The sequence below is a fragment of the Strigops habroptila genome, chromosome 5, assembly GCF_004027225.2.
Source record: "Strigops habroptila isolate Jane chromosome 5, bStrHab1.2.pri, whole genome shotgun sequence".
Classification (NCBI taxonomy): domain Eukaryota; kingdom Metazoa; phylum Chordata; class Aves; order Psittaciformes; family Psittacidae; genus Strigops; species Strigops habroptila.
Window position 1 is genome coordinate 5,779,183 of NC_044281.2, and position 527,983 is coordinate 6,307,165.

General features: G+C 44.6%; 5 protein-coding genes across 21 annotated transcripts; 1 reads left to right on the plus strand and 4 right to left on the minus strand.

The window, feature by feature from the left end:
• Positions 1 to 1,022: 1,022 nt before the first annotated feature.
• On the minus strand, positions 1,023 to 137,801 carry TRPM8 (transient receptor potential cation channel subfamily M member 8). Of its 8 annotated transcripts, none has more exons than XM_030487658.1 (26): positions 137,735 to 137,801; positions 42,506 to 42,610; positions 40,915 to 40,988; positions 37,906 to 38,062; positions 34,247 to 34,424; positions 33,723 to 33,895; positions 32,954 to 33,128; positions 31,876 to 31,943; positions 30,121 to 30,318; positions 27,137 to 27,239; positions 25,931 to 26,310; positions 25,560 to 25,850; positions 24,888 to 24,983; positions 23,858 to 23,987; positions 20,845 to 20,990; positions 20,257 to 20,369; positions 19,516 to 19,732; positions 16,590 to 16,681; positions 15,433 to 15,574; positions 14,132 to 14,303; positions 13,721 to 13,898; positions 10,832 to 11,022; positions 7,651 to 7,750; positions 6,095 to 6,128; positions 3,811 to 3,897; positions 1,023 to 1,857 (listed from the first exon to the last, which is right to left on the minus strand). In XM_030487658.1, the coding sequence occupies exons 2-25, from the start codon at positions 42,602 to 42,604 to the stop codon at positions 3,847 to 3,849; spliced, it is 3,558 nt and encodes a 1,185-aa protein (XP_030343518.1). In that variant the 5' UTR covers positions 42,605 to 42,610; positions 137,735 to 137,801; the 3' UTR covers positions 1,023 to 1,857; positions 3,811 to 3,846. The 8 variants fall into 8 exon arrangements, 6 of the variants coding, with proteins under 6 accessions (XP_030343518.1, XP_030343522.1, XP_030343521.1 ...); XM_030487662.1 differs by having other exon boundaries at positions 19,525 to 19,732; positions 26,192 to 26,310; positions 137,080 to 137,763; XM_030487661.1 differs by having other exon boundaries at positions 26,192 to 26,310; positions 137,080 to 137,763.
• On the minus strand, positions 137,747 to 138,642 carry LOC115608074 (basic proline-rich protein-like). Its single transcript, XM_030486242.1, has 2 exons — positions 138,104 to 138,642; positions 137,747 to 138,011 (listed from the first exon to the last, which is right to left on the minus strand). The coding sequence occupies exons 1-2, from the start codon at positions 138,640 to 138,642 to the stop codon at positions 137,747 to 137,749; spliced, it is 804 nt and encodes a 267-aa protein (XP_030342102.1).
• On the plus strand, positions 138,366 to 482,907 carry AGAP1 (ArfGAP with GTPase domain, ankyrin repeat and PH domain 1). Of its 10 annotated transcripts, none has more exons than XM_030486188.2 (20): positions 138,366 to 138,803; positions 236,652 to 236,710; positions 241,264 to 241,351; positions 242,046 to 242,057; positions 254,545 to 254,630; positions 258,581 to 258,722; positions 262,578 to 262,712; positions 289,295 to 289,422; positions 299,778 to 299,933; positions 304,731 to 304,823; positions 342,863 to 342,967; positions 354,834 to 355,002; positions 370,221 to 370,382; positions 389,424 to 389,585; positions 422,166 to 422,243; positions 430,944 to 431,098; positions 432,721 to 432,811; positions 439,341 to 439,563; positions 474,076 to 474,331; positions 474,719 to 482,907. In XM_030486188.2, exons 1-20 carry the CDS (start codon positions 138,641 to 138,643, stop codon positions 474,920 to 474,922), a joined length of 2,667 nt encoding a protein of 888 aa, XP_030342048.1. In that variant the 5' UTR covers positions 138,366 to 138,640; the 3' UTR covers positions 474,923 to 482,907. The 10 variants fall into 10 exon arrangements, with proteins under 10 accessions (XP_030342048.1, XP_030342049.1, XP_030342051.1 ...); XM_030486187.2 differs by lacking the exon at positions 138,366 to 138,803 and adding an exon at positions 203,617 to 205,344; XM_030486189.2 differs by lacking the exon at positions 242,046 to 242,057.
• Positions 482,908 to 494,370: 11,463 nt separating this feature from the next.
• Positions 494,371 to 496,503, minus strand: GBX2 (gastrulation brain homeobox 2). Its single transcript, XM_030487259.2, has 2 exons — positions 495,960 to 496,503; positions 494,371 to 495,570 (listed from the first exon to the last, which is right to left on the minus strand). The coding sequence occupies exons 1-2, from the start codon at positions 496,468 to 496,470 to the stop codon at positions 495,047 to 495,049; spliced, it is 1,035 nt and encodes a 344-aa protein (XP_030343119.1). The 5' UTR covers positions 496,471 to 496,503; the 3' UTR covers positions 494,371 to 495,046.
• An 8,192-nt stretch (positions 496,504 to 504,695) lies between these two features.
• Positions 504,696 to 516,744, minus strand: ASB18 (ankyrin repeat and SOCS box containing 18). The gene is made up of 5 exons (XM_030488411.1): positions 516,498 to 516,744; positions 515,232 to 515,499; positions 506,457 to 506,952; positions 505,701 to 505,814; positions 504,696 to 504,881 (listed from the first exon to the last, which is right to left on the minus strand). The coding sequence occupies exons 1-5, from the start codon at positions 516,736 to 516,738 to the stop codon at positions 504,696 to 504,698; spliced, it is 1,305 nt and encodes a 434-aa protein (XP_030344271.1). The 5' UTR covers positions 516,739 to 516,744.
• Between the last annotated feature and the right edge of the window lie 11,239 nt (positions 516,745 to 527,983).

The following is a 527,983-nucleotide window of genomic DNA, read 5'->3' on the forward strand; positions in this document are numbered from 1 at the left end:
GGATGCAGCAGCGGGCAGGGACAGACATCAGGGCTTTGAGCTTTCGGAACATGGTGCCAAGTTACATTCACCGTTTGACAGAAGAACAGATCACCAGTGCTACTGGCGAGTACACTGCAGGCTTTATATATGAAAGGCATGACCTTAAAAGCACACTTTTCACATTCAAGGCATACAAATGACACAGGAAAAGTAATTTCTAGAAAGGAAACTTGTCAGAATTTATGCTGCAAAGCTCCAGAAATAAATGAAAGCCTGAGCCCTTTATAAACTTGTTAACAGGAAAACACAAATATTTCCACATGTAAACAAGTAACACTGCTATTCGTAGTGCTAAATCCCCCAGGATCGTGTAATGCATGGCATACCAGAAAGTTAGGTCATGAGAAGCAGGAAGAAAAGAGCAGTAACCTTTCTGGTAACTCCTCCTCAGTAAAGCTGCACCCCAAAGCATTCCCCACGTACAAAAGTGCTTCATACACCAGCTCTGAAGCAGATACCAAACCACATAAACCAGTTTTGTCTTCACCATCTTGGACCAATATGTTGCCACAGGAGACCTAGACTGGAGCATGCTCTTGTGCACAGAGGCAGGCCTGCACACAGGCTTTGCTTTCCAGCCACTGATGGCTGGATCTGCACTGGTCAAGGTGACTCACCTGGGAGTGCTCTGCTTCAGCAGAAATGCCCTCTCCACCCAACTAACTACCCACCCAAAGCCCTCATATAAGCACCCAGATATTCTGCCTGGCAGCCCTCAGACTAGCTGCAAGTCATGGTCAAGTGTATGGACTATGATAGCCCTTGCCAGGCAAAAGGAAACTACCTAAACCTTCAAGAATCTAGCATTTTGGGAGGTGGTTCATTCATCGTTCATGGGGATGAAGACAGACACGATGCTTTGCAAGGTAAATAAGTGCTATTTGTAGCGGTTTCCCTTCAGTTAGTCATGCACCCAGCTCTAGCACACCAAATGCCAAACAATTCAGCTATTTCAGACAGAAAGCAGGAAGAGCCACCTCGCCATAGCAAGCATCGCTATATTTAAAGTCTTTCCTCCATTTCAAAATGCAAACATCTGCAACCACATGTTAAATGAATTGCAATGATCCCAGTGTACAAATCATCACTAAAGAAACAAGCCAGGATTGCACACGAGGCCTTTGGAAACACTCTGTAGATTAAGTCAGTCTCTCCCGTGCGGGGTTGTAATAGCTGAGCTTCTGCATTGCTGCACAGTTCCAGGAAGAGCAGGAAGAAGTCCCCACTGGTCATGTAGAGCCTGAGATGCGGGTGCAGGGTTGGACCAAAGGCTGCCTTTCCTCCAGGGGATGATGCTGAAATACATTGTATTCTGGCATGCCAGCGTTACAGAACTCAGCAGGTCTGACAGACAGGCCATGCAATGAACAAGCTCGATCTGGCTACTACACAAAGGAAAGAGAAAGGAGATTGATTCATTAAGACAAGTAATTAGTGGCTAAAGGAAACCCATGAACAGGCCCCTTTGAGTGAAATTGAAAAGCAAAGTGATTTTGGCAGCAGCAACAGAACTCTTGGAATAAGGAGTGCTTTTTAACAGCAGCTGACAAGGACTAATTGCTGCCATTGAACATCAGGGGAAAGGAGGAAAAAGGAGAGCTTGGGCAGAATGGGAGCCCTGCCAGGAGATAAACAGTCATCTTCATGTTTTATCATCATCTTGCAACAAGCGGAAAGGGCTGTTTGATCAAAAAAATGAAACCAAAGAAGAAATCCCAGTAACTCCTGCTGAGACATTGATGCTCTGGTGGGTCAGTTACCGTTGGCTTGGTGGCTACTGCCAGCCCAGAGGAATTGGTCTTGATGAAGCTGTACCTGTGTGAGCAAAAGAAAACAATACAGAGTTGAGCTCCTAACCCAGCTCAATGTTCTGCTTTCATCCTCATGTATCAGCTCAGAAAAGTGGATGTCTTGCGCCACGCTTGGGATCGAGGAGCTCTTTGCAGCATCCATCCGGAATAGGGTGTCTTAGCAGAGTAGCAGGGATACAAGCTGTCAGGAAGTGCAAGCAAAAGGAACACCTGCATGCAAAGGACCTGGCCAATCCAGCAGCTTATCCTGAAGATGGTCAGTGCAGATACAAGCACTCCCTTTCAGATGAGATAGCAGAATACACACATTTGCTTCCTGTGAGACACTAACCTCTTTGTTCACACAATGACTGTGTGGCTGCGGACTGGAGCTGTGCCAAGGCTCAGCTCCAGGGCCAGGGCAGCTCACGTGCAAACCAGTTCGATCACAACCAGGATGCCATCCAGACAGTTCACCAGGCATAAACTGGAAAGGTGCTCCATCTTTTCCAGGCCCTACTTAGCTATAATGAGAGGTTGTTTCCACAAGCTCCATCATAAACACGTATCTTCTTTCCCAGGCTATTTAACTGTAATTCATTCACTCCTTTCTATAGAGATATTGCTGAGACTTCCAGTTCCTCCTGTCATTGTTCTCAACACCCTGCAGCCACTCCATCATCTTCCTTAAAGTTTAGTGCTAACACTGGATGCTGTACCCAACAGAGGATTCATTGCACTATAAGCAGCAGGACTACTTCATACATCTCACAGACAGCAAAACACTGTTGTACTTATTCTATTCCACTTCACACCCTCCTCTGTGCAACTGCTGCCTCATCAGATTTTCCCCCATTCTGTGCCTGTGAAGCCAGGGATTCCCAGGGAACTCAAAAATGTGCATCTGTTCTTGCTGAATTACAACCTATTTTTCAGGCAAACTGCAGCTACCTTTGATCTGAGTTGGTGCTGTTTTGAGCAGGGTTGGAACAGATGACCTCCAGAGTTCCATTATTCTCCAGCCTATTCCCTAGGTGACTTGGAGTTTACTGCACCCAAGAAGCCCAGTAACTGGGGTTCCTTGTAGCCTTTATTACATGGTTGCAAGTCATTCATAAAGAATCTGAACTTCAGGCCAAGTGAATATAAAGTTATCCCTGAAAAATGGTGAGACAATGGATTCAGGAATATTTGGCACAGGTGTAAGTTGTTTTGCAGAAAAATCTCCTACAGGAGAAGGAGCCAGGCTCTGGTGTTCAGGCTGATCAAGTCACTCCAGATTATCCTTGTCAACAGCTACAGTTCTTAACCTGTTGTCTTTAAAGAAGACAGCATTCTCCACATTCATCAATATCCTGTCTGGCTTCCACATCACACTGGAACCTGTGGTTCCAACCCAATTCTTCCACAGAACTTGATGAAAAAGGACACAAGGCTCATGACTGGACACTGAACTGCAGCTCTGGAGACTTTGGGTCAACTCTTCACTCTGCAGTTTATTGTATAGGACACAGGCAGGCTCTAGTCATCCACCATAATGCCCCAAGGTGACAGTGGGAAAATAAACCTTATTCCTACCTACAATTCTGTCTTCTCTATTTGGCTTTTATGTTCTTCAGAGTCAAAATGAACCAACTGTAAAGGATTCAGCCCAGCAACTCCTGATTTTCTAGAGGGCCTCTAAAACAAAGACGACTAAAATAACCCTGGGTTATTCACACTTACTCAAAGGCAAGGGAGCAAAACAAGATATTTCAAACTGTGCCAAAACCTGCTAGAAACACCAGATGGAAAATGATGGTTTTCAGAAAAAACAAATGGGGAAGAGAATTTCACTCTTATTTCTTTTCCAATATTAGACAACATCAATACGAGCATCAATAATTAATACTAACTCTTCTTCCAGAGACATAGTGATTTAACATCACAGACGCTGATAACTTATTCGAGTCAGAAAATGGATTTAAAGAGGGCTTACCCTGCTCAGGTAGGTGCTCTTGGGTTTCAGCTGCCTTCATTTGATTTTGCTGGCAATCTCTTTCAGAAGGCCTTTCAAATCAGAGAGCTTAAAAAGGAAAAAGAAAGAAGCAGCCTGGTTTATGTAAAGTCCATCTTACTCATTCCAACAGATGACAACAGCTTGGGATGAAGGGAAAGGAGAAGAACAAAACAAATAAGCAATAGCAAGTTCCTTGAAATACCCTAGGAAATACCTTACAGCATCAGGAAGAATAGGCATTAAACCCCTTATGTGAACTCTTGCTTCTCTGGCTACCCTGTGTGGACACCAGCCACTACTTTGAGAGCACCAACTGTCTGCCTTTTGTATTCAGTAGTCCCAGCGTGGTGGCAAATGAAGCAGTGTCAATACTGTTCTCACAGGAAAGCAGTGCTAATAAATCATATGCCATGAGTAATTGCCTCTCCAAACATTACACCAAATGCACCAGTGCTTGCAAGGACACTCCCGATTGCCACTTTCATCACTGCACTTAATGCAGAAGCATTACTGCATGTGTCACCTCGTTAACAAGCAGGCATCAGGCTCCCAACTATACTCCAACTCCTTGTGCTCCTTTTTCAAGCAGAGACTGCAGACCAGGGGAATTCCATGGACTATTCACATGGAGCTGACTCAAACCCTTTCCCTTTGTCATAAATGAAGGCTGTTATTCCTGGGGTCATCAGTTTTAAAGAAAAGTTTACCTCACAACCAAGGCTCATGCCCAGGACTCAGCTGCATCCTCACAGTTGCTTTTAGGACATCATCTCAAGTGAGAGGCAGTGAGATATGCCTGGAGTGCCTGGCTCTCAAGGGCACTTGCTCCTAAGCACTGGCCTCGGTGCCTTTCTCTCCCTAAAGCTGAAGGCATGGATAGACAAAACAACCTGCTGCAAGGTATTCCCTCAGACAATAAACGGCACAGTTTGGGTGTTACTTTTCAGTAGAGAATTAAGGTTGCTGTATTTCCTTTCACTTTCAAGAGGAGCATCACCAGACACATACTTGGTGACTCACCATTTCCACTTCAGTCTTGAAAGCAAGCTATTATTTTGCAATCTAAATGATTTGACAGCAATCAAAAGCAGTATTCTGAAGTCTACAGGGGCCTTTTCACCCTTGGACTGCTAAAAAGTCTGTTCCTCACACCAAAGCAACTCCCCACTTCAGAAAAGAAATACATCTTTCAATCAAGTCTCAAAGAATACCTATTGTGAAGGTCTTTTCAGTATCAGCCATTAAAAGTATGCTTGTATGGCAATCCTGACAACGATGTGCTCTCTAACAGATGGGTAGCTTTATACTGCTTCAGCACAGGATAATTCTCTGAATCAGATGAGAAATGTTCGTTTTAATTGTAATTAAAGGTCTTCCTACCCTGCAATATGTATGGAGCATCCTTTGTTTACCTAGATGTTGCCTGTGCTATCTGAAGCACTACCAGGCTTGCCACAATATAACTGAACTGCCACTTCATTTTATAAGCAGATGTTAAACATCACCAACAAAGTCAGGTTAATCACCTCATGCTTTCAGCACTAGAAGCTGAACTTGACAGAACACATGTTTAAGAAGGGTATACTCTTAAGTGTGTAATGCCCCTTCTTCCATCAGTGTTTCATGGGCCTGTTACACAGCAGAATACTGAAGTTTTAACCGATAGAAGTTATTTTTAATTCTATTCTATTCAATAATGAATACCGAGAAACACTTCCGTGCTAAGCAACTATCTTTCCACTTCATATTCCAGCACAATATGAAGCCACATAGAATTATAGAATGGTCTGGGCTGGAAGGGGCCTTAAGATCATCCAGTTCCAACCCCCTGCCACAGGCAGGGACACCTTCCACTAGAGCAGGTTGCTCCAGGCCCCTGTGTCCAACCTGGCCTTGAACACTGCCAGGGATGGGGCAGCCACAGCTTCTCTGGGAAAAGTCTGTGCCAGCGCCTCAGCACCCTCACAGGGAACAGCTTCTGCCTAAGATCTAACCTGAGCTTCCCCTGTTTCAGTTTGAACCCATCAGCCCTTGTCCCGTCACTACAGTCCCTAATTATACTGGAAGGCTGCTATGAGGTCTCCACACAGCTTCTCTTCACATATGGGATCAAAGTGCAGAGGAGCATGTTAAAAAAAGCCCAGCCCAAATGGAGTCCTGGCAATAATAACAAAGACTGCACATGATTCAGTGCTTAGTTTCCTCATGGACTTGCTTTACTGGATAGAAGCGCATCCCCCAGAACAGTCTGAAACACAAGTACCTTTGCATCCAGTTGTCTAAATCGATGCACCATCCTGAAAACAAAGAGGAAAGAGAATAAAGGCTGAGTCCTGGTATTGGTGATGCCTTGGCTAACCCCCCTCCACCCTTTGCAAAGCTGTGCACAAGTCTGTCTGGAGCTAAGAAATCTAGACCTCATCTCCAGCCAAAGAGTGGAGCTAAAGCGATCAGAATCAGTTGTCAGAAGACTGTCCTCTTTGCATGTAGTCAGAGGTCAGTCACAAACCAGACTGCTTGGGAACACCAGCATTTCACCCTCCCAAGAAGGCAGGGCTGCAGGAGGTTTGGCATCAGTTTTATTACAAGTATATGAACTTACATATGAATTACCATTAGTGCTGTGCTGTTCCATTTTCCCTGTCAAGACACTTCTGCTTCCAGAATCGAAGCTATTTTCTTGTATTTCTTTGACTTGAGTGCCTCTGGGTAGTCTTAACCTAAACTCTTCCCTGTGGACAGCAATGTCCGCAGCAAGGCCAGAGGAGCATGAAAGAGTCTGGTCTTTCCTGCCTGTTCTTATTAGCTCTTCCCTTATACTTCATTTAGGGAAACAGTCAAGCTGCTATAAGCTAGCTACTAAATTAAGCCATCAGACACAGCACATTACTGTTCTGTTTTCTAGCTTTCTTTAGATTTCTTTTTCCTTATACTATTACTTTGAAAACACGAAGACAGATGCCAAAGATAAAGTGTCATGAGCTAGCAGTCAAAAATGAGTAGTCCAAGTCACCATCCCTCCAGATAGCATCTTCTCCTCCCCAGAGGCCTTTCCTACTCATACTATCAGGTAGAGACCCCTAATACAAAGACTGGTGATGTGAGAATGCTTGATATTCCACATCTAACACTAAATATTCTCTAACTGCATAATCCTAGAATCATTTAGGTTGGAAAATACCTTTAAGATCGAGTCCAACTGTAAACCTAACACTGCCAAGGCCACCACTAACACGTCCCCAAGTGCCACATGTACATGTCTTATAAATAGCTCCAGGGATGTGACCCAACCACTGCCCTGGGCAGCCTGTTCCAATGCCTGAGCATCCTTTTGGTGAAGGAATTTTTCCTAATATCCAATATAAACCTTTAATGTTACAAAATTAGTCGGTGAACAGCACTGCTTTCCACGCTGAGACCTCAAAACACTATAGGAACATTTTCTCTTTTGGTGGAAAACCAGGAAGATTCAAGTACAGAAAGGTGAAATCATTTGAGGACATTTGGAACACGTGTATTTAATACATGTATCCAGCTACTGGGTGCACAATATGCCATTGTTCATGGCATATTTCAAGATTGCCATTAGCATTTTACCAGCCCAACCATTTCTGAATACAGTCTGCATCATCTTACTTTTTCAAGTAAGATGATGGCAAAAAAAGCCATCATCTTCCTTGAAAAAATAAAAGGCACATTTATTCTGAGTTTATTATCTACTCATTACTTTGCAAACGTTTAGAGCTGCTGAAAACTTGCCTGCACTAGAAATATTCAACAGAAAGTTAAGAGAGTGAAGACAAAGAAGGGCAGACGTACTCTTCTGATGAATCATTTGCTTTGGTATTGATTTTGACAAGGTAATTTTCCTTCATGACAGCTTCCCATGCCAGAATTTCGTTGTCCTCGTTTTTTGAGCCTGGGAAATGGATGTGAAGAAAAACAACAACGCTGGATTCAGTTAATTTGACTTTCTAATGCCAAGATGCTAAAAGTTTGGGTTAGTGCTTGCATTCAGAGGCTAATGAGTCCCTTCTCTGCATTCAAAGCATTTGCAGCCCCACTTCCCACCTGTGACACAGCTCTGACAAACAGAACATTAACACATTTTACTGTATGCTCCTGGCAACACAAGTTGGTTAAAAGAAAAGAAAATATGAACAAAACCCCCTAAGAAGCTTTTTTTTGGCTCTTGGTTAACACCAGTGATACACCAGCCACTTCAATAGGTACAGGACATTCCAGAAAGTTCCCATCTAGGTTTGAGCTTTCCAGTTGTTTCTACGTTACCCCACACTGGATCACTAAGAGTAACTTGTGTTAAGAACTGTGTTGTATAACTTATCATTGCACTAAAACAATTCAAAATGATGAGGTGTTCTCTTCTCTACAAAGCAGCTCCTGTTGATGTAAACTAAGGAGTGACACAGAGCAAACCACTCCAAGGCATCAAAGTCCTTCAGGATAATACTTCTGTGTTTTATCCTGCTTTTGTGCCAACAGGGCAGCACAAACCACATGGGATTAACAACAAAAGATAGTTGAGACAAAAGAAGCCTACAGCTGGCAACTGACTGGAGTTCCATTTCCTTCATCCAGTGCTCCTCTGTCCTCACACAGCCTCAGTTGCCCTCCCAAGATACCAACAAACATTTAAGCACCCAAATCCCAACCATTTCCATAAAAGTGAAGTGGGAAGCCAGGATTTTGCAGTACTCAATGCATCAGTGTGCTTTCTCCATGCAGTTCTCAGTTCCTATCATCAGCTCAGCCACAAAGACATTCTGGCTCTAATTAATCATAGAATGATTTGGGTTGGAAAGCACCTTAAGATCATCCAGCTCTAACCTTGCTGTCATGGGCAGGGACACCTCACACTAAACCATGTCGCCTACGACTCCATCCAACCTGGCCTTGAACACTGCCAGGGATGGGGCAGCCACAGCTTCTCTGGGAAAAGTCTGTGCCAGCGCCTCAGCACCCTCACAGGGAAGAGCTTCTGCCTAACAGCTAACCTGAACTTCCCCTGTTTCAGTTTGAACCCATCACCCCTTGTGCTTTCGCTACAGTCACTGATGAAGGTCCCTCTCCAGCATCCTTGTAGCCCCCTTCAGACACTGGAAGCTGCTCTGAGGTCTCCACGCAGCTTCTCTTCTCCAGGCTCAACAGCCCCAATGTTCTCAGCCTGTCTCCATACGGGAGCTGCTCCAGCCCCTGCTTATCCTTGTGGCTTCCTCTGGACTTGCTCCAGCATCTCCATGTCCTTCTTATGTTGAGGACACCAGCACTGCACACAGTGCTGCAAGTGGGGTCTCATGAGAGCAGCAGGGCAGGATCACCTCCTTCGACCTGCTGCTCACATTTCTTTTGATGCAGCCCAGGACACATCTTCCATTTGCTTTTAGAACTGCAACATCAACTGTGCATCACTCAGGCAGAAATACCTGCTGTTAAACCTCCTCCTCAGCCAGGAAACCAAACAGTGATTTGTACATCCAACACAATTTAGTCAGTGTTAAGGAATTTATACCCCAAGGCAGGCATCTTTCTCCTAAACTAGTGACAAAACCAGCATGTGCTGCAGGGCAACAGTCAGGTTGCTGATGGATGGGAATAAGTCTGTCAATTAACTCAACCTATCCTCTCTTATCTGCTTCTAAATGGCACTTAAAAAAGGAAAAAAAGAAAAACACTCCACGTGTTGGGGGGAAAAGCTTGTTAAAACAATTCTTATCTTTGCTCTCTGACAGAATAATAAGGAGGAAATAGCTGGAGGACTGACGGAGCCACTCCTGCATTTTTGAAGCAGTTTGCCTATTTGGCCATGCCCAGAGGGTCAGAAGACTCTCTGTTCTCTTTCAGAGACTCACTAACCAACAGGCAGAGGAGCCTCTGAACATGATTGTCCTCCAGCAGGCTGCCCTAGCAGCTACTGTAATGGAAGGACAGAAAGAAATGCAACTCCAGAAGGCAGACTGGCAAACAGAGACTAAGAGCACCTATTGTACTGGTTACCTAAATATTCAGAGCATGCAAGATCAGGGATCTCTGCCACTGGGTACAGTGCAAGAGGGATACACTACCAGCTGTTAGTGACAAAAGGGATCATAGAATCCCAGACTGGTTTGGGTTGAAGGGAGCTTAAAGCTCATCCAGTTCCAACCCCCTGCCACGGGCAGGGACACCTTCCACTAGAGCAGGTTGCTCCAAGCCCCTGTGTCCAACCTGGCCTTGAACACTGCCAGGGATGGGGCAGCCACAGCTTCTCTGGGAAAAGTCTGTGCCAGCGCCCCAGCACCCTCACAGGGAAGAGCTTCTGCCTCAGAGCTCATCTCAATCTCCCCTCTGGTAGGTTCAAGCCATTCCCCTTGTCCTGTCCCTACAGGCCCTTGTCCAAAGCCCCTCTCCAGGTTTCCTGGAGCCCCTTTAAGCACTGGAGCTGCTCTAAGGTCTCCCCGGAGCCTTCTCCAGGCTAAACCAGCCCAGCTCTCTCAGCCTGTCTCAGGCGCTCCAGCCCCTGGAGCACCTACAAGGCCCTCCTCTGGCTGGTTTACATTTTCCATGCAGACCATGGACATGACTTTCACCTGCTGCTGGCTCTGGATGAACTTATTCAGCGCTCTAATCCAAAAAAACCCTCCCAAACTCTCTGCATAGGCAGCCCTAAACTGATAGGATTAATTTGATTTATATATGTGAGGTAATTCTACCTTGACACGGCTTGGGCATGAAAGCACTGGATAAGTCTGCACAGTACTCAAGTACGATTTGAATCTTACTGAAGAGATTTATAGCAACACAGTGGATTTGCATTTAATAAAGAACATATGAACTGCTTCTCATTTCCAGTACAACCAGCTCCTCCAAGGTCCACATTGCCCTTGGGTATTTCCCCACCAACACACTAATGGCCTGGTTTTAAGCACAGAATGCCAGGGAAGAGTTGCAATGCCCCTGCCACAGAGCTGACTTTTAGGCAGTAAGGAATAATCCAACTCACAGCAAATAAATGGCTCTTTACTTTCTTTCTTACAGCAGATTTTGAAACACGTCCTCATCACCATGTATATGTAGGCAAAGATGACGAAAGGGAAGGGGATAGTCAAGCGACTGCAGTATTCTTGGACCAAGAAGTAACGCTGGAACTTCCATACCTGGTCGTTGTTCTCTTGTACTGATCCAACAGTGTAACTAAGAAGTAAAGAAAGAGAAAACACATACAGCATTATGACCTCCATCAGAGCTAAGTAACATAGTGTTTCCATTGGTTATACCAGCACATGCTTTTCTAAAGTCATCCTGAGGCTGGAACAGGGAGAAAATACTCCGCATACTTTCAGTACCTTAGAGCTCTAGGCAATTTTCTTCCAGCCTAGACACATGAGAACAGGATGCTGCTTTTCAAGATACTGTGTCTCATTAACTCACCAGCTAACTTCTTCCTTAGCAAAAAGAAAAAGCCTTAAAAATAAAACATTTACAAGAAAATGAAAAGCTCCTGAGATTTTTAGTAGAGGCATTAAGAATGCTTGAGGCATGGAGCAAACCTGTATGAACCCAGCAAAGCAACAACCACAAGAGCAGCTCAGGCTGCCTGACCTTTCATCGCTGACGTTAAATGGCAGATGGATGCTTCCAAAACGTCTGTGCTGAGATCCTAATAGACCCTTACACAAGAGGAGCTAAAACCTTCACCTGGTGGAAGTTTTCTTTTGGTTTAGAAGACAAATATGATCCTGAATTGCAGAAGATTCTAAAAATGTCACATTCATTGTTATTGCAACAAAGAGGCACTGCTTGGACTGGTCTCTAATAGACATCAGTGGTATTAAAGATTGACAAATACTACATACACATTAGTCATAGGAGGAGCTGCCACAGATCTCACACGTTTCTAACTGCAGCAAGAGAAAGTGAGCTGGGATTGCTGTCTGCCCACTGGGCTTCCTGACCTCAGCACAATCCAGTGCTCCTGCTTGATTTAGTTGTTCAGTCTATCGTTAAAATGAACTATGGCAAGCTCCCAGAGTGCCATTAGTGAACTCATGCTGGGTCCTTCCACGAAACAGGTTGAACTGGCAAAACAAAGGGGTTTACTGGCATAAGTATCAACTAGAGCATTTACTGTGCTGTTAAAGTAAGTGTTCTAACAAATATCAAAGGCTTCTAGGGTAGAGCTGGCTTACTGCTTTACTTCGTTATTGTGAATTGCTTTCACCCTTCCTAGGGAGTATAAGCTTTGTCTTCTGCACCCAGGTCCTGTGCAGGTTAGGAAAACACATGTACAATAACCAGATATGCTGCACCAGTCCCAGCTGCCTTGCCAAAAATCACTTCTCTGACTGTCTCTGGAGTCCAACCCAGCACGGGAAGAAAGGTTCAGAGCAGAGGGGAGAGCAGACCCCAAAGCTGAGGCATTCTCAACTCACCACACTAACACATCTCATCTCAGGCCAGGAGAAACTGGCACAGCCATTCAGCAGGGAGAGCCTCTCGAGGTGGATCAAGAGTCCTCAGCAGTTCCTGTAAACACTCTTGTGGCCAAAGCAAACTCCTGCCAAGCCTGTCACTACCAAGGTCCCATCAAAACACAAAAGTAAACACAGTGGACCTCAGGAATGATGCCCAGGGGTTGTATTTGTGTAATGTGCACACCAGCCACCATCTTTGTTTGGCAAACCAGTGCTGAATACAACCAACAGTTTCCAGCACCACATTTCAGATGTCTGATCCATCTGCATGGTGTAACACCTCCCAAGATGCCAGAACAGGCCTCCTGACTGGTAAACCCACAAATTCCCATATCAAAATGAAGGTGATAGCATCTTTTCAAGACCAAGTCCTTTTACACTTCGCAAGGAGATGTGGCCCATTGCCTGTAGTATAAGTTAGGACAATAAAGAGCAGGTCCACCAGAGCCCTAACAGACCCACCATCACCACAGAGCAGCTCTGGTTAATAAACCCACAGTGTCATAAAAAGCCTATGATAATAGTTCACTTACTCAATCTAGCAAGGTCAGTTGTGCAGCAACTCATGCTTGGTAAAGCACTGTATCAGCTATCACCCCATGTGTGGTTCACACAGAAGGACAGGCAGCCATCCATCCCCAGGACATCATAACAGATTTGATCAGACTGCTGTGAGAAATGCTGCAATGCTTTGCCCTTGTTCACCTCCCCACACCGCACCCTTGACTTGAGAGGCCTGTGCCAAGCAGGGAACCCTGTCCAGATTAATCCCAGCAATTCCTCTGCAAAAGGCACAGGCACAGCCGCAGCGTTGGCTTCCTGGTGGTTTCCAGGACTTCATTGCCTTTCTCAGAGGGACAGTGATACAAAACCATAGGATCAGCCACGTTGGAAAAGACCTTTAGGATCATCAAGTCCAACCATTCCCAGCGCTGCCAAGGCCACCACTAACCCATGGCACTGAGGGCCTCAGCTACACGAGGTGTGAACACTTGCAGGGACGGTGACTCCAGCACTGCCCTGGGCAGCCTGTTCCAATGCCTGAGCACCCTCTGGGGAAGGAATTGTTCCTCAGCTCCATCTAAACCTGCCCTGGGGCAGCTTGAGGCTGTTTCCTCTTGTCCCATCCCTTGTTCCTTGGGAGCAGAGACCAGCCCCCTCCTGGCTCCATCCTCCTGTCAGGCAGTTGCAGAGAGCGATAAGGTCCCCCCTGAGCCTTCTCTTCTCCAGACTAAACCCACCCCCCCCAGGTCCCTCAGCCGTTCCTCATCACACTTGTGCTCCAGGCCCTGCACCAGCTCCATTGCCCTTCTCTGGCCCCGCTCCAGCACCTCAATGTCTCTCTTGTAGTGAGGGGCCCAGAACTGAGCACAGGATTCAAGAGAGCACAAGCAAGTGATAGCTCCTTTGTTACGTACCCAAACATGGCCACAAGCAGGTTCACAAGGAGGATGTTAGTTGAGAGCATGTAAATGCAGACCAGGGGAATGGTAATCCACTCCGGGAAGCGGGGTTGGTTGTTGGCATCCAGCTCCACGCACAAGGGCTTGGACTCATTCCCAGAAAACGTGCAGCGGTCAAAGTTGTAGGTGGTACCTCAGAGGGCAAGAGAAGAGTCGAGAGCAAAGAGTGAGCCCTCTCCTCCTTTTTCTGCTGGGTCTAGCCCCAAGTACTGCCACTGAGCACAGTACACGTGCCTCCTCCTACCCCGCCTCCCCATCAGACATAAAACCTTGCCTCAGTGCTTGGAGGAAAGGGGTCAACACAAGACTTGACAGCCAGGGAAGCCTTCCACCCACCCAGGAGAGATTCCCACCCAAGACAGCTACCGTCAACATCATCAGGGTACTGGCCAAACATAGCCAGGTACGGCTCATAGATGACAGATCGAAATATCCACTCCCAGCGGTGCTCGTTCTTTCTCAGGATCCCTTGTCTGGCCACCCCAAAGGCCACCATCCACACAGCAAAGAGGAAGAGGAAGAAGAAGACGTCTATCATCTGAAAAAGGACAACAAGCAGATGCATCAGTGCCCCGCTGCATGCCTGTTCCAAGCCAGGCATGGCTTGCTTTCTCTCCAGTTTGATATTAAGGTGGAAGAGAAACAAATATTAGAGACCCTACAGGAGGCAGCAGCACTTTCATGCAGATTTTCAGATCCCTGCTCCATAAATCTACAGTCTCCAACACACATATGCAAACAACTGACCATTCCCACTCAGAGAACTCCAAAACTTTTTATGCAACCATAAAGCCGAAGCACGTTTCAGAATATGTGATATACTGTGGATGGTTCAAACCAGCATTTACAATGCAGACACTCTGGCTAGCACTTCCCTCAATTTCTAGCTCTGAACAATACACAGATAACTAAAGAGTGGCAATATCCCAGCTGAGCTTCCCCATTTGTTGCAGACTCACCTCCACCACGAGCTGCCCTTCCATTAGCCACAAGCATCTTTATACACTAGAATCCCAGACTGGTTTGTGTTGGAAGGGACTTTAAAGCTCCTCCAGTTCCAACCCCTGCCATGGGCAGGGACACCTTCCACTAGAGCAGGTTGCTCCAAGCCCCTGTGTCCAACCTGGCCTTGAGCACTGCCAGGGATGTGTTCGATAGGAAGAGAGAAGCCCACTCTCTTCCCACTACCTTTCCAAGTCTGCTGGCAAACATCCCCTCCAGCTACAAGGACAGAATTAACCACTCCATTAGGCTCCTCACCACCCGCTTCTCCAGTTACTTGTGTGATGGATGCAGTGGAAGACAGAAATGCTCCTCCTATAGCATTTATCATCCATCATGTCTTGTTTGGGGAATGCTCATGTAAGCAACTGGAGTGATGGAACAGTGCTGAAACATTTGAGAAGTGGAAGACAAAAGTTATGAGGAAACAAATTTCCTCTTCTGTTCTTGAGCATGATCTTTACTCTCTCCCTGTGCAGAGGGATAGAAGAAAGCCCTGCATTTAATTAGGTCCATTTAAATCTTAATTCATCCTGTTTAGCAGATTTAAGAGGAGAGAACTTGCTGCTCTCATCAGAACAGTGGTGATTTTCACTTTTGAGGAGGAAGAAAAAAGGTGTCACATCATTTACTTAGACTCTCTTGAAGAGCTGCCAGAATCTTACCATCCTCTGCAGCATAATGATTTTGGGTCCTAGATTCCTGCTAACTGTGAAAATATGGACCAGCCTCAGAGTAAAAACTATGTAGTCCAAACAGAAAATGACTCTCCCAGAATACCAAGAGCTTTCATCGGATGAGTGCAGCCTGATGGAGACAGTAAAAGAGAATGGAGAGAAGCATTGTGTAAAGCATGCAGAAGTCAGACACAAATACACTGAAAGGAGGAGTGGAAAGTGAGCAACTGGAAAACACAGCACAGCTCCCCAGGGCCCCATGCTCTGGCACCCACTCCCACCCGAAGGCATGTGGTAGAACTGCTTAATGCACAACTTGTTTACACCCTTCTTATCAACTACATCGCTGCTGCGTCACCTCTACCCCTCTAAAACTAGGAACAGCAAAGAAATCTTGTACCTTTGCTGCCAGAGCCCTCCAAACCCAGCAGTGCAACGACCACTCTGCTGCACAGAGGCAACAAGAACTAAATTACAGCTGACTGCACAATTACAATGTAAAATGTGTTTCCACCGTTTCCTTGTCATGGTTGTTAACTCACCCATTCATGTAAAACAGCTTACATGAGCTATTGACATTCTGTTAGGCTGTTGTGGGTAACAATTAGAGTCTCCTTAAATACAACACACTAAAGCTCAAGGAGTCCGGATTATCACACTCAATAGTCAGTAAGAACAACCAGGGAAAATCCCAAAGAACTCCTGACTCTCTCAGATATTAAGCACCTTATTCTGCAACTCTGATACAGTCTATATAGCCAGGCTTGAAGGCGCTGTCATGAAACATAAGTTTATTTCAGTCATACTCTTTTAAACATGCTCATCCAAACCTAAGCATTAAGAAGGGCTTGTCCTGCTGGTCCAGAAAGATCTTGATTTAGAAAAGCCACCTGTGAGTCCAGGGATAGACTCAACTTCCATTAAACACAGAATAGAAAACAACACATGCAGATGCTCCCTAATAACTTTATTCTATCTCTATATTTGCTTTTCCAGATTTAGGGTCAAGACTTGGCAGTTGAGGCCTTCAAAAAGAAGGGCGAGCTTCATGCACACCTCATTTCCCAAAATCTCATTACAGGTTGTAATGAAAACCCAGAAAGGAAGCAAAGCACAACATGGCCACAAGAACAAACACTACCCACCTGAACACAATCCCTGCGATGAAGTAGAAGATTGCTAGTGTATCCATAACATTCCACAGATCTGAGAAATACTTACTGCCATTCATGTACCACTGCAAAGGAAAAAGAGCAGAAAGTAATGACCACAGAGCCCTGGCCAGAGGGGAGGGAGCTCATTCATCTTCCCCTATCTCTCCCCACTGGAGGTCCTCATGGGTAAATACTCCACCCACTGCAATAGGAAGGATTCTTTCCTTGCCCAGTTGATTTTCTGTCACACGTAACACGTATAGGACAGGTCAGATTGCTTTTAATTTCCCCTAAAAGGGATTTAATCTACCCAGCAATGCCAGAAATCACAGGCATTGAAAACATGAAAACATATTGTCACTGTTAACTTCTAATAAGTCTGTTGGTCAAGACTTTCTGTGCTTAGAGCTCCTTAACACATTTTCTCCTGCTGTCTGGATGTCCTAAGCTAATGCTCTTGCACTGGGAGCAGTTAAGCACATGGGAGATACATCACACCACATGTATGAGTTACTGTGCTCAAAGGCCATAACCCAACCACATGGGTGCTTCTGCATGGCAAGAGGAAGGACCAGTCCTGACAAGAGCTGAGATTGATGTACTTGGTGCTCACATGTGCACACCATGGGAGCTCACGGTGGATCACGTTGTGTTCCAGCAAACTGCTGCCAGGTATTACATTTATTCTTTTCATTACCTGACTTTCTAGTTCTGAATGGCAAGTCCAGTGGAAATCTCTTCCCATTCCCAGACCGAATGGTACTGCCCCCTGGACCCAAAACTTGGGCAACTTCTGGATTCAATTCAGAGGGACTCATTAAGACAAGTAGCTTAAGCAGGAGAAACCTCTGCCAGGCCTGAAGACATAGACTGAGTCCCTGACCATAATTCTTTTTAATTTCCATTGAAATAATCCAAGCTTAGTAGAGTACTGACTCTCTATAACCACTGAACCTCTGGAACTGTCACTCTGCTATTCCAGTTGCATTTTCTTCACACAATGGGATGCACTGCTGAAGATGGACAGTTGTGGAAGTTACTAGGGTGTCAAACTTGAGGTATTATTAAACACTATTTCAGCATCTTGAGACTCACGCACACCTTTATTACTACTGAAGTTACCAAAGGCTGAGCACTGAGTGAGGACAGCATTTCTGACACCCATGGCACAGGGTTGTCTCTGTTTAGTAACTCCCTAAATCAAACATTAGTTGTCTTGCTATTAATGGCAGTGAGCAGTTTTGTATGAACAGCTGGATGCATCTGGTCCAAATGTCTTATTACTGCACCACAGCTGTATTAAATGCAGCATGTTTAAGCCTGATCCCTCTTCTATTAAGGACACAATTGTGGGTAGGGGGGAGGAAACGGATTTTGGTCTAAAGCAGAAACAGAAAACCAAGGCAAGTGCATGTAAAGAGGTGAGAACAACCAGGGCTGCAGTGCTGTTCAGTCGTTCAAATATGAAGCACTTGGCCATTGCTAAAAGTTTAATGTGCATGGTAGTTCAGATTTCTTCTCCATTTGAGAAAATGGGGCTTTCCTGCACATCCCATAAGCCTTCCCACTCACCTGGCTGGAGGCTACATCCGTGTGGCTAAGAGGATAGCAGAAAAAGGCATCTCTGATTTCGCTATTGCCATAACAGCTCCAAACAGGACATGAGAAAGTAGCTCCAGCTAGTTAAAACTCCCCTGAGACCATCAGAAGTGAGCACAGGGCTGAGCCAGTGCCTTATGGTTCAGATAGAGCTCAGTCCCTCTGCACAGTGACACAACCTGCTTTACATTTGGAACCCTGTCTAGCTGTCACTCCCCCAGACACACCACTCCAATCAGAGGGCTGACTTCTCCCCACAACCAGGTACCTGACTGCAGAAGCTACAGCACGACCCCAGGCAACATCACTTTTCCTGGGACATTGCCCTGCATCCTGCTCCTTAGCAAGACAGGTCTGAAGCCAAAATAGGCTTAAGAGAACTTTAAATCCTCAATAAAAATCTCTGTTTCAGCTGTCTCCTCTCCCCCAGCCAAACTGGTACAGTTTGGCCACCAATTAATGGGATTCCTGGGATCTGAAGCTGTTCTACCTGCTCAGGGTAGTGAGAAATAGTGATGCCAGGAGGAATAAAAGGGTTCTATCCCTAAGGCTTTCCCCAGGACTTTTGCTGGGTGCACACAGGAAGTGCAAAGACAGGTCCAGAGGCAGAACCTAAACCATCAGAAACAAACACTCCATTAGTGTTTTCATTGCAACAGTCTGACTTTTCCGCCCCATTTTCCTTAGCCAGGGAAGTTGCCTGAACCAGGGTACCTAGCACCTTGCCTACTGCAAAGGAAAAAGACCACACAGCAAGTTAAGCACACTAACATCAACACTCAGCAATGTCATTTGATCTCAATGTAAGAAATGTTAGTGCAGGGTGGTCTCCTCCAGCAGATCACCCACAAACACTCATGTGGAGATTAATGCCTTACGGGACAATGGGAAAGCAGCTCTGCACTGAAACCACACATCCACTTCTCTTCTGAAGAGATCTAGAGGCATGCACCCGGGTAAGTGTGTTAAATCTAACTTTCTAGTCTCAACTGCTTTGGAAATACAAGCCAAGCATTCCTGAGAAGTATCTCCACCGGCATCAGTTTAATCCACACAGCTTCAAAGTCAATCCACATTCCTCTTGGTGCATGGACTCCGCAGCTATTGGGGCACAAATAGGAGGGTTAAAAAAGAAACTAACTGTGCCTTGAGTTGCCTGAACATATCTCCCAAGAAGTGGGTCCCTTTAAACTCAGAAGCAGCCTGCACTTCCTTACACTACTAGGAGGGGGGAAAACCACAAGGCACTAAACATTTTGGGGTTTACTTGAACATTATAATCTATACTGAACGTTTTTGGGTTGCAAGCACTGCCTACTTGTCTCACTTCATCACAAAGCAGAATGAAGACCAGGACATAAAGGATGATCTCCAGGACAGTAGGTTCCTTCTGGAAATCCATAAGCAACACGTAGGCAAAGAGTAACAGGAAGGCGATGTAGAAGATGACATTCCAGGAGAAGACCACAAAGGGGGAGGTGAAGAAAGACACGTAATACAGGAAGAGTTTCTTACTCTTCTCCACAGGCTTTTTCCTAAGGAATTGAAAGAGGGAAAAGGTCTCAAAGCAGAGCTTTTACGCCTGGAAACATTTGTGCTCTTCATCAGAGAAGGGGGGTTGGAACTAGATGATCTTAAGGTCCTTTCCGACCTTAACTATTCTATGATTCAAGTGAAAATGAGAAAGGTGCAAAGTCTAGCACAAGGCATTACTGTCAAGGTAATGCCATTCTGCACGGTCTGACTTCAGGCAAGCAAGGAAATTGGCACATCTTAACTCCAAATCAGAATGTGGATATGATCTGTCAAAAGCTCATTCAGCCATCAAATATCTTTGAGAGTGACTGAACACTGAAACAGGTTCTCCAGAGTGGGTTTGGAGTCTCCATCCTTGGAGATACTCAAACCCCAACTGGACATAATCCTGGGCAACCTGCTCCAGCTGATCCTGCTTTGAGCAGGGGCTTGGACTGGATCATCTCCAGAGGTCCCTTCTGGCCCGAATTGCCCTGTGTTTCTATGATTGGTTTGCTTCTCATTAAAGAAGCCAGCTGATTACCTGAATGAGATGAAGCCACAGCCTATTAAAGGGAAAAAGAACAGACACAGTATGATCTTCCAGTTATTAGTATCTCTTGAAATCTCTCCATACCACTGCTTGGAAAGGAAATTCTGTAGGGAAGAAGAAAATATCCTCATTTGTTGTAACAGCAACAAAATAACCTAGGAATACTATTAGATTTAGTAAAAAAAACCCCAAATCACTGAGATCTCAATCAAAATACCTGGGATTCCTGTTTCAACAATACAGAAAGCTTTCTGTGTCAGTAACAGTGTGCTGGTTCCCCAGTCCAGCCATGCTCCAGCCAACACAATGAGGAGTTAAAAACGAGGCTTGACCTGATGTATAAGGCACTTCACAGTGGGCACTACATCCACATCATGCATACACAAAGCTGTGCAAAGGAGAAGTCACTTCAGGTGGCCTTTATCATCTACCTCATTATGATTTACAGCTCTACATCAGCTCTTCCCCTCCTGACTTAGCATTTGTGGGCAAATCAGCCACCTCCTGTTTCCAAAGGAGGGGATTTTTAAGCTATCCAGAGTTACAGTAATCCATGCACCTTCCTTTCAGTGCCATTACCTGCACTCCTGGCTGTGCGATGAACTGCTGGTCTCTAGCTTCCACTGCTAGTTCCAGACAATTGCTCCCTCCCCAGGCTTCACAGGAGTAAGTCATCAGCTGCTCAGCTAGATCTTCATCATTGCTGTAGCACTCAGTGAACAACTCTAGAGGGAAGAGGCAGCCCCACGCTGAGCTCCAAGCTCAGATTCAATTTCCCACCAACTTGGGTGCAATCGTCTTCAGTGATTTCCAAAGTGCAGTATTTGTAATACTGAAGCATGCAGACACAAGAACTCTTGCCACATTTTCAGCATGGTAGAACAACTTGTGTGTTGCTTTACAACCCCACTTCCATGTATTTAAGAACTCGTGTGGATGGAACACTGTAATACTAAACCAGCTCCGTCGAGTCCTGCACTAAAAACTGAGTGAGAAACAGGAACTTCTCCTACTCAAATGACTCAGTTTATATGCTTTTTTCATCTTCTCATGCATTTAGCATTGATCTAAGGCCAGGCTGGATGTGGTTCTGAGCAACCTGATCTAATTGAAGATGTCCCTGCTCATCGCAGGGAGTTGGAATAGATGACCTTTGAAGGTCCCTTCCAACCCAAGCTATTCTATGATTTTAATGACTTACAGTCAGTCTCAGTAGTCCCATATTAAAGTAGGGTTGAACAACAAGGTCAGAACCTTAACCTTCTTCACTGGGAAATGCACTGCAAATAAAGCAAGGTTCAGAACAGCCACAATCATCTTATTCTGCCCACAGATTTTTGCCAATAACATGTATTTAGAGTAAAAATAGTTCTCTTTGCAGCTCTGGATGTTTCCCACTCAAAGGCAGTTCTGTTGGTGTATCTGTGACAGAGCACAACTGCCCTCAAGAGTGCTCCAGCCTCTCATAAAACACAGCAACCTTCACCAGAAGCACTTCTCTCCAACAGCCCATTTCCCCAGGCATTTCAAACAGCTGTGTCACCATAACTGCAAGGATGTACACACACAGCAATACTTTTGGCTGGTGTTACCATATACCCTACAATATGCAGACAGATCTTGATAGACAGACTTCAATGGGATGTGTTATTCACAGTGTCTTGCTAAATAAGCAGGCCTGAGGGATGTAGATAGCTTTAGGAAAGTCTAGTGAAGTAGTTTTTGCCTGGTGAAGGAGGAGATACTTTCTGGTAACAATCAAGATATTTTCAGTGTGGCCTTGGGCCACCCCTCAGTGAATGCTGAAATAGCTTTGCTGACATATACACACAAATCAAAACAAAGCTCAAGTTCAACAGGTCAATCTCGTCTCCATTAGCCCCAGAAAAGGAACAAACATGGTTTGCTTTTCGAGCAATAAACCAATATCCATCTGGGGAGACTTTATTGCAACCTTTCACTTCTGAAAAGGGGCCTATGAGAAAGATGGGGAGAGACTTTTTAGCAGGGCCTGTTGTGATAGGATGAGGGGTAAGGGTTTTATACCAAAAGAGGGGGGATTCAGGCTGATGTAAGGAAGAAGTTTTGTACAATGTGGGTGATAAAGCACTCAAGGCCAGGCTGGATGTGGTTCTGGGCAACCTGGTCTAGTGGAAGGAGTCCCTGCTCATTGCAGGGGGGTTGGAGTAGATAAGCTTTTAAGGTCCCTCCCAACCCAAACTATTCTGTGATTTTCAAGCTTTGCCTAAATGAAGCCATGACTGACCTGATCTAGTCCTGGTGGTAACACCACCTCAACAAGAAGATTGCACTTGAGGCCTCCAGGAGCCCTTTCCAGCAACATTTCTATGGTTTCCTACTGAACCTGCAGGACTACTACAGTTTACCTGTTACCTAATCTGCTATATAGTGGTGAGAGCAAATTGCTGGGCAGCAATGCAGTTACAGGGATCCACTGTTTTCTGCACCATGCAAGAGAACAAGGCCATAACCTGTAACACAGTCCCAGAGAAAACACCCTGTTGTATCTCCCTACAAGCTTAGGAACCAAGGTCCTGCACCACAGGGTTCACCACGGATAAGCTTGACTCTGTAAGCTGTGGGTGCTACAAATGAATCCCTGCTATGGTATCTGGTTTTCATTGGCATGGTTCTCTGAATAACCTGCAGAACAACTGGACTCTGAGGAAACGTCAGCATTATTGCTCCAGAGAATGGAAGTGCTAAAGCAAAAGAACATCCCCTTGCTCTCCTGTCACCCAGCATTCCCATTAAATAAGAACTACTGGTCACCCAAGGCCAGGAGATGCAGAGCTCCATTCTGAATCACCGACAGTCCTTGCAAATGGAGAAACTGAAGGTCATACAGAAGAAAACAAAACCTGAGCTAGATCTGCATTCTCAGTGACCAACAGTATCGCTTCTCAGAACAAGGAAGGTGTATGATGATTTTGCAGATCAGAATTGAGGAATTCAATACACTTTTCACTATAATTTCTTCTCACTCCCCCAAAATACTCCTGAAAGGTGGCTTTTCTCAACCTGGAATTACCAGCACTCACGCAGAAAGCTCCTCTTACTCTATATTCTCCTTCCTATTTCAGGCAACCCTGCCATTAAAGGTAGGTAGCTTTCCTTCCCAACCAAAGAAATTCTCTACCCAAACCTTCCCCCACAACACCCACGCTTAGAGACAAGCTGTTCAGACAGGACACACAGTTTCTGCTGGGAACAGATGGTGTGGAAGCGACTTCAAAGCAGTAAAAACACATTAAAAGGAAGCCTTTAACGTTGGATATCTAGTTTCCTAAATAAAGCTTTCTTTCGACTTCTTTTGGAGATGCCATTTCTCTTCTTTAACATCCAGCCTGGATTTCTGGACAGCACTTCAGACAAGTTTTGGCATTTTGCTGAACAAAACCAGCAGGGTTATCAGTTTTGCTCTGCACAAAATCAAACCAGCACTATGCAACCAGTGGTAAGCACCAGACCTGGAGAGCATTAAAACAAGTCATTTTCCAAGAGATGAAACAGGTTCCTGATCTCTGCCACCTCCTATTACATTTCTAAAGGACTTAAAGGCAGCACTTACCTACTGCTCTTGTCTCATACTCGTTAGCAAGTTCCTCAGACTCCCCAGCAGCATTTATATCATTCTTCACCTTTGCCATGCTTTTGAGGAGCTTACTGGCCCCGAGGGCTGCCAAAGTGCAGCCTCTGGTCTGTGGAGAGAGAGTTCAGTCATGCAAAGGCCTTTGCAAAGGGAATAGGATAGAACCTTTAATGCCACCCTCCTTTCTTTGCAGCTGCTCAGTTCCCAGTCAAGACTGGCAAAGAAAGATCATGTCCCACAAAACTAAGGACAGCTATCAGTGTACTGGCTTGATAACAACACTGTGAGCAACTGGAAAAGGTCTTGTGTTCGACAGTTAAGCATCAGCTTTGCTGGTATCAGTATCTCTGGCTGAAGAGTCACAAAACTGGGTCTACTCTGTCACAAGCTACACTACACCAATTTCACTGTCCACCAGTCTGGACCAGCTGGGTGTACCCAGAACTGCCCTAATGGACTACATTAGTCCATTCCATCTACATGTGCAGGGAAGCAGCACTTGGTTTTGGACACACAGACCAACATGCATTCTGTTGCTTCCCTGTTTCAGCCATGAAGATCAATGTGAGCAGGAGCATCCATTAGCTTTGCTTGCATTAGCCTCACATTTTCAGCCTGGAAGTTTGCATTTAATACAACCATCCCTAAATGTACTGTCTAGCCAAAATTAGAAATGGGTTTCAACCAAATACCTGGGATCAGAACACATCCATAGTGTGGAATGGGTGGGAGCTCTGCATCCAAGTTTGAGCACAGATAAGAACATAGAGCTATAGGTAAATGCTAGCTCAGACTGCTGATTCAAACACAGCATCAGGAAAGAAAAGTATGAAATCCACGCTCAAACACAAAACAGGAAATATTAAACCTACTTACAGAGTCAGCTAGAAATTACCTCCTGTAGTTTTGTGTTTGAAGATGGATCCAGAGCCTTCAAAGGCCTACAAACCAAAGACAAGGAACACCACTGTGCTGTTTGCAATGAGGAATAAAGGAGAACTTAACTTACTTGCTCCCAAATGACTTTAGACAACTCTTTCTTGTTCTGAAGAACTGACCAAATAAACAGAGCTTGCAATGGGTGCCTTGTGATAGGACACTCATCCTGAAAGAAAGAGCAACAACTCCTCAGACCCAGACTCACCAACCTGTTCTTAACTGGAACAAATCCTAGCCTACCACTCTCCTGCTCTCACAGCCAGCCCACTGAGCCTCTCTTGGTTATCTGGCACTTATCACACACTTAGGTTATATTTACATGAAGTCCAGAAGGTACTGGACACCAGCAAGGTTTAAGATATTAGTCTGTAGTAAAATATGAGCACAAACTCCTCCTGCTCAGCTGGCACCTCTGTACCAGCCTCTGGATTGACACTGGTATAAATGATAAGCATAACTAGAGCATTGACTGCTCCAATAGGAAATATGTTAACACCCAAACTCACCCATTTTCCTAGTGGTTAAATGACCCTTACATGCACTTGTAAAATGGGGCAGTGTATTAAATGTAAAACAAGGCTGAGACAAGGCCAGGTTGGACACAGGGGCTTGGAGCAACCTGCTCCAGTGGAAGGTGTCCCTGCCTGTGGCAGGGGGTTGGAACTGGGTGAGCTTTAAGCTCCCTTCCACCCAAACCAGTCTGGAGTTGTATGATAACTTTGAATCCCTGTTCATCACTTACTGAAAGCTGTATTTCCATCTCATCCTTGCTATTTTTGTCATCTCTTTTGAGACCTCTTCGGAAGTCTTCAACCATCTTCCACACAAACGTGAGGAGCGCATCGTTATAGGAGTTCTTTGCGATCTGCAGGTTCTTGAACACCAGGCTGCTGAAGTTGTTGGTGTACAGCTCTCGAAGGACCTCTGTGGTTAGGAACTTCCTCAGATCCAAGCCATTTTCCAGGAAGAGTCGGACAAATTTGGGCCTGTCTTTCACTAAGGCTGTGAACATGACATCCTGAAGGTCAGCAGACTAGGAAGAAATGGAAAAGCAAATATTAGGGGGCGTGAGAGACATGTAAAGCTTACTAAGGGCCTGACACATGTGCCTACCTGCCACGTTCTCCTTCTTGCTGCCACATTTTCATCAGTTTTTTCTGTATGAAATTGCCTTTGTTGGGTGGCCTCAAGTACTTCTGGCAATGGGCAGATAACTTTTGCAATCAGTGATGTCAGTGCAAGGAGGAATAGACACTTGTACTTATCAACCTCAGAGGGTGCTGCGATAGTGGCTGCTGTTACAATGTTCCTCTTCCCCCTGCTCCCCTGTCCCATGCCTCTGACATGACAGAGTGAGACAGAAGTGGCCCGTACCTCCCAGTTTCGGTCATTGGTGAAGATCTCATCACTGGCCAGGTCCAACTGGTTCCACTCCAGCAGCAGCTTCAGCTGCCCATTCCAGTTATCCCTGTCATGTTCATTGGTGCTGAAAGCTGCAGAGGAGAAACAGTCCTCTCAGTAAGAAGCCAGAGACAGAAGAGCTTTATGGCACACTTGTCTCTGCTTTTCACACTCTACCTGACAAGACCCATATCAAGTGTCTTTCCCCAGTTTGATGTGCATCTTCCCGAGTGGGTTTTGGAGGATGCTGGAGGCTTAGAGGCATATTTATGGTCCAACATAGACCACAGATGAAATCCTAGGAGCATCTCATCAACCACAACCAGCACAACATATCCTTCAGGCTCCTCATCCTGCATCCCCTAGACAAAAGAAATTCTGCAGGAATTCCTCCCAGTGGGCCCCTATGCAAGAAGCATCATGAGAAGCTCCAGGCTGGACAGAGCCTTGGGTGACATGGTCTAGTGTGAGGTGTCCCTGCTCATGGCAGAGGGTTGGAACTGGATGATCAACATATATACCAAAAGATACTTGATTTTACATTGGAGGATGCTGAGTAATCCATTTACAGGATAAACAGCATAACTAGAACAGATCCTTTGCTTCACTTCCTGACTCCCTGTTGTGTTGCATACTCGCGTGCTGCTCTCAGAGATGTTATACCAGCACTCCAAAAGCTCTGCTAAATGCCTTCCTAATTATCTGGACTGGGTCTCTGTCTCACCCACACTAACACATCCCATAATGCTGCTGTAGCCTGTCCACACCACTCCAGATGAAGACAAGCTCCACCCTCTGTCAGAAGCTTAAGAAAATCTGTTCTAGGAAATAGCGAGCCATCTTTGTTTCATTTATTTGAAAGAAGAAACTCCCCCCCGAAAACCAACCAACAACCAAACCAGAAACACAATCACTTGCCTTTGTAGAGAGCAAAAGAAATGGCATTGCTCACAATTTCATCTCCAGCCTCTTCTATTTTGATAACTGTCAATAAATGAGGGTTCTCAAGGACTTCTTTGATCTACAAAAAGCAACAGTTCCATTTCAAAGCAATCTCAGCTGTTTAGTAGTTGATCTCCTAGAGCATCATTAAAGGAAATTTCCCATCACATCACAGCAAAGCTGCTTCCCATCAGTCCTGTTTCCATGTACAGCTAAAATTTAATCAAGTCCAGATAGAAGTAGCTTATAAGATTTATTTTCAAGTCACTAAAGTACAAGATTAATTCTCCTCTGAACATACAGCAAAGAACTGTGATTCCCCCATGCAGAATGTTGGAATCAAAATGATATAATCTCAGTAATTATAAACTACTCATCAAGAAAAACCAGATTGTAACAGCCTAAGTTTCAACAAATGTCTTGCAGTTTATTAGAGAACAGTTTCTACCTCCTTGTGCTTTGTGAAAAACAGAGGTCACTTCTCACGTAACCAACCCTTCTAATGTTCCTCCCACTCTAGCATGTGGAAAACAATCTTAGACAAGATTATTTCAAGATTTACCAATCTTAGACAAGACTATTTCTCTTATTACAATCTTATTACAAGATTTGTTAGTCTTAGAGAAGATTATTAATCTTAAACAAGACTACAAGGGAGACATCGAGGTGCTGGAGTGGGGCCAGAGAAGGGCAATGGAGCTGGTGCAGGGCCTGGAGCACAAGTGTGATGAGGAACAGCTGAGGGACCTGGGGGGTTCAGTCTGGAGAAGAGAAGGCTCAGGGGGGACCTTCTTGCTCTCTGCAACTGCCTGACAGGAGGATGGAGCCAGGAGGGGGCTGGTCTCTGCTCCCAAGGAACAAGGGATGGGACAAGAGGAAATGGCCTCAAGCTGCACCAGGGCAGGTTTAGATGGAGCTGAGGAACAATTCCTTCCCCAGAGGGTGCTCAGGCATTGGAACAGGCTGCCCAGGGCAGTGCTGGAGTCACCGTCCCTGCAAGTGTTCACACAGCGTGTAGCCGAGGCCTCAGTGCCATGGGTTAGTGGTGGCCTTGGCAGTGCTGGGAATGGTTGGACTGGATGAGCTTAAAGGTCTTTTCCAGCCTGCTTGATTCCGTGATTCTATGAGTAGCCACTCGTGGGTGCAGGAAGAGGTATACTCCAAAGCAGCTCAGCAGAAGCTGAGGAGTGCGGCCAAGTGGCCTAACAGGGAAAACTGCCTTCAGCAGCTCCACACTCCCAGAGCTCCTTCTGGAAACCAGAGGCTCATGGTCTGCTCAGGGCGCTGTTCTTCCTCTTTGGGTTTGGATGCCACAGCCCCAGGGCTCAAAGTGCAAGTTCAGATGTGATTTCTGCAGGATGGTCTCTGCAAAAGGCCATTCCTACCCTTGTCCCTGTAAGCTTCTTATTAAAGCAGCAGCAAACTGGTGAGATTGGATGATAGCTCTGGAAATCTAGTCCAAGCCCGTGGCTCAGAAGAAGGGCAAATGGAGCAGGTTGCCCAGTGGAATTTGCAGGTTGTCCCTTGGACTCACTGTGCCAAGCTCTGACTAAGAGATTTCAGTCGGGCCTTGCCAGAAACAATAGCTGCTTGAACTTCAATAGTTGCTCAGCCTTCAATACCAGAAGCTTTGCTTGGTTTATAGCAAAGAAAATACATAAGTTTGAGTGTCTGAATCCCTCTCTGGGGCCTGCAAACAAGCCACAATGGTGCAGTCATGAAAAAAAAAAGGCTGGAGTGCAGAAAGCTGAGAGAAGGGGCCTTAAGTGCAATATTCCCTTTCCCACACCTCATTATGAGCTTCAACTGAGATTTGAATGTCCAATAACTCCCCACTGTGAGCATGGGTAGGAGAAAATTAACCAAGAGAAGAAAACCAAATCAGACCCCAGGATAAAGCACTGGGCAGTTAATGGAGAAAGTCAATTAGCTCAAGTTAATGGCTTGTTCACTGAGCTGAGAAGTTCTTGGAACTAAGACCTCAACACCAAGATTTGTGTGGAGCTCAAGTGTTTTAAAGAGAGCAGGAACATACCCAAAACCAGGTCCACCTGAAGGTCAGGTAGCCAGAGAGTTATGACAGGACTGGCACAAGCAACCCAAGCTAGCAGATGCTCTCCTTACTTCTCCAGTTTTCCCAGTCTCCAGAAAACACTCTCGTAATGAACAGTTCCATATGGGATTACAACAGCAACTACATCCTGAAAGCACTACCTCTGGTCAAAGAGGTAAAGAAGAGTAAAAGAAGCATCTGCTGAGGTATATGCAGTGTTGTATCTTCAACTGCATCACATGTACACAGTCTAATAAGTAAATGCTAACGAAGTCCTGATGGAGATGGTGTAGGGATGCTGCTGTGGTGAAATCCTGACCAAGTAAGCCCTCTTGTCCTAAATGTCCCACTCCTAGTCTGGAAAGGAAATCAGTATCCTAAGGGATGCAGGAAGACAAGAACTTTTGGGACTACTACAGTTTGACAGTCCATGGGGCAGCAGTGCTAACCCTTTGTCTCTGAGCAACTCAGCAGGATTCAGCAGCGTGGGGCCTGCTTCAGCAAATAGCCAATTTCTCCACCTTCACAAAGCACACAAAACAGCAACCCCAACCAGCACACCAGCCAAGAGACACCTCCAGCAGCCAGTGCTCCAGAGCAATGGCAAGCAGCCAGGGAGCAGACAGTTACAAAACATCTGGTCTTGGCTCTCCTGTGCCTAGACATGTGCTGCCTGTCCAGAAGATTGCAGTCTCCCACTCTTTTTGTTCCAATCCCTGTAAGTTATAAGAGTTTGGGATTTTTCATTTTGAAATCCCTACGGATACATCATGACAAGGAGCCCCACACACCCTATAGGTATCACCAGATGGCAACATCCCTGATTTGGAAGTCACTAGGTGCTCCTGACCTCCTGTTTCCTCTACTCTCCTCCCACTTTTGGCTCCCTGCAGTAGCACACACTTACCCATTTGATCCAGCTTTCAGTCTCCTCTTCTGAGAGCCTTGAAATGGTGCGAGGCAGATACCTGAGCAAGCTCTCCTTGACGCATGAAGAAGCAAGAGTGCCTTCTGCCTCCATCAGGCTAGCAATAACATCAGCAATCCGACCAGAGCCTTCCACCACGACACAGGGAATCTTACTCTTGATGGCCACATTGATAGACTAGGGAGCCAGAGAAGGGAGAGGTGATCACTTGAAGCATGACTGTGCTAGGAGCTTACTGTTCAGTAGAAAGACTAGAGATTGTAGGTTTGAATTAGGTGAGAAAAACAGAAATTCATGGTCCAAAGCAGGGCATATTTAACATATCATTTTCAGGTTTGCTCTAAAACCTGAATGGATGCTCCACTTCATCTTAGGACCTGTGATGAAGGTCCTAAGTGATGAAGATACTGAACTGTGCATCTCTAATCACCTACAACCTACCTGCAGGCAAAGCTGAAATTAATGATGTGAATGAAACCAAAAGACCCAGGAAGCATACAGGGAGCCCGGGATAATGGCCTGGCTCAGACTAATTGATTAATGTTCGCAATGAAGTGGTTACAAAGACTGTGCTTTGAATTCCCATTGTCACCTGACAAGCCGAATAGTTTGATTAGCCTCACTCTGAACGGCACAACTCAAGGCACAACAGGTAGTACCAAGATCACCCAAAAGAAAGGATTATAAATACCACCTCCTTCAGTTTTGCTGACTCAAACACTACGTACTCTCTTCACTGTATCCTACCTTCTTGCAATTCCAGCCCATTTCCCAGCTCTTTCTCAAGGTCCTGCAGCCCAGGCTACATCAGCTCCTCTCCTTGCTGTTCATCAGAGCCATCTCACACTCACAGTTACTGTGCCCTTCCCACACAGCCTCACTGCACATGCCCTCAGTTTGAATTCCCTGCTGCCAGCTCCCTTTGCTCTCTCAGCCATATCCTCTCTGTGCAGGCCACTCACCTTCACTCTTGCAAGGTGGAGGGGGAGGTAAATCCTGGGTTTTAACACTGAGACAGATCTAGAAGTTATCTTTTCCCCCCTGCCCTAAGCATCACTGAGACATCCTGTTTCAAGAAACTTCATTCTGCTTCTCCATGCTGCTCATCCTCTTCCTGTCACCTATGTGAAGGCGATGCCTGCTCCCTCCCCTTGGAAGGGTCAGAGTCAGCAGAGCCCTCCTGCCTTGCTCAGCTGCCTACATTTAAACTAGGCACAGACCACAGTTCCCAGGAGCAGCAACCACGAGGCAGTTCAAGCAAGCTCAGAGCCAGAGTGTCTCCAGTACAGCTCTTCCCTGGGTATCACAAGAAAGCACTAATCTGCACCGAGCATGAGCAAGCCGAGTCTTCCTAAAGCTAAGTTCAGGCAAAATGGTACTAAAAGGCTCAATACCTACATGGCTGACAAAGACATTTCTGATGCTGCCCAAATAGACACAAGAGAAGTATTTCCATGCTGGATTTGCTAGGGAAGAACCGAACTGTCCCAGGCAACAGTTTTCCAGGATGTCAGCCTGAGGCAGAACCTTTTCGCACAGAAAACCTTAAGTGAAACAAACTTCATCAGCTTCAATGCAATTGCAAGCAAGGTCTTTCCATAGCAAGTGCTGGGCAAGCTTCAGTAATAATAGGACTGTCTATTTTATCAAGTTGCTTGTGGCATAACCTGTCCTAACCCCTAAAGCAACGTCCCTGCTGTCGCTCCTGGAAATAAGTAAAAGAAATAAACTTACTTTCAAGGTCTCCTTCCCTCCACCTTGGGCAAAACACACGATTGGGATCTTCCCACCATAATTAGATTCTGTGAAAGATGCCAAAAGAGAAGAAAGAAAGGAAAAAGAGTCAACCCATGAATGCAGTTTGAACAATTCCTTTTTCGTGAGTACAGTGAAAGATTTGCAAGCAGTTCATGCAAACACTTTGCTACTGGATTACTGTTGATTTTGCCAAATCCATTAACAGCTCTTCCTGGTTTCAATGGAGAGTTAGTTTTGCCTGATGTTCCGCACAGCTCCCTTCAGACACCCTTCTCCAAGAGATGATTGTTTCCTCCTATCAATCATCATTTTTAGGAGCTCCAGAGTCCCCCAAATGTGGTTTTATTGTAGTTACCTACTGCTTTGACCACTGTGTGGTTCTTATCCCAAGTCCAAGATTCAGAACCTTTGACTCCACATTGCCAATTGCAAAGGAAAGCTAGAAATGCCCTAACTCCAGGAGCTAGTGTTTAAGAGACATCCCAAGTTCTGCCATGATTCTGGGCACTTCATCATGACTAACAGCAAGGATGTTTCAGCTGAGGTACACAGTAAAGCAAACCAACTCGAAAACCTCTTTAACTGAGAATTTCTGGTCAAGGTTTTGGGTATGTTTTCCCCATTTTGGCAAAGAAGGAGCTGAAATGGTTTAGGAGCAGGTTGCAGATGGATCAATCACCCTCACAAACCAATTTCTTCAGAAAAGCCTTATTTCAGCCCCTGGGTAGTTGTGCTTCAGCTACCTGGAATTCGGTGCCAGGTGGGAAGTCAGGGTCAGCTTCCAACAGATAGCAGGAAAGGAGGATAGCAGGGAAGGGCTAAACCAGACCATTTGCTGTGTCTCACAAAGGATTACGGTCACATAAAGAATGGAAGATGAAGGGAGGGGTGTTGGTCTGAAGAAGGCTGGGTGTGCAGTTACCACATCCCTTCCAGCTCAGCATCCAAAGGATGCCACCACTACTCTTTTGTCCCCAGAAAATCACTGTGCATCAGCCGCAAAGCACGCAAGGACTAAGGAGAAGGAAGTTTGCAGCATCCCATCCACACCTACCTGGGATAATCCGCTCCGAAATGTACTTCTCTAACTGAGTTCGTACTTTGGCCTCTATCGCTGGGTGTCCATGGGTGCCGTTATCAACCAGCAAGAGGTGGGTGTGATTATTATCCAGGCAATAGAGAGGGTCTCTCTTGAGATCATCCATTATGTAGTGCGCCAAGTAGTACTCCTGGAAGCACAAGCACAGCATTTAACAGACCCAAGGGCAGAGCATGCACAAGCCTTCAAGGACAAGCTGCTGAGAGCTGAACCTCCAGCCACCAACTATTCCTCACTAGTGTTCAAGGCCAGGTTGGACACAGGGGCTTGGAGCAACCTGCTCTAGTGGAAGGTGTCCCTGCCCGTGGCAGGAGGTTGGAACTGGGTGAGCTTTAAGGTCCCTTCCAAGCTAAACCAGTCTGGGATTCTATGAGAATTTAGTTTCCTCCTGTTCTGGGAAGAGCACCCAATGTTGTGTCTCACTGCTATGTACATTGAAGAAAAGCTGGGCCCAGGTTGAATTGCTGAGGACACAGTAGGCCAGGTCAAGTACACACAAATGTGCTTCTACCCCAGCATTCCACTGCAAAGCATTCTGCTGAGGTCTGCTTTGCCAGACACACAAGCAGAGCTTGACTGAGCACTCAGCTCAGACATCACATGGCTGATAGCACCAGCCTAGCAAAGATACTGTTATGCTGAGAGCAGTGGTCAGTCAGGGACATAACCTGTCTAACTGACAGCCAAGCCACCCCCTTCCCACCAACCCAGGCATGGTTCTTACATCAGTATCACCACTGCGGATCAGACTTTCCCGGTTGGAAATCATGCCCCAGGCTGCTATGCCAATAGCCACCACGTTCTCCTCTGAGCTCCGACTGATGGTGTTGTCTCTGACCACTTCCCCAATGTACCTCATCAGCCCGTAATGCGTGCCTCCTGTGAAAATCCAGGCCCCTGGGGAAAACGTCCAAAAACCTGGAGGGATGCAGTGGAACACCCACCCTCCTAACACAGTACCTTTACAATACCACATCCCATATCCCTCTTAAGACCTTACCTCACAAGAGTCACTTATTCTTCAGTTAAACACAAAAGATATGCTACACACCTTACTTGATCATAGGCATCTCATGACTAGTTCTCAACCCTGTTACTTCCAAACCATGAGGTCACATTTGCCCCAAGTGCACCAGCCAAGCAGAAACAAACTGAATGCTCTGCCTCCCTGCTGATCCTTTGAGCTGCTGCCTCTCCAACAGTATTATGCAGCAATAAAGCCACACAGGCACATCTGCAGGTCTTTACCTTTGGACTGGGCGATGTAGATGAGCCTGCTGAATATCTTGCGCATCCGGGGCTTGAGGGCAAAGTTCTTCGCGCCCCCAGTGACAGAGATGACAAGGTTTGGGGTCTTCAGGTGCCAGTGCTGGGTCATGAGATCATAGAGTGTTTCAGAGTCTGTGTCGCATGACAAGCGGATGTACTTGGGTGAGAGAAAAGAACAAACATAGCAAGAAGTAAATAGCGATAGCTGGGAACATGGTGCTTTCTTCTGTAATGAACAGTCTTACGCCAACAGCCAGCAGGCAAAAGGTGAAGTCTTTGTTTCTTCTTCTAAAGCCTCTTTATCCCTCCAGGCACCCAACCCACCTTCCTCTAGAGTAGAGGAAAGCAGAAGCACGGACCTCGGGGTTCAGAGGAACATTGGAAGGATGAACACAACACTGAGGAAGTTTATGGTATAACAATTTTAACTGTACCAATGCTAATTACAGCTTAGATCCTGGATTAGTGGTAGCATTGTTCTAAGTGATCTAATAATTACAGTTGTATTTTGATTACCCTACTAAGCCTTAATTGAATGAGCTATAAATTCCAGGCTCCACGTGCATGGTGTCTCTATTATAACATATACCCGTAACAGCATTTTAAGTATAATCCATAACTTGATTAAATATGTAGTAAAGCTTGAACACTGTATGTGAAGAAGAAATGCCCATATCTTGAGAGGCATTTAACTTCAGTGAAAGGACATAGTGATGTATTCCAGGACAGGTTCCCAGGAGTACTTACTGCATCTGTCTCAGAAAAACATTCCACAGAGGAAGTCTAATAGGCTCCAGCAGCTACACAGGAGAGCTAAGAGGCTCCCATAGCTTCTGCTCTGACAAGCATCAGCTTCTTGGTGTGTTTTGCAGGAGAGGGGGGCCTCTCCCCCCATAGAGCTTACCAGAAGAATTAACTGCTCCACAGGGCCATCTGCAAATTCTGTTAGCTCTGTAGTTAGAAGGCATTTCTCTAAACCTCACTGATACACAAAGTACCTTGAATCTGTATGACTACCTTTGCTGCACCAACAATGAAAGTTTCCAGTTGAATGACTTGTTTCCATCTATAGCTGTTGTTTTCACCCCTATAAAGCAAGTACCAAATAAAAGATGCTGCAGCCAAGTTGCTCATACGGCTTCTCTCATACATCATAATTGCAAACACACTTCAGTTACACTTAAGTTTCATACCAGGTACTAGCAACTACACATCTGACACTTGAGTCCTTGGCAAGGCTCTACTCAAGCAGCTGAACCCCCTCGGTGCAGGCGCTTGCTTTCTCCGAGGTACAACGGTGCCATCTCCTGGTGCACGCCAGCCATGACCGATCCAACCTTCCAACGCAGGCAATACGGGTGTTTCAGCCCCTGAACTCAGCAAGGTGTTCAGAGAAGCATTTTTCAGCTTGAGAGTACCAGACCATGAAAGCCAGCAACTGCAATGTTCGTGGATGTTACAGGATCTGAGCAACACCGCAGAAGTGAGCACTCAAGCAGGACTTCAGAAGTGGAGAGATTTTATTGGTCTGTTCATATCTAATAGTTCTGCTCAGAGCTTTTTAGGACTCATCTGTCCTAAAAAGCATGATACAGGGTATAAAACTTCCCATTCATTGCTGATAACAGTCGGTGATTGTTAGGTTACCTTGAGTTTGACGTCCTCCCCATCATGCACAGCAAGAGAAAATACTTTAAGACCAGCAGGTGCCTTGAGGTATAGGGAGTGAGAATGTAGAATAGAGATGGGACTCCATGATGGGATAGATTAGGAGACTTATATGCAGTATTTGAACAAAGTATGCTCTGAAGCACGCACAAGGACCTTGAGAGTCCTCCTGAAACAACTATGAGCAAACTGATTTGCAAGGTGGGAAGGGGAACACAGCCTAAGGAAAGAACATTTAAGCTTTGAGAACTCCGAAGTGTGGCAATGGAGCAAGCCATTTCTTCTTTCAGTAAAGGGACACAGCAGCTTACAGCACACTAGTATGAAGCTAAAAGATGCATATCAAGAAATAGGTGAAGTACTTGGATCTGGTTTAATCGTGATTCGAAACCTTCAGTCTTCTTTCCCACCAAAATGCCTCATTTCTGCTACTTTGCATAAACCAAACTCAATTAATTTACATAGCATGCTCTCATTTCCCTCACTTATTTTGGTTGTCTCAAGCAAGCTGCATTGCTGGTAAATACCACTCATTTAGAAGAGACAGATGAGCTCAGCCACATGTGACTCCTCACACAGTATCACTATAAATCATCACAAACAGCAACGCCTGCTCTTTTCTTCTTCCCACCCCTCCACTCCTGTCCCCACACCAAGGAAAAACACAGGAAAAGATTAAAACCCAGCAGAATAAAGCCTCTGAAGTTCCACTGCTCTCTTAGATCCCCACTGAATTTACTGTTATTGCAGGACCTCCACCCTGGGAAGCAGGCAGTATTCAATTGGTTCTAGGCCTGAGCAAAATGGTCTGTGTGGGTATCCTCTTAGCAAGAGATTTGGCTAGAAAACTTTGCAGAGCCCTTCCAAACAAAACTGCTCTAGGAGGGTGTGCAACACCTTTTCCAGCATTGCACAACATCCTTCAGAGTGGCCAGGCCAAGACCTAAGATACTACTGTATGGAAAAGAGCACTGTACGTCCACAGACTGCAATGATCTGCATGCAGAACAGCTAGGGAAGAAGGGAATATAGGTCAACAAGCTCTGTAGGCAGACACTGGATAACATGCTGCCCCATGTTAAAGCCATTACAAAGCATGAGTGATGATTTCATGGAGTAGCAAGCACGTAAGTGCAGCTTCTGCACTGAAGAGTACAGATCCTCCAAAGAGAGGTCTAAGATCCCATACAGATATGAAATCCCTATGATTATCATCTCCTGGATCCTGCTGCACCTTCAAAGGCAAAGCATGTCTCACACACTCCTGTCCCAACAGTTGCACTGGTGCTCACCCTCACACTGTTCTCTTTCTAAGGCATAAGTTCGGCCATGCTGGAAAGGTGCAGTGTTCCCCAAAAACCCAGCCTTGTGGTGGTGTTAAAGTCAAGCAGTCAGGAACAAAGCATCTTTATCAGGAGCCTGATCATTCAGGTACTTAAGCTTATCATGTTAGGTCCACCACTAAGGATGGGCAGAAGGGTACTAAGTTACTCCTCAACACCGTGACACTTCCATATAGACAGGGACCACACACTGGCCACTGTAACTACACACTGACATAATCAGGGTACAGAGTCCCAGTGAGAGACATCACAGATCTAGCTTTAAATGAGAAGGTCCTCCTAGCCCAAGGCCTTAACAATTGCAATAAAACTAGCTCCTAGAAAAAGTGACCAACCACCTCATCCACCCATTCTTCTGCTATGCCTGGAAACACAGAACCTCTTTTCCCTCCCACCACCAGCCTACAAAACAAATAACAGAAATTATTCTTTCTTACCTATAATTCAGGGCTTGAGAAACCAGCTTGTCTCCTTTGTAGCCTAACACGTTACATTCCCACTAGAATAAAATCAACTTTATCTTCCCCTTCCCTGCTTTTCAGGGGGTTCCACTGGCATAGGGTTTAGGACTCTGAATACAGTGCTCCCAAGAGGGGCCTGACATATGCCCTTGATACTATCACTTACCTTTCCTCTTTTTCCCATGTTTTCAAACTGAATGTCCCCAAAGGCATCGGTAGGAAGCTCCTTAGTGTGCTTCTTGTAGTTCCATTTTTCATTCGTATTAATCTGAGTGCCCTCTATGTGCTGATTTTCAGGGTAGCCACATTTACATAAGTTACCCCTGAAAGAAGAACGAACATACATGGAACCCCAGGTTATCATCCTGAGCACAGAAAAACAAGTTCTGGCATGTTTATTGACAAAAGACAGAACATTGTCACAGCTGACACCACCTTTAGAACTTCTGCTTCATCAGGACATTCCCAAGAAGTGTTATGTACCATCCCTGGCAGTGTTCAAGGCCAGGCTGAACACAGGTGCTTGGAGCAACCTGCTCTAGTGGAAGGTGTCCCTGCCCGTGGCAGGGGGTTGGAACTGGAGGAGCTTTGAGGTCCCTTCCAACACAAACCAGGCCGGGACTCTATGATCCTGCAGTAAACCTAGAGCCTGCAGAACAAATAATGCCCAAAGCAGCAGCCACATTAAGTGCGAAGTCCGGGAGCAGGCTTGTACCAACACAACTCAAGCCAAGCAGCAGGTGGAGCTGCAGAATCAGTTGTACCTGGGACTCCACTTGGATTTGCTACGTGACAAGTCAACAACTGAGAGACCAGAACCTAATCACGCCTCCTCCCCCTATAATCGGCTTCTGCCTAGCACTGAGCAACGGAGTGGAGTGTATCTCAGGAACCAGGCTGTGTTGAGAGATAAGCTGACACTCCTGGATTGCCTTGCATAAACGACCTTTTTTGTTAGCACAAATCAAGTTAGGTCACCAGCAACTTAATCGGAAAACTACAACTCTGCATAGAAATGAGGAACATGAACCAGAACTCTCCATCAGAAGTGACCTACTCTGCTGCTAACCTGATGTGGACAGATGGTTTCTTTCCCTTTTTGTGCTCTCATCCATATGAAGAGTTCACTAAGATGACTACCAAGTGTAATCATCTTCAATGAAAACTCAGGGCCTCACTGATGTATAAGCACGCCTAAGGCATATTCAAATCAAAAAACAACAGGAATCTGGTCTCTGAGCAGATTTTACAGGCAGTTTACTCTGTTCCTAGCACATTTCCACCACCACCACCTCTATCTGATGCACAGCATGATGTGCAGTCACTACCAACGCCCTCCTCACCAACACTGAAATTGCAGCAAGGGTAGGAAGAACTAGGGCTTGGGTTGTGCAGGACTAGGAAAAGCTAGAAAAACTCAGAGCTTAGGCAGAAGCTCTTCCCTGTGAGGGTGCTGAGGCGCTGGCACAGACTTTTCCCAGAGAAGCTGTGGCTGCCCCATCCCTGGCAGTGTTCAAGGCCAGGTTGGACACAGGGGCTTGGAGCAACCTGCTCTAGTGGAAGGTGTCCCTGCCCGTGGCAGGGGGTTGGAACTGGGTGAGCTTTAAGGTCCCTTCCAATGCAAATCATTCTATGAAATAGGGACTTTGATATTAAAGCCCTTGGACAGAGCTGCTGGAAGGCATGCTGACAAAGTTGCCATGAAGGTCAGGCCCCAATTTTGTCATGCAGGGTAAGAGGGTTCTGCAGAGGGATCTGGACAGGCTAGATCAATAGGCCAAGGCCAGCTGCATGAGGTTCAACAAGGCAAAGTGCCAGGTCCTGCATTTGGGCCACAACAGCCCCCTGCAACACTCCAGGCTTGGGGAAGAGCAGCTGGAAACTGCTCATGGAAAAGGACCTGGAGGTGCTGATTGACAGAGCTGAACATGAGCAGCTTGTGCCCAGGCAGCCAAGAAGCCACCAGCATCCTGGCCTGGATCAGCACCAGTGTGGCAGCAGGGCCAGGGCAGGGATTGTCCCCCTGTGCTGGGCACTGGTGAGGCTGCACCTCAAACCCTGTGTTCAGTTCTGGGCCCCTCACTACAAGAGAGACATCGAGGTGCTGGAGCAGGGCCAGAGAAGGGCAATGGAGCTGGTGCAGGGCCTGGAGCACAAGTGTGATGAGGAACGGCTGAGGGACCTGGGGGGGTTTAGTCTGGAGAAGAGAAGGCTCAGGGGGGACCTTATCGCTCTCTACAACTGCCTGACAGGAGGATGGAGCCAGGAGGGGGCTGGTCTCTGCTCCCAAGGAACAAGGGATGGGACAAGAGGAAACGGCCTCAAGCTGCCCCAGGGGAGGTTTAGATGGAGATGAGGAACAATTCCTTCCCCAAAGGGTGCTCAGGCATTGGAACAGGCTGCCCAGGGCAGTGCTGGAGTCACCGTCCCTGCAAGTGTTCACACCCCGTGTAGCCGAGGCCTCAGTGCCATGGGTTAGTGGTGGCCTTGGCAGTGCTGGGAATGGTTGGACTGGAGGAGCTTAATGGTCTCTTCCAACTTGGTTGATTCTATCAAGATACTTGTATATTAACCCAAACCCCTGCTATTTCCAGTTTTAACACAAACTCCAGAGCCTGGAGCAGTGAACTCCAAAGTGGAAAGTGCATTAAATAAACTTTAAAAAACAAAATTAAAAATATTATTTCATCTTTCATCCTTTTTTAATTGCTGTGTTTGTGCCTGTTTTATAATGTATTATTACAGTAGTAGATATAGATATAGATAGTTTAGATATAAACCTACATTGAGGGGTATACTCAGCAAGTTGTTATTGATGGGTTGCGCACTATAATCATGTGGAGAGCACTGGTCTAGAGCTGGCAGAAGCACCCTGGGGTGCCGGGCCAAGCATCAGCCTTCCAGCTTTTCTGAATGACTGCACAACACCCCAGGCACATGCAAGCGAGCCAAGCAAGGAAAGAAGTAGTCCTGAGGTCGGGTTGCACTGCTGCGTTCAGCCTCTTCACTAAGCCCCAAGAAGTTTGCTTCCCCTTGGCTTAGCAATAAGAATTATAATAAGCATTACACTATATAATGATACTATACAATTCTAATTAATCACTATAATAGTCCCAGAACTCTCCCCAGCTCCCAGCCCCCCCATGCCCAGTAAAACATAAGAATATCTGCTTACATCGACTTGGTGTCTTTTGTAAAAAAGACACATTCTCTCTTCTTGAAGTTCTCTTGGATGAAGCTGACCAAATCCTTGAAGAGAATTAAAGATAAAAGTTTACTTACAATAACTCCTAAACCAGAAGAAACCTCAGTAACAGCATCGTCAGCTTAAACACAAGGAAAACTGCAGATTCACAAGTCTCCTTTTCTCAGACTGATGAGTGGGCAGCTAGAAAGCACTGGTGGGAGTTGACAGGCCACAAAACACTACTAAAATCACAAAGAGGCATTCCAAACCCCATGTGATATCAGTATTTTTCTATCTATCAAGCATAATACATACTAAAGAGGAAAAGGTATGTTTTCCCTCTCCAAAAATTAAGAGTATTAAAGAAATCTTGAAGAGCAAAATAGATTTGATGCCTTAAGAGTTGCTGGAGAGCCTATTTCAATGTCAGCTTTTAACTCAAAAGACCCACAGAGAAAATATCTTACTTGATTTCAGTGGCACAATCCAGGGAGCTGTAGACTATGGAGCATTTCCATTTGCATGCATTGCCATGCTTGCAATAACTTACAGCACTGCTGACATCTTTGGGGTTAAGTGATCTAGATACTGCTTAAAGGCTGTGGCCAACACTGTTTCTTCCCAAGGAAAAAAAGTAGACGTTAACAGCCTCTAGGGTAGGAGCTATTTTAATTCAACACAAAAAGACCCCAGCAGGAGACCTGAACAACTTAAAAGTGGAGCTTTATGTGAGCTCAGTGGAATGCCAAGTCTCTCCAGCTTGTTTAACCATTAACCTGGAAACTCCACGGAGCACAGGGGAAGCTTTCACATTTGGGAAATGCAAATTCATTCCTAATGTGCCTCTGCAGGGTAGGAAAGCAAAAAAGATTTCTCACTCGATGATAAAGGTTTGGGAGTTTCGTATTGAAGCACAGATTTAGCTTGAGATGAAGATGGAAGACTTACAGCTATCGTTAGCTTCCCACTTGGACTAAACACTTGAAGTCAAACTGCAGTTAAATTCCAAGCATAAAAAGCATAAAATTCAAAAAGAAAATAGAAGAGAACATAAGCAGCCAGGAAAGCTACAATGATGCAAGACCAGAAAAGTAAAAGGGAGGGGGAACCACTTGCTAAAGACCTAAGAGCTTGTCATTAGGCCTTCAGAAGCAAGAAAACTGCCAGACAATCGCTGTGATCAGCAGAGCATTGAGGCTTGAAAGGGGTGTTTAACATAATGATATGTTGTCTGCCTTTGCCATCAAGTTGTGTGAATAGGTTGGGGGGGTCTTTATAGAGACTTTGGGATGAGAGGATTTGTCTCCGAAATAGGAAGAAGAAATGAAAAACAGAAGTGACTAAGGATGTACAATAAGAATTAGAGGGATCAAAAAGGAACGCAATGCATCCTTAGACTTTAACCATGTTAACAAAGCACCACGGCTACTGCTGAAGGGTCACTGGCTAGGAAGACTTCCACATAATGGGAAAACTGATAAATCAATCATCTTCCTTCTGACACAACCCAATTCACAAAGGACCGTGGCCCACTCCCAAGACAACAGGCACGCTTAGCAAGGATGGAGCAGATACTCACAGCGTCACTGCAGGACACATCGATGCTGCGGGACATACTGGAATAAAGGAGTCTGGAGCTCTCAAAGTTGCCATTTCTTCGGTGCCGCATGGTGCTCATCGAGCCCTGAAAGAGCGCGGTAGAGGGGGAGATGAAGGAGCAATCGTCATTCTTTCACTAGATAAAAACCCTCAAGGACACTTAGTACCCTAGGAAGGCAAGGGAGAGGTTATTTGAATCCAGCATAAAGAATCAGGAAGGGTAATGATCCCCAAAAGGTGAAACTAACATTCAGAGAAAATATTTCCTCTTCTTCCATACTACAAAGAGACTTTGGTCTTTCTTTCCCTGCATGAGAAAGTACTCCAAGTCAACATGCTTTGAGAAAGGAACATATCTTATATGCCATCCCATTCAATTCCTTGCCATATCTCAACTCCCCTTCCCTTCTGATGGGCATGCTCAGGACTTGTGCTGTTCAGTGTTCATACAAAATAAGCAGTCTCTAACCCAGTGTATTTACAAATTAAAGGAGATACTAAGGAGAAACATATCTATCACAGAGAAAGTGAACTCCAGGTCACTTGACCTGTCAATATACCAGAAGCTTAGAGTAGCTGCAGCACCTGAACACCGATCCCTCAGGACTACTCTAACAAGGATAATCAATGTGTGTGATCTGAAGAATAAGTGGATTTTAACTTTATTGGATCCACAAAGTTAAAAGTCACCTTTGGAAGTAACCACGCTCCAGCTGCCCTGGAGAGCCAACACCAGACTGACCTCACTGTCTTTGAAGGAGCATCCCCTTCATCCGCATAGAAACACAGAACAAAATCCTATTTATGCCAACAGCAAATACTTCAGTTCCCTTCATGTTCCTTAGTGAGCCCTGGAAAAGGTCTTGTTCCGAAGGGAAGGCTGGCAGCCAGCTAACATGGTGACCTCAAATCCTACTTCTCCTCCCAACACTGGTTTCTCTCCCTGGGCTTGCCTCTCAGGTGGTCTTGCCACTCTATGGACTCCTGTCCCTCTCAGACACAGGAATGCACATTACATTCTCCAGCTCTGATGAAGCATCCCTGGGTAAATATATAGTTTCTGAGATCCAAAAATTAGCAAATGTGAAACAATTTACTTGCAGCACTCGACAAAATAGGGATGGCTCAGGCAGTGGGAAGTTGTAGCCATAAATAGAATGATGGAGCGTTATATGAGCAAGCTCCAAAGCAAGAAAGAAAAGGCAGTTTTCCACACAAAAAAATATGTACATTTCTACTTCACAGCTATCTTAAAAACACTCCATTTTGAGGTGGAACACGACTGACTCAGTGTTGCTAACGGTGCATGGTAGAAGTCCACAGCTACTTCCCCCACATTCTTCAGCATGCTCGGGATCACAATCACTCTCCCACTGATAAGTGATGGAAGAGCATGCAGAAAGCCTTCTTCCTCCTTCCCACCTTCTGCACACAATAGGAATGACTTAAACCCAAGAAAAGGCAAAAGTCTGGAAAAAGTATTTCATCATGGCTGGATGGCCAGGCCCAAAGAGTGGTGTTAAGTGGAGTTAAACCCAGTTGGCAACTGGCCACAACTGGTGTTTCCCACAACTCAGTACTGGGGCCAGTTCCATTTCATGTCTTTATTAATGATCTGGACAATGGATAGGGAAGCTCTGCAGAGGGATGTGGACACACTGGATCCGTGGGCTATGGCCAATGGGATGAGGTTCAACAAGGCAAAGTGCCGGGTCCTGCACTTGGGCCATGGCAACCCCCTGCAACGCTCCAGGCTTGGGGAAGAGCAGCTGGAAACTGCTCATGGGAAAGGACCTGAGGGTGCTGACTGATGGAGCTGAACATGAGCAGCTTGTGCCCAGGCAGCCAAGAAGCCACCAGCATCCTGGCCTGGATCAGCACCAGTGTGGCAGCAGTTGCAAATCTCATCTCAGGCGTCCTCTCCTGCTTTGAAGTTTGTGATCTCCTTTGCATTACTAACCCCATCACAACCTATCTTCAGAGCAAGGCTAGAAGTCTGACAAGCTTTGCACCAGATTCAGGAAAAGGCTTCGTAGGAAGCTTACTAAAGCAGCTCATATCAACAGAGCACAAAACCAAAATGACCTCCAAAGAGGCCACAAGCCTGGTCATGCCCTGCTTCAAGATCTCCAGAAGAGAAGCATGTCTTGATTTGCTCAGGAATTGCAAGAGTCTGTGCAAGGAGAAAGCAAATGTTCCTTTATGGGCATCTGCTTAAGGGCCTTTTCAATACAAAAAGGGCTAAGAAAAGGGGGAAGCCATAAACAAGAACATGCAGAGAGGAAAACCTGACTGGCAGACAGTAAGGGAGGGAGTGAGCAGACTCTAACTTAAGTCAACCACATTAACTGGTAAGCACATGCGAAACGTGGGAATGTTTATTCCAGGGAGGTTATCTGATGGGGCAAGGCTTGTCAAATGGGACACACTAAGGGAAAGGGGGAAGCCATACACAAAATACACAGAGGCTTAAAACCGAGAAGCAAAGATCATGGAACTGCAGAGAAGCAGTTCCTCTTCTAGGAGGACTCGCTGGCAGATGAATTTAGATGGCTCCAGCCACAAAGAAATCACCCTGCCCTTGTGAAGTGCTAACTTCGGTGACAACTAAGGTGATGGTTGAGAGTATTGTCCCTAAACCCACCAGGTTCGTTAAAACAAAGCAAACCCACGCAGAAACCCCCTTCACATCACTTATTTAACTGAGTAAGACTGGCAGCTGCGCATTGAGAGACATATTTCTTAACCCAGAAAGCAATTCTTGTCATTTCATATGATTGATGTTTGGGGTAAAGAGGTTTTTAAAGCTGTAAGTCAAGATAAGGGTAATACATATTGGTCTAGATCTATGCAGCTTATTTATTGACAGGGTTTTACTTTAGTTGTTGATTTGTTTAATAAGTTAACACCAGAAAAGTGACTACGGACATAACTGCACAAAGAGAAGATTAAGAGGAAACAAGGAATTCTTCATTCCAGACACGAACAGATTTCAAGTTTGCCTCACTGTTTTTGTAAATACTTGATAACAATGAACATGCTATAAACAAACTGCAGCAAAGTTAGGAAGAGCGCAAAGGAACCCTGAAAACCCTGGCCTTAAACTTCAGTGTAAGTTCTCAAGAGCTGCATTGATACCAGAGTGTTCAGCTGATGCTTGTGAGCAAAGCTTATGAACCCCATAAGTGTTAGAAATAGCACAGCAGTCCCATACATTAAAAGATGGGACACAGCAGTAGTCTATGTAACAGGCAAACATCTATTGCATTTCCAACCTGTTAAATATATAGAAAGACAGTTATAAAGCACAGACTAGTGCATTAAAGCATGACTTTAAGCTAACACAATTTGAGAGTAATAACTATTAAATAAACACCAAAATAGTCCTCTAAGATATAAGACTAATACTATGACTTCCACGGCACTTGAAGGAGCATATCCCAAGGAAATCTTCAGCTTGGAGGTGACTAAAAGCAAAGAAGTGACAAAATAACTAGTTCTAAAGACACTTTAATAACTAGGCTTTTAACAGGTTGCCCACAACTGAAAAGCAAAAGCAGTTCCCATCCTCAGAAAGCTTTCAGATAAATCTACTATTTGCATTAACACAATTCTAGCAACTGGCCTTATGTGAAAGCTTCCAAAAACGACAAGGATGCTGCCCAAGTTCAGCTGCACAGCTACCTCAATTCCAGCATCTTTAAAGTATATACTCCTAAGTACAGAAATCAGCGCCTGGTAATGTAGCACTGTGGAGCACTTACCAAAGTCTCCAGAATATGCCCCTGCAGTCCTACTGAAATCATGACTCAAAGAGGAAGGGTTTGATATAGTTCAGCTTGCAAAGCCCCTCCTTTTTTATCTGTGTCATGCTTTCCTTTCAGGGGAGGGCAGGGAGGAAGAGACATCGCACCGGAGCAAGGATTATTCACCAGTTAAGGCAGGCGTAACTGCACCAGGGTGCAGGAAATAACAGTTGCAGGTGATGTTGCAGAGTACAGCAATGCTGCCAGCGTGCCACGGCAACTGATAACAATGCTGCAGCTACTTTAGGCAATCAACAACACTATTAAAAAGCCAGAAGTATAAGAAAATGCCTGTGGGAATAAACAATTAGGTTTTAATGTATCAGAAGATAATGAAACGGTTCTAAAATCAACACCTATTAATCTAATTTAATACGAGGTCGTTGAAACATTGGTGATTGCAAAAAAGGATTTTACAACCAATATTTTGACCCAAAAAAATAACCTCTCTGTTCTATAATTTTTTGTTTGACACTCATCAGTGCAAAGTAATCTGGTTTTCTTCTGCCTTTAAATTAAAGCTATTCGCTTTGATAAGAGTAATACCTGTTGTATTCACAGTCATTCACAGTGACTCCTTGGAGAGCCATATGGTTCCCGGTCCACTCTCCTTGCAGAAAGCAGAGCTCTTGCTGAAGAACCTTCTACATCTTTTCAATCTCCCTCTTCAGACATATATTATCATCTCACCAGCTCAAGCATCTCCCCCCCAATCCTACTTTAGTTTGCACTGCAGCGGATGAGCATGCAAGGAGAAAATACATCTGGCTCTTGAGGGCAGAAGTTCCTGATCTACAAGCAATCCCAGAGCAAGAGGGAAAGAATAATGCCCAAGCCAAAACAAGCACGTGTTGGAATTAAGGAAAACCCAACCATTAAAAACAAGCTGACATGGTTTGAGTTTCTGCTGATGGTCAAAAGCTCACAGTGCTATTCCTTGGTAATCAGGGGTGTCAGTGAACTGCACAAGTGCATTCTGAAGCATGATCCTAGAGCATCCAGACTAAGGCACCTGGTGTGATGCACTTGGCTCCCTCCACTCATCCAGCTCCAAGCTTTCCTCCTCTTGGAAACCAGATGGAGGGAATGATGCATGTAGGAATGTGTTCTAAGCATGCAGTCAGGAAGCCAGGACATATAAGTGGATAAACATCAAAAAACCCTCTCACAATACCTTGGCATATCCACATCTGTATTTGCATGAGTGTTCACTTTGGGGCTTAACTTCACCGCACAGCATGTAAGAGCGCTGTGTCTGCCCTATAATATATACTGCATGCTATCAAATTAAGGACAGGCAGCTACCATGCATTCCATTGCTCCATTTTCTTCTTGGCTTGGTTATCTAACTGGTTCAGCTACAGAAGAAGTAGTAAATGGTCTGAAAGAGCTTAGACATTAGGGGTTGTAACTAGATGAGCCTTAAGGTCCCTTCCAACCCAAACCAGTCTGTGATTTTATGATCCACTACACTCCTAAGAAACATACAGAAACATATCAAAGACTTGCAGCTAATCCTGAGAGGAAGCTAAATCACTTCTGTACACATTCTGTCATCCTATTTCACTAGAACGGAGTTTTCAGGGGCAGGCAGCAGCAATATGGTCATGCATTAACATCACCGAAGTACTGATCATCAATCTTTATCATGGTCTGTACCTGCAATAAGTCCCTCAGTGCCCTATGAAACCAGTCTGGCTGATAACTCTCAAGTAGTATATAAATCATAAAATCGTAGGATGGTTTGTGTTGGAAGGGACCTTAAAGCTCATCCAGTTCCAACCCCTGCCACGGGCAGGGCCACCTTCCACTAGAGCAGGTTGCTCCAAGCCCCTGTGTCCAACCTGGCCTTGAACACTGCCAGGGATGGGGCAGCCACAGCTTCTCTGGGAAAAGTCTGTGCCAGCGCCTCAGCACCCTCACAGGGAAGAGCTTCTGCCTCAGAGCTCATCTCAATCTCCCCTCTGGCAGGTTAAAGCCATTCCCCTTGTCCTGTCCCTACAGGCCCTTGTCCAAAGCCCCTCTCCAGGTTTCCTGGAGCCCCTTTAGGCACTGGAGCTGCTCTAAGGTCTCCCCTTCAGGAGCCTTCTCTTCTCCAGGCTGACCCAGCCCAGCTCTCTCAGCCTGGCTCCAGAGCAGAGCTGCTTCGAGCCACACATTATTAGCACACTGCTTAAAGACGGTGTGTTACTGGATGACCAATATGGATGATCATCTCAGCATAACCATCCTAGACTCCAATGTCTGAAAGCATTCCTGGGTCACCTGTTCCCTCCTGAAACTCAGAGAAGAGCCCAAGCCAAAGCAGCCATGGATTTTGCAGCATGATCAAAGCATGATGGATCAAATGGGCAGAAAGGTGAAATACTTGTTCTGCTGAGTGCTAACCACCATCCTTCCCTAGTCTAAATTCTCCCAGCAGATCACCAGGAAGAACAAACTGTCAGATCCTGTCACAGAACAGCCAGGGTACTTCCTAACTACAGAAGCTAAACCAAAGCCTTACATGGAGATTCACAAAGAACACTTCTATCACAGAAATCCCTCCGGATTTAGTTTGCTCTGGCTGCAAGCTGAGAAGACTGTTTCTGAGCCAGAAGCAGACTCTGATGCAGCTGCACATAGAACTTCATTTGCTGTGTGTGACTTGCCTTCTGTACCCTCTTTTATTGCTTGCTATAATGACCAGCTTTCCCCCTTTATATCCAAACTCCAGAAACTCACCTTGAGCAGAGGTAAGAGCTTGTGCAGCTCCTAACCCTTTTTATGTTGTGATTTTGGATTCCTAACCACTGGAGAGAACAAAGAAACACCATGTCTCCAGCTTAGACAGTGAATTTCTCAACAACATTAGAAGAGGAGGAGGAGAAAGCAATGAAAATAATTAAATGGGAACTGTGAGATACTACTTTAGCACTTCTTATCCTCAAAAGCACCTTGAACACAATTAGCATGAGCACAATAAACCTGGGGAGAAATAAAGATCATTATCTGCCATTTCAACTCCATGCCCTTTGGCTTTCTACCTCACCTGGCTCCTTACAAGCCCAACTGTTCTCAGCAAAGCTCAGCAGTTCCCTGTTTGTGGCTTTTACCATTTCCCAGCTTTGGCTAAGGAGAAGCAACCCACAAAAGCACCGAAATAAAGCAGAGGAGACTCTTCGAACCAAGCGAAAGGACAAGGATAGATGTTGTCTCCTCCTCTTCCCCCCTCTCCTGCCCTTCTATTTTTTAGCACAGACGGGGAGATCTGACTCCTATTTCTGTATGTGGGGACCACTGGGGTGCACCTATCAGCCACTACATGTTTCTTTCCTTTCAGATAGAGGCAATTTGTTGGCTTAACTTCTGGGTTATATTCAAGCCCAGTAAAATGAGGATCTGCAGAAGGTATTCTTCATTGCAAGAAAAGTCAACCAAACTATACCAGAGCCCTACCTGAAGCAAAGGTGTGGTAAGGCCCATTACAGTACAACTTTGGCAACAAAACCACAGACAGCAGAGCTGATCTGGGGCTTTAAGAGTGTTGGAAAAGCCTAAGGAGCACTTCTCTGTGGAGAGAGCTGCTCAAGAGACGCAGTTCTCTGAACAGACACCACTTTCTAGTTACTCATTTCTTCCTGTATTCAGGAGACAAGCAAGCTGCTGAAGATAAAATTTCATAAGAGATATCCAGCTCCAGAGATTCTTACTCATTTTGAATGACAAACCTCATAGAATGGCAGATTTCCAGCTGGCTGCTCAAGTCACTGGGATTTAACATGAATTACTGAAAGAAATGTGGTTATTTTTAGCCATCTGCCTTTCCAAGGTATATAACAGAATATTGCATCAAGTCTACAATGACAATCACAGCGCACCCTAAGGAGAACACGACCTAGAGCAGAATGGCAGTATTTTGGCAATTACAGATACTTGAACTGTTTCAAAAGGGATTACTGACAGAGTCCAAATCTATTAGAAACATGTCTATTATCCTGAGTGCCCAGCTAGTCTCACTTAGAGAGGACAATCTCCTAGACAAACCTGTGACCTTGCACGGATATAGAAACTAGAGTTAGAGAATCTTGAAAGCTGGGTTATGACAGAGCAGGAAGCTTGGTGTACCCTCCCTTCTTACCCGCTGTCTCACATGCATTTAAAAACCTTTTCAACAACTTCTATTCCTAAATGCAGACACTTGTACTTAAGTGTGAGAGCGCGTTGCATTTGGAGAACAAGGGGTGAAGTCATTCTGAGAAGCATGTTAGCCCAGAAAGCTTTAAAAGTGCATTTTGGCGTGAAATATTAATAGGTACGAACAGAACACTGTCACATTCTTTCTGTAAAAGCCTTAAAAAGAAACGAAAGCCACTAAAAATAATTATGCAATTTACAGCTTATGAATGCTCAGTGACTATAGCAATTGTGCACCTCGGGCTCTTATGCACTTCATTTGATGGAAGTGTTCTGAGAAAGTGTTCATGGATGGAAAAGTTCAAGCTTCAAAACTGAGGAGCAGTGAGGAGATTAAAGCTTAGGACACTTTAGATCAGCTCCCCCCCCAAAAGAGACAAGCACACTCTTAGCCTCAAACATACTAGCTCTATCCAGAACTGCAGCACGCAGGGAGAGGCGAGGAGGAAGAGAGACAGTCAATGGAAAACAATCCCCTGGAGGCTGAGGTCAGACTGATTAAGACACTGTTTCAGGCAATATCCGCTGAAAACCAGAGCTGAAAGCAAACAAACACTAAATATACTTTTCCCAGAGTCTTACAAGGAAAAGATTCTCATGGAAAAAGTATGAAGAAGCTTCCAAGTAATTATAGATTAGCAAAGGTATATTTCTTTCATTGGGCATTAGTTTAATTAATTATTAATCAGCTGCTGCTGTCAAGCCTATGTGCTTAAAACCCCCCCAGCAGTCTGTTCTTTATAGGGGTGGCTTCTAAATTTGATTTTATGTCCATCATGCAGCATTAAAGTGAAAGAGAAGCAATTTAGAGTAAACCATGAATTTGATCCACTCACTTATACATTTCATTGCCTTCCCAAGACCATAAGGAGCTTGGTGTCTGCGGAGGTGGGTGGCTTTAGTAGGCTTCAAGGGGAAGATGAGCATAAGCCCGAGGTCAGGCACAAAGATGAAGCGTAGTCTGTAGTTACACCTCTGAAGAGCTCCTGAGACATCCCCTAGACTTCCTGAGCAGGAGTGGATTAGAATACAAAGCATCTCTTTCACCAAAACCAGTCTCTAGCTGCAGTCACAACCAGCAGCAAAAAGGGGACCAAACTCACCCTTCTTACCCTCCCTCCTTCCCCAGTCTGAACATACATCATCAACTCTGGCAGTAAGTGTCTCTCTAGAATGCAGTAACATTGCACACAGTACACATTTCTGTCAGAGTTTGTAATTCTGGTCACACTTGCCTTTCTTCCTGCACATCCTCAGCAAGTTGGCAGTACAAAGCATTCACTGATGTTCTCCAAGACATTATTATTCACAAAGATAAAGATCACTCAAAGTCTGAGGACCAGAGATTTCCTCCTAAAGATAGCTAGTAAGTTTAAGTGTGCTATTTAGTCCATGCTATAGCTATCCTGGTCCATCAGCAACCTTCAGGGAAGCTAGACCATCTCTGGCTTCTGTGCTGCCACCAACCTTGCACCCAGCCAGAAGTGCACCATGAAGAAAGTAGTTTCACAACACAGCCATAACACTGAAAAAGCTATCCTGCTGACCAAGATGGGAGCTAAAAAAAGGCAAGTATTATCTTCACTTCATCCCCCGTGTTAAAAACCCAACATGGTCACTTTTGTCAACTCTATTCTTGAGGACAATGCAGTTTCTTTTGAGACTCTCCTAATGTTTCTTACAATTGTAGTTACTTCTACAACTAGACCAGGTTTTAACAGAAAAGGTTCACCACCCTCAAAAGTTGAAGAGGAGTCCAAAGTGCCTTCAAGCCAAAGATCTGAGCCACCTGACTATAGAGGTCTGGGGGAAGCTCAGGGGCATGGGGACCTGGGCCATGTTCTCTTCAGTCTTGCTGGTGAGGATAAACAGCATGAGGAAGAAGGCACTGATATGCAGATCTACAACTGGTTGTAAGGTTGGTGTTGGTTTTAGTTTCTATGACCACAGAACACTAGTTTGCCAGTAGCATAGGGGAATTGGTAAAGAGAGCTTTAAACCAGGAATGACCAGGGAGGGAGAGAATTACCAGCAGCACAGAGGGAGTAATGGACAAGGCAGGCGAGCAAAGGCAAAAGAACAATGAATTAAACCATGAGCAAACCTGGTCAGTTGCTCCAACTGATGAAGGCATGCAAGGCCTTTAGGCTTGGCCTTGGTCTGCCTGAGAGCAGACCTGGCCTATAAATAAAGAAGCCATTTTATTTCAAGTTAACTTCCACGCCATTAAACACTGCAGTAAGTCTGTGAACTCAAAAATACTTTAAATGTAAATAGGGCAAAGCTGAAGTTCTCTGAGCTCTTTAAACCAGAGTGAAGTTTTAAATGGGTGTTTACTCAATTCTGCAGAAAACACTGTGCTTCCTAATACACAGCGAATACCAAAAACAGAGATTGAAAAGCACCAGTTCTGGACCAGGTTGGACACAGGGGCTTGGAGCAACCTGCTCTAGTGGAAGGTGTCCCTCCCCCTGGCAGGGGTTGGAACTGGATGAGCTTTAAGGTCCCTTCCAACACAAACCATTCTAGGATTCTATGATCTTAAAGGTCTTTTCCAACCTTTTTGATTCTATGATTTACAATTCTTCAAGCTATTGGCACTGGTAATGTATTTTTGGTCTCAGACTCTCACCAGAACATACACACCCCAAAGGCCTGGCCCTGAATTTGATGAAAGCTGTGAGTACACTGACAGACAGGGACCATTGAGATAATTCTACACAGAGCTGTAAGAAATACTGTTAAAATATGAAAAGGGTATTAAAGACAACTACAAATACCTACATTATCAATGCATATCTGCTAGCAATTTTTTAGCATCTCAAAAAAAGCTTCAATCAAGTCAGCATAATTTAGCTTTTCACACTGTAAGTGGCAGTACTAGAAAGAGCCATCCTAAACTTTCACATCATCTTCAAGTCTCCAACTTCTCCAACCTCCCAGATGGGCTGAAACCACAAGAAATCAAGCGTGTGCTTAGAGCTGCCGCTCCCCAATTTGTGAGAGAACAAATTCTTGATCAATTGAAACAATAATGAACACATTTCTGATTCCCAGCTCCTCTGAAACTGCAGAGAGAGGTTTTCGCTCTGACAACTTGTATTAGCAAGCCTGGAATCTGCAAGCAGCAACATTTAGAAAGTAATCTGAAACTGGAAGAGTGCTTTTGGGGAAAGTGTCTCAAATGTCAGACAGATCTATTAAAACAGCTCTCTGACAGCCTCATCGAGAAGCCTTTCTTTTTTAGTGTGATATTTGTATCGATTTTTAAAATAGCAATCCCATTACTACACATTAACAGCATAGATAAGCATCTCTCAGAGAGTATTTAGCATTACAACAGGACAAAGAATATGAAGGCAGTAATTTTCCATCACATAGAAGGTGAGGTTAAACGGTGAAAGGACCAGCTTAACACTTGGTATCTGAAAATCAAGTCAATCTTTGAAGCAAGTTTTCAGCACAGCAGCACGTGTGCTGATGTTTTTCATCACCCAAATCCCCTCCATACACGCTATTCTGCTCCCTTTCCAGCAGTGAGCTCCAACATCCCTCTTACCTGCCATCCTGCTCTCTGTCATGGAAATTTCCTTTCTGATATGCCTAACTGTCACATTTTTAAGGAGTAATGAAGGAAAACCAAGAGCAAGCGTGCACAGACATGGGACTCAAGCAACACGAATACAGGAAAAGAAACACTCTGGCAGAAGAGGAATGGGACAGGCAGGCATTTCTCTTCATACCAGTTTGGATTTCCAGGGCCAGAAAGACCAGTTTCTCCCCTCACAGAGCCCATAAGCTGCTCTACAGACTTGCCAGTAATCAGAACCATAAGGCTGACCAGATTCCCAGCAGCACCATTGGTTCGGCCAAAAGAAACACGTTATAGCATTAAGCCCTGCCTTTCTCTAGCCCAGATCTTGCCTGATCTCAGCAGGCAACCTGCTCTAGTGGAAGATGTCCCTGCCCATGGCAGGGGGTTGAACTGGATGAGCTTTAACGTGTCTTCCAACCCTACCTATTCCATCTCAGTGCTGTCAGATGTCAAGGAGGAGATGCTGCTAGCAGAAATATACACGACTAGTATGGATAAACTACCGAAATTTCAAAGTTCCTCTCTCAAATACAGACCCTCTCCAATGCACACACATCTAGAGCTCATTTTCAAGCAAGTCTTCAGAACTATTGTTTGGATGATGTTGAAATACAACTTACAGATCTTCCTGGATATCAGCACATCAGACAACAAGCAGATGTTCAGACCGGCACAACACGCCAAAGTCAGTCACATCTTTGGTATTTCAACTACCAGAAATAAGCCATATCGGAATCACACGCGGGACCTGAACCTGCCATGCACTGCCTCCCTTTGCTGTGCACCATCTCCATGGCAAGGTGCAGTCGTGGGCTAATATCCGTTCACATTGATGAACTATTGGATGGAAGGGATTAGCTGAGCATTGAGAGAGCTAAAGACAGTTTCTGTATGGCATCTGTTTCCAAACTCAGTCACCCTGAATGGTCACGGTCTCACAAGCAAATGGCGGACGACATGGAAAGACCCGTGTGCTTAGGTGAGGGGAGATCGTGAGGGGAAAGTAGGGGCGGCCATGAGGGAAAATCATGACGGGAGAGGTGAGGCGGTCTTGAGGGGTGAGGGGTGGGCCGTGAGGGGCGGCAGCTCTACAGTGTGGGGCCGGCCGTGAGGGGGCAGATGAGGGGAGGCTGTGACTCGAGACCACAAGGGGCAGCCATGAGGGGAGATCAGTTTTCTCTCAGTGCCATGGGTTAGTGGTGGGCTCGGCAGTGCTGGGCAACAGTTGGACTGGATGAGCTTAAAGGTCTTTTCCAACCTGGCAGACCCTGATTCCAGACAACTCGAAGAAGGATCTGCAGAGAAGTCCATGGAGGGCTGTAGAGGAGGGATGCTGCTTTACTCAGGCAATTGTGTGACAGGATTGCCTCTGACACATGCAAACAGAAGACAATCCAAATGCTTCAGACAGGCATAAAGCTGTCTTTTCCCTAGTTTTGCTATGGATGACTGAGGCAACAGCCCACTACAGGCTTATAAAGGGAAGAAATATGTGCTTCAAAGGGATCTCCATGAAGAACATTCCCTCTTCTCATCAGAAGGTGCCACAGAATCATACGGTTCATACTCCTATGTGCACAGCCAGGTATAAGGAGGGTTATAAGGCAGAAGACATGGAGCAGCAGCTATACTGGCTATGGGGAAAACTACCCAGTATATCCAAAGCCAGGCATGCCTCTGAGCATGAAGTGATGAAATTAAAGACTAGAATGATGCCTGAAGCTAGTCTAGAGTAAGTTACTGCTCACACCAACAAATCTTGAGCTTCCTAGAGTGAGAAAGGACATCCATTCACAGTGCTAATGACAAGCCCTCATATTCTATGTGCCTCGAACTCCCTTGAGAGAGAAAGGTGCCTGTGACCATCGTGCTGGCAACAGCAGCACTGACATGAACCCTGTAAGACTGGAGAGTCATTTGAAGGTCCAAGAGTTTCTCCCATCTGCTTACTTTCCCTCTTCACTTGTAATGCAGAAGTAACCCTAAAGACTGAAGCCCAAGAAGCCTCAGCTGTGTAAAACCTGTGACAACATGGCTGAACCAGGTCAGGTTCAGGTGCCAGAACTTTGGCTGCAGAAGAATTGAGCTAGAGATCCATGGTGGGACTGGCTAGGTTATTCTTTGGTTTAAATATTAATTGAAACATCCAAGAAAAAAAATAGGTATTATCAAAGTATGATCTAGAATTGCTACATGATCAACTAGAGGAGACAGGATTAGTTGGAACAGAAATAAAAGGTTTGCAGAGAAGTCTCTCTCCTGACTCATGGGGGAGTTACCAGCTCTCCAACCCCAGCATTCTGATTAATAACAAATTCCATGGCCTTGAGTCTCCCCAAAAAGTCTTGTGATGCTGGGGCCCAGGTGGATGCCTTTGAAGCCCCTGGCCTTCCCTCCTGGCTCATGGGAAGGAAGCCCTTATGTCCATCTCCTCTGAGCTCCAGGAGCTCCTCTCCCACACATGCTCTGTGGCTCTATCCTGGAGAGCCACACCATGAGGCTGAGAAGGGCAGCCTTCCTCCCTGGAAAAAGTAAGGGATACAACCCAGAGCCTCAAAGCATGCAAACAAAATTGGTGTCTCCATCACATCGACTGAGAGGTGAGAATACACCTTGGGGGCCCACATAGGTGCAGCAGAGGATAGCTGGGAAGAGAAACACACAAAAGCTATGTGCATCAAGGAGAGAGTTACCTGGCTCTTCAGTGTGTACCACCTAAAGCCCGGGATACCATGAAAGCCCAGGATGAAAAGAGCTGCCATTCCCTGTGTACACTCCCAGCTCAGCACAGAGCATCACACCGTGCTAGCACCAGGAAGACACCTATGGAGGTAGTGCTGCCTCAGCCACTCATGGTCCTACAAGCCTGTGCTCTCCCAGGCACACATCTTTCCTATATGCAGTTCCCTCTTTTTCTCCTCTGAAAACCGCAGATGTCCTGCAAGTGCTTTTTCCAAATTCCCTCTTAAGAACTGGAAATAGAGTAACAGAAATGGACCTAATCACTGCTCCAGCTTCTCTTGGGTGGCAAATACCCTGGAACATCAAGCTGAAGACAACTTCCCACACAGACAAACTGCCTTGCATGGCTCCAGCACCTCCCACCTTGTTCCTGCACAGTTTAGAAGCCGGAATGGCTGAATCACCTCAGAGCCTGCACTGGGATGAAGGTAAGGTACCAGATTAACCAACTGAATTTGATACCTAATCTTCTTTGTGTTTCAAACCTGAGCCTGCAGTCATCAGGCCACCCACTTCACAGGCAGGGGAGTAGGACACATAGTGCTTATCTGAATAACATCAGCAGATAAGGAACCTTCTGAAAAAATAGAGTATGGAGGAAAGGTAGATTCACCCTGTTAATCATGTGAGGTGCTGCCATCGAGGCCAGGATGGACAGGGCTTGGAGCAACCTGCTCTAGTGGAAAGTGTCCTTGCCCATGGCAGGGGGTTGGAACTGGATGAGCTTTAAGGTCACTTCCAACACAAACCAGGCTGGGATTCTATGGTTCTATGTGATGCTGTGTTTTGAATTTGCGACTAGAAAAGCATTAACTACATCCCAGTGTTTTGGGTAAAGCTGAGCAGTGCTCCCACAGCACCAAGGCTTTCCCTTTTTCCAGCTCTGCCCCCCCACTGCAGTGAGTAGGTTGGACATGCATAAGGAACTGAGAGGAAATACACCCAGTACAACTGACCTGAAGCAACCAAAGGGATAGTCCATGCCATGCAGCATCATGCTTAGACAAGAAAAAGAAGAGCAATCTTTTGCTCTTCCTATTTTGTTCCCTGTTCTGCTGGGGGACAGAAAGAGAATGAATGTGCATCTTCATGGTGCTTAGATGCCTACTGGGGTGAAGCCACAAGAGTGTCACTGGGCTCCCACATCTTCCATCCTCTCTGAAGATGCCCCCTAACATCTAAATGCACATCAGCCCATGTTCACTGGTGTCATGTGGTATGTGCTGGTTCCAAGGGGAAGAGCCATGACCATTTGAAGTGCAGAGACCTACTGAGAGAACTCAGAATTGCTCAGATTTCCATTTCCATTAGGGCCCTGTTACATCAACCCCCAAAACTTAGGGTCAGAGGAGTATCAATTTACTTTCTAAATGGATTCTGTGCCCTTAAGGCTACAGAACATAATGGAAAAACAACCAAGAAGAAACCCTCAAACAGGTCATGTGCTAGGAAGGTGATAAAACCCACACCATTAAAGCAGATAGCAGTTACATTACTCTACAGATCTGATTCTGCTATGAAATATCTGAGGCTGTTATGGAAGTTCAGATTAGCCCTTCCTACTCCATCAAAGAAGATGGTTTGCATGGGTTTTGCCAAGAAGAGTGAAGAGTTATAAGAAAACCAAGAGGAAAAAAAAAGGAAGAACATTCCACTGTTTCCTCAGTTATTTTTACAGAGCCACAGGAAAGAAATGGAGCAGCTGAACGATGCCCAGGAAACTTCTTGCTGTGCAAGCTCAGTGCCATGCAGAACCCAGGGCTGCTGTCTTTTAGAAGACACCTTCTGTATCCATTATTTAGGACTGTGCTGTATCTCTCCTACGCTTGGAGAGAGGAAAACAGAATGGAAATAGGAGCTGCCCCATCCCATGTCATACCTGCTAAAAGCCTTCTTTCTGCAAAGTATTTCCAGCAGAGACTATCAAGCAATATGTTGGATATCCCACAGGTACAGCAAGGCTTGTGAACAAAACACCTTTTCCTGCCCCCTCACCTGTATTCCAACAAAACAGCTAGGCTGAAGTCTACTCAGGAGCCCCACATCTGCTCTTAGAACTTTATGGCCGTAAGATACAGCAGACAGAAAGCCCACCAATGTATAATAAAAGGCATAAACAGCTTCTGGATGGAGCAGTTGGGTGTCATGAGACAGAGGTTAGCTGGAACAAAGAGCAATCTTTCTCAGGTAGAACTGTTTCACAGCGAGTCTTGAAGCTATTTCTCAGTAGAGCAACATTAAGAAAACAACAAGCTGCAGTTTGTCCTTGCTGCTTCCACACAAACTGCTCTGGTGACTAAGAGCCAAGGGGGTTTTCAAATACCACTATTTAAAGCCCACAGAATTCTTATAAAGTAACATACAGAGGAAAAAAAAACCCCAAACCTCACGTTTCAGCATCCTTTTTTAAATAAGAATTGGTTTTCTAAATACCATTTTGACTTTCAAAACACAGTCTCCTTTCTACCACTAGATGTCCCACAAGTAAGAGGAGTACCCAGCTGGGGTCCGCTGCGAGCATGGATGCTCAGCAAGCCTTGTCTACAGCAGTAACCACCACGCAGGGAAACGAGCTGCTGTGTTCCCATCAGCTGAATAATTAGTGGGTCTGACACCGCACTAATGATGTGGAATCAGAATACGTGATGCAAAATTCATAGGATCATGGAATGGTTTGAGTTGTGAAGGGACCTTAAAGCTCCTCCAGTTCCAAACCCCTGCAAGGGGCAGGGACACCTCCCACTAGAGCAGGTTGCTCCAAGCCCCTGTGTCCAACCTGGCCTTGAACACTGCCAGGGATGGGGCAGCCACAGCTTCTCTGGGCACCCTGTGCCAGTGTCCCACCACATCTAAAGGGACATACAATTATCTATACTATTCTCTCCTTACAGTGTTAGCACTAATAAATAGCTTTTTAAACAATACCATAGAGTCCTAGGCCCTGACGATTTATTTTGATATTGGAGCAAGCATCAACCAAACACAGTGTTCCCATAGGGGAAGCACCTTCATTAAAATGCTTCCCTACTCAAATTGTATTATATTTAAAACTTATATAACCCAAGAGTAGAAACAATCTGAACATGGATTTGATATTTAATATTATACCACCAGAATGACTGTCAATGACTATAGCAATATGGGAAGAATCTTTATACATTTCTCCTTTTGGTCTATTTACCAAAATTTGAGGAAGCTTTTACAGAGCTAAATCATGACTCTGAGTACAAAACACTGCAACTAGGAAACCCAATTACAATTAGCTTACAGCTCAGCAATCCTGATGGTCCTGTACAATAGCTCCTTCAATGCATGTATGCTCCTTAAATAGCTCAGTGCAGATACAGGGCATTTTAAACAAAACCACCAAAACACAAAAAAATAAAAACAAAACCGAAAACCCCAAACAGACATAAAACCCCAAAACAAACAAACAACAAACCCAACCCCACTGCAGGCTACATTCTTATGCTGTTCATTAAGGCTGGCTGTGTTTGACAATCTCCAACAGTATGTTTGAGAATTTCAACAGCAGGTCAAGGCAGGGGATTCTGCCCCTCTGCCGCGCTCTGGGAGACCCCCCCTGCAGTCCTCATCCAGCTCTGGGGCAACAGCACAAGAGGGACATGGAGCTGCTGGAGCGAGGCCAGAGCAGGCCACAGGGAACTGGGTGACCTTTAAGGTCCCTTCAACCCAAACCATTCTATGGTTCTATGCTAGGAACTGCAGGTGGTGGAGCATCAAACAAACCTCCAAACTACATGTTGAAAGCTTAGCACACCCTGTCCATCAAAAAGATTCCTCCAGTTCAGTTATTCAAGATAATATAAGATATTCTCACAAGAAAACAACTTTATTCATTGCTTCTACAGTCAGACTGAAATGACAGGCACATGGCAATGTGCTGCACTGCAAGATAAAGGTAAGGCCAGGCAGATGGTAGAATCACTAGTAGTGGGTAGCAGCTTCCTACAGGCTCCTTTGGTATAAGAATTTAGCAATTACAACACGGCCAAGAGATCTGCAGGGCACAGCACAGGCTTGAAGGCCAGGCTGTACATGCAGCACAGGCCTGGGCAGGCACCCGTTAAATGTGACATGGATCACAAGCTTGTGATTAGGGTCCTTGGGTTAGGATTGCTGCAGAAAGGCTGTTCGAAACCCAAAATACCACTCTGAATTTAAGTGTTCTGCTGTCCACAAAGGCACAAAGTGAGCCAAGAGTGAAGATAATGACCCTTGTCTACTGTAACTGCAACTGCTCTAGCCTTCCTTAAAATACATTTTTAATGTATTATCTTTAAACATATTACCTCTGTCTGGGTTGCTTCTGGCCACAGCGGATATAGAGGAGATGGTTTTATGCCTAATTTCATCATCCCGGTTGGAACCTTCTCCTTCTTGATGTGATAGGCTTCAGAGGTCACATTAATGCAAGACCTGAAAGAGCTCTTTGCTCTGCAAGAGCAATGAGAACAAGAAAGCCCAGATCAGATGGCTGGGAATAAACCCTAGAGAAGTACTGAGCATTTCCTTGGGGACTTCAGTGGAGCTGCACCTCCTGGAACCGTGCAACAGCATTTACTTCTAGCACAGTGACCTTGCTCCACATTCAGTTCCTTCCACACACACTCCTGCTGCCCAGGGCCACAAGATTAACTCTACATTTAAAAGCAAATGCTTGCTCAAGGAGACTTCAGAAATTAGGAATTCCAAGATCAGTAGAAGGTTTGCAGAGACACACAAGTGGTTCATGCAGTCCTTCATATGCTTTTGTTGCCCCTCAGAGTCCCTGCTTGACCCATCAGCCTTAACCATAGTTCCCTTCTCACATGCCCCAGGTCCCTCCATGTGCCTCTTGAGGCCTGCACAGCAACCCTTTTGCCCCTAGGGTTCCTCAGTGCCCCTAGGTTCTGGAGTAAAGCACAGAGGTTTTGGGTTGCTCTGTGGCCTTTGCAGCAGGGGCTGAAGAGGGATCCCCAGTTCTGCCCCACTTGAGCCCCCTCCCTCTCTTTCAGTCTGGCAGCACCCTGCAGCTCCAACAGCAGCATCACATTCTTATGGGTCAGATCCTGCCTCCACTGCAGACCCCCAGAAGAGAAGGACCACCTTTAATCTGATAGCAACACTCCTCCTAGGGCAGTCTTGGAGCTCTGTTAGCTTTCTCCGCTGCAAGGGGACATTGCTGGCTCATTATCATGTTGTCCTGCAGGAGATATCCCAGATCCTTCTCTGCAGAGCTGCTTTCCAGCCAGTCAGGCCCACTGCATGGCATTATTCCTCCCCAGGGGCAGGACTTCACCCATCCTTCTGTTGAACTTCCCAAGATTCCTCTGCCCATTTCTCCACAGTCACCACGACCTTCCAAAGGCAACCAAGAGTGGCCTCACAACAACATCAACCAGCTCCCACAGCGCTCATGGGTACATCCCATCAAACCCCATGGATTGATGTATGTCCAGTTTAAGTGTTCCTGAACCTAAACCTCCAGAAAAGCCAGCCCACGTAACAGCACAAAACTCAAGCCCAACTCAATCCAGAACAGGCTGGAAATTGCTGAAGCTTGACTGGAACTGCTCAGCCTGTCATAAGGCAAGAGCATGACATCCCACAGGCATGCAGGCAGCAGGTATTTTCTGCTACAAGGGGTGCATAATTTCAACCCAGTGTGGACATCAAGTATTTGACAGTCATAGCAATCACACCTATTTTTATTCCACAGAACAGTCTCCTGATTTTGCTTCTGTCACCACTCGTGTCTCAGCACACAAAATGCACAACCAAAACAAGGAAGGCAATCTTTTATTCATGAGCACAAAGCCCAGCTGAGTTCTGAGAAAGCTTCCTGCTGCTTTTAAGGTATCTCATCTCAAGGCATCGAGCTGTGCTGTACATCACATGGGAAGTGTCAGAATGGCCAGCATAAACTTAGCACAAATACACAGCCAAGCAGCAGGGTTTGAGCAAAGGCTTCTGTGATCTATTAGCTCTATTTTGTATATTCTACTTGTTTGAGCCAATTAGAAGAGATGACCACGTAAGGATTAGATGAGAAGGTAGCCAAGGATGGAAGCTTTCAGCCAGGACTGAGCTGACAGATGCCAAATTCCACAGTACAATTCACTTGGTAAACCAGGATTTATTTCTGCAACAACTGCCTCCAGCTAAGAGTCCTAACCATAGTAAGCAACGCAACAGCATCTCTCCCCTCAAAAGACTATTTACTGTCAAAACACAGTTAAGCCCAGAGAAATCTCAGACTTCTTTAAATTGGGGTGCTGACCTCTGTAAGCAACAGAAGAGGCTGCCTGTTACAGTCTGCCCTTGCTTTTCTCAGTGACACTGAAAACATCACTTGAATGTGGAAAGTCTGAAACCAGGACTTGTCTAATCCATATTTATCCATCAAAGTACTTCCCACTCTTACAAGCTCAGGGAGCAGCAAGCTCTCCAAGGAGCATCAGCATACTGGGTGCCCAGCACTGAGCTGAAGGGGAGCCTCTGGGCAGGATTGTTTAGTGCTGTTAGTACCACCAGAGACCTGCTAGTGTGTAGTGTGCTGATTTCTGTGGTCCTGCACTCAGCACCCTCTTCCTTCCAGCAACCCTGATGGTACCAGTAGCCCTTAACTGCCCAGAGCAGCCTCACCAGAACCCCCTCCCTGCAGCCCTGCCCAGGGGCTCCCGTTCAGCTTAGGGCTGAGCACCCACTCTTGGCCTTGGCCTGAGCTGAACACCATTTCCACTTTGTTCACAGCCAGTGCTGGTTACAGTCATGGTGGCTTCCTAAGTATTTAGAGGTTGTCCCACAACAGTTATGGAGACAGCCTTGAAGTTAAGCTTCCACAGGAGAGGAAAGTGGTTTTACTTCCTAGCAGCGCTAACAGAAACCCCTCAAGCAATTGCCTGTATGTTCCCTCTAGCATCCTCCTGTCTCCTCTTCCTGATACTCTGTTCTTTGGTGAGCCACAGCAATTCTCCTACTGGGACTCAGCTGGACGTAGGATTTGGCCACACTTCACCCTCACAGCTCCTATAACCCTGGCCTTGCTGCAGGCAGCACCCAGCTAATGGCAGCAGCTTCCCACTGACAGGCCAGCCTGTTCCTTCACCCTGCTGACATGTTCCTCCTGAGGGTCTGCACAGGCATCACCAACCGCTGCCTTTAGAAGACCTTTGCTCATGGTTCAGAAAGAACTGTTTAGTTTTGCCAGGTACACACTTTTCCTCACCATTTACTACATCCAGGATCTATTGCATTCGCACAAGCCATGCCAGATGTGACTTCCAAGTGCACTTCTGTCACCTGTAATACTGAAGCCCTCCTCTCCTCCCCATCAGGGAACAGGTAGGGAAGAGAGCAGGTTGGTGTGGAGTGACTGCATGAGCAATACTGGGTCAGCAGGGTGTGGAAGCACAGACTGCCACAGCCCACTGGAGAAAGGCACAACAGGACAGGGAAGGTCACTGTTCCAAAGCCAATGCATCTGTGACAGCAGGATCAATCCAATCCCAGCAGCCAAATTCCCCCTGTGCCCACCTAAGTGACAAGGGACTGGCCAAGGGCTGGAGCTCCAGCACCATGCTGCAGCACCACAGCTCCTTACAGCTGTACAAAACCTGCCTGGGTTTGTTGGTACTGCATTTGTAAGTACCAGACCAATGCCTTCCAATAAAGCCACTGCATTTGGGTTTATGAGCAATAAACTCAAGGTTATTGGGAATAAGAGATCGAATACATATTTCAGTCTCTCACCTAGATATATGCCACCTCTATAAGCTGAATGGGGAAGCAGGCAATGAGTATTTTGATAAATATTCTAAAGGTTGTACCAACAGTCTGATGGAACACATTGAAGCAGGCAGAAATGTGTGCCTTGCATTATTGCTTCCTTATGAATAGTACAATGAAGGGAGCACAGATTTGCTAGTTGAACTCTCTTGAAGTGTGTTATTTAAATTAAATGCTTTAATTACAGTTCCAAAAGATTGATGGGTTTACACAAATTTAACTCCCCCACATGCACACACTTTGTATTTCAACAGCTAATTTCTTCAATGGATTCATTTCCCTTCCAAGCTGGCACTGTGTGTGTCAGAGAAGGTCACTGGTTTGGCACTCCTTAAGCTTAGTTCGATTTAACCCACCAGCTCCAAACCTTATTTTCCTGATGTGTTCAACATCCGATTTGGCTGCAGGTGGAGCTATTTGGGTATGCGCTAACTCGCCTGTGAAGCAGATGGGATTTTGCTTCCACAGCTGAGACAAAAGGTATTCCCCTTCCCAGAACAGTAAATGCAAACCCTTTCCTGCTGCCACCCTCTGGCAAAAAATGCATTTGCAATATTAATGAGTTATGTTTGTCCAGTGGCACATGCAGCCCTACAAAGTGTTGAGCTGCTTCTAGTTATTAAACACATCTTCTCAAAAACAAAGTGCTGTAAACTAAAGATCCAGTAAGTCTAACCAAAAGAGAAAGAGGGCTTCTCCCCTACGTAAGGTGCACATTTCTTGTATTACAAATACAGATCAACATATCACAGAGACTAATATACATTTATAACAGGATACATAAGGCCAATACTATTAGAACATATGTTTGCCCAACTCAGAAGTTACAAAAGATAATGGTCAAAGCATAATGTTATTACAGTAAGGAGTTTGCTTTGGGGATGTCTGACCCGAGCCAGACACAGCATGCACATATACCACAGAAACAGTGGTTTGTGTTGGAAGGGACCTTAAAGCTCCTCCAGTTCCAACCCCCCGCCACAGGCAGGGACACCTTCCCCTAGAGCAGGTTGCTCCAAGCCCCATGACTGATCCAGTCTCAGGGTCTCTGTCCTGCACAAGAATGAGCAGCAACTCAGGACCTGCTTGAATTCAATATAAACTTTGGCACTTGCATGGTTACCTAAACTAACTGGACTAAAACAGGATCATGTGGCCAGGTGACATTGCTGGCTGCAGGTACAGCTTTAACCCAGGTTACCAGCAGAAACCAGGTCTTACCTGTGGAAAATAAGGAAATCATTCCCTCAATCACAAACTAAAGCCAGCTACAGCAACCACACATTAAGCAATACCACACCATCACTCTCAGCTGATCCACTTCCTTTTAAGAAACCAGAACACTGGGAGTATTTAAAAACACATGTAGATGTGGCATTCAGGGACATGGTTTAGTGGCAGACTGGGCAGTGTTGGGTTAACAGTTGAACTTCATGATCTTAAAGGTCTCTCCCAACCTAAACAACTCTGTGTTTCAATGAGCTTATTTACCAGATGAGCCTTAAGGTCCCTTCCAACCCCAACCATTCCATGATTCTCTATGACCCAGCAGTGGAGCTAAGAGCCAATAAGCATGACACCACACAGACCTTACATCAGCAGAACAAGTCCTTTCCTCCCAGCTGAAAAGCCACTCAGGGAAAGTGAAAGCTCCAAATGCAACCAGTTGCAGTGAGCCCGTGTCCAGGCCCACGCAAGCACCAGCCCCACCATGCCACATCATGGCTAGCACAGTGACATCTGACAGGCTGAGAGGCTGGCCTGGTTCAGCCTGGAGAAGAGAAGGCTCCTGAAGGGGAGACCTTAGAGCAGCTCCCACTACCTAAAGAGGCTCCAGGAAACCTGGAGAGGGGCTTTGGACAAGGGCCTGGAGGGACAGGACAAGGGGAATGGCTTGAACCTGCCAGAGGGGAGATTGAGATGAGCTCTGAGGCAGAAGCTCTTCCCTGTGAGGGTGCTGAGGCACTGGCACAGACTTTTCCCAGAGAAGCTGTGGCTGCCCCATCCCTGGCAGTGTTCAAGGCCGGGTTGGACACAGGGGCTTGGAGCAACCTGCTCTAGTGGAAGGTGTCCCTGCCCATGGCAGAGGGTGGGAACTGGAGGAACTTTAAGGCCCCTTCAACCCAAACCATCCTGTGATACTAAGATTCCATTTACCCAGATGAGATCCACTGCATCCAAAGCTCACAGGGGTCTGTAATGGTACATGCACCCTGGCACCTATGGTTTTCTATGCCCAGAAAAGCAATCTGGGCATTCAGGATTATCAGAGATCATGTCTTCAAATGAGTACTTGGTTCATGTTTTCAATTCCAAGTCTTGCTGCCTGTGCTCAGCAGCATGCTAGAGACACACACCCCTCAGTTCTAAGCCATGTTCTCCCATTAGCTTGCTGTGAGACATTTTTGCAATTAAAGTCCTATTTCATTCATGCTTTAAACCTCATTAGTGTCTAACGTAGAAAATACATTCAACTCATTCAAGAATTAAAAGCTCCAGCACCTGGTAGGCTTTAAGTAACATGTAAGTACTAACTCAGGCAGAACAACATGAACAAATCAGGGATGAACAGTCCAAAAGGCTTGTGCAGAGCTATTGTACAGCAATGCTTTCTCATTAACTCTTGGCTCTCACTCTGCCAGGATTCAGGAGCAGTTTGTTGCCACTCCCTGTCTGACATCTCAGGGCTGTGACCCTTGGCAAGCTGCATGAACAGGCTGACAAAGAGCAACTCCAGGAGCCTAGACCAGTTTAAAGCCACAAGACATGACCCACAAAGCCAGAGCTACCCTGTGTCAGCAATGTGGGCATCCACTTCTGCACAGGTCTGGTGCAACAGAAGCAATTCCTATTCTCCTTGGGGGAGAACAGAAACCCAGAAGTGTACCACCAAATCCCTATGCAGAATCCAATTATTCCCCTGGCTTCCAGCTCATGGATGAACCCGCTTGCAAATGCAGTTCTCATCCTAGGATTGCATGCACTAGATAAAGGGGACTGTGCAGGGAAGCACAGACCCCCACGCTTAGAGTGGGTAATATAAACTTGAAAATGTTGTCACAGTCAAGAGCTGAGACCTTAATTTGGCATTTAAGTCTGCTGCACTTGCTTTGGTAGCTTGTCTGTTACTGTTGTGAATGATGCCTGTGCTCCTCCATAATCCAGAGCAGCAGGATGCTACTGAGTGTTTCTGATTTACCAGGCTGCTTTTCATACACGTGGAAAATGAAAATGGAACCATTAAGTAGCAGGCAAGAGGCAGAACCCACACACTGCTGGTGCAGGCAGGCAGTCATAGAATAAATAGGATGGAAAAGACCTTTAAGATCAAGTCCAACTGTAAACCTAATACTGCCAAGGCCACCACTAACCTGTGTCTTCAAGTGTCACATCTACAAATCTTGTAAATACCTCCAGGGACGGTGACTCCAGCACAGCCCTGGGCAGCCTGTTCCAATGCCTGAGCACCCTCTGGGGAAGGAATTGTTCCTCAGCTCCATCTAAACCTCCCCTGGTGCAGCTTGAGGCCGTTTCCTCTTGTCCCATCCCTTGTTCCTTGGGAGCAGAGACCAGCCCCCTCCTGGCTCCATCCTCCTGTCAGGCAGTTGCAGAGAGCGATAAGGTCCTCCCTGAGCCTTCTCTTCTCCAGACTAAAGCCCCCCAGGTCCCTCAGCCGTTCCTCATCACACTTGTGCTCCAGGCCCTGCACCAATCTTCAGTTTCTGCTTTGAGCAAAAACCTGGAATTAGCAGTGAACTGAGACATACCTTCAGTAATCTCCACTCAAACCACAGCCTCTCTCACACATCTCCAATGCAGCATCAAGAAAGCACCAACAAGCTGGTTCAATGTATAAAGTTTCAGTACCATCACACCACCAGCACCACCAGAACAGTCTATGAAGCAAAGACCAACTGCTAACAAGCTCAGAAGAACATGTACATGAAAGTACGTATTTCCTCCCTGTGTTTTTGATGACAGTTGCTTAAATCAAGATATTTATTTGCACTGAAAGGCAAGTGCATCCTCCTATGGTAAGAGACCATGAGTGTGATCTCACCTTCTGTTTTGAGACTGAGACACAGAGAGGTACCATTTAGAGAGCTACAGAGAGATGTCCCATAGAAGTCAGATGTCCCATCTGCCTCCTTCTGCCCCACAAAGGTCTCCCCAGCACTGCCCAGTGCCTAATGCTGCTCCAGCCACTCTGGCAATTCCTGCTTCCCCAAATGAAAGAAAATGAACAGATTCAACCTTGCAGTCCTGGGGCTGCTCTTCCACCTCAGAACCATGTGCAGAGACCCTATATATGAGCTGCCTCAAATAATTCCCATGTACCAGCTTACCTAGCTGATGTTATGATGCAGCAGTGAGATTTCCTTAGCCCAGGAATGGAAAGCAGTTCCTGCTGTGTTTATCTTCTGGCAGATATTCATCCCCCACAGTATAAAACACGCTTCCTTTTAACTTCTGATAACAAGCACATTGGTTACAGCAAACATTTGCACAGAAGAATTTAGCTTGCATCCGAGGTCAGACCCTGGCAGATGTTTATTAGCACAACTACAACCAGCCAAAGGGATGTACAGCAGGTAGTTTTGCCTCTGTTTTTCTCTGGTACCAAGCCATCAATGCAGAACTAAATAGATACTGAAATATGAGGTTTCAAGGTATTCCCTAGGAAAGCGAGTTTTATCTGACAAATAAATAAGCAAGATGACTGCTCAAATGCTTCCAGCTCCATTTGTTTTACCAAGGAAACAGATCTTTTAGGAAATGAAAGATAACTGGCACCAGCTGTACAAGTCACACAGCTCTTGCAGGAAAACCCAGCTCTCGTGGCCTGCACAGCTCCTGTCCTAGAGACTTTGGACAAGGGCCTGTAGGAACAGGACAAGGGGAATGGCTCGAACCTGCCAGAGGGGAGATTGAGATGAGCTCTTGGGCAGAAGCTCTTCCCTGTGAGGGTGCTGAGGCACTGGCAGAGGTTTAGGTACAGGTAACCCCCTTGTCTTGAACACATATATCGGTGTGCACATGTGCTGTGCAGTGGCCTTGCTTCACTCCCCACTGGGAAGAGGCTGAAAGCACAAACAGCATGTGATAGATGTAATACTCAGTCCCCTGACACAGTGCTGGGCTGGGATACTGCAGCAGCAAGCACATCCCAGGAATGCTGCAGCACAGCTTGGGAAACAAGCAGGCTTGGTGTTTTGCTTTTCAGTTCCTTCCCACACTGCAGAAAAGATACCGTGATCTCCAGGACTTGCATGTCTCCCTGCCTCAAAACGGGATGAGATCAGGTATGTTGGAGTACACTGCTGGCCAGGCAATTACAATTGATCCCCGAAAGTGAAACTGTATCTTCAGGCACTGCACCCAGTCACTCAGCAAGAGTGACACCAGATCTTCAGCTAGGTAATTAGGACTCCATCTTTCACATTACAAGAAAACTGTCCCCTCTCCAGCCAAGCCAACAAGCTTCCTCAGCCAAATATGCCTGAACTCTTAATTACAGTTTGGAAGTGCTGAGGGCACAGGTTTAGATACTCATCTGCAGGCTCTAAAGTGATGGAATACCCTTTTTCACCATTAAGTGTCTACATTTACAAACAAATCCAGCACAGAGCTTTGGAGCCTGCTGGTTTAAGCCTTTCCATGTAGTCAGATGACTCAAAAGGGTATTAGCACCTTGGTTTAACAAAGACCAACTACAAACCAGCTGACAATGCTGCTGTCAGCAGACTCATCATGCTTCAGAGTGGAGGAAACAAGTCTATTTTTGTAGACTACAGCAACACACTACAGACAGGCTCAAGTGAGGACTGAAGAAAGCTAAAAAGAGATTTAGAGCAGCTCTGCTCTGGAGCCAGGCTGAGAGAGCTGGGCTGGGGCAGCCTGGAGAAGAGAAGGCTCCTGAAGGGGAGACCTTAGAGCAGCTCCAGTGCCTAAAGGGGCTCCAGGAAACCTGGAGAAGGGCTTTGGACAAGGGGAATGGCTTGAACCTGCCAGAGGGGAGATTGAGATGAGCTCTTAGGCAGACTGATTGCAATGACACCTCAGAAACCTAGGCCCCTCCCGACACATCAGATCTGCTCTTTGATTTCTACCTTCATTTTCTACTATCTGGCAAACCAGTGGTGTCCTCCTCAACTCGCTCAGTAGCTTAGACTCAACCTAGAAGCACCTACATCTATAGAGTACCTGCACTTCCCTGGGATCATGAAGCTTCCTCTGTCATTTACCCCATCAACGTTAAGAGGCAGAGGACATTCTCAGTAGAAGATGGTGTCTCAGTCTCTAAAGAAGGGCTTTTAGGCTCGGAGCTATTCAACAGTGCCATCTCTGTCAGGGGTCAAGCCTTCAGAGTCTCCGAGGCAGTAATGAAGCCCAAAGCATGCTTGCTCACATATCATCACACCCCAGTGCCAGGCCTGAATTCCTCATGTGGATCAGTCTGTGCTTGTTCTTACCTTGTTTGCTTCAAATAGTTGCCATGATCTTTGTTTTCCTTCACTGAGTGCCTGCTATTTTAGCCAGTCTTTTCAATGCTTTTGGTAAGACTGTGCCACATTTGTCTTGTGGAGAAGCAAGTCAACATTTTAGACTCATAGAATGGTTTGTGTTGGAAGGGACATTAAAGCTCCTCCACCTCCAACCCCCTGCCACAGGCAGGGACACCTTCCACTAGAGCAGGTTGCTCCAAGCCCCTGTGTCCAACCTGGCCTTGAACACTGCCAGGGATGGGGCAGCCACAGCTTCTCTGGGAAAAGTCTGTGCCAGCCCCTCAGCACCCTCACTATCATCACCTACACCAACATGCCTACTTCTTGAATTAAGAACCTACCAATGAAGCATTGTCAGGAGCCACTTCAGAAAGCCCTGAAGATGTTTTCTTTTCCTCTGACATCAGTCTAAGCTTTCTGGTCCGGAAGAGTAATTCCCACCTAGAAAAAACACTTACCTTCTAGGTCCCAAATCCCATGTCAAGGCTGTTTAACTAGTCCTGAAAGAGAACTAACCCCCTTTGTGCCTTCACGTGGACTGCCTCCAGTACCCCTGTGGAACATAACACCAGAGCAGATTCCCTCAGATAGCCTTCCTTTGCTTCCCCCTTATCCTCTACCTTCATTAGAAATCCAATTACGTTTTCCTTTATGAATCCCAGGAACACCAAATTAAAGTCACAACAGATCTGTATGACAAACCACTTGGATTTCTTTCTACTCCTCTACTTCATTCTTAGCCTGTTGGAGGACATGTTCAACAGGTAGCTAGATGTTTCTACCAGATGCACACCACTCCAGCCCAGCAGCTCAGCTTCTCTAGCTGGCAACAGGGTCTCCCTTCTTATGGTTCCACAAGACTGAAATATCCATACTTCCTTACTGCACAATTCCCTGTTGGTGCAGCCTTCCAGCTGCTTAGGATGTGCACACCAGGAAAAGCACTCAGAGGCACTGAGAGGAGTTCCCTTATAGACAGTCCAGAGTTTCTTTGGGCAGAGTAAGCCACCAGAGTCTTACTCCTCACAGCTCCAGATGTACAGCTGTTAGTGAAGCACAACTCTAGATCCTGGTCCTACTGAAACTGCCTCTGTAGACAAAAGTAGAAACATTTCAAATCCCTTCCACTTCAGCAGCACTTTCTCACTACTAAACATTTACACTCATTAAGAGTGTAAATTGCTTTGCCTGTGAGAAAAATCAAACCTACCAACTGCAAGTCCTGCTTCCACAGTGATTAGTCAGAGTTATTACATCGAGGCAGTTAATTGTGCTTAGCCACACTCAGGCACACTACTGGACTGTACCAAAGCAGGCTAAGTTTGGTATAGGTGTCATCCATGTGCTCTGGCTGAAGCAAGGACTTCAGCTCAGTCTCTCCTGCAACGGAAAAATACATTAAAAGTGACAGTTCGTTCACATTTCCAGAAAAAAGATCCATCTTAAGCCCTAGGACCTGAGCTAATTGACAGAGGCTAAACAGATCCAGCTAAGCTATTGCCTGTGCTCAATACAGCCAACTCCATTGGGTGTGACCAGTGCTGAGCACAGCATAGCAAGCCCATGCTAAATGGAGCTTCCCCACCTTTTTCCTTCCCCCTCTCCCCATGTTCTTCTCCCCCCTCCCCTTGTATGTGTGTCCTCCCCCTTTTTTTCCCAGCCACATACCATAACACTGAATACTCTACTCCCTATCTGCAGGCTAAAGGGTTGTGTCCAGGGAAACACTTTCACATCCAAAAGCAGATTAAAAGTCTCTTCTTCCCTCTGGCTTGGGCACAGCACTACTCAGAGCTCACTCCTCCTGCCTCCTTTGTTACCCATTAGTGCATGTAAAAGAAAAACTGCTCAGCTTGGCCACTATTATTTGTAACAATTCAGGCCCATAAGAGATAAAGCAGAGGATTTATGCTAGCCTGGGTACAGAGGTTAAGTGATACACTACTGAGCACTACTCAAAGCACTCCTGACACAGGGCTTAAAATATTTTTTAGCACTGGAACTCCAAATCTGAGCTGTGCCAGTGCTGCCTAAATCCCCCGAAGCCAGTCCCTAGGTTCAGCACAGGGTCAAAGAGGTGACCCAGTAAGGAACCGCAGACTGACAAAGGTACTCCTGTGGCTCAGTGTAACTAGGCCCAGACATCATTAAACCAAGATCTGGTCAGATCATCAGATGCATGTTTAAATCCACTGTGCTGGGAGAGGAGAGGTAGGCAGGTAGGGTTGGTCAGTGCCCTTACCTCTGCGGCCTGGGGCTGAGCTCCCCTGCCCACCTTCCTTCACTTTACTATAAGCATTCTGACCCCAAACTCTGCATGTACACATTGAAGTGAAAGCGTTCAGGCTTCATCATAGCCAGCTTCCTCCTCCACCATGCAGCACTCCCACTGCATCTGCTCATTTAAGCTCTTCACCAAGCTGGGTTTTCTGTTAGGAGAAAACATTGGAGATGTCCCCAAAGACCAGGCACTCACCATGAACCCTAAGTGTTCCTGAACTTGTGGCCACAGTTTTTAACCCATAAGGCACAAAGCAATCAAATCATTACATGCCAGCAGGGAAAGCTGAAATAGTTTAACACTGTTCAAGCTGTTGAACAATGAAACCTCAGCCTTTCCTGTTGATTTCATGATTCTGATTTAAAATCCACTTGAATACTGTTCTAATAAGACTGAGTACACCCTATGAGGTTTGGTCTTGCAATTCGTATTTAACTGAGGTGCTCATGTCTAGTCACACAAACTGCTTGTTTGACCCAATTCAGACTGTCAGCTAAGTTATGTTGGTATTAAGAAACAAATCTAATTGAGAGTCATTTGGGGTGTAGGACAATGAAGCAGCTTCTTCTGTTGGGTTTATACTGCTCATTGCAGAGTTATGGGCATGAAGGCCTGCCCAGAGTCTACTGAACCATACCTGTAACATGGTCCTGCTTCAGAAGGTCTTGCTTCAAATCCCTGGTCCAGTACCTGGTCCAACCCAGAAGCACAAAAACTTTAACTGTGCAATGGATTAAAGTGCAGGTACTTTTGCTGTCAAATCCTATACATCAGCTTATAAATTCTATGATTTTAATTTTTATATGTAACATATCTAGTTATGTAGCTTTAGGATAATGCTTCTTATTAAAGCATCTACTCTGAGCTCATCTTCCTCATCCTCAGGGAAAGGAAAAACATTCCCAGAAGCCTATTGAGCTGACTTGGGCTGAGAGAGTTCATTTTTCCATAGTAGCTGGTATGGGGCTACATTCTGGATTTGTGCTGGAAATCGTGTTGGTAACACAGGGATGGTTTTGTTACAGCGGAGCAGAGCTTACACAGAGCCAAGGTCTTCTCTGCTCCTCACACCACCCCACCACATGGGGGGGTTCTGGGCTCAAGAACACACTGAAACCAGCTCATGGGGAGCTTCTCACCCAACACCCCCAAGTCGTTCTTCTCCCTGATTATTTCATTATGAAGCAGCCACATTCAATTTTAAAGGGTTAGATATTTAAGTCATGCCAATATAGGTTATAGTGGACCACCAGCATATTCCTGAAACAATACTGCAGGGACTTGTAGATACTAATCAAACCAGAGAGGCAACCTTGCAACTGTGGTGGTGCAACTGCATCACTTAGCAGATGGAAGACATCTAAGAATAAATGTCACAAAGTCAGAAAGTGCAATCCTGCAGTGGCATTCTACTACCCTGATGACTACAGCAATCAAACTGCAACATGCAATTAAGGGGAGGAGAGGTAAAAAACGCTCTAGCTTAATAGATTCACACCAACATGAACAAATGTTTGCAAACCATGTACAAAGTTTGCACTAACATGTGAAAGTGAAATTGAGAAAGCTTGATCCAGGATGCAAGGATCCAAATGAGCACAAATATAAAGCCAAGAGCTGTTCCTTTCTTGCTCCTCTCCTCTGTATTTCTATTTCCATGACAGAAGATTAAGATCATACTGTAAAGAGAAGATGAAGGCTGCTAGCAAGGAGCACAACAGGCTGGAGTCTTGTTTAAGGACAAGAACAGTCAAGTCTCTGCAATCACATCTCCTCTAAAGGCATTACTTTCACAGCATAGTATTTACTACAGCAAGTATGTTGTGGGAGGGATGCTATTTAAATGAAGTCTTCAGTTTCTAGAGGGAACAGACAAATGATTATTTGCAAAGTGCTCTCCCCCCAGTGCCAGCCCTGTGTGAAAACCCCCTTTTTCATCAACTCGAGCCCACCACTAAGACTTCTTGACACTGCAGCTGAATGGATTGGCTCATGTTAAATAGCTGCTGTTTTCTGCCACTCCTACACAAACTGACATCATCACAGCCCAGAAAACAGCCATCAGAGGGTCTACAACTGTCCCACCCCTGCCTCAACATCCAGTCCACTAAGAGATGAGTACAGAAGAGAATCACTTGGCAGATACAAGTACATAGAACTACAGATGCAAAGTACTTGTGCAAGGTCAAAGTGCTTTTTACCTTAAAGATGCTGTTTTAAAGTCACTTTTGGTAACCAGCCATAATTAATTGTTGCCAATCCAGACTCCAGTGAGTGTAAACGAGCCTTCTCAGGAGCAGTTTGCATTCTTCACACTACTTGTTTAGCATCAATAGAAGATGAAATACACCCATAAGCATTTTAATCTTGTTTTCTCCCCTGTCCTGCCTAAGAGGGGGAGTGAGAGAGTGGCTTGGTTGTCACTGGTGGCCAACCAAGGTTAATCCACTCAGGTGACAGTTCTGTTCTAGCCAGAAATGGAGAAAGCAGGTATTTTACTTGCTAAGCAGCTTGAAAGAAAGTAGTTTTATTCTGGACTTTGCCCAGGATAGGAGCAGTGACACTGCATACATGTAACTGGACACAAACAGTAGCTGGTACATGGGCTTATCAGTGAAATGAGCATTACTCCTGCATCTATAAAGGGATTAACTGCTCTCATCCTCAAAGAGGAGCACATTGCCCAAGGAAAGAGTTTGACTGAACAAAGCAGCTATCTCCCCAGACTAGGGGGAAGTACTTGGCTATGCTGTCAGCTCAGCATCCTGCATAGACTGGTTTGTGTTGGAAGAGACCCCAAAGCTCCTCCAGTTCCAACCCCTGCCACAGGCAGGGACACCTTCCACTAGAGCAGGTTGCTCCAAGCCCCTGTGTCCAACCTGGCCTTGAACACTGCCAGGGATGGGGCAGCCACAGCTTCTCTGGGAAAAGTCTGTGCCAGCGCCTCAGCACCCTCACAGGGAAGAGCTTCTGCCTCAGAGCTCATCTCAATCTCCCCTCTGGCAGGTTCAAGCCATTCCCCTTGTCCTGTCCCTACAGGCCCTTGTCCAAAGCCCCTCTCCAGGTTTCCTGGAGCCTCTTTAGGCACTGGAGCTGCTCTAAAGGTCTCCCCTTAAGGAGCCTTCTCTTCTCCGAACAGCAGGATGCAAGGCTCAGTTCATCTCTTCCATAGAGCTCGTACAAGAGATGTGGGCTAGAGAACTCCAGAGGCTGCTCTGTGCCAAGGACAGATGAGCTGTGCATGTGTACCTGGGACAGAATCCCAGAGAGTGGGAAGCAAGTCTCAAGGAAAATGGATTTAAACAAAGTGTAAAATTACTTAATCAAGCCTTGCTTTCTCCTTCCCGACAGGAGACAAAAAAAATCAGGGAACAGGGAAGATGCAAAACAGTGAGTAGCTGCCCTGACAAGGGTAAGAGGCAGGAAAACAGTGACCATATGGGCAAGGATCCCTTTCTAGAGTCTACCTTGCTCCAAACACAGATGTGTGCAGCCACCAGGACACCGAGCATGAGACTTGCATGCCATTATCTGCTTGGTGCCCATCTTGTGAATAAAACCACCCCATCAGTACAGCATTGCAGCTACATGAAGGCTTATAAAGCATTTTAGCAGTTGCATGTTTGCAGAAAAGCAAGTGATGCTGCTGTCTGGCCAAGTTCTAGCAAAGCCATTGCCTCACTGTGCAGCATGTGAAAGCAGTCAGATGTGTTTGTGATGAGCTCTTTGTCCTCTTCACAGCCAGCCTCTCTCTGTGCATAGCACTGAAGCAAAGCCCACATACAGATTTAATTCAGGATAGAACAGTGTGTTTGCCTGCATGGTTTAGTCATGCTTCATTTCATCATGTTTGGTTCTGCTGGAAGCAGACAGATGGAGTTGAGTTCTGTCCAGTCACTTCAGTTTTGCTAAATTTGGGAATATATGGCAAGAGTAGCATTTGTGCTTTAGCACAAGCTGGACATTTATAGTACTTGCTCTCCTCTTTGCAACTTATTTCATCAGCCATGGATCCCTGGGACTCATTTCTCCTGCCATCCCCAGGGCACAAGGGCAAACACTGCTGTTCCCATGGCTAGCATTTAGACATGGTCTATAGTTTTTACTTGTCCATAAAACACAGTGGCTCAACACTTCTGAAAGCACCTTAAAAGGGAATGAAAATGCTGCCATGAACTAGATAGAGAGTCTGTCTTCCCTGTTTTCTGTAATACTTCTCCTCTTGTATTGCACTGAACAGAATTGATACCTTGTCCTCTGAAGAACCTTGCTGATCTTACCGCTACTGCTCAACTGCTCATGTTGAGCAGGTACAAGGAGGCTCAGGACTGCAGCATGGGACCGTATTAATGTATATGCAAAGAGGAGATGACAGTATATAAGTGCAGAAGCTGAAATAACGATCACACCTGGTTCCACATCTGCCCCAAGTGATATCCTGCCAAAGATGCTGAAAAGTACACAGGAAAATAGGTGATCCTGTCACCAGAACCACAGTCAAACAGAGCACATGTGCAAAGCATGTTAACAGCAGGGGACTCGCATGATAAGTTATGAGTAAACAACGTGGAGCAAAACACACCCCACTGCAAACACCTTCTTTAGATCTTCAGTCAAGGCTGAAGTTAGCAATGCACAAATTAGGCTTCCAAATTCCCATATGGAAGCAACTGGATGCTACATTGCTCAGCATGCTCAAACATTACTAACTCCAAATCTCCATCATCTCTGTATATAAGAGTCTCCAGTACTACAAAGCCATTTCTATGTTTTACAGTTAAGGACTCAAGCCCCTTTCTGTTGCTCCTTTGGGCTCATGGCCTATTTATGAAAGTAACCCAGACAAAGGTAATCTCCAGAGGTACTCTGTCATTTCAGGGCAAATCTCATTTTCCCAAGTGCCCTGGCAAAGCTGTCACGTGAGCTAACAAAGAAGGGATTACATAGAGCCACTACTCCTGGGTGCACAGTGAGGTGCTAACACTTAATTGAACCTATAGCCTTTCAGCAATTGGATTACTAAACAGGCTTTTTTTTAACCAACATATACTAAGCACCTTGAGGAAGACATTGGTACCAAAGTACCCCTACTAGAAGTCCTTCCTTCTGTTTATTAGTATGCCTGATTGATTTCTGCACTAGCAATTGTGCTTCTCAAGCATGCTGAGGATCATTAGATCCCTCACCACAACCAGGCAGTGCCATTTCCACCCTGCATGATGAAGTACCATTACTGCAGGTGCCCTTAAACACAGGACAATTAAAACACTAGACAGCTGTGAAAGACCACTGCCACTAAAAGGCTTTGCAATCCGGTGTGAAGATCATCTGTAACACCTCAAATACACTTACATGCCATAAATCACTGCCCTACTGTAACACATGCACATTTTATTCATAACTAATTACACGGCTATTATCATGCACCAGTAATTAAGGGGAAACCCAGTGTGCCATCCAACACGGCTTCTTCAGAATGGACTACATAGACATGGAAAGCAATTAAGCAACAGAAGGTGAGTTGTTTCCTGATAATTGCATTACTGGCTGCATTTTCAAGTAGGTCACTGCTAAAGCATCAGACTAGTTCAGGGGAAGCTGAACTCAGTCAGGATTTTGATGTCCATATGAATCCTGTTGCAGTGTTTATAGCAGCAGGGGCACAAGGGGCCATGGACTTACCAACCAATCTCATTTGTTCAAAGCTTTAATGGCAAGGAGGTTTTGCCCCTTGGCAGACTTTTGGGCAGCTGCCTAATTTCTATAATACACTAACACAGACTTAGGCCAAAAGTAGGATTTGTTCCACATTTCTGCAGAAAACACTCAGATCCCAGGAGCTGACCACTAACTGCAGTTTTTCAACTGAGGCAAAAGGCTTGCAGAGGTGAGCTGTAGCTGGCTACAGCTCTGTACAACGTGGTGGAGCTTCACCAAATCAAACGGCCTGAAAAGCAAACCCCAGGCAAAGCGAAGAGCTCTCAACGGATCTATAACCCAGCAGCAGTTAGATGAGAGAGGAAGGCACAGGAAAAGGTGCACAGAGTCCACTGCCACCCAGTATCCCCTGGAGCTTATGATGAGTAGTGGAAGGTGCCCCTGCCCGTGGCAGGGGGTTGGAACTGGATGAGCTTTCAAGGTCCCTTCAACCCAAACCATTCTATGAGGCTCACACACAGAGCACAAGCTGCAAGGATGCATCAGCTGTGGACACCAAGCCAGCCTGGGTGCTGAGCTCTTCCACACTGGCATCAGAGGCACTGGGAATTTAAGGACTCCAGTTAAGACAACTCATTTAAATGCCTCAGACTCCAAGCAGCAGCCTGGAGGTGGGGGGATAATGAACCAGATTTCTCAGGTCATTTCTATTACAGAAGCATTCAACCTGTTTGGAGTAGCTGCATCAAGTGATGAACTTCCAAGCCGAGCTTACAGCCGTATGCTGTTATGGCTAGAAAGAGCTGGCTTCTATTTTTGTGTGTTCTTGGAACAAGTCATGTTTTCATAGACAAGTTCAGCTGGAGGAATCACTGTATATCCATTCTTTGCTCCCTCAAAGGATACAGCTTCTAGGATCCTCCCCAAGAAAAGCTACAGCAAAGCACAGATAGATGAATCTTGATTTACCCTTCCCCAGGCTAAAGCAATAAGCTCTCCAATGCTAGCTGTTCTCATCACTGTTATCACCTAATAGGTCACAGATAGCACAAAACATTTCTGTAACCTAGATTTTATGCCTATTCACACTGGGGTTTTTGTTTTAAACTAATCTCAAACCCTTCTTTTCCCAGTCACCTTTTCACCTTCTCACCATCTGCTTTTTGATACCTCATGGGCAAGTAAATGCAAGCCCCAGTCTCAGCTGCAACTCACTGGACTGCATAAAGTCGCAAATCCTCCAACATGAAACATACCTCTCTCTGTAACTGGTACCTCTCAAAGACAGCACTTCTCTGTCCTATCCAGCCTTATCAGGACCGCTGCAAGGAGAACATGTTTTTTAGGTCCATCCTTGGCTTCAGTCCACTTACCGTAAAGCCTCATCCATCACAGTTTTTACCCACTGTTATTAAATGAGCCAAGCCTGCTCACATGCGTTATCACACGCATGTTCCACCCAGCCTACTCATGTTTGCTTTCTATGGCATCACAGAAATACAAAGCCACACGAGACATCACAGACATCTGGACTCATCTGTACCACTGGGTCCCGAAACCCCATCAGACATGCTCATTTATTCCCCGTGTCTCATTTAGTACATCTTTGCTAGAAAGGATACTCTATCAGCCTAAAAAAACCCACATCCCTCTTATTTCAGGCCTTTGCAGCTTGAAGAGTCACTTGGAATTCTCATCTGTCCTCCAAAAGCTTGACATGACAGGCCAAAAAGAGATATTTGCTGCATGCTAAACAGAAAGAGGGCTGAAAGAGGTGGTCAGAGTCCAGGTTTCAGCACAGAACATGTCAGACAGCCTGTTGTGTACAGAAAGCCCAGACAAACCCCAAAATCTGATTATGTAGATTATTCTCTCACACCACACTTTGATAGTCTGATGCATTTTAAGGCTTCTAAGTGCTTTTCAGAGAGCAGGGCTTTCATGAGCCCCTCAAGGGAGAGCTAGGAAGGGAAAAGAGTGGATTTACTCTGTCATTTGGAAAGCCACCCCAACCGCAGCAGGAAGCTGGGGGAGCCTGGCATCCTGCAGGAGACAAAGCAGAGAGCAAGGTGTTCTGCTCTTAAGACAGGCACATTGAAATTAAGTCTACAGTTTCACTAGGTTGAAAGCTGATCTCATAGCTGAGTTGCTATACTCCAACACTTACTATACACAGGTCCAAGAGGCAGGAAGAGAGAGAGTAGTACATGTGGGGTCATGGTATCCACTGCTTTCCCAGAGAAATCAGGCTAAACACCAAGTTCTGCTGAAAATAGAGCTGATCAGAAAGGGAAAAATCTAAGCCTGCAGCTAGACTATAGAACTGCATCATCTCATTTTGATCATGCCAAGCCCCATATATGTGCTCCTCACTATACTCCAGCTTTGCAGGTCCAGAGTCAAGCTCCCAGGTCCAGCTTCTGACACCCTTGTCAAGACTTACCAGTGGTCATGAGTAGACTGGGGGACAGCTGAGAAGCCAGAACCCTTCTTCCAAAATGATGGGGTGCTCAGCAGTTTCACCAACACAGAATCACAGCATCAACCAGGTTGGAAAAGACCTTTAAGCTCATCAAGTCCAACCATTCCCAGCACTGCCAAGGCCACCACTAACCCATGGCACTGAGGCCTCGGCTACACGGGGTGTGAACACTTGCAGGGACGGTGACTCCAGCACTGCCCTGGGCAGCCTGTTCCAATGCCTGAGCACCCTCTGGGGAAGGAATTGTTCCTCATCTCCATCTAAACCTGCACTGGGGCAGCTTGAGGCTGTTTCCTCTTGTCCCATCCCTTGTTCCTTGGGAGCAGAGACCAGCCCCCTCCTGGCTCCATCCTCCTGTCAGGCAGTTCTAGAGAGCAATAAGGTCCCCCCTGAGTCTCTTCTTCAGACTAAACCCCCCCCCCCCACGGTCCCTCAGCCCTTCCTCATCACACTTGTACTCCAGGCCCTGCACCAGCTCCATTGGCAAAGTTGAAGAGCCCAGTACCCTTGAGTTCTAAACACCAGCCTTATCTTTCTCCAGCCCTCAGTAAAAATGAGCAAAACAGGAGCAGCCAGCAAGGTTTAGCCCTTTCGTATTGACAGTATTTGGCTGTCAGAAGACAATTCAGAGGCACACCAAATTCTGAAAATCCTTAGAGGAAAGTTCAGTGGTTTGTTTCTTGTGGGTCACTGCTCTGATACCATTGCCAAAGGAAAGAAAGGGTGAGCAAAGCACTGCAGAAGCCCAGGAGTACCAAACAGTTGTGGATTCAGTACATTTGGCTGGGCTGGAGGAGCTGCACTCACAGAGGCCCTGTCCCACTGACCACCCTCTTGGAACAGCCGCTCGACCCCAACCCTATCACCAGCCTCACAGATCTCAGATAAGGGCAATGTCTTTGTGGCCAGGGCTTGGCTGGGGCACAGGACCCCACATTAAGAACCTACTTCAAGCACTGTGAAAAGCTGAGCAAGCCACTTCTGTGCTCCACCTTCTCCTAGTTCAAAGCAAGGAATGCTCCCTTACTGAAAGGCAAGGGCCATTAGCAATTAACTGCAGGGGACTGATTGCACATATAGCAGCAGCCCTGCTGACAAAACAGGCTGCAGACCAGCTCCTGCATTACCCTAGAAGGTATAAACAAGGTCCCCCCCTGATTTTGTTTACTTTTGTACATACTTTCAACTCCCTCCAAGCCTTCAAAGCTGCAGGCAACTCACTTGCAGCAGTTCAAAGTGACCTTCTGAGACTGACTACATTTAAGATTCTCATTTATCTCAAGCTGCCTAAAATATGTGGAGTTCAACTTGAATGTGTTAGACTTGGCAAAAAGCCACACTGCTCTCTGTTGAAGCCAGAAGTGCTATAGAAAGCAAATGCCATCCTATTGTCTCCAGGTTTCTGCTAATCTCTTCTTACAAAAAGAAGTTAGCAAAGTAAGAAGAAATTGTATTTGCCAGTTACTTTCATGTTCCGAAATACCAGAACACTTGGGCTGCACTAAGGACTAAAGCAAGTATTGTCAGTGACAGCTTAGAGCACAGTTACCCAACTGAAATAAGGAGGTAGTGAAACAGGAGTATCATGCCTGCAATATTCTCACGTGCCCATTTATTGTTCTTTGCTTCTGGCATTACACCAATAAAGACTTCAGGATGTGCTCCCATTTCACAGTCCCTTGTTTCTTAAAGGCTCATATTTTAAGTGGCATTTGACACTTGTTTCACTCACATCCTCCTTGTCCCCCTTACCTTTTTCCTTTGATTGTTATTCCAGAAAGAAAAAGGATTTGTAATCCCTGCCTTTTCCACTGAGTGTGTTCAGTCTTTAAACTCCTTGGTCCTCCCCTCTATTCAGACCTTGCTCCACAGAGCTCACCCACACAGAGATTCAAGCATCAGTCTCTTTGCTTCTGCTTTCTCATCTTCCCACGCTGCGGGCTGCTATTGCATTTAGCCGGCTAACTCCACCTCTCCTCTTCTCACTCTCTTTCCTCTTTAGATTCACTTCAAGGCCAACTTCCCTTCCTTGCTGCTGGGCTGACACAGCTGGGAGTGTAGAAAAGCAGGGGGAGGGTAGCAGAGCAGGGAGCTTTTATTCAGCAATGCTTCCTTAACCAAGCAGCTGCTTTGAAGCCCCAAGGTCCCATTTCAACTGCTGAAGTTGCTAGTAATAAAAAACAGCTAAATATAACACTGCTTTCAAATGGCAGGTTTGTGATAGGGACTCTGCCATTAAAGCTCCTCATCTGAAACACGATCAGGATCTGAATACACAAACCCTGCCACTCTCCGCGTAATAGCTACTAAGCACTTGCTAGGATGCATTAGCAAGAGGAATTCAAGCTACAGCCCTCAGCCCACAAGGGCTCACACCACCTCTCCCTGTTGTATGTACTCCAAGGCATGTGCACAGTGCTCCTGCTCAGACCTGCCACCCCACACACAGCTACTCACTCATGGGTGGCACGCAGGTCTGCAGCAGTGAGAGGTTATGTCTCAATGCTCTGCCTCCTGAAGGCTAACATGGGACTGCAGCTCCAATCTCCCAAGTGGCTTGCATTGCCTTCATGGGAACTTGCGTCGATATTCTTGGATTAAGAGTTCATAATCTCAACCACAAATGCTGTGGCCATGGAGGCAGTGCTGCAGTAACATCATGCTCTGGTATTCTTTCAGTAAGACTGCAGATCGTGCAATGTTTTAGCAATGCTTTTCCTCCACTGAAAATCTAATGGCACTGGGACACAAAGGGAAATAAAACCCAAACCCACTTGTCAATGCACAGCTGAAGACTGCATAAGAAGCCACTTATTTACAGGGAAGTGCAACACTTGGCACTGGATGGTCATGCCACATCATACTAGCTAAAGAGAAATTAAGGCCTTGAGGAATGCCAAGTTACATCAACGCTCCAGAGACCACAGGTTAAACTGATGGGAGAAAGGAGGAGGAATGAAGAGCCTTGGCAGGCAGTTTCCATTCTGTGCATAAAAAAAAAATCATACTCATCATCACCTATTGATTTCGATACTTGGCTTGGGTATGTAACCCTTTCCTGATGGAAACTCAAGAGGCACTGCTAAGAAAGCTGTTGACAAGAAATAAATTGAGTGGCTCCAGCAGAAACCCAGACCAGAGCTGCTGCCATCGCAATGACCAGACTAACAGGTTACGTTGGAGTCATCTGGCTTTGCTTCACACAATCAGCATAACCATGAGGGTGCTTCCCTGTGAGGGTGCTGAGGCGCTGGCACAAGGTGCCCAGAGAAGCTGTGGCTGCCCCATCCCTGGCAGTGTTCAAGGCCAGATTTGGGTGCTTGTCTCATGAACTGCACCTCTGCACTACAAAGAAAGGTTGGTGCCAGGTCTGGGGCATCTACACCAGCTCACATCTCCAGATCAGAGCAGTCAGAATAACCTGCTGAGAGAACACACACAGGAACAGCATGTCTGAAAACGGCAATCCGCGTTCATTGTTTGGAACAAATAGTATTTTCCACCCTTTTATTTAGCCAGGTCAAGTTCTCATCCATTCCAGTATCTGAATTCACAATTCCTTGGGCCATTTATCCATCCAGCACTCATGTTCCCTACTGCCTTTACCCAGCTATTACTTTGTAAGATAAATGGATTTTGCCCCTCTCCAGCCCATCAGCGGAACACACAGCACTGAAAACCTACATTCAGCAGTTCCCTCTCTCTCCCTCCCAATGCACGCACTTCTCTGATACAAGAAATCCATCTTCTTAGACGCAACAGATTATTCTTAAACCCATACCCAAGCTGCAGCAGAAATAATGCTTCACACACAACTGGGTTATAAGGCTTCTGTGTGTGGGTCCCACTAACTTCTCATAGCTACCTCCCATAACTCACTGCAGCTTCTCTCAAGATGATTTCCTGCTAGTCTAACACACTACTTTTTTGCCATCACACGTTTACAGGCATTGCTCACTTGAGAATACACATTCCTTCACCCATCAGGCTTTTAATATAGTCTCAGACTCTGTTTCTAAACAAGCTCTGCTTCCTGGCTGTCTATCCCTCATGAAGATAACTTGGGGAATGTAATGGTCTCACATCCCTTTAACATCCTGTTAAGCCGGGATCCAGGCATTTCCCTTCCATCTACTCAGCCCTGGTGAGACTACACCTCAAGTACCAGCCCTGGGCTCCCCTCTACAAGTAAGATATGGTTTACTCGAGCAAGTCCAGCACAAAGCCACAAAGGTGATTAAAGGACTGGAGCATCTTGTGTATGAGGAGAAGCCAAGAGAGCTGGGACTGCTCAGCCTCGAGAGGAAAAAGCTTGGGAATGATCATATCAATGTGCCAGGTACCTGATAGGAGGGAATGAAGGAGGAGACAGACTCAGCAGTGCACACTGATGGGACAAGAGGCAATGGGCACAGACTGCACTATGTGAAATTCCATCTGAACACAAGAAAATGCTCTTTGACCTTGAGACTGGTCAAATAGTGGAACAGGCTGCCAGAGAGGCTGTGGAGTCTCCATCCATGGGGGTATCCAGCCTCAGCAGGACCCAGTCCTGGACAGCCTGTTCCCAGTGACCCTGCCCCAGCAGGAGGCTTGGGCTGGATTATCCCTTTCAACCTAAACACTGTAATTCAGAGTGAGGATGCCTGTGGCTCCTCTTTGTTTCCAAATGCTGCCTATGGCTGGCTCACAGTTCTCCAGTTGAGCACTAACTGATATATGCCAGCAAGCGGCACAGCACCTGACTTAACTGCAACCTCACTGCCTAATGCAGGGGGCACCATCCAAAACTTCCCGCAGTTCTGGTGTTATTTCATGAGTCTTAGCCTGCAAATCCTGACCAGTGGCCTTACCCATAGCCAGGCAAGTGAAGTGCTGCATTCTCACACAAGTCACTGCATAACTGAGTCACTAGAGCTCACTAAGCTCCCTTTTTTTTTTATGGCTGAACAGACACAGCACAAAAATACATTGAAATTAAAGGCATTTATCATGTAGTCAAAAAAAAAAAAATAAAATACAGTCAACTGACTGACAGGCAAGTGGAAAATTATAAAACCAAGTTTCAATTAAAGCCACATTCAAAGTTCTCCAGGAGAAGTTTAAGAACACAAAAATTGAACTAATGTCACATCAGAAAACTCCAAGCTAAACGCAAGTTTAAATATAAAGCAATACTTATAATACACAGAAAATTGATCTTCTTCCCTACCGTCAGATGCCTCCAATCCCAGTATGTGACCAAGCCAAAGGTCTGACAACACCAACCTGCCATCACAGATGACTCCTTTTCACAATGCTTACATGAGCATCATAAATCCAAGTTATTAATTGCATCCATAAGCCAACACTGATGTAACCAGGGTCATCACAGAGAGCAGCAGAACAGAGGAACCTGCAGGGAAGCACTCATGCTATCTGACAAACACAGAGCAGGCAAAAAGCAGTGTCTAAGTACCCAAAACAGCTTACTCACCTCTTCCTGAGCCCAAGCATCCTCCATCCCATTGCACTGAGCACAACTGCTCGTGTCTTGGGGGCAAGGCTGGGCAGGGGCTGCCCATGTTGCCCCTGCCAAGGGGCAGCTCTTCCCCCACTGAACTCAAGTGCTTGCACCCAAGATCACTCCCAGGCTCTCCCATGGCACTTCCCAAGGCTGCTCGAACCAGAGCAAGCAGAGGTTACAGCTGCACAGAGCCACGCACCCCTTCACAGCCCATGGTCTGGGAAACAGCCACACAGCTCTGCAGCCCATGGGGGCTCAACTCCCCATCTGCTCTGCAGCAGCCTTTTCTGCCAGAGTTCTGGGGCCAGCTCTCCTCCACCTCCTCCTTCACTCTAGGCAAGTCCTTTCACACCATTGCCCATGCCTGGAGCAGGGATTTACCTTTCCTGAGCTACCATTCTGCACAGCACAAACACTTCCACTGCGATAAGGCGCCTGGATAAGCAAGCCACGTGAAAGGGATAAATGCCAGCAGCCACCATCTCAAGCAACTACAAGCATGGACATTTTCAGGCTCAAGGCTCTTGATGTCACAGCATGAAACACATCCCTGTTCAGGTAGGGAGTGATGGGCAGTCTCAGAGCAACACCAGCCAGAGGCTTACCTGTACTTGAAGCCTCTGCCACTGCCCTGGCAAGAGAGAGAATGAGGGCAATTCTATCACAGCAAAGAGGTAAAGTGTCAAATGAACAACCCCAACAAGGGTGTATTATTCAGCAAGGACCAAGTTAAGCCTCTATCCACAGATTCTCACCCAAATTCATACTAGTTGAGCCCAAATACGCTAGAGCTAAAACTGCCCCTGGAGGAACATGACAATGTTATTTTGCTGGGAAAGAAGGGATGGAAGGACCACCTTTTCTCCCACTGCATGCAGCAGCCAGTCTTAACACAACAACATGTTGTTGAGCCTAGAAATAAGAAAGTCAGCTTGCTTTCAGTTCTGCCCCTGTTCCAGCATGGAGCTTGAAAGAGTTATTCTATTCAATAATGAACACAACTACAGACCTTACTTCTTTCTTGGCAGCTTTATTAAGACATTGCATTGCTTGGTTAGGTTGAAGTATTTCATTGCAAGATGTACACCAACCTTAAAACAATTTTGCTACATATGATGTTTTCCTATTAAGCTTGGGAGAAATATCCAGTCTCTAAACATAGCTGCAGTTAAGACCTCACTGCTTATAGCCTCTGAACAGCAAAGGTTTGGCACCCCCAAGAGATGGCTGTATTTAGGAGTCTGGAAAAGCCATGTCATAACAGATTTAGTTCTGTCAGGATTAGCTGACAAATGCAGTGACAGCTTCCCAATTTGGCTGTCTTCAGCTGAGCCCTGCTCCCTTCTCATTCCCACCTAGCCCTCCTACAGGCAGCAGTAATAGAGTAACAATACCACAGCCCCTAGACAGACACTCCAAAGTGTCTCAGTGCCCAGTTCAGAGAAATCAAACAATTGCCAGTGCCTAAGGCCCTACCCCTCCTACTGGTATTTGAAGCCAGTGCAAGCAGAAGACGACATGAAACCACTGTGGATTTACCCATCTTATGCACCACCCCACGTTTCACACCAGCTGAGGCGCTGGCACAGGGTGCCCAGAGAAGCTGTGGCTGCCCCATCCCTGGCAGTGTTCAAGGCCAGGTTGGACACAGGGGCTTGGAGCAACCTGCTCTAGTGGAAAGTGTCCCTGCCCATGGCAGGGGCTTGGGACTGGATAATCTTAAGGTCCTTTCCAAGCCCAACCTGCGAGTCCAACTCTTGGCTTTCCTCTTGCTTCACCTCATCTGAAGCTCAGCATTTCACTGCTAATCCAGCCTTTGAGCAGACAAAGCACTTCCCACCTAGGTCAATCTCAGCATTTGTTTACCAGAGACATGATCCATTACCCACTACACACATTACTGCTTTCAAGACATCTATTCCTATTACAGCAATCCAAATCCAGCCAAGGGTCTGGCCTTAGGAAGATCCTGGAATTCTCTGTTAGAAGAACTTAGACTTATTTCCTAAGGAAAGAAAAAGGAAAGCTCTAAGGGGACATTTCAGGTACCCAAAAGCCAAGCATTGCCAGCTGGCACTCTGCTCTTCTCTGCATCAAAGGAAGCAGTAAAGTAAGAAACCAATGGCCAACTCAAAGACAACAGACAACATGTTATTAGGTCTTGTTAGATCTTGCCAATCTCTGCAGTTGCTACATGATTATTTTACAAGCTGAAATACACAGAGGTAGTGACAGACAGCAACATTCCTCAGAAGACAAACAGAGGGGCCCAGACACAGCACAAGGAAATGACTTGTTTTCTTAAGTAGTTTTAAAGGTACATTTCACCTCTTGCAAGAATCTTTCCCTCACTGTGTCAAACTCCCTGCACATCTGAAGCTGAAGTTGCACTTGCAGAGCTTACGTACACCTCTGCTCCAGACCTCTCAGGATACTTTTACACACGGCAAGATTTGACTCCTTCCATAAACCAAGGGAACAAAGCTTTGAAAACAGAGGTGAAAAACACAGGCTAAAAACACCTGAAATTTTACTGAGCAAAGAGGCCTACAATAAGGAAGGCAATAACCACAAAATTAGTCAGTGATTAACTTACTCAAAGCACAAAGGAACTTGATTTGCCTGTGGAGTATCTTCCAGAGCAAAAACCACAAGGAGCTCATGTTGATCCATTCCCACTGCACAATTCCAGCAGAATCAACAACATGAGGCTGAAGCCTCTCCCACCTGCATTTCCATATGCAAAGCTACAAGCCCTGGGTAGCTATTCAACTTACTTTCAGAGATGCAATGTCCATTATGGTATCTACATGCAACTCTCTCCCTTAATGCACCACTTAAATAGCTGAGATTTACTTGCCACAGGTGTTTTATCATTTCAGCAATGCCACACTCACAGTGTGCAATCAAAGAAGTGGAAAATAAGACTCACAGGAGAAGGAAATCACAGCTCCTGGTGCTGGGGCCTGTGTCTTCAGGTTCCAATGCTGCCAGAGGTGTAGTGCCTCTCCAGGAGCGCATTCCCAACCGAAGCGGGCAAAACCAACTCACAGACTTCAACAAAACAGACTAAGCCCCTAAAAGCCCCTTAGCAGCACTCAGGCTTGCAGTGGGATGCGTACGTGCCTTCCCCTCTTCACATTCAATTCTAAATCAGGAATATTAAAGCCAGGTCACTGGATCATCACAAAACCCTGGAGCCCTTGAGTGCTCTCAACAGCACAGAGCCCCAGAGAGTCAGCATGTGGCCAAGGGAACCCTCCAGGAGCATTCTAAGGACAGCAGGCACATGAAACTCACCCTCAGGCTCCTGCACAACACAAGAGCCAAGCAGGACACCAAAAAGCCAGGTCTAGACTTCAGAACTAAAAGCTTATGCATCCTCCCTTCTGACCCCCATCACTGCTACATGCCCCCTTTCAGCCCCATGACAGAAGACTAGTCTTGACAGAAACAAGACACAGCTGGGGCAGAGCCTGTGTCTTCACAGCTGTGTTATCCCAAATTGCTGCACCTGAAGGACCTTTCCAATCACACAATGAGCCATCGTGTTCACTATGGCTCCAACAGGGAAGCAGCAAGGGACAATGAGAGCTTCATGAGCACAGCACCCACCACAACCACTGCAAGGAGACCTAGGCTAACCGTGGGCCTCGAGTCCCCAGCTGTACAATAGCCTAGCAGCATCGATGGATGAGCTTTGTGAGGACAAAACAGATCAGTGCTCAGCACCCAAATTCCATCATAAAAAGTGGTAAATCTGCCTTTGAGATCTAACCTGCTCTAAATACAGCACCTTCCCAGCTGAATTTTTTGATAGCCTGGGTTCCAAGAAGAGGGGGTGAAGAGATATCCTTAGGATTAGACTGAGCTATTGTAATAACTTATTTATTAAACTCCCAATGAGCAGCCCTACTGAGACTGCCTTTTTATAGCTGTTCAAACTGAACATGTATGACCTATCGCTTCTGTAGTGTTATCTCTCTGCAGAGGAGCAGAATGGAGAACAACAACATTCTCTCTTCCACAGCCAAATCATTTTTAATCACATTAGCCGCAGGACCCCTATGGGTAACCTTTCCTCTGGGCCCTCCCAGTTCTTAAAGCAGAGTCTGACAGAGAATTCAATTACTGTGCCCCCTAAGGATAACACATTCAATCACAGTAAGTAAGGAAAAGCACGCTCAGAGGAAAAAGAAACTGCAGCTCCAAACTTCCAGTAGGAAGCCTTTGTCCTGGTAGGCAGAATACCAGCAGTCTAAAGAAGTAAGGAAAGGCTTTGGGTCTTTGCCTTGTCAAAAAAAAGCTGGTTTTGCTTTGTTGCTGCTGAGCTTTCCCCTCTTAGGATGACCTGCCATCCTAATCCAGGGAAGCCCAAAGCAGTTCTCAGGGTCAAACCTTCAGAAGATGAGTGTTGGGTCCCTTGCACTGATTCGGTTTTCACCATCTGTACAGCTAACGGTTGAAGAACATGTATGCCACCACTTCCACTGCTCAGCTTGCCAGAGCATTATGTAGTTACTACATTAACCAGTTAGCAGAAAAGAAGCATGGATTAAATTCCAACCCTTTTTGAAGGGCACATAAATATATTTTTAAAGGAAAACTGTATTCAGACGAAGGCTTTTCCTAGTTGGAGTTTTCTACCGTGGTAAGACATTTAGCTCAGCTTCACCACACCATCTTCAAACAGACAATTGCATCCAAGTTTACAAGCACTGTTAGAACTGGCATCCACCAGGAGCAGATAATGAGACCTAGTCATGTAAATGTTGACCAGTAACAACCATTAGCTCACTCATGAAAGGCAGAGTGCCCAAGTCGAGCAGAAGAGCATTCATGGAGATAGACGCCACAGAGAAAGGGAAGAAATTAAACTGGCCTCAACTAAGCATTCAGATCGCACAGGCACAACAGCAGAGAAGTACTCATGCTCTAGAGGTGAAGCTGGTGGCTTGTTTGCATTCCCATTTGAAGGAAAACACTGGCAAGTTATGTCCACCTGGAGGAACACAAGGGCAGAATGCTGTGGAGGGGAAACATCCTGATCCACACATGGGGAGCTGTGCTCTAAGGTCGTCATGGCCTCCTGAACACCAGCAGTACTTGGCTGACCCCACACTGACATGGCATATCTTGCAAGGACTGTTGGAGCGAGTCCAGAGGAGGCCACGGAGCTGCTGCGAGGGCTGGAGCAGCTCTGCTCTGAGCCAGGCTGAGAGAGCTGGGCTGGGTCAGCCTGGAGAAGAGAAGGCTCCTGAAGGGGAGACCTTAGAGCAGCTCCAGTGCCTAAAGGGGCTCCAGGAAACCTGGAGAGGGGCTTTGGGCAAGGGCCTGTAGGGACAGGACAAGGGGAATTGCTTTAACCTGCCAGAGGGGAGATTGAGATGAGCTCTGAGGCAGAAGCTCTTCCCTGTGAGGGTGCTGAGGCGCTGGCACAGACTTTTCCCAGAGAAGCTGTGGCTGCCCCATCCCTGGCAGTGTTCAAGGCCAGGTTGGACACAGGGGCTTGGAGCAACCTGCTCTGGTGGAAGGTGTCCCTGCCCGTGGCAGGGGTTGGAACTGGATGAGCTTTAAGGTCCCTTCCAACCCAAACCAGGTTGGGATTCTGTGATCACTTTTCGGAGCCGACCTTTACTGAAGAATTTGCAAGTACCTTCATCTCTCACTCCCAACACATCTTCAAAACCAACTCAAACAGAGAACAAATCTACAGCTCTTAAAAGATTTGCTCTCCGTATCACACACTTTATCTTATTGTTTCCATTTAAGCGAACGCATTCTGAAACTCAAGAGGGGAAGGCTTTAATAACACACATGAACAATACATTTTCCACATATCCTGTCACACCAAACGAAAATATTCAGGTGCTGGGTAGAAACACAGCTCCCAAAGCATCCTGCCGCCAGGAGCTTGAATGCTGCATAAACATAGGCAGGGACAACTGCTGAGTCACAGCAGCAGCTACTCCCAGGCACTCAACATCATCCAGGGTTGGAGAACCCTGGATTTCAGGACAGAAGCCGCTGTCAGTGAGCAGTGACACAAACCACAGCACTGAGGGGAGGGGAATGAAAACAAAGCTAAACTGTTGGCTCTGTTGGGTAACCTTCCCAGTCTTCCCAGCTTGTGATAGTGGCAGATGGCCCAGTCTGTAAATTAGCAGCTACCAGATGGGCCCCCTAAGTAGCTTACTGAAGTAAATTGATTTGTTCATGGATTTGCTATTAAAATGTCCTTCGCTGTCTGGGTAGTGTTTGGCCACAGAGCTGCAAATTCCAGTCGACTGCAGTGAAGGCCAAAACCCCCAAGCATTTGCATTGGGTAGCTGCTTCTGCAACATGTGGTGTCTGTGGAGGCCCATCCCCATTCACCAGTCAGGTAAGCATAGAGCAGATATTTGGCTCTGCCAGCAAGAGCCAGCAATAGGGAAGCAGTGAGAACTGATGAGAAACTTAATTCTGGCCATGGATGACAAATACAGGAAGCTTTCCTCCAGTAAGTAGCTGGGGAAGGACACCCCAACCTAAGGAAATACCTGTTTGGTTGACACACTCTTTGAGGGCAAAGTACTCATCATTGTGGCTGCAAATGATGAAGCCTGGAAGTGTTTAAGGTCAGGCTTTGAGCATCCTGCTCTAGTGGAAGGTGTCCCGGCCCGTGGCAGGGGGTTGGAGCTGAATGAGCTTTAAGGTCCCTTCCAACACAAACCGGGCTGGGATTCTGTAAATATCACTGGTGAAGCAGTTCAGCTTATCTGATACTTCAGTGCCATGCCTCTGCCTCAATCCTTCGTCCCTCTATACCCTTCCCCTCTTCTCCAACCACTTTGGCCCCAGCTCTTCTGCTGAAGCTGCTTGTGAACTGCATTTGCAGAGTTCCAGCCCTTTCCTGCACATCTTGCCATTGAGCTGCTGTGCAGTCAGCACCCTGTGCCAGTACATGCCACCTTGTGATCCAGGTGGCCTCTGAAAGGCTACAGCACCTTTATTTTCTACTACTAACCAGCATTTCTACTCTTGTGTGAGTACCTCAAAGATGATGATGGAATTACTGGAAAGAAAAAGACACTGGTATGTTCTTTTTCTCCATTTCATGCTAAAGGCTGATAGCCAACATTCTCTATCTTGGTTGTTATCCTTCCAGACTTCTGCTCAAGCAAGAGGAAATTGTCTCAGCAGTAGTGAGCTGGTAGCTAGAGATTGACATTTATTGAAGTGAAATACTCCACATTCCTTACATTTCTTAATAAACCCACAAGCGTTTCCATCTTCCTAGAGCTTCTTTGGCATGTCCTGGCATGATATCCTGTAAGACTCAGACTCAAAAGCCTTCGCATTCATTTTAGCTTGTGTCAAAGACTGGCAAATCATGACTTCATCCTCCCAATGGCGCTCTGCAACTGCAAAGGCTATAAAGTCACCAAAGACTGGCATGCAAAAAGAAATCACTCAAATTTATGTCAAAGTACTGTCACATGATGGTTTCTATTTGTAATATATAGATAGCTGGCAAAACAAACCTTCTAAAGCCTAGATAGTTGAATAATTTGTCAGCCTAAGAGCTCACATATTGCCTCATGTTATGTTGCTGACAACAACCACATGGGTAATGGAGGCTTGTTCCATCTCCTCCTCTCCTCCAAATAATCTTTTTGAGCCAAAAGATCATCACCTACAGGAAGCACAATGTCCTTCAGCCAAAGCACAATGTCCTTCTCAAGCCAAAGCTGGCTGCCAGAACCTTTAACTCTTGGCCAGGGTTTGAAAAAGAGAACATTTTCCCCTATTCTTTCGGAAGAACTGCAAGTTAGCCTCTTGCCATAGGTGTAAGTATGTATTATTGTTCCTAATTAGCATTAAATTCACCCAAACATCTTCACATGCTGACCTTGGTCCTTCATCCAACACTGGATGGTGACCAAAACCTGGTCCTGAAAACACATGGAAAGAGTATCAATGCCTGTGATAAGATACTTTTTGTCTCAGTATCTTCAAATACATTTAGTACTGAGCCAGGCACATCCCGACCACTGCTGTGCTATAAACCATTGCAGCTGAAGCTTGAGCTTTTCTGCTGTAAGGGAGGCAACAAGGTCACTTCTGAACAAAGTTTTTACAAAGGCAATGCGCAGTTCAACAGGCTTTGTGCTCCAGCTGATGAGACCGGTAGAATCCAGTGAGCCAGAACTGTTACACACAAGCTAAGACATAACTATTATTCTCCAAACCCCATATGTTGCAACAACAGCAGCCCAAGGAAACCACAGGCTGCAAGGCCTGCTACATCAAGAGATGAAGCAAGGAAGGAAGCTCCTTGGCCTCAAGGGAGCATTGGGAATGACAAGCAGTTCTCTCCCTCTTCCGTTCCATGACTCCTTTTCTCTAGCAAGTATTTTCTTTCTCAGCGCAGTGCTGGATAGATCCCAGCTGGTGCAGGATTCACCTCTGAGTGAAGCAGACTCTGCTCTCCCCATCACACCTCTCATTCAGTGGAGAAAGACGCAGAAACCGGACCACAGCGAACAAGACACGTGTAACCAAGCCAAGGGAGCTGCAAAGTCTTGGTGCAGCAGGGACTGGGCTCCAGCCCCAGCTGAATTCGTGGGCACAAGACACTGCACATGTTTTTCTCTGCTCCGTGGGAGTCATCACTCCATATCATTAGTCCAATAAATCTAAATTCCATGTATTTCAAATCTGACTTGAGCAGGAAGCGCACAGCGCTTCACCCAGCGCCTGGACATCTGGCACAGCACATTTTCCCCAGAGAACAAGTTGTTTTCTTTATTATCCCACCAAATGGAGTCCTACCCTGAGAACCAAGGCAGATACTCCTACTGGAATGAAAAACAATCTGGCATTTTTCAGGATAAGGTTTATTGTTGTAGCTTCATTTCCTGTTGGTCGTTCTTCCTTCTCTAACTCTCCTCTGCTGAATCTCAGTTTGCCTTTGCATTTTACCCATGACCTGGCCTGACCTGCCTTCTAAACTCTGTCTCTTAAACTCAGCCCTCTTGGCAGTGAAGCTACAAACCTGCCTTTAACAAATTAAATAGCAGGAACAGAAATCCATGTTACAGGAAATCTCTGTGCTTCTCGGGGCCCTGTCCTCATCCAGAGGAGTTTCTGCCTACACTTCCCCTCCAGCTACATCTCATCTTTCTGCTGCCTTCCATACCATCAATGTCTTCTCCATGGAGGCTTAAAAAGTGACTTTCCTAGATACTTCTGCCAGTCAAGTGGCTTATTAATGTGCTTTTACGAGCCAGTTCACCTGCCCTGGAGCAATGTAGAGCAAGCAGAAAGGGGACATGTTCCAGTCCCTCCTCATTGAAACCAAATTCCGTTCTTTCAGTGATTGATAGGCAGTGAAAATAATCAATTATTGATCAAAAAGGAAAGCCCACCCTTTAAACCTGCTCTGCTCACTGCAGTGCTGGTTATCCTACCTCTCTACTACCTATTCTTTCCTTCCCCTTCCCAGACACCAAAATCACAGTATGGCCTTTCTAGCCGGTTTTGGAGTCACCCCTATCTCCTGAGCCCTGCCCTTCCTGAAAAGACAGAAGCAAGAGCTTGCTGATAAGATTGCAGTCCAACCTGAGCACTCAGTTTAGTCTCATTTTTGGATCTTGTCTCCATCTACCATCCATTCCACATTGTCAGTGGGATGGTAGCTTCACTTTCGCACCTCCTGTTCCTGGTTCATGTTTGAGATCCTGGCTAGCCTGTCGTGAGAGCAAGAACAACACTTTGATTCTTCTGTTCCGTTTTATTCTTGGCAAAACCCTTTCTCTCTGCACGCTGCAGAGTACTATGCTTAAAGTCTCCATACAGTACTATGGTACTTTAGCCCCTCAGCTGACTTGAAAGATTTGCTTGGATGGTTCAAATCCCTACAAGTATTTCCACTGGAAATCCACGCAGGCAATTCCTTATGCATGTTCCCAGGATGCACAGATTTGCACCGGGAAGTTGTAATTCTCCATTTCTTGCACTTGCAAGTGCTGAATTGTAAAAGCAAAAGTTCTAAAGGGCTTTCACCATCCCCAACCACACTCCTCTTGCCCTGTCTCACATAGTTCCCTTTTTAAAGGGTAATACCCACATAGAATCATAGAATGGTTTGGGTTGGAAAGGACCTTAAGATCATCTATTTCCAACCCCCTGCCATGGGCAGGGACACCTCACACTAGACCATGTCACCCAAGGCTCTGTCCAACCTGGCCTTGAACACTGCAGGGATGGAGCATTTACCATCAACCTGGAAAAGTCCAAGCTGGGGACACTGCAAGCAGATAAGTTCAGGTAACAGCAAGCAGCATCTCCTCTCGCACCATGCATGCAGAGATCTTCCCAGCAAACATTTCTGCCTTAGTTTTGCCCTGAGGTGAACAGTACCAAGGGATTCTCAAACTGTACCAAGAAGGTACACGTGGAAGTGCTGTCTTCTTTACACTTCATCCTCCTGTGGCAGGTACTAAGCACTGGAAAGTAGGCTTCAGCTTTTGCTAGCTTTTGTGCATGTTCCAAGTAAAAGCTACATTTTTGTTCCACACAAATATGGAAATACTTATTTAACAGGTTTTTAAATCATAGAATCATAGAGTAGTTAGGGTTGGAAAGGACCTCACCAACTTCAAACTAGCAAGCTATCAACAGTTACAATAAACCTAAGTTTATTGTAAGAATCTATATATATATTCTACTCAAGAATCTATATATTTGCACCGGTTTATGAAGGGATCCAGTTATTCACCAGCCCACAGGTCCCCAAAGCCTCCACCTGCCTCGTGGCCAGTCAGGTCAAACACACAAACAGCTTCTGCACTGTTATTTGTGTCAGTCAGTGCTGGCTGTACAGACTCATGCAGTTCATGTGCTTGCCTGACAAACTGCATTGCCAGAGCAGGTTACACAAGCACACCTCGAAAGCCACATTCTTTGCACAGATGGGGAACAAGATAAACACATCCTGAACATCGGGACTATGAACAGTAGCACTAGAGTCACCTGAATCTGAATTGTTGATGGCTCGGCAGGTTCTTTGAACACCATCCAGAGAGCCAGGGCTATAACAGAGCATACAGTGGCAGTTACAGTACTGCGTGTTCAGCAAGCGCCTTCCTGCAGTGCAGATCAGGACAGTTTGACACGTTACTGAAGCTCCTGCCAGTTTTTATAGGTTCCCTTACGCAATCTGAACTGACAATAAAAGCGTTCTTCCTCTTCCCAGGCCACAGGCTCAAACCACTTCAAACTTAGGGCAAACATTTCTGTTTGGTTATACTTACGATCACCCGACCGAAGGCACCAATGCCTGCAAGTCTGGAATCTCACCAGCTGCAGGCAGCCAACTGTCACACCTTGTCCTAACCCTTGGCACAGCATTAGAGGCACTTGCACTAGTGCGAGTGCTGGAGCTTATGCAGAATTATGCATAAACTAACGCAGAATTGATCACATTTACATAGTGAGTATTCATCAATTCATAGTATCTAGGAGTGCTTTACTATCAGAGTATTTGAATATAAAGCACAATAACCCAGTTAGAATGATGGAATGATGAATGATGGAATGGTTTGTGTTGCTTAAGCTGCTGTAGCAATTGCAGAACCAATGAAGATTGCAGTATCAGGTTCCCCTCAAACCCAGCTCCTAGCAGCTTCGGTCTACTGTGGTTAAAGCCATTAGTTGAGCTCCTTTACCAAAACCTCTATAATACCACTCATTTACTGTCACCGGATGTTATTAACTGTTGCTCAGGACCCCTGAGGATGCATTTTTCCTTTGTTAAATACACTAAATAGCATTCTAGACACCCCTTCTGGAAGCTGAGGTTGACCTGAGTTCCTGCTTGGTGAGGCAACGCTGTGATTCACAAACCCGCAGCAGCTCAGCTAAAGCCTACCCTGCAGGGCCAGAGCCTTATGCCATCAAATCTCTCCAAACGTGGTTGATGAACCTGGGAACCTCCAATGCTACATCTCCATTTGCAATGGGTTTCACTGAAATAGTCACACAAGTTTGCTGGGCTGTAAAGCATCAGGTTTTGACATAGACCGAAGGCGAAGTGCTACCTGAAGTGTTTGTGAGAACGAACTGAGGATCAGTCTTACTTTACCAAGAGAGGGAACTGGAGCTGCAGGTGTCTGTGCAGCTGAAAGGTCAGCTGGAAGCACAGACTGCCACTAACTAATGAGCCTTGTCACATGCAGACCTTTTATGTGATGCCTGTAATGGATGGGTCCTTGACTCCAGACAAAACATGATCTGCTAAGCCAGTGCTCTGCTGCTCAGCCTGAGAAACCAGACTCCTGACCTTCATTTATCTACTTGATGTTACTCCTGATGATGCTTCTTTCTTTCGAGACCAGAAGAAACTTGCTACCATGCAAATGTGTGTTCCCAAACATCTCCATCCCTGTATCCTGAATGCGGGGATCCTGTCAATCCACAACAAGCATGTTGTGGCAACCCTGATAATGAAGAGCTCCAAACCAACCAAAGCAGTAACAAATTTTTAATGCTGCTATGAATCACTTTCAAATGAAGCATGTCAGTGCCTTATGTGGAAAACTAAAATGATGCAAAGAGGACTCGGGAGCTGGCAATATTTCATAGGGTATTTTTACACTCATCCCACACGGAACTGGCTTTATTTCTTAGCTGCACATGCAGGGTTTTACCCCTCAGTCTTGCTGGTGTCTCATGTTGGCATCAGCAGGAGCCTTCATCAAACATATTTGTCTTTATACTGATACTTTTACAGAACTGGGCTGCTACCACTCAAGGAAATAGCTGTTTCAGGGGACTTCAAGTGGTTCCTCACTGTAAGTCATTCCCCGAGAAGATTAAGAAAAGCTTAAATCTGGCAGCATGACTGCTTTGCCTGTGAGAAGAAAGGAGTATTTCCTACCCAATGTGACAGAAGAAAACTAACACACATTTGGGTTTTAATCAGAAACAGAAAGTCATTAAATATAAATCCAAACTTTGGCTGTCTTCTGCAGGGAAGAGACAGCTCAGGGTAACCTCTGAAGAACTACTGTTGCTGACAGAGCGGGACTGTAAAGCATGCAGAAGAACAGCAGCAATGTCTATTTCCTCTGACAAGGAAGCTATGAAATGTTCCCTTGCGGAAGCACGGGTATGATGTGTGTGGAAGATCCTGGGGCAGGGAACATCGGAGAATTCCTACTTTTGTTTTCCAAGAGAAGTTAAAGCTTGAAGGGAAAGCAGATCTAGAGCAGCTTCCAAGTTCTGTCGGGTCAAAGCTTCCAGAGGCTGCTGACCCTTTCATTTGAGCAATGCTCAACTTGTGCAAAGCTGTTCGTGCCAAGCAGGGGGAGTTGTGCAAAGCAGGAGGAGTCAGGGCGCAGATGCCGAGTGCTCCTCTCTTGCGTGCTGTTACTTGTCAACAGAGGAGTATCTATATGGCTAAAGGGCAACAGCTTGGTTATTAGTCAATCTAAAGGAGCAGGCTTGTAGTAACAGCCGATGTTTTGTAACTATTACCAAGTAGGAATTAAAAATGTGGTTATAAATGCCTGACAGCTGAAGTGACTTGTTGGCTTTACGATATTGACTGCTTGATATTACGCACAATCCGATGCCTCCAGAAACAGATAGCGGCATTGAGCTTTTACTTGTCCAAGTCTTATCAGATGCATTGATTCTTCCATCCTATCCCACCTTTATGTGCTTCTGCTCCTGTTTCAGCTGGAACTGGAAATTTAACCAGAGGTTTGTCCCCTTTTTTCCTGCAGAAGCTGTTCAGCTTTTAAGTGCCATGGGAGAAAATAGCGTAAGCTACAACAGAGCATTGCCTGAAGCTTTCCCTCGTATTTTGAGGAAGCAAGGTGTTTGCTTAGCTGACAATGAAGCTGGGCTCTCCAAAAGCCAAAGTAGCACTTCAGGTGGTAATGGCAACCTCATAAAAACTGGCTCTTAACTATTTCTAGGCTGGAAAAAAAAAACCAGAATGGAAAGAACATCTTCTACTAGAAAGGGACTGAGTTGGTGTTTCAATCTGAGCTTTTGTCTAAGCATGCACAGAAGTTAAACTGGACAAAGAATATGAATAAAACCTAAAACTGGACTTGAGGGGGTGCCAATAAAACTAGTCACTAACTAAAGACTACTTGCCTGCTTCCATCAAACAGAGCCAGATCCATGCTGTGCCTCTGTGGCAGAGGTTGCTGGTTGCAGTCAGTGTGTGTTTTACCCCAGTGGCAGCAGTATTCCTGGAACACATGAGCTGGTGTAACAAGTTTACCCTACTTGGACTCAGCAGCATAAACCTTTAGAACCCTTTTGTAATCCTGGCCGTGCAGCCATACCCTTTATGGCTGACCTGGCCAGGTTCCTTGCCAAAATGGGTGTGAGTGCAGCTCCTCAAGGGTTAACCTGCGAGTTCCTTGCAGTACTTTGAATAGTTTCCTTGGCAGAAGTGACTATCAGTACACCCGGCTTGGAAGTGTTGATTTAACCACAGGACTGCTATCCTGAAGTTTCTAAAGGCCTAGCCTCCCGTCTCACACTCTCTGATCCTCACATAAAGGTACGCTTCCCTGTGAGCCAGCTGAGAACTAAGCCCCAGCACTGCTTTGTAGAGGCACTGTGTGTTCATGGCTAAGGATCAGCACTCACTCCGCTCTCAGTCTCCAAGGATCTCAACTCAACTTTTCAGCTCTTAGCTGCAGATCTGCAGTCGGAGGGAAGGTCAGTGTGGGAAACTGGATTCTCACAAGGGAAAGCCAACATGAACATCTCACTCTAATGAATAGAATAACAGCTTTAAGTAAGTGTTTCTCAATTATCAGTACTAATCTTTGAAGCAAAGCTGAGTAACTGAGGCTTCTTTACTCCATAGTCTCGAAATGACCTGCAGCTGGGGAAATGCATTGGGCCATCATCATTCTCATGCTCACAGTTTATGGACAGCAAGACAGAGCCATACTCTGTTCTGCTTACATGATGAGCCATTACCACCACCTCTTTGTGTGGGCTTGTACTTGCCAGTACTCTTCCACAGCAGCTTCCTTTTCTTTTGCCTGCAAAGAGCTCTTTCTGCACTGGTGTCAATATACCACTTGTGGATAGGCTGAGGCACAGCTCCAAGTGCCATAACACAGAACAGAGCCAAATTCACGCCAAATTCCTGTTCTGCTCTGGGAATCAGTTCAGCATGGGACCAGGCTTTATTCAAGTCTTGATTGCTTGCACTAAACTGGTCTGAAGTGTAACTGTGAACAGTTGAGCTGTTTAGCTGGAGTGCTTAGTACAGAGCACTACAAACTTTATAGCAACTCTCACACTTCATGTTTTGTTCTTTCCCTCCACAGAGGGAAAATGTACAGATGTATGTTTTCTCTCTTTTTTTGGCATTAAGATAACAGAATCAAGCAGTCTGTAGACTGTGCAGGAAAAGAATAAGTAACAAGGGTCTGTAGGGACAGGCCAAGGGGAATGGCTTTAACCTGCCAGAGGGGAGATTGAGATGAGCTCGAAGGCAGAAGCTCTTCCCTGTGAGGGTGCTGAGGCACTGGCACAGACTTTTCCCAGAGAAGCTGTGGCTGCCCCATCCCTGGCAGTGTTCAAGGCCAGGTTGGACACAGGGGCTTGGAGCAACCTGCTCTAGTGGAAGGTGTCCCTGCCCATGGCAGGGGTTGGAACTGGGTGAGCTTCAAGGTCCCTTCAACCCAAACCAGGCTGGGATTCTGTGATTCTACAATATGCTGGTACTGAAAGCTGCTCTAGAAAGGCACCATGACACTCAGGCAATGCTTGATCTCAAGGCCTTCCTCTAAGTCAAACCGCACTGAAAATCCTAAAAAACCCCAAAGCCTGCACAAGGCACATACAAGTAGGGGCTAAAACCAGAATTAAGATGGAAGAATCAAGTTTTGCTTATTCACAAATACAACCCAGGCCAAATCCTCCATTTTCCTCATTTCTCACTTGCTCTCCTCCCTCCCCACTTGCCCCATCCCTGAAGTGCATTATCAGACTCCAAATAGCTCTGAATAACATAACCCATCATATCAAGTGAGCTGCAGCTGCCACTTGCAGGCTGGTGTGGTGCATTCCAGCAGCAGCAACGCAGCCAGATCCACAGCAAGAACCCCAACCAACTGCAGGGAAGGATTACAGCTTCTCCAGGCACAACTTCCTGCAGAAGGATGCTTGCAAATCCAAAGGAAAGGTTCCTGTCCCAGCACCGTGGCAGAGGCAACAAACAGGGAGGCTCTGCATGGCCGGAAACCCCAGAGAATCCATCTGGGCGTAAGCTCATCTTTATTCCCATCCCCAGCCAGCAATGGGATTTTCATTCCCCGATGGCCAGCAGGCTGCTGCACCTCACCGGTGCACAGGCAGGCTTTCTGCTGCTATTATAAACCAAATTACCTCATGCATGAATGGCCTTAATATCACTTCCCACTCCAAGCTGTTCTGCTGGGCTGACATATGTACCCTTGTTCACCCTGCACTGCAAAAGACATATTTGCTTCAGAAAGCTCTGATCAGATAAAGCTGGAAATGGATGAAAAAATAACACACACGACATTAGCATTGATATATTCCCCATTATTCCATGCCATGGAAACCCCTGGTTTGATGCTCAGTGTAAATAGAGGGTTACTGGGCAAGGAATAGGGCTTTAACATCTCTCTTTTCCTTGTCCATCCCACCCTCACATAGCATGTGTTCCTCTACCTGTTAGGGTTGTATAGCTCTTTCTCATGAAGACAGTTATATCTAAAGGAACACATTTTAAGCTGAGCAGGACTGGATGCCTCAACTAGTAAATAACCATGTCAAAAAAGCACCAGCTACTGAAATGAGAATATTATAAATAGAAATATCCCCTATAAGCGGCTTGTGACTAAGCTCACTTTTGAGCTAATAACTTCCCATGGAGATGAACTCTGCAGGAAAGCTCACAGAGCTATAAATACTCAGAATTCATTAACAGATCTTTTTGTTGCAGGAATTCTTTTCCGGCTGTGCATCATGACACTGGTGCTCCCAACCCATTCTCCTTTCAAAAGCTGCAATTGTTTAACCTCCAGATCCGGCTGCTCCCAGCAATCCACTGGAAGAAAACATTGGGGCAGTTTGGAATATTAAAACCTTACTCTAGTGCCCAAATAGAAATGGAAGAAAGTACCACAAGGAACATATGCTACTGGTGAGCATGGCTGAAGTTCCACACTCTTCCTAAGTTTTAACATTTTGCTGATTTACCACTGAAGAAGAAAGAACAGAATTTAAGGACCTGTGATTTTGCTCTATGGGTACAGAGGTAATGAGAATCATGGGTTTACACTGAATTTCTGCATCTACTGCCCGCCCAGATCCATTTCCCAGCACTGTTCTGCTGGAGTCTGAATGCTGACCAATGGGGCTCACTGGAGTGGCAGATCCTACACTGAGATGGTTTTGCTTCCCTGTGGATACCCAGCACCAGAGCTGCACATCAACATCGTCCTTTTTAAAAGGCACTTGGGAATCACCACAGTATTTGCATCAAAAGACTCTCTTCCTGGATGGTGTTCCCTTGCATGCACACAGTGATGATGCTCCCTTGAGCAAGAGTTTAGTTTATGCGATGCCAGCTTAAATCCTTTCATTTTTACATAGGCACAACCCAAAAGAGCCTGAGATTTATTTTCTTACATTGCAAGCTAAAAGCAGAGCAGGCCACTATCTTTTCCCTGTCTAACCACTATTCAAAGTCCCACCTCCAACTGGACAGCTACACCTAGCAGTATTTTGTGTTCATGCTTATCCCTTTAATTCACTTCCTGAGGGTTGGCACTGAGACCCAGTCCTGTTGCTCCTGTTGCCACACAGGTATTAGTCAAGAGCCTCTGCACAGGGATTGTGGTGTAATATTAATGAGCACTTCAGCATTCAAGTATAAAATCGGGAGCTTCACGGTCACTTGCCAGCAGGGCAAATTCTGCTCTTGCTTCACCCCGAAGAACAATGCTGGTCCAGGGGGAGGGCCAGAGCTGAACCCAGTGCTCAGCTATGCAAGCCAAACTCCAAGTGAGTCTTCTGGCATCCTAATATTTGCCCTTTTGCTGCACAGCAAAATGTTTTCTACAGCTGTCTGCTCCAGACAAGCCTAGCAGCTGGGGCTTGGTCATTTTCTTAGCTCAAGGAAACAACCTCGACTCTGTCTTGTCCCGGACTCTGCTTCTGGTCAGTTGGACTTTTTCCAGCCAGCTCCATCTGTGACTTCTAAATTCTAGTTCAGAAATGCCTGTGCCCTGGAATGTGAATTTGATCGCTTTATAGTTTGAGTAGGCAGCACCTCAGTACAGTCTACTAGCACCTAACCAGAAGGACAAACTTCCAGGTAGCAGGCTAATTTTCAGGCATCTTCAATCCTATTAAACAGGGCACATGCTGTAAGATGAGCTTGAATACAGGAATACCCAGAGCGTCAATGCATTAGCCAGTCCCAAGGCTGACAACCAGGAGCATACTGCAGTGCTGCAGAACAGTAAATCACAGCTGGGAGAGTCAGCACACGCCGTAAGCTACTGCTTTGTTCAGCTATTACCCACCAAGGAAAGAGCATAATTATTTCTCCATGCTTCCATGAAGAGGAGGCCAGATTCTTCAACCTTATCTAATGTCTCATGCCTCTAATGTAACATACAGACTACCAGGCCTTTAAGGCCTTTACCTTTCATATATGTAAGTTATTTCAGGATTGTAAGTGGTGAGTACTGCCCATGTTTGCATATCATTGTGTATGTGAGCACAACAGAGAACTCACGAGGTACGGTTTACCCTGTACTCTCACTTTGCTCTGCAGAGGACCATCTACTCATCTAATTGCAAAGTGCCTTCCTCCTGCTGTCACAGTTCTCCTCGCTGCCCCAGAGGGGTTACACATGGCACGTTGCTCTGCTCCAGTAGCTGTTACGGCCCCATGGATGTTTCCCTGTTGGCTGGGGCTCCTGTGCGACAGCTCCTTCACCCCGCACATCCCGCCGTGGTTTGTAGTCTCCTGCCATTAGCCAGGCTTGTAGCGGTTGTGCACAGGACAGGTACCTTGGTGGCTGCATTGGCTACAGCTTGTCCTCCAGCCTCTAACCTGCCCTGTCACCTTTGAATACAACCAGCTTTTCCTCCTCCTCCAGGAGCAATAAAGGTCTGTGCATACAGTGTGCTATTGGAAGTGCTGATTTTCAACGCTACTCTGGATCTTCTCTACCAAATTACCTCTGGTTCATCTGCCTCTTCATGGCACCTACAATTATATTTATATTCGTTTTATAGCCTCTCCTCATCAGCATCCTATTGGTGGTGTAACACACACGATTATCCTGATGTCTTGTGGTGATTCTTCCAGCAAATGGAACTTCAGTAAACCACGGCGAGTTTGGAGGTGCTACAGGTTAATGTGGACCACACAATCCCTCCTCACATGATGTACCGTGTTGTTTGCGTCATTCTACCTGCCTAGCACACAAACTGCAGTTCAAAACATAGTGGGGGACAGCAGAGAGTTGATTGTCTCTGCTTCTAAAGACTTTGTTTTGCCCCTAACATCTCAAGTGCAGTTCTGGGCACTTGCAAGACCAGCTGCAGCATCAGGTCATCTTTAGGAGCAATGCAAAGTATTCATCAAACTAACCTCCTGCCACTGGCTCTGGGTAAAGCCCGTGGTGCAATTCCTGCTCGCTGGTTCAGAAGGAGGAGGGTGTGCGTTAGCCCAGCTCACTCGTATTTCCCTTCCACCATTCCCCTCTGTTCTCTATTCTTTTTGGCCTTCGGCTGAAGTGATTAAGGTGTCATTACTTGAATACTGGTTTTAATAACCATTTCTACCACTTCCAATAGCTCTTCAGCTCAGAGCCAGCGCCTAAACCAGCTATTGGCAACCTTGCTGTGTTGAATTCAATTTGTCTGTGCCTTTCAGAGGCTCACGATTTCACTTCTCAAATCATGCTTGGCACCGCGGATAAGACGATGTTACAGACATTTCTCCTGGAAGGTTTCAGCTCAACAAAAGCCGCAGTTCTATCCATCACTAATCATGTTTTTTGAAAGCTATCTTTCAGGAGCTGGAAGCTGCTCTTTGAATTATCTTTTTTACAGCATGAAGTTAATGAAAGTCCAAAATGTTCCCACTCATTTCATTATAGGAGATTGGATTTACATTCCATTTAGCTGAATCATAACTAAGCCTTACACCCACACTGGGCACGCAGCCCGCAAAATTTACATGTGTGGTGGTAAAAGGGGAAAAAAGCTTTGCCAGACAAGTTTCCCAATACATTTATCATAATCTCTTCCCCACGCGTCCAGTTTTGACTATGGCATGCTAAAGGTAAAGGCTAGTTTAGAATTACATCTCACAAAGCCACAGATTAATCCAGTCAAACTCAGCTTTTCCATCATGATTGCTATGCGTTTCCAGGAAAACAGGCATCTTTCAACCAAGTATGGAAACACTTTGCGAAAATCACAGAATCCCAGCCTGGTTTGTGTTGGAAGGGACCTTAAAGCTCATCCAGCTCCAACCCCCTGCCACGGGCAGGGACACCTTCCACTAGAGCAGGTTGCTCCAAGCCCCTGTGTCCAACCTGGCCTTGAACACTGCCAGGGATGGGGCAGCCACAGCTTCTCTGGGAAAAGTCTGTGCCAGCGCCTCAGCACCCTCACAGGGAAGAGCTTCTGCCTCAGAGCTCATCTCAATCTCCCCTCTGGCAGGTTCAAGCCATTCCCCTTGTCCTGTCCCTACAGGCCCTTGTCCAAAGCCCCTCTCCAGGTTTCCTGGAGCCCCTTTAGGCACTGGAGCTGCTCTAAGGTCTCCCCTTCAGGAGCCTTCTCTTCTCCAGGCTGCCCCAGCCCAGCTCTCTCAGCCTGGCTCCAGAGCAGAGCTGCTCCAGCCCTCTGAAAAAATGGTCATCTAACTCTGCATGCATTTATACATTTAATTCTCCTCCAGTGACAATCATTCCAATAGGGCAGTGATTACTTAGCTGTAGTTTTCCTACCCAGCTGGAGTAGCTGTGATTCACAGCTCTGCACACAGCATCTCAGGTCCAGTATTAAAGAGGCAATAGTTTTCTCCAAATCCCGTGCAGCAAAGGCCCTCAAACATCCTACAAAAACAGTTGTTTGATAGCACGGCTTATGTTATTTATCTCTGGCCTCTGACTAAAATCCATATATGCCTAACGTGCAAGAGTTAGGAGACGAAAGTGTCAGGAAGATGCTAAGAATGAATTTTATCTGCACTGTTTGCTGTACAGGTAATCAGAACTGCTGGCTTAAACAACTGCAACGTAATCAAGACAAAAGTGAACTCATTGGGAAGTCTGAAACAATGCCCTTTTCCAGCTAGGAATCTGAGGATACCAAAATCATTAGTGTATGGAGAGCCCACCCAAAGCAGACATTTGGGCAAGTTACCTGCTTTGTATTTGGACCTGCTGCTGGCTGAGGAAGCATTTCCAGAGCTCCTTCCATACTAATTCAATGCTATAGTCTTCTCCTTAACCAAAACCCTCCTCTCTGTATTATCTATCCCCTCTACCTGCAGGCTCCTCACAGCTTAGAAAAAGTCTTTCTGTATGCTCTGTACAAATATAGATAGATCACAGCCACCTGGTAAAACAGGCATATCTGAGTGAGCCAGTTTTGAGATGTACCAGCTCCAGTACAGCCTAAGAGAAATCTTTCACAATATCTCTGGATGTTTTATTCATCCTGTTGCATCACAGAAATATTGATGCCAATTTGTGGAGCTTGAGAATCCCTTAACTTAGTTTGGAAAATTACAATTCTTGAAAATATGTATCAGGGAAGGATTTCAATCTGTCAGTCTCTGAGCTCAGTCATGCGAAGGCTAAAGCAGATAGATGGGAAAACTTGTCAGGAAAATAGGCTGGATTTGTAGGGACTCTCAAGGAAGAAGCTCTTCCCTGTGAGGGTGCTGAGGCGCTGGCACAGGGTGCCCAGAGCAGCTGTGGCTGCCCCATCCCTGGCAGTGTTCAAGGCCAGGTTGGACACAGGGGCTTGGAGCAACCTGCTCTAGTGGAAGGTGTCCCTGCCCGTGGCAGGGGTTGGAACTGGAGGAGCTTTAAGGTCCTTTCCAACACAAACCATTCTATGATGCTATGATTTACAGGTCTGGATTAGAAACAGGTGCTTGTCACACATTACGTTGCACCCGATACTTAAACCACAACAGGTCAAACTTTCCTATTTCCTTGCTAGTTTAGCAACACCCCCAAGGAAACAGAAGAATGACCTACACCAAGGGCAGGATCAAACGAGAGCATGAAGCCATCCGCAGTTCATGGCTCCTAAAAGTATCCTCTATCTTCCCAAGTTAACAACGAGCGCATTAAATAGCTGCAAGAGTCAGCTGTCAACCACGGTTAGAACTGGGCATGAATGTTATCTTCTCCAGTGGCTTTCAGTCCTTACTGATAATTACCTCCACCTCCCCCATTAGCATTGTATTTTGGAATAGCATCTTCCCCTTCTGCTGTGCAACAAGGCTTTCCACACCCAGCTCTGCTAACCCCCTGCAGTCCGGGCTTGCTCTCTGGACCACTTCTTATTTACAAGCTGCTGATGCCTCGTGGAGAGGTTACTAAAGGCCATCTGCCTACAGAATTCTTGTTTATATTCCTCTCGTTTTATCCTTAGGAAAAACAGTTGCATAAAGGCAGAGGTATTTAAAGCCTGACCCATCCTCCCTCATCCTGCTGGAAGCTCTAATCTGTCTGTGCTATCTCAACTGATATTTGTGTAAGTGATTATGTCGGCCAAACAAGGGATTATGAGTCTGGTTTGGGGAGAGAGCAGCATGAACAGAGGACGTCTGAAGGAACAAGCTTTGTTTTGTTCCAAGTAAGATTCCTTCAACTAAAGGGAGAGAGAAGAAATGCATCCTGCATAAAGGGCAATTGTTTCCCAATGGAACATTTTGTGTTTTTCCATTAAGCATGAGCTGCTCTGGCTGTTATGGAATATTTTATTAACAGGTCTGTTAATGCAACTCCAGCTCCAGCACTGCCTGCATGAGGAAAACAAAGCCAGCACAAGCCATCCTTTTGTCTTTTGATTTTCTCCTTTCTCACACGGAGGATGAATCAGAACATTATCTTTCCCTTTTTCTGGATATTGGATGAATATTCCTGTGTCTCTTGCATAAAAGACAATTCCTCATATGAACTTCTCTGTTTCTTCATGCAAATAAAGGGTGGGATGTGCCAGACTTGGCTTCCTGGGCATTGACCCAAGGAATACATATTGGTCCATGCCACAACCTTTGCTCACACAGCTTTAAAGTCTTCAGAAGACCAGACGGAATCAGGGAAACAACTACCCGAGATGTCTCACAGGATATTTAAGATGCAAGATAAACAAGCTCTGCACTTTTTACCTGAGGGGCTGGCCAACTGAAGAGAGCTATCGTCACCCATGGCATGTTTGAAACCATTCAGTACGAGCGAGGACAAGCCATGTTCTTCAGATAGCCAAGAACACCGAGTTACTTTTGGGCTGCACAACCCCAGCATGTTGTCTGCATCCACAACTATTCACAGTGTGCCAGGCCTCTGAAGACAGTAAATAGGATCATACATCTCTGCCCAAGGACCAGCGTTCTCTTCCTATGAAGTGGGAAGGATAAGGAACATCCTAGTCATCTATAACATCCCATGGAGCATTTATGGTATTTTCCAACACAGGAGGTTGAAGGCATCACAAGGAAACAGCTTTGCATCTAAATGTTGTGAGTAACAGAAGTTTAGAGGTCTTCAAGAAAGACGAGGGACAAATTGATAGAAGAGAATTAAAACATGAAGGGTTACTAAATACAGCCCCATATGTACGGTTCAGGAAGCCCCAGCTGCCACAGGCAACTGCAGGTGAGGAATATGACAACCACAGCTTATTCCAGGGCAGAAGGGACCTTCGGATGCCACCTGGACCAAGGACCCTCCAGCCTTGCCCAAGACCAGGCTAATCTCACGTTTGGATCAGACTGCCCAGGACTTTATCTAGTTTCAATTCTGAATATCTCCAGGGATGGAAATTTCACAGCCTCTCTCAGAAACCCATTTGAGGCTTTGACTGCTCTCTTTATGAAGAACTTGCTTCTTTTTCTTATCCTTACATTCTGCTTGAAAATCTCCAGCTGGCCAATGTCTCATGGAGATGTACAACTCTTGATTTAACCAGTGGGTCACCCTTATGTTCCTCTCTGGGAATTGCTAAGATACCACACCATTTTAGTGAGGCACCTCTGTTTCCTCCCAGGAAAGAGATAATAGGGGCTGTGGTCAATTCAGATTTGACTTACGTAGTAATGCCAGAAGATTTCATCTGGAGTCTTTTAATGCACCGTGTATACTGGCACAGTGTTCTGGATACTTGCTGCACCAACCAGTGAAACGAGAGACTTTGGAGTCTAAATTTGTTAATAAGTGAGGTGCTGCAAGTTATTCTGACAAGCCAAGGTGGAATTCCTACTTAGAAAAGCACTTCACTCGAGGTTCACATTACATGATAGCTGGTACCATAAGTATTGGAGAATTAAAGCTATGTTTTAGAAGTAATGATTTTTTACCTTGAATGTTAATTACTCCAATTACAGACATTGGAGCTCCAAGCTAACAGCAGAGTCTGTCTCTACCAGAAGTTCATTGCAAACTCGTATTTTCTATCTAGAGTTACCTGCTGGCATTGCAACCCCATTGCTTGGGGCACTATCACAGCCTCCAAAGTATCAGCTATGGCTACAAAACCTATTTTTCACGTACAACAACAGGCTGGGCAGAGACTGGATGGAGCAGCCCTGAGGAGAAGGGACTTGGGGTGTTGGGTGAGGAGAAGCTCCCCAGGACCCGGCTTCAGTGTGTGCTTGAGCCCAGAACCCCCCCGTGTGCTGGGCTGCACCCCCAGAGCGTGAGCAGCAGGTCAGGGAGGGGATCCTGCCCCTCTGCTGTGCTCTGGGGAGACCTTAGGGCAGCTCCAGTGCCTAAAGGGGCTCCAGGAAACCTGGAGAGGGGCTTTGGACAAGGGCCTGTAGGGACAGGACAAGGGGAATGGCTTGAACCTGCCAGAGGGGAGATTGAGATGAGCTCTGAGGCAGAAGCTCTTCCCTGTGAGGGTGCTGAGGCGCTGGCACAGACTTTTCCCAGAGAAGCTGTGGCTGCCCCATCCCTGGCAGTGTTCAAGGCCAGGTTGGACACAGGGGCTTGGAGCAACCTGCTCTAGTGGAAGGTGTCCCTGCCTGTGGCAGGGGTTGGGACTGGATGAGCTTTAAGGTCCCTTCAACCCAAACCAGGCTGGGATTCAGTGATTCTATATTTCATAGTTTTCAATCTACAGCTCTGGGTCAGAGGGGAGAGTACCCAAGAGTCCATTTCTCAGCTCTGCAAATGGACTGATTTAGGTCTATTTAAAGACCTGCCCTGATTCTAAGAGGGATCAAACCCATTTCAGGTTTAACATTGCTGGAACTAAAGTACTACTGGTACACAGTATAGCTACTAAAAGGGGCTATGCCTTGTTTTTGTTGATAACTTAGACTGGTACGTTACATGTGACATTGTGCTAGTGACTGGGTCTGTCCCATGCACAACCTGATGGATTCACAGACGGGCACATTCCGCAGAACAGAAGCATAGAACCATGGTTTGTGTTGGAAGGACCTTAAAGCTCACTCAGTTCCAAGCCCTGCCATGGGCAGGGACACCTTCCACTAGAGCAGGTTGCTCCAAGCCCCTGTGTCCAACCTGGCCTTGAACACTGCCAGGGATGGGGCATTTAAGTGCCCATGAGAACTTCCCATTTAGCTCATCCCATGTGAGAGGGAAGGAAACTTTGCAATGTGTTATATTTTTAAGCGTGAAAGAAGCATAACCACTGCAGAGAACTAATCAGACCATCCTATCGAAACAGATAAGAAGGAAAATTATTGATACTGTTTGGTGAGATACACTTTTAAGTTCCTTCTGAGTCCAAAATTTCACAGCTGGAATGCAAGAAAATTGCTTGAGAGTAGTTGATCTCACTTTTAGATGGCAATGGCATGCTGAGGGAGGTCAGATTCCTCACCATTTTTATAGCACCAGGGTCCCATAATCTTTTGCTGAGGTTGGAGGTGTTATTTAACAGGGCTGTGCCTTGCTGTTGATATCAAGGACAAAAGCAGAATGCCACAGCACAGTGCAAGGCAAGTGAGGCTTTATTTCTGCAGCAATATTTTATACAATCTGCAGGTATTAAAAAATCTAGTGTCAACCAAGGAATTATAAAGGTTGTCTTTTACAGTGCTGGGCTGCCAAAAAAATAAGGCTCACCCTTAACAAGCCTGAATAATTAATTTCTTCTCTGTATTTCTAATAGGATGTTGCTAGCCTCAGATACACAGTGCTCTGTATTTCAGTTAGAAGGATGAAACATGAAAGTCATGGCAAGCTATTGCCCAAATCCATTGTATCAGTCACAACTGATACCTAACTGTAAGTAAAATCAGGCTAATGGGAGTGGAACCAGTGGTGCTATTACTGTCATGTTCAGTATGTGCTGTCCCCCTCTGGCTTGATCCGCTCTGGGTTTCTTCTGGTTTTTAATCTATCAGCAGCACACTGATCTCCAGGAAGCTGCACAGTTGTTGCCTTCAGCTAGATACACACTTCAGGAGCTGTGTCACCTCAGAGCTGACAGTGTCTCTGCTTCCGAGAAGCCACCTGGAATATCGAGCTTCCCGTGCTCATGCAACAGGCATCCAGCTCAACTCTAGAGAGCTGCTTCTTATTTGCAGCGAATGCAGCACTGAGCATGGAGCACAGACCTTGATTCTTTCCCCACAAGCAAGTATTCAGATTCATTTTTCAGAGTGACAAATAGTTTGTCTCCCAGAGCATCCATGGCACTGCAATTAAAAGGACAAGGGCAGTAGCCATGCTGTCCCCAAACCAAATTACAAGTGTCTGAGCTGCACTATTAGAAAACTGAGCAAGCCATTAGCACCAGAGATGAAACACACTGCAGCTGTGGAGAAAAGCATCCAAAAGTGCATATTTGCCCAGAGATTTGAGATTTTGCCTTGTGCAAAGCACCCGGTGTCAGCATAATCCACCTAAACCCAGTTACGTGATTGAGCTCTCCACTGGAAATATCAACCTTCCACCACAAAGTACTAACTCAGTGCCTGAGGATCTGATCTAATGAATTCCCAGGCACTGCTACACCACTGCATTTCCTCTCTTTTAGACTTTCCCATGTTCTTGATTCCATAGGATTTCTCTAAGAAGCTTGTGTCACACTTCAGTCTCACAGAATTGCAACAGAATAACTCATTATCGGCCAGATCCAACCTTCCAGATAAGGTTAATGCCAAGGCAATATAAAGGCTTCTTTAGCAGACAGTTGCTGTTGAAGGGTCTTGGCTCTAATCAAGGCTCAAATCAGTTCTTGCTTTTAAGAGCCAATTAGTTTTATTGCAGAACAAATGCTTTCTTCATCTTTGAGCTCAACCAACCATATGACAGGGAGGAGACAGTGGAGCAGAGGCCAGTGAAGATAATTTGGACACCACAGTTGATCATATTGTGGAAAAATACAGAAATAGGTTTGACCAAGTACAGTGCAAGGAGTGGAATGTAAGGTATCCACCCAGTTGTAAGACAAGCATTACGTTGCCACATGGCTACTGGGCTGTGACTTCCTAGCATGTCTGATGAAGCCGGTTCATAGGGAAAGGCAATATCTTAACACCATATTTAATTAGTTGGAAAAGAGGGATGCAAAACTTTTGCCTGCCAAGGCGGGAGAGAAGCCTGCAGGGAACACTAAGAGACAGGCTGGCAAAGCACAGGGAGGAACTTGTTTGGCCTTGTGCTGCACCATATGCTCAGCCTCCCAGAATAACCCAAAATCAGCTGCTCCTTTTTAGCCAGTCGTGTTCCCTCAAGCCACATTTCAAATGTCACTCCCACCAGCTTTCCAAGAGGAACAGAGACACTCTCATGTAATTGCAGATCCCAGGCTTTGTACAGCAACCTAGCATTATGCAACTTTATATCTCACAGGCTGGATGCAATAAATCAAGCGCTTCAGTTATCACAAGATTCAATTTGGTAATTACACTAGATGCAGTTGGAAAGATTTGAGCCGATAGGATTGTGGTTTTCCACTCCACATATCACAGTCAGGAATGCAGAGGAAGCCTTTAGTGAATGCTCAGGACTGACAAATATTAGCATTTAGTTTGTGTTAAAAACTAAAACTAAACAAATAAATAAACAACTTCTATCTAAAAGATGCTCTTTTATATTCCTGAAATAACCTGATGCCCAAAAGTACGTTCAAGGTTCTCATGGTCCAAGACAGAACTGTACAAAATGCTCCCAATGCAAACCTGCTTCAGCTCCATGAACCTGCAATTGCTATACAAAGTAAACAGTTTACCTCGTCCCTGTTTGCTAATAGCACTTGATATGCAGCAGGGAAAACTGTGGCAGAGACAGTGTATAGACAGTGTACATGCTTTTAAAGAATTCCTTAGACAAAGGGAGAGCAGCAGATTGGAAGATGTACACGTTATCTGGCTGCAACCCTCTCCTGGAGCGCAGAGACGAGGAGGTAATCCCCTATAGCAGTTACCAAGCTATGAGGATGTGCCTCTCTTATTCCCAAGACATTCTGCATCTTGTTTACCACCACGACAAAAAACCCCCTCATCTGTCCTAACTGCCAGTCATGTATAGCAAATGTTGGCCACGACCTAGGGATTACTATGGGAAATACTCTTCCATTACTTGGTTAGAGGCCATTAAGTTCTATTTCCTGTAACATCAGCCAAAAAAGACTTCTGTTATTAGAGGTGATTGAAGCTGTTTCCTGGGAGAGGACATGAAAAGTCTGGTTTTGAAGTGGTTACAACATAAGGTATAAAAATAAATGTATTTTGCACAACTGCCAGGAATTCATAGTTAATGATCTATGGTTTAGCTGTGTTTTTCTGCAGATACACCTACAAGGGTACTTAGTAGATATTTTTATAGGACTAACAGGTACTAACAGAACTGAAATGGCAGTTTCTTACAGCTTTTGTCTAGAGAATATAGCTAGTTGAAGACTTCCTGATATGGCCAATTCAAAGCACGAACATCTGATGGACCAAGTCTTTCCTGCTCTTACCTGATATTTATTCCAGACAAACATACATCCATTCCAGAAACTGCTACGTAGTTAAGACTAAAATATCAGAAGCAGAATCATCCCAATTGGCAGAAAAGTAGAAAATCATAGAATCCCAGCCTGGTTTGTGTTGGAAGGGACCTTAAAGCTCCTCCAGTTCCAACCCCTGCCACGGGCAGGGACACCTTCCACCAGAGCAGGTTGCTCCAAGCCCCTGTGTCCAACCTGGCCTTGAACACTGCCAGGGATGGGGTAATTACACTGGATGATCTTTAAGCTCCCTTCCAACCCAAACCATTCTATGACTCTGTGAAACTAATCTGTAAATAACTTGTCCTACAAATACTTTTCAATCAAAGTTAAAAGTTAAAGCCTCCTTTTTGGGGGTTTGTGGGTTTTTTTCCATTGCAATTCCATCATATCTATCCTTAGCTTTACCCGCTAACTTACCTTAATTACTCTAAGGCCAAACAGGGTTTAAACTCCTAGAGTATGCGAAAGTAGTAGAACAGACTTGTCAGATACTGCCATAACATTCTGCATTCTGCACAGACACAGCAGGACAGCAGAAAAGAGACAAGTATCCTCCCAGCATCGCAGCCAGGACCGAGGCTCAGCCCGATGCCGGTGAGCTCACCCTCTGCCAAGGCAGCATACCTGCAGAGGCACTCCTCATCCAGCACATGGACACACCAGGTTACGTGCTGGCTTCCACAATCCTCATGTGTTCTGCTCTGCCTGCTTCATCCTACATGAAATGATATTTTCTCCAAGTCCATAAACTGAGTCTGCACCTCCTGCAGCTCCCCTGGGCTGTGATGCTGAGATTCATGAGTCGTAAGAAAGTAGCAGCATCTCTGATAATCAATCCTATTAAATAGAAGTATGACACCTGAATACATCTGCTTTTTAAGCTGTAATCAGTAACATCAAAGCCAACCAATGTTTCTAGTACGCCACTATTTCCATATGAAGATGGGCAGTATATGGTTTTTAACGAAGCCTCAAGAGAAAAGCTAAGCAACTCTGAGCACAAGCGAAGAGCAGCACTGCTATTTCACTGCTGCAACTCCTCATCCGTCACGCTGCTCCGCCACCTAAGAGCATTATGCTAGGCCATATCTAAAGTCATAAAATCCTTAATGGAATCATCCCAAAACACATTGTGCCTTCGGAGAGAAAGCCTTTTTCAGCCTAATCAGTTTGGTTTGCTTATTCTTAAATTTAAGTTTCCATAACCCATTTATATTATTTTTCCTTATATATTTGAATCGAGGTGCAAAATACCATGCCCGGAAGTTTGTAAAGCTCGTTGACTTCAAACATTAAGGAAACCTTATTATATAGGAACTAGATGAGCCTTGCTTTCCCCTAACCAATACTAGCATGAGGGGGAGTAGCTGTCTGTTATAGTTCAGTGCACTATTTACAGAGCTCGGAGAAGACATGAACAGTACAATATGCCTACTATGTAATATATTCTTAGACACCTTCTACTACCACTATGAGAATATTCCTGTCATGTATGTGCAGCATTTAATACTGACAGTTTCTCTTAGCCTGACCTAAAAACCAGCATATGAAGCTGAATATTAAGGGGAGTGGGTGTGAAATAGTAACATAAAATATAGGCTGAGATAACTCACAGAATTCATTGTGCTTTGGCATAATGGCGTTTCCCTTTCCCCACATCAGCTCTACACTCATCAGTCAGGGTGGGAGACCGCAAATTTGGAAGAAAGGCTCTTCCAGTGTGAGGGTCACATATGCCTGATGAGATAAAGATACTAAGTGACTTATCTCTGCCTCAAGCCTCTGATATGATGGCTAAAGCTTAGTGATTGCCACAGTGCTCGGAGCAGTATGGGGATACTGCCTTTTAAAAATGGAATGCACCCGGAAGAAACCAGACAGCAACAGACCCAGAGAACTGTGATGCATTTGACTTCCTACATTTGAACTATCATTACCAAAACTATGTAGTAGTTTCAATTATTTATCAGTTTCTATCATTTATCAGAGACAAGAATCTGGCCGGTTGTGCCAAAGCTCATTTCAGACTTCTTCTGAAGCATTTTTTGCTTTTATTTTCCACATTTTCTGGCCTTTTAGTCATTTAATTTCTCAGAAAGCAGCCTGCATCTTTACTGATGATGTAAAAAGTCAGTGGTTGTATTTGCTGGGATAGCATAGGTCAAGCTTCTCATGTGCCTATGGAAATGAAAGCCCCACTGAGAATAGAGGTTAAATCCTCATGACAGCCATATGTTTGTGGGAAATGAATTAGAAGCATTTGAAGAGTGGTGAAAGGGGTTTCACAGGCAGGGTTGTCGACTGTGATGGTCCCATTCAGAGAGGAGTCACTCTCAGACAATTAAAAGGACAATACATGGATTTCAGGGGAAACAGCTGGAAAAGACAGAATTTTGTGCCTCGATTCCCAACTCTACCAAAACTCATTCCAAAAAGAGTCTTTTTACTGCAGGCAAAAAGCAATGGGTATTGCCAGAATCCAGCAGAAAGAGGCAATGCAGTTGGCCCGACTGGCGCATCCATGTGGCTAACAGATGTGCTCTTGAAACACAGTCATTTCTCTGAAGGTTTCAAGTGCTTGAATGCACCCTCAGTAGTTTTACTTGCTAATCCATCTTAAGAAGGGAAGGAAACTATGTGGTTACGAGGCAGGCCCGCCAGCCACATTTAAGCTACACTGACTACCACCATAGCATTCCACACAGTAGATTAAACCCCCCGCTCACATCTCTCAAGTCTTTATGAAGATAAAGCTGTTTCCTGACTCCCAAGAGTAAACATTCCTTCACTTAATATGAGTAAATTCCTGGCTCCCATTGAAACCAGGGCAGACTTACTTGGGATGTTCTCTATCCATCGATTATTTAGAAATGAACTTCTGGGGTTCCCCCAGCCAAGAAGGTCTCTCCTGCCAAAGAGGCACAGCTCCCATACAAGTCAGCTCTTCCAGCTGGTATTAACAGTTCAGGGAACACAACAGCAGTCAAAGCTCAAGATAAAACGCAAACTAGGCACCCTAAAGAGAATGGAAGCGAACAACAGGGTCAGAAGCTGAAGGAATGTATGGCATCTCACATAAAAGATACTTAGTGTTGGGCTTATGTAAGGAAATGGGTAGAAAATGTAAATGGAAACATATACAGACTACACTGGAGCACTAGAGAGTGTTGGCTGCAGAAAGGACTACATGACAAGCTTTTCAGCTCACCATGTCACCCCATTCAGGTCACACTGCCATGTTCCTACACTTGTATTGCACTATCCTAACATGTAAAGTTAAACTCAGGGTACTAAAGTACGAGTTTTCTTTTTCTGTAAGGATAGCAGAGTGGGTTTGCTTGAACAGTGAAACCAGATTTCGAGTATAGCATAAAAGCTGATCAGCAAATTGTTTCCAGCACACAGTACCCAGTTCTGTCTTCCAATTTGATGCTTCAATAAGCCATAACTGGTGCTCCCTCCGTACCAAACCTGGGTGCTGTCATTATTTATGCTACGAAATATGTAGAAGTTTGTGCTTTACTGTTTCCCTACATAGATGATCTACCCAAGGTGGAAATCATCCAGTGCCAATCAGCTCTCTAATGTTTAAGATGCAATAATGCAGCACATCTAAGTTCTCCTCAGGGCACACGCACAGAATAGCCTGGGGCTTGTGGGAGCATCTTTGGTGTACCTGCATTAGGCCATGGACCAGTTTCAGCTGGTACACCCCAAGGCTGGGTAACAAACCACTACCAGAGCACACTGAGATTTTGTTTATGAACTCTGTGGGGGGAACAATCCCAGCTACATCAAAGGAATGTCATACCCAGGTTTCTATCTGCCACACTGCAGGTCATGCCCCACATTAGGAATTACGCTGCGGTTCCATTGTGCACTCGGTGGCAGAAGGCTTCTTAGGAAGTGCTGGATGGCAAGTCCTCTGTAAGAGCTATCATTAGGAACCATTATCAGCTTTCCTTCCCTCTTTGTGAACAGCTTTTTAAGATTCTGCTTGATAGAAGCAGTTAATCATACACTGTATGAATTTCCATAGGCCTGATGTGAGCAACTGCTCTGGGCCACAGCCCAGATATCCATCATATGTCTAGAGCGCCATTGCCTCCTGCTCCATCATATCGTGTCAAATGCCACTGTCGAGCCCAAACACAACCCTGTCACGCAAAGCAGCATGGACTACCCTGGGGTTTTGTCCTGGGAAGGCTTTCCTGGCAATCACCTTTTGAATTTCACATACTCCAGTCATGGCTTGGTGCAGTCTGTCAGAGGCAGAAAGTGAGACTTGACTAGGATTGCTGCCTTCACTAGCTGCAGCAGGGCATCAAAGCAACAGACACAAGGAGCAGAGAAACATATTGGTGGAGTCTGGTGTTTGCTCTCACACCTAAAAAACACTTCTTCATGCACCAGATTGGAGAAGATTGACATCAACAGCAGAGCTGGGAGGGAGAAGGGTGAGCCAGTAAGTTGCACAGCTAGGAGAATATACCCACGTTTCTCTATGCTCTCATTTCAAATGTCGTATGTGTATACCTTCATCTTGAGAAGCACAATTTTTCTCAACTGTCCTTCTGTTTTGCTTCTCAGTTTCAAGTCCAAGAACACTTACGTTACTACAGGGAGATCTGGACCTACAGCTGTCATTCAGACCAAGCTGCTCAAGCATTTCACTGCTGTTATACAATTTGCACAACCTCAGCCACCTCTACATTTTGTTCATCAGCTTTGAAACATAATCTTTTTACTTTTTCAAGTGATACAACCTCGAAAAACCTTCAGGTCTGTTGGCTATAGGATCAGTAACTCCCAGACCATCGGGGCAGACTGCACCCATGATAAAGGATGAAGTGTTAAAACATCTTGCAATCGGTGTCTTGAAAAACTAACCTGGCATTTGCCTAGCTGTCTAGACAGTAATCCTCCATCTCCCTTTTGCATTTAGCCTTCCTATGCAAGCTAATAATGGCCAAGGTGCTGGATAAATTCTATTACTGTGCTACTTTCTCACTTTGTGGGTTCAACTTTCAGAACTGTGAGCATAATGAGCCCTCTAATATCACTAGAGTACAGTTAAAGCTACTTAGAAGGTGCACGAAGGGCTCGGTGGCTCAATCTGCTCTGTCTATCAGAGACAGTGTGGTGACAGGGACATGCAACTAGATCTATCAATTACTGATTAGGTTTCTGCTCACTGAATATATTGCTCATCTAGAAATCACTTCAAGCTTCAGCTGGAGCATGGAGGAGTTCCAGCACCTTACAAGCAAAGCTAACTTGATTAATTCCTAGGCAAACTTCAGCACACATTCTGCAGCATTCTCACATTCATGCTGATCTCCTGCAAGGCTCTGTTACTACATTAGCATACTTTCTGTCAGAGCGAGGGGTGGCTGATCGCATTTAAGAACATCACTTTGCTGCATTCATTTACCCAGCTCAGTCATAATTATTCAGCTGTCCCAGGCAAGAAGAACAAGGTGATTAGGAACCACAGGCCCAGTTCTTAAAGAGATTTGAGAAAAAGCAATTATGTTTCTTGAAGGACATCACCTAATCAGAAGGACACCACCTAAACAGGGGTTTGGAGCAGCTCTGCTCTGAAGACAGGCTGAGAGAGCTGGGCTGGTTCAGAAGGCTCCAGAGAGACCTCGTAACAGTCTTCCAATACCTAAAGGGAGCCTACAAGAAAGCTGGAGAGGGATTTTTTTAGTGGCAGGACAAGGGGAATGGCTTTAAGCTGAAAAAGAGGAGATTTAGATGAGATCTGAGGCAGAAGTTCTTCCCTGTGGATGGGGCTTGGAGCAACCTGCTCTAGTGGAAGGTGTCCCTGCCCGTGGCAGGGGTTGGAACTGGAGGAGCTTTAAGGACCCTTCCAACCCAAACCAGTCTGGGATTCTATGAACTTTCTATGATTCTAATTCAACTCCTTTAGAGATCTTCATGCACAGCACACTGTTTCCTCAGGGGCCTTTTTTTTAGAAGCAGGTTATTCAGCTGAGGCATGCTCTTAGGGAGGCAGTAAGAGCTGATTACTGCTTCTCATCAGAGTTTGCTGTGGATAGCGTTAGACCTGTACTGAGCCTGCTGCCTTCTTCTTGGTATCAGGCAGTCTCATTAAAAGAGATGCACTGTTTGGTTAAGCACAGAAGCCACCCATCACTTTCCACATTCAGAGCAGTGCTGCTTAGATAAGGAGCAAGTTTGGGTATCTTCTAGGAGCAACTCCATAATCTAAACAGTGGGATCCAGGCAGGTGCTCCCTGAAGCTGCAGTGGCCCATGGCATGGTAAAGAATGCAGTCAGCTACTGGCCTTGTGGTACAGGGGAATCCTTGGGGTTTAGGACCAAACGAAAAGGATCACATTAAACCACATTTAGAGAGACATGATAAGGTGTGGCAGCTTTACACAAACTGGCTATCCGTTTGGAAAGGCACCTGTAATAGATTAAAGCAGCAAGAAGCATCACATCTCTGGAAGCATTCACCAGAGGACAGATTTTTCACTACAAATACTAGGCCACCCAGCAAATGGGAAGGATGAATCACACTGACCTCCTGCCCAGCACATGAAACATGTTCAGTCAGAGACTGAAAGCTCATTTCTTTCATCCATTCACTCCTCCAGCTGACAGAGTCAGTCAAATGTCACTGTCTGCTTCATCAGACAGCATGAGTTTATCAGAGACCAAGTGCGGGTGGTTTAGATGGTGGTTACTTTTCTCTTGGGATGTGGTTAAAAGTTCTGCTTTCAGAAAATCAATACATGCTCCTAACTAGCGACAGCAAGCTGCATGTTGCCAAGTTTTAAACAGGCATGGCTCTCCATTTCCTTGACCGACCCAACTTAATCAGCATCCAGCCTAAGACTGAGAAACAAGCTTTGTCTTATCACCCCTTGGAAATGCTCAGCAGTATCTCACTGCAACACTCAGCACCTTGCCAGGTCACAGGCAAGGTTAGTTCAGTCTCACAGTCTAACAAGCTACTTTGGTGCATCCAACAGGAGCTGCCTAGCTAAGAACACAGAGAGAATCCCATCAGGAGTCCCCTAGCCATGGCCAGCTCCAGCTCAGATGATACAGTTTTCTGCAGTTAGTAACTTACTTCAAAAGTCCCAACTTAAAAAAACAGAATCAGATCTATAACTTGTAAGCTCTTTCCATTCCTGCCATTAGATACCACATGCAGTATTCAAATGCTCCATGTCCTATGAATTTATGCAAAGCAACACAATGTTCTATCCAATTCCCGTTTTGTGCTTGGTTGCCACAGAGCTCGTGTTTCCATAGAACTAACCAAAAGCTCGTTTCAAAATGCCAAATCATCTGAAGACAGCTCATTAAGAGCAGGTAAACACAGGAGGTGACCACACTGAATTGCTTCTGCTGGTTTCCTGCCCAGGCAGCTCGGCTGCAGCCTTAGTGGTTCAACTGTTCAACCTCAGTCCTCACTTCCCTGGCCTCAAACAAGTGATTTTGAGCAAGCTCAAAAAAATGAGCTGAGGGAATTGGGGCTGTTGAGCCTGGAGAAGAGAAGCTGCTGGAGACCTCAGAGCAGCTTCCAGTGTCTGAAGGGGGCTACAAGGATGCTGGAGAGGGACCTTCATCCTGGACTGGAGTGATAGGACAAGGGGTGATGGGTTCAGACTGAAACAGGGAAAGTTCAGGTTAGATCTAAGGCAGAAGTTCTTCCCTGTGAGGGTGCTGAGGCGCTGGCACAGGGTGCCCAGAGAAGCTGTGGCTGCCCCATCCCTGGCAGTGTTCAAGGCCAGGTTGGACACAGGGGCTTGGAGCAACCTGCTCTAGTGGAAGGTGTCCCTGCCCATGGCAGGGGTTGGAACTGGATGAGCTTAAGGTCCTTTCCAAACCAAACTATTCCATGATTCTATGAAATAATATGGTGACAAACTTCACTGATATCAGTAAGCACTTTGCTGAAAACTGAAAATTAACCATGCGAGCTTCTTGGTTTACATGTGCCATAAAGCTTCCACAGGGAAGAGCATCAAGCCAGATGTGAAAAACAGGCTAATCTTTGCCATGGAATGGGGTTTTGCCAGTGCTGTCCTGCCAGGCTCTTACCAGGGGACATCAAGTAGTCCAAAAGGCCAGACACGTTTGTCGCAATGAGGCCCAGTGAAAGTCACCAGCATCAAACACAGCCCTGTGGTCACCGGGAAGGTCCGTAGTGATAAGACAGGTCCAAGGTCAAGCAAGAAAGTCGATAAATACATTGGGGTCAAGATCACCAGGGCCAGGCTTGGGTTTTGGCACAGGTATGGCTGAGCTGGACACCAGCACTCTACCAGTGGAGCTCAGGATGCGAATGAAGGTCCTGGACTGAGCTTGAATGGACTCCTGGGTCCATTGCCAGGCATGTGGGGGAGAAGGCCCTAGATTAGGCTGCTCAAAACCACTGAGGATGATCAGTATCCTCTGGGCCTTGACAGCTCTACCACAAGGCATTACTAAGATTAAAAGGATACTGATTATGAATAGCCTAAGTTCATATCTCATCAGCCAGTTCACTAGTGCCAACACGAACCAACTGCACCTCGTCATTTCTGCCCCCAAAATGTGCTTTCTCCAGTGGCTTTGCAGGAAATACACAACTGCATTTCCTGCAGTAGAGCTGCCAGTGCTAAGCAGATGGGTTAAACCAACAAGAACCTTCACTAAGTTTAGGCTGTGTTTAGAGAAAGCTTGCTCAGGCAAAGTTTCAGTAGTCTCCAAATCCATTGTTTTCAGGCTTAAATTTGTGTTCTCATAACAGACCTTCTTGCAAGAAGATCTACCTATAAGGAAGCACCTAAGGACTTGGAACTCTTAAATAGCTTCTCCAGTTATTTTGTTTCCTTTTTTATCTTCGCAAGGATATTGCACACTAGATACCTGCAAGCAGTTTCCATGAGACAAGAGAAACTGTTTGTCCCAGAGCAAGGGCTCATGTCAAGTACGGGGATGTTTTCTTTCTTTCAGTTCAGAGCGTTGAAGTCTAAAGTCTAACTCACAGAGATAAGGATTTGCTTGCCAGAGTTCATCATTAGCTTGTCTAGAGCTGAGCCAGGCAGCTTTTAACACATGTTCATGGTTTATTCCAATCAGACAAATGCTGAAGTGAGTATCACCAGCAGGACCCTTCAGAAGGCAGCCTGCTGCCTAGACATTAGTATGCTGGGACTGATCATATCAACTGACATATCAACTCCAGTGTCTTCTTACTTCAAAAAGCAGATTGAAGGGGTGGAAAGAGGCTGGCAAGACACAAAACCTGCTCATCCATCATATGCATTATGCCAAATCATTATGAATTTTCAGATAAATAATGAAGTCTGAGATTTATGAGAAACTCATAATTCTCTTTCATCTTATTGCATCATGGATAAAAGCAGAACTAAAAGATGACCATGACTTCAACAATAGCATTAGTCACAAAACCCCTACAATATCTCTGTTAACCTCAGCTGCCAGATGACCAGTAACCTCTTCTTGAAGAATTAACCTTTTGAGGCTAAAAAGTCCTGCTCAACCATGTGCATAATGATTTATTCCCCACCTTGCACTTCTCTGGCACCTTCTTTTATATTATACACATTATGAAACCCAATTTGGCCATTGCTGTGATGATTTTCTTTGCAACAATGCCCTGTTTCTATTGCTGTTACACAGCTACTTCAAAGCAGCTGAGAGAAGCTTAGAGCACTTTCAGCATCTTTACAGTTCAGCTTCTTTTTCAGGTGATGCTGATTTATAACACCCATGTGCCATACAAATTGAATACTGAGCCCATTGTACATACCCAAGCAAGCATTTGATTAACTGCTTCCAGATAACCTGTCCCAGAAGACTGAGGTGAGAGGATGCAAGTCTGTCGGTAGCCCCCACTTGGAAAAGACCCCAAGTTTGTTTCATTCCTCACATTGCCCACCCCCTTGCTACATGTTTCAATATAGATGGGGTATGACTAATGACATTTAACCTGACTATCCCTGCAACCTCTACAATTCAGCAACAAGACAGATGCACTTCTATCCAACACCTTGAATTTGTCTCTTTATTATATTTTGAAACACTTCATAAGTAGTTTTGGATTGCTTTTTTTACACAGAAAAAAACCTGCTGTCAGCCAACAGTCTAACACAAGAAGACAACTCACCTTCCAAAGGCAAATGCAAGCCCAGTGCCACCGGCCACAACAAGCCAAACTCCTTTCCTGGTGCCGTCGTGCGCCAGGTGATCCATCAGGTGTGTGATGCACTAGAAGATTGATAACCACGGGAATGCTGGAAGTTCATGTATGCCACGTTTTGTCCTTACCGGCCCCAAACTGACCCATCTATTACATAGCTTTCATGTCTGTTTTGCTCTGAACGCTTCCCAAAAACATCTAAACACTGAACCATTTCAAATGTATCTCCAGAGCAGGAACAGGGTTTCAACCAGAAGGTGGTCATTACACAGCCCCTGGAGTCTCCTGCAGGAACAGAGTGTTACTGAGCGCCTCTTACTGGTCCTGTTACAAAGAAAGCTATTAGACAAATGGGATCAATTCTTGTATTCCACTGCCTCATGTCCCACTAAATACTACACTTGAAGTTGATTCTGGTTTTGCTTCTAACATCAGAGGCAGCGGTGATTGTCCCTACCACTATGCAATAAAAAATCCCTTTGGAAGGTTTCTGTGCAGGCTGTTCAGAGCACCCAGCAACTCTATGACACTTTGTTTTGGTTACTGGGACAGGGGAAGCTCCAAGTCACCCTCAGATGCTCACTCTTGCCACAGTAAATGAATTGACTGTTACAGAGGGAGATTTTTCTGGGAAGTGACTCTTCACTTCCTTGTATTTCTTTGCATGCTGTAATGCTGGTTTGGTTATGAAGTTGCTTCACTTTACTCTGTCCTTCCCAGTTGTTTCCCCACTTAGAGGCACACTTCCTCTTAGTATTATTTTCACAAGATTTAAGATGCAGAGTTACCACATGGTGCTTTCTGCTTGAGATTAGGCCCTCAAGAAAGAACAGGCTCCTGTGAGCACTGTAACATTCAATGGATCCCAGCCACAACCCTAGAGAAAAGACTTAGGTCCTTCACTCTAACAGCCGATTTACTCCAAGAATGCAGAACTGGCGTGCAGTTGTAATCACTACTGAAGCTGTGATCTTCAGTTTTCCTATCCACTAGCAGACCTTGATACCTCAGAGTGACCCTTGGTGACTAACCCAGCGCCTAGAGCAGTAACCCAAACCCAGTGTCAGTATTTGCAGAACAGTGTCAGGCACCCACTCCAGCTAGAACTCTGACCCCTGCCCCCAAAGGTGGGGTCTCAGTCCACCAAATCAACTCTTTCCATCTACAGATGTTATTCAGATTGGCATCAGACAACCAAATCTGCAGGCAGGACTGGTACATCCTTGGAGTGCAGTCTTAACTGAACCTGCAAGTTGATTTATTTATTACCTGGAGAAGAGAAGGCTCCTTAAGGGGAGACCTTAGGGCAGCTCCAGTGCCTAAAGGGGCTCCAGGAAACCTGGAGAGGGGCTTTGGACAGGGGCCTGTAGGGACAGGACAAGGGGAATGGCTTGAACCTGCCAGAGGGGAGATTGAGATTAGACATTAAGAAGAAGCTCTTCCCTGTGAGGGTGCTGAGGCGCTGGCACAGGGTGCCCAGAGAAGCTGTGGCTGCCCCATCCCTGGCAGTGTTCGAGGCCAGGTTGGACACAGGGGCTTGGAGCAACCTGCTCTAGTGGAAGGTGTCCCTGCCCGTGGCAGGGGGTTGGAACTGGATGAGCTTTAAGCTCCCTTCCAACCCAAACCATTCTATGATTTAGACATGAGAGCCATGAAGCAAAGTTCTTGATATATGCAGTTTAGCTTGGCATTGCTAACGAGCATCCTGAAGCCCTTGCTTGAGATTTTACCTCTGTTAATTCCAACAGACCTTGACTTACACCTACAGGATTTAGACTATTCCTAAGAAAGAGTAGCATATCTGTCCTTTTGAGCACGATACTTCTAACAAAAGCATTAGCTTCCAATTAAACCTATTTCCCTTAAAGAACAAGGTATAGAGCTGAAATTAGCTTTTGAGACTTCAGCCAAGCATTTCATGGTAGATAATGTTCACCATCCACATTTCATGTTCTGCAAGGCAACAGCAATTTCAGGTCTACATAGCATGCATAGCTCCAGCAGATGTGCACGTGTTTGTCAGCTGTATGAGGAATGAGTTTTCTACCCCATTTATTCCATCCCCGGGCTAAGAAACAGAACCACTGCTGCAACAGTTTATCTCAGCTTTGAGAGTACTCTATCCCAGCTTACATAGAGCTTAACACTACAGGTCTATGTGCCCCCCCTAAATTGCTCAGGGAATATTTAAAGGTCCACTACACCTTTTTCAAATCAAGTAGTGAATAGATCAAAGCACAAATTGTGTTACAGTTCTCAAAGCACATAAAGTGCTGCTATTGGAGACCACTGCAGAAGTTCTTCTCTTGCTTTATTAGATTCTATGATGACTGATTTGACTTTAAGCCTTTCTGATGCAACCAAGACTTTGCAGCCTTGTCTGGAGCACTGAGGATTCTGTAGTCATCAAGATTCAGCTTAGGGCCCAAGGATAATGAGGCAGTCACACTTGTGACAGCCGACATGACTGCAAAGGAGCAAGTGAGAATCCATTACGTACTTGCATCTTACTTCATCTCCCCTGCTATTCAGAAACCTAGTGCCAAAACTCCCTGGTTTTTGACCCTTGAGATCTGGGTCAATAGCAGTCCGGTGCATTCTGTACTGAGCTAAGGACAAAGGGCAGAGCTGTGCCTGCATCCTGCCCCCCTGCCTGCAAAATGCAGGTCCATCATGCCTCTAGTTTCCTCAAACCACGTGAGTTCAAGGAGACCTAAGTCCATATTTTATCTTGCATTTCAAAGTAGTGACACAAGTTGAAACTGTAGGCAAAGATGAGGCTAAGCTTTGAGGTGTTCCAGCTTTGTATGCTGCTTTGAAAGCAAAGCATTCCACACTGCAGATACGTGGTAGCTGTGCTGCCTTAGGAACATCTTCAGGGACGTGATAGTGCCCCAGGAGCCATCCTAAAAGTAGCAACCTCACTTTCTTTGAAGGGTGTCACAATTCAGTCTTCTGACTTAAATGAAGTGTTGTGCTTAAAATACCCAAGACCTCTTTTGAAAGCTACTGAACCACACTTGACCTCTCTTTTTAACACACTGTCCACCTTCAGGTGTTGGCAAAGGAGATGAACCCTTCCCTCTCCAGGCGTCAAACTTTGCAAATAACTCAAGGGCAGCAGAAGGGATCTAAGCAGCCTCTGCAAAGTAGAGGAAATGTTTTCATTCCACAGACAAAATACATCTGAGCCCATACATCTGAGTCCTGACATCAGTCTTCGGCTGATCACTGTGCAAGTTGCTGGAACAGTGGCTATGAGCAATGTCCAGCTTTTGGAAGCTTCCCTTTTCAGTGTAGAGCTGGTGGCAGTATTTTCAATTGCTAACAGCTCCTTAAGGCCCCGATCCCATTGATTTTTTAACTCTTCCATTCCTCTTCATTTCCAGTGAGTTTCTCTCACTTTAACATGCAATACAACCCAAGCACAATATATTCTTTCCCCTCCTAAGCATAGAAACAAGATCATTGTTTCAAGATCACTGTATTATTTGCCTTTCTACTAGCAGACAGTAAGACAACTCCCTTTTACGCAGGGCTTCTCTGCTGAAGGATCCACCTCTGGTGCTTCTGAGCACTCCACAATGGAAGGCTGTGGGGCCAGGGCTCAGACCTCAGCAAAAAGCTATATCACTTCTTGGTAACATTTGGCCTTAAAATCTTATCCTCCAGCTTGCTTCAGTGGTTGCACACGACCTAGTGAGCAACAAATAATGCTGCTAGAGGCTAGAATTGGACATAAATCAGCAATTAGCTTTGAAGAAGGGATATAAATTATCCAGAGGAGTATACATGGATGGAAGGTAGTCGCTTCCATCCATGGGAAGAAGCACTCTTTACACAGGATTTCTGGCCTTTGCTGGAGTTGGTCTTCAGTGACATCAAATCTATGCCTCAGGTTACGTACCCTGACTGGGAGCAACCTGCCCTCCCTGAACTGCAATAGTTCAGAAACCCCTTCCCCACCAGGGCAGGTCCCAGCAGCTCCCAGTCCCAAGTCTGCATGAGCTCGTGGCACTAGCTCCACACTTCTCAGGAAGCTGGAAGCAAGTGTAGCTGACACAGGTCAGCTCCAGGAAGTCTCAAAGGAGTCATCACAGGAACTGCAATGCCAGAAGGAAGCTCCTTTATAATTCACAGTCAGTAGCTGATTTAAGCACGTTTTGTTCCAGGGGAATTCAAACCTCTTGCTTTTTATAAAGCAGTAGAATTAATAGGTTTTACAGTAGTCTCCTGCTCTCCCTGTTAAAGATGTGAGTACTAAATGGCATATTGAGACAAGAGTTCAATTCTTAAGGAGGATTAGACACAACATCTTGAGTGGCAGACTGCACATTCCTAATAGCAAACACAACAAGGAAACCTGCATTTTAAACTGCAGGAGCGGGGGAAACTTTGGAAGTCTTGGACATAAGGTCCCTTGTGTAATTTTAACTCACTGATGGAGTAAATCCATGTACACAGAAGGTAACATGAGATTTGGGCAAGTCCAAAGCATTTCTGGAAGCTAACCCTACATAGAAAACAGGACGCTTCTTTACTCTGTCCTTTACATGATTTAGAACTAATGTTTATGAACTGAGGTACCCTCAGTTCAACCAAAAGTTGCCTCTTTGCTAGATGGTCAGTGCTAACAGTTCTCCCTGTCTGTAATAGCTGCTGAACACTCTTCAGGAGCCTCACAGTATTCCATTTATTATTAAGTTTCAACTAACTATACTTGTTCCCAAATTCTCTTTTGAAACTCATGGAAAGTTACACTGGAATGAAAAATCACAGCCAGCTTCGTAAAAACAACCCAAAGCTTCATTTATTCGGTGATAACAGTTGTGTAATGGGTACACAGGAAAGAGATTTTCCAGTTCAATGTGTACTTAGCAGCAAGCAACTGATGAGCAGGGTCCCACGGTGCCCTTGTGATATTGAATATGAGTCCTGCCACCGTAAGAAGCTTGTTCAAAGCTTGGAATCCCAGAGAACATGGGGGGTTTTATGTTAATGTTATGATACATAGCTGGTGAAGGGCTTTTGAACTGCAATTAACTACTGCAGAGGGAATAGCCTGGCTTTTGCAGCTGGGAACATTTCCAGGACTCTACCATTAAGCCCAGTTTACGAACAGAACTAGATCAGACAAACCTGGTCAAATCACAAGCAAAATGTGATGGTGGAGATTTGCCAGAAGCTCTTCCTTGTCTCTACACAACTAGCCCACGGGATTTTATTACATCTTTATGAGAAAGCTACAGCTACAGAAAGGGGGCATGCAAGGTGATGCACACAGGCAGCGAGCACCAGACCCTTTCCAGGGAATTCTTCCTGGGATCTTTCCACAGCCTGCACTGCAGTGCAAGCAGGCTCCGGGAGCCCTATCTCTGCCATGACAAACCTGGGAGTTGTTACTCAGTGAGCTGTTAAGCAGCTCAAAGAACTAACACAGGCACAGGGTAAATCCCACCATGGGCGAATTTCTCCCATGGGAAAGCTGAAGGGCTGGAGTTACTATGCCAGGTAAGTATCACTGATTTTGAAGGACAAGTTCCAAAGAAAGGCAATTTCAAGTTACACTGACATCAAATACCCACACAAATAAAGACCATCAGTAGAACTAGTGTCTTTGGTACTTGGCCAGACCTGTTTGTAACAAGCAGCAGGGCTGTACTCCAGATGTTGCTGCTGGGAGTTCTGCCTTGCCTTCAGACCAAAGGGAACATTTATGGCAGCACAAAGTCTGTGAAGTCTCCCATGAAGACTTCCTTTTCTGGAGGGGGACAGGGAAGAACAAGGGCAGATCACTCCCTCTTTCACAACAGGAAGATCCATACTGTTCTTTAGACCTTCAGGAATGGAGCATGCTTAGTATTTCAGCAACAGCCTCACACAATGGTTGAGGCTGGAAGGGACCATTGGGGGTCATCTAGTCCAACCTCCCTGCTCCAGCATGGTCACCCAGAGCACATTGCTCAGATTGTGTCCAGATGGCCCTTGTGTATGTCCAGGGAAGAAGATTCCACAAGCTCTCTGGGCAACCTATTCCAATGCTCAGTGACCCTCACAGGAAAGAAGTTCTTCCCTATGTTCAGGTGGAACTTCCTGTGTTTTAGCTTATGCCTGTTGCCTCTTGTCCTATCATCTGGCACCACCAAGAAGAGTCTGGCCCCATCTTCTTGACACCCTCCCTTCAGGTACTTATACAAATTGGTCAGATCCATCCTGAGTCTTCTCTAGGCTGAACAGGCCCAGCTCCCTCAGCCTTTCCTCATGAGAGATGCTCCAGTCAGTCATTCTAGTAGCCCTTCTTATCCCGTTTCTTCATTCCTTATCACTGAATGTTAGAGCATTATACATATACCATGTTATTAAAAATTAAGATAATTGTTCTAAAAGATCAGTTTCAACTACAGTGACCTCTCCTGTGGTGTTTCTGCATTAAATCAACAGCATGTGTCTGAAAGTTCAAAGGTAACAACTGAGCCTACAATTTTCCATAACCCTTAAAGCCCTGGCAGCATAGCACAGCTGAAGTGACATCCAGGCTCACCACGGAATTATGTGGTGAATCAAATATTGATTCTCCGTCAGTAAAGTGGCAACAGCAACAAGCTTAGAGACGCTTTCATGTAATCATATTTAGCCATGATAAGAGCTCAATAAAGCACTGAGTATCTTGGAACTGGCATATGAAGCTGTCACTGGATTCACCATGGTATAAAATTCAGGATATCAGCTGAGCCCTGACCCAGGGGTACCCATATCACATCATCTGCAATTGAACAGGGGTTTTTACTGCATATGATTCAAGCCTTAGAATCATAGAATCCTAGAAGGGTTTGGGTTGGAAGAGACCTTAAAGCTCACCCCCTTGTCCTGTCCCTACAGGCCCTTGTCCAAAGCTCCTCTCCAGGCTTTTGTAGGCCCCTTTTAGGTATCAGAAGACTGTTACGACGTCTGCTCTGAGCCTTCTCTTCTCCAGGCTGAAAAGGCACAACTGTCTCAGCCCGTCTTTGCTGAAACGAAACTAAGCTTTGGATAGCACAGGTAAAACTTAGGACTTAAAACCATCTTTCTTCACCTGAAGAAGCCATTTATTTTCACTGTAAACATTTTAAGTCCCTGCTTTAAAACTAGAACAGAAACCGTTATCAGTGTAAGCAAAGCTACAGCACAACCTCCAGATCTGAGCAATGTCTTTGGTTTAATGAAGATAATAGTTCTGCAAACCTGTCGATACTGTAAATGGTGTTACAGTGAAACTGAGATTAATAAGGAGCCGAAACTTGAGCAGTTGAAGTGCTGGTTCATTTTAACATTTCAGAAAACATCAGCTTAGCGAAAAACTAGAATCGAGAGGTGACTCCAGGACACCTTTCCCCATGGGGTGAACACGTGCTAGCTCATGGCTCTGCAGCAGAATGCTAGCATGCTGTTCATTTCAGAGCAGAAGACAGTAGGATAATTTGACCTTACAAGGGATTTGATCTGTGCTCCCATGTTCAGAAATGCAGGTTGCTTTTGCCAGCCCACCTTTCTTTTCCAAGCAGATTTGGTACAGAACAGCATTTTCCCAGTTAGGACAAGAACACTGAGGAGTGAGCTACAGCTCTGACAAAAGCTTGTTGTTGCTACTCCATAATTAGTATTGTTTGAGCTAGTTGGCAGCTCTCCTAGAACAGATTTCACACTCTGTGAATGAGGTTAATTCATTAGTTACATTTGTTTCAAAGTCTCTTGAGCAATCTGATCACTCTGTAATAGTAACTGACTGACCCAAATCTTTACCCAGTAAAATAACAGAATTTCATCCCAATTTGCTACCAGAGGAAGCTTAACCTATTTAGCTTTTTATACCGACATTTCACTGCAGAGTACGACAAGGATAACTCAGGAAAAGTTGATGTTTCCATATCTGTTTTCCACATGGGTTTGATTTCAGTCTTCATGGCAATGGCAGTATTAGTAGGCACAAAGACGCATCTCTAACACTCTATCATCTCTCATATTTTCCCAGACACACCCTGCACATTAAACAAAACACTGCTCATACCAACAATAATCACATGAACAACCAGGGTTTAAGATCGTGAACAGACGCTGAAACAGTACAAGTTAAGTGAAACGTTGCTCACAACTACCAGCTACTCTTATAACTTCCCTTGGATGGTCCAGGAGTCCTTATGCTCTCAGTTCTCTCAGTTAATCCCCTTTGTGCTAGGCCTACAAACGAGCCCCTGTGTCTAGCTGGCTGTGACAGCTGAGTGTATTTATATTAAATCCTGGCACACATCAGGATAGGAAGCTTCAACTCTTTTTCCCAATCACCATTTCAGCTACTGCTTTAGGAACTAAAAGCTAGTCCTGCCTAATTCCCCTTTCAACAGTCAGAAAACCTGCTCCACCATGTCAGAAAAAAGCATTAAGATGAAGGTAACAGTAAGTGTTTAAATGAAATTCCACGAGAGTTCTCCATTTCCAAGATCTGTTCTTAAATGTCAGCTTAATGGATTGTGAACTCTGCCTGTAACTTCTCTGTGGAACTTTTCTACAATCATACTTCCATTAAGGTCAAACCCTGTTGCTTGTTTTTACTGACATGGTTCCAAAAGCAAAAATCAATTGTCCATATGCCTTAAATCCAAGTTCATCAATTGCATATCCTCAAAATTCTTTCCTGTACCTTCTGTAGAGTTAGGCCATGGTGGACAGACTGGGAATAGCATGAAGTGGATTAGGGTTAGTCATCCATTAGGAGCTAGAACTGTTTGACATGCTGATTCAATGCTGCTTTCCAGTTACTGAACACCTTCAAGGAATAAGGTACTGAAATCAGAATGACACCGTCCAATTTACTTTTCGGAATCATGGAAATGAGTGGATTTGCCAGATGGGGAGGAGGAGTAGGAGCTGCCACAGATGCAACTTTGTCATAGACCTAAGCACAGGACCAAATGCAGGGAGCACAGTGCAGTGGGAAGCGTCACTCCTGGGAAGCTTTCATCCTCAGAAAGGAAAATCAGTGCCAGAAGGCTGACCCACCTGAGGCCAGGACCAGCCTGCGTGCTTTACTTAAAGCCCATCAGCCATTGCATGCTTGTAAAAATTGTCTGAGCTTCATGACTTCCCCAGCCTCAGAGACAAGCACCAGTTCCAGTGGTCAGCTCACCTTCATCAAAAGCAGACCCAGAAAAGCTGTAAAGTGCCCAAGGTAGCCATGTCCCACACCAAAGAAACCCCAATCTGAATTTGTTGATGCGCACAGCACTAGTGCCAAGGTCATCCTCTTTACCAATTCACATTAAATGTTGATGGAGCACTTCAGATTCCAGACTCTAGAACAGAGTTTAACAGAGATGTATCCAGCATCACTCTGTGCATCACCAGCAGCATTTCAGGCTAATCTCAGCTACAAGCACTTGAAAATACTACTTAGTGTTACCAGCCTTCTTACATGGGAAATCTGTGTAAGCTGCAACAACAGATTACATTTTGCTCTAATTTTACAAAGCTTACATGAAAGCTGTTATGTAGTAGAAAATCAGGGTAGCAAAAGCTTCACAGAAGGTCTGTGGATCAGAGTACTACAAAAAGGCTTTATATTAACACAGTGTTTTAATGCTTCAATTATTTGTGTGCAGTAGTTGCATTCATTTACAGTTCAGACTACTCTGGGAGTTGTTTTCCACATCTTGGCCTGCCACAGATTGTAAAGCTGGAAGAATACAAACTGTACAGCAGCAGTGGAAACAATCAGCCCCACATATAACAGAGGCTATTGCCTAATTGTTTGCTCTGCTGCTCACTTTGGCATTTTCTGGAAGGAAAGGCTTCTGCTCCAGACCAGGATAGAGGGAGGAAAAGGGGAGAATTACAGCTTTCATCTAGGAGCTTCCTTCATACCATTAGTTTATTCAAGCAGCTTAAGGTAAATGAAAGTAAAAATCCTCTTAAGGTTCACAGGTTTTTATCGGCACTAATACCTGAGTGGCATTCCCTACTGGAAGCAGGGACTATATTCTCCCCACTTGCTTACACACATATCTGTGACCATATCTGCCCACTCGCCCTCAACTGTTAAATGAGCAGAAGACAACTCTCACAGTAGGACAGCAAGCAGCACTGAGAAAGCTTTAGTCCCTCAGCTTGAATGAAAGACTTCCCGAACTGATAATTGGAATGGGGAAATCTGCAGTAAGTGATTATCTAGGGAAAAATAAGCTCCCTTGGTAACTGAAAACTGTGATTCTATGAATTCAGAGGCACTGACCCAGACAGAGAAGGCAGGCTCCAGTGATCCCTCAGCCTCATCCTTGTCCCCAGTACTCATTGCTGACACACACAGTTCATTTCTTATTCATGTGAGGGTGAAAGCCATTTGCTGTTAATAGGTACATCTATTCTTCCAGTAACACATTCAGTAGTATCCAGAACCTCAATCTCGTACCACAGCTTCCTCTGTCACCGCTATAAGTTTGTTTTCTGGTGTGAGCCATGGCTTCAAGAAGCTTAATGCCCAAGTGTTACTGGGACTATCTAAATATCAGATACTAGTTACCGTGTGTATGGCATAAATTGGCCCCAACTGCTTACCTCAGGAATAATGCTAATGTATTAAGTGGCAGTGTCGAATGCTTTGCACAAGTCCAGGTAGACGACATCGACTGCTTTGCCCCTTACGCTGAACTGTTTTCTGCATTGAAGTTTGCTCCACATTATAGCTTTGGAGTTTAAATCCATCAAATATTGACGCTAAAAATGGATCCACCGAGGTGAATGCCCAACTCTGCACATAGCTGGCTTGCAAATGATACTCTTAATAAAACTTGTTGATGTTAATGACAGCGATGCTTCATTAGACCACAATTTGTCTGGAGTAAATGAGATATTTCTGCCCATTCCAGGCTTTTTGACTGCCGTTTTCAATGCTGCTGTGTCTTTGGCTGGAGCCATGCCAAAGCTTGCACTTGTAACGCTCGGTGATGCATCACAGCTACTTGCACAGGTGAGTGCCCTGTGAGCACCGCCACAGCGACTGCAACCACTGCAGCTGTGAGCAATCCGGATGGAGCCCTTTCACAGCATCACAGCCACTAGGGCTGGAAGGGCCCTCTGGAGATGATCCAGCCCAACCCCTGCCAAGGCAGGGCCACCAAGGGCAGGTCACACAGGAACGTGTCCGGGCGGGTCTGGCTGTGCCCAGAGAGGGAAACTCCACAGCCCGTTCCAGGGGGCTTTACGCACAAACCTCGTAGCCGGATCACCTCCAGGACTCCAGCGCCCGCGGTGCCCACCGAGCCATGCCCGGCTCCTCGGCGACGGCCTTTCCCGCCGGGCCCCGAGGGCGCGGGCCGCCCCGCACCACGGCCTCCTCCGCCCGCACCGGGGGTCTTCTCTCTCCCGGGGCCACCCGCGGGACAGGCGCTGCGCCCTCGCCCTGCCGCGGCTGAGGGGAGCCGGGAGAGCGCCCGGGCCCGCCGCCGCCGCCGCCATCGCGCCGCGGAGGAGCGCGCCCCACGCGGTACCTCGGTGCACGCCCCCCCCCTTACCCCAGGACTACACTTCCCAGAGTGCCGCGCGGCGGACACCGCGCGGGCGAGCGGGGCTGCGCGATGACGTAACCCGTGGGGGCGTGGTCTGCGTAAGAGCGTGAAGCGGGGAGAGGAGGAGGACGCCGGCGGGGGGCGCGGGTTGTCCCGCGGGGAGCGGGGTCGCGTGCGGCGCGCCGGGCGCGAGAGCGACGCTGGGCCCCGCTGGGGCGGGGGGGGGGGTGCGCGCGAGGCTGAGGCGGGGCCGCCCATTGGCTGCTGGTGCCGGGGGGGGCGGGGGGTGCGGTGCGGTGAGGAGCGGGCGCTGTGGAGTTGAGGCGGCGGGGGCCGGCCGGGAGCGCAGCGGCTCCATGGGGCCAGGGCCGGCCGCTTTGCGCTGCCCCGCCGCCGTGAAGTGACAGCGGGCCGGCAACGGCGGCGGCGCCCCTTGCGGGCGGCGAGGCGAACGGCTGCTGCCGGCTCGGGGCGGGCGGCGGGGGGTCCGGTGAGGGAGGCGGCCGGGGCGCTGCTCACTCCCCCCCTCACCACCCCGGCGCCCCGCCTTCTCCCCCCCGCCGCCGGTCTCGGTGCGCGGAGGGAAGGCGACGGAGGGTAGCGGCCGCGCCATGAACTACCAGCAGCAGCTGGCTAACTCGGCAGCCATCCGGGCCGAGATCCAGCGCTTCGAGTCGGTGCACCCCAACATCTACTCCATCTACGAGCTGCTGGAGCGGGTGGAGGAGCCGGTGCTGCAGAACCAGATCCGCGAGCATGTCATCGCCATCGAAGGTGAGACGGCGGCTCCGGCGCTGCGGGGAGCGGGGCAGAGGCGGTGGGGGAAGCCCCCATGCCACGGCCCCGCACGCAGGGCGCTGCTGGGTCGCTGGGAGCAGCCGCCTCCCCGCTCCGGGCTGTTTCGGGGGGCGGAGGGGTCTCTGGGCCTGGTCCCCGTCGGTCCCCCTGCTCAGCGCGGCCCCTCGGTGCGGGTTGTCCTCCGCAGCCAAGCGAGAGGTGAATGCGTTGAGAGCACGGCGCTGCGGGGAGAAGTTGTTTTGCTACTTGCCTGCGGTCCTGCTGGGGCTGAGCTACGGTAGGGGAAGGACGATGCTCGCTTTACCTGCAGAAGGGTGGGGGGAAATGAGGTTTTCTTCGGCGCGGTGTCTGGTTTAAAGGCGTGCAAAGTGCGGGTTGCGGTTTAGCGGCGTTCAGTGAGTACACAGGGTGTGCAGCTGGATTACAGAGCGGTGCTCTGCCTGCGCAGCAGTGTGAGAGCGGGTTTGGAGGCAAGATGGAGATAACAGTCTTCCAAGCTTGGATTTATGTGCGTCTGTCCCCCAAGGAGCACTACGGAGACTCGTGAACTGCTTAGGATGTGCAAAATAAGAGAAAAATAGTCAGGATTGGGAAGTCTGCAGGTATTGTTCTTAACTCTCACTGGTCTTAAAGAGAATGAGCAGCACTGGCCGAGAACATGTGTTTTAAGAAGAAATGTTTGAGTTATTTTGCACGAGAACTTCATGAGCTTTGCATTGTGTGCTTCAGCTACTGAAATAGCCTGCCACTATTTTGGACAGGGTTCAGGCTAATGGAGTGTGATGTACAGCAGCTGAAACACAGAGCTGCTTGAAAACATCTTGTGGTGTTGGCCTGTCTCGTCCTTAAATTCTATGCAATAAGAAAGTCCTGATGGAAAAACTGCTATTGAGATTGTTGCTTGAAAGGCTGTTATTGGTCTGACTCTGGAGCAGTGCAGCTTGAATAGACAGACATAATGTTTGATAGACACAGACATAATAATAGACATAATGTTAACATTTTAAGGGGGAGGAGGCAAACACCCCTCTTTAGTGTCTTGTGTAGTGAGTCACCGAGGCTGGCAGTGCCTGTCACTTACTAGAGAACGTAGTCCCCAGCTAAGTCTCTGCACCCAGCTAAGTATGTGGTAGAGTTTTGTGCATATTCTCTGTTGTGTTACTCACTGTTGAAATTATGGTGTGTGGTTTTAGCTTCTTGGAGTCTGGGTTGTTCCCTCCTGAAAGTCATGTGTGCTCTCCTCTTCCACCAAAGAGACAGAAACTTACTCCTTTGTATTGTTTGAAGGACGTGGCACAGGTACCACAGTAACATTCTCACCTCATGTTTGGGTTTCTGTGGGATAGATGATGCCTTCAGGGGAACTTCTTTTTTTGGGGTGGTAAATAATACATATTTATGTGGTATAAATGTGTTTCTTGAATCAGATGCTTGGGATATAGCGATGCAGCCAAGCTGAAGTGGGAGGAGGATGTGAAGCACTGTATGTTGTTATCTTCACAGCATGTGACTTGCGTTACTCTTTTCATGTATTAATGATTTGTGTTACCGAAGTGTAGCTCGGTTCATTTGTCAATCACAAACATTTGAAAACCAAAATAGCAGCCTGCAAATGTGTTTGCAAAGCAGAGCCGATGAGTAAAATTTGTGCAGGCAATTCGCTTAGATTGGACACTGAGTCATGAAACCAGTAGATGTGATTCATGGGAAAGATGTATCTAGAAAACATGTGTATTTGAAGTCTTTTCTGTTCTGAGTGCTCTTACTAACTCTTAACTATTAAACACTGCATGTAGTTAAAATAACCCCAACAACTCCTTTAGGTTACATCCCCACCAGGTTGTGTTTTGGGAAAACTTCCTCTATCTATTTCTCAGTGATTCCAGCCTGTAACCCTGCGTGGTGATGCCGTGTTGCGTGTAGGAAGAACTTAGAAATCAGTTATCTGTTTTGCGGCTGTTTCACTCCAGTTTTGCTGCCAAGAGTTTAGTGTTGTAATGATGCTTCCCAAAACACAGAACCTTTTGAGTTCAAGGTGCTCAGCTTTTTCACTGACAGCGAGGAGTTGTGGTGTGGTTGGCATGGGGCTGGCATGAGAAAATGTTAAGTAACTTTGCTGAAGTAGCTCCTTCAAGCAGAAGGAGAACTGTACCCATTGAAGAGAAGAAGTCTCGTTAGTTGATGCTGCTTTAAACTGTAACTCTAATCAACATGTGCTCCTTGAACAGCTCAAATAATACCTTTCCGCTCCAGAGAGGCTTGACAGCTCTGGAGGAGATCATAGCTGGAATCTAAAGCAATTTGAAACTTATTTCAGTGGAGATGCTGTTGCTTAGTCTCAGAATTTTCTTTGCAATATGGAACGGCACTGTCAATTTCCCAAATTCCCTGGCAGTGTTCAAGGCCAGGTTGGACACAGGGGCTTGGAGCAACCTGCTCTAGTGGAAGGTGTCCCTGCCCGTGGCAGGGGGTTGGAACTGGATGAGCTTTAAGGAACCTTCCAACACAAACCATTCTGTAATGATTCCCAACACTTTGGATTTTATTGGCAATGTAAACTCTTTAGGTTTTGAGTTCTATTATAGGAATGTTTGGACACACTTGCTGGACCAAGGACTGCTGAAATAATGTGAAATTAAAACTGGCCTTTCAGTAGCAGCAGTTTTTGATGTTCAAGTACATGAGTTGCATCTAAACCAAAGAGAGCAAGTGCTAAACACTCCTGAATTGGGTCCTGAGTTGACATGTCAATGTTTTTTGCTCAGAGATTTTTTTCCCTTATATTATTCTAAGTTAGGTGTGATACTGGGTAAAACATCTCTGTGTGGGGTTAGTTCATCAGTTTTAACTCGCTGGAGAACTGGTTACTTTGAGGTTTTCCTGTTTCACAGACTTTACAGTTTAAAAGCATTTTAAACTGTAAAGTTTCTATTCTATTTGTTTTGGTATGAAATTCATACTAAGTAGCTAAGGAGTTTTAGATACTGTTATTTAGACTGTTAACTGTAGTAAAACTTGTCTTCACATGTTCTGTAGTTCATGAACTCAGTTTGATGGGGAGATGCATCAGAACTTGATCAGTATTAAGCAGTTCTTATATCAAGAATGTTGCATGACTAGGAATGGGATGAAGAAAATGTGATTTCAGTCTTTGAAATGCTGGAAACGTGGAGGTTTCAAGGTATGATGGTCTTAGGGTGTGCATTTAGATACATAAGGGTAGGTAGTACTGAATGTGTCAGCTCCAGTTCCTGTCATCCAGACTGAGATTGATATTATATTGTTATAAAATGTTAAGAATGATGCAAACCCAAGGAAAGAGAGTGAAAAACTTAATTTCTAATCCTGCATGAAAGGATTTTAACACAATTCAATGTTGTCTTGGCTAATATTATATAAAGACACTTTTGCCAATGTACTTAGTCCTAACAGATGCTAATGCAGCAAGTGTGGAGCATCTGAAATAGTTTGCTATCATTTTACACTGTGGCAAGCTCATCAAAACACATTCTGCTTCACTACGGGGTTCGAGCACATTTTCCTAACTGGGAGATAACTTGAATCCTCCACTGGTAAAACAGAGATACTAAAGATACTGGCTTCAGTGTGTCTTCCCACCCCAAGTAGGAAATCTGATTTTATTTATGAATTGAAAGAAAATTAGTTGCTTTAATTCTTACAGACGCCATACCAGCCATTGTTCAGTTATGAATTGCTGTCCTCCAGCTCATTTTGTGATTCCTAGTCTATTTTTTCTGTTCAATTGAAAAGTATATTGTGAATGCTGGTTTGAGTTTTGAAATTATGGCTCCAGGAATAATCGAAGTCTTAGAGAAAATATGAGACCTGTACACTTGGAGATTACATGTTCTGGGCAGTGCAAAGATGCTGCTGCACCAGGCAGGGGTGCCTGGGAGAGAATGGTAGGAGGTATAAATCTTGCTTTGTTTTCTTCTGCAGTCACTTTTAAAAGTACTGTTTCTTGCAAAGAAAGTAATTTAGGGTGGAGCAAAAGCATCTGATGCATTAGAGACATCTATGTTACCTGATGCGGGACTCCACTTTGGTGTTATTACCTCTTGTGGCCATTATTTTCTTGGAGCCCTTTATCTTTGCAGCTCCTTAAATGCTGGTGTTGAGTATGTTGGGAGTGCAATGCTATCATGGGACTGTCTTACAGGAGAAGTTATGCTTGATTTTGGAGCTGAGGTAACAATAATATTTTAACACTATTGTTGCTACTGCAGTGTATGAGACAATTGAGTTGAAAAATGAATATCCTCCAAGAGCATTGTTCTCTGTTGTGAAATATAAGACCACAGTTGTTTTTCCTGCTTAATGTACGTGTTCTACTTGACGATAGAAAAGTGACAGGCACATCAATGAGCAACCTTCTTTGGCTTCCTAATGTGGAAAGAATATCATTATTAGTTGAAAACATGGGACTTTGCTTTAACTTGCCAGCTTAGTGATAAAGTGAGGGTGAATCACCGCTGCATAGTAGCTGCCTCTTAATAACGTGAGCCTTCCTGCAGATGTACACATAGTGCTCATGACAAGGAGCAGAAGCTGATTGGAGTACAAAAGTTGGCAAAAAGTTCTATCAGAGCCACAACTTGGAAATCATAGGATGGTTTGGGTTGGAAGGGATCACTCTGAAAACTGTTTGAATACCAGTCACTCCCTTTCCTTAGCTATTCTGTTGAAGCAGACTAGGAGATCCGGCAGCTGGGGGCCTCCATGCAAGTAAATAATTAAGCCAAGCTCTTGGGGAGGGGACTTCTTTAGGTATTTGTTATATAATTTCCATACATCAAAGAAATAATGGTATAGTTCAGATATTTAGGCATAAATGACTGAAGCTGGAAAACCCCCACGTATTGCATAAGACAGTTTCATTGTGAAACCTTAATAGCAATCACCTTGTTGAAGCTATTGTTATCGTTGGGCTATCGCCTGTGTAATTTGGATCAAGCTATGAAATTTGAAAGGCTAAAACTGATTCTCCAGAGAGCCATCTTGTTTCAGGTTCCTGGGAGAGAAGGCAACAGCAGAGCATGCCGGGAATGTGCTTTTGTGTTTGTTTGCTGGGGGATTCAGTCCGGGTGATTCAGAGGTAGGGAATCTGAACCCATTATCTCTATCCAGTGCATAAGTGCATCTGGGTAAGTTCTGAGCTTGCATGTACATGGAAAGCATTGACTTGGGCAGAGCCAGTTCAGTATGTTTGGAACAAGTCTCTTAATGCCTTTTCCTGCTGGTTGTGATACCTGACTTTGTGGACCAAGTTGTGTGTTCACCTAGCTAAAAGGCAGCATTCTGTCTTGTTGTTTGTAAACTTTCAGTGTGGACAGATTGATGTAATGCGGTATCTACCTTGTAGTTTTGGCGGCTCGTATCAAAATTGAAAGACATTTCTTTTTAACGAGGAAGGTAAAAAACTTATTATATGAGTGAAAATTCAAATGCTTGTCCCTAACTTTAGCTGCATTGTAAACTAAAAGTTAGGTTTGCTAGTTGCGACTTAAGTTACTGGCGTGTCTTATTCCACATTGAAGTGACCGTGCTTTCTGGCTGTAAGTTACGTGCTTCGTTACTATACTCACTCAGCAAAAGCTACATGATTAAATATGAGATGCTTTGAGCGAGTGGCATACAAGTTACAAATCGAGAGGAAAGCCTTCAACCATTAATTTCTGAGGATAACTTTTCCTTCCTTGTGCAAAGAAGGAGACATGCTGCGGTTTGACTAATGGTGGAACAAATGTGTTGTGAGGCTTGGGGTTTTTCAGGGAGTGTGCCAGGCTTCTCCCACCGTTTGCTTTGGGGGATTAAAGCAGCATGCAGTAATGCTGAACCAAGAGTTCATGCTGCTGTGTCTACAGATCACTGCTTTTATTTCTATTTAAACTGGCAAATGAGTTTTACTCCCTAAGAAGAGGGGGCACTCAGCAAGGCAGCAGGTTGGACATGTGCTTTGCTTTGGCTGATCTCAAGCACTTTGGGAGAGGCAGCATACCTTGTAACATGGATTGCTGTGTTTATGTTCTGTATTGTGCTTAGCAAAGTACAGAATGGCACTTGCATGTTTTAAAGGTGATGTAGGTGCTCAAGTTAAGTGTGTTTACACCTTATGAGAAAATACTGTGTTACCCAGCAATTGAGGTACCCATAGCTTAACTTAAAGTGGTTTGAATCTTGGATCATGTAGTGAAAACTGATGTGGGAATATGATGTATTTTCTTAATTCTCAATATTTAAGAGATGCACTTATAAGTGTTAGACTATGGTATGTTTGTAAGTGAAATAAAAAACCCCAACCTAATCCACACTATTTTTGGCAAATGATGGAGGTTGGGAATCACAGAATGAATCCCAGACTGGTTTACGTCGGAAGGGAGCTTAAAGCTCATCCAGTTCCAAGCCCCTGTGTCCAACCTGGCCTTGAACACTGCCAGGGATGGGGCAGCCACAGCTTCTCTGGGCACCCTGTGCCAGCGCCTCAGCACCCTCACAGGGAAGAGCTTCTGCCCAAGAGCTCATCTCAGCCTCCACTCTGGCAGGTTCAAGCCATTCCCCTTGTCCTGTCCCTACATCCCTTGTCCAAAGCCCCTCTCCAGGTTTCCTGGAGCCCCTTTAGGCACTGGAGCTGCTCTAAGGTCTCCCCTTCAGGAGCCTTCTCTTCTCCAGGCTGCCCCAGCCCAACTCTCCATCATTCTTTCTTAAAGACAAAATCCTCAAAAAGTTCAAGCACAAAAAGCAAGGTGGTGTCTCTTTTATTTATTTTTCTTTTTTAATTCACTCCAGCTCCCCAAACAAAGGCTCTTTTTGTCAGTCACTGCCCTCACAGTGAAGATTGTTTTTCCCTAATCTAAATCCCCCCTCTTTAAGATTAAGGCCATTAATAGTGCCAAGCAGTTGAAAAACTTCAACCCAAACTGAGGAATACCTTGCTCTCTACTGCATCATAATCAGGAATTGGTTTTGTCCTTACCAATAAGCAAGGTAAATGACAGTGCTGATATTTTTGGCACATCTTTGAAGAAGAGGTAACGTAAGCTCCAAAAATCGTAGTAGCTGGGATGGAGAAGTCGGTTGCATCTCAACTGTGTGACTTTTTGCTGACAGTGCATTTCAGACATCCGCTTCTGCTGTGGTTAGTTTTTCAGGGTATTCTTTGACTCACACACACAGAGCTTTACGTGATTTGTGGGAAAAAGTCTAAAATGATTCCTTAGTAATCACAGTGGATAAAGTTCCCTATTCTGGGAAGGTATTGAATTAAACAGCCTCAATAATCCGAACATCTGTGAGAATAAGAGATTTGTCTTCTGTAATACTAGGTTTTGTCCTTGACTGCCTTTCAGCACTGCTTGTACTTCATGTCACCTATACTGAGGGAAAACTGTGGCTATTCTTCTCTTTTATGTTCTCACTTGTTCTTGTATTATGAAATAATTGAGCAAAGACAGTGCCAGACATGGACCAGTTGTGAGATGCTGCTGTTACTTGATTACAGTCTTCTGGAATTCTCTACTCCTAGAACATAAATATAGTTTCATGGAAGTCATCTCTATATGGAGAGATGCACACATGGAGTCCCACGGTGAAGTAAGTGGTGGTTATGTTTTGGGGTTGTAAGTCATTGGTATCAAACCTCATTGCTGAACCCGTTTTAGTGTTCAAATGCAGTGAGAAGATATAGTTCAACTGCAGTAATAAACTGTCCAGTCTGTGGGTACAGGGCACTGAAATGCTTTTTGAGGGATGTGGTTAAGCTTTAAAAAGGATTTTAAAAAATCAGGAATGCTTCAATTCTCTTCGGTCTATATGGAAGAACTTCCTAGTCTTCTGGACAGAGCTTTTGGTCCCAAGTTGTTTGCAATTAATTTGTACTTCAGCAGTTGTGATAAGGTTGTAAATGCTGCATGGATCTTGTGGCTGATGCTGGAAACAAGGTCCCAGCGCTGTCTGGCTCAGGTGGATTTGGGCTACCAGGGATCTATGACTATTTAGAAAGCTTGGTTTAGATTTCGAGTTCCGAGGTGGGAAGAGAGAGGTGGTCAGGTTCCCTGGTTGGTAGTGAATCCTTTGTGGGCAGCTGGCAATTCCAAAGCCCTCTGGAAGTATTTGATGTCTCTTTTTTTTTTAAGTGGATGGAAGCAGATGTGTTACTTAAGCAGGATGTGCACATTCAACCTCATTAATGCCAGGCTTCTGGCTAATACTCTGTGTGGGGCCTGTATCAGTGTGCAAATAAAAGTGTGTTAAGATAGCAGTGTGTGTCTAACCCAGTGAGTGACTTGGGTTTTCATTGAGGTGTGTGAAATGGGTAATTTCATTGTCTTGTTTCATAGCCTTATTTGTTTGCATAGTTGGATAGTGAATGTCAACCTAATGATTAGGCAGCTATTGTGGTAATTTTGCCTTCTGTACGTCTGTACAGGCAAGCAAAGGGCCTCTTAAGCTTACTGGAATGGAATCCACAGCAATTTGGAAGGGATTGAAGGAGTGTTTATAGCCTCAATCAAGTCAATGCTCACACAAGTTAACTTAAAACCTGTAGGAAATCCACTTTGACTTGATCTTGGTAGTGCTTATGTTTTCTCTTGAACTAAAGCTGCAGATGAAATTCTTCCTGACAGTAAATTTTCTGTTCATTTACACCACTCTATGTATACTTTACAACTGTATTTTCCAGTAACATAAGACAAAGCAGGATAGTCGCTGCTGCAGGATTTTGTAGTGATGCTTTAACTTACTCTCACTACTCTGTTAAATGTATGGTAGTGTACAAATGTGTGATTGCCATATCTTATTGGTGCCACTTCCCCTGCTCAGCAGAGCAGCCAGGAGCCTGTCTTTTAGGTATCACAGCAACCGTGTTCTCTAGAGGAAATATGCTAAAAGCATGGCACTCTGAGTGCCCAGACAGCAGGCATTTAAATGTATACCACTTCACTTGGCAAATGCCTGTATATCCCAGTTAACTGGTTGTGAACCACAGCAGGGCTTTGTGCATCGCTTGGTCACTAACGCAAGACAAGTGTCTCAGGATGCTTAAATAAGGAGGTGGCTGATGTATGAATTTATACCAACATGGAAGGTGAGTGTAGCAGGGAGACAGCAGTGAATTTCCTCAGAGATACCAAGCAATAAGAAATAGGCAAAAGTCAGAGATAGGAGCTGTGCATGGTCGCTAAATTGCCATACATCTTCATGCCTGCTGTTCTAGATAGTGTTGGAGGCATATAAGGAAATGGGTTTCAAGTTCTTGAGAGAAAGATGGGCTGTATAGCTCTGATTCAGGTAACTCCACTGTTTAGCACTAAACCTAGAATGATAGCTTGGAAAATCTTCATAGGTATGGTATTTGATAGTGAGAATGCTGATAAAGCAGTTACAAATCATTGTGTTATGAATTGCTCCATCTCTGCTCCTGGCTAGAATGTATTCCTGCTTGTGTCCCTCAGGTGCAAGTGTCAACCATCAAAACTAAGAAATAATGACAGTGAAGGAGAATAATGTTCCTTTGCTTTCCTGAGCATAAAATCAATCAATGATGTGGCAGAGTTTAAAAATGCTTTTCTAGTGAAGATTATTAGTGTTTTCAATACACGCTAAAGTCCTAATAGGATTACTTTCTGTTTTGATGCTGTGATTATAGGCTCAGTAGTAGTTTGCCTTCAAAATGCATTGCTGCTAGAACACTTGGGTTAGATTGCTCTTTGAATTTGGGATTGAAAAATTTCTGTGGATCTCGGGGCAAGCTTCTGTACAGGATGGTGTCCGTGACATGGAGCTGCTTTGCATGAAACTGTAAAACTTGCCAATGCTACTGGTATGCTCTATGGGAAGAAAATCTATAGCTGCAGCCTTAGTGCATCGGGGCTTTCCTAGAGTCATTTATCACTTTTCTATGGCAGTTCTGTTACTTGAACATGAAGCTATTGGTTCACTCTCGGAGTTGAGTAAATGAAAGCAGGAAGGAATAGAAACAAGCCTTGGAAAACTATTCCTTTACCCTGTGGCAACTCATCTATTCTGTCTCGTTTCATTACTTTTCTCATGCAAAATAAGACTCTAATTTCAACCTGTGTTAATTAAGCTTCACAAACACTGCTATGAGATTGCAGCATGTAATAGCATCTAGATGGATAACAATGTGTTAGCTGATGGGTGGAAGGATCTTGCTGTTGCCTTCTCTTGAAAAATTAAATGCGAGTCGGGTGGAGCTGGCCAAAAGGGCGCAACTTGCTTGAGGCAGAGATGCTGTGAATACATCGGTGTGTAACCCCGAGCGGGAGGCAGTGATGGTGTTAATCAGCTGGTAACACTGCTAGCCAGGCAAGACACAAATATTTACAGTGAGCATCTGCCTTGGTAACTGCTTCATGCATTTTAAAGCTAGGATTTTAGCTGAAGTCAGGAGACCTACATGGCTTATAGAAAGACACTGTTTCTCTGGGAATGTTTTGCTTACTGGAACATCTTGCTTCCCGCCTCATAGAGTTAATGCAGTTAGAGCATTGCTGGTTTGATTTATGCTGCTAATTGCTGTGGTGGTTGATGTGAACTGCATGTACTAATTGCTCGCTTGCTAATCCTCTCCAATTTGTCTGACAAAAGCTTTTAAAATAGAACATTACATGTTTTTTAACACTGGCCAGCAACAAACAGAAACAATTGGGGGCCCCTGTTTTCTTCTGGGTGCCTAATCTTATGTACTTCTCCATCCAATACTTAAAGGGGCCTACAGGAAATCTGGAGAGGGGCTTTGTCCTGTAGGGACAGGACAAGGGGAATGGCTTGAACCTGCCAGAGGGGAGATTGAGATGAGCTCTTAGGCAGAAGCTCTTCCCTGTGAGGGTGCTGAGGCGCTGGCACAGACTTTTCCCAGAGAAGCTGTGGCTGCCCCATCCCTGGCAGTGTTCAAGGCCAGGTTGGACACAGGGGCTTGGAGCAACCTGCTCTAGTGGAAGGTGTCCCTGCCCATGGCAGGGGGTTGGGACTGGAAGAGCTTTAAGCTCCCTTCCAACTGAAACCATTCCATGATCCTATGTTTAGTCACTGTAATGTGGCTTTAATGTAGTCTTGTTGTTGTTCTTCATGGTGTTTAAATAACCTCTGGAAGAATATTTTTCCAAAGCATGCTGGGGGTATTTTTTTCCATCCTTAGACTGGAACATTACCATTATCTGTATGGTAAAGGTAGAATATGTATGATACCTGACTTTGCAGTTTTAGATAGTGAAAGACATTATGTGCCATTTGAATTTGCATTGATGCGTATGTGCCACCAGAGCAGCAGAAACTGCAGTGAGCAAAGCAGATGGGTTTTGTTTTAAATTAGTGTGTCAATAGGGTGGTTTATTCAGGCTGAGCAGCTACCTGCTAGAAACTTGAGTACACCTATCATCATCTTGGAAGAAAGCAACACTAAAGCGAGGCACTTGAGAAGGTCTCTGGTATTCCTTGATTTCAGCGAAAGGTACTATCAGAGGAACCTCTGTTACTGTGCAGTGTTAGTCCATTTCATAGCATCACAGGCTGGTTTGGGTTGGAAGGGACCTTAAAGCTCATGCAGCATATTGGAGCTGGCACACAACTATTGAGGTGGGATGCAAATGTTAATGGTGATGCAGAGGTCTTGTGCAGGTTTTGGGACTCATTAATGGGCTGTCTACAGGATGTTTAGGCCGTGTTGATGTGTGCTATCAGTGTTGCTAACACCTGAACTAGACTGAAGCTGGCTCGAGTATGCAGAGAAAGTCTTGTAGCTTTAAACGGGGTGAGTTTTGAGATGTGCTCTCCTGCAAATTCTGGACCAGTTGTGTTTTGAAAAACAGTTAAACAGCCTGAATATCAAGTGTGTCTATTCCCTCAGTGTTAGTCTCTTGCCTGCCTCTGCTAACCTGTTAAATCAATGAAAAGTAATGTCAGCAGAGGGAGGACCTCAGGGGAACATGTTCCCTGGACAGTGATTAACATACAGGTTTCACTGGGGAAGTGTGTGGAGAAAACTACAGGATGCCAGAAACCGCCTTTACTATTTTGTGACTTTTGGGTTGGTTGGGATGATTTCTGTTGGCTTCACTTGTGTTCTTAGGGTGTGTGTTTGGTGGCTGCTTGTTGAAACATTAGAAGTGTAAAAAGCTAAAATTGAGAATGAGTGCAGTGGGCTTAAACTTAGAGACGTGGTTTAAATGTCCATGAAGCTCTGAAAACCAGCAGGGTTGGTAACATAACACTGATTATGTCCTTCACATTTTGTATTGCCAAATTATTGGAGTACCACCATCTCGTACAGATTCAAATCAAAACCAGTGACAGTTCAGTGATGGCTGGATAATAGTCCAGCCTTTTAAAGCAGAACATAAAAATCTGAGTCTTAGAAGATAGTTCACTAAAGGTCTTGAAAATGTTGGCTCTTTGTAAGAGTCATTTGTTGGCATCCAAAGTGAGGTTTGTGTGTTGAATGCTGTGGCCAAGCTATTGCATAAGCACTTCTATGTGGCACAAGAGTGATCTGAAAGCCCATTTGGTGGGTGCTACTGGTCCTGGAGCTAGAATCATTTTGGACTTGATGTTCTTAAAGGTCTTTTCCAACCTAGTTGATTCTATGATTCTATCAGTTGCTCAAACTGTTTCTGTACAGACATGGTGGTTGTCTTGAGCACAACAAAAAGGAAGAGAAAACAAACGGAATTTGAGCACATGGGAGTTGTGGATGGGAAAACTGTATTAGGTTTAATGTCCTCCTTGGAAAGGCGGACAGATAGAAACTTCTACGCTGATGAGAAATGTGAGATGCAAAGTCATCACTTGGGGAGACAGCGCGGGGTTTAGTTTTTAACCATGCAGCTTGTACGTAAGTAATGCCTCTGAAGCTGTAAAGATTGAGTTTAGTGGTCAGGATGGCTATATACACTTGAGGCATGGGATAGGCAGTGGCCTTCGAACTTGAAAGAATCTTTTTTCCTTAGTGTTTGCTTCAAAGCAGGACAAACATGCCATTGAAAAGGACGTGATGGCTGGAATATAGAGGCCTCTGTATGTTGGTTTAGCAAACTTTATGGATGGTTACAGGCTGTTACCTTCTGGAAATAAGCAGCAGGAAATTCTCATAATGCTTCAAGAGCATCAGCTGTTCCTGGGAGACTCTGAGATATAAACCAAAGTAACAGAACTTGAGGGAATACTGAAAGCTTCTGGAATACCATTTTCATCTGTTTGAGTGTCGTGAAGGGCTTTGACATTGGACTTGGTTCTGCTTCTGGTCCCTCTGACTGCCAACTTTAAGACTGACTTCTGTATTTAGACATCCTATATACTGTATCATAATGAGCATCTAATTTAAAAGCAAAGATTTTTAGCTACAAGTAGGCTATGGCACTTGTTTAATTTGCATCTTCTATCTACTTGTCAGGAAATGTATAAATTTGCAGTTAACTTTAAAGTGTTTAAAATGAAACAGTCCTGCAGTCATTTCCTGAAGAGAGCGGTGACAATAAATCAAGTTGCTTTTATTTATGTTGCATTCAAGTGAAATGTGACAGGGGAGTATTTGTACGAAAGAATATGTAGAGCACCTTGCTAATGACAGATTGTGATCTAAGATCGAAATAACTGAGATAAAAAATCAAATCTAATTCTGATCCTATTTAATGGCACACTGTGATTCTGTGATTTTTCATGTCTACACATGAGATTTACTGCAACACGGTGGTTTTCATCCAGTGGCCAAACTGACTTGGATAAAAAGAAACAAACATTCTAACTTAGGCTTTGTGTCTGCTCTCTAGGAGGTGAAAGCTTTATGTTGAGAAAGGATGGAGTGTTTGCTGACACGTTGGAACATGTGGCCGATTGCTAATCTTATGGAAATGATGTACTGAGCAGATGAGGCCTGATTAATAATGAATAGAGTTGCTGCAGTACTATGGCAGTCTTTGGGGAAAAAATACGGTAACCAGGCTTTGTAAAACTCTCTTCAAAAGGCTTGCAGGGTAAGTTACGTTAGTCAGGTAAGTTTGTAACCTGAGGCTTATATTTCTGTGCTCCTTTGGGCCTTAGAATTATTACAGCTTCCATTCAACTTGAATTCAGACTGAGGGGATGTGCTCCTTGATTCCCAGTTCAGATTTAGCTGAAAATAATGCTAGGAATGTGGAAGGTTTTTGGTAAAGTGGAGCAAAAAAGTATGAACTTGCTGAAAACGGATGTGGATCTTCACTGTCTTCTGAGAGTATAGCTTAGGAGTGGGTGAGCCTGTAACGAGTAATTTGCTGTTGCTAGAAGAGGAGGGTCCTTCCACCCCACCACCTCCCTTGGCAGGTTCTGGCCTTTCAGAAACCAGCTCAGTGTAAAAAATAAGTAACTAGTTATTTATTTTGATGAAGAGCAGCTATTCATCAGGGACTGTGTGATAGGGCCAGGGGTAATGGTTTCAAACTGAAACAGGGGAAGTTCAGGTTAGATATAAGGAAGAAGTTCTTCCCTGTGAGGGTGGTGACTGGAGATGAGGAACAATTCCTTCCTCAGAGGGTGTTCATTGGAACAGGCTGCCCAGGGCAGGGCTGGAGTCACTGTCCCTGTAAGTGTTCACACCCCGTGTAGCCAAGGCCTCAGTGCCATGGGTTAGTGGTGGCCTTGGCAGTGTTGGGAACGGTTGGACTGGATGAGCTTAAAGGTCTTTTCCAGCCTGGTTGAGTCTGTGATTCTGTGTACTGTGTCCTGGGCTTGAATGAAATGAGCAGCACATTCCTGAAGTCATATTGTTGTTTTATGCTAATGCTGGTCTGTGTTGACAATCTTGTAATTAATGAGTGACTCTGGTAATTTGTTAATGTTGAGATAATTGCAGCACTTACAGGAACAACTGTTGGCCACAACAGTCAGTGACGTTTTGCATTGGACAGTTGGCATTTTCTGGAAAATGCTGAGTTATCCCAAAGCGGATGTGTGAGCGCATGAGTACCAAGTAGGTTTGACTGGGTGTCCTTGCGCTCAATGTTTCCAGTCTGTACTACAAGATTGCTCTGCTCTGTATTTGCTGCCTTCCGTCAGTGAGTGTGGAGGACCATGCCGTGCTGTGGAGATGAGAATTCTGCCAACACATGCTATTCCGTGGATACGTTTGGCAGGAAATTTCCCTGAATGAAAAATAAGCCAAGGGGCCAGCACAGATCCGCCTTTTCAGGTTGTCATTATACTTACTTTTTCCCAGCTAACCCGATATTGAAGTGTTTTGGTAGTCTGATAATTGCTGACCATAGATTATATCTGTGTATAGATACAATCTGATTAGAACTGTAACCTGCCTGGTCAAAACATCTTGAGCTTTTAAGAAATGATTCCCAACACTGCTGAATAATCACTCCTATAGTTAAACCTTTATTTTTAAGGTAGTAGGAACCTTTTCTTAGTAATTAAGCTGTCTGTGTATCTTGGATTTGTTGCAAATATAAACTCCTGAAAGGAAGGAAAATAGATGGAATGATATTGCCTGTGAAATAAATGTCCAGTTATCAAAGCAGTAGCCCTGCAGAGGACTGGCTGAATCACTCTGTGCTGGGAGGAGTGTTGGAGGGAAACAAGTCCACTGGGTATGAATTTCCTTAAGTGGCTGTTTCGGTTCAGTGGACATCTCTTAAAGGTACCTGTAGCTGCAGGCAGTAAGTAAAGGAGAATCATCGCTAGAACATGGAACTGGCTGGGTTTGTGCTGGCTTCTCAAACGTGTGGGGCTTAGCAAGTTGAGGTGTTAAGTGCTTGCGAGCAGAATGCACAGTCCATAGGACTGTAGGGTGGATCAGTGAGTGTTCTTTGCTGTTCTCCTTGCAATAAGGGTAAGCCTGCTTAGAAGTTTGATGTACCCTATTTTTCAAATACTCAGGTTTCAGATCATGTATTGAGATGTGTTTTAGTTTATTGAGAAAGTGCTCAGTGGAGAGAAATGACAGAGCAATCCGTGATGTGTCTGCTACAAACTCTGTGTTCTTGTGCTGCATTTCTGGCAAGTGTTTTTCCATCTCGTCGTTCTGGCTATGGCCTTCCTAAAACTTGCGGTGATCATGTTGATATTCTAAATCTCCAAGTGAACTCTAAACACATCATAGCACAGAAATGTTGTGATGGTAGAAGAGTTGTAAAGTTTGAACAAAGTTCTCTGTTGCCAAATACAAGGTAATCTGATTTCTAACTCGTGTTACAGTTGGATATTCAGAATACACAAACAGGAGGAAGTTTCCTCTTTGTTTCTGTGTGGTTTGGAATGTGATGGACACCTGAGACAGATCTGTTGCTAGGACATCATTCCAGGTAGCTATTAGTTAAGGTGTATAACTTTTTGTTTGTTTTTGAGAGCCTGTGTGGTTTTAAAAACAGGTTTGAAGGCAGGCCCAGGATCTGCCCAAGTTGTTAGTTCAGATTTTCTAGCTCTTATTTGTGGTTTTTGCTTTGTACCTTCTGGAAATGGGAAACCAGCTTGGAGGTGTGAGTAGAACACCAGGTCTGCTGCTTTGACAAACAGTTACGGAAGTCTCGGTGAAGAACTTGCTGCTGCTCGGTTTGTGAGCATCTTCACTGAGCAGTCAGTGACTCCTATTACCCCTGATCAGTTCTGTAAAGAATGCTCTTCTCTATTAAATTAAAGCATCTTCCACATGACTTGGGTTTGAAGTTCTAGGCAATGCTTAATGAAAACACATTCTGTCTTATTGCTAGGCAGTGTTGGCCTTTTAAAAATGCACGCTATTAACTGCTGCTGCTAATCTTGGAGCATGTGTTCTTGAAATGCCAGTGCTAGCTCATATTTACTAAAATTGAAAATAAAGGGACTTTTCACTCCCTGGAAGATGTGTAAAAATTACTGTATTATGTGGAAGTTCTGTGTTTAATTCCGTCATGGTTGAGGCTCAGGAGTTCTTGACTGATGTTCACTCAGGTTTCTGTTCAGTGTCAAGTAACTGTACAGGTTGTGCAAACTTCGAGCAATGTAGTTATGCCTGAGTGTATATTAAATATAAATACTAATCCTGTGGAGCAAGGATTCAGCATGTCAAAAGTGATCTCTTGTGCTGGCATCCAGATGGAAAGGTAGGAATTAGCGTAAGTGCTAACTTACAGTTTACTGGGGCTGTCACCGGTGAACCTGTATCTGCCATCCCACAGTGGATGGGCTGCTGTTCATTCATGGTTTGATCTGCTGGCAAAGGCTAAGAACAGCTCGGTGACATAAAAAGGGGTGACCAGCTCCTCTGGCATGAGCACTTAGGGACATGGGTTAGTGGTGGACTTGGCAGTGCTGGGTTAACAGTTGGACTTGATGACCTTAAAGGCCTTTTCCAACCCAAACAAATCTGTGACTCTGTGTGTCTGTGTCGTGTTGATAAGGGGAAGCACTGTCAATCTGACACATAAAGTGCTCACCCCTGGTGCGCTCAGCCCATCTAAAACCTTTGCTTGAAGGGCTCTGGTGATTGAGGTCTCTGATAGCCACTGATACTACAGTTAGTTTCTAATATAAAGCTTATTGATCTTGATATTAAAAGCAATAAAGAGTTTGCTTCCACTGCTCCTTGGTGAGTGGTTTCTAAGTTTTGCTCATCCTGATAATGGTGCTGTCTTCTGTTTGCAGCAGCCTTAACCAGGCTCTGTGCTGTGCTTTTATTATACCTCTGCTGTTTGCTGTGGGGGTGATGACTGGACGGCCTCACCTATCTCAGTAGGTAAAGTCTTTAGTAAAACAGAACTGAAACCAAACCACAAACTTTCATCTGGTTTTCAAAGGTTTTCCTCGATGTAGGGGAAAACACGCACAATCCTATGTGACAGAAGTACCTGCTTGAAAGAGGAGCTTGCTGCCTGTGTGAGGGCTAGGAACGAGGTAGTTGGAGGACTAGGAACGAGCTTCCAGGAAGCCTCAGAAATCAGCTTGTTTTCCCAATGGCATGAGCTGAAGCATGAATGTTTCTCCTGGTGTAAATGTGGTCTGAGTGGCAACTGATGCTGTGTGAGGAGAGGGCAGGGATGGCAGAGTGCTGCTCCTCTGAGCCAGGTCTGCAGCCATGGGCGACTGCCTCTGATAATATCATTCTTTGTCAAATAATTTAAGGTAACCTTTTTCTCAAGGTACCTAGAAAGAAACACTGGCTCTTCAGAACCGCTTTTTATTCCTCTCCTTTCTTGTTCCTCTCTGCCTAGAACAGGCGATTACTACCAGGTGTTTGTAAATAGACACACAGTGTGTATTGAATGCTTAAGTGTGATTGAATGCTTGATCCTGTAATTGCTTGCAGGGATTATCTTTCCAAACAAATCTGCCAAATCCTACATTATTTCTTGGAAATATTTAGCCAGCTGGTAGGTCTGATGCTTGTTTGTCAACAGAAGAAGTGGGTTTTGGTGGAAGTATTTTGTTCAGAACTGGAACTTTGCCTCAGCTTGTTTGTGGGCTTAGCAGGACAAATAGGACATAGTACTGAACAGTAAGAGTCACTTGTCAGCTGAACTACAGAAATAACACTATACTCTGAACTAAACACTCCAGAACATGGAAAAGATGAGGGATGATGGGCACAAGTTACCCCTGGGGAGATTCCCATTGGACACTAGAGGAAATATTTTCCCAGTAAGAACAATCAGCCATTGGAATAATCTCCCCAGGAGTGGTGGATTCCCCAACACTGGGCAATGTTAAGATTTGGCTGGTCAGGGTGCTGGGACATCTAGCCTAGGTCATGCTTTACCAAGAAATGTTGGATTTTTGAGGACCCTTCCAACCTGGTGTTCTATAAGAAGGTCACCAGGCTTTATCATTCAAAGCTATAACAAAGTTGGACACCTTCAGAGCCTTGTTTAGCAAACGTAGCTGCCAATGAGCTGTGATCTCTATGCAGATCAGAGGCTGACTTTGCTGCTGGCTGCTGCTTGGAGCTTGATTTTACTTCATCAGGTTTTGTGGATCTGCAGGATTCCTTCACTGTTGGGTCATGTCTAAAATCAGTTGGGGCTGAGGAGCTTGGAGAAGGTTTTAAACAAAGGAGTGATACTTTTCAGGACTTTGTCAAATGCTATAACTGTTACAGGATAATAACTGCAGTAATAAAATGTAGCAAAGAAACTGGATCTTCTTGCATTCTCTGAGCAATTGTTATGAGAATGATTTAATTGGATTTCTGAGAGAGGATGGAGAGCAAGCTGTTGTGGCTGAGCAGGAAGAGAAGCATTTTGACTTGGGCCTACTAACTGTGCAGTGGGAAGAGCTTAGATTTACTTGGAGCAACTGAAATGCAATGTAAAAAGTCAAGATATGAGGAGAGTCCTGTCCTGCTGTAACTAATAGGGACTTGACTGGGGTTTTTGTTTGTTTTTTAAGGGGAGTACACTAATATATGAAAAGGTTGACCATAAAAATTTGATGTCTTTGCTTATTCAAAGACTTAGCTATAAGAGCTCGTTACCTTTTGCTTTGTTACAAATAAGAAGTTGGTGATGTTGAAGATGGTTAATTGGAAATGAGTTGGTTTAGTCGTTTTATGGATCAGTTGCATCTGATTTTTGATCTGAAACTCAGGCAGGAGCCTGAATTAAAAAGCCTGAAGGGACTCTGGCTTGCTGTCCATATGATAGACTCTTCCTCTCCTGCTCGTGATTGTCCCTGTTGTAAGTGTTGAAGTAACTGATTGCCACTACCTTATTGATTACTCTCGTCATCGTAGAAGAACCTTCTGATGAGTTTCCTTGTAACATTCTTCCTCTACACTAATAGCTAATGATGGAGATGGACAGAGCTTCTCCAGAAAGATCTTTAGGATGTTTCAGGCTTTTATTAGTGCTTACACATTGCATGGAAGAGCTGACGATAAGCAGGAAACTGAAACAGTAGATGGGTGGATGCCCAAGGTAATAAACACATTCAGAAAAGTACCTTGGGTTTGTATAGAAGGAGAAGAATGAGGTGCATCTGCAGCCACCCTTCTCAGCTCAGGGGTTTAGGGTGAGAGATGAATTGTTGAGGGCAAATGTTAGTGCATTCTCTAGCTCTGTGCAAGCGGAAAAGATGATCAGTGTGAGTTGGTTGATGGGTAGGGAGGAAATGTAGAAAAAACACCTTAAACTACAGGAAATTCTTGCTGTTAAGAATAGCTTCCAGTGAGGGGAGGGCTTGATTCAACAGTTTCACTTAGCTTAGATTGAACAATCCGGTTGAATTCAGGCTTTGCTTGTCTTCTCATGCTTTTGTTGTCTCTTGCTCTTATTGATGAACTTTTTGTTCCATACTAAAGACACCAGGAAATTAGTCCAGTTTCTTCTCTGTAAATGAACCTTGTAACAAGGGAATTCCCATGTTAGAATAGGGCATAAGCATTGTGAGGCATGGGCTGTGGCAGCTGTGGTGGCTGTGCCAAACATAATACAGGCTCATTAATCAAATACAAGAATTTCATCAGTTTCAAACCCCTTTCTCTGGCAACTTCCTGAATTGTGGATTTCTGTGGGCTTTGGAAATAGTTTCTAATAATCCAGGTCTGTCTTGCTGGGCTTATTCTCATATTGAAAAAAAAGACATCAGCTACTTCAATATCCCTTTATTAGTGTTGGGGTGAATCTCTTTGCCAGGCTGCTTTGGGTGAGGCGTGCTCTGGCAGGCAGCTGGAAAAGCAGAGCTTTGCTAGCACCTCAGGTCTACCAGAACAACTGCTGATAGAGGAACACTCTGAATGCTGACTTGAAGCATGAGCCAGGATGGAGAGGGAAAGGGCCTATAGAAAATGCTGCTGTGGACCTTCCCTGGTAAGGACTGTACTGAGAGTGCTTCTAAAGGCTCGCTTGCAAGCACTAGCATAACTGCTAACAGTGAGAGCTGACCCTACATCAGTAAGAGGCCTTAATTTTGGAAAGAAATGTGACACAAGAGCATACAATTTTGGAATAAACCACGAGGAGATATCTCTCTATCTGCTGCTGCTTTTAAGCAAGTATCAGAAGCGTTGGCAAGGTCAGATTGCAGCTCTGGTAGTAGAAAGATAAATGTACAGAAAGCATGGTACTAACGATTTGCCTCAAACATGCTGTTGATGGGGGTGGCAGTTCTGAAGTTTGCTCTTTGCCAGTATAGTTATTTTAGGTCGCTCTTAAAACCTGAAATATTTGGAGGATCAGCTGTTCAGTTCATGACTGTGCATTTTGTGGTTTACCTCACGGTGAAGGCATCTGTGGGAAGTGAGGATTGGAGATGGAGCCTGCAAATGCACTCATAAAGCAGATCTCCAGACAAGCCTGTGGTTTAATTCAGACTCAGCTCTGGGCCTAAACCAGCCCAATGCAGCTGCCTGTTTGTTGAACGATGAGCTATGTGCCATTGGAGTAGCAGGAACCCAGTTGATGTGTGGAAGTAAGATAATTTAAGACTTGAAATAGTTGGTCCAAACTGGTTTGTTGTGTCTTGTGTATGAAAAACTGCAAAGAAAGCTTTGCTGTAAGGATGGGGATATGTAGAAGAATGGAAGCCGTTGCTAAAGGATTAGCCCTGCAGGTATTTTCCTGTAGCTTAAAGAAACAACCCCCTTGCTGTGTCAACAAAACCAGAGCAGTTAGTATACAACGGTGAGTGATAGCTGAATTACATTGATCAGATTATAATAACAGAAGAGCTTTTGAAGCCATGATGAGGACTTAATTCCATTGAGTTGTCTAATAATGTAATGCTCTACCAGGCAGCTATAAAACAATTCCGGCAAGTAGGAATTAACTTCTTTAAGTGGTAAGTAATGATAAGAAGTCACTATCTCATACTTGTAAAGGCACAAGTGGTGTACTTAAGCATCATATGGAACTGGAAAATGTGTAGTCTGTTTAGTCCCAGGTAGACTTAGACTTCAGATAATGACAAACCTGGATAAAATCTTAGGTGGCTGGTCGTGACTGCTTGAAATACATTAAGCAATACACTCATTATGCGATACTTGCTGAAGGGTCAAAAATTAACTGAATGGTTGTAATTTAGCAGTAAACTGGAAGTTCTCAAATGGAACTAGCGTTTTGAACACTTTCTCAGCTGGAAATAAAGAGTAGCTCTGAGTTAATAAACCTCCTGGCGTGACTCTCATACTACAGAAACTAAAAAGCCAAACCTGAACCAGTTAACACCTGGATAAGTAGAAACTGACTGAGGGGAAAAAGACTGAAGAACCGTATTGAGCTTATTTTCTTGTATAAATTGGCTCATTCAGTTTCATCCAATTCATCTAATGAATGTGAAACTATCATAGTTGATTTGTCCTTAAAGCTTCAGAGTGCACTATTGAATAATGTTGGTTCTGTTGGAACAGAATCACTGGGGCATTTGTAATCTGAGGAGTGAATAAACAGAACTTCTGTGGGATCTTTGTATTCAGTTTTCTGAATTAAACAGGTAGATGGCTGCTTATTTGTAATAGCAAGTAGACTATGACAGATCAAATGTTACTTGGTGTACTATAGAAGTACTTTAAATATGTTGTCCTAAAATATGCTTGAAAGTCATGGTAAGAATTAGAGAAAGGAGTAAAAGGAGGGACCTAGATAAGGGATTTTCTGTAAGAAATACTCAGAATATGGCTTCTGCTTTCTGCTTTATATTGTGCTTCTCTAACGCTTTCCAGTTAGTGCTCTGTTTCTGCTCCTCTCTGCTCCACTTAAAATCATCTGAGGTGTCTATAGCAGTCAGGACTAAAGCTAGAAAAATGGAAGTAGGGATCAAGTTCTCTCCATCTTGGAAAGACAAAGTACAGGTGGTAGAAGGGGAAAAACTTCCAATCATAAACCAAGTTAAGTGGCTTGGCCACGGAACACGGATCAAGTTAGTGGGGAATGTTAAGGAGACATCCCTATTGCAGTTAGTACAGGCTGCTAATCCATAGCAGGCCTCGCTGCTGCTGACTGTATGTACCTGCTTGGATGTGCCCTTCCTGAAATGGGAAGTGCAAGGCTGGGCTTGCCTGGGAGGGCTTCAGCAACTTGAGACTGTGCAAATACCAGTCGCTATTCCAGGGAGAAAGAGGCTGCGGTGACTTGAATGAAACTTGACCGACACATGAACAAAAAGGTATCTGTGGAGGGCTCGTTGCCAAGTGTGGGTGTACTTAAGCAGATATAATTACATGGACTTTGTACTGGATTGTTTGGCAGATAGAATTTCTCTGACAGTTCAAGATAGCAGTAGGTCACAGTGCAAGAGGAGGGCTCCTAAGAATACATGTTTTCAGCTGTGGTGGTAATCTGATGAATTGACAACTGACTCTGATCCCTAACAAGTCTGTGGTGTTAGTTGCAAAAGCGTCAATGCCAATTTTCAGTGACAACAGTGTGTTCAGTCAGTGTGAGGGCTGTGCTTTGGTAACAGGCTTCTGCAGTAGGGCTGGTAAAATTGAGTGGGGTCTGCACTTCCTCACATGCTTGGGGGCTTCTTGAAGCCTGAAGCAGCCCCCATCTAATGTCTGAAGTGGTGATCACTGACATGCAGTGTTATGCTAAGAAAAGGGGTCTTCTACCCTGATTATCAGACTAAGAACTAAATTGCTATCAGGCAGCCTTTCCCCAGCAGATATGGAGTGCAGCATAAACCTGGGTGTTGCGGTAAGGAAATAGGAGGTCTTATACAAGGGACTTGGTCAGCAGTGCTGGGTATTGGCACATGGACTCCAGCAGCAGCTGCTGTTGTATTTGCAGAAGCCTCTGAGGAGCTGTGCTCTGTGTGTTTGATCTGGCAGCCTCTCCTGTCAGCTCATGGGATAGCTGAGCGTGGGCACGCAGGAGGCTGCTCCTCACGGTCAGGGCTGTGGGTGGAAGTGCTGGTAACTGGCAACCCTTCCTGTTATGCAAGAGAGAAACAGCTCTTGCCTGGTACGATGCAAAAGCAGCGGCATACCTTTGGATGGCTGAAGCTGCGACCTTGAAGAGCTCCGTACTTCTCTGACAAGTTGATTTAAAGTCTTGGCGATGTGTTTGAACCAGCATCTGTGCATCTAGGTAGTGCACAAGCTGATTTCTGCACCTTGCTGTTCTTGGGAAGGATGTTATTCATTGCAAAGGAACGGAAAGAAGATGGCATTTCAAATATAGGTATGATGCTTTCTAGCTTCCAGTACAGTTTCTGTTAGGAAAATAATGTCCTTGACACATTTCCTACTTAGAAACAGGCACCTTACAACTGATTCTTAACGAAGGCACTAATAAGGGGTTGCTTGGAATACCAGAAGCTCATCCCATCAGAATTATGCAGACGAGTACCTTGCAGCTGGATCTGGAAAAAGAATCAGACCTCTCTGTTGGTATTCAGCTAATGCCACTGTGAAATGGAGATGTGTTTGGCAGAAAGAAATCTCCTTTAAGAGAACTCACTAGGTGTATGACTAAGTGTACTGTGGGTAGATAGAGTAATTTAATAAGTGGAAGTGATTCATAGACATTCCTGATAATTTTTATGAGGGTCTTCATGCAGTGCCTGTAATTCTACGTTTGTATTTCAGTTTTTGCTTGTGGAAGTGATAAGCTGGTGATGTGGCTGATGTGCAGCCTGGAGTTAGAGGCATTCAGAAAAGCTTCAGTGGGACATAACTACTGCTTAAGGTTGTGCAGAAAGCAGTAGGTTTCTGTGCAGTCTTTGGAAAGCCTGGATAAGCAAACACACTGCTAATAATTACAAAGGACCTCTGGACTGAAAACCCTGGAGGAACAGACTCATTTTCAGTTAAAAACATCTGAAGGAAGGTGATGGTTTATAGAAGTGGGATGTTTGGAAACAATTAATTAATTTGTATGTCCTCTTTGCTGCTCTGAAAAAAGCTTTCAGGAAGGACTGCAGACATCTGCAGTGCTTCTGAATATTTGATAGGCTGGTACAATTCTTACAGAAAATTCATGACCTGCTTTATTTCTGTGAGTTGGATTTGGAGAGGGCATGAGTAAAAGAGGTGAGATGGATTCCATACCTTCCTATTACAGTATAGCTATAGAAAGACTCAATCTGCTGTTACAGATTTAATTCAAGTGTTTTCTTCTCATGTCTATTAGCTCTGTATCAGTAGATAATTCTTAGGGATTGAAACTGAATTTCATTTTCCCAGGATGCTTGTTTTGCTTATGCTTGGAACAAATGCAGTGGTAAGGTCAAGAAATTCACTGCCTGATGCTGTTGGATTCTTATTGCCCAAGAAGTGATTTTTAAAGCTTTAGCAAAAATCACTTGAGTACCACGTCAGCACGACTTGTGTATGCAAAAAGACCTTCAGTGCCGATGACAGGGTGCCCAGAGAAGCTGTGGCTGCCCCATCCCTGGCAGTGTTCAAGGCCAGGTTGGACACAGGGGCTCGGAGCAACCTGCTCTAGTGGAAGGTGTCCCTGCCCATGGCAGGGGTTGGAACTGGATGAGCTTTAAGCTCCCTTCAACCCAAACCAGGCTGGGATTCGATGAAAGTTCACCAGCACTGATAACCGGTGTCCATAGTAATGGAGACAAGTTGTTTCTGATGAGGCCATGCTTTGGTAGTGTCAGCTGAGCGTTGTGAGAGTGGTTCTGGTACAGGTATTCTGTAAGAAATCCTTGTAAGCCAAGTGTACTGATTCATGGCATAGTTGTAATGGAATCAGCCTCTTCCCCTGGCACAGCTAAAGTGAACATGTGGTGTGTATCACAGTCTGGGAAAGATCCTTTTCGTGTGGGACTAGATGGAGAAGAATTTGAAACTCTTGGTCTGTACCAGAAGTACCTAGAATGATTTAACTTTGAATGCTAAAAATCGGATGCTTTAGGAGTAGTGTCCTGGAGAAGTACACTAATATACAGATAAAAATATTTTTCTGATGTCCTTGAGGAAAAAAGTGAAATAATAATTTTGGTAATTCCTCCCAGTTCAATTCTGCATATTCCAGTGATTCTGTCACAAAGGAATACTTGTAAACACGCGGTTTAGCATGTTAAATAACTCTCAGTGGCAGAGTCTTAATCTTTGCAGTGAAGAGTTATTTAAGACCCTGATATTACTTGTGTGGTCTGAGCAACTCCGAGTTAGTTTAATATCGCTATACTTTGTCATTAGCTAGTTAGACAACAACAAAACCAAGCACTGGGCTGGCAGGACTGCTCTGCTTACATGCTTTGATGTCACTATTCCTTATGCAGCAGAGGCAATCCTGCAGTGATGTTAAACTTCGAACTTCTATTTAGAAATCTTTTATATGGAAAATATCTGCAGTTCTAAATACAGTGGCAATAGTTAAGGCTCAGTAATGCCAGAAGCCTTTTCTGAATGTTGGTCTGAATGGCTGCTTAAATAAGTGATACTAATATGATGTGATGGGAGGTTTGTCATCAGTGATGACTAAACTCCATCTGTGTGTCTAACAAGAAAATGAGCTCTCTGCTTTTGAGGACCTTAACTTTAATTGAGGGGTTTTTTTGCCTATAAGGAGTATCCATGTTAATTCCAGTTTCTGGGAGCTAAGTGAGTTGTAAGCCTCATGCATATTGTTAGCCCAGCAGCAACTAGTGGAAGTAAATGCTAGTGTAGTGATCATTAACAGTGCTTGCTGTCTGCTGAGGCATCTCAGAATACCCCAAACTTCATGCTTTTGCTTCAAGTTGTTTTTGCGTGAAGACAGAAAACTGGAAACTTCCTTTAAATCCAGCAGCAGCAACAACAAACCCCTAAATAAATCCAGAGTGCTTCATTTTTCTGCTGTTGGCAGCGAGCGCTAATTAGATTCTGCACAATATAAACTCAGCTGTGCTTGGTATCAGTCAAAACAACATGGTAGTTGTGTGTGATTAGTAACACACTCACAGAATAAGTAGAACTAAACCCATTGACACTCTAATGCTGTTAGCAGTTCTTTGAGCTCTTGGTAAATATATATACATGCTGATACTATTTACGGTGTTTGCTAGTGCAGCTGGATAATGGGATCCTATATCGGCTTTTATAAAACCCTGGAGATAGGGGGCTATGAGATTTTCTTGCTGTTTGTCAGCTTCTTGTCAGTATGGCTCTAAGCAGCGTTGGGCTCTTTCAGCCTGGAGAATCCTGATGGTGAATCACAGAATCAACCAGGTTGGAAAAGACCATCATCAAGTCCAACCATTCCCAGCGCTGCCAAGGCCACCACTAACCCATGGCACTGAGGCCTCGGCTACACGTTATGTGAACACTTGCAGGGACGGTGACTCCAGCACTGCCCTGGGCAGCCTGTTCCAATGCCTGAGCACCCTCTGGGGAAGGAATTGTTCCTCAGCTCCATCTAAACCTCCCCTGGTGCAGCTTGAGGCCGTTTCCTCTTGTCCCATCCCTTGTTCCTTGGGAGCAGAGACCAGCCCCCTCCTGACTCCATCCTCCTGTCAGGCAGTTGGAGAGAGTGATAAGGTCCCCCCTGAGCCTTCTCTTCTCCAGACTAAACCCCCCCAGGTCCCTCAGCCCTTCCTCATCACACTTGTGCTCCAGGCCCTGCACCAGCTCCAGTGCCCTTCTCTGGCCCCGCTCCAGCACCTCAATGTCTCTCTTGTAGTGAGGGCCCAGAACTGAACACAGGATTTGGGGTGCGGCCTCACCAGTGCTGAGTGAGTGAAACCTCCAGAAGTTCAACAACATGGTTTAGGAGATGGACAGCAACTTCTGAAGGATTTGTTTGTTTGGTTTTTTTTTAACTTTCAGATATTTTGGTGCTAGTAATTGAAATAGCTCTTTCACAGGGTGGGCTTTTTGTTTTCTCCTGTGTAGGTAATGGATGCTTGCTAGAAAAGGATTTAACAGGCAGCCCTAACATTTAGACTGAGACATAAGTAGTAGAGTTACAGATGAACTGAGGGTTTTATGAACTCTTCTGTGTCTAAGTAATATTCTCAACCTGCTAAAAGCATCCTGGCTCTGGAAAGAGAAATGTTGATAAACTTCTGAGTGTTCAGGCTATTTGGAACAATTGGAGCATTTCATTTTCACAGGGACTTGGGTGATTAATTGAAAGTCCTTGTGTGCTGGGAACTGTGCAGTAAAGAAAGAGAAGGAGCTCTTTAATGAAAGAACATTCCAGTTTGTCAGTGTTTTTAATAGGCATGCTTAATGCTTAAATAAATCCTCATTGCTTCTGTGAATATAGATGAAGCTTTACACTTAGAGAGGGAGCAGGAGTGTTTCTGCTATGATTAGCAATATTCATAATACTCTTGTTCTAAGGAGGTTGGCAAGTGAATGGTCATGCTGGATTTTTGTCTTTAGCTGGACTGTATTTATTGAGTAGTGTCTAATGCTAGAATAGAGTAGGAAGATAAATACTGTGCTGCTGGCAGCTCGTGCTTGATTTAGTAGGTTGTACCTCTGCAGAACAGAAGATAAAGATGTTCTTCTTAATCTCTGAGGGTGAAATACTGATTCCTGTTGTGAATAGTCTCTTCTATGGGGAAGAATTATATTGGTTTGAGAATCTTTGCCACTGCTACTCTAAGGACCTGTGCTAATCATGTGGTTAAAGTGAACACGAGGGCCTATGCATCTGTTTTCAGTTGAATTTTGTGGAGTCTTATCATTCTGGTATCTTCAAGTATGACTTTTGATAAATAGGGATGTTTCAGGTTAATGAGCATGAATCGTTGGTGTGCTGGTGAGTGCAGAACTGGTTTTGTACACAAGGGACTATAATACCAGTAATTCTGGTGACATTGAAAGCAGAAGAAGGTTCAGATGAGTTGCCTGTGGTATCAGTGTGGTGAAACTCCAAAGATACTGGGCAAGCAAGGTTAAAATCTTCTTCCAGGAACATGGGGTTGAAGAATGTAATTTGCCAATGGGTATCCGGGGGTAGGAATCCCATCACCTTTTATGTTGGCTCTAGGCCTTGAAGGGCTTATTTTTTGGGCGTGTGATCTGAGAACACTGCTTGATGGAAAGTCCAATACTCTTTTAAATGTAATTAGCTTTCTCTAGTCAGAAGAGTGGGGTATACTCTAGAGCAGGCAAAGCAAGCCAGAAATAAGGTATGTGCTGTGAATAACAGAAGAACAATCCAAGTTCTGATTGTGAACTCACAACATGTTAAGAGTGTGCTTTTGGGTGGGGGGAAATAAGTATGTGCTATAGGGACCATCTGTATTAAATAACCTGTAAGTAAGTCCATGCTTAAAATACTATAAAACAGCGCTTTAAGTTACCCCCAAGAACTTGTACAAGTGAAGTCAGGATTTAGTTAGGAACATAAAGGGATAGTGCTTGAACAGACGACAGTTCCTGTTGACCTTTTGAAGCTCTAGTCTATAATGTGTAATGTCTTAGTAGTTGTTGTATACTTTGTAGTGATAATGAAAACAACTGCTAACTTTTAGCAGACTTTCATTTTAGATGAATGACTGCTTCTTTGTCCAGAGTCCCAGAAGATGACAGCAAGGTCACTGCTTCAGTTTAGTACACAATCCTGGTAGAGGAGTGAAGAATCCCAAATTATTTTCAAATCAGTAAAAGCCTCTCTCTATCAAAATGGAGATGTGACACAGTATTTATTTATAGAACCGCTTCTTTGGTTGTTGGAAGAGCAGTGGTTTCATGAGAAGTCCAAAGGAGGAAGTAAATAAAGATGGTATATTCTCTGTTTTCATTCGTGTGCTGGGGACTGAGGTGTCTCAATAGGATAGCTGTTGAGTAGTGTTTGAAGTGAGGCAGATGCTCTTTGTACCGATGTCTGAGATGCTATTTATGCTAAAACTAAATACAGTTCATCAACCAACATATGATTGTAGAAATAATTACATATTTACTTTTTTTAAAAGAAGATAAATTAAAAGTTTTCTTATTACTAAGCACTTGTCCTGCCTTCTATACTGTAAGTCTCTGTGAATGTTTTGCTTAGAGCAGCTTCTGCACAGGAAGTGCAGTTCTGGCAACACATCTGAGGGGGATCATATGAATACAGAACTGAGCTGTTTGATCTTGGTTCATGATCTTTCTGGTTCATGATCTTTCATTCCCTAAAAGAGCTGCCTAATTACCCAGATAAACTGGAAAAAATGTAAAACTTCATGTTCTCAACTCTTGATAAGTTGGCATAATGCCAAGCTATAAAAGAACAGTTTCCTACTAGATCAGTGGGGGTGGGTGAGGCTGGGTCTAAGCATCTAAACCAGCGTTAGGAAATCAGTGCTGCCTCTCCGCTTCATCTTCTGAGGCTTAATGTTTTACACCATTTTTTGGCCTACTTTTCTGTTCTAAAATGTTGATGTATTTATTTATTTATTTATTTGGAGGTTTTAAAACTCAATGCATCTGTAAAGTGTGGAGAATTGAAAGAAATAAACCTGACTTACATAGCAAGTACTTAGTTCTCATGGAAACTGGGCTAAAATCGTTCAAGATTCTGATAGCGTATCAGAATGCCAAAGCATCACATCCTCACACCCAGATAACGCGAGTTCAAAACATCTCTTATGCTGTTATCAGGTAGGCATCAGTTGTACTGAATGATTTCAGATACTTGGTTAGAAAAGGTGCCAGTTGCACACGATGAAACAGTTTTCTCTTGGCCTGCAGGTTTCCCATGAGCCTTGAGCACTGTGTGTTCTGCTTCAGCAGACTGCTTGCTTACATGCTTGGTCAAACCTGGAGAGAGGCTTTGGACAAGGGCCTGTAGGGACAGGCCAAGGGGAATGGCTTGAACCTGCCAGAGGGGAGACTGAGATGAGCTCTGAGGCAGAAGCTCTTCCCTGTGAGGGTGCTGAGGCGCTGGCACAGACTTTTCCCAGAGAAGCTGTGGCTGCCCCATCCCTGGCAGTGTTCAAGGCCAGGTTGGACACAGGGGCTTGGAGCAACCTGCTCTAGTGGAAGGTGTCCCTGCCCATGGCAGGGGGTTGGGACTGGATGAGCTTTATTTTTTGGAATTCAAGTGAAATAGTGAGTGAATCCCACTGATGGGTTTGCATTATAAAGGCAAAAATCTTCAGAAAGAAGTGCAAGTAGTGCAGCCTGTTAGCATCCATGTCAGGAAAAGTACAGCTCTCGGGTGAATCTCAAGTTAAACTTCGATAGCATTCAAATTTTCTCTTGTGTAGGTTTTGAAACTATTCTTCTGTTATGGGAACATTTCTCTCCTACACTCCAAATAGACTATTTAACAGCCAGAGGAGCTCTTTGCTGTGGTTCTCTCAAGGTTTTTTTGGACCTTGATCGCACTTGAAGAGGCATCACCATAGCAGCAGTCTCTTAGAGAACTGTGTGGCTCTGCCTGTGGATCAGTGAACAGTGCTGTTTTGAAACGAACGGATCCGAGCATGTTTTGCTTGCTGAATTTCAAAGAACAACTAATTCAGTTTTATTTATCATGAGATTAAAAGGTTTTGCATTTCCCTTGTCTTAAATGGATTGTCATTTGACTTTAGTGTTGAATTTAAGCATATTACTTGAACAAATAAACTCATTCTGGGGCAGCTGTACTGAGTCCAATTTAGTAACTCTATGGTAAATAAAGAATCTGAAATGCTTCAGAAAAGGTCTTATTTTTGAACTTAAATTCAGTGCATGAAATAACTAATGCAGTCATTTCCTCCTAGTTGATAGTAGTGTTTCTGCAGAACAGTTGTGCTTGGCCTGAAGCATCATAGTGAAATACTTCATTCACTGCTTACAAGAAATTTTCTGATCAAGTCACTCATTGAAATTCTTGGATCTGTAAGTAGAGGAAGTGGAAATTTCCCTTGCAATAGTACAAATGAGGAGCTTTGAGACAACGTGGTCATTTTTACTTGGTAACAATAAGCAAGTCAAACGGCTTGACAATGGGTAACATTGGTATTGTCTTGACATAGTGTTTAAAATGTTGCCCCCTTCTGGTTATTGCCAACTATGAGAGTTGGGTATGGGGAGGATACGATAAATGACATATGAAAGTAGCAGGGAAAAATGAAAGCATCCATTTTTTTTTTTGCATTAGAACAAATAGTTTTCATGTCTTAAAATATAAGCTAATACTTGAAAAAGAACAGCTGAATGTAAGGAAAGTTTCCAGGCATGTATGAAGGTCACATCTAATAAGAATTAACATAGGGGAATCAAGATTTTGGAGGCTACCAGTCTTATTTACTATTCAAACTACTTTTAATGTGGCTTACTTCTAGTGGGTTGTTTACTTTCTTCTTAGCTTCTTCTAACTCTTCAGAGAACTGGTTTGCAGGAGGAGTGTGGCCGAGTGCCTTGTAGCTGTGCGAAGGAGTAAAGGCTGTGTGCTGAAGTACTAATGCTCTGGAGAGCTTGTATGTTTGTGCTAGTCCAGGAAAGATGGTAGGAATCTTTTGAAATAGAACCTATTATTGTTTCTTAGAGGTAGCAATTGGTAGTAAGCATCTTCATGGCCAGTGCTGCTTGTGGATGAAAATGTAAGCCTTGGCTTAGCTGTCTGTCCTAACACACATGTTTAGGAGTGAGTGGAAGCATTCAGTATAATAAAGAAGGCACTGTGAACAGCAGTTTACCACCTACCCTGGGTTTGGAATTAAGTAGGATGAATAAATATGATATTTGCTTGCACATAATTAAAACCCAAACCAAAACAGTGGCTTATTCTTTTGTCACAGATGTGAAATTGTCTGTTCAAAGCTCAGCTACAACTACAAAGGTAACCAGCAGTGCTGATAATAGCTACAGTGACTAGTTATTTCCAGTATGTTACTACTGAAGTAATAGCAGGTTAGCATGCTTTGTTTCCTTTAATGTGCGTTTTGTTTATCGGTTTAGGAAATGTAGCATCTGGAATTAGAAAGAATTAAGTTCTGGGTAATTTCAGTAACAACAACCATATGTGGGTTACCATGGAAAAGCAAGTTGGAACAACTTTGAAGGCTAATCGTGCTTTCCGCTTTAAAAAGGAACTGAGACATAAGTGATACTACATGGGGAGAGAAGCTTGTGTGATGTGTCTCTCAGGGAAGACCTTATAACAGTCTTCCACTACCTACGGGACTGACAAGAAGCCTGGAGAGGGGCTTTGGACAAGGGCCTATAGGGACAGGACAAGGGGAATGGCTTTAACCTGCCAGAGGAGAGATTGAGATGAGCTCTTGGGCAGAAGCTCTTCCCTGTGAGGGTGCTGAGGCGCTGGCACAGACTTTTCCCAGAGAAGCTGTGGCTGCCCCATCCCTGGCAGTGTTCAAGGCCAGGTTGGACACAGGGGCTTGGAGCAACCTGCTCTAGTGGAAGGTGTCCCTGCCCATGGCAGGGGGTTGGAACTGGAGGAGCTTTAAGGTCCCTTCAACCCAAACCAGTATGTGGTTGTCATGTGTTACCAGTAAAGGCTGTGAAGCTTAATGTGAAATCACATTGATCTCTCAATTTGACTCTTATACTGGAAACAAATAAACCAAGTATCTCTGGCTGACTCCTGCTGTTAAGTTTCAATCCAATGACAAATTTCTTAGATTGGTAGGGGTGAATAAGTTGTAGACATCAACAAATGGTGTGAGGTGCTTCAGCTAGGCTGGACTTCCAGCTTTTTTGAGTTGAAATGCTTGCATTCTCCCCTCTCACTTCTTTCATTATCAGTAGTTCTGAAATTATGATTTTTAATGGTGCAGTATGTGAAAGCAGTTCTGACGTAGGTTTGGGTTTTTATAGCTTTACAAACAGCAACTCCTACCAGTAGATGGAGGTAATGAGATACGTTAGTTAAGCCAGATTCTCTAGTCCTTTAAAGATGGAATTAAAGCTAGGTGGGTGATACATAGCGAAATGAGAACTGGTAGCTTGGTTTTGCCTTTCATGGGACTTTGAGAAGAAATTAAGGAGGCCTGTTTTTAATAGGACTCGAACTCAAAAGGGTACTGCACAAGTATTCCTGCAGCATGGGGCTTTTCCCAGGTTTTCTCCTTTCCCTTCATGATTTATGTAAGGAATTAGTATTCTGTTAAAGCATTTTGGGGCTCTTCTAACAGTGTGACTCATGATGAGAATTGATTCTCGTACAGCAAAGTTTTCTAGTTTGCCTTTTGGTTTATAATACCATCCTGTTGTTTAAAATGAGATAAAAGAAGGAAGCTGGTTTAGCTGAATGCAGGTGTGTGTCTCAGAGCTGTGTGATGGTCCAGCTTGTGGGACAAGACTATCAGACGTGTGAACAGTATAAAATCCTCTTAACTCCAGAACCTACAAATGGTAACTCCTTTCTCTGATAGACATTATTAATCTCACAGATGTAGCAATTGTGGCAGTAGGTGCTGCCATTTCGAAGGAGCATTAGTCTGTTTGTAGATCCGTAGTGATGCAGTGGAAGTGTGAGCTGTGGTGGCCATTCCTCTGAGGCCGACTGAGCTTGGGAAGGAGCAGTATTTCTCATTGCTGCTAAAGAATGCTGAGAAGCCCACTGAAATGGTCACTTGAATTTTAAAACCATACTCTTTGATTCAAACAAGGCTCGTAGTTAACTGTAACGATACAGCCATGTACAGATGCAAGAGCTGAGCTCAATAGTTCCCTTCTTTTGCTTGCATAGCCGGGAGAGTGACAGGCAGTGCATTGCATGAGAACAGTTGTGGCAATGTACCTTTCAAATCCTCACATTTTAGAACCTAGTCTATGGGAGGATTGTTAACCCAGTGTGCAGGGTCCCTTTCTCCTTTGTTTTAGGGGAGAAAGCTTGTAGCAGGTCACTGGTGACTGCTGCGAGAGAGTATGTAAGATAAAAATCCGATGGGAAGGATCTTTGGCATGGTGCTTTTAGAGGAAAGCTGGGGTTTGGAGAGGGGCTTGAGGATGTAAATGGTGGGAATTAGAAGAGTTGGAGAAAAGGCAAGAACAGACAAGAGTTGCCAGCGTTTGTCTGAAGTGCACAACTAATTTAGATGTATTTGGTAGCAGAGCAGGGACCTGGAGTGTTTTGTGTTTGCACCAACCGTGTTATTTTGCTATTAGTTTACATACTAATGTTCTGTGTATCTGTTTGACATCTGAGTGTAGGTTTGTGTAATTCAAGGGAAAACAAAAACACCATAAACCTGGAAAGTGAGATACCAGAGGTCAGTACTGAATTGTTTTCAGGTGCTAACTTTGTTCTCCTGTGCTCACTGCACACAGGATGTAACCTGAGGTGTTACTCTGTGGGTTTATCCTATTGCTCATTGTCTGGTATGTTCTGCCTGTAGTTAGCTTTTCCAGAAGCGCTTGTGGACATGAAATCCCATTGCTTTTAAAAGATCCCCTGTGAGAGGTCTAGTTGGGTGGTTAAAATTAACAGCATAGGCTGTTCACAGATCCCTAGAGGACATGTTTCTATTCCTTGTTGGCTTGATAATTGTTCCATGCTGTGTTATGGTTGTAAATATCTCCAAGTTGGTAAGGAGTTCGGAAGAGGTGTTGGAAACAGATGTTCCTTCTGGTCCACCTGATGAAACCGCAGCATGACTAACATAGATTCCTAGAATGGTTTGGGTTGGAAGGGATTTTCAAGTTCATCCGTACATACTTGGATTGTTTTTCAGACTCATGTTACAAATGTTCTGAACTGTTACATTAAATTAATGGTTCTACATAAGCTTAAAACCTGATTTAGTACTGAAATAGAAGTTGCCATGTTCCCGTTTGGCAGTCACCTTGATGGCTGCTATAGGCATAGAAACGTTCTATGAAGACATCTGTTGACTTTAGTGATGTTAGCAAAATGGAAGTGGTAAATGAACCTGAGTGTATGGTATGGTCCTAGAGAAACAGCTGAGCTCTCACTTTGTTTTGGTGAAGCTGTGGTCAGGTAGCCCGCTTACAGCTGCCTTCTTATGAGGGGAGAAGGAGAGAAGATCCCACTGTTGGAGTTTCCATCCTGCAGTCCATAAGGTGTTAGTGTGTGTCTCAGGTGTCTTCTGAAATCATACTGTAGAGGGTAGAAAGAGGCCTAAACCAGATGAGCTTAATGAGAACGAGTGTTATTTTGATGTATCTGTGTCTCCCTGTGTACTGTCACTCAGATAAATGAAATAGATTACCTTGTGCTTTGGGTACACGTGACCAAGAATTTTGTTTTCTGTCAGTGTGTCAAGAGGAAAGAAGAAAAATGCTTGTATTTTCCAGCCTATTATCATTTACCTTCAGGTTGTAGTGGAAACATCTGTGCGCTATCACATGGGAAAGGTGAACCTCAGCTTATCAGCCAAGAGCATCATCTTGTTTTATGGAGTGAATACTATATTTGAGCACACTTTTTGGCTTTGTTTCCACATGGTTGTTTTAAAACTGGGGCACAGATGCACCTTCAGCATTTAATGCATGTGCATAATCAAAAGCACTGGTTTGCAGTAAATAATTCATGTCAGCTGGGACACTTGGTTCTGATAATGAGATCTCAGGGGCTTGGCTCTTTCCAGATGATATATGAAATATTCTTTGCTGTTAGTCATTCACACTGACAAGTACTTAGTTAGCAACTAATAGGATTTGCGTGGGGAGGGGAAGAAAATCTCTTAACTTTTCTAGTTGCTTCTATTCTTCCTTGATGTCTCTTTTCTCATCTGCCCCTGCTTTGAGCAGCTCTGATAAGACTTGGAAGGGCAAGTAACTACCACCCCTGGGTTAAAATTGCTAGGAATTGGTGTAGGTAGGGATATAAATCTCAATTATGCTTTTACTGCTCCTCACAAAATCCATATGGACATTCTCTTTGAAGGGGAGGAAGCTGGTAGATATGTGGAGAGGTGCTGGCCTTTCCATACTTTGAGAGGGTCATGAGAATGTTGATGGAAAAAGCCTTGCATCTATTTACATACCTATTAAACTTTTTAGGAATATGGTGATTTGGTTCCTCCCTTGGGGCATCCTTTGGCAGGACAAATGAAGTAATTAATGTTATGTTCCACAAATATGAGGATGTTGAGGTAAGAAGCTGTGAAGTGCACTTTTGTTTTCACCCATGGGCATGTTTTTCTCAGCAAATTGTGTGCAAGAGAAGCAATGAGTAACAACACTTGGCCAAATCTGGTGATGCTCTGGAGCTTTCAAGTCTAAAAACTTTCATAAAGGAGGATTATCTGGGAGCAGGTTGTGGTACATGTTCTACCCTAAACCAGCAAGGACTGGGTTTAGCACTGATGCTGATGCCTTGCATGTCTTTCTCCAATTATGAATGTCAGATTTCGTGTGTCTAACAGCAAGCAGAATCCCTGTAGGATCCCTCCCCTTATTGTTTCGGTCACTAAAAATGATATATTTTTATCAGAAGCTGTTATTAGTAGAACGTGTCCCTTACTGAAGGTGTTTAACTGGTCCCTTCCTTAGAGCCCAGTGCTGCAGGGTCCTGACAGCTTCTGTAATTAATAGCACAGTAGCATGAGTGTGGGGTTTGCTGAACCTTACCCCATCTGCTGCTCGTGCTGTGTGGCTCGTCAGTCCCATCTTCATGGCTCTGTGGAGGGCGGTAAAGATGAGTTCCATGTTTTACCTTTCCTTAATGTTTAAAACATACACCACCGAAGTGGCCTTAAATTCAGAGCTGCTTTGTGCACTTCAGTGTCCTTCCTTGATAACAGAACGGTCACGTTCTCTCCTGTCCTTTCCCTTGCTCTAGGCTAAGTCTTAACCTCTGGCAATGCACTTGCAGGGCAGTGGTGTTTGTAAGTACATGGTGAAATATATGCAACAGGCACAGAGAAAAGGAGGTGGACCCAGGGAAGGTGGTTTGCTCATTGTTTTAGATGAAGGTGTGGAGGTTTTGATCAGTTGTCTGTAAGTGCTGATGTGTCAGGTGAGGTGAAACCGGCTGGTGGTTGACCTCGAAATCAAGGGTGAGGCTCTTAAGTCTTCTAAGATGGAGAGAAGAAGAATGGGCTTGTTATGAATTGAATGTATTTAGGGGGGACGACTTTTAGCATCTGCAATGTGAAAGGAAAACATCGAATATATAATATATCAGATTCACCTGGCCTGTGAAAAGACCTAATGTTTTTACTTGAATGTGGAAATACCCCATGAGCTCATATGTTGCTTGGGTGAAGGTAGCTTTTTGGGTTTGCTATTGGAATAGAAAAAATACATGCTGGAGAATGGGCTGCTTTAAGAATAAAGAGAAAGCTGGATGTGAAGGGATAGCTCAATATATGTAAATAACTTGCCTTTCTTGTCATAATTCTGTTATCCTGGTGAGCTTCCATATTCTCTAACGCATTTATCATTATTCCATATGGATGCTGATGATTATTCACTGCAAGTGTTGCTTCTGCAGCAAAGTAACCCTGGTGGGAATGATAGAGGCACTGCTGTTACAGTGAAGGTTTTATCTGTGATTCTTGCTTGAAAGAGATTTCTGATTGTGTTTATTTCTTTTTCCAAGCTCTGCCAGCAAGACTTGTGCTATGGTACGTTTTATCTGAAGGTAATATTTATTGTAAAATAGCTTTTTTTTCCCAGAGATCACTTGCCGTAAACACTCAAAAAAGTGAAGAGAATTACAAATCCCTTGGGGTCAGCTGTTCTCTGCAGAGAATGCATGAACGGAATAGGAACACATTCTGTTTTCATGTTAGCTTAATGTGGAGTGGTCATATGGGTTTCTGCAGAAGTGGGTCAAAGCTATTTTTCCTCTTTGCCTCCAGCCATTAAGAGAAAAATTGGACACCCAGCTTTCTAATACGCTGGGTGCTTTATCTCTATTTTAACATGCCTTTACCACACAGCCCTTTCAGCACATGTTCTCACACTTAGAATCACTGAATCCCAGCCTGGTTTGTGTTGAAGGGGCCTTAAAGCTCATCCAGTCCCAATGATGCCACGGGCAGGGACACCTTCCACTAGAGCAGGTTGCTCCAAGCCCCTGTGTCCAACCTGGCCTTGAACACTGCCAGGGATGGGGCAGCCACAGCTTCTCTGGGAAAAGTCTGTGCCAGCGCCTCACCATGGTGCTTATTTTATTCCGTTTCCCTTGGCTTTTGGAGTGATCTCAAAGCCTTGTGATTACATAGTGGCTACATAGTTCATGTGCTGCAGCAATGTAGAATCATAGAGTCCTTTGGGTTCGAAAAGACCTTTAAGCTCATCAAGTCCAAGCATTCCCCAGCACTCCCAAGGCCACCACTAACCCATGGCACTGAGGCCTCGGCTACACGGTGTGTGAACACTTGCAGGGACGGTGACTCCAGCACTGCCCTGGGCAGCCTGTTCCAATGCCTGAGCACCCTCTGGGGAAGGAATTGTTCCTCATCTCCATCTAAACCTGCCCTGGTGCAGCTTGAGGCCGTTTCCTCTTGTCCCATCCCTTGTTCCTTGGGAGCAGAGACCAGCCCCCTCCTGACTCCATCCTCCTGTCAGGCAGTTGGAGAGAGCGATAAGGTCTCCCTTTGGACTTCTTGTGAGTTAAAGGTGAAATGGTACTTCTAAGGTGTTGGTTTTGAGTAAATACCACTGCTCATTTGGTGTTTGCTCGCACATGTTGGGTAGCGGAAGGTGCTTGACCGACCCTTATAATTATTTTCAGTACTAACTTGAGTGCCCTGCACTCCTTAACTCTTCTTCCCCTACTTCCTTGTTCTTTGCATCAAATGACTAGTATGCATGAGAAGAGACTTAAAATGTTAACAAAACAGAAGAATCCTCCTCAGTTGCTGTCATTTGGGGCAAGAAAAAGGAAGACCCTCCCTTTCTGCTACCTACTTGCTCTTGTGAGTAAGGCTGAAGATGTGTGAACTGAGAATCAGAACGGTTCCTGGCCATCCTGTGTGGATCAATAGACAGAAGTGCCTTAAATTTGTTACTTCCTTATCCAGAACTCCAGCATGGATTTCCTATTACGAAAGCACTTGGGGCCAAGTCACAGTGAAATGCGTGGAATATAAACTCTGAGTATGTTCTTTTGGATTGAATGCTCCTTTTCCAGTGTGATGGGCTGTTTGTTTTCAGAAACCATCTAAATACATGTAGAGTGAAAGCAATGTGGGAGGCATGTATAAACAGGACTGGTAAGTTGCATGATTCCCAACTTGTAAAATTATTGTTGAATACTTGTGTGCTTTTCAGAGCGCTTTGCACTCCTTTTGCTAGGAAAGAAACAGATATAATTGCCATAAAATCATTTATATTATCTTTAAAAGCTGTCCACTTCAGGAGCTCGTCTGCTAATAGCAATAATATTGGGCTGAAATAACTCCTTTAAAATCCAAGCTATGCTGTGTTGCTTGTTGTCACAAATACATGTTCTCGAAGATACTGTGGATATGTTTTATTTTGCGTATTGTTTCTATTTTAATTTTTCAATAAGAACTTTGCTTTTCTCTGCAGAAGACAACCTACCTCTGATATCGGTGTCAGAACACGGCTTTTCTGATATGGTGCATCCAGTCAATGAATCTTCCACCTCTATAGTAAAAGGGCCAGGATTTTACAGATCTGTGGGTTTTTTCAGTTGATCTTTGTCCCTTGCAAGTTTATTTCCTTTTGCTAAGGTCATCCACAATGGTAACTAAAAAAGAAAAAAACACAAATTCATCCTGTGGCGATTTGAGTCTTAAGTTTTGATTTGAGGTACCTGTAGTTTTCCTTTGCTGACCTTCCAAACCACAAGGTAGCTTTTCCCTTCTTTTCTGTGACAAGCAGCAAGAGCTGTAGCCAACAAATTTGGAATTCTTGGCACTGAGAGTGGGCTTTTGGCCTTTGCAGGTCTGTGGTGATTTCTATTCAACTGAACCACAGAGGGCTGGAATTCTGTCGGGACCCTGAAGTCTGCCTGGTTTGCAGTTGCCAACTAGTTGGACCAAGCCACGCGAAGTTACTCGTTATTCAGATGCTTTGGCATGCCTGTAGGAAGAAATACATGCAAAATAAACCCCATGTTGGTACTAGTTATACAGTTTTAATGCTACATTTTATATCCCCATTTGAAGTAATAAGGGATTTTGGGTTCATGTGGTTTTTATGGAGTGACTCTATTATGTTGTTTTCTGCACGACTGTAGGTGGTTGGGAGGTTTTTTTTACTCTTAAAATCATTTCAGGAAGGAATTGCCCTGAACCACATTTCCTTTGTTCTGTAGCAGGTACTAATTCATCCATTATATCACAGCGGGAAATGCTTAAGTAGTAGTAGGATGGGGGGAATGACATATTTCTGTCCCATCTGGTGCCTAGCTGAGTGTGGTAAGGAAGGTCATTCCAGGTGAACTAACGTACACATCCGATGTGTACTGATAAATGGCACTGGTGACATGTTTTTTCCTTATTAATGGTACTGTATCCTGGAAAGATGAGACTAGATTTAGCCTGGAGGTGAAAGCATATATATGACTGAGGTCTGAAGATGACTACAGCCGAGAAAGCCTTTTAGTTTGCCAGCTGAATTACATACTCGGAAGTCACGTTTCTTTTGTGGCTTGCCCACCGTTTGTTGGTTTAGAGAGTCAACCTGCTCAAAGTGTGCTCTGATGTGAAAACTATGGAGGGAGGAGTTGGACTCCCAAGCAAAGCTGAACGTTGCACTGCAGCATGGACAGCTTTGTGAAGGACTGGCTTTTATAGTTGTGGGGTTTTTAGCTCTTCGGTGTATGATGGCTGTCTGTAAAGAGTGATTTGCCAAAGCGTTGTGAGAAAATAGAGAGCATTGTGTTGCAGTGAAGGCTTGGTCTTCCAAATGCTGTTGTCGATGTGCCAGAAGAGCTATTGCAAATCAGCTACAGCTAACATGGAGCTGGCAAAATGTCTGGGCTCCTATGAATTAGAAGTTTGGAAGTAATTGGGGTTTTTTTTTTTTGTCTACAAAACAGGGAAAAGTAGTCAAATACAAGCTTTCGATGAGACTGAATCTGTGCTTTCTGAAGCGTTCTGAGTATCTGAAGGGCCTACAAGGGTGCTGGAGAGGGACTCTTCATCAGGGACTGTAGCGATAGGACAAGGGATGATGGGTTCAAACTTACAGAGGGGAAGTTCAGGTTAGATCTAAGGCAGAAGCTCTTCCCTGTGAGGGTGCTGAGGCGCTGGCACAGACTTTTCCCAGAGAAGCTGTGGCTGCCCCATCCCTGGCAGTGTTCAAGGCCAGGTTGGACACAGGGGCTTGGAGCAACCTGCTCTAGTGGAAGGTGTCCCTGCCTGTGGCAGGGGTTGGAACTGGATGAGCTTTAAGCTCCCTTCCAACACAAACAGGCTGGGATTCTGTGATTCCTTCCAAAGCCCATGAGTACAAATTCCATGGAGCACACCTGGATGTTTTGTATACCACACTTTGGACAGTTTTACCTCATTTAACTACGGTTTTGCCTAAATGTAACATTAAGTGCTGTTATATTAGTGCTTTTAAGAAAGGGGCTGTTTGAAGTCAATCTGTATTATTTGAGTGGCTTCTGAAATGCAACATTTTGCTCCTATCTTTAAGTGTATATGCTCAGTTTGATCATAATACCTGTAACATTAGTGCTGTGTCCATAACATGTTGTTTGGGGATTGTAAATAATTTTGAAGCAGCAGGAGTGACCTACTTCTTAGAAGCATTTGCCTTCTGGCTGTTCCCTGGGTCCTATGCAATCCTAGATACAGGTAAAGGCAATCTCATTGCAGTTTTAATACCATTACAATACCATTACAAAGTAAAAAGAAGTATAATTTAAAATATTATGCAATTAAAATGCTTCTTATTTGTAGAGTTATTATTGTACTTCCTAAAACGTGTTCGGCACAGGAGCAGGTGACATGAATCACTGTGTAAACATTGCGAATTACTTGGAGCAGAGGGAATAATTAAAAGCAAAATCTTTGTATATTAAGATTCTCTTCACTGCTGTTTTAGGTCACTAAATAGAGAGTTGATTTCCTGCTTATTTGGTGATAACTTCACCAACACTCGATTTCATGATACAGACTTAGGACATGCCTAGGCTGGGTTATTGTGAAGTACAGAGTTGTGGCTGGAGGTGACATGTGATTCCCAGCTCTGCTCCTCTCCCACCATTACTTCTTCCCTGCTTAGTGGCACTTCTTCCTGAATCTGTGCCATCATTTCTGGGGAAATCTTGCTATTCATGGGTTTATTTGAGTTTAAATGTGCTGTTCCTGGTGGATTTCAAGGCATAACAACTGCCTGGAGGAGCCACCCTTCCCTTCCACAGCATTTGTCTGACATTTTGTGGACGTTCATTGCTTTTGAGATGTTTGTATTTTAAGCAAGGACAAGGTTTAGTGCAAAGAATGTTATTTACCAGGTTAAACTAGTGTAAGGTATGGAATGAGGATACAATGTAAGGTATGGAATGAGCATAAAATACAAGGTATGGAATGAGGATAAAATGAAGTGTATCGTCTAACATAAAGCAATGGGGATGAGATAAAAATTCATAGCATACTAGAGGTCTAATTATATAGTAAGGAAGTGGTAAATGTTCAGAAACAAGAAACTTAAAGCAGAAAACAAGGTAGAGACCTGGCTTTGTTACCAAAACTGCTAACACTGGCAGCAAATCTCTTTACTTGTTTCTGGTCAGAGTGAACTTGTGAATTGATGGGCAGCAGAAAAACTTCACTACGAAAAGGTAATGGGACTTGATCCCTTGTTCGCATCTCTCCAAAGAGCTGCTGATGTGTTTAGGAAGGTGAAGGCATTGATTTTTTTTGTATTTACTTCCACTACTGCTGCCATGTCCTTGGTTTTCAGGCCCATTGGTATTGGTGCTTTGCACAGAGCTTGTGATGCTGCTGTTCCGGGAGCCTGCACGCTGGTGAGAGACGGCTGATGGCTCTTTTCCAAGGTGGTTAGAGAAGCAATAGCAGGTCTTTTCATTGAAGAGTCATATCCCTCTTACTGGGTCCTCTAGAAAGATGAAATCCTTGGAGACTGGGAAGCTCACTGCATTATGATGATATTTTTGAGATCGTAGAACCATAGAGTGGTTTGTGTTGAAGGGACCTTAAAGCTCCTCCAGTTCCAACCCCTGCCACGGGCAGGGACACCTTCCACTAGAGCAGGTTGCTCCAAGCCCCTGTGTCCAACCTGGCCTTGAACACTGCCAGGGATGGGGCAGCCACAGCTTCTCTGGGAAAAGTCTGTGCCAGCGCCTCACAGGGAAGAGCTTCTGCCTCAGAGCTCATCTCAATCTCCCCTCTGGCAGGTTAAAGCCATTCCCCTTGTCCTGTAACTACATGACTTTATAAAAAGTCATATATTCCTGTACTTTTGATATCTTAAATAGGTTTCAGCAGATGAAGTGAGTCTATGTGCTGCTCACTGGGATTGCTTCCCAAAACTGAATCCTGACTGTACCTTGCCACACGGCCAGTGAAGCCTTGGAGGGCACCTTCCGTCTTTGCAGTAGGTAGAACATGAATTTCCATTCCTTTCAGGAGCAGAGTTGAAGGCCAGTTTGTGGCGTGACCTCGGCGCTGAACCTCCACGCCTGCGCTCTCTCCATGGCTGTTCAGTATCGCTTTTCAAGATGTTCTTTATTAGGCTGGAAGCTGGAGTCATGTCAGATTCTCGGGCGCAGGCGCCTGATCTTATCAGTGGCTTGTTGTGCTTCCTTCCCTTCCTGGCCCTCCCTCCCACCCAGGCTCCTCTGCAGTGCTGCTGACCCCAGGTCTCCCAACAGGCAGGTCTCCTGCTTGTTTTTCCAGATTGGCGCTTCTGTAATCAAAAGTCTGAAGCAGAACTGTGTGTTGCTCTGGTTTGTGCTTGCTGCTGATATGCTCCTCCTCTTTCTCCTCACTGGGGTAGTATTTTTCTACAGTAAATAGAAAATCCCCTTTTCAGGTTTTTGGTTTAACAATGCTACCTGAAAATGAAATGAATCTTCTTGTATGTCAAAGTGATGTAAAGGATTGGTTTCTGTTTGAATGCTGGACAAGGAACTGAGGAAGTAATTTTATGTAGCTGATACATTCATATGAACCTTGTAGCTGTGGATACTCAGGTGTGGAATACCATTACAAAGCACACATACAAAATATCATCAGATGGGAAGGTCATAATCCACTGGCATGCCTGCTAGAATACCAAAGAGCATCTTCCCAGTCCCTTGTGCTTGCTGTAGCAATGTTGGAACTGAAGGAGAATCTCAATTACCTGCAGGGATCTGGTGTTGCAGAAACTGCCTTCAAAGGCTCATCATACAAAATGAAACACAAATCACTTTTCCTGCTTTGTCTGAGGAAAAAAATATCACCTAAGTGATATGTACAACAGAGTATTTCTAGGCTAAGTGTATGTAATTGAAAGAGTTGTGAGGATGCTAGGTAAAATGTAGTGTTGCAAAAGAAATGTAGGTCAGATGGTAGACAGTATGTGGCTGTAACCAGCTTAGGAAAGATGGCTTAATGTAATGAGTATTACCACGATGAACACAAATATCTATGTATGGGTTTTGCCATGATGAGGTAGTGCACGTCTATTGGGAGATGGAGTTTTCCAGCTTGAACTGCATAGACACATCTGTCTTAGAGTTTGGCTGGGGAAGCAAACAAGCAGTAGTTATATCAATGATAGCAATTGGTGTCAGTGATAGCAATCTTCTTGCTGGAGAGTTTGACATGTCAATTGATGAAGATCAAAATGAGGATGTTTTTGTCTGGGCAGGGGGCTGCCAGTTGGAAGAAGATGGGTGCTTTGGTTGAAGCAGAGGCTGTCTAAGAGGCGTTTCTGTGTGTACCCAGTACTGGAAACAAGTATTTCCCACAATGAGTTGGGTGGTGGATGAGCACAGTTTGATGTTGCTCTGATTGCAGTTGGATGTGTTCTTGACAGTTTGTTTGGAAAGAGCAGAAACTGGCAATAACTGTACTATTTGTAGATAGGCAAGTATGTCCTTGTGTAAAGCTCTGCTGCTTTTTGTGTTACAGCGTAGAAGTTAAATGCAAAAGACCTTTCAAGAATATCTGATCCTACTTCTTTTTAAATTACTCTGCAAATAATTTTCCTTTTTAGGGAACTTTGTGCAATGGGACACCGAGTAGCTGGAGGTCAGGAGTTGACCACATATTGTGTAATTAGCCACAAACTTTCTATTTGTCCTGCTTCTGTATTGTCCTCTTCAGCTCCTGTTCTTGTGCTTAGTGGCTTGGTGCGGAGCTCTTGTGTTTTGCTGGGTTGCCAAATATCTTAGAGAGAGGATGTGGTAGAGCCTCAAGGGATTTCAAACTGTTCTAGAGGATGTCCCATCATTAGTAGGTTTCTGGCTTTAATGTGAGAAACACTAAATGAATATCTAATCCCCTATTTTTTGGGGGTAGATATTTTATCTTCATTCTGAAGCACAGCCTTCTACTATGGCAAGTAACTAGCACATAGTGGCAACTGCAGCTGGATGTTTGCCAAGCAGGGTACATTGATATGTATTTCATTTTGGCATTTGGAAAAGGCTAAATTTGAGCCAGAGGTAACTGTGGTGTTTGCATCCTAACTGTGTGCTATGATAAAGGTATGTTGTTGTGGGTTTACCTCAGTGTTTTTGTATTTCTCATGCTGAATGAAGCAAGAGTTGGCAAGTACAAGAGGTTAAATTTAGCATGAACAAAAGTTCTCCTCGATGTAAGAAACATGCATAGTAGATCATGAAAAAGCAGTCCTTAGCCTAGCCTCAGCCTTAGCTTGCTTATTCCTAATGATTGCCGTGGTTGTAAGAAGTGAAAGGCACAATTGAATTCCTTTTCTGAAGAACTGTTGAAGGAGGCAGAGGGAGGAGATCCTTCCTCTATCCAGTGCCAGTGAGGCTGCATCTGGAGTACTTCTAGTAGTTGTGAGCTCCCCTCTACAAGCAAGATACAGATTTACTCGAGCAAGTCCAGCACAAGGCCACAAAGGTGACTAAAGGACTGGAGCATCTTTTGTATGAGGAGAAGCTAAAAGAGCTGGGACTGCTCAGCCTAGAGAGGAGGCGGCTTGGGAATGATCATATCAATGTGCCAGGTACCTGATGGGAGGGAATGAAGGAGACAGACTCAGCAGTGCACACTGATGGGACAAGAGGCAATGGGCACAGACTGCACTATGTGAAATCCCATCTGAACACAAGAAAATGCTCTTTGACCTTGAGGCTGGTCAAATAGCAGAACAGGCTGCCAGAGAGGCTGTGGAGTCTCCATCCATGGGGGTATCCAGACTCCAGTGGGACCCAGTCCTGGACAGCCTGTTCCCAGTGACCCTGCCCCAGCAGGAGGCTTGGGCTGGATTATCAGGAGAGGTTCCTCCTAACCTCAGCCATTCCGTGAGTGGTGTAAAGAGGATTCCTATGAACTGTAAACATCTTTGGGGCTGTTGGCTGATTCTCTTTGCCCAGGTACTCTAGTTACAAACAGGAGCTAGGTCAGAAGGAGAATACCACCTCTTCCTTTCTGAAGGCCTTCTTCCCCACTTAGCAAGCTTATCCAAGGGTGTTTAACTTACCTGTGCAATGTTACACAGTTTAGAAGCTGGACTGAGTGCTCTGCTTATCATCTAAGCTTAAACAACTTAATGGCTTTAATTTTAAACTAATGAAAGCTATTTTGAATCTTGTAACAAGAATTATGTTATTAATAGAAAGCATGTTTGCTTAATATATATATAGTATAACGTTATGAATGCTTTTTAATAACGTTTGAAGTGCTTTATAATATTACATGCTTAAGTCCTCAAAGTTGGTATTTCTGCTAAATACACAGTTAAATTGGAGGCTGATTCCTAATTTTTCCCAGTTGGATAAGTGTGGTGGGAAATTCTGTGGGCTGGAGCACATTGGAAAGACAAACTTCCTGGGTATCTCCTCTTGAGAAAAATTTCCTCTTGACTGAACATCTGTTTCCCTGTCTCAAGATTAACCTTTAGCATTATATTTGTTGCACAGTTAAATCAGGAATACATGTGAAACTGCTGGAGTTCTTTTCATTGTGAATATAAATACTTAAAGCAATAGATGAGCAAGATTGTAATTTGCTGTAAAGTAGGAATATAGAGATTCGAGAATACTTTAAGCCAGGAATATATGTGTTGGAAAAGGCTTGAGTTCTTGAAAAGAGCAATAAATATTTCATTAGGTGTCTTTAAGCACCTGCATAAAACCCTTTATGAATTAAAGCTTTCATCTACATGAATATTTCATATACACACACATGGGTGTGAGCATCAGCTTTTACTTGTATAGGTGGGTCATTCTGAGGCCTGTGCGAAGAACAAACTCCTTGTATGTGTTAAACAACTGAAAGGATGTGAATATTTAGATCAGTCACTTCTTATTTTGCCCTTAGTTCTGGCTTTAAAGCTCTTTTAATGAACCCTGTTAACAATTTTTCCCCTTTGAGACCAGTGTACCCAATCTGTCACCAGCAGGCCTGGTGGTGTGTAGACTGACCCATTATCAAAACCCCCCAAATTGTGCTAGTGACACCAGGCTTGGAGCCAGGTATTGATGTGCTGGCTCTTCCTGCTTCATTCCTCATCATTCCTTGGAACTGGAAGGACACAGGAGAGTGCTACGTGTGCTCCTGATCCCTTAACCAGTAGTTCCAAGGCCCTGAAGTCTCTCTTGATTGCCCTTGGACTCGTCGTTGCACCTTCATTGCTACTTACCAGAAAAGTCAGTAATGGGTCATAAGGAGGGCCATGCCAGAGATGTGTCTGAGGATGCTGGGAACTGGCTCATGTAATTGTAAAGCCACTTGCTGTCACCTTGGAATGATCATGGCAATTGGGGAAGCTCCAGGTGACAGGAAAGAGGCAATTGCTGCATTTGTCTTAAAAATGTGAAAGGGGAATCCAGGGAATGACAGACCAGTAAGCCCAGCTTCCATTGTGGGGAAGCTCATGGAGCAAAGTATCCTGGAAGCCATTTCTAAGCAGATGAAGGTCAAGAAGGTAGGTTTTGTGCCTCACCCTGTTGCCTTCTCTGATCATATGGTTGGCTCTGTGGACAACAGCACAGCGGTGTATGTTGTATACCTGCGTTTTAGGAAGGCCTTTGACGTGATCTCCTACCATATGCTTAAAGCTAGGTTGGTGAGATGTGGGGTGGGAGTCAGCAGTGTGCCCTTGTAGAGAAGGCCGAGTGTACTTGGGGCTTATTAGCAAGAGTGTAGCCAGAAGGCCAAGGAAAGTCATCCTTGGTCCCTCTATTTAGTATTCCTGAGATGACAGCTGGGTAGCTGTGTCCTGTTTTGGGTTTCTGAGCAAGAAGTACATTGTCATATTGGAGTTAGCAGAGAGCTGCCAAGACAGAGCTGATGCCCATAACCTGTGGTGAGATGTGGAGTGGACTGTGTTCAGCCTGGCAAAGGGAAGTGTGATACATCTAAGAGTAAGAAGCGTAATCTTACTGCTTGTCTGCAACTTTTTGGGAGCATATGGAGAAGGAGCCATACTCTTCTTGGAGGTGCACAGCAATAGGACAAGAGGCAACAGACAAGTTGGGAAATGACAGATTCTGATTAGATACAAGGAGGAATTTTGTGACCATGAGGATGGTCAAATGTTGGAATGAGTTGCCGAGAGAAGTTGTGGAATCTCCATTCTTTGAGAAATTTAAAACTTGAGGAAACGTGGCCTTGAGCAACCTGCTATAACTGGACCTGCTTTGAGGAGTGGATTAGAGTAGTTGATCTTGAGAGGTCCCATCCAAGTGCAGGTTTTCTGTGACTGTATGACTGGGGAGAGCAGTGGAGACAACATGTACACAGCTTGTTCTTAAGCTGCTTGGCCCATGCTGTATTCTGCTGGGTGTCTTTAATATTTTGGGTAGCATGACTGTATGCTCAACTTTTCTTTAAGACGAAGAAGAGAAACATCTTGCACACAGCAGAAAACAAGCAAGAAATCTAGATGTATTTCTGCTTTTAGAGCCTGTTTAATCAGTGTCCATGTGTCTGTAGGAGTTGAAGTTGCATGTTACTTGGTCTCAGTAGGAAATTCCAGTTGCATTAAACTTTCAACCTCACCTCCCAACTAAAAAGCATATTTGGCTGCTGTGTTAGATCCAACAGCTGATGTTCAGTGTTGAGTGGTTGGGTTATTTGGAAGAGCACAAAACTCAAGCATGACTTTGAACTCTTGGCTATCTTGTTTTTAACTTCAGAATAATCTGAAATTACCTTCAAGTTAATTGTTAGCTCCAGCTTTAAGAAAGAAAAATAATCTGAAGTTACCTGTCTAAATACCTACTTGGTATATTTTAAGTGTCCATCACTCTTCTACAGCTATTATTCATTAGTTTTTAGCTGACATGGTGCATGAGCACCCTGCCCTGGATAATACAAGAATGTGTACAAAAGCTTACTTGGAATTAGGAAGCAGACCTTTTGCCAACATTGCTGTGTAAAAACCTGAGCGATAGGGATTTGATGGTAATATAAGATCAACAGTCTTGGGTCTGATTAGTTAAATTTGTAGGAATAACTGAATTTCTTTCAGAACTTGGATCTTGCTATGATTAGAGGGAGCGTTAGGAAATCCTAGCTCCATCTACATCTGGTTTTTAACACGTGAAGGTCTTGTGGCATTAGTACAAACTAATGTTGTACAAGCGGAAGGACTCGAAAGTGCTAGTAGGTGTATGAAAGGCTACCCAAGTGCAAGGGGTACTCTGTTACTGAATCACTAAGGCTAAACCAGTGTGTAGCCTTCTGCACCCTCACTGCTGCTTTTGGGACAGAATCATAGAATCCCAGCCCGGTTTGGGTTGGAAGGGACCTTAAAGCTCATCCAGTTCCAGCCCCCACATTGTCACTTGTACAAAATCCCAAGAACAGTTCTCCTCAATGTGCTGGTTTAGTGGGACAGCAGTTGCAATGCTTCCCTCTTAAGTAAATTCTTCATGCGATTTCCTTCCCAATTTCAGTGAACAATGACAAGGGACAGGTTGGGAGGTCAGGAACGTGCTCTTTCATTGCTGTCAGGTAGTCTGGAATTGAATTAATTTCCTGTGTAACCTACTCTGGGTGGCCCTGCCTTGGCAGGGAGTTGGGCTGGATGATCTCCAGAAGTCCTTTCCAGCTCTAATGATTCTGTGATGCTGTGATACATTCCTACCCACAGATTTAAAACTAACAAAACCCTAAAAGACACAAAAATCCCAACCAAACAAGATACTCAACCAACCCCCAAGCCCACCAAAAAGCCGCAAACCCCAGAGTTTGTTCAGTGCTTAAAGTCATCGTGCCCATCAGCATGATGGGCTCTTTGTTGCCATAAAGCCATAGTCCAAACTAGGGGTATGTGATTGATTTGCAGTGAATGTTTCGGACATTCAATGTATTGTATTACCTAGATAAAAGAATGCAAGTAAGGCAATAAGCACCTTTGTTTTTAGCTTTTTTTTTGACATCTTTGTCATCCTTTTCCAGCTTTCAACTTCAAGTGTACACATCTTGGATAAACAGCCAATGTCAACCTAGTGATTCTTTATGCAGGAACTAGCAGACAAAATGGACTAAGCTCACTCTGATTGGGATGTATTTGCTGTGCTTTGGCTGTTGTGAAAATTACTTGCATAGGTAATAAATGACTAAAGATTTATGAGGGCTTTTATTTTTATACTGGTGAGGTCAGAATTATATCTACTAATGGTTCAGGCCAGGTTGGACACAGGGGCTTGGAGCAACCTGCTCTAGTGGAAGGTGTCCCTGCCCGTGGTAGGGGCTTGGAGCTGGATGAGCTTTAAGGTCCCTTCTAACCAAAACCAGTCTGATTCAGTAAACCATGCATGTTCTGGAAGTCAGGATTTCTTCAGAAGATCTGTATCTTCTGCTGCTTTATTAAATAATTTCCCAAATTCACTGAATTTCAGATCACTTCATAGTTTGAATAAAGGTTTTTCACAGCTAAAATGTACTTAGAAATATATTTCTGATAACCTTTGTTATGGCATTTGGGTCTTAATTAAACATTATTCAAGAGTGTTCTGATTATACAATTTGTAACTTTAAAAGTTAATTTAAACCCTAAATATCTTGAAAGTGCCCAAATATAAAAAACCTGGCAAACCTTCAAACGAGCTTAGTCAATTCATCTGTGTTTCGATGAGCTACTGAAGAGCAGTGATGTGGTTTGGGGGTTTTTTCCTTCCTTTTTTCCCCTCCACAGAAATCCTTTTATTCTCTTTCTCAGATGCTTGAAGTTAGGGGGAGAAATGGGGAAGTTTTCTGAGTATCTGCCCATTCTGGCTGTGCGTACAACCCAAAATCTGGGACCTAATAATATTTGTCCCAATTCTCATACTGTTCCCGGTGACAAGATGATCATAAAGTATTGAATAATCATTAGAAGAACTTGGTGCTCATAACTCAGTGACATGAAGTGACTGTTTGCATGCACTGCAAAGCAGTGCCAGTTTGCTTTATTCACCTCCCGTGGTGTTTATGTGACTCTTGGTTACATGCACGGGATAAGAAGTGCACAGGCAGCCTTGGCTGAGTCCTATCTCAAGTTGTTATAAATGGAATTACTTCTAACACATTTTACAGTATCTACTATTCAAATTGCTTGCTATAGTAAGCATATTAATAAACCAGCATAATCTATAAAGTATTAATGGAGATGGCCTGTGCAGTTTGAGATTAGCATGTGAGTGATTGTATAAGCCATGAAGAGCAGCATACTACATATTTGGTTTAGAAATAGATACCAAATGTTTACTGGGGCTTTGTCCTGTGGCATTCCCTGCTGAAATAACATCTAATGTGTATATGCTAAACTTTGGACTATCTAGTTATATTGTTATAAAGTATAACTCTGGGGACTTTTGCTGTGTAATAAGAAATGGGAATCACAGTGCAGGCAAGTGTGTGTGATGTAACATGGCTACAAACTGTTGTTAGAATCAAGAGGGTGTAAATAATCTGAGTAAGAATTTCCTTGTGGTCATTATCTGTTGGTATTTGGTTTCACAAATGCCAAGAGCAAACTATTCAACTTGGACATAAAAGCCATAGTGGAAGCTTAAGGAGCATACTTGAAAATCCTTTCCCGATAAGAAGGGAAGGGAAAATAGAGCCATTCATTGTTTTTCAAGGTGGACAAGACTCAAATTTTTGAATGAGCTCTTGACACATGGCGTTCTCTGTGTGCAGGAAGGCAAATACATCACCTTTTCAGCTTTCATCTGTTAGGACTAATCTTCATTTAAGAGCAGCCTTTTAATCTTTAGCTTCAAGATGTGGGTTCACTTTATTTTCTCTTACTTGCCTGGCCCTTCAGGACTCTGGCTCACAAAGCTTGTTCCATGTCCTAACTTGAGAGGCTGTAAGACAAAAGTTAACTTCTGCAAAGTAATCTGGACCATTAACAAATGCTGCTACTTCAGGTTAATAGAATAGCTCAGAATAGGAGCAGCAGAGTACTTAAGTTTTGCAGAATGCTTTTACAAGAAATTTACTCAAACCCCTGTCTGGGGTATAAAGGCAAGTTGATGGGAAGATGCAACATCATCCTCATGCAACGATTTGGGTGACCCAGTCTTCAAATGCACATTGGGGGCAGTGTTTTGAGGTGCTACTGAATAACAGTTGGCTAGAGGGGTACCTTTTACCAGAGGTCAGAATGCTTGCTAGCATCACTAGTGTAACTGTTGGCTTAGGTCAATGTGGGATGAAACTTCTGTTTTGGAATCAGAGAAAACTGAGGGATGTTTGGCTAGTGCATATGCAGTAAACTTCAGTGGTTTAATGCTAGTGGTATTTGAAGGGTTCTCCTTGGACTGGCTGTCCAGCAGGCTGGTTCTTATGATACTTCCTTCTTTCAGTGGCATGTGAACCTTTATTCATTTAAGGAGCCTTGCTTTTGAATCCTGGGATGTCTTTTCAGTTAAGCTGTCTGTTAACAGCTCTGAATATGAGGTATTAAGAATGGGCCCTATTAGATTCCTCTGTGTGTAGATGCTGTAGTACCCAGCATGGTTTCTGTGCATTGTTTGCAGGACAGAGTGTGGGTATTTGTGTTGTCAGCTTTAGTTTTCTCTGGTCTGTGCCAAGAGTTAGAGGCAGCAGTGTGAGAACCATTCCAGGTACATTTCAGTTTATGTGGCAGAATTGAGGAATTGTAGAAATCAAGTTGACTTTTCAGAGCAATAGTGATGAGTTAAGTATTTATAACTCGAAAAGTGCTGTTCAAAGTAATTCTTCTACAGAGAAGTCAGTTTAGAATAGCCAAAGTTAGCAGTTTGATAACCAATACTTAGTGCAACCCTGGAGTAAGCTGGCATGCCTGGTGTGGGTTTGGAGGTGTAACTCAAGGTGAGCAACTGACTTTCAAGCCTGTGTTTGTGCAGAAATGGAAAGCCAGGAGCTGGGGTGTGTTCTCCCTGACCTGGTGAGGAATGCGCTGCACAACTTGAACTCTTCTGAATGCTTGACCCTGCTAGATGAGTTTGACAACTCCTCTTTGCATCCAGAGAATTATGTGATGGAATGATGTGCGTATTGTAGCAAAACTGATGTAGAGCAGAATGGAGCAAAAGTATAGCCTGAGCTCTTCTCGATGTAGTCAAGTGTATTACATTTATTAGTTGGCACCAAAAAAACCCTGGGATGTGTTGTTCCGAATAAAAGTCTGAAAAGCGTAGTTCAAGTTAGTGCTGGAATAGCCAAGGGTGATAACTCAGAGCTGTTTGTGCATCTCTTTAGGCTTTCCTTGCGGTACCTCCGATGAAACAAGCACTTGAGTGAAGATGAAGATGCTCTGCATCGCACTGTGTTAGACAGTCTCTGAGAGAAAGCTGAGAAGAGAATTTCTCTAACTAATGCTTCTGTGATGAGGAATTGAAGACCTTTAAGTGAAATAGCTTCTGAGCTGTCATCCCTACCTGGTCCTAACGACAGTTAGGATTCTTTTGCTTAATAGGCATTTGTCATCTCTTCCTGGCACATGTGCATGTAGTAGCCCAGGATGGCTTTCTGACATGACAGCAATTCGGTATGTAAGATTTTTCTATAGATTGTGTTTGCCAATAGTGTTTCTCCCACTATTGTAGTGTTCTGTATCTCTTAAAATTCCCCTTTGGTTCCTAAGCATAAAAGCTTCAGTAATAACAGGAAAAACAATGTTTTCTTGACTTCTCAAGCTGTGGAACAGTTAAGCAATGCCTGCGTTGACAGGGTTATTGGACTTCCTTATCCAGGTGTGCTGAATCCTCTGCTTCTCCTGAGGGTTTTCAATGGCCCATGTAGAGACTTTGCTTTTATTGTGTTTTAAGGGATTCAGAAATCTTGGGATGCATATATAAGTCATCCTTTTATGAGCTGTTCTTAAAGTACTTTAGATGTTTACTTCTGCTCTGGAGCCAGGCTGAGAGAGCTGGGCTGGGTCAGCCTGGAGAAGAGAAAGCTCCTTCAGGGGGAGATCTTAGAGCAGCTCCAGTGCCTAAAGGGGCTCCAGGAAACCTGGAGAGGGGCTAGATAGCTCTAGATGGTCTATCTACCCTTAGTTTTCTCTTGTGAAGACTGATGACAGTATTTGTCACATGGAATTACATGATTTTGAGATAAATAGCATAGGTGTTGTGGGAAATGTCTTCATCATAGCTGCTGCGGAGAGCCTCTAGCATCTCTAGGAACTTTGGCCTCATGAAAGTGTCCATCACAATCAGCTGAGTAGGAGAACCTCAGTAGCATTATGGTATTTATGACAAAATAGGCTAAAGTTGCCCTTTAATGTGTTTTCTGTGTTGTCAACACAGAATCCAAGCAGCAGCCAGTCACAAACTGAGAAGGTTTTGCTGTTTGAGAGGTACTCATGTTCAGCTAAAACTTGTTTTCCTCACTTGGTCTGGAGTAAATGCAATGTGTAGTGAACAGCAGTGTTAGGTTGGGCGCTAGTAGTGAAGAGCAGCTCCCGCTTCCCATTGGAATGACTCAAATTCACTTCTTCTATGTGTGATTTTATTTCTTCTTAAGGAATTTTGATCACGTGCCTGGATTTTGAAGGATGAAGTTGCTAAACATGGCTGAGAAGTGTTTCGTAAGAGCTGGATCATTGCTGGCCTGTCAGCAGCATGGGAAACTTCTGACAGGGATCTCCATTGATTCTTCTATGTTCAATAATGTGTTCATGACAATGGTATTTCCTGAGCAGCTGGGCTTGCTTAGCTTTGGAGCTACACCAGCAAAAGCAAGGAAGGGAATTTTCCATCCCCCATCCCCCTTTTTTGTGTGTGAGTTAGAAAATGATGTTAATTTTCTTATCCTGTTAATGAAAGGGCATGGAAACCATTTGAAGAATGGGAGAGGGCGAGAGCAGAAGTGGAGGACAGGGAGGAAACATGATTTATAGTCTCATGTGGTAGAAGGGCTGGCTTCAGGAGTTGGTTTTTCCTTTCAGAACTAGGCTAATCAAAATTCATAGATAACAGTGCATTTCCTCATGGTCTCTGAGTTAATAAGTGCTTCTGTTTCAGGCAGAGCTTCTGAAGCGGTGAAAGATGAGTCTTCTACATTAAAACTGCTTGGTAGGACTTCAGATAATAGCCAGATTGTCCATCATAATGCTTCTTGCCAGCAACATGATGTAAAAAATAGGGTGTGAAACGGTGTATCTGTAAGGGGGGATTTGCGAACTGTCTTACTGCATTAATATAAATACATGTATCTTAGAAGTGCCTGTAAGAAATCTCATCAATGGAAAATACTGGTGTTCAGGTTATGATCTTGTGTTCAAGCACTATCTGTGTCTATTACTTAGAGTGAGACTGAACATAGAAAAAAGTGTTGGAAGTACTGGAGTGCTGGTATTTAATAGCATTTTCCAGCTGATGTAAACCTGTGTTTCAGATCTCTGCCTCCTGCCACCATCCCCTGCTTGACACTCCTGCAAATCTGGAAGGAAACACTCGAGCCCCTTCAGCTCCGTGGCTGCTGTCTCATGTTATTGCACTTTCTGTGTAATAAGGACCTCAAGCTTTTCCGCTGTATTGTGATATTTAAACGCCTAAAAGGTGTGCAGGATCCATCCCATGGCCTCTTAAAAGAGTTACAGAAGCAAATCTCTGTCTCGGTGCTGTGTGAGACGTGGTCTGTTGTGTCAGAGGAGATCAGAGCAGCACATGCAGGTGCTTGTAACTTGTTTCTCAACTCAAACCTTGCTGCACTGGGGAGAAGACTGATACAGGAAAGCACTTGGCTGTGTTCTCACATGAGATGCGCACCGAGGTAGAGTGCTGTCTATGCTGAGGAGGTGGCAAAAAGCTTGCTGTTACCAGCTGGTGCTGTCTGTATGGTAGTAAGCACTGTCAGCATCCTGGTAGAGTAGGGCCTGCAAGAGCGTGGTCCTGATGGGCCTGTGCTCTCCCAGGATGTCTGGTGCATGGCCCTGGCCAAGCCTAATCCAGCCAGAGGGGTTTCTGTGGTGTTTTGGGGGTTTTAGTTCTGTTTTTTTATTCCCCAGCTTCCAACTTCCTGTGTCCTGTGTTATTTTTGACAAGTCAACTCCTGACAGACTCCCAGGCCTGTTATTACTGGCTTGTACATACAAGCAGCTATTATCTGTCACGGGGTGCATTTCTCAAGACTGATTTTTCTGGTCTAATTCTAGCCTTCCCTTCTCTTCCCTTCCTTCTTCCAAATGTACGGGAGTAGTTCCATTCTCTTTGGTGGCTGTGCGTGGAGCTCACAGAGATCCACGTGCTACAGGCAGAAATGTAAGTAAACTTGACACACACATTCATCCTGCATTGTGTAACTTCCTGAAGCCAAAGAAAAGGGTCTGTGGTGGATAAGAGAAATAGAATAGAATAGAATGTTCAATAGAATTTATGAAGGGTGGAACCAGGCTGGAGCTGCAGAAGTGGCAGAGCTGTAAAGCTGAAGGTAGGTGTGCAGGTGTAGCTGCTGGATAAATCAAGACTTGAGCAAGCTGCATATGAATTGAACCTGGTTAGGTCTGCTGGCTGGCGCAGTGTGTTTTACCATCTTATTTTATGTATTTCAGTGCCCCTTGCATCAGTGTGTAGTTTTCAGAAAAGCCCCTGCCCAAACTCATGATCTTTGTATTTGCTAAACCTTTGTGGCTGCTTAGCTCCAGGATGGCTTGAAAACACCACTACTCACGTTGATTTCACATTATCACAGAATCCCGGACTGGTTTGGGCTGGAAGGGACCTTAAAGCTCATCCAGTTACAACCCCCTGCCACGGGCAGGGACACCTTCCACTAGAGCAGGTTGCTCCAAGCCCCTGTGTCCAACCTGGCCTTGAGCTTTAAGGTCCCTTTTAACCCAAACCAGTCTGGGATTTTATGTTAGCAGCTTGGATTAAAGTGGGAGCTGAGTTTTGGGATCATCTGGGAAGTTGATTGCAGGGCTGCAAAGAGTGGAAACTCTTGTCTTTTCCCCAGAGGAGCAGGTAAAACTGCAAGATAACTCAGTATTAACATTGCAGGAGCAGGGAGGACTTGTAGCAGCTCTGCTGAGTTTCTTAGGGTGATGGTCTACTGCTTTAGCGCCTGCTGCGTCAGTTTTGACAGCTCATGTTTGCCTATGATGTGATGTGGTCTGGTTTTATACTGTGGTCTGCTTCACCTGCAGCCTTTGACTGGAGTTTGATGAGTCTGTGTGAGCTTTTAGTCGCCAAAATGCTGGGAGACAGCAGAGCACCAAATGGGGGTGGCCATTCCATACCAAAGCCTTTGGGGGAATGAGAGAATTATAGACCTTGTTAATCATGCCACTTTCATTGGGCAGATTGAGCACTGTGAAGGTGCACACTATAGTTCCCAGGGCAGGGTAGTGCATGCTTCAGTGTCCTAAAGGATGAATGAAGGGAAAACATGTGGTTTCTGTGGTTTGTTTTTGCCTGCTGTGCTGCTTCAGTTAAGTTCTGGAGCAGCAGAAGGCTGCAATTCCTGTGTCAGATGATGTGACCTACAAAGATCTGTACTTAAAATGGGAAGATGCATCTTGTGGACTTAATTCTCTGGATGACTGTTTGTTTACTGAGTTGGTAACTTAGGACTACCCTATTTTACTCAATAGAAATCCAGTTGCAATCAGGTGTTTTGCTTTTAAGCCGAAGAGAAGCAGATGGATAAGCAAAATATATTAATTGTAATGGCTCCAGCAGCTCCAGGCAGAAATGGGAAGGATAATCTTAGTCATGCAGAAAAAAATGAAGACTTTTCATGCTTTTCCCCTTTAAAAAATGAGATTTGTTCTGTTCTTTTAAGTAAATTGCACTGATTAAAATCTGCACACTTGAACATCAGAAATCATGTGCAATTTGGGATTTGCTTGAAGCTGTCCAATAAGAGAATTCCTTCAAAACAGTATCTTCAGCATGGATCATGGTAGAAAACCATAAAGATAATTGATTTAACTCTTTATTTTTTCCCATTTCCTCTTTACTTATCTTTACTGAATGGCCATGAGTCAAAGTTGTTTCCTTATTGTATTTCTAGTATAAAAGAATATATTCTCATGAAGCATGAGTCTTTTAGGCTATGAGGTAGATAATAGGTATAATCCATTTGAAAGGAAGTAGTAAAATCCACACTTAGGAATTAAAAGGGAAAGTACTGTACACAGTGTTATCCCATATGGCAGAACAGCCCTGGCAATAAGGCACATCACCTTCCTGGAGCAGCGACGCTGACCTCTTGAAGTTTGAAAGCACATGGAGTGTTTGTGAGGAATCGCTGTTGCAGTTGGTTGGATTTCTGTTCCTAGGACACGTGCTGCTTCCATGGATGTGAGAGCTGCTCTAACGAGACTGGTTTGGGTTGAAGGGACCTTAAAGCTCATCCAGTTCCAACCCCCTGCCACAGGCAGGGACACCTTCCACTAGAGCAGGTTGCTCCAAGCCCCTGTGTCCAACCTGGCCTTGAACACTGCCAGGGATGGGGCAGCCACAGCTTCTCTGGGAAAAGTCTGTGCCAGCGCCTCAGCACCCTCACAGGGAAGAGCTTCTGCCTCAGAGCTCATCTCAACCTCACCCCTGGCAGGTTCAAGCCATTCCCCTTGTCCTGTCCCTACAGGCCCTTGTCCAAAGCCCCTCTCCAGGTTTCTTGGAGCCCCTTTAGGCACTAGAAGAATATGATGCTCTGTGTTTGATCTGTATTGGCTTTTCTCAAAGTGGGTTAACAGGGTGAAGCTGATGCCTGGTATCCTGTGACCCCCTTGTGATATCTCTGCAAGGGATGGGAGGCACGTGTAAGTGTTATGTGCTTTGAATGGGCTTGCTGCAACCTCATTTCCCCTCAAATAGAGACATGCAAACATTTTCTTTCTGTGCTGGTGACAGAAAGACAAATTACTGAGTTGCATTTTTACTACACATCCCATCACCCTTATTCCCTTCCCTGCTCAGCATCCTGTGTTTTTAGGGCAGGAATGTGATTTCATTGTGCTGACAGTAAGATCATTATTGATAGCAAATGCTGACTTCTTGCTGGTAGCTTCTATTCTCTGTATTGTTGTGAGATGTCTCTGTTCGTCATCTTAGTGAAGAATTGCCTACAGTGAATTCAGGCTTGTTTTAATGGACAAGTGCATAGTGACAGAAGAACACACATCACTGGCTTAATGCAAACCCTGTGGCTCGAGAGAGACCTTGAGTTTGGTCTCTGTTTTGCTGGTACCCTCCAGCACAATGTTGTTTTGGTCCAGATGCCTCCTCTTGTTTCCTCATTGAACTGATCTGTACTGACAAACAGCGGATGGAGCACAGTATCTTGACAACAGAAAAGTGAAATCACATCTGAATTACTGTAAGAATTGTTCAGGTGACCTAATTTAGTCTTCCATAATAGTGGTTTATCCAAGAACAACTAGTTGGAATGATAGTGTCTGCCTAGAGTGATGGAGTGTGCAGGAATGTGAAATTCAGGAGTCTTTTTGCAAGCAGTTCTTGGGAAAAGAGGAAATGCAAAGCAATGCTGTGTGAAACTGCAGAACATAGTTTGGGATGGGAATCACTGAATGCTGCATTCACAAGTGCTGTGCTCCCTCTGCACTTCTGATCTTACTTTTCATCCTATTTTTTTGTTTTTATCTGGTATATTTTAACTTGTGGCTTCCTTTTAGCAATGCACAGTGTCTCGCTACTGATGCAGCTGGTACCACAGCACTGGGGTTGTAAAGCAAAGCAGGCTGTGCACGGCACAGTCCATGCGAAGGTTGTCAAAGCATTTTTAAGATGTATCCGAGACACCCACGGTACCTGTTTCACTGCAGTGATTAAAACAAAGGACTGGGCTTTGTTGCTGAAAATGGTGATATTAAGTTGCAGTAGAGTGCTCCTCTAGTGTGGAACGTGTTTAGCATCAGGCTGGGTTTTGCTGCTTGGATGCAGTGTTGTGGATGAGCCAGCTTCCCATGTGAAAAAATCAGAGTCAAACAGGCTGGAAAAGACCTTTAAGCTCACCCAGTCCAACCATTCCCAGCACTGCCAAGGCCACCACTAACCCATGGCACTGAGGCCTCGGCTACATGGTGTGTGAACACTTGCAGGGACGGTGACTCCAGCACTGCCCTGGGCAGCCTGTTCCAATGCCTGAGCACCCTCTGGGGAAGGAATTGTTCCTCAGCTCCATCTAAACCTGCCCTGGGGCAGCTTGAGGCTGTTTCCTCTTGTCCCATCCCTTGTTCCTTGGGAGCAGAGACCAGCCCCCTCCTGGCTCCATCCTCCTGTCAGGCACTTGTAGAGAGCGATAAGTCAAACTATTACATTTCACATAGTCAAAAGGCTTTACGTTGCCTGTAGAAACACACTGGGGGTCGGTTTTGTTGCTGATGAAGGTCTGCAAAGCAGCGTAGATAGGCTTGACCTCAGCAGTAGAATGAAAAGTGGCAATTCTGACCCTTTAATGGCTACACTGAATGGAGGATTTCCATGACACTGCTTTTTAATGTGAATATCTTTGAGGGTCAGTAAGACTTTGCCAAGCAAAATCCTTTGGAGGTATTCCATGTCCTTGGCAGAAGGTGGCATATGATTTGCAGGTGTTTGGTTAGGTGGGATAAATGAGGGGTGCGTAACCCCGTGTCATCAGAGCAGGGGAGCTGGCACCTTTCACAAGCCCCATCCTTGTTGTGCGTCTGTGTTATGCTCTGTGCTTCCAGCCGCCTGCAGAAGGAAAGGTAACCGGGAGCTGCTGTCGAGGGCCCTTCAGGACACACAGCGTAGGCTTTGAGCCAAATGACTTGTTTGGGTTGGCTGCTGTGGCCTCTGGCTGCGCTTGTCCCAGGGCCTGAGGGACTTCTCCTGTTCTGGGACCGGATCTGTGCTAATTGCACAACGGGAAGAGTAGTCGGGCAGGGGGAATGTGCTGTTGCTGCTCAAACTGCTCAGGTCTCAGCCAGGCTGGTGTGGGCACAGTTAAATGATGCTGTGCATGGACTCCAGGCAGAACCCCTTGAGTGAAGGTACCGCATAGGTCTCCATGGTAGTTTTGGACTGAATATTAAACATGAAGTCCCTGGGCTTGTTCAGCCTGGAGAAGAGAAGGCTCCTTAAGGGGAGACCGTAGAGCAGCTCCAGTGCCTAAAGGGGCTGCAGGAAACCTGGAGAACCACAAACCTGTCTGTGGTTCTATTCTGTGAATTATGCCTTTGCTGTGAGGCCAACTCATGACGGATTCCTTAAAGCTGCTGTACTTTCTCTCTGCGGTGGTGAAGCAAGACTAAAGGACCTGCACATGATGGGGTTTGGGCTGCCAGCAAAGGCACTTGCGTTACAAGAAGCCTTAGAAGAAGTCGCAGGGTAGCAAGTTGTGATGAGTAGCCAGCTCAACAGAGCAACCTCTGAGTATGATCTACTACTCCCTACGGAGGAGCTGTTGCAACACCTCGGGCTGACGATGGATGGAGTATTCCCAGCCTGCAGCGCCGGGACCGGGGCACAGGCCGGGGGATGCTCCGGAGAGGCTGGCAGGAATGTGCGGGCTGTTTGCCTGCCGCTGGAAGCGGTTCCTGGGGAAGGCTCCGTCATCCCGGAGGATGAGAAATGGTCCATTCCACTCGTGAAAGCAGCTCGCTCTGCTGGAGCGGCGCGATGGAAACTGCGGCCCGGATCCCGCTGGAGCCGCAATGTCGGCGCCCTGTGCGGTGGTTCTCGGGATTTGCATTCAGTCAAATGTGTAGTTTGTGACGATTACTCCTGGATTTCTCATTAGACCTATTTTCGTTACCAAGTACTGGCACCGACCTTAGAAATGTCGATGGGAAATGGCCTTTTGGGTGGCTGAGAAATGGGGAAATCTGTTGTCATAGGGTAGTGAACCAGCATTTAGAAGGAGCTGCGAATTGTGTTCAGGCTGGTCAAGTGTGAGCTTATGTTGGGTTGTTCTTAAGGTTTTTTTTCTAAGGGGAGTTTCTTTCAGGTGTCTGCTGAAGATACCTAGAATCCCGGACCGGTTTGGGTTGAAGGGACCTTAAAGCTCATCCAGTTCCAACCCCCTGCCACGGGCAGGGACACCTTCCACTAGAGCAGGTTGCTCCAAGCCCCTGTGTCCAACCTGGCCTTGAACACTGCCAGGGATGGGGCAGCCACAGCTTCTCTGGGAAAAGTCTGTGCCAGCGCCTCAGCACCCTCACAGGGAAGAGCTTCTGCCTCAGAGCTCATCTCAATCTCCCCTCTGGCAGGTTAAAGCCATTCCCCTTGTCCTGTCCCTACAGGCCCTTGTCCAAAGCCCCTCTCCAGGTTTCCTGGAGCCCGTTTAGGCACTGGAGCTGCTCTAAGGTCTCCCCTGTATTTTCACTTCATTTTTACATACTTACTGCTTTTGAACCTTACTGGCATTGGTAAAAGACATTTGATTGTAGGCTTAGAAGGGCTGTACAGGGCGGTTGAGGGTAGTTTTTGAAGCTTTATTTTTGTTCTTCATGGAACCCACAAACCTTATTCCTAATATTTATTAGCTTCTAATGTCTGCCATCATGGCTTTCTTATGACTTCTTTTTAGTGTTGGCATCTATTGGTTGTTAATTACTTCAGCATCCCTGATGTGGACTGCTGGAGCATTGGCAGGATGGGTGTGAAAGGAGTGCATTCACACTGTCTTCCAGCTTTCTTGAAGAGGCAGGTTCTGTGCAAATCAGTGTTTGTGCTGGACAAGGAAGGTAATTTTTTTTATTTGCATGACTAACTGTATAATAGTGTGGCTTTTTAACTGTGCAAAGTGTTGTGCTTAACAAGCATTTATTAAGGGCAATCACAGACAAAAGAAAATCAATTAATTCTAGGTAATTGTGACTTGTCATTGTTAAGAGATTCTTCACCTGGAGAGGGGCTTTGGACAAGGGCCTGTAGGGACAGGACAAGGGGAATGGCTTTAACCTGCCAGAGGGGAGATTGAGATGAGCTCTTAGGCAGAAGCTCTTCCCTGTGAGGGTGCTGAGGTGCTGGCACAGACCTTTCCCAGAGAAGCTGTGGCTGCCTCATCCCTGGCAGTGTTCAAGGCCAGGTTGGACACAGGGGCTTGGAGCAACCTGCTCTAGTGGAAGGTGTCCCTGCCCGTGGCAGGGGGTTGGAGCTGGATGAGCTTTAAGGTCCCTTCAACCCAAACCAGGCTGGGATTCTGTGAAGAAGGCTGTGTTGCTCTCCAGTCAGCCTGCATCCACGATCTTGGGATGTACAGCAGGGTTGCCTCAGATGCTGTTTAAGGCCTGCCTTGCCCTCACATGGGCCTGCATAACTCCTGGTGCTGTTGGCCGGGCAGTGAGAGTGTAGCTTCATCGCTCCCCTTCAGACGGTGGTGGATTTGGAAGAGGGAAAACAAGCGCTTCCTTAGCGCTGCCCTTCCTCCCCGTGCCTCCTGTGCTCTGCAACCCCGTTCCCCTGCCCGCCTTGTGTCTCGCCGCTTCCCTCCTGCTCCTGTGCGGGCGGGACTCCAGTCCGGGGCTTGGGCGAGCCGCGGCTGCCGCTGCCCGCCCGCCCTGCGCTCGCCGCCGCCGCCTGCCCGCCCAGGGGCGTGCGCTTGGGCCGGGCGCTCCGGCACCCGCGGCGGGCGAACGGCGGCGTTTGCGTTCCCAAACGGGCCCCCGTGCAGCCCCGCCGGGGCAGCGGGGCTGGCGCTGCCCGCTCCCCGCAGCCTGCGGACAGAACTAATCGGATTTACCCGGCGGAGGAGGGGGGAAAGGAGGCAAGATCCGCAAACGTGCGGTAAACAATGAAATCGAGGGTTGCTGCTGCTGCTCTAATCCCTTGAACACCGGACCGTGCTGCTCCCCGGCAGTGCATTTCGGGATCCGCAGGAGGATGCATGCGGCCGCGGCACGGACGTAGCTGGTTTCTGGATGTGTCTCGGAAGGGGCTGGATGACGGCGGCCGCCGGCGGGGAGCGGGAGCGGGGCTGACCCCGCCGCCGGCTCCGACACCGCAGCGTGGTTTTAAACCCTATTTTTATTATTAGTAGTATTCTAATCGGGTTGCGGTGTATTGCGGTTCTGCGCTTCCCTTCGCGCTTCCAGCAAACCTACGTCTCTCCGGCACCTCCATCTCGTTGCGATGCCCGCGCTGGATGCTGCTGCCTGAAGGGAGGAGGGCAGCGGGGACAGACATGTATCTTCTGGACAGCAGCAGCGAGCCGCCGGCCGCCGCCTCCTCCTCCCCGGAGAGGATGCAGCGGGGCACCCCGCAGCGGAAAACCGTGTACCGCATCTCCGTGACCATGGTGAAGAAGGAGCTGCTGGCGCCCGAGAGCGGCCATCCCAGCCCGGAGCTGCCCCGCCGCGGGCGGCGCGGGGGGAGCCGTGCGCCGGGCTCCTCCAGCCTCACCAGGGCCGGGCTGCTGCTGGTGGAGGAGGAGGAGGGCGAGGAGGAAGGCGAGGAGCGGGACCGCGTCCCCAGCCCCTGCGGCTTCCGCACCTTCAGGACCCTCAGCACGGGGCAGCTGGAGCTGGGCCGCCTCAAGGTGCCGCGGCGAGCGGGGCCGCCCTTCCCCGCCGAGCTGGCCCTCGGCGGGCCGCGGGGCAGCCCTGCCCCGGAGCGCATCGGCGGCGGAGGAGAGCCGGCGGACACCTGTGGCGGCGGGGCCGGGCCCGCGGCCTCCCCGGCGGACGAGGATGCGGGACCGGCGGCCCGCGGCCCGCCGTCAGGCCGCTCGGGCGAGGCCCCGGCGGCGGCGGAGCGGGGGCAGAGCCCCTGGCGGCAGCCGGGCCTGCTGCGGCGGAGCTTCAGCTTCAGGCACTGGAGCGGCGGCGGGGAGCTGCCGCGGGCACCCGCCCGGGTGCGGCGGCACAGTAGCTCCGGCTGCCTCCCCGGGCCGCCGCCGCCGGGCCAGGGGGGAGCCGCGGCTCGGGGCTCGCCGCCCGCCGCCGGGCCCCCCGAGAAGCGCAACACGCTGGATGTAGGCGAGGTGCTGAGCCAGGCCGACCCGCTCTCCCAGCTGGAGCGCTGGGAGCGGAGCAAGAGCAAGAACCGGACCCTGGATAACAGCGACCTGCAGCGGCTCTCCGAGCGGCTGGGCCGGGAGGGCTCCGCCGCCGCCCACGAACACCGGCTGCTGCGCTTCTTCAGCGGCATCTTCGCCCGCAAGGACGGCACCTCCGCCCTCTTCGGCGGCCCCCACGGGCGCTCCCCCCGCAGCAGCTTCTCCAGATCCAGGGCTTATTTCAGCAGCCTCCGGAGAGCCACGGTGGACATGCAGTCTAGCTCCGAGAGCATCAATGGGTCCCCGCACAAAGGTGCCCTTCCTTGTCTCGTTCGAGGGGCTGGGCAGCGGTGGGGGGTGATGGTGGGTTTGCTGCAGAGCTCTGCATCGGTGGTAAGGGATGGCAGGGTAAAAGGACCTTTTTGTCTGAGGAGAGGGAGATGCGGCGCTGGGTACGTGATGGTTGTACACAGTAGTGGGTACGGCATGTGTAGTAGTGCATCGCCTGGCAGCTCTGGTGGGTGCAGGTTGGGCTGTGTGCCTCCTGAACCAGAAAGCACGCTCTGGGTTGATTGATTGTGCGTTCTAGCACAGCTGAGTGAGACAAGTGTAGCTCGTTTAATTACAGAGTGGAAGCTGAACTCCAGCACTGGTGTATGTAGGTCACTGGGTGGCCCAGTGCTCTGCACCACTGGGACTTTCCCCTTTGAGAAAGATTTTTGTCATCCTAAAGGTGGATTATGGTGGTCAGAAATATGTCTGCTCCCTTTAAAGGAGTAGGTGAATACTGATGTAAATGTGTGGTAAATCTTACCCCACTTCTGTCACAGAAGAACTTAAACCCAGTGTGCTATTTGAATTATTTTATAAAGCTGTATACAAATCTTTAGTGAGAGTCTTGTTAATGCTAGAGGGAGATGGGATTGGTAATCCCGGCATTTGCCAATCCCTAGGATACAGGAAAATCTTGAAAGCGAACCCTACTGTGGGGTGGAAGTGAAGAGCTGCCTAGCTGCTTGCTGTAAGGATCTGAAAGGATCATGGTATCATTGCCTGGGACGTGTTAAACCAGAAATGCTGGTTGCGGAGCTTCGCTGTAAGACTTGCTTGCTTCCGAGCTGTGCTTTTCAAACCTTTAATAGGTATCTGTGATGAAACATTTAACTAGTTAGAGTAGCCTTTGAGCACTGAGTGCTTATCGAAGTGGCAAATGATGTGTAAGTTGGTGCCTTCCTGAAAACACAGAGCTTTCTGCAAGGCACAGGTACAGCAGAGGATGCTGCTGAATTGGGCTGGGGTGATTTATTGTAGGGAAGCAATAGCTGGAGATGCTTCATGGTGCTACCAGCCCGTTATGGATCCAAAAGTCCTGCTGTGAGTGGAGTGTGCCTGGAGTTTGAGGCACAAGGAGCAAAGCCAAATATTTAGACCTAGTAACTGAAGATTGTAATATTTTATTGATGTAGAGGCATTCATGTGGGCTTATAATAATCTTGACGGAAATTGTGGTCTGACCTTGGTTAAAGTTCGAGGTAACCACAACAGAGAGTTACTTCATGCAACTATTTATGCCTGTTCTGTGCCAGTATGCTTCCACTGTTCCTGTGCAGCACAGTCATATATAGACACGGAGCACAGTCCTTTCGGCCTCAGATAAGCTGAAGACTTCAGTTAATCAGTAACTGTTGATACGCAGCATTAAGATGTTCCAGAGAGTTTTTTCCTGTATGTGCTACTATCAAATTTAGCTGATGAAGGTAACTTTGAGGCTTGTTTTCCACGAAATGCGTCCTGGATCTGGAGATGGGGCTTCAGGTTGGTGGATGGTGGCTCCAGGCTGGTGGGATGGTGGCTCCAGGTTGGTAGATGGCAGCTCCAGAAAGCCAAGTTTAAACTAATTCATCTTTAATTTCTCCTATTATTTCTCAGGAAGAACAGTTTACTGAGATATTATGATTAGTATGCCTAATATGTTTTAGTATTTTAAGATTGGAACGAGCTTGTATTCAGCCTTCTGCTTCTTTGAGTGTACATGAAATGGGTGTGCTCTTGACACATTCCTAGGCAATCCATTGCCTAGATTTTGGAGTAATCATGGAGACACAGGTGGAATCTTTATTTTCGTGCGGGGTTTCTTCCCTGTGTTGCCAGGAGCAGAAAGGTTTGTTACCTGAAGCGTGTTTCCCTTGCACTGTTGGTGTGCTGCGTGTTTGCTGCTATGCACAAGTTCCTTGACTTTGTACTTTCTATACAAGGTCTGCTTGAGGTCTATAGAGAAAGCAGGAGTTCTAAACAGCGTGCCTTGTTGGCGTTTTCAACTTGAAGTGGTCGCCCAGGTATTGCAATATGTGCTTTTATGATATTGCTTGTTCCTAACTGCCTTTGCACTGGGGAAGCAGAGGATTCAGACGCTGTATTCCCAGCTAAGGTGAACTACGGTTCCCATGTTGATCCAATTTCTTCGGAAGTACAAGTTAACAGAAGAAAAGCTGAATGTACAGTTGGGGAAGATGCAGTGGTCAATATGCTGCCTGGAATGCTGTGGATATGGTGCATGGTCTCCACTTCTGTGAGGTTTGCAACATGTTAATGCCTTCTGGACTATGGAGCAAGGTACCTTCTTCATGGCTAGCTTTGTGTTAAGAATATGAAAATGCTTTAGCCTTGTTTTAAATAGCTGCAACACAGCAGGCTAATCTTGTACCAGTGCTCCTGGTCTCGTAGTGGAGTATTTTTCCATCTAAATATCAAAAGATAAGTTTTGAAGTTCCCTTCTCCCTGATTCCAGTAGGTTTCTGTCATGGTATTCAACCTGTACATTCATTTATTTGAAGCTAGAAAAGTTCTTGTGTATCCACCACTACTAATGCAAAGAAAAAAAAATGGGAGAAATTCTCATAAACTTCAAGGGAAGCAAGGGAAACTGTTACTGCCTTAAAACTATTTAGGAGAACTAAAGGGAAATGTTGTTCTTCATGTCAGCTTTGTTGCCCTTGAAGTCTTCATGATTTTCTTCGTGAGAGGAGCTCTTGCTGCTCTGTTGGAGGAGGAGGATGGCTCTGGGACAGCGGGGTTTTAAACCAGCAGCTTCTTTTTCAGTGGTTCTCACTTGTTGCTTTTGTTTTGAGATAAGTTGTTTGAATAACCCCTCTTTAGGATATATTAAGCAGATTTGTGACTCAGAATTGTAGACTATCAAAAGGAGTATCATTATAATATGATAAACTGCTCTTTTGAGGTTTTTCTCCCCGAGGAGCTAGTTTGAAGCTCTTATCTCAAATTCTCTGTTTATAGTCATGGGAAGTAGAGGGAAGCTGATGAGTGATCTCTGCTGGAGGCCTCCAGTCTTTTCTCTCAGAGCTTCACTTGGGATAATTCGTGTTTAGTTCTGTGTCATCTCTTGCTTGCTACTGTGGTATGGTCCCTACTCTTCTATGCTGCTGGCATTTCCAGCAGCAGCCCAGCAAACTACCTGTGCACTCATGTGGATGAGCAGGCAGAGCTCTGGAGCACATAGAATTTGGGTGCTATGATGCAAATGTGTTGGAACTGATCCCACATAGTTCCCCATTTCATAGCTTCAGTTTTTGGTGCCGTGCTGGTATGAACATGTTCTTTTTTCAACTCTGGAGAGTCCCTTTCTTTAATGGATTAAAAGTCTTCTTCTAGGACTCTTCGAGGTGTTTTGGCTATTGCGGGTGAGTGTCATCTAGACGTTGTTATGAAAACAAAATCCAGCAGGTAAATAGATTGCCATTGGGCAAGAAGAGAGAAGCATTGTCACAAAGGGTTTGTTATTTATTGGGTAGGTCTTGTGTCAAGCAAAATGAATGCCAGCTGCACTGGCACAGCCAGATGATTAAGAACTGGACTGGTATTAAGGTCATGGCCTGAATTAGAGAATGAGATGGATTAATGTTTGCACAATATTGAAGCCTATGCCAGATGCTACAGTCATAGTCTTTGTTTTTCCTCTTAAAATTGAAGAGAAATGTAGAATTTCAATGTTGCTCTGTATTAACTCAGTAGTTGAATGCCTGGTGGCAGGAATGGGAAACTTCCTTGGGACAGATCGCGGAATACTTCTATAGAAGTGTGGTTTGGGCATTCATCTCCATTGCCTCACCAACCAAGCTCTGTAAATTCAATTAGCATCCTTCTTGTTTTGCCAGAGACCTGCCTGTTGCTTGGTTGTACCACTGCAGGTACAGGGTACCACTGGTTGTGGTTGTACCACTGCAGGTAATGATGTTGTGAGGATCGAGTGAAGCTCATGTAGGTGACCAAAACACAGTCTGCACAGTGAAAAGAACCACCTAAACATTATATTCTTCTTCCTTTTATCCTAACTACTTGTCTTGCATTTGGGAGTGCTTAGTGTGACAGGAAGGACCAGGTTACTCTAGAACTGTTTCCTAATCCTAGTAAGTCTAGAGTTAACAACAGAGAGTTTGTTTTTCCCTCTGAGACCAAAGGAAGGGTTGCTCAGAGTTGCTGCTTCAGTCATTAGCAGTTCTTTACTGGAGGCAATGGTCAGTTTGCTCTAGAAAATGGAATTGCTATTCCCAGATGCTGAACCCTTTTTCTCTTTAGCAGTTAAGCAGCCAGAACTTAAAATTGCTCTATTTGACAAAATATCATTTCAAAGCAGTATGTCACATGCTGTGCAGCATTAGGAGTGCTGCGTTCAGATCTTGGCCTCTTGGATCACCACTGAAGAATCACTCGGGTGTATTTGGAATGAACAGTTTGGCCCTTCCCTGCCGAGCTCATTTTGAGACTGCTGTGCTGATGACCACTGGTAGTTTAATACTGATTGCCCAAGTACAACTATGCCGTTACCCAATGATTTGTGTAAGGTGATAGCTGAAATAACATGTCACTACAGTTTTCTTTGGCATGGTTATAACCTTAGAAATAGATACTTGGGAAGCGGGGAGTGAGCAAAAATGTCTTTCAAATGCCTTTCAAATGCCTGCATGTTAATTTTCACTTTGAGCTGCATAGGATTAAAAAAGAGGTCATTAATGCAGACTATTAATGTAGTAGTGTTGCTTTTGATAATCAGTGTTAGGATTTCCCCTAGGCAACTGTGGTAAACACACAGGGAAAGGCAGTTTCTGCCAAAAAACACAGAATGGGTTTTTTCATGTATGAGGAAAAAGAAATGTCAGTATATTGAACTTGAGAAACTACCATCAATTTTGTTCATGAAAAGCATCCAACATAAAGCTATTATCTTGATGGAAGCTTAAAATAGGCTGTTAGATGATTCTGATGTTTCAGACTGGTATATAATGACAGTGTTTGACAAATACTTCTGCTTTATTGACAAAATAGTACCAAATGTTTTCTCCTTGCTATAAAACAGGCGACAAATCCCATCAAGATAATAAGCATACAGCGCAATGTAGCTTCCTACAGGTTTTTCTACGAAGCACAGAAGACAGTAATAAAACTTAAATGGTGGGGCTCGGGATTCCTTGAGTTTTCCTTTGGGGAGAAAGCAGTGGAGGGACCTGGCCTTTGGTCCTCAGTAACAGCTGTGATCCCGTTGGAATGGGCAGGGACTCAGGGCAACATCTTTGTCGTAAGGGTTAGTTTCTGCATGGGTTGATAGTCTTAAGCCTTGGTTAGTCTAATTTGAAGGAATACTTGTGGAGTGGGTTCAGTTAAGTTAACATTTAACTTTGTGGTTAGTACTTGTTGTCATATGTTTTGGGTTACTTTGAGGTTGCACAGATGAAGATGTAAAGGTCACTTGTCTGAAGTTATAACACAGAGTAAATCTCTAAGTGTATTAAGACATTCCAGAAAGGTCTTTATGGGGAACCCCCAGAGGATCTGGCCGTAATGTCAGATCTGGTAAGTGTGATTTATGAGGCAGGCACATCTGTATATCCTGGTTGTAAATACTCCTCTTGGGTGGTGCACACAAAGTCAGGTCTAACTGATACGGGAGGTGTTAGTTATAAATTACCTGAGACCTATTATTTGTACCTTTATTTTCACTAGCTTATAGACAGAAAGAAGTATTAAAGGAAATAGAAAAATTCAGCTATGTCAGTTCTAGTCACATCAAACAGCTTTTATTTTTAGCTGCATTGATGATGACTCTCAATTCCCGAGCTTGGTGAAGTTAATTTCAGCCTTGGAGGTACTTATTAAGAAATAATGTGGAAGTTTCTTAGACAGATCCCATTGTTACCAAAGGGTTCTGGTTCTTCGCAGTGCAGTTTGAATGCCTGTGAGCTACACTTCCATTTTGTGAATGAAGCCCCAGCGCAGATCTTTCCTCTTGGAAGTGTTAGATGCTGATGTTTTGCAACTTAGATACGAAGGGGAACTCAAATACTGTGCTGAGAGCTGCCAACTCCTGGCACTTCCCAGTTATTTATAATACCTCTTTATTCATTTGCATTTATTTGTCAGTCAGCTTGTCTGGCTGGTTTGGTAGAGAGTCTGCATTCCTAAAAATACTCTTGTACTTGCGTTGGACTCAGTATGTATGTACATATATATGTATGGATTTTGAGAAGAGGGTTCTCCAATGCTGGTGCAATTTCTTATGTGTTACTGCCATGCAAACAGTTGCCTAATGGCAGTGCTTGTGTATTGAATGTAAGCAAAAACTTCCTTCTAAAAGTGAGTGCTAAGCCACTTAGTGCAGTTGTATTTGTGATTGTATTTGTAAGGATATGTAATGCATCTATCAAGATGCACTCACTCCTTAGTTTTCCTGCTGGTTTCAGTGGATGCTGATGTTATTTGGGTCTTAGGAGAATAACGTTGCGTCTTTTTCTTGATGTGAAATTAAACATAGAATCCCAGCCTGGTTTGAGTTGAAGGGACCTTAAAGGTCATCCAGTTCCAGCTCCCTGCCACGGGCAGGGACACCTTCCACTAGAGCAGGTTGCTCCGAGCCCCTGTGTCCAACCTGGCCTTGAACACTGCCAGGGATGGGGCAGCCACAGCTTCTCTGGGTGCCTTGTGCCAGCGCCTCAGCACCCTCACAGGGAAGAGCTTCTGCCTCAGAGCTCATCTCAGTCTCCCCTCTGGCAGGTTCAAGCCATTCTCCCTTGTCCTGTCCCTACATCCCGTGTCCAAAGCTGTTTCCTGTAGCCCCTTTAGGCACTGGAGCTGCTCTAAGGTCTCCCCTTCAGGAGCCTTCTCTTCTCCAGGCTGCCCCAGCCCAGCTCTCTCAGCCTGGCTCCAGAGCAGAGCTGCTCCAGCCCTCGCAGCAGCTCCGTGGCCTCCTCTGGCCTCGCTCCAGCAGCTCCACGTCCCTCCTGTGCTGTTGCCCCATACTAATGAGTTACTGCTTATTCTCACAATTAAGTGGCACTTCTTTATTTAGACTGAACCCCCAAAAATCGGTGGCCCTTAGCACCACTGGTGCTGCTGTTACAGAGCATTCTGGCAGGGCTGATGGTCACGCGTAGCTCCTGAAAACCAAAGCCTTCTTTGGGATGAGCGTCAGAATGACATACTGCCTGAAGCATCTCCTGCTCTTCCAGGGCTGTTAACTGCGTTTGGATCAGAGTAGACTGCCTGGGAAACTGGGATGTTGACCTAACTGTTCCTTATGCAACATCCTAATTCAGAAGCTCTTGTGTTCAGCAATACAGAAATATTTATGTTGGCAAGGCAACAGCTCTTCTGTCTTGATCTCTGTGTCCTGCAGGGAAAAATCTTACTTTGTGCTCCTGGACGATAGAAGGTTTAACTCTTGTGTAGTTCTAATTGTTGAAGCTGTTACAATGGAATGCCATGGCTTTCAGGGGACCGTGCTCAGGGCTTGGAGAGAAATTTAGGGTTTTTTTCTAACCTGACTTCACTTGAAAATCACCTGTTTTGCCCCATTTTCAGCTGCAGATAGTTGTGTCCTTGCTCAGGCTGCTCTTCCTCACAATCCAGTGTGGCAGATCATTACTGGCTGTCACTGGTATCCCTTTCAGTGTTGTGTATATCCTCTCGTCCCCTCCACTTTGGCTGTCCTGTATCTCCATTAAAGTATTTTGTTATAATTCCTGTCTTAAAGTTTCTTAGTTTACTTCTTGTTCCCTTTCTAATCCTTTATAGAGAACCTTGTTGTCCCAGGTATGGTATAAAATACATCCATACAAGTAACTTCTTCTAAGCAATCCATGCTTTTGCACGCTGTCTCCCATGTTCATTCCTTGAAGATGAAAGTGGTGTTTTTCACTACAGAGCTAGAAGAACCAAAGTTGTCTTATCTAGTGACAGTGCTCAGGTGGGAGACAAATCCATTTTCCTGTTCAGACACAGCAGGTTATCTTGCCTGTTTCTGGAGTTGGCTTCAGACTTTTGTGTCTCCAGATGCTGGACAGTGTAAATCTCAATATGACATATAATATGAAAATAACATTTCTTTTTGAACGGGTATGATTTTGTGGATTGTGAGGGAACCCACTAGTAATAACACGTGTGGTGAGCAGGTATTGGTGCTGCCGTGTAGAGTGAGTTGAAGTATGAGCATGTCTTCTTCCATAGGTAAACCTTCCTTGAGCTATGCGTCTGGCTTTACTAGTCCATCATCTATATCCCACCTTTAAGAAGTCAGGCAAATGGGCTGCTTGTTTCATAATCCCAAGTGACTACTGAACAGAACCTCAAGCTGTTGAATATCTTCTGCTGCTTTGTAAATGGGGATTGTTCTTTGCTCTGGAAAGCTTTTGCTGAAGACCAAGGTGTCCTGTATCGCCATTAAAGTACTTTGTTATAATTCCTGGTTCTGAGTTACTGGCTGGGTCTAAACCACCACGGAAGGCACGCCTTATTTTATGTAGGAGGAGTTCAGGAGGTATTTGAAATACTGGGTCAGAAGCACTTGAAAGCTTCTGCCTGCCTACGTTTGATCTCCAAGTCACAGTGTAGCTAGAGATGTGTTCAGGTTGCCTAGCTCCACTGCAGTTGTTTGGAGAAATGCAGCTGCTCTGCTATTGGGGTTGGGGTTTGGGGTTCGGGTTGGTTTCGTCATCTTCTTTTTCTCTCTCCTGTATGATAGCTAGCCACGCTAATGCCTCCGTACCTTCTGGTGGCAGCTTTGTGCTGGAGGCAAAGTGCTGCTGGTTTCTTGTCATTTCCTCAAGTGAGAAGTGAGCCTGCACTATGGTGTTGTGTACTCACACCGGTGCTTTAACAAACCATGAATTTCATTCCTAGTTTGACACCCACTAGTCCTGTTTTTCTGCTGAGGTAACTGTCAGGTGTGTTTTCAAGTGAAATGTTTTCTCCAAGCTACTCTATTACTTCATGTGGTCAGTTCACAGCAGTGACATCCATAACTATTTTTTTCACTGTTATGAAGGATGCTTGGTTCAGTGTCCTCAACACATGTTGTGTGTTGGCTGCCAGCTTCCTAGTACAAAATTTAGCAATGAAAAGTTGGTTTTCATAAGAGGAGTCTTAATTTCTATCCTCAGAACGTGTTCTTTTTGACTTTGTCCTGTTGGTGATGAAGTCGTGATATTCAGGTGTGTGTGGCTATTCACACCCACCTTTCAGAAACCAAATCAATAACCCATCTTGTCATTTTGGGTACATTGCTGGTGAGAAAGCACGAACTTGGAAACGTGAGAAGTGATTCATTTTGACCCCTTGGGCTTTCTTGTTAATGGCAGGCATGGCCTGTAGTTCTCCAGGGCACAGGGTAACCTGGACTTTATTAGCTAAATGGCACTGAATGTGAGCAAATACAACCAGCACACATTGGGGCTGACCTACCTACCAGAGAGCAGTTCAGCTGAGAAGGACCTGGGGGTATTGGTGGATGACAAGTGACCATGAACTGGCAGTGTGCCCTTGGGCCAGGGGGGCAAGAGAGATGCTCAGGGGGTCTAGAGCATCTCTCCTATGAGGAGAGATTGCAGGAGCTGGGCCTGGTTAGTCCCTTCCAACTCTGATGATGCTGGGATTCTATGACTTGTATTCAATGGTATTATCTTAAAAATCTCTGAGCATGTCTTGCATCTAAGGAATTCTTAGATATTTTGAAGTTAGCTGAAAAGTCAGTGCTTAGTGCAGATGCTGGTATTTGAGATGGTAACGTTGTTGTGAATGAAGAAATGAACTTGAGATTCTGGGTTAGGTGGGGACGGGGCCCTCTGGGAGAGGACCTGCAGTTCTCTGATGAAATTCTTGATTTTCAGTTCAGATAGCTGCAGAGCTTCCTGGGTGACTCAAGGCGAAGTTGTTCTCAAGGTGTTTGGGAATGATAGGCTATGGGAAGAGTAGGTGGCGATCAGATAAGAGATCTATGTTTGGCACCATGACTGTGTAGTAAAATGTGTAAGCAGGCTTGATGATTATGTATGTACTGTAGGCATGGAAATACTGTATGTTTAGCTGTGTTGAAAACATGGTTGTGGGAATCCTTCCCTCTTCTTGCCCTTTCTTATCTCTTGGTCTTGTGAGCATAATGGGTGGGGAGTGAAAAGCAAAACCGTGTGGTTGGTTTGCTTTAAGTTGAGAGCAAAGTGTTCCTGAGGTTATTACCACCTTTCAGTATCACCCCTGCTTTTCATCTTAAGCCAGGCACCTTGGGGCTGTGGAAGCTCTGAGAGCCTCCTGGTTTCTGTGTGTGAGTGAATTACCTGCTAATGCAGTTGACCTCCAGCCCTTTGAACTGACTATTTTTAACCTGAAGTGGGGAGGAGAGTTCAAGATAAGTCGAGGCCGATTCGCAGGGCACTGCAGTCATCTTAAGACTTGTTGTTATTCTAACTGCCATCTTCAGTAAGCAGAACTGATACAATGAAGAACTTCTGAAAAGCATTTTGAGAGATTCCCAATTTAAGGAAGAAAAGATAATGTGCTGCCATGGAATGTAAATGTTCTTCAGTTCAGCTGTGCCTGTAAGATAAAAGCACAATGGCTGCTGGTTTATAATGATGCTCTAAAACTGTAGTTTCTAGTTTGACAAGCGGTGTCACCCAGTTTAACTCCAGTTCAGACAGCAGAGGTCCTGGACACCGTGCTGGTTTCTCTTGTAAGGTGGCTGTGCTGCGTTGCCTTGTCTTCAGTTCTGTGTATTTCTGCTGTGATTGCCAACTTACACTGTATTGGTTAAGCTAAAATAAAGAGGAGATCTTTTTGGTAGTTCCCTCAGTCTGTGTAAGAACAGTTTATAACTCAAAATGCCCTTCCCAATCTTGGAGCTTCCTAGCAGAAACAAATAATCTTACCTTCAAGGACAGCAGGATTAAAGTACAGGTTTGGTTTTGTCCTTCAGCTGTAGGTACCTCTTTCAGAAGTGGTCATCTTTCAGATAGATGCTCCTTGATCTGCATAGATGCTTCAATAGATGCTTCTTGCACTTGAAGCATTCCCAATCCGGGGCCTCCTGGGTAGATGAGCAGGATGCCAGTACCACTAATGTTTTTTGGTCCAGAATCTTCCACCCAAGTCTCAGCCAGAGTAGTACCAATGTTCTTATTATCTGCACTAGACGCCTTGTTCAAGGAACAACTTCCTGTTGGATGGATTTTGCCAGGGCTGTCTATAGCCAGTTTTCATCCCTGTGCTCATTTGGGTGCAGTGAAATACCAGTGGTTGATTTGGAGGGACCTTTTTGTCCCTCCTGAGTGAAGTCTGAAGGTCTGCAAGAAATGAGGAGCTGCTGCTGATGTTCCCCTGGAGGCTGGAAAGTCTGTTAGTTCTGTTCATTAGCCCTTCTCTTCCGCTTGTGTGCTGCAGGAATTCATTCCTAGCCCGATTCCTTCACTTGGCTGTTCATCCCTGTTAGTGGCAGGAAGTGATACTGCTGATGAGTAAGGTGATGTGACCATCTTGTGTTCCAACATCTGTCTCTGCTTCACACAACCACTGGAACATCTGCACAACAAATACGGTTCTCGCTCACTGTCGGGGGCTGCAGGTGGTGCACAGGAGCATCTGGAAAGTAGGACTTGCCTGGAATTAGTTTGGATAGGGAGATGGAAATCTACATTTAAAGAATGAAGTGGGTTTTACTTGCTGTGTTAATTACAGTTTTGCTCTTGGTAACTATAAAGTGGTACTGTGTTACCCCCTCCTATGATTATATGCCTTTCTCCCATCAAAATGGAGGTTCTGTGTGCTTGTGGATTATGGAGTTCCAGTCTTACGTGTTAGTATTTAATGTAAGTACACTATATCAGTCAAACTCCACTATGAAATCCCTGCAGGTCCTTAATGTGCATGGTGGGTACTTCGTGGGCTTTCCCCTAGGAATCCTCTTATCCAGGGGACTTGGAAAAGGAATAAGCATGCTGAAGGAAGTTGTTCTTGAGAGTCACTCCTGGAAGTTGCTTGGGCAGAAGCACAGGCGATGTGCATCAAGGTTTTTTTGCAGTAACCCCCCATCCCTTCTTTAAGAAGAGGTGTTGGGATAAAGCTCCTTTTCTTTATACTTACAGAGTATGTTCATGTCACAGCTTGCCTTAACCTCTACCCTTGCAAAGTATGTAAGGAATTGACTGATAACAAATCCCTTTCCATCCCCAAATAAAGAAGAAATCGAGTGTGATCCAAGTATGCATGCTAGTTTGTATTTTTAGGGCCCCCAGGTGGAGACATCAACTGTAGTCCATGTAATCGTGCCCATATAAAGCGTGGATAAAGAGTGAGGGAGGCACAATAGCTATTTTGTGTGCAAGTACTGCTGATGAAACCAGTTTGATAGTGGGGGTTTGACAGTGTTCGATAGTGAGTGATGGAGCTGGTTACTACATATTACTGACTTAAAAAATGAGTGTAATCCTGTTTCCACAAGCACGATGTTTTGATACAGTCTTCCTTGAGTTCTAGTCAGCTTCAGAGTCAGTATCCTGTCCCAAAATACTCTGCTGCTTGTGTGGTTGAGCTGCAAGTGTTTTGCTGGTGGCTTCTGAAGCGTGTGTAGGACTGCCTGTCACTCCGCATTGGCTTTTCCAGCCCTGTCTGCATACAGTCTGCTTGCCAGCCCACTCACTGGTGCAGTGGGGGGAATAAAAGAGGAATTTAACTGTTCTCTGTCTGCAGGAGGGAGTTGTGTTACCCCTGTGCAAACACAATGTTTGCACAGTCATCCATTGCATAAAATTCCCAGTACCACTGGTTCTGCATCATGCACACGCTCTGTTACAGCAGGATTGCATGCTTCAACCTCAAACTCAAAAGTTTGTTTCTTTTTGGACCCAATCCGAGTTCTTTTCTTGCAGAATAATCCTAGGAATGTGTCACTGCAGTCATCACAAACACTGCTGGCCTTTTCTGTTTACATGTGCTGTCCCTTGTCCTCCGCGGGCTTGCCAGCATGACAAACAGCTCTGGGAATGCTGTCAGGCTTTGGGGGAGGATGCTGGAAGGGTTTCTTGTAGAAATAGGCAGTAAAAACTGAACAGAAATCAGAGCAAACCTGTAAAATCAGTATTTTTTTCCTGGTAAGATTAAGAAAAATGGATTTCTGCATATATGTTATCAGATATATAGAATCATAGAATAGTTATGGTTGGAAAGGACCTTAAGATCTACTATACCTGTGATATAGCGTGTAGATATATAGTGAAGAGTGTATATATATAGAGTCTACATATTCTTCCCTGTGAGGGTGCTGAGGTGCTGGCACAGGGTGCCCAGAGAAGCTGTGGCTGCTCCATCCCTGGCAGTGTTCAAGGCCAGGTTGGACACAGGGGCTTGGAGCAACCTGCTCTAGTGGAAGGTGTCCCTGCCCGTGGCAGGGGGTTGGAACTGGGTGAGCTTTAAGGTCCCTTCCAACACAAACCAGTCTGTAATTCTACAATACGAGTTTGGAGTCAGGCTGTGCACTCTCTTCCTGGGTTTGGAAGGGATGGAAGTGTTGAATTATAAAAGCACTTGTGTTAAACTACACATTATGAAATCCCTTTAAGTCAGTTTTACCAACATCATTTCTTCTTCATGTTTGCTTAGTAGCTTGTGCACCCAACAGCCCAAACCTAGGAAAAGATGATTGTGGAACCAGTAAAATCAGTGAAAACTCATGACTGTTGAAATAAGCAGTCTGCTGGCACGCTCTTGGTTTTGGTTTTCCTTTTCATTTTGATGTTTGTTTTTTATCCAGCAGATGACTTGAGCTTAAAACCTTGAGCCTCAAAGTGGTTTTGAGGCTTTTTTGCTTTTTTGGGGGGGGGTTTAGTTTTAATTTTCAGTGCTTCTGACAGAGATGTTGGCAGCACTTTTGACGAATCTCTCTGGGACACTCTAAGTAGTACCTGGAGACAATTTGTTTCAATGCAGTTTGAATTACAGCATTGCTTTTGAAGTCTTTTGTGTTTCTGGGCACCTGAATGTTCAGCAATGAGTATGTCATTTCATTGCCATAGCAGATTTTTGAGCAGTTTAATTTCATAGAATGAGGAAATATTTAAGTCTGGGATATCCTTTGAGAATTGCAGCGGTTGCCTTGTAGTTCTGCTGAACTGTGGTTTCTGAACCTACAGGAGATGATCTTACTGACGCTCAGGCACTGGAGTTGCACAGACGTGTTCAGCATGTTCTAGTCCTCTTAGGCCAGCATACATGGAAAAATGAAACACAACGTTCAAGTTTTCCACAGACTCTTGTGCTGCTTGTAGCTTTTGTCCCTCATGTTATAAATCACTTCTGGAAATGATTTGGAAATTACTGAAAAGAACTTCAACGGCCTGGGAATTGCTGCAAGGAGAAAACATGGTGTGCTGAAGGAGCCCTGAAAGAATGGCGTCACATTTCTCCTTTAGTGTTGATTTAGTGTGCAGGGGGAGGTAGGGGATTTCTGTGGTTTGGAGCACCTCGGCTCAGGTCTAGGCATTGCCCTTTTGATAAACAATCTGCTTTAACATAGCTTGAGAGGCTCGGGCTCCCTGCTACTTTTGGCATGGGTATTCAGACGTTTTGCTGTGGTGCTATGGCATGTTTAATGTCAATGTTTGTCCATAATGCCAGTAGTTGTCTTGTTCATGTTTTAGAATAGATGACTGACTTATGGAGGGTCCAGTTGGTAAATGCTTTCATGGTAGCTTCAAAATCCTTAATGCTTACTGTGGGTTTGTATTGTGTGACAGGCTAAAATACTGAGGTAGCTTTCAAATGCAGTGTCTGCATCAAAGTACTGGAAACTTGCATTGCTTCTCCGGATGATCGTGTCATTCCTAATCTGATTGATTTCTCAAATTTGAATTGGGTGATGTCAGCTTTCCAGTTTTTCAGTTGTGATTTCCAACAGTTCCTTTGGAAATTCATCATCATTACTATTTTGTGTATGTGTGTGCGTGCGTGCAAAAATGATCAATAGGGACTGATAAGCAATCAGAATCCACCTTCCAACTTCGATAAACTTGCTTTTGCTCCATATTAAAATGCCTCCTCCTCTAGTTGTATTAACTGCTCATGAACTCCAGCCGCCCAGGTTTCCTGTCATTCTGGAGGGAAGTAGCATCCTTTGGGATGCATGGGAAGGTAGTTGGCCGGTTGAATAAGCGACAGAACTAGCATTTTTATGTTCTTTTGTGTTTTCTTGTTGTATTTTGTGATAACTCCTCCCATATTTCTCTTAACTCCATGAATAATCAGGCTTCTACAGTGCTTTAGACTTTGAGGAGATAGCTAAATGACTTGAAGGCATTGTCTGTTTGATGTGACAAGTGCACTAGGAGTGGTGGTACTTTGCCTTCTCCCCTTGGCAGTGGCTTTTAGGTCAAATGCAAGGTGGTGGTGGGGTGTGTGTGTGTGTGCTTGTGTCTCTTTTAACTAGAAAACAATAATCACCACTTGAGCTTGCCTTCCTCAGTGTAGTGGGTTTGGGCTGCTGGGCAGCAGGGGATGCTGAAGTCTGAAATAGCATAGGAAAAAATAGCATAGGAAAGCCTAATGATTTTATATTTACAAATCTATTGATTGCTTATACGCTCAGATAAGTCTTCTAGTGACGTGTTGTTGCAGAGAAGGCAGCTTTGTTGCCAGTGTGAATTAACACATCCCTGGCAGTGTTCAAGGCCAGGTTGGACACAGGGGCTTGGAGCAACCTGCTCTAGTGGAAGGTGTCCCTGCCTGTGCCAGGGGTTGGAACTGGATGAGCTTTGAGGTCCCTTCCAACACAAACCAGTCGGGGATTCAGGGATTCTACGACTCTGTGATGAGTAGTTGGGAAGGATGGAGGCACAGGCTTTGTGGAACAGGTTATCTACATAGGTAAAGCTTGGGATTACTTGAATAGTAGATCAAAACCTTCTGAACAGTCAAGTAATAGATAGTTTAGGCTGCAATGGTACAGTACGTATAGAGTGATCGGAGATTTTCAGTTGGATGTGATCTTGAGTAGGTGTTTAATTCAGAGGCACAATTTTCAGCCAAAAATCTATGATGAGTTTCTTCTTCACTGCATTTATCACAGAAACATAGAACACTTCATTCAGTAATTCCTTGAGAGGCCTCTGTGGCTGCCTGCTGGTTGTTTGGGGTGGTTTTGTGTTTGTTTGGGGTTTTGTTTTCAATAGGGAAAAAGTTATTTAAAAGCGGATTGGGCAAACCCTTGAAGTAGTCAGAGATGCTAATGATTGCTGTGAATACGCGTATGCTGGGATGGTTATAAAGTCATGTTGAGAGACATGCCCCCAAGACCGTTCTCCAGCTTGTCAGCTGGGCAGGGGTGAGTTTACTGGTTTTTTTTCTGGGGGCAGTGCAAGAGCCTCCATAAAACCTCTCCTGTAAAAGGCAACCTCTGCGGTGTGGGTTCTTCAGATCATGTTTTGGGGTTTTTCCCCACACACAATGTAGCCTCAGGACAATTCTCAATGATGATAATCACTTCGGACTGTTGTAGACAGTCTGAAGATGTATATAATCATATATATAATAATGTATATAATGTATACATTATGTATGTATATAATGTATAATATGTATATAATCAGATAAACATGTCTGATTATATACATCTTGCTTAGCTCTTAGAAACTGTGATGCCAACAATTTCTGCTATGTATACATCACGTATGGGGTAGAACACGGCATGCTGAACATGTAACTCAGCTGTAATGATGTAAAATTACCTCACAAGAGGCATCTGGCCAGCTTGGAGGCAACATTTATGGGGCCTGGAGGCATCTGTGGCAGGCTGAGGCAGCAGTCATGTGAGGGCTTGATCCATCTTTGACCCAAGTAATGTTTTGACCCCAGTTAAGTAAACACAGCTTAATGAAACTGGACCCAAGTTGTCCAGTTCTTATATAAAATCAGTAGGCTTGTGTTCAGCATTTAATTCTGAAGTGATGATCCTGCCTAAAATTGCTGTGTGCCTTTTCACTCTTTTTCTTAGCCATATATAGCTTCTACAGCTGGTACCAGGGGAAAGGGCAGCATGAGTTGATATTCTTACTCCAGTAGGTCTCCTGATAACCTGCAGCCCCAGTGAACTGGCCAGTCCCAAAGGATAGGTAAATATTATGCACTTGCGCTGGAGGCTGGCACTGAGGCAGATAAGGGGAGCAAATTGCCACGAGATATTCATCTTATTGTCTGAATAAGCAGAAAATGAGTTGGACAGTTTGGATTATCTGAAACCCGTATTCTTCTGCTGTGTGTTTTACTGGAGGAACTGTGTTTTATCATCAATAAGTATGAGCTCCTGGAACTGTTGATTCTGATTTTGTTTCATAGCGGGTATTGTGTTACATACCCAGATACATCTTGTCAAATGGTTCATGTTAACCGAGGCCTCTCTTTCGCCATGAGTTGGCAGGAATTTGCGTGATGTGGTGGAACACCACCTTATAAAGGCTGATTAGTATTTCTGTGAGTCAGCAGAGGCATGAGTAATGGGTGGTTCTCAGCCCATAAGGAACTACTTTTGCAAGTGATAAAGGTGAAATGTTAATTTGAGCCAGCTGATACATGCTCTGTTACTCTGCCTTATATTAAATGGTCTGCAGACGTGTATTACAGCTGTTATAGATCACCCAAACCACCTATTATAAAATGAGTTGGGTTTTCTTGGCTGTTTTTCTCGATAGTATTTAGGACATAAAATATTTATCCATGAATGCAAGAACATCACAATTGTGTGGAATGGATGGATTTCACTGCTGGGAAGGTCTCATTTTTAGAGTTACAACCAGACACAAAGGTCTGTCCCCTTATTCTCCTGCATGTATGGATAACAAGCACATCTGCTTAATCTGAAGACTTCTTTACTAATCTTGGAGTTAGGTGACTTGAGCTCTTGAGGAGAACGAAATCTGGAATGTGGTTCATAGAATCATAGGATGCTTTGGGTTGGAAGGGGCCTTAAAGACCTCTAGTTCCAACCCCTCCAATGTTATAAGCATCATTTGGGACCAGATTTCAAGCAGAAACTTGTTGCTTCTTAGAAGAGCTGATCTCTAAGGCAGCAGTGGTAGTACCTGACCCTATTTGCTGTTTAAGTGCACTGGCAAAGGTAGTTGTTAGACGCATGCTCAAGTGTGATGTCAAATTTGGTTGTTTTTTCCCCCTTGGTTATTGAAATATTGGAAGCTTTGAAAGAACACTGAATGCAGACTGAATAAAACCCCTGTGTCACATCAGTTTGGAGTTGTGTATTTAGCCCTGGAGCAGAAAAGTGCTTTATAAAAGTGGCCTGGCTTCCTTGAAGTCCAGTTGCTTGTTGGTGGCAATGCCATTGAGTAGTGCTTTGGGTCACAGTTAATACTGCAGCACTTGACTCTCACTGGGGAGGTGGAATGCCTTTGAGAACACAGTTTCTTAGAGCAAAGTGAAGACAGTTAAGTTGGAAATACTTGGTTTTTAATTTGGTTTCAAAACCTTTCAAGCCCAGGTTGAACACAGGGGCTTGGAGCAACCTGCTCTAGTGGAAGGTGTCCCTGCCCGTGGCAGGGGTTTGGAACTGGATGAGCTTTAAGCTCCCTTCCAACACAAACCAGTCTGTGACTCTATGACTCTACATGTCCTGTGACATTTCAAATCAAGTTATGTGAAAAACCCACTTCCTAGATAGAGCTTTTAATGATGCTTCATGGGTAGTCGGGCTCTGGCCTGCTCGCGCAGGCTCAGTCACAGTGTTGGAAGGACCGAGTGCTAAAAATAGGTTCTTAACCCCAGAGCAGTGGTTTATGTCGCTTTCCTGAAGGAATGAATCTCTTTAATTAGGAAGACAGTGAAGTTTATTTTGGGGTTTGCTTTGTTTCCAATCTGGGATGTGAACTCTGGTGCACTGTAGCTTAAAACAACCCCTGGTTCCAAAATCCCGTAGCTGTGACGGTTCCTGCTCCAGCTGTTGGCAGCATCTTCAGCGTCCTCGTGCCTGCCTTTGCCTGGGAAAAAGCAATCCATTTAAACAGGGAGGAGGAGCCAGGAATTGTTTTGATCTGCACCAGTAGCTGACTTGATGTGCTAACCACATGTTGTCTGTGTATGTGCTATCTTAAAGGCAGTTTAAGTTCCACTTAATTCATGCAAGTGCAGCTTTTGGTAGCACCGGTGGAAGGTTTGAACAGAAGTTGTCAATCCTGTTTTAACCGCAGAAAATCAGCACACATCACTCAGGTGAATGTGCCTAACCCAGTCTCGTCACTGCTGTTTCTCAGAACAGGGTGCCAAAACATTTGAGATCTGGCTGGCCAGGTCCACGTTGTCCTTTGGTTTGCCCTCTCCTGGTACCACGCTCCGTTTGGCCTAACAGAGTAGGGTGGTGTGGAGAAGCCAGAGGATTTTCATTTCCATTTTCGATTGGGATTTGCAGAATTAGAGGGCAAGTCCCCAAATGGAATAAAAAAAGGAGAAATGGCCATTTTTGCACCCTGGAAATGAAGTTGCACAGTGCCTGGCTGGAGCTGCAGCCATCACAGGGCTCCAACAGAGCACCTTCACACGAGGGGTAGAGTTGGTCCCTCTGATGCTTCCCAAGATGCTGGAAGCGTGCATTTAGTATAACGTGTTCTGCTGCTGCTTTTTGGGTGGCTTTGTTGAGATAGGTTGACTTAGCTGTTTGCTTGCTGGTTTTCCATTGTACTGCTTCCAAATGGCTGTGTGTTATCACAGTTTGAAGGCTGCACTTGATTGTGTTAATCATTTGCTTTAGTGTGTGTGCTAGTGGTGTTGCTGGAGTAGAGGCTGACATCCTCCTTGCTAGCTTTGAAGTATGTTTTAGATCTTTATGTGTTTTTCACTTTCAGGTTTTTTCCAAACATGCAAACAAATTCCTCATAGTGAATTTCAGTGGCTAAAACAGTGGAGTTTGCCTTAGGAAGTGGTACAGAGGTGAAAAAGAATAAAAGCCTTTATGAAATGACTGGCCTCCAGCTTGCTTTTCTCAGCTCGGGAAAAGGCAATAGGAGGTTATGGCATTAATAGGGAACAGAATATGAAGAGGGAGTAGGTTTTTAAGTGTTTGGAAGCTGGGATTTAGTAAGGAGTCAGTTTACAGCGTGACTTACTAGAGTATGTCATGGGTCAAGCCAGAACACTGTGAAGATTGGAACACAGCAAGATTGGTTTCTTTTCCCAAATTCTCCTTAGAAGAGGGCTCATTCGTGTGCTGTGAAATAGTGGGTATGGAAAGCATCGGAGTGGGTTTGTAAGGAAGGAGGTGCCAGGTCTCTTGGGTGTAGCTAAATTGTTTTCCAATTCCTGAGCTCTGCATGGACTTCTTTAAATATATCGTGTCTAGTACAGTCATTTGTGTTTCAAGTACGTGCCTGAGGTGATGGCAACCTGATGGAGCTCTGAAAACATACTGTGGAGTTTCTTGGCTTCACCCGGGAAACGCACATGAGAATATAGCCAGAGGGCAAGGTTTCTGCAAAGACTCAGAACAGCTTATTCCTGAGTGAGTGTTTTTAAAAAATGCAATATTACCAGTTTTAGCAAAGCTAAAAATGCACTTTTCTGAATCTCAAATGGAGAAGTATGAGGAGATTGATATCTGCCTATAGCCTGGATTCTTTTGCTTCCAAAAGAATGTCATGGTAGCTTCAGAGGCATGTCTGGTTCTACCTTGGTTTAGGTCCCAGTGATTTGAGGTGTTGCACTAATCCTTCACATGGTGCGGGGAGATGGGTTGTGAGCATGGCTTGTGTAATAGTGATAATCAGTGTAGTAATGATGATCGTTGAACCCCTTGCAGACTTGAGGTTTCATGTCAGACCTTTCAAACTTGCAGTTACTGTTAACTTGGGAAAAAGATGATTTAATGTGAGCATGCCTGTGGTTTGCAGCATCTTTTTGGTCAGACTCTCTTGCTGCTGCTCCGGTGTGCTGAATGAGTCCAGGGTGAGGTGGGACAGGCTGCCTGGGAGGAGAAGGTGAAGGAATGAGAGTGAACAGTTGCACACCTTGGGATGGCAGTAATGGATTTGCTTGCTTTCAGCTCCCTGCAGACTTGCAGTTTATCTGCAAATGGCAGCTGAAGAAAGAGGCTTTGTGTTATAGTTACTCACCGAGTCTAAAGTTCATCTGACAAATGAGTTTCCAAAATAAATATTTTCTTCTTGTGCAGGTCTGCTGCTTTATGAAATGCCTTCTTATAGCAGGTGCTTTTTCAGTAGGAAGCTGGGGAAGGAAACTGCTTTTCTCACAGCATTTAGTCACACATTTATTTTTTTAACTGTTGTTTTGGAGGCAGTTTTAAGGTAATGGCAGCCCTGAGTCCTTCCTTCTTTGCTTTGCTTTCTTTTTGCTTCTGCCCCATCCGTGTCCCATCCCTGGCAGTGTTCAAGGCCAGGTTGGACACAGGGGCTTGGAGCAACCTGCTCTAGTGGAAAGTGTCCCTGCCTGTGGCAGGGGTTGGAACTGGGTGAGCTTTAAGGTCCCTTCCAACCCAAACCAGTCCATGGTTCTATTCAGGACTGTCTCTTGCTGAGCTGTGCAGTGTGTTAAGACATGGGTTTTTAGTGATGCTCTGGTGGATTTGTGATGGTTTAATGACTTGGTGGTTCAACAGTCTCTTTGGCAGAATGGTAATTAAATTGAGTAAGTGGGCATTGTCCTTATTATAGGCAAATAAAAACTAACTGTGCAGGTTGGATGGGGCTTGGAGCAACCTGGTCCAGTGGAAGGTGTCCCTGCCTGTGGCAGGGGGTTGGAACTAGACACTTGCCCCATGAGGGTAGGGAGAGAAGCTTTCACACAGACCCAAACTGGGTGTTGGCAATACCTGCTGCCACCCCAATATCCTGCTCTAGATTCTCCATCTCAGCTATTAGGAAATAAACCTCTCTATCTCAGCAGATCTATTTGCAATTGAAATATAAAGGGGCCCCTTTTCACTGTTTCCTTGTTGCTGTAACTAAGGCTCTCACATTGGTTCCAGCTCAGCATTAATTCCCTTTGAGACCATGCCTTGGATTGCATGAACATTTTTTTGACGTTTGACAAAAGCCTCGTTTAAACAAGTTAGATGTGCATCAGGCTAATAAATATAAACCACATCAGATTATTCCTGCTGTGCCGTTCTCTGGAGAACACTGTCTCATTTGTGTATTTTCCACTAATCATCTCCAAATCTTGCATGGGTGATATCAAGTTAGGGAAAGTGGCCTTAGTATTACATATGGTATAGTCAGGGAAAAGAAGGCTCTGTTTTGACAACCAGCATAGCAATCCCAGAGACATGACTCGAGTTCTAAAAAATGTTTTTAGTAATGTGTTGCATAAACAAGTCATAATTTCCCTTGTAGAGAGGGGAAATGTTTTTCTAGATGTGCTTCTCTCCAAACATGCTGGACCCATTTTCCATACCTACAATTTAAAGAACAGAAGAAGTAAAGCTCAATGATCGTCTGGTGGCAGAGCACCAGACGATCGGGTTGTGGGTGACAAGCAAGGAAGCTGGGCCAGAAGTCAGTCTGTAAGTAATTGAACTTTGATGCTGCCCAGGTATTTTTGTATCTGGGTGCTATGGCTGCACCAGATGGTTCAGGGCAGCAGAAGAATGAAGCATCCTCGACCGCACTGTTGCTCACTTTACAGTCTCATCCAGCACCATTTGCTTGCGGGTGACTTGAGAGGGAAGAGTAGGTGCATAGAAGAGCGTTGGCCAGGTTGGACACAGGGGCTTGGAGCAACCTGCTCTAGTGGAAGGTGTCCCTGCCCGTGGCAGGGGGTTGGAACTGGAGGAGCTTTAAGCTCCCTTCCAAGACAAACCATTCCATGATTTGCAAGCTGAGTTAGTGGATCACACCCATTTAACCATATTGACTTCATCGTGGCTGCATGGGTGTGACGGGGGGTAGAGTTTGCCTCTGTCTACATTAATCACGCTTACAGCATGGAACTGCCAAGCTGAGAAATTGAGAATAAACTCCATAGACGGATGGATAAATGATGTATTGGAGAAGGGCGGACTTGGCTTCACTGGGGGAAGTCTTGTCTCACATTTACTGGAGTTCTTTAGCAGGGGACAAGGGAAATGGATTTCTTTTGATGAATGAAAGAATTGCTTTTGCTTAGAGACTCGAGCTGAGCTGCCACCAGATAAGAGGGAGGGTCCTCTTGTGTCTGTAGCTTCTTCAAAAGTAGGAAATCGTGTATAAATACGTATCATGTATAAACAGTTGATTCTTCCCCTTTGAAAAAAAGCAGCAGCAGATCTTGGAGGGATTTGTGCCACACCAAGTTGTCCTGCCTCCGTTATACCTCTATAATAATTGTAGTAACCAACAACTACCTGTGCAGGTTGGACACAGGGGCTTGGAGCAACCTGCTCTAGTGGAAGGTGTCCCTGCCCATGGCAGGGGTTGGAACTGGGTGAGCTTTGAGGTCCCTTCCAACACAAACCAGTCTGGGATTCTGTGATTTTTGAAGTGTCTCATTTTGGGTGCTCTGGATAGCTTTGCTCAGGTATAGGTTTAATCCTGTATTTTCACCTCTGGAATTCAGCAGTTTTAAGAAGCACATCGCTCCCTTCATGTCTTGAGCATGGCTTGTTACAGCGCAAAATCTTATCACCAGGTTTTTGTTTAGTTACATCTGGGATCATCTCTCCTCTGCTGGCACTACCTTTCCCTTGAGATAGGAGATGGTATAAACCAGACCTCACCTTTGGCACTGACCTGCTGTCTAGTGAGACCCAGCAAAGTAATGCATTTACCAAACACTTCTCCAGGGTCTTCTTTTTCTTACAGAGACCAAGACTGCTCTGGTTGCTTGTTGAGCTGCCTTCTCTGAGGCTTTGGTGCTTACAGAAATACTGTGTATTGCCTGACCAAAAAAAAAGTTGATGTTATAGAAACTGCTTAAGCCAAGGATATGTTTTATTTCCTTCCTCTGTGAATGTGAGAGCAGTTCTCCAGTGCACATGCTTGGAGAAGGAAGAGGCTGTCTTCAGCATGCCTGGGAGAGGCCAGAGGGCAGTGGGATGAGGTGGCATAGCCAGCTTGGTAGAGGTTGCCTGCTTTGTCCCAGTCTGCTTTAGCAGGGGTGGTTTTTCTGCTGTGCTTAGGTCGTAGCATGGTCAGGATTGGAGGGGACCTTAAAGCACTTATATTGCTTTCAACTTGCTGTTGTGGTCATCATCACCCTGTTGTAAAAGGGCCCAGCCAGGACCAGCATTTGTCAGTGCCCGTATTCCCGGGGGTTGCTGCTTGAGTATTAAGGAACACATATTTTATTGGTATCAAGTTGTAATCCTGAGTGTCCTCACTCAGAACATCCCTATTTGATGGCTGCTGCGCTTCTCTGATGGCAGAGCTGTCTCAAGAGAAAACAGTGGGTTTGGCTGTGGGGTTTTAATTTTCCCTGAACTAACACAGTGTCAGGTCTGGAACCCGCTATGAAAACACAGGGAATGGGAAGAGTTCCTTGTTAAGTATGGAATTTTTCCTCACAAGCAGCTTACGGCCAAAATATCTCCTCTGGTTGGTTTGGGAATTTTTGGGGTAGTTTGTTTTGGGGGGTGGCGGGGGTTAAGATGGCTGGTTTTGGTTGGAGCTGCATTGTACTTGAGGACAAAGTAAATATTTTGGTGGTGATAGATGTGAAACTTCAAGCATGAGGCTGGTTTTGGGAATATACTTGGAAACATTATACATCATTCCGTGCTGTTGTAGGAAGCAACTGTTCAATTTCAACCATTTAAATATTCAGGATAAACCCAGTGTGCCCTGGTGACAGAGAAGTGCTCTGAAATTGGTTATAGTGATGGGTTCAAACTTAAGCAGCGGAAGTTCAGGTTAGATATAAGAAAGCTCTTCCCTGTGAGGGTGCTGAGGCGCTGGCACAGACTTTTCCCAGAGAAGCTGTGGCTGCCCCATCCCTGGCAGTGTTCAAGGCCAGGTTGGACACAGGGGCTTGGAGCAACCTGCTCTAGTGGAAGGTGTCCCTGCCTGTGGCAGGGGGTTGGAACTGGATGAGCTTTAAGGTCCCTTCCAACACAAACCATTCCATGATTCTGTGAAATTCCCAAGCCTCACAGTGTGTTTTGGGGAAGGCTCACTCATGGACTGGTCAGGTCATGTACCTCTTCCTATCATGATCCTCCTTTTGTTTCCATGGCAGCACAAAGGATAATGCTGTTGCAGCAGCCAGTTGCTGCTGGAAGATAGATTAATGGGTTTGACCTAAATATTTATTTAATATGGTTCTCTGTTACAGGGCATGGGGTTTCAGACATCAAATATATGTGAGGCTCTAATGAGTTTCGGCTGAGGTGCCTGATGCCTTTAAAAAGATGAGCTCAGAGCAGTTTTCCACCCTTAGAAATAGCAAGTAGGTATTGCCAGGGATAAATCTGACCAATATCAAACATTTAAGTTGGAACTGTAACAGCTCTTGGGATTTTATCCTTTCTGACAACACAGGGGTGGATGGGGGAGGCTTTTAAACTGGCAGCTGACAAAAATGTCTCTTGTTTTCAGATGGTAAATGAATTGCTCTGTGGCAGTTTTCATTGCTTCTTCTGCAATGTGTGTATTAATCCTGTTGAGGAAGTGTAAATACGGTGATGTGCGTGATGGGACATCACTTCCCAGCACTCACCAGAGCCTGGCTGGAGTTCCCAGCTGAAGCTGTGCAGAGGAGGGCTGGGAGGGGACAGGACCAGACTGCAATTCTGCTTTTTGGTTAGGCTGCATAAGGAGAACAACTGACACTCTTGAAACTCAGGAAGGAAAAAGGGAGATGTTTGGAGCTGTGTAGTTGCAGCAGTGACTTCTAATTGGTGTATAGGGGAGAGCTCTATCATCTGTAATGCACCTGGGTCAGGGCAATCCCGAGTACAAACACAGGCTGGGGGAGAATGGATGGAGCAGCCTGAGGAGAAGGACTTGGGGTGTTGGGTGAGGAGAAGCTTCCCATGACCCGGCTTCAGTGTGTGCTTGAGCCCAGAACCCCCCGTGCGCTGGGCTGCACCCCCAGAGCGTGAGCAGCAGGTCAGGGAGGGGATCCTGCCCCTCTGCTGCGCTCTGGGGAGATCTTAGAGCAGCTCCAGTGCCTAAAGGGGCTCCAGGAAACCTGGAGAGGGGCTTTGGACAAGGGCCTGTAGGGACAGGACAAGGGGAATGGCTTGAACCTGCCAGAGGGGAGATTGAGATGAGCTTTCAGGCAGATGCTCTTCCCTGTGAGGGTGCTGAGGCGCTGGCACAGACTTTTCCCAGAGAAGCTGTGGCTGCCCCATCCCTGGCAGTGTTCAAGGCCAGGTTGGACACAGGGGCTTGGAGCAACCTGCTCTAGTGGAAGGTGTCCCTGCCCGTGGCAGGGGTTGGAACTGGATGAGCTTTAAGCTCCCTTCAACCCAAACCAGTCTGGGATTCCATAATATGATGAGAACAGTTAAAAGCGGAACATGTCATGAAACAGCTGCTGGTCTCTTTAGCAAAACGAGGTTCATGCACCATCATTTGTGTGGACACTGAAGTACCCAGCTAACCAACTTTGTTCTAGTACAAGTGACTCTGAAAGTAGTAATGTATTCTGAGTTAATCCAAGACCCATAGAAGTTAAGGTGAAAAAGTCAAATACTTGCAGCTAGAACATGACAAACAAGCTTTGGGATTTGACTTTTGGGGTTTTTTTTCTACTTTAAATGAAGAGAACTAACTTAGAGTGACAGCATGACTATAAAGCATTGGATGTATCCAACTGCAGCATGCAAAGCACAAACTGTATAGTCCCCAAACACATTCTGTTGCAGAAGGAAAAGCCCCACTACTGCATGTTGATTTAAACATATTGGAAGAGATTTGCATAATAAATAGAACCACATGTATGAAGCTGATCAACTGGGGTCTTGTTTGCATTACTTACCGACTTTGGAATTCAAGTGAACTCAACCTTCACAGCTAAGTACAGACTATACATATGAAAGGAATGACTTTTGTCAATAATTAATCACAGTTGTATGTCCTGTTCATTTAACTTCTGCAGCAATGATCAAAAGCTTCAAATACGCATGGTGTCATTTATTTCTTTTTAGAACGTGCACCAAAAGACAGTTGAAGTTGCATTTTCTTCATCAAGTTTTACTTTTCTGTGTAATAGCATCTATTTTTTCCATATTTCTTTTTTTCCTTAACATTTCCACTACTACATTTAGCGTTTCTCAATGCCACTTACACATCACTATGCCAAAGCACAAACTACAGGATGATCCTCCAGTTTAGTAACTCAGCTGCAACCGGAGGAACCTTCTGGATTAGTTGCAATAGAAAGAACCAGGTGTACGTGCTATTTTTGTTCCCCATGAGCACAATGTTGTGGTAAAATCCTGGGATTTGATGGCCATTCTTGGCAAGAGGTGTGTTCTCCATGGCATAGCACAGCAGCAGACTTCCAGGAAGGTCTGACTGCTTCAACACTGTATATAAAAACCTGCTTAGAATAACTTCCCAAATCAAAACCCAAATTTCCTTCTTCAAACCCAGGAACAGTTACTAAAAACTAAATAAATATTAGCAAACCAATGTTACTGCAGGGACAACAGCATCAGTTCAACCATCCATGGCTCAAGAAGAGGGGAGGCAAGTCCCATATGAAAACTGGAGAAGTTTCATAGCAGTTAGAGAAACAACAACAGCAAAAGCCTGTCTCCTCCCATATTTGATTTTTAATGCTGGAGGCCCTCTAATAACCTAAATGAGCTCCATTTACTGCCATAGGCAACAGCTGTAAAGCAGCTCATCAGACCACAGTAAATACTTTCAGCTGGGGCTGATTACATTCACACCACCTTTGCCATCCATTGGGTCCCTCCTGCGCCGAAACTGCCCACAAGCCAATCGAGTCTGTTGGTTAATTAAACAATAAGAACCTCAGCTGCCTCAGCACCATCGCAGCAGTCCTCAGCCCCACCAGCAGTGCCAGCATAGGAGCCTCTGCTTCCCTCTTTGCTCTGCACTTGCTTTTGCTCCACTCAACTTGTTATGTCCTTTATTGTCATGGATGTATCTCACCCTTGACTGGCAATTCAGTCCAAAGCCCAAGCAGCTCACGGGTTGCTTTCTTATTGAGATGAAAATGTAATGGCAAACCTGTTCAAAAGGAGGGACAAGCAAAGAGCAGGCACATGTCTTTGCAGTATGAGATGAAAAGACTTAAATCTTCCATGATTCTTGGAAAGCTTCTTAGTAAGAGCTTCCCTCAGGCTATCCTGAAGTCCCTTTGCTGCCCTTTTAAATGGGGAAAAGCTATAAAAAAAAAAAAGAAAAGGAAAAAGCCAAGGGATTTCTTTGGAAAGCCTCAGCAAAAGATCCTTTTCTTTTTTATAAGAACAGGAGCCCTCAGAAACATGTGAATGAAGTTAAAGTACCAACAAATGCATCACACCCTGATCCCCCATCAATCACTTCTGCATTATGAGCTATATTCAGTTCCTTCCTGCTTTGAGATAAAAACCTGAGAGTGAACAGGTACAGAAAATATTCTACAAGTTCCCACTTGCCCACAGAGATGCAGATAAAGCCGCACATCTTTCTTTTGGAACCGTATCAAAGGAGCCCTTTCAGACTGTATTTCCCAAAGCTTGTGTGCTAATTTTCTCGGCGAAGAGGGAAACAGGCAGCTTTTGGGTTGAGGCTTGTGATACTACTAAAACATGCATTTTCAGAGGGGGGGTAATCTCTCAGCAGCTCAGTCCCCAGCAGTCCAAGTCAAAGCAGTAACTCGGTTACAGTACAGTAGGAAAATACTCTGTCATGCTTATTTTTAAGCTTTGCATAAAATAGTTGGAAGAGTATATCACGTTCCAAAAGGCCCTTTTTATATATTAATTGTCTTGTTCATCATATATCTGTTTAAAAACTAGAATTAAAATCAGTCAGCTTTTGATATGGATCCTCTCTGCTCATACATCCTATTCCATGGGTTGGAAGGCACATTAAAGCTCATCCAGTTCTGACCTCCAGCCATGGGCAGGGACACCTTCCACTAGAACAGGGTGCTCCAAGCCCTGGAGCTGGGAGCTGCCCTAAGGTCTCCCCCTTGGCTTAAATGGTTTTTTGCAGTTCTCTAAGGTGGCAGTGATCTGCTCACTTGGCTTTTAATCTTCCCTGTTTATTGAAACTTGTCAGCATTGATAGAGTGTTCTCACACGCACCCCCCTGCCAGTGGGGTGTAATACTTGCCTGAGCCTGATGGTTTTCCTTGACTCCTGAGAATGTGGAGATCAGCCGAAACCTCCTTGTGTTGTACATCCTTGGCTTGTTGTGCTGCTGCTGAGTCTTGCAGGTAAAAGGGCCAGTTTAACTTTTATCCCTGTATTCGTCTTTCGCACATGTTAATGAAGAAGGGAATAATGCATGCACAAGTATGGGGGAAAGAGAAATAGGCATGTTCAAATCATGCTGTACAAATGTTATAGCAAATCATACAAATGTATAGTTTTGGAATTAATTGTCAGGGAAAAGTGTTTTGGAGCAGAACTACGGAATATGAATGGTATACTTTGGGTTACGAAGAGGAACACAGGGTAGCTTTGGTCTGTTATGCATTTGCATGTAATTAATACCTAGTAAAAACTGTTCAGTGGAATGCTATTGGAGTAGTATTTCTTGATCCAGTATCCAACATTCTGCATTGTAAAATGTGCATTTTACCAGTTAGCTCTGATGTGATGTTGCTGCGAGATGGAGGCTGTCAGTGAAATTATGGGCTGACTAATGAGGTCTGTTTAGAGAAGAAAAAACATGAATTCATCAGATGTGTAAAGATCTGAAAGCATCAGATGTGTAAGTACACGTTAGTTGATATCTTTCCTGGGATTAAACATGCAGTGATTAAGTCAGCACTTTATAATTGTGAACCTTTATTAGTGTTTCACAAGCGATGAACAAGATCAGCATGTCGAGTTACAGAAACATCTCTTAGGACACCCGTACTTCATACCATGAAGAAACAGGTTTGTGCGAAGGGAACTCTTTGGTTTCTTGGCTTCTCATTATGGCCAGTTCTTTCCTGTTGTGGTTGTCTTTAGTTAGGCACTGGGAAAGCTTGCTTACAGCTGATGGTTGAAGTTAGTGAGGATACCACGTGGGGTAGGAAATTGCTTCCAACTTCTTTATTTTCTGGATCAAAAGATATAATGAAATACCCTTTTCCTGACTGGTGTATCGGAGGGGAAGCAATGGCTTGCAAAACCTTTGCTTGCTTTTGGACAGCATGGTCAGGAATACTTTCCACCTCTTATTTCTTATTTCCGGTATCATTAGGAATTGATTGTGACACCGGGACTCCTTCAGTGCTGTTTAGTTACTGTGGAGTTGCATCTGACCTGCTTGGGAGGAGCATTCTGTGCATGCAAGACACAGTCTTTCACCTAGTTTGCATGGATTTGGAGAGGGTTGAATCAGGATTCAGAGCAATGTTGCTTGGAGTTGTATTGGAAGTATCATTATGTGATTTTTTTTCAGTTGACTAGTCCTTTACAGGGGGAAAAAAAATGATAAATGTTTTTGGAGGTAGAAAATTGGAGCTTTATTTCTCTTTGTTTGGCATGGAATTGTTGATGAGGTTGGACCTGGGTGCAGTCCTGAGGACTTCATTTCTATTGGGAGCAATGATGAACTGAACTTGCCAGTTTTCCAGAAATCAGCCCTCTCCAACCCCCAGTAGTTTTAGTTCCATTTTATAGTGAATGGCTTTGTGGTTTATTCCTGTCTAGATGGTACTACTAAAAAATAGCATGTTTCCAGAAGAAGCAGGTATTGTCCCTTAGCTGGGCAGAGGTGTTACCATTGGTGCTGGTAGTTGCAGTTGTTGACACTAAGTAAAAATCATTGTGGTTTTGGAATAGGCAAATATTCTCCTTTACCTGGGTGGAGGAACTACTGCTGATGGTGGCAACCATAGCTGTTGGTTGGCATGTAGCGTCATGAGCAATCCAAGGCTGCTCTTGTAGAGAAGAAATGTGTTGCGGTGAATGGGAAGCAGTTTCACATGTACAGATTGAAAGAGTCTTTTCACACCCCTGAAGAACTGGAGTTAGTTTGAGCTTGCTAATGCCAGTGGAAGTGATACAGCGTCACTTGCTAACAGAGAGCAGAATGGGTATAATCTATCCAGACCCATAGTGTTTTTTGTGTTAGACTGAGGGTGAGTTTGGTTTCGTGTACCCAAAGTCTTAGCATGATACTCTGTGCAGCAGAGCAGGAAATATCATTGTACTGATTTTGTGCCTGTTGTCCACTTTTACAGATGCCTTTGTAAATAGCCAAGAATGGACACTAAGCCGATCTGTACCAGAGCTCAAAGTGGTGAGTTTCTATTTACTTCCATCTCTGATAATGCTACACACAAGTGAAAATCTGCTAAGCTACATTAATAATATATAGAAAAACATTTTAAGAAGTCTTTTTCTGCACCAGATATACCTGTATGAAGTTTGTGTTGTCTTGTAATTATGCTTCAGATATTTGTTTATATTTTTTATGTCTCTATTTTATTGCTGTTTTGACTTGTTTGGCTACACCAACCAGGTGGTCTTCTCAGTAGGGAAGTCTTCCACTGCTGTAAGAGGGGGAAGTGGAAGTTAGCAGGTGATATGTAAAGCTCCTTTTATCTCACCTTAATAATTTTTTGCATTTTTTTGAAGGATCAAATATCTTTTTTTCCTCTCTTAAAAGAATTTAACTGAATTTATACTGAATACCAAAAAATCACAATATTCTGGAGGTTCATATGTATCAAAGCCTACATTTTACTGTAAGAGCGAACAGTGAATTAATAGCTGCTCACAGTAACTTTGCACTTGGCCGAGCCGTTTTCCATATAGGTAGAAGGAAAGGCAAAAGTAATACAGAGACAGATTGGGGGAGTTTCGCAGATTTGCCCATTCTAAGTGCTGTGAACACGAAGGCTGGGAGTGAGGGCTGAAACCTCCTCAGAGTGGCTATCAGTCCAGCAGCACAGAGTTGTTGAGGCCAGATCGCTGTGATATTTACCACATGTAAGTCCAGATCTCAACACAATCAATTTCTCAGATCCTACAAAATGACTGTGGTACCCAAGATACAGAATTTGGTCGTGTCTTTGGCTCAGCTCCTGTTGTCCAGCTGTCACTGGAGGAGCTGCTCCAATATTTGGGCAAGGGCCTGTAGGAGCAGGACAAGGGGAATGGCTTGAACCTGCCAGAGGGGAGATTGAGATGAGCTCTGAGGCAGAAGCTCTTCCCTGTGAGGGTGCTGAGGCGCTGGCACAGACTTTTCCCAGAGAAGCTGTGGCTGCCCCATCCCTGGCAGTGTTCAAGGCCAGGTTGGACACAGGGGCTTGGAGCAACCTGCTCTAGTGGAAGGTGTCCCTGCCCGTGGCAGGGGTTGCAACTGGATGAGTTTAAGATTGGACATCCGGGGCCATGCTTTAACAGCCCATTTCTCATGTGGTAAATGTCTTTTTCACAATCTAAGTTGATAGTAGTGGTTATGGAGGTGAAATTTATGTTAACGTGATAAACGTTCTTACACAGAATGGCATATTAATTGAAGCAGCTTCCTCACGACTACAGTTACGTTTCAGTATTGATTTCAGCAGTGCACATGCTAAGTAAGAAAAATATGGTAGTCAATGGATGTAACTATGTAAGACAGGAAAGGCCTACAGAGGGTCAGCAGATTCAGTTTAACTGATGGAGTAATTTGGAAAACAAGTATCTCCTCAAATATCTTGCACAATAAAAATAAGACTTTAGGCCTGGAAGGTGTTCTTGGATATGAGTCCAGTCCACTGTGGTATTAGCGAGCTTATGCTGGGGAGGATCTACAGAGGGTTTCCTTGTCCATACCTTCCCCTTCTCTTACCTCTAATAATTCACAGCATCCACCAATGAACTTGGTTCTTGCAGGTGAGACCAAAGCTGTGATTATTATGTGCTGTAGTACAGAACACAAACAATTGCTGAGCATTATGAACTGTGTACAGTTGTTTCTTGGGCTACCACGGCTGCGCTGTGTGAATACCTGTCTTGGGTATCTTGCTCCCATGTTGTCTGAACCACTGGTAGGAAAATAAACTTTGGCCGTGTGGCTGCTGCTGTAGAGAATTGATTTTAAGTGGTCAGCATGCGTAAGTTGTAAGATTACGATCCAAGGCTTCAGTTTGTGAAATCCTGGATAAAAACAGAACTCTTACCATGACAAAAATGATAATTTAATTATCCCACTGCAAATGATTAAAGCTGGCAGCACCAGCCATGGCTGAAAACTGGTGCTGCAGCAGGAAGGGCAAATGAGGGACTCCATGCACAATCCGCTCTGCCTTTCCTACACCACTGCCCTTGGGAAGGGGTTGGTGCAGTGAGTCAGCCCTGTGTCATTCCCCTGCTTCCAGCCTCATCATTCATGCTCGCAGGGTTGCAGTAAAGAAAAGCCAATGCATGTGTTTCTCAAAGAATGCCAGTCTGTCCCTCTGCCTCCCTTGTTACCAATACCTATTGGGCTTGATTTCTTGTGTTGCTGCTGATCGGATGATACCACTGAGTTATGGATGATGAGGCTTCTATTATGGTCAAGAGCATGCTAGGCCAACTGGGTGAGAGCAGGACCTTTCCTGAGTGGTGCTGGTGGCATTCCTGGATCCCATTTATCCAAATGTACAATAAGGATGTGTTAGGCTGAAGAAATATAAGAGCATTTTGGACAAAATCATTTGATTTGTTACCAAGGAGTATGCCAAGCGCAGCCAGGCTTCTGTGCTGGATAGCTTCCGAATGCCAAGTTCCAGCAATGCATTCCTGCATTTTTCCAAACAGGCTTTTGTAGGATGTGGGCAGAGGGGGTTTGGGTTTGTTTTTACAGCATGTCTAGCACATGCAAATAAATGATTCAGTGTTGCACAAGCCAGACCTGACAGAGCATCGTGCTGTAGCCTTGTTAGCTGAATTTTCTCATTTCTGAACTGGGTTAGAGTGGCATTTTTCTTCCATAACATAGAATCATAGAATGGTTACGAGTTGGAAAAGACCTTAAGCTCATCTCATTGTGCATTTCATATGTATCCATAAATAAACAGAAATTGCTCAGATTGTTTGTATATAAAATCTGGGAGACAGGAATATGACTGCTGTAAAAACATGCTGGCGTATTTGTCATGCTGTGGGGGATCATCCTTAGAACTAGTCCCTGATTAAGAGAGAAATTGTGTTAGAAGTCAGACCAATCCAGTGTAAAGTTTATTGCTCCTTGTTTCCAGAGGTTAATAGTGTGCAGAGACCCCGAGCAGTAATGCCAAGCACTGCATGAAACAGCAGAAGGCTGATTGTGTTAGATGTGAATTTCATGTATACTGGCTTTGTATCTGTAGAAAAGAGGTGGCTGCCTCGGCTCTTCCAGTGCAGACACCAGGGTGAGATCTTAAGCAGTTGTCTCTTACAGCAGAGGAGAAGGAGGTAGATGCCTCCTGAATGCTTTCTGTAGTAGTTCTCTAGGGAAAACAAAGCTGTGCTGCAAATGTAGATTTTTATAGTCAGGTTTGAGGAGAATTGCTTTAGGTTTGTGTGATTTTTTTCCTTTGTATTTTACTCCTCGATAGCAGTTGTGCTGCAGTGGGTTTCTTGGGTTATATTTCTTTTTGCTTCTCTTTCTTACGCCGTCATAGGAGCTGAAGGGTGATGCAAGACTGCCTTCCGTTTACTTTCTGCTAAAGTTGCTTCTTCATCTGAGCTGTTCTTGCACCTCAGCTGTAGAGATGCAGTGGGCATCCTTTGCAGAACTGTTACCCTTGTTTTAACTGAGAGTTGTTCTGGGTTGTGAAGAAGAGATAATTATTCCTCTCCCCAACTCCAAAACTGTTTAAGGTGGCACTACTCTGTTGGTTTAAGCAATTTTTCACAAGGAGGTTAGTTTCTTCTAATAGTTACCAATTAGGATAAAGAAAATGGAGTAGAGAATGCCCATTAATGTGTAACTTGTTTATGCTGCCCCTGTCAATTTTGGCAAACTGACGCCAAAGGCTCAGCAGAGTTCATGCTGTCTCCAGGGATCTTCTGTTCTGAACCTTTTGGTTACGGTCAAGATAAACATTTAGGAACAGAGTAGGCTGGGGTTTGTTTTAAAGGATGAAATAAGTTCCCGTCTCCTCCCCCAAAACTAAGCACAGTGTCCTCGGGGTTGTGTTCAACAGGGACAGCTGAATTGAGCAAGAGAAATAAAAACAAGACATTTATTTAAGACTGAGTACTTCTGTTTGGTTGTTGATGTTCCTGGTGCAGATGTTTGAGCATGGGCGGTTTGAGCTGTAAACTTCTTGGTAAAGTAAGAGACTTCAACAAGTCATAGTGATCATGCCAAGATCTCTCTGTCTCTAGCCACATATGTCATGTGTGTGCTTCAGTAGACAGGCAATGTGGATCACACAGTGGAAAGCCTACAGAGATATCCTCCAGTGTAAGAGGTTAGTGATGTGTTTAACATTTCAGTCCGGGTTGGACACAGGGGCTTGGAGCAACCTGCTCTAGTGGAAGGTGTCCCTGCCCGTGGCAGGGGGTTGGAATCAGATGGTCTGTAAGGTCTCTTTCAGCCCAAACCAATCTGTGATGCTGTGATTCAGTAAAGAGGTGACAACTTTGCTCTGAGCTTCAGGCTTCTTCCCTGAAGTCTGTTTGATGTTCCCACTTAGCATTGGTGGCGAGCTGAATAAAGGAGTGCTACTAACCCAGCCTCATTTTGGTTTATACATTTATACATTAGCTTTCGGTAGTTACTATATCTGTCATCATGTTTGGAGTGTTTCTGTTGTTCTGTATGTTGAACATGCTGTTTTTTGCAGGGATTAATTGCAGTTGAACTTTATTCCCTCTTTGTTTTTCCAATCCCAGGGGATTGTGGGCAACCTTGCGAGTGGCAAGTCTGCGCTTGTACACCGGTATCTGACTGGCACCTATGTCCAAGAGGAATCACCTGAAGGTATGTGGATATGCACATTTCTCTCCCCTCACCTCTACATCTTTATTCATTTTCAATCATGCAGAAATTAATCAGTAAAGAGCCTGATTTGCTATTTCAATGTTCATGGAGGTTTTGCCTATAACGTTTTCCAGACTGAGATAAGTATATCCAATGAGTATAATTGTAGCTTGTTCATAACTACTTAGGATCGTTAAATACTTTGGCATCCATGATGTGTCCATATGGGAAGCCTCTAGGCCTGTATGGAGAAGAGTTGACTGCTCTCAGTTGTTGCTGCTTTCAGTGGGGCTGTTGGAAGCCACCATTACTGTATCTAGTAGCTGATTTGTGCAGAACTGGGCCCTTTGGTTTGTGATGTTGGAGAATAAAACAACTTCACAAACCTCAATAAAGATATAACTCATTCTTAATTTAATATATTAAATCTTTGGCCATGCAGTTTGTTTTGGTTGTTTTAAGTTCTTATGCCATAGAAGATGAATTTATACATGAAAACGTGGTGTTAAACATGAATCCAGGTTTATAGCCTGAAATCAAAACCTTTGTAGTACCTTATAGAGGTGTATCTCACACTAAATACCTTTTTGATTTTATTTTTTTATCTATTCTCCTTATGAACTTTTAAATCCAACTCTGAGACACTGAATTTCTGGTTCCTTCTTTTCCTTACTGGCTGTTCCATTCTTTGCAGATATGGATGCAGGTAACTATACATTGTCTTCATGGCAGCTCTTGTTTCGAAGAGACAGCCGACAGTTTCTGTACTAGAGTGTTTTCCCCTTGTTTTGTGTATCATTTTGATTTGTTTCCTTTTGATTTCGAGTCTTTAGTACATCTCACTGTTTTTGTCTCTTGCTGTAGTTGTCTTTTCAGCAATAGTTTGTAGCTTCATGCATCTATGATAACATTCGTTTTGAATTAACTCTTACCAAAAGGAAGCTATTAAGCATAGTGCTTGGCATTTTAACAGGCTTGAATTGCAGTTAAAATGGGAGGAGAGGGGAAGGGAGGGATGGACAAGGCTTTTCCTTGTGTAATTGCAGTAACAGTTTATAAGCTTGCCTTAAATGTTTTCGCTGCTTTGTAGCCAGGACTGATGGGGTGATAATTGAGCCTTGCAACAGAACTGTGTGTAGATCACATTTATGCCTGCTGCTTCTGGATGCTGACCCTGAGGAATGGTTATGTAGCATGAAGATCCACTGAATAGAGGTCTTGAGCAAAAAAAAAAATGAGTATCTCTACAGATCTCTTCCCCCATTTCATGAGCAGAAAATGATGGGGCTTTTTTTCCTGCAGGATTGAAATGTATTGGTTGTTCACAGGGTTAACAGCCCTCTTGTCGTAAACGATGAATATTTTAGATGGTGTTCCTTGAGAGCGTTGCCATCTGTCCTCTTTGTCTTCAAGGAGCTGTATTTACAGTACTTGAGTGACTTTCCGACTGTTTTTCCTGAAAGGATTAGATTACAAAAGCAGTGTCAAATCATTGCTTTGCACATAAGTGTAGCTGACAAGCCTCACTAATGACACCAGCCCATTTCATTAGCAGTAGGAAAACTGGAGTAATTAAGAGCTCTAATTCACCTTGTAAGGGGTAGGGTCAAGATTTCTGATCAAAGTCAGTATTAAAGGAAACTCAACTCATATAAACTATCCTTAGTAAACATCTATAGTGATTTGTTAATGGTTTCTTTCTTCCTCATCCAAGGCTGCTGTTCTATAGGAAAACCAGCAGCAATGCAGATGGTTCTGTTGCATTTGTGGTGGGGACTTTTGGGCTTTCCATTCTACACAGGAACAAAGCTGTTGATAAATGGAGCTAAGTGGAATCCTCTACCTTAGAATCCAACGTGGATCTTCCTCTTTTCCTTTTCTGAGATGGTAGAAATGTGCCAGGTTGTTAAATTGGATAAAGAAGACTTACATATATGGGACATTAAAGTGTCGGGTGCTTGAGTATCTAAGAAACCCCAAGTTCACTGACTGCAAACGGCTTCTTAACAGCAAAGTTTCTCAGACATCATGTAACTGGTATCCAGTTGGTAAAAAGATGGATGCATGCTTCATGTGAAAATGCTGATTATGACCAGGGTTCACTATTTCTGCTATCCATTGCCTTCTAAATTGCTACAATTACTATGAAACCTGCCCTGAATTAGACAAGCACCAGATATATCCCCCAGGCCTTTAAGGTAGCTTCAGCATTCCAGTAAATCCATCTGAAGTGTACAAGATGGTTTCATTTTTCCTTCAGCTCTCTTTAAGACGAGGTATTTCCCTTGCTGCCCGACCACCTCTCCACCGAGAGGCAGAAACAGATCACACTAAAGCATAAAGCAGTTTTCTCTCGTTGTCTGGCCCAACATTTATTTCTGTTCAGAATTAATTTGAGCCTCTAGTGTGATTGTAACATGAAAACCTTTGTTTTCTCAAAGAATAAGTTTGCCTTGGGAAGAAAATTGACTTTTAGACTCTGCATATGTAATATGCACAAAACTATACTGTGTGGCACATGTTTAAATCGGATGTATTTTGATGTAAGAAAAGAAATTATTTATTACCTCATCACAGGTGGGAATTTCAGTAGGGTAGGACTTGGGATTTTGTTTCGGTAATGATACAAAAAGGAAGCGATGGGATATTTTAGTGATCTATGATCTTCTAAGAACCTTCCAAGTTATCAGAAGAAAATCTACTACTGAACAGTGTGCTGGGATTTTTACGTAGCTGAAACAACAAGTCAGATACGTGCAACCTGTTCTCTTGTTTCACCTGTCTAAAGTGGGATAGTGCCTGTAGGAACAAAATGAAACGTGGTGTGCATGGTATGTGACACCAAGTACTTTGCAGACCAAGGTGAATTGAAGATTACAGGAATAGTGAGTGTCAGGAGTATTCTGTTACTCTTTTGGGGTTTTGTTTCTGAAATGGAGATGAAATGTGACTGAAAGGCTTTTGCACGTCTTTGTGAATGCCCTAATTCATGTCATGATTATTTCAGGTTTTTTTTTTCCCAGTGAGTCTAATTCATAAAAGGGGGGAAACAGATAAGTTGCAGTCTGAGGTGTCTCAGCTGGGATGGGGAAAAAGGAGGGTTTTTTCTCTCCCATCCCACTGCCACAGTAAAGTGAGATGCTAGAACAGACAACCAAGTGTTGACATGAACTGCCGAATCTGTCCAGGATGATCTTTTGTTTAAAACAGCCAAGAAGGGGGGAGCTGAGCTCATGTTTCCCCTTAAATTCAAAGATGCAGAAGAGCTGAAATGAGGGTTGGGAAGAAAGCAGGTTCCCCGCTGAGGAAACAGAGTCACAGTGCTGGCACTTGAGGGTATTCAGCCCACCCCAGAGAGCTGCTTTAGCCACTAATAGGCATCTCTTTCTATCTGTTTGTAGAATAGACTCAGCAGAGTACCGCTGCACTGGTACCCTCAGTGTGTCCCTGAAGGATAAGATGCATCACATTTCGAGTACCACATAATTTCAGTTAGAGGTCTCTTACGTGTTAAGGGCTACAACAAATATGTATTCCCCCAGTAACAGGTATAGAATAAGGCCTGTATGTGTTTTCCAGAAAGCTGTGATCATTTCCTTGCTTTCCAAACTTTACCTAAAAATCATTTTATACTACAGCTGCCTTCACCAAGTACGTTTGTTCAGAACCTACAATGAGCAGTGCCTCAGTGAAGAATTTCTCTTCTGCATCATAGAATGGTCTGGATTTAACCTGCCAGAGGGGAGATTGAGATAAGCTCTTAGGCAGAAGCTCTTCCCTGTGAGGGTGCTGAGGCGCTGGCACAGACTTTTCCCAGAGAAGCTGTGGCTGCCCCATCCCTGGCAGTGTTCAAGGCCAGGTTGGACACAGGGGCTTGGAGCAACCTGCTCTAGTGGAAGGTGTCCCTGCCCGTGGCAGGGGTTGGATGAGCTTTAAGGCACCTCCAGTCCAAACCAGTCTAAGAAATACATGGGTCAAATCATGGGCTAGAGGGATAAGAGTTCTCCTTGAAGTGTTAAGCCATACCCAGTTAAAGCAAGGTGCAAACACCATGTATGGGGTAATATTATCACATCATTCAGATATTCTTATTGTTACATAAAAAATGGCAAGGAAGCACTAATATATTATCTTTTAATTCCATGATAACAACCTGAGTGCCATGGGTTAGTGGTGGCCTTGGCAGTCCTTGGGAACGGTTGGACTTGATGATCATAAAGGTCTTTTCCAACCTGGTTGATTCTGTGCTTCTATAACAATGTTTATTCCAGAATTTTAGTAGTAGCTGCAATGACATTTAACAACTTCATTTTGAGATACATTCGCTGACATATTTGCAGTGCTTCTATAAAAGGCCAGATCTCCTGGGTCCACAAAACCTGGTGGTGAGTTGAATGGAGATCAACTGAATCTGAAGTTTTTAAGCATTAAGGAAAACATGCCATCAAAAGATGATTAGCTATTAAAATGGCACAGAATCAGAGGCTGTAATTAATGCCAGTTAATATGGTTAGATAGAAAATGGTGAGGCAGGGGCTTCATCTTGAGGACGAATAGAGGCAATTATGCTGAATTACATGTTTGCAAAGGTCTGTGATCTCATTTCCAACTGGTAGAACATGTAACAGAGCAGTGCAGTCCTGAACTGCCTGACTGAGGCTGCAGGTTAAGCTAATGAGGAACAGGGTGACATCCTGCTGCAGCCCACTCCTGGCTGAACACAAGCCAGCTAGAATGAAATCCTTCATTAACTTCAAATAGTCACCAGCAGCATCTGAAGAAAACGGGAAAGTTGTGGTGCTTCACAGACCAGACTGGAAAGAGCATTCATTTGAGCCGACCACACATTACACACAAATGACACAAAAATGGAGTGACTAGACTTGTGGGTGCAGGGAGGGGGAACACTTCCATAGCAGATTCTCTCTGTTAGAAGACTTGGTGAAAGGAAAAGGAGAAGCCAGAAGTACAGTAACCAGGCTGAGATTCCAGTCCAGTGTTGTATTTCAGACAGGAGAAGAAAGTGATCAATTAACCTCCAAGATAAGTGAGTAAAAGAAGAGCCAGCCTCTAAGCAAGGTTAAAAAGTTACCTAAATTAAATATAGCTAATAGGGGCCTACAAGAAACCTGGAGAGGGGCTTTGGACAAGGGATGTAGGGACAGGCCAAGGGGAATGGCTTGAACCTGCCAGAGGGGAGATTGAGATGAGCTCTGAGGCAGAAGCTCTTCCCTGTGAGGGTGCTGAGGCGCCGGCACAGACTTTTCCCAGAGAAGCTGTGGCTGCCCCATCCCTGGCAGTGTTCAAGGCCAGGTTGGACACAGGGCCTTGGAGCAACCTGCTCTAGTGGAAGGTGTCCCTGCCCGTGGCAGGGGTTGGAACTTGATGAGCCCAGACCAGTCTGGGATTCTATGAAGTTTCATTCGCTACATTAAGATGGGAAGACTAGTGCATGCTGTGTTTTATATATAAAGCTTCTGACAGTCACTGGCATACTGCTTGTAAGCCAATTAGAGCAGCCCAGGCTTAATAAAACTACTGTCGTGGGAGTGGAGATGTAGAGGTAAAGCCACACTTGGTACTCATCAAATGACTCATCTTAAAGAAAGTATGATACCAATGCAAGTTTCTGCTGGAGTTTCAAGTCTCGCACACATACTTTATTAATAACGTCAAAGATGGAAGTTACAGGCTATTTAATTCCTAGATAATGAAGCAGGAAGGACTGCAATTATATTTGAAAATTGGATGGTACTTCAGCATGACCAGGGCAAGTTAGAAAAATAGAGTGGGAAAAGCAAAAGCAGCATTTTAGGGACAAAAGGAGAGTCCTCTACTGAAGGAGGACCAACCAGCTGCAGACAGATGTGGTAGGGTGGCAAACCGCTGGCGCTGCAGATGAGCAACTGTGAATCCCTGTGGGGGGCAGACAGCAGATAGCTCGTCCTAGTCCTCGCCTAACCAGCAGCTTACAATTGGGAATGATTTGAAGTTTCCTGCACTGCTGCTTTGTCCTTATATTTAGTGTTCTCAGCAGGATCATCCGCACTCAGCACAGCTTTAGTTCAATTCCACTGGGGCACACTAGCAATGTCAGATGTTCGAGCTTATTCCGACAGTAAAACTCCTCAGATGAAGATGCTCAAGTATTTTTAAAGCTATATCTTGCTAAGTGTTAAAATGGAAGAAGAAGAAAAAGGTATCTGTACATTTACAGGGGTGTACCCCGGTCCTCTGCTAATACAGTCAGCACAACTAACACCATTTGGTAAGGCAAACTAGCACATACGGTGTCAGCATCCTGCCAAGGATCCCTGAAAGAATCTGTCCCCCATAGTGTCAGGTGACAAGGACCTACAATTAAATTAATGGGTCACTTTATGTCAGTAAGATAGGAAATCAGGCATATCCAACAGCTTTTTGGTTTTACTTGTTATTTTATGGACAGCAGGGGTAGACAGTTGCTTACATGGCACACCCACTGACTGGATATACACTACAAGTCTAATTTTAAAAGGTTATTTTTGTCGAGCCAGCTGCAGACCAACAAAAACCAAACAGCAGCAGTCAATTTCTTTGGGCAGGATGTGATACTACTTTAGTACACTCCTACCTGTTGCCATCACCAGTCTTTTCAAGTTTAAGACACTTAGGTCCCCAAAACACCACTTTCCAAAGAAAGTTCAAAGAGAAGGCTCTGGGGAAACCTTATTGTGGCCTTTCAATACCTAAAGGGGGCCTTCAGGAAACCTGGAGAGGGGCTTTGGACAAGGGCCTGTAGGGACAGGGCAAGGGCAAGGGGAATGGCTTGAACCTGCCAGAGGGGAGATTGAGATGAGCTCTGAGGCAGAAGCTCTTCCCTGTGAGGGTGCTGAGGCGCTGGCACAGACTTTTCCCAGAGAAGCTGTGGCTGCCCCATCCCTGGCAGTGTTCAAGGCCAGGTTGGACACAGGGGCTTGGAGCAACCTGCTCTAGTGGAAGGTGTCCCTGCCTGTGGCAGGGGTTGGAACTGGAGGAGCTTTAAGGTCCCTTCCGACATAAACTAGTCTGGGATTCTATGAGATTTCCTTACAAAGTTAGCCTCATGACTTCAAATACCAGAGCTCTTTTTCACTTCAGTTCCTTAAAAGTTGGCTTCTCACACACAAAATCTTCCAAACACCAACCCATTCTGCCTTTCAGTCTAACAAATCAATCATCTTCTGCCAACATTGCTCAAAAGTTTCATATATAACTTCAACGTTACAGCTTCCAACGTAATTTCCAAGATCTCAACATACCTACTGACAGACCCTGAATGGCATAATCCAGATAAACCCAAGACCTGACTCCTGTAAGCACTAAAGCAGAGATTTCAGGTGCCTTTTTTTTCCTTTCCCTCTCATTTTTTAAATATCCCTCCAGTTTTTATACTCAGTTTATAGTTGGCTTCTATAATATCTGTCCTTTCATTATGGTGTTACATTCCAAATAGTAACCTTGAAGTTAAAATCGGACTTAGCTAGCTGTGATTACACTATGTCTGAGCACACAAAAAGAAATAACACTGAGATGTGCTAAGGAGATGCAGACAAAGAAACTATCATCATCTCAGTTTGTGGTTTGGGTTTCTTTTGTGTTTTAATTACCTCCCAAAATATTCCCATTAAAATAGGAGAACAGAAGGGTCAGTATGTAGTAGCATGTTAGATCTTAGAGGTACAAACCTCTATTTTCCATCTGTATTTTACTGAAGACTTTTCATATCAGTATCACTTGGAATCCCCTCCCTGACCTGCTGCTCACGCTCTGGGGGTGCAGCCCAGGGCACGGGGGGGTTCTGGGCTCAAGCACACACTGAAGCCGGGTCATGGGAAGCTTCTCCTCACCCAACACCCCCAAGTCCTTCTCTGCAGGTATGTCATAAACCTGTTGAGAGATGCAGATGGTGGCTTTTGAAAGGCTCAGTTTGGGTTGGCTTTTTTTACCTGCCTACTTTGTTGGGAAGCTGGTGCAGTTCTGTGCCTATGGCTGTGGTCTCGTGCACAAGCAGAGGTTCCCCAGTCTTACACACTCAACCCAGCTCAGCCACATACGGTTTCTCAAGTGTTGTCTAGCACAATATTTGCATAAAGGAGTTGCCCAAAGGCCAACTTTACATGTATCATAGTTTGTGTTAGCTGTTCTGCTGCCATTACCCGTATGAATTGCTGTGAAGCCCTGAGCACAACTGGATTTGGTGAAAATTGAGTTTAAATGCTTCTTGTGTAATAATGGGCTTCTTGGGAAATGCTGGGAAAAGCGTTTTTCAAGTCCTTTATTTAAATACAAATTTAGGGTAGCAATGTACTGCACCACGTGCCTTGGTTGCAGTTGTCAATTCTGTAGTGCTTCTGCTTAGTTGCAGAAGATCTTGTGAGCATATTTGTTTTCTGATCTTTTCAACCATTTTCTTATATTTGGTCCTGAAATGAGGTATGTGTGAACAGAGGGAATAAATGATTTTTTTCACGTGTTTCCCAGAATAGGAGCCAGATTCTTGGCACTGTCTTTTCTATCTTACAGGGGAAAAAAGGAGAGAATCTGTGAGCGTAAGACAAGTGACCGCTGTTGTCAAATTTCATCTCTCATTGGGAATAGAAAATAAAGGCTTTTATGGCTGCTTCAGTCTTATCTCCTGCCTCTCCTCTCCTGTCTGCCCTGCCCCCTGGTTATGGGAGACATTCAGCTGCTGCATGGCTTTGTCATGTGGCCAGCCCCCCAAATTTATCTTTCTCATATGGCCAACTAACTTCATCCCCGTGGCAATTTGCTTGAATAAAGAGCCTGGTGAATGCAGTTGAGCCTGGGGATACAGCATGAAAATCAGCCGTTGCTTCAGTGAGCAATTACGCAGGGGAACAGCTCTCAGCCAGGGGAAGAGCGGCTGGGCTTTCAGAGCTGGATGAAAACCTTCCTTCATGGAATTCCCGATGTAACAGAAAGCTCGCGCAATATAGAGCACCTTTGATTACAAAGGTGTGTGGTCTTTAAAATTAGTATCTGTTTCCCCTGAAGGACAGCTTCGTGCTGCTGCCAATTCACAGCGCTGCCCTCTGTAGAATGACGTGCATAGAAATGAGATTAGGGAGCTTTTGTTGATTCCCTCAGCCTGGTATTCTGACGTGTGCTGGGTCTTTAGCTCTGGTGGTAAATCGCTGATGCATGGGGTTTATTTAGTTTTATATTGATCAAAGCTGTATTTTTCTGGGGAGCATTTTATAGTTGGAATCTGGCCGAATGCACATGCAGTGGGTTTAGGGGTTGCATCGGAAGCAGCTCTCTGTATCTTCTGGTGGGTATTGAGTGTGGTTCATATGCAGGAGTAATATTTGCCTTCCTTTTGTGCATGTCTGTAAACAAGCCTGTGTGAATTAGTAATGATCTTGGCCTGGAAAACCGGGAATAATGCAGAGTTTTAGAGAAATAAACCACCTCCTGAAATCCTCCCAAATGAAAGCTTCCCCGCACATTCAGTGATTTGTTTTTACAGAATTGCTGTGATACGTCATGAAAACCATTTCCAGCTCCATCTGGCTGGCTGTGGAATTATTTAGGTATTCACTGGCATGTCTTTTTAGGTAGCTTTAGAGGTGGGGTTGGAGCTGTGAGTAAATGTAGCTCCAATGCTGACTTGCACGCCTTCCACTCCAGCATCCTTGTGCTCCAATGTGTCTTTTAGGTCATAGCAGGAGCAAAATCGCTCTATCCTTCAGAGCTGTGGTCCAGGCTGCCAATCTTCCTCTTATCAGTGACCTCCTTTGGCAGGTACATATGGGAGTTGAGAAATTCCCTCATTAAAAAGCTGCATGTGTCATAATACTGATGGGACTAGAACAAAGCTGCCTCCCCCGGGACTAGTGCTGTGGGGGTTTTGAGCTCACTCTTTCAATTAAGAAGGTCATTTCTTTGTTTCAGTGTTGTCAGTTTAGACAGTATTTTTTGGTTCCAACATATATACAGCTATTTAGAAAAACAGAGTGGTATTTGGTAGCCAGGGGAGGCTTCTTGACTTCTTTGACGGGTTGTGGTAGTTCAGTATTTGAACTGGCTGATCTCTCTAATTCCTCTTTCCCTGTGATGCTTTACAAACTCCAAACATGGATTTTTAAGAAAACAACTAAGTGCAGTGCTGTCCAAGCCAAACCATCCCAAAATCACTGGCCTTGCACTGCTTTTCCTTGCCCAACCTGGATGGGTCACGTCAGGGCTCATCAAATCTGAGGCAGGATCAGTCTATTGTTTGCCTTAATCTTATGACCACAGACATCTGCAGGGCAAACACATAGCCTTGGTTTTGTATGCTGGCAGAAATCTGTATATTCTTCACTAATTATACTTTTGTTTGTGTAAATGCTTGATATTAAGATAGGTTTTCTCAATCTCTGTCCTGCGTAGTACCTAATGTTACGATGTGCTCACGATAAGGGCTATTTAACGGTGTAGAAACATTAGTAGGGGTGCATCCTGCTTTGATCTCAGATTTGCATAAAATCTTATTTGGGGAAGAGTGAGAGTCTGCTGTTACATTTCTGGATCTTCAGATGGGATTTGAAATGCTTAGCACAGATGGGAAATGCAGGGTAGTCTTTTAAACACTTTGGTTGGAGGGGTTATTAGATCGAAATGATTTATCCTGAAATATCTAAACCCAAACAAAAATCAATGAATAGATTCATGAGGACGGGTAAGGAACTAGTGCATATTCTAGATAAGAAGCACACTCAGCTTTTAAGGGTGGAGAAGCCACTGGAATAGATTCGAATTGACTGTATGGTCATTGAGTGCAGCACTGCTCTTCCAGCGTGGCAGACTGCGGTGAAGTGGTGCAGCGTGTCAGGATTTGAATTTAATACTAGGAGTAAAAACACATTATCATTGTACTGAGCTCCACATAGTGTTTTGGGGAAAGCAAGGTGTACAAGCAGGTCACTCAGTGTGGATTCCGATGGGAAGAGTGCTGTTGGATAACTATCTTTGTTAAATAGGGAACATTTCTCAAAGCTGCTCCCACAAACAAAATTGTTGGTGACCATGAAGTGGCTCTCAAGAATAAATCTCTCAGTGCTCACATTTGTGATCTGTGGATGTAGAGTTTAATACGACATCCATGGGGTTTTTCAGGTTTGATTTTTTTTCAGTTCTCTGCTTAAGCTTTTCATTTCACCTCGCCTGTACCTCCTTTATGTGTCGGAGGACTGTTTGAACATCCAGGGAGACTTGAAAGGCATCCCATTGACGAGAGGGAATAATGAGTTGGCTCTCAACTGTATGCACTTGGTGGTGTTTTATAATTAGCTGTGTGAGCTTTCAGTGCTGGAAAAAAAAGGAAATAGGAAATGGCAATTACCCAGAACTTTCACTCTTCCATCGCATACATGTACCGCGTTCCCATTGTTACTTACAGCTTTAAAGAGCCTCTCTGGAGGGCTGTATATTAAGTAATTCTTCATCTTTACCACTTCGTTATGAAGCGTATACAATTAATTGATAATGTATAGAAATAATGATCTGGTTAATAGAAATTCAGTTTCTGAGAGCTGAGACTAGTTCCCTTTGAAAGTTTGATGCTTGGTTTTAATGATTCTTTTCAAGTTCCCTGATGATAAATGTATATTTATCTGCCACTTGATCTTCAGAGGCAAAATTTGAAATCCAACTTGGGAGCAAGAGAATGAAAATATATACATAGCTGCTCTGCTCCTTCTGTGCAATTAAACAGCCAGCAATGTGCCAGTCTTAATTGCTGCATGTTTGGTGCTGCTAAGCTTTTATAATAGGGTAGGTTTATAAAGAAAACAGTAAACAAACAAAAAAACCAACAGCAAGGAAACCACAGCCACCCACCCCTGTTCTTTAGTCTTTTATTAAACCATGCTTAAATCCTACATATTGCTGAAGTGTTGAGTGATCTTGATTTAAAAGCTGTTGTAATGATTGGGTTGGGGGAACGGTGGGTCTCAGCCAGTTTGTGGTTTCCCCCAAGGCTAGCAGGTTTTGTGCAAATGCTTTGAGGATCGGTGTATGTGCTGACTGACTTGCTTAGAGAGCTTGTTGGGAGAACAGGTCGGAGTTGTTTCCTCACCTATCGCATGTTACATGCATCAGTTTTGGTAGTATGACGAGTTGTGATGCAAGTGTAGTTGGGAAATAGGGTTCAAATTGGAAATGATTCCAGTAAAAAAAAACAGGGATGAAGAAAGAAGCTTAGGGTGTGTTAATAGATATGTTTTATCTTAGTCTGGTGACTTCAGATGTGAGGTCGTTAGATGATGCTAAGCATGGAGGCCTCGGGGCCTTTGTGCCTTAGGTGGGCAGATATGAGTGGGTTTGCTTCCAACTACTTAGGAAGGCCAAGTTTGCTAATCCTGTCTTAGGCTCGGTCACACCAGAAACCCTAAATGTGATTTGTCGTTATCTGAAGTCCGGCATGAGACACAGCAGGATGCCCAAAACATGCTTAACCCCAAAGGAAAGCAATCCCCATTCTGCTCTTGGGTCACGCGTGAAGTCCCCTTGAGGCCAGTGGAGAGAGGAGGTAATGGCGCAGCTGCTTCATCTAGATCTCCAGAGTAGGTCTTTAATTCCTCCTGCTAGTAAGTGGCACAACATTCTCTGTTAGTTTCGTACATCTCTACAGAGGGACCACCATTGTAGTTTTGTTGTCTAACATGTGTCTAGTATTTTCCCCTAACTGTGGTTTGTGAATATAGAAGTGTCATTTTCATAACATTACGTGTGTGCTGCAAGAACTGGGCTTCTCTTGAGGAAATGCCAAGTCCCACAAGAAATTTATTGTAGTTATAATACACAATATCGTTTGTATGCAACTGTCCCATGTTTGCCTTTCTTGGAGATACATTTCTCACCATTGTATAAAACAAAGGCGACTCTCTTGTAACTGTATGTATTAAAACCAAGTACACCTAACGTGAGAGTTTGTATTTGCAATGCAAGCTTTTGCCTTTTTCTACATTAGCCTTATTTCTTAGAGTATGTGATTTAAATTCCCCGAGTAATTTCTATGTGTATGCATGTGAGCCTGACGGACATTCACAGTAGTTAATTCATTTGCAAAAGACCTGAAGGAAACGCCTTTTTCCACAAGTGAAGCCTTTTTCTATTTTGTATTTTTTTCCCTTTTCTGTGCTGTAACGAGTTACTTTGTGTGACAGGTGGGAGATTCAAGAAGGAGATAGTAGTTGATGGACAAAGCTATCTGCTGCTGATTAGAGATGAAGGTGGCCCTCCAGAGGCACAGGTGAGCATTGCATATAGAGCTTTATCACAGCACGGTTTCCTTCCTTTCAGAGAACTGCCTTTGGGTTATTCTTTCCTGTCTCCTCCTCATCTTTCTGCTGTGGAATCTATCTATTGCTCTCAGGTGAAAAATATTCTGTTTAGAAACTATTTGGAATTTCAGTTACCATGTGAAACTGTAGTAAAGATGCACAGTTAACTTACACTGACTGCCTAACCCCTATGCTTCCACTAGTGACAAAATTGTATGTTTCAGATGCCAGTTTTCTTCTGAGTTAGAATCTCTAAATTATTAATACGGATTTAAGGTGAATAGCCAATTGTTTAATGGTTTTAACCTGCCAGAGGGGAGATTGAGATGAGCTCTGAGGCAGAAGCTCTTCCCTGTGAGGGTGCTGAGGCGCTGGCACAGACTTTTCCCAGAGAAGCTGTGGCTGCCCCATCCCTGGCAGTGTTCAAGGCCAGGTTGGACACAGGGGCTTGGAGCAACCTGCTCTAGTGGAAGGTGTCCCTGCCTGTGACAGGGGCTTGGAACTGCATGATCATAAAGTCCCTTCCAACACAAACCAGTCTGTGATTCATGATATGAAAATGGAAAATAGGTGCATGCACAATGACACACATACTTGTGTATGGATTGTTGCATGCCCTGTTGCTTCCACATTTTTCTCCCTGTGCTATAGAAGACTGAACTATGTGACTTCCAGTCCAGCACCATTGAGTTACCAGATTTATAACTTGGTTTCTCTATAGACGTGTTATCTCCTTGTCTTGTAGAAGGTGACTCATTGGGATTTGGCTTGGGAAGAGCTTGTGATTTTGTGTGCTTAACTCTGTTACTTTATTTGGAGTGATGGGAAGTGTTTGCTTTTGTGATGCTTAAATCACTGCAGACTCTGCTAGCCTTCCTGCAGGCAGCATCCTTGCCTTCAGGCATCCTCCCTTCCACCTCTTCTTACCTGGGCACTAGCAGGTTCCTCAAGTGCACTGGCTGGCCTTGGCCTTGCTTTGCTCGGCTGCTCAGTAGCGGATGAGCTTCCAAAAGAAATAAATAAATGAATAAATAAAATGTAGCAGCAGGAACTGTGCTGTCGCCAAACAGCTGAATGGGAGCAGTGCCAGCAGCAGCAGCTTGTGTTTCAAAGCTCCACTATTGCTCATTAGCAACAGGAGGATTAGAGCATGGGGAAGGTGCCTGGACAAAGCAGAAGAGAAAGGAGGTGGAGGAAGTGGAGACCAAGAGAGACATCCTGGAAGGAAGTTAAAAGAAAAACAAAAAATCAGTGTCGCTGACACATCTGCAGCTGTGTGAGGCAGGAGCCTAAAAGAAGTGCTCTGTTGGAGGCAGTGAATAATTTGGCTCAAGTGCACGACAGTTTCTAGGCCCTGATGCTTAGAGAACGTTCACTCATCTGAAAACATAAATAGTGGAGCTGTAAAGGTACATGCAGTGATCTCAGTATTCTTCTACCTGAAGACAGGGTTTTGCAGAGTTCATTTGGGCTGACTGCGCACTAATAACAGACAGGGCGTTTGGCTTTCGATCTAGGCTAGGTAAATGTGGGGGTTTGAATTCCCATTGTGACTGAGATTTGTTCTTCAGCAGATCATGAGGACAGGAAGGTTGGGGTCACCTTTCAGAAGCTGTTTCACGTGTAAATGATGTTTGGATTTTTTAGGTGTTATTTTGAGTCGTATGTCTGTTAAAGATCTTTAAAATGTTTATTCATTTCTGGGATAAAAAGTTTACTTTCGGGTTCATGAATATGCATAACTGAATAATGAAAAAGGAATACCAGAATCACAGACTGGTTTGGGTTAGAAGGGACCTTAAAGGTCATCCAGTTCCAACCCCCTACCACGGGCAGGGACACATTGTAAAATCTTCATTAAGAGGCTGCTGCTACACACTGATGAAGCATTAAGAAAACCTAGAGGGACTGTTAGCTTCCAAGCTGATGGCGGGATGTTGTAGCTGTAAGGAAGAGTTCTTGGCATGATGCTGCTGAGTCCAGTCAGTGAGAACCCTTCTATAATAAGACCCAAACCCAAGTCCCAATGATGCCATCTCCGGTGCCTTTGGATAGACCTTCTGGTTTGAATAGTTCAAATTTAACAGTGTGGTGATTGACCACATTCTGGCAGTGATTAGGCTGTGTGTAAGCAGTCCTGTTGTTACCACCTAGAAGATTGTCCTCCTGACTGTCTTGGAAACTTCAAACCATTTTTGCTTGTTTTTAAAGTCCAGCTGTAAGAGATGCACTGGTGATATTTGGTTTCAAGTACAATATAGTCATGAATATACACATTAACTTAAATTATCAGCTAATTTGCTGTATGAAAAATAGGCAAGAAATACTACTAGCTCCGGACTATGAAAAAGGAAAATGTAATGAGCTCAGCAGCTTGAGTACGGAAAGAGCTTTCCAGCTTCCTACTGTTGGCTCTTCTTTAGCTTCCCTTTGCATATGCCAGCTTGGGATGCCTTATGAAAACTGAGAATGTGTGAATCTACAAACTAGTGAGGGAAGCAGTTTAAATACTGCAACAGCAGAGAGAAACCTGCAAGAGTTTGTAGGGCTGAAGGAAGTGCTTACAAAGGTAAGGTAGTGCTGTAAAACTTAGCAAATTATTTCCCAGTGGAACCTCCTTGCAGCTCTCTCTGTGTTCAGTGTGTCCCCAAGCTACCTGATGTATTATAGTAGTAATATAATGAAGAGCATGAATACACATGGCCAAAGGTTGTTTCCATTGGTCTAAATGTGGGTAGGAATGGAGTCACTTAGGGAAAAACAAAGGCAGTGAGGTAAGCTTGACTTCAGTCCTTTTTTGATGTCTTATATACATTTCCTGCTATGGTAAGTGTGTTTAAACAGTCTTGTTTGTTGGGCTTCTTCAGCCTGGAGAAGAGAAGGCTCCTTAAGGGGAGACCTTAGAGCAGCTCCAGTGCCTAAAGGGGCTCCAGGAAACCTGGAGAGGGGCTTTGGACAAGGGCCTGTAGGGACAGGACAAGGGGAATGGCTTGAACCTGCCAGAGGGGAGACTGAGATGAGCTCTGAGGCAGAAGCTCTTCCCTGTGAGGGTGCTGAGGTGCTGGCACAGACTTTTCCCAGAGAAGCTGTGGCTGCCCCATCCCTGGCAGTGTTCAAGGCCAGGTTGGACACAGGGGCTTGGAGCAACCTGCTCTAGTGGAAGGTGTCCCTGCCCGTGGCAGGGGTTGGAACTGGATGAGCTTTAAGGTCCCTTCCAGCACAAACCAGTCTGGGATTCTGTGATTCCACTTGTGAGCTAAAACTTTTACACTTGTGTGGTCACTTAAGGAGCACCTTGCCTTAGCCTGTATATATTCCTGTCTTTTAGATTATTGATGCCACGAGGCAATAGTTTAACTCTGAAAGCTGATCAAGACGCTCAGTACTGTTTGCTGAATTGGAAATCTGAAATTAATGTTTTTTGGTCATTGATCAAGATGTGAGAATTACTAACAATGCTGCAAGACCACAACTGTTATACTTGTCCTGGCATTAACTGAAACATCATCATGTATGCATGTAAATGACAGGGTGGGGAAATAACACGCTGAATGAGTGCCCAGAGATAAGTGCTACTCATTCAAAAGTCACAAATTCAGAAATATGTGGCTGCAATGTTTTCTTTTTCAGGGAATCAAACCCAATATGCACTGATAGTAATTGGGCTTGTAATATCATATACCCATGAAGGAGAGATGAATTGCAAGTGTGGGAAAAAACCTTTGCGTATCCCAGATGCCCATCACTTGCAGAGTGAGGAGACTGATCCTTTTGGAACTGTTTGCCACTTTTAAGGCCTTGCTTATTGTCACTAGGTTTCTCTGATGTGTATTTCCCTCCGAGTAAGGTAAGAATGTTTCTCTCTGTTTTCCTCTTCACTGCTTTCTCACAGTATGCCTTTTCCATTTGTATTCTGCAGTTTGCCATGTGGGTGGATGCTGTTATATTTGTCTTCAGCTTGGAAGATGAAATTAGCTTCCAGACTGTTTACCACTACTACAGCCGTATGGCTAACTATCGGAACACTAGTGAAATCCCAATGGTACTAGTGGGAACCCAGGGTAAGTGCAGCCTTGATTTATGAGTGTATTTCTATTCCAAGCTGGCAAAGCCATGTCCCATCCTTTCCCCTTTCTTGCTGCCACTCATCTGATGATGACAGCATGGGGGTAAACTGGCTGCTCATCAGCAGGGGGTTGTTCTGCCCTTGGGCTTCCTCAGCTGCCTTGCTGCAGGGCTGTGGCATTGTGAGGACTGATTTGAGGTGGGAGACACATATCCCCGCAGCACCTTTGGGAGAGGGATTATTTCAAAGAGTATTCCAAAGAAATCTTTTCAGTGCTTGCTGTAGTCCCAGTGGGTTCCTGGATCCACAGGGAGGTGCTAATGTTGTATTTGGGCAGGTGAATCAGCAGTGTAACAAAGTTCTGTAAGTCAAACCGGTTCAGCTTCGTAGGCCAGAAGTGATCAATATCCTGGCATTCCTAAGAGCAGATGGATCAGAGACGAGAAAACTTCAACAGTGTGTTAAGAAGCAGATGTGAACCGTGTCCCTGATCAGTATCTCTGACAACCCTTTAGATCCACTAGGAATACAGTGACAGTGTTTTGTCACCTGAAACAAACACACGCACACCCCATCCTGTTTTCCCAAACTCCCTTCTGGAGCAGCAGCACGTCACAGCTATCCTATGGGGAAATGTGGTAAGGGAAAAGTACCAGTAAGATTTCAGTTTCGTTGGTATCTGGGCTGTCTGTTGGATATTCCCTGCCTTGTTTTGCCAGTGCATCACATTAATGTCATGAGTTGCTCTTGTAGGTTTGCTTTTGGGCATCTTCCTTTTTTAGTGTATACCACTGGTTTTGGGGACGTTGAGGCTTTTCAATGCTCTCTCAGCTTATTCTTTTGTCAGTCTTGTGGTCAGAGAGCAGTTTGCTTTGCCCTGCCTGCCTGCCAAGCTGCCACATGAAGGCAGGGGAAGTGTGGGGAGCACAGAAGGAGGAATCACAACCAGGCTGTAGGGCGGAAACAGATGATAAAGAAATGAAAAGGGAAGCAGGGACACAGAAAGTCCTAGGATAGCAGAAACTACAGCCAGAAAGCAGAAATTAGCTGCTTTGAAGGGCCACACTGTCAGCTCAAAACTGGAGTTAAAAAAAGAGAGGGGGAAATGTTTCCCTTTTATTTCTGCACTTCCGACACTGGGGTTTGCAGTCTTAGTCCCATTATTCTGAGAAAGGAATTTGGTTTTTAAAGCTACTTTTCTCTTGCAGCACTGATGCAAGAGGGATTTTTTCCAAATCTCAGAATCCCGAACTGGTTTGTGTTGAAGGGAGCTTAAAGCTCACCCAGTTCCAACCCCCTGCCACAGGCAGGGACACCTTCCACTAGAGCAGGTTGCCCCAAGCCCCTGTGTCCAACCTGGCCTTGAACACTGCCAGGGATGGGGCAGCCACAGCTTCTCTGGGAAAAGTCTGTGCCAGCGCCTCAGCACCCTCACAGGGAAGAGCTTCTGCCTCAGAGCTCATCTCAGTCTCTCCTCTGGCAGGTTAAAGCCATTCCCCTTGTCCTGTCCCTACAGGCCCTTGTCCAAAGCCCCTCTCCAGGTTTCCTGGAGCCCCTTTAGGCACTGGAGCTGCTCTAAGGTGTCCCCTTCAGGAGCCTTCTCTTCTCCAGGCTGCCCCAGCCCAGCTCTCTCAGCCTGGCTCCAGAGCAGAGCTGCTCCAGCCCTCGCAGCAGCTCCAAGGCCTCCTCTGGAGTCTCTTGAACTGAAGATGGAAATACTTCTGATTCTGGGAGTAAGCATCAAGAAAAATACAGGGTTTTGGCTTCATGAACTGTCAAACAGTGCAGTGAAATGAAATATAAAATCTGCTTGTGAAAAATATGTTCGAAATGTACCTGTTTGACATCCAGGTTGTTGGTTTTGACTGGAAATGAGCTGTGAAATGGAATCTCTCCCAAAATGTTAGCGCTTGCCTGGTGCTAGGTTGGACACAGGGGCTTGGAGCAACCTGCTCTAGTGGAAAGTGTCCCTGCTCTGGCAGGGGATTGGAACTGGATGAGCGTTAAGATCGTTTCCAACCCAAACCAGTCTGGGATTCCGGACATTCTCCTCTGTCTGTTTGTTCTATGGTGGGCCAGGCTGTAGCACTGAATGTGCTCCAGGAATCTAGTGTTATTCCTCAGTTCCATCCTGGTTAAATGTTCTCAGCGCCCTCTGCTGATTAACAAAATAAATCAATCTGTCGTCAGCTTTCCAAGGAACTGCTCTGGTTTCATTCATTAGATCTCATGAGAAGGTGGTGAGAACATCACTTGAGCTATGGTCGTGTCATGCCGCAGCGGAGCCTGCGATGCAGCATTGCATTACTCACTGACTTCATGCTCACATGAGGCTTTATTTTCCCCAAATAACAAATGTAGTTTTGCTGCCTTGGACAATAGCAGATATTTGGGCAAATTCCCTGAGCAGCTCTAAATGCTGAAGCCAGTGCTTGTTGTGGTGGGGAGCTGGGAGCTACACAGTGTTGTAGAAGGGGTTTCACTGCTGTCTCACCTTAAGATCTATTGTTCCCAGAGCTAAGAATTAACCATAACACCACCAGAACAGAAAATGTTGCTGCTTCAGATGTGTTCATAACATTGTCACAATGAACACTGAATGAAGCACAGTATACGTGAAGCAGTATAAGCTCTGGAGAGTTCTTTGCTGTGGTGGAGTAGCAATGAAGCAACTTGTTCATCTGTTAGCAGGGTTGTTACTTTCTTCTCGTGGAAGGTGTGTTTTTCAGCTTCTATGGATAAGCTCTAAACTTGAGTTGAAAAGAATACATGCTCTTGAAGCAAGGCATGAGGGGTTATTATTTGTTGAGATAAATACCATTTTTACTGGCTTTGCAGTGTGTTCACACAATGTCTCATGGGCGCCTTTACAGCAAGGTTTGAGACTCAGTCATTTACAGTAAGTGCAAAATGCTGAGTCCTAGTGTTGGCTAGGGTTTTATCAAGAAAAGCATCTCGTGTGTGCAAATCTTAGCACTCCCCAGGTGCTGCAGTAGTACTTGGTGCTGTTTCTCCCCCCATCCCGTTGTTTCTCTACTGAAAATGTTCTTGTCCTTAGAGACATGTCATATTTTGTGCTTCACATTCTGCAGGTGAGGGTTACTGGTAAGCCAATGCTGATATTTGTAGGAGACCTAAAAGTGGTTTGACATGATCATGCTGCGAGGGCTGGAGCAGCTCTGCTCTGGAGCCAGGCTGAGAGAGCTGGGCTGGGGCAGCCTGGAGAAGAGAAGGCTCCTGAAGGGGAGACCTTAGAGCAGCTCCAGTGCCTAAAGGGGCTACAAGAAAGCTGGAGAGGGGCTTTGGACAAGGGCCTGGAGGGACAGGCCAAGGGGAATGGCTTTAACCTGCCAGAGGAGAGATTGAGATCAGACATAGGTAAAATGGTTGGATGGGTTTGGAGCAACCTGCTCTAGTGGAAGGTGTCCCTGCCCGTGGCAGGGTGTTGGAACTGGATGAGCTTTAAGGTACCTTCCAACACTAAACCAGTCCAGGATTCTATGAGTCAATGTTCATAATAATCACTCGCTTCTTTCTTTAAGTATGTTTTACATACTGAAGAGCTCATGTTCTTTGATGTGATTGTGTATTTTTTGCAACTACTGAACTAAATACCTGCTTGAAGTAACCAAAAAGCATTTTAGGTTTTTCTTGGTTTTTAGAGTCAGTCAATGTGCTGTTGAATTTAGTAACAAAGTGTAAAATGAGTGATGTGCACCCCTGTTGTTTCCTAGAACGTTGTAAAAGTCTTACTGTTTGTACTTGCATTCACTGCTTGGGTTTTGGTAATCATAAGATAATGCTTTCAAATGATATTGAAAGATGTATTTTTCTCCTGTTGTTGCTGTAGATGCCATCAGTTCCAGTAATCCACGTGTCATAGATGATGCCAGAGCAAGGAAGTTATCGAACGATCTGAAGAGATGCACTTACTATGAAACCTGTGCTACATACGGGCTCAATGTGGAGAGAGTCTTCCAGGATGGTAAAGAGATCTTTTTTCATTTATCACACAATACTGTAGCTGGCTTCTGAAATCACCACTGATGTCTCAGAGCTCAGGTACTTGCCTCTCTTGCAAGTATTTGTTATTATTTAATTACAGAGAGTTCTTGGTTTTAGGGATGTGTTTTGTTATATTAACATCTGTAGCGACAGGACAGAGGGTGATGGGTTTAAACTGAAACAGGGGAGGTTCAGGTTGGATACAAGGCAGAAGCTCTTCCCTGTGAGGGTGCTGAGGCGCTGGCACAGACTTTTCCCAGAGAAGCTGTGGCTGCCCCATCCCTGGCAGTGTTCAAGGCCAGGTTGGACACAGGGGCTTGGAGCAACCTGCTCTAGTGGAAGGTGTCCCTGCCCGTGGCAGGGGGTTGGAACTGGAGGAGCTTTAAGGTCCCTTCCAACCCAAACAACTCTGTGATTCTATGGTATTACCTTAAGGAAAGTAGAGATCTCCTTATGCTGAACACAGCACATTTTCAATGATGTGTTCTCTACCAGCACCTTTAGCCTTAAACTCTTTTTAGTCTTTCTTTATTTTTCAGTTTTCTTTGTTGCTTGAGTTACTTTAGCAAGGATTTTCTTATTTACAGTGCTTGTGGAGACGTTGGGAGGCTGTTTGTGCAAAGTAGTTGAAAATTGTCTTGCGCATTTGAGACAGGAAAAATAAATGGAGAAAATTGATAGTAATACAGTAATCATGAGAAGTAAGGCATGACATTCATGGGGTGTTTGGTGTTGGCAGCTTAACGGTGATTTAAAACATGATTAGCAGCAGTGGTTTAGTTCGCCTTGTAGGAGGTACTTAAGGTTATAATTTACCATCTCAAAATAGAACAAAACACAAACCAAACAAGGCAAAAACAACTAACCCAAAGTTCTTTCTGACCATCTGTACCTCTTTTGGAAGAGTCAGCCTTCGGAGGTGCTTCTGTGGCTGGAGAAGCGATGCTGACCTTGGTCGTTGCTGTATGAGATGGGCTTTGTGCACCCTCTAGTGGAAATTCATCCAGGAGTCTTGGGGCTTTGCTGTCTTCTCTACGGTGGTTTAGTGACTGAACATGTCATCTCTTCGTCACAGCGGTTCTTCATTACGTTGAAGTACTTCTCAGAGTTCCTCAGTTCTGCAGGGGTTTTGTTACTGGCTTTTCATTGTGCTGTCTGTGGTTATGTGAGACAGGGTCACATCAGTACCTGTGGGAGATGCGTAGGAAGACAGGTAACATTTAAAAGAAACCCCAAAACATTCACATTTTCAAATGGAAAATACTAACATGTACTGGGATTAGTTCCGAATAAGGGTGTTTTTACCTATCCTGGTGGTAGGATTTCAGAGGGCAGCATTTGAAACTCTCTCTTTGTGCTTTGCTCCCTGTTTTCTCTCAAACTAGTTGCAGAAATTACTGTTTTCACTGCCTAGATTTTCTATATTGAATATAGGTTTCAAAGCAGCAGTAGGGGCTTTTGTTGGTACATTTAATTTGGAGTGCTAGCTAAAGTTAGATTTTTAATGCTATATTCCAAGTCATGGCGTTTGTGTATCATTGTACAGGCAATGTTTTGAATTCTAGTTTATTTTCCTTCCTTCTCATGGACCTTTTGAGAGACAAGTCTCTTGGCACACAGCTGCTGTGACAAACTTGGAAGCTTCCAGGAAGCTTCTTTGTGCCTCTGCTTGGTTTCAGTAGTAAGTAGAAAGAATTGACAAAGATCATGTGTTTAAGAAATATCAAGGTTTTGTTGAACCTACATGGAAGCCTACCAACAATTTCATGTTTGCCAGCTATTAGGATTAGGAATACTGCTGTATAAATGTGTTACAGTTGCCAGACATGTCTGGGACAGAATCCAATTCCTGATAATTTTTGCTATTTCTTTCAGCAGGAAACAAAGCAACTTCTTAACTGCATAAAGTGAGGTGTGTGAATGACCAGAGCAAGTTGTTAATAAGGAGCACTTGATTCCTGCTCCTCTACTCTGCTCTGGTGAGACCCCACTTGCAGCACTGTGTGCAATGCTGGTGTCCTCAGCATAAGAAGGACATGGAGCTGTTGGAGCAAGTCCAGAGGAGGCCACGAGGATGATCAGGGGCTGGAGCAGCTCCCGTATGGAGACAGGCTGAGAACACTGGGGCTGTTGAGCCTGGAGAAGAGAAGCTGCTGGAGACCTCAGAGCAGCTTCCAGTGTCTGAAGGGGGCTACAAGGATGCTGGAGAGGGACCTTCATCAGTGACTGTAGCGATAGGACTCGCAGCATCTCCGTGGTTTCCTCTGGCCTCGCTCCAGCAGCTCCACGTCCCTCTTGTGCTGTTGCCCCAGAGCTGGATCAGGGCTGCAGCGGGGGTCTCCTCAGAGCACAGCAGAGGGGGAGAATCCCCTCCTTGGCCTGCTGCTCACGCTCTGGGGGTGCAGCGCAGCACATGGGTTGTATTCTGCAATACATGTATTATGTGAAATTGTATTCAATAGGCAGTTAAAGATAGCATCATAAAATGCACACTGGTTTTACACACATACTCCAATTTTTAACTTCTTTGTATGTTGATAGGGATGAAATGTAAATGTATGCAGTCATACCTGATGTAGTTCAGTGAAACTTTCCACAATGGCTCGTGACTTGGCATTGCTGGCACATCAACTGTAGAACATCTTAGTGCTTTGTGAGTCTTGACTGTGTGCAGCCAGTCTGTTACCTTACTGGCTTCTGCTTAGGGTCACGTTCTCTGAACGTGCTGTTGAACTGGAGTGGCTTTTCTTCATCTTAGAGTAAAGGAATCAGGACCCCTCTTCACCAAGGCAGCCAAACATCTGCCCAGTTGCATGACTTGGACCCCATACCCATGGTTTAAACATTTGGTGGGGTGCTGGTTGTTTGGGAAGTTTGGCGTTTGTTAGCTGGGGAGTCGTGTTTGGTTGTGTTTGGATTTGTTTGCTTTAAATTCATGTGAATTCTGCAGTACAACCTCTGGAGGCACTGACTCTACAGTCCCCCTCAAGGGACTTGTGAGGCTTGTTTGCTCAAAAGCAGGCAGCACACAGCTTCAGTTAATAACTTCTCTTTGTGTTCAGATCCTCTGCAGAATAAATGGAGCCAATTAGCCAACATCAGAAAGCCTAGTCTGACTCAAGAAAACCACTTCTTGATGTAAATATTGTCACTGAACAAAGGAAAGGGATGAGGCGAGGAGGGACAGGCTATGAAGAGGTCTTCTAAATGCTCTTAAGCATTTCTTATGATTTTGAGCAAACCCTGAGTCAGTGCCAGCAGCCTTCTTAAATTAACTGTGATATTCAGCAAACTTGAAAGGGGTTCAGACCAATTATTGCATTTCATTAGTATATTAATGGATAACACAGGGGGGTTTATTGTGTGTCGCTAAGGAAAAATAGTTGTTGACGAGTTAGTAGCTGTATGTAAAACATGAAGCTACTAGACCCATTAAGACTGTTTTTCTCTATATTGAGATTGGTTTTAGACCTTGCTTCCAGCTAGATGGGTATCTCTATTTAGGTATAGGATTTAATGACTGTTGATTATATTCCAGGGTAGGTAATGCTTGGTGTTTCTAAGCTCCAAGTGTTTGCTTTTCTAGGTCTGTGAGGGTATTTCAGTATGTTAACCAAGGTCCCAGAGCTTTTGCTGGCTTGTCACTTTGATAAACACTTCAGTCTTCAGCATGATGTTAGTTGGTGTACGTAGGGTTTTCTTGTGAGGTGTTTGGGGGTTTTTGGTTGTTTTCTTAATGTGGCTATTGCAGCAGATTCAGTGGGTGAGATTGGCTTTGCTTTAGTCGCATTAGCATCAGTGCTCTCGTTTTGGACGCAGCAACTCCTGTTGGATGTTTTCTAACCAAGTCCAACACTCTGCTGTGGTTTGCATCAGCTGAAATTCACATACATAATTTAGAGTCCAACTGCACTCTGTTCTTCCGCTCTCCCTTCTGATTTTCAGGAACTTTGACTTGCCAGTGAGTTGGTAAATCTGAAACTAACTGTAAACTTCCATTGTCCAATCCCCTGTTACCAGTCCAAGTTACAGGAGGCTTTTCTTTAACGTACTAAGTACTAGTTTTCATAGAATCATAGAATCCCAGACTGGTTTGTGTTATAAAGGACCTTAGATCTCATCTGCCTAAGATCTCATCTCAGCCTCCCCTCTGGCAGGTTAAAGCCATTCCCAATGTCCTGTCCCTACAGGCCTTTGTCCAAAGCGCCTCTCCAGCTTTCTTGTAAGTCCCCTTAAGGTATTGAAAAGCCACAATAAGGTCTCCTGGAGCTTTTTTGTTACAGAAGGTGCTGTTTTACAAGCTTTTTTCCTAAAATCTAGATTCCCGTTTCTGTTTTCTGCCTTGGTGTGATGCAGACTTACCTTTTGGCGGAAGAAATGGAAATGGCATTAAGGGGTCTTTTACTTCTTCATTGCACACACATTAGAAATCAGATTTCTGATCTTTCCCCTCCAAGCGTCCACTGTTAGTGGTCATCTATTATGGCTTTTGTTTATTATAACTCATTTCATATTTTCCCCACGGTTGAGTGGTAGAAGAATTTAATTTGAATGATTATTAAATCCAAACACACTGTTTACAATGCTTCAGTGGAGTTGATAAATTCACTGTTGATGGTAACAGAATATAGAATCATTTAGGTTGGGAAGACCTCTAAGATCATCAAGTCCATAGGTTCCTGTTTTGTTACACAAATGCTGCTTTACAATAATATTTCCCTTTTGTCAGTAGCAACTTTTTATGAAGGCTGCTGTGTAGTGAATGCACATCTGTGTATTCTTAGATAACTGTTAATGCTTTAAGAAGCTGAAGACTGTAATTTGTGGCCAGAAGTTGTCAGGGTGCTTATTCTTAGTCCTTTGGAGCATGCGTCTGATGAATCTCTCATTTTCCAATACCCCAATAATAGTTTGCAAATAAAACTGTTCCAGTAGTGTGATGGAGCTTGTAAATTCCTACGTGCAGTCAGTGTTCAGGCTTCCTGTGATGTGACAATCAGTTTGGAAGAGCTTGTACGCTAACATGGAGCAGGAGTTTGGATATCGTAGAGGGTTGTTGTTAACCTTCAGCCTTGTCCCACTTGGGTCTGATCTTCGATGCAGTTTGAAGGTGGAACTGCACCGAGCCGGCCCTGAATTTCAGCTTGAAATAAAAAAGACAAATTCCAGGTTCCAGGGGATTAGCTTAATAATGTTCCCAATGAAGGAGGGTAATAAATTCCTGATATTTGGAATACAGAATTGTCAAACAGGGGAATTATCTTGTAAAAATCAGATCAAATGCTAATAAGATCCATTTTACTTCAGATTTCCCAATTAAGAATTAGGGTTGGGTTGGGATTTTTTTTGCCCTGCTTATCAGAATGCATTTTATCAATGACACTGGAAATGATTATTTTAACATTTCTTGTCAGCACAGGATTGTAATGACTGTGTACTGCCCTAGGATGCCTTTTTAATGATTTTAGCCTTCTTGAATTAGCTTGATGTACCATTAATGCATAAGAATTGCTTTTATTTTTGTTCATGATGTATTCATAATTGCACGTCTTTCCCTGCTTTATGTTCAGATTGTCTTTGACCCATTTAACTGTGGGCTGTGCAATTCTCTGACGTGGCAAGGAGAAGCAAATGTTCAAATACTGAGAGGATAAAATTTTACCATCAATGGAATTGAAACAAAATGGTTTGAACCTAATTTTGGTGCAGAGTTGAGTCTGTTCTTGTAGCTCAGCAGTTCACTTGGGTTATATGCCTGCTAGTGATCAAAGTAAAAGGTGTTTACATCTTTAAGCGTGGAGATCCTTTATATTGCTGTGGTTACCTCTGTAACTGTACAGGTATGGCAAAATGCTGGAAACCTGGTTGTTCATGTTGGATTTATAACTTTGAAATTTCTTAATTCTGGGGTGATGAAACCCATCTTAAGGGCACCCACTTGTGTAGTTAGGATTACATAGAAATGTATTTCTTGTGTGTGTATATGTATGTATATATATGTTAATCCTGAACCTTGCTGTGAAGGCATGTGGATCTGCTGGAGCGAGGCCAGAGGAGGCCATGGAGCTGCTGCGAGGGCTGGAGCAGCTCTGCTCTGGAGCCAGGCTGAGAGAGCTGGGCTGGGGCAGCCTGGAGAAGAGAAGGCTCCTGAAGGGGACACCTTAGAGCAGCTCCAGTGCCTAAAGGGGCTCCAGGAAACCTGGAGAGGGGCTTTGGACAGGGGCCTGTAGGGACAGGCCAAGGGGAATGGCTTGAACCTGCCAGAGGGGAGACTGAGATGAGCTCTGAGGCAGAAGCTCTTCCCTGTGAGGGTGCTGAGGCGCTGGCACAGACTTTTCCCAGAGAAGCTGTGGCTGCCCCATCCCTGGCAGTGTTCAAGGCCAGGTTGGACACAGGGGCTTGGAGCAACCTGCTCTAGTGGAAGGTGTCCCTGCCTGTGGCAGGGGGTTGGAACTGGATGAGCTTTAAGGTCCCTTCCAACACAAACCAGGCTGGGATTCGATGATTTCTGCAGTGTCAAAGTTCAGAGCCTCACTCTTAAGGCGTTGCTGGGCACGTCGCATTCTGTGAAGATGCATTTAGTGGAAGATTTTTGATGCAACTTAGTTGTGTTACATACAATGGATGGCATTGCTGCTGCCATTCTCTCTTAGGAAAAAAATGCATTCTTCAGGGTTGGCTCTGCTTTAGGTTTGGGGTTTGGTTTATAGTAATATGGCATGTGTCCTGAACAAGGGAGACAGTGAAAACTCAATCCATTCTGTTGTGCTTGTGGTAGGTTATATGTATCTGTTACATGAATCATCCAACTCAGACTTGGGAAGTTTTATGTTGTGTGGATGGCTGTAACACACAAATTTAGAAATGAAAGTAGTGCTAAAAGTGTGACTATTGAGGCAGGAGTTACAACTATTAAATGGCAGAAGCCATCGCTGCCTTCCACTTTGGACTGTTAGCTCTGGTGCTGTGCTTTTGCTGTTGGTTTTGGATGCTTTATTTGCAAATCAAGCTAATCTTTCATTATGGAGCGTGTCTGTGTGTAAACATTTACCAGAAATGCTTTCTTCCAAATCCAAATAATATTTGTAATGTCATGTTGAAGGACTATGTCTAAAGGGGGTACCTTGAATTGCAAATTCTCCACTAAGGGATGGAAGATGACAAATTAATCCTTGTACAGCCGGCTTGCAGGGAAAGGCTGTCACTTGCTATCAGTATTATCAAGTCAGCTTTTATAGATGTGTTTTCATTAGGAAATGTTAATCAGTCTAATGGGAAGTAAATAAAGTCTCAGTCCTGTTCTGCTGACAGCTGTTTGAGGAAGAGGCAATATTCACTCTTGCACTAGATACAGCCTCAAGGCTTCTTCCATTTGGGATGGGAGGTTCTGGCAGCGGGGAACCCAGTGCAGGGCAGAGCTGGGGAGCAGCTCCCCTGGCTCCTGGGATTCCCTGGAGTTGAGCAAGGCACAGCTCAGAGCTTTCAGGAAAGCGCCCGTGGATGCAGTGCGGCATCCGAAGGGATGTGCTGCTCTAATTACTCCTTAGTCAGGCTGGTGGGTGATGGCCTGGGTCAGCCTAGAGAGACTTTGCCACGCTCCTCTGTGCTGCCACAACACCCGGAAACACCTTTTTGGTTGCCAGCTCCAGGTATTTGTATTCTTTTATATATTTTATGAAGGACAAATAAAAGGGATGTCATTAGCATGGCTTAGCCTGAAGCAGCAAACCCTCAGGCCCCTTCCAAGAACCTATTGGGGTATGAATGGACATAAAATGAATGCTTTAATGTTGTGTTCCAGTGTCAACGGAGCATGGCATGAAGGGGGGGTCTCCAGGCACTGCTCCAGGCCGCCAGCCCCTTCCCTCCTGCCAATGGGCCTGGTGGCAGCTGGGGACAGAGCGGGGCAATTGGCTTCGTAGTCTCTTGTGAGGGAGCCAAGGACTTGGGGTTCACTTCCCTGCCTGGAGAGTGTGGCAGGCATCAGGAATCCCAGCCCTGCCACCATGTTCCTTCCTGACGGTCCTGGGCAGCATTTCTAGACTCGGTTACTGCTCTTCAATCTGAACATTGGTGATATTTAAGCTGTTCTTGTTCATAAGGTCCAAATCTCAATTTCTCATCATTCCATATGGGAGAGAAAAAATTATATTAGGTGCCTTCTGTGCTTCCTGATTTATAGAAACTCAAATGAAATTCAACAGAACAACCCGTACCCTTCCATGTGAGTAGGACTTTAGGTCCAAAAGCAGTAACAGCCTTTTTGAGAAGCTTTTGCTATCAGGTGAAGGTGCCTCAGGTTTGTGGTCTGTCTGCCCAGGAACATGCCAGAGCACAGCACAGCAGTGATAATTCTCGACTGGAGTAAGTTTTTACTTGAATGCCATCATGTGCTGTTCTCTCTTTTCCTATTTACATTTCTTGGGGAAGATAAAGAATCCCCTCCCTGACCTGCTGCTCACGCTCTGGGGGTGCAGCCCAGCACATGGGGGGGTTCTGGGCTCAAGCGCACACTGAAGCCGGGTCATGGGGAGCTTCTCCTCACCCAGCACCTCCAAGTCCTTCTCTTCAGGGCTGCTCCATCCAGTCTCCCCCAGCCTTTGTTCGTGCTGGGGATTGCCCTGGTCCATGGGCAGGAACTTGCACTGGGCCTTGCTGAACTCCATGAGATTCACACAATCCCACCTCTCCAGCCTGTCCAGGTCCCTCTGGATCCCATCCCTTCCCTCCAGTGTGTTGACTGCACCACATAGCTTGGTGTCACTGGAAAATTTCTTCACCTCTGCACGCAGACTCAAAAGTGAGTGGAGGAAAGAAGAGAAAGAAATCTTCCCATGACACATCTGCATCCGTTTTCTCATTCTTGGTATTAAATGATGGGATGAGGAGGTGGAGTCCAGGGTATGGTGTGCTGTGATTTGTACAGAGGAGTTGGATGATGTGGTGCTAATAAAAGCTCCAGGAAGGTTTAGCTTCTAGCTCTGGTAAGTGTGTCATTCACTGTAGAAAGCGGTTATCTCTGCAGAACTTTTCAGGTGAAACTTAGATTTTAAAGGGTCGGTTTCATGGCAATTTCTTTAAGTCCTGATTTGAAGTGTGTGCAGTTAAGGCACATTACTTGAAACCTGGAAGGTGCTGGTGGTGCAGAGCTACTGATGTTATGGGCCAGGTGACTGCTGTTACATCTTCTGAAGAGTACAATAAATGAAAGACCATGTTCATCATGTGCAAATCCTTTACTTGGTGGAAACAAGAACGTTCGTGCATTTCATCAGAATGTGAAAGAATTCAGGTTTCCGGTACTGAAGGTTCAGAATTGGTTCAGTAGGTTCATAGCTCTTGATACAGACTTGAAGAGAAAGCCTGGGCAGGAAGTGTGGTAGTTGTTTGGTGGTCAGTTGGTTTTTATTTGGCAATAGGCTCAAGGGTGAGAGGCACAAGCCATGATTTTATAGGATCGTGGAAGTTGTGTGAGAGATAAAATGTTATGAGCATATTCATAGTGTGGCTTGCAAGCAAGTAGGAATTGTTTTCCATTGGCACCACAAACTGAAGTGAAAACCAATTCTGGAACGGAGAGAAAGTCTGAAAATTCCTTATTTTTTAAACCCTCTGCTGCTTCTACAGCTGGTGGTGTAAACTTGGAGATTGTGTTGCTGGATGTGTTCCACCTCAGTCAGGATCATGAATAAAATAAGGTTTTTATCATTGTCCCACCGTATTAATAAATCGTCCCTCAAATATTAAAAGTTACTATTGAACATGTGTATGTCAGCAATGTCTGTATTGCATCCGTAGGTTAAATCCTAGTTCTGTGTGCCGATGTGACACAGGCCCTCATCTGAAGGACTGTGCTGCTTCTCTCCTCAGAGGTGGAGGTTGTGTTCAGTTTAGTAAGCATATGTGAAAGTGATAGTATCTACCCTCATTTTGATGTTAAGTATAGAGTATCATTTCCAATCTATAGCAATCCACTACTGCTTTTTGAGAACACAAGGTGTTTTACATACCAGCTTCCCTGAATATATGGTATTTTTTAATATGCTAAAGCATGCCTTTAATTTTGTGCTTAGATTTTCATTTTCTGATCTATTCCTCCTTTGTCACTTTACAGTCTGTGTTAGGCGTTTGTGTTGCTATTATGTTTAGTACGTTGGGAAAATATCACTGCTGCTCAATTGTCCTGCTTCTTGCAGAGCCTTGTTCTCAGTAGAGGAATAGAAATAAGTCAGATGTCCTGTCAGCTTGACAGAGGTTGAATCATGGAAAACCATCCCTAAATTTTGTCATGCTGCAGTTCTGGTGGAGCTGTAACTGAAGCTGTGAAAAGAGCAGTGATAATATCTGCAGTTCTTTTTGAGCCAAGTGACCTGAACAGCAAACTGATGGCACAGCGAATAATGGGGTAACAGCGTGGCATTGATGGGGCTCAGTTGCAGGGGATGTATCCAAATGTGAGGATTTAAGGTGAGGGAATAATACTGCTTGGTGATACCCATTAACTAGATGAGTCTTCAGCCCTGCTTTTGCAGTTGCTGATTGTGCTGTAGTGCAGGGTGCTGAATCAGAGAATCAAACAGGCTGGAAAAGACCTTTAAGCTCATCAAGTCCGGCCATTCCCCAGCACTGCCAAGGCCACCACTAACCCATGGCACTGAGGGCCTCGGCTACACGGGGTGTGAACACTTGCAGGGATGGTGACTCCAGCACTGCCCTGGGCAGCCTGTTCCAATGCCTGAGCACCCTCTGGGGAAGGAATTGTTCCTCATCTCCATCTAAACCTGCCCTGGTGCAGCTTGAGGCCGTTTCCTCTGGTCCCATCCCTTGTTCCTTGGGAGCAGAGACCAGCCCCCTCCTGGCTCCATCCTCCTGTCAGGCAGTTGGAGAGAGTGATAAGGTCCCCCCTGAGCCTTCTCTTCTCCACGCTAAACCCCCCAGGTCCCTCGACCGTTCCTCATCACACTTGTGCTCCAGGCCCTGCACCAGCTCCGGTGCCCTTCTCTGGCCCCGCTCCAGCACCTCAATGTCTCTCTTGCAGTGAGGGGCCCAGAACTGAACACGGGGTTTGAGGTGCAGCCTCACCAGTGCCCAGCACAGGGGGACAATCCCTGCCCTGGCCCTGCTGCCACACTGGTGCTGATCCAGGCCAGGATGCTGGTGGCTGCTTGGCTGCCTGGACACAAGCTGCTCATGTTCAGCTCCATCAATCAGCACCTCCAGGTCCTTTTCCATTAGCAGTTTCCAGCCAGTCTTCCCAAGCCTGGAGCATTGCAGGGGGTTGTTGTGGCCCAAGCGGGGGACCCGGCACTTTGCGTTGTTGAACCTCATCCCATTGGCCACAGCCCATGGGTCCAGCCTGTCCAGATCCCCCTGCAGAGCTTCCCACCCTCCAGCAGAACAACACTCCCACCCAACTTGGTGTTCTGTGCAGACTTACTGAGGGTGCACTCGATCCCCTTGTCCAGATCATTGATTAATTAAATAACATTAAACAACACTGGCCCCAGTACTGAGCACTCGGGAACACTGGTTGTGACCAGTTGCCAACTAGATGTGACACCAAATGATCCTCAATATGTTGTCCCTTGGTCATTAATTTTAAGTGTCCTTTGTGGATTTCACTTTTAATCTGTTAGCAGGTAATGGCTTTGCTGGCTTAGTGTTGCTGAATGAAAGAATAAGAGCTAACATGGAAGGGGGCTTGTCTCAAGAGCAGACTCAAGGGAAGATGCCCCCTGCTATAAAACTGTGAGAAAAACAGTTGCTTGGAGCATCACCAGAGGGGTTTTGGAGCACCTGGAAACAAAACCTGTGCTCAGAGCAGAAAGTAGAATCTATTAAAACAAAGGCAGGAGGCAATAGGAAGCCTGGGGGTTGTTGGTGCATTGTGCTGTGGTATTTGTAGCAATCCCTTGAGATTCCAAAGAGTAATTGTTGTATTTGTTATTGCTGGCATACAGCACCCTGAAGCTCTTTCATCTGAGTTGGCAAACAAAAAGCTTTTGCCAAGATGCTGATAGTACATTTATATCTCTTAGTTTCTGTAACTTTTTTCTGTTCCTGGGTGTGTTTGCAGTGTATTTAGTAACATTTATTACAGAGAATAGCTTGCTTTTTCCTGTTATAATAAAGAGGTGCTTTTTGTCTGAGCTATCAAACATCTAAAACTGGTGTAATAAACATAATCCTTTTGTAACATTCTCTGTTGTGTAACAAACACGTTTTAAATATCAAAGTTTATTATTAGCATAGATTGTTCTTCAAAAGGGATTTCTGAAATGCATTGCAAATCATTCCCTTTCAACTAATCCGTACGCATATGCAAATCCTGTTGAACCTGTTTACTTCTCTGGGATTAGCACTTGTGTATTCAGAGGTTAAAAGGCTGCATGAATGTATGGGGGGTGGTGTGTGCAGTAAGCCAGAATAAGTGATGGCATTAGTCTCCTGAATTCCTATGCCAGAAAACATCCAGCACTGCTGCTGAGTTTAATATATATGGGTTTTCCCCTTTCTCTATGGAGAACCCTTAATCTGGATTCAGTTCTGAAACTGAAGTTTGATCTGATTGCTTGCAGTGGTAAGTCATCGGTCTTGCAGAAGGAAACTTGAGCCCGTTAAAGGTGGAACTTCTGTCTCTTCCCACTTAGTAAAAAGCATTTATGCCAATCTTGTAATGTGCTTTTCATCACCAGTAAATGCACAGTGAGTTTTTCTGTGAGCTGCTCATTTTATTTCAGTTTTTAGAGATATGAGTTGCTTAACAAGGAACTTCACTTATTACCAATCATTAAGACCACTGGTGGATGGTCAGGCCCATCAGTCGGGATATTTTGAGCTGCTTGTTGGGGGATACAAATCTTATCTGGATGCAGTGTTGGGCTAGGTACTGCAAATGTCATCTCAATAAGCTGATTCCCACCAGTATGATATTTAAACCTGTGGAGACTATGTAAGGAAGGGAAGAGTTTTCCCTTGCACATTTGAACTGCCTAGCATGTGAGATGTGTGAAAGGTGGTTTCTCGATGGGTGCCCTGACAATCAGTGTGATTTAAGCCTTAACATCCAGTAGAGCTTCTTCCGAGGAAGAATCTTTGTCCTTATGATGATGGGGTGAGATCCAGTGATGCCTGGAGAAGGGAGGGTGCTGATGTGTGTCGCCGTGGCCACAGGCACTGGACAGAGCTGGCAGTACCCACTGTGTTCCTACATGGGCAGAAGTCATCCCACCCTCTGGGGAAACCAGTGTGGTCCCTTGGCAGTGGATTTAAAATCAGCAATCAGTGTTACTAGGTGCGAAGCGGATGTGGTAGAGAAATAGAAATGTGTGTTCATGTGGTTTTGTGAATTGTTTGTGAAACATCATTTATCTTGGATCTTAAAAGGAGTATCTAGGACTTGTCCTCAGCCCTTGGATGAAAATAAAGCAGCATGCTGCTGTCAGCCAGGCTTTGCAGGGTTGGTAACAACAACAGAGAAAGTAATACTGTGCTCAGAGTATGGGTGCTGGTTCATCATCTGGGGGAGCTTTAATGCAGAAGAGTAATTATTAGAAAGCTGGTATAAGACTAAAAAGCAAATAGTTTTGTTAATAAATGTATGAATGCATATTCCTTTTGGGTTCATACGGTAAACCCCAAGATTTCTCAGCACACAAGATATTGCCGTGTTAGGTACCTTCTGGAGTGTCTTTCAAAGTGCCCTTTGAAAAGCCTGAAGATGATTTTCAGAGTCACCAAAATGATTTTAAATGAAGAGCTTGAAGAAAAACAAACCTTTCCCTATGTGCACTTAATGAAGGAATATTATTGGCAGATGCTGAAGAAAGACTTTTTTCCATAGAAAATTGGATTTTATGCATAAAACTTGTTAATGTTAGTAAAGACAGGCCATTACTGGCTTCAAGTCATGTATGCAAACTCCAAGAGATGTAGTGTGCTAGTGGCACTTCTGTTGGAGATACTGTTGTGTAAAAAAATGGTGAGGAGTAAATCAGCTTCAGTTTAGCATAGATACAATTGACTTGCTCTCATCATTTATGCCTCTTCTGATGGCTGATACAGTTGCTTGTGTCTTAGGCATCGTAATTTACAGTCTTGAGGAAAGGTAGGTTTAGATTTAAGCTGTGCAATAGTGTAACTAATGAGAAATGTAGGAAATTTATAGCATTTGATGATGGATTGGATAAGTATCTCAACATTAATTGAGACCTGAGGACTCCCTCCTGTCTTTCAGTTTTAAAAAATAAAGTCTTTTGGACAAGCAAAACTATTTGTATTTTGGAAGCACTTTGCATGTTTATGGAAGACATGGTTGGAATGGAAAGGCAGGGAGCTGGTAGGTTTATTTATAATTTGTCAGTGCTTTTGTAACTAACCAGTGTGTATCCCCTGATCACCTGCAGGAACTGATTCATTTAAGCTTGAGCAGCATCACTTAGCGCCTTATTTTACAATGTATGTGACTTCAGTTGTCTTCATAGAATCCCAGACTGGTTTGGGTTGGAAAGGACCTTAAAGCTCATCCAGTTCCAACCCTTGCCATGGGCAGGGACACCTTCCACTAGAGCAGGTTGCTGTTCCATTAGAGCAGGTTGCTGCTCTTCCCCTAGGATTATGCACTTTGGTCCCAGTTCAGTGCAGAAACTTGGCTGCAGCCAGCAGTTTCTGCTTGTCTTCCAGTTCTCTTCCCTATCCCTGTTCAGCAGAAAGGCACTCAGGCCTAACTGTTTTGTGACACATTATCTGGATAAATACTTTACATTCATCTCTCCATTAATAACGCCATTGAACTGGTCGTCTCTAAAGCGATGGCACAGCTTTCTTCTGCGCTGTCATTCTGTAAATGTTCCATTCTGGCTGAGGCTTAGTCTTGTGAAAATGTCTAAATTTTCCCATTAAGTGCTTAAAAAGTAATAAAACTCAAGCCATTAGCCTTCACTCCTCAGATCTGTATCAAGAGAAATATTCCTCGGTGCAATAAATCTGATCAAGTGTTCGACATTTATATCATTCGAATTCATTCTCTGGAAATGGACCTTTGAAGGTAAATTGCATTAAGTAGGGCAGTTTAAATATTTAATACAATCTTATTGTAACTGTTAGCAAATGATTAAAGTGCAAAGGGGGGCTTATATGTTTTGTGAGATTGATGTTAAATGCTGTATGATGCTTCTGCTCTGGTGGGAAACTGCTTTTATGACGGCTGAATGTGCAGAAAAGCCACAAAACCCAAAACAAATACAGAATTTAGCCTTTAGTGATAGAGTAGATGACTTTATATCTGCTATAGGATTTGTGGAGAGTGTTTTTGGAGCAGGATTTTTTCCACCTGTGAGTGGAGCAGCAGTCTTGGTTATAATAAACTTTTTCTCATGGAAATGAGTGTGTCTGAGAGGTGGATTTTGATGGCTTGGTGGACAGCAAACTCCTCAGCTGAGGTGGCTTATTTAATCTTATTTAGATCCCTGGTGGTTTGTTCTGAGGAAGGTTTTAAAGTACAAGAACATGGCTGTATTTCTTGATGTTGGTGGTGAACGTCTAGAACTTCTGCTTTCTTGGAAGCAATGATGTATGTATGCATCTTTTGGATGTTGCTGTAGTATTACTGTTGGGTTTGCTTTGCAAAATGTTCATGTTCTTCCATATATTTCACGCAAGGTCCCTTCCAACTCTATCCATTCTATGATTTATTGATACACTTGCTTACCTAATCTTGGGAGACAGTGATTTGCATCCGAGTTGGGAGTGAGTGATACCCAGTGTTAATCATAGTTACCTGTGGCATTGATTAGAGATATTTAATGCTGATTCTTATCTCTAACTGGTTTTGTGTCTGGTAAGACAGGAACAGTTGCTATTTCTGAAGAGCCAGAGCTGAAATACGTTTTTCAGTGAAAACATCACAAAAACCCAAAGGTACCAGGAAGGTGTGGTTTTAAATTGATTTTAAGGAGAATTGTATTAAAATCTTTTAGACACACCAAGACTGAACTAGCCCGTTGTAGCTGAACTTGGTTATTAACTGTGGTGGGCATAAAAAGGTTTTTTTCAGTATAAAATGTGTGTGTTCATACATGCATTTCCTAATTACTTGTATTATGAAATAGCTGGATAGTTCTTGGAAACTATCTGTATCTGAGGAGTTGTAAAATTGTTTTAGTAGGGTGAAAGAATTGTGTGTTTTAGCAATAAGATGCAACTTTAAGACTTTTGAGAAGCCTGTGTAATAATATAATAAAACTACTGACTTCTTTGTAATGTGGGTTATGTTCTGGCAATTATTTTCATTCCATTAATGAGTACTACGTGAGTAGCCTTGACTTTGTTCCACCCTGAAGGTAACTGTTTATTATAGTCAGAATTTAAATCCCTCAAATAATAGGAGCAATCACACAATAGCTTCATATCCAGCAAATTAACAGCCCTACAAGGTAATGGAGACATAAATGAAGACAAATTTGTTTTAATATAATGAGATCAAGGGAATTCAGGTTAAGAATTGGATCCTGTATCAAAATTTGTCTTCCTGGTTTTGGAGCAACTTTGAAGCTCTCACTGGATTAATCTTACATAAGCTTTTGTCTACATTACAGCTTTATATTAAAATAGATACCACAAGGAGGACAACGTGTTAATCAGAAAAGGCAGGCTTTTCTATCATTGTATAGTAGTCATTCACAGCTAGTGAAGGATTTTGCTTCTTAAACACTTGCTTGGTACAACAGACATCACTATCAATACTTCTAAAAGATCAATTTAGTTGCATGATTTTACCTACATTGTGTAGGAAGCTGAGTGGGTTTATTCAGCATTACCAGATTAACACAGCTTTTTAAAGGCTTTGGAAAGCAGTATCCGGTGTTCCTGTGATTTCAAAGGCGATTCAGAAATTCAGTATTTAACAATGAGGGAAGTGAGGGAAACCCAGAGTTACTGAGTCTCCAGAAATAAAACTCAGGAAGCTCAGAGCTTTTGACATTTCTCCCATGTCCTCAGAATATAAGTACAGGCTGCAAGACAAACGATGCTGTCTTTGGCAGCAGGACATGTTTGGGAAGGAAGGGCAGGAATATTTGCTGCTTGTCTTTCCATGGTGTGAAATTGTGGTGGAGATGCCTTTGTTCTCAGCCAACTCTTTTACTAGCATGTTGCCTTTTGACTTGCCTGCTGAATCATAGAATCTCAGCCTGGTTTGTGTTGGAAGGGACCTTAAAGCTCATCCAGTTCCAACCCCCTGCCACGGGTGGGGGCATCTTCCACTAGACCAGGTTTGCTTGGCACTGGTGTTGTTTAACACCGTGTCTCCTGTAGTTTATCTTTCTTGAAGTACCTGTTTTCATTTGTTGACTCTTTTGGACCTGCAAAAGCAAGTAGTTTCACATAGCAGAAATAGAGCAATAGCACTTAAAATGTATACAGTGGTTTAAACATCTGTGTGCTTGCCATGTTCTCACTGGGGCAGAAGCATGTCCCATGTGAAACACCTTGCTTCACCAGAAGGCTATGTTGAGGTGCTTTCTTTTCTAGATCATTCATAGATGCTTGGGAACTATGAGGAAGTAATAGGAGAGTGAAAGCTCTCTGGTTTATATGACTACCCAGCACTTCAAAGTCAAATGTGTTCTAGTCAAGTAGTAAAATCACAGGTATGATGTGTATATGTAATCAGACTGTTTTAAGAAGCAGAGATTTGTTAACCAAGCACTTTGTACTGTAAAACTTCCTAATGCTTTGGGTGCTTTGTACTATAGATACTATTATTGTTTTGGTCAGATGGTTTGACTCTTGCTGTGTGGGATCAGAGGTAAACTCTTGCCCACTTCATTTTCCTATCCTTGTTTGTCATGCTATAAAGTGAAATTGAAGTTATCTAATAACAGTGTTAAGTGTTTGTGTTTGGTGCAGAATAACGACTCATCTCTACAAGTATGGCTTTACAGCACACTGTTTCTATAGTGAAGAATAGCTCGAGAAGGTTCTGGCTGAATGTTGTGCTCATATTAGCTGATTGTTGGGCCACAAAATAAACCAGATAAGAAACTTTTTAACCCAGAAAGACCTGGGTTAAAAAGTTCTTCACCTGATTTTCCTGCTAGAAGTGATATCTGATGTAACTACAGCCTCCATTGTGTGCTGGTTTCGTGCATCTGCTTGCCTCAGTTTTGTATAAGAGGTGCTTGCGTGTAAGAACACTGTGTTAAATTGGCTACTAATAATGTTACATGGAACGGATTCATTATTGTTGGAAAGAACTAAAACAGAAAAGAGTTCTGAGGATGAGACTTAGGGGTTTTTTGACATATAATGGGGATGTCCCTTGGAAGAAATGTCCCCCTTCAGCAGGACAGGGAAATCTATTGGCAAGACATGAAACACATACTGGCTTTCCCCCAGCCAGAAAGGATTCAAGAAATTCCTTCATCCAAGCCCAGATAGTACAGGTGTTCAGCACTCGTTTCTGTGTTATAGCACAGGCTTCCCTTGGAACAGAGAAGTATAAAAGTTGCTTTGCCTAAAAAATGGATTGAATTTAAAATAACAGACGCAATGGCCTTGATAATGGATGCTTACGTTAATGTTTGCCATTCAAAAGCAGTTGTGATTAGTGCTTGCTCTTGTAGTTATTACTGCTTTGCTTCTAATATGTAATTGTGGAATAAATTTATTTTTATTGAACACTTATTGTAACATGGAATCTGAAGCATAAACCTGCAAGCTGCTATCTATCTTACCTTCCCACAATGTTTTCCTTAAGCAAGACTTTTCCCATGAAACAAGTGAATGGTCATCAGCAGGGCTTATGGGCAGAAGCAAATGATTTTTTGCACCATGCTTTTGTTAATATATCAGTTATACCAGTTGTGCTTCTTCTACTTTCCTTTTCCTTCTCCCTGCCTGTTGAGGTGAGTGGGATTTTTTAGGAACCAGGAATTAGGAAGAAATCGGTTATGGTATACATACTGGTATTTGTGCCCTCGTGTTCGTGTTGTTGGCTAGAGATGCTAGCTCTGAGTTCTGTAGGAATTACAGCAATAGAGTATGGTGACCACTACTGGTACTGTAAAATACTTCTTAAAAGCAAGGAGATTAGTCCATGGAAGTGTTAATTTATCGACGAGAATGAGGCAGCAACAAGAAAAGTTTGAAGTCTTGAACATGGCAAGAGTGTGTTCCCTCCTGCGCATTGTTCAGACCAGCTTGCAGAGGCCCTTCAGCCCGCTCTGTGTGCAGACACTGAGTGCTGGGATGTGCCTGGATAATGGCAGGGGATTGGAACTGGATGAGCTTTAAGGTCCCTTCCAACCCAAACCAGGCTGGGATTCCAACAAAGATGGGGAGGAAGCAAGAGATGAGCAGTCAGCTCCAGATGGGACACAAGCAGTGCAGGGTCAAGCTGGATGATGGAGTCCTCATGCTTGGTGTCTGAAAATAGAAGGTGACAAATGTTGTGGTGTTTCTGAAGCTATTTCCCTTCCTTGCAACTTGAAACACTAAACCAATTGTTTTTACCTTGTCCTTGTGTAAAACTCCCTTTTCACAATTGTTATTTAAGCAGAAAATCAGATTTCTTAATGATGAAATGTAAATGTTCTCACACTTAGAAATACCACTGTGGCCTTTGACTTTACAGTGAGAGCATGCCCTTCTCAAAGATGCAGTACAGTGCATATATTACTGAGCCTTCCTTATAAATCTTCATCTTACCAAGCATCTGGTTTAGCACCAGTTGCCGTAAGGTTAATATTTTGTGCATTTTGTAGGCAGAGATCTCTTGAAGGCCTCTAAGAGCGTCAGATCAGTAACTGTCATGAATGTAACTCCAACCCCCAAGTTTGCAAGAAGAATTCAAGTTTGTCATAGGATTTCAAAAAGCCGGTATTCCTTTTCAGAAATCTGGCTCTTCAGCTTAGTGATTTCATTCAAAGTGGTTTCTGAGGATGGGGGAGCGTTGCTTTAAGATAAAAGTTAATCTTTGTGTAAACTTCCAGTTGTTTTGGTGGGTTTTGTGGTTTTTTTCCTTTCCCCCAGCAGTTATAATAGGTATTCAGGAGTTGTTGTTTTTCTTCCTTCTGTTCCCTTCTGTTGTTTTTCAGTCAGCCATGAGCATTCTGACTTCAGTTGAAAGCTATTTTCTGCCTGTCAATAAGTGGAAGAAAACATACTGCATGATTCTTGCCTTCCCGTCTTTTGCACAGCAGAGTGGCAGGTTTTCACTGAGGCCAGTGTTTACTCACTGTGTTGGACACACAGTGGAGATGAATAGTCCTTATACATGTTTTCATGAGAAACTAGTTTTGATTTAAATTGGTAGTAATTCAAGACAACTGTTTGCATCTCCTAAATACTCAATACTCTTGTACCAGTGATAACTGAGAAGAGAAATATTGCCAGATGTTACAGGTCTTATATGCCTGGAGTCTTCCCTTTTATTATTTCAAGTGTTCCTTGGTTAAAAAAACAACAACATAAAGGGCACAGTGGTAACTCTATTCACTGCCTTTTGGGAAAGAGAGCAGTGATCAGACTGTTGATACCTCTGGACGTTTTCCAGGACCCATGTTAAAACCAAAGAGAAATCAGGTCTGGGCTAGACTAGGTTTCCCTAAATGCATCTATTGTGTGATGCAGAGATACCTTTGTGCTTTCAGTTTCAAGAGGTGTGTTGCTAGATGAGACAGCCTTACCTTGTGTCTTGAACTTCTTGTAAGGAGTATTTTCCCCTCAGTTCTCTGCCGTTCTTGTCCTTATACTTGAATGAAGCTGTGCTAATGAGATTTGAGAGACCTGGCTGCCCCCGCCAAAGCAGCCTCACACGGCACAAGAAGTTGACATGTGAACAGCCCTTTGAACCAAGGAAAGACAACTCTGTCAGAGCAGTTACTCTGGCAACAGGATTTCTAATGGTGATTAGCTCCGAAACGGAGCACAAAGAGAAGTCGGTTCATTATGGAGGCGCAGCTCTGGGTTTCGGGGAGAGGAGGTGACCCGCTGTTCCTCCCACGAGTGAATTCAGGCTTCTCCTTGTCAGCCCCACGCGGCTGAGTGCAGAACACGAGCTGCGTTAGGCAAAACTTAGCATCCAGGTATTTTTTCCCCACGTACCAATGGGAATAGTGGTGGTTTGCAGGCAGATGTGCTGAGCCAGGGTGTGGGAACGTGACTTTACAGCTCAGAGACTGGGAGCCCGGGGTAGGTCCTTCCAATAAACAATCCAGGGAGAAGTTAGCAGGAGCTGCTTAGGAATGAGTGGTTTGACTAACAAAAAGTAGCATTGGAGATGAAAGTGGCAGGGGGTGGGAAGGTTAATTCTGTTTTGGTGAGTTAGGTCAGGCATGGAAGAAGAGGCATTCAAGTCAAGAGCTTTCTCTCCAAACTTGGACCTTTTATTCATCCTGCACACCAAGAATTTCACATGGGATTAAACAAGACCTTAAAGCAAAATGTAACTTGTAGTCATCCTGACTTGTGAAATCAAGTTGAAATGGATAAGAAATAAGCATCAGTCTTTGCCCAAGACCAAATATTTGCTAAATATCGGCTCTAAATATCCTTGGCATATCCCTGTTTATTTGCAGAAGAGTTCTTGACTTTGCAAATAAACTTTGATTAGCTTTTTGTACCACAGATAGATGGCTTAATATAAAAATCTCTGTATTTGGTAGCTTAATTGAGTATATTAAAGTAGAGAGAATGCAATTGATTTTGAAAAACAGTTGAAATGCTTGTCACTATCTTGATTGTTTTTGCTCTCTGCCACTGATTAAGTCAGTATTCATCTGTTTTAGAAACCTATCTTAGCAAGTATGTTTACATTAAATTCAGAAGCACGGAATCATCTTAGGGATGAGATGGAACCTGAAAGCTCTGGGTAGAAATATTTCTGCTTTCCTGCATTCTCTGCTCACTTCATAGAGTAACGTTTGTTTTAATTGTGGAGCTTCCTCTGGCCTGACATTTCAATTACAGGCACTTCAATATTAATCTGACAATTTTGACTCTTGAGTAGCCCTTAGTTGGTTAATGAAGTACAATAGTTGGCTTTCATTAACAGCAGAAAGATGTTTAGGTACGGCCACAGCTTGCGTCAGGCGCTCCTGAAGAGCAATATTTATTGCTGTATGTTTTTCAGCAGTGGTGGTACTGGAAACAATCCATGCTTTCGAATATATTTGTATATACACAACAAAGCTGCTCATAAATCCAGCGTGAACTTGGAGAGAATTGTAGCCGTGGAAACAAAATGTGTTGGTTTAAGGGTTTTTCCTACCGCTGCTAAGCAGCTAATGAGTGATCACTTCGAGTCTTAACAAAGACGTAGTAACAGAGATGGGTTTGGGCTGAACAAGGAATGCAGCATGTCTGTTCTCTGGATCTGGTGTTAATTCTTTTAATGATGGTGTGTTTCTCTCCTGCTATACAACCATTTAACTGTGGGTTTTTTCCTCCCAAACTCCTGCGTCTGAAGGTGCCAGCAGCAGGACTTTGCAGGTCTTTGGGGTTTTCAGTGCCAGACATTTGGAGTTTGGGGTCTTTCAAGATAATCTTTTCTGAAACAGAAGATGTAGAAATGGATTGTGGTTGCTCCATCCCTGGCAGTGTTCAAGGCCAGGTTGGACACAGGGGCTTGGAGCAACCTGCTCTAGTGGAAGATGTCCCTGCCCGTGGCAGGGGGTTGGAACTGGATGGATGAGCTTTAAGGTCCCTCCAACGCAAACCAGTTTGAGATTCTATGAAATCAGCTGAGCAGATACATGTTTATGCTGCTTTTGGCTGAGGTAGAGTTATGTATGTATGTGTGGGGTAGGTAGAATGGGGCTACGTTTAGGATTTGTGCTGGAAAGAATGTTGGTAATTCAGGGTTGTTCTCATTCTTGCTGAGCAGAGCTTACACAGAGCCAAGGTCTTTTCTGCTCCTCACACCACCCCACCAGTGATGAGGCTGGGGGTGCACAAAGAGTTGGGAAGGGGGGGACAGCTGACCCAGGGGATACCCCAGACCACAGGGCATCATGTTCAGCATGTAAAGCTGTGGGAAGGAGAAAAGGGGGACGTGTGGAGTGATGGTGTTTGTTTTCCCAAGTCTCCGTTATGTATGATGGAGCCCCGCTGTCCTGGAGATGGCTGAACACCTTCCTGGCCGTGGGAAGTGGTGAAGGAGTACCTTGTTTGCTCTGCTTGTGTCTTCAGCTTTTGCTTTACCCATTAAACTCTCTCCATCTCAACCAGGAATTCTCTCACTTTTACTCTTCTGATTCTCTCCTCATCCCACCAGGGGGGAGGACGCGAGTGGTTGGGTGGTGCTTAGTTGCTGGCAGGGGTTAAACCACGACAGTGCTGAACCCCCTTTTACTGACTTCTGATGGGCAAGACGTAGGTTTCATCTCCTCTCGAGGTAGCTTCAGAAAGAGCGCAGTAGGTCTTTCGACAGGCCAGCGATTGCCCCACAGATGATCAGTCACGTCTTTCATATGTCGCAAACTTTGAAGGGTCAGGTTCTTCCTTTAGATGCTTCTGAAGCTTGTACCACCATTATATCCAAGGGCGAGTAGCCCTGAGCACTTGAATATTGAATGCAGTCTAATTATGGAGTGACAGCTACAGGACTGCAGTGAAAGAAGCAAAAAGTGTTTGGTGTCTCAAAGGAGAGCAGGTTCCCTGATGAAGAGAGGGGAGACATAGGAGGACCCGTGCTCAGGGGGGATGTTAGACTTGTTGCTGAAATGGAGGGGGAATTGGGAAGGTTTGGCAGCTCAGAAGGGGATTCCCATTAAGAGGGGACATGTCATTTTTTCTAATAGAGGGAATGGGCTGTTCTAGAATTAGTAGCATAACTTTAAGTAGGTAACATTAGATCTTGGGCTACAATTTGGCCTGTTTTACAGTGCGCAGGATAAATTACCCTTTGTGCCACTCTGTGTAAGGTTTTGTTCCCAGCTGCTTTGTGAATAAGAGTAATCCACACATTAGTAATTGCTATTTCTAGAGTAACAATTTGTACTTTTGAGTTTTTTTGCCTTTGAAAATGTGTTTATTCTCTTAGTGTCTACTTTTGTAGTACTCGACCAGCGTTCCCCTTGTGTGTTTGAGTAGGTGAGCTCAGCCTCTCTTAGTTTTATTTACCTTGTGCCTTCCTAAAGCGATAATTTGGCAAGACTGCATTATATATGTTAGTGTGATGCTCCAAACACACCTATATTCAGATGTGTGGAAAGAGGTAAATACTTCCCTTGACTAATTACCTCTCCCATGAGAGAGTGGACGCTTTTGCTGAGAAGGTAGTTTTCATTCACGTGTGGGTTTTAATTCAGTTTTGGTCTTAATTTAGGTCTTTACCATGTATGATGAAGACAAATCCATGTGCATATGTTAAAATCTGACCTTCGGTTTGCTCTCTGCATTCACTAATGTGTTTTAAAATATTTGAATATATGGCTTTCCAGGCTCCAGATCAATAAACCAATGGGTCTGAAATGACAGAGTGCTACGATATTCCTCTGTAATTTAAACATGATTAGCTGATGAAGGTTATGATCAATATGCCAGGGGAAGATAAATTAATTGATATCATCCTTTCAGGATGATAAGAGGCCTATTGGAGGTGGGATGCAACTAATGAAGCTGCTTCTTCATATATATGAGCCATTTTTTATACAATGTATTCTCACTAAATCATAGTTGTACCATCATTCATTTACATGAAAAACATAACCCACAGACCAGTTTATTATTAGAATTGCATTCATTTGAGAAGAAATTGTATGCTTCTGCTGCTACCCCAGATCTCTGCCTGTGTTACAGTGTATTGGGGAAAACAATCTTGGAATTTACATAAATATCTTTCTGTATTTTCTGAACCAGACAGATTGAATGCTGTTAGTTTCATTACAAGCAGCTTCTGTGTGGCTTTTTAAGTAGGTGCCAATAATTGTTGCTGTTCTGCCTCCCTGGCTGGCTTTGGCGAAGGCGGTGCAAGTGACTACAGACTCCTTTGCACCAGTTTCAGAAAGTGCTTCACTTCGTGGAGATGACTGCATGCAGTGAAGCTAAATTTAGTTAGGTTTTGATGAGCCACTCCACCAGTCTCTGTTTCTGAAGACTGAAGTTTTTGGTGGCTTTTTTAATTTGTGAGCCAAAAGGTAGGCAACAAATGTAAAGGATTTTATTTTTTGGGATTTATCACCTAAAAAGAGCTCTTTCCAAAGGCCTTCAGTGAATAGCAGAATGCAGTGACATTCCAGTATATCAAACAATGAATCTCTGAAATTGCTTGACTTCTTTTAATGGAAACATTATAGGAAAGGTGGGGAAGTTGCTGCATTTCACATCAGCTCTGGTTCCGTTCTTTATTACAAGTCTGCAAAGCTGTATATAGAGATGTTAATGACTCTGATCCCTGTGTCCATTTGACAAATGCTGCTTTGGGACGGGATGGATGGGATGTGTGGCACCACTAAGCAAGATATTCTGTGCCAGGGAGCCTTCATCAGTTTTACTATTCCAGTTAGTGTTTGTTTCCTAGAATCATAGTATCCTAGAATGGTTTGGGTTGGAAGGGACCTTAAATGCTTTAAACTTGTGGTTTCCAAAACTGATTGTCCTGGTGCAGTATCCAGTAATGAAGGAAAGTTCACCTTATTCCTCAGCAGCAGCAGCAGAGAGTACACTCCTCCTTGTAAACTAAACCTGTTTGGACCAGGAGTGAAGCTTTCCTAATGAACCTTCCTCCTGTGATGCAGGACACCTTCCAGGATTGTACTAGTAAACAGCAGTGAGACACACTTGAGCTAGGTTGTTATTCATCTTTATGCTCTATTTGCAAGGAGAACATCCCAAAGAAGACCGAAAAATACATACTACCGTAAGCTTTGTTAGTGTGGTGTTAAAGCATGTAGTGGACTTTTATAGCATTCCTGGTATTGCTTTTTGTTACTCCTGCCTCTTCCCATTCTGCTGGTTCTGTTGTGCTCACCCGGAGGAGTGAGAGTTCTGGGGCAATTTTGTCCATGTGGAGAACAGAGCTGGAGTCTCACATGGAGCATATTGTGGAAAATCAGCATCTGTCATCTTAATTGGATGTATCATAGAATCCCAGAGTTGTTTGGGTTGGAAGGGACCTTAAAGCTCCTCCAGTTCCAACCCCCTGCCACGGGCAGGGACACCTTCCACTGGAGCAGGTTGCTCCAAGCCCCTGTGTCCAACCTGGCCTTGAACACTGCCAGGGATGGGGCAGCCACAGCTTCTCTGGGAAAAGTCTGTGCCAGCGCCTCAGCACCCTCACAGGGAAGAGCTTCTGCCTCAGAGCTCATCTCAATCTCCCCTCTGGCAGGTTAAAGCCATTCCCCTTGTCCTGTCCCTCCAGGCCCTTGTCCAAAGCCCTTCTCCAGGTTTCCTGTAGCCCCTTTAGGCACTGGAGCTGCTCTACGGTCTCCCAAGAGCCTTAGAGCAGGCTTTGGCAATGGAAAACCTTATTTCATGTATTGTGTTATGTGCTCTTATGACACACCATATTTTCCAGTGTGTACTGTAGCTTACCTGCTTGTATGCTTTGTTTTTCTTTAGTTGCTCAGAAGATCGTTGCAACAAGGAAGAAACAGCAACTTTCAATTGGACCTTGCAAATCTCTACCAAACTCTCCAAGCCACTCGTCTGTGTGTTCTGCCCAGGTTTCTGCTGTACATATCAGCCAGGTACAGACTATAATGAATGCTTGCTTGACAAAATAACTGAGAGATTGCTTTTTATCTCATGTATTTAATGCCAGGGCACTTTTTTCCTACTGGATAAGTAGCTGGCAGTTTTTGGGAAGGGTATCAGTGATCTGTAGTCTGAAGCAATATTAGGTTTTGTTTAATTGGCTTAACTTTGTTTCAGGAAACTGCTGCAGTAAAATAGTTTGGCTTTAAAGCCTTCTTTGATCATACACACTGATTTATGCCCAGCAGCCTGCTGCTCTGAGTAGACCAATTGTTACTATAGTAGGATTTGCTGTGCTGGGTTTTAAAATTACCTCGCTATGGTTTTGGTTCTTTTTCTCATTCAGTTGTGTGCTGAGTGCTAATAGCTGATGTATCTCAGTGGTTAGCATGCTAGAACTGCACATTTGTGAGCACTGTGCGCAGTTGTAATTGCCTGTCTCTGTCATGCTCAATTGAAATGATTCCCCTTTGATGACATAGCAGTATATATCTTGTAGATATTGTGTGTGAAAACAAACTGCTACCTCAATGTATGGCAGGCAAGTGTGGTGGCCTTGATGGTATTTTTGGAGACACAGGGTTAATATGGCAGTTTGCTAACTTGCAGAGTTTTTACCCACATACATTAATACACCTTCCTGTATTTCCCTCGTGATACCCTTCCTCACTGTCTTTATTTCCCAGTGTCAAGTGCTAATCTCTGTGTGCACTCACAGTCAGGATGTGTATAAGCTTTGTCATTTAGCTCCAGGACCTTTGCAGCCAGGCAGATTGTGTTCCCGCTGTGCTCTCATTCAGCAGATGGTTGTGTAGGGCCATCCCTGTGAGCCTTACAGCCTGTGGCCAGAGCTGTGGCCTGGATTCCTGATTGCCACTAGAGCAGTCTAAAATGTCTGATACCCACCAGCTCTGCTGGCATGTTTGTCAGTCTAAACCCAAAAATACGCCAGTAATGTCTTCTAAGGTTACGTTGCAGTCTTGAGCCACCCTTGTGACGTTTTATCTGTGGACCTTTCTCCCACACTGAGAATGTATAATGAACAAGTGTTCTACCTTGGGGAAAAGGTTTTCTTGTCTCTCACCCTGCCCCCCCCCCCCCCCCCCCCCCCAATTTGACATGTTACTCTCTTCTGAAAGCACTCTGTTCAGATTTATACCACCAGATGAAGGCTCTGGTTTTTCTTGTGGTCGTAGTGACTGGTGTCCTTCTGTGCCCTAGTGGAAACTTCCACCACTGGATTAACTCTAAAGATGCAGACACCAGTTTGGTCTTAGTTCTTTGCTGTGAGATGTTCTGCCTTGAGCCAAGTCCGGATGCCAACCTCAGACTGTGACTCTCACTTCTGCTGATCACACCAAAAGGAGATGCTGGAGTTCAGCCCCCCTGTTTCTGAGGTGCATGACTCTTCTGAAGAACCCTGTCACCTTCTGGTGACGTACAACTTCCTCACATGGAAGATGTTCTCCCCTTTCTTGCCATATGTGACATTGAGCAAGTTTCCTCAGCCACTATATCTGACCAGCTCATTGCCACAAGCACTTGGAACTAACCGTCTGTGTGAAATGTTTTTCTTCCAAACAACTTCCTCTGGGCAGTTGTGTGTGTTCACACTTTCGGACTGAGAGGGATTACGCTGCCTGTAGGGGCTATCTGAGACCCAAGCTCTTCAGTGGTGAAAGAGGAAACATGCTGTCACAGAAATGTGGAGAACAAATGGCACCATTTCCAGTGCGGACCTTACTCTTGGATCCAAGAATGACCTGGCTTACTCAGCCAGCAGGCTGAGACCACAGATAAAACAAACAGGATGATTATAGTTTTTCAAGACTTTCTAAGGAGGACAGATGATGCTTTGTACAATCCAAGCTTAGCCGGCTGCATCTCTATGTTCTGCCTTGTCTCCAAGCAGTTGTGGTCACCCTTCTTGTTAATGAAGCTTGTTTGCTGCAGAACATCAAATATCTAGGTTCTTACCAGTCTCCTACCCAAGTTTAGTTTGGAAGCCAAATTCTAGACAAGCAGTTTACCTACAAAGCAAACTTCTTGCTAGTGATAAGGACTGTTTGGGAGAATCAAGACAAGGTAGTTTTTGTGATAAGGATCCTTACAATCTGTTTCAATAAAAATGAAATAATGTTCTTTACTGCCTTTACCAGTTGGCATAATTATCTAAGGAGGCAATTGCAAACCCAGTCAGAGATGTCTGTCTTCTGAGACTGATGTCATGCCTAAAAGTACAGGCCATAAATCTTTTTCATGTCTTACCGCCTTTGTGCTGCACTTAAAGGCAGTATGACCTTATTTAAGGAAAGGAAGCTGAATCCTTATGCTAGACTTAAAAGAACTTTGCAACTGCAATTCCAAGTTTCAGGTGATCTGGGGGAATATTTGCCATCTCTGATCTTGGCTGGAAGACTGGCTGGTGCCTTGCCCTTTAGAGCATCTCTTTTGACGTAATGATGTTTCACTGAAGATTTCCTTCATGAATCAAAAATGTTATCATTCCTGTGCCCTGCCACTTCTGTTCTCCACAGGAGCGAAGGCCTTCGGAAGTAGTGGTTACTTGACAGATTGCTTCAGATAAAGTGACATATTGTTCCTTCTCTGGTTGGATCATCCTGGTGATCTAACTCCTGCAAACTCTTCAGACGGACTCTATAGTCAAGAGTTTAGGTTTTAGAGACAAAAAAAGAGGAACAGAAAAGAAGTGTCACCTTCCCCAGACTACCCTTAGCATACCTTGGGGGACATTCTAAGGCTTAACACCAAGAAGGACTTCTCCACCCAATAGTTTACAGTTTTCAACCAGTGAAAGACTTGTTTATGTGTTTGGATACGTATCCATGCTCATGTCCAATAGTCCAAGGTGGTGAATACCCAGATACCATCCACTTCCAGAAAATGCTCTCAGACTCATGTACTTCTGTTTCCAGAGACCTGTTTCACAGAATGAGATGCTTCCTATTCCAGTGACAAAATCCACTTGTGTTTGCAGTAGGTGCTGCTTCTGTTTTCCTTCTCTTGACTTTCTGTTTATAACACATGTATTTCAGTCAGGGTGAGGGTTTTACTTAGAAACCTTTCATAGCCAGAGCCAATAGCCCTTGGTGCAAGTATATCATATACATATGTTGGCTTTTAGGGCAGCACAGAATGCATGCAAAGAGTTTTGCTCTCAAATCCAAGGATATCATTCATGATTCATGGTGGACAGAACTATTGTATACTGTGCCAACAAGAAGGATGGTGCAATATTGCTTATATTCTGCTAGGAAACAATTCATCTGTCTGATGCATTGAAAAGTACTTGAGTTAACGGCTCACGTTCTGGTTTTAATGTACCCTTCAAGAGATAGACTGAGCTGTTTTGAGAGGGAGCAGTGTTGTTTAGTCTATTGAAGACCTCTTACTAGGTACAGGTGTTTTGGGATAGGTCTTTTTACTTCGACCATCCACAAGAAATGCACACCAGGAGAGTACAGACCAGCCCCTTCTGTATCTAGTGTCCTCCCCATCTCTGTCCCACCTTTGGTTGCCCCTACCCTCAGCCCTTTGGTGATCCTTCTAGGCATGATACGCTTGTAGACCATGCAAAAATCCTTATTTCAAAATAGCACGAGTTGTCCTTACATCACACAACCACACAGGAATTCCTTTTCCCTAAACTCATTCCTGTAATGAAGGAGTTGCTTGTCTTTTCTACCTGACGTAGCAGGAAGGCATTAAGTTATTGATTTCTAAGAGTAGTGCCAATATCCAGCAGTTCCAAAATTATCTTTTCTCTGCCCAGACCCTGCAAGTGGAGATTGCGTTGTTCCAAAACCATAAGGCTGCTCAGGTGGGCGCTATTGTTGGTCCTCAGTACATTCCACCTGAGCTCAAGATGCATCAGAAGTCTGTGTGAAGTAACCCTGTGCCGCGTAACCTGTTGAGTAGTTACCTGGAGCTGTGCCTGTTTACACTGCAGTAAAAACATCTGCAAATCCCATGGCACGACACCTATAGTTGATGTTTGTGTGAAGGGCTTTGGGCCCCTCCTCAGACAAATTGATGATAGAGCACCTCCCATATGAAGACAGGCTGAGAACATTGGGGCTGTTCAGCCTGGAGAAGAGAAGCTGCGTGGAGACCTCAGAGCAGCTTCCAGTGTCTGAAGGGGGTTGCAAGGATGCTGGAGAGGGACTCTTCATCAGGGACTGGAGTGATAGGACAAGGGGTGATGGGTTCAAACTGAAACAGAGGAGGTTCAGGTTAGATCTAAGGCAGAAGCTCTTCCCTGTGAGGGTGCTGAGGCGCTGGCACAGACTTTTCCCAGAGAAGCTGTGGCTGCCCCATCCCTGGCAGTGTTCAAGGCCAGGTTGGACACAGGGGCTTGGAGCAACCTGCTCTAGTGGAAGGGGGCTGGAACTGGGCAAGCTTTTAAGGTCCCTTCCAACCCAAACCAGTCTGTGATTCTGTTCTATGATGTGGAGATTCCAGGTGGGAGTCCCCAGCAGAATTAGCTTACTGGTGGGCTATGGCTTTGAAGGTAAAAATGAAATGATTGTTTACCACTGACTATAATTCCTTGAAAGCTGTCGTCCGTGTCTATTTTCACACTTTGTGTCTTCCCTGGAACTCAGCTCTTTGTTCTGCTGTGAGAAGGGATTAAAATAGCACCATATTTCCATGTCTGCCTGTACCATATGTATTCCACCATGACAGAGAGGGATCTTAGACACCACACTGATACTACCTGAGTAGTGAGTGCTGCTGTGTAAAGTCACCTGCAAAGTCATCATACATGTGGACTGCAAAGAAATACATTTGCTGGTCAGCAGTGTCACTCTCTTGGGACATCTGCATTATACCTGAGAAAGGTATAGAGCTTAACGTGCAATTTACTAACCTGTGCTAGCACACCAGCTTGCTCACTCCTACCTGCTGCAGATATGTGAAGATGCATTATTTATGCTAGCACCATGCCTCCATAAAGTTTTTACTACAACATGATTGTCTAAATACGTAAATTAAACTATTAAAAGCAGAGTGCAGACAGCTTAATGATCCATTATTTTACTATGTATGAGACCTGATTATGGATAAGCACTAAATAGTAGGGTACAATTATTTATACTGGGGGTCATTTGGGATGTAATATTCTGTTGTGCTGTTTTGGGCGCTTGAATAAAGAAGAGACTATATTGCTTAAGCAGCTTTTCCTCCTTTTTCATGTAATTGCAAAATACAAACTAAAGGAGAAGTGAAAACAATATTTGCATTATTGTTTAATAATGCAAACAATTATAACATTGCAACATACACCACAAACCTCTTGTATTCATAGGTTTATTTTTAATAAATCTCTATCATTTATTTAAAATAAGCATATATATATATGTATATATTCCCCTTCATTCGTGTGCAGTACACAAGTACATCTGGAAGTGCATTCTCCAGGACTCCAATGGTAACACCCAGTGCATCTGTTGGTGTACTTTTTCCTCCCTTCTTCATCTTCACAGGACCGCAGTAAGGTGCCTGTGTTAGTTTTTGTTAAGCCCATTGATTCTTTGTTCTTTCTAAGGTCTCTCAAACTTCAAAATCAGACTTTATCTTCTCTTAGATTTTCTGGTTTATAACTCAGTTGTGCCACTGTGTTATTGCAGCCTATTGTCACATCTTTGGCTAATTATATGTTCTTATTGATTTCATTGAGAAGACTTTTCTGAATGCACCAGTTTGTCGTCAGAAGTTTTCTTCGCATTCTCTTGGTGCTTTTTGGTTTGTCTGCTTTCCTCTACCCTGCTGTTACAATCACAGAATCCCAGACTGGTTTGGGTTGGAAGGGACCTTAAATCTCATCCAGTTCCAACCCCTGCCATGGGCAGGGACACCTTCCGCTAGAGCAGGTTGCTCCAAGCCCCTGTGTCCAACCTGGCCTTGAACACTGCCAGGGATGGGGCAGCCACAGCTTCTCTGGGCAACATCCTTACAGGCTTTAATACTTTCATTGGCAGTGACTGCCTTTGAGGTAGCTGCATTCAATGGACCTACTTGGTCCAGGTTGATAGCTTCATCTGAGTTGTTCTTGTCTGGTAACAGCTTAGTATGTTAAATCTGTGTTTGCTGCCATGACCTTGAGGTTTTTTACAGCATCAATCTGTGTGGCAACAAAGCTAGAAGCCTGTATAGATACCCAAGTTATATACATTTCTGTAACTAGTGTATTCGCCATTCACACAAGGTGTGTTTTAGAAATAACATCTCCCTGAAATGAAAGACCTTCAGGGGTTTTGCTATGGGTGCACTGAAGTTCACTGACCATCATCAGGCTCGGTATCTTCCTAGCAGGAAGGAAAAACAAGTTGTACTGTGTATGTCCAGAAGCCAAAGTTCGAGAATGGGCATGCTGCCTTAATGAGGATGGGACAATCTGTCACCCCAGAAAACCAAATGAGGATGTATCTGTGTGAATGGTTGTACTGAGGCTAATAGTTTCCTTCCTTAGAGTCATTAGAGTGACCTCTGTCTTTATTGCCGTGGCTCTGGTTAGAGCAGTGGCTCAAAAATGGCCCTTTCTGCTGACATCTCAGGCATGTCCAAAACTTGAGAGCAGCTCCATGGAAAGACTTGTTTGAGAAGGTAACTTTAAGCTGCGTAATGTCCCAGTGGGTATTCAAGTGCTTATTTCGTTGCTTTTGTCTGCCACAAATTTGACCAGTTTGTCTACAGTCAGGGTTTATATTAGATTCATGTTGGATTACATGTGCTCTAAGGAAGATTGTTCTTCAGATGCACTGCCTTGATACTTATGAACTGAGACAAACATTAATTTCTGTGAATTATAGTTATTGCCACGTGTCCTAAATCCTGTACTTCACTCCAGTGGACTTCTCATTAAGCGCTTGCATACCAATGGCAGGAACCTGATCTCTACAGTCTTAACATGGCAAGGTCCTGAGACTTGGTGCAAGCAACCAACCCGACACAGACCACTTGCCACCTTTTGTTTCCTTCAGCAGTGCATTAAGCTCAGGTGTTACCAAGAATATCTTGTCTGGTTGCATTTGATATTGCTCCTGTCTGTGCAGGCTGTATCTTGGAAGTCATGTCTGAGCTCTTGACAAACCCATTCTCTCTATGGAGGTGTTTCAGAGCAGCCAGATGGTTTTATACCTTTGCTAATTTTTGGCACCCTCAATACGAGTTGGAGCTTGTTGGGTATTGGTAGCCGTGCTTTTCTTCTGTGGAAACCTTGAAGTTTTCCACTTGTAAATCTTTTCTTGAAATAGATGATATTTTTTTTCCAGCCAGTGATTCGATACGGCCTATTTTGAAACCAAAAAAGTTGAAAATCCAGTGGAGTTAGTATGTCTGAAAAGAAATAACTGCCCACAGGACTTCTTTTGGTGTGTCTGTACAAACATTTGGCTTTGGGGACTAGAATATCCGACATGTATGTGGTTTCCTTTAAGAGTTACTCATTCCTGGAGAATAAATCACTTAAAAATCCAGAAGGTGTCTCACGTCAAAAAGTCTAAAATGGTGCTCTAAGATGATGAAAGATGAAAAAGGTAAAATTTTAGGGAATCCTTTATGTGCTCTATGTGGGCGGTAGGCACTTAGGCTAGAAATGTGTTTATTTTAGTTAAAAAAGCTTTTGGTGCATAGTTATCGACTGGATCAGTATTATGGAACAGAACAGAGCACAGAGCTACACCGTTTTATTTTTCAACAGCTTGCGGTTCAAATCCTGCCATCAGCGTCCATCTGAATCTTCTTGCCTTGTTCCTCTCCTTTCTGTAGAGCAGGCTGCTTCTAAGTGTTTTGAGGCATACCCCTGTTGCGATCTTTCATTTCTCCACCACCTTCATCACTTAGTGTCACCTCCTTGGGCGAACCTTGCAGCTGCGTAGTTTAATCCTAAATGTGCTCCGCGCCTTTTCCCATTAATGGTTGCTTCCTTAGATTTCCTTCTCCCTCATTTTCCCCACCCCAGTTTGGTTCAGTCATGGCAGAGAACACCAAGTTCTCACTATTCTAGTCTGAAAGCTGTTCTTTAACACCAGCATCTCTGGTTCCTAATGCTGTTTTACAGTAGTAAAACATGAGTTTCCAGATGTTCTCCTCCTATCCCTTCTTTTGTGAGCCAACTTTTTAAGGCTTCCACATCACCCTCCTCATCTCTGACATGGCCAGTGGGTCAAGTACTCATTTTCAAAGTGTTTGGCTGTTTGAACTTCAGCAAACATCTGGCAGTCACTTTGAGGCTCCCAGGTATGTGTTTTGGCATGACTTTTTCATGCAAGAGTCTTTCCTGTGTTGGTTTGGAGAGGGAGTCTCTGACTTCCACATGCTCAGTGTGTCTTTCTGCAGGCCGTTCTCTGTTAGGCCACAAGAAAGGAACTTTCTCCATCAAAAAGGTCATTTGTTGTATTGTCACTCCTATTTTGTCACACGGAAATGGGCTGAGGAACACGTGGTTGTTTACAGAGAAACATTGCTTTCAGATATGGTGTTCTCTTATTTCCATCAGTATTGGTTGGCCCTTTTCTCATACCTCTTCCTTTTACCCTTTTCTTCTTGAATTTAGAAGTAAAAAAAAAAAGGCAATTTGGCAAAGCTGGAAGATCAGAAGAGGACTTGAAATCATTGAAAAGAGACTTCAACTGGACAAAGGGTTGTTTCTTACTTAGTTCTCCTTTAGAGGTTTCATCTTGGCTGCTTGCAACTTGAGATTCTGGTCCGTACACTGACTTCCAAGGTGTGTGTGAGAAGTCCTGTCATACAGCTGGTGCCTCCCCTGTATGGCAGCTTTGTGCACATGCAGGACCAGTCAGTGGTGTAGGAGCGGTGATGAAGAGTAGGCATTGGAGTGCTTTTCCTTTTGATCAACTTTACCCACAGAATTCCTACCTACAGCAATTAAGATGAGACCAAGTAACAGGTTAAGTGTCACGGGAGAATCCTCCTCAGGCATCCTGGAAATACCCTCTTACCTTCTTTCCTCACTTCTTTTAGGAAAGTGGCTACTCTAAAGCTGTTCTTTCACCCTTTTGTGTGCATTACAGACCTTTATTCTGCCCCCTCCCTAAGTTATGTGGGGGTTGTTGTCCAGATCCTTTACCCACTGCTGCTCTTCTGGTGAGCTTTTCACCAACAGCATGAAGAATTTTCCTCCTTTGCCCAGCACCAGTCGCCCATCAGCATGTACATTATATCATAGAATCATAGAATCCCAGCCTGGTTTGTGTTGGAAGGGACCTTAAAGCTCCTCCAGTTCCAACCGCTGCCATGGGCAGGGACACCTTCCACTAGAGCAGGTTGCTCCAAGCCTGTGTCCAACCTGGCCTTGAACACTGCCAGGGATGGGGCAGCCACAGCTTCTCTGGGCACCCTGTGCCAGCGCCTCAGCACCCTCACAGGGAACAACTTCTGCCTTAGATCTAGCCTGAACTTTCCCTGTTTGAACCCATCACCCCTTGTGCTTTCACTACCCCTGTATCCTCAAAGGGTATACTTGTATCCATAGGGAAAAAAACCCAAACCTCTAGTTTTGTCCTTCCAGACACTTCCACATTCTTTTTAGTGATGTTTTTAGTACTTATATATGTTATGTGTAGTAATAATTAAATACAACAAAAAAGTGTCTTTGTTCTTCATCACCTTTTGGTTCTTTCCATTCTGTCCAGTCTCCCCTCACCTTCCACCTATTAGTGACTTGCTACTTCAGTTCATTAATTGTTTTATGGGCTAAGTGTTTTATTTCTTTCAGACTATGATGTAACTTTACAGTTTTGGCTACTTGGAATAAATTGGAATGCCTTCCTTTAAAGCTTTGGATCTCTGTACCAATGGCTTCAGCAAATGTGTTGGGAGCCATCTTTCCCTGTAGTCGCCATTTTACAACATTGAATTAACTTCAGTGAATGGGTGTCTCCAGACTAGGATCAAGTCCAGCTGTGCAGTTCTATAGCACTAAATACTTTTTTCTTAGGTTTGAGGCAGAATTTGGGATTTGAAAGTAGAAAAGCAGCATTTACAGACTTTCCCCAGTGTTTTGCTTACTCATACACTAATAAACCAAATGAAAGGGTTTCTATCCAGCTAGGTTATATTGTGTAGAACGAAAGTGTACATTCCATAGCAACAGAACTAGCTGTGTTTTCAAAAAGTAATGGCAAGGAAAATATTGAAAGGGCTTAAAATAGGAATGTGTGGAAAAGTGGTGATAGGGCAGTCCCACTGCGCTCCTGAGCCTAGGCTGCTGTTCTGTGCATCAGGACTAAGTAAGGTACATCTGGGGATTGTAATTTCTTGAAAGCAGTGTATCACTGTTTAAAACTAACTTTAATCCTTGCAGACCAGTAATGGAGGAGGGAGTTTAAGTGATTATTCCTCCTCTGTCCCATCAACTCCAAGCACCAGCCAGAAGGAGCTACGGATTGATGTTCCTCCCACTGCCAACACACCAACTCCTGTCCGTAAACAGTCCAAGCGCCGGTCCAACCTCTTCACGGTGAGTGAGCCAAGGAAGAGACTGTTGCTGTATTATACATAGTGCTCTGTGGTGGTGGCCTGAACTTCAACCCTGTGGAGTTGAGGTGGTCTAATCCAGAGAGGAGTGTTGGGATGGATCTGTAGGCTCAAAAGCATCTCAGAATTACCATGGGGTGGTTCTGTTTGAGAACTTGAACAGGAACAAACTAAAATGAAGTTATCCTATTGGGAATTGCAGTAAAACAAGCAAATCAACAGTTGAGTTCTGAAGCCTTTGTCTGGCTTTAATTCTCAGACCTGTCTAGATTTCCTGGTTTGGCAGTAATCAAAGACCTCTGCTCCCCAGTCCTGCCCTTAGACTGCATAATGCTGCAGACTCAGAGCTCCCTTGTGAGGTCTCCTGTGTTTGTAGAGAAGTCTCCAGGTTTACCATGGGAATACCATGCTGTCCCACAAAATAAATACCCCGTGCTATTTTTATTACTCTACGGTGTCAACTCACTTTTATTTTCCAGGGGTAAGAGAAATGATGGAGATTTTTTCTTCCCAAACCATCTGTTTTGTTTCATTCAGAGGCAGAAAAAATGTACAAAATAGGAAGCTTGACTGGCCCAATACAATAAGCCTTTGTTATGCATAAGTAGTTTGGGAGATGATAATGAAGCCTTGAGTGATGATTTCCTCAGTTTAGCAGTCTTGCTGAAAGCCTTGGGATTGTATCACGTGTGTAACTGGGGTTTTGTAAGCAGGTTTTTGACACTTCACATGTTTTATAGCAAACACAGAATCCCTGTGGGCTCACGTGAAGTCCTATGGTGATTGTAGCTACGTGTTGGTTGCGTTCAGAAAGCCACAGCCTCCTTGTCATCATAAAGAGTTTATGGGTTTTTATTCCAAAGGTGATGTCACGTTTGCTTCCCAGAGCTAGCTTGCTCGTTGGTTGTATCCAGGGAACCACAGACAAAACCAGGAAAACCATTTCCTTGTACTCTAAACAAAATCTGACCTCTCAGCCTTCAGCAGGGAGAAAGTTTTGTCCTCATTTTGGAGTGCTCAGTGACACAGCACGGAGTCCCAATGATCCCATTTCATGTGTCCGTCCCCACAGTGATATTTTGATTTCAAATGAGATCTTTTAAACTCCTACAGAGGAATGCAAACCACACGTTTGTCTCTAGGTGCGAATGTCTAGATGCAAACCAATAAAAGAGGCAAAAATGAGCAGCGTGTGGGAAAGTATCCCATTTTGACACTACTATTTTATAGCTATCACGTGGATTTCCTGCTGTTGGTGAGAATACTTGCTGCTGATGGGGCATACTCAGGAGTTAACAACCCCACTAGATGTCAGTGTCAGCCCAGAAACTGCCAGCAGAGTCCTACCTCTGGAAATCCAGCCGAGATGCTTCAGCATCCGGCAAAAGCATTCGCCGACCGAGCCTGGTCTGAAGGATGTGTATAATGCTCCAAGGGCTGTATGGATGTTGTTGACCTTTGGGAAACAGGGGATGTTTTACATTGGAGTAAGTGTAAATTTGAGAAAGTGAACGGAGAAAAAAATGCACCCATCTACAGCAAAGGTTTGAGAAGATGATGAACTCGGCTGCATTTGCTATAAACAAATAGACTAAAGCTGTGGTTTCTGATAATTAACAGCACAGTGAGAAACAAATTTACTGCAATGGGAGCGTGTTGATCGTTGTCCTAATGTCTCATAACCAGGGGGAAATTGGGGGGAAATAAGTCCTATGGAAAAAGATACGGTAATTGGACTTTTCAAAATTAGTTCTGTCTTTTAAGACCTGGGCATATTGAATGCTGTGTAATGACTTGCCCTGTAATCCACGTCCTGACGTAGTTGGCACTTTCCCTGCTGTACCCCAGGTTTCATGCCGTATCAGCCAAGTTATAACCTGGAATCCTTTAACTGAATAAAGAGAGGACCAGCATTTTCTGTCTAGCTATGAACAGAGTGTGTCATCAAAATATTTTAGTGTTTAGCTCTGGGTTTCTTGCTGTGCTTCTTTCCTAGCCTGTTACTTACGCCTTTATCGCTTCCAGAAGCAAATTTATTTCTGCTTAATTGCAAATTACACCTTGTGATCTAGCATAGGTAATAGCTTTAGTTTCCTACATGAAGATCTTTCAGTGTTGGAAGAAAATTGGCTTAAGTAGAAAACAGATCCAATTTTTTTTTAAATCGATTACAGCTTTAGAGTGGGAATAGGCTTGAGAATTTGCAGCATGTTCATGTTTAAGTGTGTTAAATGCAGTATCTGATCCTTCTGACTTTGAATATCAATATTTGCTGTAGAGCTATTGATGCAATAGCTGACTTTGTAGTTAGGTGATAAAATAGATCAAATGTTAGCAGAAGGGTCAATGTCTTCTGTTTTGTGCAGTGTAGTAACAGGGACAACTAAATAATGGTGTATAGCACAGGGGAGATGTCCACTTCAGCAACGAACTGATTGTAACTCTGTGAGCAGTCCAGTGTGGGGTGAATGAACTTGTGGTAGAGTTAAGCGCATCTCCTTTCCCATATTCAATATTACCTGTCTTACATCAGTGTGCAATGTAAGCATGACTTATAAAGAAGTTTAAATGAACTCTCTATCTCAGTTTCCACTAGTGGAGATTGGTTTCCTCACCTCTGGGGCTCTCAGGACTGGATTCTGTATCCCTCTGGGACTAAATCTTATTTCCCAGACCTAACTTGGGTAAGGTTTTATATTTTCAGTCTGTGTATGACTTCTAGTGCAAAGGGGAAAGGAGTCAAATTATATTCATGCAGTTGTTTGGATTTTTTTGGACTTGCTTGCTTGAATGAAGTTTTAAATAAAACTACTTAATGTATGGACATGACATCAGAAAAAGTCCTAGCAAATGTTGGTCCTGTATGGTTTAGAGTCTATTTTATTACGTGCTATAAGATGTAAGATGCATGTGTGTGTCATAGGTACAGAAGCATAAAAGATCAGAATGTATCTCTATTTAAGTGCACAATTTATCTTTGTAAATAGTGGAACCAGCTAAGAGTCTCCCCTTGGAAATGTTATGTGTTCTGTGATTGCAAGCAGCTAGAACAGAACTTGCCTAACAGAAATTCCTACACTTCTCTACTTTTGGCATTTGACAATGGTTTGCATATAGGTATTTCCCTTCGAGATGCAGTGGCTTATTTCCAGATGCTGTTACTTGTATGGAATGGAAGACGTGATGATTTAAAACTAAACATGAAGAAGAGTGCGTACATCTCAAGCTTGTTTTTCAGAGGCAGGATCCTTTCTGGTAAAAAGCCAAATAGAAAAAAAGAAACATTCAGGTTGACAACTTCCCTCCCAAGGATTTGGTACCTTCAGTGAGTTTCTTTAAGATGTCACTGACGGGCACTTTGCGCCATTGAAGCATTGTTTTACCTCTTATTATTGGGAAGTGGCACTTTCAGATTCAGAAATCTGGCTTGAAGGACGAGGAACAATAGTTATCCTGAACATTGGATTTCACCCCTCCCACTTGTTTTGCTTTCTTTCATTTATTCTTTGTTTAATTCCCTGGCACGTCATTCCATAGCCCCGAACCATAGTAACTAGTGATAGGAGCCTGTTCCCGGCGGAGCGGGGAAAGCAGCACGGGATCCCTGCTGGGTAAATGTGTTGCTTAGAATGGTGCTTCTTAAAGTCCTCCTTCATGGGTTTTCTCCCTCCCCTTCCCTCCTCTCATGCCCAAAGGCAACTGCTTTGGGGATTTTTTTTTCTTCCTTCCACCCCTTCGTATAATATGGCAAATGGGTATTAGTTATCCCCAGTCCTCACTGTTCTCCTGATTTCAGTCTTTCAAACCTCTCTTTCTGCTGAATATGAAAAGCAGGGTCTTGTATCTCCCTGGTTTTCATTAACTTCCCATTGTGGTACTGGACATCACAAATGTATTCCTTTCATATATCATCTCTGATTTGAAAAGCACATGAAAATGTTTTCCCATTTTCAATATTGTGTGAGTAATGTTCCTATTGAAAAGTAATGGAGTGAAGTTGTCACTTGTCAGTTCAGTTATTAAGGAGGATGACTCTCGGGTCTTCTTTTTGTAATAAAATAAATCTGTCAAAATCATTATGCTCGTGCGTTCTTTCACAATATCAGACCGGAATCTGAATCGCACCTAACATTCCCGTCTAACTTTATAGATGAAGTAAGCACCGTGACCTTATTCCTAGGGCAATTCTAGCGTTATAGATAGCCAAGATCAGGCAATTCAAGTTTTAAACATTGGTTACATTTTCCTCATGCTGATTTTTCTTCATTGTGTTCAGATAACTTTTTGTCAGCATCAGTCACTCCCTTTTCTTGCAATTCCAACTTTCTAACCATCCAAAAGTAGACAAAAATAACAAAGTTTGTATGATCAAAAACAGCATCATAAAATCGCATTTCTAAAACCCACACAGATGCAAGTTAAATGTATGCGCTTATGTATCTCACCTTTTTTAATGAGAAGCTGGAACCTTCGTTCCTCTTTGAAGCTATGATTGGGAACTTCAGAAACATGTCCTCTGATCTGCTGGATCTTCAGGCAGCGAGAACTGTTTAAACCCAGACGCCATTTCAAACTAGCGCATGGTTGAACATGACAGGCAGATTTCAGCATTCACTTGTGTACTTCTGTAGGTTCTAACTCGTGGCCTTTGGGACTGTATTTATGTGTCAAAATACTTCTTTTTTTTTTTTTTTAATTGCTTTAAAAAAAAGGGGGGGGGGAAGTGTCCTCTATGAATTGCTACATTTAATGGAGCATAAACTTTCTTTTTGCTCTGCAGTCTCGGAAAGGGAGTGACCCAGACAAAGAGAAGAAGGTCCTGGAGAGCAGAACAGATAGCATTGGAAGCGGTCGCGCAATCCCAATTAAACAGGTAATGCCGAAATACTTCTTTTTTATTTCCTCTTTATTTTTTTTCCCCCTGCTTTCCATAGTTGGAGACACACCTCGGGTCTTAAACACTCTGATGGCGGCCCGTGCGCCAAGACGTGTTTGATGTGCTCCGGTGATGAATGTGGAAGTCACTCACTTGACATCAATTAGGAGAGGTTCCTATGTGTATTAAAATAGGATCATTAGAATAAGAAGAGGGAAAATGTGACAACAGGCCTAATGAAGTGCAGTCTGCCGGCCTGCATATGGAGCGGGTTTCTAGGCTGTGCTGGCTTCAAAGCGGCCTTTGTAGAGGGGGCTTTGATTGGGCCGTGTGCTGCCAGTCGGCAGGGTAAATCAGATCGCTCTACAAGAGCCCCTTGTGATCGCAGAAATAGCCTGATGTGGCCCTAATTTGCTACTGCAGACGGACATCTGAACACAGTTTCAGGCTGGTTTGTAACAACGAGGCAATTAGTTGTGATAATCAGAGCCGGTGTGTCAGCTGTGCGCTCTTGTTTGTAATTTGCTAATGAAGGAATTGTAACTTTGATTAGGTTCAGTTTCATTTAGACCTTATTATATAAGAGAACGTTTACAGCTGTAATGTGTGGCCTTAATTAAACTTCCTCATTACACAACAGGACTTGAATTCAAGGATTTGTTTTGGTCTGCTTTACTAGCCTGGATGCACTTTCATTAGCCCAGAAACTCAATGCTAAATTGGAGTTGCGAACACTCCTTTGAAAGGCAAAAGCAATGCTGGCATCTGACGTGAAGGATTGGGGTGAATGAGATCATTTTCTTTCTCAAATCAGATTACACTGAAATCACACGGTTTAGAACAGCACACTAAGCGTTTGTGTAGGATGCTTCACAAATAGCTTCTGTGACAGTGTTTGCAAGTATTTACTTTCATGTGAGTTACTTTGCTGGAGACAGCAAAAGTGCTGAGGGACAGGAGCTTATTTTCTTCTCATGTGATTGTTTCCCATTTCTTTTGGTGGCTTTCTTACTCTTCAGAGGGTCATTTGCCTCTTCTTCGGTCCATGCTTCATCTCTCCAGGTAGCCCTCGGCCTCCTATTCAGGGGTGGATTTGTGTGTTTTGGGGTTTTATTTCTTTTGGGGGGTGCAGGCCCTAAGTGCAGGAGAGACCTGTTTGCAGTGATTTCCTTATTAAAGGCAGTTAAAAAGACCTTTAGGGACCATCAGGCAGCAAAAGTGCTGTCATGCCTCTGAATCTCTAGTAGGCAAATTTTAATCAAACACACAGCAATTGAGCAGAGCAGTTTGAAAGCAGAACAGCTCAGTATTTGGCTCTGCATTCAGAGGAGGAGATTCCAGGCATTTAAAACAGGCTACAGTTTTTTTTCCACAGCTTTTGTATGGTATGAGATGGGTTAGACCGGCTGGAACTCTTTTGGGTAATGGTAATTAAACAAAAGTGTCTGTGAATGCAGCTGAGAATGAAAAACTGAGGATTACACTTGTCAATATTTATTCAAGGCATCCATGCTGTTCTTTTCTGAAATGCTGTTGTATGAAATTAATCTGATTAAATATGCACTTGGTGGAAGAGTATTGTAAGAGAAGCATTTTAAGTGTGATTGCACTATACCACGTTGTAATGAAATACTCTTTCCAATCTCTTGAATGTCTGTATTGAAAAATTCCCCCTGCAGCCCCTACTTGCTGGAGTTCTTGTTTTTATTCCCAATTATGGTGATTGCATTTTGTCACATACAAGGAATTAGCAGCAAATATTTGAGCAGGTCTGAGGTCAGCAGATACATCCTATTCGTCAAGACTTTGAAAGGTGCTAGGAGAGGGGAGGGTGAATGGTGTGCAGTGCCGTAGCACGGCTGCTCTCAGTGGTGTTTCACATCGTACTTATACGTCAAGAGAAAGGATTTTGGAGTTCACAGGTTTTCTACCTTGTAGACACTCTTCAGGGAGACCTTAGAGCAGCTCCAGTACATAAAGGGACTGCAAGAAACCCGGAGAGGGGCTTTGGATGAGGGCCTGCAGGCACAGGCCAAGGGGGAATGGCTTTAACCTGCCAGAGGGGAGATTGAGATGAGATCTTTTATGTGTTAACTGTGAAAAGGAACTTTTTGACCTAAAAAATGTAGGATGTTACTGTGCTTCTTACAGTGAGAAGCCCCTTCCATCATGAGATGTTTCTGTGACAGATGGCCAGGGAATCACAGAATTGGTCAGGTTGGAAAAAACCTTTAAGATCATCAAGTCCCGTTGTAAACCTACACTTGCCCAGTCCACCACTAAACTGTGTCCCTAAGTGCACATCTACATGTCTTTAAAATACTTCCAGGGATGGTGACTCCACCACTGCCCTGGGCAGCCTGTTCCAATGCCTGAGCACCCTTTCAGTGAATAAATATTTCCTAATATCCAGTCTAAACCTCCCCTGGTGTAGACTGAAGCCATTCTCCCTTGTCCTATCACGTTTTACTTGGGGCGCTTGGGAATGAAAAGAGAAACCTGGTTTCAGGAAGTTGGATGCAGGCTGTAGAATCATAGAATCATAGAATAGTTAGGGTTGGAAAGGACCTTAAGATCATGTAGTTCCAACCCCCTGCCATGGGCAGGGACACCTCGTGCTAAACCATGTCACCTAAGACTCCATCCAGCCTGGCCTTGAACGCTGCCAGGGATGGAGCATTCAGAACTTCCTTGGGCAACCCATTCCAGCGCCTCACCACCCTCACAGGGAAAAACTTCTTCCTTTTATCTAACCTGAACTTCCCCTGTTTCGGTTTGAACCCATCACCCCTTGTCCTATCGCTATAGTCCCTCTCTGGCATCACGATACCATTAAAAGATTCTTCCTTTTTGTCTTCCTGTCACCACATTTTCCAGTGCTTGTCCTCCTATTAGCCTGGAAGTCACTTCACTGCCCTACCCCATGCTACTGGAGTAACCTCCAGTTGTGCTAAACGTCCTCTGACTTTTTCAAGCTGCTGTTGAGCAAAATGCATTTGCCAGCTTCCTGCACACACTCTTGTGTTATGTCTTTGGCACATTTTCATAAGCATGGAGTGACGAGGCCTATTTACTATCTGTTATGTCAGTACATTGTTTTATTCTCTGTGGGTTCTTACTCCATGTGCCTGCAGCAATACTTTATAAGGGCTGCTGGCAAGTGTGTGCTGCTGGTGCAAGACAGAAGTCCAGGCTCATACTTGTAGATAAGTGCTTCAGTTGTGTTGGTTGAGCTTATGAGCAGATTTACACTACCCACTCCCCTGAAAAAACCCCAAACAAACCATAAGTTATGGTTGAAGCTCAAATACAGTGGATTTTGTGTTCTCAGTTGAAAACCATGTCATTGCAAAATAGCAACCCAAACCACTCTGTGATTGTGTGAAATAGGTAAAACTGTGAAATGGCGTATTTCCTTCCAAGGACGCACCTTGCTCCTTCAGAGGTATATCCATAACACAAAGCAATCTGGTCAAAAAGAGTTAATGTTCTTATTCTTTCTGTCCTTTCGAAATGTTAAAAATCACTTTTCACTGCAGTGCTAAATACAGTTTTATTGGGCTAGGCCGTATAAAACAGTTCTGACAAACCTTCGTGCTCCCAGCAGAAACCCAAAATGTAGGCAGGGAAAATCAGGCATGTTTTAAAAATCTGACTGCTAACTTCTGCCAAAATACTGTTCAGGTGAGTGGAATTTTGGGAAGGGCAGTTTTCCAGGGAGGTACAAACACCTTATGCATGCACAGTGGTATCAGCACACCTGAAATCACAGAATCCCAGACTGGTTTGTGTTGGAAGGGACCTTAAAGCTCCTCCAGTTCCAACCCCTGCCACGGGCAGGGACACCTTCCACTAGAGCAGGTTGCTCCAAGCCCCTGTGTCCAACCTGGCCTTGAACACTGCCAGGGATGGGGCAGCCACAGCTTCTCTGGGAAAAGTCTGTGCCAGCGCCTCAGCACCCTCACAGGGAAGAGCTTCTGCCTCAGAGCTCATCTCAATTTCCCCTCTGGCAGGTTAAAGCCATTCCCCTTGTCCTGTCCCTACAGGCCCTTGTCCAAAGCTCTTCTCCAGGTTCCTTGTAGGCCCACGGCACTTTTAGCATCCTCTTTAGGTCTGCAAATGCAATAATTAAAAAAAAAAAAAAAGAAAAAAAGCCTCACTTGCTATTTAAATACCTTCTCCTGATCAAATAAAGACAGAAAATGTCTGGGACAGTGTTAGCCCAAAGTTAAAATTAATAGAAAGTTTTGTACTTCTGAGAAAGAGGCACTTAAACTAAAAATATTGAAGCTGTCTCCTTTAGCATTGCTAATACTATCCTTAAAGCCATCTTAGAAGGAATGGCTTAGTCTGGAGTATCCTCTGTTCAAAACCACTTCCTCTGAACATGAAGACTTGCTCCTGATAGCCTCAGTATTTTGCAGCATGCATTAGGCTGTACAGTTTAGGGTGATGTGGTTTCATGGAGGGGTTAGGGGTTGTAGCGGTTGGGGAAGATGACTTTGTTTGCTGCACTCTTGCCAAAGCTTTATCAGTAGGGCATATTCAAATTAAGAAAAGCACAACAAGAAAAATAAAAGCAAGAAGCTCGGCTCAGCGGTGAGGGGGCTTGTCATGTATTAATTTTTCATTGCTGTGGAGAATTGTACATACATAATCACTTGATTGCAGTGGGAGTTAGTGAGCTCCTATGGTGTCATTTGCATAAATCTTGTTAAGTCAATGGCAGTTAATGAAGTACAAATGAGCCTGGAGAAGGTGACATGCAAATCATGGGTGGCAGATGGGAGGTCTGGGGTTGGGGTGGCAGCTGTGTGCTCGCTCTTTTATTATTTATTTTCTTCTACTCTTCTCTCCCCATCCTCCCCCTGTTAGAGTGTAAATAAATACGTAAGAGCTGGCCTTGACTTTCAGCTTTCAGACCACCTTCTATTTGCCATTTGCACTCCATCACAGATGCTCGTGTGATGATATAGCCCAACTCTATAACCTTGACTCTTCCTTTACCAACAACTGGTCAAAATAGATTGTGCCAGGTTGCCTCAGCCCCCTTGGCTTACTCCAGGAGATGCCGCACCTCTTGCGGCCCCAAATTCCTGCATCCTTTAGGAATAGCAAACTGGATTGAAAAGAAATGTTCTCCTGGTTAATGTTGCACGGATGACTTAGTGAAAAACTTGCCATCCATGACTTGTAAAGGTGAACTTCAGAATCCTTTCGCCTTTCTCCAATTGCAGAGGGCTGTATTAATGAAGAAAGTCAAATGTCTTACTTGGGCTTTACTTTGAGGTGGCATTTCAGATGGCTTTCTTTGCCTACCAGCTTGGCGTATTTAAGTACATTCAAGTAATCTTAATGAAATTAGGTATTTTTATATTTGTTTTTTCTACTCAGAACTAAAAATGGCAAATGTTTTAGGTCAAGGCTAAGTTTGAGGCTTGTCAGCAAAGGGTTTTGTGCATCCCTGAGACTTCCTTGTTAACTTCTTATGTTTCTAGCCTAGCTACTGCACTGTCAGTTTTCCATCCTTTCCTAAGTGCTCCAGCCTTAGAATAACTGAAGCAATTTGTCCAAAATGATCCTATTCAGGGAAAAATCTTTTTTAGGCTGTTTTGAAGATGTACTTCAGAAAGCCAAAATCCAAACTTTTTATTTCATTCAGGTTTTTGCTAGTGAACTCTTCATACGTTGACTGAGCTCTGCTCTGTGGCAAGAGCCTCTGGGAAACTGGGAATTGCTTTATTTCTCAATGATTTTTTTTTTCCATCCTGTTCTCACCTGCATGCTCTGAGATTGCCCATAGCTGCATGGCAGCCCCTGGCCTGAAACCGGAAAGAATTTCAATGTAGTTTATGTCAAACTTTGGTTTTATTAGACTTAGTCTTAGCAGTCACTCGTGATATACGTGTCTGGGGAGAGACTTTGCTAGAAAACTCGAGCAGCATCCCCCTTGCAGCCTGCCAAACAAATGCTTTGCAATGGCAGTCTGTGCTGTGAAGGGCGAGAAGAGCTGAGAGGTAAGGCAGGATCTTCTGGTACCAACCATTTTCCTTCCTTCCTTCTGCACATACAATCTTAGACTATCCATTTGCATTTCTTCCCTTAGTTCTGATCACTACATTTCCAGAGTTCGTCGAATCATAGGATCCTAGAACGGTCTGAGTTGGAAGGGACCTTAAAGATCATCTACCACAGGCAGGGACACCTTCCACTAGAGCAGGTTGCTCCAAGCCCCTGTGTCCAACCTGGCCTTGAACACTGCCAGGGATGGGGCAGCCACAGCTTCTCTGGGCACCCTGTGCCAGCACCTCACCACCCTCATACTGACGAATTTATTCCTAATTTCTAATCTAAGTCTTCCCTTTACTAGTTTAAATCCATTCCCGCTTGTCCTGTCACTATATGCCCTTGTAAAAAGTCCCTCTCCAAGTTGTCTTCTTGCAGCCTTTTAGCCCACATAGTTGGGACTGTAATTATCAATCTTCACTGCTTGATTTCCAAAAGAGGGGGTTTGTAGCTTAATTTGGATTTTAATGGACTTTGCTCCATTATCTTTCTGACATTCTGTGTGCCTACTGCTCTGTGCCACTTGGCTGCCGCCTTCTCTTCAGTTCCCTACTGGTGCAGGTCAGACCTGTCTCTCCTTGACTAGTGCTTTTTTTCTTCCTAACCTCCTTGTCTTTTGTTAATCCTTAGCTCTGATTAGTTTATGTGTGCAGGATTGGTTACACATTTCTTGTGTGGAATGACACACAAACATTAGGTTATCTTGGTCCTTCCCATTGAACCAGAAGGAACATTGTACCTGAAATGTATTTTCCCCTAACATACCCAGGGCTGTCTGTACAGCTGTTAGAGCATTGCAGCAAGTATGGCACTGTCTTGGAAATGGGTTTTGAGAAGTGATTGTCTGCCACGTCTAGTCAGTCAAAGTGATGTCCTTAGTCATCCTTGGTGGCAGAAGAGCACTGGAATGCTTCAGGCAAGTGTCAGAGCTGAGACCCGCCATAGTCATAAACAATAAATGCTTTTTGCAGCAGGCTTCCTGAATGTAAATGTTTACTTTGAGTCTACTAAAAGAGAAAACAAATAGGCAACCATCCTACCATCTATTCTTGCTTGATTCATCTGACTTGACAGGGTGAAAACAAATGATAGAGGAAGAGCAGGATGGATACATGATGCTACAACTAGTGCATTAGTAGGCTCTGTGACCCATTGCTGAGTGCTAGGACTTATCCTATGGCTTCTGGGCACAGGTTGCCCAGAGGAGCTGTGGCTGCCCCATCCCTGGCAGTGTTCAAGGCCAGGTTGGACAGGACTTGGAACAACCTGCTCTAGTAGAAGGTGCCTGGGGAAGGTTTACTGACAAAGAGACCCAGAGCACTGTGCTGCTGCTTCTGCTCTATCTTCTATACCAAAGCATTCACCAAAATGCTACTACTTTGATTTTTATTTATTGATGCTCATGTGGCCACCTAGATAGCTGTTTGCAAGCCAGTATTGGTGTCTCCAGAGAGTGGCTTTCCAAAACTCAGGAATGATGTGATTTATAGGAACTGGCAGATGACATAGTTTTTATTTATCTCTATTTAGCGTGAGGTGTAATTTCCTCTGTCACACTTCTGCCTAATCACAGTAATCAGTATCCAGATCTGCTTGTACAAACACGAGGGTAGGGTTTTTAGCCAAATACTCTTAGTGCTGAAATCTTCTGTGTAATTCCTCTGCAATTGTTTATAATCAGAACATACATATTTTGCTGTGGCTTTAATTAGCTGATTACTAGTTATAAAATGTTTTGTGCTCGCTGTGGTTCTGTAAATTGTTAACTGGTAGCTACCAGTATAATTAAATATTCCAGAGCACTTCACTGTGGTTGCATTGAACTGTGAAGAAATAATGTTATATAGCCAATCAAAAAGAGATACTTGTAAACTCATTTGAAGCGTCAGAGTGTGTTAGGACTATCATGGTGATGCTTATTGCAGGAGAAATTAAAGATACAGTTTTGTGCTAAGAGGCAATACAGAAATTAGTTCCTGAATTAGTTGTTAATTGATTTGGTAATTCCCTGGGGTCTGCATGCTCTTTTTTTCCTTTTTCGTTGTTGCATTCAGTTAACAGTGACTATTCCCAGTGCACTTGAAATATTTTTTCCAATTAGATCAAATGTGCCCTTACATCAGAGGAATGGCAATAGCTCTATGTGCCTGCTTGGAATAATGTTTAATTTGACTGTGGAAGTTGGTTTTGTGTGTTTTGTCTGTGATTATATTCAGATGCTGTCCCAAGAAAAGCACTAGTCTTAAGTATTCGGAATAAAATGGCGTTAAAAAGTTCCTGGATTTAATTGACTTTTTGCAGTTTCAGGAAGCTTACTTGATTTTATACTTCTCTGAGCAGTGCCTAAAGGGGCTACAAGAAAGCTGGAGAGAGGGGCTTTGGACAAGGGCCAGTAGGGACAGGACAAGGGGGGAATGGCTTTAACCTGCAAGAGGGGAGATTGAGATGAGCTCTGAGGCAGAAGCTCTTCCCTGTGAGGGTGCTGAGGCGCTGGCACAGGGTGCCCAGAGAAGCTGGAGGACTGAAGCCTTCAGGAAGCAAACTGATCAGCCTCTCCTGTGAAGCTTTGGAGAATTTAATACACTTGGGGTGTTCTCATCCTGTTCTATGTGCTGGAGTATTGCAAATCCTGGAGTGCACGTTGAAATCAAGAACAGAACATGTTGAAGAAGTGTCAGAACACTTTGGGGTGGAGGAGGAGGGAATGATCGAGAGCAATGTAGATATAAAAGAGAACATCAATAAAGAAAGCCATAATATGATTTTAAAAACTTTATTAGAATTTTCCAGTGCTGAAATGGTGTAATATATCAAGGTGGCATCTCAATGTGACGTGCAGAGATTGACAGCGATGAGGTCACTAAGGTATCTGCACTGTTACCTTTAGGCCCTGGGCCAAAAGCCTTTAACTCAAGGTGGTTGTGTCTAGATAGGTCTTTAGTAGTTGCATCTAGCAAATGCCTTCAAGAGGTGTTATTTTTATTTGAGCCATCTACAACTGCCCAGATAATAAAAAAAGAAAACCTCTACAGCATCACTCAGTGTCTTATTGAGGGCATGATTTTATAACTGAGAGTGGAAATCGTAGGATTGCAGAATGGTTTGGGTTGAAAAGGACCTTAAAGCTCATCTAGTTCGGGCAGGGACACCTTCCACTAGAGCAGGTTGCTCCAAGCCCCTGTGTCCAACCTGGCCTTGAACACTGCCAGGGATGGGGCAGCCACAGCTTCTCTGGGAAAAGTCTGTGCCAGCGCCTCAGCACCCTCACAGGGAAGAGCTTCTGCCTCAGAGCTCATCTCAGTCTCCCCTCTGGCAGGTTAAAGCCATTCCCCCTTGTTCTGTCTATCTACCTACCTACCTATATCTCAATATCAATATATCAAAATAATTGACCTTTAGTTATCTTTAATGGATGAGATCTGCAGATGCCTTCATAGCCATGATGTAATGGTTATATCAACAGTCGAGCGATAATGGTTATAAAGAAGATAACTGCAAACCCCTTGGGACCAAGATGTGCTTTCCAAGCTGTTTGTAGTCTTTCTTGGGTTTCAGTTCATGGGCATTGGTGCAAGACAAACATTCCTCTTAGAAAGATTCCCTTATTTTGAGGGGCTGCTCTGGATTGGATGGGAGTCCTTGTGCATCTGGGCTAACTTTGGAGACTGGAGCTCTTCCTCTGAGGGCATGGGAAATGAGGCTGGAGAAGTGACATAAGAAGATTAAGTAGAAAGCTTATGACAGTTAGCAAGTGAGACTGCCTGCTAGACTTGGGTTGACACGATGATTATTAATATGTAGTAAAGATGTTTTGGGGATTCCACCATATTTGTATGGTTGCCAGCAAAACGGTGACAGTTGCATTGCAGTTAATAAATTCATTTAGATTTATAAGCATTGTTTACAGAACCTGTTCGCCTGCTGAAACTCTAACAGCATCTGTTCCTTCTTACTAATTAACTGCTAATTACGAATGAGCTTTGTGTGTTTGTCAGTATAACTGGCTCATGCATTTTGTAAGGAACATTAACAAATTGATTTACATAGTGGTAAAGCAATCAAAAGAGTAAACTGAACAGCACGCACTGAAAGCCCTTTAGCTGATCTTTTTGAATGAGGCAAACTTGGGGCATTTGAAATATTTTCATCAGTCTTTTGCTACCTTTTAATTGTGTAGAAATTGCATGTGAATCTGAATCAGGATTTGATTGGTATTTGATTTGATACTGTTGGTCCAATTTCATAGAGTCATAGAACCATAGAATGGTTTGGGTGGGAGGCAGCCTTAAAGTTCATCCAGCTCCAACCCCCTGCCACGGGCAGGGACACCTTCCACTAGAGCAGGTTGCTCCAAGCCCCTGTGTCCAACCTGGCCTTGAACACTGCCAGGGATGGGGCAGCCACAGCTTCTCTGGGAAAAGTCTGTGCCAGCGCCTCAGCACCCTCACAGGGAAGAGCTTCTGCCTAAGATCTAACCTGAATTCCCCTGTTTTAAGTTTAAACCCTTCACCCCTTGTCCTATCGTTACAGTCCCTGATGAAGAGTCCCTCTCTGGCATCCTTGTAGGCCCTTGGGTTTTGTGGGTTGGTTGTTTGGTTTGTTTGTATTTAAAAGAAGCGTTGGCACTCTTAGGATTTAACACATGAGCAAGCATTTATCCAGTGCATAAGTAGCAATGGCATATTAAAGAGAATAAAAGGGATGAAGAAGGAATATTGCTTGGAGGGGGGAGCAGGAGGTACTGTGCCTATAAACTGCTTTGTTACCGGTCATTGGAAGACCTCCTGTGGCAGTCCTTGCACCTTTGTTCAAGTAGTGTTTTCTCTCATCCTACTTCAGTTCTCTAAAACCCTTCTGTCTGCGGTAATTATCAACACATCTTTAGACCAGTCTCAGCAGACAGGCCAGATGTTGGCACTGAAGTATTTTGAATTTAAAGGGAATAATTCAGTAGTGCCATTCTTAAAACAAAAATCAAATCAACTCTTGGGGGTTTTTTTGCATGAGTCACAAGAAAGTGAAAAATGACATAACTGGATGCTGTGTTTATTCCAAAGGATCCTTCACATTACAGTCAATTGGAGATGAGTGATATGATCAGATGACATGGATATATTTCACTTACAGCTGTCCTAGAGCTGTAAAGCTTGAACTAGTATTAGGGAGAAGACAAAAGTAATACCAACACACAGCTGCAGCGGCTTAATGTAACAGCGAGGGGATACAGAGTGGTTTATATAGGCTAAAAGTTGCCAGAAAAATTCAGTTGTTTTTTTGTAGAATTTCAAAATATGTGTATTAGCAAACACAACAGATGTAAAATACTTGGATTTTAGTACAGCATTTTGACACTGCCTCGCTGCATCTTAATTGAGAGTTTATCCAAATGCGTTTTGGCTAAAACTGTGATGTGGATTGAAAACACTTTGTAAGATTGGAAACAAAAGCTAAAGCCAGACCATGGTCTGAGCTAGTTGGAAGGAGGACCCAGCTTTGTTCAGCTCCAGGGCTGGTGCCATTCACCAAGGCCATTAACAATAGCATTGGAAGCGCAAGCAAACACGTAGCAATCCCATTAGTCATCTCTAGGCTAAAGCTGAAATGCCAGCAGAGAGAGGCACATCAGAAAAGGGACAAGGACTGGAGCTCGTGACTAAACAAAATGAGATTTGACTTGTAAAGATGCAGGTCACTTAACAGAAGCCAAAACATCCTGGTCTGTCCTAACTACTTGCACGTGCCAGACTTCGCTTGTTCCTTTGTGTTTGCTGATGATAGCAAATTCCTTATGGAGCACTGGGTGCTGTCTCTTACCAGTGCTGTGTGTCTGCTTTAAAAGTGTATTTTCATCCTTGTTTAAAATAAGCATGAGAGCAAGGGCAATCATAGAATAGTTTGGGCTGGAAGGGACCTTAAAGCTCATCCAGTTCCAACCCCTGCCACGGGCAGGGACACCTTCCACTAGAGCAGGTTGCTCCAAGCCCCATCCAACCCAGATAAGGTAATGTGGTAGAATAACCTAAAATGGGAGCTGAACTCAGGCTAACCTGAGTTAAAACCTAGCTGCCCAAAGTTTTGCTGGTTTAACCCAAGTTTGGAAGGTATTCTGCCTTGATGTGCTTATATCTCACCAAGATACTTCTTCAGTGACCCCCAGTGACAAGTAGCTGTGCATGTGTTTAGAACAGGCAGTTGCCATTGCAGCCTTGTTTGCAGTAGGCTGCTGAGTGGGGAGATCGGGCAGCTTTCCTTCCAAAACCCACATCTGGTTTATCTCATGTGTTCTTGCTGAGCTGGACCTGGAGGTGACGAGTGCCCACGAGTTCGACTTGGGTTTCTATGCAAGAAGTGAATGCAGATGGTGAGTATGTTTCGAGCATAAAAAGCCATTGCACCACAGTGTAAAGGAGAACCAGCTTGAGCATTGGGAATGACATGTGAGCCATTTGAAAGTCATATCCAATAGCTAAAGGGGCCTACAAGAAAGCTGGAGAGGGACTTTTGACAAGGGCCTTGTAGGGACAGGACAAGAGGGAATGGCTTTAACCGAACAGAGGGGAAAGTTAAGATTAGGAGAAAATTCTTCGCTTTGACAAGTGAAGGCAAGGGGATTGGAACTAGATAACCTTTAAGATCTCTTCCAACCCAAACCATTCTAGGGTTCTACAGGCATTGGAACAGGCTGCCCAGGGCAGCGGTGGAGTCACTGTCCCTGGAAGTGTTCACACCATGTAGACGAGGTGTAGACGAGGCCCTCAGTGCCATGGGTTAGTGGTGGCCTTGGCAGTGCTGGGGAGCAGTTGGACTTGATGAGCTTAAAGGTCTTTTCCATCCTGGTTGAGTCTGTGATTCTGTGATACACTGCAAGATGCACACAAGCACATCGAAGACACACACTGATTAGGCAAAGGGTTCAAGGCAGAAAATCCCATCTCTGGGGCTCTAAAGCCAGATCAGTCTCCGGCTAAAGGTGTTTTTCTCTGGCCAGCACAGTAATCAGGACATGTTGGCAATAGCGATGTAAGCTCCTTTATCAGATCACTGCTTATGGGATTAGGAGGCTAATTACAGAGGGTTTAGCTAGGACAGAGCAGTTGTAATTATACACTGGAATCTACATTGTGTTTGCCAGGAAAAAGAAGTGTTGTTGCTATGCTGCAAGATGCGTGTACATGGGTGTCAGGTGATAAGGAGGGGATGATTTCAGGCTTGATACTAAGAGAAAGCTGCTGGATTTAGGGGTTATCCGGCTGTACAATGTCCTCTGTATGGAAACAATATAAGCTTAGTGACTTGGTTTTTCTTTTTAAAAGGGGGGGAAACTGAAGCAGTGAGATTCTGTAGGCAAATCTGAGCACTGAGTACATTTCTTTCCCCTTTATAACTAATATGATTCTTTGTCACAAGAAAAATACTAAGACGTACCATTTACCAAAGGGTTTATAGTACAGTATATCACCCTATTATGAATGACAGTATTTAAATGGTTGGGTAGAGAACTGGAGAACTGCTACAAATCAAGTAGCTAGATTAACATCTAATGTTCTCATGTGAATATTGGGGGGGGGGCATTAAGACATATTCACGTGCAGGAGGTATTGGAAAGAAAAATCAATTAAAATAGCAAAGAAAGTGCTTGAATTATTTAGAAATTCTACTGTCTGAAAGTGAGCAATCCATTGGAACGGAAGAGAGTGGGGCTGTTTAAGAGGTGGGTATCATCACTTTCGGAATCAGAATTTTGAGATGTTTCATGGCCCAATTCAAAACAAAAAGGCTTTGTGTGGGCTAAGACTAAAAGCAAAGTAGTGAGCTTTGAGGAATTTGGGTGAAAACAAATTGTTTTCAGGATGTAAACTGAGGAAGTATAGAAATGTGTATAGTTGGTGTACTTCATGTAAAATACTCATGTCTGATTACTTCTTCGCTGTGAGGGTCTGATGCGCTGGCACAGGGTGCCCAGAGAAGCTGTTGCTGTCCCATCCCTGGCAGTGTTCAAGGCCAGGTTGGACACAGGGGCTTGGAGCAACCTGCTCTAGTGGAAGGTGTCCCTGCCTGTGGCAGGGGTTGGAACTGGGTGAGCTTTAAGGTCCCTTCAACCCAAATCATTTTATGATCATGATTCTATGATTCTTCAAATCCATGTGTATATTTGGGGGTTTGTGTGATCTATGTCACCTGAAGTCCATACATCTCAGATCTCCAGCACTGTGTCTGGTGCATGAGCTGCACAAACCCCTTCTGCATCCATCCATTGCTGAAGTGTACTCAACGTTTTGCAAATTGACGTGTCAGTTTTGTTTAAGCTAATGGCAAGGCAAAGAACTTCTTCGGAGTACTTCCTGAATCAGTGCTTCGTACAGCAAATGTTGCTGTCAGTTTGTAATTCATTGCAATACTGTATTTGTCACTGAGAGATAATACATGCATGGTCACTGCTAGTGCTTTAATCTTGCAGCACGGTGATATCTTTAATCCTGATACAGATTAAGTCACGCTTAATTCAAATTAAATGACACTTACTGAGGTTGTTGTGATGTAGGGAAGAAAGAGGTTTTTTCAGCTGCATATGGAGCATGAAGATAGCAAGCTCCCTGCTTCTTGAGGGAGAAGCTCCCCTTCTGTGAGGGGGCAGACAAAAGCAAGGGGCTTTAAGGGTAAGAGAAGGGGGGAAGAGTGCCAATGTGATGTGTAACAGAATTGGAGGGAGAGAACCCAAATGGAAAATAGTGCAGCTGTGAGAAGCCAAATCTGTATTAAACAGGTAAAAGGAAGGAGGGCGAAGATGAACCAAGAAGGAGATGGGAAGCGAGAATAAAAAACCAGGTGACATCTCCAATAACACTAAAAACCTTGAGCATCTTTCAGAAGGTGCCACACCAGTCCCTAGAGGTGTTTCCTTCTTAAGGTGCTGATATCTTTAAGCATGAAGCACGGTGATCGATTGGTAGCTTGAAGCAATGCATCAGTGCCTCTGGTTCTCTGCTGCTTCGGCACCTTGTCAATGCCTCCGAGCTGTTTCCAATTGAACAATCTGAAGAGCTTTCAGTCTATAGATTTCAGTAGTATGCACTGCAGTTGATGCATGCATGCTGTCAGAGTGCTGATTTTTCCACTGATGAAATCTGAAAGCAAGATACCAATGTTAGTCCAGAATAGTTCTGCTGATGTTAAAATAATCACCTAAAATACATATGATGGGAGTTTGAAACTGTGGAAAGTAAACCAAGAGGCACTTAAGTGACTCCACATCTCTCTGCTTAGAGTATGGAACACCTGCAGTGGGCTAGGGCTGATTTCTAGAGCAAGATCAGTTCACTCAATCCGATATGTTAGTATTTCATGAAGGGCTTCGGTGAGCTCGGTTGCGCTTCAGAGAGCAGCAGGTTTTTCCTTTGTCAGACGTATATGTGCTTGGAGATTCTGTCTGCAAGAGAAATCTCATTTCTGAATTCATGGGTGATTCAGGGATTCCAATTTCTAAAATCAGATTTGATTTCAGTTTTATTCTGTTGCAGAAATGCTTTATGCGTAGGTCATTTCTTCTCTGGACTTTCTGAATGGTGCTGGTGTCCTGGTGCCAAAGAGCATACAAGAGTATGGTGTTGGCAGTGAAGGCATAGAAGTTTTACTCTTCTGTATCACTACAGCTTTTGGATGCTTGGTATGCTTTCCTTGGTTGTTGCTGTCATAGAATCACAGAATGGGTTGGGTTGGGAGGAACCTTCAAAGCTCATCTACTCCAATCCCCTGCAGTGAGCACTAGAGCGGGTTGCCCAGAACCACATCCAGCCTGGCCGTGAATGTCTCCAGGGATGACACATCCACCACCTATCGGGGCAGCCTCTGCCAGTTTTTTACTGCCCTCACTGTAAAGAACTTTTTCCTCACATCCAGCCTGAATCCCCCCTCTTTAGTTTAAAACCATCACCCGTCATCCTGTCACAACAGGCCCTGCTAAAAAGTCTCTCTCCATCTTTCTTTCAGGCTCCTTTTAAGTACTTAAAGGCCACAATAAGATCTCACTGTAGTCTTCTCCAGGCTGAATACCCCTAACTCTCTCAGCCATTCTTCACAGGAGAGGTGCTCCATCCCACTGGTCATTTTTGTGGCCCTTCTCTGGACCCTCTCCAACAGGTCCATGCCTTTTCTGTGCTGCGGATTCCAGAGCTGGATCAGGACTGCAGGGGGGTTCTCCCCAGAGCAGAGTAAAGGGGGAGAATCGCCTCCCTTGGCCTGCTGTTCACACTGCTGGGGTTGCAGCCCAAGACACGATTGGTCTCTAGGGCTGCAAGTGCACATTGCTGGCTCTCACCTTTTCCCACTCTAACACCGAGACATGCTGACTCTAAAATCTTGACATCCCAAAGACTATAATGCTGACCTAGGGAGAGGAAAATTCTTACAGAAAAGCTGTACTTATTTACTCATTTTAAACCCAAATTTCAGTAAACACTTCATGAAGCAAAGTACCTGCTCTCCTTAGCGAAGCTATTCTGTAAGGTCCTGCAGTTACTTTCACTGTTTTGAATGATTTAGTGCCATAGGTATTTGTATGCTTCCTATTACAGGAGTAGTAGCAGTGATTGTATCATTTTGTTAGAAAAAGAAAGATCTATTTTAACTAGAAATTCTTGGGGTTTCTGAGAATGCATCATCAATGGGTAATATCCTCTTTAACATGTTGATCTCAGCTCCCATGAGTTCAACCCTCTATTCCCTAAACCTGCTGTCACCCTGGTCTGAAACTGTTCAAAAAAGAAAGAAAAAGGCACAAATTACATCTTTTTTTCACCTTCTCTTGTTTGAGGGGTAGGAAAGGACGTGTGCTATGGCTGGTGAAGTGACACATGCTATGGCTGTGTCAGCAGACAGGCTCATGGTCCTCTTAGCAGAATAGACCAACCTCTAACTGCAGCCTATTTTCTGAGTTAGGGACTTGGGGTCTTAGAGGCAAGCACAAAATGTCACAGAAATTTGTCAGAACATCCATTTGGTATCTTTTTTTATTAAGGAAGTTCTTCCCTGTGAGGGTCGTGGGAGACTGGCACAGGGTGCCCAGAGAAGCTGTGGCTGCCCCATCCCTGGCAGTGTTCAAGGCCAGGTTGGACACAGGGGCTTGGAGCGACCTGCTCTAGTGGAAGGTGTCCCTGCCTGTGGCAGGGGTTGGAGCTGGATGAGCTTTAAGGTCCCTTCCAACCCAAACTTTTCTATGCTCTATCCATAGAGTATCTATCTGTCATTAATGGGCGTTGTGTCTAGTTCTGCCTGTGAGGAGACGTCACCATTAAATGAGTTATAATAGTGACAAACAAATGTGCATCTGCCCTTTGTCTTGGGCTGTAAAAAGAGTAATACACAAACTGCTTGGAGAGACCTCGACTTAAATAATTTAGCAATGAGATATCTACTACTTATCTGACTTATTCCTAGTAACTTATGCCAATGTTGGCTTTCTACCACTGCTGCGCAATAAATTTGGCTCCTTGAATTGGTTCCCTTTCAGCTGAAAGGTATCCCGGTGGTGGTGGTGTTCGCCAGAGCTCTGAGTAAAAATGACTTTGTTCTCTGCTATGTTAAATTGGCTGGTTAATTCTGGTGTTATTTACCCTGTAATTCATTAGTTTTACTCTACCATTGGCAGCTGACAGGCTGTAATTTCATGCCTTGCAATAAAAGATGTCTCATAATCTGCTTCATTTAGCAGCAAGAGAATTTAATGAAATTAACTGCAGTCCTAATTATGCCAGTGAATACTAAAGACTGCTATCAAGTTTCCTCAGAAAAGGACAAGGTCCACCTCATGAAGGATTTAGAATGTAATTTCCTGGGAAAAGTTGCAAATGCCTCCTTCTATTGGCCAACAAGGGCCAATTACAAGTGCTGATAGGACTTTAATGAACTAGTTTGTTCTGAGGACATCGCACAAGGAATAATAATTTTGTATTTTTGAGCAAGTTTTTGGAGGTTCCTCTCCTTAAAATAGCTGATGGATGAGAATTTAGTCTTTTGCTTCTGTTTCAAAGGATTTTACCAATTCTTTTGTGGTGCCTTACGCTGGATATTAGCAACTGAGGAGGCAGCTCGGATGCTACACGCTTCAGATACGGAGTGAGGATGGTGGGTTTGGAGATCTCCATCCCAGAGGCCATGAGACAGTTTGTTCTCCTGGGCTGTAATTCACTGGAGGTTCATAGCTCAACTACACAAACACCACAATTGCAAAGAAATAGGAAAACTTGCAAAGAAACATGATGAAAGAGTGCTGACATGGCACAAAGGGAAAAGCGGGATTGATACTGAGGAGCATTCCTAGGGCTGTGGAAACTCTGAGGCTGTCCTTTGCAATGTTCTGCTGCTGCATGCTTTTTTTTGGTGCATATTCATGACTTTGTATTGAAAAGATCTTTCTCTATTTGCTGGCAGGGCTTTCTTGATTTCCACTTGAAAGTATTGGGTGATGTGTTTGCCAAATGTGTGCTAACTGCTTTCTAAGCGCTGCCACACTTCGACAACATGATGTGAAATGTAACCGCCATTTTATGACTTAAATGATGTTAAATGTAGTTAATTGGAAAAACTTTTAACTGCAGAGAATTTCCCTATGAATTGCCTTCATAATAACCATCTCACTATAAAACGCAAAATGCTTTGCTCACAAGGACAACTGTACTATAAAGGTGAAGTGTATTGATCAAATTACCTGAGATAATAAACTTCGGATGAATAACTCCTCTATTGATGAATGGCAGAAGTCTTCCTTTTTACCTCATACTGTTAGTGTGATGGGAAGGCAATTGAGAGAACAGTATTACAGAGTGTGGGGTTGTTTCAGGCATAGTTTGTATTTTTAAGTGAAGTATCTCTGTGAAATTGTGGATTGAAAGTGGCATTAGGGTTTTTTACTGTTTCTGTTTTGTTGTTTAGGGGTTTTTTTAAGCTGTAATTTGTTCAAAGTATAATCATCTTCAGATAAAACGTTATAGGACTGTATAAAAGTGAATATGTAGAATCATAGAATCACAGAATGGTTTGAGTTGGAAAGGACCTTACAGCTTATCTAGTTACATTTCCCCTGCTACAGGCAGGGACACCTTCCACTGGAGCAGGTTGATCCAAGTCCCGTCCAGCCTGGCCTTAAACACTTGCAGGGATGGGGAAACACTTCCAGAGATGGGAAGAGACTTAGAATGGTCAGTACTTGCAACAACTTGCAAAACTGAATAAAGAGTGAGCCATGAGCTTTATACACATTAGTGAAAAGTGAGGTCAGAGCATAACTGGATTCTGGTAATGGAGATGCTCCTATCAAAAAGGGGAAGAGTTTAGGGGACCACGAAAGGGGAAGAAATGTGGTGGAAGGGAGCTTAGAAGCAAATGAGATATTCTGGGTTTTGTTGCTTAGTGTACGGTCATTCCTTCGCTTTCTGCTGAGTAGGGGTTTCATGGGTTTATTACAATTATAGGAGAGAAAAGCAAGATGATGGGTCTATTTCCCTTTCGTAACAGCTTTGAATTTTGGGTTTGATCACAGATGACAGCTACCTAGGCAACTTCAGATACATAACTTGGAGTAAACCTAATGCAGACCTTTTTGTATCTTTCAGAATACAAGCAGAAAACTCTGTATTTTTATTCAATATATAGTAATCATCTGTAGGTGCATTTATGGGTGAAGAATAGAATCATAGAATGGTTTGGGTTGGAAGGGACCTTAAAGATCACCTAGTTCCAATCCCCTTGCTGAAGAGAATGGGATGGCTTTAAAAAACTCATTGATGGAACAGTTTGGAATATCCTCAGAATTGTTGGTCAAAGAGACAATTGAGTATTCAGACATGCTTATTCTTGAAATGTGGTATATGCCATCAAGTAAAAAAGACTGGAAGTTGAAAAGAACCACGAGAAGCTGATCAACGGTAGTATTCATGTGACACTTTAAAACTCTTGCCCAAAAGGAAAGGTGTACATAAAAACATGGCATAAGCTTTCCAACTGAATGCGGAAGGGGAGCAAGGAAGTAATATGAAATACTAAAATAATAATTGAATTCAAAATCTGGTATGGTGAGGGAAAGTATGGAATTGATATTCCTGATAGACATAGACACTCAGGATGGAAAGAAGGCGGTATTATTGTTTCACACTTCATCTAGAAGGTTGCCAAAGTTGACTTAGCTACTAAATGGGGATTACAGTGTTTTCTTCTCAAATGTTTCAAGTCTTTAGCAAAGGAGCCTTTAGCTATAGTTGACTTTCTCCATGGGATAGGCTTTAAAATCATTAGACACACAATTCAAATTGAAGTTTTTACATTATGAGCAGACATGTCTTACGTTTGAGAGGTTTTATCTTCTTAAGAAAGTCTCCGAAGATTGAACTAAGCAAGCCAGTACATGCTGTCTCAGTCAGGTATCTGACTGAGACAAGCAAGGAAGGGAACCAGATGCAGGACCAAGTTTCAGAAGCAAACATTGCCACACGTAAGCATCATAGGAGAGAAATGAACCATTGGACTTTATCATTCAAATCCAAAAACATACGTATTAGTAAAATCCTTTTTATGTAAGGTAATAACCAAGACCAAAATAAGTGTTCAAAAAATGTGTAGACAAGGACCTTAGTGACATGGGTTAGTGGTGGCCTTGGCAGTGCTGGGGAATGGTTGGACTTGATGATCCTAAAAGTTTTTTCCAACTGAGTTGATTCTATGATTTTATGATTAGTTTTAAATACTATCATATAATCATGTCTTCATAGTGAAGAACTTGCATAATGTCTATCAGCTGGTCTGATTGTTTTACTGTGTTGTTCTTATGTCATTTGGTGTATACAGAGTATGAACAAATGACCTAAAAGTCCATATGTCTTGAATGACCCAAAATATCATGTCCTATGAATATTCTTTACAGTAATTTGAAACAGGACTTAGTGTAAGGCACAAAGCTGGGTTCTTTCATTCTACACATATTGGCAGAAATTATTCTTTGAAACCATTCTGAGACAATGTGGAATACCATGTGAGTGTGGTCACCTTTTTCATATATATAGAAATAGATGCAGATACATAGATACACATATATGTGTGGAAACTTCGTAGCAGCCTTCCATTATCTGCCTGCAAGGGTGCTGGAGAGGGACTCTTCATCAGGGACTGTAGCGATAGGACAAGGGGTGATGGGTTCAAACTGAAACAGGGGAAGTTCAGGCTGAATCTAAGGAAGAAGTTCTTCCCTGTGAGGGTGCTGAGGCGCTGGCACAGGGTGCCCAGAGAAGTGGTAAATGCTCCATCCCTGGCAGTGTTCAAAGCCAGGCTGGACAGAGCCTTGGGTGGCATGGTCTAGTGTGAGGTGTCCCTGCCTATTGCAGGGAGGTGGAACTAGATGGTCCTTTCCAATCCAAACCAGTCTATGGTTTTATAATACATATATATGAAACCTCGATATAAGAAAAATGTGTAAAAAACCATAATCCTGTAGAAATGGAAAAGCAAGAGCAGAGGGCAAGCAGAGTGAACCAGGGATTTGAGAACATCCATGGATTCAAAAGGTGAGAGCAAGACAGGTCTGCAGTTTTTGGAAAGAGATTAAGAGGAGGCGGCTTTTAATGGCCAGGATTGATTCTGCAAGGTTGTTTGAGCTCTTGTCAAGCACGACGCAAGGGGGCAAGAACTTCAGCTGGAGGAGAGGCCAGGCACCACAGGAATGCAGGTGGAATCCGAATAGCCACACAACAGGCATTTTTAATATGTTACATGCCAAATTCAGTTTGCCTTATTAGCAAGTGTTAGCTTGGCTAAGGGCTTTTAGAGTTCATTCCTTAATGCAATTCAGTTTTGCTGGTTACCCTCAAACTTTGGGAGAATAATATTTGGTTGATGCCAGCAAGCTACACTGTTAGCACCCAAAATTAAAAGCTCCATTGAAAATGTGAACTAGATCAGAAGCCCATGGAGGCAGAAACTTGGCTGTGAAAAAGAGGCTTTGATGTCGTAATGCCTATTGTTTAATGCCTTTTAAATGCCAACGCACAGCATGGAGGCTTGGCCCTCCCATTGTGCAACAGAGGGTGCATTGGGTGGTAAGGCGGGGGGGGAAAGGAGAACTCTTCCATCCTGTGAGCACAGAGTTGACAGGTACGGAGGCTTTTGGAGATCTTTTTTAAGGAATAGTGCAGTAAAGGGTGCAAATCCAGAGTGAGCGTGTTGTGCGTGCATGTGTGCAAGAGAAAGTTAGCAGTCAGTCAGGTTTTATCTCTTAATGAATAGAGACTGCTGAAGTAAGGGTTAGGTAATTGAGTTTATAATTAATTAGCCATAACCCTCATCAGATAAAGCAGTCGTCGAGATTTTTTTTTATCTCCTTTCTCTCCCCAGGGCCTGCCCTTCTTTGTCCTTGCACTGACAGCCAGCACTTATCTTAGGCCTTCTCCAGGTCCGTGCCCGTCAACCCCTCCTCCCTTGGGCTGATTTTTGGTGGTCAGCCGAGACCCTTATTGTCCTGCAAGGCTCACAATCAGCCTGGCTGTCGGGTGCTCGGATGATGAATTAGCAGTAGGAGTTAACATGGAGGTGAACTCCAGATTGGGCTCGCGATAGCTCGCAGAGCGGCTTCTGTGTGTTAGTCACTCTCCCCGATGCTGATACGCTGCTGACACTTTGCAACAAAGAGGTTAAAAAGGGAGATTTAGTCAAAGAAATGTCCTCAGGAAGTTCGGATGCTTACAAAGAACCCTTAATTTCTTCTGCTGTGCAATTCACCTCAACAATACTGAGAAAATAAATGAGATTTTTACACTGTTTCTTTTGGTGACCTTATCTCCCTTAGATTGTGGGTTGAACTAGTTTGCTTGCAGTAGGGGTAGAAATTTTAGACACTTATCTTAAAAGCATCAAGATTGTAAAAGGTGTCTAGTTCTCTCTGCCCGTTGAGCTAGATTAAGGGGATTCAACATCGAATTTATCCTCTTTCAAAGCACCATCCTTTTACAGATTCATTGGAGAAAAGGAGCTTTCTTGCTGTGTTTACAGTAAGCATGTGGCACCGAGCTGTTTTTATAGACAGGTTTACCTGCTGAAGAAGAAAACTGTTCAGGAACAAGTTGGTTTTCTTTTCACCTAGAGTTTTTTGAATTAGGGGTGAAGTCTTCCGTGTCTTAGAATATTGAAGATGAGGCTTCACCTGCTCATCTTCAGCATCAGGCTTCAGACGAGCATCATTTCACAGAATGGTTAGCATGGGAAGGGACCTTAAAGCTCATCCAGTTCCAACTACTGATGGCAGAACAAACCTGTTCCATTTGGGGATAATAGCTCAGCAATTGTCTTAGTGGGTCTTCAAACCCTGCAGCTGCTGTGGTGCGATGCTTGTGGTTTGTGAAGCTCTCCAGTTCAGCCTTCCAGTGCCTAAAGGGGCCGTGTTCAAGGCCAGGTTGGACACAGGGGCTTGGAGCAACCTGCTCTAGTGGAAGGTGTCCCTGCCCGTGGCAGGGGGTTGGAGCTGGATGAGCTTTAAGGTCCCTTCCAACCCAAACCATTCTGTGATTGTAAGCCAGCACCGATACTGACAGCAGCTAATCCCATAGTATTACAAGTAGTTCAGCATGTGAGCAGTCCTGTTGTGGTAGAAGTTTATGATATATTGCCTGTAATCATCAGATTTCTGCTCTTTCAGGGTGTTAATTGCTTTTAAATCTCTAGGATTCACAGTGAGGTCCATACCATTTTGTTTTGCCGTTTAAACACTTGAATTACAATACCATTTTACAGGGTGTTCTCCTGAGAGATGCCAGGGACAGTGATGTAATCTTCCAAATGGTAAAAGCTTTTTTCATAGAATCAGAAAATCATAGAATGGTTTGGATTGGAAAGGACCTTAGAGCTCATCCAGTTCCAACCCCTGCCACGGGCAGGGACATCTCACACTAGACCATGTCACCCAAGGCTCCGTCCAGCCTGGCCTTGAACACTGCCAGGGATGGGGCAGCCACAGCTTCTCTGGGAAAAGTCTGTGCCAGCGCCTCAGCACCCTCACAGGGAAGAGCTTCTTCCTTATCTAACCTGAAATAACAAACTTGATGTGGTAAGGGGAGAGTTGGAATGACTGGACTTAAGACTTGCCGCTTTGCGGTCAGTGATAAGCCAGCAAAACCTTGTGCTTCAGGCAGCCTGGATAAAGTGGCAGGGATAATTCAGATGATGACATATCTGCAAATCTGTTCTGTTTGTAGGAAAGTGGCCTTTTTTTCCTGGAAGATCTCATTGAGAGAAAGCTGTGATTTCCTGGGCAACAGAGGTGCCTTTTCCCTCACTCTGGTGATTTCAGAGCAGGGATTGACTTTTCTCAATTCATTTGATCGTTGCTTTTTGTCACTTTTGTAGAACTAACATGGAAATGACAGAGAAAAGGAGTCCGACTGACACACCCGAGCACGGGGTATTAAAGTTGGTAGTACCAAGTATCATTATCAACCATAATTGACAAATAATACCCCTCATAAATACTGCCAGTCTTTTCAATTAGTTTTCATCTCAAATCCGGGATGCAAAATGATGGCCTGTCAACTGACAATGGATGACAAAAATTAATAAATTGTCTTCTAAATAGTATGGACACTTAAGAAAAATTGGGCAGCCAATTTAGCACAGCATGAACCGGGGGGAACCTTTTGTACTGTTGCTGTGCCACTAATGTTGTCTGGGTCTTTATTAATGGTGCTTGGCTGCTGCTGACAGTTTTGTTGCTACTGGCAACTTTCTTCATTAAAATTAAAGCCAGCGTCAAATCCCATTAGCTGCACTCTGGGTACCTTGCATTTTTATTTATATATTTTTGTATTTCTCTTTACAAACACGTGGGGTTTTTTATCTATAGAAAGTTGGAAAATGTGGTTAAAAATTAATCTTTCGTCTTGTCTCTGGCTGATTACTTAACTAAATAATGGATTCTGGTTTTTTGCGGGAGATTGTCTACAATGTGTTAGAACATGCCTAGTCTACAGCCAAGGAACTGCACAGAGAAATCCATAAATGATCTTTATAAATTACCTTTTCTGAACACCGTGTTCCTCTGTATCGCCTGCAAGCTAACTGCTTCTCACATACTCTCTCATAAAACAGTAATAGCCTCTGGAGGGGAGCAGCTCACTTGCGTGATGTTCTTCTGTTGCCAGTTCAACTAGCATATTGATGATGTTACATACATGCTTAAAATTGAGTGATCAACATGTGTGAAAGACTGCTCTTAGAGGGAAATGGGTGGTGTGTCTCTTTACTTTGGGAGGAGCAAGTATCTTTGTTTCTGGAAACATCTTTTAGTTTTCTGCTTTAAGAAGTCCTGGATTGACTCCTTCGGATGTGTCTTCATTCATAGAAATACATATGGAGTCATAGAATCATAGAATTGTAGAATGGTTTGTGTTGGAAGAGACCTTAAAGCTCCTCCAGTTCCCACCCCCTGCCACGGGCAGGGACACCTTCCACTAGAGCAGGTTGCTCCAAGCCCCTGTGTCCAACCTGGCCTTGAACACTGCCAGGGATGGGGCAGCCACAGCTTCTCTGGGAAAAGTCTGTGCCAGCGCCTCAGCACCCTCACAGGGAAGAGCTTCTGCCTAAGAGCTCATCTCAATCTCCCCTCTGGCAGGTTCAAGCCATTCCCCTTGTCCTGTCCCTACAGGCCCTTGTCCAAAGCCCCTCTCCAGGTTTCTTGCAGCCCCTTTAGGCACTGGGAGCTGCTGTAAGGCTTCTCCTGAGCCTTGAGTGCTGGATAACAGCCTTTGCTATACTGCTGTCACTACTGACTATTCTAAAACATTAAAATCCTGAGAGACCAGTGCATCAAATTACCTGAGGTACATCAAAACAATCCATATTCTGTATTACGGATCACACATAAAGAGTTCACCCTAAATTTAAGGCTTCAGGTGGAAAAATCTGATGCTACAGAAATGCCCAAGCAGAGCGTTGCCTGGCCGTGTGCTTTTACTAATGGGATACAGTTTGTGGAGCATCACACTTTTCTGCCAACTTAGATAACAGCCATTCCTAGGGGAAGATACTTCCAAGAGAATTTAGGCACTGTCACCTTTGTTACAACATCTTGTATTAATTATATTCCTCTGGCTTGCAGGCCAGACCAGCCTAGCCCTCTTCTGATATCATTTGGGTATGAGCCAGCGATCCAAATATGTATCATCTGACTCTTAAGGCTTCTGATAGATGAAAATGCCTTGTGAAATGCAAAATATGGCTTGGGATTACATCGCTGTGATGGGTTGGCTTTCCATCCCAAGTATGCTGTAATGTGCTTCTGAGTGTGCAGGGAGGTAGGTCAGAGTCTTCTATCAATACCTTGGTTTTACTCCTGTGGCAATAAAAATGTATCAATAAAAATGTCCCTTGATTCAGGAAGTAGGAAGTGAGATGGTTTGTCTCGTGTCCAGGCTTTGAAGCAGTAGCGCCAGGAAAGGGTAAGAGAGCACCAATGGTTTGGTGCAGAAAACCAGCAAATGGCTCCAGAGGCTAATATTTTCTGATGCACTGTTTTCCTATCAGTATAGAGCACGTGCTGCATACAAAACCCCATTTAAATGTTCACTTAAATAGTTGTATTTGGAAATAATCTTATATGGTAAGTGAAAAACAATTAACAGTTTAAATGGTCTTTTAAACAGATGCACTTAGAGCAAATCTTAGACTAAAATATGTGCTGTGTGGCTCAAATCTGAATTTCAATTCAGCTGCAATGTAGATTAAGTGACCCTATTGTTCTCAAGAATGGATTCTTGATAGAAAGAAAATAAACTGGTGACACTGAATTAGCATCCATTCAATAAATCCAAGTTGTGCCTTCGCTTTTCTGATAAATCTTCTTGGTTTAAAAGAACACAAAAAAAGGTGTCAGTAGTTAATTGTTGACTGAAGCTTAATATCTGTTGAAGCAAATGAGCCATGAAATATACTACATAGGAAGTATTGTATCTGGAGTGATTTTAACATTAATACAATATTACCATTTTTAACTTGCTGACACAGTATGCAGAACCCTTTATTTGGGAATTGCACTGATTAATGCTAGGCTTGGTAAGTAGGGGAGAGAAGGAGTGTGTGCTGTATATAAGGCAGAGCATGCTTACACAAAACTATCTTCTTTTTTTCCTCAGAAGTACTTGTTTGAGCCATGTTAAATAAATTTGGGGTTGTCTCAAGTTATTACTTCAAGATTCCTGATAACAACCACCTTGCCAAAAGCAGTGATTTATAATCCCTCAGCAAAGTTTTTTCAGGTGACTGACACTGGCAATGTCTCCTATTTTGCTAACTGTAATTTCTGTAATACCTATCAGAGTAAAACCTTGATTACTTTGTTAATGACAACAGTAGCTCTGCCTTTTTTGCAGTAACAACCTAAGTACGCAGTGTAATAAACCTGTATTTGAAAGTTGTCTTTGGATTGTACCCTTAAATCCTTGGAAATGGCCTTGGATAGGTTTTCACTGAGGTTCAGGGAGGCATGGCAGATGAGGAGGTACCTCGGTACAGAGGAGTCTTCAATTATATAGTATAGATTAAGCAAATGAAGAGGCTACAGAAAGGTTGATGACAAGTTTGTACTGAGGAGAGGTGTCGTCGTCCTTTGCTGACCCTGCTGGTGCTATGAGTTGCTTCTGGGGACTGGGTAGGTTGCTTTCTTCTCCACTAGATATTGAGTCGGTCTTTGACAAAAAGCCAAAACCCACAGTCCCTTGTTTTCTGTCTTGTGTCATCTTGTGAAGCTGTGGCAGCCCCAACTGGATGAGCTTTAAGGTCCTTTCCAACACAAACCAGTCTGTGGTTCTGTGTAAGTAACAATCCTTCAGGGATGCAGTTAATGTATGTTAGGCAACTAGTACCCTCTCATCATTATAGCCGAAAAAAAAGAATAAGGAACCTAATGAGAAAACATTTCTTCACCCTCTTTAACTGACTCACCTTACCTGCTAGGGGAAATTGTACATATTAAATTCACACCTTCCACTAGAGCAGGTTGCTCCAAGCCCCTGTGTCCAACCTGCCCTTGGACACTGCCAGGGATGGGGCAGCCACAGCTTCTCTGGGAAAAGTCTGTGCCAGCGCCTCAGCACCCTCACAGGGAAGAGCTTCTGCCTAAGGGCTCATCTCAATCTCCCCTGTGGCAGGTTCAAGCCATTCCCCTTGTCCTGTCCCTATAGGCCCTTGTCCAAAGCCCCTCTCCAAGTTTCTTGTAGGCCCCCTTGCTTATTCCTCCAAGTGAATCGGACAACTCAGGTACATAAACAGTAGGACAAGTCAGGGCTTGCAGTTAGTGTTTCTGTATGTGTGTGTGTATTCACACACACTTCGTGTGTTTTTTCCTTGGTCTTAGGAGAGATAGGAGGAAGGAGAATGGGGTGGATGCATGGAAGATTGGTGGAGCATCTTTACAGTGTTGAACCAGTTCAGTGTGTCCTGGGAGGCTGGTCACATCGTGAAGCAGTCCAGGCAGTGTCACTACCTATCCAGTAGGTGTATGCAGTGGGGTCATGGGTGCTGACAATCCTGTGACCAGAGGACAAAGGTGTAAAAGTAAAATGAAGCAATGAGGAAATACTGTTCACTGGAGTAACGGGAAGGTAGCCTTCTACTATAGAGGAAAAAACGGTATTTCTTATCTTACCCTTACCAAAGTTGAAGGACTCAGAGGTCCAACCATTCAGCAAAATGCAGGACAGTCGTTTTGATTAAAAACAAATAAAATTATAATATTTAAATTCCATTTATAATGCAGAGTTTCTGAGGGTTGTTCACGAAGCCCTTTTTGGGCCCCAAATTTCCCACCATGATGTGTGGATCCGTTCTGCACAATAACATGGAACACAGTTTAACAAAAAAACACATAGAAGACACACTTTTTTTTCCCCCTGCCAGTGTTCCTGGGTTTGTTATTCAGGAGATGCTGTATTAAATTGGATTTTGTGTCCATCATTATTAAAATGTGAAGTGTGTCGGTCACAAAGCATACATTTCAGGGCAGTTAGCTGAATAATTCTTTTCTTTATTATCCCAAATTACTGCTGAGCTCTGGAGAGGTGAGCAGTTTAGCCAATTATTGCCATTTGAGCTGGATTTGTGGGTGATTAGCTCCTGGTCGAATTCAGTCCTGGCAAGGGCTTTGAAGCCTTCGCTTGTGTGATTTTCACAGCAGTGAGGTAGGAATAGACGCGGCTAATGACAGGAAGGTCGTGTGGGTGATGTGACCTGTGAGGGGGGGGCTCGGGTTTAGCAAATAGGGCATCCACAATAACAAGTGTGTCACTAACCCCGCCGTGCATAATCGGAGTTTTATAGGATTGTTGGAGATGCTGACAGCTCAATTAAAGTGTAACCCTTTGTACCATATACCCTGGCAGAATGACAGAAATATTACCAACAAAAAAGGGAGGGGGCCACAAGGGAACTGGTTAAAGATCCAGTAGCCTTTTTCTTTTCCCCCCTTCATCGGAGCCTGCACAGAACAAGCTGCAAAAAGCATCCATTTGTGAAATAATAGGTTGTCCAGGGGAGGGGTATGGTGCCAAACATGGCTACAAAAAAAAGCTGCTCTTAAGTGGTCTGCCTGATGTTTCTATGGAAACACTATAGTATCAGGATAGAAAGTTAAAATTGGGTTTTAAGCTTTTCATGGCTTTTCTCCCATGAACCCCCCTCCCCCTCCAAATCCCGACTTTATATAAAATATGATAAAGAGAATTTCAGGGTTCGGGGAATGGAGTGCTACTATAACGAGAGCTGTATCGTCTACCTAGCAGTAGTGATGTCTACATGATGATTCCTTTCTTTATCTTTATATCATACACACACCCCCCACAAATGTTCTGTTTGTTTCTGAAGGGAAATAAATGTTTTGTTGCTTCTTTTTCATCCCTGACCCTTCAGCCATCTCCGCCACCATGAATGTTTCTCCTTTTAGAGCCTTTTCCAAATGACCCGTTCCACGCAGCTGGGTTTGCTCGCAATGAATCAGTTTCCCAATGTTGTTTTTCCTTTTCATTTCGGTCTAAGCAGCAGCGTTTCAGCGAGGCGGTTGGCGTGGATGCTGACTTCAGTTGTGGGCAGTGTAGTTAGAGCTCGGTGCGTGGTGCTGGAGCAAGAGGTAAGAGTTCAAACGGAGCTGATCGCTGCCGGCTCCTCTGCTGCTGACTTAGACCACTTGGCATCAGCCGCCTGGTTTCTCCCACGCTAAGATAATGATTTGCATCACGGTGCATTTCACATCAGTGCTGACGATGGTGTCAGGAAACCACAACTGCCAATGCCAAGGGGTTAATAAACCGACTACTTGAGATTATTAAGGGCTGTGATTATTATTTTTTCACCAGGCCAGAGTAAGTGGAACAAACCTCGTAAGGCAACAGAGGTAAAAACTAGTGTAAGGCAGGAAAATATTGTGACTTATTAGGTGCTGTGCCTCGTGCAGAGTGGTCAGCTGGGTTTAGAGCGAGACATGTGCCATGCCTTTAAATATGTAATTACATTTTGTAACACATTTGAATTTAAATTCTGTAGAAAGGACGTAGAGATAACTGCAGAGTATGCAATGTGCTCTTGGTTTTATAAAGTCTAATTTTAGAAATAATCATAAACTGGGGCTAACAAAAGACTGCCCCTTTCACAAAGCTGTCAAATTGAAGGAAAACTCAGGAACTACCTTGCTAAGCATCTGTGTCCTTCAACTGCATGTCCTGCATTGTCTTCTGATGTCCTGTTTGGGTGTCTGGAGTATTATGGTGGCAAACAAGAGCAGCTTTGGACTTGCAGTGCTTTGCCAGGGCAGTGTGTTTATTGCTCCATCTGGATCCTGCAGCACAGCTGGATCTTCAGCTTTCCACTCCAATTCTTCTTTAGACACCAGGGTGACTGTTCTTGCGTGAGCATCTTTTTGCCTCTTCATAAAGTTGCTCGTTAGGTGGCTGAATGTGTCATACCAGATAATGGTTTCCTATCCTTTGGTCCCCACATTGCAGCGCAGTTGTCTCTTCTCAACCACATCGTGCTTAAACTATAGTGAGTAGGTTCCTGTGCTCAGCAACATCCTTGAGGGATCCTTGTCTGTGCCATGTTGGAAGTACATACCCTACCTTTTAAAAGCCCTGCAGCTGCAAGCCAGGGAATTGTGAACACTTCCCTTAAAGTTATTTGCTGCATATGAGAGGAACTTGTGCATTACCTGCTCTTGGTGGGTAAGGTCAGAATCTGGAGGTTGGGTTGTTGGAGCAATCATTAAAAATAAAACCACAATAACAGAAAGTACTAAGTTTCTTCTTCCCATTTACCATGTCTTTAGTGTGCCTGGCTGCAGTAAGAATACATGGAGTCTTTTAGGGGTTTGGGGGGGGTTTGCAATGTTGTTAGATACTGAAGCAGAAGAACCTTCAAGGTCTCCAGTTTTCAGATCTCTTTAGAGACATTCCATTTTCTGTAGCCTTTGCTTTGTGGTTCAGTTGGTCCCCAATTGCATCCTGTTACTGTAAGAGATGTTTACTACAGGTTTCCAACTGTAAAACTTAAAAAGCTTCATAGCTAATTGACCAAAAAACCCAAGCAGCATTCCCTTCTATTTGTGGGATATAAATACTAAAGTTTTGGAAATCAAGAAAACAAGTTAAATTTGTATGGAAGGATTCACAGAATCCCAACCTGGTTTGGGTTGGAAGGGACCTTAAAGCTCACACAGTTCCATCCCCCTGCCAGGGGCAGGGACACCTTCCACTAGAGCAGGTTGCTCCAAGCCCCTGTGTCCAACCTGGCCTTGAACACTGCCAGGGATGGGGCAGCCACAGCTGCAACCTGTTACAGTTAAATTCTGGAAGCAAAGAAGATCAACTAAGATCTAATCTCTCATTTGCTATTAGGACAAGCAAGACTAGACCCAGTGCTGCTGGCCAGGCTACCTAGAGCTGACTGGTCATGCAATCCTGGAGGATTTACCAGCATTTGTTCATCATGTTGATAGATACAAAGGAAGCAAATGTTTTATTGTCCACAATTCATGTGTAACAGTTTGTGAACCTGGCTATGAATGGTTGCCCTTGCAGCTCTGTGAGGGAGGACGTTCCTGATAAACATGAGGCTTTTCTGTTGTGAACAGGGTGCAAATGGTAGAGCTGTAGAAAATTCATAGCACTGCTAGCTACTAATCATAGTTGTGAGAGCTGAAAACTTGTGTGAAAATTTAACAATTTATATTTTAATGATTAACTGCAAGATTACATATTTCATTTTGTCAAAATATCAGGGTAACAGAATGGGGTTGGCTAAAAATTAGGGGAAGAAGAAGAAAGCTTGCATGATCGCGGTACCTTACCCATGGCAGTGGTGTACACTTCTGAAAAGAAAGAGCAAACAAAGTACCATATTACCTTTTCCAGAAGATCCGTTTGTACTTGGCATTGCCAAGAAAAGCCAAATATACCAGATCCTATGAAAACAAGCAAACCAAAACCAACCAAACAAAAATCCCTCACAAACAACAACAAGAAAAACCCAACCTCAAGTCAAGTGCTACAGCAAATGCAAAAAACATGCGCTCAGTTAAGCTTATTAATTATGGTATTAATTATGCTGTTTGTTAAACCTTTTGTATCTTGTGGCACTTGGAAAATCCAGAATACATGGGAAAGTAGGAAGATTAAAATGGAGCATAACAGGGCAGGCAAAGTATGTTGCTCCACACATGGTATTAATTCTGCAGGCTAGGCAGTGGCTGTAGGCATCTCTTGATGATCATCTTGGATCTTGATGATCCAGGTCAAGGGAGGGGATTCTCCCACTCTGCTGCGCTCTGGGGAGACCCCCCCCGCAGTCCTGATCCAGCTCTGGGGCAACAGCACAAGAGGGATGTGGAGCTGTTGGAGCGAGGCCAGAGGAGGCCCCGGAGCTGCTGCGAGGGCTGGAGCAGCTCTGCTCTGGAGCCAGGCTGAGAGAGCTGGGCTGGGGCAGCCTGGAGAAGAGAAGGCTCCTGAAGGGGACACCTTAGAGCAGCTCCAGTGCCTAAAGGGGCTCCAGGAAACCTGGAGAGGGGCTTTGGACAAGGGCCTGTAGGGACAGGACAAGGGGGAATGGCTTTAACCTGCCAGAGGGGAGACTGAGATGAGCTCTGAGGCAGAAGCTCTTCCCTGTGAGGGTGCTGAGGTGCTGGCACAGACTTTTCCCAGAGAAGCTGTGGCTGCCCCATCCCTGGCAGTGTTCAAGGCCAGGTTGGACACAGGGGCTTGGAGCAACCTGCTCTAGTGGAAGGTGTCCCTGCCCGTGGCAGGGGGTTGGAACTGGATGAGCTTTAAGGTCCCTTCAACCCAAACCAGGCTGGAATTCTGTGATCAGCATGTGCATTTTGATGACCTGTATTTGAAGGAAGTATGTAAGTCTCTTCTGCTACCATCTGTCTGAAAAACTAAGGCAGCTCACCTGCAGCATCTTTGATGTAGTGTTAAGCAACTTCATGAGATCACTTTTTTAAACACTGATAATTTGCTGCTTAAAACCTAAATACTTCCCAAAACCAATTTCATTATTGTTTCACCATTTGTCTTCATCTGTTGTTTAAGCAGGCAAGGTTTGTAGCTCATGGGAAGGCATCTCGAGGGGTGAGATTTAGCCAGTTACTATGTATTCACATGAACTGTGTATATTATGTGTAGTGGTCCCTTAACCCATGTTGGGTGTGTTTTTCTTACCTCAAGTCCAATCAATCCTACACTGGTGGCTTTTCATTAGCTGCTCTTGCTCGCACAGTAATGATTGGGATGCAGAGCCTGATGGCAGTCTGTAACTTCTCCTGGTGCCCTGAAGCTCAACAATGTAAGCCGATTGACTCAGTTAGAGCCCCAGTCTCTAACAGCAAATGCAATCAATAAATCTTTGTTGGTAAATAATTGCTATTGAACAGAGTTTTAATATAAATTTATGAGTGGTGTTTTATCACAGCTTGAGGCTACAGCAAGCCACTGGGTGATGGATTTCAGATAACACTTACATTCATTACATTAACTTTGTAAGTTATTTAAAGCTTGTACACTTAACATTGCTTTTGGCTTGCAATGACCTCCTGGGACTAGACGTAACATACACATTACTAATAAAGAGCTCGCAGTACATACAGACAGTTCCTCCATTGCTTTGTACGGTGACGCAGTTCCTCGAGCAAAAACCCAACAAGTGAAGTTCGTGGACTCCGGTTGACGTCTTTTTCCTGTGGCTCATTAAAAGTACAAGCTGGTGCAGGCTGGTAGGAGAAATGTTTCTGTGTCAGAGACAGGATTGGCAATTTTGGAGAGGAGGTGGTAAAAAAGTTGAATTTAAAGTGTGAAATTCTCCGCAGTTTGCGAGGAAATCGGAGGTGTTAAATTCCTAGTGTTGAGTCTGGAGGCTTTGGGTTAGCCAGACCAAACTGCAGAGGGAAGACTGTAACAAGTGAAAGATTTCATATGCATTAGGAGAAGTAATGTTATCCAATTAATAATAATTCGAGGCAGAGATTATTGGGGGGGAATAAATCTGTATTTGGAAGTGGAAGTTGATTTACTTCGTCCCTTACTGCATCGCTTGGCGACTAAATGTGATTTCTCTGATGTGCTGTGCGTATGTGGGGGCTGCTTGGCTGTGACTGGAGATGTGCCCAAGCTACCTCTAAATTGCCTTAAAGGTACCAAAGGTCAGTGGGAACCATGTATCTTGTTTCCTAGGTAAGAGTATCTGATGCGACTTAAATGTAGACATAATGTGACTGAAGTGAAGGGCTTTTTCTATTTTATTTTTTTTTAATAACATTTCTTGTCATATGTGGGCCATCTATGGGGGGGGTGTTGTTTTGTTTGGTTTTTTTAAGTTTAGTTACTGTTAAAGTGCATTTATAACTGATCTAAACTCCCATACTTAAAGCATTTCTCTGGACCATTCTATCTAATTACCCCAAACAAAGTGGTAGTGTCTGGCCTTGGGGGAAAGAAAAGTGTGCTTTATGGTATATGGACTTCTGCTGCCTAACACTTTAAGTTGGCTCCTTGTATTGGGGGTTGGAACTAGATGATCTTAAGGTCCTTTCCAACCCTAACTAGTCTATGATTCAGAGCAGTTTCCTCTGGCAGATAGTTTTCATTCTCACCTAATACAAAAATCTATTCTTTTTGCCAAGGTAGAGCCTAAAGGAAATGGATTGGGAAATCTGGTTTGTTAGTAAGGCACAAATAGGTACATCATCCATATTTAATGCTGAGGTGGTGGCTTTTTTACATGAAAGCACAGAATTCTGCTTGAAAAGCAAGGTATGAAGCCTCATTTTGAATAATTTTCTTCATTTCGGTCCAAAAACCGGATTTCATAGTTCACACCTTGAGAGCAGCAAAACTTCAGTGTAGTAAAAATCATTAAAGTGGTAGGTTTTTACTATTTATTGGCGTTATAATTGGCATGAACTGAAAACTACCTAAATCACGACATGTTTTCTAGATAGCAAAGGGCCAGTTAAAAAGGTGTGAAATACATATTTTTTGCCTTCTTCAAAACTGTAGAAAAAGGCCGGGGGGGGGAATCACTGTTGTGGTTTTTTGATCTTTGCAGCTTTTTCCCCATTAAAAGGTCTGAAGAACAAACCCTTGCAGGGAAACAGTAATTTTTGATCGCCGCAGCACAGCCATAACTAGAATTGGGTCCCCTAAATGCGAGCAAATGTGCTGCAGGTGAGGTATGAAAGATGGGAAAGGTGAAGCGACAGATCACCTACTATAGACAAACACACACGTCAAAGGCAGGAATAAGCTTTCATTTTTTAATAGAAGAAAACAACGTCTAAGCACTGGAAGACAGTAATTGGGATGTGCGAGTCGCGCTCGCAGAAGCTTTTGTAAGACACTGTTACAGAAACCCCATTCTCTCTTGGAAAAGTTTGAGTTGTAGCAAAGAACAGCACAAAAACCCCAGAAATATGACCCCCAGGAAGTTTGGAGTTTGTACCACTGTGTTTGTCAGTCATCCAACACCAGCTTTTCTTTATGGTCCCATCCACAGGTTGATGTGACTTGGAAAGGGTTGTTCTCTCAAGCTCTATTAAGAGTGCGTGGCCAGCACCAGGCAGTTGTGAACTTGGTTTTTCCAACTGGGATCATCTCTCTGGTTGCAAAAGGGGAGTTGTTAATTCATATGGATTGTGACAAGGGACTTACAACATCTGGAATTTGTCTATCTCTGCTTAAAGACTTCTTGCGCAGAACTGCCCCATGTCCTCTCAGATAGCACACCTTGCTTTCAAGGTTTTAACCCACCTCAACCAAAACAACTCCATGCACCATGCTTGAAAGTGCAACCGTCTGTGTCCTGTTTACTCATTTTGTTTTAAGTTCTCTGGAAAATGAGAATGGAAAAACTACTTTTCTGGGGATTAGAGAACCAAAGTTTGTATTGGTTTTAGATTCATGGTGTAGGTTTATGATTTATTGAAATTAATCTAAGTGTCTTCCTTTTTTGGAACCTGATCTGTGGGACTAGTGAGGTAGGTGCTGTACATGGTGTCTCCACAGGGACATTTCAGTAAGACTTTCAGTAACCCAAGTACTGTACGAATTCATTAGGAACTGCCTTCTAGCTTGGTTTTTTCCTAGGGAAGTGCATTGCTAAAGCATGGTTTGATTTACCACCAACACTGTGCTACAGCATGTTATGTTTTGCTTTTCTAAGTGACTTTCTATATTTAAGCTGAGGATGGGTTAATATGCAGTAGTAGTCCTTGTCCATTTGAGCACAATGATGACTTTATCTCAACTGTGGATTGTTGGCATTCGTCAGTGATGTTTAGGTTGAATACAGTGTGTGGGAAGGTGAGTCACCTTTCTGGTCACACCTCTTTCATTAAATTATCCAGAATTTATTGGGAAAACTTCATATTTGACCAGTTTCCATGTTGTTGCTCCTGCCTGGAATTGTCCTCTCCTGCTGGAATGAATAGCTTGGAGGATTCCCATTGCGGTGTCACCTTACTGCAGGAGGGAATGAGAACATACAAATGTATGCTCTTTCCTGCTTGTGGAGAGGCTGAGCCTGGGCAAAAAGGAATCCTTGGGAACATCCTGAAGGAAGTACAAGCCTCACAGTAGGATCCTCACTCAGCCTGGGGTGCATTATTTATTTTAGAGGGCCAGGAAATGCACTGAGCATGGTGTCCTTATCAGCTTGGTGTCACATGAAAATGTGCTTTCCTGAGGCTTGGAATTTGGTGCAAAAGGGTTTTTACCTCTCTGATGAAGACAGGCTGAGAGAGCTGGGCTGGTTCAGCCTGGAGAAGAGAAGGCTCCTGAAGGGGAGACCTTAGAGCAGCTCCAGTGCCTAAAGGGGCTACAGGAAACCCAGAGAGGGGCTTTGGACAAGGGCCTGTAGGGACAGGCCAAGGGGAATGGCTTGAACCTGCCAGACGGGAGATGGAGATGAGCTCTGAGGCAGAAGCTCTTCCCTGTGAGGGTGCTGAGGCGCTGGCACAGACTTTTCCCAGAGAAGCTGTGGCTGCCCCATCCCTGGCAGTGTTCAAGGCCAGGTTGGACACAGGGGCTTGGAGCAACCTGCTCTAGTGGAAGGTGTCCCTGCCTGTGGCAGGGGGTTGGAACTGGAGGAGCTTTTAAGGCCCCTTCGAACACAGACCAGTCCAGGATTCTGTGATTCTCTACCTGTTGAATAAAGCCAGAGCTGTTACAGCCTTTTCTGTTTCCTTTAATTGCTTTATGAAAGCCTCATTTAGAGCTTTTTCTCGTAAATTGCAAACACTGAAGCTGCTGAGGAGCAAACATGCACCCTGGGAGAAGCAGGGGAAAATGAGTAACTTGCAGAAGAAAGTTACTAGAATTGCTGACAATGATATTTATCTCTTTCTGTGTCTTCAATAGTTGTGTGTTGGCAAAAGAGTGTTAATGTTCTTTGTTTCTTTTCTACTCCAATAGGGTATGCTGCTAAAGCGAAGTGGCAAGTCACTGAATAAAGAGTGGAAGAAGAAATACGTGACGTTATGCGACAACGGTGTGCTGACCTACCATCCTAGTTTACATGTGAGTACACCACGCTCTCTGAACATTCAGCAGCATCAGACCCTTATAAAGCAGTGGTAGCAAGTGTGTCTCGTGGTTTTGTTGAGCCCTCTTTGGTGGAGCAACTTCTTCCTCTCTCTTAATTCCTCTCCCTCTGAAAAAGGCATATCTGAAATAAAACTCACTGGTGCAAGGCTGAGTAGAGTCGAGTTCCTTTGATGCCCCTGGATGTGGGGTTCCCTTGCATCTTAAGAGATGGTTTAAACCTTTATTTTGTGCTGATACTTTTACAGGCTTAATTAAAAACCAGAAGCATTTTCTAAGAAAAAGTGTCCTAGATGTAGTAAAGAGTGAGGAAAGTTTGGATATTTGTTGGTGTGCAGTGGTTATGGTTTGTTTTGAAAATGGCTTAGCTATTGAAATATGTGCCATAAAACTTCATACTAAGGCATCTGTCATTGTCTCTGCCCAAAGATCTTGCGTGTCCCTCATCAATGAGTGTATAACACAGTCCCTAGGTCTGGTTTTGGGGGTGGAAGGAGCACGGTGATCTCGCTCAGAAGTAACCCACCCCTTCTGCCCCAGCCATGCCAGCAGGAGGAAAAGTGACATTTGTCAGAGCTCGTTCCATGCCAGAGCACATCAAAAAACAGAGACAATATGGGGACTCCAGATCTTGAAACTCCCAGGGGATTCCAGCTCCCTCTGTAGTACAGGCTTGCTCTGTAGTACAGGCAATGGTAAAATAGGACAAAAAACACAGTGTGACCCTCACCAAGATCTTTAGAATCTTACCTGGGTTTATATTTTATCATCATAACACATAGGAAAACCTGAGGGTGGCCAATTGTAATGTTTTTAGGAATAGTTTGTAAACCTATTGGTCATTTTGAGCTCCTGGGCAATTTTTCATTAAGGAGTGAAAAATCAAGGTTTTGATCAGATGCATTTCTGGGGCTTAGAGATGATCTGGGGCTTATTGACCTGCATGTGGAACTGGCACGGAGTTTCTGCTTTAGGTGGGTGATGTCTGAGGATGCTGTGCTTGCACCAACTTGCTGTTCTGTGTCTGCTGAATATTAGCACTTTCTCTGGCTTGACGCAAGATTTCATAGTCTCAGACCCTGACTTATAATGCTTTGCTATAGTTCTTGATGTTACATCCATGTCTCTTAAAAATTATTTAATGTTAGATGACAGCTAACATTAAGGCATTGCTGCTTTCTATCAGAAATCTTGTCCCTCAGCCACTGGGTTCTGGAGCAAGGTTTCACTCTTCTGTGAAACTAGACAAGTCTGTCCTCTTTGGCCACTCTTAGTGCCTTTAAATTTGGGGAATTCTGCCATCAAGTAGTCCCAAAATACCTGAATTGTGTATTGGTGTTGCTCACAGAAGGGAAGCACGGATACCGCATGCTCCCCATGGAGCTCCTTCCCTTAGGTTGTGTTGGCCAACTCTGGGTCATCAAGGAGGAGGCAAGATGCCATTGTTGGTTCCCAGATCCCTTCCTTGCTTTGTGGAAGTGCTCTATTGTTCCTGGCAGTGGCTGTGCACGTGTTAGTTTTTCCTTGCCTCTTGCAGACAATAGAATGCTGCTTCTCTGAAGGCTTCCCTGGAGCTGCTTAATGTCCCCCAGAGTGAGAATCCATTGAGATTAGAGGTAATTACTTTGAGATTAGAGGTAAATCCATTGGAGATTAGAGAGAATCCATTTAAAGAAGAAGTAATTACTAGCCTGTAATTGTTTCCCTCTATCCCCCACCATGTCCCCCCACCTCAATAAAAAGGTACATGGCTCCATACTTCCATTTGCTCAGCCCTCCTTGCATAGATTGGAGAGGTTTTAACATGCTACTTTTCCTTGGCTGTACATGGGTAGGTAGTAGAGCCTTCTGTTGTCTTTAGCCTTCAAAGAGTCACTGTGCTACATACTGTCAGTGGACTATTTATTGACATTTAACTATTGTTCATATACCCTGCTGAGCATTCCTCATCCATCAGGCAGTAGTAGTATGTGAGCAGCATCTTCTCTGCTCTATGCAAACCCCGGTGGGAGGAGGAGGCAGAACTAGATACTTGAAGTCAGTTGCACTCCTGGTATAGTTTGTACACAACTTTATAGGCAGGAAAGTCAGAATTTCCTCTTGGTATTGCTGAGTGAATGGGTTTTCCCCCAAACAGAACTCTGACAAAAGTCAGATCCTAACACCTGCATTGGAAGAACCTATTATAATATTTAATGGCTGATAGGGAGCCCTGTATTCAATACTGCTAGAGATTTGGCCAGAAGTGGCTCAGTTGTCTCTGATAGATGTGTTCAGTGGCAGCTCGGGCATGAAGGCGGTGTTTTAATACAGAGAATGTGTCCGTGTTGCAGAAATCAGTCCTGTCATCCTCCTTGAAAGGATTGGTTACAAAATGAAAGGTTTTGGGGTGGGGAGTGAAAAATCAAATGAGTACTTTCTTACAGAGGAGGTGTCCCTGGAAGGGTAGGCCTGTTTGGCAGGGCAGCATGTTGAAATGACTGCTGTATTGTGCCAGCTAAATGAGTAACTACTAATGCCACCGGGTTGACGTTTGACACAATAGCTAAATTCATATTCTTTCTTTTCAAGAAAGTGGGGGGAGAGAAAAATGGGGAAAGAAAAATACATGTACATAAGCACCCTACTGTTTTCTGACTTGGTCATGTCAGGTTTTTTCAAGAGCCTCAAACCTTCCCGTCCCTTGGGATGCTGAGGAGCTGTGCCGATAGAAAATGGTGGGGATAATGAGAGAGAACTTTGACCTGCAGGCTTCAAAGTTCACCATAGCTACCTATTCATCTTACGCTTCTGGAGTATAGCTGTTGAGTAGATGACTAAAATTCTGGCTGGCAAATTCAGTGTCAGCCTCCCCAAAGGGACCCCTGGGAATTTGTCTGGGCATCTCTTGGCTTTTAATGGCAGAGTGCCATGTGCAAGGGCTCCCAAAATGCATTCACCAGGGTACCTGCTGGGCAGCATTACATCCTGCTGCTTTAGCTAAGCCTTATCCTGATAAATAGCTGATGATGTTTCACCACTGTCTGTCTGCCAGAGGGTTGCCATCATACCACAGGTCAGTAGATGGCAAAGCTTTAGCTGTGGATGTCCATTTTCTGCTCTTGAATCCCCATCACCACACTGCCCCTCGTTCATGAAAAGAAGAAAAGAAAGAAGAAAAAGGCGCTTTCTTCCCCTTTTACATTTAATCTGTTCTAGATTTGATTTCAAATAAAAGCACACCGCTGTGGCACCTTATGGGGGAAGAACAGCTTCTTTAATACATGAGAGGTAGGTCTGATGTCCATCTAGAACACCTCTGGTGTGTAAAACCATAGCGACATTGATTTTTGCTTGCTGAGGTCTGTATTGCAGTAATGCCACTCTTGTTCCTTGTTCCCACCCTCACTGATCTGGTTTGATAACCTGTATTGAGCTGTGTAGGACTGTAGCAGTGATGGGGGGGACGACCTGTCTTTGTCTCCTTGAGAAGTGTGTGGTCTGCTGTCTGCTCAATTCATCTGACATAGCCACAGTTTCAAAACTCTTCCTTGAAAATAGGTTAGATATTTAGGATATTTAAATTAGATATAAGGCAGAAGTTCTTCCCTGTGAGGGTGGTGAGGCCCTGGGACCTTAAAGCTCTTCCAGTTGCAACCCCCTGCTATGGGCAGGGACACTTTCCACTAGAGCAGGTTGCTCCAAGCCCCTGTGTCCAACCTGGCCTTGAACACTGCCAGGGATGGGGCAGCCACAGCTTCTCTGGGAAAAGTCTGTGCCAGTGCCAACGAAGTATTCCGTCTCTCCTCATTTTTAAGAGACCATCATGCTAGGTGGGCTGTGTGCATGTCTGTGCATGGCTGGGGTGGTCTGGCAATGGGGCTGGGGGTTGCTCTACCAAGGAGGAGCAGTCACCTTCATGGTTATGGATAACCACTTTCAGCCATTGCTTCGGTTCACTCTTATTTTCAGGGTTGTCTTACCTCAGGCTGTTTAGTAGCTCCAAAGCGTGTTGTTTGTGTTGCTTTAATAGAAATATTCATGCTCTTACATATTTCTCAAATACCATCGTGTATGCCCTTTTTTTCCCCCTCTCTCTGTTTTTCCTTCAAAGGAATGTAAAGCTGAATATTGGCTGACTCTGAAAGCCCTTCTTGCTGGCCTTTCCATGAACAACTAATACTGAAATCAGGCTTTGGTCAATACATATTTGAACTGACAAAAGGATATGCATATGTTGCTTTTCACACAAGATGTAGCTCTACTTCCTGAAAGAGTAGTGATGAAAGCAAATCCCACAGAGCAAAAATGAGGATACAGTTCGAGCGGTGATGAAGATAAATCTGTCTGAAGCGTGTGTAAAGTTATTGCATCCATTAATACACCTAAAACATTGGTTGAGATAGAAAAAATGAATTATAGGGACAGTTACAAAATATGTGTATAGTAATTGCTTATTACAGTTGATGAGTTGATGCCCTATTTCTTTTCCACTCATCATGACTGGCCTTTTTATCAAAGCTGTGTTTAGAGCAGCATTCTCCTTTCTCACATTTCATGTAACATCTTAAGGATGTAATGGAGGGAAAACCAGTTTGGGAGGAAAACCTAAGAACAGATGGGGAAAACAGGAGCTAAAATGCGTTTGCTGTCCGTAAGTGAGACCTGTCATTTGGGATAGGTGCCAAGGCCAATTATTTTCCACCCCCCTGGTTTCGTGGCTTTTCAAACTAGAAAGAGTCTTGCTTGAAAGTGCCGTTGCACCTGCCCTGCTCAGTGAAAAATTAGGTTGTAGTTACTGATGGTCAGCAAACTACCCTGGGAAATACTCCAAATACGTAATGCCAGGCACTGGGGAAGGAAAAGGAGACTGATTACTCACAGTAACTTCTTACAGTCACTTCCATGACTTCTTACAGATGCTCACAGGTCACAAACAAGGCGAACAGGAAGCATTTTTTGTTTCCAAGTCCATTCATTTCAGAGGGCATGACAAGATGTATCATGTCATTAGCGTAGGATATTGTGCCAAACGCAGTACTGCTATTGCAGAGCAAACTTGCAGCATGTAGTAGGGAGCAGCAACCATACATTTCCGTGTCATATCTACTCTCTCTTCAAAAAGGCAGGGAAAATTTTTGGCTTCAGAATGAGTTGCAATTTAAATGGCAAAAGCCAAGCTATTAATTAATCACAGGGTTTTATAAAAGTAGAGCTTCCTGTCCAGCAGAGCTAACTGCTGGGGATATAAATGCTTCATAAATTACTCAGGATGGTAAAACTCTGATTTGTCTTTTACAGCAGTTCTTATTACAAAGGCTGAATGAGAAGTGAAGTGCAGACAGAAGAATTTCCTTCAAATGTTATGAAAATGAGTGATCCATTTAACACAAACACAAACAACTGCTGTCGTGTTGAAAGTGTTGCCCTGACTTCCCCCCCCACAACACCACTCACACTGATTCACACCACAGATATAATCAATGTTTTTTGTTATGGAAATTTAATGTTCTTGATTCCCAATGTGAATAAAAGAGATTTGAGATGACCTCCTTTTCGTCAGGACGGAACGCTTTAGGGTGATCAGCGTTTTCCAAAACGCATTTTCATTCCTCTGTTCTCCCCAGAAGCATTTCATTGCTTTTCTTAAGATTAACTATATATGATGAAGCTGAATGATATTATGCCCATATTTATATGCGGAGGATGGCTAATTTAACAGGACCATTTGATGAATACATTCCACTGTGGCTCATAACCAGATGGTAGGTTTGTTGCTGAGGTCCTTCCTGGGAAGGTGGCGGTGGGCAGGGGGGAAGAGAAGAGTTCAGATTTGAGTTTCTTCTTAGGTGTGCCTGTGGCCCCAACTGGAAACCAGTCAAGGAGCGATTTATGTTCATTAAGTGCTTGTCAAAACTGAAAAATTTTCTAATCAACAGCAATCTAGCTGAGGCCCCTCAATGGCTGGGAGTGTCGCCTCCGCAGCATCGGCTATTTGCCTGTTACAACTCTAGGCTAGAAATCCACTGATGATTACATTAGGCTAAGCTGCGAAGTAAATGAACCATGTCTTATTTAGGTGCAACTAGCTTCAGTGTAGTCCTGCCCCGCAGGGCACTTTATAGCGTTTTATGGCTTTAAAATTAGTGTAGCTTCCCATTTGCTGCAGGGTGCTGCATGTTATGCCTTTGAACTCAATAAGCAAAGGGAAGGGGGCCTTTTGTTTTTTTTCCCCACACATACACGCCCCCTTTTCTTCTTTCTGCACTTTAGCAATTTCGTTTTGCATCTTTTCCAGACGGCATTTTGCAATAAAAATGTCTGACTGCCACAAAAGTCAAGGCTCCATCCATCCATTTCCTGGAGGTTTGGGGCTTTTGGTCCTTTGGTCTTTGGTTTAGGGGGAAGGGGATTGGGTTTTGTTGTTGCTGAAGGTGAACAATAGGTTTTGTGGGTCCGATAGGTCAGCTCAGGAAATGAGAATTGTGTTTCAAAAACTAGGCCACCCACAGTTCTAAAATGTCATCCAGAGGTGCAGCCATAAACTTCCTTTTCCATAATAATTTCTATTTCGCCTCCGATCGGGAAACACTATCTCAACCTCAGGAAGCTGAGCCTTGGGAGCGTTTTGTCTGGTTGAACGGCGGGGAAAAACTGCTGTGGAATGAAGGTGTTTTTCTCAGAAGCTCCATGTAAACCAGGGACACATCTGAGAAGGATCCTGGGCCTGGACCTCTTCCTAATGTTGGGAAAATCAGGCTGCTGAGAGATTTTAGTAGCTCAAGATGAGAAAAAGTGTGATGTTCTTACTTGTCTACCATCCAGCCTGGCCTTGAACACTGCCAGGGATGGAGCAGCCACCTCAGTGAAGAGTTTTTCCTTTATCCAACTGAGCCCAGCCACAGGAGGCCCTAATTCTTTGTCTTCTGCAGCTTGATCCTTCTATATCTCCCTCTTCATGGGCTTGTTTTCTGTTACCTTGAAAGTATTTTGCAGTTGTGCAAATCGAGAGGAGAACCTCTGCCTTAAGGACACGGGGATTTGTACTCCCACTTTGCATGCAGGCAGCAGTACAAAAAAGCCATGGGGATTTAGTTCTCAAGGTACTAACTGATAAGTTCTATGTTCAGTAACATTCATACACATTTTCTTGCTTAATACACAGATAATGAAATACTATGTTTTTGAAATACAACCTAGGTATTAGGCATTTTGTGTGTGTGTGATGAAAATGACCATCATCATTGTGTTAGAGGCATTCGAAAATCCTCAGACTCCATGTTTTTGATATGCACAGTGTTACATAGAATCCCAGCCTGGTTTGGGTTGGAAGGGACCTTAAAGCTCATCTTTAACTCAAGGATCGTGCTAGGGAGGAAACATGCTGCTACATGCTCGGTGGTCCTTTAGTGAAGTCTTTGTTGAGATAACTGGGGTAGACTTAGATGATGTGAGTTTGAATCCCAGTTTCGTGGAAGCAGCAGCCAGCACTTTCTTCTGCCTTTCTCTCCATCTGATCCGTATGTCCTTCCACCTTGAATAAGGGGCTAAGCAGGCAGCAGCAGCACTAAGCGTGGCTGTGCAAGAAGAGATGTTTGCCTGTTGTCTTCAGTCTTCTTGTCCAGGAGGAAGTAGGCAGTGAGCTGGCAGCATCATGTAGCCTAGTTTCAGCTTGTAGCCCTTGGTGGAGTGTCTTCTCTGGCTTTGAGGGCTGTCAATTGTGATGGCAATCAAACATCACAATGTATTGCAGCAAGTTTAATGACTGCTGGCGTTTGAAATCAAAAAGGGCCCCCAAAATAGAATCACAGAATCATTGTAGTTGGAAAAGACCATTAAGATCATCGAGTCCAACCATTAATTAAATCACTGCCAAGTCCACGACTAAACCATGTCTCTACGTGCCATGTCCACAGTAGCAGTGCTCGTGCCAAGTCAGTCCCTTTCCTTGGATTTTTATAGCATTGTTTCTTTTTGGTAGGTCTGTTTAGAAAACATCGTCATACCCGTTTGCTCAATTTGCATGTCTGAAAAGCTTCTCTTCATTTAATTGATTAAATGAATTTTGGCCGTTGCAAACGGAGAGCCGTATTACGAGCAGAACCAAAGTCATTTTACTCTACATTATTCTGTGTCATGGCACATCGTGTCTTTCTTACACAATTCATTTTGTGGTGCTGTCAAATACTATTTTGTGTCACCTTCAGTCAATGCAGCTTTTCTGATTTTCGCTGATATTTTATTCACAGTTTATTTAGTCTTCTAGGTAATGGTCAATGGCCTTGAGTAGTCAAATTAACGCCTCGGCGGCACTATATTTGAGCAAACCTCTAATGGTAACCTCAGGATGAAAAGCGATGAGAATCAACATCGCGAGTGTATCTGTAGGGATTATTGATTGATTGATGCGTTCTGGCCTTAACTGGAAGAGGCAGCATCGCCCCACAGCTGACTAAGATTAAGTTGCCAGTTACTGATAACTGCGGGCCATTACCTGTGTAGTATTTCACAAGCTGGGAGATGAGATGAAGACCTTTTATCGTCCTTAAGTGAAGAAGCCACAGCGTTCACAGGGTCTGCCATGCTCACCCTGCTGCAGGAAAACGCTACGCTCTGCTCCGGCTCATACCAGCCGTTGTTGTGAGAATCAGAGGCGATGTTGATTTGATTCAAGCACTGCCCATTATTCCTGTAGGGATCTCTTTGGGACAACTGAGGCACTAATGGCTTGTCTCCCCCCCGCGGAAGGTGGGAGCCGTGTTAAGCTGTGCTGCTGTCAGCAAGCTGGGAGCTGGGGGTCTCCCCACCACAACTCTCAATTGCTAGCAGGTTTCTCTCACTGCACCTCATTTGCATCTGGGACATCAATTAGCATGTTTGTTGAGGCTAATTGAATGAAACTCAATCATAGCTCTTAATTGCTTGACTATGTGAAAAGAAATCACATTAATGCAGCTAATTAAGTGTATGGCAATAGATGCAACATAATTAGGAGCGAAATGTAGAAAACAAGCGCTGGTGAAGGCGCTGGCGCAGGGGTGCGGGGGACCGGGGCGCTGGCTTCTCCTGTTATCCACATGTTTGGGGAGGGTTTCTTTGCCTTTGCTGCTTGCTTTTCTCCTTTTTTGTTTGGATTTTTTTTCCCCCCCTGCATTGTTGAATGATGAACATGGACAAGTTGAGAAGAAAAATGCAAATGGATTTGCAATTACTACTTTTTCAAGCTGTTGAGGGGCAGAAGATGGCACTTCTGGGGTGGCCCACTGTTGAGTGGGCTCTAGGGACTTGTTAAGTGCTGTTTAAAAGTACTTGGCTTTGAATTACCCTCATGCCTTGTTAAAGGGTTTTTTTCCCCTTTTTTCTCGGATCAGCATTTTCTACAGCTAACATCTAGGGGAGTTATATCTGTAACATTTGCATATCAAAATCAGGCTTGCTGTCTTCTCTTTAACACAGCATATTCCAGATGACAGCAAGACCCTCATCTGTTCTAATCTGATCAAACCCTCCATTGCGCTTCTGAAGCGGCGACATTATTTTGTAGTCCCAACTTTTATTCCCCAAGTGCAGATCTGAGGGAGCGTGCGTGGGGACGGATGCTCCGGTGGCTGGGAACTCAAGGCTTGCCTCTCCTCCTTGGGGAACTGCAGAGATTATCGCTATGCATCTTGCACACAATGAAAGAGGCTTTATTATTTACATTTGATATATCCCTATAAATATTTAAGCTGACATTAATACCTATGCGGCATCTGTTGTGTTGGGGCACTTTTCGTATAAGAACGGTATGGCTCCAGCGCATTTATTTCTTGCTTGCCAACATTCACTTACTCTCTCAAATGGTTTATAGCTCACCGAAGCCTGGTTTACTCTCAATTAAAAGGGCTTTAATAATGCCCTGTCACATCTCACAAGTTGGCAGGGAAGCAGGGAAGTCATATGTGCTATTCAGCTGAAGAATTTGGAATAAACACCTCCTCAAACTGAAACGCTGGTGGTTGTACATTAAACAAAATGTGTCTATTAAAAAGAGTACACGCTGAGGTTTAGTCACTATCTGATTAAGGCTCATTTTAAAGCCCATAAGCAATAAATGCTTAATTATGTTCTGCTTATTGTATTTTAATTTGTGAAGAACTGACACTGAACAAGAAAGTTAACGCCAACTCGGTAATTTGTGGATGAAGCAGTTTTGTTCAGTTCCAACACCTAGTGAATGAATTTGTATTAATGGATTGCCTTTGTTGGCAGCAGAGCTCTGTGTTGTCATCCCACAAAGTTTTCAGCCTCCCCCCCCCCTTTTTACTGTTAATAATTCTCAAAGAAAGATGGTGTATTGGCTTAGTTTGGGAGGTTTGTCCCAGAGTAATACTAGCCATGAAGAAATAAATGCTGGTCTAGTCGTAGATTGTTGATGGGGTTTTGGGTGGAATATACAATTTGTATTGTAAAAACTGACAAAAGGTGGAAGGATTTTTGTGAGGGAGCTGATTGCTCCCTGTTGTGGCAGCGCTGAGTTAGACTTTGGGTGTGCTTTTAGTCCGTCTGGGTATTTACTTGTAGAATTGATGCTCTGGTGCTGTTCAGGCCTGTGTATGGAACCAACCTAGTTAAGACTGGTAGTCTTTCATACAACACCTATCATCTGGCTAAATCTTGCCCTGGCCATGTGGGCAACTGGGAGTTACGTCCGTGCTGGTGAGTCTTTGCTCAGCATCACCCAGGCCTCTGCAAGCTGAGATGAAGTTCCGTCTGAGAAAGAATTAGGCTTAAGCCCAGATCTTTTCCCAATCTATAGTTCAAATTGCTGTTTTCATCTGGGAGTACATAGACCCAGTTGTATTTTTGTGCAGTGCTCTTACCCCTTTCCACCTTGATTTTCCTGTCCTGTGCTATCTGTCGTCTCATATGGCGTGTCTTCTCATAAAGTACAGTCTCCTTTGCTTCTTTTAGTGTTCTCATAGTTGCTCCAGTTTCAGTTATGTTTTCTGGAACATGAGTAACAACCACCACGTGTACCAGGAGATGAAAACTTTGTCGTCTGTGTATGGGCTTTAACATTCACCATCTGTACTGGAAATCTCTCTTCTGATGAATTGTCATTTTCCCTCTGATAAAGACATCCATGTCCATTTGCTTTTCTGTTTTCATCTGAAGCAGCTCATGAATAATTTAGGGAATGCCTTTGGAGCTGGAAAGCACAATCTCAAGGGCCTGTTTTTCCAGAAGCTTTTTGCAGAACTTTGTTATGGATTTCTTCAGTCAGTTGACTGCTGTTTTTCCACAGCTTTGTCTGCTTATTTCCTCTTTGGGGGCTTTCCAAAAAAGAATTGGGAAAAGCCTTTTCCACTTCTAGCTTCCAGCTTTTAGTGTGTTTATTCTAATTAGGTACAATTTGCATAAGTTTTTCCCTTCTATGATTTTGTGTGTGTGTGGAGGATAACTTTTGTGCCTGCTGAGCAACTTCAGCCAAATTTGAGGAAGAGAGAGATAAGTGCCTTAAATGCTGGCAGAGAGGAGACACAAGTGAGCATGCTTCTGAGGGACAGTCAACCTTGTTGGCTTCTCTTTGGGACCTTAGCTGGTGAACTCTGACATGTAGCTCAGAACCAGCCATGTTCTGAATTGCCTCTTATCCAACTGGTAGTTGGAGGATGGATTAGAAAGCTTCAGGCTTCTTTAGGCGTATCTGTAGTGAGAAGCATGGAAGGGATTATCAAGAAAATGGAAGGAAGGGGAAAAACATGGTGGGTGCTGGCTGATGATGTAGGGGAAATGTCTTATGAAACCAAAACAGTTAGTTCTGTTGCTTCCAGAACAACCTGTTTGATATTGTTTGGGGTTTTCTTTTTTCTTGTACCAGGACTATATGCAGAATGTTCACGGGAAGGAGATCGACTTGCTGAGAACCACTGTGAAAGTCCCCGGGAAGAGGCCACCCCGAGCCACATCAGCTTGTGCCCCCATTTCCAGTCCCAAAACAAACGGCCTCTCCAAGGACATGAGCAGTTTACACATCTCGCCCAATTCAGGTAAGAGAATACCATGCTAGGGAAGAGAAAGGCTGCATTTCCAGAGCCTGGAGGCAGTTGTCACGTACCACCACGATGGGGACCCTATCTGTTGTTAATTTACAACTCCAAATAACCACCATTGTGCAACTTTTAAAGCCCTGACTGCTGATCTGTCCTCCACAAGAGATTCTAAGTAACATTCAGCGTCTGTCTTCTTCTATTTGTTACCTTATCCTTGCCAAAACCCTACATAACTTCACAGGAATTAACATATGTGAAGAATTTATGTTACCTCACAACTGATCTAGTCAGGTCTAATACTTTGGAAGAATGGGAGATGTATCATTTAAAAGGGCTTTTTGCTGTTGGATCCACAAAGATTCTTTGCACCTTGAGGAGGATGCCTAATTCGGGACTTTGCAACAGCAAGTCTCTTCTGCAGAAAGCTATTTTAATTCATTTATGGAAGTAGTTTATGACTCTTTGTGAGCTCTAAACAACACAGTTTATTGTTTGCTGAAGTACTTGTCCATACAGCTAAGTGGATTTAAAAAATTGCATTAAGAGAAAGCATTTGAGACTGTTTCTCTTGTAAAATGCACAGTTTCTATAAAACTCATAACAGTGTAATGTTGGTATGGAGATTTTGTCAGCACGTTTGGGATGAAGTCCATAAAGTGCTGAGTGCCTTTTGCATTTATGATGAACGTAGGCACGTCCAGCATGTGCTGACAAAACCATCCGAACACACTTCTGTCCCTGTGCAGTACACACTGCACAGGTAGGATGAGCAACCACAGGAAGGATCACCCTGCTATTAAAGAGTCTTCTCTTGTACAGTCATAGTTATCTTATGCTTTAAGACAAGATGTAATTCCCTGCATTTTTGCGAAGCCCATTTCCCTGTATTAGGGGAAGAGGAGAAGGATTTTCCTTCCAGCTGCAGATGCTGCTCATGGAGATGAATGGTTAGAAAAGGAAACAAAGGCTTGTGGCTTTGCAGTGGTGCCACTGAGCAGACATCCCTGGAGATATTTGTGGCATGTTATACTAGTTTGGCCTGGGACCTGAAATGTCTGAAGCCACAATTTCATCAAAGACTTTCTCAAGTTGTAACCAACCTCTCCAGAGGCACAGAGCTGGCATTGTCACTGGAGGAGGTCGTAGCAGAGAATTCTTCATGGTTGGTTTGGATTTTTCCATTTTGCTATTCAGTTTCCATGACCGCGTGATGAGAATGTTTCTGGGTTTCAGCATACTTAGGTTTTATAATTTAGGAAAGAAAAATGCTGGACTGAGTCAGTAAACCAGCGGTAAGATGTTTCAATAAGAGATTTTTCTGCTTTTAAGACCTTTGAACAGAGGCAAAAGTTACTTGATTGCTCCAGAGAAGTACGTTTCTGAAAACATATTTTAGAGATACGTACTAATATAAAGTTCGTAGCATGGAATTTACATGTTTTGGCATGTGCTTAGATTGTCAGGTTGGATGGAAACAACTTCTCCATGACCTTGAATTGAATATTGCACATATCATAGAATCAGAGAATGGTCTGTGTTGGAAGGGAGCTTAAAGATCATCCAGTTCCAACCCCTGCCACAGGCAGGGACACCTTCCACTAGAGCAGGTTGCTCCAAGCCCCTGTATCCAACCTGGCCTTGAACACTGCCAGGGATGGGGCAGCCACGGCTTAGCTCTGCATCAGTCTGTATGTCACTTTCAATACTCTTGCGTTCAGGTAAGACTGAAGAGTTGCATTGCAGAGAGTGATTTTAAAATATCAGGAAAGCATTAGTATGGTAAAAAAGACACTAAGACACTGTCACTAGCTGTGCCCGGCTTGTTAGTCTCAGCTTTCATGTGGTCAGGTATACTGACAGTGGATTTTATGCAGAGGGTCACAGCTTCTGTTGGGTAGGAGACCAGTAGGTACTCTGCAATGCCAGGAGGACTTGTGGGTTCTCTGCAGTTATCTGTCACGCAACTAAAAACATTTGCAAGTTATCCCTTGCACTCTGTGCTGCTGTCACAGCTTTTTCTCAGTTGTTCTTCTGGAAAATGTTGTCTTCATCTTGTGTGATGCATTAAAATTGATTGCAGAGGTGAAATTAGTGCTGATTTTATTTTGGGAGGTTTCTGTACATGGACTGGCTGTACGGAGGAAGTTTGGACCAAACACAGAAAGAAGCAGCACTTACTATTTTTATTTCTAGGCCTGCAGATACACTGTGTTCTCTCAGCTTCACGTGTTACCTCTTCCCCAAAACAGTGATGTTTTCTGTTCTGTGCTTCAGCCAATGCAGACCTGGTACCTGAAGTAGAGTCTTATTTGCCATGCTTATAAGTGAGAACAATATTTCATGTAATTTTTTGATGTGATCAGGAACAGACTCATTTTCCTTCTGCTGTTACAGAACTGTGTACAGGTTACTGAAAAGCAGCTAAGATATTAAAAGAATGCCATTAAAATGTCATGTTTCAGATTTCCTCTTGAAATACAGTTCGTCTTTGCTTACACCTGGTGATAGCCCAGGCCCACTGGAAGCATTCCTCAGCTGAGGTTTTCCACTAACTTGTGTACCTAGAAATAGCTGAACTTACTTTCATTCAAACATCAAAAACAAAAAGGCAATTTTTATTGTTGAAACAGTCAAATAGTGCTTATCTTACATGATGTCTTCATTTGAAGACATCAGTGGTCTGTTAGTAAACACTGTTGCTGCCCCTTAAGTATGGATTTCAGTGCCAACTTTGCCAATAAATATATACATGTATTAGATGTCTTTGATGGCCTGTAACTGACAAGTTTTAAATTCATTCTTTCACGAATCTCTGTGTCTTAGTGGAATTTCTTGCTTTTTGGGAAGATGCTGGCACATCAGGTGGTCTGATAGGGAGGCAAAGCCAAAGCCTCTTGCCTATCAACTGGTGGGTTGTAAAAACACAAGGGGAAATGGCTTTAAACTGACAGAGGGGAGACTGAGATGAGCTCTTAGGCAGAAGTTCTTCCCTGTGAGGGTGCTGAGGTGCTGGCACAGGGTGCCCAGAGAAGCTGTGACTGCCCCATCCCTGGCAGTGTTCAAGGCCAGGTTGGACACAGGGGCTTGGAGCATCCTGCTCTAGTAGAAGGTGTCCCTGCCTGTGGCAGGGGGTTGGGGCTGGATGAGCTTTAAGGTCCCTTCCAACACAAACCATTCTGTGGTTCCATGAAAATACGTGCTATGGCGATGCTTTCTGAGGCTGGTACCCTTATGCATAAGGGGTAGCACATGGGATAGCTTGGGTCATGTTACTTTTGTGATGTCTTAAAGTTGTTGAATGATGAATTGTTGAATGAATGAAGAAACTTCAATTTCAGTTAAATTTGCATGGCAGTGAATGTTGATGCTTCTCAGTTGGAAGTACTTCAGAACAGGGTAACCTGGGGGCTTGCTCAGTTCCAACTAACAGTTGGTAGCAGATTGCAGCAGTGTCCAACAGCTAGCAGTCCTGGAAGTCAGGCACTGGCCAAGTCTCTGTGCCTTTTAGAAGCTGACTCAGTTCTTGCTGACTTTGGAGCAGGAGAGGAGCTAGGTCTCAATTACTCCCAAGTTGGGCTGGATTTGAGTTGGTTGACCTGAAGGTGAACTTATTGCTGAAATCTCTCCCAGGAGTCATTTATTTCTTCTCCTCTACAAACAACCCAAAGCCTGAGCTGCAGCAAGAGCCACTGATGTAGAAAGTTCACATCTAAAAATAGCTTATGGTGTAGAGATAAATTGTTTCCTGATTAACACTTCATTTAAATAATTTGGTGCTATTAAATTTACTTATAATAGTGACTGTACAGTATGTGAATTATCCTCAAATGTGTTAGCTACATAGCCATCGTTAAGTATGCTAAAGGTTGTTATCTGCTAAGTGTATCTGACATTTCAGACATGTTAGAAGTACAGCGTCTTCACATGTTTATAAATGTGAGTTTTCTATCTGTTATTAATTGTGATCATCTATCAAATCAGAGCAGTGATCATTAGGAATTTTACTTTACCCTGAAGTACTGGGAAGCAGCCGAGTTGGAATTGACTGCCTTCCAGAGTTTTCTACTAAAAACATAGCGAATTGGTGTTTCCGTTAGTGTATCTTCAGAGGTTCTGACATGGTGTCTTTAGATTCTAGTACCCGTCTAGTAATTCTGTTCTTGAACCAGTGCATTACTCTTTTTTTCCTTTTAAGCCTGACTTAGAGGCTACAGCCCTTCATGTCAGTTGGGTAGCTGTTTCCCACATCTGAATTAATAGCTGCTGAGTTCATTACTGAGAGCTAGTACCCTCTGAAGTGTGACATGCCATGTGCAGGAGGAGAAGCATGATGAGAAACCATGGGTAGGATCACTTCTCTGTTGTGACGCGTTGTGAATTAAAGTCTTGATGCAAAATATACCGAATTAGGATCATGGAATCACAGACTGGTTTGGGTTGGAAAGGGCCTTGAGATCACCCAGTTCCAAGCCCCTGTGTCCAACCTGGCCTTGAACACTGCCAGGGATGGGGCAGCCACAGCTTCTCTGGGAAAAGTCTGTGCCAGCGCCTCAGCACCCTCACAGGGAAGAACTTCTGCCTAAGATCCAACCTAAATCTCCCTGTTTCGGTTTGAACCCATCACCCCTTGTCCTGTCACTACAGTCCCTGATGAAGAGTCCCTCTCCAGCATCCTTGTAGGCCTCCTTCAAATATTGGAAGGCTGCTATTACTGAATTCATCAGTATTTTCATAATAATCTTTTAATTGGAGGTTACTATAACGATTCAGATCCATTTTGGGCTGTTGATGAGTAAAAACGTGTATCAAGCCAGGAGCTTGCTAGCATAGGCAATTGCTCCAGAGCCTGTAGATATCGGGTTCCTTTGCAAATAAGTGCAGAACTGAGTCCTAAATTCTGGAATCTGCTCTGAACTCCTTACTTGGAGGTGACTGAGGTTGTTTTCCTGGAGCAGCGTGTGGCTTGACAGTGCCAGATTTTATCTGGTAGAGTTCCCACGAGGCCAGAGGTTGGTAGTTGTTAGTTATTTGCTACTGATGTTGTATCTGTGTGGTACGTTAGTTGACTTGTCTTAACATGAAGCATTTTCTGTGCTTTAACTTTAGCATGAGTTTTATGATGTTGCCACAGAGCACAAATGCAAGTTTGTGACTTACTTTTGCCATTAATCACCCAAGTCAATTTTCCATGTGGTTGGGTTTGCTGTTAGTTCAGTGATATACGGCTGTAGCGAATGAAAGGAGAAGTTGTCAGTTTGCTCATTTCAGAGGGAAAAAAGCCCAATTTTAAGTGCAGCAGAGATTTCCCTTTTATCCCACTAGAAGGGGATCCCTCAAGGTCATCTTCTCCAGTTCCTTTGGACTAGGATTTGCTCTTTCCAGAACTAGAGAGAAATATTTTGCTCTTAATAGCCTGTATTCCTTAATATTGGGGAAAAGGGAGCAGGGCAAATATTAGTGTTGATGAAATGCATATTTGATAAAATAACTGCATTTGTTAAATGTTGAGGGGGGGGAGAGTTTGCTTAGATATTCTCTTTAGGGAAAGAAGGAAACAACGATCTGCCCTGGGATTCTTTCTTGAGGAGAGCAAATGGTGCCCATCTCTAGTGGTGATGATGTAGATAAAGGGTAGAAATGCCTCGTGATGACTGTAGATGCTGGACAAGATGCAGCCGGTGCTGCTCAGCCCCTGCCTGTTCCGCTCAGGTTCATTTTCATGCCTCCGTTGCGCTGTATCCTGAATAAAATCCCACATCTGTCTTGTCTACCCAGTGCAATCTCACCGGTTTTCTTTAGTTCCACCTTGTAACACTGCCTAGTTGGATGTTCAGACCTTTGCAGAATTGCTCGCTCTTTCTCCCCCCAGTGATTTTAAAATATTAAAGCCATCAGGAGGCTCGAAGCTGATTTACCAAAAGGGAAAAAAAATTCACAAATGTGTTTTGAGTATTGAACTGCCGTTGACATCTAAAGTCCCAACCATGCTGTTTTCCTCCACACTCCAGCAATCAGGACATCCAGCAAACCCATAAAAAGCCAAACTAATAGCATGAATATTCAGTGACCTAGAATACTAATTATTGTCATGAATATTAATGCGATCGGACTTGCTTTTTCCTCTTCTCTTTCTCTCTGGCTCTTGCTTTTTTTTTTCCCCACTCAGCCAGCTCTAAAGATGGACCATAATGAGAGCATTTAAGAGAGAGAGCGCTCTCCGGCGTGACAGGGACCGGGGTAATAAGGAGAGCTTGATTAACGTGGTGCACTTGGGGGAGAGATGAGAAGATTCACGTGGGCCTGTTGTGGGGGAGGCAATGAGGCACCGGCGGCTGTGTTGCTGCTCCCTCAGATTAATGAGGCCTAAGAGTGCATTAGGAACAGTGACAAAGGTTTGATCTAATGGGCTCAGTCATTTTTCCTTTGAGTGACAGACGCACAGAAGTAATTGGCTGTGCAGAATGGCAGCTCATTGGCAGTACTTAAGGATACATTATCCCCGTTGTGTGGCCCGCAGAGGCTGTTTATCAAAACTGCTCACACTGCAGACATGCATTCACTTAGCTGCTGTTACAGTGGCAATAGCTATAGGAGAAAAAAAAAAGTCATCTCCCATTCGTATCTATTGTCTCTTGTTCGAAAATAAAGTTTCTTTGTTCCATTTCCTGAAGGGTCTGGGGGATGTTTGAATACCAGCAGCCGTCCTTCCCCATCCTGAAGAGGCTCTGGATGCAGCTCGCAGAGGTTGGGCATGTTTGTAGTGGAAAGCTCCTAAAGTTCGTTTGGTTCATCTTAACCAGCTTAGATCCAGCATGCAAGTAAGACCCTTCCCTCCCAGCCCCTCTCCAATTGCATTATTAATAACTTCCACAGACAAGTCAAAGGGATTAGGAAGCATTTTACATCTTTTGCCTCAGGCCCCTACACATGCTTTGCTTTACAAGCGAGCAGCATAATACCTCGGGATGATTTGATTTTGCACTGTTGTTGTTTGCAAAGTTGGAGTCACAGTCAGGAACAGGATTCACAAGAAAATAACAGCAATCCAAAGTAGAGCATTTGCCAGTGTAAAATGGTTACCTCCATAGATGCAGTCCCTTAACAAGCAGGTAGCAATGAGTTCTTGCCCAGAAAGCAAAGCATACCGTATTTATTACTATTATTTGTTAAAACTACTGAAAAATAATAGTAATATGCCTGCTGGGAAGGGAAAACACACTTTGATCCCAGTAGAATAAATAGTCTGGGATCTTGAGCGTAAGCCTGTGGTGAAGATCTTGGGTTTAACTTTCCTTTAGAAGAGATGTCTCCTCTGATGACTTAATTTTCCTCCACACTTGCTGTGTTGGTTTGGCATGCTCTGAGAATAATAGCTTTTCTCGTTATACTCCCAGCACCATGTCCTTCACTGCCAGGATATTTCTTGGCATTGCCTTGTTTGTTCATTAGTATTGACCCTTCTCAGTTTGTACACTACTAATCAAGCCTTGTTCGCAGAGGCTGCCCTGCCAGGCTGTGAGATGGAACGTCTTCCTCTATTAATAGCTGCTTATCCTCAGGAAATTGGTTCAGCAAATAAATGCTTCTAGAAAAAATAAAATCATCTTAAAAATCAGTAAAACCCACAAGGAAGTCGCCTGCTACAGCATTGAAAAAGCTTCTCGGTGTATTGAAGGAGAGTTTCAATACTGGAACCAGTGTGTTTTGGAAACACTGGTTCCAGAAACTGTTTTCTTACTCTTTTCTTGTTCTATGTACAAGTAAGCTCAAGGTATTTTAGGTCCCTGATAAATCCAAGGCACAAACAACGTGCTGTTCGCGCACTGCCGTAAGATCGAACCGGCAAACAGAATCCATAGCAATACTCTGGGGCAGGGGTTCCCCCACTAATAACCCGACTCAAGAACCTGATTATGGAAGTTGGAGCTCTCTGGTCCTGGCCCCACAGCTGGTCTTATTGAGAACATGGCCAGACAGAGCTCTGATGCTTGATTAATACCTTCCTTTCCAGCGTGGACTTACCCTACTCAACTGGAGAGGCAAGCTGCTGTAAGTAGCACTTTTCCCAGATTTCAGTGCAAAGCATGATCTCCAGAGCTGGCAAGGGAAGGAAAGGAGGATGCATCTGTAAAAGATGGATTCTGGGATCTGAGGCAGCAAGCTGATGGAACCCAGAAGAGCTATTCCCCGATTTTCCTCAGCTAGAGCAGGAGTTGTCCCAACATGCATGTTTATAGGCAAAGCAGAAGGCAGGAAGTGGTACAGCTTGGATGGTCACCCACTTCTTAGGAAAGATTTGTCCAATGGAAAGATAGCTGCACGACTCTGGGAACTGGTTCATCAGGGAAGATTTGTCCATTGGAAAGATATCTGCACAACTCTGGGAACTGGTTCATCAGGGCAATGCAGAATTGGGGAATGGGGAAGGGAATGCTTTTCATCTTTCTGCAGCTGGCAGAGTGGCCTCTTTTCTTTTGCACCCTAATGCCTGAAGAAACTTCAGGGAGCAGTGTTGGGAGCGGGTTTTGAACAGGCACCCAACAGCCAATCTAATCTACTTGACAGTGCCTTTTACTGAATTAGAGGGCATTTCAAGAATAGGCAGTATTCCTGCAACATAAATTGACCCAACATGATTTGAAACAATTAACCCTCTGATATCAAGAGTCAGGATTTCCTGACCCACAACTCTAATGTATTTTTCATTAGTTCTAACAGCTGGTGAGCGCAGCCCTCTGGCCTTAAGAGGTTAATTTCTTTTTTGGGGAGGGGGAAGAGAAACTTATTGTGAACATGAAGAGGGTAACACAAATAAACCACAGCCATGGTGAAAGCATCGGCTGTAGTTCATCTTATGCAGTCTTTCCGTGCTTCTGTGCAGCCGCTCTCTGCAGGTCTCACATGCTGCTGCTACATGGAAAAATACAGTTCTGCTTCATGACTCCTACAATGTCTGCTCGTCTCATAAATTCAAGAGTATATTAGTTGCACTCATGAATACAACTTCTTGTAACTAAGTGATTTGTTTGGGAGAAGTCATGAATGTGTGACCACCTCCATGTATTGAAGTCATTTGTATCTGGCCTCTTAGGGTATAGTTGTGAATTATATGCATTGTGCATTTGTAATTAGTGGGTGGTGTAGTTGGGGAAGGCTTAGTTTAAAGTGGTGGGTGTGTTAAAATAACCTGTGCTGCCCAGTGAGGATTCACTGTGCTGTTTTTGTTAAGTTAAAAGACGGCAAAAGAGGAATTGCTAAGATGCTGTCCATCATACTGTTCTAAGAGCAACGAGACAAAAACCCTGAATGGTTTCTTTTATAGTTGGGCAGGTTATTGCATATATAGAATCACAGAACGGTTTAGGTTGGAAGGGACCTTAAAGCTCATCCAGTTCCAAGCCTTGCCATGAGCAGGGACACCTTCCACTAGAGCAGGTTGCTCCAAGCCCCTGTGTCCAACCTGGCCTTGAACACTGCCAGGGATGGGGCAGCCACAGCTTCTCTGGGCACCCTGTGCCAGCACCTCAGCACCCTCACAGGGAACAGCTTCTGCCTTAGATCTAACCTGAGCTTCCCCTGTTTCAGTTGGAACCCATCACCCCTTGTCCTATCACTACAGTCCCTGATGAAGAGCCCCTCTCCAGCATCCTTGTAGCCCCCTTCAGATAATGGAAGGCTGCTCTGAGGTCTCTACACAGATGTAAGATAACATTTATGTAAGATAACATTACGTTAAACTTTATTGTATATTTTACTCATATTTTTATAATACACTGAGTCTTTATCTTTTGGGTTTTACTGACTAGATGTGCACTTTGCATCCTGTATGGTCCTGTGCTTGTATAAATCTTATTTTCATCATATTTCTAAGTGTTGTAATCTGATGCTGTCAGGAAGTCCCTATGTGCTTAGGAAACGGAGACGTGTTCTACCCCCAGTGTGTGTTTTTCTATCAGCTTCTTTATATGTACACACAGGAATGCACTCCTCTGCAGATTTCTTCTTCTGCTGAGCCTCTTGTCTTTGTTTGCTCTTTGCTGTTCGTGGCTATTTACTCTGAATAGATGGACATATACTTTGGATTTTGTGCGAGTGCTCTCACTTTTCGTAGAGGCTCTTCTGCTGAGCTTTAACCCAAGCTGGAAATTGCCTTGAATCTTAATTTGGATGGGTTTTGTAGAGCTTAATTGTTTGAACATTTTGTAAGCGCGATCGTAACGGGGTATTTTATAATATCAGAAAAGATAGTTTTAATAAAGCTGTCTAGAGCTAGAAAGAGGAACTCTTCCTTTGATGCTCCTTTGGTAGATGAAAACATTTTTGTTCAATAGGAGACCAGCATCTTTTTTTTGCTCATTTGAGACAAGTTCTGGCAACATACTGATATTCATTCAAATATAAATGCCATATTCACTTTGAAATGCAAATTGTTTAAAGAAAAATAGCATATGGTAGAGGTAAGTACCTTTTCAAATCAGCTCCCACACTTTAGGGATGTGAGTACAGCTAAAATTATTCTTTGGAAAGAATCTGGAGCCTTTGACACATTGAAGCTTGAACTAATCAAGGCTTCCCAGTAAGCATATACACATATCCATATCAAGGAAACAGTGCTGAGAATACATGGATTAGCATAGTAATTTAACTGCCCCCTGCTAATCAACTTAAACAACCAGCTGATGCATATATGATGTATTTGAAGAGGCACTCTTTCACAGCTCCAGAATAGGCCAGGTAGCTGACCATGGATTTCATGTTAATGTCGATATATGTATCTTCTCTGTCTATGTATAGATAGATGTAAAGGGGGCTGACAGGAAACCTGGAGAGGGAATTTGGGCAAGGGTCTGTAGGGACAGGCCAAGGGGAATGGCTTTAACCTGCCAGAGGGGAGATTGAGATGAGCTCTGAGGCAGAAGCTCTTCCCTGTGAGGGTGCTGAGGCGCTGGCACAGACTTTTCCCAGAGAAGCTGTGGCTGCCCCATCCCTGTCAGTGTTCAAGGCCAGGTTGGACACAGGGGCTTGGAGCAACCTGCTCTAGTGGAAGGTGTCCCTGCCCATGGCAGGGGGTTGGAACTGGATGAGCTGTAAGCTCCCTTCCTACCCAAAACAGTCTGGGATTCTATGATATACGTATGTGTGTGTGTATACATGTACAAACGGGGGAGACAGCAGAGTCAGAATACATCAAGGCTATTGCTTCTAAAGCTTGATGTGAAGGCTTCATGTGCCTAACCCAGTATACTGGGTTTACTTCTCAATGAGTATTGCTGGCCTTCTCTTTTTAACTGTCTCTTGCTTCTCTGCTGAAAGACTGAGACGGTTTCTGTTGAGGTTTTATCTTGAGCAAAAATGCTTTGTTAAGGTCTGGATTGGGGTTTGCCTGTTACAGATAGGAAAATCATAGGACTGTTTTGTAGAAGCTTTGTGCAGCATACAAAGTGTGTAAGAACAGTAGTCGACTTCCAGTAGTCCTTGTTTTGGTGTGATACCATTAGTGCCCATTGGGTTGGTGGAATCCATGTCCTGGGCATGCTGTGATTAAACTGAGAAGTGGAAAAATGAGCTATGGATTGGGAAATAATGATTTTGAAATAAGGTTGTAAATAACAACTTCGTGCTAGAGCTGAACACATTCAGGAGGGGGAGAGAAAAGGGCACACTTTGTTTCTATAGTCCAGTCCTCCTGATATCTGCCCATGGATTCTGGCTTGCATGGTCTGATATATTGTGAAAACCTTACAGCATGTGAAGAAAGTGGAATTTAACCTTGACTAAGTGTTATTGCAAGGGGTGCAGGTAGCAGGTCTATCAGACTATGGCAATACCTTTTAGAAACATTAAGTGAAAGAAGAATTCTTATTTGGTTTGCAGAATAAGTCACTTAACAGTTTGATGTCTTAACATGGGGGGTGGAGTTTCATAAGATGGCATTAATGTGAAAATTGGTGCTGATATGATGGTGTGGAAGTCTTGATACTCTCTTTTTTAAGGTTTTGCTTTTGCATTGTGGTTAGAAAGTGACTGAACACTTCTATTCAAGTGTGAACTGGTCAGAAGATGTCAACATACAAATACTGTTGCTCTCTGCAACTTGGCCACCCAGCACAGGCTAATATAGATGTGTCATCCAGGAAAACATGTCCAATAATTGTTTCCTTTTTCCCATGATACCTGGGAAACACTCCATCTCAGCTGTCACATACCAGTTTTCTCCTGCTTTTGCAGGAGTTCATCACATGTGGCTTCCCATTTTTCTAGGTGCAGTGTGAATATGGCTACAGGCTAAAAGTGCACTTTTGTGGCATTGTTCTTGAGTTTGGCAAGGTGGGTGCTTGTGAAAAAACCAAGTTGTTCCCAAAGCTATTTTCTCGTAATAATCAAAGATGTCTAAAAAGCTCCTACAGCTAAAACAAAGACATTTGACTGTCCTGGTGGTTCTTTGCTGGCTCTTTTCTAATTTCCCAACCACCTTTTTAAAGTGGGAGATACTGTGTACAGTGGTTCAGATGCCCATCATGGTGTCCCCAGTTTGTGGTTTGTGTCAAGTACAGTGTTAACACACATCTGGCATCCACTGTTGACTCTTAGTCCTTCACAGCAGTGCCGCTACTCAGCCAATTGGTCCCCATCCTCTACTGCTACACCGGGTTGTCATGCCCCAGGAGCAGAGCTTAGGGCTTCTCTTTATTGATCCACATGGTGTTCATGTTGGCCGAAATCTCAAGTTTCTAGAGTCCACTTGGTCTGAAGCTCAGTCATTCACCCTTTAATTTGGTGTATCATCAAAATCATTTATTAATGGATTGTGAAAACTAGAGGATAAGGTTATTCCAGAGCGAGCATCAGCAGCATTACACAAGTTCATTTGGAAGGAGCTATTTCTTCTAAGAAACCTCAAAATCTCTGTACTGGCAGCTAGTATTTCCATTTTCTGTTGTGACTTTAGGACACTGAGCTAGAACTTGATTCTCTGCTTTGTACCTTCATTTCTTTAGGCCTGATTTCTTTGTTGAACATTTCTTTGGAAGGTGCTAAAATACCAGCATTAGCAACTTGCTCTCAGTTGATGGGGTCAAGCACATAATATCTTGAAGAGGATTAGTTGTTGGAGGCATATGTTTTTTCAACACTTTGGCAGATGATGCTCTAATTATGGAATTCTTTGGACAAAAGGGTTGCCCAGGGAAGGTGATTAGAGAGGAGTTATGCACCAGTACCTAAAGCATTGCATTGGGAGGTCCCAACATCGTTCCAAAATCCTGTATGTATTTCATGTCTCCAAAGTAGAGATTGCCGTGCAGAAGTTCTTGAGACTGTGTAAGTGCATTCAAGACTTAGGTGGACAGATACTGTAGTGCTGGATCTGTGCTAAGGACTAAAGATGAGATTTAGTCTTGGGAAAGGGGAAGAGAGAAAGGGACAATTATGCCAACTCTAATAACACAAAGTAGTTCACTAAGCTGTGCTGTCTTCCCAAAGGCTGTTCTGGGAAAAGACATAATGATAGAACTGGGAGTCGGGAGATCTGGGTTTTATTTTCAAGTCTGCCACAATCTTCCTTTGTGGCCCTGGGTCATTTAACCTCTGAAAAATGGGGGAAATGATAGCAGATAATTAACAACCTCACAGGAGCATTGAAAATTAATTCATTAATTTTTCTGAACTCATCAGTAGAAGGTGCAATGGAAATGCGAAGTGTTAGGGTGTTCTCTAAAATTGCATCTGTTTCTTTCCCTTTATATGTGTTCTTAAAGAGTATTCTTAAATCCATAGAAGACCTGTGGGGTAATTTGTGAGAGCCTGCTATGAGGAATAAAGCTAGCATTGTAAAATCTCTGTAACATGCAAGTCCTGTGATAGGAATGAAGTCAAATACGCTCAGAAACCAAAAATGTAGAGCAGACTTGGGCCCGTATCAAGTTGTAACTAAGACCATCAGAAACCTGGGTTTCTGCAAAGGTTTTAATTGTTTTGACTCTGAAAATTTATTCAACCAGATCATAGAACCATAGAACAGTTTGTGTTGGAAGGGTTCCAACCCCTGCCACGAGCAGGGACACCTTCCACTAGAGCAGGTTGCTCCAAGCCCCTGTGTCCAACCTGGCCTTGAACACTGCCAGGGATGGGGCAGCCACAGCTTCTCTGGGAAAAGTCTGTGCCAGCGCCTCAGCACCCTCACAGGGAAGAGCTTCTGCCTCAGAGCTCATCTCAATCTCCCCTCTGGCAGGTTAAAGCCATTCCCCTTGTCCTGTCCCTACAGGCCCTTGTCCAAAGCCCCTCTCCAGGTTTCTTGTAGTCCCCCTTTAGGTACTGGAAGGCTGCTCTAACATCTCCCCAGAGCCTCCTGTTCTCCAGATCACACTTCTCCTGTTCTATGGCAAGAAACCTGTTCCTGTTGCTCCCCCTCACACAGACTTCCCAGCATTTTATTGTCCTAGACCTCAGTGATCATGAAAATACATGTTTCTTGTGTTTGCTGGGTAAAGGCTGTTGTTTGTATCTCACCTGTAGTGTCATAGACCTTCAGAGAGAGTTGTGATGGGGGTGTTGCTGTGAGACGAGACATAAGAATGATATTTTCAGTCAGTGGAGCAAACCTCTAGTGTGTGCTTTGTGTCATGATCTTGTTTTAAGATCAAAAGTCTGAGTAAGTTTTTAGCTTGGTCTCGCAGTGCTACTAGTTACTTGCTCCCCGTGGCTGTGTTCTTGGCTTTACTTGGGCTACATACTTAGGTGAAGTAGTATTTTGAGGTAGATTGGTTTTAAAGTCTTGGAGTTGAGGTAGATTGTTTTTAAGTCTTAGTTGTCCCATCTTGGTTGCTTGTGTGAACAGTGGTTTTCAGGAATACATTCTTTTTGTCTGCAGTCTGTCTTGTGTGCTCCGTGCTTGCCTATATCAAGCAGAGAACCTATGCAGAATGTGATTGGTAGCAGGGTTGTGGAGGATTGTGCTTTCTAGAAGAGGAATGAACAGGATGAGGTGAAATCTTGACAATTCAGTCTCTGTTGCCAGAAGTTCCTAGCTGGATTGGAGTGGGCTGCCGAAATCTGCGGTGCCCCAAGCTGGTCACCCTTCAGAGTTGCAAGGAGGGCTGCTTGGTTTTGGTGTTAAGTGACCTCTTTCGCTGCTCTGTTAAGATGCACCCATCCATCTTCATGCGAATCGATTTTGTCTTCTCTATTGACCCAATTTGTTTTCCATTTATGTCTAGGGAACGTGACTACTAGCACATCTGTGTCTCAGATGGCAAGTGGGATCAGTCTAGTCTCCTTCAACAGCCGTCCGGATGGTATGCATCAGCGCTCTTACTCGGTCTCCAGTGCAGATCAGTGGAGTGAGGCAACAGTCATTGCAAACTCTGGCATTAGCAGTGGTAAGAAACGTGGAGCTGGGGAGGGTTATCTGCTTTGGGGTGAAGGGGGAGTCTGGTGGTTTGCTTTTTTAAAAGGAAGAATAAAAACCCAACAATCTGATGTTCACACAGATGCTTTGTTGGAAGCCAAACTTGTAGCATTTGAGAGAAACAGAGAAATCAGATCAGAGAACAGATCAGTACAATACTTTTTCAGCAAGAAGAGCTGATATAATTACAAAACAGCTTAATTTTCATTTCAAGTACATAATATAGGTTACTCACTTGATATTCTTATTTCCTTACTCCCTGTGGTAGGTGTTCAGCAGTAATTTATCCTCCGCATCTTTTCATCGGGATGTCCTTTCTCTGCTGTGCTCTTGCTTTAATGTATGCACACTACTGGCATAGTCATAGTGTTTTCTCTGTGGAGCATTTAACAATATTAAAAGGAGCAAACACTATTCCAGATGGTGTTTTGCAATGATTAGATTGTAACAGGGAGACAGGGGTTATGGTTTTTAAAGGGTAGGCATGATATGTGGTAACAAAATGGTGCATTTGGCCTCGATGGAGTGCCTGGGAAAGACAGGGGTATAGTGCTTTTCAGCTATAGCTGACCTGCTACCAAGCAAATCAGAGCATCCTTGAAGCAGCTGTGGTGGGTGTGCTGGGACACGGGTGTTTCTAATGTGTTGTGGTGCAGAGATGGTTCATAGCGTTGGAGTCAATGTATCCCAGAGCATAGGATTTAATAGGCAGCTGGAGAAACCATGGAAAGTTCATGAAACAGGGAAAAGGAGAAGAGTGTGTGAGAGTGAACTGAGAAGAAACTGAGAATACGGATAATGGGGAGAAATGTGAATAGGACCGGAGAAGGGGGGAGGAAAGTTGTTTCTGATGGCTTATCCCTAAAATAGTGAGAATTATAGGAATATGGAGAAGTATTTCACATGTGCCATATATATATACACATATATACATGCATGTGTATATATGTATGTATCTGTATAAGGTTTGAATCTGAATATAGCCCTGATACTGTCTCTGGGTTTTTAAGCAGCTTTGGACAGCTTGTCAGTGCCACCTTATGAGAATGGGGGGTTTGAAATCACGGTCACCTTGGCTCTGAGTGGCATTAGCTTTCAAGTCCATAATAAAAGGCCAGATTAGATGGGGCTTGTGGAAGGTGCAGGGGGTTGGAACTAGAGGAGCTTTAAGGTCCCTTCCAACACAAACTATTCTGTGATTCTGTGATAACTGAGGCACATACATTTCTGGAGCTCTAAACCTCTGGGCAACATCTTCAGGAGCTTGGTGTTTGCATCAGGATGATACCGATTTTGACCAACTGTTTTCTACAGCAAGCACATTTTATTTCAGCCTCGGTGACAGCCATAGATCCTGCTCAGCAGCAAGATAAAATGCTTCAGCACTGTTCCCTTCCGTGTTCACTCAACTCACCCACTCCTTTGGAAACTGGTTAGTCTTTAGGGCAGTCAGCATTGCCCTACGTGGATTCCTTTAGACTGAACTGATTTCACAGTTAAGGATATATATGTGTCTCTCTTTTTCTTGAGCTGCTTTATCATTTTAATCCATCCCAATTCTACTTTCCTTTTAAAAGGTTATATCACAGTTTTGGCTTTTTGCGCCCTTCTTTTATACTATAGCTTTTCAAAGAAAAGTTGGAGAATATTGTATGTTTGCACTAGAAGGAAGGCAAGTGAAAGACAAGATACAGTCTCCAGTCCTTTATAGCTTAACATACCTAAAGACAGGTGAGCATGTACCATCCCTGTGCTCCTTAAAGCCAGTTGAGGCTGCAGGAGAGGAAAGTCTTCAAAATGCAGAATTCAGAAAGTTCCTGAAAGTGGGATGTAATGAAGATGTTGAAAAGCAGAAATACAACCCAAGTTCCTACTTTTCCGTTTCCCCTTTATGTTGTAATGCTGTTTCTGGTTTTGAGATCCATGCTGGACTTGTGTTTTGCTCCTGATGCAGAGCTTCAGCTGGTTTTCAATTCCTAGTGAAGGGAACCTTTTCTTCTCCATGAGCTCTGTACTCTCAAATATGTGCAGTACCCTTTTCTGACTTGACATTCATCTGTGATTACTTCTGGATCAAAAGAGATGACAGCTAGAATTACCTATGAAATACTTATTCCAGAAACGCAGGTGACTGGTGGGTACCTCTGAATAAGCTGAGCTCGAATAATTTCCTGCAGGGGTTCTGCAAGTTGTATTTTTAACTTTATAAATATGTGGGGAAAATTGGCCTAATGGTGAGGTGAATTTTACGCAACTTAAAGCTTAGCAGAAAACAGTATTGTGCTAAAACTGCTCCAAAACCTCCAGCATAATTCACTGCTGTAAGTGTATCATCCTTCGGTAAGCTCAGAGATGTGTCCTTTATGTTGGCAAGTTGACGCATGAAAAACCCTTTTTAATTTCAGGGGGGTTTTTTTCATCCATTAAAAGAGTTTTGAATTTTACTCATAAAAAGGTAACACTGTGAAAGCAGCAGGTACGGCGAGAAGCTAAGCATCTTTTGGAATTCAAATGCCAGTGTATTGGAGAATATGCTGCTTATTGTCACATGGTTTTATTGTAGACAAAATAACATATTGGGATTCAATTTTTCTCTGCACCTTCTTTTTTTTTCCCCCACATTAAATTAATACTTTGTGTGGCTCCGGAGAACTTTTCAAAGTCTTCCAAACCAGACCTTTGGTTTCCTGGGGCTTCTGTCTTTCAAGCAGCTGTGAACATCTCCTAATTAGATAAATTACTTTGTAGTGGGCAGAGCCACAAAACAGGAGGTGCTGGTTAAATTAAAGGGGAAAAATAGAAAAATCCATTCTCTGAAATGGAATGCCCCACTGCTTTATGACTATTACTGTTGTAAGGTTTTACATTTAAGTACCTGAAGTTTAAAATTAAATGTCTAATATCATTTGGTGCTGGTAACGTGAAGCCTGTGACTGCCCTCGGAGAAAATCTAGACAGCTTAGTTCAGTGTTTCAAATTGCTGTCTGCTTGATAGTGAGCGGACTGTGCGAGCGGCTCACTGTTTAGCTAAATACCACCTACTGTTCAGCATGATTTTAAAAGCAGTAACATATTTGCCTTAAAAACTCTGGAATTTAAAAAGGCCGTTCCAGGAGCACATGAAAAATTAATTCTTTTTACTTTTTATTTTTTTTCCTGACTCTTTTAAGTACTTGACAGAAGTAATTTTAGCAGCAAGAGAGAATAAAAACTGGGGGCAGTAAATCCCTGTCCGGGAAGCTCTTGTGTAGATTCTTTATGGACCCAGAATTGATCTACATGTCAGATCCTGATGTAGTTTAAACTGTTTATCACCCTAATGGCAGTAGAGAGACCATGAGCATCAACTTATAATCCTCCATGAAAGAAATTGGTGTTTGCAGTCAATGAAGGAGCAGCTTAGCTTTATTGATAGATTTAGAACAATTACTGCTGCTGCAACTATTGGCCAAGAGGTTTTCCTGGATCGCATTGGAAGCCTGCAATTTTTTTGCTTTGATAAATCTTTTCCTTGATGGCTCTTTTTCTTGTTTCACCCAGAATTATCTGTAGCTGCTCAGTGCTGGGGAATAAGAAGGTTGTCTGATCTCAGGGGAGCCATTTGTAACCTGTTCAGGTGTTGAAGTTTTTGGTTCAGGAATGTGCATCTGCATGATTCCGGTGGAAAACAGATAAATATTAACCAGTGGTGTTGCTGCCACTAATAAGATACGGTGCTGTCTGTTCCTCCAGTCTTCACAATTGTACATCCCTAAAGAACTTGAGAGACAGATCCTTAAACTTAGTATCAGAGGCGTTGATGGAAGAAACCACAGGCAGCTGTATTGCACAAATCAGCTTCATCAGACTTAACTCACAGAAGACTGAGGATGTTATTTCCGAAGTAGCTTGTTCATTCTCTTTGTAAATGTCAGGGTTTGTAGTTTGGCTTCTAAGATTGTGTCCTGAGAATTATCAGAGGGGAGATTTTCGTCCTTAAGGTTACAATATTAAGCTCTTCTGAAACAGCGCTGCAAACAGTAGTTTGCATGGGACAGGCATTTCTTTCCTCTGGACTTGTAAATTGACATTTGAATTCTAGTATGATATAAAATTCTGCAGTAAATCATATATCTGTTTAAATATCATCCACTTAGGCTTTATCACTGTACAATTGCTTGTACGGGCCATTTGATCTCAGCTGTAATTTATGTAAGTTGTAATACCTGGTGTCTTTGGAGTTTCTAACAGTTTGCTGTTAGGGTTTATTGATGTAAAATTGAGTTCTCACTGTGCCATAGGGTATGAGAGGTCATTGGAGTGTTTATATTAATGCAGACCTTACAACTTGCCTTACTTCTCTGGTCATAAGCACTTGGAATGATTAAATGATGGAGTCTTCTGCTATACATAGAAAAAGAAAATGGTTCAACTTGCTTCTAACAGTCATAACACTTTCATTTCAAAAGGGAGCTAGAAAGCATCATTTAAAGTTGTTGGAATTCAATAGGCAAGTTCTTGACTGGGATAAATTATACTCTTCCCTGTGAGGGTGCTGAGGCGCTGGCACAGGTGCCCAGAGAAGCTGTGGCTGCCCCATCCCTGGCAGTGTTCAAGGCCAGGTTGGACACAGGGGCTTGGAGCAACCTGCTCTAGTGGAAGGTGTCCCTGCCCGTGGCAGGGGGTTGGAACTGGGTGAGCTTTGAGATCCCTTCCAACACAAACCATTCTATGATATCATTTCAAATAGATTTGTAGAATTTCAAAACTATTTGTGTTAAAGTACGTCGATGGTTTCAGTTGGAAGAGCTTTTTTCTTCTTTTTAAAGAAGGAAATCGTTACTGAAAAGCAAATCTAAAGGGTGGGGCGGCTGGGTTCTAGTTTCTCTAGAGCTACTCTGGGTTTTCCTGCAGTTCCTAATATTTACTGTTGTAAAATTTGCCATATAGAAGACAGAATATGTGCAAGTAGTTTATGTTGTCGTTAAAAATAAGAAAGAAAAGGAAACATTCATGTACTTTACATACCCTCCTGTGAGCAACAGACAAATGCTTCTGGCACATATTTCCAGAGGGGAACTTTGTCAATTCAGCAGGGTAAACTCTGATAACAGTGACTTCTTATTGCCTTCTGCTTTCTAGACAGCCTAATGTACCTCAAGGAAACTTGGGTTATCAAGTACAACTTTTTAGCCATTTCTGGAAAATTATCCCCTTACAACATGAGGTTGCAGACTCAAAACTTCCAGTATTAAAATCTAGCTCACATGCTTGACAAGCTCTTCCCTGAAGCATCCCAGTCAACCAGAAATGCTCAAAACTTACATACAACAATGTCTTAGGTAGCTGGACTTCCACCAGCATACATCTGCCTTTAGTCAGTCAAGAAATGGAATAGGAAACTGGTATTTTCTCATCATCAGAATCACTGTAGCACCTTCCTTGTGGCAAATAATGCATAGCAAGAATTATCCTGCAGGACTTCAAATTTCAGATTGATGTTATTTTATACAGGGGGAGATGCAGTTTTGCAGCCTGTGGTTCCCAAAAGTAATGTCAGGCATGCAGGGCAGAGCTCCTGCTGTGCGGGAGGTGACAAATAAGTTCCTTATAATAATAAATCGGGCTCGAACTTCATCCTTGGTTTCAAAGCATATTATTTGCTCTTGAGAAAGAGGACAGGAACATCCTTATCATAGTTGCCCAATTAATTGCCCAAGCAATCTGCCAGCACCACCTCATTTAGACTGTAATTTCAGCAGTTTTCACTTGTGCAGCTTTCATTGTCTCTGAGAATTCCGAATCTCCTTCTAGATCCTCGCCATAAGGTAGAGATCTTGACACTCTCCAGAAAGAAGACATTTGCAACTACATGTTCTGCTGTTTTATTCTCACAGTTGTGTTATTCATCATTTTTCCATTGCAGCGTGATGACGAGGAGGATACCAAAGGCTGTCTTATATTTAATAAGACCTTAGAAGTGGTGGTGTTTTCATACTGGCTTCTAGAACGTTGTAAAGCCAGGAGGAAGCCGTATCGTTTCAGTGCTCAGCTAGAAAGAGGAGATCAGCAAGGAAATCTGATGATTCTGATTGCTTCTGAGACATGGGTGTATGTCCCATTTGTCTTTTCACTGAGCTTTCTTCTCCAAAATGGTGTCGGCATAAGGATAAGTTCTCTGAAGAGGTTTTCAGAGTGTTAAATGGTGCTCTCTGCCTGTGGTGTTTTAGGAATGTGTTAGCATCCAGGAGCAGTAGGACCCAGTGCTTACCCCTTCTGTTTGTAGACCGTGAGAATCTCAATTGAATGGAAAACTTTAAGATTGCTTTAAGATTGTGGAGGTTCCTACCCAAGTTCACAAAATACTATGTTGTGTTCTCTGGGTATGTGTTTTTGGCCAAAATGATGGATGAATAGCATCCATGTCATATGGATGAAGAGCACTGGGGGGTGTTCCTGAAACTCTGCCCAATGTGCCACGCTGAAAACAAAACTGGTCAAGGAGCAAAACCAGTGCACTGTGCTGCCTCACTGCAGTATGGGTTCAAAGTGTACAAGGCCAGGTTGGATGGAGCTTGGAGCAACTTGCTCTAGTGGAAGGTGTCCCTGCCTGTGGCAGGGTGTTGGAACTGGAGGATCTTAAGGTCCTTTCCAACCCAAACCATTCTATGATGAGTTAAAAGAATGAAAGATATGAAAGCAGTTCTTCAGTTTCTGTGTCCATGCTGGAGGGGTGAGATGGCACCAATAAACCTTTGAGCTGTGTTGTGATGTTAGTTTAAGGAGGACATTGGGCATGCGGGTATTTCCACACAACTTTGCTGCATTTCAACTAAGTACTTCTGTATTTACCTGGTGCTGCTGTTTAAATCGTGAGCTATCTTATATGGATTTTTACAGTTCTGCACTTTTCCAGAAACCCGTGTGCTTTTCTTGTTTAAGATCCTCTTCTTTCTGCACTTTCCTGTAATTAAAATATAAAGAATTGTTGCATTCAGGAATTAAAACCTGTGCTTGGTTCCAAAATGGCAAGAAATGTGAAGTTTCATCTTCAGATAATTTGACATTGGCAACCTCATGCTCATCTTAATCTTGTTCACAGCCTGAAGTACCAAATGTCTGTCAGTAATTTGTTTATGTGACTAAATTAACTTTTTAGGTGGAACTATAAAGCTTTGTTTTTCCTCAGCGTTTACTTATGGATGCTTAGATGTGTAATTTGCATTCAGTTTCTCTTAGGTTTCAAACTGTAATCAGGATGCGTCTGGAGTGTTTCTTACAATAGGGGAGAAAAAGATGGTGTGGGGGTTTCTGGTTACTGATGTCGATTAGACATCATGTTGATGAAGGACATGGAGCTGTTGGAGCAAGTCCAGAGGAGGCCACGAGGATGAGCAGGGGCTGGAGCACCTTCTGTATGGAGACAGGCTGAGAACATTGGGGCTGAGAACATTGGGGCTGTTCAGCCTGGAGAAGAGAAGCTGCGTAGAGACCTCAGAGCAGCTTCCAGTGTCTGAAGGGGGCTACAAGGATGTTGGAGAGGGACTCTTAATCAGGGACTGTAGTGATAGGACAAGGGGTGGTGGGTTCAAATTAAAACAGGAGAGATAGATTGAGATGAGCTCTTAGGCAGAAGCTCTTCCCTGTGAGGGTGCTGAGGCGCTGGCCCAGACTTTTCCCAGAGAAGCTGTGGCTGCCCCATCCGTGGCAGTGTTCAAGGACAGGTTGGACACAGGGGCTTGGAGCAACCTGCTCTAGTGGAAGGTGTCCCTGCCCATGGCAGGGGATTGGGACTGGATGAGCTTTAAGGTCCCTTCCAACACAAACAGGTCTGGGATTCTATAATTCTAGAATTAATCTAACTTGATTGCCTAGCAGCATTCAACAAATCAGTGCTTTTTCTGCCTGTAGCTGGGTTTGGTTTTCACACCTTCTCTGTTTGGCCCCGCTGAGGAGAAAAGGGAAAAAAATAAAACAAAGCACTGTATTTTTATTATTGAAGCATAAACTTTAACCTGGCTAAAGAATAGTGAGAATAGTGAATGTTCTCTGTATCAGGTCTTCAAGCTTGTCTCTTGCTCCTCATTTCTGACCGTCCAGGCACTGGGTTAGTATGTTGCAGTGTCCCGCTCATGGTATTTAAATGTCCAAAAATCACAACTTCCTAAGGAAGGAAAGTGAATACCCCAAGCACTGACAGATGCCTCCCAGCCAGCTCCCCCCAGTTTCTATCCCGAGTATGACGTTCTGTGGTATGGAATATCCCTTTCGCTAGTTTGGGTCAGCTGTCCTGGCTGTGCTTCCTCTCAGCTTCTTGTGCCCCTCCTCACTGGCAGAGCATGGGAGACTGAGAAGTCCTTGATTTAGAGCAGCAACTAAAACATTGGTGTGTTATCGGGATTCTTCTCACACCACACCCAAAACACAGCACTGTACGAGCTACTAAGGAAAAATCAACTCTATCCCAGCCCAAACCAGGACAAATACATATATATATATATCTCCACAACTGTGTCCTTCTCAAACTTCAACAGCAAGCTGGTTCTCTGTACCTCAGATGTTTGACATTGGACAGATACCATGCCTAGAAGTCTGTACAACATATTCTGTTCTCTGTTTCTATATTAGCATCTGTCAGAGTGGAAGGATTAATATTGCAGATGATTGCACCCCTGTACAAAGTGAATTCTTCATCAGGGAGGCTGTTCTCTAATCTCATCTGTATAAAAAGATAGTTTAATCTTTCAAAAGTGTTGTTCATATGTTTGTATTTTAAGATTGCTTTAATCTTAAATGTTTGCAGCCTGGGATGAGTTTTGCTCTGATGTTTCTTGGCAGCTCACTCACCAGATAGTTTGAGATAGAGGATCAGCTGGTTTTCCCCAGTATCTCAGAAATAAATAAGACCTGTGGTCTTAGACTTTAGACTGTTTAAAGAGTGGCCGAAACATCAACACATTGACCACGTTCAGCAGCAGCAGCAGAAGGGCAGGTCTTTTGGCACTAGCCAAGCTGAAGAGTTGCATTTGATGTGAGGATGCCTGTGCGCATTCAGAAGTGATGTAGCTTGATAAATTATAACTGCAAGGAATTAAGTACAGAAGCCAAATTCACCCAATATGAACTTTGAAAAGTAAATTATGTTTGCAGAGAAGAATAGAAGTTGAGAGACACATTCTCAAGGAAAGACATAATACTGTAGGAGCAAAGTGTGACACCTGATAAACTGTTCTGATTCAAATAATGTGGCTTAAAAATGTCGTGAGCCCAATGCATTGCATATTTAAACACCTTATAACTAAGACTTAAAGAGGAAAAAGAGTAAACTTCCGAGATTGACACACTTTTAGATTACTTAATCATTTTATATAAATCTTAATAATCTAAATTTATATAATAATAATACTACAAATTCTAAATGTGATAAAGTTTAGGTATGTTTTAAGCACAAAGTTGAGAATGTAAGAAGTTAATGTATAGCTGCTATTGGAGTAATCCAGGATTTCAGAATTCCTCTTTTTACATCCATACTTTGGAAGTTCAAATATATGCTTGTAATAATTAGATTTCTTGTTTGTTGCATGTCCAGAAGCACACTGCTTTGTTTTGGCCAGGATCTGGACAAAGTGTGTGCAAGAAACACACACAATGCTTTTATTTCTTCTCCAGCTTAATGAAGTTTCTGTTCCAATCAACATGAGAGCAGTTGTCTCATGAAGCATGTCTGTTTGCAGGCTTGGTTTCTTTCCAGTCCAGATCACAGAGCTGGGGGTACAGAGATGTTGTGTATATGTTACCTATGGAATCCAACACTTCAAAGCTTCTTCACAGTATATACAGTTCAAGGAGTGAAAGAAGCCTCTGTGTTAGATCCGATACGCAAGTCCTTCACAACCTGCTGATTGTTGGGGGACAGCTGAAGCGCAGAGACCTGGCCTTCCCCGCAGGTGGAAGAGCATCTCCTTTCAAGTCTCTGGGCCCTTCATTTGTTACAGTTGATCTCATCCCTTAATGCAGCCATCGTGTGTGCCACCCACAGTCCAGGTCGATGAGGAGTATCCAGTTTACACGTCACTCCAGGCGAGTGGCTTTTCTGATGCATGGATTTTGTGAGAGCAAAAGAAGGGCCCCGACTTTGGTTTTCTAAACCCACAGAAGAGCTGGTAAGAGCTAGAAAGAGTGGTTGATAAAAAGTTTGTCAATGACAGTTGTGGCATCTGACACCTATAAAAGGTGCAAAGACGTTGCTTTATGTTAAGTGCTTTACTTTTCCTCTGTAGGTTTCTGCAATAGGAAAATGTTTGATTTTGTCTTTGATTAAGAGTATCCTTGGTATTGCTTCCATTATTTCTTTTCCTTTCTGACGCTGGTGCTCGTGACATACTTTACCAGGAAAGCCTTAGCCTTTTCCTACCTAGCATGATGCCATTAACAGCCTATTTGCTATACAGCAGTTATTCAGCTTTAATTGGAAAATGTTAATGGTGAAAGTCTCTTGATTTTTTTGTCCAAATCACTGATACTAGGGCTTGTCACTGAAGTCTTGTGGACTGACAGTGGAGAGTTTCCTAACCTCTTCTCAATTACGAGTGAGTGGGTTTGATGCTTGAAGTTATTCACAGGTTATACAGACTGAAGGTTAAAGTACAAGAGTAGAGACAGAGACGTCTTTCTGGCTGTGAGCTTTTCTTTGAAGAGAGTCGATTCTTCCTTTCTGTCTTTATTTTGCCTATCCTGCAATAAAAGTAAATATTTCAGTAGGAAATGATGTAGTAAGCCATGGGTTCATTATTTTCCAAGTGCCTTGAGACCTCAAGGCTCTGTTTCAATGCAGAATATTGTTAATTGAGGGTTTTTTTCAATTAGAAGACAATGCTGATCATTAGATCAGACAGAGCTCTGACCCTCTCTGTGTAATTAAGGTGAATTTATTATGCAGATCATTTTGACAAGGATATAAAATAGTATTTGTCACACAGTGTTGTATGTACTTGGTCATGGTGTAGCTTGTGTATCCAAAATGTGTTCTTTTAGTGGTGCTTCCAAGTGTTTGCTTTTCTGCAGATCACCATTACTTGGGGTGGTCTTGGTGGGTTTGCTAGGTCCAGCATGCCATAGTTGGTAACTGTTCTTGAGGTGTCTGATTATTACCTGTCTTCAGAAGTGGGAGGTAGACTAACCAACACATGACCTGGAATCGAACCAGGAGATACTGCCCTGAAAACATTCCACAGCCGTACAGTTTGTCTTCAAAAGGACCATCCATCTCCTTTCTCCCTCATGGGATGGCTAAGAACTACTTACCTGAAATGAATCCCCATAACCAGCTGCCTTTTGTAATACTCCTCACCTATCCCATTTTGTATACACTTGATGGCCAGGAGAAGCAATGCCCATAGCATCATACACACAGTTTGTAGCAATTCAGGGTGACACCATGTAAGAATCACATCTTTTCAACAGATCTGATGCTGCCTAGTGAAAACGTTATGCCAGAAGAATTAGAGACGTCCCTTATACATCTAGACAGTAGGTCTATTCAGTGGGAGCCATGAAGTTAGTTTGCCTTGGGATGTGATTGCAATCCTACTACATCTAAGACTTACATCTCTTTCTAGTTTGTTGTCCTTATGTATTCAAACAACTTGTCATGTTTGATCTTTCCACAGGGCATATTCAGCATACAGTACAAAGGAGGCAAAGATGCATCTGCATAATGGGAGATAAGACAGATTAGCAAACTGTGTTCACTCAGGGAGTAGTTCATAATATCTCTGCCTCTGAGAACTAAAGCTGCTGTAAGCAAGATGTGTGGAAGAGAGATTAGCATCTCATTCTTGGTTCATGTTCTAAGGCTTGCAGCTCCTCTAATATTCAGTAGTCTTTACTTTGCTTGTCACTGAATTGGCAACACAGGAGGGTTGCTCAGGAATAGGTGTATCCTCTCCTTTTGTCAGATGGTAAATTCTTTCTTGTGGTACAAGAAGCTTACTTCATAAGATGGTTTTGAAAGGGAGTTAACAAAACACAGTTGCTATTCTTCTTGCTAGCAATACTTTGATTTCTAGGGAGCAGGATGGTGTTTTACTATCAGTGTAATATGGTGCTCCTGAGGAGGGAAAATGTACTGAACAATATACTTTTGTGGGGGTTTTTTAAACACTCTTGCATTTTTGCTTTCATGCTTTACGATGGTCGGACATTGCATATTAGTAGAAAATGAGCTAGAGGTAACTTTGTCTTCCCTTTAGATAACAGATATTGTAACAAGGGCCTTACTATCTCTGACATTATTGAAGCCAGTCCTTCCAGTATCTGTGCCTTGCTGTCATGAGCCTGACTTTCTCTCTCAAGTCTGTGGATGATGTCCCTCGCTTGTCACAAAGTGGCTTATTAGGCTGCCGAGGGGAAACGATCCTGCCATGCCTCCAGGTCTGCTTTGCTTGAGGCATGCTACCACGTAGCAAAAGCCAGACCCTCCAAAAGCAGGGAGATGGGGAGGAAAGGAGACCCTTTTTTATTTCCTTCCCTCCAAGAAGGAAGCTTTGTTTTTCTTATTTAATTGAAATTGCTACGAGAGGGAAGGAGGCAGTAACTTAGGCATTCAGTGGGGTTTTCTGTACATGACAGGATAGCTTTGTGATTTACAGGCTTTAGGCACAAGGCTGGAAAAATGGTAGACGCCGTGGAAAGAGAATACTCCTGAGGCTCTTTCATCTCCATCCCCCAGTTCTGCTCAGAGCTTCCTTTTAATTTCCTTCAGTGCAGCAGGTTAATTTAAGCCTTCGATAGCTTGAGTGTCCAAGCTGAATTCAGCATAACGATGACCGGATGCGCCTAATTCCTACCAAAGGTATGAGCTCTCTGTACTTCAGGCATTTCTGCCTTCTTTATTTTGTCTGTAGGCTGTAATCTCGTGCCACTCTTTCTCCCCCACTTCTGAGTGTTTATTACCATCCGCAGACTTCTACCAAGCTGCAGTTTTGACAGGATTTTAATGTCGGTCCTGTACCATCCGTGCCTGACTCCAGCTTTCTGCAGTCATTGTGCAATTGCAGCATCCCTTTAACTTCAGTTTGAGGCAGAGGAGGAATATAAAGAACTTGATAGAACATTTATGGTAATAGCTGTAAAGGGAAGCTGTAGAGCATTGGATTTCACAGCCAGAAAAATCTCAGCTTGGGGAAATGGGTCTGAAATACAACTACAGATGGTTTTAGTCTATTGCTTCCCCTGTTTAAATAAAAGGATTGCTTTTTTTCACCTCTATTTAAAACACATGTGTAGAAGATGAAAGTGTCCAGCTATTTTTTTATTATTCAGTCCACCAGCTACCGACATCTTTGCGTTATTTCATTTCAGCACTAATGGCATAGTAAAAGTTCTGAAACACCCTCTTTGGATCCAGCCTTCCATGGGTTGCAGCAAAGATTCCTGCTGCAGTCAGAGCTGTTGCTGTTGTTTTTGTCATCAGCACTTTCTTTTTCCTCTTGAACCTGGTGCTATTAATTGTGTTGCTGCTTCTGCTCTTTAATTGATCCCATTCACTGGTCCCGCTTTTGTAATGTCTGACTTCTTGTCACTTCAGCAAATCAAAAACCCAAATTAATCAATCTCCAGCCACTTGAGAATAAGGCCATGTTGGGGAGCTGGGCTTGACTAAAAAGTCTAATTTCACTTTGAAAGCCTGTTGGAAAATTTTAACAAGAAGATGCAAGAAAAATGTAAACCAGATCAAGCTCGACTTTGGTCTGTGGAGAATAGCGTCACCTGTTGAGTTTGTTTCAAGTTCTTGTAAATAGGTGATTTGACAAAAATACGGAATAAATCAAAAGATACGAAGATAGAAGAGGTCAGAATATCCTTGTTTCCACTGCAGATGGTTACACAGGAGAGAGGGTTGTGTGTGTGAGAGAGAATAGGAACTGTGGGCCAAAGATGAAGCTCCACTCTTAGATTTTTGTACCTCAGCCTTTGTACTGTGCTATTCCTGTACCTTATATGTTGCCCCTTCTCCTCATGCTTTTTACACCCCCAGCTCCTTTACCCTGGCCTGGGGCACTCATACCTGCTTATTGTCCCTTATTTTCTTCTCCTCCTTGGTTCCTGTGCTGGTATCTTCTGCAGCTCTATAGAGCAGGCACTGCAAGTAGTGAAGAAGAAATGGCTTCAATTCGAATTTCAGACGTGCTCGGTGCAGATGCTGAGGAATTTGGGGTGCAAGTTAGTCATGCTGTGCTAGAGGCACCAAGGAAGCACAGGCTGGGTTTGAATTACACAGGAGAGGAGAGAAGGTTGTGTGTGTTGTGGCTGCCGCATCCCTGGCAGTGTTCAAGGCCAGGTTGGACACAGGGGCTTGGAGCACCCTGCTCTAGTGGAAGGTGTCCCTGCCCATGGCAGGGGGTTGGAACTGGATGAGCTTTAAGGTCCCTTCCAACACAAACTGTTCTATGATTCTGTGAATTGAATTTCTTACCCTTTTGAAATCCAGGAGGACTCTTGCAACATCCTTAGAGGGCACAGGTGGAGTTGTCTTTTGAGATCCTTTTGTGGAGCACTTGTGGCTTCCAAATAATACAACCAAAACTATAAAAAGATAAGAAGTGAGACTTGTGTAGAATGTTACCTTTTACAAACATTATATAATAGTGACCTAGAATCAAACTAGGAGATACTGCCTTGAAACTGATACCAAATGTGTTTCAAATGGCAAATGAAGCACAGTACAACAACACAGCCCTTGAGACTCTGCTGAGAAGGTTTGGTTGGTTTCTTTTTTCATTGAATGTTACATCTCATAGTTCTGGGTTGTACTTGTAGACAAGATACTTCTTCCTTTCCAACTCTGGTTTCTCCTACCAGAAATTGTCATAATTGAAAAGAATTTCTCTTATGAACATAATTACAAGATGCATCTAGGGGAGAGACAGGCATGGGACTTGCTTTCTGGAATAAAAGCAAATGAGGGCTGGACTTGAGCAAGCAGAATCTTTGTCTTATTTTGTGTGTCATGCACCTATAGAGAAAAATCACCATGCTAACAGCAGAGTCGTTGGCTTTTTTAATATCCTATCTCTTGATAACAAGGGGTTCGTTTACCAGGTATCACACGTTGTTCCCACACATGGAGTGAGGTACTGCACATTTTTAAATGACCTCAAATATCTTGCATAGATGTCAACTTACCCTCAATATACTCTGAATTGTCTATTTTACTACTTTTTGTGGAAAGTCCTTTCTCATACTGGTTTGTTCTCCTGTCTCTTGGTATAAGCTTCATATTATTTCATGATGCTGCAAAGCTGGAAGCTCACCGTTAGTGAGAAACCTGTTCTCTTGTTGGTACAGAAAGTGGCCGAACGCACGTGTGAAATTTATGGCATCCTCCTTAAGGCAGTGTGAGTGTGCAGAGATAAACTGCAAGGACCCAGCTCACGGCAGCTCTCACTTACAGCTGAGAGGAGTTAATAATGGCACTGGTGTTAGAAGAGGGCAGGGAGGTAGGTTGGCTGTTTGCTGGGAGAGGGCATGGGCATCTCTAGCTCACTTCTGTAGGTGGCAGGCAGCAGCAGGCATAGGCTGGAGCATGGTGATGCTCCGTTTTGGAGGAGAAGGCATTTTTCAGCGGCACGTTGCAGCGCAGCACTTAAAAACGTGGCCTAGCAGTTGAAGAACTGAGGATGTACTGGTCAGGATAACCCCAGCTATGTGGCAAGGGGAGAGTTTTGTCCTTAATGTTGTATAATATAGATATACACCCTGCAAATGATGACCATCATCAAGGAAAGCTGCCTGTACAGTCCATCAAAAACTGCAAAGCTAATGATGGGCTGGGCAGATAATCGTGGGAGAGTTAATTGTAAGGTTCGATATGGCATCTTGTCAGCAGAGATAAGTTGTCACGTTTTCCACTTGAGCTGAAACTAAATGATTGTAAAATAAGTTATGAGTGTCCTTGGGCCTGTCTGCCAGAATGATGGCTAAGAATACATTCCTGGCCCATCAGTCTCAAGCAGCCTGCTTGATATTTATGCGAACTGAATGTTATTTTATTCCCCCTCTAGTCATGCTTGTCAGCTTCCCGAGTGAAAAGTGAAACTGCTGCTTTGACTCATACTTCAAGTATTGAAGCTCGGAGAGGCTGCAGATTGTTATTATTATTACTAGTATTATATATTTTTTTGGGTGTGTGTTGAACATTGATGCCCGATTGGGAAGAACTAATGGCTGACATTGAACGTGCGGGATGGCTGCAAAACAGCCCATCCCAACCCAGTGAAACGCATCTTATGAGTTCCAGTGCCTCTGTCAAAGCTGGTTTAGGTGTGGAGTAATGAGGTGCTTGCTTTTTTAATTTGGCATGCCTTTTTCCTTACCCTATATATATAAATATATATATTTAATAGCTCCAGCAGTGGTCGTCTGTTCTCAGGCGTGGTAATTGATACAAAATAAAATGCATTATTTGTATTCAGTCGGGAGGATGAAATTGTATTCAGCGGGCTGAAGCCTGAACTCGTTTACAGTTTTCCGAAGCCGGGCTTTCAGGAGCCCTCTTTTCAATTTGAAGAATACCTTGTCAGGCGAGAGAAGTAGTGGGAAATGGGAAAGCACAGCGTGTAAGCCTGGCGCCTTTTGATTGCTCATATTTTAAACCAGGAGAATGTTAAATAACTTCCATCTTCAAAGGGTGGTCTGCAAAACTGGGAATACAGGGCATTAATACACCAACAATATCAGCTCGGCACCCGTTTATGAGCGACTCACGTTTCTCTTCTGGTTGAGGGGGAGGGAAAGCTTCAGGCTCTTCGCTTCAGAGCTGTTTGACACAAGGACGGCAGGTTATTACCTGGAAAGGGCTGCAGATCACGAGGATTTACCACAGGAGGTTAATTCTTCAGCTCTCCGGCACGAGTAGTCAAACCGTACAGGTCCTCATTTGTCAGAGCCCACGAGCAGGTTTTGTTAGTGCAATTTATAGCCTAGAAATCAGACTAAGCTGCAGTGATCGTATAGATCTACCATCACCTTCTTAAACAAGGATCCTACTGAAAAATATAGCCTGTGTTTCTGCGTCAGAGCGTGGTTTCTTCCCCATTTTATGGGTCTGAGGCATCACGGCTGACACTGCAGTCACACGTGGTGATGAACGCAGCCCTTGTACCTTCTCAAGTCAATCTTTAGGCCTAGCAGTAACCAGTTTACATCCGTGGTCATGCCTTTGTATTGCTGGCATCCTCTTTTGCACATTCTGTTCAGTGTCAAGGAGCCAAAGGTATCCATGTCCCCTTTACCAAGATCATGCAGAGCACTGGCATAGGTTCTCAACAGGAATTGCCTTCCTCGTCACCTGGAGAGATAGAAAACCCTTGCAGGATAGTCACTTTGAGCATTTATGGGTCAAATACTTAAAATCTCCTACACAGATATATAGTAAATCCATTCCCATAGTTCCCTTTTTTGGTTAAATACTTGGTAAGTACTTACAAAATAGCGGACATACGAAAAGAACAAAAATCCTGAATAAAAATATTATGTTTGATTTGGTCTCTATTGCCAGGCATTTAGCTGCATAATTTATCCCCCACTAATAACTTGCAGCGCAACTGTGCTTAGTGGGTAATTAGTGAGTAAATTTATTAGGGGAAAAAAAAGCGTGTTTCTTTATCAAATAGGCAGTTGTAATGTGGATTTAGTTACTCAAAGAACCAAAAGCTACTTTTTAAATAATCTTTGGCTGGATAATTTTCTATATTAATTCATCTTCAGTGCCGTTCTGGCTCTGGAAAAAGCTTCACTTCCATGATAGCACACACTATACTTAAAGTGTAGGATGTTATGTTAAATTTCATGATTAAAACCAAAACAAAACCAACAAAATAGAACTGCATTTAGCACTAATCATAGCCCAAAGATTGGTTGCAGTTAAACCAAAACCATGTTATCAACCTTGGGGAAAAATACTGAATTAAGGTTACTAGAGTATTTGCTACATGAAAGAACCCAGATGGAAAGCGACATTTCAAGTCTGTCTTCATTGCCTAAACTTGTGTTAAATATGGCTGTTAGATGAAGAAACGAGAAGAACTACTTCAAAGAGAAGGCATTCATGTACTACCAGCCATTACCTGGACCAGCAAGAGACTGTGGGTCTCTGCTTACGGGAGGAGGGGGTCATCAACTTTTCATTTTGATTCGTTTGAGTGAGCTCTTGGATGGGAGAGGGAAGAAAATTACTCTGCCATTAGTTCTTAAAATGGTTGCATGTTATGCTACCATTGCTAATATAGTGGGAAACTAAACACACGGAACATAGTATTCTTTTATTCTACCCAGCATACATTAGGTACCTTCTTTTAGCACCTTTATTGCCATCACCACCTTTTCTATGTGTGTCTGTCTCTAATATGAATGAAAGCTGATAGTGTCCAGAGGGTGTTGGGCTATCTGATCCATGATGTATTAAAATGAACTAGTGTTACATGAGTTAATTTGAGGATCAGTAAGATACAGGTTGCCCAGAGAAGCTGTGGCTGCCCCATCCCTGGCAGTGTTCAAGGCCAGGTTGGACACAGGGCCTTGGAGCAATCTGCTTTAGTGGAAGGTGTCCCTGCCCATGGCAGGGGGTTGGAACTGGATGAGCTTTAAGGTCTTTTCCAACACAAACCCGGCTGGGATTCTGTAATTCTGTGTTCTTTGAAAGAAAGAGCAATTGGAAGTAATAAGTGATTTCCCATTGGTTTTTGTGCTTTCCAGCTGGTCTGCTTCTGAAATTCATGCAGAGTCCTGTTGATTTAGTAGGACTTGAATCAGAACTTCAGTCAAATTGCTTTTTCGCACCTTTTTGAAAAACTAATGGATATTGTTAGGAGGCTTCTCCTGTAGCCTTTGGAAGTCAACGAGCTCAAGAAATTAATTGCTATGGACTGCAAGGGCTTATATCTTGGATTTTAGCAACCATTTGTTTAAATGATGTAGTATTTTTATTTTTCCTTCTTCCCCCCCTTCCCCTTCCCTTCACCCCAAACTGCAGATACCGGGTTGGGAGATTCTGTGTGTTCAAGCCCAAGTATATCGAGTACAACGAGCCCCAAACTTGATCCACCTCCTTCACCTCATGCGAACAGAAAGAAACACCGCCGGAAGAAAAGCACAAGCAATTTCAAAGCTGATGGTATCTCGGGCACAGCTGAAGGTAAGCTTCCTCTGTGCCGGAAGTCTGAATATTGAAAACAGCATTCAAAAGAGCATTGTTAAGTACAACTCAACTATACTGTTGGTTTGGAACATGGAAGGTAAAGAGAATTGCACTGAAGTAAAGAAATTAAGGAATGATCTTTTAATGATGAAGCTGAATAATCTGAGGTATCAAGATGGTGAGTTCAGTGTCTGAAACATGTTTGGAAGTGATTTTTTTAATATATAAATAAGTGTCCCCAAGTTAATATGGAGCATCATTAGTTGTAAAGGTAAGGAACAGCCATACTTCCGAGGTGAAAAAGTCAGGTTCACTCAGTAGCCCATACATCCCATTAGAACTTGTGTATTTTTTCAATATTATTAAATCTAGTGTTATCACTTCACTTTAGACACATCCTGAGCTCCAGAATCGCCAACACTTCTGATGCCTGTTATTGTTTGAATATTCAGCTGCTCATGGAAAGTTTGTGTTATTTGAGGATAAAAAGGAAAAAGGGAGAGTTTAAATGTTTGGGTTCTTTTTTAAGAACCAGAAAGCAAAAGCCAAAAAGAACTTCTTTTTTCCCTTAGTTTAGCTTACTATTTCCAACACGAACACTGCTATCACTGTTCAATGCCCTTCTGAAGGGGTAACAATGTGTACAGTAGCCAGATATGATATAAAACATGCTTATATCTTTAGAAAAGAAGAAAAGAAACATGCTAGGATTCAACCAAAAGAGCTCCAGAAAAAAAAGATGAACAAGGGTAGTGGGAAGGCTTAGAAACTATGTTAGTCAACATATGAGGAGAGATGAAAAACAGAGACAATGGAATAACATTGTTGGAAAGGGGGAGTGTTGAGTAAGAAAAAGATGTGGTTGTAAGCATCGGAGAGTGAAAAACAGCTAATTCAGTATCAAAGAGCATTGGAACAAGTTCTGAAGAAAGGATGACAATTGCAGACAGCTGAAGAGACATTAAAAATAGATGTAATAATAGTATACAGCTGAGAAGGGGCATGTTAACTACTACTTAGTCATCCTTATTTGCCATTTATTTAATTTCTCAATTGCGCTGCTGTCCCATCCGGAATTTATTTCCCCACCTATCTATACAAATCCTTTTCTAAAAGCCATCAGCTTTTTTTCAGACAAGCTCCTGTTGCGTTCTCTTTCCCGTCATTTAACTGTCTTTACTGTTAGTTTCCCCCTAGTTTGTGGCCTAAAGCCAAATTTTATTTTAACCTTTTATTTTTAATTTGTCGACTTTATTTTTTTAACAATCCCTTTCATACCTTGTATTTTCATACCTCAATGGCAAGTTAGAGAGGGGCTTTTTCAGAGCACTCACCATTGGTCCAAGACTATTTTGTTGAAGTCAATATGAATCAAGACCAGCTGGATATCGAGAGCCTTTGAAAATCTCTTTCTGAGTAGTTAATACATGCATGTTTTCTTTCTCCTGGGGAGATTATTTTCACAAGCCACTGGAGCTGGAACCTGTGTGGTCCTGGTCTGCAGGCGCAGATTCCTGACCTGCAGTGAGCAATGGGGAATAGGCAGTTGTTGTGCATCTTGCCCCTGAAACCCCTGTTCTGACGGGAGTGGGAAGTACGTGCTCCTTCATCCTTCTCTGTTTCCTCTTGCTCTTCTTGTCTTCCAGCATCGTAACATGTTAGTCTGAAATCTCTCTGTGATAACTCTACGGAATTGTCCCCTCTCCTATACATGGGATAAATATGCTTCCAGAGGGCAAGATTGGCTGGCAAGCAGCAACTAAGTAAAACACAGGGAGCTTTAAAAGTAGCAGTGAGTGCCAACGCTTGCTTTTACAGTTTTTATATCTCTACATTAGCCCATCAGCTTTCTTTGACCTGCCTCTTCTTACATGTCTTATGAGATGGGCACTCTTTCATAGCTGAAAGAGGGGAGATTTAGAGGAGACATTAGGCAGAAGTTGTTCCCTGTGAGGGTGCTGAGGCGCTGGCACAGGCTTTTCCCAGAGAAGCTGTGGCTGCCCCATCCCTGGCAGTGTTCAAGGCCAGGTTGGACACAGGGGCTTGGAGCAACCTGCTCTAGTGGAAGATGTCCCTGCCCGTGGCAGGGGGTTGGAACTGGATGAGCTTTAAGGTCCCTTCCAGCACAAACCAGGCTGTGAGTCTATGATTTCTCTTCCTCTACATTCGCCATAAATGTAGATTTAAACCCTGAGAGGATTACTGCAGTTTTGAAGACCACAAAATCTGCATTAAACGGTAAAAGTAAGATGTTCTGAGGCACGCATGCTTCGCCTCAGCAACTTTGATCAAGTGTTTGCAATACAGCAAGTGACCTATTGAAAACGGGCTACTGAAGATTGTAGTGATAATCATGGGAGAACCATATCTTCCTTCCTTCTGGAAATCCTGAGTGCACTGTGAAAAGACAGAGGAGGATCCTCCTGCAGTAGCTATTCTCAGACAGTTACAATGGATCAGGGTTAAATGATTTGGGTAATTCTAGATTTTATGTTGCCTTATCTAGGCACGTTTCAAGTGTCAGCTTTCAAATAGGAATTCTGGGTTCCTTCAGTTTTGTCTGTAGCAAAGCTGAGGTGTTCAGTGAGACTTAAATCTGGTCTTCAGCAAACTCGAGCATTTTTACTCACTTTGCAGTCTTTTTTTCTGCTTGAACATGCCTCCTTTGATCACTGACCTCTGCCCAAGTATTCAGGTATCACGATGATGGACACTAGTGAACCCAGGGTGATTCACTAATTCCAAGGACTGATGCTCAACTCTTTTATGCCCTTCCATAAAGGTCATGCTAATTCTTCTTTCTCCACACTATCTGCACATGCACAGCCCTCTCTTTTTGGGATTGATTCTTTCATCTTCTTCGGTTTCTCTTTCTGCAGGTTTTTGAGACAATGGTTCCAGTAACAAAAATACTGAAGCAACTGTGCTGCTGTTGGATGAAAATTAACATTCAATTCCTGCTTTGGAAAACGAGATTCTGGGGAAAATTTTCCCAGCTCTCTCTGAAACCCAGAGAGACGTTCTTTAGTTCCCTGTACAGAACTTGTCACTGAAAAAATGTCTCCGTGTTTTTGAGGGTAACAGCAGGAATGCTTACATTAGGCAAGGTGCCAGCAACCAGCAGTGTTTTTCCCACCATGCTGTCTAAACTTGCTCAGAGCAGGATTATACAGTGCTGTGTTTCAAAGAGGAATAGCTGCTCACAGCCTGGTCTGGTTTGGTACCCTTGTGCTGCTGCAGTTAGTGGAATAGCTAGTGCTATGTTCAGCGATAATAGGAAGGTTTTTTCAACCTGAAAACACGTAGAAAAATTAAAAAGCTTTCTTGGAAATACTCTTCACAGAAAGACCTTTCCCACTGTTGATTCTTCTTGCTCTTATTAGACAGCTTTAAAACTTCATGGCTGTGAACCTGCCTGCCCTCAATCTATCTCTGAGATTTTAGGAGCTATAGAAAGCTGTCTTTCAGCATCAAATCTGGATCATCCGTGCTCTGCAACTGTTCCATTGACTAAGAGCTCTGGCCAGTGGGGCCAACACTGCTGCCTGCTGTAGGGCCAGTCCAGCTGCTCCGGGTAGATGGGTGAATCCACTCCTTTGGTCAAGGAGATGCTGCCAGTGCTTTGAATTTACCTTCTTTCTCTCAGCATGGGCAAAACAAGCTTCTGTCTTCCCATCCATGCAGATGGAGCTGAGAAACAGGAATTGATGATAGAGTAGTAAACCTGATTTGCAATTTGGTAGACTTCCCAAGCTCTGTGCTTTCACTGTAAATCCATGTTCCACATTCTTCATCGCTGGTTTCTAAAGAACTTTTGAAGGACCTTTTATGTTTATCTTCAAAACTGCTTTCTGAACGCAAAGATATTTGTTCTCTGCCCCTTGTGAAGTAATTGCTTTTCCCTGTGCTTTTCTGATGTAGCCCCCAGCTCTAGGTGTAGTCTTTCTGGCTTGTAGCTAAGGGTGAGTACGAGTTTACTGAGAAATTGTATAGGTTATTTATTTCCCTGGGGAGAACTAGTAAAGGTATTTCAAAAGCTTGTGTTCTTCACATGCGCATTTTATATGACACTGAATGTTATAAATCTTGGGGAGCAATGAAGATGAGCTGTAGTTAAATTCTAAATGAAAATATGTTCATTTGTTTTCTGTGGATGGAGAATTAGGGTTTAGTCAAACTTCTCATTGGTACTTCTAGCAATGAGCAAAAATGCTTTAATCTGGTTTCCAAGCTGCATAGGCTGCCCCGTCCCTGGCAGTGCTCAAGGCCAGGTTGGACACAGGGGCTTGGAGCAACCTGCTCTAGTGGAATTGTCCCTGCCCATGGAACTGAGTGAGCTTTGAGGTCCCTTCCAACACAAACCATTCTCCGATTGTATATGATTCTATGATGGGTGGAATCTGTAACACCTGCCAGTTTGATATTTTGTGTAAACTGGAAGCAATACAGCTGTTAACTGAAATGCAGTATATGATGCACGAAAAAAACCTGCATTTTACCTGCAGTTTCTCGCCCAAAGCTTTCCTCAGCATCCCATGATGATGAAAGGATTTAAATGTGCTTGGCTCTGTGCGCAGCTCTGTGCATAGTCTTCTTTAGGTGCCCAGTTCTAGTAAGTGTGCTGTGGCCAGACAACTAAAAAATCATGTATAAAATAAAACAATAGTTGGGCATTTTGGACTTTTAGTAGAAACACCTTTGAGGCCTGTTCAGTGAAACAGTTGCAAACAATGAGCTAGTGTTTGTGGGAGAGTAGATTCTTTGTTTGACAGACGGACTTGACATTGTTAGTGCTAATACTTGTTTATAATAGATTGAATTAAGCACCATGATGAAGGGCTGTATTTTTACTTGGTGATCTTTTTTTTCCTTGGCTTTTTATGGTCTGGAAGAAACGTTCTGACATTGTCAGAGGACAGGATGTTCAGAAACCTTTCCAGCACAAAAAGTCACAGCATCATCACTCCCTTTTCTCTGCAAGGAAGATGTGAAATCTAATATCTTGACCTGCAGCTGCAACAGGGCAAAACTACTCACCTATTAAAGAATTTGTAACCTTTGGAATCAAATCTATTAGATGTCAAGGTCCCTGTATGGATTATGTTCCTTGAAGTGATGCACAGAACTAAGCTGCCATCAAAACTTTTTCAAGTAAAAGCTTTTTCCAGTCCGTTGCAGGATACCCATGTGTGTAGCTGGGATTCTGCTACTGCTGCAACGCACATGGGGGCTGAGCACACTAGTTTGGAACAGGAGGCTCCCCACGTGTGGTAAAGCAATAACACAAAGTTATTGATCAATAGGGGACAACGGTCATTCCCTAAGTATTTCCAGGCCCTCTTTTTTTACAATTATACACTCCTTAAAGTGGTAAGAGAGATCTTAAGCTTTTCCCATCTAAAAAAATACAGAAAATTAAAAACTCAAATGCAGTCCCATGTTAGACAGAAGATATATTTCCACCCCGTCTTGCAGTATTTTGTGAAGTCATAGAATCCCAGACTGGTTTGTGTTGGAAGGGACCTTAAAGCTCATCCAGTTCCAACCCCTGCCACGGGCAGGGACACCTTCCACTAGAGCAGGTTGCTCCAAGCCCCTGTGTCCAACCTGGCCTTGAACACTGCCAGGGATGGGGCAGCCACAGCTTCTCTGGGAAAAGTCTGTGCCAGCGCCTCAGCACCCTCACAGGGAAGAGCTTCTGCCTCAGAGCTCATCTCAATCTCCCCTCTGGCAGGTTCAAGCTATTCCCCTTGTCCTGTCCCTACAGGCCCTTGTCCAAAGCCCCTCTCCAGGTTTCCTGTAGCCCCTTTAGGCACTGGAGCTGCTCTAAGGTCTCCCCTTCAGGAGCCTTCTCTTCCCCAGGATGAACCAGACCAGCTGTCTCAGTTGGGCTTCTTCTCTCTCAATTTCTGTTCATCTTGTCGTGGTCAGTTTAGTGAGAGCATGTTTTGCTTCTGTATATGGTCTCTTAAGTGTTTCAAGTTTTAGAAGGTAAATATTCCATAGGTTTAAAAAATGTTTAGCAATATTTAAAGTGGTATTGATACCAAAACAGTGTTTTGACTGCAGTGTTGAACGAAGAAAAGAAGCATTTATTTGGAACTGGGAGGGTCTGCAGTATAAGCAGGTAACTAGCAAGGTTGGTAGGTGTTTTTTTAAATAAGTCATTGAGGATTACTGCTGAATTCTCTTCATAGACAGTTTGTTGATTGTAATGTCATTTGTGTCATCCTCCTGTGCATGAAACATTGCAGAAACTTCAGCAAATTGCGTTTTGCACACAAAAAAGCCGAGTTCTGCTTTTCTCATCCTCAGTAAACCTGGAGTGTAACAAACTTGGTTTTGGGAAGATTTTAGGAGTGTGTTTTGATCAGCATCTACATCCTTATTTTGTGGGTTATCTCAGAGGAGTTGTAGGCCTTGCCTGATCCAGCTCTTCTCTGTTCTAGCTGCTCTGTAGGTAAAAAATACTTAAACCACCCCCCCCCCCAAAAAAAAAACCAACCCAGGTCTTAGTTGCCATTAAAAATGAAACAAAACTGAGTGAAATATCCAGCTGTATTTTCTTCTGTCTGCATGAAACGGAATCAACAGTATGTGACCATATCCGTCGTCTGTAATGCCAGATGCTTGTTTTGATTTGAGCGTGCTGCGAATGTCTCCGAGGTTATCACCTATTCAGTGTCAAAACACTCTTTGGTTGTAATTTATCGGTAAGTTCATTTGCTGCTTCGTAGGAGACACAGAACTGGCCGGTGGCCGTGCACCTGAGAAACAGGAGGGCAGAAATTAATAAAATCTAGACTGAATCTTCAGAGACTTACTTTCAACCAAGGCATAAAGGTCACTTGTTGGGAATCCTGCAGCCTCCGTTGTCACAGCCTATCTGACATGAAAGGTTTGCTGCTGAAAGGCATTTATGTTGATGCTAAGGAGCAAAAGACAAGGGAGGTGAAGCTCATCTATTGTTTTAACCTACTTCATTGCAGGCTAAACAAGTTGAAAGAGTCCTTCTTCTCTTTAAAACCACTGTTAGCTCAGGGTCAGAAGAGGCTGCTGGTTCCACCTACCTGGTTGAAAGGAAAAAGTGTTGCAGTGGTGGTCAGCAGGAAAGGGGATTCTGGAAAGAATAAGTCCCAGGGTGAAGTGGTGGTGGTTGTACACACTGGCACATCTGGATAGTTAGAGAAAGATAGCACTTTTTTCCCCTATATTTCTCTGAAGAGTGGTCCCATTCTTATTACGTTAAGTGCTCTGCTCTGTGACTGCAGAAGAGCACGCTGTGTATCCTTGGTACAAGTGCTGCACTGTGATTTGGCCTGATTTTTTGGAAAAGGAACAAGTTTTAAGTAGCTTCATAATTGAATGAAAACCAGTGACACCTTAGCATTTTACTGGCTTCAGGTAATTAGTGTCCTTAAAACTATGTTGTCAGCCTGAGACGGAGACCTTGATTATGAAGAAGGTTCCTAATGTCCACATGAGGATGTTTACAAGGTAGAAAGAAGTATTCGTAAAATATTAATCCTGCTAGAGAAGTTAGTTCCATTTTGTTATGTAAGGAAGTGTGTCTATTTTACAAGTTCATTGCCAGTTTATCCAGAGCGTAAGATCATGTAATTTCATTATGAATTTATATACCTAAATTAAAATATCTTTAAAATAAAATGAGATTATTATGTATTATAAAGCTGTAGTAAATGAATAGACTAAAATAGGGTCAGTGTGTTACGTATAACTTTGTTCTGTTCACCATGTTATTGAACTCTAGAGTCAAGGTGTCACAATTTAAATGAACAGGCAATTTTGGTGTAGAGGGAAGACTTAGTTTTTGAAGGATGCCTTTTCCTCAGCTCTATGTGTACTTGGACTCATCAGCTTATTGGAATTGAGGTACAGGGGTACATCAAGGCCAGGTTGGACAGGTCTTGGAACAACCTGGTGTAGTGGAAGATGTCTGTGCCCATGACAGAGGGTTGGAACTGGATGAGCTTCAAGGTCCCTTCCAACACAAAGCATTCTGTGATTCTATGTTTGGGAAGTAGCTTCCTTTGAAGAGTGGAAGTCCCAAGTAATTCCCTTCAGAAGACCTTACGCAGCTAAAACAGAAGCACTAGGTTAGACAAATAGAAAGAAGAAAAATCCATGAAGCTATCTTAAAAGATTACGACCTCTCCCAGGAGGTCCTTCAGCCATGGACTGTTCTTGGAAGGTATAGCAGGGTACCTGTTGCTGTATCTGTTGCTATTCTTCTTTTAGTAGGCATCTCCCACTAGCTGTTGAGGAAGGCATAGCCAAGTGGACCTCATGCCTCAGCCTGTGGTGGCTGTTCATATGCTCTGCTTCTCTATGGCTTGTTAAATGGGTTTTTGCCTTAAGAGGCACAGGGCAGCTTTCAGGGGAGGGTTGATGGCATGTCAGTGGATTACAGATGTGCTTTTTTATTCATTATATGGAACGTGTGATTAATGCCAATGGCTTGATTGTGGAGGTTTGCCATGTACAGCACAAACCTGGAATTCAAGGAGGAATGTGTCAATGGGTCTGATCTACCCTAGGGTTACAAAACATGCTCTTGGCATTATGCTGAAATGAACTCATAATCAAGAGGTACACACAGAACAGAATGTAGAAATAACTTTATTTTATTGCAGAACCATACGTTTTAGTCAATTGTGGGTGAGCCCTGAAGGACATTGGCTGTTACGCAGTGTGTACTTAGGGCTAAGAACTGATGTGAGCATAGTGTTGGGAAATATTCCATGTGTAATCAGCCTCCTTGCTCCAGGTCTGAAGAACCTCATTGAGCAGTGAAACCACATCTGCCTTTAAATCCAGGTGAAACAAGTGATGATGGCTCCCAGATGCACAGCTTTGACAGCACCTCCCCTCTGTGCTGGATGCCAGGCAATGGCATCCAGCAAGAGACATGTAGGAAGTCTCATTTGATAAAGTTTGTGAATGTAGGTGTACCTAATACTGTCTGCTTACAGGGAAGTGAGAGTGGAAATGATGTTTCCAGCTGATTCCAATTTAAAAGTCTGCATACACAGGATTTGCCCAGCATCATGAATCTGATACTCTCTTTTGTGCCTTGTAGGCATTACAGGCTTGGGGAATTTGGTAGTTCTACTACACACAGACTCTATATTTTGGCAGTTGTGGCCAAATGCTTCCTCTGCTCCCTTTTAATGCTGGTAGGATTTTTTTGCAACACTCTTAGACTTTAGCATTTAATAGCAACCTCTAGATCAAGAACTCTTTTTGCCCTTTTCATTTTGGTTCTTTGTCAAAACAGTTGTGACACCTTTTAAAAAGCAGGTCCAAACCAAAACTGAGGAAGGTGACACAATGTATATGAACAATTTTACTAAAGAAGTCGTTGAGTATGTGTGTATTTCTCCTAGGAAGTTTTCTTAAAGGAAAGTGGGCAAAGTGCAAAAGCCTGAGCAAGTTAAAATGGTTTCCTTGAAGAGATGGTGATTCTTCGTTCAATTTGCCTTTGTGATTCCAAAGTTAATAATTAATCCTGAGATTGATGTTTTTAAGGCATAGTTTTTTTTCTCATTTCTGTGTGTTCATGGGTGTTAGTCTCTTCGTGCAGTGATTTTCAAAGGGTAGGTCGAGGTCATGATGTTTCAACCTCTCTTGGGCTCCATGCACAGCAACATGTGCATTGGCAAGTGCTGTGCACCTCTGGTTCTTGCACAGTGATAGAGTCTGTGTGGAGCTGGACACCCTCATCTTGCCCTGAGGAGGGGTCTCCAAATGGTATGTGTTTGAAAGGGTGACCAACTAATATAAGAGGGTGGGTTCCTTTATAGTGAAATGCCAGGTGGAGAGCTCCATGGTACAGGATTTAATCTTCCATAGATGTAGGTGCTGTAGATGGAGCTGGGTGTTCTGAATTAGGCTGACTTTACCTTCCTCCTGAGCGGTAGGCTCTTGTCTCATCATAGCAGCCTTCTCCGTTTGAAAATGCAACTCTGGAGCCATTCCAATTTTGATGCTCTGTGGTATTGATGTCAGGCATTTACAAGACAACCCCGTAACAGTAACGTAGACCTCTTTTTACTTCCAATTCCTGACCAGTCAGTCATTTCCAACCAGTGTTGTTTTGTCAAGTTTTAATCAAATAGTTGCCTTAAATTAGCTGTCAAATTCAGTGAGCAGATACTTGGTATCTTTCCATCTGAAGCCTCTACTGCAGATGCACGTGCTGTGCATGAGATTTCAGTGCTGAGCTTGCTGCATGTTTGTTTTATACCCTGTGCTTTAATCTCTTGTTTTCAAGCCCTCCACCTTTCTCTTTACAGATAGGTTACTCGTGATAGATGTTATGCATTGTATGTAGTGTGCAACTCCAGTGAAAGGAGTAGGTAAAAAGCAAACTTGAACAGGCCTCACCATTGACATTTTCCACCACTTCCCCCCCTCCAGAAAGGGGGGAAAAAAAAAAAAGAAATAATAAAGGTTTCTTTTGTGAGTGTGAGATGGAGAAAATTGCCCATTTGTCTGTGAGGTAATAGGCTTTGGTATAATATGAAAATCTATCAAATGATTACATTCAATGACATTAAATCACAATTCATGAAAGGAGAACACTGCGCAGTTTAATTCTATTTAATTTTTGAGGGGGAAGGGAGGGAGGGAGAAGAAACCCCCCCAAAAAAAATTGTTTGAGTTTCTCTTAAGCTGATTTCTCTGTGGTCTTTCTTAAAAGTGCCTTTCTAGTTGCCACACAGTGATGTGATCATTATCTGTCACCTCGTCGCCTTGCTGCCTCAACACGCAGTCAAATACAAAAAAAGAAGGTGGGGGAGAGGGGGGAGAGGGAAAAAAAAAAAAGACCAGAGGAGCTTGTGAAGTATGACTTCCTATCCCAAGACTCATTGCCTGCGATTCGTACCGCTTGACAGTAATGATCTTATTACAGTACTCTGGACCTTGAAGAGATTTCCTGAGGAGAGCGAAAGGACGTGCCTCCATGTAATCAAGTGGCGCTGAATATTCCACGCGGTTTTGATCACACACTGATTGGGCACAGTTTTAGCCCATCTTCTAGTCAATTATGCATGGCCCCTCGTGCTCCTGTGATAGTCAGAAACATTGATAGCTGTTGTCTGGGGGGGCTGGCAGCCAGCCAGGGGTTTGAAGTGCAGTCATTCCGGGAGAAGTGCTTTTTAGTTGGAATTGATTACCTTTCTTTAGGTTTTTGCTTAATGGCAAAACTGTATTGGAGAGGGCTTCAGGTGAAAAATGGACGGATTAGCCGTTTAGAGTAGCTGAACTCCTAGTCAATTTTTAGCTTTCCCCTGTTTCCATCTAATTTATATTTAACGATGTAACGTTTGATAATATTTAAGATATTTCATTTCCAGTTGCTGCTGAGCACACATGTTGAGCACATGTTAAATTACAGCATCTCAGTTTTCAGGTTTTCCAAATTAATCCAGTTTAACCTTCAGGCTGTTAGAACGTGTCTTTTTTTCACCTGTTCCAGTGAGTGTTCAGTTTATCTGTACGAAGATGACATTACCAAGCAGAGCAAGTGCTGGTTTCATCCCATAATGAGGATAAATTCGCATGCCTTCAAAGAAGCAAAGGGTCAGTAGCTGGGTCCTTAGTTTAGATTCTCTTGTCTTAGAGGCTGATGAGGCTGCTGTTAATTCCTTTCCTATAAAAACGTCACATCTTTCTTAATTCACATTTCTCCTAAAATGAAAAATCATTAAAGGTGTGTACATCGAACTCAAAGCACCATATATGAAAATACTGATTCATAAGCGATGCTTCTTGTTCCAGTACCACCAACCTTGTTTCTCACATTGGAATATCCCACAATATGTAATTCTCGGATGCAGGTATAGTTTGGAGGGATGGGAGTAGGACTTTATAGTAGGCTGAAGTACAACACTGTATTAGGCATTTGTCGAATGAAAAGCTTATGTTTGCCCTGCTTGGATTATGCTGTGGCTGGCAGTGAAAAGATGCAGTCAAAATACTCCAGTAGCACCCCAAAGTTTGATTTCTGCTTGTGAGTATAATTCTGCTCTACCTGCCCACTGCTGGCTGCAGTATTAAAACAGTCCTGCCAAAAGACATTGCAGGCTCTCAGCCTTTTCTGAAGGTGTTTCTGCCACTAAATGTTCCCCTTGTGAGACTGCTTCCTTCAGAGGTCCAATAGAATATACAGGGTCACTTGAACAGGCAAAATATGAGCAAAAGCTCAGTTGCTCTTAGTCTTGCAAGTGAACCCTTCCTTATGGACCCTGCGCCTCTTGTACTGCTTCCCTTCAAATTGAATTGTGTTTTGATATCTTTTCTTCAAACTAATCCTGTGCTGCCCAGTCCTACCCTTTGAAAGCAGCTTTCAGTTTATTTTTTGTTTGTTTTAATAATTCCTTCTGGTTTTTAAGATCATTTCCCACTTCCCATATAGGGGCCAAACCAGAATTAAGAGCAACTAAAATAGTCAGTCTTGGCAGGTTTTTGCTCCCTGAAACACAGCTGTTGGGTTTTCTTCCAATGAATTCAGGTTCAGCTATTATCTGATATTCCCTATCCTAGTTTGGGGGGATTTATGTGTTTTATTTTATAGTATTCTGCTACTGCTCGGCAGCCCACAAGAGTATGAGAATCTTTTTTCCTTCCTTCTTTGGAAGAGAAACTTCTTTAAATCTGTGTATTTGCTGACCTGTCCATGCTTATCCCTGTACCAGCAGCCAGAATTGCTGTGTGCTCTTCAGTCTTCTGCCACCTGCACTGAGACAGGAATTTTTCGGGCTGGGGGATCTTGGTTCTTCTTTCTTGGTGAGGTTTTGAACCAAGCCCTTAGTGCCCAAGTTGTAATAAACCAGAAGGCCCATGGTCAGCTCTTAAAGGTAGACTCCTGAGGGGGAGAAATACTACATTTTTGACTTTCTTTGAATGGTGGATTCAGTTGTGTGAGCCTGCTACCAACTGTACCTTTGGGACTACATAGAATCATAGAATCCCAGACTGGTTTGAGTTGGAGGGGACCTTACAGCTCATCCAGTTCCCACCCCCTGCCACGGGCAGGGACACCTTCCACTAGAGCAGGTTGCTCTGAGCCCTGTCCAACCAGGGATGGGGCATCCACAGTCTTTCATGCTTTCCGTGAAGGATTATTTATCTAAGTGCTGGGAGGAGACAATGGTGGAACACATTCCTTAGCTGCAGACAACATCTTACAAGCATCTCATATTTAACAGCACAATGTCTGCAGTGACACCAACTCCTCATGGCTCAGATGTATCATGGCCAATTTCCCATTTGAATGGGATGCTGAAATGCAGGAAATAGCTGTGTTGGTTTCGTTTGGTTTTTTTGAAGTTGATAGAATATGATTCTCACCTGGTAGGCTCCAGTTTCCAGGGTACCTCAGAGAAGAGGTTGTTTGGCATTTGTCAGCTTCTACAGCCACACGAGTCATCTTCATGGAGGTTTTCAAACTGATACGGCATTGACTTGACTTTGACTTCCCTTGTGCCTCCTTCTCCAGTGCTTTGAATCTGTCTTTTTAATCTGGAGAGGAAGAGCTGCAGTTTCTGGTGATGGATTACAAAGATAGGCTGGAGTATTTCTGACTCTGCTTCATTTGACAAGGAATTGGCAGCTCCCTTGAAGACTGTTTCAGCTCCCTTTTATTTCTCCTTTCCCAAGCTCCTCCTTTTGGGATTTGAGTGGCTGTGCACACCTTACATTTATCATGCAAGTTAGTATTTCAGGGAGGAGAAAAAAGGGCATTTTAGTTTTGAAATCATCATTGGAAAATTGTTAGTGGTGGTGACCAGTTTGTAATGATCGTAAATGCTGGTGCTTTTCAGCCAAGGTAATACTTGCTAATGACAGACAAAACACCAAAGTGATCTAGCCTATTTCCAGACAAACTGAATGCTTTAACCAACATATTTATACCTAAAAGTATAGTTCATGTTTTACTTAACCTTAAAATTGGCTTAATCTCATAATTGTCACACACATAATTACTTTTTGTTGGATTACTTTTTGGACATGCTCAGCATAAAGGAATGTCACAGCAGTCTGAGCTTAGAAAGGTGGATATAGTGAAGGAAATCATACAAAAAATGGTATTTTGAATAGGGAATGACCAGACATACTTTCTCTTTCCAGTAAAGAGAAATTTCCCATTTCCTTAGGCTCACAGGTCATTCTTGCCATGTGTCATCTGCAGTGGCAGGGGAACATGGGTGGGTATTTCTAATAAAGTAGTACACACTGACTTTCATATTCCAGCTTCAGCTGCAGAAGTTATAGATTTCAGTATGTCAAGGGGAAATATTCTGCATGTGGAGCTGACATTTCAGCATACTGTGTGATGGGCTTGTGCCCTATAGCTTGGGGTGCATTGCTGATAGTGAAGAGCCATCCTGATACGTCTCTGTAGAGTGATCACTGTAGCTTTCTCCTCCATGCAGGTGCTAAATACGTTTTTCCAGTCAAAACTTAGTGCAGCCTGGATGTATACCCACCATTCAAACCAGAATGGTATCTGCAAAAGTTTAATTTTCCTTGTGCTGGTGCTCATTTAATATTTTTTCTTCTAAGTGAACAGTATATAAAGGGGACTTAGAGAAAGATGGAGAAATAATTTCTACCAGAGCCTGTAGGGACAGGACAAGGGGAATGGCTTTAACCTGCCAGAGGGGAGACTGAGATGAGCTCTTAGGCAGAAGCTCTTCCCTGTGAGGGTGCTGAGGCGCTGGCACAGACTTTTCCCAGAGAAGCTGTGGCTGCCCCATCCCTGGCAGTGTTCAAGGCCAGGTTGGACACAGGGGCTTGGAGCAACCTGCTCTAGTGGAAGGTGTCCCTGCCCGTGGCAGGAGTTGGAACTGGATGAGCCTTAAGGTCCCTTCCAACACAAACCATTCCATGATTCTGACTTTCAGCATTCTACAGGAAATTTTGCATTAAGGGGTTGCTGGAAATTTCTCTGTACCATGGAGCTCAACTCAAAGATGCTTACATTTTCTCCTATTCCTTACTTAGCTGTGCTGGGGCTCCCCAACAGGCTGTACAGTTAATTACATACTGACTTATTAAATAGGCATCTGTAGAGCCATATATAAAATAGTACAGATAATTATGGAGATGGAAGACAATATTTGAATGGAATACACTTTTTAGAAACAATGCTGTGAGAGTTCAAGTCTGTGTAAATACTTAGTTCAGTAGTTCATCCTCAAATGAGAGATTCCACTGAAATACTGTTAACTAACAAATGTGTACATTTTCATCCTAAAACTAAGCACTCATCAAGGGTAACTTGTCCACAATCAAGATCTTCAAAATATCCCCACTTCAAGGCACCATACCTGAGTTTCATAGGATGCTTATGAGGCCTTGCAGCTTAATTGAATCAGAACAAACCTAGTTGTAATAAATGACAGATTAATATGTGCTTAATTTATTTACTAGTAAGTTAAAACTCACCAGATTACTTAAAGAATCTGGTGTGAGGATCCAAAGTGATGATACAGAGCATGTGAAAATTGGTTTCTTCTTAGTGATTTGTCAACTCTATTCTTTATCTCTCAGACTTTCTGTATACAGTTAGATCCCAGTCTCCCTAGGCAAGCCTTGTGTTAATAATTAGGTCACCATTACTTACAGATAATCTCTTGATCCCTTATGCAAAGTGAAAAGTAAACTTTAGTAACAGACTGTTAGTGCCCCATGGAGGAATGGGATGTACTAGAATGATGGGGATGTACTGTGAAGGAGAACACCTGGGCTTTGATTTATGTTATGATCTTAAAAAAACAAATAATTATTGCATCTAACAGTAAACTAGTAGAGCAGGTGTTTATCTGTCACGTTGATGTTTATCTGTAGTTTACTCAGTCATCTTGAACGATGTTAGAACTGGTTTAGGAGATGGTGGTTTTACTCTGAAGATGAATTTGAGTAAGGAGTAGCTTCATAATTACTGACTACCGGTGAACTACGGCCAAAGCTCCTAAGAGCAGGTCTACATCAGGATCTGCTTCAGCAAAATAGCATATACCAATGGTTTTAAGTGCAGTACTCTGTCTTATTATTAACCAAAGAGTACAAGCTATGTTCAGAACTATTATGACATGAAAAACCAGCTACGGAGGAGATTGGAAGTATGGTTTTGTTTTTTTTCTTGACCATATTGATAATTACCTGCTGCCTTTAGTAATGAAAATATCCATATAGCTCATTGGATATATTTATTTTCCTTTATTTCGTGGCTGTTATTAAAAAGCGATTCCCAGGCAAACAGCTGATGACACTTAGGAAATATTTTTACATAATCTATTAATAATAAACTCTGCTGCTTCAACAGCTTTGTCACCAGTGAGTTGGCATCACGGGCAGCAGCCTGTTCCTTTCAGCCAATAAGGCAGAGTCAGGTTGACTCAGATAGAAATGTTGATTCCGTACAGGTTATTTCCATAATGAAGAACGATACCAAAGAAGTACAGAAAATACTATGTAAAAGGCACCTTTGCTTCAAAGAAGATGCTTTTCAAAGGTGTGTGTATATTGCCTATATAACTCCACAAGCAAAAGAAGAGTTTGGGTTTTCTACATGCTGTCTTAAGTGAATAGAGTCACTGCACAAGGAAACCCCACTTCATGGTTAATTGAAGGATTTCACCATCTGCAATTCCTTACACTAATGAAGAGGAACGTGTTTCTTTTTTTTACTAGAAATAATTCTTTCAGGCTTTTTATTTCCTCCACAGCCTTTGACTTGAGGAGATGTTCTTGTTACATATCATCAGGCCCCATAATTTGTCATAATACTACTCAATGGCTCGTCTAAAAAGTGTAAAGGGACGCTGCCAAGGTTGTTAGATGCAAAGTTTAACCTACCACACTTTGGAAAGAAGAAGAAAAGATTGACATAAACTGTCCCCCAGAGCCTGAACAGAGCCAGAATAAAATCCAAAATGATCTTCTGAGCAACGCAGGAGCCAGCACGTTGGTCTCTTTGACTCCCTCCTTGTTCTGTGCTTTGGTCCTGCTTGTAGGAAGATGTTGAATATACAAGAAACTTAACTCTGTGCCGCGTCAAGAGGATGGGATTCTTGTTCATTCCATCTATCCTTCCAGAGCGAGGTAGATCACGGGGACCCTGCCAAGTACAAAAGCAGTTTTGTCATTTCAAGTGCAATGCCACGTTCAGCATCTAGGAATTATCACCTCCTAGCTCTTAGTCCCTACCAGGTACTCATTTTTCAGAGCGTTGTAAGTCTGTCCTAACACATCAACCAACACAGTATGCCTGAGATTTTGATTGACAAATTCAAAATGAATGTATTTTTTTATCCCCTTTATTTTTCCTCTTAAAAAGCTTTGGGGAAAGAGGCAATGGAGATTTTTATCTGCAAATCAAAGGTACTGCCAAATGCCATGCAGGCTCCATAATGGTAATACAAGTCAGAAGTCCAGCCACTTTTGCAAGGGGGTGGGAGGAATGGACTAGGTTGAAACGAGAACTGTGGAAATGCTGAGGGACTTACTAGGAAAATTTCCCTTTCAATTCCTATTTAGATCTCACCTCTATGTCTCTGGGGACAGGTTTCATTATTTCCCCTCCACTTTTGGGGTGAAACTACTTTCCAGCCCAGTCTACGCTAGATCAATCAATTTCTCCTGTTTACCAGTTACAGTAACCTGAGATCATTTTGGATACATACAGTAACTTGGATCATTTGATCTTTGAGTACATCCAGTGTATTCCTTTTCCAAGCAGGAAAAGCTGACTGTATTGGTTACTGAATTTTTAAGGATTTTATATCCTCTCAGTGATGTTATGGCTTACCTGGGGAAAATGTGGTTTATTGCCCTGGAGGGAACCCAGCAGATCAGTCTCTGCTTGATAGCTCTGATTTTCTCATGAGCAGGCTTTGTGTTACCTATGATAGTACCTTGCTTTAGCTTGGTTTTCCATGCTTAGTTTCTTTACCAAACCCATTTGATCTTGCCCACCAAGCAGGCAGCCCTTAACTTGTGCTCACATGCGGATATGCCCAATAAAAGAAAGAATCTGCTAGTCCATCAACCTTTATTATAGTAGATTGCACAGTGTTTGGGCAGTAATCTTGTCCCATTATGTGAGGTGTTCTTCCTGTGCCATCACAATTACTGTGACTACCTGCACCTTAACTCCACGTGGAAGGGTGAGAGCCTCTGCTGCCTTTTACAGAGGTGATTGATGCATGAGAAGAATACAGCAGGGTTATGCTAATACCTTGTGATGCCTGGGAGATGCAGAGTAAATAATTAAATGCCTTTAGTCCCGCACCATCTGGGCAATAATTCAAGTGCTCGAAGTTGAGATTGTACAAGAGAAGCCTAATTCCTCTTGCCTTCAACAAACATAACTATTTCTCTTCATTAGTACATATATAAATATGTACACAAATCCAAGCTTTTAACAGGCTTATTTTCTCTAACCATGAACAATGGTGAGAGAATTTGTGTAGGAGGAAAGGTTAAACATAGTTATGTGAATAATATGAAAATGTTTAGGAAAGAATAAGTGCAAAATACCCACAGTTCTCCACTGAAAAGGGTGCTTGTGTTTTAAAAAGCATTATGGTTAAGAGCAGAAGTGGAGGCAACACTTTAAGAAAGCGTTATTGGGAAGGATAGTGAAGGTGATGGCAATGAATTTGAATCAGGAGATAGAAAATGTAAATTCTTGATAAAGGAAATTAAAAATATTAGAATTGATGATCTCTAGACTGTGAGGTCCGTAAGGTTGATGAAAGAGGAATTTCTTCAATTCATCAGCAACAAATAAATTCTAGCCATGATTTGAATCTAATGCTTGCCAAAATGTTATAATAAGGAATCCTGATTTCAAAAAGGAAAACCCAGAAATATTCTATCATTGGGAAAAATAGAATTCATCTTACCTTAAATAAATTTGTACTTCTAAATGGTGTGTGTTTGCTTATTTATTTAATTATTAGTATTTATAGCTGCACAACCAGATTAGCTGCGGTGAGAAGTAGCACAGAGTTGGCTTAAGAGCTTCCTAATCAACTGTCATATAATTCTGAAAGGATCTTGCAGCACGGGGAATGTTTCAGAGAATGGGAAAAAATTGGTATTATGCATATAGCTGAAAAGAGGGAAGGGATCCTGAAGAATCTGTGTATGGTTTAACCTCATATTGATCCTGTGCAATATAATGGGAAGGCTGATATGTGATATGATTAGAAAATGATTTCCACTGGCAGAGGAAGTAACAGTGTTGTCTAAATCTCTGTCCCTTCCAAGTCACTGTGACTGAGAAAAATGCCATCTTTAGCTCTTTGAATGTCACTGGAGTATGTGATCTGGGCTTCATCTTTTGACTTGTACCTCTTTCACCACCTCATATCTCAATTGCTGCAGCATCCTTTTTCCTGGTCTCAATAGATGTGGTACCCACTGAGTTCCATCCAGATACTGCTACAGTGACCACTCCCTTGGCACACCACTTTTCCTCTGTCACCTTTCGCTTGGCGTCCTTCCCAGTGGCTTCTTCTGCTGTATCACACCAACGATGGACTGCTGCTCTTCACTCTGAAGACCCATCACAACATCCACTCTTTCTGATTCACTTTCACCACGCCAGCATCTGCCTTGTGTGAACCTCAGCATCTGTTCACTAAAATATTATTCTTTCACAGGTTGAGCACAGGTGATCAAAATAGAATCATAGAATCACTCAATGGTTTGGGTTGGAAGGGATCTTAAAGCTCATCCAGTTCCAACCCCCTGCCACGGGCAGGGACATCTTCCACTAGACTAGGTTGTTCAGATTCCGACCATCAGCCTCCTACAGCCTAAAAATACTTGCAACTTGGCAAAGTGCAGCACTACACTAAGGCCTATATGCAAATAGTGGAGAACTGAGTGAAAACTTGTCTGTGTAGGCTGTATTCTAAATGGGCACTTGAAGTACTGTGTAACCTTTAAATATGATGGGACTGCTTGACCCTTTGGCATTAATGTAAAAGCTGGGTTTTATTGTGGCTTAGTTGGATTGTAGTATGCTGTTTATTTTAAATTCAACTTTTTTAATAGCAAAATGACAAGAGGGAATAAGTTCTTTCTACTGCTACTGTGTGTGAACCCGCTTTTAAATCTACTGGGATTGTGCTGAGGTTTTAGTTAATCATTTGCAAGGTGTGAGCTATAGTAATGCATGTACTGGTCCAACTGCATCACGTGGACATACAAATCTTTGGTCCATCACTTTGTTCAGTTGCCAGAATTCTCAAACTTCATTCAGCAGAAGTGGGTGTGATATTGTTTTAGTACAAAAAATTACAAATTTGGGGTGCAGAGTTGAACGGCAACACAAGAGAGGCCAGTTCTGGGAAGCTCAGCACTCTGAGGGGTTCACTACTTTTGAAACACTGACTTGATAAAATAGGTTTGACTTGTGCAGGAAGTAGGATGATACCAATACAACCAATGAGATAAAGCTACTGTTGATGGACTGCTTATAAATATAAAGCTTCATTCATTTCTCAAGGCAGGGTGAGGGGGGAATCCTACCTTGTACTGCCTCAAAAGCAGCCACATCCCTTTCTCCCATCTGAGGGGAAAATGGGATTTGCAGTACACAGCAGGCAGTGTGATATTACACTACAACATAACAGTCCTGACAGCTCTGTATGATGCTGCAGGTCGGATTTTGCCATCACCAAAAAAAAAATCTAGCAACTGTAGTGAGCTTTCTGAACTCATTAATGTCTTCGTTGTATTGATGATTTCATTTCTGCGCCAGAGGTCCTAGCTGCAAGCTGTGGCTTTCCCGTTTTTATGGTACTCCTCCTCTTTCTCACCATGCTTTCCCTCCCCCCACTGATGGAAAAAAAAAAAATCCATTGCTTAAATTGATTTGGGGATCAGCCTTGATAAAATACCAGCATTCAGCCCCTCACGACAGCGTGGCTGTATTGTTAGCGGTTCTTGATTATTTGGATGCTCTGGCAGAAGCTGCCACAGCAGAGTTGGAGGTGTGCAGAGATTAACTGGTGTCTGTCCAACCATTTGTCACACAAATAACAGTGCCAGCAGAGTGAAATCCTATAAATCATTTTTTTCCAGGATTGAAACCTTTTATCAGTTGTGTCACTTTCATTATTCAATAAGCGATTAGTAACAGCCATTGTCGTTTAGCCATTTAGTAGTTAACAACTCAGAGCTTTGGCTAGTGAGGAAGCCTTTGACACCAGTATATGATGTAAATGCAAGATTTAATATTTATCTTTCCAGTCAAAATGCGGTTGTTACTCCGTGTTGTACTGAAAGATGAAAGGCAGTGCAACTTAAACGTGAAGCTCTTGAATCTGTTGAGCCTTCTGGTTTCGCTTTATCCCACTGCCGTGTGGTATTTTGTATGCAAATGTACAGTTGCATCCTCCTTTTTCCAACTTCTTCATTCGAAAGCTAATCACAGCATCTCCCCAGGGACTTGCTGCAACTGCAGCTTCTGAAACAAGTCAAATGACAGGGATGATAACCTTCACGTAAGAGCAGCCATGGAGAGTCAGGAGTTAACCCTGGTCTTTTTGGATTTGTTCAAAATGGTGTCTGGGCAGATGGTGGGGTTTTTACATTTTAGGTGCAAATGAACAACTTTCAGTAAATCTGAGCAGCCCCATCCAATACATAGGTAACCGTAGCTTCCTGCTTGTGAAGCCCTTTGAGATCCAGATGCAGTCTGTGAAGAAGAGACAAGTTGTTGAATCTGCCAGTGGAAGGAATTCTTGTATTCCCACCAGAAGTTTAACATGGAAGAGTCATAATATTTTCTCAGGGGAAGAGACCTGGGTTAAGACTACCTGCCCAAAGAGGGAGGGACCTTCAGACTCCGTTGTAGGTCGTTGTAGTAACCACTGGTTGAACAGTGAGTTCAGGACGTTAAGTAGGCTGCTCTGTAAACTACTTGTGAAAGGTCCATGCTGCTTTGTCCTGTTGCTGGCTTTGAGCTAGCTATTGAATCTTGCAGGCTTTGGGGAGTCCTAAAATGCAAATTGATAGACTTACTGTGAGCGCACCTAAGTGCAGGTGTTGTGGGTGTGCTACTGGATAGGAACTTCTACCTAATACATAGCTCCAACAAACCCTCTGTGCCTTCAGGTTGTCCTCCTCACAATGTAGGACCCAGCATCTGCGGGTCAGTGTCTTCTAATAAAGCCAACAGGAGGAAGTCATCTTCTCTGTCGGTGCAGGCTGATGTAGAAGCTCAGGCAGAACTGAAGATAGTGGCCTTCCTGTTTTAGCACAAGCGTTCAGGTTTATAGAGAAATAATCATTACAGATGGTTTAGTAGTTTGTAGGAAAAGACCTTGACACAATAAATCTCTCCAACTAGAATTTCCCCAGTGAGGAATCCTTACACTAACACAAGAAGTTGCACCACAGAGTAACATGCTGAGCTATTAAACACCTAATAGTGGCAGATTGGCTCATGCTTATTTTTACAAGTGATGAAAATTAACAAAGAATTCATGTTGTATATAGCTCCAGTGGAAAGTAGTGCTGTGTCTGCTCACATATGGACATGATTCCCCAAGAATAAACAAAAGAGGTTTGTGCTTGTGTGCTCCTCAAATGTGCCTGTCAGTGCTTACCATGCTGGAGGGCAAGCCACTAATGAGCCTGGATTATGGGGTGGATTTTTGCAACGGATGGAGACGCTTCAAATGAGCCCATTTCTAAAATGCCTTTTCTAATCTGGTGTAGCACAAGGTGTTGTTTTGAATGCTTCTCTACTCTGCTCTGGTGAGACCTCACTTGGAGCACTGTGTACAGTTCTGGCTTCCAGTGTTTGAAGGGGGCCTACAAGGATGTGGGAGAGGGACTCTGCCTCAGGGACTGCAGTGACAGGACAAGGGGTGATGGGTTCAAACTGAAACAGGGGAGACAGACTGAGATGAGCTCTTGGGCAGAAGCTCTTCCCTGTGAGGGTGCTGAGGCGCTGGCACAGACTTTTCCCAGAGAAGCTGTGGCTGCCCCATCCCTGGCAGTGTTCAAGGCCAGGTTGGACACAGGGGCTTGGAGCAACCTGCTCTAGTGGAAGGTGTCCCTGCCCATGGCAGGGGGTTGGAACTGGAGGAGCTTTACGGAACCTTCCAGCACAAACCATTGTGTGATTCTATAGTTTAGTTTTATAATTGTTTTAAATTTCAGAATAAGTAAAAGCTGGAATTAACAAAGTGACTCTAATGCCTTATCTAGCTTTACGCTTCTGTAGAGACCTTATATGCCGCCTTCAATAACTATGAGGGTAGCAGGAAGTCTCCTTTATGATTGTAAGCTAATTTTACTAAATGCTGAACAAAATAAACCCAAGATAAGCAGCATAACCAGGTCTTTGGAAAAATCTAACTCTTCATCGTCTATATCTAGGAAAAATCTCAGGGAAATGACAACTGTGAGAATTACATAAATAAGAGTGTTCCCTGCTGCCCACATACCTGCTCAGCTTCAGTTTGTGTCTTTGATACCCCGATAGAACTTGCCGTGAAGCCCATTGATCGTGCAGACAGCTCCTTCCCGTCCTACTTCATACATAAATATTTTTTATCTTCAGACAAGTGATGGTTTTTCTGCCACGTGAAAAAACAAGTGTGCTCTTTTTGGCATTAATTCAGCCCAACAATACAACTTTATTGCAGTATATTTTACTTTTAGTTTGTGGTATTTCCACTCTGACACCTCATTGGAAAAGAAATTTAGTGAAAAAGCAATGGGCAAATACTTGGGAAATTTGAAGGTGCCTGCACTGAGTCTATCTTTTAAAAGTGAGCAGTGAGAATATAACTCCTTTGAGCAGAAACAGCTCTTTCTGTTGTTTTGAAACTGTTTTCTTGACAGTAATTGCTCACACTATCAACAAGATGTGGCTGCTTTTTGTTCAGAGGGAGAAGGGTACAGAACAATGCCTCTTTGCTTAATGGATGTAAATGCTCCTTGTTTATCAGCCTATAACGGGCAAGATTGTTGTCTCCCTATCCATAGATGAAACTGATGGTCCGAAACAAGAATAAATCCATCATGCCATAAAAATAGTGGTTCTCCGTGGAGTAAGCAAGGAAGCTTTTCATGGAGTCAATACTGTGTCTAAACAGCAGAAAGAAGGTGGGCTGATGGTGAATAACAGACGTCCCCCATATGTCCTGCTCTTGCACCTCTAACCTTCCTCTTCTCTGTGCCCCAGATGCTTCCCCCACACTCCATTTCCTCTTCAGCCATCCCATGCAATGCTTTTTCCTGCTCTCCTTCTGAATACATTGGGTTTGTTTTAGTGATGATGCATTTCACAGAGTAGCATCTCAGGTGGTGGTTTCGCTTGAGCCCAAATGATATTAACTGCAGCTGTGAGCCTGATCTTGAAATACAGATCTTGACTAGATAATGGGGTAGAAACTCAAGTATCTGTAGAATTCCAGAGGGCCCAACATCTTGTATCAAATCTAACTATTTAGCAAAAAAGCATTAGTGCCACAAAAGAACTATGATAGCAGTAGTTCATATTTAGTATTTGATGATGCAGTGTAATGACAGGAGCCGCCTTTCCTTAAGTGCTTTGTTACTAAACCAAAAATAAGCCAACATGCTCTATACCTTGCATAGCTTCTGGATAGCTCGTGTAATTAACACATGATGATGCAAGGTTATTCTTCTCCTGTTTCTAGTTGTAAAAGACATGCTACAGACAATGGAACAGAGTCAGAAGGTGCATTTATGCGCTGCTCCACCTATCTGGAGTAGATTAATAGGGACAATAAATACCAAAGTGCAATTAAGATACAAATATCATTTTCAATAAGCACATTGTGGGTGGTGTTTGCATTTGAATTACTGTAGTGGGGTCAGCTGGGGTTTACAGAAAACTCTGATGTGGCACTAAAAGGGGAAAAAAATCAATGATGATTTTGACAAATCACATTTCGTCAGGGAAATATTTTGTTTTCCTCTGCAGTTATTTGTTGTACAAATGTGTACAAAAGAAGCGGAGGCAGGTTGACAAACTGATTCTCTTCATTCCTTATGGAATGCCACTAGCCTTGTGAAGTCAACCCAATTGGAGAAACTAACCTTAGAAATTGGTCGATCAAATGCTACAAGCAAAGTACTTGTTTTCCACTATTGAAGCTGGTGGTCTAGTGATCACAGCCAAGCAATTACAGCCCTGTTAGATAGCATGAGTAGTAGTCATTAAATAATTATACCTTTGATTAGCTGCTTTAACTGTTCGTTGCCTTTGAAATATGATAGTATAATTTCAAGCTTTTATTAAAAGACAATTTTTCTAGGTGGTTGAAAGGGATTTTTTGTGTGTAGAAAAGACCCATAATTTTCTGCCTCAGATAATGAAAAACGGAGAAAAATGTTCCCAATTAACATTTACTTTTGTCGATTTGAATCTTGTATGTTTATAGTGTATTGGAAATGCACTGAAAGAGTTTAGTGGCTCCTTTACCTGCTGCTGAAGCTTCAAGGGAGAACTCTTATGGGAGGGAAGGGGGAAGAAGAATTAAAAACCTATTTTAGAAGTGTTTCATTAAAGAAACTTTGCCCCTGTCACGAGTACAAGTATGAATGTGTTTGCATTTTTTTTCCCCTTCATTTGGAATGTTCAAAGCTGAATTGAAGCCAAACGTAATCAACTATTAATGTCATTTGAAGTATTACTTTTAGAGTGTTTTGTGGGTTTAAAATAGAGCACTGAAAGGATTTCAGTTTTTGTCTCTGTATCAGACATACAGTTTTACTTGTGTTTGGGCTGGGTTTTTAACTCAACACTTTAGTAATTCATTTTGGTTCCCTGCAGCTTGTTTTTCTGAGTATCCTGGTGTCCGAGAAGGGCATATTAAGGCCTGTTACCTTGTGGGATAACTGGCAGCAGTTAAATCTTCTGTATTTTGGCTTCATTTTTGGTCTGTCCTATTAACACCAATGCACTAAGCAGAAATGTTCGGAAATTTCAGAGTTAAAAGATGTTTGACTTTGGGAATCTGGTTTAGTAGATCTACTTTGTGTATTTCTTAGAAATTAGAGAAAAGTAGTGTACATATTTATAAGATCCTTGCACTTTGTGTTTTTATTGTAAGTGTTGTTCTGATCTAGAAACAAAATGGATCCAGATTATTTTACTCTCTAAATGTCATATATTAGATGTGCCTGTTTTGGTTTGGTTTGGGGAGGGGAGGGGAGGGGGGGTTGTTAACCCTTTTTGAAGAATTTCTGTCATTGCTGCTTCCACATAGGGTAAGACAGCGTCAAGCCCCTCCACAGTCATAGAAACAAGTTTACATGGTGTAAGAATCTCTTGGGTTGCATCTTAACGCAATCATTTCAATCCTCTTGTGAAAGAGTATGGTCTTGTTGAGCAAATCGCTGTTCTGCTGACCAGCAAGAAATACAGATTCCCAATCTGCAGTTTTACAGCTCCTGATGCAACCACGCATGATGCTGAAGGAGTTGAGAAGGAGCAGGGGGAGGGCTGAAGTGCAGAATCCTTTTCCTAGGGGGGTGGCAACTAGATGGTCCTGGAGTTTATCCTTAAATACCCCTCTGATGCTCAGGTTTGCCTCTCACCCAGCGAGGCACATATATCAAATATAGCCCTGTTTTTCCAGATAGAGATATTATATGAAGGTGTTCCCCTGGCCTATGCTATGAGAGAAGGTTTTTCCTCATACATCTTCCCTGTCTTTAATTGTTGCACAATAAGAATAAATAAACAAGCGTCCTTAGGTGAATGGACAGCATTATTTATGTGGTGCAGCTGATGATGATGAGATGTTCTGAGAAGCGAGTGGCATTCCAGCTCCAGCCCCAGCCCCCTTTCTCCAGCGTAGGTGAAAAGATCCTATTATTTCTGATAATTGATGCTGAGGGCTGTGGCGTGCCTCATTTAATCAGCACTGTTCAGCACACTCCAGGGATGTAATTCATGCACACTTTAACATCCAACATGGCTGACAAGGCTTGGACACACAACCGAACGGCTACATCATTTTTTAATCAGCTATCTGAGGGCTATTTATCTAATCAACAAAGAACTCTGTCACATGGAGACCAGAGGTGACATTAACACGTCTGGAGTTTCTCAGTACAGCAGTGGAGAAAGGTTTTTTAGTGTGAGGCTGTAGATATTAAGACTCTCCTAAGAATAAAAGGAAATTTCTGCTTAGCAAAGTGTATCAAGAACTGAATTTGAGCAAGTTGAAGGAGGTTAATCTGATGCTTTATTGAGTATAGTATCTTAAGGGAACTTCACAGGTATCAAAGTGATGTATCCTCAGATCACACATGGGTAAGTGTGCTTTCTAAAAAACATCTATTGCTTTTAGAGATAACAGTGTGGGATCACAGCAGTGGTAAACATATTTACAACAACACCTAACTAATCAAAACTAGACAGGAAAAGTAGTTTCATTAACACAGAAAAAATAGCAGCCCTATTAAAGCAAGCAAACACAGAAGTTCTGTCTGCAAGGGGTTGGTCACAGATGCAAAGTTATTGCCTGAACAAAGATATGTGGTAATTGGGAGTGATTCAGTTTAATTGATTCCCAGTTATTCCATATCTTAACAAAAGTCTCTATTGAAGCCTAGTTTTCTTCTTCGTATACTGACATACCTATTCTCACTTTTAGATGTACACATTAAAAATACATAAGTTTATTTTACACTTAGAATGTACGTTAAATTAGTGCAGTTCAGCTCACAAAGTGGAATACTCAAAATCATCAGCAAACAGAGGCTTGCCTGTGTCTCCAGATATAGCTGGATGTCCTCCCAGAGCTTCAGCTGAAAAGGCAAGCTGTTGCCACCATTTTATTGTAATGGACCTAACATGTAATCATCTCCCGCTAGATTTAAGTATCTTCTATTTGGAATCAGTTTTTAGTGCTCTCTTTCAGTGGTGTTTGGATGTTCACAGACTTGTAGAGCCTTAAATAACCTCTGTAGCTTCCACTTCAGAGTGTGTGCATTACAGTCCCTGCCTTACACACTGAAAAATTGCAGATAAGTCCCTGCCTTACACACTGAAAACTTGCAGATAAGGACCTGGAAAACTGAAATAATGGAGTGGAATTGCCTCTGGTCCAGCCCAGTGAGTCCAATCAGTGCCTACAGAGTCATGGAAAGGACCTTCACAACTCCCATGCTCTCTATGTACTCTACAGCCACAGATCCTGTCTCCATTTGGTGTAAGCAGTTTGTTAAAGTTCTATATTAGGAAAGCCACAGTAGTAAACACTTCCGACCCTCCCAGTATTGTACAGGTTTGTAAAGGTCCAAGATGTAGATCTGGAAGCTATATGGTTCTCATGTGGTTGGTGAAAAAGAGGGACAAATTGGTGGGAGTAATATATTTTAAGAGTAAGCAAGCAGGAAGTTTCTTTGGAACAAAAAAGGAGTGGGAGCCTTGCTTGCCTTAGCTCCAGAAGAGCTCAAAGCCTCTGGAAAGATGATTGTGGCTGCCCCATCCCTGGCAGCGCTCAAGGCCAGGTTGGACACAGGGGCTTGGAGCAACCTGCTCTAGTGGAAGGTGTCCCTGCCTGTGGCAGGGGTTTGGAACTGAAGGAGCTCTAAGGTCCCTTCCAACCCAAACCAGTCTGGGATTCTATGATTTGAACAAGATACCCCAGTACATCTGAACCACTAGTGATGCATCCCATCAGAGGTGATACAGTTGTAAGCAGCTTCCTCACAAGAACTCAATTAAGCACTTTAACCCTTCTTCTCAGAGAAACACATCTTGGGCTCTGAGAGTCAAAGCTTTCATGGTTGGATGCATGGTGATTTCTTCCCATGTTTGCTCCCAGGAGGAATGGCTGGATGATGGCTTACACCAAGTTGAAGGTAGCAACCATCCCAGTCTTGTTTTGCAGGGTTGGTAAAAGCCAAGCTCTGTGCTGTTGGGTGACAGATAATGACTTCTTGTGCTGGTCCAGATTGAATTGTAGAATGCACAAATGAATTTACCCAGCAACAATAGGAATTTAATCTTAGCAATCTACATTTCTGAAGTTAATGAACTCGGATAAGAGCAGAAACTGTGCTGCTATGCCACGTCTACACACTGGTTGAGCTGGGGGTACTGCTTTGATTGCTGAAGCAGTGTTTTTGTCAGCAGTGAAGCCAGAGATCAGGGCAAGTGTCAGAGTTAATGAAAGAATTTCTTGGAATATTATTAAAATACATTAGTCATTCACATTGTGGTAGCACAACATACTAGGCAGAGTGCTAGTTGCCACTTCAGTACAAGCTAAATGAAATACCTGCTGTCTTCTGGGAAATAGTTAACTGCATTCCAGATATTTGATGTTTCAGAGAGGTGTTTGTCCATGGTTTTCTAGTTAAGAGACACTTCTTGGTGGCTTCTTTGAAGAAAACAGGCTTCCAGAAAATACTTGAAATCAATATACCTTGAAGAAAGGTTTGTTCTTTCTAATTAGGGAGCTTTGTTTGCTGTTAAATAATGGAATAAATACTTCTTATAGCTTTTTATTGGAAACCAGTTGGGGTTTAGTTGTTCGTTTAAGTGTATATGTACTGTACGTATATATATGTGCATCCAGAGTTGGCAACAAAAGCTTTTGTTGAATTAACTTTTGAACCCAGATGGGACAGACTGAATGTCCTGGGATGTAAGTCAAAGACAAGCCAGGAGAATAATGGCCTCCGGTGCCCATTAAAGCCTTGTTGGTAGGTAACAAAAATGTGTAGCCAGTGTGTAATTTTGAAGGCAGGCAGGGTAGGATGGCTAAGCTGGGCCCTGGTGCTCACATGCACATCAATCACCTGGCGGAGGCTGCGCTTGGCAGTGTCCAAACACTGCTGCTGATAATATTATTGAATCCTCAAGACAGCAGAGCACCTCGAGGAAGCAGACAGGAGCCTAATCGATGCTAAAGGACACACTCGGATGTATCAGGGCTTCAGCATCACTGAAAAAGTCCATTTGTTTAAAGAGAAGAAAAAGGCATGACACTTAACACATTAAAATGGATTATTTCATCAATAGGTTAATAGAAAACCAGGCTGCAAGTTCACTTCCTGCTCATATGGCCGTACTCTAACGTGCCATTAAAGTGTGAAAAATGAAAAGGGACCAGGAAAGGGTCTTTGTGTACTGGAGACCATCTTCCCTTTCTGAAGGGTGCCAAACCTTGATTTTGCCTATTTATATGTAAATGTTTTTCAGGAAAAACAAGTTTTCTGCTGGGAAATTGTGCCTCACAAGTGCTGGCACTTGTTAAATAGGTCTGAAAACTAAAGGGTTTTTCATACTGAAGGATGCACCCAATGAAGATAGTTATAGATTTGATGAACTTTAGTTTTTAGAGATGTAACTTATCCTTTCAGATAATGTGATCTATTTTCATTTCAGTGAGATGCATTCTAAAGGGTGTCATGTAGACATCCAGTCCTCCTGTGGAGTACATAGCATTAAAGCTCCCAGATGGCTTTATTAAAACAGCACATAACTTAACAGTCTACGTGTTTGGGCAGTTCTCTTCCAGCCTTAGATCTTTAGCTGAAAATCAAGCTTTTTGTTAAAGTTCATAAATACAGAAAGAAAGAATTAAAACGATTGTTGTCACACTACTCAGTACGTTGTGAGATGTTCATGTCATCCTAAATGGTGAGGAGCATTTGCGGTTGAGGGTAAGAATGGTTTTGCTCCAGATTTACCATGTGAGTTTGACCCGAATGCGAGTGAAAGACTCTTCCAATTTCAAACATACAATCAGAGCATCGACCAGGTTGGAAAAGACCTTTAAGGTCATCAAGTCCAACCATTCCCAGCACTGCCAAGGCCACCACTAACCCATGGCACTGAGGGCCTCGTCTGCACGGTGTGTGAACACTTGCAGGGCCGGTGACTCCAGCACTGCCCTGGGCAGCCTGTTCCAACGCCTGAGCACCCTTTGGGGAAGGAATTGTTCCTCATCTCCATCTAAACCTGCCCTGGTGCAGCTTGAGGCCATTTCCTGTCCTGTGACTTACAAATCTATGAAAACTCTGGTATATGCAAGCATGGACTGTTTAATTTCTTCCCGTGCTGCTGTGGGAGTCATTTTCCAAGGAGGAAATGATATTACTAAGGTTATGGAAGAGTTTTACAAGCTGGTCTGGGCTGCCTCTGTACAAGCCATTTCTACGTGTATCAATGATGCATGTCATAGAAATTAATGGTAATTAATGTAACTCATGCTTTTTAGAAGCCTCACACCCAAACTCAAAGCCTGTCTGTGGGCAGGAGGGCTGGATGACCTGCTAGGAAAGGTGGCTCAGAAGGAGGTCTGGATGCTCTTCCACTTGTCACTGACTCCAGTGATCTCTTCCCTGCTCCTATAAAACAGATTTTAACAAACAGTTGCATGCCAAGCAGTGCTGCATCATTATTTCTTAACTAGGTAAGCTGGAAAGCTGATAGAGATAGCACTTTTAGCAGGTACACAGTTCCCTCCTCAGATGTGGGGATGTCTATGCATGAAGAAGAGGGCACAATGCTGTTCTTTCAGTCACTGTTAGGTTCCAGCACTGGCGTGGTGGACTCAGATGTTTCATACTGTTCCTGCCTGATGAAGCTCAGGCTAAGCATATTGTTGATTGAAGGTACTTCTCACGCTGTGAATTCACTCTTGAGGCAAAACAGGTCGATTTAAAAGAAGGTAAAAATGTGCTTTTTCCTAATGAGCACAGGACTGGAGTGCTTTTGAGCAGTATTTTCAGCTAATTGTAAAACAGCAGCTGGGAACTCAGAGAAGCTCAAATTTGGGGGCAATTCTAATAAGTGAGGGTGTTGCCTCTTACAGGAAGAATATACACTTTGATTTTTGCAGTGATTTGCCTGGGGGAGGAAGGGAGGACTGCAGACATCAATTGCATCCATGTCTACTTGACACGCTTCAAAATAATTAAGTAATGCCTCTAAGCTCAAAGCTACAAATAACAGACTTTGTTGTTATGAGGATTTAAGGCCATTGCATCATCACCTCAACTTTGAAAGGTGATGATGTAAATAAGTGGTTTGAAGGTGTTTTAAAGGTGAACTGCAGGCACCAAGTGATCGGTACGGGCTTGTGAAGGAAAAGGAGCTCTTGTCTGGCTGTGTTTCGTCATTAATTAAATCCCATTTTACAGTAGCTGTTTTGTCTGGTTGTGTATCCTTTGTACAAATACTTCCTGCATTTTTGTACTTCTACTGCTCTGGTTTTGTCTATTCCAATAGCAGATCCATTTAATCTTGTCAGATTGTGTCATGTTGTAGAGACTTTAAAAAATCACCCTCGGTAAGAGGCTTTCCGTATTGTCCGTGGATCGCAGAGGCTGCAAAGTCCTGTGTGCATTTTCTGTGTGCAGCTCTTCACGTGTTAACAGGCTCGCGCTTGTATTTTACTTCACATGCTATTTTGATGTTTCTTTTCTCCCCTTTTTCATTTCTTTCTTTCCTCCCTTTTTCGTTATTTTTATTCTCTTTTTGTTTTTTTCTCTTCCCCTTCTGCTCTCTGGATGCAGCCAAACGCAAAGCTTGGAAACTAAACCGTGTTGGTAGCCTGCGAAATATATACAGCAGCAGCAGCACCAACACTGAAGGTAACAAACCCACCCATTGTAGATGGACACCTCCTCTCTTACCCTTTATTTTTTACCCTGTGTCCTCCTTGCGTCTCCCCCTTCCCCAGTGCAGGCATGGAAATCAGATTTGCCCAAAGCATGCGTGCTTTCATCTCATGTTTGCAGAGTCATTCCACTTGGTCTTTTCATCCTTTTTTTTTGTGTGTGTTGTTTGTGCGTTTTATTTTGCCATTCATGTTCCTTTCAGCTTACTTAAATTTTGACCTTTCCCTCTCGTCGTGGAATGGTGATGTTTAAATTACTTCAGGAACCCATTTTCTTCCCTTTTTTTCTATTTTTATATATATATATATTTTTCCCCTTTCTACATGTGGGCACTCAATGTAATATTTCCCAAGTTATTACAGTTTTTAAAAGTGTTAGTACCAGGTGTAATGATCTGTAGCCAAATACAATAGTGTGCCGTGACATTTAAGTAACAGTCTTAATTTGCTTTGTGCAAGCCTTCTCCATAATGCTCTTTGCAGCTCTAATCCAAAGGCGAGACAGTGCCGGGTCATTTGCATGTGCTACTCTTGCTTGTAAATTCTGTATATTGTTGTATTTCTAAAGGTCACCTGGTGCCAAAGTTCACAAATTGACTTACATTGCTTTTTTTCCACTGAAGACAGCCGTCATGGCTTTGGTATAATAGCACATTGAATTTTATATTTCCCTCCCCCCGCCTCTACCTTCATTTGAACAACACAATTATAAACTTCCTTCTTTTTTTTCCCTGTTTTATTACAAATGTCAGAGGTCAGAATTACTTGGAAGCCAGGCAAGGAGAGCAAAAAAACACCCACCACCCTCCACCACCATCTCCAGCAGCATGTAAGAGGGATGGTGGGAGAAATAGAGAATGCAAAATAGGTCACAACTCAGTAATCTCGGCATAAAGGAGAGGGGATTTCTTTTTTCTCTTCACTTAAGTGCAAAGCAAATGGGTCAAGTAATCGCGAGCGCATGCCCTAACACTAATTGACTTATTTTGGAATGATTATAACTGTAATATTTTTCTTAATGTCACTGTTTTCTGGGCTGTTGATTTTAGTGATTGCCAAGCGGTGGCATTAAATCTCTTGTAAATTTTAAATTGCATGCTATTTCTGTAAACAAGTCCCTCTGTTCACATCCTGATCATTAACCTTTGGTGATTTATATCACCGTCCTTTCTTTTGCACAATTACTGCTCTATTGCCTTCCTCTTGCTGCCAAAGTGTATGGAGGAAACAAAAGTGGGATTTTCCTGCAGCTTCTTAAGGAAGCTTTTTGGGGTTTTCGTTTATAATCTTGGTTTCTTTCTGAGTGTAAATGTAAAATTATCACCTTTTCAGAGCAAAACACTCCATTTTCATGTTTTTGCAGTATAAAATATGCAGTATTCGTGCATATTTTGCAGGCAGTGCAAACTATGAAATGAGAGAACATGATTATCAGATATTAATAAGTTTGAGTGGGTTTTTTCCCACCTAATAGGAAACAAGATACTTTTTAATGATTTGCCATTTTCTCTGTATTTTTGTTTTCTATGTATTTGCTGGGTTTTATCTCCCAACCAGATTTTTCTTCTAATCAGCGTGTTTGTTGTTACTGCTTGAGAAGCTTATGCTTTTATATATACCTGTTAGGAAACCGCACCAGGGAAACAAGTATAAAGAATTCCCTTGTGGTTTACAGCCTGTCTAGTTTGAGTAACCTTTTGTTCATGCTGATCAAACTAAGTATCAAAGGCACATGTTCCTGCTGGCCACAGCCCAAAGGGTTTTGAGACCTATCATCAAAACAAACTTCTGAAATTAGGCAAAAGTAGCTCTTTTTTTGGAAGTATTATCCCCACTAAAAACAGAGCAATCAGTGTGCTCCGTAGCTTTGCATCTTTGAGCTGATGCCGTAAGCCCTTGTGTGGAAGCTGGAATGGTGAGACATGCAAATGTTGAGTTAATGAGCATTGTAGGTATTAAAAGCCACATGTTTAGATAATTATGCCTTCAAAAAACAGAACGATGATAGGAAATGACAGTCCAGAATAACAAATCTGCTTTGGTCTTTAGCGTGTGCTTGCTCAATTGCACTTCCACCTTTCTACAGACCAAACCCATTTCCATTGCATACAGTCCCATTTTTGAAAGCTTGATCTAGGAACCAGCCTCTCTAATATTTTTTAAGACTGGTTCAGTTACTTTTAGGTATTTTCTATGCTTCCAGGTAGCAAGTCTCTGATTCAGATGGAGAAATCTGCAGTTCAGATGCTGCAAATGTTCTTGTAGGTGCTTGGCAGGTGTATGGGTGGTACTCAGCATGGTGGGTCTCTTGTGCTTACATAGGGTCACCTTTTGCTGTATGCCATGCAAGGCAGACAGTCCTTCTCTCTCTGGCTATTACTGATCCATGGCTATTACTTGACCCATTACTAATGGGTCTGGTCACAGAGGAGTGAGGAAGGGCAGGATTTTCACAGAGGTGGCTGGGTATAAGATCGCAGCTGAAGGACTCAAGATTCTGAGGGCAGAAAGAAGCGGGCATCGTGCAGCTGTGTCCTCCACTGATCCTTTATCAGTTCTGTGTGATTGCAAGAAACTTTATTTTCTTAATTTCAGAGTTGGCTTAAAACTCTCTAGTTTTCAGATTTTGGGGTTTTTTTCTATGGGGAGCCACTGACAAATGTAAAAATCCCACCTGCTCCTTATTTCAGACTTCAAGCAATGCTTTGATTCTCTAGGGGGAAAGTACGTAGTATGACTGTGTTATACTTAAACCAGACCCCACTCTGGTTATAAGACAAGCTGGAGTCACTTGTACCTGCATATTACTGAAATACAGAATTATTTTTCCTATATCAATAGATTTTGCAGCACTGCAGAAAGGCTCATCTTTAAGACATTAAATGGCTGTGCTCTGCGTGCTCTGGTTTAACATGCATAAAGATATGAAATCCTTATTTTCCCATTCTTCTTGGTTACCTATCTGACATGTTAAACAGGGCCAGGCTTTCCTGGAAAACTTTCTTCTGCATATTCATTAACTCCCAAACTAGGTTTTGTTCAGAAGTTAGTGGTAACTGCTGCTGCGGTATTGTGCATGTGCAGAATGTCGATGGCAGATGGAGGGGGAGGCTGTTCAGAGCACCCGAGATAAGCTCCGCTCTAGAGACTCAGCTTCACAACACCCTTTAGTTAAGCAAGCTCTTCAGCTTTGAAACGTGTGTCATAGAACCATAGAATGGTTTGGGTTGGAAAGGACCTTAAGATCATCCAGTTCCAACCCCGCTGCCATGAGGATTGTCATTTTAGAAGTAAACCTCAAGCTTGAAACACATCAGGAAACACCTAATACAAGTGTAGACTCTCATACTGGGTGAACTGAATTTTAATGTTACTTTGTGGATTTCTTCAAACTGTGTTGCCTTGGCATCCAGATAAAACAACAATTACATATGGGGGGGGAAGCCAGCCTTTCATCACCAATTTGTCACTCACGGGTAGTGATATAAAACAGTACCACTGAAAAACTCTTCCAGTGGAACACAACCTTTATCAAGAGCTGTGGGTGACCGACAGCAGAGCTATTTTGTCCTCATAGGGTTGATTTTCAAAACTAATTAGATTTAGACACTGGGTTTGGAAAGGGGAGAGAAGTATTAGCATAGTCATGCCCAGTGGGACATGGCACAAATATTTCCTTAATTGAGGCTGCTAATAAACATACTTATCTTCTAAGTTACAGGGATAATTTACACCAAGTGGCAAAAGGTAACAATAGTTAACATCATATAGTATGTAAATACCAACGTGCCTTTGTTGTAAACAAATTGTATACTGTAAACATCTGATGTGGATTGCTGGGCATCTCGGCAGTGTTTCATTCCCATCCTTTTGAAAAGATGAAGGGTTATTAAGAAAGGGTGCTTGAACAGAGATGGGGAGGAGGGCATGAATAAAAAGGGAGTTTAAATAGGTCTCAGTGTTACTTGAATGGCAGGCTTGACTAGGTTTCAAGCTGTAACCTCAACTCTTGAAGATGCTTCACGGGTGTTTGAAATACACCATTGAGAATCTTTTGGTTCTGCACTTCTTGTTTCTGGAAAGTGTTTCCTGTATGAGTGGCACCCTACACCAGACATGTATGATGAGTTACTGTTCATTAGCAGCAGCAGCAGGGTCCTCTGATGACAGCAAACGTGCAATCTGGCACCTAGTGAAAGAGGCTGGTTGGCTTGGAGGCCAGAAGATCCAGTTTTATTTCTGATTCTGGCAAAATATTCATGTCTGCTTATGAGAAATGCCTTAAGCCTGGCAAATTGCTGATTTATAGCCATGGAAAATAGAAATAATGGTTTTGTTTAAAAACAAACTTTTGGGATAGCTGTAATTTCTGACTGTAGAGTGCCTGGTGGAAAGGAGCCCTTGTCTTCCATTGACTTCAAACTGTGCTTGTGGTTACCCACCTCTGGTGCAAGGCGTCAGTGGCTATTTGTGGAACCCTTAATATTGAGAATAGAAGATGTGGGAAGTGAAAATTTGGAACAAATTGATCTTTGCACTCCATTTAGAACCGATCTCGCAGGATACCAAGAGGTGTAACTGCTTCTGGACTTGTGCTTTCTCTACATTGTAGTAGACTTAATTGAGCTCTCTGGAGCAAGTTATAGACTAATTGTATCCTGTAGTCGTTGACAGTGTAGTTTTTTCTAAATCTGATCTCTGTCATACAATAAACATAAGCATCGGTACAGGAATGCAGTGAGACCATGCCTAAATGTTTGTTTTCCCTTGCACAATCCTTTGCTTCTAAGAAACCGTAGATCTTGTTTGCTGTAAGTGGGTGGGCTGCAGCCACGTCTGTCTTTTGGCAGAGCAAAATAAATGTGAACTTGGGTTAAATGCAGTTAACTTCACTATGAAAAGATAATGGTGAAAGCAGTGCAGCATAAACAGTGGGACCGTGGCGCTTCTTGGGAGTGGCTTGGTGGTTATGACAGTGTGGTGGTTTTCCTAAAATTCCCTGATTTCATGCCCACTTCCACTAAAAAAATAAATGGCTTTAGGTTCATCTCATCATAATCTGACAGTTTCAGCTCTTTGCCCATCCTAGCACCCACCCTATAAAACAAAGGCAAACCAAACAACAACATCATTTGAGACACCTCCTGTTGATAATAACTTCCAAATGGAACTCAGTTGCAGCTGATTCTTCACACTTTAACCCTTTGCCTGCTGGCCTCCCAGGAAATAATTGATGACTGATTGGCCCATTAACCTTTTTTTTTTTTGGTTAAAAAAAAGGAAGAAGTTTGACAGCCTGGACCTGTGTAATGAGGAAGGATTCCTGGGGAAATCAGCTTGATGGCTGAGTTGCTTGCCCCTGAGGATGCAAAATTAGCCCCGTGGGACCTCGTCTGCATAGAAACTGGACACAATTAGTGTAATATCTGGTGTTATTAATGTAGTTTGGAGTAATTGGGCAGGTTGATTTCGACACGTTGATGGTGCTAAAATACTATTATAGTGGACCTTTCTGTGAATAACTGTTAAACATGGAAAACTGTTTAATAAAATTTTGTGATTGGGCCCACAGGGATTTAAATAGCACAACCTATAATTTGACTGAAGAGTAAAACTGAACAATTCCATTCTGCTGCCTGGATTTTCCTGTCGGTGTATATGGTGGTTGAGGACATCCACATTTGCTACTCGCCTCTTGTAGGCATCGCGCTGTGGGTGATGTGGAGCAGGCACTGCTGCTTTGTTTCCCGGTTGGGCTTACAAAGCAAAACACGGTGTATTTGAACAGCAAATGTATTATTGAACACATCTTCAACTGGCAGAGTTGCTTTTCAGCTGAGCTCTTGAAGGAGTAAACCTGAAACTTCAATAGATATCAGAGAGTGAAACCTTGCATGTTCTTAATGTATCATCAGCAATGACCAAGTTTTCTTACTGAGGTACTGAAAACGTCCTTCCAGCCCAGCCGTAAAACACGCTGCAGCCCTCTTAACCCATGGTGGGGCCATACTGGGACAAACTCACCAGTGTCCTATGTGGACTTTGCAATCCAGAGCCACAAAGGCTGTGTAAGATCTTGGCAGCTTTTGTCACAGTGTCAGATGGTCACAGCAGAAAAGGTCGGGAGATGAAACAAGGGAGCCTCTCCTTTGGGAAAATGAGACAGCATATAAAAGAGTGACCACAGGGAATGGCTGGAGGTGTTTCCTGAATTGCACTCCGCTCGCCTGAATAGCTGGAATTGTGTCCTGCGCCATAGGTCTCCTGTAAGCAGGGGAATAACCTTGTGTAACATTTCTGAGAAACAAAGCTTGCAGAGGTACTGCTGCAGGGATGGGATTTCAACCTCACTTTGCAATGGGACACTGGCTGAAGTGCAGAGTGTATTTCTCATAAGCCCTTCCTGGGCAAACCAGCTTCATGTATGTGATGAGGATTGGCAAATAGGAGATAGGAGGCTTCAGTGATGCAGCAGCTTGATTGTATATACTTCTTTTAAGGTCTGGAATAGTAACGCTGGAAAGCCACCTAGTTCTTAAATGCTGGGGTGAACTGGTAGATGAGTAGTGTAGACTCTGTAAAGATATACCATATATACTTGTTGAGTATTAATTATATACTGTATATTCTTCATAGAATGGTTTGGGTTGGAAGGGATTCATCCAATTCCACCCCACTGCCAGGGGCAGGGACACCTTTCACTAGAGCAGGTTGCTCCAAGCCCCTGTGTCCAACCTGGCCTTGAACACTGCCAGGGATGGGGCAGCCACAGCTTCTTTGGGCACCCTGTGCCAGCGCCTCAGCACCCTCACAGGGAAAAGCTTCTGCCTGAGAGCTCATCTCAATCTCCCCTCTGGCAGGTTAAAGCCATTCCCCTTGGCCTGTCCCTACGGGCCCTTGTCCAGAGTCCCTCCCTCTCAACTTCTTGTTGAGTTGTTATGTATTGATTGCTCAAAAAGGAGATGTGGGGAAATCCTCCTTTAGTAAGTTAGGATTGCAACATTTTATCACTTAAAAGCCACTGAAAGGCCTAAAAATGATGAATTTCCTAAATGGATCTCTGCAGGGGGCTGCTTCAGGTGGAATTCAGCTTTTCATGTTCTTTTCTTTCATCATCATTCCTTGTTTTCATCAACACTTGCAGAACTTTGCATATGCCTGTACCTCCCTCCACTGACCGTATGCCATACCACTTCTGCATAAGTAGATGACCATAACTGTGTTACCCTACAGCAGACAGGACTCAACGTTAATTCCTTTATTGTTGTGTAGTTTCCTCTTGCTGCTTCTTCATAAACTCTTGAAACCTCTGTTTGTAAATAGGGCTTTTTCCATGAGTTACTAATACCATTTTGGATCATGATTCTACTTGTTTGTCTCTAACAATGTTGCTAAACTGGCTGTAGCTATAAAGTTGCATCATTTCTCTTATCTTTCTTTTCCTGGTTATCCCAGTAAAAAAACATAGCCTGTGCCCTCATGCACCTGGAAATAACCTTCACCTCTGTGTTTATTCTCACCTCAAGGTGCATTCTCACCTTCTGCTGTTTTCTTGAGGCATCATTAAAGCAGTAGGCACTGGCCTTGCTAACATGGAGTTTATCAAAGAAAACCAGTTGTCCCACAGGTTGAGAAAATGACTGCCAGTGAGCAGCAGTGCTGTCTTTAAAGCTAGTGCTAGATTTGTCACTTATCTTTGCACGCTTATGGATGACAAGGTGATGCAGGAGTTTCATGGCTCTGAATATATAATAAGTCATTAGCAGACAAGTGAATGTAAATGCTCGCTCTAAAGCTCATTATGGCTGATGTTCACCAGAACTTTGTGCTCTATTATTCTTTGCCTTTTCATGCTTCATGCCTGCCCTTCCTAATTCCACTTGCTCTGTTTCAGCTTCCTTGATTTCTTTTTTCATTTGACTTTGGTGTCCCGTGTGTGGTTGGAGCGTGTGTCCATTTATTTCACTTCTACTGGTAGATTCATATGCTGCCGTCCTCTGGCCTGAATACTTGTCCTTGTACTCTAGTAGCCCTAAGGATATTTTACTGACCCTTCCTGCGAGCTTCTCAGATCATTTTCTCATCTCCCATGTCAAACGTGAGTGTTGAATAGGTTGAACTGATTTTAATCCTGTATTATAACTCAGTGTATTTATGCTGCAGACAAAAGAAAATGTACACATCCACTTTTAATGTTATCTGTGCATGTAAGAAACTGCTTGAAGGAAGAGGGTAAATTGTGACATTTTCTGTATTGTCAGCCTTTAACAGTCCATTCATCTTTTAAGTTATTTTGTGGCACACTTTGATTTTTACCTTATGTAGCTCTTAGCACCTCAGGTTTAAATCTAAATAATGCTTGTTAGCCACTTTGTGTTCAAGAAGGGTATAGACTCGATACCGCCCTCACACATACACAGAGGAACTGAATATTTACCCAAACCGGTACTTTATCTGTGTACCATTTGGAGAATAAAAGCAGTGGATCTGCAAGCTGTTTTCTGAGGCATCGTGCAACTGCAAGGGAATTGAATATACCTAGCTTCAAACCTCAACAATCCAGACCTGCTTTTGCTTGTTACGTTGAAGAAATGCTCATCAACAGAGACTGTTCAGGCCTAGCTATCAGTATCCTTAAATGTAACCTTCTCTTCCTATTGCATGTCTTTTTCAGAACAAGAAGAAAACTTTGAGTTTATCATTGTTTCTCTCACCGGCCAGACTTGGCACTTTGAAGCTACCACATATGAAGAAAGAGATGCATGGGTACAAGCCATAGAGAGTCAGATCTTGGCCAGTTTACAGTCATGTGAGAGCAGCAAGAACAAGGTATGGTGCATAGAGGAATCCTGAAAATAAATTATGAGTGGCAAATCATTAAGATGAAAGCAAAATCGAGAACTCTTGAGTTTTACATCTGTAGTCCTAGTGACAAGGTGTCAGGGCAGCATTAGAGCTGCAGGTATATCTCAGGTATTTCCACACAGCTGGTGCTGTAGCCTGGTTTACAGTTTATTTTTTACAGCAATTCAATTAGTGGATTCTCTTTTTTTGCCTTTGATATTGCTCTTAAGATTTGGAATGAAACTTGGGGTTAGGTTGTGGACTCTCCCTATGGAGAAGTTGTATGGTGTAGTCACTGCTGCAGATGTAAGGTGTTGAGTGGTAGCCACAGAAGAGAAATGGGCAATAACTGTTCAGACCTCTAGATCCTTTAACATCATCCACCTAGCTGTTGTCTTTAATGACTTTATATTGCAAGGAGCAGACTGATACGTTGAAATGAATGCCCGCTTTCATTTCCCTGATCAGCCAGAGGAGATCAGACACCAGTGATTATCATCAGCATAATATAATTTACTTCCCATTTTATTAAAAGTAAAAAGAATTTGTTTCCAATATATGTTTCTGAGATAGAGAAAAATCACTGCTTGCATGTTTTCTTGCCTTTCTTGGGTTTACCCATTCTAATATGTATGTTAAGGGAGCACAAAGGAGGAAATTTGTACACTAACACCTATATAAAAATACTTATACAAAAGAGGATAAAGAGTGGCTGGTAAGTGGCTCCAAGAGGTTTCTTTCCTGGAAAGTATTACTGAGCTGTCAAAACATGTCAAAAAAACTAGTTGAAATGGCAAAGTACAGTTAGGTGGACATGTTTAGTAGGCGTCCCATTGGTAGATGAGGAGGACACATCCTCACGTTGCCATTCTTAAGACCTGGTCCTCATCCTGCTTAAATCAATTCCTTGCAAAGAGTCCATCACTTGCTACAACGAACAGTTTACTTCTCTGAGAGCTCACAAGGCAGTTGAGTTGGATAGAGCTGAACTATTTGTACCTCATGACAGTCTCTCCAGGTCCAAGTAGAGGTCATTGGCGGGTCATCATGGAGAGAATTTCAATGGGAGCAATCTGATTAAATCTGACCTTTTGATGATAAAAAGGTTTCAGCTGCTTTTGCAAACCATCCCTTAGTCTTCATTAGCAAAAGCACACACATCAATAAAAGAAATTGATTTTATACAATAATATTCTTATCTAATTTATCTCAAGAAGCAAACCTATGCTGTGACTACTGTTCTTATGAATAGGAGGGTTCATTTTCAAGCTCAGTTTTCCTCAGTGCACTCTCACCACTTCTTAGAATAGACCCCAGAACAGTGGGAGCTCCTTCACAGGGTGGAGACCCCTGGGAGGAATACCATGCTGTCAAGAAACATGGGAGGAAAGAGGAGTCCCTGCTTGACAGGTGTGGACTTGCAGGACTTGGAAATGCCAAAGGATCACCATTTTTTGGGAGGCAAACCAAGACTTGAGGTTCCTTGATCATGTTCATTCAACCTTGGTCTAAGCTTTGAGTTGTGCCATTCACTCGGGTGACAGTTGTGTCATCTGATGTTACTGGGTTCTTATTTATTGTTTATACATTTCTTTCCATCTATTCAGTCCCGCCTGACGAGTCAGAATGAGGCCATGGCCCTTCAGTCCATAAGGAACATCAGAGGCAATTCCCACTGCGTGGACTGTGAAGCACAGAGTAAGTATGGCCACGTCACTTCAGAAAATAGACCTCTCCGTGGCCAAGACTACTCCTTGGCCAAGACTTAGGTGAACACCCACCACGGGCTTTGTCTGTTTTGGTATTACAGTCCATATGCTGTTTGCACATTTTCTGCTTCATTATGGAGTTTGCTTAATCAGGTTTATTTTATGTTAATATGTGTTGCGTCAGGTGCATCCTCATTTTTTCCCCTTTCACATCCCACTTCTAAATGTCATCATTTCTTTACTTTCCGTTAAAGAAAAGGAAAAAGAAGTTGTAACTTCCATTTTCCTCCTGTTTTGCATGGAGAGGGCACATGTGCCATGGTGCTATTTTCAAAGAGCTTGATTGGTATTCTTCTGGTTTGGTTTTTTAGGGTTCCTTGTCAAAAGAAACCAAAGTCATTGCTCATTATATCTGGATACTTGAAAACTTGATTTGGGATCTTTCTTTTTTTCCTCCCCTTTGTGTTTCTTTCCCTTTCTTTATTTTTTAAAACACATACGTAGTGCTCAGAAAGTATTCTCAAGAATACTTTGAGCTGTGGTTCACCTCACTAACCCTGTCTGAGGTCATTATTCTGGTGCTCTTCAGTTCCAGGGGCTTGCAACAAAGCCACAAAAAGGAAGTACTCTTGCTGTAAAGCAATTAATTGTAGAAGCAGAAGGTTTGGGAACTTGTGCATTTTTATTTCTTTGATATTTGAAAGTCAGAACTTTTCTGGTGATTTTTACATGCGCTTCACATGGAAAAATATCCTTGTTTTTTTCTTTCGGTATAATTTTTTTTTTTTTAATATCTTCTTGTTTAGGATTGTGACTACTAGTCTAAGACATCCTCACATCCCAGTTAACTCTAAAATGAACATTCATAGAGACGTGCAAATGCTTGTGCACAATTAATTTGCTATCTGCTGATTTAACTCATTCAATCATCCACCAAACAACCCTATTATCCCCTGCCTTATCCTTAGAAGGCTCGAAGGGAAGGTGCTTAGCACATTAACAGCTTCACATCCAGACTGGTTTTAGTTGCTGCTTTTGGACACTGTCAGATATCCGTGTGCTGTCCGTAGGAGATGGATCAAGAAGAAAGGCAGCTGTCCCCAGCGGTTCAGCACACAGGGATGTGAGGCCTGGCTGGACCAGGCTTTGAGCACCAGGACTGGGATGCTGGCAGAACAGCTTGTCCTGCTGGAGGGAGATCCCAAGCAGGAATTTCATAGACTGAGAGAAATTATAGCAATGTTGATAAATCAAGTTCTTTATGTTCCAGTGGCTAGTAATCCAGCATGCAATAAATAAAGGAAAATACTGGTTTGACTGGTGTTTTAACATATACAGCCCATCATGACACTTATTCATTAGAGTTCTTTCATATTGACCTGGTAGTCGTTCAGATTTACACCAAAGCTTTGATGCAGTTCACGTAAAAGGCATATAAGATGCTGTGCTGTATATGAGAAGGACAGGGTCTTCAGGTGACCTAGATGTATATTTAGCTCATTTGAAGTACTCACTGCTGTCTGTGTGCAGACCACAATGGGAGCATTACTGATTTCTTCTCAGTCTCTCTGGAGAGCTAGGGTGGCATTTCCCTAGACCGTGCTAACTGGTCACCCAGGCAGAGGGGGAGCGTGTGTTGTCCTGTGTTCCCAGACTACTTCCCCCCCACCATACACATCCTTCTAATGTATCCATGATCCAGCTCATAGAATCACACACAGACTGGTTTGGGTTGGAAGAGACCTTAAAGCTCATCCAGTTCCAACTCCCTGCCACAGGCAGGGGCACCTTCCACTAGAGCAGGTTGCTCGAAGCCCCATCCACACTAACCCCAAAGGTGTGTGTTTCTCTCCCCAGTCATGCATGCATTTGTGCAGCCAAGCTTGATGCTTAGTCAGGAAAATGATTGTGCAAGAAGAAAGCAGCACTTTATTTTCTTTGCTCTTTGTCGTTTTATTTCCATTCCAGCCAAGCTGGTTTTCCTCCAGATTGCTTCATGGGTCAAGTTGGCCACAGGTACATGGTGCCAGCAGGAGGGATGTGCCAAGAACATGTTGCTGGGAGGGGGCAGGCTTGGACTGCCCTTTTTGGCAACACTCAGTGCTCTGTTTTGTAGCGTAGAGAGTAGGGAGAGGGGGGAATTTGGAATCTCAACTGGAACTTCTTAATTGTTTGTATTCCTGGGGATGATTTATACCCTCTGGGACTCTTCTTGCCATTTGGCCTTCCTGATTTTAAGGCTACCATCGTTCCTTTTGAAGAAGTTTGAGACATTTCCAAAGTGATTTATCTTAAAACGTGAGCACGGGCATGAGGTGAATCTCAGCCTCATGGGTTTTTGCCAGGCTTTGCTTTATTTCCTTCTCTCCTTTCTGCCTTGCTTGGGCAAGTCCTTACCCCACAGAGCATTTAGCATCACAAACACCAGCGCTCCTGTGGAAAGCTCACATAGTTTGCATCTTCACAAAGCCAGATGTTTGGGAGCAAAGGAATATGAGATGTTGCTGTCCCTCAGCTCTATTGAAGAGCCATCAATCTTCCACTTCAGAAGTCTCATTCTTTCTCTTTCTTGAGCTCTTTGCCTTTTTAGCACTTCATGGCAGCACTTTTCACCAGGGAATTTCTGCCTTGTTGGATGTTAATCAGCAGCAGTAGCACCAGCAGCATCTGTGTGCCTTTGGCAGTCTCAGACTAAACTTTTTCCAAGTCCTTTTTTAACGTTCCCATCCCAGAGCAAGAGATAAGGTGAAATGCTTCTTAGGTGCTGGAGTTTTTGTCCAAGAAGATCTTATTTCATGTTTCAGAAGGAAACTCATGTCGCTTTTTCCCAGAGTGTTGGAGTCCCAGTGCTGGCTTCTGTTTGGAGGAGGCACTGAAGATGATCAGATTGCTTAGGTAAACCCAGCTAAATTTCTGCCCTCCTAAAAGGTTTTAGTTCTTCTAGTCTTACTGCTTAAAGAGCAGAGCAGAGGATAAATATGAGTCACTTTCAAGATATCTGGAGAGCATGGAATATCAGGTCTTTTCTGTGGCAGAAGAAAACAGGGAGGGCTTAAAGATGCAGAGTCTTATCATGAGTTTTCCCGTCCAATAGTCTAATAATTTACTATGGTGCATTTTGTATCTGAGAGCCAAACGCTGAAGTTTTAATTTGGGTGGCCCTGGCAGACCTACTGTACCAATCACAAGATTCAATTTTATATGCAGAATAGGAAAAAGCCTGTCAAAGCATAGGAAAGATGCAAACTCTTCTCTCTCTTCTGCTGTGACTCTGCAAGATGCCTTCACCCCTGCTTCTTCTTTCCCTGGCCTTTCTCCTCCTCCCTTTAAAGATTCCCTCTGCTCAGCCCAGAGCTATCTAACACATGCTGAACTCATGAGGATTTAGCATGGCAAAGCCTTTCATCAGCCACCACAGGTCCAAAAGGATGAAGGAGATGGTGGGGAGGGGTTATTCTCCTAAAAGAACTGCTCCAAGAGCTTTCACCTTCAAACGATCAATCAGATTGAGGTGCAAGTCAAAGTGGGGAGGAGGTTTTTAGAAAAGGAGAGAGCTAAACATCTTTTAAGAATATGGACAGCTGAAAATTGTCACCTGGATATATTCAGTCATGTTACAAAGAGCTCATATTTTGTTTGACAAATTGTAAGTAAAATGAAGAGAGGAAACTAGCTTCCTAACACTCCCAGCTGCTTCGAATGGGCTTTTTCCTCTCTTTTACCATCAAACCTGGATATGTGCATACTGGAGAAAAGCCTACCACCTGCTTATAAGTATTCTGAGCATCCTCCAATTCAGAATTACTCATAGCATCAGCAGGTAAAGGGAGCTGATTTTTGTATCACCTTCTTGAAAAAACACCCAGAAACCCTTAGTGTGAATAGTTATGGCTTGTAACCACATGTGCTTCTTTTCAGTGTAAATTGGTGCTAACAATTTTAAAGCATGAGATTTTAAAAGTGCTCAACTACATATGGCAAGAGGAAGATGCCTTAATTATCGCTGGGTAGTGACTTCTGTTATCTGGCACACATCCTTTTGAGAACAGTTTTTCATGTGCACACAGTGGAATTAATGTCCTAAGTGGCAGCATGTCAGTTTTTCCCAGAGTCCGTTGAACTCTGTCACTTGTCCAAGCTCCTCATTAGAGCCTCTGCATTAGCCAGTTGTAACCAAGACCAGCAAGTCTGGTTTCTCACTGGATGTCTAGAATGAGTTCAACATTTGCCTTTCCTGGTTTGCCACCTTCCAACTAAGCTGTGAGGTGTCAGAGTGTTGAAATTTAAAATACTTTTTAAACAAACTTCCATTTAACTTCTTGGTTAATGCTTTGATGTCACCTCTTCAATTGCACCAGCACTTTCTATTGGAAGTAGGTGAATATTTAACAAATGTGTTTAGTAAAAGATGCAGTAGATGTCCTTCAAGAGCGCAGAGTATTTGAGAGGGAGGTAGGGTCCTTAACATCAGTTCAGTTAGAATAATTGGAAAACTAGAAATCAGTGGGTTTTTCTCTTTCTTCATTCTGAGTTTGTGCCTCGTTGAGCTCGTTGCTTTCTATTTTAGTGAGGATCAGCCTGGCCTTTGCAGGGCAGGGGCAGAGATTTCATTCCCAGTCACAGCTGGCAAATTTACAAAAAGTATCTGCTCTGTTACTTAAGCTTTTCCCAACAAATCAGTGTTTCAGGTTTCTTAGTGTGTTTCAAATATACTTCTGGTTCCCCCACTGCAACACACCAAAACTGGTAGTGGTGACCTGAAGAAATACACAGGAAAGCAGCTTGTCATGGTTGTCTTATCAAGGACTTGGAAATCGTGGCTGGAGCTTTGGCTCACCTTGGATTTTGGAGGTTTGAAATGCTGTGTATTCCTAGGGTAAGACTTAGTATGGACAGGAACTTCTGAAACACTTTCTGCTCAAGTGAAATGAGATGGAGGATTTTTCTTACTTAGATTTGAATAGAAGTTGTCTGCCCTCTCAATTAATCCCCATTTTCCTGCTTGCCATTTGTGATAGCCTAAGACAGTTCTTCGGGAGGCCCAGGGTAAGGTGAGAAGAAAAGATGTGACAGCAAGGGAGGGGAGAAAAAAAGCCACCAAAAATTCCTGCCTTATGCCTTTCATTGCACTTGTTAAAATGCCTGTTTGCTGGGGAGAGGGAGATTCATACCAAGCTACATTTAAATAACACAGGACAGTGACAAGAAAGTGAACCATCTTGGGAAATGACTTGGAATTTCCTAATTTGGTCAGGTTTGTCACAGCCTTCTCATTTGTGGGGTTATTTTGTATGTGTGTGCGTGTCTGCAATCCTGGATCGTACACTAAAACCGGTACTGTTAAGAGTATCACATTTTCATCTTAGTACTTATCTCCCTCATCTTGGAGATGAAAACATACCCATGGTGTGTTAGATGTAAAAGCCATGTGTGAGTGATGATATAGCTGATTATTAAGGGAGTCGATATGGTTAGCAACAGAGACATTCTGTCTAGTCACTCTGGGTTTTTTCCTCCTCTTTCCCTTGTAATTGGTTATGAGTGGCTCTGGATTCCCAAGGAGGGGCTTTCTGCGCTAGTTCATCATCAGCTACCTGCCACCACATTGATATTTTCTTCTTTTCTCTCTAACTCATATTTTAATTTTGGCTGAAGGTAGAATGAGGCATCTTTTGAGGACACCACCCCATCCTACCCCCAATGGATTTTCTTATTCCTTGAGGGTTTTCTCAGAAGGGTTGATATCTCCACGGGGCAAAGTTGACCAGATTGGAAGACCTCCCAGCTCTGCTTTTGGACAGGACACTTGCATTTTTTATTATTTTTCATAGAATCATGGAGGTTAGAATGAATCATAGAATGGTTTGTGTTGGAAGGGACCTTAAAGCTCATCCAGTTCCAACCCTCTGCCACGGGCAGGGACACCTTCCACTAGAGCAGGTTGCTCCAAGCCCCTGTGTCCAACCTGGCCTTGAGCACTGCCAGGGATGGGGCAGCCACAGCTTCTCTGGGAAAAGTCTGTGCCAGCGCCTCAGCACCCTCACAGAGCAGAACTTCTTCCTTAGATCTAACCTAAATGTCCTGTGTAAGTTTAAACCCATTCCCCGTTGTCCTATCGCTACAGTCCCTCTCCAGCATCCTTGTAGCCCCCTTCAGACACTGGAAGCTGCTCTGAGGTCTCCACGCAGCTTCTCTTCTCCAGGCTGAACAGCCCCAATGTTCTCAGCCTGTCTCCATACGGGAGGTGCTCCAGCCCCTGATCATCCTCGTGGCCTCCTCTGGACTTGCTCCAACAGCTCCATGTCCTTCTTATGCTGAGGACACCAGCACTGCACACAGTGCTGCAAGCGGGGTCTCACGAGAGCAGAGCAGAGAGGCAGGATCACCTCCTTCAACCTGCTGGTCATGCTGCTTTTGATGGAGCCCGGGATACACTCAGAGCCAAACTCTTTATCCACAAACATTAAGCTTTGTTAGGTATTTTGTTGTCTAATTGCTTGTGTTCCTTCTTCCTGTAGACCCTGACTGGGCCAGCCTGAATCTGGGAGCGCTTATATGTATCGAATGCTCAGGTATACACCGAAACCTTGGCACACACCTCTCCCGGGTCCGCTCTCTTGACCTGGATGACTGGCCTATAGAGCTCATCAAGGTGATGTCTTCTATCGGGAACGAGCTGGCAAACAGCGTCTGGGAGGAGAGCAGCCAGGGCCATATGAAACCTTCTCCAGACTCCACAAGGTAGGCTTGCTTCCTCCATCTCACCGTGGCACGCAGCGGGCGGGTAGTATGTGATCCTCCACATGGCCAAGGCTGCAAGCTGTGAGCACATAAATCCTCCTTTGGGATTTTCAGTCAGAGGTGGTAGGGCGTTGCAGCGTTTTACAGCATGGCCTTTTCAAATTCTCCCTTGGAGTATGCCTTGTAAAAATCATGACGTGTATATATATCTTCACTGCATGCCGAGGAAGAACATGTGTCAAAGATGTCAAAGGATGAGTGACCCCGTTACTTTTGCACTCTTGTGAAGGTTTCCTCAGCAGTTCTACAGTGTTTTTGCTCAATTGGCTGACCGACAAAACAGTGGGAGACTGGAACCTCCTGCCTGGCTGTTTCTCAATCTGACTGATACCATAATGCATCCCTTTGTTTCGGTCAGCCACAAAGTTCCTGGCTCTGTCAGTTTGTCATTAGTTATTGTGCCTTAAGTAGTTCATGCTCGCAAATTCACTCAGGAATTTGTACCTGCCATCAGGTTCTCAGCACAGATGGTGAAGGTTCTGCTCACTGTGGTCTTGCTTACTTCTATTATGATATATGTGACAATGTATGTTGGGGGGGGGGGTGTTTCCAATGGGAACGATGATTTACCTACCATACATAGCTCAATGCAGTGAAAATTTTTCTGCAATACGTTGTCATACCAAAAACTAAAGGGCTTTATGTTTAATTTATCTAATCAGTGTCAAAGAAAGGTGTTTTGAAAATACTTCCCTGATGTGAGTAGATTTGAGGTATAAGTGCTGCTAGTTATAACTAAAACATATTGTCTGGGGGGGGAAGCAGAATGACTTCTGGCAGACTGCATTTCAGCGGGGGCTTGGGGAGGAGAAGGACCTTCTTGCAGGGCTGGGCCAACCTCTGAAGTTGTCTTCAGAAGTGCTCTGTAATTGTCTTAGGGGCAGCTCCAGCGGAGTACCCAACATCCAGGCACTGGTAGGTCCCCAGGTGGCAAACAGCATGGTTGAGGTTTAGCCCTGTGTTTGCCTCCTGCATATGAGAGTAATCAGAGGGAATGATGTTGGGATTTTGTTGATGTATATCTCTGGATCCTCCTTTTTCCGGTACCAGATCAAGTGAAATTATAACCTGGGAGCATATACCTGGGCCACTTCCTATGTTGTACGAGTACGTTTGTGCTGTTGTCTGTAATAAAGTCAAATGTTTCTTATTGTATTATTTCGTTAGCACTGAAAAATGAATTTGTGGTGCCACCTTTGGTTCATCTTCGAGAATGAAGCCAGTACATTAATCAGGCTACTTAGATGAATGACTATGTGTAAAAATGTTCAGGGGGACCTCCACAGAGGTTTGGTTCATATATAACCTGCATGTCTGCTGTATAAGCGTATATTATTAGCAAATATAATGATTTCATCAGGTAGATTGAAATTAGTGCTGCCTTTCAGTCATTAGTATCCCTTTAATCCAGAGACCTTATGTTGTTGCACCTAATAAATACATGTTGCTCCTTACTACTGAAGTGAGCTGGAAAGATACCACAGTTCTAAACACTTAAAAGGAAAAAAGGCTTACATTTAATTGGATTTTTATGTTTTTAAAACAACAACATTATTTTAGTACTCACATAGTAATGATATTATAATGAAAAATCTAAAATACATGTGACTGAAAAGAGAACCATCCATTTGAATTCAGTAATCCAGAGGCTTGTGTTTGGAATTGGAAACTTAAAGAAAATCAACTTTGTTCTCTTTGTATTTCATGCTCAGGGCTTATTTTAATTCTTCATTGTTTCTGCCCATCTTCGTGTTGCTATTCAGCTGCTTGTGTTTCAGTGACATAATTGCATTTTCCTTCCTGCGCTGTAACATTTTTGGACAGAAAGATTCATTTTATAACTACATCTTTCCAGATCCGCATCCAAGCGCACGCTTATGTGATAGGGGAGCTGCTAGGAAAAGTACAATTAAAATTATGTGGAAGTTTTCCCACAAAGCAATTGTCATCTTGTTTTGCTACTCCCAGTTTTTTCTGCCCTTTGCAGCAGGGACTGAAGCGATATCTTTCACATAAATACGTGAAAGCTTTTTCAAAGTGTGTGCCTCTGCTGTGGTCTCTACCAGCTTCATAATCCTTCTGCCCAAGATGTGGCAAGAAAGTAAGTTCAAGTTCTTTAGGTACAAGTTCTGCATTCCATTTCTCACTACTGTTTGCAGTTTGGCTTGAGGAGTCCTATCGGAAGCAGCTACAATGGATCCGAAGTAGGGTTAAACAAAACCCCCTTTTTCTGTTGATACTGAAGGGGGAAGAGGCAACTGAAGGGGAGGGACTGGGGGAAAAGCCAAGCAAGTAAGCAAGTAGAGTGGGGCTGCAGAAGGGAACGGGGATATGAACAAGTTCAGGAGGAACACATAGGAGTACTTCCCTCTCCCATCTGGTGGGGCTTTGGTGAGAACTCCTTAAAGCAGGAGCACATTGAGTGTGTTAGCCTCCTCACACAGTGCCTTTTAGACTCTGGCTGATCCCAGAGCTCATCAGCATGGACAGGAGCAGCTCCCCAACACCACCTCTCAGCTTTCTTCCCCTTCAGGAGTTTGGCTGAACATCTATTTCTTCTCTGATCTCCAAATATCCTTGGACTCCCTCCATCCCTCCTCCACCAGAACTCCACATCTCAGCTCCCCAAGGATATTTGTTGGGGACCCTCTCTTAATACACATTTTTAGAGGGGATACATGTATGTGGAGGACATACATGGGTTTCTCCATTTCATTCTGTGTCTTCCTATTGGAGATGAAGCCATCAGTGGAAACCCACAAGCTTTCTAGGGGAAAAAAAAGAGTTATTGACTCCTCCACAGATACTGAATCTGTTGGGCTTAGAGGCTCAAGGAGCATTCACATGCTGGGCTAAAAGGAACCTGGAAGTCTTGACATGGCTTCAAAAGGAGTCCTTCCGGGTTGGGAGAAGTTGGCAGTGATCACTGTTTCGTTGCAGTGGCATCCCATGCATTTCTGTTGTAGAGGGAAGGATGGAGAGCCCCAGGGAGACGATGTTTTGCAGGAGGGATTGCCAGATGGCTACTCTAGGTCATGGCATAATTAAGGAGTTTTAATCAGGACCATGTCACTAATATTTCTACAAACAGAGCTATGCCAGGCTGTGAGTATAGCTTGTGACTTTCATTTTGTACACTGAAAAATAAGTATTGTCAAACTTAAAGCACATAAAATACATCATACTACTGTCCTTCCCTCATCCACTCACGTTCATTTGAAACTGCTTCTCTGAGAAAGTCATGGGGAAAGATAAACCTGGAAACGTATTTAGATAGAAGGTCAGAAATTGGGATTGAAGGGGGTGAACTTAAAGCCTGGGAGTTTCATAGCAAAAAGCATTACTCCTGTTACTTTCATCAAGGATATATTGCCCAGGTATGTCCTGTAACATTAACACACGCCAAGTCTCATCAAGTCTGAGAGGTACCTTCTAAAATAAGCAGATCTCCAGGTCATTGGGTGCCTCTGGATCAAAAGCAACACCTTGGATGGCCTCTAGCATCAAACTGGGAGGCAGCACAGGTGCAGTAGGATCCTTAAGGAAGCAGCGTAAAGCAGTAGCTTGAGGCAAAGTTCAGTCTGAGGGTGCTGGCGTGATGACGGGAAGGGAAGAGGAATGAATACAAGCTCCCAGCGAGCAGGAGAAGTCGGCGAAGCAGCAGCAAACCCAAGCGTGGGCAAGTACATGGATGTGAGAGGGGACTAGCTGGCCTCTGAGCGGTGGTGTCCATGGGTCCCTGATTAGGTCAGCTTTGGAAAGCTGGTAATTGGTTCCAGCAATTACCAGCAGCCCTGAGAACCGCCGCTCAAACTTCAGGAGCCCTGTGACAAATTGAAGCTGACTGCTGGTGAAGGAGTATCGACTTCCCATTTCTAAACAGGGGGATCATTAGTCAAGAAAAGCATCTTTTAATTACTCGCAGGAAGAAAAAAAAGAAGGGGGGGATGAGGAGAGGAAAAAGATCTTTCCGTATGGATCCTGCAACAACTGCTGGGTTTTTTCCAGAGGTATTCAATATGAAATTTATTGTCTTGGAGAGGAGGGGGGGGCATGGGGAGAGTTTGCCTGCGGTTCCTCCTTTGGTAATGTGGGTTTAATTTGGAGTGAGAAGTCAAATTAGAGTAAATCAATGTTGTGACAATTAACTGGGTCTGGGGATGAGATCAGGATTATCCCTTCTAATTGCTATTGATACTATTTAAGCACACTCTTGAAACATTGATTTGGAGTGGTGTGACACAGGAGTAGCCTGGTGGGGCAGAACTGCTCCGTGGAGGAATGTGGGAGTTGGGTGAAGCCAGCTTGGGGAGTCTGCACTGTATTTTGCCTAGGCCTTTTTGCATTGGTACATAGCTCTCCTTCTAGATATTTAGCTTTTTTTCTGGACACACCTCGCACATTTTACTTTCTCCATGTATGATTCTTGCCCATGTGGCTTTTGGGTTGCAGCCTTGCCTTGCCACTATCAACTTCCTAAGATGTTGTTGGCAGTGAAGCTGCCAACTGAGACAGTTGGCCAAGAGGAGGGAGAACAGTGTCATATCCAGGCAGCATCCCAGCCATGCTTTTTATTCTCCTGCTCAAGTGATGCTGAATATTTGTATCCGCTATGGGCAAACCTTCAAGGCGAAGGAAGGGCTCCACCATTTTTGCATCTTTCTGAGAATATTCATAAATAGGAAGAACCTCCAACTCCATTAAAAATGTATTTTTAAGGGGGGGATGAGTGGTGAGTAGAAGCTCAGGCAGCCCCAAGCAGCAGCTCTTTAAATGGAGCTTGAAGCATCTGCGGCAGTTTTGCTCAGGTAGTCTGTTTGCATAGCAGTCACCCTGTTTATTCTGGTTACCAAAGGTGATAAGAAAATAGAGAGCTGAGAAGCCCGGAGTTAGGAGCCGGCAATGTTGGGAGTTGACTTTCAGTTTACAGTGTAAGATCCAGTTTGATCCCTCGCTCACTAACGAACTGAATTTAATGGTGCCTGCTCGACTATATTTAGCAGACTCCTACAAGCCTAACCTGAAGCCTGGCTTGCTGTTTCAAGGCCAGTGTCAGCTATGCCGAGCGTGCACTGGTTTCTGGGGGATAACTGGGAAGCAACTTGGAGGAAAACAAACCATGTTTCCTTTATTCATGGAAATAACTATTCCTTCATTACAGACAGTACAGATAAAGGGTAAGCTGTGTGGAAGTGAGTAGTTAAGATCCCGGTATTGTATCCTGAATCTTGTAAGGATGGTCTGTTTCATTTCTCTCTCATTTCTTGTTCCTTTTGGCCATCAGATTGCTGTTACAGTCCTGTTGGTCTGCGATTCCTGGCATAAGGCCGCAGCGTTACAAATGGGGCCTGAGGGAACATCAGTACCTCTCTATCCACAATTGTCAGGTCTGGTTTCTTAGCCATTCTTGGCCTGATGAGGTCAGTGTTTTGTGCCTTTTGAATGCTCCTCCACGCCTGACACCTTTCCCATTCCGGGGCTGGGGGAAGGGTGCTTGGAAAAAGAAATCTAAAAAGAAAAAAAGAAGAAAAAAAAAGAAAAAAAAAAAAAAAGATTTTATTGTGAAGGGCTGACCAGAACCCATCTGCAGTTGGGTGGCATCTGCTCCCCACATGTCACTTCCCTCATTAACAAGCAATTGAATTAATTAAATGCTACTCAGAACACGCATAACAAGCTACCGGCAGTGTCCAAATTAGCACTGATAATCAAGGATGATTTCCTTTATTATCCTGCTAAGTGGTGTGCAGGCTCTGATCTCCCTGTCTGCCCTCATCTATTTACATACCCCCAGCTTCTGCCTTTAGAAGCTGAGGTTATCTTACCTAGTTAATTTGCCACGATCACCAAGCATGGCGGATTGATATTCCTGCCTCTGCTGAAGCAAACCCCCTCCTTTCTCCCCCTTTCCTTCCTCCCCAAGCCTGGTCCTTTGTATCTCAAGCTCACTGATAAATTAAAAGCCACCCCTGTGGTCTCTCAAGTGAGTAATAGAGGCAGAAATTTCATTTTGCAACTGGCTGATTTAATGATCCAAAGGGTAATTAATGGCCTGATTATCTTAATGTTAAATATGTCCGGCAGCAATTACTGTGACCTCCCGCTTGTCAAGGTCCAGGCTATGCTCTTCTTTCAATTAAGTTCTCTGGGGCTTAATGGTATGAATAAACTCCTCTGATTCTATCATTCCGGACTCTGAGATTTAAGCGAGCTAGGGGCTCCTTTGGAGTTTTAATCAGCCCGTCTTCTACTTGAGCGATCAGAGTTAACAATTATAACAAGGACAGTTTAACTTTCTTTCTCTCCCCCCCCCTTATATTCTTATTTTATTTTCCTTTTAAGTGCTCGGAGGGCATTTTGTTGGCTGCAGCGGCAGCTTTGCTCGCCCAGTCTCTCCCTATATAAATTATCATGTGAATGCTGCTGCTTTTCCATTTGACAGGCTTAATTAATTGGCAGGAGCGCCCGAAAATGACAGTGCTACTAATTGCAACTCCAAGTCCATTTCTGTCACCGCGGCACGCTTGTCAGCGGGCATGCCCCGCTCCTCACCATGGCCGGACTTTGTTGACGTTTTCCATTTCAGTTTTCACATCTCGTCGGGGAACGTGATGGGATGTGATAGCCCAAGATGTGCCTTTGGGTTTTCCAGGCGTGCAGTTTGTGTGCAAGAATGACATTTACTGCCAATAAAGTTTAGGCAGCTGGGCTTCTGCCGACCCTGCAGCTGCTGGGGGACTTCATGTTTGGCTTCCAATGTTTCAGTGACTCCTAAAAACGGGGGAGAATTGGGGAAGGGATTGGCAAAAAGGGAGGAAAAGAAGAAAAGCACAAACCCTGTGAGTCGTAACTCACTCCTGGTCTTTTTGGTTGCTGAACTACACTGAAGAGCACATCTCCCGGTCTCTATTAGCTCTGATTTGGACAGCAGATATTTCATAAAGATAATGAGGAGAATGTATAATAAATTATTAGTTACAACAGTATTGCATTTTCAAATGCACACATAAATAAAGAGACTGATTCATTGCTGCCAGGAAACTTAGAACCTTTCCCTGTACAGCTGTAGATCTGAGCTGATTCTGACATGGTAGATTGCATCCTTTCAGATTAGAGTAATTGTAATTGTTTTTAGATTAAATTTTAAAAAAAGAAAGAAAACAAAGAAATAAATTGTCACTTAGCAGTAGCTTCCAGGAAATGCATCTAATAAGAATAACTAAGTGAGGCAAATGAAATGTCAGCTTGCGTGGTGCCTGGTCTCATTTCACCATTTGGAGGCCTCAGCAGCTCAAATGCAGTACTCCAAAGATGAAGGTTAGGAGTAGCACAGCGTATTTTATTGTCCTCGTAGCTGCTTGGCAGACCTTGTCATCCAGGACCTGCTCCAGGAAAATACCGGTGCCTGTGTAGTGGCTGGGAGATGCCTGGATGCCTAAAAATCAAACCAAAACAACAAAACCATAGGCCCTGGTTGTCCAAGTTAATGAGCGCTTTAGATGAAATCCTCCCTGGTTCGATTGCGTGTTTCTTATGTGCAAATGTGTCTTTGATAAAAACTCAACACTTTGTAAACAGAGAAGCCTAGTTTGCCATTATGAGTATAATCATTATTCTCCTCATTGCCTGTGAAAGATAAACCTGCAGGTGAAGTATTTCTGTGTCCTTCTGCAGTGTATTAGTTAAAAAGCAGAGATGTAAAAGCCATGATACTGTTCTCTTTCTTTTAATCTAAATAGTGTAAGTACCACTTGAATAAATTCTCTGAATATTTAGACTTATGTGTATATGGAGCTGGGACACTGCTCTCTGCATTCATACCTCACGTGTAACAGATACATGCTCTGTGGGTTCTGTGATATGGTTTGTTATAGAATCCTAGAATGGTTTGGGTTGGAAAGGACCTTAAAGCTCATCCAGTTCCAACCCCCTGCTATGTGCAGGGACACCTTCCACTTGACCAGGTATGGACCCATATGGCCTATGGTCAGCTGAGATTTCCAATTATACTGGGTTTATAATACATTGTTTTCATCTTCCTTACCAACTTCTGCAACCTTCTAGACAGTTGGCCCAAATATCGCTGGTGTAGTCTAGAGATTTTGGAGAGAAGAGCCAAAGAAATCCTCATTGCTTTTGTCTTTTTCTCACTTTCTCTGATGTCTGTCGTGTGTTGGACTACCCATACATCCATTTGTTGTTCGTCCTTTGAAAAATGGTTTTGAAGAGGACAGAGGAGACCAGTGTGTTATGGCCTTGTTTTGATACCTGCTAGCTAAGATACCTTCTAGATAAGACACTGAGATCCTTCCTCAAACCCAGATGAAGATCAGAGTAGTGGGCCAGAGGCAATGGTCAAGCTTTGAATACTGAACTAAAGATTAAAAGAAGGGAAGGGCCTTCAAGGGGCCTTGAAAGAGAAGGCAGGTAGCTTTGTTTTCAACAACAGAGGAAAGAGGCAGTCAGCAGCAGCTCTGTGCCATTTTCTTACAAGTCCAGTGACATTTGGTCATCTTACAAGTCAGAACTGTCTGTGGACACCCTGCCTCTTGAGGTTTCTCAGTAAGATAGGAGATAGAGACTAAAATGTTGTACCTTGGAGGTACAATCAACTCCAGGTGCCTTGATTCTGCTGAGATCTCGACAAGTTTTGGTTCTAGTTTTGTGTGCATTTGGCTATCACACTGAAAAGCATGGACTTAAACTGAAATTCCCTAGAAAGAAGTTGATGGGCTGTTACACTTTGGGAAATCCAGGATTTGGGTTAGATATGGACTGATTATTTCTTGTTTGAATCAGTTCTCTCCCAAGCACCTGGCAGAGCTAGAAAGCATCTCAGATTTGAAGACCAAGGTGTCTTCGCTGTGACTTCACAGCTGCTTGGCCATAAGTTACTTGAAACAGTCAAGACAGAACTTGCCAATAAAGAGCTAACCATAGAAATTATTTGGGCCACTGTTTAACTGTGGCCAACAGAGCCACAACAGAGGAATGGAAGAGCTAATGAGAATAAAGAGATTAATTTCAAATTTAGGAAAAAAAGAGATACTGTATTTATAAATTTATCGAAAATGTGTCTTAAATCAAGCTAATGGCTAAAGGTCAGTTCCACTGAAAATAAGTCAGATGCTAGCCACTGTGGGTTAGTCTTTTCCCAGAAAATTCTTTGATACCTTTATAAGCATTTAGAAAGAAAGTAGAAATGAGACTCGGCGAGGGCTGGAGCGGCTCTGCTCTGGAGACAGGCGGAGAGAGCTGGGCTGGTTCAGCCTGGAGAAGAGAAGGCTCCTGAAAGGGAGACCTTAGAGCAGCTCCAGTGCCTAAAGGGGCTCCAGGAAACCTGGAGAGGGGCTTTGGACAAGGGTCTGTAGGGACAGGACAAGGGGAATGGCTTGAACCTGCCAGAGGGGAGATTGAGATGAGCTCTTAGGCAGAAGCTCTTCCCTGTGAGGGTGCTGAGGCGCTGGCACAGACTTTTCCCAGAGAAGCTGTGGCTGCCCCATCCCTGGCAGTGTTCAAGGCCAGGCTGGACACAGGGGCTTGGAGCAACCTGCTCTAGTGGAAGGTGTCCCTGCCTGTGGCAGGGGGTTGGAACTGGATGAGCTTTGTGGTCCCTTCCAACACAACCTATCCTATGATAATGATTCTGGGTTTTATGGTGCTTATTTTGGTGAAACACCTGAATTAGTAGCACTGTACAGTGCAGCTTTACAGTCAGAACTCTGAGATGGGCAAGCACAGCACAGATGAGTATTTAAATCTAAAAAGCCCCACACCACCACCAGAAACTTGATAAAGCTCATGTGCTCCTTATTTTCAGGCCTTAGCATCTATCGAATCAGAATAATTTTTACTGGGAGGACAACAGATACTTCTGTGACTCCAGGAGCAATTCCTGGTTCAGAAACACAGAAGCGATTAAACATTTGCAGAGGACTACATTTACATTAGCTGGGCTTACTTGAACCCCTTTTTACCTTTACACTGAAATGAAGTTCCTTGCCACTCAGTGTGTTTGTGTATGCACATATCTGCTACTCCACAGCACCTGAGGAATAAATATGGAGAGTTTCATGTTAAATATGTCAAGCTAAAAGCAACTGAAAAATTAATTTTGCTCTATAAAGCATAAGGCCAATCTATGAGATGCTCATTAGAGTTCAGAAAGTACTGCAAGTTGAGAGCTTGCTTCTGCTGAGGAACTCATCAGAGCTGCTTAACTGCAAGGGAAATAGCCAGCAGCTTAACAAATATTTATTCTTGTAGAGAAAGAAATCTTACATAAAACATTGTCTTTCTATTTGAAACTTTTCTGTGTACTCGGTGTTTAACCTGTTCTTTTAACTTCTCCTGCCTAAGATCATGATTGTCTCACCAAACATAAAGTGGTTTAACTAAACATGTAATTCAGATTGGTTGCTCTACGTGGCATAAGAGCAGTTGCTATAAAGCCAGTTTCTTCCTGATTTGTGCTGCTGAAGCTTTATTATATCAATTAGTTTTAACATTTCTACATGCATTTTCTGCTGTTAAGAGATATGTAAAGCAGTAGTGGTGTAATAGGAGGAGAGCAGGTTGTCACTATTTAGGCTGAGAGGGACGAAAGGTCATCCTCATGTTCCCTTTTTCCTGGGCTTAACTGAGACGGGATGCTCCGGGAAGGTTGTGTTGCATGGGCAGCAAACTCGTGGTAGCTGTCACTAGTGATGGTGGTAGTCGTGTTCCTTCATCCTCCCGCACTGTTTTTGACCGTTTCAGCTTTTTTCGAAGGTTGTTTGGGTGGCAGCAGGAAAAAGAACATGCCTAAAACCAGCGGTGACGAGGTTTAATACTACTTGAAAGAAAGGCAATGCCTTGCCGTGCTACTGGTGGCTTTGCTGGCCAGTGACACTAGGCACAGAAGCAGCAGCATGCCTTTGCTTTGGTCGTGGCTACAGAACCTGCAGGGCTCCATAACAGTAACTGTGACCAACTTTCGTTTGTGATTTTTTTTCCCCTTTGTTTAAGACTGAGCTTTGTTTCTGGCTCTGCAGGAAGCTGGTAGCCTCTGGCAAGGGACTGGGGAGATAAGACTTCAGTAAGATAACTAAATGAAAAGGGCAGCAGTGAAAAGATGGTGCTGGCTTTTGACTGGACTGAAACTTGACATACGCATCAGCCCAAAAGCAGTGTACCCACGGCTCTCAAATATTATCCGTTTGTCAGAGGCGATGCACTTCCTGCTGGATTTTTAGATGTACAGGGGCTGGTAGGGGAGCCAGCAGCGAACCCCTGAAAGAGAATAGTGACCGGAAGAAATAAGACCACCATCACTCCAGCTTTAAAGTAATTAAATAGCAGGCTAAAATGTGTGGAGGTGAACGCAGGTGACGAATGGGAGCCTTTAGAGGGTAGGAATTAGAGTGAGATGAAATGCCTTGCTGTGCCTATTAACTAGATTGTGCAGACAGTGCAAAGTCCTGTCGCTGGAGCACTTTTTGTGCGAGTCTGCAGAGATGTACGGTAGTGAGAAGAAGCCATCTCTTAATAATTGGTAAGCCTCAAAAGGTATGGATAGGATAAGCTTCAAAAAGTCTTCATGCTGAACAGATGATTATGTCATGGCCTAGAAATCTCCTGGCTAACTTTTCTTTTTCTCCAAAAGATTTAAATTTTCCTGGTTTCATCCAGGTCAGAATTTCTAAGTGATGTTTTTAATGTATTTTCACTTGTCTGCAGCACCAGCCGGGCTTGGAAAGCCAAGTGCATGCACAATTAAATCACAACTTCAGTTAACAGCTTTAAGACTCCTCTGCGAGTGGAAGGAATAGGTTTGTGTCATTTGTGTACTAAAACTGAAGGATACCTTCAGCCTCCAGCTTGAGATCATATCTGGAAGTTGACTTTTTTCCTTTCTCATTTCAAGAAGCAAAAATTTGCAGCTCTTATCCTTGGCTAATTACATGCATGTGCTCCTGTCTGAGCCTTTCCAGACCAGATCTGCTTTGGCCACTTGCGTGACTCCGACCACTGAGACCAGTAATAAATAGATACCTGAGATTGCTTGCATTGGCCTATTGCATTAAGGCAACAAAAAAAAGGTGGGGGGGAATAAGCAGCTGCAGAAGTCAAAGTTACTTGTTTGGAGAAATAGAAGCTTTAATGGATTTAAATTATTATTGCAGTTGCAATTTTGAGAAGTAGAATCACAGAATCAACCAGGTTGGAAAAGACCTTTAAGCTCATCAAGTCCAACCGTTGCCCAGCACTGCCAAGGCCACCACTAACCCATGGCACTGAGGGCCTGATCTACACGGTGTGTGAACGCTTGCAGGGACGGTGACTCCAGCTTGAGGCCATTTCCTCTTGTCCCATCCCTTGTTCCTTGGGAGCAGAGACCAACCCCATCTCACTACAACCTCCTTTCAAGTAGTTGTAGACAGCAGAGTAGTCACAACTGCAGTTTTGGTTGGTATAGGTGCACCCAGCTGTGGACACCATCACCAGTGGGAGAGTATTTGGGCAGGTCAGTGCTTGCTTTCTCCAGCATTCCTTGGGAGAAGACAAGGATTTACTGCTGTGCCCATGCAGCATGCACACGGCATTGATCCGCATACATGCAGATAATCCATGAGCTCCAGGAAATGCCCAGTCCTCTGCCTATGCACAGGATGACTGTTATAGAATCCTAGAATGGTTTGGGTTGGAAGGGACCTTAAATCTCTTCTACTTCTACAGGCAGGGTCACCTTCCACTAAACCAGGTTGCTCCAAGCCCTATCCAGCTATGTGTAGCAGAGGTTTATTGCATGCAGCCTTTCCTTGCTGTTGAAATCATCAGGTTTTTGTGAACCCAGAAGGGTTGAGCCTTGTTGACTTAGATCAGTCTGGCTGGTGATCCCCTCTGCAATCTGTACAAGAGGATAGATTTCCTGACTGTGAAGAGACATGAACTATGATCTGCATCGTGTTAATGGGCTGTGATAGTCAGGAGAGCTGCCCACATTCTAGCTAAGGATCAGGCCCCTTTCAGACGTGCAGTGAAATCATTCATCTTATCAGGTCACTTCTGGAAATAATAGCCATTCCCTCCTGTGGTGTAATGTAGGTAAGTCTTATGTTGTGTTATAATTTGGTTGGCTCTTTCCTTGTTCACTTTCTTATTTAAATAGAAATCCAGTGGCATTTTGCAGGCAGGATGTGGGTTTTTCTTCATGGAGGCAGGCTGTAAAATACTGCTGAGTTTACATGTTAAAGAACCACAGGTGAAAAAAAGGGGGGAGAGGGGGGAGGACATTCCATACCTTGAAATGTGAGTGGGGTAAGGAGCTGTACAGAGACAACTTGCTTTATACTTGTCAGAGTTTTACTTTATACTTGCTTTATACTTTTAAGCCAACCTCATTGCGTGGCTTATTGCTTTAGGGCAAGTTAATTAAAGCCAAGAGAGGATTTAAAATTGGGGAAGGGGAACATTTCTTAATTATGTCATCAAATTTCTTTCTAATTCACGTGCTTTCAAAACCCAGCCTATGTGAAACCCCTTGCCTGTAGCTGATCAGACCTGAGACCAGTACGGTTGCAGGTAGCTGGCACACAGGCTTGCTGGTGCGTCCATGAAACATACTGGGAGGCTACTTAAACTCCACTGCCAAAGGTCTCTTTGAAATGCCAATCGTGTGTTTTGTATGACTGATGACAGTTCTGTTACAAATACATCACTGATATTTTGAATTATTTAAGGACTTTGTGTGGTTTACAAGAGGCCTTGGGGTGTTTGGGGGGAGGTGTGGAGGAGCAGATGAGGCTTTAGGGATGCACAAAATGTGCAACAGGAACACATGCGATGAAATGAGAGAAGAGTGTCCAGAAAGTCACTCTTCTGATCAAGTTTTGGGACTTGTGAAATGAATATATGTCCAAATCCAATGTTTTGGTTGGCATTTGTTAATGGAGCCAGACAGCTCTTTTAATCATAGAATCGTAGAATGGTTTGTGTTGGAAGGGACCTCAAAGCTCACTTAGTTCCAACCCCCTGCCACGGGCAGGGACACCTTCTACTAGAGCAGGTTGCTCCAAGCCCCTGTGTCCAACCTGGCCTTGAGCACTGCCAGGGATGGAACATTCACACCTTCCTTGGGTGTCTTGTTCCAGTGCGTCAACACATATACTGGATATCAATGTATGAGTTAAAATGTGGAATAAGAGAGCATGAGACGTCCTGGTGTAAATTTTACTGTAGCTTTCAGAAAGGATGTTTCCGTAGTGCAAAGAAAATACCCTTCAGACAAGGACTAACATCAAACGTGAACTGTGTAAGAGGCAAGTGCATATGACATCCTGGGGGAGGGAGGATTGCTTTGTATTTTCAACAGTCAGGAGGTGACAGACCCATCTCACTGCCACGGTGTGACATACAGGAATCAACCCAGCCTACGGGGAAGGCTTTCAGGCTAAAGCAAAAGATAGTACAGACAGCTCAGGGCTCACAAAGTAGTAAAAAAAAAAGAAACTTGTTTTATTTTATTTGAGATAAATAACTTGTGCTAAACAGACAGAGCTTCTTGCCTTACAGAAAGGGGCATAATGCACCAGAGCAAGAACAGGACTACGTATTTCTGAGGAGGGGAATGGGATGCAGCGCCTGGCTCCTCTGCAGGGAAACTGGTTGAGTCTCCAGTTAATCATGAGACTAATTTGTCAAGCAGTATTTAATGGACGGTTTATGAGTATGTACGTGGGCAGGGTGGCTTGTAAATTTGGATGCACCTATTTTCTTTGACAGCAGTTAATACCTGTGCTGTTTACTAATGTACTTGGAGAAGTCTTCTCGGGGTGCTTATGATTGGTGTGGGGCTCTTCTCAGTCAAAAAGGAATGACAAAGCAGAGCAGGACTTTTGCACTTACAATCAGTGCTGTGCTTTTGTTTTCATGCAGATTGAGGAGTTGTAGTTTGGTTTTACATGGGCCCTCGCACCGCTCAAGGGCCCATGACATAAGGCAGCAGACTTGGTGAGGTGGATTGCAAAGTAGGTGCTAATATCTAAGGTGTCCCTGCCTGGGGCAGGGGGTTGGGCTAGATGACCTTTAAGGTCCTTTCCAACAGAAACCATTCCATGATTCTGTGATCTACACGAGTGTATTGGTCTGGAGCAGAAGGCACTAGTTTGGTTCATGAGATGGTCCACGTGAACTGGATTCCCTTTGGAGAAACCCACTTGGAAGCTTCACATGCACCCAATGTGCTCCAGACTCTACTTGAACACAAGGGGCCAACCCATGGTGCTTTGAATCTCTTGTATAGTTGGGAATGTTTAATTCAAAGGATGAGGCTCAATCAATTCAAAGTAGTGCCCCTGGATCATTAATATAGAGGGTCCTTGGCACCAGCTGCTCCAACCTGCACATCTGTTCCTATTGCACCTATTTGCCACTGTAGGGAGAGCCTTTTTCCACAAAAGACAGGAGATTGAATTGCTGCCTGGCCCAAACCCAGCAATCAGCTCTCAGTTGAAGTGCTTGTGTCCAGGTTTCCTCAGGGGTTTCAATATGATTCGGGAGCCTTTTGCTAACGTCAGATTCTTGCTGGCCTCAATGTATTTGATTCTGGGTTTTTAATGAAATCTTGAAAGTGCATTTTCCTCTGAGGTGTGCATATTTCCCAAATATGTCTTTATCAAGCAGAGCGAAATAATGTATAAAATGCATAAAATAGGAAATATTCTTTTAGGTAGGTCTGTAGTGCCCTTTCACTATTAAGCATTCAGGAAAACTAGTTTCACTGCTTAAAAAAATAAGAACAAATCTGGAATATGCGGTTCTAATCAGGAGTACATTGGGTAGCAGATTGCAAAGCGTGTAAATAAAACTTGGCTCATTTGTGTGGGGCATCTCAGTTAAAAATGTGAGCTTTCTTTAAGCCAGAACTACATCAGCAGCGAAAGTGGGATAAGACTCATAGTAATTGAGCTTGATGCAAGGATCGAAGTGAGTGCATGTCAAGACCGTAACTTTCCAAACTAGAAGGGAAATTTGGGGGAAGAGTGGTATGAAAGATTTGGAGTCTTCAGTGAGCATCTTCAGGAGGAGATGCTTAAGGGGGTTAATGAAATGACGATAATCATGGGGGATGGAGGCGCTTGCCATCCTTGGAGGTGATGCACTACTTGAAAAAATGGGGTCTTGTAGTTCAAGCAAGTGCTCCTCGGATGAAATTGAGAGGAAGTGTTTGGACTGGTTACCTCAAGCTGTATAGTCATCTTCCAGGCAAAGCAATGAATCCCAACCATTAGTAAATACATGATGGGGAGCAAGGCAAGGGACTGAATGATCTCGGTGGCCTTTACTTTGTGGGATCGCTGAATCTCTGATAAGGAATCTCACAGCATTCAGCAGCTATAGCAGATTACTTAAATATTTTTTCCTGTTCCACGCTGAGTCCTCGATCACTCCAGAAATCAACTGAAATCAAGATCTAATTCCAGTGCTTTTTCTTCCCATGTCCCCTGCTCCCCTCTTGCATCCACCGTGTGTCCATTTCTGTAAGTTTTCCCTGCAGAACAAACCTATCATTTTTCACCACAGGATATTTACAGCTTCAATCAGTGCCAAATTCAATTGGCTTCTGATCTCATCGCTGGAAGTTATAGATGCAGATATTATTTGCACTGTGGTTAATTATGGAGCAATCAAACTTTGGCTTTTCCACTGTAATTTCCTCTGCCAGCTAATTTAATTAATCACCCCCAGCTCAGCTCTTCCAGCTGCGACCGGCAGGGTCATTAATTAGACATGTGGTGGTAGCTCATAGACCAGTTCCTGTTAAGGGGCTGCTGCCCACTTGATCTCTAAGGGAGCAATAGCTTTTTTCAAAGCATCCAGACAGGATTCGAGGTGGCTGCCAGGTTATTGTATTCCTCAGAAGCGATTCCCAGAGGATCACTGCAAGCAAACAACAGGATTACTGGGACTGGCCATGATTTGGCAAGGCAGGACTGGGATCCATGTGTTCCCCACCAAGATGTGGTTTAGGGTCTGACCCAGCAATTCTTCATGGTACATCTTTTCTGGTCTGGTCCAGGAGCTAAGGAAAAAACCTCAGAAACTTGATAGACCTTATCTTGAAAGACCAACTTTAATCGCCAGGTCACACCAATAATAGGAACCTTTTTTTCCACTATAAAATCTGTACAAAGTAACCAGCTGGGTCTGTCACATTGTTTGGATCTCAGAATAATCAGGAATTATTTCTTTTTGAGGGTTCAACCTTTTACAATAGACAAAATGGGTTCATTTACTTACCGCTTAAGTATCTCATCCTGAACATTAGCAGCAAAGGGCAAGTGATGTGGGACATGTGATGGCCCAACTTAATAGCCCTGGAAAGTTAAGCATTTTGCAGGGAAGACAACAGATCCTTAGTCCTCGCTCTTGCATGGTCTGTTTTGATAGTCAGCAATAATGTCCATCATTGGGTTCTGCTCTGCCTCTGAAATATCAAAGCATCCTCCAAAGCCACCGTGTTCTCAGCCTGAAAATACAGTTGTAAGCATTCTTCATTTTATTACCAGGATCATCTTTAGCCTCCTTGGAGTGCCAGCAAAGCCACCGCTGTTGCCATCAGAGCACATACTGGATCTTGAAGTAAGCTAGAAAAGCTGAAAATCACCAGCACAGTTGTAGCTCTTGGGCAGCTTTTTCAACAACGTATGACAGCTAGCTAGTTTTACTGCACTTGGATACCAAACTTGTTGCAGTGCTGTCATTTCTAATCAATGCATCTGTCTGCCAGAAGTAGATCGCTGATGGATTAGTCAGAGTCTCACCCCGTGCTTTCCAGAATAGACAAACTCCACTCAAGACAACTGTTTTAATCATCTGGTGTCACAAAGCCTCCTTTCAGACTCCTCTGACCAAAACATCCGTCAACCCTATCCAGAAATTAGTAAACTGAAAATAAAACTATCAGTTCTCTTCACCACTGTACTGTGCCTTTTTTAATAGCAAAACAGCACTGTGGGATCAGGCGAGCTCCCTTTTCTGAAGGAGAAGGTGCTTCTGATGCAACCCTCCCTTCAAATGCATCATACTCCTCACCGGTGGCTTTTTTTCTTCCTTCTGTCTCTCATGGATTCCCTTAGTCTGAACTGTTTTGGGAAGATGCTTTCAATACAGAGTCCCTTCCTTGCTTGCAGTCAGGGAGAGCTTTAGGGATCTTCACAAAGACACTGTTCAGCAGCTGTTTCAGAGTGGAGAGGTCACATCTGCTTCTATCACCACAAGAAGATTGCTGACATGTTATTGCCATCGAAGCCCTGAATAAGAGTGTTTGGTAATTGATAAGAAACCAGCCTGTCTGTTCAGAGAAGCTCTACACATTGTTTTGGAGCAAAAGTTATTAGTTTTACTAGACATCAGTGCTTGCAAACTTCAGCAGATAGCAGCCAGATCACCGTGCTAGGAACACTCCTTTTGGAAAACCTCTCTCAGCTTGAAGTCGATAGTCTCATAGCTGGAAATGTGCCACTGGAAGGAACAGGTACCCTGGGGATCTTATAGCTTCATCTTAAAAAGGTACTGTTAAATAATTTACCACCCAAAAGTAGAGCAACGCCAGCGTTAACTAGAACGCTGTGAAGACCAGTTCCTCGTTGGAGAAAAGCAGCATCTGCAATTCTTAAAATAACCATCAGTCTTCTATAGGCAAGCTGGGAAATTAGTTTGTTTTTGCTCTGCAAAAATGAGAATCACACTTGGTCTCCATCAGCAGCTTGCAATCACCCTGTGCTACTGCACCTACTCATGTCACTTGGTTTTGTTTTATTTGAGCAATAAATACCTTAAATCTTCCCAGAGCTATTGCCCATCTTCTGGGGAGACTCATCATAGTCCTGCCAGGCATTCATCAAAGCTTCCAAAGATCCAGCACATTAAGTATTCCTCTGCTCCTTATCAATCAAACAGTTTACTTATAACTTTACTTTTCCCCCCTGAAGTAATCAAAATGTGATATTCCACAGATTGCAGAAAATTGTCACTGCTGTATTCTGTGCTAATCCATCACATGAAACAGGCATCATTTGGGCATCAGAAGAGCATTAAGTGTTTAAATAAGCAGCAGCCAGTCAATGAGAGAGTCCATTAACTGCTCCAGATGACAGGGCAGCAAAATGTTTGGATCACAGGTATGCTGGGAATCGCAGCACAGACCCTACAGGGCAATGGTGCATTCTCAAGGTTTTCTGTGTTCTTCATGCTATTGCTTTAATATGCAAAAGAAATACATAAGCCAGCAGAACGGCATGAGGTGTTTTTAGCTTAAGGTGCAGTATGAAGCTTATTCAGCTCTTTGTAAAAGATAGTCCAGGAGATAGAGACTTCGTCACTTTCTTATAGTCTTGTTTTCTACTGTACAAGCTAGTAATAGCTTTAGGAGTAGCTTGTCCATTAATGATGAGAGAGAGGAAAAAAGTCATTTTTAACCTGTAGGCTTGAGCAAAGCATACTTATTTGCCATCTGCAGTTCTTGAAATAACTACTCTGATAGTAAATGCAATTGGCAGGCCCCACATGATGTGACAGTCCAGTGTAGACATGTGTAAGATGTGTCACTAGTTCTTGAGAAGAGCTGGGGGACTTGAGTCCACCTTAAACTGTGAAAGGTGATGAGGAGGCTTCTCTCAGTCAATTCTCAGTGGTGAAGGAATGATGGTGGTCTTGTGAGTATTATGATCCTCTTGTGATCTGACAAAGCATCAGCAAAATAGATGTCAAGTCATGCTGGATCAAGGATATGACCTATGTGTACTCACAGCCCTCAGTTCTTTCCTCTCCCATTTGAGTCAAGTTGCATTTTAAACCAGTTTCTCCTCCTAGTAGTCATGATGTGTTATACCATTTCCCTTCACTTGCCATTGTAAGGCAAGTTCTTCATTTTCAATGGGAATAAATACTACATGCAACTGATGGAGTTCTGCGGGGTATTTTGCAGTAATCCAGGGGCACATCTTCTCTTCACAATAAAAAGACCTATTGTAATTAGAGTGTAAGGCTTCTTTTAAAAGGGTGACTGGCAAGGGGAAATTAGCAAGACTTGAGACAGTAATTATCAGCCACTGAAAATAGCAAATCAAGCTGTCCATACCAATATCCCAGAGGAAGGAAGGTGCCCCAGGAGCCGTGGAGAGGGGTTAGATTAGAGCCGCCCGGGCGCGAGCCCTCTGAGCCACGGAAGGTGCTGATTGTAGTTGTCAGGTTTTCTGCTGTTATAAGCTCTCCTGCTAATAAATACAGCCCAGCCACCCTCATCTTAAAAAGCTCCTTAAACCTTCCTTTTCTCCCCTTGCACCGCTTCAAAAACACACTGGCTGACAGTCCAAATGTTTGAAATAATTGGATTCTGCATTCTAATTCATCTGTAAAGTATTCGTTGATTAAATTAGCCTAATAGATATTATTTCTTACATGACTGCATAATTTCATCCTGATTGGATCACTATGGCACTAACGAGTCCCCCCATTTACTATTGACTTGAGAATCACAGAAGGCTAGAGATAACTATCATCTTGTTTCCATTTTATTCTTTCCCAGGCTAGAAGTTAAACTGATTTATACTACAAAAGCCATACAGCTGATGCTCAGGTACAGTTGTATTTTAGTCTTCGAGACCAGTGTTAGGATGAAAAAAAATATTGGTTTATATAATCTTGAGCCCTCTTTTATTTACTCAGTGGGTTGTTCTGAAGCAGAAAGATTAACTGACCATTTAAATCCCTTTGGGGGGAAATGGAAATATTTTTAAATAAAAGACATTTTATTATCCCATCAAAACAGATAGGCACGTTGCAAATGAACCTCATAAGGACTGCACACACTCAGGGAAATGAAAATCCTCCTTTAAAGATAATGTCTCAATGAAAGCAGTTTTAGCCTCTATTAGGAAGATTTTTTTTCTTTGAGCTGCAATTTGAGTGTAACCAAGAGAAAGGAAGAAGAAAACAAAATTGTTTTTAGTTTCACACTAAATGAAGGCAGATACTTTTCTCCTAAGTAAGAAGGAGCTACCTCGGAGTCCTGCTCATCTGCCCTGGGGATGATGGACTCATACTCCTCTCACTCTCCTCATGCAACCAACCGCCCAACCCAAGCAGACCTGCAGAGGGTTTTTGTTGGGAAGGGGTTAACAGCACAATTGGCTTCTTCCCCTGCCCCAGTGGCTGGAAACAGCTGGTGAGTTTTGTATAGCGCCGCTGAACTGAGCAGTCAAAAGGAGTTTTTGGCAAACACTCGGCCTGCCCGGGACAAGAAGAGGTGGGTCAACTCAGGAAACTGTTTTCATGAGCAAACAGGGGGAACAATGCTGGCTCAGCAGGAACAGAAGGGAGACCCGCTCCCGCTGAATAGCTCCCCCCAAAAAAACCCCAGCTCAAAAGGAAGAAGGTCCATTCGCTTCTGGGAATCCAATAAATTGTTTCAGGAAGTGGAAGTCTGTCCAGGCTAATGGAGCCGTGATTGACGGGTGGTTCTCATTACGGCGCCCATCAGGGGACAAAGTGAATTCCAATGTTATTTAAGAGGTTAAGTAGAAATAAGATGCAGGTGACAGCCCAAGGCTTGAGGCATCATGCACTGCTCTTCCTGAGGTTTCTTTTGTGAAGAGCCTCTGCAAAACCTGAAATGAGTGGGGCAGGAGCAAGTAAAATTTGGTCCCGCCATGACTAAAGATGAACTTACCTGACTGCACAGGAGAGGGAGTATGGAAATGAAGATTCCTTTGCTAATCCCTGCATTAGAGAGTTCTTGTTCCTTCAGTCTGCCTTGCAGCATGGGCTGCTACATCCTCATGCTCTTGGGCATCCCAGTGCACGAGGAGGAGAGTGAAGCACCGTGCAAGTCTATGGTGGTTTGTTCTTTATGGCACAAGCTCAGAAGATCCCACAACCCGTTTCCTGAGCCCCAACAAGAACATTCCGTAGCAGTTAGAGCCAAAACAACTGCAGTCATAGTGTGCTACTTGTGCTCATGCTGTGGCAGCTGACAAGTGTAAATCACAAAGCATTTAGCTCAATCAGAACAAATTTGAAGTCATTTTTAATCGAAATACGCAGGGGCCACCTAGGGTTGGCTCAGGCTTCTGGGTGCACTTCTCTGAGATCTGAACCTAGCTTGAGAAGGAAAAGAAAAGGAAAATGCATTACCAGTGACTCAGGTTGCCTTGTGTTCCTGACCACGGGACATCTTTGTACTGCCATAGGTTACAAAGCTGAAACTACAGTCTTGTTTCTAGCCTTATTCAGCACAAAGTGAAGGCTAACTTGCTTTGCAAAGCATCCAAAATGCAGTGTTGCTTGTGCAGACTGTAAGATGTGGTTTAAGCTGTAACCAGAGGTTTAAAGTAGATCTTCATGTATACTGAAGATGCTAAACCATACAGACTATTTATTTCTCTCTGCTTCTGTGTTTTTGCTTTTTCTGAATGCCCAAATAAGCAGTGTTGGCTGTCTTAGCACTTGTGGATGTCACGGGGTGGGAAGCTGAGGGATCTGCTCTGAGTCGCGGTATTGATGGAATATTGCATGGTGCATGGTCAGATACAAGGATGTAATTTAACCAGGAAGTTCACGGCTGGCTTGTGAATGACAGTGAAACTCCCAAGTATGATGTGTGTAATAAATCTGGTTCAATGTAGAATTAATGTGATATTCAAAATGACTATTTACCATTTGAAGTTCAGACGTGACTGTGTACGAGAAGTAAATAGCTGTGCACAAGGCGTTGGGGAAGGACACTTAGAGGGGAGACGAAAAATACCTGCTTGCATTGTTTCACCAGTGCATTCCCAGGTAATGCTAATGAGAATTGCACTTTAAATGCAGGATTGATTTGTGATGAGATCAGCTCTAAAGAGTACATTTGTGGAATGATAACCTGATTGGTGCTGCTGCCTCTTGAAGGGCTGAAGGGGTCTAATTGGCATATAACGCACTATAAATTTATTAGCAGCTTCTGCTTTCCCATTGGCAGACCTTCTCCTGCTAACCACCAGGAAATTACCAATTTTCAGGAGTTAGTCACTCAAGTCGCGCTGCGTCTGGGTTTTAAAAGGAAGCCTCCATCGCCTCTCTCATAAATCCTGGCTTAGAGCTTCTACATCAACAGCCTGCCGAAAACTGGTCACTTGTGTAGTGGACAACTTGAACGCCGTGTGTTTACTATACAACTTTTACCCTCCTTGGCTTGTTCCTCCTTCCCACCTCCTTGCCGCAGACCCAAGTTGCACAAAGACCATTAGGAGGTAACTAATCAGTTTGGCAGCCCTTGGGCTGCAGCTGCCACAAACCAGAAATTACAATTTTTTGGCAGTTCACATTCAGGGCTTTGATGGTACTTATTGATACGTTCAGCCCTGGGGCATATCAGCCAGAAGAGGACATACCTACTATTTCTTTTTTTTTTGGGGAGCACAATAGAAATATTCAGGAGCCAATGTAATTATTTCAGTGATTTTGCTTTTAAGATTGAGTCACAAATTAGAAAATAATATTCACATGTTTCTCCTAATTGGTAACAGATTAAGGGTGGTTTATCTTTTTTAAATCATTTCCAAATGTGGCCTGAAGAGGGATTTGCAGGGAAGTAGCTGGAAAAGAGAGGGCACTTATGCACTGAGAGCGCTCGGGCAAGAAGCTTTAATTCTGGTTTTAATTCTGGCACACAGCTTTTCAATCCCTGCACACCTCTCTCCGGAGCTGCTCTCGAAGCAGAACTTGCTGTCACTTTTGGAAGCATTGCTTTGCGGATTTTCTTTGTCAGGTTTTATGTGGGTTTCCCACTGTTAAGCACCAACCGTATGGCTTGTAAATCATAAAAGCCTAAAGGTTTGCAAGTGATTAATAGGGGGAGGTGTGTAATTAGAAAGGCCTCAGCAGTACTTGAGCACTCACGTGTCTTTTGAAAGCTGAGTCCATTTCTAATCTCACCTTTTGGGACACATTTGGCTATCTCCAATGTTGCACATCCCGTTGTTGAAAATATGCAATCAAAAACCAACAGCAATGAGGTTTCATTTCTTAGGTACAGAGGAGACTCCATGGATTTCTGGTGATGTTAACTGCTGAGGAGTTCTCAAGTCTTTTTCTTTTCTTAGTTACTCAAGTTAATTCTTCATCTTTGCTTTTTCAGACATGTGAGCTGGTCTATACCAACAGCCTTTTATGACCATTTGTGGTTTTAGAAAGGCATCAAACCTCTGCAACCCACTGAAACTGAAATAGAGGGAAATCCCATCGTTTGTTGAACAGAGAGAATACCCCAGGAGATGTAAGACAGGCATCGTGTTTACTAAATAGAAATAGTCATTAAAAAATGGAAAAGTATGATGACAGTAACGATTTTTGTACAGTCCTTGGCATCAGTGAGATGTTCGAGGCAGCCAAAGTAGCCCTAGTGAAGCTTCCACTAGAGGTGGCGTTAGTGGAACAGGCAGAGGTGTGTTGGTGGAGAAGGGAAGATGTCGGGAAGATGTTGGGGAGAAAGAGGAGGGTATGGGATGTATTGGAATTGCTGATGAGGAGATGTTGGAAGGGGAGGGGAGCAGAGGGGAGAGGACCCTGTAGCATCTGAAGAACAAGGGTCACAGGAATGCTCCCCACAGGGATGGTCTGGCAACTTTCCAGCCCTCTAGACCTTCAGCTGCAAACATGCCTGCCTTCCACTGCCTTCCACTTGACTTGTGCAGAGCAAGCATTTGTTTTTATTTGCTTGCTGCTCCAAATGTGTTTTTCTTCACAGTCTATGCTCAAATACAATGTTTATTACTTGTGTTTTCTCTTTTATGTCTTACATAAATTCAGTGTAATGTTGGGGGTTTTTTCCCCCCCAAATACTCCAAAGAGTGTCATCTTATTACTTCTGCTGGAATTAAGATATTAAAGCCCCCTGAAAGGGCTTTTGTTTTTCTTTGCAAACCAAACTGTGGGAGTTATTGGTAACAGAGGATCAAAATTGTCAAGAAAATTTTTGAGGGTCTTTGTGAAGCGTTGTAATTAGACTGTCCTCTTCCAGTTCCTGATCCTTGCATAAAGATTGCGTTCCCCTTCTGCAGCCCACAACATATTGTTCCATTTTGGATCATTGAAGCCACCTTTGTGTACTAAAGCAAGCTCTCATTTGAGATCTCTTTAATGTCTCTGCTGCGAGTTTGTCAGCCCTCTGGGTAGACTGGAGGGTTCCCCCTCCACCCCCCCATCTCATTATTTATAAGGCATTGGTGCACTCATAGTTATGCTACTTCTCCACTTTACAGCATTATGAGCCGAGGAAAAGCTCCATTTCTCTTCTCTCATCTGTTTATGATGTGATACGTTCCAAAGCAGATCACATCAGCGACTGTTATGGTATCCTTAATGCGCTGTGATAGTCGCATCACGGGAGGAGCCACTGGGAAGCACATCGCTGATGTACATCCCTGTTACATGCCACATTACTCAGGCTCGGTGGGAACCTCACTTGGCTACCTCGCTCCGTCTCTCACCTGGCACAGATTATCGAGATTTATGCATTGAAATATTTGTATGTCACTCTCCTCTCCCCTGAACACCGTACAAGAGCTTCCTCTAATAAGAATATGAAAGCAGAAGCCCAGTTTGGGGCGGGAATAGCCAGATTTTTAGACATGAATAACCAAGATAACAGATTACCTTAATTTCCATGAAACATTTCCTAACAGTTAATTTTTAGTAGCGTTCAGAACTGTTCAAAACGGTTTTGTGGGAAAATTGATTTCAAATGGAATTTTCATATTTTTTCCCTAAAGAAAAAAAAGAAAAAGGAAAAAAATATGGAATGTTTTCTTGAGCTATATTTAAAATACTGTTGCATTAAATGTTGCCTTTCTGTAGGAGAAAATTAGTGTTAACAAATTGCAAATTAATGGAATCTTCTAACCTGAGTGACTGTATATCAAATTGTAAATTGAAATTTCCAGTCTGTGTTTAGGTACTGGCACAATGCAATTTGATTTATACGCTTAAGACATCAGGTTAAGTATGGTTACACATGAATAATGAAAGGCATTAGATACTTGTTTGCAATTATTATTCTCTGCATATATATGTATTACTGCAAACAAGCAAGAAGCAAATATACTCTTTGGGCTTAGCATTCCCATTTTGTAGAGCAGCTATTGGCTAGGTAATATTTGTAATATGGCCAAGTGTTGAGGTTGACCACCCAAGAAATTGAAGCAGTCCATGTATGTATCTAGAACCATACAGTGATAACTCACTTATTAGTCCTTTTTTTTGGTAGCCAGCACAATGGTATGTTTTGGTTTAAATTCTATATGGATGTTGATATGCTTATACATCAAATATCTAGGTAAAAGGAATCAGATCAGGAACTCAATAGTTTGTCTGTTGGTCAGCAGAGGGAGGGTGAAAAGGAGCGATCATTCATGGCTGTTGTATTCCAGATTCTCATAAGGTCTCTCCTTGCACATCTTAGCAGAAAGCCATCTTCCTTCACTGTTCACAGTGCTTTTTTAGTTGTTTTCACCAAGCTAAGTGTTTAAAATGCTGAGAGTTCACCATTGTTAGTGGTTTTTTCCTCCTAAACGTTGCTGGCAATGCTCTTAAAAAAATTCTGGGGCTTTCAGGGTTGGTGGAAAAGTACAATTTGTGGCATTCTTCAAGCTTCTTCTTAAATCTTTAGGGACTGTTTTCATTTCACAGAGTTGCACGGAACAAAAAAGCTTGGATTTGTATTGAGAAAAGACTTAACCAGCTTGCAGGGCTTACAGTTGTCGCACGATCTTTATTTTCAACTTAATAAGCCTTTTCTTAGCATCTGCAGCATTCCTTGCCATTTTATGTCACATAGCTTTTGCTTAACTTTATATGGAATAAACCTCAGGTGTAATACATTTTTTTGAGTACACCTTAAAAATTATTAGATTGAGTGTCATGCAATGAAAACATAACTTTGCTGCAATTTTATGTGCTATATCAGAGCCCACAATTGCAGAGTATTTATCTAAAAAGCCTGAAGTCAGTAAACCTTGATGTCTTGGCCAGGCGGGTAATTAATGTTGTGCAGTAATAAATCCTGCAGGTGTCTTAACACCTAAGGGAGAACTCCTGGTTATCCTGTGGCATCACTGGAAGGCTAGCCTAGAAGTGCAGCTATTTTGGAGCCCTGCATAGGGGGATGCTGTCAGAAGAGAGGGCAAAGAAAGTGGAGAAGCTCCGCTGAATCTGAATTATGGTACTGGTAACTGTCATGCAAGACATGATTAATTTGAGAAGCACATTCAACTCTGCACGTGTGAGCGGTCTCTGCCCATCATGCACAGTAGGGCTTTTTGTTTTTACCTTTAAACACACAGCTATAAAAGAAAAACTGGCAAATGTAGTAGTAAAGCTAATGGTAGAGAAGATCCTGACCTGTGGGCTGCAGAAAACAGCTCCCCAATGGTGTGAGGGGCTTTGGGCACTCTCCTGATGGGAAGCAACTTATCTTTTGGGCCTGGTGGTTTGGTTTGGTTGCTTGAATAGGTCTGATGGTAGGAGAAGTAACTTGAGTTTGGCATGTTTTTGTGGCACTGAATTGTCTCTCTCTGCCTGTCTTCACTGGTGGACAAAACTTTGCAGGTTTAACAGTGGGGTAAACGCAGTCCTCAGCCGCATAACTTCCCCAGCAAAGACAGTAACCAAATCATTCCCAAGCTGGGTTACTATGCTGGAGAGCCCTGGTCCAGAGTCCAAGACAAGACATGGGCTGTCTCATCTGTGGCTTTCCTATAGGGCTGGTCTTCATCCGTCAGGGATGTTTAACTTGTAAGAAGTAATAAGCTTAATAGGTTGACTTTATTTAATTATTAATGATCCCTTTCTGTCCTTCCAGCTCATAAAACACCCTGTAGGTTGGCAAAACACTCATAATATTGATCAGGAGCCAGAGAGATATTTATTTCCTCTCTGCCCTAGCGCGCATAAATCTTGGTCCCTTTCCTCTGCAGGCGGGATTTACAGTGGGCTGTTTCTTAAAAGCTTTTCGTAATTAAGGAATAAATACCCATCGGTCTTTGTTTGCTGTCTGGAGCCCTCTTGTTTGCCAGGGACCTATATATCCCCGGTGGGCTTGTGCGCCTTCCCCCTTAGCAACGCAGCCAGGGAGAGAAGGCATGCATGCTAGGAAGCAGTCAACTGCTAAGCACTTACTTTGCAATAGAGTGGGGTCTTCTCCTGCAGAGAGAGGAAGCCCCTGTGTTTTCTCAGCATATTGTTCCCAGCTCCTCTTCCATGCCTCTCCTCCCAGTTCCTGCTTTGCTTGGGGCAGGAAGGCACTTTGGAAATTCCTTGCTGCTAGCCCTTTCTTCTCGCCTTCTCTTCTTCTCCCCCCTTTGCTAGTTGCAATTAAAAACATCATGGACTTTTCCAAACATTTCAATCCCATCGCCTTGTGTTCCCCATCCCTCCCCCTGACCCCAGTGTTTCTGTTTTACCAATCCCACCACTTCATTGCTGACTCTATCCAAAGCAGTGCGGTTTATGGGATGCCCCCTATGGTCATCGCAAAGGGGTTTGTTTAAACATGCACCCCTGGCACAACCAGCTGCCCAAGGCTGGTCATTGGGTGATGCAGCTTATTGAATGCTGGACCACAAAGGTAATGACACATTCTGGGACTCTCCAGCAGTTTGGGAGGTATGGGGTTAGGTTTACTCCCTTCTCTTGGAAGAGACACATTAAACTAGTCAGCTGGCCAACAGGAGAGAAATGTGGTAGTGCTCTTGCTGAGCTGGCCAGGTTACTACTGCATTACATGGTTGTGCTTCGGTGAGCAACCAGAAATGGCAACACATGGGCATGGCAACGTGAGAGACACCGTTTAGAGGCCTCCTCAGTGACAGAATTATTTTCTTTAGCAAGAGAGAAGAAAAGATAAAAGATTTCAAGAGCTTTTTAGTGTTGTCAGAGGTGTGTGGGAGATAAAACCTCACTTCAAAATGCCTGCGCCAAGCCTGCTCAGTATTTCTGATGGTGAGAAATCAATACTCTGTCGTGGTAAATGCCTGCTGTCCATTGCGTTAGTAATGCCACCTTGCAAAATTGCACTGCACCTTTTAACAAATGGTGAGTAATTTTAGATAACGAGCAAGTGGAACAACATTTTGTGTCATCCTTGTTATGGCTTTGGTAAGAACAGAGTAAGAGCTAGGCTGCTCTTGCATTGGAGCTGTTGTATTTTGATGGCAAGTTCTCAGGCTCTTCATCCACATGCTGTTGCCTACACAGCCGGTTCTGAGGCGTGTATGAACATAGCTTTTATTTCCTCCCTGCACATCCTTTTCGTGTTTGCCTTTCATTCCTCTCCACCAAGTGTATGTGAGGGACAAATGAAGGCAGAGGTGAAGAGGAGCAAGAAGGAGTAGGATGGAGAGTTGATACCAGCAGTGTATCCTGCTCGGATTTGTTGGGTGTAAAACTGCAGGTGGGAGAGCCACACAATGCACTCTGTGGGGTGAGGTGTGTAGGACATGGGCTCCTAAATGAGCATCTCTGGTGCAAATCCATGAAGGAGGAATGCAGTGCAGCTCCTTGAGTGAAGCTGTGCTCTAAGCAAATCTGCTTTTCATGTTCTTTCAGGCTACCTAGTTAGCCCTCCCCCTTACAGTGCCCAGTATTTATGCTTCCAGATAATAATGATGTGATGTGGCTGGCAGAGTAATTTAAATAATTGGACATTATCTTGAGAAGCAAGCACCTAATTAGATCAAAATAAACTGAGAACTGAAATTTTCATCTGTTTCTAGTAACCCTTTACCTATGTACGGTAGCACTGCCATGGCAGAGGTTTTATTATTCACACCACTGTGTGTACTTCAGAGTTCACTAGTGATGCTCCTGCATGAGCAAAGAGCTTGGTGGTACTTTTTGGCCAAGGTTTAGTGGCTCAGTCCTCTCCTGGTAGCGCAGGGTATTTTGGAGTCTTACTCTGTTGCATCTGGCCCTTGTATAACCACTGAGGTTTGAAGTTTGTATCAGCAGTGTGGGTTTGAATGAATAGCTTCAGAGATAAAAGGCTCAAGGAAAGTCTGATCTCCTGTTATTTTTTGTTTCTCTTTTAACTCCTAGATGGAGTTTATAATTCATTAATTCTTTCGTGCATATGCAATGAAAATATAGCAGCTAGTATGATCACTGCCATTTTAATACATATAAAAAGGAGGCAGCTCACACATTCTCCAGCATTACATACCATTGGGGCGATCTGAGCACATGATGATGTTGCCTTCCCAGTGCACTGGCTTTAATCTGGTCCTGAGAAATGGACTCCACTGGACTTCAAAAGTTCAGTAAAAGAGCCTTGTTCTGGATTTGACAGCTACAACTAAAAGTCTCTGGAATTGAAGGGGTCATTTAGAGCGGAAGTTCCCAGGAGTACAGCTAAGGGAAGAAAACGGGGGACATATTTACCAGCTGATGTATGTTTCCTTTGTTTTTAGGGAGTGGTTCAGTGTCTTTCTGATTAGTTGCTCTTCCTCACATTTCCTCATACTCTTATTCAGTTGATTTATTTAAAGGTATGTCAGCGCTGGCTGAAATGAAACACTGTGCCTCCTCTTCCTGCTTATTGCTGACCGCTCCAATAATTCATTTTTTAGCTCATTAGCTAACAGGGGATGTGAACAGCGGTCCTCCAGGGAACTGCAGTGAGGTTAAGTGATCTACTGCTGACAACTCTGCTCTTGGACTGGCCTTCCTCGGGGGAAATGAAACCTCAACCAAGACAAGCTGTGGATCCCAGAAGTGAAATTGGGGCATCAGAGCAACAATTACAGTATTGATGTCATGTTGTCGGGATTGCTGAGGTGAATGGGAGTGGCAGAGCTGAAGTTGTCTTCCAGGGAAGTCCCCAGGACTTCCCATTCAGAATGAAATGGTTTGTGTGCCAGAGGTGTAGGGACGGTGTCCATAGATGTTGACTTTCTACGTACTCATTGAAAACCAGTCTCTCTACATTTTGGCTGTTCATGAAGCGAGGGTGAGCGTGCTTTCCCTCCTACCTCTGTGATAGTTACATTTTCTACCAGAAAACCCAAATGATGTATCTTTCTTGTGCCCAGTTCGTCCTGTTGAGCAGGACCTAAATCTGACTCAGTAGCCGATGTCAGTGACATGCTGCCCCCAAATGTCTGAGGCTCTTAAAACACCTTTATTTTTGTCTGTAGTGTTTGCTACTAAGATTGAAGTGGCTCAGATGGGTTTAGATTGGCAACATGAGGGTGAACTATTTTTAGCCCAGTGGGCCCATGACACCTCAGGCCATCAAGGCAGAGATGCAACATATAGATGGGCTCGTGATCAAGGGGTGGACTTAACAATGAACGCTATTGCCCAGGTTATTCATGAATGTGAAACATGTGCTGCAATTAAGCAAACCAAGCGGTTAAAGCCTCTCTGGTATGGAGGACGATGGCTGAAGTACAAGTATGGGAAGGCTTGGCAGGTTGACTATATCACACTCCCACCGACCCGCCAAGGCAAGCGCTATGTGCTTACCATGGTGGAAGCAACCACCGGCTGGCTGGAGACATTCTGTGCCCCACACCACTGCCCAGAACACTGGGCCTTGAGAAACAAGTTTTGTGGCGACACGGCACCCCGGAGAGAATTGAGTCAGACAATGGGACTCATTTCTGAAACAGTTTTCTACAAGAAAATCCATATCATGTATCTTTCTCGTGTACTGTTGAGCAGGACCTAAATCTGACTCAGTAACCGATGTCAGTGACATGCTGCCCCCAAATGTCTGAGGCTCTTAAAACACCTTTATTTTTGTCTAGTGTTTGCTGTGTTCCCATCACAATCCTTCATGAGACTCCAGAAGTAGATTTGAACTTTAATGAATTGAGTCTTTTGGGGCCCTACAGGAAACTGAATCGGGGTGAAATAACCACATGCAGAGGTTGAATTTCTAGGTGAGTGTATCCCAGTGGCACAGGTTGCAGGGTCCTGCTCTGGCCAGCCACACCAGTGAGCATCTCCTGAGGGGCCCAGTGTCTTCTTAGCTGCTTCCCAGCTCTGCATCAGATTTCCTCTGGTTAAGGGGTGAATCCTGTCCGGAGCATACAGTCAGCATTAATGCAGAGCAGCTACAGGTTACTTGATCATACTGCAGTCCTTATGGAAGGACCATTTGCATCCTCTCCATCACTAATGCAGGTGGCAGTGCATTCCCTTTCCTTTTACATTTATTTTTAAGGGTGTCTTCTGTTCTTTTGCCAGACTTTTGAGGCAGTAGGATAAACCTGAGCAGGATTGGGTCGTTGGTGTCTATCCTGCTCTCTTGCAGCCTTCCAAGAGCAGCAGCATTGCCTTTGGGTTGCTCCCATGCAATGCATGGCAAATGTCAATGCATTAGTAAACCTAAAGCTCTACAAGCCTCTACCTGAACTTGCCATTTATTGTGTCTATTTTGGTATGTATCATCGAGTCACTATTATAGTTTAAGGTGAATTCTGATTAGAAGTGGGAGACTTGTGTAAAACAGCTTGTTTTCTAAACAGGAAGGGACTTCTCTTCAAGCCATGGCAATCACAGCAGCCAATGCTCTGGAGCCAGAAGTTACTATCAGTCAAAAGATGCTCTGGGGAAGACGGGGGGGCCCCGCTATTTACAGACTCTTGACTAGGCTAGAAGAATTTGATTAGTTGTGTGTCTGAGGTATATTTTGCCTTTAGGATGTATAGGCGTATGAGAAATAAACCCCCTAAGCCCTGATGTGTGCTACTGTTGTAGAACAGCACAGGTTGAATCACTTCAGTTTTCAGTCTGGCATGTTTTAAACGTGTAGTTGGATATATTGGTTATACTCTCTATCCATGTTTAAAAAACATAGATGAGATGTTTGCTAAGCGTTCTTGAAGATACTCTAGATGGATACTGGAAGTAGAACTGTTGCAGTGGGGCAAGAAGACCCATTTTGTCATTACTAATTGCACGTTACTTTATCCTTTTTGTGGCATAAAGTTCTGGTTCTGGTCTGGTTTTTTACCTTAAAACAAAATATAAAACACATTAATTAAAGATGCGGTAGTAACAGAAGTCTTTTTCTTCCTCCTCTCCATCTGGAATACCTGGAATGATACTCTCATTATCAGATCCTGCCATCAAAGGTTAATTTGCAGCTCCCCAAATGTTTGGAGTGGGTTTTTTGGTGTGTCTTTTAGCTTGCAGGAGGCATTCAAAGGTTTGATTTAAACGAAGCACTCTTTGTGTTCATTTTCTGTTTGTACTTCGTTTCTGGGGGGGAGGGAAGAAGAAAAAAAACCCTGGACCTGTTTGTAGGGTAAATTGTAGTAGGTGTAGAGAAGCTCATGCTTTGGGAAGCTGTGCCTGAAAGCATCCAGGCAGGTCAAAGCAAGGTCACTCCACATGTACCAGGAAATGATGCAAAACTAATCCAGATTTGCTGTTGGAAGGATCTGTTTACATAAGTATTTAAAAACAGATTAGGGCTAACCTGACACTAGATTACTGGGAGTAGTGTAAACACGGCTGAAAGGCATAAACAGAGCTTTGCCTTTTGTGCTCCAGAAGAGAGAATCTGTCACCAGTAACAAGTTGCCCGGCTTAGGTGATGTATATGGTTCTCACAGGCTGAACAGATTACCTGAGGTACCTCTAAATGGGACTTTGTCTAGGGCTCGATCTCTTAGATCATATAATTGTATGGTAATTTTTTTAATGGAGAATTGAGGGACTTGTTTGTAGTCCTTGTTCTCCTGTAATCTAATAGCATGCAGAAAGGTTTTGGTAGTTCTCTGACATATCAGGAGGAAATGGTGCTTCAAAGTACAGGTTTGGAGGTTTGTGTTTTGGAAAAACAAACAGACGAAGCATCCATACACCTTCTGCATTGGAACTTGTAGAAGGAAAAAGCACCCCTGCAAGGAAGGCTGTGTCTTTCAGGGCTTGCTTTGCTGTCTGAAATGCAGGCTCAGGTGCTTGGTTACTTCTGGTCTCAGATAAAGAAATCCAGTGCGTTTTCGGTGATGTATTTTGCAGCACAACCTTAACATGCAGCCGCGCTGCCTGTTTGGTCTTTGGTCTTCATGACAGTGAGGGCTTTTGCACTGACCTCTTGCTAGCCCTCAGGGCAGCCCAGGGCTTTGCAAGACCTACTGGATGTTGTGATCTTACCACCCCATAGACATGGCATCAAGCAAGGGGGATCTCAGGCATTGCAATAATACGGCTCAGTTATGATGAGATGGGTGACACAAACACTGCTGTACATCTAAGGTTTGGATGAACTGTTTCTATGAGGACTTTCTTGCCAAACGTTTTAAGGGGAGATAATGTTCTGGTTGGGTAACCACTGTTTGCTAGTGTGCTGGTGCCTGAGCTGCCACCATTTAGAGGCAGCAAAGGCAGTTTAGAGTGACCTGTCTCCTTTGGCTCCTCCAGGGAAGAAAAAGAGCTCTGGATACGTGCGAAATATGAGCAGAAGCTCTTCCTTGCCCCACTGCAGTGCCTGGAGCTTTCTCTGGGCCAGCATCTCCTGAGGGCTACAGCCGAGGAGGACTTGCGGACAGTCATCCTGCTCCTGGCCCATGGGACTCGGGAAGAGGTGAACGAGACCTGTGGAGATGGTGATGGGCGCACTGCCCTGCACTTGGCTTGCAGGAAAGGAAATGTGGTGTTAGTGCAGCTCTTGATTTGGGTAAGTACTTGGTGTCCAGGGGAGGGGGCTGGCCCGGTTGGTTTTTGCTTGGCCATGTCCCTCAGCAGGACCTAAAGCTTTAACCTGCCAGAGGGGAGATTGAGATGAGCTCTTGGGTAGAAGTTCTTCCCTGTGAGGGTGCTGAGGCGCTGGCACAGGGTGCCCAGAGAAGCTGTGGCTGCCTCATCCCTGGCAGTGTTCAAGGCCAGGTTGGACACAGGGGCTTGGAGCAACCTGCTCTAGTGGAAGGTGTCCCTGCCTGTGGCAGGGAGTGGAACTGGATGAGCTTTAAGGTCCCTTCCAACCATTCTTTGATTCTGTCTGTCCTGAATCCACTCCCTCTGTTTTAATGCTGTCTTGGCAACACCACCTCTCTTCTTTCTGTAGTATGGTGTCGACGTGATGGCACGCGATGCCCATGGAAACACAGCATTGGCCTATGCCCGGCAGGCCTCCAGCCAGGAGTGCATTGACGTTCTCCTCCAGTACGGCTGCCCCGACGAGCGCTTCGTCCTCATGGCCACTCCAAACTTGGCCAGGAAGAACAATAACCGGAACAACAGCAGCGGGAGGATGCCCACCATCATCTGAGGAGGAGCTCACTCGTGTATTCGCTGACCTGAATTACATCCGCAGCCTCATATTCCTCCATCCCCATCACAGCTCTGCTCTGTGAGTCTGGTAACTCTCCTTTCCCCTTTTCCTTTTGGTACATCCCTGTCCCATCCGGAAACAGTGAGGGGATGAGAAGGAGCAAAAGGGGCTGCAGAGAAAGCAGTTGTTTCAGTGGCAGCTCTCCAACGATGGAAACAAGCAGGCGAGTGCATGTGGGTTGAGCAGGACACGCTGCGCGTGGCACCGGGACCATGGGAGAGCGGTCGTCCGCGGGGGGGGAACCAGGCTCCCCAAGCGTGGAGGGAAGGGGCGGAGGGAGAGGCAAGCGAGAGGAGAAGGAAGGAGAGATGGTGACTTTCTGTAACTGACAGTTAAGCACATCAGTACATTTCACCTCTACCAAACGCGACGCCTGGATTTCATTCTCTTCTCTGAAGAGCTTGACGGCATAAATCAGAAGCAAGCACAGAGTTTGTCAGGTTTGAAGCTCCTATGATGGTATGTGTCAAATCAGTTGTAGCTAATCTGTCCGGGGAGAATACTGGCTTCATTACACTTGTATAGTTGAGTTCTTCCAGCATTACCGCTGTTTAATAGAACATGATTAGTCATCACGGAGAAAAAAGCATATTAGCTGAGGAGGTAGTTACATGGCACGCTTCGGTGATTGCTTGGATGTGATTGCAATATTCTTAGAAGCATCATATTATCTCAGACATGTTCTTTCAAGCCCTTGGAGCCCTCCTTTCTAAATTCACTGTCATAATTTAGTATCTGTTTAATTTTTCAGTCCAAAGAGAGGAAATGAGTTGCTGAGTGTTATTTGACTGCAGTCTCCTCGGTGTAAAAACAAAATGGAAAAAATAAATAAGAGTAACTCTGAAACACAAAAAGGAATAATGAACACCGCTAAGGAAAAACATTGCAAGTACGTTTAGTGAAATTAATACATGCATTAAAGGCTAATATTTTTTCAGCCAGCAGAAATAGGTTCTGTCATTTTGCCAAGGTAAATGTGTTGAGTTTTTGGTCACTCCTGTGATGCATTGCCTAACTTATACAGATTTTTGTATTGTGTCTCTAGATGATATGTATGTAAAATCTATTTGAATAAAAAAAAATAATATGCATTGATTATTTTTTTGTTGTTGTACAGAAAATGGCATCTCTGTTAATTTATAAACTGTAACTGAAGTGAGCTAAATAATGTGCAACTAGTTAGGGTCTGTGCATTGCAGATCATTGTACATTGACAATATTCCCAGCAGTGAACTCTTGTTTCCATCGCCAGCCTTTGAGGAACGTATCAGGAGGAGATGATGGTGCTTTTGGCATGAAAATAAAGGTGTGTGAGACCTTTTAGAAAGGAAAAAGAGGCTGTTCCTCAGCGCTGTAAGTGTATTTTACTCCCAAAGTCACAAAGCTTTCACAAGCCAAGACAAAAAGCCCAAGCCTGGCTGTGGGAAGATCAGATTTGATTAAGTTCAGAATTGATAGCCTTCACCGCAGCGGGCAGGGCATGGCTGCGCTTGACTCCCAACTTGGCTGCTTGCTGGAAGAAAAATGGCTTGTGAAAGTAGCCTGGACAGTTCATTTGAATTCCAAGTTTTAATATTTGATTCGATGATTTTGGTGTTCCCGGGAAGATCCCAGCTTCTCCCGTGTTCAACCAAGTAGGATTCTGGCACGGGGAAGTACGGGGTTTGGCAGGCAGGAAAGTGATTTCTTTTTAAGTGGCATATGGCAGTGTGAAGATGGGGGAAGGGACTATCACAGGGAAAGTTGAAAACTCAACTGAATTCAATGGCAAAGGAGCAATTATGTGAAGGCAGTGAGGTGCACACAGCATAGTAATTTGCAAATCTACCTGCTCATATATATTTCCCAAGCCTTCAGTGGTTCTCTTCCTTGGGGCTCTGGATTTCATTTAGCATACAAATGGGAGGAGCGTAGCAATTGCTAAATAAACTGGATGTGGACAAAATGTGAAGGAAAAAAATAGTCATCTGGTTATCTTAAGGGGGGAGGGGAATAGAAAATTAATGATTTGATGTAAAATCATCAAGTTGTGGAAGAAAAGTGAGCCTCAAAGTGGAAGCATGAGAATATTGACCAGCGTTTCCTCTTTGATGGTGTTCTCATGTTGTACTTTGTTTCTGTATAGACCTTTGACTGTTGGGGAGGGGAGGAATCTTTCTTCAACCCCCATGGGCTGGCTGCAGCGGAGTAAGGTTTCAGCTGATTCTCTTCATACTGGGGTAATTTTAATTGTTTTTAAATCGAGGAAAGGTGTCTAATTGCAGTTTCTCCATCATTCCCAGGCAGCTCCCTGATCTTTGGTACTTAGGGGTGGTCCTTGAGCGACAAGACAACCCACATAACATGCAGCTAGCTGGAGGGGATGCCGTGAAGCCCTCTGTGTCTTGGTGCTCATGAGCTTTACACCCCTGTGGGGGGAGCACAGGATTCAGGGGGGGATCCTGAGCTTTACATCCTTGTGGGGGGATTCAGGAATCACGGCTCGTGGTCCCTGAGGTGCTATAGCTGCCTGCTGTTCCCCTGGGAGCATGAAGGGCATTTGTATCCAAAACCCAAGTCCAATGTTTCAAATACATTGCAGGCAGATTGGTTAAGTTCTCGATGCACGTTCCGTTTCGGAGGTGGTTTTTTCCTAATTGAAAATATTTTCTGTACATAATGTAATTCTCTCCCTGGGCCACGTTCCTCTTGTAAAGCAGAGAGTGATGTTTGAGGAACAGGGGCAGCCAGGCTGTCATGCAGATTGCAAGTAGAAGAATTATACGCTCCTTTCATAAAAGATTTTCTGAAGGCAAATCTTGAAAAAACACAGAATATTTTTAGGAGACAGAATTCCACTGTCTTATAGGAGAAATTAATACACCCAGGCTAGCCAGCTAATCACCTCTTATGTTAATCAATCAGTAACACAGTTGCTTTTAGCCTAAACATAGTTTTCCCGTGGAGGTGTAAGCATTGGCAGTAACTATGTCGAAGCAGCGTAGGCTGTGTGATGGCTTGCCCAAATGTGTTGGGGGTCTGCGGGGAGGATACCCAGTCATAACCCCTTTGAAAGATGGGAGATGACCCAGCACCATCTCTCTGAGACACTACAGCTGGTGATGCTCCAGCCTCAGGAGAACAGACCAAGGATCTGTGCCTCGTGGGCTGTTGGCTGCAGAATCCCCTGTTCAAATGGGTTTGGTTGGATGGCTGGGAGAAGCTGTGTGGCACCTTCTGATGGTGGGACAGGCCACCAGCATATGCTCCATCCCCTGCTTGCATGGTAAAGGAGGAGGAACACCTTCCCACCACAGCTGAGAGCGAGGATGGAGGAAGTTTCCGTGGCTGGGGTCCGGAAGGTGTCTTGGCTTTGTGAGCCAAGGTCTCTGGGCTTCGTGTGCTTTTCAGGGGATGCGTTTGCACTTTGCAAAGAGTATTCTTGAAGCCGTCCAGGTGCGGAAACAGGGAATAGAAAGCGACACCTCGAGCACTGGCAGGAATCGTTCCCATTGCTTCCACTCTGTTAACCTGTCCCATTTCTGTTCTTCGTCTCATGTTTAGCCCCTCTCATTGCTTTTATGGAACCCACTTGCCAGGCTGGTTATGCCCTTTGAGCATGTTATGAGCAAATTAAAACCAAATTGAGATCCAGTCAGTAAGAAATCCCAGCAGAAACATGTTAGCTAAAGCTGTTTTCTGCAGAAATGGAGTCTGTGGCTGTGGTTTTCATTGCGTCACCCATTTAACCCTTTGCATCATCCCAGATACCTTTAAATCCCCTTTCCTCTGCACTTTATCCAGACGACTAAAACACTAGAAGCAAGCCAGCCGTTGCTAGTAACATCAGCACTTTCCTTCTGTTTATTTTAAGCTAATTGCTGTTGAACAGTGGAGATGGGGTTGGATGTGTCATATCCAGTATCTGAACCTTGATATTCCCAGATTTGAGGAGGGTTTACTTCTCCTTGCTATTTATGAAAAAGTAAGATTGAACCTTGGGGAATATTCAGGGTCTTTCCAGTGCATATAGTTGGCCAAGGGCTTCGGTTACCAGATTTCTGATACAGAAGGCAGAAGAAAAGCTCTTTTTGGAGAAACTTGGTATATTCTGAGCTAGGTGCTGCTCAGAAAGCCAGGTGAGCTCCCGGAAGGTAAAAAGGATTTTTAAGCATTTGGGCCTAGTGTATAATAACGGTGTGAACATTACTATTGTTTGATTTGCTGTCTTTTCTCCATTCCCTTAAATTATGTGTGTTAGGGCAAAAAAGCTTTAGCTGCACTTGGAGATTTCCCCTGGCCAGAGGAAGCTGAGTAGCATAGGGAGAGGAGTAGAGGTGAGAATGGAGATGTGAGCTTAGACACTGTAATGTAGTATATAATTAGGTTATCTGGGGTTTGGATAGCTTCATGGTTTATATTTGTATGGAGATAAGGAAAAAATGAAGTAATTTGTAGTTTCTAGTAGAAAGTAGTAATAGTGGAGACAAGCACAGATTTCACAAGGGGGTCCCGAAGGGGCCCTTTCCAAACGTCTCGGGGAGCCACGTTTGCACCTTAGCAGGGAACAAATGGTTGTTGTTGCTGGAGGGACTCAAGGCAAAGGAGGACGGCACTGGGGACCAAGTCTGGGGCAGCCTGGCCAGGTAGGAGACAACTTGCCCATCTGTATCTCATCATCAGGCATCTTCGTTTCCCCTCCGGTGGATGCTCCAGCAGTCTGTACGTGGGGTCTCTGGCTGTTAGTCTCAGGTCCTCAACAACATCTCCTTCCATTCTTGGTGATTTGTGGGTGAAATGTATTGCATAGAAAACCGTTTTGGGATATTGTTGTGTTTCTGCGTAGCAGAAGAAAACCTCACTCCAGATTAAAGTTCTTTTCAAGGTAGATATACCCTAAATTAACCCAAATGAAAAGGTTTTGCAATGAGTTTTGAATTCATTAAGTTCTAAGCTACAAAAAGAAGGTCGGTTTCAATGGTTTTATTAGAAAATCATCTCCTGTTTGAAAGAAATGTAGAGGTAATGGAGCAAAATATCCAAAGCTGTAGGTAGGTAGCTTTGTTGTATTAGGGTGTTCTAGGTTTGGTTTTGTTGCTTAGCATTGGCCAGTTTTTAAAGTACATGTTGGGTGATCTCATCCCATAACAGTTGACTGAATCTGTCTCATGTTTTTAAAGGGAGGTTCGAAGGGGTTTGGCCAAGGTTTTCAGGAGCTGTGAATAGTTCCCGTGTTGAGAGGAGATTGCATGATCTCTGAAAACAAAAGGTTGGTTTGGGGGTGGGGGGGAAGGGAGTTTAGAGCCATTGAAGCCCCACATCACTAAGCATGCTTCTGGTCATCTTGGCCACTGTGTTTCATTTCAGGGTGCCAGCCATATGTGTGTGAATTGACTCCCATTGTTTACTACCAGTCCCTGAATGTTTGGGGGGGCAGATTTTGCTTGTGGGCAGATAAAAATGTCTTTGTGCATTTCAGCATTTTAGCCTCTTCATGTCTCTATGTCTGCGTGTCTCCCAAATCCCTGTGGCATACTCAAGCGGTAGCGGTCAGTTCTGGTGGCAGGCAGAGCTTCAGCTTTCTCTTGTCCATGAACTTTCTGGATGTGTGTTTAGCTTCCAGTACTAAGGATTGACTGTTCTGCAGTGCTTCAGAGCTAGTAACTTTTACCTGTGTGTTATGTACAAAATGTGAAGGGGGGGCGGGTGGGAATGCTTACAGAGGTCTCATGGCATGCGTTTGGGATGACCATGTTGCTTGTTGGCAGTGAATGCGCCATCAGGTCTTTTGTGTGTGCCCCGTTTCCCAGAACTGATTGGTGGGGTTTTTGTTTCTGAGAACTGAAGTAACTGAAAACACTTCCCTGGTCCTCTCAAATGGCAAGGTACAGGGAGTACAACCCCTCCAAGCAGACAACTTGATAGCGTCTGACCTGTGCTGAAGGCAAACCCCAAGCTCATGCAGGACCATGGAAAGTGGGTTGGTGCTTAAGGTGAGTTGTTATTTGCAACTAGTTCCCAGATGTGGGGATTGAGTTGAGTTGAATTGGTGGATGAAGTGCAGTCTGGTTTGAGTCCTAAGGTAAAGGCAGTGGTGTATCACATGGAGGCCACTAACTGCACATGCTTTGCGTTCAGTGTGCTTATGTGTGCTTATGTATACTGCTGTGAGCAAGCGTGGAAAGTGCATGTTTACACATGAATTGAAACCAATAGCTAGAGCCAGGTTTTCAGTTAGATCTTTCTAAACGATCCCAAGTTGCCCAGCTAAAGACCTGCCATTCCCAAGAGCATAGAAGGCAGGCATGGGATGGGGGACCCCTGCTAGAGGGATGGAGAGATGCAGGAATACGAGGTACAGGCTCACTGAGATGTTTGTGAGCCATCAGACCCTCGGGGCTCCACAGATACCTAAGAGGTTTTCCAAAACATCCAATACCTTCAGGCAGCACTCAACTTGAGGAAACCATTAACTTGGCCACCAAGTGTGCTAAGGCTTTGTGTGAACCAGGTAGTCCAGGAAAACTTACTTAAGCAAGTACTCACACCATTTCTACTGTTGCTTTTGGTTTATAGTCCTCATCAGGGGAAACGAACGGGGGGCGAGGGCAAGTCTGGCAGGGCGAGAAGGATGTTTGCTGTAGCTGGGCAAGGTATAGTAGGAAACATGGAGGATCTTTTGTTTCCCCTTCTTGCGCCTGTGGCAAAAGAATTCCTTTGGCATGCTGTTGGAAACCCCGCCAAGTGTTTTTTCCACTATATCCAGAGATTCAGCTGGATTGTCCATTGAATCTACTCAGCTCATTTTGCCAATCTATGGGGAAAATAGGACTTACCCGTCCTCTGAAAGCACAGCCCTTTGCTCCATGGAAATACCAAGCTTCCAGGAGACTGCATGCATTCAGTCCAGCTCTCTCTTACTATTTCAGCATCAAGAGCATCTTTCTTTCTCTTGCGCAGGTGGGTGCACAAACTGAAGAGGTGTTTGGGAGGGGAGTGTCTTTTAGAACACCAGGGGCTTGTTTTGTGTAGCTCATTTTGTGTTGCTTTTGGACTGTGGTTTGGAATTGCCGCGGGCCTGATTCTGCAGCTCCCGCTGCCTTAAACCTCTCGACTTCAGCAGGGTTGGAGTCTATATTTGAGTTGGGCCCCTGGTTTCAGCAAGGTTGTGATTTGAGGTTCAAAGGTTGTGATTTGAGGTTCAGTCTAGCCTTTATTTTAGGAAGTGCCGTTGGCACCACTTGGGAAGCGGATGCATACACTGGCTTCTTTTCCTTTCTTCCTTAACACCCTGTGACTGCCTGCAAAGGCCAGATTTTTGGTTCAGCCGCGTTTAGCCCCCAAGTCTTTCAGTTGTTCTGCTTTGTGATGTTTGTCTTTCTGGTTGGGATGGGGAGAAAGGGAGCCCAGGCAAGTAGGAACACCTCTGCTTGGGGTAGAGGCACAAGATACCTAGCACATGGCAGGCTTTATAGCGAGTTTTTGAGTTTGTTTGGGGTTGTTTTTTCTGTTCCTGTAAATAGTAATGTACAAATGATGACAAGACAGTGTGGAAATGATTAAAAATAAGAAAAAAAATAAAGTCTTTTGTTGTTGGTTTTTATATTACCTCATTCAGCAAGTTTGTTTTACAATGACTCAACGATGCTTTATTTATATTGTTTGTACTGTAATTAAACTGATTGACAAACATTTCACTTTGCTTGTTGTTTCATATGGGTTTGGTTTGATTCGGTATGCCAGTTTGTATTATGTTCCCCTTTCCTCTCTCTCTCTCCGCGTTGGGGTTTTTGTGTCAGCTGTACAGTATTCTAAATAATTAAAAAAATAATAATAATAATTAAAAAAAAAAAAAGGAAAAAAAGCTGTAAAGTACCGCAGAGAGAGGCTGCTCTATTGTATAGGTCTCTTTCTAATAAAGACAAGAAAACTTGTTCGTCACAGCTTGCTTCTTTGCTTGAGTCTTCATTGCCGTGTTATTGAGATACACCTGCCTTGGCCCCACTTTCTTCTCCTATTAACGATGAGATACTGTCACTCTTTGCCAGTAATAAAGATGAAGTATTATCTGAGACCTGGATGTCAGAAGAGCTGGTAATGGTGCAAATTGATAAATTAAAAAGCAATAAGTCAACCGGGCTGTAATGGTGTATATCTAAGAGTTCTGAAAGTGCTGATGAACTGAATGACAGATCTCCCAGCCAAAAAAATAGGTGAGCTTTCATTAAAAACAGCTATTCTCTCTGAGGAAGAGAGAGTAGTAAACGTTGCACCTCAGCTTTAAGAGTCTCTGGAGGAGATCCAAGGAATTAGGGCACTAACGGTTACATCTGTATCTGCTAAATTGGTTGAAATGATCATTTAAAATAAGAATAATAAAACATCTTTAAGGTCATGGTATGGTCTGGTCTAATCACTTCTTTGAAGGGAAATCAGGGCGCTCTATTAGGCTTCTCTGAACAAGTCGTTTAACGCCCTGAACAATGGGCAACTGATTGACACATTCATTTACCTTGTTAAAGGTCTTGGCCTGAGTACACCATGAGAAGACATCAGGAATCTAAGTAGGCCCAAGGAGAAGACAAAATACTGCCTTGATGCGGGAAGCTGGGAGACGGGATGGAGAGGGAAAACAAGAGGTGACGAGTGTTCACCTGAGTGGACCAGCCACATGCTGGAAGGGTCCCTGCCAGGACCAGTGTGTTTCAATGGGTCGGTGATTCACTTGGTGGTATCAGTGGCTGCAGAAAAGCTGCATAAGGCCATGGGAGCTGTGTGGTACCAAGACAGGTACATAGAGAATAACTAAATGTGCATTAATGGGGGAAAGGGAGATTACTTAAACAAACATGCTCTGAGGTAAAGAAATGTAAGATTTTAAGATCCACAATGGAGCGAGACAACCAGTGCTATGGTTTGGCCATCTATGCTTGTCCCACCTTATCAAAGACACAGGGAAATTAGGGATGTTCAGGAATTAGTAGAGCTATGAATAAAAAAATGAGGAATATCCCTCAACAAACAAAAGACACAAAGAGGGGGATCTGATAACCATAGACAACCAGGGGAGAAGCAGCAGATCGGAGATAGCTCTTTTTCTGGTCTTGCAAGCGACACAGTGCATGGGCTGTTACCAAAGGGCAGCATAGTCAAAACTGGTGCCAGGGTACATGGCATGTCCAATGCGCCACGGGGTCAGAGACCTCACCGCAGCAGGGTTTTGCTCAAGAGAAGACCTGGGCAGGGTTGGAAAGGTGAACTGGCATCTTCATGGGCCAAGCGGGACTGCCCACACTGTGGGATTGGGGTTTGGGGGGTTTTATCCTTTACGTTTGCTTGTGCCTTGGTGTAAATTCGTTCATTCTTCAGGCTACTGCCCATCTCCCACCAGCAGAGAGCCCTCAGTTCTGTCCTGCCTGAGGAGGATTTGTTTGTAGCTTGGGGGAGATTTTCTGTCTCCTTTTCTGGCCTTCAGTTCTCCAAGTGCTCTAGGCAGGCTGTAGCAGCATTGTGGGGGATGAGAACCTACAGGATTGCTTGTGGGTGTTATCTCTTGTTCATTTTGGGGGGGTCTACAGCACTGTTTTGTCATACAGCAGCTGTACACCTTTGCTCTTGCAAGGCTTTCTCACCGTGTTTAACCCCATCGCACATCAACCCAGCACCGAAGCAGGAGGTGGGTGCTTTGTGTTCTTCCCTTCTGGATTTGAAATAGGAACTGTGAATATGGGAGAACTTGTTTCGGACTCCCCCTGGGTGTAAAGCCAAGAACCATCTGTCCCTCCCCTCCTTTGCTCTGTTAAAGGGGTATGGGTTTTGATTGCATGATGGGCATGGCTAGCTGCTCTCTCTAACAACCCTCCTAAGATCTGGCTTCTCCTGGAAGATCCTGGTGCCAGGGATGGTGGAGCACATTTAAGGATGTCTTTCATTCCCACATTTCTCACCTACCCCAAGCCCACCCCTCTGTACCCCTGAAACGCTCTCAGCTGGTGGCATTCACAGATGCCGAGGAAGAAAAGACAGTATCCTCCTGCAAAGGAACAGCGGTCAGGAAAAGTTTTTGAAGGAAAGCTGTTGATTCCCATCATGGGAGTGGGGGGAAACCCCTTTTTTTCTTTTTTCCCTTTTTTTTTTTTATTATTAAAAAGCAATTCCTGTAAAGACCAGACTGTTGCTCTGCCATAAGGCCTTGCTGAGCATTTCCACCCTTGCCTGCAAAAAATTAGCTTTGATGGATGCTGGGAGCACCAGCTCAGCAAACCTGCTCCAGAGCCCAGAAGACACTTGCTCCATAGGTACTGCCTGCTTTTAGCCCTCAGCCAGAATATTCCCTCATCAGATTTACTGTTTCTTATTTGTTCTTTAACACCCTGACTACGAAAAGCCCAGCAGAAACCCAGGCCGGGGAGCAGAATGTCCCGCACAAAGCCCTTCTGAGCCCAGCATCACTTGCATTTGAGCTCATCCTTTTGCCCTTTTTACTCTGTTTCTGTGGTGGCTCTGGGGCAGGGAAAGCAGGCCATGTGGTTTTTCCCTGGTGAAGTATTCCATATAGCATCCCACCTGAGCGATGCCCCAAACCATTGGAGAACCATAGAATCATTTAGATTGGAAAAGACCTTTAAGATCATCAAGTCCTACCATAAAGAGAGAGCACTGGCTGCGAGAGGGGAGCATGGCTGGTTCCTCCTGGTGAAACCACTAAATGTGCAGTAGGAAAACCACAAAACTGACGCCAGGCAGTCGTTTATCTCACCTCATGTTCAGTAAAACCCTTAATTGGCCAATAAATGCAGCCACAATAACCATGCTCAACGCGCAGCACCACTGCCAGCAATTAGCACGTATGTATTTGCATTCTGCCCCTGCTGATCTCCGCTCCCCGACTTCCAGGTTGATTTTAAGCCAGGGAGGCTCCCTGCATTTGCCAATGAGGGAATGGGAAGAGCTAAAGCAGCAGGAGCAACAAGGTGATGCTATGCCATGGGGCAGGAGGGATGAAGGATTGCAGAGCGGCAAAACCACCCAGCAGGGCTTTCCCGTTGCTCAGGGGATTAATGCTGGGCTCTTAGGGAACTTAACGTGCCTTGGGTTTACTCAAGCCTTTTAAGAAATGATTCAGCATTGCTGCCAACACTGAGCACTGCTTGTTGCTCAGGTGTAGAGAATCTCCTGATCACCTTTTGCAGTAGAAAATGATCATTTATTGTCATTTTGCTGCAGGATCAAACAATTCATACCATTTTGGAGGATTAGCACACACCACAGGCCAGGTCTTTCCATCTAATGAAGCAAAGGCTGGGATCCCAAGCAGTCTTGAGTTGCCAGAGCCAGAGGGAGAGACGAGGTAGAGAGAAAAGCAAATGCCTGATACCCATTGGCAGCTGCCAAGATGGGGAGTCTGCAGCTGGAGGAAGCAAGGGGGTCCCTGAATGCCAAAACACCTCATCCTGCAATGATGACAGCAACAATGGGCACGTGTCTTGAAACCCTACCTCTGCTTTGGGCCCTAAAGGCACCTCCTTTGCAGGCAAGAAGGAACCACTGAGAGCCCTTGGCTTCTGTGCTGGGATGAAGATGCCCATCAGCATTTCGGTCTGGGTCCCCAAGTGCTGTCTGGGTGCAGAAGGGAAAAGCTAGGAGCCAGAGGGAGGTGTCAGAGCTGCACATTGCTGTGGGAAAGGGATGGGAAGTAGCCCCCACCAAAGTCCTATGTTTACCCTTCCCAATAGGCTGTCGTTGGGGGCATTCTGGACTGGAACGGGACTGTGGTGACTGAAACAGAACAGGGCAATCCCCCTCAGCATCATCGGGGCACACTGAAGGCTGCCAGGAATAATCCCAGATGGAAAAGCATCTCCAATTGCTGCTGAGGAAAGCAGATTTCGGTACCACCTTCCTTCCCACCCCCAGCACTCTTCCCTCCTCCTCCTCCCCACCAGAGATGCAGCATCTACAGCTCCCGCTCTGCAGATCCAACTGGTAATGGCCGGGCTGATTGACTGCAGATTTCCCTGTAACTGAGCTTAATTAGCAAGCTAATCAGGTCTGGAGATGGTTCCAATTTATTTAGTGGCTGATGGCTGCCACTAATCGGCCTGGCCAGTTAATACTGGCAGCGCTGAGGTTTGTGCCAGGTGAACAAATACATCAGGATTTCACCCTTTCCAGCACTCGGAGCTGGCAATATTTGCCCAGTGAGTGCCTGAGCTCGGATGCAGGCAGAGTGGTACCCGCAGCATCCCCTCCCTGCGGGGTGAGGGCTGGTCCAAGCACCATGCCCAGCTCAGACCAGCTCTGGTCACCTACAGGAAGATGCCTGCAGGCAAGAAAAGGGGCATGTTCTGCCCTTCACATGCTGCACTGTAACAGAGCACCCAAAATAGTCCTTGCGGCCTGGACAAGGCGTCCAAAGGCAGTGTCGTCTGTGGGCCATCTCTTTTGAAGCCTCTTATAAGTTGCGCTTCTCAGTTCCCTCCAGCTGCACAAAGGTGGTATGAAGGAGAATTTAATTCTGCTTCAAACAAAAAAAAAAACAAAACAAAACAACAAAAACCCAAAAGGGGGAAAATTTTCTGGATTTTTCTTTTCTCCTGGAATTACCAGGAAAGTAACATTGGTGTTCCCTGGGTTTGCTGGAGCATCTTTGGCATTATGCTGGATGTCTCTCCAGCACACTGGTTCTGTGGCAGAGCCTGCCTCTATCCCAGATGTTGGGGAGCCAGGGAAGCAGAACTTGTTAATTAAAGCATGGTGGAAAGGTCCCTTCCCTTGGCTCCAGAAGTACTGCCATTGTCTGGATGTGGGATGGGGACATGCATCTGGATGGCACCAAGCAAATGGATGAAGGGAATGGGATTTCCTCATGTTCATTCCCTTCCGTAAAGAGGAACCAAAGGGAGGGGAGGCAGCATGAAATGGGAGACATGGCAAAACGGCTGGAGAAGGCACTTACTATGGCAAAACCCCACACTTGGCTAAAGCATCTCTTCCCCAAAGGCATCCAGCCCTGAACTGAAGATGCTGCGGCCTGGAGTTACCCCCCAACCTTGTTACCTGTCTCTGATCTTTAATGGTCCTCCTTATTTTAAGGAAAGAAAAAGAAAAAAGAGGGGAAAAAAAGAAAAGCCTTGCTTCTAATTTGAGCCTGTCTGGCTCGAGCTGCCGTCACCGCTGCTCGCGCTGCCATCCTCCTGGTGATTCAAGAGCCCTTTAGCGCCAGGATTTGCTCCCTGTGCAGGCACTCAGGGACAATAATCTCCTCTCTCTGATAAGCCAGGAGGTGGGTGGGTGTCAGATCATCGAGGGGCTGCAGACCCCCTCCAGCCCCTGGTGAAGAGGGGTGACAACAGCAGTGTGGAAAATCCCAAGTGCCACATGGAGCATCCTTCTCAGCATCCCATTCTGGGGGTTTCAGGTGATGGAGCTGGCCCACGCCAGGCAGGGAGATGGGGAATCATGAGCGGGATGAAGCTAGGAAGTTCCAGCGCAGGCAGTGCTCATGGCACCGGGGGAGCAGAGGCAGGTGGGCGGGTTTCATGGCTGCAGCTCTGAAATCTCTTACTGGAGAGGGCTATTAGAGGGAGTAATTGGGATCACCTTACTTTACAAATGTTACTTTGCAGAATGAGGCAGGAAGACAGATCGATCTCAACTATTATTCATTAAAGAAAGTCCTTTATAAATCCCAAATTAACAATTTCTCTTAGAGAGAGACTTCCCATTACCCTTCTTTTGCGGGAACTTATTGCTGCTTTGGAAATGGGGAAATATAAAAATAATTGGGGAGGGGGAGAAATAGCAGTCGTGGGCTTAGGAGCCAGGCATCTGCTTAAAAAAATACAGATGTGTGTCTTAAAAATGACCATTACCCTAATTCAGAAAAGCAATGTTTTTGATAGATACTATTAGACCAGGGCCATAACGACATTCATAAAAGCCCGAGTGGCTTCTTAGCAATGAGCAGGCTATTTGTAAATGTTCAGTGCTCGACGGCATATCTACAAGTTGTGAGGTTTGCAGAAGGTCTCTGCTGTCATCCATCCTCTCCGTGTGAAAAGGTGAATATGGGTATGGGGAGAAAGCTGCTGTTACTGGTGCCAGTTGGACCAGGTAACTCTTTGCACTCGTCCTTGCGCAGCGTTTTAATTCTTTAGGGTATGTTGCTGCATACTGGGGGAGGTCTTGGCATTGGGGTTAGGGGTTTGGAAGAGGAAGGGAGAACATCAACCCAAATCCTCTTGATGTTTTGGGTGAAAAACACTAAGAAAAAGATGTTGAGGTTTGGGTTTTAAAAGCTTAAAAGCTCTTGGGTGCCATCCAGGGCCTTGAAATGTAGCAGGAGGGTGACCTGGCAATTTTAATGTATGGTTTTGAGGTGGGGGGGGGGGGGTGTATTTCATAGGATACAGTATCCCTGGCTGCTAAATTTGGGGTGATGAGACATGCTCTGAGGCTGCTTCAGGGTTATGTGCAAGAGGGCTTTGGGTAAAGAGATGGTGCCATTGCCCAAAGAAATCGGATGGTTCACAGTGGGTCGAGGTTGCCAGCAAAAAAAGTAGCAATCACTTAGTTTGTATAACTGTGCCCATGGGTTTTGGCTGCTCTGGGAATACCAGCAAGGGCTTTTAGGGCCATGCTCACATTTCCCACATCCTTTCTGTGTTCGGATGTTTTTGCAGCAAGAATAGACCTCTTGAACAAGACTGCAAGCAGAAGGAAACCAGTCAAGATTTCTACTTAAACTCGGGCAGATGTAGCTTTTGTGACCCCAGAGAGTATCAGAATATGTTACCTTAAATAAATAAATAAATAAATAAATAAATAAATAAATAAATAAATAAATAACTGCTAATGCCTGTTTTTGGGAGGCCATTTTGGGGGTATTGGTACCCTTTAGAGTAGCTGGGGGATGCGAGGAGGGAAGAGCTGCAGGCACTTGGCAGCGCATACTCACCATGTGAGCTGCAGCTCCTCACTGTTGGTAACACGCTCCTAGAAAATTATAAATGGGAGTCCCCAGTTTGTCTTTTGCTTTGTTAATTAATAGGATTTGAGCATTAAAAGTGCTCCCTCAGAGTCGGCGATAGGCCCTTTGCCACTCATTCAGGCCCCTTGCCACTCATTCCGTCATCCTGGCAGGTCAGCATAAACACCCCATATTTTACTGCCATTTTCAGATTATTCCCCTGCCTTGTAATGATTTTCCCGGGGGATGGCAGGGGATTAATTCCAGGTGCCCGTTCCTCTGCAGATGGTGGCGTGCCCCAGCACTGAGGCAACACAGAGCATTCCCTGCCAGTGGAGAACGCCACCGATCCAAGGTCCCTTTACCTGCTGAGGAGGAAAACGTTAAGCTGGGTCCACACTGCGCTTCCTCCACTCCTTTTGTAAGTGAAAGGGAGGAAGGACTGGCTCGGTCAGGCTCCGCTCTGGCACGCTCAGCATCGCAGCAAAGGGATGAGGTTGTTTATTCCCAGGGGTTTTCTCCTCGTTGAGTGGATCGTAGGAGGACCAGGAGCCTGCATGCCCCACAGCTTCAGGTTTGCCCTTACCAAAGGGAGGGAGAACTGTTTTGCTTATAGATAAATACTCCCTTCTGCAAGATATATGTATAATTTCCCGCTGGGGCTGGGCATCAGCGCACCTGCAAGACAGGGAAAACACTGTGTTTTCCTTTGGGGCCGAGATGCTGGGAGCTACAGCAGAGGTTTAAAATCCACGTGGCTCCAAAAACCCACAGTAAATCGCCTCCATCCATCCTTCCTCTATCAGGCCTGCTGGGAAGGCAGCCTTCCGCTTCTCCTCTTCCCAGGCTGAGCCCCGGGGAAAGTTGTGCGAGTAAGTTTGCCGAGCTGGAGGGAGGGCGGCACAGATCGATTGGCGAGTTTAATAGGATCAGGTCAGTGTAATCCTGTTTTAGCCATTGTAATTCAGGCAGCCAAGGAGACCTCAAACTATAGGGGAAGGGGCTTTTAAAACCTCAGCGGTCCTGCCACAAAGCCAGAGGCTGGGGCCGGGACAAAAGCGGGAGAGAGGATGAAGTGGCTTGAAATAAATAGATTAAGGCTCTCTATGGGCCAGGCATAGCAGGAGGGAGAAAAGAGCAAGCAAGGGGCGGGCAAGCATCCCGCGGCGACGGGAGGAGGGGGACGGGAAGGGACCTCGCACCCATGAGGGATGCAGGGTGGCTTGGCAGAGCATCAGCATCCCCTCCTGCATCCCCTCCTGCCGTGGGGCAGGCAGTTGGTGCACAGGGTGGGTTTCTGCCTGGATTGGGGGCTGGAGTTTCTCCACCACCACCACCATGTGTGTTTCTGAAGGGTTGGGATAGGCAATCAATTTTTATGATGCAATTTATAATTCATACAGGTTGTCTTCGTACATATGGTGTTGCTTTCTGTGTCAGGGTGCCGGGTGCTTTATGACAGTGACGGTGGGAATTTGCATTGGCGGCCGCTTATCGGCCTCATCGCTCTCCTCTTCGCCGATGAAGATTGATACGGTCCCGTGGAAGCATGTGTAGGGAGGGGGGGGATGATCCTGCAGGACAGAGAGCCCCAAGGCGTGGCTGAATCTTGCAGGGGGTAACGTGCACCCGTTTGGAAATGGGGAAGATGCTCAGTGTTTGGGTAGCGGGTATTCCTGGAGGGTATTCCCAGCAGGGATACAGATTCTCTCACCCCTCCCTCTGGATATTGGGGATGGCCCCACTCTGGGGGATGCTTGGAAGGGAGGCCCCCTCTATCACAGAGGATAACCCTAATGCAGGGGGGTGTTGAGCACCCCCTCCACCCGGGCACAAAGGAGTCCTTGTCGCTGCATGCCCAGGGGCAATAGGGGCAGATAAATGGCACTAAGCTGAGCCTGGCCAGTCCCAGCTGAAATCATTAAACCAATTAAATCAATACAAATAAAAACAAGGCAGAAGCTGCTCCCTCCCTTCCGAGGAACTAGGAGTCGTTGTTCCTCACTCCCTGCTCTGGCATGCACTGACTTCGTCTGGTCTCTGTGGCAGCCCTGGCATACGGTGAGTTTGCTGGGTCGCTGCAGTGAGGGGGTGAGGTGGTGGGGGGGGGGATGTATTTAAGAGCAATGATGTCTTATTTAAGAGGGAGGCAGCACACTCCTTGCTTGGCCTGAGAGGGGTTGTCCCCTCCAGTCACCGCATCCCAGCGCTGCTGAACAGCGGTGGCTTGAAGATTATATGTGTGTATATATATATAAAATATATCTATATAAATGTCTATATTATATGTGTATATAGAAAAGGGGTTTTCCTAAGGTAGGCTGGAGGTGAGGAGCGGGCAGCTTCCCTTCCTCTCCCACTTTGGGCTGCCGCAAAGCGGGCCGGCATTTCTGCTGTGCTCCCTGAGCAGTGCAATTATTTGATCTGCAGATGTAAGAGGAATTTATTGTAACAACAAATATAGTGATGTCAAAACCCAACCTTGGATTAAAGCCGGCAGCCAAAGGGGAAGTGTATTAATTTCAAACAGCATCAGAGGCCAGTGCCTATTAGGACGAGCTATTCTTCAGACCCCCCCATCAGGATTAATCATTGGGAGTTAATTTGAAGCTCAGACAAGTTGCTGTTAATTTAGTGCAGGGAGGACGGGATGGAATAAAAAGCTGAGGTGCTGGCCGGGCCTCCTGGGTCTCATTAATCAGCGAGCTGAGACGGCCTGGCTTGATTACAATTTGCAAAAAAATTCATTAGAGCCCGGGCGATTGACAATTTTTCTCTCTGCCTCTGATCTGACTCATTAGGCAGCCAAATGAAAGCCATGATGATGGTGATGATGACAGCTATCAACCCCCTCGCTTGTTTATCTCCTTCTCCTCCGGCCCCCCGGCCCGGGGGCTCCCCCCTTACAGCCCCGAAGCCCCATTCCTGGGGAAGGGAGGGTGGCAATGGGGGACCCCAGCCCGCGGAGCAAATAACTTTCCTGTGCCTAAGGCAGATGTAGAGGGGAGGGATGCCCCGCGGTGGGGTGAGGTGAGGGGGACACAGGGGTGAGGAGCAGCTGCTCCTCCCTAAAATACAACACCCCACATGCCCCCGTGGGGGGGGGGTACAGCCAGGCTGCCGCCTGCCCGAGCCGGCTCCGGGGTGGCTGCGCTTCCCACGAACATCGCCTTTGCACCAAAAGCAAAGCAAAATACATTGAAATATTTACTAATAGTAAAAGAAAAGCGCGATCCGAAGAGGAGCAGAGCTGGGAAAACCCGGGAGGAAAGGACAGGGGGTGCGGGGGGGTTGCCCCAAGCTTGTCCCGGCTCCCCTCTGCCTCCCGCGCAGAAACGAATCCGAAAATTATCATTATTATTATTATTATTAATATATTTTAAACAAGCCGAAGGAGAAGGGTTTGGTTTCGGGGGAGCGGCTGGTGGGAGAGAGGACCCCCCCTGCTCCAACCCCCCGGAGCCGCCGCCAGTCCCTCCGAACCCGGCGTCGCAAAATAACAATAATAATAATAATAACGATAATAATACTACTAATAAATAAATGATGAAGTGCAAGGGCTGTAACTGATGTGACCACCGCCGATCCTCGGTGTACCCGCTGGAGCCTGCCCTGGCAGCCTCACCGTTACCTCGGGAGAGAAGCGCTCCCTTGATTGCCCCCATCCCTCTAGTTTAATTTCAAGACTCCCCCCCGCACCCCGTTTTCCTCAGGAAATTAATGTTTTTGCACCCCAAATAGCCGCCGCCGCCGCCAATGAACGGTTTCACCGGCACGGGATGCGTAAAACGGGGGAGAAAACGGGATAAAAAGGATGCAAAGGGGGGAAACGGGGGGGCACACGCGGGACCCCCCCCCCCACCACGCCCCGACCCCGTTAAAGGCAGGGGTGACCGCGGGGTAACGCCGGCGGCTGCACCCCCAAAACATGGGGATAGGGGATGCCGGGGGGGAATGTGGGGGGTGCTCCTGCCTCCTCCCAGCGCAACCATCCCCGTTCATTGGCACAAGAAGCTTTTTTGCCTTGTTTTCACACACATATAAGCCCCCAAAAAACAGGAAACTTTTTTCGCCGTCTCCCCCCTCCCCTACAATAAATGTGGCTTCGCTAAAAGAAGGCGAGAGAAGCATCGCTCCGCTCCGGCAGCGCAGGAGGGGGAAAGAAAATCAGCTCCAAGGCAGATCCTGGACAGAACAACCGGGGGATGGAGGGCTTATTTTTTTGTCTCTTTTGTTTCTTTGTCGGTTTTTATTCACAAGACTTAGTTGGCTTTGAAATTTCATAACTTATAAGGAAATAAGCTACATTGAAATAAATTAAACACAATAGAGAAGATCGTGCTATTTTTCTCCCACCCCCCCGCCCTCCCCTCTTTCTCTCTCTTTTAAACATGGCTTAGTAGAATAGGCAAACCAAATCGACAGAAAGCCAGGCAAAAAATAGATTTCAAAACCCGTCCCCCAGTGCCTGCCACTGAGCCCTCGGCCATCAAATCAGACAATAAAAAAGGCATGAAATGAAACTCTGAGTTCTCTTTCGTTTTTGTTCTCTCGTCTTTGTTTGTTTTGGGTTATTTTTACCTTTCGCCCCCGGTAAGAAACATAACCCCCAAAAGGTGGCTAAAGGCGGGTTTCGCTGGGGATGTCGCTGCCGGTGAGGGGGGGGGGGGGGGGGGACGCGCTGCTGGATCTGGCGCTGACACCGTGCCTGTGGTCCCCATCGCGGCCAAGACAGCAACGGGGCAGCGTGATAATAAATATGTGTGCGTCTCTTTCCAGGGTTTGATATTCCTGCTCCGAACCAACGCAGCTCCCAAGCCTCTGCCTTCTCAGACTTTCGCTTGACTGTGTAAGTGGAAAGTTTGGCTTTAAAGTTCGCTCGTGGCGGGGATTTGCAGTGCGGTCGCGTGGGATTTCGCCTCGTTGGTTGTCGTTTGCTTTAGGGGTTGTGTTGTTTTGTGGATTGTTATTTTTCTGCTGCTGCTTCTTTTTTCTTTTTTTTTTCCCTTTATTTTTTTTATTCTTTTTTTCGGGTGGGCTGTTTCAAAACCCCGATTTTTTGGAAACTTTTTCCTCAATAACTTGTGGTTCTGAAGCAGCGTAGGGAGAGATCAGGGTCGGGCTTGTTCCAGCTGCTGATGCTGACTCCTGATCGCAAACCTGCTGACGTGCACCGGGATGGGGACCACGATCTTAGGGTTTCGGGAGGGCTCCCCTGTCTTGGAGTTGGCGTTGCCCGCCTTGACCCGTTTCCATTTAGCCCGTCTGTTCTGGAACCAGATTTTCACCTGCACCTCGCTGAGTTTGAGGGCGTGAGCGATCTGGGACCTCTCCGTCAGGGACAAGTACTTTTTGCAGTGAAACTCCTTCTCCAGCTCCAGCAGCTGCTCGCTGGTGAAGGCTGTCCGCCTCCGCCGGTTTTTGCCCGTGGATGTGGTGTTGGTGGAATTGGGGGGGTTTTGGGGGTTCTCCTCCAGCGCGTTACCAGAGTCCTCTTCCTTGTGAGCCGCCTGGCCGGGGATGTTGTCGTCCGAGCTATAGTCTAGATCGCTGTCCATGGAGAAACTTTCCTCCTTGCCTTTTGCATCCTCTTCTGCTTTGGGGTCCTCCTTCCCCTGGCCCCGGAGAGCCCCGGCTGAAAGCGAAGCAGAGGCCTTTCGTTAGTATTTGGTACCCTCTGTCCCGTGGCCACCGTGCCCCCCGGCCCACAGGTCCATCGATCGCCTGAAAATTTTTTGCTTTGAGTTTCTTTTTTTCGCCTCTTTCGCTTGGATTTATTTGATTTCTATTATTTCAAGCGGCGGGGACCTGAAACCTCCCTTCTCCTCCTCCCTCCTCCTCGGCCTTGCGGCCAGCGGACCCCCGCCGCCAGCCCTGCCTCCCCCCCGGGTGTACCCCGTATCTGGAGCCGCCCCATGCCACGACCCCCTCCCAGCCCGCCCCGCCGGGGGATGCTGCGCGGAGCGGGCGGCGGGACCCCGATCCCCCTCCTCTCCTGCCCCGTCGGTGTCGGCGCTCACTCACCGAGGGAGGCCTGGACGGCGTCGGCGGCGGGGAAGGGCAGGAGGGCTCCGTCCTTCCCCAGGAAGGCTTTGCCATCGTCTCCGCCGCCGTCCGGGGGGATCCCCTCGGCTTTATCGAAGTTCCCCGGGGGTGCGAACTTCCTGGCGGCCTCTTGGTGCTGAGGAGAGGCGGGGAAGGTGCCGGGCAGCGTGGCCATGAGGGTGGAGGTGAGGGCCATGCCCTGGGCCAGGCTGGAGCAGAAACCCGTGGGCAGGCTGGGGAGCTGGTGATGGTGGGGATGCGCGGGGGGCAGCGCCGGCTGGAGGGCGCCCTGCGGTAGCGCCGGGGGCGGCGGGGGGGGCGGCGGTAGCACCACGGGCCGGTAGGGCATGAACATGGGGTAGCCGGTGTAGACGAAGTGGCCGGGGGCGGGCGGCGGGGGGCTGCCGATGAGCGAGTCGATGCTGAAGGCCGTGCTGCTTCCCAGCGGGCGCTGCATCATCATCAGCGAGGGCTGGAAAGCCGCGCTCATGCCGGAGCGGCGGCGGGAGCGACCACCTTCCTTTTCCTCCTCTTCTTCCTCCTCCTCCTCCTCCTCCTCCTCCTGCTTCTGCTGCCGCTCCTCGGAGCCGCGCCGCGCTCACGCGTGGGGCAGCGCCGGGGCAGCGCCGGGGCGGAGCGGGGCCGCCGCCCGCCGCCGCCGCCCGCACATCGGGGCTGGCCCCCGCCCGCCGCCGCCGCGTGCGCCCCCGCGGAGCCCGCCCGCCGCCGCCGCCGCGCCGCTCTGCCCGCCCGCGCTCCCCCGCGCCCATTCACATTTTGCCCGGCTGGGAACACGGCCCGCCCCACGTGGCAGCCGCCGCCGCCTGCTATTGGGCGGGAGGGAGGAGGGGCGGGGCGGAGAGGGGAGGACACGCCCCTAGCACCTCCTCTGCCCCCCCCCCCTCCACACACACCCCCCGGCGCAGCAGCACTGCGGCCGCTGGACGGGGCGGTCCACGCGTGAGCGACCGCGCACCCACCGGGAACCCGCGGTGCCGTGGGGAGCGCAGTGGGGTCCCCCCCGCTCCCCCGAGGCGTGTGACATTCATTCCCATCAGACACACCAATTTGATGCCTCCAAAAGCATTGAAACCCCCCCTTTTTTGACAAAACCCCCTATTTTATTCACGCTTTTCTCTCCCTCTCCCCCCTCCCCTTTTTTTTTTTTCCCTTTAAAAGCCCCCAAATAGGCTCCATGTGGTTCTGGGTAAAGTCAGCCCCTTGGCTTGGCTTTGAAATTGCTTCTGCAATTATGTAAAAGAGCCATTCAGCAACACGGCGGAATTAAAAGCGATGGAGGGCTGCTCCCTTTTCTCCGGCGAGCCTCTCATGTTGGCCGGCTCAAAGCCTTTTCCAACACGACGTCTTTGGCGAGGACAAAAGCTGGAACAAAAAAAAAAAAGGAGGGGGGGCAAGAAAAAAATAAAAGCCCCTAAACTTGTAAATTGAACGTCAAGGGAACTTTACACCATTTCAAAGGCCATAAATAATGATAAAGGGACCAGGCGAAGAGGCAAACCCAGGCAATTAATGGAGGTTCCCAAGCAAAGATCAAGTGGTTTGGAAAATAAAATTAAATGCAAAAAAAAAAAAAAAAAGGAGAAGGGGGAAAAAAAGGCGGGGGGGGGGGGGGGAGTTGGAGTTGGCTGGGGGTGGGATCCCTCCTGCCTTTGGGAAGTTGAAGCCTTCCCGGGACAATGGTGCTGACTGCGCCTCTGGGCTTAGTTTGGGAGGCTTTTGGGCACAAACCGCGACTTCAAGTGGTTTCTGGCTGAGGGGGGCATCCCCCAAAAGCAAGGGGCAGCGGGAGATCTTGCTCCTGCCTGCTTGGGAAGCTCTTAATGGCCCAATGCTCTTTTCTAGCTAATTGGTGCTCGTATTTTTCCAGAGGAGGATGGCAGATGTGAGGCTGGAGGGCTGTGCACCCCATGAGGAAGGTGACACCCCCCCGCAGCCAAGGATAGGGACAGCCACACTCTGTTCCCACATCCCACCCTCAAGGCCCCCCAAACCTCAGGGGGCACATGGGGACAAGGAGAGGGGTGAGGGTGGTTCCTCCAGCATTGGTTGCATGGCCCAAGGGACCCCCCTCTCAAAGCAGCAGTGGCTTTTACCCACCCAAAATGTGCCAGTTGGGGTTTGTCCTGAACGGGGGGGTTGTCACAACCTCCCACCCAGCCCTGAGCAAGTGGCATTTGCAGCTACTCCCCCCCCCCAAACCCATCCACTGCTGATTCCCACCACTGAAGCTTGGTGGCATCCCAAAACAGGGGACTGCCCCCCAGCCCATGCCTCCATATCTGGGTCAGTTTATCCCTCCTCATTTCCAGCCAACATCTGAAACCGTTCTTTTCTTGGCAGAAACAATTAACGAGGGGGTTATTGCTTTTGGCCCTCGGTGCAGTTTCACCAGCTGGTCCTGTGTCTGACTCCCCATTCCTGGCTTAATGCAGCTTTTGGGGTACTAAACCTGCTGGTCACCCGAGGAATGGATTTAGGGATTTCCCCCTCCCCAGTACTGCATTTCTGCTGGAGAAACATTTCTTCCTGGCGATGTGGCGAAGGGGACAGGGTTGGTGGCCGTGGATGCAGCTGCTGCTGGGGATGTGTGTCCACACACACACTTTTGGGGCCCATCTCTGACTTCAAGTGACTGGGAGAAGTTTACTTATACAACTCATTTCCATATGTCCCGGCTCCGTCCTGCGGAGGCCACCATATGTGTGATAGTGCAGTCCTCGGGATTTCTCTCAGCACCGCACTGGCAAGGTTTTGATCTCCCCTGTAGATGTTTCGTAGCCGCACGTGTGATTGTTTCTATCTGGTATTTTTTCCCTTCCGCCTCTTCGCTGTGATCCAGCAGCAGGCATCCTCCGATCACAGGTCCTCTTTTGCCTCCCATTCCTTTCCACATGGTGGATGGAGCCGAGCTAAACCCTCCAGCCCCCCAAATCAGCAGCATCCCCACTCCTTCCAAATCCAACTGGAGCAGGCTGGAAATCCTTGCAGAGAAGCAAAGCTTTCGTTTCAATAGAAAAGCAAGGAGGGGGAAACAAAAATCATCCCTCTTCAGGAAACTGCGTTAGGTTGCGGGAAGGGGAGATAATTAGGCATGGTAATGCGGCAGGGCATGGAAATGTGTACCAACAGCCAGCTCCTGCAGCTGTTTTTATTGTCAGCCCTCTTCAAAATTTGCCCACAAACAAGTGCCTTTGCAAGACGGGAGCATTATTGCAGGCGAGAATGGGCTTTTTGTTCGGCACATAATTAGCTGATTTTTCTCCCGGAGAAAAACGTCGGCGATCTCTTGATTGTGGGAGAAGCAACCGGGGCGTGATTGTGCCTGGGAAGTGTAACAGGCGGGAGGGAGGTGAGGAGCAAGCAGGGGAGCCCCCTTCATGTCCCATGGAGGGACCCCCGCTGCTGCTGGACATGGGAAGAGCCTTTCCCAGCAGGTCTAACTTGATCATATGGTAGAAATCTGCACTTTGGAGGGTCATGCTTGGTTGGGAAGTGGGGGAAGTCCCCTGGCTGGGCCGCCGCATGGGTGCAGACCTGGTCCTGCATGGGCCCAGCTGGAAACATGGCACCAAATACTGCTTGTGGAGGCTCTCACATCACTCAGACTAAGGGCTGCTGAAGAGCAAGTGGCTCCCGGCAGGTTCTTCCCCAAAATAACCTTCCCAGGAAAGGAGCATCAGGTATGTGGAGGCATCTTTGAACCAGACTGTGTCTGTGACTGAGTGAGAGAGGGTGTGCTAGAGAAAATGTCCCCCAAATCAGTGTAGGGAAGGAGGTACAGCTCTTTGGAGAGAAGGGAAACAGGAGAGCCAGGAAGCAAGAGGAAAACCTGGAGGTGCTTGAACCAGGTGTAAGTCTGCGGGGTGGCAGAGGTCAGAGCATCCTTCCACCTGCCTGGGGGCTGGTGGCTGCTTCTGGCCCTTTGGGCGCCTCCAGCCTGTTTGCAGGGAGCTGTGCTGTGGGTTTCCGTGTGGGATACATGGGCTCGTGTCCATCCTCCCAAGCAGTATTTGGGGGTGTATTATTCGGAGCAGGGTCCACTCCACTGCTGGGCCATCGAGGAAGGGTGGGGAGATGAGTGAGCTTTATTTTGCACAGGATGATAAACCAAATGACTTCATCAGAAGCAAAACTCAGGTTGATGGAGACCCCTGCGAGCGCATTCTTGGAAGATCCTCTGCCTTCGCTGGGGACATTTTAATTGCATGGGAAACGTCACCAAAAGCATCTCGCCCCACTGTGCTTTTATGCTTTTAAAGTGACTTTTCTAGGGAGGGGGTTATGCAAGAGGAGAGACCGTAAGCAAAACTCCCCCCCTACCCTCCAGTCAGTGTGTACTTAATGCTGCAGGGATTAGGTGTGAGCGTCGAACGCTAAAATAAGGGGTGCAGCCCAGGCTCTCCATCCTCTGCCTATGTCACCCCTGCTGCAGGGAGGCAGTTTTGTGCGTGGCCGCGGGTTTATCTCAGCGTGTTGGGGCTGCAGGTGCTGGGAGTGAGTGGGATGGGGATGGGGGAAGCAGGATTTGGCCATTGGCAAAGGCTGAGCGTGGAGGGGTGCGACCCACAGCCCCGGGAAAACCTCTCCCGCCTCCCCCTTCGGATTCCAAGCAGGGGAAGGAAAAAAAACCAAAACAAACCAATCCCCCCCCGCCTCCATCATTGGTCGCTTAATCCCATTAACTCCTTCCCGTGTTCCCGTTTGAACTGGGAGCGCGGCCCCGCGGGGAGCTGGGACTGCCCCCCCTCCCCCCCCGTCGCTCCTAAGGGGGGGGTCTCTTCCCCGCAGCTTCCACCCCACGCACGGGAGATGTGCTGCGCGGGTTTGTTGGTTTATTTCTTTTTCACCCTTTTTATTATATTTCTCCCCGTTTGTGGGGTTTCTCTCTTTATTTTTTTGGAACAAACTCGAAGGATTTCGGGATTTTCGCGATAGAAAAAAATAGGCTAAAAGGGTAAAAATAACGCCGTGCAGGGTAAAGAAAAGAAAGACATTTGGCTTTCGTAAGCCCGATTCCTAACCCGAAATTCGTTGGGATAAGGGGAAATAGGCGATTTTTCTATTCATATATTTTCCCCCCCTTTTCAATTGATATGTGTTTAAATAACCCGAGTCCGAATATTTTAAGAACACTAAAGGAGACACTGACCAAACCGCATCGCTACGGAGAGATTCTCTCTAGCGGTGGAAAAGCCACACGCACTCCCAGCCACGGCTTTCCCGGGAAGATCGTGGAGAAATCCGCCAGTTTAAAAAAATCCCGACTAAAAGTCTCAAATATTCCCAGGTCAGAGGGGCACCGTCTCATTAAAACCAGCGCGGTCCTGAAACTGCACTGCAGACATTAAAGTGCAGTATTTTTCAATTAGAGCTGACGAATTCAATCAAAATTCCATAGATTAGGATGAAATGAGGCATGGGTCATTTACAGGGGAATTTAATTGCAGAGCCATTAGACAAATAGTATATTTGCCATTCTCACATTATCCATCATTTTAGACATCAATAGAAGGAACAGCATCTTTACTAATACAGCAGCACTTCCCAATCTCTGCCTGTAAACACTCCCTTTCCCCATAGCTCCTGATTATATCTGATTTCATTTAAAGCCATGGGGGATTATAAATGTTCCTGCAATCAGGTTCATTAGGACTACGAGAGGGAGAAAAAAAAAGAAGGAGAAATCTCATTTCGGATTTGGATTGCTTTGCGGATCACCCGCCTCAGCGCAGCCTGCGCGGTGCCTCGCTCTGCTTCGGAAAATAAAACCATCATAAAATCAAATGCGGTTTCATTACCGGGGCCACCACTTCGGGGCTTGATTACCACCCTGATGAGCCCCTTTTGCAGCCGTAGAGAAGGTTGTGGGGAGCAAGCAATTCCCATCGGGATAACACATACCCCAGCCCCTAAACACCCCACTTCATACCGCAGCCTCCCCGGGGGTTCCGGCTGCGGCTTCGGAGGGAGCCCGGGTCGGGAAGCACCCGACGGGCTGGCAAAGCCTTCTTTTCTAGAGGGGGGTATCCTTAGTTCTCCCCAGCCCCGGCTGTTTAACCAGCAAACAGAGACGTGTGTGCATCAGGGCGGGTAATTCCTATTATTTGGAGCTTATTTTGCAGCCGCTGCCGGCCGGGACCATCGGTGGTTTTATTGCTGCAGGGTGGAAAACCGAGACGGACCAGCCCCGCCACAAGAAAAAGGCGAGGAGCGAAGGTCTCTGACATTTTTTTCCTTAATAGCAGCTTAATATTAACCGCCTTTCATAAAACACGCGCATCCGGATAGACTTACAAAAGAAAAAAAAGCCCAGAAACCCCTTCATTTCACCCAAATGTATGGTGTGTTCGCTGCCTCAGTAATTTAATTGGAATGAAACGTGAAAAATGTGTCATTTTTGGGAAGAATTTATGCATCGCTTCCTGGAAATCTCATTGTCTTAACTAGCAGCCTACTGTGTTCTGTTTAGCAGGCATAATCGCATTTTTATGTGTCTCCGTATTATAAGTTAATGTGACCTCCCGTCTTTAGCTGCTGGAATAAAAAAGGAAAAAGAATAAAAATGATCCATTCCCATAACATCTGCATCAAAACAAGGTGCCGGCAGGAGGAAAAAAAGCCTGACGTGTATATATATATATGTGTGTGTGTATATATACACACATATGTATGTGTATATATACCCGCCCGCTCGTTTGCCCGCCTGCCAAACTTATCACCCCCAGTCGAGCCGCGCTGCCACCGGCAGAATGGCTTAAACCGTGGTGGGGGCAAAAACCCCAAACCTTTAGAATTTATTGAATATTTACTTTTTTCCCCTTTTTTCCCCTTTTTCTCCCTTTCCGATGTTCCTCCCGCTTCGTGCGGAGCCGCCGCAGCCCGCGGTACCGGCCGCCTACCACCCCCGACGGCCGCCGCCGAGCCCAGGGCGCCCCCTGCTGGCCTCGGGGCGCTGCGCAGGCAGCGGGGGGGGGCAGCCCACGCGTGTCCTTCCCTTCCCTTCCCTTCCCTTCCCTTCCCTTCCCTTCCCTTCCCTTCCCTTCCCTTCCCTTCCCTTCCCTTCCCTTCCCTTCCCTTCCCTTCCCTTCCCTTCCCTTCCCTTCCTTTTTCCATCCTTCCCTACACCCCTGCCACCCTTCTGCCCGCGGCGAGGAGCCTTTTCCTCCCGCCCCCCGCCATCCCTCCACCCCTTTGATGTCCATTTTTTATTCCATCGGTAGCTGCAGATGGGGAGCCGAGGTCATGGATTTGGGGGGAGGATGGGGTCGCCTGGTGGGACTCTATCTCCATGCAAACTTGCTCAATACGGATGTAAAACGTGTCATTCTTCTCTACTTGGGGGCCACACTAAAGATGAAAGACTCATTAGAGGCACCAACATTTAGATTAGGCTGGTTCAACCACACAATGACTCAGCCAGAATGTGTTTTCCCTTAATCCCTTTCAATTCTACCCCCACTGAAACAAACCATAAAGTAAAGGAGCCACTGAAGTCGTGAAGCGCCAGGTCTCAAGGTGTCGTGGGGCTTTGCCGTGGGGCATTCTTGTGAGGGACAGGGCTCAGGCACCAAAGATGGGGAAGACAGGGGAACTTGGTGATGCTTGTACACAGCATAAAGAGTGAGGGAAGCTGCAGAAGCAGCAGGTGGAAGCTGGGAAGGGGGGGGAATTTCCTTTCCATCCCCGTTTGGACACTCCCTGCTCCATGGGCACTGGCTCTGGGATGCTGCCAGCATCCTGTGCGCATCGGCTCTGTAACCCACCATAGTGTTGGGTGCTGGTGCACAGTCCAAACGCGCAAAAAGGCTGATTTATTTATGCGTATTCCTATTTAAATAGCGAGTGTAATTAAGCCATGGAACAATTTGGCGGCTGAGCTGCTAGCACAAGGACAGCTGTTCTTCCGAGGGGCATGTGCATGCACTTGCTTTGGTTCAACAGAAATCAATTTGGGGAGCCTGAGGGTCTGGGAAAACAGATCTTTGCTCCTTCTGGTACCTTTTGCCATGTCACGATGCGGAATGAAAGCCCCAACTCCTCTGCTTTGGGTTGCCAGCCTGGGAGCAGCAATGGGCATGGTGGGTATGGGAGGTGCTGGTGCATCCCTTAGACTGCGGGGAGCTGGGAGAAACAGGAGGCTGCGGCACCCCCTCCTCCTTGGCTCCTGTGTGGAGTAACCAGCTCTCTCTTGGTAGATTCTACAGTATAAAAACTGGATTTTTGGGTCTATTTTACAGTCTACAGTAGTGCCACTGGATACTGCATCCTGCTAACAGCTCCCACGCTGCACCTCTGGTCTCAGTTCTGCTTGTGTCACTCACAGGGGAGATTTATCCAAGGGGATTTGATGCCTTTTAGTCATCTGCTGTGGTGCTTGCCTTGGCACACCTGAGGAGCCCAGCTGCTTTGTAGAGAGCCTTTATAATGAGCACTATTCATATCTGCAGCATGCTTGTAACAGCTACTAATCACTTTATTACTCTTTATAATCTATTTAAAGCACAATTAGGGGGAGAAAAAAAGTCTATACAAAGTTACAGCCGAAAGCACCTTTTAGTTACATTATAAATCCCTGAAAAACAACCATCTATCACGGGATGTGCCGCTCCTCCGCTAGGCTGACAGAAATGGATGCGGATGCGCTACACGGAGGGAGGGCTGGATGGTGGACCTCAGTCGACTCCTCTCAGCCCTTCAAAGCACGACTCCTTCAGGCTCCAGCAGCAGGTAATCACGCAGTGGCTTGGGCACAGGCAGCAAAGGGATAAGGCAGTGGCATTTGCTGCCAAACTTGTCCCGAATGGCGGAGCGGCACAAATGCTGCAGGCACCGGACTGTGCCCGCCAGCCGGAAAAGGGACTCGTAGAATAGCTGGTGCTGCTGCAAAGGGGGAGGAGGGAGAGAAAGGAGCATTATTGGGTGTTTTTTGATCCCGATTAAGCCAAATAAGCTAGAGATACTTTTGAGATGCGGATCTAAGGGGAGGAGGTAAGAAACCTGTCGGTGATGTTAAGGGGCTGTTGAGCTGAGGTGGCTCCTGCGAGCAAAATCTGGATGAGGAATTCTCCTGTGGAAGCACACATGGAGAAAGCCAGCCTCGCCACAAGGGCTGTTTGGAAAGGATGCTCTCAGCATCCCTGCAGAAAGCCTTAGAGCTGATGTAGAAGAGACTTGCTTGTTTCTAAGACAGGGAAACAAAGAAGCATCGCTCTGTGCAGCCTCAGCTTTTCCTTAGCTTGGAATAAAAACCCTTTCCCCCATCCCCTAGAACCTGCTGAAGAGCTTTATTTGCACTTCATCAGCCATCCCTCCTTGCAGCCAGCATCATCAAAGACCTGCAGGGGCAAGGCAGCCAGCAGAGATCATTCAGTAGCACACTGGCCGGACCTGTTGCACATCTGGGGACAAGCTTTTTAAACCAGAATATGTGGTGTGGGTGCCTGAGCAGTGGCCTGGATCCAGGGTCACTTCCAGATGCTGGAGTTGTATTTTATTGCAGGGCAGGGGGAGTTGGTGTTGACGGAGCTAAAGGGATGCAAAGCTCCCGAGATGAATGAGGTGTGTGGTGGTGCTCTGAGGACTATTCCTTTATTTTTCTTCCCTACCCAAGTGAAGTTTGGGTGGGGAAAACACCTCTTGGGAGGTAAAACCCCTCCTCAGGGCTCTGCTGTCCCTGCCAAGCCACCAGCTCTGCCTCACCTGAAGCACCTCCTCCGGCACAGCCTCAGCCCACGTCTTGGAGATGGGGATTTGTGAGTAGGAATTGAAGAGGACTTCGATGACCTCCGGCACAGCTGCGCAGGACTTCAGCACCTAGTCATGGGCAATGGGAGGGGTTCAGCCACAGATACCTGTCCCAGAAGGGGTCAGTGTCCATGTGCTGCAGCCAGGGCTGGTCCCACCCCACCAGGGTCCAGGCTGGGGGAGTCCCATATTGGTACAAGGCAGGTGAGGGTTTGTCCTGGCATGCTTTGGAGACCTTTCTCCCTCTGTGAAGCAGTGGGAAGATCTGCCTTACTGTGGCCCTTCTTCCTCTGGATGTGGCCCTTGCTTCTTATTTACATTTTTGGCTTGTGCATGATAAGCCAGGATAATACTTTCTTTATTGTTTGATGTAAAATCAATGAAACGCAGAGCCATAAGGCGGCTGCACTTATGGCTGATGAACCAAGCCTGTCTCTGACATTCCCAAGCAGGAAAACTCCTCCTTTCTGGTCCCCTCCAGCCACACTGCCTCCCTCCTGCCTTTGCCCTGCCTGCTTTTTCCTGCTGCCACACCATGCGGTTGTTGCCATTTCCATCATTCCCAGCAGCATGGCCACCCCAGCACAATGGTCCCCTCTCCCTGCCTGGACCAAGAGGCACTCCCAAGTTCTCCCACTCTTCCCAAAGCCCCCCATCCCCACCTGCAACCCCGCATTGTGAGGGGCCGTAGGGGGCTGGTTTCGGGGGTACCTTGGTGAAGGCAGGGGGCCATATCTTCTGGGAGCCATGGTTGAGCAGCAGTTGGACGACAAGATGGGGTTGCAGGTCCCGTTTGAAGGCAGCACCCTGCAGCGCACAGCCCAGTGGGGACATGCCATTGTAGTCAATGCCGTTGACATCAGCCCCGTGCTGCAGGAGGAAACATGCCAGGCTGGCGTTGGCAGCCCCACAAGCCTTGTGCAAGGGGCTCCTCCGCGCCTCATCCCGGGCATCCACATCAGCGCCATGGGCAGCCAGCAGCCGGCAAAGCTGCAGGCAGCCCTCGGCCCCTGGCACCTGCCCACAGAGGATGTTGAGGGCTGTCTCCTCCTGTGTGCTGAGTGCATCCACGTGTGCCCCATGCCGCAGGTAGAGCCAGGCATGGTCATAGAGGCAGTGCCTGGCCGCCACGTGCAGCGCCGTCTCCCCCCTGTCCTCACTTGGCAGGTTGATGGTGGCTCCGTGTCTCAGGAGGAGCTTGGCACATCTGTAAAGAGGTGGGGAGACAATGTGCACTGCAGGGATGGAGCAGGGATGATGGGGTGGGAGGCAGTGTCGGGTGAGGATGTGGGTCATGCTGGAAATGGGCTCCCAAAGGGATTGTGGCAGTCATGGATTTTGGGAAAGAGCAGCAGCGGCTGGGGAGGGTGACCCTGTGCTCTGGTGCCCACCACAGTGTGGGTGATGATAGTTTGGGCAACTCTTCCTCTTACCCTTGACCAGCATCATTCACAGAATCCTGCAATGGTTTGTGTTGGAAGGGACCTTAAAGCTCATCCAGTTCCAACCCCCTGCCACAGGCAGGGACACCTTCCACTAGAGCAGGTTGCTCCAAGCCCCTGTGTCCAACCTGGCCTTGAACACTGCCGGGGATGGGGCAGCCACAGCTCCTCTGGGAAAAGTCTGTGCCAGCGCCTCAGCACCCTCACAGGGAAGAACTTCTGCCCAAGAGCTCATCTCAATCTCCTCTCTGGCAGGTTCAAGCCATTCCCCTTGTCCTGTCCCTACATCCCTTGTCCAAAGCCCCTCTCCAGGTTTCCTGGAGCCCCTTTAGGCACTGGAGCTGCTCTAAGGTCTCCCCTTCAGGAGCCTTCTCTTCTCCAGGCTGCCCCAGCCCAGCTCTCTCAGCCTGGCTCCAGAGCAGAGCTGCTCCAGCCCTCGCAGCAGCTCCGGGGCCTTCTCTGGCCTCGCTCCAACAGCTCCATGTCCCTCTCATGTTGCCTGAGAGCTGGATCAGGACTGCTGGGGGGGGGGTATCATTGATCACCTTGACCCAGCAAGGAGCAATTGTGCTTGACCCAGCTGTGCCAGTGGCTGGGCAGAGCTGGAACAGTGCCCATGGCTAGCAGTGCTAGCTGGGTCTGTCCTGGCCAGTGTGGGGTGTGGGGTGCATCCAGCCATGATGAGGACACACAGAGTGATGGGCTCCTTTGTGCCATCAACCTGTTGGGTGCTGTTTCGTCTCCCTGCATGGGTGCAGCTCTGGGATGTTATGGAGATGATCTACACAATCTCATCCTTTGGTTGACATCCACAATGTTTCTCAGATGAAAACATCCTAAACCACTGCCTCCACCTTAACAATCTGTGCTGGGACTGAACTGACATGGAGAGAACCCTCAGTAACCCCTCTGTGCAGCAGAAGAGCTCAGTGTGGGGTTGTTTGTGCATAAAAATGGATTATTCTTCTCTTATTAAGGGACACAAATTCCTGTGCTGGGTTCCTCCCCAGAGATGATTTAAGGATTGTGTTTTCTGGTTATCCTGAAAAGAAATACCTTTACAGGTGGTTTAAGGCTGTGGTAATGAGTTTTGCTGGCTTGTTTGCACCCAGTGGCGATGGAATTGCAGCACCTGCAGTCTGCATAAGCAATAAATCAAGGAAAGCAAACTGCCCTATCTTCCCTTGCTGCTCCCATCTCCCCTTCTCTCTAACCTCACTATGTGCGGTTGCAAAGAGGGGTTGTGGCTGCTGCAGAGTGGCAACACCGGTTCTCATCAGAGCTCTCTGCCTGCACCCTTCTGACAACAGATGGGGTTAAAGATGCCCGGTACGTCCCAATAGGTTGGGATTTCTTGTGTGTATGTGAGTAAATGGATGTGATCAGCCAGTCTAAATGAATCAGAGTGACTGCTCCATCTCCTGCCAGGAGCCGCCGGGGCTGGCACAGCTCAATGTCACTGCCTGGGTTAATGCATGGGGCTGAGCTCAGAGCTGCAGCAGGGAGGAGGTATTTTTTGGAGGGAGGGGCGGACCCACATGCTGTCCAAGGGAGACCTTGAAACTGTGGCAAGCTTATGTTTCCCAATGGATGCTGACAGGGAGGTGGGAAGGGCAGACCTTCAGGGAGTCTTAGCAGTGGCTGGCTGGGGTCTAAGGAGGTGTATCAACATTGAACCCCCCGCCTGTTGAATTTTTTACTCTAATATTCTTTTAGCTCAGGCGTCAGAGCCTAAGTGAGCTTCTGAGCTGATACAGAAGCAAAATGAGGGGGAACTGTTGGGGAGCAGTGTCCCAGCCTGATCCCTCCAGGAGGAGGGATGGGAAAGAGGAGAAGACGGAGGGAGGAAGGACAGTGCCAGGGCATTGCTTGTTTTTCCTGGCCCAGGAAAACGCTAACATATGTGGGGGAAATAATAACATAGTAGTAATAATAATAATAATAGCAATAATAATAATAACAAATCAACTTGAATCTTTCTGGATCAGCAGCACAACTCCCCTAAGGAGCTGGTGAGACATTCACTGTCCTTGGTGGTGCGGGATCTGCAAATACCTCCTTGGGTTGTTTTTCCCATGTGTATCAAGCCTGAATTTGCCAGGAAAAAAACCTCCTGCAGGATGTGTGGAGACAGGCTGTTTTCGCAGCCTTTGCAGGTGCATTGCTCCCTGATGCTGCCAGCCCACAGTGGACCTCACCACTGTGCTGTGATGGTCTCTGATGGGGATGCAGTTGTGGGTGAGTGGACTGAGTGTGGGGTTGTGCCAGCCCCCAAATCCTCAGATCCTTACTTTACAACTCCCTTTTTACTCTAGAACATGTTGAATCCCTTTCTTGAGCAATGGCTTGTCTCACTGAGGCTTTTTTGGTGCTTGCTGTGTGCCGCTGGTTGGTAAAACTTGGTTGGAGGGAGTCTGTTGCTGGAGCAAATCAGACCATGACTCAATCATATTTACTGGTCTTGTTTGTCCTTGACAGAAGGGAATCTGTAGCCCTAATTCTAACAACTCTGTGTTAGCTTAATCCTAATGTCATGGATGGCACCCTAAAATAACGTATTTGGGGCAAAACCAGGGATAGCTCTGCAGGGAAAAATAGAAAAAAGATATTTCTAACTTGGTTACAAAACATTCAGCAGCCTTGATCCTGCTTAAAGCATCTCTGCTCCTTCCCACATAAGCAGGTGGCTCTGCCATAGACTCTGCAGGAGCACAGGCAGCACATCTGTTTTGGCACACAGCGTGTATGCAGAATGCCCAGGCTGAAGATTTACTTCTGCATAGGCAAGACAGAGGGAATATTGGAATATTCCCTGGAATGTTCCCCTGCCCTTCATTTCCAGGTGAAGGTTGGCGAGTCATGGGTTGCCTGGCAAAGCCAAGAGCTGTGCCTAGCCCCTCCAGCCCAGCATCCTCGCTCTGCCACAGGGTTTTCCCTTACTGAGAGTGGGATGCTAGACATCCGAAATATCCTTCTAGAGATACCAGAGGGGAAATGCCATCCTTCCCAGATGCTGTTTTGCTGAAGGGTTATTCTTTTTAGTTATCAAGTTCAATGGCTAACTTGTTGGAAGAAACCCAAGTCAGCTGATACTGAATTTTCCCCCTGGATACTTTTCCCTCTGCAAAAAGGGAATGTTAGTAAGGGGCTATAAATATGGGGTGATGTCCTTTAGTTAATAGAAATGGGGGGCCCCTGTGTGGAGCACATGCCTTCTGTTTGGATGTATGGGGCACCAGCAGGTGCCGGGTAGATGCCATTCATGTTTGTTGGCATATGCTCTTATTTTAGCCTCTAATCTCTGCTTATGGACCCCTATGGTTAACACATCACTGATGTTTCTGGTTTCTTGTTTGCTTTTTCCCTATTAACACCTCCTTATTCACCATCAGCTTAGACTCAAATCCCAGCAGATAAGGCCCAGCAATTGTCTGCTGCTTTTTTGAGGGATTCTGTCCAGTTTGCTGGGAATATGGCAAGAAGTCACAGGTTTAGTGTAGCAGAAACTCAGGCACAGGGTGGCAAAGCAAACCAGTTCGTTTTCCATCCAGCTGGGTACCATCAACCTGGCCGAGCAGCTTGCTGGAGACAGCAATACCCTCGAAGAGCCACCCTCACATACAGCTAATTCTGACTGGCTTAAACTTGCTTCTAAATCCTTCCTAAATCATTTGCAGGTGATGGGTAACACACCTGAATGTCTCCTTGGCTTGGGCAAGTCACTTGTTAGCTGAAAGTCACTCTAATTTGTGGTGTTAGTAACTTACAGGTGTTGTAATTTGTGGTGTTAGTACTACAGGTTTGCCTTGTGTTGGGGTCCTAGCTCAAATAAATGGGATAAAATGCTTTGGGTTTTATTTCCCTTCTTCACTCCTCAATCGAGTCAGAGCAGACATTGGTACAACATCAGGCAGGACGTGCCCATTGCCATCCCCTCCTCTGGGACGGGCATGTCCTGCCCAATATTGCCAGGTCAAGGCTCTCAGCATCCTGCTCAATTTGAGATAAAAAATGCTCAGGCTGGGAAAGCAGGATTTAACTTGGAATGGGATGCCATAAATAACCAGCAGGAGGAGCAGGAGGTTGGGGCAGCAGGGGCTGGAGGAATATTCCTGTCCCCAAAACCTGTTCAGGCCCCCAGAGTTCTTATGGAAAAATCTCCTGCTCTTTTTTTCCTCCCTTCCCTGGGTCTGGAGTGAGGCTTTCCCACCCTCCGCTTGGTTGTTTTTCATGGCATTTGAGTGACCATCTCTCTGTCTTTCTGTGATTTACTGCAGGATTGATCCCACTTGGGGGGAAACCTAGCCTTGCCCAAGCCTGTCTCCAAATGCAGGGATTATTCTTATTAATTTCCTACAAGAAGAAGGAAGCTTGTTTTTCTCTAAAAGATGAAACTTGGAGCACTGCAAGTCTACTGGTGATCCCCAGCAATGCTGGTGTCGAGGGCTGTGACAGTGTGGGGGACAAGGAGCATCGCTCCTTGCACTGCCTCTTTGCCAGAACTTCGTGAGCTGTTGATACTCCTCTGTATGAGCCCTCATTTTGTCACACCAACTTGGGGAGCAGCTTCTTCAAAGAGCAGGGTCAGGCCTTGGGTAGTGCTTTGTGTCCCCTTTTGGGCTCTTTATTTCTTGTTCAGGACCCATTAAAGAGCTGATCTTCCCCAGCGGGGGGATGAGTTTCCAAAATTATGGTTCCAAACAGTTTGAGGTTTGTATTTTAGCAGTGCTGACCTGAGCAGAGGATGAGGTTTAGCACTAGATGATGCTAAATGCTGGCTTTTAAAATCTGTGATCTTATTTCATTTGTAGTAACGCCTATTTCCCATAGCTAAAAGAGCATCGAGTCCAGGCTGGGGCTGGAACAGCTGGAGGGTGCCCATGAGGTCGGGTCCACCAATGGCAGGTTAGTGCCTGTCTCCTGGCATTTGGGAGCCCAGCTATCTTGATCACATTGCCTTTTTAGGTACCTGCCTTCCTGCTTGGCTCCTGCTTTCCTGCTAATTCCTCCCATGGTGCACTATCCTCATCTAACGTTCCCTAAGCAAAACCTGTCCTGTGTTCCCATGCTGGCAGTCTGGCATTCACTCCCTATCCCACTGATTCTTGCATGGAGCCCCTTGGACACTGACTCTCCTCCTGCATTGCCTCATCCCTGGCAGTGTTCAAGGCCAGGTTGGACACAGGGGCTTGGAGCAACCTGCTCTAGTGGAAGGTGTCCCTGCCCATGGCAGGGGGTTGGAACTGGATGAGGTTGAAGGTCCCTTCCAACACAAACCAGTCTGGGATTCTATGACTCATCCCACCATTTATCTCCCATCCCTCAGAGCTGGAAGCTCGGAGCCGGCAAATAACTCTAGTTTCAGCTCCCAGAGTGGAAAGATCTTGCAAAAGTGTACGCAAGGGCATCACTCAGCCATAAGCCCAAATTGCGCAGATGTAGGGATGACATCTTCTTTTCTCATTCCTTGGCTTGACTAAGCCCTCTTCCCCCTGTGGAAGGCTAGAGAATCCTGGGGGGTTTCTCTCCAGGTAGGCCTTCCTCAGCTGCATGGGAAACCTGGGATCTTCAGAGAGCTTTTTCTGACTCTCAGATCTGAGGGAGGACTCCACAAACGTGGTAGCTGGCGTTCGCCATCCCTTCTGCTGCGGGTACCGCAATGGGAGGCGGGAGCTACATCCTGTATCCCTGCAATGTGCCTTCCCACTGCCCCATGCTTGCTCTTCCCCCCAGCACCGCCGGGAGAGTTGAGACTCTTCCTCTCCCCCTCAATTATTTTTATGTTATTTTTTTCGGGGTGCCAATAAAGGCAGACTCCTTTAATCATCCCAGCTTTAAGAGGGAAACGGGAGAGCACCAGGGAGAGAGTGCAGTGAATTTAGAGACTCATCTTACCCCACCATGTTAATTATCTCCGCTGTAAAAAAGAGGTCAAGGAGAGGAACTCTACTAAATAGGCCGACGTTGGCATGAACAGCTCCTAAAGTGAAGAAGGTAAGACTGAACTTTACTGGAACTTTTTTTTTTTCCATCTCTTCAAAAAGCTCCTAGATTAAAGCTCTGATATCCTTTTTGTTGAAATCTCATGGATTCTGAAGCTCAAATGGCTGGAAGGAAGCCCAGATAATTTTTTTTTATCCCAGTCACTGAGAGGCTCAAAGGTTTTAAGTCCTGCCCCCATGGTGAATTGCCGAGTATATGGGAATACAGAAGAACCTGGCACATAGGTGTTCTGGCCATTGTTATCGAGAGGGAGAAAAATAAAATAGCTCTCTATGTAGGTCAATGACCTGCTCTTTATTGTCAGGAAAAAATTAAGGATGACCTAAAATCTACTACTCAATAAAAAAAAAATATATAAAAAAAATAGTGAAAAAAGGCAAGGTAAAGTAGTCTCCCCCTAATCAAAGAGGAAATGTTTGTGTTACCCAAAGCTTGACCTCCTCAGTCTCTAACTTTAGCAAAGTCTTTGCGATTGAAAAGCAGTGGTCGAAACCTCAAACCCTGTCTGAAATGTCTATTAATTTTTGATCTTTCGAGGGAGTTGCCTCAGTTATTGTAGAAGCCCCCGTAGCGCCGGGTAGCGTAGTTAAGGGTCTCTCAGCATTTCCATTATAAAGCCCCAATATTCAAGGGATTATAACTCATCTGTTTCCATGTTGCCTCTGTCTGATCGCTGTTCGCTGGCTCACCTGCCATCCCCCTCCATCCTTCTGGGGGAAATAACATGTAAATCGGTGACAATGGCTCATTTTTAGTATGTATGTGTGTGTATATATATATGTACACCATTTCTTTTCCAAGCTGTAAAGTACCTGGCTGAAAACAGGACCAGGGGATCTCCATGTACCAGGTTGGTTTCTGTGTCCCACCTCTACTGGGGAGAGCAAGCTGGTGAAGCCTAAAATATTGCCCCCCCACCCCCTGGGGGCTTTTAGGGTGGTTTTGGGTTTGGAGCCTGAAGGCTTTAAAGTCAAAAGGGAGTTTGAGTGAAAGAATTAAAACCAGCTCCTTATTAGTGATGAGTGCTGCTTGTAGCATCCTCCCTTACCCATCCTGCTCCTTCAAACCCTCATCACACCAAGGGTACATTTGATTAATCTCTAGATTTTTGGCTGAACCAGAATTTGATTAATGCTTGGGTTTTGGCCATCTTACAGAGACTCTTAGTTACGAGCTGGGCTCAAGATATTCACATCTGCAAACCTTTTCCTCTCTGGCTGCTTTTCTTTTGCAGAGCAATTTGCCTGACACTTGGCCCATGGCACATGGGATCCATAGTGGGAACCTTGCCTTCACCACCTTGTTGTAATTAAGCTATATAAATCCAAGTTCCTTGGGCACTTAAAGTATTACCAAGACATACATGCAAAGCTTATTTTTCAAGGCAATGCTTATGTTCATCTCTCTGTGATACTGATCCAGGGTGAGAAGGGAGCGTGTGGCCAAGCCTTAGCCCCAGCTATAAATCAAGATGGATCCTTCTGTGTGGGGTGAGGAGGTGGGAGGATTGTTCCCCATCCTGCAGACCGCATCCCTTTGTTATGGCCCTAGGGCTGGGATTTTAGGAGAAGTGGGGAGCCTGATTGGCACCAACATGCCTTGTGGATGGGGTTGGCATGGGCTGAGGAGCACAGGAAGTTAGGGTGACCTGTGTGCCCATGACTGGACCCATCCTGAGCATTTCCCAGGGAAAGTGTGCTGGGCCTGGGATGCAGGGCATAGTGATTTTAGGATAAATCATCAGAAGAGAGGAGGAAGGAAAAGCACATGGAGCCAGGCTGGGCTGCTCCTGTCTGTTGGAAGGAGACCTGAGCCATGCAATGTGCCCAGCACTGAAATGCCCCTTTTTTTTATGTCTATGCTGAGTGTGCTGCAGCAGCTGCCGCAACCAGGAGATGCGGGAGCATGTAGGAACCCTGTCAGGGATCACAACATCTGGTTTTTCATCCCACAGAGGCATAAGCCCTGAGTTCTCCTTGCCGGGGATGTGGAGTGAGGTTACTAGTGAAGGGAGGGATGCTGACGGGGCCCCTCTCCTTACCCCAGCGAGTCCCGGGTGGTGCAGAGGTGCAGCGGGGCCAGCCCCTCGTCGCTCCGCAGGTTGGGATCAGCCTTGTGCTGCAGCAGCAGCGCGGCGCAGTCGGTGTGTGCCCCCAGGCAGGCTTCGTGCAGGGGCCCGCGCCCGCCCGGCGCCAGGTCGGGGTCTGCCCGTCGGCGGAGGAGGTGGCGCAGGACGGCGGCGTGGCCGCGGCGGGCGGCGAGGCACAACGGAGTGCTCAGCTCCCGCTTGTACTCCAGCGACCACAGCCCTGCGGGGGACAAGCGAGCGGGGACGGGTGAGCCGAGGGGCTCCCTCCCCTGGCACCGGGCTTGGGAATACAGCGCATCAATAACTGCTGCTTCCACGTGTTCTTCCAGCTCCTTCGGTGTTTCAAAGAGCCTGGTGGCGGTCGGTGGCTGCTCCAAGCGCTGCCGGCAACAGGGGAAGCAAAATTCCACCCCCTCGGTGTGTGCGCATCCAGGAGCAGGATTTCAGACGGTATGAGATGGGTAAACCAATATCCTGCCCGCAAGCAGTTGGGCAGGGGACGCTGTGTGCAAGACCCTGTTGGCAGGAGCTAAAAGGCAGCTCACAAATTGCCCATCTGCACCAGAGGAGGGGAAAAAACCTGTCTTTGCTGGGATGGAAGGGAAAAAAACCTGTCTTTGCTGGGATGGAAGGGAAAAAGCTGTCTTTGCTGGGACTGGGCTGGGCCTGGAGGCACCCAAGTTGATGAGAGCATGCAGGGCTGGGAAAGGGATGTTGGTTTTGGGCTCAGCTGGAGCAAGGTGCATTTCCTGTCACCTCCAGGACCATCAGTAGGTGCACAGTGCTTGGTGACCACCTGGGGTTGAGATGCACCAGGTACCACTACCCTGGGAGCATCCTATTCCTTCCAGGTAGGACCAGGCTGCTCTTTCTGAGCGCCTGCATAGGGAATGTGGGCTGTGAGCCCTCTTGCAAGCATGCCTAAAGCCACACAGTGCCCCAACCCAGCCTGAATGAAATCCCGTGTACATACACTTTCTACACTTCTCTGCCCCTCTGGTGGGTTAGTATGCGCAGAAGGGAATACAATAATGAAAGGAAGTGCTGGATATTTATGGCGATGGCTGCAGGGCACAGTCAGCTAACCAGAAACCAGCCACCTCAAGAGCGGGCTCTATAAAAGCAGCGTTAGGCACTGAAATGCACTGCACCTCTCCTGCTTCGGGTTAGTAAATACCTGGCTTTATCTAATGTTTCTGGCCTTTAAAGGAAAAGTACCTGAGAGTCCATAAGACGCTTGGCTTTTCACCTGCCACTCCAGCTCATTCTTACTGATCTCAAAAACCAGGTTCACATCTTGATAGTACCGGTCAGTCAGCACCTCGAGGCTGTGCAGGTCTCCTGTGACCAGGGCCGTGTAATACTTGGTGGCAGGAGTGTGAGCTGTTAGAGGATGCTCCAAATCCAATTTGGAGGAAATCTGTAGCTTTTCTGTTACAGGTCCCGGTAACTCGCCCATTCCGGTGCTTCCCGTGTGCCTAGGTCCTAGCTGGGAGGGTAGATGGGCTTTTATAGTTCATTGTTTCCATCCTCCTGGGCTCATTGTCTAATTATAATCCAGTTAAGTCTCTGTTGTTGTTGTATTTATAACTCCACCGGGGTCAGATGATAATGGGTATGTGGTACAATGAGGGTCAGACGGTCACCGGGCTGTGTTGTGGCAGTACCTCTTGGATTAAATCACCGGTGTAATTGCAGGCAGCAGTGTGGGACATGGGTGTTCAGGCTGGGAGGAAAACGGTGCCATTTAGGGGGTAAAAAACAAAAGAAAAGAAGAACTTTAGTCAGCTCCTCTCTGCCCAATGCTATATAACCTTCCTGTGTGCTCTGAGTGCTGAAAAGTGTGGGCTTTTTCTCTGCCTAACACTATATTTCTTTTTCTTTAAGGCACTCATGCCCGTTTTCAGTCTCATGGCTACTATAGGGAAAAATCTGAGCTTTACCTTAGGGGCCAACACCACACGCTGGTGCGTCCCTGCAGGGATGCAAAGCACTTGGCAAGGCCAGCGAGGTACAAATCCTGCTGGGGCTTTGGCAGGGGGAGCTGCTCTCCCTGCCCATGCCTTGTATAGGAGAGAGAAATTCTCTGCTGCCATTTAAGCGCAGGGACAGATGCCAGCAGAGCGTCCCCAGCTCCCGCTGCCCTGAGGCTCGTGGCTCCTTTCCTCAAGGTCATGGGAGAAGTCTACGGTGGGGACGAGAATAGACCTCGGCATCTCATGACTTGGAGGCTCTGGGTGATGTGACCTCACACCCCCCTCCCTGGAGAATAAACATCATCAAAGAGGATCCCGGGAGGATGTTAAACGCTGTCAAAGCGGAACAGACATGGAGGGACTGCTGAAGTGCTTTGTGGAGTTAACCCGAGGCTGGAAGAGATGTTTGGGACCTTCTCCATAGTTCCCTGCAAGTGGGGACCTTGCTGGGCTCCTGCAGGCCACCGTGAGCATCCTTGTGCCAACCCTGCAAGAGTCATCTGAGGTTTGTCTGTGGGTTTCTCCAGCATGGCTGTGGTGACATTCAGTTACCTGGCCCTGAAGACCATGGGAAGAGCACGGAGCCACAGTAAAACCACAGTGTGTCCACCCAGGATGGGGTTGTGCTGAGCCAGGGGGCTCTGGCTTGACATCCTTATATAAAGGAGCCCTGTCTTGAGGTTCCTGTTCACCTGCAGCTGCTGAGGGAGCTGATTTGAGGTCAGCCTAGGTGGTTTTCTTTCTCTTGCTTTGAACTCAAGGCTGGCCTTCCCACCTCGGTTGGTTTGTACCCTCTAGATCCCCTTGTCTTCCTCTCTTCTTTCACCACGTGTTGCTATTCTGCTACCTCCAGCCTTTCCGTACCTTATGCTATAAATGCTTTCGCGTTCACCCTTATGCTGTAAAGTGAACCACCTCCTCAAAGCATTGCTCTGGTATGAAAAACAGCCTCGTTATCCCCTGGAGCCCCTTAGCCAGTGCAGGAGAAGGTTGAGAGACCTGGGGAGCAGCACGGATGAGGCTTGTTTTCCCCAGGGGCTTCTCCTGGGTTGTGTTTCCACAGCCCTGGCTCACTTTTCCTCTCCGCTCATTAGCAATCCTGTAATGTCTCCACAGCGGCATGAAGGAAGCTTGCCTTCATGTGGGAATCGCCTTCTCACAGCATGGACCACCTCCTGCTCCGGCAGCCATAGATTCTAGCAGGGAGTCTAGACCTGCTTGGTCAGACGTGGGCTAATTCTGTTAGGCGTGAGTGTATGTATGTGTGCCTGGCATTAAGCTGCTGTTGAGAGTGTGTTGAAATACCCTGTGACCCCTTCTCACCAGCCTTTTAATCAGTGCTGATTTGCATATAACACTCACTCCTTGGGTCATGGTAATGACAGGATTAACAGCATCCCTGGCAGAGGGGGTTAAAAATAACCAGGGCCAGCAAGAGCGGAAAGAAAACGTCCTCTTGTAGCTGAGTGGCACATATAAATGCAGGAGCCTGAGCTCCTGCCAGCCAAGTCAAGTGCTTTTTCCACCAGTGAGTGGGAAGTGATGTCAGGATGAATTGGTGTTTCTGTGTTTGTAAGGGGAATGCTGCAGTACAGGCAGTGATTCATTGCAGAGAGGAGCTGGCAGCCAGGATGCCTGCAGAGCATCCTGGGGCTGGCCAGGATGGGGGTGGTTGGGTTTAGAAGGAAAATGGGGGGGGTTCAACTGGTTATAAACTACTTGTCACCTTTGGGGCAGTGATTTTGGGTGGTGGGGGAAGGCTGGGACTCAGCAGCCCTAACCCCCTCCTCTGCCACTGCTGTGCTTCATGGCCTTGGGCACATCTCCCAGCATTCCAGTCCCCATTCCTTGAGACCCTGAGGTCCCGATCCTGCAACTGGTTGTGCCTGGGATCACCCTTGTGTGTCCTTACTTCAGTAAGAGCTGTTCCTACACAGACTCAGGCCCCAAACATTGGAGAGGATGAGTACTTCATTAGCAGTAGCCTCGCACCCATTAATCTCTAACGTGGGGGGAACATCTTAACCTTCTCCCTGCATATGACTGTTTGCAGAGTACACCTCATTTAACAAAACATTAAGCATTTTACTTCCTCAGATCAAGTGTATCTATTAATAATGACTTAAATTGTCTGCGCTGGCTTCGCATTATGAGGATAACTCATTCCTGGCACATGAAAGAGCACGATACACAGAAGCAAAATTACTTCAGCGTGAGCTTGCTCCCCAAGTTAAGCTGCCACATAACAACTTAGTGCTCACACTAGGGAGATTCCAGCCTGTAATAACCTGCCCTGCTGCTTAAAAACAGCCCTATGAGGCTGCCTTAACAAATCTGGCGAGTCCAGATGTGCCGGTGCGGAGCTCCTGGGATCGCTGCTGTGATTTACAGCTGCCCTCTGGCAGCAGGGAATGGCATCATTTTAATGTTTCCATGCTTTCCAGGGACATCTCCAGCAGGGTGAAGGAGCCCAAGGGCTGGCAGCCCATGGCACTGCCTCCTCGAGCTGCTCATGGATTGCTATGTGTGACTTATTTAAAGCTTGCATCCCCTTTTACCCCCCAAAATGAGCTGGACGCTGTGCCCGCAGCTGGGGGACCCAGAGGAGGGCAGGCAGGATGGCGATGCCACCGTCCGCTGCCCAAGCCTACCTTGGATGGTGACAACAGCTCTCCCGGGCGATGCTTGCTCGTCCCCCAGGTTATCAGCGTGGGGCAGGAGGTTTAGGATCTTCTCTCTCTCGGAGCCAGGTGCCACCTTGCAAGCAGGCACCCTGCTGCCAAAACGTCCCACGTTTATATTCCCAGCGCTCCCCCTGCTCCATGTGACAGCGCTGCCCAGTTATGTGGCTGGAGGCTGAGCTGGTCAGACGCAGGATTAACGCCACCAAGACACAGCATCTGTGCTGGGGCGGGTGTGTGTGTGTCAGTATTTGCACCCCACCAAGAAACGGTGCATGAGCAGAGCTGGCTGACCCACTGCTCTCCTTTAAAAGCTGCTGCCCAGGGAAGTATAAACCCGTCCTGAGGTGCATTGATTTTGCCTGGGTTTTATTGGAAATTAGATGATATTTAACAGTGCCGAAACATTTTCCTTTAACAGCTTCATATAACATGGGAAGATTTTGTGTAGTGCTGGTTTGTAGTGGCCCTTTGTTGTAATTTAATTTAATTAAAACCAAAATACCCTTCCCAGTTCTCACAACCAGGCTTTTCTCCCCCCCCACCCCTGCCTTTTCCCATCACTTACAGGAATAAAACCCTATAGATCTTAGCTTAACTAAAAACACCACTCTTCCCTTCTCCCCCCTCCCTGCTGGAGAATTGCAGCTGTGCGAATTATCCCCTGGGAATCCAGTCCTGGAGCGCATCCTCTTTGAAAGGCGAGGAAGATCCCGTCCAATTATTTAACCCCTCAGTAATGTGCTCGTGAGATGTCACCCTGTGTGCCAGCCTGGAAACCATCTCGGGCTGGCCTCCATCAGGTGCCCCCCTGACAGGAGGAGGCTGGGTGATGGTGTTTGCTAATTAGCAGCTCACCCCTCATCTCCAGCAGCGAGGAGAAGGGTTATTTTTAGCAGACATCCCTGAGGTTGTGCTCTGTGGGCTGTAAAGGCTGCAGGTCTTCGGTTTCGTTTCCCCCTTCCTTATTCTACAGTGTTGGAAGAGCCACTTTGGCAAAGGCAGGTGCTGGCCTGCAGTGCCTTTGCTGCTCTGGGTTGCAAAAGGCTCTTGGTGAGCAACACAACTGGGTGCAGACATGAAGCTTTCAGCTCTGTTTGGCTTTGATTGGAGGACGAGGGGGCTTGAGGAGGAATCCCTGTGGATTTTTCAAGGCCAGGTTGGATGGGGCTTGGAGCAGCCTGCTCTAGTGGAAGGTGTCCCTGCCCATGGCAGGGGGTTGGGACTGGGTGAGCTTTAAGGTCCCCTCCAACACAAACCATTCCATGATGATTCTATGACTTTTTTCCTCTTGTTCTGCTAGCCCTTCCTCTTAGGAGCCATATGTCTGAGTGCACACAACAAGGCTGTTGTAGTGGGTAGTGATGTTTTGATGTTTGCTTTTAAGGGTTGCCTGAACTCATCCAAGAGAGTGGTGCAAGAGCTGGTGTCGCCCTGTGCCAAAGCCGTGGTGCTGGTTTTGCCATGTAATATCTATTTTTTTACTGCCTATCTCGAACGTTGATGCCCTGAGTTGGCCAGCTTCATTGTAAGCATCGATAGGAGGAGGAGAGAGGCTGCAATTGCAGAGGAGGAAAGGGAAAGAGGAAGGTGGAAGGGATTAGGGTCCATAATGCAGGACCACCTCTCGGGATGTGATATGCCAGGGCTGTGATGTGCCATGCTTCGATACCACCTCTTGCAGGCTGGCTACTAAAAAGGAACTTATAAATGATTACAGGGTGAGGATCCATCATTAAGTACCTCAGGACTCAAACCCCAGCCCTTTTGCCACTCATGAAAACTGAAGCAGATTCACCCTGTTCCTGGGTCTCCACCAGGAGCATCACTGCCATTCAACAGGCTTTTCTTTGCCAGAATGCTACAAGAGGTAGAAACAGAGAAGCTGGATGGCACCACGAGCTTCCAGAAGCCCTTTGCTCAGCCTCATACCGGCCCATGCTGTTTTGCTCCTGAGCAAAATTAGCTTTTGACACCTGAAAGAGCAACAGAGTTGTGAAAGGAAGGTATTTGTGCATCGGAAGATGTGTTTCCCAAGTGCACCCTAACTAGAAAGTTATGGAGATAATTGCTTGCCCTCTGGGACAGAGAAGAACAAACTCAACTGCCCCTCATTGGCCATATCCATTTCTGGGGGACTGATTTATTCCTTACCACTGGACACATCTGAACTTTGCTTGTCAGTGCTAATTAGTGGGGACTTGGCCCGATTCATTACAGCTGTGACCTCTCCTTGGTGCAGCTGCACTTTAACGAGAGGGCCATCTGGTTTGCCTGCTCGGCTCTGCCCTCATTCCTGTCATTCCCACCTCTCCCCATCACCTGTGGGCTGGGACACGGCCTCCGAAATTACAGGTTGCTGGGATGAGGCAGCCGGTTCTTGGGGCTCGGTGCTGGCGCCGGGACCATCAGTCATGCTGACATCCCCCCCTCAGCAGGCACAGTGGGATGCGTTGCCTGCTGGGGGGTGGCACATCATTGGTGTTGTAGGGACATCCTAGAATCATAGAGTGGTTTGGGTTGGAAAGGAGCTTAACATCATGCAGTTCCAACCCTTGCCATGGTGAGCTTTATCTTGGTGGTGGAGCGGGGTGGGCTTTGTAAGCATAAACCAGAATGCTGGCTTGAGGGATGGAGGCATCTCCTGGGTGGGCTGGAGAAGATGATGTAAGGATGGGGCAGGTTTTTAGGATATGAGGTGGCACCTCCAAGCCACCCCAACGGAGAGGAGGGGTTGCTCCTCACTGGGTGTTCCTATGCTAACAGTGGTGGTGGGATGGGGAACCACCACCCTTCCATTAGGCTTTGAAACATTGCCACTAAGACCCCAAATTTCAGGCTGGCCTGATGCATTTTAAGCATCAATCCCTGCCCATCATGGGTGCTGCCTGAGAGGCTTTTTGGGAGCTTTTGAGATGGAGCCATCTCTCAGATGCACCTTTATTTAGAGCAATTATGAGTGTAATTTGGCCAGATTTTGTGCTGAGTGGGGCTATTGGCTTTGAAGGCCAGAGGGCTCATTTACATGATTTCCGTCTCCTCCTGCTAATCCTCCTATCTATTCAGAGCTCCAATTACTACTAACGAGAGGACAGGATTGCACCCAACCCTTAACCTCTCCTAAAGCTTTCACTTGATGGGCTTGCCCATCATGCTGTATCTAGTCTTAATGGTTGATGCCAAGATTTTGCCTTGTTCTCCAAATAGTTTCCAAAACCAAACCCTCTTGTTTCAGCCCATTCTCTTTCCCCTTCACCTGTTTTTCTTTAATTCCTGGAGTCTGATCTTGGGGTTTTTTACTTAAAAAGCACCAGTCCCACTCCATGAAGGAGCCCTTGGGTGGGCAGGCTCAGTGGCTTTTCCTTGTATGATTCAGATTGCAGGAGCTGGGAAAAGTAATGGTGTGCCTGGAACTGAAAACCAGCACCTCTGGTCCTCTGCTGGAAGAACTTATTACCCTGAAATGTGGATGGAAACACTGCTGGAGGTGACTGGAGGAGGCTGGTCTCAGACCTGGACTGGGAAAACCCTCAACCTCTCCAAGATCAATTCTCTCCCATCCGACTACGCTGTGGCTCCAGGGCAGAACAGGGTGCTGGATGGAGAGGGATAGAGACTCACAGCACAGGGCAGGGGAGAAGGTCCTGTACCACCACCGCCATGTCCACCCCTGTCCTACGTGGCAGCTCCATGCATGGCCATTCATCACAAGGCCTTTCCTTCTTTATATGAGAGGGTCAATGAGGCAGCAAGGACCATGCAGGGATCCTCACACCTCCTTGTCCCATGTGTTCAGTATGCTCACTGATGGCATCAACGTGATTTTTGCCCCCAAAGTGCACTTTTGGAAGGAAGCCTCTAGGAAAGGTTCCAACCAGCTGAGATGCTGTGAGAGCCTGATGTGCAACAGTGGGGCCTCACCCTGGACACCTGATAGAGAAAAGGATGAGGACCTTCCCCAGGCTTCACATCCCATTGGCTTTACTAATGACTCATTGCAGCACCTGAGGTCTTCCTGCTGTGAGGGCAGCAGGTGTTTCCCATTTGCAGGTGATCCACTGAGCAGATAAAAGCCTCAGCCCTGAGCTCCTGAGATGGTTCGTCATGGGTTCTGGATGGGTGAAGCAGTACTTGAAGTCCTTTTCTTGCCTGGTATCCTGGCATTGTGCTGCAGAAGCTGTGACTCTTCAGGAGAAAGAAAGTAAGTTCCTTGCATTTGCTTTTTTCATGGTGTTGGTATTTAGCTCTTCTCTGCAGGTCCTCCTTGTTTAGTTCCTTGCTCTCTGCTGCTTACTTTGAGCTCTGGTGGTGTTTCCCATTTATGTTGAGCCTGTGCTGAGAGATGTCCTTCATCTCTTCCTAGTGTTTGCATGAATCCTTGCATTGCTGTGGGTTGTGTTTTCCCTGTTGGGGAAACTGAGGCAGGATAGAAGCCTAAAGGAAGGGAGCTGGAAGAGGCCATTGGGAAATGCCCTTTATCTTGCTGCTTGCTTGCAGCAGAAGCAGCAGTCTTATTCCATTGTCTCTCCCCTTTTGCTTCTGGATGCACTTACCTGTCTTCTAAATGATGGCTTTATTGCTAGTTTGAGTGATTTATAGTATGAACATGTTTAAGGAGAGGGTTGTCCCACCTATGGGGACCTGGGCAATGCTCGCTTTGTTTGGAGTTGTGCAGAGGAGATTAGGGATGTGTTCAGCCTTTTTCTGGAAGAGTAGGAAATGAGGAGAAGCATGGAGTTTGCGTTTTCCATCCTTCAGCCTTAAGGCTTCTGGGCAGTGGGAGCAGAGCCTGGCTGTTCTAGGGGGGCTCCAGGAGCACAATGTGAGCCTCTCCCTTCTCCCCTGCTGCCCCGTCCCCTGTTATGTCCTCTGTCTGCCTGGCTCTAGCTGAGGGCTGTAACCCCAGCATGTGCTCCATGCTTTTGGCATGAAAAAATGGGCTGGAGCTTGTTTGCTCTGCTAAAGAATGTCCCCTCTTCTGCAGTGTCCTCCCAGGGTGGCAGCTCTTCAGCACGGAGCTTGGGAATGAGCTGGAGCCATCACGGTAGGCACCGTGCCTTTGATTACACCATGTTTTAGCAGCAGCCTCCGAAAAGCATCCTTGGCTGGAGAAACCCCCTCCACTTTGAAGGGGCCAGCCCCATGGATGCTGTGCCAAGCTGAACAAGAGCCCGAAAGGATTTGGGGATTTTATGCAGCTTGTTAGCTTAGGTGTAGGGGTTTTATTCCTTGAAATCCCAGCAAGAAATAATCCTCTTTTTCTGGTCAGAATAGAAATGGCTTGATGCCATGAGGCAAAAAATAAAAGGCAGCTCTACCCGGTGCTGTGATGATTTGCAAGGCTAGTGAGAGACTACATAAGGCGTTTTCAAATAGACTCCAATATTTTCAGTGCTTAAAGAGGGCCCGACTACATGACACCTTTTTTGAAGCCCTGATTTACAATGGACCCAGGCTGGGTGCATTATAATTTGCTGTGCGAAGTTCCAAAGTCGCAGTACTTTAGATAATGAGGAGAGAAACCCTTAATATGATGAGGCTTTCTTTTTTTGGCATTGTGTTTAATGAAAAGCTAAAAATGTGCTAATTTGTAAGTCCTGTTGTAGTAGTGGCATTGGAGGCTTTTGAAATGCATTACTGACTTAGGAAGTATTAAGGAAAAATGACATTTTGCTACTAGCAGAAAAGTCAATTATAATGTTTCCACACTTTAGAGAATTGCTGATGCAGGATGGGAGTTAATGGAACAGTCAGCTTCACTTTGTGCTGCTGGATTTGGGGGGTTTGCTGAGAAATGGCAGCTTGTTTTTCAGTTCTGATGGCAATAATAAGCTGCACCAGGGACTGCGTGGTTGGGACTAGTCTCTGGCCAGGGAGATGGATTCCTTTGGGCTGCTCCCACCTGGAGCTGGACCTGTTGGCCAGCCTGTCATGATGCAGAATGCCCAGGGCCAGAGGGAATCATCATCAATAAAGATTTAGCAGTGTTTTGCAGTTGGGCTGATCCCTCCCTGATGGTGGAGGAGCATGTGCCAAAGTGCTGAGTCCGGTGCAACCTGTTCCCAAAGAGCCCCATTACTCTATTAAAAGCCATTTAAACCAAGAAGCTGGAGAAAGCAGCTGTCCTCACCCACTGTGCTCTCGAGGGAGCTTTCCTCCATCTCTTGGAGAGGAAAGCACTGGTAAACTTGCCCTAAAGTCCTGGGGAACGGAGGGTTGGGAGCTCTGTGAGACTTGCTGTGGCTGCCAGAGAGCTTCAGCGCTGGTTGTATAAATCCCTGTGCTAGAGGAGTCTGCTTTCAGGAAGGCAGCAGCAATCCCAGTAACCCTGTCTCTTGAATCAGTGCAGGCCAGCGAGGCAAAATAGCTCATGCAGAATTGGAAGGGATCAGAGGGGAGGGGTGGCACTGCTTTTAACTGGAGTTACAGTGTCTGATTAAAGGGCTTTGGCCACAGCGGCATAACCTGAGCTCTTGACATAAGCCAGGGACCTAATAATACCTGAAGCACATTGTGGAAGCCTGACTTCATGGTGGCTGCTGCCGCTTCCCTAGGGAGGGCTGGTTTTCCCTCCTCCTCGTTCCAACGATGCAGCCCTCCTGCCTGGCTACGTGGGACTGGGGCTGCCTGCTCAGATGCCAAAAGGGATGGAGCTTGGGGTCTGCAAAGAGGTTGGGGATGTCCCATGACTTAGCTTCACTTGATATTGGTTGCTTACTCAACCCTATTCCAAGCACTAAGGTAAACTGCTTATGTTTCTTGGGCTTACTGATAAGGTTTTGATCAGTTGCTCTGAGGCAGGGTATCCTCACTGCACACCTGATATTTGATTTATGGCACTTTTTTGCCTTGTGGCAAATTGGCAGCAACTGATTTCCAGCTGGAGCAGGCCTGTCAGCTGCAGCTCAAGTCTCTGCTCTGGGTGCTTTGGCTGATGCTCAGCTGAAGGGGATTGAGGGTTATTGGTATTTTGGGGAGGCAAAGGAGAGGTGGGGAATTGGTACAACAGGGAGGTAGGCAGGAATGGCTTCCAGGTGCTCTCCCTGCCTTGGATGGGGGCTCGGATGGAGGCTGAGTGCTGGGGCTGTGCTCTCTGCCCACCATCCAGGACCCTGCAAAGCTGACACTGAAACCTGGGCTCCTGCTCCAAGTGTGGACTCGTGGGCTATATTTAAAGCACATTAGAATTACACAGGGCAGAGTTATGCCAAGACTTGATTGCCTCTGGGAGGGTGAAGTCACACTTTTCTCCTTCTTTCTCAGCTGTTGCTCCCTGAGTATCTCAAAAGGGGGGTTCCTACTCAGTGTGGTTAAAGCAGGGGAATGGGGGATGAGCACAAACACTTTTTAGAAGTCATGTCATATGTAGTTCTCCTGGGTTTGGAGGAAGCAATTAAGGCAATTAATTTATTGGTAAATTATCTTATGATGAAGTACAAAATAACTGCAATGAAACGCTGACATTCACATTAATACCAAATTAGTTCCTGTATTATGACTGTTCTTACAATGAATGCCCAGTAATTTAATAGTAATGGGACATTTAAATAATTTAGCTGATAATTCTCTAGATCACTTACATATATAAATGAGTGTGACAGCTTCGTTCTCAACTTTGCTGGTGCTGCTGGAAGCAGAGCAGCCTGGCACCCCTCTCTGCTGTCCCCCAAAACTCACCTCTTCCTGGTGAGTATGGGCCAGGGTCCAACCTGGACTGTTCTATGATTATAGCCAAGGGGATTTTCCTCCCTCATCAGATGTTGGGACTGCTGTGGCTGGAAAGCAGAGCTGTCCTGTGGCTGGGCTTAGCAAAGCCACCAGCAGCCACCATCATTTTGTTATGAGCTTTTCCTTCCCCACTCCCCTGTGGTAAAGATCTCTGGGTGGAGATGCTCTGCCCAGGCCTGGTGGAGCATCTCTAGTGCTGTTCCTTGTGAGAACACTATTTAGCCTCACAGTGGGACAGGTGTTGGATATCCAGCCAGGGCTGCTGGACTGAACAGTTCAGCCATTGACACTGAAATCACTGTGTGTTGGCTCTGCTTGA

Excerpts from the sequence above, each read along its gene's own strand:
- ASB18 (XM_030488411.1), bottom strand. The coding sequence starts at position 516,738 with ATGGGCGAGTTACCGGGACCTGTAACAGAAAAGCTACAGATTTCCTCC. Across the intron at positions 515,500-516,497 it reads AGCGTCTTATGGACTCTCAG|GGCTGTGGTCGCTGGAGTAC; the intron begins GTACTTTTCCTT and ends TGTCCCCCGCAG. Across the intron at positions 504,882-505,700 it reads TGCCGGAGGAGGTGCTTCAG|CAGCACCAGCTATTCTACGA; the intron begins GTGAGGCAGAGC and ends CCCCCTTTGCAG.
- GBX2 (XM_030487259.2), bottom strand. The coding sequence starts at position 496,470 with ATGAGCGCGGCTTTCCAGCCCTCGCTGATGATGATGCAGCGCCCGCTG. Across the intron at positions 495,571-495,959 it reads CGCCGTCCAGGCCTCCCTCG|CCGGGGCTCTCCGGGGCCAG; the intron begins GTGAGTGAGCGC and ends CTTCGCTTTCAG.
- AGAP1 (XM_030486187.2), top strand. The coding sequence starts at position 204,180 with ATGCTGCTGCCTGAAGGGAGGAGGGCAGCGGGGACAGACATGTATCTT. Across the intron at positions 299,934-304,730 it reads GCCGGTCCAACCTCTTCACG|TCTCGGAAAGGGAGTGACCC; the intron begins GTGAGTGAGCCA and ends TTTGCTCTGCAG. Across the intron at positions 431,099-432,720 it reads GTGAGAGCAGCAAGAACAAG|TCCCGCCTGACGAGTCAGAA; the intron begins GTATGGTGCATA and ends CCATCTATTCAG.
- TRPM8 (XM_030487658.1), bottom strand. The coding sequence starts at position 42,604 with ATGAGCACCATGCGGCACCGAAGAAATGGCAACTTTGAGAGCTCCAGA. Across the intron at positions 16,682-19,515 it reads TTTGTGATGAAGTGAGACAA|TGGTACATGAATGGCAGTAA; the intron begins GTAGGCAGTGCT and ends TTTCCTTTGCAG. Across the intron at positions 3,898-6,094 it reads TTAGACAACTGGATGCAAAG|CTCTCTGATTTGAAAGGCCT; the intron begins GTACTTGTGTTT and ends TTCCTTTTTAAG.
- LOC115608074 (XM_030486242.1), bottom strand. The coding sequence starts at position 138,642 with ATGGCGCGGCCGCTACCCTCCGTCGCCTTCCCTCCGCGCACCGAGACC. Across the intron at positions 138,012-138,103 it reads ACCACGCCCCCACGGGTTAC|GTACCGCGTGGGGCGCGCTC; the intron begins GTCATCGCGCAG and ends GCGTGCACCGAG.